The sequence below is a fragment of the Camarhynchus parvulus genome, chromosome Z (assembly GCF_901933205.1).
Source record: "Camarhynchus parvulus chromosome Z, STF_HiC, whole genome shotgun sequence".
Classification (NCBI taxonomy): domain Eukaryota; kingdom Metazoa; phylum Chordata; class Aves; order Passeriformes; family Thraupidae; genus Camarhynchus; species Camarhynchus parvulus.
In genome coordinates this window covers 48,674,072-49,156,646 of record NC_044601.1, presented here as the reverse complement: position 1 = coordinate 49,156,646, position 482,575 = coordinate 48,674,072, and the positions used below count along the sequence as shown (strand labels likewise).

At 39.4% G+C, this 482,575-nt stretch overlaps 4 protein-coding genes across 16 annotated transcripts; 2 read left to right on the top strand and 2 right to left on the bottom strand.

Annotated features, from left to right (window-relative positions):
• Positions 1 to 7,536: 7,536 nt before the first annotated feature.
• SREK1 (splicing regulatory glutamic acid and lysine rich protein 1) lies at positions 7,537 to 42,051 on the top strand. 3 transcript variants are annotated; one of them, XM_030968132.1, is made up of 12 exons: positions 7,537 to 8,005; positions 13,108 to 13,241; positions 20,937 to 21,052; positions 22,354 to 22,518; positions 23,503 to 23,681; positions 24,260 to 24,390; positions 25,838 to 25,952; positions 27,761 to 27,901; positions 30,129 to 30,656; positions 35,642 to 35,737; positions 36,210 to 36,345; positions 37,354 to 42,051. In XM_030968132.1, exons 1-12 carry the CDS (start codon positions 7,845 to 7,847, stop codon positions 37,501 to 37,503), a joined length of 2,052 nt encoding a protein of 683 aa, XP_030823992.1. In that variant the 5' UTR covers positions 7,537 to 7,844; the 3' UTR covers positions 37,504 to 42,051. The 3 variants fall into 3 exon arrangements, with proteins under 3 accessions (XP_030823992.1, XP_030823994.1, XP_030823993.1); XM_030968134.1 differs by lacking the exon at positions 7,537 to 8,005 and adding an exon at positions 20,526 to 20,649; XM_030968133.1 differs by lacking the exons at positions 7,537 to 8,005; positions 13,108 to 13,241 and adding an exon at positions 20,412 to 20,649.
• An 11,904-nt stretch (positions 42,052 to 53,955) lies between these two features.
• On the bottom strand, positions 53,956 to 84,520 carry LOC115915658 (interleukin-6 receptor subunit beta-like). The gene is made up of 15 exons (XM_030969220.1): positions 84,478 to 84,520; positions 84,199 to 84,249; positions 81,602 to 81,713; positions 78,222 to 78,388; positions 76,991 to 77,130; positions 71,672 to 71,813; positions 71,428 to 71,510; positions 70,146 to 70,356; positions 67,870 to 68,028; positions 66,712 to 66,834; positions 65,990 to 66,142; positions 63,088 to 63,231; positions 59,968 to 60,064; positions 57,926 to 57,989; positions 53,956 to 54,432 (listed from the first exon to the last, which is right to left on the bottom strand). Exons 1-15 carry the CDS (start codon positions 84,518 to 84,520, stop codon positions 53,956 to 53,958), a joined length of 2,166 nt encoding a protein of 721 aa, XP_030825080.1.
• An 86,599-nt stretch (positions 84,521 to 171,119) lies between these two features.
• Positions 171,120 to 448,066, top strand: MAST4 (microtubule associated serine/threonine kinase family member 4). Of its 11 annotated transcripts, none has more exons than XM_030968183.1 (31): positions 171,120 to 171,434; positions 232,049 to 232,202; positions 249,183 to 249,304; positions 282,469 to 282,543; positions 304,612 to 304,643; positions 374,083 to 374,171; positions 385,420 to 385,489; positions 388,538 to 388,558; positions 389,276 to 389,354; positions 395,407 to 395,564; positions 396,825 to 396,900; positions 398,438 to 398,647; positions 401,553 to 401,654; positions 406,239 to 406,371; positions 411,931 to 411,998; positions 414,295 to 414,380; positions 422,390 to 422,598; positions 423,365 to 423,503; positions 424,581 to 424,713; positions 425,434 to 425,599; positions 428,299 to 428,400; positions 431,975 to 432,097; positions 432,340 to 432,452; positions 433,315 to 433,442; positions 433,546 to 433,778; positions 434,583 to 434,783; positions 436,001 to 436,230; positions 437,934 to 438,056; positions 439,819 to 439,955; positions 440,572 to 440,753; positions 441,595 to 448,066. In XM_030968183.1, the coding sequence occupies exons 1-31, from the start codon at positions 171,216 to 171,218 to the stop codon at positions 445,476 to 445,478; spliced, it is 7,797 nt and encodes a 2,598-aa protein (XP_030824043.1). In that variant the 5' UTR covers positions 171,120 to 171,215; the 3' UTR covers positions 445,479 to 448,066. The 11 variants fall into 11 exon arrangements, with proteins under 11 accessions (XP_030824043.1, XP_030824045.1, XP_030824044.1 ...); XM_030968187.1 differs by lacking the exon at positions 171,120 to 171,434 and adding an exon at positions 224,273 to 224,639; XM_030968185.1 differs by lacking the exon at positions 282,469 to 282,543.
• Positions 448,067 to 452,023: 3,957 nt separating this feature from the next.
• On the bottom strand, positions 452,024 to 455,907 carry CD180 (CD180 molecule). Its single transcript, XM_030969455.1, is given in 13 exon segments — positions 452,024 to 452,028; positions 452,717 to 452,842; positions 452,845 to 453,178; positions 453,180 to 453,341; positions 453,344 to 453,537; positions 453,540 to 453,680; positions 453,683 to 454,050; positions 454,052 to 454,160; positions 454,163 to 454,302; positions 454,304 to 454,429; positions 454,979 to 455,071; positions 455,073 to 455,136; positions 455,841 to 455,907. Coding segments are annotated over 13 exon segments (1,929 nt in total).
• Positions 455,908 to 482,575: the final 26,668 nt, after the last annotated feature.

Below are 482,575 nucleotides of genomic sequence, written 5' to 3'. Positions count from 1 at the left end.
CCCAGTCTTGCAATAAAATCAGATAGGGCAGTGAGTGGCTTCTGTCACGAAGAGAGGACTTTAGTTGCATGTTTACTACTTTTGATAGGCAGAGAGAAATGCCTAGGTCAGTGAGTAGGGTTAAAATTAAGAGTATGCTAAAAGCACTCTGAAGAGGTGTACAAGGGTAATGTGGTAAAGAAATTAAACAGGCACAGAATTTCACAGGAGAGCTAAATTTGGCTTTACATCCAGTTTTCTTGAAAGTCACAAAACAATGTGGTAATACAAACTATTTCATCTTTTTGTCCTCTGATATACCAGTAACACTATGTTCTACTTCCTCTTACAGAAAACTGATTCTCAACAGGTTATGGCCCTGATGACCCTGGAGTGTTAGGCCCCTTGCTATTTAGGTTTTCTATATCTGCTCCCTATTTGAACATGATTTCATAACAGTTTACTTTTTCATCAAGCATCTGAGAATACTAGGTCTAACTTCTGTTTTTCTGCCTGAAGGTACTTTTTCAGAGAGAAAATGTATTTTTTGGTATGGTATCACTGCTGCCATGCATTATATTCAATTTTGGAATGTGTACGGAAGATTCTATTGCAATATCTATGAGATTGCCTTGAAACTGGAGCTCTGCTACACCATTAAAACTGCACTACAAGTAGGAGCCTTACATGCAGTGCTGGAAGACACCAGTTTCCAGCTATTACCTTCCACGGCTATTCCATCTGTAGTTCTGATAGTGACAGACTGCCAAGGTCTGCATTGTGGGGCCCAAGGCTCTTGAAGCTTTAGGGTCTGAAGAGGTCCTATCTCTCCCCAGGCCTCCCAGGTTGCAGAGTTCCAAAATTCCTCTGCTTAGCAGCACAGGTCTTGCATGAAAGCTCAAGGGTGGGCCCTAGGCACTCCCTCTGATCCAACAAGCCTCCTCCTAGCACCAGCTGAAGGGTGGGAGGGTCACTCTCTTCAACCAAGGGCAGCTGCAACAAAGGCTTTATGCATGCTGCACCAACAGCTGCTGACAACACTTGCTACAAACTACCAGCGTCCCCAGGCCCCAGTGGCTCCCTTGCCTTGTACCTGGCAGCAGCAGGTCCCTCATTTTTCCTCGAGTTTCTCAGAGGGTTCCTATGAGCATCTCGTCTCTTCTACTGCTGTCTGAAAGCCTCATTTCAAGTACTAACAGCATCACCCTTCCTTGCAGTTCAGACCCTCTTCTCTGTGGGACTCCCTGATTTCCAGCTCTTTGCTCCCTTTTGTTTGCTGTTCCTGAATATTGTCTGTGAGAATGTGATTTGTATTTCAGTTCTGCAATCTAACTACTTGAACTATTGCTTTGTATTAGGGATAAGCATTAAGTATGGAAAAAGTAGCAGCTGTTTGGCTTAAAGGAAGAGAAAACATGAAATGAGCACTAAATCTCAGCACTAATGCAGTGTTTTAAACTGCATCAGAAATACTGTGCTCAGAACGTTGTGCCTATGGAAAGTAATTTGCAAGTGTGGATAAGCATTACTGAGCTGTGAAAGATTCAGTTAACATATAGCTTGCAATACTTGAGTCAGGACACTTACAGCCCCTCATATTTAGATCAATACCTGATTAAAAGCTTTAGAGGTGCACTTAGAACGTGCAAGAAAACATATGACAAGGCTGGTAAGGTTCCTGAGATGGCCAAGGAGAGTTCCTCATGAAAAGTCATGTTGCTGAAGTAACAAAGTATTCTGCATGGCCCAATCATTAGATCATCAGGAATTAAATTTCTTATAACAGTAGTCTGCAACATCTATTTTTGCAGCTGCATAACACAAGGGGGAGTGTGGCTCTGCGCTGCATCCATTTCATGAGGCATGGCTGGATGCTGCAAATGGCTGAAATGTTTATGCTTTAGTATTGTACAAAGTAATCAAAAAAACCTGGCAAAACATTCACTTTTGTTTGCCAGATGTGGAAATACTGACTGGGACAAACCTTTCACGGACTGTCTTTTAATAGACAAAGTGGTAGCAGATGAACCAGATGCTCTACAGAGAAATTCTCATTTAACTGCTAATGTTGGAAATTTATGAAGGAACCTATGGAGAAAAAAACAACATTAAAAAAAAAACCCAAACAAAAAATGGGTAAAAGCTTTCTACTGATTATATGTATGCACTGGCAAAAGACAGGATTTGTAAGCATTGTGCTGTGGCTCTTAACATCAGTGTTTTAGCATATTTTATTTATTTTCATCTGCAAAAACTTCCACTTACAACAGAACAATCAACAACTGGTTTTGAGTATGGAGAAGGTATTTTTTGCTGAGAATGTTCCTGCCAAAAACTACTTCAGCTGAAAGCTATGGCTTCACTACAGAGAAACTGAGGTTTACTAGTAAATATTGAAATAGATAGTAACAGCTGGTTAGCTGACATAATACTAAGTCCTGGAAAAATGAAATAATCATGCAAAATTGTCTCATTTGCTATCTGGCACAAGCAATGAATGATGAGGTGGGACTTGATGCATGCAAGGGTTAGAAACCATGCTGAAAACCTCCAAACACATAAAACATCTAAACAATTTTTTTTCTGCTGCATTTTAGTTTTATGAAAACACACTGGATGATTTCCTGACCCTGCAGTAAACAATGTATGGTGTTATTTAATTGCAAATGTAGTTAATGTATTATAGATTGAATCATTATGTGCTTATATTTCAAGACATTTGAATAATTTTTTTTAGAGTTACTACTTACCAAACTCACTTTGTTTTGTAATACTGCCTATTTTATGCCACTTTCAAAAAAGAGCTGGAAGTAAAACATTAATGTTTATCTGCACCAAATTTTACTCCAGTTTTCAAACTTCACATTTATAAAGATTCTATTATACTCTTATGCCACAAAGAAAACTTCTTGCCCTGCTCCTACAAAATGTGACTGGAAAGGAGAAGAAATTCATCCAAGTGAATTCAGAATTTTCTATCCAACACCTTTGAATTACCTTGCTCAGACAGGGTTTTTTGAGGTTTAAAAACATTATCCCCTTATGCAGAATTACATACTGTGATTCCCAGCAGGATAACCTCACAGCAAAGAAGAAAGATGCTTTTTTTCACTCCAGTGGGCACCTACCCAAACAGTTCCAATTGCATGTACTGCCAGGAAAACAGCAAGTAGCAAATCTCCTAGCAGACATCCAGTTAATTAAAAAAAAAAACCAAAACCAAAAAAGCTGAGTTTTTACATTTTCCTAGACACATACATAGTCACACATATGGGTATTAAAAGTATATCATAAAACTATTAGTTTATCTACTGACATTTAGACTCTTATATAGCTTTTAAAAAGGGTTTCTTGAAATTCCCTTTTGAAGAAAAAACAATTCTGTAATCCAAGAAGTCTGTAATCCAAGAAGTGTTCTCTGTAGAACAGATACTAAATTTCATAAGTAGAAATGCTGCCCTGAAAGGTAACTGGATGGAGATTCTATTTTCAGATTAAGATTCTCAAATCTTAACTGCTTTTGTGCATTTTCCCTCAGTCTCTCAATGGTGGAGATACTCCTCCTTTGTTAGTATGTTCTTGGAGGCTCAGAGTCAGCAACACTATCTCAGGTTGCCAGCTAACCCCCTCATCTTATTTTGAAGAAAGTTTAAAAATAATTGTAAGTCAAGAAGAGCTACTCCATTTTTGATACAAGCAGTTTTATGGGGAGAAGAATGTCATTGTAAAACACATTTCTAGAGCTGCTAACGTGACTCTTCTAATTGAAACTGCTATGCTTAATACAGCAACCCTAAATTTTTTCATGTGTTTGCTGTAAAACAGATAAAAAGCAGATGCAGAAATCTCGCAGCTGTTTCGGTTTACCAGTGCTAACTTGTACAGCTGACTGCCATCCAGAGGCAGCAAGTTTAAACTGGCTTCAGCTGCTTACACTGACCATGTAGCATTCATCTGTTAATCTCATTATAGGCAGGATTTTAAGATTTCTAGATGTGTAAACTTGAATCTGGGGAAAATAACTACTACACTAGAAATTTTCTCTGGGAAAAATATTTTCATAATTTTTCTGGGTAAGTATATAAATTGATCTTATATTTTCTTTTTAAATTATTTTATAGAACTTTTGGGATTAGAGATGTGGTGGATTGGAGATTACTACACAGAACCAAGATTTTATTTTCTGTAAGATGTTTTTCTGTTCTACATGAGTCTTCTTTAAAAAAACTTCACAAATTATACTAAGGCATAAATGAGAGCAGTTACCTGATAAACCTTAAAGGTATAACAATGGAAAGGGGATGAAAGCCACTTGTACTTGGGAAGCACTGTGGATCAGCTGGAGTTTAGAATAATGTTTGTTGTCTTTGAAATGTTCTGAAGTTAACATTTTCTGATTTGTCTGTATTTGAATGTTAGTTCTAGTTAATCAGACATGCAAATGTGTCTGTGAAACTGGAACATGTGTCTGAACACAAACAGAAAATAGGAGTATCATCAGCAGTAGTTTGTACCTGCAGTCTACTGTGAGTAGTAGGAGTTGGCATTTGAAGATTATGCCTCTTGATTAATTTGCAAGGAAGGAACATTCATGCTGTAGAAGAGGAATTGGTTTCCTGTGTTCTGCATCACTAACCTACACAAAACACTAACATCTTGGTTATACAAGAAGGAAAATGTATACCATGTATGAAAACAAACTTAGGTAGCACAGGATATACAAATATATTGGCTTTTAGTGGCATTCTCGTACTGCATTCAAAAGAGCAGTCAAAGAAAAATAAGGGATATTACTGGACAAAGTTATAAAAGCCTTGAAAAAGTTAAGATAAACAGTATTAGCTGCTCTCCCCACACTCATGAGCCAGTCATTTCACAGCAGCAGAAGGCTACTAGGTGGTCAGACACAGTTTTCTCTTATAAATCCATATTCACAACTCATGGTCTTCTTCTTGTCATCAGCAGGCTTGAAAATGGCTGTCAGGGGAATTTGCTCCATCACTTTTCCAGGGACTGAGGTGGGGCTGATTTCCCTCTAATTTTACCAATGCTCCTTTCCTGCCCATTTGCAATCTAGGGGTGACATTCCCCTTCCCAAACATTCTGACTTTGAATGATAATTAGAAATGGTCACACTGGCTAGATTCCTCATTGCTCACAGAAACATCCCATCATGTCCTGTGACCTTGCATGTGAACAATTCCTTTAACCTGTTCTCCTCAGCTATGGGTACATCTTCTTTGCTCAAGCTTTCTCAGTATTTTCCAGGGCTTTAGATTTCCAGAGGCAAGTTTTACCAGTGCTGCAGTTGTTGAATCTGAAGTTAAATTTCACTTCTCATAAATTACTTAAAACCTAGAACTATTTTATTTTTATCAAATAATTGTTAGCTCTGTGGCTAACATTATTTCTGAAGTCTTTAAGGTTCCATTTAAGGAAAGCTGATGAAACCTTCTAATGCTTCCTTCTTTTACCTCCCCCTGCAAAACGCAGCAAATGCCAGAGATGTCCACCTCTATCAGACCACCTACTGTCTGCTTAAAAGGTGACTTCTTGTAATGAAAAGACTTTTCTCCTGATCCTCGAAAACAGCTTTTACTGTAACTTCCTTCTGAATTGCCAGTATTTTTCTACTGGTCCTTGCAATTAACATTACCCAGTAAATGCTTTTTAATCCTTGTTGGAAGATTACAAAATACAGTCTTAGACAAATAGTTAATAGTCACTCTTATTTAACGGCTTCACCATTTCACATTTAGGTAACCTGAAATTTAAGTTTACCTCCAAAGAGCGTGCATAATGCTTTGTGTTTTGCTAGTTAACCTGACAATCAAGGTGGAAGTGAAGGAATTTATTTACCAATGCTTTATTTACATGCACAAATACAGTTAAGAACAAGTAAAAACAGCTGAGCAAAATTGAAAAGTAACTTGTACACATATTAATTCACTTTGATTACAGCTAAAGTTTTCTCTAGGCCTACAGCAATTTGTAAGATGCAGGTCTGTTAGCCATGGATTAGAGAGATGATGTTTGGGCACTGCTTGTACAACGATTCCCTTTCTGCATGTCTTTTCTTTTTATTTAACTTTTCTTTCTCAATAGCTCGGAGGGTTTTTATTATAGGAGAGAGAGTGGCTCCTTAACACTTTTAAATTTTGAATTTTATTTACTAAAATAGTCATTATTTGCTCCCAGCCTTGTAGTGGCAGCATGTGTGTTCCAAGCATGCTTTCAGCATTAAATTTTTGGGGGTCTGGGATTGGTGTGATTTTTTTGCCTATTCTTCTTGAAATACAAATTAATTTATTTTTCCAAGCTAATTTTGTACTGTGGCAGGGACTGATAATTACAAAATTTAAACACTGTTTTTCTTGTTTTGTTTTCAGAGAGCAGATCAGTAGCTCAGAATTTTGTATGTACTGTTATAGGCTTTATCTGAAGGAGGGCGCCCCAGCCAGTTCTGACATCACAAGGCTCTTTGTGGATTTTAAAGTTCATTTTTATTTTGGACCCTCCACTGAGAGATGCAAGGAGACAGGATAAAAATATTCATAGCAGAAATAGCTTCTACATCTCTGTTAACCATCTTTGGATAAGATGTACTAGTGAAAGCATAACAAAATTTTATGTAAGGTTCCTATACGCAGAATAATAGTATCCGTTTCATTTTCCACAATATATAACAAAATGTCTGGAAGTTCCAGTTAAACTTCTCTCAACTAGAAGCTACCAGAATGGCTGAAAAAAGGGATTTAAAAAGGATTTTTGTACTTTTGGAATATGGATTTCATCTAGAAAGAGAACACGAGTGCAATGATAATGATTTTGAAATAAGCCCTATCTGAAACATATGCATAAACGTATTTATACGAAATGCATCTCTGACAATTGCTTAGAATTACATTTCTGTAATGTACTGAGCATGAATCAAGGCAGCATTAGCCAGACTATGGAGATCCTGTAACAACTGACCTACTTGCTCAGGGAACTGTCACAAATTTGCAGTATTTTTCAACCCAGATAGCTTCAAAAATACTTCAATCTCTTCTCAGCTGGGGAATGGAAAGTCTTAGAAACTGCCGGAAACCTTAAACCTTTCAGTGCCAAGAGGCACAGCTCCGTACCACTAGGAAAGAGCGCAGTTTGATCCTTAGTAGTGATAGCCCACACATGAAGTGCTCAGCCTCATTTTCCCCAGCCAAAGTGGTTTTTAAGGAGAACTTGAATTACAACTGCAGGAAAGATCAATTTAATTGGAATAGCGTTACAGTCAATTTATAACAGAACTATTTACAATCCGTTACGGGCCCTTCCTGGTTAGACAGAGGGTGTGTTCAGAGGTTTATTTCCTAGGGTGATTAAACTGTCTCTTACTAAACGCGGCCACCAAGCACGCAATTAAAAGTGAAATCTCATTTTTCTCCGGGGCCTCGCCCCCGAGGGACCCGAGCCGCCCACGGGCTCGACGCGGCAGCCGCTGCCCCGGCGCGCGTCAGCAGCGGCCGCCGTGCGCGCGCAAACAGCGCAGCAGGGGCGGCTCCTCACGGGCCGCGCCTCTTCCTGGGCGGGGTCCGGGCTCCGCTCCGCGCCGGTCCCGCCCTACGCACGGCGGCCCAGCCGGCTCCACATGAGGTGGCTCCTGGGGAAGCGGCTCCTGGGGAAGCGAGCGATCTTCACGCCGCGGGCGGGCCGGAGGCCTCGCCGGCAGGGGCCGCCACTCGGTCCGAAAACTCTTCTGGGAGCGATCGAGTGTACCACTAGAGCGCCCGCCCGCGGGGCCTCTCCGGCCGGTGGCGCGCGCCCCTCTCGGTGGGCGGGCCCGCGGCCCCGGGTACGCGCGGTAAGGCTGGGCAGGCGCCGCCATGATGAACAGCGGCGGCATCGGCGTCCCGTTGGGCTTCCCCCTGGGCCCCACGTCCGTCATCCAGGTCACCAACCTCTCTTCGGCCGTGACCAGCGAGCAGATGCGGACGCTCTTCGGCTTCCTGGGAGATATCGAGGAGCTGCGTCTCTATCCCCCGGAGTAAGTGGGGCCCGTGCCGCCCGCCGCAGCGACGGAGCCTAGGGATGAGGCAGAGGGCCCGGGGGGTGGCGGGAAGGGCAGGGGCAGGAGGCCAGAGGCGCCATTTTGAGTGCGGGCACCAGGGAGGCGTCACGTGGTCCTTCCCCTTTGTATGGTCGGAGCTGCGGAGAAGGAGCTGCGCCCGCACTTAAGATGGCGGCGCCGGCCCTTTTCCCCCTCTTCCCTAAAAATCCGCTTTCTGTGCCTTGTCTGTCTCCTCGCCCACGCTGGGTGCAGGCGAGCTAGACCGGGGAGTTCCAGGCCCGCCCTCGCCGGACTGCCTTTATTCTTTTTCTTTTTTCCCTTTCTGTAGGAAGGGCGCTGTGCTCCGAGAAGGGGCTGTTCGAACAGAAGCCAGAGTAGCTGAGGTTTTGTAGCGGGCAGAGGAGGGAACCCGCCCTGCCTCGGAGTTGCCCCCAGTAAAGCTTGTGGAATAAATTAATCTCAGGCGCCACATCTCTCCCTAAATTATAGCGGTTCACATGGTGTCAGCGGCGTGCGAGGGGTGCGCTCAAGTGGGAGATGCAGGGGCTTGTAAAATAGCAGTGTTGCCTCTCCCGAGAAGGCGATGATCGGCAGTAAAGGGGAGGAGATGAATTTTTTTTTCTCTCGAGGTAGCAGTTGTACTGGGAAGCGAATAATAAATGTACTTTAAAAATTAAATCGGAATAGTGGAAAGGAGAGGGCATTATTAGCATCCCAATACGTGAGCTTTGATACAAAAATATTCAGGCTAATAAGTCTTCGATTTGCAAAAGGAAAGAGCCAAAAAAGTTGATTTTTATTAGTTTTTATATAGCTACATAACATCTGACTATATTTGGATACCAAGCATTCAGAAAAAATAAACACTTAATATGTAAAGATATGCTTAAAATAAGATATGCCTTACTGATAGCTATATGGTGGATTTTTACACAGTTTTCTAGGGTTTTGTCCTGGACTTGTTCCACAGTTCTTTCTTTATATTTTTGGTTTTCTCGTGACTGAATCTGGTTTTTTGTTACAGCTGTTGTTCGTGTCTTTCACTAGGTTATATAACAGGTTTTAAGGGAAATGGAGACATTATTGACATTCATATACAAATAATGTCTGTGCCAATATGCCAATATACAATTTTGCCAGGGCGTATATACACATAAAATAATGAAATCCAGTACCATAATAGAGAATAACTTGGGAATGTCAAGGTTATAATGCTGATTAATTCAGTTTTCAGAGATAGGATGCAGGATTGTGATTACCTGCTTTACTCTTGGTTTTATTTACCCTTATTTATGCATACATATTAGAAGTGAGGCACTTCTCTTGCCTCATACTTCTGGACATTTGAACTGACTTCCAAATTGCTAACTTGGGAGAAGACTAAGTATGCCTAAGAGCTCTTCATGCCTTTCCCTAGAACCAAAAAAAAAAAAGTGCTTCCTGTTGACTTTCTGAAAATGTTTTTAAATAACATTGTGATAAATTCATAAAATAGTATTTGATTGACAAGCAGATGGGAAGCAATGGTGTCCCAAACACAACATAGATCACTATCAGTTTGCAATACAGTTAAAAACGGAAGCTGGTTTGCAGGATGTGACAGGTCTTTTGCCTTGGGTGTATACTCCAGTATGCTATCCACTGCCACAGCCTAGTGGTGTTTTCAGTTTAGCAGGAGACCAGTGACACCTGTAATTGGATTCTTAGTCCCAGACATGCACAGACACTTGTAACCCAGTTAAAGTCTGCCTTTCAGAGTAGGCCTCAAAATTACATGTGTAGCAGTGAGCCTTCAAATGTGACCTTAAGAAGATTTTTGAACAGTTAAATGTTGAAAAACTTACTGAGCAACAATTGGATTTTGGCAGAATGAGTTGTTTGAAAGCAGGGAATCACAAACTGTCTCTATTAGGTGTGGAAAGACCTGCTGTGTAATACTGCTTGCTACTGAATAGTCTAGAGTGGTCTTGGAAGCTAGAACTCTGTTGGGAAAAAAACTTCTGGTTTAATAAAAAGTTGAATGATGGACTGGTTTGTCATAACCCTTCCCTAGTCAAGGGCGAGACTGGATTGGCCTCTGTGTTCTGCCACCAGGAAGTTCTGCTCTGGTTGCAACCCAGAAGGCCTTGAGAGATGGTGATACATGCCATACCAGACCTTGGCAGTGGGGTTTGGGGCCTCCTCTAGTTTGGAGCCTAAAACTGTTCTGTTCATGAACCAGAGTTTTTGGACAAAGCCTAGTTTAGCATTGAGGGCTGCCACCGAAGTCAATCTCACTTGTATCCCTTATCCATTCTGACACAGGTGGATGGACCGCCTTCGCTTAAGGGACATCTCATCTGAGAAAAGGGGTTGTCGTCTGTATAGTCCAGTAAATAGAATTGTTATATCCTGCAGTGACAGCAGTGTAGGTGAGGCTTCTGAGGCAAAACACACACAGCCTTATTTAAACTGATCGGCACAATTAATCCATAATATTCTATTTTAATAAGTTATTCATTTCTGTCATGTCTCCACACCTCACACATCCCACCTCCCTGCCCCACTTGAGAAAATTTGGACAGTTGGAGAAATGTCTTATAGCCTTTTTTTTCTTATTACCGTAGATTTCTGAATAAGTTCGTCTTAAAAAATACTTTGGTTGGTTTTTATTCTGTTAGGAGATGAATGTTGCTGTCTTTCTACAAAGTGAAACAAAAATGGTAGAAGTGTCCCAATACTGTTTAGATATTTATTTCCTCTTAAATTTTTTTCTTCTAAAGAGACTAACAGAATTTTTGTAACTTTGAATCAGAGATATATGAGTTGCTTTTTGACGTCAAGGCTGTGTAACCTAGGAAAAAGATCACGAGTCTCCCTCAATTCAGCCTCAGTAAAGGCTAGCAAAAAAAGGATGACAAAAGGAATTATGACTTAACTGTTTTAGCAGAAAGTCCTCTAAAAAAAGGGAAGACTTTTGAGGCCCCCTTCATAAAAAGAGAGGACTCAATCACTGTTAAACCTTCTAAAATTTTAGATCTCTTAGATCTTAATAGTTTCCCTTGAGGCAACTTCGATGTGTTTTTGGTAGAGTGTGTCACCTTGTAGAGAATTTCTCCTTTCTGACCTCTGGAAGGCACTTGGTATCAAGAAGTCTTTGTATGGCCTCATTTGCACTAGTGTTCAGACATCTAATATTTTTTAACATATTGTCCACATAGCTTTTGTGTTCTAAATTAGGGAATACAGGAGAGTAAATCTTACAAAAACACACTTGATAGTGCAGGCTCTATAGATGTTAAAATTTGTAGGGATTACTGGGGAGGTCTGAAACTGTGTGGAGCAGAATTATATTTTTGAGTTGGCAATGAAAGCAAAAAAGGAAAAAAAATCAGAAGATACTAGAAGTCTTCTATGTGGACCATAGGACCTTCAGTGGTGACTTCAGCCGTTTGGGTTATAATACTGAGGGATATATTTTAAAAGAGGCAAACAAACGCCATACAGTGATGACAGACAAGAAACTCCAAGACATGAGTTCCTCCCTTCCCTTAGAGTCCTCTCCCCCACGAAACCAAAGCAAATAAAAGGCTACTTGTGGCCGTAGAAGTCTTTGTGGTGCTCAGAGTATCTCTAGAGTACTGAAGAAGTCACAGCTGGCTGTCACCTCTGATGCTGGAAACTTTGTCTCAACCGAGATCTTACAGCTGGCTCAGAAGCTGTTTTATGCAGTTTGTCCCTTCCTGAATGTGGAAGCTTGAAATGGTAAAAGCATTACCCACCACAAATTAATGAAAGTGAGCAGAAGAAATGTAGTAATCTTAAAATGTTTCTCTAAATTGTATGATGTTTATGTCTCCCACTCCCTGTTTAGTTTTTCTTCTCCTGTGTCGTCTTTTCTTACAGAATTTTCCATCATAGATGTTTCTGAATGACATTCTGAATTTGGCCATCTCTAGATATCTTACATTCATGCTACTGTTCTGGTAGCTGGAAACATACTAGTCTGCCTGCCTGAGGCTTGCATTTTTGGTTTCTTTTTATAATTAATATGATGAGATCAGGTGTCTAAAACTTTTGATTTGTATTTAAATCCTGAAATCTAATAGAATTTCATAGAATAACTGGGGAAACACATCCTTGGAATTTGAAGGGACTCCAAGATGGGTTATGTTAAACTTGAGCTGCTGCTGGTGCTTCCAGAAATTTGACAAGTGTTTCCGTTTTGGTTGAGACAGGACCAGGGTGAAACAGTCTGTGCAACATTTTTTCCATGATTTCAAATGAAACTTGCTGATATTCCAGCAATACTGTATTCTCTTTGAGTATTTACCTGTGCTTCCTTCATGTGAAGAAATAAGCTGCTAATATAAAGGTTACAAACCTTGACTAGGGAATTCATTCTTAATGCAAACTTACGTTGTTTTGCTCAAGATTGCAATGTTTAAATGTTTTCTCTTGGCATACAGTGTAATGGAAAAGTGAATTACAAATTTTCTTCCCTTTTGTAGCCAAATGGTGTGGTGCTCCTACTTCCTCTGATGTTACTCCATGCTACATTGTGCTAAACTTAGGCAAATGATTTTTGTTACATTAGTCAGCTAAGACCCAGTATTTGAAAGCCCTCTCAAGAATTGTTTTTATCTTTGTAAGAATTAATAAAACTAGTTTTGTGAAAGCCACAGAAAGAATATTGATTTTTACAGGCTAATATCTGAAGGACCCAGCAAAAAATTGCATGGCTTGTTTGTCTTTCCTAAAAAAAAGAATAATTTTCAGGAAAAAAAAGATGAACTATATAATATTTACTTGGCAATTGTTATTGTCAAGTAAACATGCCCCTTAAAATAGTAATTTGAAATGTACTATTCAGTGTTGTGTAGCCAGATAATAGAAGAAAATTAGTCTTGTTAATTAGTGATTTTGGTGGACGTAAGTTTTCATTAAAAAGGTGCTCCATCTTTTTTCACTGATACAGCAAGTGGCAAGTTAGTAGATTTCTATACTTTGGGCTTCCTTTTTTTTTTCCTAAGGAGTAATAGTTAAAAAATATGCATACAATTATGACTAATTGTTATTTTTTTCCTTTTATCTTGCAGCAACGCACCTCTTGCTTTTTCCTCCAAAGTATGTTATATTAAGTTTCGTGAAGCATCGAGTGTTGGTGTGGCCCAGCATCTAACTAACACGGTTTTTATTGACAGAGCTTTGATAGTTGTGCCCTGCGCAGAAGGTTGGTATTTTAGACATTCTTCTGTAATGTTGGTCTTTGTTGTGTTTTTTAATTGTTTTAAGCTTTCTGTGTAAGGTGATGCTCTGCTGTTGTTTTATTTTATTTGATTGGTTTTTGGAAAAAAAAGGCCTTGAAACAAAATTGAAAATTGAATGAAAAAAGTCCCAGTTATACATGTTTAATTGAAATTCAGCATTAGCAAAAAGATAGTTAGTTTAAGTTATAACTCAGGTTTCTGTAGTTATTACATATTTTGAAGGAAAAGAAAGAAAAATAATTCCTTTTCCTGTGGTTTGTGTAGGCAAGTGTATTCACACACAGAGTTCTCACTGAAGTCAATGGAGCTCTGAGAAGATCAGGCAATTCCCTGACACTTAACATTGCAGTTTTAATCTTAATATATCACCCTTGCTGTAGAGATTTTTTTGCTGATGTGTGCTTTTTAAAAGATACTGATTATTTCTGCATTTTTAGAGTTAATCCCAGTTTTGTCTTACAGACGTGGTATACTCATTTGGCCATTTTAGAGTCATCTAATCCAAGATACTTAGCATTCAAAATACTGTTTGAATATAAATGTTTATCTGCTAGTTTAATTTTAAAACCTTTTTCTTTCATGTTACTGTTGAAAATGTTACTTCATGTGCCATAAAAAAATTTCCTTATGTATACTGGTACTCCTTTTTTGTTTTGGGTATCTGTTTAAATATGCAGTGGTCTGTTTAGAATGCTCCCATCTTAAAAATGTTCTTAAAAACATTACTGGTGTAATGTAATTACATTAAATGTTCTTTAAAACATTACTAATGTAATGTAATTACATTAAAAGTCTTCATGAGATAAAATACTTGATGAATACATTGACAGGTGTTCCTTCCCCTAGCTCTGAGGCCATGCTTTTATAGATGTGTTGAGTACCTGACAATTCTTGTTGTTAGTAGAAGCATCCTAGATTTGAATACAGTTATAAACATGAAGCAGGGTCCTGTGGCAGGCGTATCAATGGATTTAGGCAGAGGCCCATTGACTTCATTGGGATCACTGTGGAATTTAGCCTCTTGACTGGTAGCTGGACCTTTTGCCTCCTTGGAATGGAATCATTGCAGCTGATGGAGTGAACCTGACTTTTCTTTCAACTTGGTTGTTGTTTTGCTATGAACAACAATATGTATAGTGATTGAACTGTAAACTGCAGCAGATCAAGAAATACCGCTTATTAACATCTCTAACTGCAAGAATCAGGTTTTGGTTTAAAAAAATACTATTGACTTCTTGCAGTTTGTTAACGATGGTCCCAGAGTACCATGTTTTGGCGTGTTGCTGCATTATGATCTAGATAGTGTGAGATGAGTGCTGCTATAATACTCATTTGGGACGTTCTTAACAAACTGACAGATCTCAAAAATTTCACAGACTATAAAAGTACTTTGACTAGAGGCCATATTGACCTACAGTATACTGCCTATTCTTGTAGCTTTCTTAGGCAGGTCATACAGCACATACATTTATCTTTGTAAAGCCTAGGTTTTTAGTTCCTTTTTTGTCTTGTTTTAGGGACTCTTTGTTTTTGTATTTTTAGCTTGCTCTTAAACCACAAAGAGAATATTGCTGTATGCACTGGAAAGTGTGTAGAGGCTAAGGGCACTAGAGTCTCCAATTGAAGAATTGCCCCATAATAAATAGACCAAAGATTATTCCGTATCTTGGTTTTATATTTCATCAGTAAGATCTTAACACTGGTTCAGTATTGCCAGAGAGGGAAGATGGCTGCCTAATGAGGGAACAACACTTCCTGGTGTTTTTCTTGTGATGAGATCACTGCCTGACATGATATAGCAACAGGCAGGTAAAGCTACATTTTCCTGTATCTTTTGTGGTAGACAGTGAATGAAAGGAGAGTAAGTCAAAATTCTGACAAATCTTCTTCCAGCTCTATTGATAACTGGCTGATCAGGCGTTTCTGAGAAAACGTGATCACTGTTCAGAATCATTCTGGACTCCACAAAAATGTATGCATAATTAGGTGAACAAGGTTTTGGGATTGCTTTTTTTGATGTCAGAATGGTGTTCTCTGTAACTTTGTATCAGAATCACTCATTTATAAAAAGATGTGAATTTATGCAAATTTAACTTTCTAATGAATTTATTATTGTGTGGAATAAGTATGGCTTTGGAGACCATGGCACAAAGGTTATTTCACTATGTATCATACGATGCACTGTTAATGGAGTCAGTGAACTGGATCATGGGTTTTAAAAGTAGTGATGACTTTTTATCCTACCAGGAGGTAAAATTATACCATTGACCAACATTGCCAGTAATAAAACATTTAATGTGTGAAGTTAAATATAGAGGAGAGGTAAAATGGAAATCTAAAAACCTGGTTCAAAAAAATAGAAAAAACCTGACATTTGGAGTGTATTTAAAGAGTGGTGTAAATCAAGGAGGAAATCACTACAGAATGAAATCAATGTAAAGTATGTGACATTTGATGAACAGTTTAACAAAAATGTTATTGTAAATGAAGTAAGACCATTAAGCTGTGAAAATACAACTTTTTGTGTGTATTGGTAGGTTTTTCTTTAAATATGCTTTGAAAATGCAAAGATGAAAGCTAAACAAAGATGCCACCCTAATCTTTCTAAATTTTATGTCCACATTATCTAGTAGATGGATTTTGACTATTAATTTGGTTTTGTATGTTTTCTCTGTGTGATATTTGTGCATTATTAGATGACTAGACTGGCCAAGGCAGACCTGTTACACTTGCCTGAGTTAGGCATTGTTTGCCATGCCACTAAACCTGCCGCCAAGTGAAACCTTCATGGGGGAAATGAGATCGAAGTCTGACCTGCTGAAGATGGACGCCCTGTCTCTGTTTTTATTTTATTTTGCTTTCTTTCCTTTGTTTCTTTTATTTTTATTTTATTTTGTCCCTTTTTTGTTTTGTTCTGTTAAATCTCTTTCCCTTGTGCTTGTGAACTGGTACTTCAGTTCTGTAAAATGATGTTTGTAAAGGGTTCACAGTGTTTGATTTTGAAGTTGACTTGAAGCTGCTTATGAATGGTGGATGGTATATGGAGAATTTAGAATATGATTAGTTTTTAGTGCTCTGAATTAAGGATAAATTTGATTTGGAATTTATTTAAGTATCTAAATTGTGTAGATGAGTACATTGTGTCAGAAGACAGGAATAGTGTTTCGAGATATATTCTTCCATATGTTGTGCTTTATGAGTTTATCTTGGAAAAGGACAGTTAAAACTCTTACTTCTGGAGAAAGCAACTTTAGAAAGTAAAGTTATCATATTTCTCTGCTACTTTCTCTCAGCAGAATGTTCTATTTTATGTTGCACCAGCTATTTAAAAGAAGGCTTAATATTTATGTCGAACATGATGAGTTTAAAATAATTATTTCTGAAATTGAACAATGAATATTGACTGTCATGAAATATTCGTTTACTTCTGATGAAACCTTTCTCCAGTGAGGTCAGTTGGTAGGAAGATTTCATCATTTTTTTCTGTAGCTCTCAGAAAAAAACTATTTACCACTCATAAGTACAAATGCAGCCTGAAGTTTTGGTTGGAGTGTGTTATGTGAGACACCTTGTCTTTTAACACTGTTACTTGTGGGAAGATTGAATCAGTTCTGTTTGTGTGTGTGTGTGTGTGTGTGTGTGTTGCACTTTGACATGCTCCAGTGGTGATTATTTCAGGAAGCTGTTTTAAAAAAACCACAAGAAGTCAGAAAAAAAAAAGGGTTTTCCAGTCATCCCAGAGTCTCAAAAGCCCTGGCAGTTCAATGCTGGAGTGACTGATCCCTAAAGGATGTTCTTGTGAGACAGAAGTGGTGGTGGAGAAAGTGGTGTGTCTAGTCCTGAGACACTGCTCTTCCCAGGCAGCTGCACTGGGATCTCTTGGTTTCACTCCTTTCACCAGACTCTGCACTGCAGCTGGGAAGGGCTTTGATTTGTGATCTTTGTTGGATTTGGCTGTGACAGTTGTAATTGCCAGTAGCTCTAATCTCTTTATTCCCTTCTGCTAAATCCACTAAGATTCATGAGTTGGATCTAATAGAAATTATTTTATTTCTAATCATACATGTTCCATTGATGTAAAATAGAAGGAAAATAATGACCTTTTTTAATGTTTAAATGTAGACTGTGAACTCTTCACTGTTTTTAAAACAAGCAAACTCATTGCAGGAGCACTTTTGGATGTGAGGGTTAACTCTGTAGGTTCACTACAAAGAATTGGAAATTAATTTCTTTTGAGCGCTTGAGGAATAAAAATACTGTCACTGGTACTTGTCAGATGCAGATGATTCTGTTTAACCTCCAGCAAAATGGGCTCTAGTATGGACTAAGTTGTCTAGGGCTCTTTAGACTAATGGTACAAAAAAGTAGCAATCACAGCCATGCCTTTAAGCAGTGCTGGGACAATGTACATTTACTTCCAGATTCTTTTGTAAAGGGGAGAATCAATAAATAATCATAGAACCTGCAGTTTATAAAGCAGAAGAGCTTCTAAGAAATCTGTCTAAGGATGTGGTATAGATATGGCATAATTATTTTGACTGCTCCCTCATTAAAAAATAAATATCTTCACCTCATTCTTACTCAGATTTTAAATACCGTGTTCTAAAAGTGAAAGTATTATTTTTAAACTAAATTGTCCTAAACAGTTGTGTCATAATCTGCATGTTTTGATGTATTCAGTGGGCTTGTATTTCCTTTACAAATACAACCACGGAGGTAAAACTGCAAAATTTAAAGCTTTTAACTCATGAAGTTATTTGGACTCGCATGTTAATTTGTTTTTCAAAACTATTTAAAGAACATGGAGGTAGATACTCAAGATACTGGAGATTTTATTTTTGTTCCTCCACAATAGGGTTTTGTAGAATTCTTTTAAAACTTGACCTGGACTTAAAAACTGGAAAAGTTATTCTTAAGAGACTGTTGTTGAATATACAGGCAAATTTTCAGGGTTCTGTCTGTAGAAATAGACCCTTTCTCATTCTTGAAAACAAAATAAATGAGTCTTTTTTTGTGGTGTGGAACTGACCAACTTGATTTTTGTATTTCAAATAGAACTTCACATTGTTGAAAGACCAAAGTATTCTGGAAATAATGCTGCAAACTTCACAATTTACATATGCATGCTGTTCATTCTGGGAGCTGCTGTAGTGGTGAACTTACCTGAAGTGTTCAGTGGATTTCTTGAACAATGTTTCAGCAAGTTAATTATTTCAGTTATTTCAGTGCTATGATCCATATACTTAGTTTATGCTTCTACTGAAGTCACTTTGTGAACTTGAGTCATTGTCTTAGTTATATATGCCTAACTGAGCTCCTGTTTAAAAGGGCTAAATGCCTAAGCATTTTATAAGATTACTTGGTTAAGTGTGTATTGAATTGGCTGTATGTAAGTGCATACTTAAATTAGGCATATACTTGTGTACAGTACTGACCAAGGATCTCAGTTAGCATGCAGACATACCACTATCAGACCATTTCTGCCATTGGATTTAATTGTGCCGTGTCTCTTCATCCATAGAAACCTGCATGGGAGGCTGTTTAATTGCCAGATGCCAACTGTTCAGGATAAGTTCTGGTTCATTACTCATTTGAAAAAACTTTAATGCTTTGATTTTCAGAACTGGTACATAATTCTGTGCCTAATTTGCATGCACATCTGCTGGAACTCTACATTCAAAAGCCTGTTAGTAGGCCTGCATATTAGGCAAGGTACACAAAATACCTGATACTTTTGAGCAATCAGGCAAATCAGGTACACCTCCCATTGCATGCCTGACTTCAAAATGAGATCTGTTAAGAGTGCTGAGCATTGTGATGTGGTGGCTTAGATTCATGCATGTTTTTTAAAAAAGTCCTGGAAGTCATTATTGCACAGTTAACTGCTAAGTGCTAATAATTTTCCTATTTTTCTCTCTTAGTTAGCAAAATCAAATGGTTTCTTACATGTTGAGTTGCAAGGTGTCTCAAAATTTAACATAAATAAAATAAATGTAAATAGGAAGCATGAAAAAAAAGGGTACCGTTATTTTATCTGTTCTGTTCCACCCATGCTACATATAAGTTAAGTTTCCTTTAGATTTGTTTTGTCATTCAGTCATATCCAGCTGTAACCCAAACTTTCCCGCAGATCTGTAGAGCAGGTTTGCAGCACTTGTTTCTTTTCATTTTTTAAATTAGTATGTTTTCCGTGGTGTCAGTTGGAACGCATATCGCTAAACCTGCATGGTGTTTTGAAACCTACCTTGAGTTTTTCTTTTCGATAACAATATTAGTCTTCAAATTTTGGATTTAGATGTTTTGTAAAGAAAACATCCATCTGACATGTTTGTTAAAACATGCAGTTTTAATCAAGACAGGAAACCACTGGCACACTTTTTATGTATTACTTGACTATTAAAACAGTATTGAATTAAGAGCATTTACTTATATTAAGATCCATGGGGAAATACCAAAGGACTTAGTTGGTTAGCATATGTACAGTTATGCGAGTAATTTTGAACAGGTCATAAATACCAGTGTAGTTAGAACTTCCTTCACAAGTTTTTTAGTTTTGTGTTTAGTGTTTGTGCCAGTTTTAATCCCTTTGCATTTCAAATTTAAAATGTACATTTAATTGTAATCACAGTTGTTTAACATTTAATGGTTTTTGTTTTGGAGGTACTTTAAGGCTTCATGTAGTAGTCTAATCATGGCTAACATTCAATGAAACCAACATTTAATTCAATTAGTTATTACTTACTTTTGGCGTTACAGGAGGATAATCAGGTTAAAATAGCAGGAAGTACTTATGTTGGGAAAAGAGAGGTAGCTTAGCCTGATCAAGCTGAAATTATGATTTTCTTCAATCTCAGTAAATTTAGAGTTAATTTACCAGTTTCAGATGAACTGAGATGACTGGAGTATGAGAGTACAAATCTTAAGTTTTTTCTATTCTTCCTTCCTCCACCTTCAACTTCACTTGTAGTGTGTATTCTGTGCAGTCACAGTAGTTCAGTAGTTTATTATTTTATGTTCTATTTATTTTTACATTCTAAGTAGGTAGCACCAAAGGAATAAAGAAAAGCACAAATTTCAGTCAGCACATACTTTTTTTTCTTTTTTCCGTTTTTTTTTCTTTTTTTTTTTCGTTTTTTTTTCTTTTTTTGGTTTTCTTTCTTTTGCTGATTTGGTTATTTGCCATTTCTGGGGATTAAACTTTAAAAAATGTTCTTCTTTTCTGTATCTGATGTTCTGTGTGCTATTAGTGATGCAGCCAACACGAACGGTTGTCATGTGTAAAACAACTTTCGATCACCGCGAAAACACCGCCCTGGGAAAGCGTCCATGCTTGATATCGTTTGGTTCATGAACGTTAAGTTTCCAGTACAGGTGACCCATAGCTCAAAGTGTTAAATAATTATATACATTATTCAGTTTTTAAAATAATAATCCATTAATGAGATTGCTAGTCTTTGAAGTTTTGCTCACTTTTGTTTTTCCTAATAGAGCAGGGTAAAAGGAAAAACTTAAGTTATTTGTTTCTTTGTAAGGATCTGGTAGATAGATTCATTGTTATTTATTACGTTTTTAAATGCAAGGGTAATTGTAAAATCATAGAAAGAGTAACATCTGGCTAGTGTTCCAACTCTGTGTAATGCTTTCATTTGCTTCTTCAGGTAAAATCCCAGATGAAGCCAAAGCCCTGTCTCTATTGGCGCCTGCTCCTACTATGACAAGTCTGATGCCTGGTGCAGGGTTGCTTCCTATACCTACACCAACTCCCTTGACTACAGTAAGTGAAGTTCAGCATCTGTATAATTTCCAGTTTCTTCTGTTCTCTGTAGCCATTTCTGTGGACAGGGAATGAAGACTATCTGGTCAGTGGATGTTGCAGTGAGGATTTAGCTGTGTTGACTCTCCTGAGGATTGATCAGAAGATATCCATGTGCTACCTTCCCAGGGTTTTTCTTTCAGATTACTATTTTCCAAAATAGTGGGTAAATACTGGTTTTGGTTTTTGTTAATTTTTAATTGCTGTCCTACCTTGTAGGTCATTAATTTGGTCCAGTTGGTAGTTACCACTGACAAAAAATTTCTTAAAACCTAAGTCACATTTACACCAGTTCTTCGGAATATTAAAAACTGCAGTAGACACTTTTCCTTGATATCTCTGTGGCAAGATTTTTAACTGTGAGACTCTCTTAACAATGGTTTCATTATGAAAAGTAGAGGAGCTTGGTTATGCTATTTTTCCTCCATTCCCTTTTGCCTCTGTAAGCCTTTCTTGACATCAGCGAGTTGCTGTGGTTTATTGAAGGAAAATTTAAGGTTAAAATATAGTAGTATTTTCCTTTGTTACATAAAAGAAAGCACTGATGGCTTATTAAGAATTCCCCACACTTCTTAGAAAATTAATTTCTTGTAAATGCAGTTGCTTTCTGGGTAGAGAAAATTCAAGCCAGGAACTCAATAGACCAATTTTGTAGTGATTTTTAAGTGACTTTTTATAACATTTCAGAGGAGAATTTTCCATTTCCAGTTCCAAACATGAGAGCTGTATACTTTTCATATTTAAGTATGAGTGGAAGAACTTAAAACATTCTTTGCATTTCAACTGTAATTAATTTTGTCTTGGGTGGTTCATTTGTCCAGAATATGCTTATGTGTCCTTTGATCCTGAGCACTGGAAGTTCCCTTCTTGCCTTGCTGAGCAAGATCTCAGCCATTCCTTATCTAGTCCAAATAATTGTTTGCAAAAAATAAGTATACTAGTAGTGTCGGAAAGAGTCTTACTCAATTTATTTTACTCTAAGCATTAGAGCCCGTATGTTCTGTGATTAATATAAATCCCTGTCCAGATCTCTTTTGTAAGATGTTAACTGATAACCCACAGAATATCTTAGCTATGGAAGCTTATTTCTGGGTAGATTTTTTTTCTTTAAAAAAACCTGTTGCGCTGTGACCTTTAAAGTATTGCTTGTACTCACTAGATCTGGTTTTGCAGAAATTCATCCAGGCAGGCAAGTATTAAGAAGTGGAATATCTTTCATCAGTGCTTGGCTGCAAAGTGTATTCTGTGCTTGTATTTTCCAGCTTGGTGTTTCACTTGGTACTTTAGGGGCTATACCAGCAGCAGCATTGGATCCTAACATTACGGCACTGGGAGAAATACCACAACCACCAATTATGGGAAATGTGGATCCGTCCAAAATTGATGAAATCAGGAGAACAGTCTATGTTGGAAATTTGAATTCCCAGGTAGCTTTTTTTTGTTTCTGTGTTGTGGAAATACTAATAGAAGGTGGGAAAATGTTATCTATGAATTCTAATCTTACATGTTAAATGAGTTTCTATTAGTTAATGGCAACATGAATTTAAACAAAACCCCCTAAATTTTTTTACTCATGATGTTTTGAATTTTGAAGTTCATGTGCCAGTCAGATTAGACCAGGCATTGTCAGAATGCCAGAGAATCCACTGTAGATCTACTGAACTACTTCTAATTGTGTGCTGATTAAATGTACAGTTTGCTTGTGTTAGATGAGCAATCCTCAGAAGTCATGAGATCATGGTAGCTGTCCTCCACAGCACAGTGTAGTTGCTTAGGTACAGTAAGATGGAATGATGTGTCCTCCTGGAAGTTGCAAAATCAGCATAAATGTCTTTCAATCAGAAGCTTGGTTTTTTGAAAGATGATCACATTAATTGAAAAATATTTGCTTTTGACTGATAGCAATGTAAGTATTACATTTTGTGATTTTTGGCTTCTGAAACAGCTACTGAGTGTAAAAGTACTATTGATTGTGATTAAATAAAACAGACTGGTAGCTAGAAGAAAGTCAAATCTAAATCCTTTAATATTGTTTGGATTTTTTTGCTTCAGTTGATCAAAAGTCACAATTAGTACCTTGGAAACAGGTATAAGGAAATTTCTTACCAGTTACTTCAGATTAGTTACCTAAAAAGTGGAAAATCCCATGTAAATTTCTTTTCTTTTTTTCACCTAGGTGAAGGACTAAGGGCTTGTGACTGTATAATTTAAAATTGTAGAATATTCTTTAGATTAGTGGAAGAAAATATGCGCATCTTTAAGTCTTAAAATATAACATTCCCAAATTCATGTCACCTTTGTAATGATGCTGAGATATCATTCCAAAAATCTGCGGCTCTTAGACTACCCAATATGTTAGATAATTTTCATTGTGTAGTTTACTTCAGCTGAGCTCTTCAACTCTTTCCTAGACTACAACAGCAGATCAGCTGCTTGAATTCTTTAAGCAAGTTGGAGAAGTCAAATTTGTGCGAATGGCAGGTGATGAGACACAACCAACACGGTTTGCTTTTGTGGAATTTGCAGACCAAAATTCTGTACCTCGAGCTCTTGCCTTTAATGGAGTTATGTTTGGAGACCGGCCACTGAAGTAAGAAATTTATTATCCGTATTACTGTTGAATGAGACATTTCTTTTTATCATTATACACACATTTATGAATTATGTGTAGCAAAATGGTGCGACTAATTTTTTTTTCAGTATATGAACCTGTTGTTAACAAACCAAAACATTTTTATCAATTCCAGTTTCACGGTTTGGCATAAATTTCTCTCAATAGAATATGTATAGCGTTGGGTAAAATACATCTATATTAATCTTGAGGTAGTGTAAGCTATAATAGTGAAAAAAATCTTTAAAGTCCATAGTACTAATTAAGTTGTCAGTATGATGTGTAGTTAGTAGGTGTTAATGTGAAGATTTGATCTGAAATAGAGAAGTAACTTCCTGGACTTCTAAAAATATCGTAACATAAGAATACTGGGCTGCCTTTCTTTAAAAGTGATAAGATTTTAAAGTAGTAAAAGATACTTTGGATACTTGGAACAGATGGGTGTTTTACTAAACTTCCAGGTTTTTAATTTTATACAAAGTTGTTTCCTTACTTGTTTTTCATTTGCCCTGTTCAAACATTTAAGAATGAAAGGTTGTTATTTTTCTTTAATTCAGGATAAATCACTCCAATAATGCAATAGTGAAGCCTCCTGAAATGACACCACAAGCTGCTGCCAAGGAGCTAGAAGAAGTGATGAAGAGAGTAAGGGAAGCTCAGTCTTTTATATCTGCTGCTATTGAACCAGGTAGGTATATTGTGTTAATTAATAATTACTGAACAGGCGGATTCTGTGTTTACCTTGGTACACATTTCAAGAGTATTTTCAGACACAAGAGAAGAGTATCTAGAGGTGTTCAGTCAGTACATGTTGGGGAAGAAAACCAAAACACTCAAAATTCTGTTCATGCATCTAAGCAGTGGCAGGAAGCTTTTTATTTCATCATTATCTTGTTTTCAGATGCATATTTACTGAATGTTTTCAAACACGCAAATTTAATACTAAATCCATACTTAATGATGGCACTTTTTAAGTTAAGAGCACTTGAAAACATTTGAAAGAATATGCTTTCTATTTTTTGTTGTCTTTTAGTGCTCATTAGTTTTATGATGAGTATGAGCTAGCATGGTTCTGAAAGCAGTAATATTATGCTTTCCTCATCTATAAGCAGCAAGTGAATTTGGTTTCTTTTTCGTGATTCCTAAAGGTTGTATGCATCCTTAAAGCAAATGGGATCAGAGAATAAATCTGGGATAAATATTAACATATTGTAAAGGATTTCATTTTGTCGAGATTGTTTCCCTGTTCCTTGTTAACACTGAGATGCCAACTCAGGGAGGAATGTGGTGTTGTGTTGAGAGGTCAGACAGTGCAGTGGTGATTTATGTTGGCTTAACCTGATTGCAAAATCACAGCATGAAAAAAATCTCAACTTTGTAAACTTTCTGCTTCTTTTCGTTGGCAACTTTTTGCCATTCTTCTTATTAACAAACCCAGATATTGTCTTGTGTTGGTTAGATAGTGTGGAGTCTTGAGGGTTATTTGGGGGGAATTATTTTCTATTGTGTTTTTTGTTTAAAAATAAAAGAACTCCAGCACTTTATTATAGTTAAGCAACAGAATAGCAATTAGACTCTTAACTGTGGTGAGCTCACTGTTTAGGTTTCTGTTGACTTTCTGGCCTTCGGTCAGACTTTTCAGCCTGTTCTGTTCTTCCTTTCTTCATACGAAACAATGAGGAATAAAACTTCAGTATTTGTACAGTGTTTGAAATATCTAAAAATACAGACAGTAATACTTATATTCTATGTGTGCTTTCAAAATTATGCCGTCTAAATTTACTCTATTTTTCTCAAGTTATTAAAAAAAATAAGAAGGTAATTATATTAAATAAATAGAGCAAAAGGAGGACGTGTTATGATCTTGTGCATTGTGGCAGCAACATAAATCCCATTCATAGTAGAGCTAGCTGTTTATAATTATCTGGTTTATGTGTACTGCTGCAGGATGGCTGCACTCAACGAGTATATGCAATGACTTTCTTGGATGTTTCTGAAGGATATTTGCAAAGAAGGAAGATGTGCAGAGAGTAGGCCCCTTTCAATATATGTGGTACATTCCACTTGTGCCAGATTGTTAACTGGGATCTTTAAATGTTCTGAGCTTACACTGCAAAGTGGTTTTTTCCTCTCAGAGTCTGGAAAGAGCAGTGAAAGAAAAGGCGGTCGATCTCGTTCCCATTCTCGTTCAGAATCCAGGTCTAGCTCAAAATCCCGATCTAGAAGGAAAAGATCACACTCAAAACACAGGTAGGTATGCCTTTTGTTTCAGACTGAGATCATATTGGGATTTTTTGCAAGGTGTTGGTTACTGATGCTGTAGAGATTACTAACTGGTTTTTGTTCAACCATGCAGTAATTTCAGTATTATCTTGTATTGGCACAAACCAAGAGAAATTTTAGAAGATAAGCTTTTCTTTCTTTAAATGTGGAAAACCTGTTCCTTAAACAAATGAAAACTATTATATTTTACTATGTTTTGTTAAATTATGTAATATTGCCACTGCCACTTTTGAGAACATGCTGAAAAAAAGCCAGTCTGACCTGTTGAAGCAGCTTCATCCATAAAAATAATCTATCCTTACTGCTTCCCTGTTTTACTGTTTTATATAACATCATTTTCTCTGTGACATAAAATTTATTGAAGGTTGTGCTTTGATTCAGTTGCAATAAATTACACTTGCAGTTGATTTGTATTTCTCTGCTGATATGGAGAACAAAGCTGTAGCTAAAAAAATGGCTTTCCCTCTTCTTAGTATATTTTACTGATGCCATTTGGAACTACCTAAAAACAGAGGCCAAACAAAATTAAGGGAATAAAAAGCAGTTACATTTATTGAAGGGCCTCCACATACACTTAGGGTAGACAAAGCCCCCAGGGGCTACACCCAAAGTGGACCCAAAGCGGGTCACGGGTTTTCATACTTTTATAAGTTTGGTTTATTTGCATATTGGGGATTAATCTTTCAATTACAGCTTCAAGTAATGAAGTAATTTACCCCAAGTTTGCTTTCCCCCATAACTCACTTTTGTTTACATTTCTCGGGGCCTGAGAAAGTAAGGTGTCCTTGATTCCCAGGCCTGGAGAGGAATTGTTTTGTCTGGTCAAAATGGGAGAACAGTAGCTAACACTCTGTATGGAGTTACACACTAAGGAATTGCAGGATTACAAAAGTATGAAAAATATAACAGCTAAAATCCTGAGGCATCATTCAACTGTTTGTCTTGAGCTGTGGAAGGTAGGTGCGGTTGTTACTTTTTGTACCTCACAGTTCTTCAGGTTTTATTCAGTAATATATGTGATCCTTCTGTCTATGGTAAGTTAAACTTCGTGGTGCCTTGTGAAGTGAAGTATCCAATGATATGGTTTTCTGAAACTTAACGTGCAAAATCAGCTTTTTATTTTTGTTTCCCTGGGGAAAAGGGTCTTCCAGAAATTAGGGAGTATTTTGGAAAAAAATTTCAAGTGCTGTTCATCAAATCTGCATAAGACTTTTTTTTAAAGTCAGAGTATCTACACTTCAATTACAACTGAAATCCATGCTAACAGATCCTTTTATCTGGAAAGGTAACTTGACTTTATGAATTTAAATTACAAGGATGATAAACAGAGCAAAAAGAGATTGTTGCAGCCAAAGTCCTCTTTCTTTGACGTCTAAGACTTCAGTAAGTGCCTGGGCCTGGAAAGGAAATGAAATTTAACTTACTATTATTACAATCTGCTAGAAATTGCCAATCAGATTTTATGCAGTGTCATTTCGTAAAGACAACTGTTGTAAATTATAGTAACTTCTATTTTCCGGATTCATAGAGATTATTATGAAACACTGGTATAACTTAAATGGTTTCAAAGTACAGCATGTTACATATGGTGAAGCATAAAGTATCCATGTTTGCAAAAACATTTGCAGACAGTATGTTATTAAGGTGTCATTCTTGAAGGTGTCAGATAATACTTTGTGGTGACACAACAAATGTATACTGTTGTGTTGTTGGTTGACTTAATTTGTTTGAAGTTTCCGTATTAAAATATTTTTCTTCTGGTATTCTTCATTTAGAAGTAGATCTGGCAACAGATCTCTCTCAAGACACAAGGACAGACGCAGATCCCGAAGTCCTCTGAAAAAACGGTCTAGATCTACGGAAAGACGGAAATCAAGAAGTCGCTCTCGTTCTCGCGAGTTCTGTTCCACAACATGGTATTGTTAGCTCAGAATACAGTTCTTGAAAAAAAAAATTAACAAACCTTTTAGGTTACCATAAAGGGCGGAGTCTCATCTGTGGGACAAAAAGACAGAAAGAAAGTAAATTTCAATACTGAGGATAGTGGTCTTGGCTGTGACAGTTACCTATCTTTCTTGTAGCCTGTAGGGTGCCTCCAGGAATTAAATGATTACACTGAGGCCCCTGAACTTTGATAGTCTCATCTATATTTGCACTAACATCAAAGCTGACTGAAAAGAATAATTTTGTCAGACTACAACCAATAGTTGAGGAATATCCTGTGTAGCTTGTGAACCCACTAAAAAATTGATAGTACTTGTTTGATATGTATCTATTGAGAAGGTTGAATTCAGTCTGACCTTGATCCTGTATTATGAGAATGTGTATAAAGTTCTTGTGCATGACCTCTTATTTTCATCTTTGACTTTTCTCATATAACAGCAGGAACAAATGCATGTGTTGGTTGTATGACATATATACGTTTCAGGATGTAGGATCTGTGTATTTTATCTAGTTTATTAGTTTTTATGTCTGATCATCTAATTATTAGACTGTGACATTTTAACAAGATCATAGCGTAATTTTTTAGGGATGAAGTAGTGAATTAAGCTCAAACCAAAAGTGCCTGTGTAAATACCTTCATGAATAGAAGTCTTGGTATGTTCTTGGTTTCATTTCTGTAATTCCCCTGATTTATTTAAAGGGAGATATGTACTTAAATTGTGCAGCTGCCTCTTGTTCTAGGAGGTAAGTTTTGTGGGAAAGACAGCTGCAAATCTGTGGACCTATGTGGAAACAAAACTAGATTGCATAGCTGACAGAGTTTTATTGTGGATCCTTTTTATTCTCTGTTTCTGCTTTTTGGAGCTTCTTGAGTCTGCTCACTGGAAGGGTGAAGTCCAGTGAAATCTCTTATAAATTAACTAGAAGACATTTCTTGGGAGGCTGTATGGCTGGTATTATGGGGACTCTGTGCTGTTTCATCTTTATGATGTTACATTCCATCTGAGACTCCTAATGAAGTACTTGACGGAACCTGGGAATCAAAGTTGTCAGTCTGTAGAGCATACAACAATCTGCTGTTAATTTGCAGTTGAGAAGGAGATACAGCCAAACATCACTTCACAGTTTGAGGAAAGTTTGAGTGCTTAGGATCTTTCATGTGTGGAGTCTCTTTTAGAATCTGTAAAAATCTAGAATAGATACCAATAGCAGGTAACTTCTGTCAGGCTGGTTCTTCTTGACACAATAAGGTGTGCTAATCAATTTTTCTACCTCTTTCTCCTGTTTCTCTCTCTGAACAATTGTTCTTTCATTATGTGTCTCTGTACTGGAGGGAAAAGATGTAGTCTTGCATTTTCAAACAGTCCTATACTAAAATGTAATTTTCCAACCAAAGTTGTTAGCTAATTAGTTTTTGTTTGACTTGATAACTTGAAAATCAGATGGAATTTTCCTCACTATTCTTTTTATGAACATCTATCATACTTCCTGTCCCAAAGAAGCTATTTTCCTTTCTTCTGTTTTTACTGTATTAGCATTTTTTAGTAATTTTCAAATTCCTAGTGACATTACAGATGGTTGAATTGTCTTGATTAAGTTTTCATCTTACATTGCCTTGTAAGGGAATCTGGTGACATTTTGTCCATGTTTTCTTTTTATTTCTATGTATTAAGTGGTGTTGGACTGCCAAGCAGTTAAAGGATATCTATGTGAGAGAAAACTGTAGAATATGAAGACTTCTGTCAGTCAGCTGTCATTATTCATTTGGCAATGATTAATCTGAAGGCCATTTTACGTGGATACATTTTTAGTAAAGAGTGGATTTACAGATTGTAGAGTTTGTCTCACTCCTGACAAAATACAGAAAATTTATGTATGTATAATTACATAACTGAGGTGAACAGACGCATTATCTCCAAACACAGTAGCATCACTTGGCAGATAGTGGTTTGGTTTGGTTTTGGCTTCCCCTCCTCCAGTTTGGTTTCCAAACTTTTCCTAGCTGTATATAGCTGTTTATTTCCTAGCTATATATAGCTTTTTCTTATTGCGAACAGGGGTGAAAAATTAAAATATTGAAGAATTACTATTTTTCAACAGAGATGTGCACTTTATCTTGATGTATATTTAAAAGTTAGTTATAATATTAATTGGAAAGTTCAAAGATGAATTAATGGGTTTGTGTTTGGCTTTTCACAGGGACAAGAAAAGAGACAAAGAAAAGATCAAAGAAAAAGAAAAGACCAAAGAAAAAGAGAAAGACAGAGACCGAGACAAGGAGAAGGATAGGGATAGAGACAAAGATAGGGAAAGAGAGCGAGATAAAGAGAGAAACAGGGAGAAGGACAAGGAAAGAGATAAAGAGCGAAGCAAAGATAGAGAGAGAGCCCGAGACAAAGACAGGGAAAGGGACAAGGATAAAGATAGGGACAAGGAAAAGGAAAAAGATAAAGATAAGGAAAAAGACAAGGAAGAGGTAGATCATAACAAAGAAAAAGAAGATACTGAGAAAGAAGGAGAGAAGGACAGAGAGAAGATTAAGGACAAGGAGGGAGATAAGGACAAAGGAGGGGATAAAGAAAAGGACAAAGACAAAGAAAAGGAAAAAGATGGGGATAAGGAGAAGGAGCGAGAAAAAGAGAGAGATGATAAAAAGAAGAAAGATAAGAGATCCAGAACACCCCCAAGAAGCTATAGCTCTTCAAGAAGATCTCGTAGCTCCAGCAGGTTTGTTTAGAATTTTTCATGCTTGTTTTGTTTTGTTCTTTTTTTTTTTGACTTGTCAGATCAGTGAGACACCATCCTAACTTTTATGTATTGATGTCACCATAGCTCTTATTAAATAAATTTGTATTATTTCTGTTTTGTAGATTTTCCTTTCAAGTAACATCTGTTATAAAAAGCTCTATATGATGCCTGATATAACAGAGTTTCTTGTTGGGCTGCTGGTGCTTGACTTTTGTATAACCATATTGTATAAACTTTGAGGACAGTAATGAGATTATTTTTGTATGTATATGTATGTTACAGACAGCCAAAAGTTCTGACCAGCATCACATGCATTATCTTTGACCTGATGAAAGTTTGAGTCACTGTTACATAGTTCTTTCATTACTTACATACTGCAGCATTTTGGTCTCTAGATCTTGCAAACAGTTGTTTTCTAATACTGCCTCTCCAGCCTTGGAAGAGACAGATACATTGTTTGTCTGATGGCCAGGTGTAAGTTAAAAGTAACATTCCTTTACACTGCTGACAATAAGCAGGAAAGCAAAGTTGATGTGGCTGTTGGTTTTGGCTCTGAGGGGAGCTTAACTAGCGGGAAGCCTGGATAAATTTGTTGCAGCAGAAGGAGGCTGTGAGATTATAAACAATCTCTGTAAGCAAGCTCAGGCATATTCTAAAAGCAGCTCAGTTAAGTTTAGAAGCATTGGTGGATAAAGTCTTCACTATTACATCAGAAATTAGGGAGTTCAGTAGTATTGTACCCGATTTAAACAGCAAACTATATCTGTAACCTTGAGATAATGAAATGCTGAACAAATTGGACAAGTTCTGCCTATTGTAATAGTTTCACTAGACAAAAGGAGAACTCCTCTAGTCCTCGAAATTCATTAGTTCAGGGTTCACAGAAGGCAAAAAAAGGGTGTAATGGTTTCTGAACATTGTGTTTGTGTCATGAAGTTTATGGTAAAATATTGTTTCTTCATTAAGCATATGCAGCTTCCTATTTAAATGAGTGGAAGACCCACATAGAGATACTTCTGTCAGCTTTGAAACCATTTTTTTCAGTCCATAGGCCTCAGAGTTTTGAATTGGATAAATGCATAAAAATATGTAAGGGTTTCACAATATGTATAGGAGCGTTGGTGGAAAACCAGGCTCCACTGCTGAATAGTAGGTGTAGTTAGATGGGTGTTACCAAAAACTCATGTTCTAGTTTGCAATAATTTTCCTCCCCTTTAGGAATCTTACTAGTTAAGAAAGCGCTATGGGAAGGCTCCAATGTCATGTACTTGAGCAAGGAATTCTTGTGAAAATTAATGCATTTCTTCTAGTGCAGTCAAAAGTACAAAACTGTACTTTGATATAATACAGATATTGTAAAACAAGGGTAGTGTTCTTTTGAAGCTGGACACTTTTTATTATGGATTTACAAATTTTTTTTCAGATATAACTATCCTTGAAGTGCCAATGCAGAGGTCAATACTGGTGAATGTTGTTATCAGGAGCTTAGACAGGGGGACAGAGTGCATCCTCTGTAGCTTTGCAAACAACAAAGAACCAGCTGTGGGGGGAGGCTGATCTGCCATTAGAGAAACTTTAGCAGATGGGAGAGATGGACTAATAGTCATCTCATGGACTTGAACAAAGAGAAAGGACAAGTCCTACACCCAGGCAGGAATAATGCCATTGCACCAGTATAGGATGGGGACTTGCTGTCTGCCAGGTCCTTGCAGTCAAAGAAACCAGCTATGTTGTGAGTAGGTCAAGAGAGGTAATTCTTTCCCTCTCTCCTCTGGTAAGGACACATTCAGAATCCTGTTCTGGGCTTCCCATTACAGGACACATTCCGATGTACTGGACTGAGTTCAGTGAAGGGCCGTGAAGCTGATAAAGGACTTGGAGCTTCCTTCATACAAGGGAATACTGAGGAATCTGGGATCATTTAGCCTGGAAAAGAGAAAGCTGAGGAGCATCTTACCAATATGTATGAATATCTGATAAGAGCATGAAGAAGACAGAGCCAGCAGAGGCCTGTGACAATTAAGAGGTGACAGGCATATATTGAGCTATGGAAAATAAAGGGGATTTTTTCCTAATGTTGAAATTACAGTTTTGCTTGGCAGACTGGAACCAGTTACCTCAAGGGATTGTCTATTCCAACCAAAAATCTGACTGGATATGGCCCTGAATAATGTACTCTAATTGACCCTCTTGTAACGCGGGGAAGGGATAGTTTGGACTAAGTGATCTTCAGAGGGTTCTTCCAACCTCAGTAATGTCATTGCTTTCTGACAAGCAATTCTGTGTAGGTTGGGTTACCTTAGGCGTCTTTCTTTGGTGATGGATATTGTGTAGTTGAAATGGTTGCAGATCTTTCCAGTGAAGATCATTCAACAGATAGGTATTTCAGTTGTCTGAATGTCAGTACAGCTGTTGACTGCTGATCATGTAAAATGTGAAATATAAGTGTAAACATAAAATATTGGGCAAATAGTAATCTTTTTGGAGAAGAGGTGAAGGTGGAATAGGACAATACAGGACCTTCTAAGTAGAACTAGATGGCAGCTGACTTTGCTTTGCTGACTTGCTTTGCTCACAGGGACTGGAAATAAGATGGTTATTTGTGATTCCTGGCTGAAAAAAGAAACAGACCCAGGGAAGTGAAATCAGTTGGAAAAGGAGCTATCTTATAGGCTAGCAGAGCCATTAGCACCAGATGACATGCAGAATTTTATTTCCATGTATAATTAAGAGACACAGGATCACTATAAAATTATTCAGAATTTGTTTTTCTTAAATTTTGCTGTTTGTATTGTGTAAGACATTTAATGAAATGGGTGCACAAAAATCTTTTTATGTACAAATGTAATAGAGATGGGAAGAGATGTAGTGGGACACAGTTAAGATTCTTCAACTTGAAATAAGAAAAGCAGAAACTGAAAATAAAATATAATGAATAAGCAGTTTCTAGTTTTAACACAATTGCTGAAGCACTTGATTTGCAGGTACATATGCTGGAAAGCATAATTAAGTGAGAATGTATTCAGTATAGCTGAAGTAACAGCACTGAGAGAGAATAATCAATTTGTAGTATCCTCAGTTAAATAAAGGTGATGATCAATATGGAGATGTTCAAAATGCATGTTAACTAGTGAACAGCTGATTAGTGAGTGATATTTACTACGTGAATTTGAGGCTATTTTATATTTTTAGTTTATTAAAGATAAATGAAAATCTTGCTGAACAAAATGATTTGGAAATCTTTACCTGTGCAGTTTCAGGACATCACTGTATTGGTTTTGATGAGAGTTAAAATTTCTTCCTAGCAGCTGGTACAGTGCTGGAGTTTTCCTTTTTTGCCTGCTTATTCTCCTCCCCTGGTGGGGTGGGCCTATGGAGGTTGATGGGCAAAGGGGGCAAAAGGCAGAAAATGAGCAAACGCCACTCAGGATTTAGTTGTCATCTGGGGTTAAACCATGACAGTTCTTTTTTGACTTCTTTTGTTTCCTCACCAGTCCGTTCCTTGTTCAGATTTGTCATGCTCTGCCAGGCTCTATTTTGAGAGTTCAGGAAAGAACACGTTAGTAATTGCAATAAAATAACTATACTAACAGTAATAATTGTAATGGAGAGGGCATAGAGGGATAAAGTCCAAGAGAAGCAAGTGATGCACTACACAATCACTCACCCCTCACTGACCTTTGGCCAGTTGGATCAGCTCTCCTGGCCATGCTCCCTCGCAGTGTCTTGTGTACCTGCTTGCTGGCAGAGCATGAGAAACAAATGTCCTTTATTTTAGGATAAGTAACAACTAAAACATCAGTGTATTATCAACATCATTCTCATACTGAATCCAAAACACAGCACCGTTCCAGTTACTAGAAAGAAAATTATCCTGGCCGAAATCAGGACAGTCACAGTAGATGGTATATGGAGTATCACTGTATGGGTTGGTACTCTGATAGGTCAGAATATCAGTCCATATTGTGATACTGACTATAGTTTAAGTGTCCTTTCCTTTTGTTACTTATCTAATAAGTGTTGATTTCTTGCCTTTTCTAAATATTGAAGATTTAAATATTCACAAATTGCAAAAGCTGTTTTGTTTAAAAGTAAATGTGCTGTATCTAGAAGTTTTAAACTTCACTTTTTTTCTTCAGTTGTTCTTCCAATCTGCTTTTCCTGCTTTACAAAGAGTTGACAGGAAAAAAGTAGTCTTATTTTGACAGATGGCTTCTGCATTTATGTTAAATGAAGTTGTACTGACTCCGTTTTTGCTTTAATTTAACATGTCCCTCAGTATAAATGGCCAGTTATTTCATGTTTTGTTGTATTCAAGATCAGACTCCATAATGGCAACTTCAGAAACTCCATTTAGCTATGTATAACAGTTGCTTTGTAAAACGCTTCAAGCCCTTCCATGTGTTACAGAATGATGACATTCTGTTTGCTAAGCAAGGACCACTTGAGAAACAATAGATTTTATTTATTCTGACTTGGACAACAGCTTGGGCTTCACTTTGCACTGTTTTCTTCTAAACCAACTAATTCTAGCTCATACATTTACTGAAATTACAGTGATCTTTAGGTTGTAATGTTACGTTTTGAATTTCATATTGCTCAAGTTATACCTTTTGTCTTAATATAGTTCCTCATTCAATTGAGTTATTTTCCTGACTGAAGAAACTCTTAACTGATGCAGTATTACTGACTTCAGGGTGTTTTCATTGTTATCAAGCATATAAGAATTTAAAATAATTTTTTTGAAAGGGCACATCTTTTTTTTCCTACACTGGCCTTGCCTTTACCACTAAACTGAAGCATACAAATTTTTTTTTTAGTTTGTACAGTTCATATTTTGTTGGTAATATAGACTGTCAAATTCAGTGGATAATGTTTATATCATTGTAAGAACTTTCTCTTTTTATCTCCTTTGAGTTTATTATTTTTGGGTTTTGATGACACTGAATTTCTTGGTCCCATAGAGAAAGGCGTAAAAGGAAGAGCAGAAGTCCCTCCAAATCTCCTAAAACATCAAAAACAGCAAAAAGAAAGTCTTCACGAACTCCTTCTCCAAGAAGGTCAGTTTGATGTAAACACAGAAGTTAATGATTAGTAAAGATGGAAGAATTTGTACTAATTTCACTGTTTTACTGCCTTTGTGCCAGTGATTTCAGATTATTTCAGTTGGTCAGTATGATTCAGTTTTAATTTAAAACTAACTCAAAATTTTAACCAATTTGAGCTCTGGTGTTCTTTCAGTGGTATAATTTCAAATCAATCAGCATTGCAGATTTCTTCAAATCAATAAAATTTCTTTGTCTGGTGCAGATTAAATTGCTTTTTTCTTTGCAATTACAGTGTGTGGTGGTCATATAAAATGTTTAGCTCTCTTCAGCCAAAAAAGAAGCCATAATCTTTGCAAAAGGATTTTTGGTTAAATTTTGGGAGATTTTTTGAAAGTCCATGCTGGGTGTTTAGTTTGCAGTCAAATGGTTTGAAGTTTGTGTCGTTGGATCAAATCCTAATTTGAATAAAAAATTTCTGAAACAGAAACAAGAAAGAAAAAAAAAGAGAAAGAGATACAAATAATGAAAGAAGAGAAAGAGAACGCTCCACTTCCAAGAAAAAAAGTAGTAAAGAAAAAGAGGGAAAGGAGAAATCTGACAAAAGCACCACTACTTTGAAGGTAAGATTGTGTGACCAAGTGATCAGCAGAATGAAGTGGTAGTGAAGCTGTTTCTGAAATGTTCTCTCTACTTTTTCTCATTTTACTCATTTCTTCTATTTCTCCTGTTCCTTACCAAATTAGTGCTGCTTGAGTTCAGTATTAGTTAGTTGGGGTTAGTAGGCCAGTTTAAGTCTACATATCTGATCTTCAGTTGACCTGTAGGTGTTCATCTGCTTAGGTTACAGAAACACCTTGTTTCTCTTTTGTGTTGTGTGCCCTATGTTAGGGCTTGCTTGGCTTCCTACTTTTAGGAGCAGGCAGACTATTGACTAACAAGCAGTATTCAGGGGTGGCTTGACTGTGAAACTGAAAACATTACTTCTAAAATAAACTCTCATTGAATTGGTCCTGGTCTGTACATTGGATTCTATAGCAGTAAAGTTGAAGAGTTGTGAAAGAGTGGTATAGGATTTTCCCCTACAAAATAGAAAGTACTGCAATTAAGAAAAGAAATAGAAATATCTTCAAATTGTTTACTCTTAGAATTTGAATAGCAGCACACCTTTAAAGAGTAGTTAGTTGTGCTCAGAATTACTCAGCTGTTACAAAACAGCTGTTTTAGGTGACTGTTCAAATGCTTGAGGAAGTATCTTACCCAAGAACTCTAAAAATGCATCAGATACCTGACAAAAAATGAGGAAGAAAAAATGTTAGTGAAATCCTAATTTCTGGAGCTGCTTCTCATACTTTCCGTGGTGCTGCTTGTTCTATAACTTCATATATGAGTTTATTTTAGTTAATAAAGACAGATCATTCTGTGGCATAATTTCTTAGGTGCTGGGTTGTTACAAGTGCCGAACTTCAGCCATATGAAAAGAAAGTGTATTTTAAAAAAAGGTGGGGGGGCAAAGAAGCTCACACATCTATTTTAAAATTTGCAGACACAAGATACACATGTAAAAAATAAGTCATAGCCTGTAATGCTAAGAATATTATTTTGTTGTCAAATAATTTTATCTTTGGTAGGACAAAGATAATAAAGAAGATCAGAATTCAGAAACTGACAAGGAAGTAGACAATAGAGATACACAAAGGACAGATGAAGTCAAGCTACAACAGAATGGAAATTGTCAACCAAATGAGGAAAATCTCTCAATTAAAATGGAAGAGGTTTAAAGCAAAGAGTGGACTTCTAATTCAACTAAGGAATGATATCCAAAGCATTTTATTTCCCAGAATGAGGAAGAAAATGTCAAAGCAATCAACTTGAACGTGTTGATAGTACTAGTAGCTCCTTCAGTTCATGTGATAGCTTTGTTGTCTTCTTGCTGTAAAGCAAGAGAGCACAGACCAGTAGTTAATACCATGAAAAGGCAGATGCCATCAGAACTATTCATCTCTGAAAATCCATGCATTTCCATGATGGCTGTACTTGTAAAATGATTTATGTTAAGTTTTGCTATAAGCTGTTACAAATAACTAGAAACTGAAAGATGTAAACCTGTACTTCCCAAAAAAAAAGCTGAAGATATGCATTGAAGGTTGTTTAAAATACTGCTTGTTAATGACTTTTGTATTGTTTTGCCCTGTAGGTTAAAAAATCCACAAAAACTTTAATGTGTGCTGTTTGATGTGCTTGAAAATGGTGCATAAATATACCTGCTTCCTTTCCTTGTAAATGACAACTGTAGGGAAAGGGGGTTTAAGCATAAACATGGTTTTACTGTTCTTATGTTAAATACTCAGAGATTAGTATGTTTTTGATTTGCTCACTGCTTGAGATTCTTAGGGTTTATTATTTAAAATAATTTCTTACTAATATCCCTGAAATTAATATTTCTTTAAAGTATTTGAACAATGCATGTGCTTTTTCTGTTCCTAGAAGGAACATTGCCATTTTATAGATATTAGGTTAGCTTACAGGGTTACTTTGGGGTTGTTTTGTTTTGTTGTTTTCTTTGTCCGTAGAGAAGTGAGCACATCTCTATGATGATACCAGAACGTACAGCTTTGTTTTGCAATGTACTGCAGTGTGTCTGTTCAGCTGAAAATAGTACAGGTGCCATTAAGAAAACAAATTTTTCCTTTTTGTTGAAAAAATATGGGAGCACAAGCAGAAGCTTTAGTGCCTTCTTAAAATGTGGTATTTTCTAGAAATGTATATGTGCTGTTACACATTTTTAGCTAAATCTTATATCATCTCTCTTGCTACTTTGCCACCACCATACTGTAGACAAAAATGCAAGTGACTTGCCAGAATGGTTGTTTGATTCACTTGTTAAAATAGTGAAGCTCCATTTTACTTTTATTTTTTATTCTTAGAAGAGATTTATAAATAAGAGAAAAGATGTAATTTGGGGACCACCACTGTACAAAAGTAGCTGAATACAAAGTGTGCTCTGATCACCTGCATCAAAGAAAGCTCTTAAGAAATATAATATACATTTGGATGGCCTTAATTGTTACCTCTCTGTTATTTTCTCTGATACCTGTTGGGCAATGTAAAAGGAATGGCGTGCAAAGAAATGGGGGATAAATAATTTGAGGAAGAAGGTTCTAATTTATGCAGGGCTTACATAGTAGAGATTCTTTTATCATTTTTTGTGGAGAAAGCATGCAAGAAAATCACAAAACACGTGGTTTTGTCTTGGCAAAATATAGCTTTTGTTTTTTGAAGTAATTTAATTGGTTATATGAGATTTCTGATAAGTTATGCTTTTAAGACATAATTATAGCTAAAATGGCATAGATTATTTTTACTTCAACTTAATGCAATCAAATTATTAATTGCTTTACTTCATGGGAAGTGTTATTTTTTTCAGTTAAAATAAAAAACTAAGTGTATTGGCTATTTGCTTTCTACTTGTTTCACTTTTTCTCCACATAGTTAGTTTTTGCAGTGGAAGGGAAGCATATTACGGGAATGAAAACTTTGCCCAACTCCTAAGGTAATGAAATCCAGTTTGATTGTGAAGCTGCTTAATCACTCATTTTCTGTAAGATTTAATGTTCTTGCCACTGTGTACATTTAAGACAACAGAAAATGCTTTACCATGTAAAGTATAGAACAGCCATTTTTGTGATGTTTAAGCCACATGCTGTTGGCTGGTAAACAGCTAATTCTGATAAAAGAATAAAAAATTGTATGCTTACAGGAAGACTGTGAAAGATTGTGTCTTGCAACAACAGCTGTCTTATTTATGATGTGTAAGTAGCATAGAGCAAAGAGATTGTTTGTATACTTGTTATCTTTGGTACCATTTCACTAATAAAGTAAGTATTTTAGAGGGATGTTTCTGCTGGTACATACTTATTAAAGGAATATTTTTAGACCATCTGGATTTACTCATAGAGCTTCTTTCATTTTAAATGTGGATATTAGTGAAAACATATATGTATTAGTTATATTTTCTTTGAAAAGCTAAATTTCTCTGTTGGGATGAATTAGAATTCTTTCAGTGTATCATGTTTTAGCTGGTATTAGTTTGGTTTCTTCAGTTTTGTTATCCTGAAATAGCATAGTTCTATGATGTGTCAGTTATAAAATGTGTAAAGGATTGTGTATGCTTAGCTGAGAAACATGCCTTTGGAAGTCAATAGTTATGGAAACATGCCTTTGGAAATTAATAGTTATGGATGGCAGCCTTAACTTACTAAGTAGCTTACCACCTGTGTGAGGCTATATGCAGCACATTGTTATTTGTGTATTAATTATGGTTTCCTTACAAAAAGTATCTTGGGGATTTTAATGTTTTTGTTCAGCTGGTTTTGTTGGTTGGTTTTTTGTTGAGGAAAAAAAACAACCAAAGCAACCAGCCACCAAACACGCATTTCTTCCCCTCCTCAAGTCATACTTTCTTGCAAATACTTTGCAAGATACTTTTTATTTTCTGGTTTTGTTTTGTAAATACTCTGCAGATCTGTGAGGTAGTTCATCTGTCCATAATCTGTCCATCTTACCAGGTGTTCCTAAAATGCCACCCCGGAGAACTATTAGTCTATAAAATGCTTATCTCTGTGGAGGGTAGCTCACTTACAAACTGATAGCATAGCACATTAATAAAGTTCCAGCCTGCTCCTACAGGACTGAGTGCATCATCCACTGATTGTGTCTGTCTTCCGTGGGAAGTCCATTGCATTTATCATTTTAACAAGCTTATGTGCTGAGCTGCTGTGTCAGATCATCTGGTTTTGCACTTTGTAAATGGGATTAACTTGGGTAGAGGTTTTGAGAAGTGTGGTTCATGGTAGCTGTATTGTTTTACATGTAGTTTAATCTGAATCAGCACTTACTTGAAAATGTGAATTGCTCAGAAGAGTAAGTAATTATATACTGCCATTTTGCTAAGATCACATAAAGCACATAATCATAAATATGCATTAGTGCCCATAGCTATTTCCCAAGAGGGTTCTGGATTGCATTCTGAAAAAAGAAGGTAGCAGAAGAGAATTTGGTGGATCAAACAGGATGTCAAGCTCAAAATAGAGGTGGCTGTGGTTTAGATGATTTCATCAAAGTCAATGGATTTGCAGAGTTATGAGGCATAGAATTTTGTTTGCAAACTCCAATAGTAGTATGATATGTAAAGGATTCTTAGTTTTCATATGTAGATATTGGGGATAAGGGGTTATAAAAGCACTTGGTTAGAAACTAGAAGTATCTGAAGAATACTTGGGAAATGGGTGAGATGTGGGTTTTGACTATTAGGTAATCACCTGCTAATTTTTTTATGGGAGTTTCAGATAGATACATCTGAACTAGCCTTATGTTAGCTGGCTGACAGCAGCCTATGCACACCTTGGATTCTGAAATGAGCTGTGGACACTTCAGTGCCATTTATGCTCCTAGAACGAAGTTAAATTCATAGTCTGTAGCATGCTTTGCATTGCGTGCTAGTGTTCACTGGCCCAGTTACATTTTAAGGAAATAACCTGAAATTATGTTGAAACTCTTCAGATGCGTTACATTCATACAAAAAGAGCTTCTCTCTTTTGCCCTTAGCTTGTAGTGCTATCTTGTAATAGTTACTAGTTTAGGGAAGTAAGTAATTTTTTTGTTGTTGTTCTGAGGAAAAGATAATAAAAAGTCCTGCTATGTGTGTTATAAATTATTGTATATGTGTTGCCAGTTCTTATTTCGTTATTTTTCATTGATGAGTGTGACCCTTGCAAACAGTAATGCTATAATGGTATGCATATTGCCTACTTCTAGGTCTGAAGCATCTCTGCATCGCTTTTTTAGTGAAAGAAGGTCAGAGCTCATGTATTGTTAGCAAGATAAAAAAATCCAGACAAAATAATCTTGGATTTTGTAAATGTCAGTGTGATAATAGCATTGTAGTGGTAAAATAGTCTTAAAGATGTGAATTCTGAATCATTATCTGGGACATATGCGGCTTGGTAATTTCCATTTTATAGCAATCAAATATCGCTTTTGATGTTACCATAATTTTGAAAGTGAAAATTTGACTTAGTGTCAAATGCTAAAACCTGTAAATGGCTAAAATCATGTCCATCAAGTAGACAGTTCAGAGAGATGTAGTTTTCTCACCAGAGACTGGAGTGTGGAGAATTGAATATATGTAGATATGATTAAGTGCTAGAGCCTACAGAGAATCTGAAATTTAATTATGTTTGCTAATACATAAACAAGTTTTCTGCTTGTAGTTAAGCTTTATTTTTATATGTTGAAAAGTGCAATTAAAATTATATTGAAAACTAAAAGCACTGTACAAAAGGATTTTTTTTAATGTAAGAGAACCACACTTTTTAATTCAAGACTGCCTCATTTGTAGGTAAGTCCTATTACAAGGTATGAGCATGTTAGCACAAGGATTTCTTTTGTATTGTCTTCAATGTAATGCAGCTTAATAAACTGCTCAATATGTGGAGGCAGATACTTTCCCTCTAGTTTGAGGATATGCGGCTGTTAACGCTTCAATTCTGTGTTGTTTAAATACTACAGTTGAGAAGCTATCGACGAACTTAAGCTTGTTTTCTGAACATGTGAACTCTTACTGAAATAAACAGGGCAGGAGACTTTTCTCCTTTTAATGCCTTTATTAAAAGTGATCAGCTCAAGATTGGGAAGCTCGACGGGTCTGCAGTCTCCATCTTCTTTCCAGCGTGGCTCAGTGGAGGAGGATATGCAGCTTTGTCCACGAGGGGCAAAGCCGGGGAGGGTCCGGTCCTCACAGGAACGTCTGGGCGGGACCCCGATGTTTTCTGCTTTTCCCTGCTTCCCGGCTTCAGGTCCTGGTCTCAGGCAGCTTCTGTAGTCAGGGTGAGGGGCACCAAGGTCTCCCAACATCTCTGCAGGTCCAGCACGCTGCTCTTCACATCCGAGAATCACTCTAATTTCTCAACCTTATATTTGGCTCGTTGTTTTTGGGGTTTTTTTATAAGTTCCATACGTCCCATGGTACACTGGTTCTCAAAATCTGCATATTCTGATGTCCTTTTCTCTCCCTGACTGGGAGCGGTACCTTTGCCTTAGGGGCAGGGTTTTACCGATACAAAGAGAACTATTAACTCTAACGACTTGTAATTAACATAACAAGTAACACGGCCGCAGCAGCTCCAGGTCTAAAAATTTTGTAACTTAGTTTTTCTACAGAAATAAAATTTACCCAAATTCTGTTCATAACATTACTATCCAAGAGGGTAATTTTTTTTTTTTTTAATTGTCATGACAAGTCAGTTTTAGGATTGTCAGGCTTAATACAGGTGAACATGGACAGCAAAAATTAGATTTTAGCTATTTGTACTATTCTGGAAAGTTTTAGCTTACACCTTTTTTTAAACTTTTGTTACATTTTTTATGTTCATCCAGTGCCAAATTTGATGTGAGATCAGAAATTTTTGGTGTGTGAAGTGTATTTTATAGTAGTTGCTAATGAAATCATTATTTTTCCACTGAAAAGGCTATATATGTCTTTTTTGGCCTGAAAGGTTTGTCAGCAATGGTAAAAGAATAATTTCATCTCCCTTTCGTGCAGTTCTTAATAGCCTTAATTAGGCTGCCAGTTAACTGGCGCGCTTAGAAATCGTTACTCTGTTCTTTTTCCTTAGTGCAAAGATTTAGAACCGTTGCTGCACTGATGAGTAAATCATGGGCCATTTAGAAATTGCTACTTTGAAAAGCTGTCATTTACATAACAATCAAAGGAATGACTGATTTGGCCCAGAAAGATCAAGAGAGGAATTTAACATTCACAGTTTACTATCAGTGGGTCCTTTGTGGTGTTTTCCCGACTGACACGGGAGCTGTGTCTAGTTTGTTACGACACCCATCACAGTCTGGATCCAGGTATACCTGAGGAACCTAAGCACCACAGCAGCAAAAAGTACTATTTTCCTTCTCGAAGTTTGATATTTCTGTTAATAATGTAGGTATTCGAAGTTTAATTAATAGGTAATCAAACTTGTGCTGTGTTGGTAGAGTATATTTTTGCTGTAACGAAGCAACTATGAAAATGGTACACGTAAAGAAACATGAAATGCTAGTACATTGTGGTTCTTTTCATAAATAAATCATGTCCCAAAATTCTAATGGTGTCATAAACTCGCTTCCACTAAATTTAGATAAGATACAACACATGACTGTACAATTTTTCTATTTTTTTTCTTTTCTGTAATAGGCATTATCTGCTCCAGAGTCAAGTGCTTTGAAATGAAGTCTGTTGTACTGATACTGACAAGAGTGTTACAGGAAAGGTGATAAGGGATTAAGTAACTGAATATATCATCACTCTTTAGTTACAGAAAAGCTTTCTGAATCCCGTCTCTAAGGAGGGGATTTTCTTTGAACGAGAAACTACTAAAGTTTCACCAGAGAGAGTGTTTCACTTGCAAACAGTAAGTTAGTGAATGTGACACTATAGAAGATTATGTCAAAGTGGAAATCAGGAGTTCAAGCAGAGCTTCTGATGCTACCTACCTATCAATTTATTGCCATGGATGGTTTCCTACTAAAATTTACTTCTCAATGCCTAAGCTTCACTTTACTAATTTTATATCAAAACTTGGAGTACTCTACTCTGTTCAGTCAAAGTGTGTCAATACTGAATTAATTACCTGGAAGTGGACTTCAAATCTTTTGATGAGGAAAGTGTTAGACCTGGGTCATTGCAGTGCACTGAAAGCGTTAGAAATGGGCATTTGTGCTGCTTTTATGGGTGGATGAAAAATGGTAGCCAATATTGGGTAGGTTAATTCATTCAAGTAAATCAGATTCCTTTGATTCCTTTGATCATTTTTACCTTGGGAAATTATTTATAGTTGTAAGAACTGTTGTAATTCAGTAGGTGATAATAAAACATATAAATCCTACTACTTTTTAAAATAATTTTCTTCTGTCAGATCTGTAACAATTCCAACAGCAGCTTATAACTGCAAATGGAGAGAGTAATCAAGAAAGATGACTAGAGATCTATGAAGACCATAAAGGCAAGAATTATTAGAAGCTGTGTCAGCCTTCCAGATCATAGTTTTCAAGAGCTACATAAAAGCAGTCAAGCCTCATTCCTGATCCATCTCCTGTTATAAAGAGGTGAGGAGTAACTGTCCAAGCCTGCTGGTACCACTGTTGATTCATCTTCTGACTTGTAGGCAGACCTTTGAGATATAAAATGCCTGACATTAGTGATCAAACATCTCTGGATATGATGACTATTTATACCATGTAAACTTGCTGCTTCTTGGTGCTTAGCTACTTGGAAGCTGTGACAATGTTTGGGTGGAGGAGGAGTTTTGGGTTTGGGAACAGGGTGAGTACTTTTTACAGTTCAGTCTCCACATTCCCTTATGTATTATGAAGCTGTGAATTTGTATACCATGAACTATGAATTGAGGTATTGTAGAGACAGATTGGAAGACCAGATAAATCATAAAGAATTAGTGACTGTAGTGGTTGCAATATTAGAGGAATGAAAGTAATTTCCAATGAGGCCCTGCTGTTAGATGGGCAGGATTCTGATTTAGTGCTTGTACAGAAACTTAGCTTTACTACTCTGAATTTCTAACCTTTAACACAAGCTTTTCAGAAAGCTCATGGTGTTCTTGCTTTTGGATCACTATGCTGCTCTTAAAAGACACCCTTTCCAGCACAATACTTTGAATCAAGCCAGAAATCCTCCTTTTTAAACATGGTTCTGTGTATAATTTACCAGAGCAGTCTTGGGTTTGCTGTAGCACATTATTGTGCAGTCTTGGGTTTGCTGTAGCACATTATTGTAGCAGTACATTATTTTGAAAGCATTAGCTTTATTACTGAGAACACAGGCTAGTTGTGTGACCAAGAGAGAAACCTCCAAGAAAGCTTCAAGTTCCTGAAGGATTGTTGAGAGGATTACAGTGTAGAGACAAAAATATTTAAGCCAGAATTAGTCCTGAAATTTCAGAAAGTACAAGTGTGACAGCTGATGTAGGAAGAGCATCTTCTGGGAGTTGGGCTGTGCTGCACTGCAGTGTAAAACTCAGTGCTGGAGCACCCCCTCCTGAGCTATCACAGTAAGATTTCAGGTAGTGTCTGAAATACTGGATATTTAGACACTGAGTGTGCTACAGGCTTTGTTACAGCAAGACTACTGCAAAGCACCCCTATTTTTAGTACTCTGCCACTGCTAACTTTGTAGTCTAATGCAATAGTAATCTGCCAAAATGTACTGGAAAGTGATGTACCTACTTACACATTAATAGGAGATACTCATGTACAAGTAGCTGGACCTTTTTAGTCATATCTGAAAGAGGTTTTTTGACTTTGATTTTATGCCCAGTTCATTACCTGGTGCCTTGAACCAACACTCGAGGACTAAGGCTGATGCATGTTGGAGGTTTACCTTTAACAATTAATTGATGAAATGTGTTGTTTCAACTATTTCTTTTGGAGGTGGGAAAAAATTAGAATGCCTGACAGCAGGAAGGTGCTTTCATTTAATCCAAGGGGAAAATGAAGTAAATCAGAACTCTGTAGTTCTTGCTACAGTGCAGTTTATGACTGCAATGAGAGTTTTGCCAGCAAAGAAAAGGAATGGGAACTGTAAGGTTGGATTCTGTAACTTGGCATTTGGCAGAGTACCATGATGCCAGTGTGCAAAACTGGGCCATCTGGGCAGCACAGCTGGCTGCCTTTCTAAGACACATTGGGCTGCTGGAAGGAAAGACAGTGCAAGTGGAGGGGTGTAAGGAGAAATATAACCAGTGTGTCTTTCATCGCTTGTTCTCTGCATCCATGCTTTTTGCTCCTTGAAGCTTTCAAATAACCAACCAATATTATTTAAAAAATACCAAACTAAACAACCCACCCAAAAAACCAAACAATAAACAAACCCAAAACATAACTGTCCTTAGAAGTTGAAAAAATATAATCTTTTATGCTTGTGACTGGGTCTCCAGTGTTATTTCTGTGTGTCCTAGGATCAGCATACTGGAGAATAGAAAATTAGTCACATACAGTATGACAAACAAAACACATTGACTATGTGTCAGTAAAAGATTTGGTGGATTGAGGATTTTAAAAAGTTCACTGCAACCCTGCAGCTGCAAATAGACAAATATGGAAACAGAGAGAAGGAACCCTGATGCTTAAAAAATATTAGAGTAAGAAACATTCTTCGAGCAAATGGCTTCAAAGCAATTGTATCATGGATTTATGAGTACACACACAACCTTTTTTGGAACTGCAGACTCCTCAAGCATTCCAATGGAGATACAGCCTATATATGGTGAATTCAAGTGTACTACCACACCTTTGCTTTTCTTACTTATTTTTGTGAAATCCAGAGGATCTTCTGATGAAGGTTGAATGAGCATTGAAACAATGTTCACATGCTACTGGAATCACATGCTACTGGGTTAGTAAGACTGACATGCTACTGGATTATTTTCACTGGTTTTGGAGCTAGAGACTTTCTCAACATTCACAAAATCTCTTAGTTATTAGTGGAAATATTTATATTCTTTTTCATAGTGGGATCCTTAATAGTAATGTTAGTTTTCATTGAGCCAGTGCATTCAATGTAAATTTCATTTTATTTTTTTAATAAATGCTTTGCAGCATTGGAAGAACATTCATATGACCCAGCACAACTAGTTAGAAATTCAATGTGACTAAATGCTATTTCTTTTTAAACAGTGAGGTTCTCACCTTTGTTGTATTGAAAAGCTACAATGCAGTCTTTGCCTAGTATGTTGTGTGGGCATTGGAAATCATAGCTTCTTTGACACAGCTGTGATAATTAAAAGTTACAGAAACACATGTAGCTTCCTTTCCAGAAGCGAGTAGGTAGCACTTGAAAATAATACACAGAAGTCACAGTGGCCAAGTTAATTTGAAGACTGTGTAACCCACTAAACCACCAGATACTAAACATGCAACCACAGCTGTAATGCCAAAAGGCATTATTGCATCCTATGGATCCTAATTTTAATGGTACCCAGTAGCCACATACGTGAAATGAACGCCAGAATGGTTATTTAATTAGAAGTTGGAAGAAAGCCGATGATTACTGAGTACCTTGGCTTGAACCACTCACTACCAGCAAAGTTTAATGGTAGCAATTACAGAATCACAGAATCAAGTAGGTTGAAGAAGACCTTGGAGATCAACTCCAACCTATGACCTAACACCACCTTATGAAATAAACCATGGCACAGAGTGCCACATCCAGCCTTTTTTCAACCCCTTGAGGGACAGTGACTCCACCACCTCTGTCAGCAGCCTATTCCATGGCCCAATCACTCTGTGAAGAAATTTTTTCTGATGTCCAGCCTAAACTCCTCTGGCACAGCTTGAGGCTGTGTCCTGTCAGTGGTTGTCTGGGAAAAGAGACCAACCCCCACCTGATGGCACCCTCGTTGCAGGCAGTTGTTGGGAGCACTGAGGTCTCCCCTAAGCCTCCTTTTTTCCAGGCTAAACACCCCCAGCTCCCTCAGCTGCTCCTCCTCAGACTTGTGCTCCACACACTTCCACAGCTCTGTTGCCCTTCTCTGGACATGTCTGAGTATCTCAACATCCTCTCTAAACTGAGGGGCCCAGAACTGCACACAGAATTCAAGGTGTGGCCTCACCAGTGTCCAGTGCAGGGGACAATCCCTGCCCTGGCCCTGCTGGCCACACCATTGCTGATCCAGGCCAGGATGCCATTGGTCTTCTTGGCCACCTGGGCACAGCCTGGCTCATGTCCAACTGCTGTCACCAGCACCCCCAGGTCTCTTTCTGCCTGGGCCCTGTCCAGTCACTCTGTCCCCAGCCTGTAGCACTGCAGGGGATTGCTGTGGCCAAAGTGCAGGACCTGGCACTTGGTCTTGTTAAACCTCAGATTGTTGGACTTGGCCCATCTATCCAGCCTGTCCAGGTCTCTCTGCAGAGCCCTCCTACCCTCCAGCAGACCAACACTCACACCCAGCTTGGTGTCATCTGCTGATTTGCTGTGGCAGACTCAATCCCTTGATTGGGATCATCAGAAAAGATAGTAAAAACAAGACTGGGCCCAACACAGATCCCTGGAGGACACCACTGGTGACTGATTCCCAGCTGGATGCTGCACCATTCACCACCACTTTCTGGGCCCGTCCCCAAATTACTGTTTGGGAAAGGCCAGAGAATACATATTGTTCTGTTGTATTTTTGTTTATTGTTGTCTTATCCACTTCTGTGCTAGCAATCTATGAAGAACTATGAATCCATGAAAAACTGTTTGCAGCCTGTAAATTTTCAGGTAAAATGGCATGTTTACCAGCTTACCTAGGCTCCAGTGTCTCCAGTAAGGACCTGGACCCATTTAATCTATTTTCCCGACAGTACTTGTTGTAGCTTTGCCTGTCATTCTTCAGAACTTTTCTTTGTCCTTCCTGTGTCTGCTACTTCAACAAATCCAGAGTACTTCCTTAGTGGGTTCATTCTGGTAAAGTTATAAGCCCACCCATTTGCCTGGGGAAAGCTTTGTGGAAGGAAGTTAGAGCATAGGTCTTACAAGAAGCGGCTGAGAGAGCTGGGCATGTTTAGCCCAGAGAGAAGGAGGCTCAGGGAAGGGATCTTGTCGCTCTCTACAACTGCCTGAGAGGATGTTGCAGTGAGTTGAGGGTCAGTATATTCTTAAAAATGTGTGTGCTAAAGTGGTAGACGCTGCTGCCTATCCCCTGTCCCCAGCAAGCCTCTCCTGTCAAAAGGCAGGCTGAGTTAACATTCAGGCAATGCAGCCAAACCTCCGCTCAACACTCACTGCAGCTGGCTCAGTGATAGAAGCAAGAAAGGCTCTTTTGCAAGGTTTTATTCCAGCAGAGTAACACAGTAGCTGAAGAATAAACCCAGGGCAAGAGAGTGAACCCCATGGAGCAGTCAGTTTACAGAGGGGAAGGGGTGGGGGGCAGAGCTGAGGGTGGGCGGAGGGGCCTGGCCTCCAGGCGAACGGGGGGTGGCCACCAGGGGTACCAAGCCAGTGACAGGGAAAGGAGAAACCAGAGGAAGTTGCGACATCAAGATCATGGGGGAGTCTGTTTTTCCCTTTGGGAGAGATGACTTCGTGGTAAGTAGTTAATGTTTCCAAGGCTGAGGGCTTGGGGATTGATCAAGGAGGGAGAGTTCATGGAATGCTATATATTCTCACAGGTAACAAGTGATAGGATGAGAGGATTGGCCCCAAGTTGCACCAAGGGAGGTTTAGATTGAAAATCTGGAAATATTTCTTCACAGGAAGGGTTGTCAAGGCTCGGAACACACTACCCAGGGAACTGGTTAAGTCACCATCCCAGGAGGCACTTAAGGACGTAGTTTAGCGGTTGGCTTGGCAGTATTAGGTTTGCAGTTGGACTCAATCCTAAAGGTCATTTCCAACCTCAGTGACCCTGTGATTCTGTGAAGCACTAGAGGGGTCTCTGAGGATGGGTGATGGGAACGATCATTTCTAGCACAGCAGATTTTTTTTTAGTTTTATTATCAAGCTGGTGCTCCTGCTGTAGAATAGAAATAGGTATGAGGATAAGATTATTCCCATCCCAACACCACTGGCATGCAGTGATTTGTCTTAGCAGTCTTCTACAAACAGTGCTCAAAGTGAGTGGTGTAAGCTGTCATAAGTTTTATTGCCCAGGTTCATACAAATTCCATCAACATTGTACCAGAACACATTTAACCTCATTCAGGCAGCAGACAGGCTGTGCCATTGAGTGAGAGAAACAGGCAAGCCAAGAGCCTGTGACACTGAGCCAAGAGTATCTTCTGTAACCAGAGGTCTTTCATGAAGGGCTTCATTATTTGGCAATTTTTGTAGCAATAATTGTAGTTGACTTGAGTTGACAGGATGGCCTTGTGTTCTCTGCTTTCCAGACAGCTCTGCTCCAATGCAGATACTATTGTGCCATAAAAGTGGCTCTAAGGGTTAGGGCTCTAAGCTTAAAGGCTTAGATTCTGGGGGAATTTGTAGATATTTGGTAGATATTATTATTCACTTGTTAACTAATGCAGAATAAACCTCTACAGGTTGCTGCCATCTCCTGTTCCTCGGTGAGTCCTTGTTTGTTTTGTCTCTGATACAGTGTTAATTTTCAGAGCTAACTACTGCAGTGTAGTCTGGCTTTAAGCATTAAATTAAAATTATAATGAAAAATTAAAAATAATAAAAACTCCTCATGCAAAAAAAAAAATCTACTCTGGATACCAGAAAAATATATGTGTACTAACCTAGCTTTGTGCTGTATTAGAGACTGAGTATTACTTTCCGTTCTCTGTAAATATAGAATGATAAAGTACTGTAACCTTGCAGTATAATATCCCATGCTATAAATCACGATGATGATGTGCTTCCAGGTCTATAGTTGTCTAAGCTTTCACCATGTCTAAATTCTCACTAATGCTGACAGTGATCATCCAGAGCTATGCTGACAGTGAAAAAGCAGCAAAAATTTAATTATAAAATACCTTGTCTTTTGTGGTCCTGAGCCTTCATATCTGCAATTTCACTCAACATAACATATATTGAAGCTAAAATATTGATGTTAAGAACACTACACTAACCACTTGAACAGTACTATAGCACATGGAATAAAGTATTTACATGTTTTTTTGTGTAAGAAGGCTTCTGCAGTCACTGTTTTTTAAACTGCCTGAAGAGGTCAGAGGGTACAACTAGATAATTGTTGTAGGACCCTTCTAACTGAAATAAAAATCTCCACAGGAGAGCCAACCAAAAACACATATATAAACACAGACATCTATATTTCCCTAACCTGAAGACCTGAACATGGTATGTCTCCTAATCCTGTGTCACAGAGTAAGTATGTTATTCCAACTAAACCTCCTTTTTGGATGCATGAAACTATTTAGTAAATGTGCTTTTCTGCTTCTCTCCACATAAGAGGTTCTTTCTTTACTCTCAAAGTATACATCATAATGGGATGAGTTTTGAATTTATTTCCAATCTCCACACCAGGATTTTATATGTATCTCTTACTCTCCCAAATGTACTGTTTATGGCCATTGTGCAAATATTGCTCTAATGAGATCAATTAAGAATTACATATATTTTGAACTTTATAACTGAAAGTAGAATACATCTATACCTTCTATTTAATATCCATGGGTGGCTCTAGTACAATTCTCCTGCACTGCTGTATGAATTTTCTGTAATAAGATCTCAGACAATGGCTAGTAGAGTGGAGTTGATAATCACCAGGTTAAAAGCCCAATCTGTCTGTTGAGTTTCATGTATCAAGACTGTTTTATATACTGGAACTGCTTACCGGGCTTTGGTTTGGTTCTACTTACTTTATACATATTTTATCCATAACAGAATAAAATGTATTGGTTTGTTAGGTGCAGAGTACAAAAAGAAGAATTTGGTATTTACAGGGATGAGTAAAGCTATTGAAGGTACGCACCAGGAAAATAAGTTTCTTTGGCCAGAAATGAAAGAAATACTGTAAATAATGAGCATGGATAATTCTTATATTCTGGAAAACAACAAATGATGACTACTAGATAAAGATTATATATCAGGACTTCATTGTCTGTAACAGCATTTCACTAACACTACTTGATATTACCAGTAAAAATAGCTCCACCAATAGCAGGATCATTTGCATTCTCTTAAATTCAATTAGGCAAAGTCACCAGATTAAAATTCAGAAAAAGAAGAAAGATATTTAAAAGACTGTCCAAAGTTGTGCAGTCTCTAGGGAGTGCTTCTCTTACCCCTTGTTTCAATTGCAAGATTTAACAGCTATGAGTGCACATTGCTTTGTGGGACAGGAATGAATTTTAAGTGCTAAGAAAAAATACAGTGCATAACCCACAGTGAAATACAGGTTTCTTCCTGGCAGTCTTAACAGATATAGAGAGATATAGATAAAGAGAGAGTGAATATAAATAAGGAAAATTAATAAACTAGGTTTTGTTTTGGATTCTCACTGAATCAGTGAAGTGGGGATATGGAATTTCTCTGAGTTTTTGTGAGCATGGCTATTCTATAATTCATGCTGCCTAGTATGAGTAGAAATATTTGTGTGAATGCCAATCATCCTTCACTTTTAATGAGAGTTTTTTTTTAAATGTCCATCCATGGATTCTCTGGTGCTTATGATACAGTTGATCAATTTCTTTCTCCACAAAGCAATTTAAAAAAAATGTTCCTTAAACTTGAGACAACAATAAACTAGGTCTTCTACAATAAGTGCAGACCATTAACGCTTGGAGAGTTCATGACTGAGAAACCCTTGTAAGCCTGAAAATTCAGACTCCTTGCATTGTGGAGATACGTGATGGAGTTGCATAGAAAGTATATTGAGGAAGACCCTTTTATCCCCCGTATTCCAGTGGCTCCTCTTCTATGCAATCTTTGGAGGCATGGATACTTGATATAGCTGTTCAGGTCCTGAAGTCTGTTTAACAGTTATTGTTATTGCAGTGTGAAAACATATCTGCAGTTTCACCTCATCACAAATTATGGATGGGTTTTTCTGAATGTGTGGGTAATTGTAGGAAGAAATAGCCTTAATTTTATACAAGTAGCAACTCCAATACTGTTAAGGAAACTTATTATTATCTTCACTAACACAGCACTATTTATCTACAATGACGAAAGGTGTAAAGTTCTGGAATGTAAAGCACTAATGGTGTTTTACATGGATCAATAAACAAATTTTAGATTCCTAATTTGAAAGATTTGCACTAATTTCTGTGACCAGCTTTGACCAACTGGAGATCTTTGAAGTGGTGGATACTTCTGCTGGAATTTTTTTTTGGTGAAAAACTTACTGGATCTGAAAATCAGATCTGAAGCTGGTCATAGTGAGTAGAGAATTTTTCTGATATCTACAATGACATTGTGCTTAGAGTAGAAGCCTTGAATGGCTCCTGAATGCCCTGGAACAAAATATCAAGCAAGAGGAACTTTACTGAATTTTTTTTTATGTAGGTCCCTAAAGGTTTTGCCTGTGTGAAGATGGACTTTCCACTGGATGACCATGGTGAAATCTTATACAGTCAATCTATTTCACCAAGGAAACTTACTATGGTGGAGATAACTATTGTCACAAGCTCACTGGCCCATATGGTCCTAGTGGCTCCACTGAAGCACAACAAGATTTGGAACTTCATTTTATGGTAAGGAAAATTATGAAGATGCTTCAGGTTTAATTGGCTTGTCCCATGAAATTTGGTCCAGATGGCAGAAGTACCACCTGGCTTTGTTTGAGGTAGTCCTGGGAAGCAAACAAAACCTTCTGCACAGTTTGTGCTGGCTTACTGCTTAGTTCCATTTTCAGATGAGGATGAGCAGTTGTTTCAGGTGTGCTCACTGCCAGACCCATCAGGGCTTTCTGACTAAACTCCATGCTGGCATAGTCACACAAGAGTGGGACTTCCGTGGAAATGGTGTCTTCTTCACTTGTCACTGCTTCTGCAGGGATTTCTTCATGCCTTGGACTCATGTCTATGCTATTGCTAGGTTTTTCTGACTGGGAGGTGTCATGCCTGTTGTCTTCTCCACCATCTGTGGAGAGGTCTAGCGTCAGAGGAACCTTTGATTCATGCTCTATGATGAAAAGGCTGGTGGTATCATTGTCTGACAGGGCCTGAAGCAGTGGCCTTGAAACATGTTTCCAATTAGTCTGTGAGAGAAAGCAAGAAAGAAGAATAACATGCTAATTAATCCATTTTAGTTCATCTTTGGTTTTAGAAATATGACTGAAAATACCTAACTTAAAGGACCATCTTCTCTGGTCCCATAGTATTTAATCAGTTTTTCTTGCTTTTATGTTTACTTGACACCAAAAGTAGTGATGATAAAATGTAAGCCTCATGATGTGCTGTTCTGAGAACACAGCTTTCAAAAAATTTAGCAAACATATTACGATAAAAAGGCAGAAATTTGAACAGCAGCCAGACAAAATTAAGCTGTCAGCTGCTATGAACAGTTTGTTATTAAACTTCATGCCATGCTGTGATCTGAGTATACCTGGGGTAATAAGTTTTTTGCAAATTCTGGATGGTTAAATGGAGAACAGTTGGTAAGACCAAGCTCCCTTATTTTCCTCCTAGATTATTCAGTGTTTGTCATAATGGTTTTTAAATTATGGGCAGGATGGTATAGCTATTAGACATTTTTCTTTCCTTTCCCCCTGCCTCCCTGTCCCCATCTGCTCTAAACTTGTTTACACAGGGCTTTTGTGTAAGAAATAAGTAAGTGTGCATTGTTTTTTATTTTCTTTCTTCTTACAAGTTGTGATCTGACTGAGAAATGAGAATGTTGTTCTTTGAAGTCTCAGGAATACCAAATAAAATACCTCTCTTTTTCTCTTGTAATGGGATAAGTAGACATCACTACATGGTTAACTTCTGCCTTGTTTTGAATAAAAATGTGTATGATGTGTGTGATATGTATGGTCATGATCATATTTTTTTATGAAGAGCAGCTTCCAAAGCTACCAAATCTGAAATAGGTTTTATGTCTACCTGGACTTTAGTAAAGCATGTGATACCATTTCCCACAGAATTCTCCTGGATAAACGGGCTGCCCCTGGCTTAGGCAGTTACACTGTTCATTGGGTAAAAAACTGCCTGGATGGACAGGCCCAGAGAGTGGTGGTCAGTAAAGTCACATCCAGCTGGTGTTCAGTCACCAGTGCTGTTCCCCAGGGCTCAGTACTGGGGCCAGTGCTGTTTAATATCTTCACCAATGATCTCATGGAGGGCACCCTCAATCAGTTTGCAGGTGACACCAAGCTGGGTGGGAGTGCTGATCTGCTGGAGGGCAGGAAGGCTCTGCAGAGGGATCTGGGCAGGCTGGATCATGGCTGAGGCCAATGGTGTGAGGTTCAACAAGGCCCAGTGCTGGGTCCTGCCCTTGGGTCACAACAACCCCAGGCAGCTCCACAGGCTGGGGCAGAGTGGCTGGAAAGGACCTGGGGGTGCTGCTGACAGCAGCTGAACATGAGCCAGGCTGTGCCCAGGTGGCCAAGAAGGCCAATGGCATCCTGGCCTGGGTCAGCAATGGTGTGGCCAGCAGGAGCAGGGCAGGGATTGTCCCTCTGTACTGGGCACTGGTGAGGCCACACCCTGAATCCTGTCCGGTGCTGACCTCTCAGTTCAGGAAGGACGCTGAGGTGCTGGCGTGTGTCCAGAGAACGGCAACAGAGCTGTGGAAGTGTCTGGAGCACAAGTCCAATGGGGAGCAGCTGAGAGAGCTGGAGGTGTTTAGCCTGGAGAAAAGGAGGCTCAAGGGGGGACCTTATCACTCCCTACAATTGCCTGAAAGGAGGAAGTAGCCAGGTGGGGGGTGGTCTTTTTGCTTAGGTAACAAGTGACAGGATGAGAGGAAATGGCCTCAAGTTGTACCAGGAAAGGTTTAGATTGGGTATTAGGAAGAATTTCTTCTCTAAAAGGGTGGTCAGGCTGTCCAGGGATGTGGTGGATTCACCATCCCTGAAAGTGTTTGGAAAAAGTCTTCCTGTGTCAGTTGGAGACATGGATCATTGGTGAACTGGTTAATGGTTAGACTTGATGATCATGGAAGTCTTTTCTAAACAACACAGCAATGCTAGGATTCTGTCTGAAAGAGGCAATAGGCAAAATATTCTCTACCAGGCATGGTTAATACAAACTTCATTTTCTTTGACAGTTGCTTTGTTTCTGCAGGAAAAGTTAAAGGCTTTTAAAATTAATATATTTTTCTTTTATGCATTTTATGTCAAAATGGCACTGTGGTTCATAAAGCCTACTTGTCCTTTCTGTAGCATGCAGTCTCAGCGTGTTTCACTTGCAATTCTTCATTGCAAAATGGCTACCTGATGACTAGCTCTGAACTCATCACTTCTTTAGCTGCATTTAGGTGGAAGAAAGCAAGTGAGGAAGTCCTGATCTGGAATATGAAAATTCCTACTTGCTCTGTTAGAGGAAGCAATGTTGGTGTTCAGCAAAACTTCTGATTATCAGCTGACCATCAGGGTCTTCTGAAATACTGTTTCTGATTACTTCACTCTGTATCCCAGTTCTGGACAGTAGATACCTACCTAGCCAATGCCCAAAATTTGATGAGATAGAAGTCTGCTTGTAAAAGCTTGTGAGAGGAACTACTAGATTGTCAAGTGCCAACGTAAGTTCAAGTCTTCCAGAAAAAGATATTTATAAAGGAAAACAGTACTAATTTCTGATACAAAAACACAATCATAGGGGGTCTGAGACTTTAGAGATAAACTTAGGTGTTGTAAAAGGACTTTTAGTATCAGATGTCACCAAAACTGCAGCAGAAATCTTGCTAAAAGTGGGAAGGCAAGAAGGTGAAGATACAAATAGGTCCACTAATAGGCAAAAGTGGGTAATGTGGTCTCCAGCAGCTGATTTTAATTGCTGTATTTTTTCCTAACAGCTGGCTGATTTTCCTACTTATTTAGTGCTGAAATTCAGGTATACTTACAAAATAAATGGGAAAGCTGTGGGCAAGATGTGAGCATGCTGCTGAACCTTGGTTCCTGTAGGTAGGTAGGTGCTCCTCAGACAGCCACCAGCTGCCAATCAGAGCCCCCGGATTGCTTTGGAGGCAAGATGAGGAGCAGGCTTCAGAAAACACCATGTTACATGGCCTCTCTCATAAGACTTCTCTGGAATTATACCACAATTCACTACTTTGTATTTTGAACAACTTGTACTTAATAATCAGTTTGAGTTGGTGAAAACTGAGTGGTTAATGGTTAGACTTCATGGCACTTCATTTTATGGTAAGGGAAATAATGAAGATGCTTCAGGTTTAATTGGCTTGTCCCATGAAATTTGGTCCAGATGGCCAAAAAAGCCCTGAATTTCTCTCTTTATACTCCATCTACCTCCATTCAGCTTTGATTTGTTCTTTTAAGGATCATGTCTTTAAAAATGCTTTACAATGTACTCAAAAAAAGTCTGAGACCTTTATTAAATTTTAAAGTATATACAGCCTATGCCTAAATTGAAACTATCCCCCATCCTATATTTTGAATATTACTCTGGCTTCCAAGCAGTTGATATTAGACATTTTCTTAAGTAAAGTGTGAAAGGACAGATAACTAGCACTATAGATTAATCAAAGATCTCCCCTGTGTATTTTTTTCATGCTGTCAGAAGAGTACTTACCATATCTTGGAGTGCAGTGCTGTTTCCTGGGGTGGGTACACTGCGCCAATATGATATTTTCAGCCTGTAAAGAAGTATTTTACATTTAACATGAGGTTAGATGACTGACATTTCCTATGCATTTAAATTAATTATTGTTCATACATAATATATTGACATTTTTGTAACCATAAAGAAAGGTGTTCTACAGAGACATTTAAGCATAATGCTATTTAAAAGCTGATGACCAAACTTGGTAGCCTACACTGAAATACTGAGTTAATGATGATTAGCATCCTTGTTTAATGACAAAGGAGCTGTGAAAGTTCTGGCAATGTTGTCTCTTTCTGTACTTTTAATCTATACATCTAGTATTTCTATACATCTAACTGTTACCATTTCCACAAATCCTCCATCTTCCTTGAGGGCTTTGAGATGTACAAGACAAAGCTTGTTTTAGTAAGTATTTGCTCCTGGGCTTTGATTTAAAAATTTCCTCTCCCCTGAAAACAAAGAGCAAGATGCTGCTGCATTCAGCCCCTGTGCAGTGGCTCTGGTAGTCTGGAAGAAGCTCTAACGAGACAACACAACTCCTGCTCTTTCCTGATTGTTTTGAGTTTGGCTCTTTCTGGGAGCTGTTACATACAGTATCTGACCTCCATAAAGAAAGCCTCAACAAAGCTGTAAGAGAGGCTGAGACTTTAAGTAGTCCATCATTCTGCCTTAGTGTTGGCTTCAGTATTTTTCAGTTTTGAAAGTAAAGCTAGCTTCATTAGCTTTAGGGTACTTTGCCTATACTTAGGCTGTGGTTGGAGGTGAAAAGCTGTGGCTGTAAAGTTACTGGATCTCCTGCTGATCCTGTGAAGATGGGTGTTTGGCTGGCTGGTGACGCCTTTCTTACAATTCAAGAAAGCAATTGAGATGAGGGCATCACTGGGATCCTTTATCTCAGTTCAAATACTCAATATTACTACAAATGTACAAATTTAAGCACTATTTTGTAGTGCTACACTGGGCTCCTGGGTGCTGCCTAGTTGTCTTGCGTTTTGCTTTATTTTTTCCCCTTTCCTCTTTCCTATTGGGCCCAGACAAAGAGGTGTGGTCTTATATTGAACACAATGAAGTTTACTCTCGGTCAAAACTAGGTAAGTCTCAGAAGTTCCTGCCAAAACAGTTGTATCAGACACAGTGTGACTTAAAATACAATCTTAAAAAGCAGAGTCTGTTTCCCAGTGGCAAGGACAAGAGTTTAAAGCTAAAGCAGGCTATGTCATGCTGTGTGGCTCTCAAGCCACAGGTTGTGCCAGCTGTCCTTCAGCAGTTGTGCTTTCAGCTTCTGAGGCTGGTGCTTTGTGAAGAGGAGAAAAAGAGAAGGTACTGTTCTAGGACGCCAAATAGTAACATGAGTGGTTGTATGCAATTAGGTTTGTCAGAAAATTATTTTTGGAACCCATTACAATGCAAACCTTTTAGGCATAGTGTATGCCCCTGATATTGTACTTCAAATTATTATGTGGGGGTGAATACTTTATAATTGCAGAAACTAATTTTTCATAAAACAAGAGGACCATTGCCAGATCTTATAGTCACCCTTATTATTCTCTCTTGCTCCTACTAATTTATTGTTCCTTGTCATTATGTGCTTATATACATACTTTATAAATTCAATATCCAAATGTGTTTGCAAGAAACATCTTAGATAAAATTTATCAAATGCACGCTTTATCTATAGATGTAGCATATATCCCAGTGTGAGAAAAGGTCCTGTCTCTTTCTAAGAGTGTTTGTGAATGGAGGTAGTCAGATAAAGGAACCAAAAGTTAAAGAGTACAGATTTTTTACAAACTTGTTTTACCATTTAAATTAGCTTATAGTGGCTTGCAATTGCTTTCACTGTAAGATTACTGTGGAGGCTTTGGTGTTGTGAGTTTTTGGAGTTGTGTTGCCTTTAACGACAAAAAAGGCCCAGTGTTATGAAAGGCTCAGTGTTATGAAAGGCCCAGTGTCAGAGCTAAGCAAAACAAGAGTGCTGCTAACAACTCCAGCCAATATTCTGTTCTTACCTTTTAATCACCAGAGAACAAGTGAGAGGTGCAAAAACCAGAATGAGTATCATGCTGAAACAGAGACCAATCACAAAACCTTCAAGTTCTCCTTTATCTGATGGGAAACAGAAAGCTTGAATCAGATTTATGGAGTTAAGTACAGAAAGACCTTATTAACTTAATGAGAGAAATATTTGAAACAGAAGTCAAAGCCAACTTTACACATTGTTCTGGAATTTAAGTAAAATTTAGTTAAAACTAAAGCTGGTGTTCTCAGGGGAGTGTGGGCTTTTCAGGTTTGTATTTTTAAGATATCTAGGTATCTAGAATCACAGAATGGTTGGGATTGGTAGGGATCTATGAAGCTCATCTATTCTAATCCCCTGCTAAAGCAGCTTCACCTAAAGCAGGTGAGACAGGATTTCATCCAGGGAGGTTTTGAGTAACTCCAGGGAAGAAGACTCCCCAGCCTCTCTGGGCAATATGTTTGTGTACTCTATCACCCTCACAGTAAAGAAGTTCTTCATCATGTTCAGGTGGAAATTCCTGTGTTTCAGTTTATGCTCATTGCCTCTTGTTGTGTCATTGGACACCACAGAAAAGGGCCTGGCCCCATTTTCCTGACACTTGCCCTTAGGGTATTTGTATATATTGATAAGGTCCCCTCTCTGTTGCCTCTTCTCCATGGTAAAAAGGCCCAGCTCTTCCTGCCTTTCCTCACTAGTAAGGTGTTCCAGCTCCCTAAACAACTTTGCAACCCTCCACTGCAGGAGCTCCATGTCTCTTTTGTCCTGAGGAGCCCAGAACACAGCACTCCAGGTGAGGCCTCATTAGGGCTGAGTACAGGGGCAGGATCACCTCCCTCCACCTGCTGGCAATGCTCTTCCCAATGCTCCCAGGGTACCATTGGCCTTCTTGGCCACCAGGACACACTCTGGCTCATGGACAGCTTCTTGTCCACCAGGACCCCCAGGTCCTTCTCCACAGAGCTGCTCCCCAGCAGGTCAGTCCCAGCCTGTGCTGGTGCCTGGGGTTGTTCCTCCTCAGGTTCAGGACCCTGCACTTGCCCTTGTTGAATTTCAGATGGTTCTTTGTCCACCTCCAACCTGCCAAGTGGTTTTTTTCCTGCCCATGCTGTTATGCAAGCTCTAACTTGTTTAACAGGTCAGGACCCTCATGCACATCTGACTTAATAAGAAACTGTTTGAGTGAAAGTGGCTTTTTATCGATTTCAGGATTTACTAGTAGTGTTTGGGGATTTTTTTTGTTGGTTGATTTTGGTTTTTGTTTTCTGGGGATTTTGTTTGTTTGTTTGTTTGTATGGGTTTTTTATTTGATTGGGGTTTATTTTGTTTTAGGGTTGTTTTGAGAGGTCATGCCTGGTCCTGATAGCAATAACACAGCTTGTGTATTTAGATGGTGTCCATGCTTTAACTTTTAAGATCATTAAGACTGTTTTATCTGTAATCAGTCATTTGTCAGTCCTTGAAGCAAACCTATGTCTCTTATTGCTTCTTAGTACTTGCTTGAGATATTTTCTATCAAGATCCCACCTACCTACAGAAGAGAAAGGGTTTGAGTTAATGAAGGTTGATAAAATGCTCAGGCTAACACAGGAACCAAAACTGACTGTGATGTTAAGAGTGAGTCAGTGTAGAGGTCTTTGTTATAGATTTTTGATGTCTCCTTCATTATAGGAGACATCAAAAGTTTAAAAGTAGTGCTTGTAGAGTGTGGTCAGTTCGTGATTGTGTTACTGATATTGACAAACCATATTTGCAAAAAAAAAAGCCACTTGCTTTTTCTTTTCCTACCCATCCCCCAACAATAGTATTTTTATTTTTTTTTTTTTTACCAAACAGCTCCCTAAAGTTCAAAACTAATTTGGAAAGCTGCAAATTGCTTTGTTGCTGAAATTGGTTCTTTATAGCAAAGAAACCTGAGATACTTCTAATGGATTAAGCCTGTGAAATGTTTGGGAAGAGCAAAAATAGTAAATGTAATGTGTAAATTCAGTGTAATTACTTGATTTTTTAAAATGTGTTAATTTCACTCTGCATTTTTGTTACTTCACTGAAAAATTGAATGCTTTCCAAATATATATTTGGTAGGATGAGTGAAATAGAGTCCTGAAGAAAAGCTCTAGGGAGAGGCTTTAATATTTTGTGTTGACAGGAGAAAGTTTTCAGTGGGGGTAGGAGGGGTGCAAATCCTGTTGATTTCAAGGAAGATTTTAAATTTCTTTTTTTAAATCTCTTTACATTTTTGACTATTTATTTGTATGTTTTATATCTGTTTCACTTAACACAAAAAAGCTGCTCTGGGGAGAAACCATTTGTGTACTTCTGTTTCTGAATATCACAGGTTCCTGATACCATCTTAGCATGTTCTTTTATTTTTCTATTTAGAAATCTTCATTAAGGGAAGCTGTGGTCAAACAAAAAAAGTCTGTTGCAGCGTTAGTTTTAGTTTAACTGAGGAGGTGTTAAAAATGTTTGAAAGACTAAGTTTAGCCAACCTTATATGATTTGAAGATTTTTAGACCTTTTAAATGTAACTGTATTGATCTTAGCCGATTCAGGCACTTCTGAGAAAAGTAAACTTTTGCCAGTGACCTAAAGGACCTGTTACTTAGAATGTACTTAAATTATCAGAAAGCAGAAGATATTTTGGTTAGTGTTCACCCACACTAGGAGCAATTGAAAGGTACTTAATCTTTTATTTTTGCAGTTAATGGCTCAGGAAACCAACTTCACATGATTGCTCAGGATTTTGCCAAAAGCAGATACTTGAACATTACTAGTCACAGGCAGAAATTTCATTTGATGGAATCTAGAGGGTAATTGTTAATAAATAAAGATATGTGCACATAGCTAGGACAAAAAGTTCAGAAAAGTTTCAGAGATGAAGAACCCTAGCTAACCCTAGCTAGTATATTAGGTTATAAAATACAGGTAATATACAGGTAATTAAATACTTTGTTCTGTGACACAAAGTTTACATCTTGCAGAGGAACATTTTTTCGTGTTTGCTGTCAGTAACTGAGGATTGACTAATAAACCTTGTGAGTGAACATTGAGAGGACATAAAGTGAAGATTCATGTTGGGTAATGCAGATGCATAGAGGTTCCACAGTACCATATTTTGGAGTGCTGAAAGGCTGTGAAAGAGTCTGAGGTCCTTCTCCAGCATTAGTGAATCCTGAAATCTGCACACGATAGGCGGTCTTTTCCTTCAGTCCGGTAAGATGGTAACTTGTGATAGAAGCATTGAGAGTAACAGCTGAAACACAAGAGGTTTTAGGAGGGAGATGATTAGATGAACTCTCATGGCTGAGCAGGTATCAGTGCAGCTGACTGGGCAAACAGCAAAATTTCAGTGCCCTGATCCTCATCTGGAGGAAACCAGAGTGTACAGATGTCTTTGGATGGGTACAAGAGTTCCCCAAAATATTTATGTACATTTTAAATCCAGAGGTTAAAAGCATGAGCTTTTGACACTACAAGGCTGTATTGGGTTTGTATGGCCAAGTTTTGGTGGTAGGGGTGCTGCAGGAGTGGCTTCTGTGACAAGCTGCCAGAAGCTTCCCATATCCAACAGAGCCAATCCCAGCTGGCCCAGGATGGAGGTGCCCCTGGCCAAGGCTGAGCCAATTGGAAATGGCTCTGTGATAACAGATTTAAGAAGGTAAAGAAGTTACTCTACAAATGCAATTGCAGCCAGAGAAGAGCAGGGTGACAATATATGAGAAGAGCAGCCCTGCAGACATCAAGGTTGGTGAAGGAGGAACAGGAGGTGCTCCAAGCACCAGAGCTGAGGCTCCCCTGCAGCCATGGTGAAACCGTGGTGAGGCAGCTGTGGCCTTGCAGCCATGGAGGTCCCAGAGGATGCAGAGATCCACCTGCAGTCCCTGGAGGAGACCCAGGCCAGAGCAGGTGGATGCCTGAGACAAGGCTGTGAACCTGTGGGAGGCCTGGGCTGGGGCAAGGTCCTGACAGGGACCTCCAGACCAATGGAGAGAGGAGCCCATGCTGGAGCAGGGTCCTGGTAGGACTTGTGACCCTATGGGCGACCGACAGTGGAGCAGACTGTGCCTGAAGGACTTAATCCTGTAGGAAGTAAAGAGTGTGGATGCTGGAGCAGTTAGTGAAGAATGGTAACCCATGGAATAGACTCATGCTGGAGAAGTTAATGGGAGACCTGTCTCCCATGGGAGGCAATCCATGCCAGAGCAGGAGAAGGACTATTCTCCCTGAGCAATGGCAGAAACAATCTGTGATGAACTGACTGTAACTCTCTCTGTGTCTCCGTGGCAGGGAAGATCTGCTGGTGGGAAAGAGCTGGAGCCTGGGAAGGAGGGAGTGGTGGAGAAAGGTGTTTTAAAATTTTGTTTTACTTGTCATTATCCTACTCTGAATTTCATCAGCAATAAATTCAAATAATTTCCCCAAGTCAAGTTTGTTTTGCTCATGTGGTAATGTGTGATCTCTTCTAGTCCTTATCTCAACCTGTGAATGTTTTGTTACATTTTCTCTCCCCTGTCCCCTTGCAGAGGGGATAGAGTGGCTCTGGCTTCCAGTGGCTCTGGCATCCAGCCAGGGTCAAACCATCACAGGTGATGAACACAGAAGGCTGCTTATACTTCATGAGAGGAAAATACATCTAACATGCTGAACAGTTGTTCTTATGCTGACTGTAAGAGTTAACATTAGGACTAGCCCTCATCACATACTTTACTCTCACTCCAGTTGTTAGTAGTTGTTTAACTTGATTTATGCCAGTGCTATTACTCATCATTCAGTACAGAAACAGGGCTGTGCTTTCTGCTTTACCTGCTTTGTGGAGCTTTCAGCTAAGCCTGTCTTTTCTGATGATGCAGTGACTTTTCCCTTGGCCAGAATAATGTACAAACTGCCATGTTGTAAGGATGCCTTTGGAACAGAAATTACTGCTCAAGTTTGCCACTGTGGATTTAAAATCTTCACAGAAGGTAGCCTATGGACTTCCTTCCCCCAAATTCTCCAGTAAAATTATACTTCCTGCCTGGAAAAAGGGCAATTGGATGCCATGTCACTGCTGTCTTGACTGGTTAAGATAGAGAGAAAAAATAAATTAAGTTCAGCCCTGGATGTTCCCATTCTGCCTGCTCTTGTGATTTCAGATAGGTATTTGAAGTGGAATAGAATCTCCAGAAGACCTTTTATGATTCTCTAAAGGCACAGGTCAACATGTATTATAGAACTTTTACTATCTCCCTTTGTCAGCTCTTACTTGATATTTGTCTTCCCTAGCATGTCTTCAATTTTATTTGAAAGCCAGTTCGTACAAAGTTAATGTATTATTACTTATGGCAAAGAGACTTTCCACTCTAGACCAGACAGAAAATGTTTATCAAAAGAATATGGGGATTTTTTAAAATTGAAAACTCAAGTGGTTCGAATTCACAGCTATTCATTTATTCCTATGTGTAGAAGTTTCACCATTTGTAGTTTGTTAAGGTTGGAAAAGATCTCTAAGGTTATCCAAACTTAGTCACAAAAACTACCAATTTAATAAAATGTTTCCAAAATTAAATTTATAATGGTGTATTTGGAAACAGATAAGGAATACAAACTGCTAACTGAGTTGCAAAATGAAATATAGAATGTCTTACATCTTATAGAAAGGCTCTGAATCAAGCTTAGATGAGGTGCTATGAAACATAAGTCATTTGCTTACATAACACAACATTCATTTGTGACTGAAATCATAATAGTGAAAAGGTATGTCTTCCTTTAAGTGCTCCTAGAGAATTCTCCTGTAGTCTTAGAATAGTAATTTTTAAGGAAATAGCAATATTTCATTTGAGATAAAAACTAGAAAATTCTAAGTGTTCATGGGATCATCTAGAGCATTAAGAGTCTAACCAGGAGCTGACCTTTGAGAACAGAGCACTCAGTTTGCACAGAAACCATAAATAACTCAGTAGACTTAATGGTCTGAATGAAGCTCTTATTTCATGACCCTGAGCTGCTGCTTTGTTCTGGCAGTGGTGCCTTACCTGGAGACTTTTTCCTTGATGAATCTGTGTAACTGATCCTGTATCCCTGGAGAAAGCCCAAACGGTCTTCTGCAGGTATTTCAGTCCACTTCACAAGTGCAGAATGCTTTGTGATATGCAGAATTGTCACATTAGTGGGACCAGTCCTAGGAACTTGAAAAAAACAGATATTTGAGTTCTGCATAAATACCTGCGCAATGGACATACAAGACTGAATCCTAGCTGTTTCCAAGAGAGTTCTTGTCAACTTCTAGGTGCTATAAATGCAATGTAAAGGGTGCAAGAGAAAGGCAAAGTCCCAGATAGTAAAAACCTCTCACCTTAAACAATACCAAAGTAGGTTGAAATTGTGACTCTCTCATTATGAATATTTTACTCCAATAGGAACAGCTTTCATTTCAACTTGCAATATGAGACATTATGAAATTGGGACTGGAAAATCTGATTGAATTTGAATTTGAACCACATGGGTCTGAGACCATCTTTCTGTTATTTTTAGTAATGTCACACATAATAAAAATATTTCTGTGGACGTGTCAGTAAGGAACAGCATTCAGGTTGTTCACTGCCAGGACATGACTGCTAAGAAAAAGTGCAATGCTAACTGGAGAAAGCTGTTCAGTAACCTGGAAAAGAAATCTTGTGTAGTCTTTCTTTTACTGCTACAAATAGGAAACAAGAAGAAATATAGAGGGGTGGGGTTACACAAAGGGGAAGAATACCTCCTTCAACGAAGTAGAAGTGGGTCACTCCAAAAGTCTTTTCATGTCTTATGAAATTTTCACACTGACACACATCAGATGCATGTACCATTATTTTGTACAACTTATATGGCTGAAAATTGTCTGGAAAACAAGGAAAGATATGTCAAGGTCTACCAAAAAGTTATAAATTACAAAGAAGAAGAGGAAAATCAACAGCTTCATAGATTTTCTGTATAGCTCTTGCTTTCTGAGACTCATAGCATAGCATAAGAGTACAGTGCTTCCACTGAGTACAAAATATGTGCATCCTTCTTTAGTGCCTCTAGATGCTTTAAACTATTTCAAAGCCAGAATGGGACAAAACATGGGTTTTCTTTTAGAAGATGACAGCTGTGTTAATAGTCTCCCTATGGAAGACTTTAGCTGCTGAAGGAGAAATTCGGAACTAAAATGGCTGTAGTTATCTTATTTCAGGGATAGGTATTTCCCACTCAGCTAGAATACATAAACCCAAGGAAAAACCTACATGTAATGCGGCATTACCGAGGTTGCAGAAGGACGAAGGTAAACAGTGCACTCAAGAAGACTTTGTAGAACTCTGAAGCTAAATGTTCTCTATTGTACAAAAAAACCAGTGCTGAACGGCCTTTGCAAGAGTTACCTACATGATTTTGATCAACATTTTCGATGTCTGTTCCATATAGAAATCCCTGACTGAAGCCCATCATGTCTAGCATGGTAAGAGGAATACTGGAGTTGAGAACTTAGGCTTTGACAAATATAGACACTGGTATAAAAACAGAAATTAACCCTAGGGAGTCTGAAACAGAGCAGTTTATATTGAAAGATAAGCTTACCTAGGTACAAGATGAAAGGTTTTTTAAAGCCAGTAATGTATAGGTCTGCCTGGAATGCGGGCAAGGAGAGACATTGTACCAGTAGCTTAGCTGCATTTCTTGCCCAACCGTATCCAGAAGAACCCTAATTAAACCTTCTTTTTATCTGCCTTAATGTTGCTAGGCGTTAACTGATGACTCAGTACTGGACAATTATTAAGAACAGTACTTATCTGCATAGATCTTCAGTTTGCCCTTAATAACAGAACAAAAATCCTACCCTGCCCAACAAAAATATGAAGAAGGGTGCTTCCATAAGAGACGTAGTGGTTGCTGTTACCTAATGTGAAATTTCCAGTAGCCGTAGTTATTATTTTCATGTGCATATTCTCTTTACTAGTGCCCCAGTCAACCACAAAACATTTTGGTTTGTATTCTGGAGTCCATGTGACAACTGCGTTTGTTCCCTGGCTTTTGACATGGATTTGACCAGGCAAGTCTGTGAACAAATTAAACACAATTGAAGATCAATAAACAGGAAAGCAGTTTTCTCCCCATTGTTTTTTCTTTCTCCCTTTTGCTCTGTTTTTTAAAGATTATTCATTAAGCAAATATAGCAACATAGCAAACGACTCACTATCATAGTAAGGTTTACAATAGTATTTCAATAGAAGAAACTTAGCATTTACTACTTTGCAGTGGTAGCTGGGAATTACAGTGTGGATGGCTGTACAAGAGTTTCCTGATTTCTGATTGCTTGAAATTAAGTGGTTATTCCAAGGCTCAGGAGAAAGATGTCAGGTGCTGCTAAATAACCTCCTCTGAGGCACTAGCAGCTGCTACACATGGAGTAACTCTGATATAGTGCTTGCCTGAGCAGGGGTGGAGGAGAAGGGGCTAATGATAGATCATAGCTAGATGATTTAATATTTCATATGTTTTGAATTTTCTGAAATAATCTTGAAGATTTTGACATTTTTAAAGACAGCTACCAAACTAGGAACGACCTTCTGACTGACACTGAGGAGGGAAAAGGGCAACCTGCCATTTTGAGGTAAGAAGTGGACCTTGTGAGAGACATAAACATTCTCCATTTTTTCTCCTGTCTGGAAACGGATACAAGAAAGGCAAATTAATTGTGAGGGAGCTGTGGTTGTCTGAGGGAGCTGGGGCTGTCTGAGATGGCTGGGATTGTTTATCCTGGAGAAAAAGGAGGCTCAGGGGAAACCTTATGACACTCTACAAGTCTGAAAGGAGGATCTAGCAGGGTCAGTCTCCTCTCCCCAGCAATGAGCCATGGGACAAGAGACATAGCCTTAAGCTGTGCCAGGGGAGGTTTGGGCTCAACATTAGAAGGAATTTCTTCACAGAAAGAGAGTTTGGGCACTGGAATGGGCTGTGCGGGGTGGTGGTAGAGTCACTGTCCCTGGAGATGTTTAAGGAAAGAGTGGATGATGTGTCACTTTAGTCCCATAGTCGAGTCGACAGGGTAATGTTAGGCTGTAAGTTGGACTCAATGATTTCAGAGGTCTTTTCCAAAATAGTTGATTCTGTCATTCTGTAAAGAAAATTACTGTACTAGCTGACAAAAAGTCGTGTATGCCGAGAAGGAATTTATCTTAAGAATGCACTTAATGCACGTATCCTCTCAGTAATTAAAGACAGATACAGAGAAGCTGCACTAAAATGCAAACAGAACAGGCATCTGGAGAGAGCCATGAAATACAGGCTCAGAGGTTCACTAGACAACTAATTGTTAATCACAAGGTGGCTTGAACTGGTAGGATATATTTTATCAGAAGAGAGTTAAGGGACTGAAATGTAAGGGCAAAATCAAGTTGTTACCTTTTTGCAAGGAAAAGGAGAACGTCATGTGGAGAATGTTAGAAAATTCTGGATAAGCAATCATTTGCAGCTATCAGAAGATCAATAAGGGTACTCACACACTTCTTTATTGTGAATGTTATAGCTGAATTTAAAAAATCTTACTTTGTAAGAGAGGTTCTTCTTATACTGCAATAAATACACCTCAAGACTGTTAACACATGAAATTAGTTTATATTATAAGGAAGACATTATACAGTAAGTTTTATTCTTTAAATGAAAAGACTGTCTATTAAGGCCTCAGAAAATCTTACATCTTCATTAGAATGTGACATGTACATCCTAATGTGACATCTACATCCTATCTATTCTTTTCCTATGTGCCAGTTAGAGTAATACTGAAATAAAGGACAGTAACAGTAGTTGTTTAGCTCAAGAACTTGGACTTGCGCATAGTTCTGTGACTTTTTTAAACCACTGCCACCTACTTGATATTGGGGACAATCCATAAAACATTTTTCCAAGTAAAATCCACCATTTTCCTAAGTAGATCCAACACATGGTACCTTCTCTAGCTTGACCAACAAAGAAGTGCTAAAATGAATATTAAATTGCTAGTCTGTTAACTTCTACTGAAGTATCTTAAGAAACAATTCTGACTCCTACTATGTAAAAATACTATCTTAATATATATTCAAGAGAATGCTTTCACCTATCCCAAAGTCCATGAAAACGTATCCTTAGAGATTGGTCATTAAACTTCCCCACCACTATGGTGAATAACGTAAATACCTGTTACAGGGAATTCTGGGACAATGTAGATAGCTTGTGGAGATTCTCCTGCTTCATTATAGGCAGAAATATTAAGTCTATAGTAAGCCATGGAGAGATTAACAAGAATTTTTCTGTCTTTGAGAGAGATGTGATTTGGTGGTTGGCTGCAAATGTTGGGTATTCTTTCCACATTAATAAAATATCCAAGGACATTCTCACTTTGTGCTACCTAACAAGAGGAAAAACATTATTATTCTATAAATGCTGTTATGTCCTGTGCAGAAAATCAAGAGTAATTTAATTTTATAAACAAAATGTAGCCTTTAATGATGGGGATAAAATCATACTGTTTTAATTAGGTCATTAGGAATCAATAAAGCAAAGCATTTCCTTAAAATTAAGAGCATGTTTAGATTGAGAGGATTTAAGTACACGATTAAGAATTTTCCTTAATTGAGATCTTAGTTACGTGTATGCAATTAGTAATAACAGCAGTGAAGCAGCTGTAACATTCTCCACATTTCAGTGGAACATATCCCTCATTTTCAGGAACTTGAAAGTTAATGAGAGGTGTTTAATTGAAATTTATGCCTCTGGATCTCCTCATCTTCTAGGGCTTGATTAGGTATGTAGTATCTTTAAAGACAAATGCTAGCAATTATGCTGCAAATTTGGAACATGTTAAATATCCATTGGTAGCAATTCCTGGTGGTGGTTCACTCATTTACTGTACTAATCTTAATAAGAGATTGGAAAATGAGTGCACAGAAATGGAAATTACTGCAATATAGACAGAAACTTAATGCATGAAGGCCTGTGAATACTTCAAGGATTATTTCTAAAATCAAGATTGTCTGTTATTTCTGGCACAGAATTAATAGTGTGTAGATACCATGAAGCTGTGAGGCTGCGTTATATTAATGAAATAATTGGATACGTTTGGAGTAACTTAGACAGGAAGACATTTACTATTTTAAAAGGCAGGTACACATATCTTGTGAGGAATTTTGTATGAAGATAGAAGCTCTTGAAATAAAAATATGTTTTTTTCCCTGGAAAAGAAGGGAAGTTTTAGTAATTTTTCAAGAATATAAATTGATATAATTTTCCCTGTTAGTTTCTAGCTCGTAAATCATCAGCATACAGATGCAATGAATTCTGCAGCAAGTATACAATATCCAATGCCTTTTGCCTATCAAGTGTAAACTCAATACAATGAGAAAGTCTGTTTTTCCATGCAATGCAAGAAATAAATAGCATATACATAACAGAAGGTACCCAGACTGGAAGTGAACCTTACCTCCCACTTCAACAGAACACTTCTTCTTCCTGGAGAGACTTGTGTAGTTACATTATATAATATTCTTGGCTTGTTCATGAGTTCTGGTAAACATGGAAAAAGATGGAGACATGCACTCAAATGAATAATTCTGATGTTCATATTTTCAAGAGTATCTGAAAATCCTATTCCATATGACACAAAATTTGGAAAAGCCTTTACATTTATACTTAATGCCAGTAGAATGAAACTATATTTCACTTACTGTGAGGGACCAAAATCTCCTTGCCCCAAATGCAAACACAGTTGAGACCATCCTTGGTTATGCATCTGAGCTGAACAATGTATGAAGACATAGCATTTAAATTTGAAATGGTGACATTGGAAACATTGCTTCCTACAGGCACCTAAAAAAAATCATTTATGTAACAACAATAAAACATTATATTAATTGTTTTCTCAGCCTAAGATCAGCCTTCTGACTCAGCTGAAAGTAGAGGTTCCTGTCATGAAATAGGAATTATTGCACATTTTAGTCAAGCTATTTTCATTCTTTCAAGACAACACCCTCTTTTCATGAACTTGTTCTGCTCGCTCAAGACACTAAGTAAACTGGTCTAAATATTACTTTTAAAATCAATTAGACATTACATATACTGAAGAGTAAAAATTTACTCCGAGCCTTGTTAGCATTCTCAAGAACAGGAAGTCAAGGGAAAACTAAACAATAAAAAAAAGCCCTTATTATTAAAAGTGTCATTGTGTCTAAATACATCCACATGGCTGTTGTCTTAAACAGCATGACTGGAGTGAATATGTGGCTGCCTGTATGCCTTGGTGCTGCAGAAGAGATTTGCATCTGCAACTGATGATGGCACTGGAGCCCCAGTAACTGTTCAGGGAATTGAGTTTTTCTTGAAACAAAGACAGCATCCATGTCTAAAGAACACCCTGAGCTGAAAAATACAGAGAAAATAAGAGAAAATATGATAGGAAACTGTGTTATCACTTAAACTCTTTCCTAAAGCCCCCCAAAACCAACAGAGCCCAGATGTAAGGTGAGCAGCTCTTCTCTTTGAATTTCTGCAGTACCTTATTTTTTAATATTTTTAATTTTTTAATTAATTAACTTCTGTAGGAGTGTGATCACCTCCCTCTCCTCCACTTCCCCTCCATCCTGACCTTTATTTCTTGTAATCCTGATTAAGTGATAACCACTATCAGCAGTCATATCAGATGTGTCTTGACCAGCGTCTGACTCAAAGTTGATTCGGGGCAGACAGATAACAACACGAAAGACAAGATAATATGAAAGACTGATTTTAACAGTTCATCCACCTACTCATACTGCTGGTTAAGATTCGGCTCAAGTCAACCTTGGAAGAAGCTAATATTTGAAGAGAGCATGCATGTATATCTTTAAGTGTCTCATCTTACCCTTTAAATAGTGGATAGCCCACAGCCTGTTGAGCTCTCCTGCACAGCAGTGGGCTATACAATGGGATCTCTTGAGTAAGGACAGTAATCTTAACTTCTGAAGATTATTCCTCAAGGATGAGAGAGTATTCATCTCATCAGATACTTGATAAGTGAATTGGAAATTAATACACTGAAAATTTTAAATCTCAATTAAGTGATACAAAGGATTGACTGTGCACATACAATCCTTTAGACATAAACTGTTGACCAGGTCTGGGACTAAGTCTGGATCCAGAAGCAACTAGATTTGCAGGGGCTCTGAGAAACATTTGAGAATGCAAGGGGAGCCTTTTTTAACTATCATGACCCAATTAAAATGTCTTCCTCACAGTTCTGTCTGACTCTGTTCTCTGTGAAGTAATCAAGTGCTCATTGCCATCTACTCCTGTTAAACTCTTGTCACATTTAATATCAAACTTTCCTAGATTTCTGTTTTATGTCAATAAACATAACTTCTTTCTTATGAGTGAAGGGTATTACTCTTATATGATGTTGTCCATAACAACATCATATAATCTTTTTCTTGGTCACAAAAATATCCCATTACCCACAATATTACAGAAAGACTCCAAACAAGAGGGAAGTGGAATGGATTTAAAACCCAAATGTTAAATTACATTACACATATATTTATACTACTCTTGATAAACACTAGCTTTTTACATCCTCTATGCATGTATGGCTGTGGCATTCACATTCTCTGAAAAAATCCCTTCGCCCAGGATTTTTCTCCTGGGAAGCTAAGAAGCCTCAGAAGGAAGGAAAACAATTCTTATCTCATTTGCTTCTCCTTGGTGGAATGTGTCTGGAGTTTCTTTACCCACAGGTGATTGTTTCATTGGATTCTGGTGTGAGTTGTTTTGACTCTTTGGCCAATTGGTGCCAAGCTGTGTCGGGACTCTGGAAAGAGTCACTAGTTTTTCATTATTATCTTTTTAGCATTCAGTAAGTATCCTCTCTATATTCTTTAGTATAGTTTATTATAGTACTCTTTAATATAATATAGTATTGTAAAGTAATAAATTAACCTTCTGAGAACATGGAGTCAGGTGCATCATTCCTGCCTTAGTTGGGGCATTCCCTGTAAATACAATATATGGTCATACTCATTTATCCATCTTCAAGCTTAGCCTATGTTTATATTATTAGGAAGAGATTACAGCCTAAATTCATAGCATCAGCTGGGACCTGGGAGATCATGAACGTTCATGACCTGTAGTCTTGACTCATTTGTGTCACCCAGTGTGGATGTCTGTACTAGTCCCCCACCGTACTCATGTGAATCTTCCATCTTCCCATCTCCAAAACCTGCAGGGCATGCATTCGTACTGCTCTGAACCTTCTGTTCTTCCACGTGCCACGTGCCAGACTGTCTGCACCTGGTAGTCTGCCTATTGTGCTACTGGGTGGGCTATGCATGGGTAACTGGCTGCTCTAGGATGGTCTAGGACCTGTATGCAAGTGAACCAGGGGACCTTTCCAAGACCTGAATGTTCTTTGTACTGAGATGAAACATTTCTTTCATGGGCCTCTCACAGTACCTCTTCTGAAGTGGCTAAATGAACCAGCAGTCAGCTGCAAGAGAAATGGGAGCAGTCTTCTGAGACAAAATGAAGAAAAAGGGAGATTTTTGTAGTAAAAAGGAAGCAAAGAGGCTCCTGGGTGAGCAGAATTTCCCAAGAAGTGGGGACTGTTGCTATTTAAACAGTTTTCTTCTTTTCCTTAATAACTGCATATTTATAACATGCTTAACACATATAAAAATAACAAAGTTTGAAAAACAGACAATTTCAGGGACTTAGTGTTACATATCATGCATACATGCCTGCCTGATGGGAAGGGGCAGGATAAGCAGCCATTGCTGCTACATGCAGACATTATTGAAATTATGACTCATTTTCCATCTCTTGCGTATTCCCTTTAGTTTTGTTCTGCCCTATTGGTGTGCCATATTCAATGTCGTAAAATGCAACTGATCTTGTATCCCACAACATCCTTCTCTCCAAATAGACAGTGATGGATTTGGTGGGTAAACCATGATGTGGATTGGAAAGTGGTTGCATGGTTGCATCCAGAGGGTAGTGGACAGTGGCTCAGAATCCCAGTGGACATCAGTGACAAGATGTGTCCATCAGGGGTCCATATTGGGTGTGACCAATGTTATTTAATATCTTCAGTTATGACTTGGACGGGTCAAGTGCACCCTCTGTGAATTTGCAGATGACCCCAGGCTGAGCGGTGCCTGCAGGGTGGGATGCCATTCTGAGAGACCTGGACAGGCTCCAGAGGGGGACCACAGGAACCTCAAGACCAGCTGCTGCTGAACCAGGGTCAGAGCAACCCAGGGTCAGGCTGGGGGATGAACAGATCCCAGCAGCCCTGCCCAGAAGGACTTGGGGGTGCTGGTGGCTGAGAGGCTGCACATGAGCCAGCCATGGGCACTCCCAGCCCAGAGAGCCACACGTGTCCTGGGCTGCATCCAGAGCAGTGTGGGCAGCAGGGCCAGGGAGGGGATTCTGCCCCTCTGCTCTGCTCTGCTGAGAGCCCACCTGCAGTGCTGCATCAGCCCTGGGGTTTTTACTGAACAGTCCTGTAAGAAGACATCTATGCAGCAGTGGAGGAAGGTGCTGGAAATTCTTTTAAATTTAGCACAATAGAGCATGACCTCTCTATTCATTGTTAGTGCTTAATTTTGTACGTACAGTGCTTAGTACAAATACCAGAGATTAGTGTGGCCTTGTGCTAACTCCTTACATCTGTGACTAATAAACTTGTTCCAGTTAATGCTTTCTTGTTTACTTCTATCAGTGATTTAATATGTACTAACTAATATCTCAGTTTTGAGAACAAGGATTGTTTATCAGAGCAAAGAATCATAAGAGAAGTACATTATGACCTGATGACATATTTGAGATAATCCCAAGGAGAAAAGATTTGTCAGAAGATTTGGAACCATATCCAAACAAGTGGAAATAATCAGCATATATGCATCTTTTCAGGAAACATGAAAGTGCAATAGTTTCAGGAATACAACCTGGTCTCTGAGGTTACTGGGAATGTATGCTTTGAAGAGAATTAGCCATGCATTCAGCACTGCTAATGAAATAATGTTGGCTTCCTAGTCTAACAAATATGATGGAGAGTTTATTTCCCAATTTTCAGAGACAGGGTCCCCAGCACAGGCAACGACCTGTTGGAATGAATCCAGGGGAGGGCCGCCAGATCAGTGGGATGGAGTACCTCTCCTATGGGGAAAGGCTGAGAGAATTGGGATTTTTCAGTCTAGAAAAGAGAAGGCTTTGGGGAGGCGTTATTGTTGCCTTCCGGTACCTCAAGAGAACTTCCAGGAAAGATGGGAGAAGACTATTCACAAGAGCATGTAGTGACAAGACAAGGGGCAGTGGGTGTAGACTGAAAGAGAGCAGGTTTAGATTAGGTATTAGGAAGAAGTTCTTCACTGTGAGGGTGGTGAGGCACTGGAACAGGGAAGTTGTGGATGTTCCATCTCTGGAAGTGTTCAAGGCCAGTTTGCATGGGTCATCCTGGTCCACTAGAGTGTGGCCCTGCGCATGGAAGGGCTGGTTGGAACCTTCCAACCCAAACCATTCTATGACTGTATGACAGGGAAATTATTTCTCTTCTTTTCAAAGAAGAAAATCTGGAATACTTACACTACCCAAAAGTGTATAAAGTATGAATTATTACCTTAAAAAGTAAAGTGACCTGATCTCTAATCTCTTTGAAAATGTAATAATACCAGCTAAAATAGCAATATTGTAAATCACTGAAAGTATGATTTGGGTCTGAGTTTACATGACATTTCTGGTATTCAGCTTTTGCATCGCTTGTAGTTGTAGTGTCTCACTGGTAGGTTAATGAACCAGATAATATGCTATTCTATTTTACTTTGTTTAAACTACTATTCTTTCTTTCCCAAACATTTCATGATTTGTTAGAACGAAACTAAGGTGCCTTAGTGGGATCTGCCTACAAAATGACCCCTTGCTATGCCACCTTGCAATCCTTGTGCTGCATATAATATGTGCAGCTGAGCTGATATTGGAGGACCTTATATTCTCATGAAATTGTCATCTGAAATACTCACCACTGTCCATGGAGCAGATTCTGTGAGTGCCTCTCTGTATCTCAACTCATACGGCGTATGAGCGGTGGGCAGGTCCCACTTTATTATCAATTGGTTTGTGATCTGATAAGCATTTATGTTAGATGGTGACAAGCACTTTCCTAAAATGGGGGAGATAGAATTGTTTAGAGCACAAGAGAAACAGGAAATCTTTGGTAATTACTTCCGTTGAGTGTGGTCTATAAAAGTTAAAAGACTTGGCACAAAATACTGAATGCTGTGAGACTTCAAAACACCACAGAAATTAATTACTAAATCTTCATGACATCAACAAAATACAGTTGTTCCTCTTGCCTTTCTTTTGTGAATGTTTCTACTGATTTCAGGCACACTCTTTTTCTAAGCAGTTACTATTCTGAGTGAGGCTGAAAGGCAAAATCAAAATGTCAAGAGTACCTGTAATCATGAGTTGTATAAAAATATCCAGAATATCTTTAAATTTCAGTAAGCTCAAATATACTTTCATTATACTTTTTTTTTCTTCGTCTCCAATAAACACAATGTGTCCAAAAGTCTTCAGTAAAGGTTACACTGTTGATAATTTGGGTTGTACTGGTAGTAACTCCCAGCAGAGAAGCATTGGTTTTTCTTGGACCATAATTAGTCTGAGCATGTGAAGTTTTGAGAAACTCTTAACATCAGTTCAGTGACCAAGTAGGTAGGGCATCTTTAAATAAACATTTAAAGGGCCTAATAAATAGGGCTGTTTTTTCATAACTTTTTTTTAGCACTGTGTAATGGATAAGAGGCCTTAGAAAAGAGCTGAATTTTGAAAAGGTTTCTCAAAATTCTAATGCCTGGTATCAAGGATTCCTTAGGTACACAGTGTTGAGTCAATCTGCTCTTTGTAAACCAATACAAAGAAATTCAGAAAACCATCAAAGAGAGCATAGAAAGCTGGTTCAATATGGTACAAAAATATTGCTATATATATTTCTGGATATGGTTATTAAATATTCCAGCAAAATATTTAAAGTAAAACCCTCCTCCCATAAAATGTCATAGACTTCTGTTATTAACTTCATTCAAGGAAGTCAAACTGCATCTTGGCTCTCTGAATCAATAAAAATAACAGGAGCGTTTTGGGAGCTGAAATTTTGGAAATAATCTTTACAGAATACAGCTTTAGCTGTAGCACTAGCTTTAGTTTTAGCTGAGCACTGCAGTAGCACAACTTGTGAAGACACTGTACCTGCTTTGCTTGGTAAAACTGAGATGTTCTTTCCTTTTGCACAGGTCTCATTGGCATAATTCACTGCTATCCAAATGGTTGCAAATCTCTCAATGTAGAGATTCTTTCGTTCTATTGTGATGGAAGGTGATGATATGTTTCGCTGAAAAAGTTTTTGTATTTTGTTCCTTCAGAGAAAAGGAAGCAGAATGAAAAACATTTTATTGGATTATAGTTATTTTTCCTCCCTGCCCAAGAAAGCAAAATTATAGCAATTGATAGCTTTCCAGATACTTCTACACATAATTCCACATCTGGAAATCTTGAAGGTTCACTTTGAGCAGCTTGAAACTGCAAGATTAATGAATGCACCTCAGTAACCCTAGCAGATTTAAATATGAAAATCCTTGTGAGGTGGAGAACTGTTGAATTCCTTAAGCTTTTAAGGCATAGCATGATACAACCAGATCTGTATGACCTTCTTTTGTACTTACAGTGGGATATACAGAGCATTTTGAAGGTATAAAATTAGGTTAGAAATGACTTCATAAAGCCTCGCCTCATAAAAGGGGCACCCAAATTCCTTTTGAACAACAAAATTTCCCAGTTACATGAATCTAAATTACCATAAAGTTATGAAAAGTTTCTTATGAGTTATGTGCCTATCTTCTGACTTCTGTTCCTGCAATTGTCAGAGTTTGATGGAGATATTTAAATGTCACCTGAGTCCTCAGCCCTGTAGATTCCTCCTGGTATACCTAATATACACAGCACAGGAAGTCCAAGAGTTTTAATGCCTTACATACAACTTTGCTGCCTACTTTTGTTCTTGTCTCTCTCATTTAGTCTCTGCCACACATAGGAGAGATTTTTCCAAGGTTGAAATTGTGCAAATTCAGTGCTCTTAAAAGAGAGGGACTAGGATATTAATTGCCTAGCTATGCATTTCAAGTATTAAATTGCACATATCATGATTCAATATTTAATACCTGAGACAAGCTACTTGAAGGTTTTCCTGTCTTCTGCTTCAGGCTAGTTGTGAATCAGCCATTAAAATTTCAAAGCATGATTTTGAATTCTTGGTTGGAACTTTTCTGTGGGAGTGTTTATCTTTAATCTTTTTCGTCCTGACTACTTAATCACAAGGAGTAAGGACAAGGAACTATTACAGTGTCAAACTGATGTTACATGCAGGAAGGGGTGATGCCCTCTTCTAGGCAAGGTATAAGCCTTTCACATGTGGGTTTTTCTTTCCTTTTAACCCAAGAGAGGAGGAGATAGTAAGTTTGTCTTCAAGACCACTGGGTGGAAACTTAGGAGACTGAGGTTAAAGTCCTGACTCTGGCTGGGGAACATCACCACCTCTGCCAGGGAATTGTCTCCCTCTTCCCCCACTGACATCCTCTTTCATTCTTTTATCTGCCTTGTCTGTTCATGACATCAACCCTGTAGCCTGGGAACAGCACAGTCTAGTTTTGCCTTATGATTTTAAGAGCAAGTAGCTTAAAAATATTTCAATTGATAACATCTCATCAGAAACAGAGCTGTTTCATAGATGTTTCTGTCCTTCCAAAAAATTGGTATTCTTTGAAGTTCCAAGAGGCAAGACAGCAATGCAGTAGAATTTGGAGCTTATTGCAAATTGGTGCCTGCTGATACCTCCAGTGAGAAAATATCGAAGGTGATGGGGGGAGTAATTGCAGCCTTGAGGTGGTTGCTTTGCTCCTGTGCAATGTGAAGATGATCATCCTGGGGAATTTCCCAGTGTGGTGACATTTTCTTAGCTTTAGGAGATGTTTCTAACCACAGCTCATTTTTAAAGACAAGGGGTGGTTATGTGGCCAAACAATCAGCAATGAATATCAGAATTTACCTATGGTATACAATGTTGTACTCCATGTACCCCATGATACCGTCTCATGGCAAAGATCATGTCTTCTGATCTCACGTTTCTGTTTCTGAACATGTCCCTAATCTCATGGGAGATTCCAAATATCTAGATATAAAATGAGGAAATTCAATTCTGTAATGCAGCTGCAATTGAAGATACTGTATTTGAGGTAATCAGTTCAAAATTAACCCTACAAGTTCATTCCATCTGTTAAACCACCACTTGATAATTCAGAATTACCAGAAAGTATACTACATCTGACATCTCCTTGGGTACATGGTATAGCAAAATACGTAATACATAAAATAAAAGTTTAGTGCCTGTTTATGTTTGAATATTTTTTAAAATTTATTTTCTTTCTACCTTAAATACATCTATGTTGAATAGTCAGTAAAAGCTGATCTTTGGCAATAATGATTTAAAGAATGTGTTGGAGGCATGGTAAGATGTATAAGGACTTTGTATTGGGTTTGCATGACAAGGTTTTGGGAGCAGGGGAGAAGATTGCTACAGAGGTGGCTTCCATGAGTAGCTGCAATAAGCTTTCCTCATGTACAACAAAGCCAGTTCTAGCTGACTTCAGGACAGTCCTGCTGCTGGCCAAGGCTGAGCCCATCATCCAGGGTGGTAGTTCCTCTGGGATAATGCATTTAAAAGAGGGAAAAGCCTGCTGCACAACAGCAGCTGGCAGAGAGAAGGGAGAGCAAGCGGGAGCAGCAGAGAGCAGTCCACACTGCAGCAGGTTTCCTGGGCTTGTGACCCATGACAGACCTGCTTTGGAGCAGGCTGCTCTTGAAGGGCTGGCACCCCATGGAAGGGGCCTTCACTGGAGCAGTTAATGCAGAAATGCAGCCCCATGGGAAGCACTCGTGTTGGAGGAGTTAACGATAGACTGTGGGAGTTCATGTCTCCTGTGGGAGGATTCCCATGCTGCACCAGAGGAAGAGTCAGAAGAGAAAAGTGACAGACACAACATGTGATGGACTGTCCACAGTCCCATTTCCCATCCTCCCACAATGCTGGGGTGGAGGAGGCAGAAAATTCAGTTAAGCACAGTAAGAAAAAAATAATGGGGGGCAGAGAAGGGGAGAAGGGGAGAATGTTCCAAGTTTTAGCTGTATTTCTCATTACTCTACTCTGATTTGAATGTTAATAAATTAAATTCATTTTCCCAGGTCAGGTCTGTTTTGCCCATGACAGTAATTGCTGAGATCTCTTCCTGTTCTTACCTCAACCCATGATCCTTTGTCATATTTTCTCTGCCCTGTTGGGCTGAGGGGGGGAGGAATAGAACAGTTTTTGTGATGTCTAGCCAGAATCAACCTACCACTCTCTAACCAAGCTCTTACAAATCAATAGGTATTGATGAGAAGTGATGAATGATATTGACTAGCCTTGTGTAACAACCTCTAAAGAGATGAAATACACTGGAACAAAAGTCCGGCAAATGGGAACCACATCCAACAGCAATAAGAGCTTTTTGGTTTCTGAGATAACTTTTCAGACTTACCATTTTAGGTATACAGTATAATTAACTGTATTTGCAGCACTAGGTACTGGCAGCCAGGTGCAGGTTAGATCCTCACTTAATTCTTTGTAACACACCAATTCATTGTCCCACTCTGAAAGATGAAAACGTGTACTGGAAAAGACCTGTCACAGGCAACCATTAACTGACTCAAAGGGACTCTCAGTAATGAAACCAAATACAAACCAGGCTAGAGTTAATTGGCTAGACCCCAGAATTGCTTCAAAACCATCAATCTCTCTCTGAAGTTCAGAATTAACACACTGTTGCTGGATAAAAACTATATTACTTTTAAACTTTATAAAGAATGCATTATAAAACAGAAGGAGCATAAGTTTATGTATAAAATTGCCTGTTATTAATTTTTTAAAGATAAATATGGGGATTTTTTTTGCAACTGAACATACCCTTTTTTCAGCTGATGTGAAAGTAAGCACTGAAGACATTATTAAAGGAACTAATTTTTTGTCTTTAGCGATTAAATTTATGTCAGTATTTCAAAAATCTCTTGACAAAAATGCTAATGACAAAATATGACTGGTGTTCTTTTGCTTTGTGTCTTACTGTCTGAACTATTAGTTCAGAAGATCAGTCATGGTGTCTCAAAGTCCTTTGGAAAGGACTCCGATTTTTTTGTTGTTGTTGAGAAAAGTAGACACAGATCTCAACAGGAATGGGATGCTTAAGGTAATTTTTTCCTGGTGAGTAGAGTCACATGTCCTTCATACCTGTTAGGTCTAACAAGTTGCCAATAGGCCTATCAATCTTGAATAAGAAATGTTTTGCTATGTGATAAGTAAATAAAAATATGTCTGGAGCTGGTGTTGTAACCTAGTTATGGTATCTCATAACCTAGGTTGTGAGTTAAAAGATCAGTTCTCTTTTCCTCATTTCTTCCTGCAACCTGAGTTACAAAGTATCCTTGGCATTCTTTTAATCATTGAGATGACAAATGCATATTGAAGTTAAAAGGTGTTTTGGAAAAAGAAGTGAGTCAAATGAGTATAGTACTGACTTTAATACCCTCACCTTATGACACTTCTTTTCTCATACTAAATGAATAATGCTTTTCTAATAAACTATGCTGCAAGCTCAGGTGTGTAGAGATGCCTTTCAGGAAGGTGGAGATCATGTCTTCCTTATTTCCATCGCAATGTGAAACATTAGAGAATTCTTTGCTTTTCTAGTCTGGCTACCAAACCACATCTTGGCCTCCTCACCCATGAATGTAGTGTCTGTCAATAGCAGAGAAAACAGCAACAGCTCTCACATTCTTCTCCTGTTTTACTCGGAATTAAACCTTACACTTACTTGGTGCTTATTGTTGTTTTGAAAAAACACCTGAAAACAAAATATTTTTGGAACTGTTGTAATACTTCATGCCAATACATTGGTAATATTCTGCTTCTGACACTATTTGAAAGAGGAGTTCTATTAATTCAGATCCACATGGTGTCTATCATATTGCAGACCTGTCTCTGCTTATGCAGGAACAGTGGTTGTTCCTCATGCTCTAAGTTTTGCAAAATCTCCCTGGTCTTTCTCTATGTGATTATGGTATTAAAGCAGACAAATGAAAAATAGTAGATTTCGTGTGTGGAAATAGTGTGTTAGCTTGGCTAACACCCCAAAGCATCCTCCCACTCCCAATATACTGAATTTCTACATTGCTTTGTCCAGATAAATATAATGAATGCACACTTTTATTTTCACTTTTCCTATTTGTGAATATTATGTATATGCACATTAATTTTTATTTTAGTGCTTTCTTTGTTCCACTGTAGTGCTCCACCTTAATAGGTATATTATTAATTCTTCCCAGACCTAGCATAGTACCAGAGCTGTATCATGACTGTGCTACAAGAGCTATGCAAAGAAAGAAAAAAATTTCTTTGCTCTAAAGAAAATGCAGTTCAGTTTCTCCACTTAAAAAAACTCAAACCAACAAACAAACCCCAAACCACCTACCTTTAATTTTTTTTCACTCTAGAACTTTCTGTTTTTCTTCCTGAGCATCTGGTTTTCTCCCTAATGATTTAGTAGAGCTTAGTCTGGCAAGTTAATTGCAAGGACTAGAAAATTATCCATGGCTAATTTCAGAAGAACATAGTCCTCCTGCAGATGTCTTGCCCAGTGTCACTGTGTACTCAGGAACCTGTCATCTCTGCTGCGTCTGTTAGCAAGTAGGATGTTCCTGCCCACAATAAATCCAGCACAAAGTACATCAGATGACCACCCACTGCTCCGTAATACTCTCTATCAAAATGTGCTGTACTGTTCCTTCCCACCATCATCAGTAATTTCCCAGTTAAATGGAAAGCAGAGATATCCATCACACATAAACATTAGAGGATCCGTGGTACTTTGGAACGGCATCTATTTGTGATGCGCTGGCCGGGCTTTCACCCACGACCTGCGGGCTCGCCCAGGCGCCCTGCCCTCACAGACACATCTGCCCGTGCTGCTGTGCCCGGGCTTTCCCTCCGGGAAGGGCGGGCGTGCCTTTAGGGGCGATGCTTCCGAGCGCCCCCCGGAGCCCGGGCAGCGCCGGAGCCGGGAGCCAGCGGCATTCCACCCACCTGGCAGCTGCCGGCAGAATGGAGAGTCCCAGGCGGTGCAGCGGCAGGAATCTGGGGAGCACAGGGTTGGGGGGGGGAGAAAAAAAAGAAAAAAAAAAAGGAAATGAGGGTCAAGACAAACCGCAAAAGAAATAGGAAAAATATTGCTGGTGGTTGCTTCTCTCACTCACAGAATTTAATTTGGTCATGATTTTGTTTGTACAGCCTCATCCTTGAGTAGCATTAAGGATTTTTACTGTTCATAAGCGGCAGTAAGCTGTATGGTATATGAAAACTCACCTCTAACAAGTAAAAAGATAGCTGCCAGCAGAGAGTTCTTCATCTTCTCTGTAAAGAAGCATAATGATTACTATCAACATTACGCTGTGTTCAGTCTATTTTCACACTTCCTTTTCAAACTTCCTATTCATTCTAGCACCTATCCTGCTACTGGCTGAACCCAAGTAACAAGTTTATCGATGACAATGGGAAGAACACGAGTTCTGTGTTACTAATTATACTTACAAGATCCTAAAAATCCTTCTGGAAAACAGGAACTCTCCACTCTGGTTTTTGTAAGCACTCACAGCGAGATTCTTGATAGTGTCTGCAGTATCAGCAGAGCAAACTGAATTAAGCTTAAGTACTTCTAACTCCTTTGAAAACCCTAACTGTCAGTGCAAATTAGAGATATTCATATCAGTAAAAAGGAAGTCAAGATGTTTGACTGAGTCTAATATGAATTCTTGTGTACTGTAGAAATAATAGCAGCAGAAGACCTCAACTTGTCTTCACTTTCTGACTTCTCTTATCTTTCAATGTAATTTCCCTACCTCAAAGATGCTGTATCTACATTGCTGGAACCTGCAGCAGGGCCCTAATACAGACAAAAGTCACCATAGCTGTAAATCAGATGTTTGTTCCACACCATTAATTCAGAGAACATTCTGAACACAGAAGCCAGCAGAGACATAACAGCTGTTACTCTTACAGCAGTAAAGGGAAATTTTCTGAAAATTTTTCTACTGTGGAAAATTTCCCTTCTGGGCTTAGACAGCTGCTATCAGAGATTGGATCCAGACTTACCTGGAGATAGGCAAATTATTAACTTATCTTGGCAACCATAGTAAATTTCAGGTTGAGTATTGAATAGAAAAAAATATCTGTTTAAAATTAATCACTTTCCTAAGAGAGAGGCATGCTTCTCAGCATGGTCTGCAGTAGGAGCAGGTGACTAATGCAGCAACCATGTCTTATCAGATTTTATGAAGGGCACAGTCATGAAAGACAAGTGATCAAGGAATTCTGAGTGCTACAGGGGGTTTCCTGTCACGAATTCATTGGTCTTGAGTGTAAGCTCCAAAATGCTAAGGGGTAGCAGATACAATGTATGCCTACAGGATCACAGCCCCTGTTATCTGAGAGATCCAAAAATTGGCCTTAGCAATTTGGAAGTATTAGCAATACTTCCAACAAGGAATAGCCAAGAGGATAGTGTCAACTGATGATCATAAGGAGAAACTGATAAAGTAAAAATGCAAGTCATATGTGACAGATTTTGACTGTGGGATTGAAGATCTAGAGACTCAGAATAGTGTGGAAGTCAAGAGATGGAGAAAACTTCAACAGATATCTGTATTTGTTTGATGTTCTCAGCATAATCACATTCAAAACAACCTATCCTAAATGAAAACCATGTAAGTAACTCAATGCAAGAGCAGAATTAGGACAGAGCATATTGGAGAGAAACAAGCGCAATGAAACAAATCCATATCATCTTTGCTGGAGGTCTAGGTCTCAGTATAAATGCCACTGTCATTTGAAGAAAAAAAGATAATTCTGACAAGCACAGAAATTACAATACTAGTCCAAATAGCAGAGGAGGTATAATCTTGAAAACTAGAATTTTACATTTGGGTGAGACCAAATTTTTTACTATAGCTTAGCTATCGAGTTACTATATGTTTAAAATATAGCAAAAGATAAATTACATTATTTGAGGCAAAATTTATATAGAACCACCTTTTCAAATGTTTACTATAACAGCTTTTTCACTACTATGAACTTCTGTCAGAATTCTAAATGCCTGAAGTTTTCCTGTTAATTCAGATGAGGATAAATGATACCATCTTCTGTGATATGTTTTGAAGTGAAGAATGATAGGATACTTCCAGCTTTACGTCACTTTGACCTAGCTCTTTTTCATTCCTAGGTTTGTGCATCATTCTAGATGAGGTTCTCCATGAGCACTCCCCCTGTCATTTCCTTATATAAGTTCTGCAGTAGAAGACATGGCAGGCTCTTGGTCTCCCCAGAAAGTAGACTTGAAATCAATGAACTTTTCCATTTAGACTGGAGTAGACCATGTTAATTAATCTAAACTCCATGTCCTTCTCTATTCCCTTCCTCAACATGATCCCTAACTCTTGCTCTTCAAAAGAAAACAATCTCTGAAGACAGGCAGGCTCAGCCAGGAAAATGCCACTGGCCCCTTCCTCCTGCTCTGCTCCTGCAGAGCTACAGCTCTTGTAGCACATCATGGGAGGACTGGTCAAGCCATGAACTTCTGAGTGCATTTTTTGCAGGTCAACCATGTGCCTATGAATGCTAATGAACCAGAAAGGGTCTGAAATCTTGTTTTTTGTGAGTTTTAAGCATGTCCCAAGACAGTCTGTGCTATGTGTAACCAGCAACCTTGTTGAAGTGCATTCAGGTCCTGGTGGGAGCTGAAGCAGAACGCAGACTGCAGAGATACCACACCAGGAAAGGCATATTGCATTTCTGCTTGAACTTTTACCTTGTCTGAAATACAAACTGGTGAGGTCTCCTGGTTGAATCAGTATGTGGTTTTGGTAGCTTGCTGTTTTTTTGGTAAACAGCTCCAATTGACTAGAAGTGATCTCTTTCAGGCACGTTGTAGCAAATTCAATACTGTAGCCATTTCAAATGCAGTTTTTGCTGCTTAGTAGTACATGCTGAGATTGTGTATCTTTCCTTTATGGATCCAAAGTAGAGTCATACAATATTTACAAGTTACTTCTCATATACCTGCTTCCAATAGGCAGAACTTCAGGTCTGACAGATTTTTACAGATTGTCTTTGTTTTCCAGAGAAATACATAAATATCTGAATTCAGTGAGCAAATCTCATATGATCTTTGGGGAAAGAAAAATCCCACTCAGCCCTCAGCTATAGCCCCTGGGGGAAATTTTTTGCATTAGGGAAAATCTCCACCATGAACGTTTTCTTCTTGTCTGAGTTCAAATTACAGTATGAAACAGCTTACCTTTCAAACAAGTCTATATTATCTTGATGAAAACCACATTTTTTTACCCTAACACATCAGCTAGGCAGAGTGTCAATGAGAGATCTGCCTTGGAGATTTAAAAACTTCCAATTACAGATGAAGCATAAATGTGCCTGAATAGACTAGACACCCAACGCAGAATGCAAAAAGATCACAGAGATATATATTGGGGTGAAGATTCCTTTGGGGTATTATATATTGGTGTATTATATACTGGGGTGAAGATTCCTTTGAAGAAGCAAGAATTAAGGCAAATGTAGACTAAATGCTACTTATACTAGACTAGATCTGGAGTCTCACCAATACCACATCATTGACAGTGATGGTGCAGGGTTTTGCCCAGTGCATCAGCTAGAGTATTTATGAGAGTCAAGGTAGTGTGATGGGATGAGACTGGTAACTTCTCCTTACTACAGCATCACAGTCAGTGCTAGAGGCTCGCTTGTGGGAAGATGGGACAAAATTATCACTGTGGTAGCTCAGACTAGTGGTTTGAAAACAGAGTTCACTTACATGGTGGCTGAGCTGTGTGAGAACCAGAGTCCTAAGTATTGGGGTTTGACTTGCAAGGAAGACCTTTACTTCTGCTAGACCACCTTGGAGCACATCTTATTCATCAGTTTTAGTAGTCTCTGCCTGCTGTGAAAATACAGCGTGAGAGTCTGCTTCAATTTACATTTATTATCTCTTCCTGTGCAGCCAAGAGGAGAAAAAAGGATCATCCTTCACTTTCTCCACCACATTTAAGACTTTATTAAATGCTTATAAGTACTTTAAGTGCAAAAGTGGATGACAAAGGATATAAGCCTTCTTTCCTACTATTCTGTTTGGTTTACCTAGTGGGCTTGCAACTGCTACAGGAAGTTACTTCAGCATATGTGATGTGGAATCAAAGAGAATTTGACAAAAGCTTGTCTGTGGTCTTCCTATACACAGTTTTGGGAGCAATCTTTAGCTTTTTGAAGTCTACAGGAAGGCTGGATTGTTTGGTTTTATGTGTTTTTGTTTGGCTTTTTTTTTTTAAGGCCTGTGTTTTAATCTCTGAGGCAAGGTGATATATATCTTAGTAATCCTTCTTTTTCATTTCCACCCTGGGATTACTCCTGGCCAAAGGAATGCTTGCCAGTGAAACACAACTATTGTAGAAAGCATGTTTGAAGAAAGTCCAGGAAAGCAGTATGAAGAAGCTCGCCTAGCACAAGGCAAAATGTGAATTTTTTGTAAGGGTAGTATTCTGTGTTCATGGTATTTTATCCTACCATTTCCATTTTAGTAACAATGAATGTATTTGCACTGCTAGTTTCAGATTTTCTGCATTATAATTTTTGTCTCAGAATTTTATCCAGCATAACTGATCTGCCAAGTCATTAGTTTGTCTTAATTTAAATGTTTTCAAGCATATTTCCTGGCTTAGAAAAAGGTGATTTAAAAATAATAATTATGGTTAACTGAGTTCTGAGAGTCTGCATGTATACCCACTTGTGACTTTACTGCTCTTGGCCATTTTATTTTTTTCTTCAGCTATTATTATGCACTGGATAACCTGGGGGAAATTTTTTTTGAGGTATCATTCAATTTTCTATCAAAAATTGCTTCAGTCATCTTAAAATAATTCACAAATAGGTGTTAGCTGTTCATGTGTAGAACAGAAAGCCAAGGAGGGATTAGATTTGCCAAACTGAAATAACAGTGTCATGATTCTCATTAACCCCTGTATCTCCCAGAGTTCAGTGATTCCAACAATTCCTCAGAAAGTGTGATGCCTTAAACTTGGTTGGACTATAGGACGACCTTGCTCATGAGACTAACCACTGTTCTTTAGGACATCCTGGCATGGCCTGTTTTGAACCCCCCATTAAGATTATTCTTGCTTTATTTCAATAACAATTTATACAAAAGTCTCTTGAATGAGGATTTATATCTTGTGAGCCACACCTTGTTTAAGCTTTTTAACTATTAATCTGAAGTATCACATCACAGCAAGAGCCTCCAAAGAGTGCTCCTAGTAGTTAAGGTATCCTACTATCCTAGTAGTTAAGGTATACTTTTAACAGCTGAGAAATTCTAATTTATGGTTTGCCTGCATAAGATCTGAGCTAAATGTCTTTGCATCTGCTAATTTTCATTTGCCTGCCTATGGATTACTTGCACAACTGTGATTATGGATTATTTTAACTATGGCCTGTCTCTCCATAAACTCTGTCAACTTGTAGATTTCCTAGTTTATTCGTAATAAAGTGTGAATGTCCCCATTCACTCTTAGCCTCCAGCTGAAGTTTGCTGCTAGGAACACAGAAATACCAGGAATTTCATGGTTGCCTGAAGTTTCTCTCTGCTAACATTCTTCTTGCAATTTCTTATGTGAACTGAACTTGCTCCATCTTAAGGGTAGATTTTTTTAACCTCGTATCTCATACAAGATACTGCTCTTGAATTTAGCAATCATTCTAAGGAACTGTTGAGAGTTCTTTCTTTACTCTAAAATATTTTGTTTCATCTCCCATAGTGATTATCAGCCTGTGTTTTGCTAGATTTAAACAAATCATTATTTTCCAGTCTATTATTACGCAAGAAAGGTTCCATTTCCCCTCTTATCTCATTAGTCTTTCTCTGTACAGTTTGACTCTCTGAGATTTTGCTGCTAATGGAAAGAGAAACACCTGCTTAGGCTGTTGCTTCTGTTGCCCCTATTTTTTGTCTCTTTGGCCGAGGGTGCTGACAAGGTGAAGGCCTCCCACTGACCACAAGTGGTCATGCTTTTATTTCTGAGTTGTTCAAGTGTGTTTCAGTGGTTAGCCATGGAGCGTGAAAGCCTGAGTCCAAAATGGCAGATGTTTTCAATTTTAACAGTTTTAGGACTTCCTATCAGAGAGGCTGAATTGGATGCTGAGGAGTAGAATGGCACTGAGAATTCTAAGTTTGCAGGTGTGCTACAGAGACTCAGAGAGGAAGGAGGGCTGGTGTGGGGAGTTCTGGAGCATGCAGCAGAACGATGCATCTCTGTGGTACAGATGCAGAATTCTAAAAAAAAGGTGCAGGTATGGCCCTGCTGTTTAACCACTACGAGTTGTGATTTAAAAAAGATGAAACACAAAAATCCTAAGGGATGTCTTTGACAAAAAATGGAAACATTTCAACCAAAGCTACTGATGATTCCTTATGATGCTCTAATGCCAAAATGATCTCCACAAATTCTCCTCTCATGTTTTGAAAAATGTGAAACTTTCTTAGGTCTCTCCAGTTAAGAATGTTTAATTAAAAGATTTTCTTCTGTTTTCTGAGGAAAAGAAATGAACTTATATCTGTCAAATGGTGACAGATTTACTTAATGGGTTCTCAGCATGAGACTTAAAACAATGTGGTAGTGGACATGGTAAAAGTGGCTGCATGAAAGCCAAAGTGTGCATAATTACCAAGATATAAGTTCCCTTCTTTCATGAAGACAGAGAAAGTTTGTGGAAGGAGTATGACAGGAAAATAGGAATCACATTTAGAGTGAAATGACATGACAAATAGTACACTGAACTGAGGAGGATATAAGCAACTCTGAAACGTGGGAAGTTTGTATCTAATCTTTGTGGTCTTTTCCTCATTCACATAATGAATAGAGATCAATGGTTTAGAGCTCAGTTTCCTCCTCAGGCACTGGCTCTTGGCAATGAAACAGCAGCTGATCAATTATGTTGATTTCAGCACTCAGCTGAGGAGGAGCTGAGAAATAGGACATAAATATGTAAAGGACAGAAATATGTAAAGACCTTCCAGATTACAGAAAGGATTGCCACAGGATGGTGTGGTACTGCAGTCAAGAGAAAAGGCTTAATTGTAGTTTTAAACTCCCAGACCTGGGCTATTGGCAAAGAGCGAGCAGTGAGCTAGACTGTCTGTGCATGTCTTGTCTGATCTTTCCATTCTCTCTGAATGCTTAGAGGAAGATTGATATAAAACATAAAGTAAGCACAGAAAAGAGACACATTTTCCCAGTAAAACAATGCAAGTCCTAAAGGATCCTGTTCTCTGTCATGCATGGCTGTATACACACGGCGTATGTATATACAGGCAAGGCAAAGCAAATGCTGCCTCTTGGGGCCGTATGCTTTACAGTGATTCAGGACATGGGCCACCCATGCTTGAGATACATTTATTTGAGAGGTTTGCTTTGGCTTTGGGATTATTAGAGGAATGTGAATGCAGTTTGGTCTCTCTACCTCCCACCCTGTCTTTCACCAAAGCAGGGCCTTGAACAGGGGAGTGTTCCTGACATCTGGGAAAAGCAGCAGCTGGCAGTCTGTAAGTGTTGTGTCATGTAAACAGCCTTGTGGTGTCATGCCCCACCTACCACAGGAGCTTGCTCTGCCGTGGGAAGGAGACACATCGACTCTGAATGGAGGAAAGATAGAGATGGCTTGTTTTGACAAGACCTTGTTTTGCAGAAGCTATGCAGAAGAGAAAAGCTGCTTTATTTGACCCAATTTACTGTGAGCATCACCTTGGTAGTAAAAGAAATAGGAGAATTAATTCCATTGTTAGTGGTAAATTCAGTTTTCTAGAAGTGAAACAAAGTGAAAGAGTCTTTAATACAGGAAGAAACAATGTTGCAATAAACTGAGAACAATTTTATTTCATTTACCCCTTCTGCCTCAGGCTCTTAAATGAAGAAAGAGAGATTCTGAGTTGCCAGTTCCAGTACTGTTGAAGGCATTCGCAATCAGTGTGTTGTAAACTGGTCAGGCTCCAACTTAAAATGTATTGGTTTTAATTGACAGTACTCCTGAGGGAAAGATTTTTTTCATAATTGTGCATCTCTGAGAGCTATTTGTGAGAAAGTATTGGAGAGTCTAGTTTGTTTTATATTTTGGAATAATTTGGAGGCAGAATTTTAGAGGAATTTTTGCTTTTCCTATCTAGAAGAAAAAGAGGTTCCTTTCATTACAGTGGAATACAATTTTGCAAGACACCCTTATGTATAATCTCTTGTCTTTGAAGTCATTGTGGCAATGGCCCTTGTTCCATGTTTAATGACAGTTCAGATATCAGCAATGTTCTCTTTAAACACAACAGACCCTCTAGATGATAAAAAGAATTTGAAGCATCCTTTCATGCAATCATTCCCTCACACAGCTCAATAAAGAAAATATGGATTTCCTTATTTTTATTATACTGCATTACAAGTGATATCACAAATACTTAGTACAAGAAGTATTCACAACTCAATAATTTTTGCTGGGTGTAATGGCCTTTAATGCTATCTTTTAATAAGCTTGGATAGGTAGTGAAATGCAAAATCCAACGTATGTCCAATGTTTTGTAACAGCTCTTGATGGCCCTCTGCCACTGTTTTTCTTAGTGGCAGATTCTGTGGTTACTGAGGTATCTAGAATTTTTCTCTGAGTAGGAAATCATCAGCCTTAACACCAAACATGATTTAAGCAATGCCCATGGTCATAGAATCAGAATCATATGGTCATAGAATCACAGAGAGGTTTGGATTGGAATGGACCTTAAAGACCATCTGGTTCCAGCCCCTCTACCATGGGCAGGGACACCTTTTACTAGTCCAGGTTGCTCAAAGCCCCATCCAGCCTGGCCTTAAATGCTTGCTGGGATGGAGCATCCACACCTTCTCTGGGCAACCTATTCAAGTGTCTCACCATTGTCACAGTGAAGAGTTTCTTCCTAGTATCCAATGTAAACTGACTCAGTTTCTATTGAAGGCCCAGGTAAGATACAGTGAATGGAAGGGACTATTGTCAGCTTGGTCTAAAATGCCATGGCCCTGGCACTTCACACCTGTTAGCAGTGAAGCTGGGGCTGTTGTTCCAAAGTTCATGCAATTATACAGGTATCAGCTCTTCTCTAGTGATGCTGCTTCGGGTGGAAAGTAGATCTTGTCCCTCCATCTTCCCCTTAACTGTTTTTTCCATTCAAAACCTGAGTTCTGTGAAGGCTGCTTAAACTGGCTGTGCCTCGTGGTGACACAAATCCAGTAATGCTTTTTTGCTTAACTGAGTTTCTGAATCATGAAGAGTAAGAAAAAAAAATAACACACACATCACAGATCTGAAACTCTGATAAGCTTCTGAGTAGTGTTGAGTAGGCTTTGTAGATCTTTGTACATCAAGTTCTTACTTATGGTACTGGATAAGTTTATCACAAAAAAAGAAGTAGTTAATAGAGGGAAAAATCCAAAAAGAAAGGTCACATTTCTTTACATGACTTTCTTACAACTTATTTAAAGGAGAAGGATTTTTCAATTTAAGTAATTTAAAAAATGAAAATTATAGTGAAGCCCAGAAGCAATTAATGTGCCTCCTCTAATAGTTAGTCTGTTCACCTCAAGGAAGTTTATCTTCAGAGATCAAAAGACTCAGAAATATTTTCTCTCACATCACCTTCAATGCTTTAAAGAGCAAATCTCAAAGTTGACGGAGATTCTGATACTCTTGTTGAAATATCCTTTCAGAGACTCTAGGGAGTTTGATGGAGCCATTGTTTTCTTTGTGAAAGTAGAGGTATAAGGTAGAAGATTTGATATTTGCTGTAGGTTCAAATGTGCAAATCAAACCAACAACATTTTCCTGATTGTTATTAATCCATTTCAAAAGGGAAAAATATAACGAGACATTTCTAAATTACTTACAAGTGCCGGAACTTATTTTGTTTGAGAATGGCTTTTCAGACACCACTGCACAATGAAGCTGTAGGATTCCAACAGCTGCTGGTAAACAAAGGCACTTGACTACCTTTGCATGTAGCAGGCTGTAATTCTTTATCTTATAATTATGGGAAACAGCAGTGTTTTGAATATTATAGTCATATTATAGTTTAAATACTTTGTGCTGATCTGAAATTTCTTATTTTCAGCAGCCTATTTTACATAACCCTGTGTCCATATACTATGGGTTGAAGAGCTTGACAGAAGTTCCTTTTTTGATGAAAAACTATTTTATTAACATCTCCTCCCATAACATCTACTAGAAAATAATTTTTTGAAATAGAAAAAAACAAACTCCTGCACTTTTCTACTACATATTCATACTTCCTTAGATAAAGCTATATTTATTCTCTAAGTAGACACAAATAGAATATTATTTATACCCACAGAAATGTCCTCTGTTTTTTCAAAACCAATACAGAAAAAAAAAGCGATATTTGAAAGTTCTTATGAAAAACTTAAAATTAGAGAGCACTCCAGCTCAGAGGAGCCTGACAGTCCTGTCACTCTGAAAACTGACAGCCAAGAGTCAAAGTAGAGGGCAGGTGATAGAGAGCCAGCAGGGTGCCTTCCTCTTCAGCTTTTGGATACTGTTAGTTTTTTGTGCTCCTGTCCTCCTTCACTTCCCTTTTAAGGAAGATTAGGCAAAGCTGGTACACTTCTACAAAATGTTCTTATGTGTTAACACTTTTCAGAGAAAGAGTGCTGTCAAAAATTCCTCATCCATCTCTATCTCTAAGTCTATTTGTGGTTTATATTGCATAACAATAATGTAATAATTTACATAATTGAATTTCTCATAAAGGCTATTATGACTGAATTTCTCAGACATATAGATACTGAATTGCTTCAACAATAAAAACATAAAATCACTATGGAGATTAATAAAGCTATCAAACCTGAGCTGGAGTTGTGCAGCCAATGGATTTTTCAATTTGGCTGCAACAAAACATTAAATTATGCTGACATTTTCAAATCTGGCTTCCTGACGCCTGGCACACAGTCCTTAGAGGGGCAGCTACAAGTCAGGGCCTTGAGTGTCTTATTGCTCTGGAAAATCAGTCCCACATCTGTCAAATTAAGTATTTCATGACACAGCAGAAGCCCAAGACTGAAAAATTAGGCTTTGCTACTGAAGCCTGCAAGGATTCATCCTGTGTACAACTCCAGGTATTTCACAGCCAAAACAAATGATGTGTTTGGAGTGCCCCCCTCCAGCCACGATGCTCATGGAGCTGCTGGAGGCCAAGGGCAGGGCCCAGATGTGGCAAATCCAACAAGCATCCCCCAACCAGGCACTGGAAAAGGCCTGTGGCTGCATCTTCAAACACACTTTATTGTCAGGCTGTGGAGTGTGTGCCAATATTGCTTGCTCTGAGGGCACTGAGCCATGGATTCTCCACCCAGCGAGGGTAGGGGTGTCCTGTGTCCCATGCAGCTCCCCACATCTCAGTGAGGGGCCTGGATTTTGTGTTTATTACCTCACAGTGACACCTGCTGGAAAAGGAGCTTCATTCAGGCAAGAAAGATTTATTTTTGCTATGAATTAAACATTCACTGGGTGCCAGGAACAGGACATTATGTGAGACAAAGATCATAGAAAAGACTAGCACAAGTGAAAAACACCAGCAAAATATTTAAAAACTTTCTGAGAACACTGGAATCTTTAAAGAAGCCTGTTGCAATTTCTTGAAGACACGTAGTGACTGACCACGGTTTTACACCCAAAGTCCAGCACCATTTGTGTCCCAGAGCAGACTTCAGAGGAATGTGCTGCTTCTCTGCACAGTGATTTCCGAGGATGCTGAAGCCCTCTTCCATCCAGACATCTCATGGCGCTTAATCAAGTATAGAACATCTTTTTCTCCCTTTCCCATATTTTAGGAGACTGTTCTTTCATTTATAAAAGGCTTAATCCTCACTTGGAAGTCCTTCTGTACTCTCTCAGCTTTCCGAGAGATTTAGAAAGCAAACGGAAAGTAGGGAGGAAATCTGCCACTGGACATTCAGAGAAGCCACTCTTCTATAGCTGTGTAACATTAAACAAACCAAGAGTGAATGAATTTCTCCCACTCAAGAAAACACCACTAGGTGTCACTGAATGCCAGGGATTGTCAGTACTGGTCCCAAGACGCACATCAAAGGGAAAACACTGTGCATATTTCATATATACGCTACTTTATTACTATGCCTTTTTGCAACGACCAAAGTGTGAGGTCATTTTAGCTTTTAGGGAGATTTGCATTTGTTTTGGGAAATACCTCTGTCTTCCAGACGGAACAAATAAACCTTCAACTTTCCAATTTTAATTGGATATACTTTATTTTATGTACAGCATGGGTGAAATAATCTTGGTCTGTATAAGCTGTTAAATTCTACATGTTTACACTTGAAAGGAGCTACTTTAGCCTCAGGATTAAAATAACGATGGTGTTTTGTCTGGTTTTCCTGCTATCTGTACTCAGAGAGGTTGTACTCAGTGGAATTCTCATCAACATCTTGTGTAGTCAAAGGAAAAGCCAGCCCAACAGTATTTGCTTTGAGAATACTTTTGTATGTGCACATACAACACATACAGAAGTGTTAAAGCTAAGGCTGACAATGAAGCTGCAAGCACAGGTTTGTCCTACCATCCTGTGAATTTTCGAGCAAACATGAGGGGGATCAACATTTTTTTAAGTGTGGTTTCTCTCTCAGATTGAGTTGTGATTTCCTTAAGCAGTGTGGGAGGACACAGAGAAAGCAGATTTTGAGTACAGTGGCCTAACTGATTTTGAGAGGTGTATCAGAGGTCTTCCAGCAACAACCTAATGCCAACTCTGCTCAGTTCCCTACCTCAATGATTGTCTGGTCTTTCTTCAGGAAGGAAGGATGTGGAGTCAGGACATAATTGTGAACAACCAAAAAGAGGATTAATCAGCACGCAGTATGTAATTACCTCTGCCTTTAGCATCTGTGAAGTGTCTCAGTAACAGGAATCTCTGCTGGAGCTGGTGATGCTGGGCTCTGACACATGGCCCAGGGCAGAGCTCTGTAAGGCAGAGCTTCCATAAACTGGCAGTGCTGCTGATCTCCTGGGAAAACTCTGAAGTTTTTTGTGTTTCTTCAATCAAATATTTGGTGCCAAAGGCAGGATGGAAGTGTGTGCTGGAAAAGGAAATAACAAAATGAAAAGTGAATAGCCATTCCTTCTACTGAAGGAACAAAAGCTCTGCAGAAGAAAAAGTAGTGTTTGTATCTATTGGTACTGACTGATCCTTAATGCATTCAAGGAAATTGTACTGAGATTACCTGGTCATTTTTTGTTCTTTGTCACATGATAGGAATATTTTCTGAGTTTTTCTTCTTCCAAGAGTATTTAAAAATATATATATATTCCATAGTTCAAACTCTTCTCCTCTTAGGAAGAAAATCTCCCTCTAGAATCCCATATTTTATAATTACAGTTTGCTCTGACAGGGAGTAATAAGAGTAAGCCTCTCATTGCTCTGATCATTTAGTTTGACTGTGCTTCGTATCCCCACTCAGACATATTCATTTTGAACTTCAGTGTAGTCTTCTCATACACAGAGCAGTACAATTCTTTCCACAGTTTTATCCACATAGAAAATGAAGATGACTTTATGTCATGTACCTAATATTTTAAGGTTTAATACACACATGTTTTGCAGAGTGTCTAGAAGATGAAAAGCAGTATATTATAAGCAGTAGTACATCCTACTTTGATTATAAGAGGTGCATTAATGCTTTTCCTCATCCCTCAAATAAACAGCAGTGCTATTCCTTCCTAGACATCCATAAAAATATATCTATAAAAGAGGAAGAAAAATAATTATAAGATAAAGCTTCAAAATAAACAAATACAGAAATAAATTATTTTAAGATGACAATTGAAATGTCTCTCACTGAATTCTTTTGATCTCCTTGAGGCTCATTAAATTGTGGGTGGCAGACCTTGCTTCCATATTTGAGAAAGAAGCTAAAGTGCTGCTTATGTGCAAGCAGAAGTTTCAAAGGTAATGAGGCTTGGGACCTATAGACCAGAAAGTACAGGTTGATTTGCATGCATTTTCCACCTCTCCTGCTGCTTATTTGCATTGTTTGTCATTTTCCAGCCAGCTCAGAAATCCTCAGCTGATTTGTTAATATTTGCACAGTGCTCATAAGCATTACAGATAGTCTTCAGGTAGACAGGGGAAAAAAAGCACTGGTCCAGTGAACTTCCAATCAAATTACTTGAGTTGTGACACTCTCATTTTCATCTGCTCCTTACCCTGGATAAGCATCAAAGATTTTCCATAGCAACTCTGAATGATAAATTCACAGGAATGTGTTCTAAATTGAAAGTCTGTAATAGAAAGGAAGTGCTGAAATTCTGCTTCCTTGGGTTCTATATGTAAGGGATATAAACATCCTGTATATTTCTGTGGATATACGTGTTTATTTTTCTTTCTCTTGTTCCTGTTGGCTTTTTCCCCCCTTCATATTCCTTTGCTGATGAGGGTTGAGGTGCTGATTTGATGCAGCAAATCAAATATCTGTGTAAGGATTGATGTGGAATTGTCTCAGCAGATATGCTAAAAGCAAAATAGCTCTTTGGATGCTGATTGACTGCCTTTGCCTGACTTTTGTTATATGCTGTGTTAGTTAGCTTTGTGGGCCAGTCCTGCATATAAGCACTGATAGAATGAGATCCCCTGCACCTGGACTTCTATGGCAAGAAACACTTGCAGATTTCAGCCCTACACTATGGACTAGAAGTAGTATCTTAATGCATCTTTAAAAAGGGGAAGAAAATTATTTTAACATTTTACATAAGGAAAAAGAGACAAAGCAAATTCTAACCCCATAAATAGTTTACATTACAACCAAGTTCATTACCAAGTGCTCTGTAACAGATTCTTCTCTTTGTTGTGATGCTGAACAATTTTTCTTTTTTGGGAAGGCTAACTTAAACAAGGATACCCCAAATAACATGCTGGGGTGTCATAAATGACTGCTACAGACAGATTGGTGCAACATGTCCATGATGTGTTCCAGCAGAGAATGTGAGGACCTGTGTTGTGGCGCGTGTGTGGCGAGTTCACAGTTCACTTTTATGTTAAATGTTCAATGTTGTTGTATGGTTTAAGTTTGTTTTGTATTAACGTTAATGCACTTTAAAATGGTGCTTGCCCCAGGCTCCCTCCCCCATTTCTTCCCCAACCTGCCACTGTCAGTCTCCCCATCGCTTAGCAACTCCCGCCTTTTTCTTACAAGTTTTATGTCATTCCTTAAACTCCGCCTTGGTTTCTATATTTACCTCCTGACCCCCCATGTTGTCATGCCAAGCCCTCTGCCCATCACCCTCTGCCCACTCCCCTAGCCCCAGAATCTTCCATCTAGGACCGAGGGTGATTGGGCAATCCCTTAAGTCCCCACCCATGCTCTACCCTAATTGGTTGTTATGTTTTGTCAGTTATGTTGTATTGTTCTGTTATTGGTCTGGGGGCGGGTTTATTCCTCCCCCTGGCCCCTCTTGATAAGTTGTAACAGTGCCCGTCCTCAGTGGCAGATCCCTGCAGCTCCCGTCTGTGTCTGTAGCCTTCACCTCTCCTCTCAATAAGCCTCCCTGCTGCTGGAATCTGTCTCGCCTCCTGACCATCATTCCACGACCCTGATCGTTGGAGCTAGAATCCTGCCATCTTCGGACCAGGCCGAGGCATTCTCCCCCTTCCGCCGGGGAGAGCTCGGCCTTGGCAGCCGCAAGCTCGGCATTTGCCGGAAAGCGACGCGGCTGCCCAAAGAAGCTGCTGGCGTGCCTGTGGAGCTAGTGGGGCATTTCTAAGCACGCCAACAGCTGCGTGGTGCCTAACGTGGGGCCTCTCCCCCATCCAAATTGGATTAGGACTCTACGGTCCAAAGACTTTTTCTTCATTGGGCGCTCCAGCACATCCCGTTGTAGGAGGCTCCTGGTCGCTGGGAGCTGCGCTCCAGGAGGACCAGACCGGGAAGCCCTTCTGCACCCGGAGCTGGTCTGAGGGTCGTGGCTGCAACACCCTTCCCCTCCTCGCTTTGGGTTTGGTAAGCCAATTTTTCCTTTCCCCTGTGTCTCTATCTGAGCCCTTTTCTGCCCCTCGGGGCGGGGCTCTTTTAATTCTCCTTCTGTTCTTCTCACTATCTGTCCATGGCTTACCCCTCCATCTTTTTATCTTGATTTCCCTAAGCGCGCGCTGTCGTTTGTCGGGGGCCCAAAGCGAGGAATCGTCCCTTTTCTATCTCTTTTGATCCCCCCTGTTCTTTTGAGCTCGTGGTGGGTTGTCTGTTTGTGTGAGCCGGTCTCTGCTTTTAGGGACCGGTCTCTTTTTAACCTCTCTGCTGTTGTTTCTAGCTTTTGATTGTCCTATACCTCTTACCTATCCTTCCTTTGGGTGTTGTGGCAGCTGGGCTGAATTTTTTTTTACAAAAATGGGTGCTTGTTTGTCCTCAGCCCAGTGGGAGGCGATGTTTAATGTTTCTGTTATTTTGGTTGGTGCTACTGTTAAAGTTTGTGAAAAAGAGTTGAAGAAATTGACTGGGTCTTCTCCCAGTTCCCCAATGTGACCCCGGACCAGTTTAAAGACCTCTCGTTTTGGGAAGAGGTGTACTGTAAATTAGCAAATTCGGCTCGGTCGGGGGAGATTTCTATAACAAAGAAATTGAAATTGGATAAGCACCTTGATTGGGTGACTCAGGTCCTTCGGGTCCTGAGGCAGAAACGGAAAAGAGAACTGGAAGAACACCCCCGCGTCCCGTTGAGAAATCCCAGTTGTGTAGCCCCTCGTTCTAACCCCAGTTTCCCCAAACCCCGTATTCCTACCCCTTGTTCCTCTCCCTCTCCCCCGATGAGACCCGGGATCCTGAGGAGGGCAGCCCCTGACCACAGCGGGCAGGAGCTCTTCCATCGTCCTGGTCCCCCTCAGGACAACCGATCCACCCGTGGATTGTGTCCAACGGCCAGGACGCAGTCCGACTCTCCCTTACCCTCCCCAATCCTTAACCCCACATTCCAAGTTGTAAAATCCCCTCGTTTTAACTCAAAAGTTCGCTTCAAGGTCCCTGCCCAAGATGGCTCCTGTGGAGCCCAAGATGGCAGGGGCCATGAGGCCCAGTGGTGGGAAAATTCCCTTTCTCCTCCCCAGAATCCGCTCCTTTTCCCGCCACCCAACCCCTTCCTCCCTAGTCCCCACCTAGCTCTGCCCAACCCCTTCCTCAACCCACCCCCTGCTCCAGCCACGCCCTGTGCTCCTCCCCTTGTTTTACCTCCCTTCCAGGCTCCTCCTGAGTGTCTGCCCCCTCCTAAAACCCCACCCTGCTGCCTGAGCCCCTCCTCCAAGGCGGGGATGTCATCACCCCCTGACCCCTCCCACAGCGCCAGTTCCCACGTCAGCTCTGGCCCTGCCCCCTCTGGCCTGGTTTTCCTTGACCCTCTTCCGGTTTCCCACAAGCCGCCATCTTTTTCCCATGGAGTGGGAGCTGGAGGTGGGGGCATGGGAACTGGGGCCTGGCCCCCAGCCAACAACATCATGGCAACCCTGGTGACCTACCATTGGGTCCAGGGTGGGGGCCAAGAGGTGCGGTGGGCTCCTGTTCCCCGAGCCACCATCAAAGAGCTGTGCAAGGCTCAGAAGGAGTTCGGGAGCAGGAGTGAGTTTTTCAAGGGCCTCCTCAGAGCCACTCTGAGTGAGCAGGAGCTGGCGCCTGCTGACATCAAACAGATCTTCCAGAGCCTGTTAACATCTGCACAGTACTCCCGTTGGGAGTTCCATTGGAAGAGGGGAGTGGAAGAGCTGCTTCCCCGGCTCTGGAAGGATCCAAATGTGGGGGAGGATGGCGACGGGCACAAACTAACAATAGACCACCTATGCGGGTTGGGGGATTGGGAGAAGGGGCAGAAATGCGCGGAGTTGATCCCCATGGAGGCACTTCAGCGGAGTGCCTTGGAGGCCGAAAAAGCCTTTCATAAAGTCACAGCTGGGGTGCCGCCGGTCCCCTTGTCCCATCTCTTTCAGGGGCCCGCGGAACCGTTCAATGAGTTCGTTGACCGGCTGCTGGCGGCGGCCGACTTTGAAGGGGCTGAGGGCAAGGCACTGGCGGTGCTGGTCAAGACCATAGCGGCGTCCAATGCAAATGCAGCGTGTAAGGCTGCAATTCTGAGCCTTCCGCTGCACCCGTGCCCGTCCCTCGAGGAAATGATGGAGGTCTGCGCCCTCAAAGTCCCACAGCTGCAGAGGGCCGGCGACCCAAAGAAGTCAGCTGCCTGGGTTGCCGCGACAGACCTGCTGGAGAACAACATCCCTCCTGCCGCCACCGCAGCCAATAGCCAGCCGTTTGGGCCTCCGCGGGCCGGACTGAGCACCCCAAGACCGCCACTCCGCCAACCCTCTGCCTTGTCATCTCTGTGGGGACCCTGGACATTGGATGCCTGATTACCCCCTCAGAAGGGAATTCCACAAGTTTCGGCAGCAATGGAGATTGGAGCATCCAGGGGAGGGAGGGACCAATCAAAAAAACTAAGAACTGAGCGCAGAGCCCCCCTGCGTGGGTACAAAATTAAGGGTGGGCTGTTAACATCCATGCGCAGGGGGGGAGAGAAAGGCCTGCCGCCAGCTGACCCCATTCCATCAGGGGTCTTGACACCACTTCCACCTGGGAGTGGAAATGCTACCGGACTTGGCAGAACTTCATCAAATGTGACTTTTCTAACATACGTGTCTTGCCTCGGTCATCTTTCTCCGAGTCTTTTACCTGAGCCTTTGCTCCCCACTGATTCTGCTGTCTCTTTCTTTAGGTTGCGGACTGCGCACACAAACCATCTTCGTAATTCAAACATCTGTGCGCTTTCTGTGTGCCCTGAGGACTCAGGTATCTGGGACAAATTGAGCCACCAGTTTATCGTTGTGGGAGACACAAAAGTTACATCTCCTGACATCCAAGTTTACCTGTGCCTGATATTCGCAGACCAACCACGCTTTTCATTGTTTGTAGCATGTGTCCGCCCCCCATTGTTCCTCCCAAAAGGTACCATCATTGCCCAGGCCATCCCGGTTCAGATTCCAGCGGCTCCATCTGTGGCCTGGGTGCAGAGACTGGGCCAGCCGAAACCTCGTCTTGCTTGTTGACTGACCCAGGGAAGGGACCAAATCACCATCCGGGGGATGCTGGACATGGGGGCCAACGTGACGGTCATTCCTGCTCAGGAGTGGCCGTTGCGTTGGGAGTTGCAAGACATGGCTGGACACATTCAGGGTGTTGGTGGGTTCCAATTGGCTAAACAAAGTAAAAGCATCGTGGGAATTACGGAACCGGATGGACAATTGGCTTGAGTGTGTCCGTTCGTTTTGGATTACACTGAGCCCCTGTGGGGAAAGGACACCCTGGCCCAGTGGGGAGCCAAAATTGACCTTCTGGCTCCCCAGGTTTTTTGGGCAGCAGTCACTGAAGAGTGTGCCGCCCGGAAGCTCAATTGGTGATTTGACAAACCTATCTGGGTGAGTTAGTGGCCACTGAACAAGCAGAAATTAAAAGCACTCGTGGAACTCATGGATGAGCAGGTCAAAAAGGGCAACCTGGTGGATTCCATGTCAGAGTGGAACTCCCCAGTGTTTGTCATCTGCAGGTCATCTGGGAAATGGCGGCTCCTCCATGACCTCCGCAAAATCAACAAAATTATTCAAGACATGGGTGCCCTCCAATCAGGGATGTCGTCCCCAGCGATGCTCCCTAAAGATTGGAATCTGGCCGTAATCGATATCAAAGACTGTTTTTTCCAAATTCCCCTCCACCCTGAAGATGCCCCACGTTTTGCCTTCACGGTGCCCACCTGAAACCATGAAGCTCCCTGCAAGCGGTACCACTGGCGTGTGCTCCCACAGGGAATGAAATGCAGCCCTGTGATCTGCCAGGGGTAGGTCGCTTCCCTGCTGGCCGCAATCTGGGAACAATTCCCGGACATCGTCCTCCAACATTATATGGACGACGTTTTGGTCTGCGCCCACAGCGACGAACTGTTGGTGCACGTACTGTCTTGTGTAACAGATTGTTTAATCGCTGCAGGGTTCGAGCTCCAGGAGAACAAAATTCAGCGGATGCTCCCCTGGAAGTACTTGGGCCTGGAAATCACAAGGCGGACCATTGTTCCCCAGAAATAGGCAATTCACCCTACGGTGAAGACTCTGGCGGATGTTCACAGCCTGTGTGGGGCTTTGAACTGCGTGAGACCCTGGCTGGGCATCACAACTGAAGACCTGACCCCCCTCTTTGATTTGTTAAAAGGGGGAGAGGAGCTATGTTCTCCTGGGGAACTCACCCCAGAGGCCAAGGCTGCACTGCGGAAAATCCTCAAACTTATTGAGGCAAGGCAGGCTCATCGTTACCACCCGGGCCTGCCTTTCAAATTTATCATCTTGGGAAAGTTGCCACACCTCCATGGGGTCATCTATCAGTGGGATGAGCCCCCGAAAAACCCAAAACCATCGGGTGAGAAAAAGGGGAAGGACCAAGGCGGGAGGGACCCCCTCTTAGTTATAGAGTGGGTGTTCCTCAGCCATCATAGGTCCAAGAGAATCATGAGGCCACATGAGCTGGTGACAGGACTCATCCGCAAGGCAAGATAGCGGATCAGGGAGCTGGCAGGTGTGGACTTTACATGTATGCACATTCCAATTGAATTAAAATCTGGGAAGTTGAAATTAAAAATGATTACAGAACTTCTGGAGGAGAGTGAAGTGTTGCAATTCGCTCTTGCCAATTACACTGGGCAAATTGACATTGAGCGGCCTTCTCATCATTTATTCGGTTCAGATCTTGATCACTTCAAATTTGCCGCAAAGAAAATTCAAAGTAGAGTCCCATTCGATGCCTTGACAGTTTTACTGATGCATCTGGCAGGACCCACAAGTCAGTAATGACTTGGAGGGACCCGCAAACTCAGCAGTGGAAAATGGATGTTGCCATTGTTGAAGGTTCACCTCAAGTGGCCGAGTTGGATGCTGTCGTCAGGGCATTTGAGAAATTCAGAGATAAACCCTTTAATTTGGTAACGGACTCAACCTATGTCGTTGGTGTAGTGGCTAGAGCAGAAAATGCTGTCCTCCAGGAAGTTCCGAATTTGGCCCTCATCAGTTTGCTCTCGAAATTGATCCAGCTCATCTCCCACCGGGAGCAAATGTTCTACGTCATGCATGTAACATCTCACACAGACCTGCCTGGGATCATCACTGAGGGGAACTGCCGGGCTGGTGCCTTGGCGGCTGACCCTGATCAGGCTGAAGCCCTAGCGGCTGATCCCATTGACTGGGCCATTGCAGCTGCTGTCCGGATGGCCCCACTCCCTGATGTGTTCCAGCAAGCAAAGCTGAGCCACCAGCTCTTCCACCAAAATGCTCCTAGTCTGGTCCGCCAGTTCCATCTAATGTGTGACCAGGCCAAAGCCATTGTGGCCATATGCCCCCAGTGCCAGCAGGATCAGCTCCCATCTTTGCCTGCTGGCGCAAACCCGAGGGGACTCTCCAGCTGCGAGGTGTGGCAGACTGACGTCACCAAAATCCCACAATTCGGCCGCCTCAAATTTGTACATGTATCAGCCGATACATTTTCCGGTGCAGTCTTCGCCTCTGCTCACATGGGGGAGAAGGCTCTGGATGTTGAAAAACACCTTCTCCAGGCCTTTTCCATGCTGGGCATCCCCAAAGTCATCAAAAGAGACAATGGGCCTGCGTACATTTCTAGGGAACTCTGAGCTTTCCTACAGCAATGGGGAATAGAGCATTATATAGTCATCCCCTATTCCCCCACAGGACAGGCCGTGGTTGAGAGGAGCCACCAAAGTCTCAAAAAAGTTCTATCTCGTCTAACACCAATCATGAAGGTGGAGTCCCCTCAGTCCCAGTTATCAAGAGCCTTGTTTACTATCAACTTTTTAAATTGTTCCTTTGATGATTTGAACCCGCCGATCATTCGGCATTTCAGGGCACACGGAGATCTGCGGCCTAGGGAGAGACCGCCAGTGATGGTGAAAGATCCAGAAACCTGGCGGACGGAGGGACCCTTCGACCTGGTGGCTTGGGGGCGGGGGTACGCTTGTGTGTCCACCCCCTCAGGCCCCAGGTGTGTTCCTTGCAAGTGGGTTCGGCCCTTTGTGCCGAAGGCGACCAAGGCAACACCGCCTGTTCCCCAAGTCCAAGTAGCCAGCTGGCGGCGGAGGAGACAGAGCTGGGAGCCCCTTCTATTCTTTCTGAATTCCCTTCGCTGAACCTCTGTCACTATCCTCTCCCCGGGGCAAGGCGTTCTTTCATTTCCTCCTGTGTCTTTCTTTTGTTTTAGTAGACCCAGCCCAGAGATGACATCGAGAGTGTCAGCAGCGCTCCTTGCCCTGTTTACCATCGCAGCGTGGGCAATGCTGATCGCCCCTGACATTGCCCCCCAGCCAAAAACCAACATCTGGAGATCATTGGCATGGTCTCTTGGACAAGACCACATCTGTCTCAACGCTGAGTCAGCAGAGGACCCTCTGTCATCCTGTTTGGTGGGGATCCCCCTCCCCCTTGACTCCCTCCCTTTCCCCTGGGGGGCTGCTCTCAACAGGCTGGGCAAGGTCCAGGACCCGACATGGGTCTGGAACAACACCATCTTCCATTTGCCCAATGCCCCCGAAGAGCCCCTCCAGTTCAACCTGCTCAGTTCCGCCAACGCTTCTAGATGTTTTTCGTTTTCAGTCCCCGATCCTCTCCTTCCCAAAAAGTGGCAGTCCTTCAAAAAACCTGGCCCCAAAGTCCCTGAATGGGTCTGGGCAGGGGACGGCCCAGCAGCCCTCAGCCCTCGCAAGTGGTGCAACCACACTTTTAACATCAGGGGCCCCTCCTCCTTGGATTTCCACCCCAAACTCCTACCCCATGGTTGTTATTTTATTTGCGGCAACCGAGGTTGGAGTAGCATCCCCTCTCTTCTGATTGGAGGCCCACGTACAATCGGCCACCTGTCCCTGCTCACTCCTGGCACAACCCAAATTGATAATTGGCAGTCAAAATCTAACAGTGAAGCAGAGATTCGGTCTAAAAGAGACTTGACAGAATTTAGCTCAGACTGTGACTCTGAAATTAACCTTTGGGCAATATCCAAAAGAGTTGCAGTTTTGTTGTTTTTGTCTTGGGTTTCATTTGGAAAAGTCCTTGGCAAATTGGGTCACCTAGAGTGCTGGTCTTTGAAACAGGCGAACCTCACTTCTGTGGCCATTGTGAACCTCCTAGCAGACGAGAAAATTACCAGACAGGCAGCTTTGCAGAACTGAGTAGTGCTCGATTATCTGCTGCTCCTCCACCACCACCAGTGTGAGGAGTTCGAGGGACTCTGCTGCTTCAATCTGTCATCAAAAGCACTGAATGTCCAAAAAGCGTTGGACGAGATGGAAGGTCTGATTCATGAGATCAAGCAGGAGACCGGGGGCTGGCTGGAGAACTTGTTTTCAGGAACATCTCAAGCTGGGCTGGGTCGATCATCAAGGACATTTTAGTTGGACTTTTTGTTATCGTCGCTGTCATAATTGGATGTTCTGTTTTGTGGACATTAGTAAAAAGACTTTTATTAAAGGTTACCACCTCCACATCTGTGAACTTCGCCGGCCGCATTGAAGACTCTACCTACATAGAGATGGCCAACCTGGACACTGAACACCATGCCACAATTGAGGAGCCAGTCTACTCAGACATCCCCAAATGTTGAACTTAATTAATTTGAGTAAACACCCCCCTCCCAGGCTTCTTATTTTTTTTTGTGTAAAAAAGGGGGAGATGTTGTGGCGCATGTGTGGTGAGTTCACAGTTCAGTTTTATGTTAAATGTTCAATGTTGTTGTAAGGTTTAAGTTTGTTTTGTATTAACTTTAATGCACTTTAAAATGGTGCTTGCCCCAGGCTCCCTCCCCCATTTCTTCCCCAACCTGCCACTGTCAGTCTCCCCATCGCTTAGCAACTCCCGCCTTTTTCTTACAAGTTTTATGTCATTCCTTAAACTCCGCCTTGGTTTCTATAGTTACCTCCTGACCCCCCCCATGTTGTCATGCCAAGCCCTCTGCCCATCACCCTCTGCCCACTCCCCTAGCCCCAGAATCTTCCATCTAGGACCGAGGGTGATTGGGCAATCTCTTAAGTCCCCACCCATGCTCTACCCTAATTGGTTGTTATGTTTTGTCAGTTATGTTGTATTGTTCTGTTATTGGTCTGGGGGCGGGTTTATTCCTCCCCCTGGCCCCTCTTGATAAGTTGTAACAGTGCCCGTCCTCAGTGGCAGATCCCTGCAGCTCCCGTCTGTGTCTGTAGCCTTCACCTCTCCTCTCAATAAGCCTCCCTGCTGCTGGAATCTGTCTCGCCTCCTGACCATCATTCCGCGACCCTGATCGTTGGAGCTAGAATCCTGCCATCTTCGGACCAGGCCGAGGCATTCTCCCCCTTCCGCCGGGGAGAGCTCGGCCTTGGCAGCCGCAAGCTCGGCATTTGCCGGAAAGCGACGCGGCTGCCCAAAGAAGCTGCTGGCATGCCTGTGGAGCTAGTGGGGCATTTCTAAGCACACTGACAGACTTGCTGTTGTGAGCACCATGCCCATGCCAGCCAGTCCTGCTGTGAGGCATCCCTGCTAACAGGTGCCTAGCAAGCCTCTGTGCATAGTGCAGCCTAAAGTAAGCTCTCACCATGACACTCCTTTGGCAAAGGAAAGTAATCAAGAAATGTGGAAAGCAGATTAATTTACTCCTTGTTTTTATGGTGAGTGACTTTGCACATGCTGCACATGCTGTTGAAAGTCTGTGAAGGAATTTCTAAAGGCAGACGGAGTTACAATGAGACAGGAGAGAGTGATAGAGCTGTTCACCCCTACACAGCAGTACTAGTATGGAAAATTTTTGTGTAAAGTGCATCATCTCTTTGTATATAAGCTCCTGCTGAGACTGAATCCTATCTGGAACAGAAGAACAGCACAAGGAAGCTGATACTGCTTAAATATGTGCTAGATTACTTTCTACCTCTTCCCTTTCTGTGGTTTAAAGAGTCAACAGTAAGCATATCATGTTCCCGGTATGCAGCACTTCCATAAAGAGAAGAAAATTTCCTTAAAAATTACAAAGGAGCTCCTGAGTGCATGTTGTTATCAACAAAGTTTTTGACAATAGGCAAGAAGCAAAATAGAAAATACATTTTTGAGCATCATTCTTACAGGTTTATTGAAAGTTCATTGTGAAACTACAGTACCTCCTACTAAGCCAAATCACAAAGAATCTGTGAAATCAAAGACACAGGAATGAAATATATAATCAGCTGTTAAAATAGAAAAATCCATCATGCTTGGAGAAGAACATTTTGCATTATAAAGGAAGCAACCAGAAGATACAAATAGGGAAACAAAAAGGCATTATCTTCTGTTTCCAAACAGTATTTGTTCACAGGGCCCTGAGATCTGAACAGATTTGCAGCTTCCCTTTCTAAAAACGGTGAAAACTGTGCTTTGACACAGAGTTCAGATTAAAAATAGTACACAGATAATGGCTAGAAGATTTTAACAATGAGGTGTTATGACCATTTCCTAGCCTCCTCAGTAGTAGCTGCTGCTGCTGGATAGGAGCATGTGGTTTGCTGCATGACATTGTGGGAGATCAGCTGGTTTTCTCTTCAGCATCAGTCCCCTCAGTGTTGGGCTGGGGCAATCAAAAGCTTGTTTGAATAATGGAAAAGAAGAATATCAAAAGGTGGATTGGAATTAGTATTCAAATGAATAGTGTGAAATCTCAAAGCAAGAAGACTAGGGTAATGATACACAAACATCTCAGAAAGAAGGCTATTTTTTTAAGAAATAAAATTTCACGAAGAAAAGAGAATAAAGAGGTCAACCATTCCCAAAATGGTGACTTTCAGATGACAGGCAAATCTTTAATATGAAGCTCATCTTTACCTACTGTTGTGAAATTGGCAAATATATTTGTGAAGATTTTTATCCTTATCCAAATATATATTCTAAATTTTGTCTATATAAGAAAAGATTCAAAATTTTATATTTTCCCCAGAACCTAAGATAAGGACACAAAAGAGAATTTTAAATTTAATGTTACTTAAAATAATTTTACATTTATAGTTGTAAATGAAAAAATACAGGAAACGTAATGTAAATCAAGATGATTTGTTTATTATCTTTGTTATTTGGTTACAAAAGGATTTGAGTATTTACATGCATTTATTTGAGTAAAATGCTATCTATTCTTCTGTGGTTTGCAACAAAGACTAGGTGCTCTGGGGAGAGAGTGAGAGAGCAAATGCAAATGTAATGTGTCAGCACATGTTGGTACCAAACTGTGTTACAGTGAAAAGTGCAAGCCAGTAAGATTGTTGTGTTACTGTATAGGTCTCTTGAAATGTCACCTTTCTTTCAGGCAAGGTAAGTGAGCTTTTAGTTGTCTTCAATATTTTTGCTTTGTAGATTATTAACTTTGAAAATACCTTTGTCCATCAATTCTAAATTTTGGTTGGAAAATTGAAAACTGCTTTTGAATATTTAGTGGTGCATGAACCACAATGAATTCCTCAGATTCTGAGAGAGAGCTGAACATTCACTATACTTGCAGTAGACATGGCCGCATAGTTGCTACATGGGAATAAGTGTATGTTGTCTTAGTTTTTTGCTTTTCATTTAAAAAAAGAGGAAAACTTTGTGATGCTTTGTGGGCTATGCCAGTCCATGGATTACAACTTGATTAATCCTGTCTTACAGGTTGCAAGGGGTCAGAACAGTGTGATACTGAAAAAAATAATTGCCTGTTTGTTTTACTTAAATGATGCATACATCTGTTGGACGATACTGAAAAAAAGTTTTTACACTTTGAAGCTAAATCTAAAATCAGTAACAGAAAGAGCTTGTGCTGAGTTGCTAGCTGTGGAATTTATTTCAGAAGGAATAACTCCCCTCTGTCTACCACTACCTGTCCCCCTTAGTTTGAATGGAGCAGCCTCTGCTCCTGCTTTCAGAGCCACATACGGGGTGGTATTTTGTAAACCCAGAGAAACACAGGTGTCCAAGAGAATTCTTTGTCTTTCTAAGATTCACTTGCCTGTCACTGTTATTTCTTCAGTGGAAAACTCATATTTTTTTCTGTTTAAACCCATTTCTTTTACTGAAAGAACAAAACAAGACCAGCATTTTTGTTCCTTTTGAAGTTGCCCTCAGAGCAAAATATGACCTTCTGCTTCACAGTTAGAACATCTGAGAAACTTCTCCCATTGATGTTAGCACATCCCAGTGACCAGAGGAGTTGTCTCAGACTGACACGTGTTTTTGCTTCTGTGTGTGATTTATCCCTTCTTTATCCAGAGGAATAGTCCACATCAGCATTGATGCCTTTTGGGAGTCACACGGGTACCTTCCTGCTATACAACAAAGATGTCTTTGCTGTGGCACTCCATCCCTGAAAGGTGACACACCTGCACAAAGAACCTGGCCCATCAAACTTCTGTATGCCTGAACTGTGCAAATTCCAAGGCTAGATAAGATATGTGTTAAGATCTTAATTTATTTGAAAAAATGCAAATTCTTGTGTTCTTTCTGCTTTAAGTCCCTCTACCTCTTTATGCCTCAGATGCTGTTTGTCCTCTTTCTCCTGCATACATGCTACCCACATCCTACCTTCCTCAGCAGCACAACATATTGCAGGACTGACAGGGTGATTTCTGTGTACCAGTGAAAGAGTGGAATGTCTGCCCTTGATTTGTTCTGCTAAAAGGAAATGTTTTCTGTGTAAATCCCCCAGCCCTCACAGACTATCTTGTGTTGCATTTGGTAGAAGAAAAAGAAGCAAGAGTTAAGTAACTGCAAAAAAAGGGAAATGGAAGAATGCTATTTGCAAGAACATAATGATTTAGTTATTTTAATTACAAACATAATGATTTCATTATTTTAATTGCAGGCATCTTGGTGAGGTACTGACAGAATTTGAGAATCGGTTCTTCATATTGTTTACCAGCAGACGGTTGAAAACAGCTAACAGTATGAGAATGTGTATGCTCTGGGCTTTTTTCCTAAACAAAATTTGCAGCTGTGCATCCTGACCTGCTTCAGGAGTGTGGCAGTTCACAGGCCATCGGCAGAGCAGCACAGAGAATGACACAGCTCAGAGTGATGTGATCTCAAGAAAGTGCTAAGCCTGTGCACATTTCTGTGCTCAATGACTCTTTCACTTGCACAAAATAGATGGAATATTTTACATGTGTAGTCATATTGCTGCCTGTGGATTATTGCTGTGGATGTGACCAGTGTCTTCTGTAATTTTGCATATTTGCATGCCAGCAGGCACATGAACCTTGACAAATACAGCTGAAAACAAAGTGATGCAAACAAGTGAAGGAGCCTTTATGTATTACTTCATGTATTACTGCTATTGATACAGTTTTATTCAGTGTACTTAGTTATTAATTCAGAAGAACATTGTCAAGGAAGCACCCTGACACAATTATTTGCAGTTCTACTTGTTCCTGCAGTCTCATCCAGCTAAAACACACAAATGCACTGAAAACACAGCTTTGTGACACAGCCAGGTTATCCACAATTGCTTGAATAAAACAAAAGAGATTCTGCAATAATTAGACTTTCAGAAAGATTCAGCTAATTTACATCACAGTTACTGAATATTAGTCTTGCCTTCTTCATGTAGTATTAAATCAACAGCTTGCTCAGAAATAATAGGTGAGACAGGGAATGAGTAAGTCCCTTGTGTGCATGCAGTGATGGTTACCTGAGTGATGCTTAAGCTAATGCATATCTCATGGTACAGAACAATTTGACTTCTTTTGTGGAAGATGAACAAGTGTCTTCATCTTAATTCTCTGAGGTCATAGTTTTTTTGCCTGACTTTCAACCAGTTAGAGAAATCTTAATTTGAATCAGATTAATCAGATGAATCTGATTAGTAACTTGCTTTACATTCTGTGAAGACCATAATTATTTTTGTAGTGCAAACATCCATAGGGGGTAATTTTTCTCTCTGTTACTTTTGATGTAACTTGAACACAATTTGAAGTGCCACCTAAATAGATGAAAAATATTAGGGTATTTGCTTTTTAAAAAAACTCTTGTCTACTATACAATACATTACTCTGTTAAACTTCTACATCTGCTCTGGAAATTTAAAAATATATTTTTGATCTGCTGTAGCTGATTCATGTACCTTTCATAGGATACTTGGCAAGAGAGTAAATAAATTTGTAATAAGAAACCACTGCAATATTAGTTCAGAGACACAGACTAGAAAAACATCATAAAGCATGTAACAGGTAGGCTCCAGTCACTAATTCTTAATTGCTACCTAGGGGGAAAAAAATCAATTTTCTGTAAAATTTCAGTAAACCCGCAGTCTAATTTAAAACATGAATTTTAATTAAATATGTTGCATGACCAAATGAGTGCACCAGAAATGCTGATAATTTGAAATCCTTCCTCTGTACTGTCTATATTAGGAAAAGTGAAGCATACCACACTCACCACCTTAGAAAAGATTTATCTCACTGAGCCACCCCTCCAGGGACACACAGTCTGGTGGCTCAGATCTCATTGCAGTATCTCGCAACTGTGACTTCCTCAGAGAAACAAGTGACACTGGGTGAACTTGCTATCATTGTTGTGCCATACTCTGCCTTTGGAGGTTTCACACTGCTAACAACCCTGAGCCATATTCTCTGGACTTCATGTGATCAAAGCAGAAGGGCTGGACACAGCTCAGGAGACACAAAAACATGTGCCCAGGTCCTTCAGAAGTTAGTAGAGTACCAATGGTGCTAAAGTGCTTTGTAGAAGAGGCATGGAATTAGTTCTGAACTTAAAAGTTCATTACTGAATTATTGAAAAGAGCTCCTGCAAGCAGATTATTTACATAAATGGAAGCTGAGGTACCCTTGACAGCATAACTTGGATTGGGATGACTCAGCTAATGTTCCATATGGCACTACAGCTGAGCTCCATGGAACATAGGTCAGTTGATTTTGGTACCTGAAGCAGCTATCATCTCATCTTTGACTGCAAAAAAACAGATTCATAACCTCAGAATCATAGAATGGGCTGGGTTGGAAGGGAGCAGGCATATCTTCAACTAGGTCAGACTGCTCACAGCTCTGTCCAATCCGACCTTGAATGTTTCCAGGAACAGGGCATCCACCATCTTACTGGACAACCTGGTCCAGTGTTTCATCACCCTCATCATAAAAATGTTTTTTCTTATATCTAGTCTGAATCTGCACTCTTCTAATTTAAAACCATTACCCCTTGACCTATTGCAACAGGCTGTACTAAAAAAACTTGTCCCCATCTTTCTTGTAAGCACCCTGCTAAGTACAGAAGACCACAGAAGGTGTTCCCAGAGTCTTTTCTTCTTCAGGCTGAACAAGCCCAGCTCTCTCAGCCTGTCCTCAAAGGAAAGATGCTTCAGTCCTCTGATCATTTCTGCGGCCCTTTAGCAGACCTGCTCCAACAGATCCACATGTTTCCTGTTCAGGAGTCCCAGAGTTGGATTCAGAACTCCAGGAGTGGTCTCACCAGAGCAGAGTAAAAGGACAGAATCACCCCCTTTTACCTGCTGGTCGTATTTCTATTGATGCGTTATGTCATTGATGAAGGTATTAAACTGTATGGGTCCCAAGATGAATAATGCGGTAAATAAATTTGTATTTTATAATTCTTGGCTACTTCTACTTAATGAACCAAGAAGATTCTTTCAGTGTCATGCCTAGCTTACATCTCAAAAAAAAAAAGGTCAGCAGGCTCCATATTCTGTTTAGCAAATTCTCAAGTGTAAGTAATATTTGTCTTATCTCTAATTTATGTGCATATGGCATAATCCCTTTTTCTTTCTTTCTTTCCTTTGAATGAATTTCCCTAACTGATCCTGTGGACCAGAGATTACTCCATAGTAGAACTTTCCTCCTCCACCATTGTGCTAAATAAATTGAAGGGAATGGCTGTGATACTCTCTGATTATCAATGAAGGAAAGGAGTTATATAGGCAAATCTAATTTTGAAACCCATGTTGTCTAGGAGCAGAATAAATTTTTATGTAAATAATGTGTTGTATTCATTATATATATTCTTTCAGAAAGCTATGGGGAATTTCCCACTTAAAATCACAATGAAATTCACTAGATATTGAGAGCTGCACTATGTTAGCATTTCTGGAAGATGCTATTTTCCGGGGCCCTGCAGTGTGAACTGGTGCAGATTCTATATGTATTATTATGAATTAGTCTTCAGCTGCAAAAAACCCCTTGTGTTCAAGTACTTATCCTGCAGCTTGTTATATTAGCTAATTTAAAAAGTAGATTGAAGTAGGAAATCACGCAACAAGGAGATAAAATATTTTGTATACGACTCACAATGTGGAAAAACCCAACCCATTGTAACAAGCAGGTGTTCATATATTTCCGATGAAACATTAAAAAAAATTGTTTGGATTTAGGAATCAACATCCCTCTCAGATCTGTTTTAAAAACGCCCTATCACTGCGAAAGTTTTTTCCATGCACAGCATTCTCTGTTTTTACTGTGATCTTTACTTTTCACAAGGGTGGAAATAAAGTAGTAGCTGTTTCTGTTCACTATTTCCATGAGCCTCCTGGTGGTAGGGTGTAGTCCTCTTCTTGGGCTCCTCTGTGCTGCTACCATTTTAGTAATTTCCAGTGTGACACCAAAGCAGCAGTTGTTGGAGTTTTGTAGGTCTGTGCTGCTTCTTCAAATCCACTGACTCCAGTTCTATATTTCCTTTCCAAGGAGTGGAGCTTTGTGCTCTTGCCAAGACTTGCTACAGCTGCATTTCCATGACTAGGCAAGGATAACAAGATACTTGCATTCTCCCCATCTGATACACACACTTTAAAAGAAATCACCTGGCAGTTAGCTATCTAACACTCTTCTAAGAAAAAAATAGATCCTGTTTCAGGATATTCCTGTTCAAAAACCTGTTTTCTATCTGAATCAGTGTACAGTGTAAATAACTGCATAAAGTGCTCATGAACTGTGTGTGTTTGTGCATCAGAACTTCTGTGAATAGTATTTTGTTCAGAGAAGCTTTCAATGTCCAAATCTTCATAATCCCAGGGGTAAGGAATGTAAACTCCACTAAACAAAGGAAATGTTGGCTAAGTAATGTGAGCTATCTCCAGGGTAAAAGCACAAGAGACATTATCTCCAAGTAAAATAGATCTTTCCTTTATGAACAATGCCATGTTGCGTCTTGCTTTAGGCTGTGTACCATAGTCTCACAACTACATTTCTTACCCTGGTAATTTGTCAGTATCCTTTATCCATATGCAGTCAGTGACACAAGGTATTCAAGTGATCTACAAGGCTTTTGAAGCCTTGCACTTTGCAATAAAGAAAGATGAAAGTATAGTCTTGAGAGGATTAGGGAAACAACATCAGATGGAGAGGGAACTGCTGCACAGAGGCATCAGGTGAACAAAGGAGTTTAAGCATATGCATAACTGGGACAACAAGAACTGCTATTGCTGAAACTAATTGCGTGGGGAAGGCTTAGTACATTTTCTACTAAATCTGTCTTCTGCAGTATTAATATCATGGAATATCTGCACCAAGATCTGGAGGTGACTAAGAGATTCCAAGACTGATAACTGAGTGAAAAGTGAATATCTTTTATCCTGTTTACTGAATAAAATACGGAGACAGACTTGAAAATATTGCAATCCCCAGAGAGTCCATGGTATCTGCAAATAGAAATTATGGTTGTACCACAATCTTACGAAAAAAACTTAGGAAGAGCTAAGGACTCTGTGTTCCACAGCTGCATTTTGCAACTTGCCCAAAGAGGCATACAGAGAGAAGAAGGTGAATTTCAGAATGCAAAGGAAGAAATATAAGTTTTCATAGATAAATTTGGTAGCAGACCTTCACATTCTCAAGGCAGAGGGCCATAGACAGAAGAGCAACTTGCTACCTCCCCATTTCAGCATTGAAAATTGTCAAGTCTTTGGGATTGCATTTCCCATAGAACTAGAAACCTTTTGAGGGCTGTTATTGTCAAGTGCTAGGGCAATGGGGAAAATTTATTAAATCGGTACCCAGCTGTCAAGTATTGAGCAGGGCAGAAGCACCTCATGAATTTGGAAGCCTTGTTTTGTCCCAGTAAGTTAAAGCAGGGCATTAAACAATATTGTACAGAATTCTGTTGTCTTAAGCAGAGGCATAAGCATGAAAAATTGCACAAGTGTTTAAGGGAATACAATCCCAGTGTTTGTAATCAAGCAAGGACAGGATGTAGGATTTAACCACTACATATCTGCACAAGGCCAGGACAGTTGCATATGGCTGATGCAAGTTCTATCATGGCTTCTGTGACTGTATTACAACACAGACATAACCAAAACAGCTTTAAATTAATGGCTGTGGGAAATGCTAGCAATATTGCTAATCATACAAGTACTCTGATTTCATGGATAGGTTTTAAATCCTTCATTGCGCTCTCTGCTACAGAACCGGAACTACCTGCTATAAAACTGATTCAGATATAACTAGCAATGTGGTAGTAACTGTAGAGTTATTCAAAATAGTGTTGCTTAGAGAATCTCTTTAAACAGATGCACCTGAGAAATTGTTCCGCCTCTCAGGCTGTTTGTACTCTGAGGAGACATTGATGCGTTTATCTGCTCCAAGAGCCACACTTCATTAGTCTTGAATTGATGTGTAGTTCATATCACTCTGCTATGTCAGTTTATGGTTAATAATGTCTCGCTTTGCCCTTGTTTGAAAGAACTATTTAGCAGTCTGACCACATATCCCAGCACACAACAAGCAGGAGGAGCATGATAACTGGAAATGGCAGGTCAGCTGGGGGTGGACAGAGGAAATTCTTCCACAAATCTTTACCGAGCTACAGCAATTGTCACTAATATGAGAGCTCCCCTTCTCTGGCTGCAGCTACTCCTTGGGAACATGTAATGCCCTAGAGCAGCCAAGTGTTGCTCACGATTTTCTGGCTGCAAGATCAGCTACATGGGTTATTCTGATGTTAGAAGTGTGCTGCACCTCCATGTGTTCCCTTCTCACCTTTCAATTCTACTCTTCTCTGCTCCTTTTCAAACTTGCTCCTTGCCTTCAGTCATCCCTAGCACAGGTGTCCCCTAGCAAAGGCTGTATTTTGAAATTGTATTTTCTTTTTACTGTTGGGTGGCAGCTGATTTTGGAAGATTCTAATGTGCTTGTGTTTTACACAACCATTTCATACAACTCAGTGATGAGATCCAGCCTGGACTAAGGCTAGATATAGCAACGGCTGTCAAGGCAACAGAATTAAGATTATGAAACACTAAAGATATATGTAAGTGTGATCAGAATCTGCTTTAAGAGTCAGGATATTAAAAAATGCTATTATAAAATGAATTTCAGGACAGAGCAACATGGTCTGGTGGGTGACATTCCTGATGTTGGTGGTGGTCTTGGAACTAGATGATCTTCAATTTTCCTTCCAACCCAAGACATTCCATGATTTTATGAACAATATGGAGTAAGAGTGGGGAAATTAACAGCATAGAGCAGTTTATAGTTGCTGTAGGCTACTTCAGACATGCAACAACATAGACAAGTGCCAGTCAGGTTCGCTAGTCAACTCTTGGCTCCACCCAGCTTGACCAAATGAGGAACCACTGTTCCCACAAGCTGGCTGGGTGAAGGAGCCCTGCTGGCACTGCTGCCCATGCTGGGAGGCCAGCAGAGAGCAGAAGATGTCAGGGTAGTGCCTGCACACCTGGACAAGTTGCAAATGGCCACTGACCTGCAAAAGTGACCTGTTCAAAAAGTCACGGTGTGAACCAGGGAAATAGGCAGCACTGCTATTCAAGGTTTTCCCAAGAGGCATTGGAATTGACGGAAATGCCGGCAGTCCTGAGTATACTGTTTTGCTGTGTAACAGGAGGCTAGAATTAAAAGCCTCTTTTACTCCAATTTCTTTCATATAACACTTATAAATCAGTATAAAGATAGCTGAAAATTAGTCACAATCTGTAGCAATTGTTACAGAGGTGAGTATGCAATCATGCCTTAAAAGAGCTATGATTTCCTGACATGTCTCCATAGCCTGATTTGAGTCAAATTTATTCCTTGAAATCTCAACTTCAGGGAAGGCTGAGTGCACTCTCAAAGCTGTAGGTTAGTGTATCTTTTTTATTAGTAATTTTTATTAATCTTTCTCTACCTGAAGACAAAATGCACAGTACATATCTCTGTGCAGAGATATAAAAATCTCATTGTATTTTTTAACTTGTCTGGTGCCAGCATTTTTTAATTGTTTGGAGCCTGCTGAAGTGAAAAAGAATAGGAAGGAGATGGTCAACAAGAACAGGCAACAGGCAATGCCTATGAGATTTTACAGTACACAGAAATACAGTGAAGAGCTTCCTGTACCAGCTGAGTTTCATGAAGGGAAGTCAGTGACACAGAGGTTGAGAAAAACTCTTAGCTCTGCTATACTTAGATTAGTCCAACCCAGCCTATGCCCTTCCTTGTTCTAGAATTGAATGAGTGACAGTGTCCTCCACAGCAGAGCTGGGGTGGATGCTTTCATAGGATTTAGACCAGGATCCAAATCTCTTCAATGTAAATTTGCTGGTTCTTCCAGTGATTCCCCTCCTGGTGAAATCCCATTAAACATTTGAACTGGAAAATGGGAATTGTGGAGAAAAAGGGTTGAGATTTATTTTCCCATGAGTATGAAGAACACAGTAAAGGCCTGGTCTTCTGTCATAGAAGAATAAGGGACACCAAAAGAGTCATTAAAGGGCCCCATGACTAGACGTATGACATCCAGTCAGGAGAACTGCAAAATGTAGCATCAATCCAATTGAAAGAACATGAATGATGTCAAAGGACACTTTTCAAGTAAATTAACTGCTACTGTAGCCTGCACCATCCCATGCACACTGAATTTGGCAATCCAACTGGCCTGTAAACAGAATTGTTTTCCAAAGATTAAAGTGTCTTCCTAAAATTGTTGGTCCTAAGGATTCTGTTGCAAGACTCCTCTGCTGTCTGAAGAACAGTGATTCTCCAGTCCCACATCTGGTGGGAGAATATTTGAGATATTAATTTCGAAGTATAAGCCATCAAACAAGCTTTCCAAGATATTTCATCAGCTGACCTCCACATATCTCTCCTGTTAGGATGCCTGCATAGTTTTATCCCAGGGCCACAGTTTGCCTCAGGTAATCCAGTTCCATTCAACAGGACTGCTTTTATTCCAGCACCCCTGCACTAAAAGGAAACTTGTCTCCACGTCTGACATGAGATATAATTATTTTTGTCTGAGTGAAAATGTGCCTGCAAAATGCTAGGTAGAGCAAGGCTCTAACTCATGCAGGTTTAATGAAAAAATACCCTGTAGGGTGCCATGCTGCTACTTTCCCTCAGTTCGTGGGGTCTCTGCTCTCATGATTTGAGAAAAAGCAAGGAAACTCACACTGTGTAGGAACATTGATTAGTCTGAATTTTTTTTTTTTTTTGTATTATGCATAAGAGCTGCTGACATGTGCCAAAACATTTTACTAGGTGCAATCAGGAAGTAAATTGTGCCTGCCCTCCAGCACGGTCCAGCAAATCCTCCCAATAGCAAAACCAGTAAGTTAATCACAGAATTTTCTAACTCAATCTCATTGTTCATGGGCTGCTTTTCCAGTAGAGTGTTGCCATTGAAATTGAGAGTTTACATGTTGCTTATTTGAGGCAGGTCTTTCTAACTGTCAAGAATACTCTAATTATTATTTTTCTAATTAAATTAGGTTTTTAAAAAAGGTTAACCATGACATTTTAATAGCTTCAGCTCATATTGATATTCTGAGGACACACTTCAGCTCAGCCACTTGTGACTGAAAATGATGTTTTTCCAATTAAGAAATCTCTTTTTAAGGGCTTCTCCTAAATGACATCTATTTTACAGGAGGATATGGACTAGAATATAATTTGTTTCCCTGGCTGCAAAATCTCATAGTTAAGCAGGTAGCCCTTTCCTTTAGAAATCCAGAGAAAATTTATAGACATACCAGAGTAATTAAGCAGTGTATCTGAGACTTCAAATACTCCACAAAGTAAGTGCAGGCTGCTGGAATACAGTTATAGTTCCTTTCACTTCGACTTTACAAATTGTACATGGGGTTCCCTACAGGGATTTGCACTTTATTCTCTTCTGTATTGCCCAAGCAAAGAAAAAAAGATAGGAACTATGCCAGGTGGCCTACAGGTAAACACATGTCTGCATGGATAGAGTCAGGTGAAGGGGTTAAAGTTGGAAGAAGGAATCTGTATGGAAGTGACATTTCTGCAGCATGCTTAGTGAATTCTTATCAAGTACAAGGAAATAAAAAGGAAGGAATAAAACATTTAATGACTTGCAAGACAATATGGCCCTTTGGTGACACAAGTTAGCTTTTTAACACAGAATGGAAATAGGATTGTGATTGTCCAAGAGGGCCCTTCAACATGAGGAGAAGTAATTTATTCTTGTTGAGGCACAGAGGAAGTATTGGAGAAATGCAGAGCAGAGAATGACGTCCACAAGTATCAGACCAAAGACAAAAAAGATCTTTTGGCTTTCTTTCATTCTTTGCTTGATAATTGGTAGCAATTATCAGGCCAAAAATATACTATTGGTTTCATAGAAATTTTGAATGGTCAAAACCAGAAAAAAGCATTTTGTTTGCACTTAATGTTTGAAAATATGTTTTGCTATTTTAATTTGGAAGTACACCTTGAAGACAGTTACCATTACTGAAAGTTGGTGGGATGAATCTGACGACAGGAGTGTGGCTGTCAATGGCTGCAGGCTGGTCAGAAGGCACAGACAAGGCAGGAGGGGCAGAGGGGTTGCCTTCCGTGTCAAGAAATGGTTGCCACCTGTCAGTTAGGAAATCTTAATGAACACTGTCTTCAGCAGAAAAGAATTAATTACGCCAATCACTTTAAGTATCCCAACTTAACTGTAAACAACAGAGTATCTTTTAAGAACCATTTGCCCATTTGCATAAGCTTAAGGATAATGTATTTACATGAGTTTGTCTTATATTTTAAAAGATGTTAAATAACAAATTTTCCATATTGACATATTCAGTGACACTACTGTACTATGGAGGGAGATATTTTGAGAGACATTAACTAGGACTGGGAATAACAACCCAAAATTTTATTTTGTTATATCTCTGCGTGATTTGATTTTGTACCACTATTCAAACTGTAATTCAGTAGAAAGGAAAGAGAATGGATGAACTCCTTGACAGGACAAAGGAGAAAGAAATGCTGTCCAAAAGTCTCCATTAAGCTAAAAAGCATAAAATGGTAAGAATCATGACTTAGTTGTTAGCTGACTTTGGAATCAGCAGTGCCTGGAACTGATTATTTCTGGCTCTGTCAAAAGGTCTAGCTGCAGTGAACTGAATTACTATAGATGGTTTCAAGGGATAAGGAAAGATAAATGAGCCAAACAAAAAAGCCTGCAGGAAATTAAATGAAAATACAGACTTTGCGCTCTAACACAATATCACTGCTAAAACTGAGCGCAAAGGAAATAATGAATTCATTAGAACAAGCACATGGGTATTAAATGTTATTGCATCCAAATAATTTCTGACACAATTTTCCTCTATAGAGTAAGATGAGGTGGTGACACCATACATACAAACTTCCATCCTGTTTCAATTTTGAAGCATATTTAATCTTGTTTTTGCTAATCAGACAAGATTCAAGCACATCAAAATGTAAAGACAGTCAGGCAATGATCTCTAAATTATGTTGTTCTTTATTACTTTTTGAAATAAAATATGTCCATTTGCTTTTCCTACCTTGTGCTATGTTGCAGGAAATCTCTGTGTACATATTTCTGTGAAGGATCAAAACAATTTTGTTGAAAATAAAAATACTGGCAATAAATGACATAAATTGATAATCCAAGCCAGTATATGCATAAAAAGAATACTAGGAATAAAAGAACTACAAGCTCATAATAAGCTGCTAAAATGAAGAGGAATACATGAGGCAGGGCATGTAAAGCATATTATTGAACCATCTAGTATAAAATCCTTAGCAAAAGAGTTGGAGGTCAAAGTACCTGATGTAACTAAGCCTCGTGCAAACTGGCAGTATGACATGAAGGGTGAGAAGAGAGATTGTTGACACCCATGTCTCTTAATTTAAAAAAGGTTTTACTTACTGATTTTCATAATAGACACATTTATACATTATAAACTCCTTTTAGAACTCACTGTTTAGTCTAGTGGGCAGTTAGGCACCCTAATCTAAAATAATGTAATCATTAACTTTCTCATTAATGGGGAAGTTCTTATTGGCCATAAAAACATGTATAAACCTATCCATGAACTTTGCACCCTTCTTACTCATTTTATTGCATTCAGTGTGCCTTTGTGACTGAAGGGATAAGTGAGGATTTAACAGGTAATAGGAATAATCTATGGAGCTGACCCCGTTTTCTTTACCCAGCTGACTTTTGCACACAGCTGTCTCCACTGTACAGAGGATAAAGAATAAAGGAAGTTACACGAGATAGGAGAGATGGATAAATATCTCCTCTTTCATAATTTTAAATAATGTGTAACAAAACAGATCTATCACTCCAATAAGGCTTTTTTTTTCTTTCTTTCTCTCTCCTGGTTGTTTGATTAAAGCATTGAGAAGTTGGGATCCAGTCCAAGACTTTGGACAAGATGACCCAGAGGTCCCCTTCAACTCCAGCAGTTCAGGGACTCTGGCTTTCCTTAGCAGTGAGGAATGTCATCTTTGTGTTAGAGTCTCAGAAAGTGAGAGAACAGAAAGAGAAAATGGTACTACTGGGTACCATGTCTGGTGTGCCAACTCTGATTTAGCTCAGATGATGCTGGTACAGAAGTGTCCCAGGCCTGGGAGTCGTGTAGCCCTCATCTGCACCTCTTCAACATCTCTTGCCAGCTGGATGGAGCTGAAATAGATTGAGGAGAGAGCAGATAATCTCACATAATAAATATATGATGAGAAATATATCCTGTGTCAGAAAATATTTTGGAATATGGGAGATGTGGAGGAAGAGAAGGAAAATACAAATTAAGGGAATATATAAGAAATTTTCCCCCAGAGTTTCTGCACCCTTAAGAGTAGTTCTTCAATTTCTTTCAAAAATATGCCTTTACATTGCCGTGATTTAAAAAGCAAAATAGGCAAAATTTTTTTTCTTACTATAAATATGACAAAAAGTAAAATTAATTGTCTCAATATGCCACAGGCACTCAATATCTTCTACCAGGCATAAAGTGGTCTCCTGCATTCAACACTTTTAACATACATCTGTTTTTCTGTGAGCAATTGAGGAAAAGAGTGATTAGGATATGTTGGTGAAATTCTGATGATGATAAATGATGATCACTAATTATGATGGGTCTTTCCATGAGAAGTTTTCATTCTATTTCCAGCAAAGGAAATCCAGCTCCCTCTATCAAAAAGTCATCTGCTAATTTCCTCTATCAGGAGCCTAACAAGAGCCGTCTGTTCCCCCCACCAGAGTACGTATGAGTGAGTTTTTCTGACCCTTGACATTGCTCAGTTGATTAACTGGAAAATAAAAGCAGGGGATGGACAACTAAATGTCTAATTAGCTTAACCTCAGAAATTTAGAGCAAGTCTATTTGCAGCACATTTAGCTTATACCAGATATTTGCAAGGATGTTTATTTGAATGTGATGAGCAACTTACTACACCATTCACTTGTTCTGTGGAGTTTTTCCTCATGTTACCAGTATATTTCAGCATTTTCATGGTTCCCGTTGTGGCATTGAGAGTTATAGAAATCTCACAAATAAATACTTCTTTAGTTTTTTGTGGGCTGATTCCTCTCCATTATTTTCCTTTTGCTCAGACCTTTTGTTAAACTGAAGTAGATGAACTGGAGGTGTTTGGCATAGTTTTAAGTTTGCAATTTGTAAATAAACTTCTGTGTTTCTTTGCTTCAAATGAATTAAAGTCCATCTGAGATGACATTTATCTAAATCTAGGAATTATAGCAGATGAAGAAAAATTACTGGGGATTAGATTTTTGGAAAAGTGAAATATTTTCATGTCCAGAAATAGAAGGAACAATATTTTATCAAAACCTAGACTGCCTGTAGCACTGAGCAGTTATATTAGCCAGCCTTTAACTACTAAAAACCTGACATTCCTGTGTAGAGAGGCTATCTTAAGATATTTCTTTGTTGAAACTCCCTGATTCTTCCATTGCTCTTATGAGGAGTGGAGAAGGGTCCACTGGCAGGGCATGTTCCAGTAATTTTCTGTCAGAGCTGATGGCAGACCATACCCACAGCTTGCTGCTGGAGTCACAGTTGGATTAAATCCTAATTGTAGAATCATTGAGTCATTTAGGTTGGAAAAGACCTTGAAGATAATCAAGTCCAACCAGTAATGCAGTGCTGCCAAGCCCACCCCTAGACCATTTATCCAGGTGCCAAGTCTGTACATCTTTTAAAAACCTCCAGGGACTGGGACTAAACCATTTCCATGGGCAGCCTGTTCCAATGCTTGACAGCTTTTCTGTGGAGGAATTTTCCCTGACGTGTAATCTAACCCTCCCCCTGCATAACTTGACCCTTTTCTTCTCATCCTATTGCTTGTTATTTGGGGGAAAAGAACTGATCCCCATCTGGCTCCAACCTCCTTTCAGGAAGCTGTGAAGACCAATAAGGTTCACCCCTGATCTGCTTCCTTTTCTCCAGGCTAAACAGCCCAATCTCCCCCAGCTTCTCCCCATATGAGTCACTCTCTAGGCCTTTCACCAGATCTATTGCTCTTATGGACATACTACAATATCTCAATATTTTTCTTGCAATGAGGAGTCCAAAACCAAACACAGGATTTGATGCGCAGCCTCAGCAGGGCTGAGGCAGAAGTGCTTCCCTGAACTTCAGGCTCTGTGTTTTCCTGGCAGGTAGACAAGTTCTTTCCCAGTACTAGCACAAATGGGGACTCAAGAGCGGGTCTCATCTGGCATCTTTGGTCACTTCTACAGCCAGCACACAATCACAACCCTTTTTGTGGTGTGGGGAATATTCTTTAACTCTGTTAGAGAATTGGCTCCCTGACACATCTCAATTGCTGCACCTTCCCCATTGCTAAGGAAGCCTTTGCAAAACACTTCAAAGGCAGCTGATGTGTATTCTGAAGTGGATGAGCCCTTGACATGCCCATCCACTTGATGATGATGGGACTTCACTGGTATGAGAATAGAGTACCAGTGTCTGGGCATGTTTGGGGCTGTGAGGGAGGCTCAATAATAGAGCCAAACAAAACACTTTGACTTCGGCCTTGGGATTTCCTTCAAAGGCAGTGTAGACTTATCCTGTCTTCCTGGAGACCTGTACAGAATTCTTGAGAACAAATATCCTCAAAGTCTGTTTGATTGATGGTTGCTGCTTTAAAGTGTTGCAGAAAAGTATGTATCTTATCCCTACAATTTAACAAGGTCATAACTGTGCTGTAATCTCAGGGGATTGCCAAAAATGAAAGGAATGAGAACATGCTTATTAGGTTTGCTAATGACACTAATCTGCAAGGGACTGTGAGTATGTTGGAAGACAGGATTGGAATTTAAAGTGATCTTGACAAATTGAAGGTATGGTCTGAAATAAATAGGATGCTATTCACTGGGGATAGATATAAGGAACTGCATTTAGGCAGGAATAATCAGCTGCACAAATAAGAGGAGAACAACTATTTCAGTATCAGATCTTTATACGATGTAAGCTTTATGGATCACAAACTGAGTACAAGTCAACAATATTTTCCCTGACTGCCATAGAAACCCAAACCCAGATATTCTGCAGTGAATAAACTCCAGGCTGTGGGGATGTGCAAAGTTATACTTCTTCTTTCCTTGAGACCAGCTATGACACAACTGGACTGCTCTATCCCATTAGAGTATTGTCTCAGTCTAGTAAAATGTCTGAAGTGAGACTTCAGATGATTCAAAATGATTCAAAAGTCTTCACATATTGCAAAAAGTGCTGTGTGGATGTCTCAAAATAATTTGTGATGGGTAATTAAGAAAAGTAATGTGTGGTTTCATTTGACTTGACCTGCAGCTGCAACAGGAAATGTCTAAAGGTATTTTTGCAACAAAAAGATTTTAAACCACGGAATTAGACACTGGAAACTGTTTGTTAAGTTCTAAGGAAGACATTGATCTTCAGCCTCTATTTGGGGACATCATTAAGGACAGGTTAGATAAATATCTGTCAGGAATGACACAGACACAGAAATAGCTGATATTTGTTCAGTTAGAGAAGTATTTGAATGGTGTCATGAGGCCTCTTCAAGCTGCATCATGAGCTGTGCATTTTGGAGATGAAGGCAGGAAAAGCACTCAGAGAAAAAGGCAACTAGGCTGCTTGTACTTGACATTGCTGAACATTATATTGCTTTTGGAGGGATTTCTTTCCTGTTTACTTACAACTTGCAGTTTCTTCTCATCTTCTCTCTTTCCCTAAGTCTATTTTCCTTGACATTTTCATCATTTCCACCTATTCCTTCCTTCTTCCCTTTTTCTTCCCTCCCTCAATGTACAAGAGCAAATGAGGCTGTCCCTCAGATGAGAATAAATTCAAACTGATGACTTCTCTGCTGCTGTAGTGGGTATTGTATTGACCCTCACCTTGACCCCCCTGTAACTACTGGCTCTTGAGGGATGCTTCACCATGCTGTTCAGTGTGTTCTCAGCTCAGTGTTTGAGGAGATATGCAAATACTTTGGCTGTACAGGCAAATCAATTGGAGATTGATTGTAGATAAACCATTTTGACCTCATGCAGAATTTATCTGAATATTCAATTACAAACTACTGTCATTGCTAATAAAGCACTACATACACTTTGGGAAGACACAGGCTGAAGAACAACAGTGTGCAGCTGCACACATGCAGCCTATTTAGCCCAAGATTGAATTTTGCACAGAAAAAAATCAGGGTTGAGTTGCACACAAAATTGAGAACAAACCCCTACTAGACAAATTCAGAGGTTAGCACCTGGTGCAGAATCATGGTATTTCTTCAAAAGACACACCTTCCCCTACACTGTCAAACAAGAAGACAGCACATCATTCAGTTAGCCCAGGCATTCTGAATCAATTTGCAGCTTTAACACTTAATTATGTGTGGCCCTGGGCAAATCCTTTCTTCACTTTGACCTTTCCAAACTTCTGTTTCCCTTATTTATGCTGCAAACCCTTTGATTTCAACAAAGCCCTGTATTATATGCTTACACTGCATCCATTTTAATGGAATCTCAACAATGTCAGACCTACTATGCATAACTCTGATTGTAATGATGGAAGAGAATTTGAAGTTTTACACCTTTTGCCAGTGTACTAATTATGGGGAAATATAGTATTTTTCAAAGGCAATAAATGTTTACACAGAACATTTTTCATAGAACACTTCTCTACAGTTGCTGCTTTGGGCTGATATTTAGGATGCAGGAATTTTAGTGAACTCACTGAATGACCATTCATTTAGGGATGTAACAGATTAAATATATACTGGTGGCTTATGCACTTAGCATTATTTATGTGTGTATTCTTTTTCAGAGAAAAATCCCATTTGACACAGCCCTAATTATGATGATTCAAATCTCTGGTTTTGCTAGCAATTCTACTTCAAGCTGTATTAGCAGAAAATGCCACCTACAGCACCGGGGACTGTAGCCAGAAACAATATGCTCCATCTTCATTTTATCTTTCAGCACTGAGTCCTTTTTAAATTATTCAGCTGTGCAAACTGTAGGCAAGGAAAGCTAAACCAACACCTGCCCTCTTGAGAAATAAACGCCAAACCCTCTAGGTAGGAATACAGCTGACATTTACCCAGATGGTGCATGGTAGCTCAAGGTATTTCTTTTATTTATCTGCTTATGAAAAAAATAGAGCAAGGAGATTCCAGTGGGGAAGATTCAATTAATACGCAAAAATAATTTAAAAGACATTAATTTATATTAAAGTGTGTAATATTAGTATGTATAAACAAGTGGGTGCCCTGAATGAATTCTCCTTGAATAAGAACAATAGATAAGGAAAATACTGAGGCAGCAGCCAAGGCAATCAGAAGTGGGATGCATTATTTAAACATACTAGTTGTGAGTATGTGTTGCACAGTGAGCTAATTAGATTTCAGTGTTAAGCAACACTTCTCTATTTCATAAACTTCCCACACCACTAACTGCAGTGAGGAAAAAAACCCAAATAACTGCAATTAGGCTTAAAATTAATTTAATTTTTTAAAAAAATCTGAATATTTTAGATTAATTTATTACTGCACAGACAATGAGGTAAAGAAGCCCTTTGTTTGAAGGGCTGGTGAATCTAACTGGTCACTTAGAGGACTCTTCCCTCCACCTCTGTGTGCAGGACAGATGTTAAATGAGAATTAATAGAAGAGTTTTTACTCTGCTGGTATTCAGGGATTTCTTTTCAGTATACCTATGTTTGGAGTTCAACTCCAGGTCTTGTTTTGCAGTGGCCTTCATTGTTGGCATAGACATCAACATGTTTATACTGCTTTAATAGGCAGAGTGAAAATGTGGCTTGGAAGCCATCTGAAAAAATCAATGCAAAAATAATCTAAAATTGTGGGAAGACAGGGATCATACAGATATTCAAAAAGCTATCAAGAGCTCCTTGTGTGCATGGGTAGGACATGAGGATATAAATACATTCATATATCTTCTCTGCACTTTGCTTTTGTTTTTGTCGATGTGAATTTTTTTTCTGGTGAAGTGCAATTTGCAGGTGTTTGCTGAAATGAACCCTGGTAGTGACCTACATATTACAGAGCCCTTTTCCCTGATAGCTGACTCAGGTTGTCATCAGCACAGTGTCTCAACTGATGCATAGCCTTTGATGAAGACAGAGCAGTCTAGTCTGCAGTGTTATTAGTGTTACTGGTAACATAGATGATAACACTACACTGCTTGACATTTACAAGTAAAACAAAGTATTATGTCCTTCATTTATGACTATGAGGACAGTGAGACCTAAAAGGGAATATAGAATGGAGTCAAAAATGGTTTAGATGCTGATGTAGAGAAATTCGATTTTATCTTGTACAGAAACCTGTAAAATGCATAAATGTTGATGCACTTTGACTTGAAACTGCAATCTTTGCAATTAATAGACCTATTTATCCAGGTGTCTAGAAATTCTTGTGGTTAGTAAACAACTGCTTAAAGCTTTGGGATTTGGGGAAGATATACAGACACTAGTACACTGAACCAAACTTCTGACCTTTAAAATAAGTTATTGTGAGGAAAGTCCTGGCAAACAGAGCTAGAAAACTAATGCTTTGCTCATACATATTAAGATTGTCAGAGATGAGGAAATAATGATAAAACAAAACCACACAGCCTATTTCTACTTCATGAAGCATAGGTTTTAGAATTTTCTCTCCTCCCTATGGTTATCCAAAATGAGGACTCTGACATCTGGTGAGCTGCCCATTTTTTAGTGGAAAGGGAAAGAAATAGGGGGTTTAAGATTCATCAGACCTAGTTTAGCTGCTTGCTTTGGGACTAGATGAATCATGTTGTGGAAATGCCTCTGGGGTGAGATGAAGTCTCAGTATTCTTGCCCAGTCCTCCAAGGATATGTTTTTGTCATGATACATGAAGCTAGATGCTCGTGACACAGGCTTTGAGTTACAAAAAACATAATGTATGAATTTTAAAAAAATTAAAAATTGATGCCAAGTAAAGCTATCTGCCACACACTAAATGCACAAAATCTCTCATCTTAGACCTTTGAGCTGAATGCTCAATAGTTGGATTTGAGTTTCTGAGTTGTTTATGTTTGGTTTTGAAAGTATTTTGGGTTGGACTTTGCTTTAACTCCTGATGTCTAGTCCTGTCCTATTTCCAGCTGAACTCAAAGGTTAGGTAGCTGAGCATCTTAAGACTACCTATCAAAGCTGATTGCCAAAGTTTCAGGAATGGTCATTTTTGATGTCTCTGGTCTTGGTTTGAAGCGTTTCAATTGACTTCTTGAGGACAAGGGCCTTGTCCAACAGCTTTGTCATGGAAACCCATGATATAATCAGGCTTTTCTGACAATAGTAGAGAAATTTTAAATTTTCATATCCCTGTATAGGTAGGAATACAAAACCTGATGATAATACAAAATGATTGCTTATGTGGAACACATTATCTTGAAGGCAGCTGATGAATGGTAATGTTCACAAAAGTATAAACATGAGAATGCAATACATAACCAAATATAGATCAGCAGGAGGATATGCATTTTCTCTAATTTGCTAAAGTATTGTAACTGCTGCCAAATACATACTGACTAATCCTGGTTTACACCTCATACAACTGATGGAGCTGTGACAAGTTGCTTGGTATGAATAATTGTTTACAAGAGAATATGTCAGACAGCTCGATTACTTTTTTGTTTTAACTCATTTTGAGCCTTCTTCAAAACTTGAAGCTGGAGATTGGAAACACTGCAGTGCCTGCCATCTGTTTTGACTGGGCAAAAATTCAGATTCCTCTATATTTTTAAAGTAATTTTGATAAATGGAAATGTTGGAAATGTGTTACACTGCAAAACTTTATCTATTTAAACCATATGTTGCTTCTTTGGTAGATCTTCCTCTCCTGCATTTGTCCTGCCCTTTTGAACTATTGGCAAGACATTGTCATTTTTTCAGTCTTCTGGAATTTCATAGAAAGTCCAGAATTCAGTAAGTGTTAAGATAAGCGAGCCAGAGAGTTCCTCAAATGGTGATTTTAGGAATTATAAGCAAAATTTTCCAGCCTGATATTTTAAAAATTATTAAATGCAGGAGCTGTTTAATGTCTTTTGTCACAAATAGGCTAGAAAGTACTTTATCATACAAGAATCATCCTTTTGTGATCTCACTATACAGCATGGAATTATTTCATAAACACTTCTTCTCCAGTACTATTGTGATTAAATCTACCATCCCTGTTCACCAATGAGCCTGTGCCATTCATACAATTTTCGTTTCTTTAATTTCTTTCAAAATGGACTTCAGACATGATTTTTTATTGGTCTCAGCCTTGCCATCCAGAATGCCTTCTGTCACCTTTAGCTCCCCTTATCAGTTTTTTTAAAACCATCTGCTATGTACTGTTTGCTACCTATTTTCTTTCCAAATTAGTGATATTTTTATTTTCATTTTAGAGAAGTTAAAATCAGTGCAGCACAAACATCTTTACTATTAGTCAAGGCATGCAAAGTACTTCAGATTCCCAAGACACTTTGCAGTGCACTACAGAAAAAACAATAAATTTTGGGAGCAGGCAATTCCTCTGTGGGAAGAAAAACAGAGTATGGGATCACAATCCATTGAAGGGATTTCACTAAGTCAGGCTTTGCATTCTGTTTTGCACCAATTATATGTGACATTTACAATAAACTATTTGCTGAATTTCTTTCAGTGGCAGGAAAATAGTATATGGACCAAGAGCAGACACATTGCACTTTGATCTTGGAAAGATTTCTGGGATTCTCCATGTCAGTATGTCCTATGCTAGCTAAAGAAACATAGTGTCTTCTTATCTAGAGGAATCTAGATCTAGAACTAGAAATTGAATTTGAAAAGAACACTGAAAGAGTGTTTATCAATTGGTCACTGTCAGAATAGAAGGATTCATAGAGTAGTACTTATTTCTAACCCATTTACTGTTCAATAGTTTTGTTAATAAATGGGATGATGGACTGCAGAGTATGGTTATCTAATTTGCAGATGGATCCAAGCTAGGCATGAATATACTGAGAATGGTGTAACAATTTAAGCGGATCTTGACAAATTGGAGACATAATCTGAAAATAATCAGATGCTACTCAATGGGTGCACACACATTAAGCAGTCATTGCTTATTTTGTAGACGGGATGAATAAAAGTAATTTAAAGAGCAATCCTACAGAAAAGGACACAGGGGTTAATACTGGCCATAACTGTAGATACGCTCAACATGATTCAAGAATGTCATACTGATGAAGAATGGTCCAGAGCTCTTTGGGATCAGATGGAATTTATTATCTCAAGAGTAGCCTGCAAGACATGAAGAAATTTTTCCTATTGATTCAGCATTTAAAGGCTTCACTCAGAGCAATTTTCCAATTATAGGTGGACCAGTTGGAGAGAATTCAGTAGAGAAAAATGAGAAGGTTCAGTAGTCTAAAAATGTGACCTATGAAAAATGATCGTACAAATTGGGCTATTTAACCTGGAAAGAAAAGGTTGGTTGGAACCAAACAACCTTCAAATACATAAAAGGTGTTGGCAAAGAGAGGGAATAATCCATTCTTCCATGTTCTGTGCCTGGAGGTAATGGGTATAAACTACAGCTTAATTGGTAGGAAAGTGAAGCACTGCAATAAATTGCCAAGAGAATTGGTGGAATCTCCATCTTTTAAAGTCCTTAAGAACCAACTAGTGGAATACCTGTCAGAAATGACACTGGTATAATTGTTCTTTCTGGAGCAAAGCAATAATAGACTTAATGACATCTCAAGGTTTCCCTTCAGTCTTGCGTCTCCAGAGAATTATTGGATGTAAAATACATCACAATGGGGCAATGTGAAAAATGCTACAGTTCTGATATAGCAATGGAAGTTAACAAAGACACAAGAACTAGAAAATCAAGTGTACTAGTTGTGTGAGATAAATTTATACAAAAAATACTAACATTCCTGGTCTTCTTAAATGCTGATTAATTCTGAGGGATCCCAGCTGATCCTCTCATAAGATGAAATATAAAATGTGAAGGTATTTATGGCATTTAATACCATAACATCTCCTCCAGTTATAAAATTACTAGAAATCAAAGTCCTGCCATTTGTTGCCAAGTATTTAAATATACTATATTTAAATATACTATATTTAAATATTTTAACAGATTTGTAAACAATCCAACAGATTTGTAAACAACACATATTGTGAATTTGATTAAATTAAGCAAAAATGACTAGTACACTTTATGTGATAGAGTGATTACAGAGTACTTTTCCCCAATAATAACATGCAATGAAAAAAACCAATGTGGAGTTTATCCCTCAATATCAACTTAGTTCAAAGAGGATCCTGCTTTGCATAAGCAGTTGAAACAGTAAAATGAAAAATAGAAGTCTTTACTTTGAGGAAATCATGGAAATCAGCAGAGTTTTCTTAAGTAAAATAATAAAGTAAAACAGTAAAGTTTGAAGACTTCAGTTCTTGTGCTTTGGTGTTTACAAGAATAAATGGAAATAAACCAGAAAACAATTTGTAAGTGGTATAGATGGCTGTGAAAGAAGCTTGTTCCATACTTGGGCAGTCATGAGATAAAAAAGTCAATCAATCTGACTGGGTGAAGAATAGCTAATTCAAAGCAAGCAGGAGCACAAGGACAGGTTTCATTAAAATCAAGGTAGTGGAGCAGAGAAACAAAGCCTGATGGAATGGATATAGAACAGGGTTGTCCACATGGACTTGTGTTTTCTGATAAGAAGAAATGACAGTTTTCTTAGTGAAGCCTGAGTTACTTCACAGAAACAGAAAGATTTTCACTCAGGAAAAGCAAACAAACAAACAAACAAACTCCTCTGTAAATTCAAAGCATTTGAGGATCAAACTCCTCAACAAATGTCAAGATTCAGCAGCAGAAATACAATCACTTTTTAGTGATGTGTTAAGAAATTATTTGGAATTTGTGCTTCCCACACAGAAAAAAACCCACTTTTTTACTGCCTATTGAAAGCAAAAAAAAAAAAGTGAATATAAACGAGATTAATTTTCAAGCTTAGAATGGAACAATCTGTAGGCATGCTTGAGCTCCACAGCATAGCCTGTATTACTAAATAAACAAATTGTTGTTTAACTACAGTGCCTCTCCCAGTAAAACACCAACATTTTAATTAAAAGTCAACAGTGATAGGTCATATCAAAGCCCAATCCTTGCAATCATTCCTAAATTTATAATTCCTCATTTAAAAAAAGGATAACATTTTATTATTGATTTGTACTGCCTCCCTTCAGCTTCCAGCTATTTTATCTTGTGATATATTTGTCGGATGGGCTGATAGGCTCCCTGTGATTCTGTTGCTGTGGTGCATGTGAGTAGTTACACAGTACAATCAAGTTGCCTGTGAGCCTTCTCTGTGCTTAGTTAAAATGGATTGATCCATCACAGTCTATAAAAACAGGCCAAGTTTTTCAATATTTAATGTTTCTCTTTGGTTGTTGAATTGAACTCTTACTCAATTATTGCTACCCAAATGGCACTTCTCTAGATATTGCACACCTACGTTCTTTGGGTTTAGATGTACTACTACATGTTTCTGAGAAGAATCAGGAATGTTTTCTAATACTACACTGTTAGTAAGGGCTCAATTAACTGGTGAATGTCACCAAAGATTTTTATCCTCATACAGATCCCTTCTAAAATGTGAAAATGCACTTTCTTGCATTCCTAACTATTGCATAATCCCAGATGGAAATGCAGAAGCCGTGTTTTATGGTGTTAGGTACTGCAAAGTGTCTATTGCCACAATCCAAAAAACTGTATGCCTGGGTGTCCAGTATTCAGCAGATATCATGGAAATGTCCTTAGCTTCAGCCATGCTAAGGTGATAGAAAATTCAAGAATCTATCTGTGAAATCCCTGGTAGATGGTTAAACTACAGAAATAGAACAGCCATACATCCCTGCTTACTCTAAGGCCAAATTTTTTCCCTTCTACTTGATTTCTGGCAATCAGTGTGACCTGGCCACATGACAAGGGTCTTTCATTTTGCACACTCCCAACAGTTTAAGGGAACTACTACGGGGTAATTATACATAATCAGCCTTGCTTTGAGTAACTGATCATTTCACATCTTAATTGATCATCCAGGCACTGATGGCTTCAGCATGACCTTAATGTGACTTGCTAATGACTAGCTCCAAATAAATCTCTCCTTGAACTCTTTCTAGCTGAGTAGCCTTGTATTTCAGCTCTGCATAAAGCCTTTTCACTCGATGAATCTATCGAACTCAGAAAACCTATCTTCTGTCAGTCATACCTTCCATAACTGTATGAGTGCATATGGCTCAATACTGGCTGTTGTTTGCAAGCCAAAAATGACAGGGAGTAATCACATAGGGGTGCTAACGGGCCCAGAGGAGATCAGTCATCAATCATCACTTGGACACTGCGTGATTTCACATTTAGCTTTATTAAATGTGCTGTCCGTGCCTAGCTTCTGGGCATTAAAATTACATGGGCTTAAGGACGTGTTCTCTTATTTGGCCTTCCATCAGTCTTTGTGGCTATTGGAAATGCTATCTGTAATGACTTCAGTTTTTTCCAAGTCATTGATTAAAAAATGTGACCTGTCCTAGGGCCATAGGTTCCTTGGGGAACTGCATTAGTAACTTGTCTATTCGGTGATGGTTCCCCAGCTGCATGCTGAGAGACAGCCCATCAACGAATGTCACCTGGATCTGGACATAGATATGGATAGCCCAGCCCAAATGTTAGACCCTTGCTAAAGTTAAACTGTGGTTATAGTCTTCTGAGGCCAATAAGCTTTGAAAGATGTGCCCTAATGGCTAGAAACTTCTGGGGAATTGATGCTCAGTCAACAATCCCCACTGCTAATAATTTACCAGGCAAAAACAATACTTCAGTTACAGCTATTGACACACTGCCATGTCAATCCTCCAGTGCCTCACCGGCTATCATGATTTATTTGTGATTGATGAAGCAGTGAAAGAAGATGCTAGAGCACTACTGTCAAAAGATTGCTGAATTTGATTAATTTCAGCATGGAATGTGTTTGTTTTCCCATGTGAGGGCAATGAACAAAAGGTGAACACGTCAAGCCTACAACAATATTTCTTCTGACTGATACCCCTTGAGGTATTTTTGAACCCCAGGATATGGAGATAGGGTAAATACTTGTGAAAATTGTGGGAAAATGAGATATGACTCCATGGTTCACAACAGAGCTATAGTAACCATGGATGAAATGTAAAATATTGGGACTGATCCCAAAAAGAGTGCAAATTAACTAAGATGAATACAGTGATTCATCTGAGCAAGACACCTGATGAAGTGAGGGGACTACTCCTGTTAACCAAATTAAATGTTTTTGGGATCAAGCATCTGATGTATGCCTAAGCGTGGAAGAGATTAATATGTATGGTTTCGTAAGAATTTCTTATTAAATAATGATATGAAAACCTGCATTTTTAGATGGTAGATTTCAGTAGAAAATAGCTAAAAATTCCAGCTGTCCTTTGAAGCTAAAGACATGTTGACATTTTAGGGCTATCAGACTGTTCTTCATGTATTTAAGGATGTTTCCTGGCAGCAAAGCTTAAAAAAGGCTTAAAACCTCATTTTGGGTGACCAGATTAAACGATTACTTACACGAAGTGATTTTTTTAATACAGAAAGAATGGAAATCAACAAAGACCTTTTCTGTTTATGTAGTTATTTACATTCATGTGAGTACACATAACCTCAGTAATACTGCAGCTGGAGTTATTTGACTAAGGACAGTGGTGAAAAGGCATAAACCAGCTCTATAAAACCTTTCAAGCTCCCCACCCATGGGACTTTAAACATAAACAGACAGTACCTGCATTCTTTCATGTTGTGTAACCTGTTTCTGTATTTTATACATTTACATCATGAACTTATAAATACACCCTTATTGCTGTTGACAACCCATACTCAAAAGATAAAAACACCAGAATTAAGATTTCTACTGGAGACATGGTGTGTGTTTGGATAATTAAAGAGAACATATGCCTCAGGCCAAAATAATTTTGAGCAAACAGTCATAAAGATGGAATTTCCTTGGTTTCCTGCTAGATAACGTCTGTGTTAAGCCACATTTACTTGTTTTTTTGTAGTTTTGTCAGCAATTCCTCAAAATGTACCATTTTATCTTGAGGATGATTGACTGGGCCTAGAATGCTTATTTTAGTGGTAAATGTGCTGCACAGAACACACAATTTAGTTCATATGTATGACAGATACATCAAATGCCTTTTAAAATCATGATGAAAAGATCTAATAAAAAATATTTTTATCAGTCAGATCGTTCCTTTGAATAAAATTTAATGTCAAATTTGACTGAAGGCAGTAGTAGAGAATTCAGAAAAGCATGTCTTATAATACCTGTGGCAGGGTTCCTGTCCCCTGTTGTTCACCCAAACTATGGCCTCCCTATGCCTCTGCCTTTGAAACCGGTTGCTGTCACCAGCCATGGCTTCATTTCTTTTTTTTCTGCATGAGTGGTGGAGTTTTCTGATACAAAGTACTTACTCCTCAAAAGTCAAACTTCAACCTAAAATTCTGCTCTCTTCTCAGCATATTTCAAATATTAGCTTTGCTTTCCATATGCAGTAATGCTGAGCTGAAGTACTCAGTTCTCAATACCAGATACTAGTTACATATTTTGAGTTTATGGTATTAGTTGCTGTGCTTAAAGTAAAACTGTATTTCCTAGAAGGAATGCCTCCCTGGTCCATAGTAACATTAGTTTGGTAGGGAACAGAGAAAAATTTTTCAAAGAACAAAGTGTAAAGCCTTAAAAACATGTTTCCAAACAGTCTAAAATTTGATTTCTACTACGTATATATATATATATATCTTACAAAAATACTGGAAAGAGTACTACAGCCCTTTTATCTGTCACATTAGGCATGGCACTTTTGATTTATGGTACTTAGGGATTTATTTGATTTTTAATGTTGCATTTATTCAAACCAGTGAACAGTGTACTCCAGATGGGTTTTTGTACACTCAATTTACATCTGCACACTTTAAATCCCATTCTGGTAATTAGGCATGGATAGTCAGGTCTAAGGTACTTAAATTGCTCTGAGTGTTATTCTACCCTAAATGGTTTTCTGCATGTTTAAGTGTTTTACTAGTCAAGATCTGAGGGAGACAGCACCTAACTTTGATTTTAGTGTCAGCAAAACATATTGTTGTCTGTGGCATTTGTAGGAGCAAATGATAAAATGATGGTTCTGTAAAAATACAAGTGTACTATTAAAAATACACTAGTCCCTCTGAGGGACAAAAAACCCCAAAAAAAGATACAAGTGTATTTTTAAAAATACCAGTGTCCCTCTGAGTTTGCAGTCCAATATGAGAGAATAAGAACTATAAGAATACAGAAGGATAGGATGTATTTTCAGGAGTATTTAATTGGCAGGATTAGTTATATTATCAGAGAAGAGTACAAAAACAAGAGCAAGGCATGATTTTGGACGAAAAGGAATGAAGGGAATGACATTTTTGGTAAATAGTAGGAAGGCGAGAAGGAGAGGGTGTCTGGCACCACTACTTTATGCAAACAGTCAATGAGAAGAAAATCTGGTGAAATTTATCACCACTGAGAGTTTTAACCAAGTTTTTGCAGTCTTCTAACTGTGAATCAGAAGTGTATGTTTCTGATTTCTGAGTGGCTAAGTAAAAAAAAAGGGCTAATATGCAAAATAAGTAAATCAAACTTTTAGCTTATTTTTTGTTTGAATGGGAATCTCTGAGTACCCCAGAACTTGGTCTACAATGAGGTTATATAAATGTATGTGTTGGGGCACAAGCAGAGACACTTCAGTACCTGAAGTTATATGTGTGTGTGTGTCACTTTAGTTTAAAAAAGCAGTTCGTATCACTAGCTCCTGCAGACTAGAAAATTTTCTGCTTGTGTATTTACTCTCAGTTCAATTAAACTTAAATGGTGTTTGTGCAGATAGGTGACTTTTATTATAATTTTTTTGCAGAACAGCCTGCAGTCCCACCTTTTTCAAGAATTTCTGCAAATGTACAAGTTCAACAAGAGGGTTGTTTTGCATTTTTGCTAGTTCCAAAATGATATCAGAGGATTTTGGATAACTTGTTCCAAATTTTTATCAGTTATGAACTTAAATTTCTTTTAACTTAGTTGAAAGAAAAAATTAAGCTTATAAGCAGAGCTCTCCTAGAGCCTCCTGAAAGTGAAAATCACAGGATCATACAATCATTAGAGTGGATTGGGTTGGAAGGGACCTTAAAGATCATCTAGCTCCAACACCCCTGTGTAGCAGGGGTGCCATGCATTAGATCAGGTTGCTAAGAGCCCCAAAATCTTTTAAAAAGAATGCTAAAATGTCTTATAATAGATATTATGCAGAGGCAGAAACATTTGGCCTCTAATGAAATAAGTTATCAGCATAGACTGCTGATTCATGTTCATGCCTCTGTAATATCATCTGATTAGAATTACTGAGAATTGTATTAATCAACTTGTCCTTTCTGCAATTAACTACACCTAGGTGAAGCATATGTAAAATGTTGTTCTTCAGATTTGATAATGTTTTATCCCCATATTTTCAACTATTTAGAAGATTACTCAAAGTATAGGACCATGTTTGGCCCCAGGATTGTTTAGAAGAGGTCCCAGAAGGTCATGTTAGGGTAACCAACACTGCAAGGAAAAGAGAGATTTTTGGAGAAGTAGCAGATGTGCACCCATTTTTTATCTTCTTCTGACACAAAACAATAAATACACTTTACAATCAGGGGAAGCACATACTTTCAGCATGGTTTTTACTGAAATTTTAAAGGTGGCACTGAAGGAGCTGCTGGGTGAAAGCACAGTATGTGTTTCCTATGTAAGCTGTGTTGATATTGTGTACAAATATTGCATACTATGCTTTTCAGACAGCTCTTTCTGATTCTTAGGAAACAGAAGGCCTTAGTGGAGAAAGCTGTCCAGTTTCTGTGAAGTGAGATGCTTGATTTAGATACGTACTTAGCACAACTCCTTAAGTTGCTTGTCATGATTTGGGGGGCAAGGCAGCACTGGCAGCATGCCACAGCCTGCTGGGCTATGCCATACTGCCCTATGAGCCTCACAAGCTTTCATTAATATTGCACGGAGTAGTGGATATAAAGCTGCTGTGGAAGGTCTGTCAGTGACTGTACATACCTTCGAGCAAGTGGTGTGCAAAACAAACTCTTTGTAAATGAGACAGTCTCTTTTGGAGCACTGTTCCAAACTCTCCAAATGCCCTAAAAGTGTGTGTGTTCACGGCATTAGCTACTTCAGTGCTAGAGCCTTCCTATGTCAGAGGGCAGGGACTGCAAGGAAGAGGTCATGGTTTGCCTGTATGAGTGATTTTTTATTTAAGCTCTTGTGTCTGTACAGGATTTTTAATGTAGAGTACAGCAGGCAAGGGTTTATAAAAATGCTTGACGTCATGGGAAATGAAAAGTCTCCAAACTGCTTGTTCAATGGCAACAAAAATCTCTTTCCTAATAGTACAAATGTTCTATTAGGATGTACAAATTTGCAAATACTGAGCAAACATGATAAAATGGAGGAACTCTAGTGCATTGAATACATGGCAAGGGATGTATTTTGCTATAGGTCCAGCAGAAACAAGTACGCAGTTGCTGCTTGCATCAGTCTTGCTCTTGTGACTACATAGAAATGTTTGGCTTTTGAATGGCACCAGACTGTTTTTGCACATGAAACATCAAAAGCCTCCACAACCCACTGGATCTGCTGCTGTGCAGGAAGGAGCTATGGCTGGATATTCTTGCATGTGTCCTACACCTCTCAATACAGGGAGTCTCTCTAGATTCTTTTGAGGCAGATAAGACCTCAGAGGAATGTGGTGGTGAGGAAAATGAGTCTAAATTTAAGAGAATATCTGTTTACATAACATCTGTCTGTTTTCCCCATTTGGTAATCCTGAGCATTCCTGACAACAACAAGGCTGAGCTCTGGTATAGCCTTCTGTTTTAGGCCTCTGACTTGATTTCCATACTATCCACTTTCAGTTTTGGGACACTCATGTTTATACTATATTTGGCAGGAGCACAGTAGTGATGTTAATTACCTCGTCCACCTCTGTGCCCCTCTATACCAAGCACTTCTTGCAGATATGTCTGCTCCATGTCATTATGCATCACACACAACCTGAGTGAGTTACTAATAGAAAAGACCTGCCTTTCTCATGCCAATTGGTGTGCAGCGCACTGAACTTGCTGGATGGCTGTGTTGCTTCCCTCTTGTTGCTTGTGAGATGCACAGACTGTGAACAGGACTGAGAAAACAGATTAAGACCTTCCTGTGCAACCTGTACCAGGCTGGGTACCGTGGAGGATGGATCTTCTATCTCTCATTTGATCCTTGAACCAGAAGCACTGCTGAGAGAAGTGCTTCCAAACATGCAGTGCATTACATTATACCATAGTGGTTACACCCAATTGGGATCATGGCTGTATTCCTTCTGTTTTCCAAGGACTTTCAGGACTGAAGAACAGAGAACAGCACCTTGTCATGATGATTTCACCATCCTCAGCATGTGAGGAAATCAGCAGTGAGATCCTCTGGGAAGCTGGGTTTTGCTGTTTTGGTAGATCAGGAAGAATCTCAGGTCCCAGCATTTTCGCTCTCTCTGTCCCAGTCCACAGCGGGGACATGGTATCTCAGAGGGATGAATCTGGGGAATCTTAGGCCAGGAATAAATCATCATTATTGTATGCTCGTGGTCATGTGTAGCAACTCTAAGGGACACTGACAGTGTGACTTAACCAATACAATAGAGTCCATCACAGTGCCAGAGAGCCCTTAATCTTCCTTGGGATTACAGTTTGATGCATTGATGCCTGTATTGTATTGTCGTGTCTCGATTTGCAAAAATTTGAGGTGCAAAAGAAAAGCATTTAAAGACAGGTACAGGTAACAAAATCCTTCTTAGATGCATAAATGACTTAGTTTAGGAAACTGCCAGCTTAGTCCCCAGCTTTTAGGGTTGACCTCTAGTAAATGAGCTTCAGAATACTTCTCTTCTGTTCTTTTGTTGGTCATGGCTCCTTTTAGGGCTGATGAGGTTTGCCTCCTTGCTCTTATCTCTCCTCATTAAACCTTCCTTCCTCTACTCACTTGGATTTGTATCTCTCTGGCCTAAACCTCCTTTCCCTTCCCACTTTCTAGAGCTGGATTTAAAAAGCAAAAATGTCTGTAAGCAGATCAAACTTCCCTTCCTTTCCTTTCCCATTATCTTCTTTTGAGTCTTCTTACACTGCATTTTTCCGTTAACTCTTCCCTTCTACTTTTCACGTGTTATTAGAAAGAAATATGATGAAACACTGAACTACATAGAATTCATTGGCCTGGGCTATCTTAAAATGTCATTTTGGTGTATAGATTAATGAATCTCTATTACCAATAACAATGTAAACTAGGGCTCTGATGCCTGGTTTCACCCTGGCCAGCAACTAAGTCCCACACAGCTGCTCACTCATTTCCCCTGGGAAGGATGAGAGAGAGAACTGGGAGGGTAAAAGCAAGAAGCCTTGTGGGTTGAGATAAAAGCAGTTTAATCAGTATAAAGCAAAAGCTGCTCATAAAAGTAAAGCATGACAGGGAATTCATTCACCGCTTACCATGGGCAGGCAGATGTTTGACACTCTCCAGGAAATCAGGGCCCCATCACATATAATGGTGACTTGTGAAGGCAAATACTATCATTTTAAATGTCTCCTCTTTTCATTATTCTCACACACCTTTATATGCTAAGCATGATGCCATATAGTCTGGGACATCTCCATGGTCAATTTGGGTCCCAGCTTGTGCCCTCTTCCAATCTATTGTGCACCCCCAGCATCTTTACTGGTGTGGGGTAAGAGCTGAAAAGGTCTTGATGCTGCTCATCAACAGGTAGAACATCCCTGTATTATCAACACACCTTCCAGTAAAAACTCAAAACATAGTTCATGCTACTATGAAGAAAATTCACTCTACCTCAGTGAAAACCAGCACAGGCGCAAAATTATTTATCCAGGTCATTGATCCCTCTATTACATTCTTCAAGTGCTAGGGAGCAGGAAGGCACAAGGGCTTCCCAACTCTCTTTGGAGGACAGAGGTTTCCTTCCTTGTTGCTGGTCATGGATCTTGCAGCAAGAGTGAGAAGCAGGGAGCATTGCACTGTGAATGTGTGAAATGTAGGGCTACCTGGGAGACAATAAGTGCTTTAAAATCCTCTTGTGCTTCTCCTTCTCAACTTGCAGGAATTTGACAAGTTTACTCATTAATGAGCAGAAGGAGTAGATTCCTACCAGAGGATAAAGGCAGCGTATACCCGTGCTGAGAGTACCCTGCATGCTCAGTAAGGTAGTTGGACCTGAGGACTCGATACATTCCCCTCCTGCTGTGCCCTAAGGCATTCTCAGTCGTCTCCAGAACACAGAAGTTATGACACTTGTCACAAGGGCTATTATTCTTTAAAACCAGATGTGCAACAGTGCTTAGAAAAATCACTTCTGACTTAATCTAAAAAGCCTTTTGCTATGAGAATTGATCAGCTATGTTGAGCAGCGATGAGTTTACAACTACTGTCAAAGCTGGCAGGGTCTTGCAGGGCTGGTAAAGATTTCTGAGTACTGGGTCTTTTTGCTTGGAATAGCTGGTCTCCTAGCGTATACATTCAAACTTCCCTCTGGCTATTTAAGGAGCAGATCAATAGATCTTACAAACTCTTCATCTTTTTATACTTCAAAATACAGTTTAAAAAAAGTTACACTTAGCTGGACTGTATCTCTTTGCATCTGGGTAATGGCATTTCAATATTTATATCATTCCTGCTTTGGAGTACTACCAATACACTGTTAACAGAAAAACAGAACTGAAAAAATGCAAACAAAAGGGTTTCTAACTAAATTGATGGCCAAATTCTTAACCATTAAACCACTTAGTATTATTGTGAGAACTGAAATTAATGCCTCTCATTTCAATACAGAGGTAATCTCCCTAATAATATCTAGTTACTGGAACCTTGCAATATTGCCTATAAAAACTTTCATGACGCAAAAAGAAAAGCAGAACATGTTCTTAGTGATGACTTGGGTGAATTAAAATAAAATCAGTTTCAGTGCATTAATTGATATAATCCATTTCCTTCCAAAGGCTTATCCAATGACTTTTTAGCCTGAATAAGCCTAGGAAGGCCACGTGCTTGACTGTGACATACTTTAGTGACTCAATTGCAGCAGGTGCTGAAGATCCTATTTTCGGGAGAAAACCAGCCTGGCTAAAAGGATAATTACTACGCTAAATATTACTATTCTTCCTGGTCTCTGCAAACAGAGCTAGGTTCAAAATGATTAGTGTGTAAAAGGTGCCTGCATATGAGAAGACAGAGCTGAAAAATTGGTGATAGGTAGGCTTCAAGTTCAGTATATAACGTGAAAAGACATTAAAATATTGCAAATTGAAATGCTTACCTAACACTCTGTCTTTCACATTACAAAGAACCATAGTACATTAGTCAGCTTTGCAGGGAATTACAAACTTGATTTGAAAGTTACACAATTCATCAGTACATAATACGGTTTAAAAGTCAAAATATGAATTCTTTTTTTCTTCCCATTTTACAATGAACTCCCTACATGGACAGTTTTCCTTCCCAAAATTTCCAGTTGATTTTCTTTACGGTTAAATATTTTTCCCACATTTATATGTGAGCTAGAAGGAACCTTCTCTGTGAAGTTTAAAGAATGTTCAGCCTTGCTATTGCTTTGTTACGACTCAGTTGAGATGGATGAAAACTATGTCAGAATTACTCATGATGATGGTTAAAGCTTGGCCTGAGGAGAAGTCAGTGAACACTCGTAAGTCAGGCATACACAGCTGTAGATGGCTAGTTCATTTGCCCAGGATCATTAAATCTCACAATGTTTGTGGACAGTTAACAGGTTATAGTTTGATACGTGGAGTCCTATCTTCACGGAAGAGTGAATTCAGCTAAACTGCCTGGCTGCTAATGTGAGCATCACTGCAGGGACAACAGAACCTACATCCTTGGGAAAAAGAGCACGTCTGATCCTTACAAATGCCTTTAAATTCCAGATTGTCTGGAGCCACACAGACATTTAGTAATCAAGCCCCATATGACACATATTTTATTTATTGTAGCAATATGTCAACATTTCTATTATTTAGTGAAGCTCATCTGTAACTAGGCATGTCTCCATAATAAAAACCCTCTTGCAATATGCTGCTAACAATTAGAAACAAGCCTTCCAATATGTTTGAGGCAACCTTTACCTATGGTGTTTCATACTGTTGAAAATAACAGCTGGAATGTGGATTAAATCATGCCAAAAATTATCCATGCAATTATTTGTGAACCATTTGTGATACTGGTGAGAAAATGGTCACCGAATACTACAGGTCTAGTTTTGTGTAAGTTTGTTCTAGCAGAAGAAAGAGCCTGTATGCATGTCCAATCTTTTCATGCCTTTCTCACTGCAACGCTGCCAGAAATATTACTGACCAGATTCTGGCTGCTTAGGCTCTGTAATGAGGCAAGAGTGTAAGGCAGAGTGTGATTCCTTATGTTTGTGTTGTGCCAAAACAGTTCCAAGAAGCAAACATTTGGATAAGAAGCAGAGGAGTCACATTTTGCCCTGTTGATTCCAGAGTGAAAAGAGGCTTCTGCTGCTCTTTGCTTTATTTTTTGTGTTTTCTCCAAAGACATATAGTGTAAGAACCACCTCTTCCTGCAGCTGACCAGTAATCTGATTTCCATAGTTTTGTTGGGGTTGATGACTACTGATCTGTGGATTTGGTAGCTAAAATAGTCAGGTTATAGTTACTTTAAAAAAAGAAAAATCTACAAAACTTTCAACACAAAACTTTCAACACGAGTCTGATAAGCAGCAATGGCCCTGCCCTAAATTGCTGTGGGATGAGTCATTTGCCTTGATAATTTGAAGTTTCTGCAACACTTTCCTTCCCTCTTTGCCTAATGTTTCATTTGGGGAACATGCTTAATCAATGTTTGCTGATATTTATGGTCTAATGCATACTGACAGCAGGTGCAGAAAAAGTAAATCCCCACCTGCATAAAAATCTTGCTGACATTCAGAAGCATGCTGTTTCACTGTAATTTTCATAGACAGGTGATTTTTCATGGTACCTCCAGAACGTTCCTCCCACCTCCCTGCTGTTACCTCTGTTTTCCTACCGGCTGCTATCACCAGTTATGGCTTTGTTTGCAGCCCTGCATGAGGTGCCATTTTTAAGCATATCTATTTGTTTTGTTTGATGGACTCTTGTTCAGATTCAGTCCAGATATGTGTTTATGTTTCATGGCTTGCCTTATGCCTTTGAATGTTCTGGCAGACAAGAGGCCTCATTTGAAATGCTATTGCTCGTCACCGGGACAAGGGGATGTCATAATGAAGGTTTAAAGCAGGGGTGGAGATCCTGCATCCTGGGGATGAGACACTGTGACTGGTTCATCCTGTTTCTGGCATGATATGGTGATTGGTGTTAGGTTACGAGGAGGTTTTTTTATTTTTATTTTTTCATTACTATTGTATAGCAGTATATTAATGTAATATGGTTAGGCAAACTTCTCCATCCTAAAAGCTTTTCTTCTAAGATTTGCATGGGTGGTTTGAAGTTAAGGAACAAGCAAAGATCATAACAACTTATTTCTAAAACTGGGAACATTCTGGAGGTTGATTATTTTACTGGGTTTTAAGGATCAACATTAGTCTCCTGCCCTTTTTAAGAGGAGGAGAAGGTAAGATGGCTTCCTTACCCTTAAGGAGGTAAGATGGTTCCTTCCTTTCTTTGCTTTGCCCTCCTTATTCTCTGAGGAAACAGAAAATTAAATGGTTTGTATGTGAAAATTTATGATCAGCAAGTGGAATGTGTCGTATTCGTCCTGCTAAATTATCTTGAATAATATGTGTAAGTGTTTTTAGAGGTTACCCAGGATCTAAGTCACATTACACAAGTAAATAATTTTCCTTCAAAAAATTTTAACTTAAAGGGTAAAGAAAAAAGAAAATAAAAGACATAGTCTTACTGACTGTGATAAACCACTGCAGGAATCAGGAAAAGAAAACTTGATTTCTAGCCAGGTAAAATACACTAGACCATGTTATCACTTAGTAGACTATTTCTTAAAATGAAATAATCTGATATCCTTCAAGAAGTACCAGAGAATAAATACAAAAAATGACTTAGTAGGAAAGTTACACAGGGTCATACTTACAGATTAAGTAAACAAAGTAATGTGATACTGAACCAGATGACATACACAGAAAGATTTCTATATAGAGCAGGAAAGCTTAAAATCGATTTTAAAAAATGAAATTAAGAACGCCCCCCAAATATAAAAAAACCCAGTACTGAAATAGTACATTTCAAACAGTAAAAAGAATACAAGAAAGAAAAATTCTGTTTAAGGAACTTTTTTTTTTTCCTGGTTTGTCTGTTTTTGTTTAGTTATCTGAAGGACTAGGGGTTTTTTTATTACATAAATGTATACTTCCATATACAGTTTCTAAAACTTTAAGCTATTTTATCTGATTTTCAGGTAAAAAAACACAGGAAAAATTAGATAAGTTCAGTTTGTGGTTTAAATACATAAAAGGAAAATCAGAAAATAATTAAACAAAACCACATGAGAATAATCTCAAAGCAGGCTGAATCTAAACCAATAGTAACTCAGGCTCAGCCGTGCCTATACAACAAAGGCAAAATACAATACAGCAGGGAAAAGCAGTGGGAAGAAATGCATTAGAACTTTATCCATTATAGTATGCTACAGACCCTGCACTACTAGGTTTCTCAGAAAGGTTTTTGGGTACAAATAAGCAACTAGCAAAAGCAAATGCTTTGCTGTCATCATTCTGTAACTATTTTAAACACTTTGATAGCTAGAAGATGTCCCTGGAAAATTTCGGATTGAATGGCAGCCGAAGCTGAGGCTTCCCTTGTAAATTAAGTCTTTGTCAGGATTCCAGGTAAAGGAAAATAAAGGTTATATTGCTAAGCAAGATGGAAAGAAGATATTGAATAGCTGGTATTCTTTAAATGTTAAAGAGATTTGTCTCAGAGCAATCATAAAATGTGGGATGGGGATACATGGAAATTAAAGTAAATGTGAATATAAAGTATTTTCAATACTTTTGCACCAGTAGCCAGAAAAACATCCCACTTAGCAAGAAGACAAGAGCCTGCAGAGGCTGAAGACAATCACGGAGTCAAAATTAAATATAGATGTAACACTAAAAAATAAATATTAGGTAAGATAAAAGGTGAAAGAGATTGACAACACAAAACTACAGTTAATAATTGATCAGTCTGCTGATTATACCTCAAAATGTGGAGGACCTTCTGACAGCAAATAAACAAGATTCTTTGTTTCACAACACATTTTGCAGTCTTAGCCAAGGAGTTGAAATCCAGAATTCGCTCAAAGAATACTAGTCTAAGAGTTCTACACAAGGTTTCATTTTTCTCATTTAACTTGCAAGGGAATAACATTTTTATGATGAAAGCTTATTCTATTCTAAACATCAGGCATCTAAAATCCCACTAATTATGTGACATAGATTAGAATTTCCTGACTTCAGTTGCCACTATCAAGTTAATTGTATGCATAAAAATCTGAAAAGAAAATAGAAAACTGAGTCATTCAGTATAGTTCCCCCCATCACTTGTTTTTAGCTCAAGTAAATGTTGAGGCAGACAGTCTTGCACGACTGAAGACATTACCTGCAACTGATATCTAAATATCTAGCCTAAATATTTCATAAGTGGAATTCCTTTCAACATTTATTGTTACCCTTGCTAGTTTCTGATTTTATCTTTACTATCAATATTGTTGATGTTAAACTTCTTTTGCTCCCATTCTCATTACTCTGGAATCATAAAATATTATGCTTGTGACATAGTGGACTTTTCTTCAGCAATCAACTGTGGTGTCATAATGCAAATATATTATAATTTGGAATAAAGAGTAACTTATCAATAAATGAAAATTCAGGTTTCCTAAATAATATAAGCTAAGAATACTACTGAAAACATTATTTTTTTTAAACTCTGATATTTTTGTTTTTCCAAGTAATTTCCATTAAATTATATGTCAATACTTGTGGAATGTTATTCACAAAGTCGTTTGAGGAAAAATGTGGCACAGCAGTGGGGGAGCAAATATGAGGAGGAATTTCTGTTAAGCTGTTTGTAACTAAAAGCACGGTAGTACAGATGAAGAGCTGTTATTTTGTTGTTTGATTCTTACTAAGGAAAAAGTCTGATGGTGTCAATGCATTGCCAGAAGTTACCTTCTAAAATTCTCGAAAAAATGGACTTCAATACTGTGGCATGTAAGAAACTGTCTGGTGTAGCTCTTGTTGAAATTTCGTGCTTACAAGGGTATACCCCTGAATGTGAACTGGAAGTAGGTGCCCTCTGTTGCAGTATAAGGCAGCCTGCACCCTCACCATCTTTTGCAACCTCTTCTAATCTTCTGGATTGCTCCAGGTTTCAGAACACTGGGGATCAACCACATATGCTCCAGCAGATCTAGTTCATCCAGGCACTTGCATTTCTTTTAGAGTCTTGTTAAACTCCTAACTTTCTATGTTCAAAATATGACTTAATAAGAAAAGAGGCTAAAAGCAAATGGGTTTCATGAATGTGCTGATTTTGACTGGGGTAGGGTTAACTTTGTTTACAGTGCCTGGTATGGGACTGTGTTTCAGATTTATGCTGAACACAGGGTTGAGAATACAGAGATATTTTTGTTATTGCTGTGCAGGCCAAGGCCTTTTCTGCTTTTTGTACTGAAACACTGGTGAGGAGACTGAGGGTGTTTGGGAGGCTGGGAGCAGACACATCCATGACAGGTGACCCCAATAGATCAAAGGGATATTCCAGACCATGTGACATCACACTCAGTGTAGAAAGTGGGGGGAAGAAGAGGGAAGGGGAGATGTTCAGAGTGATGAGATTCATCTTCCTCATGCTCCTCTGAGGGATGAGGCCCCACTTTCTGGAGATGCTGAACACCTGCCTGTGCATGGGAAGCAGAGAATACATTCCTTGTTTTGCTTTGCTTGCTTGTGCCGCTTTTGCTTTCATATCCTTCCAGTTCTCTCCCCATTCTACAGATGGGGCTGGAGTTAAATAATTACATTAAGTTAATTTTACAATTTTTCATCTTATTTTCAATCACTATTGATGTTTAATTCAAGCTGTAAACTCTGTGTGTCTTACATTTTATTTGTTATACCTGTCTATTCAGTTGACCTTTTGGCACCATCTATTACAGATGCTGAAATCTTGCTCTGTTGTGGTTTCTGAATCTGGGTTAAACCAGTTTCGGTAGTTAAGCAGAATCAACATATATTAGATCAAAGTCAATAGTCCTGAATGTTTGCTGCACTTCTGGAATTGTTCCTTTCTGTCTTCATTTCTTGTTGAATAAGCATCTGTATTAATTTGAATGCCACAGTAAACAGTTTAGTAAAGAAAAAGAAAGAGTATCTATTATTTGATTGTTATAAATTATTACAGATCAGGTAACTCTCTCTCCTCTATGGAGACATGTAGTCGCCTCTCAAGACATATTGTCAGAGTGAATGCACAGGATATGGTTAATTTTGCTGCATGCATTTTATTGCTTCCCACGGAAAAAGAGATCACAATGAGGGGCTGGAACCAACTTTACTAAGTTGTTGCGTCATTAGTGGATATCACTGGTTTGTCGGTGTACGTGGAGCAGAGTCAGCTGTGCTAAATTTGGGAATTAATCCTTTTTATAATCCCAGCCTGATACTGAAGATGAGAGAAACTGCAAAGTTGGAGGAAGTACAACTTTTTGAAGTCATTGCTTTTACTTTGCCTGTTCCTTTTTGACCCCCAGATGTGTTTAACATGTATCTGTAGTGACACTGCTCTCTAACTGGTAACTTATGCAAGGCTTGTTTAGGGGTTCCCCACCTGTGTAGAAATAATGACTGCAGTCATGCCAACTAGTCCGAGTTGTATGGATTACATTTATATATGAAAGATTTATATAACTGGTATTGTGGTTGTAGCTGTTTATGTGGCTAAATTCAGTTTGCCCCATATCTGAGAAATAAATGTAAATAATTCAAAATCTTTTATACAGAATTCAAGATTCTGGTATCAACACTTTCCTAAACCATTACTTATCCATTACCAGAACAGAACTGATATCAGGGAACAGTGATCTATTACCAATTACACATTAGGTTCAAGTATCAACAAAAGCAAATACCCCTTTTGCGTTAAACATGATATACAACTTCAGCAAATCAGCTGCTTTTTAAGTTCAAGGATGACACCATACATTAATCTCATTCTGCTTCCAAAGGGCTGTAAATCCTCTTGAGGTGACTTTCAGAGAAGGCCACAGAGAAAATTTAGACCCCAACAATACCTTAGTATGTACCAGAGCAGTAATATACATGCACGTGCTGTCACAGATTTCTACCAGTTCTTGCCACATGGCTCCTGAACTTCCCTGCCATAAAGATAGACTGGATTTGCTGGTATCTCAAGGCGCCTTTAGAGTAGGTCAAAGCTGGTAGTTAAGCTAGAGGCACCTTACAGCAACAACAGGTGTGTGTGTATGTGTGTATGTGTGCACATGTATAGAGCCAATCTGCTGATTTCAGCCTGTTTTGTCAAAGTACTGTGTAAATACAACATGACCTAGGAAGCTTTCAGTACTACTTCATGATGAGCGATGCCAGACCAGGCAGGAGTGCTGAGACAACTTCTGAGTACATGAGAAGGCCATGTGTTCTTTATTTCAGCATATTGAAATCATAACAGAGGTACATTGTAATGCCTATGTTAAACAAAATCATAATCTCAGGTTAGTTCTTTGTGGCCAAAGCTATCAATCAGAACCAGCACTTCTGTCTGTCATTCCAGAAGTGAAATGGACACCTAGAAGGAAACCACACTTTGAGAGGTTAGAATTAAATAACTTTCATCCATTAGCTTGCACTTAGGCTATCTGGATAATAGCTATATACTTTTTTAGATAGAGTCAATCTAATGCAGTTAGAAAACATTAAATCAATATTTAAGAATGTTGTCAAATAATAAGAATCACATATTTACCCTGGGTTAGCACCAAAGATGTCAACATTTGAGAGCTAGGTGTTATAGTGCCCTGAATCTTTGTCTTGTTAAACTCTCCACTGCATCACAGTAATTTGAAAATGAGAGGATGAAAAGCCACTGGCCAGTCTGGGGGTGAAAGGCAAATACACATTGAAATAGTGCACGGAATCTGTGGTGCACCAATTGCACTAACCTGTGCTCTGCTGATTTAAATATGTAGCTTTCCCATAGGGTGCATAGTAAAGTACAGCACCTCCCACAAGCACCTCCTAGGTGCAAAAGAAACTCACTAAAAGTAGCCACCGACTGCTAGACAATCAGTCATATTTTCAGCCTGTCTCTTCTCCAGCTGTTGAGGTAATAAATAGGAAACTATTGCCATTTGAGACAGACGGTCCAAAGCTGCCCGTAAGAATGTGAACTGACTTGCCTCTTTCTAACGTGGTTTTCCTGAAGCATATCTACTTCTGTCATTTTGGAGAAGCCTCTTGAAAGCCTATCTCTATAAAATAAAGCTAATGTGTAGGTGATACCCTATGAAAGAAAAAAATACTGTATGTTAGGTCCTGGCCTGTGCATGAAGAACGTTTAAAGCAAAATAGCTATAGAAGTGTCTGAAAATTGTGCTTTGTGCTGGTAGGGTGCTCTAAATACCTGCTTCCACATGGCTGTGGAAGTAGACTGTTTCCTAGTCTTCCTCACTGTACTCCTGGGTCTTGGCTTGGTTAACAGAACAGCTTCAGCCAGGGAGGGCAATAGTGCCCTATTGACAGCAGGCATGGGGATACACTGTGGGACATGAACATTTTTCTCCCATCTGATTGAGGTGGTAATCTTCCTTTCTTGATTCCTGAATGAATGTTTTAGCCTTCTGGCTGTTTTATCCAAGAATCGGGGGAGAGGAAAGGTACTGGTGCTGCATTTGGAAAGCAATCGGAAATAACTGTATTCTGTGGGAGCCTGGGGCTAGCTATGCATTAAATAAACAGAGAAAACATCTATGAAATTCAGTTTTACAGGACACATAAGCTAAGCTGTAAATTCCAGTAGGGTTCATTTGAGAGTGTTGAAGGAACCAGCTGGGGTAGAAAGAGTACATCCAAAAAGCAAGATGCTTTGTTAACCCAAGTTCTTTATGTACTGCCCTACACAGCTTGGTGTAAAGTTCCTCCCTCCCTACCCCACCCCAACTTAAAAGTTGCTATTCAAAAGCTGCCTGCAATTCACTCAAGCAGCAAATTCTAAAAAACTGTAAATCATTGTCAGTAGTTGCTATGTGTTATTTTATCTTGCCAAAACCTAAGATTGTTCTTACCTGCTATGGAACATGGATAATTTGTAAGTTTGAACAATAGGTACTACCCAGTGCAGGTATAATTCACCCTGCCATGCATAAAGCAAGGAAGTTGAGTAATTAATGATCATGATTTAAGAATTCAAGTAGACAGCGTAACAACTATACATCAATGTTTCATTTTTACTAAAAGCAGTATACCAGCACTTCCAGTGCTCTGTGATTCAACAAGAAAACATTAAGTGCATATTTCAAGATAAATACCACGTATCAATGCTTCTGGCCCAAATTCTGATTACAGAAGTATGCATACATTATAGATGTGCATCTCATGGGTAATACTTCATTTTCCACAATATATTACTTTGTCTAGCTGAGCTTTGACTTCAGAAGAAATGAAGCACTGCATGAAGAGCTAACATACCTGGAAAAGACAGGGCTACATCCATCTCTCCATCTCAGGCACCTACAGTAGAAAAGTGCTTGCCCACTTCTGCAGTTCTACAGTCCCAAATGGAGTAAAATTCAGCACCTTTTACTGGAAGTATTGAACCAGCTTGCTCTGGTTATGGCTTGGCATAAGCAACAAATTATGACAGAAGCCAAAAAAATCTGTGTTTATTATACTTCTTTGGCATTAACTACAAACAATTAAATATGTCCCAAAAGTTAGTAGGTATTCCAGTGACTGTGGTTTCTATAAATTTTGTGCTTATCTTTTTGAAGATACTTAATAACTTACAATTTTGACTGTTGTTTCATATCTTTTACAGCTTAAATGGTCCTTATGCAAGAAGAATTTTCTTTCCTGTAGTATCACAGAATTACCTAGGTTGGAGAAGAATTTTGAGATCACAAAGTCCAATCTATGACCTAACACCACCTTGTCAACTTGACTATGGCACTAAAGTGCCACATCCAATCTTTTTTTAAACACCTCCAGGGATGGTGACACCACCAACTCCCTGGGAAGTCCATTCCAATGCCCAGTCTCTCTTTCTATGAAGAACTACTCTCTGATATCTAACCTAAACCTCCCCTGGTGTAGCTTAAGACTGGCTCCTCTTGTCCTGTGCTGGTGGCTGGGGAAAAGATACCAACCCTCATGTGGCTACAGCCTCCTTTCAGGCAGTAGGGACTCATAAGGTCTCCCCTGAGCCTCCTTTTCTTCAGGATAAACAATCCCAGCTCCCTCAGCTGCTCCTCACAGGACCTGTGCTCCAGACCCTGCCCCAGCCTTGCTGCTCTTCACTGGACATGCTCCAGTACCTCAACATTCTCCCTATAAACTGAGGGGCCCAGAACTGAACACAGCATTCAAGGTGTGGCCTCACCAGTGCCCAGTGCAGGGGACAATCCCTGCCCTGGCCCTGCTGGCCACACCATTGCTGATCCAGGCCAGGATGCCATTGGCCTTCTTGGCCCCCTGGGCACAGCCTGGCTCATGTCCAGCTGCTGTCACCAGCACCCCCAGGTCTCTTTCTGCCTGGGCCCTGTCCAGTCACTCTGTCCCCAGCCTGTAGCACTGCAGGGGATTGCTGTGGCCAAAGTGCAGGACCTGGCACTTGGCCTTGTTAAACCTCAGATTGTTGGGCTCAGCCCATCTATCCAGCCTGTCCAGGTCTCTCTGCAGAGCCCTCCTACCCTCCAGCAGACCAACACTCACACCCAGCTTGGTGTCATCTGCTGATTTGCTGTGGAAGACTCAATCCTCTCAACTGGATCATCAAAAAATATATTTTCTGGACTGGGCCCAACACAGATCCCTGGGGGACACCACTGGTGACTGGTCCCCAGCTAGATGCAGGACCATTCACCACCACTCTCTGGGCCCAGCCAACCAGCCTAGTCTTAACCCAGTGAAAAACATGTACACGAAATACCATGTTTCTGCTGAGCCTGCTGTGAATCAAATTAAACTGTGTGCATTGCATGATCTGAACTAGTAACCTTCACTGCTTAACCTTCATGTGGGCCTTCAGTATCTTTTGGCACAGAAATGTAGGACCACAAGTATTTTGACCCTGACAGTGAGCAGTGTCAACACCTAGTCAGTCATAAAATAGATGGATATTCATCTTGTGTCCAGAGGAAGATGTGGTCTTATGTGGTTTTTCTTGTAAGAAAGTTTGAAATACATGGCAGGAGAGAGCCACTCCTCTTCCAGTTACTGTGATTTCTCACTAGAACTGTCAAAATATAAACATGATTTATTAGAGTTAAAAATTATTTTCATAAATATAAAATTAGTTAGAAAGACACATGCACTCCAATGATGTTATTGATTAGCTCAAAATATTTTAGCATTTCACCTTTCTACCTCTCTTGTGTCTCTTAAGCCGGTAGAAGCATTGCATTGTACAGGATACTATGTAACAACAGTACAATAAAAGCCCCATTTATGCCAATAAAGCTGGTGAAATGTAATAGAAATGCAATAATCTTCCCGAGCACAGAGGTGAGGCTGACTGGCTATTGGTTTCCAGGGTCCTAATTTCTTGCCTTTTTAAAGATGGGCACCATATTTCCCCTTTTCCAGTCACCTGGGACTTGCCGTGAATGTCGTGACTTTTCAAATGTCATGGAGAGCGGCTTGGGAACTGCATCAGCCAAGAGTCCTCTGTCAGGACTCTGGGATATATCTTTTCAGGTCCCATAAACTTATGTATGTTCAGGTTCCTCAGGCTGTCACATACTAGATCTTTTCTTACAGTGGGTGGGACTTTGCTCTCCCAGTCCCCATCCAGCTGTCCGTCCACTTGAAGGTGTGAGAGGAGAGTTTACCATTGAAGACTGAAGCAAAAAATATTAATAATTACATCAACCCTCTCCTCCATGGTTACCAATTTAACAGCTTTGTTTATCAGAGACTTCTTTGGCCTTCCTTTTCTGGTTAATGTACCTGTAGAAGCCTTCCATCCTTTGTGCCCCTTGCCAAGTTCAGTTCCAGCCTTCACATGGCCTTCCTTACCCTAACCCTAACTTCTCTATACCCTTGCCAGGTTATCCATCCTAGTCTACACTGTACATTTTCTTCTTTTCCCCTGGCTTGACCAGCCATTTCCTACTCAGCAATACCAGTCTCTTGCCTTCCTGGCCCAATTTCTTGCTCTGGGAATCACAAGCTCTTGCACTCAATGGAAGACTTCCTTAAAGACCTGCCAGCTGTGTTCCACTCCCTTGCCTCTGGAGACAATCTCACAAGGATTCTGTTGACTATCTCCTTGACGATCTGGAAGACTGCTATCCTAAAGCTCAGGGACACTTTAACTTTTCATTTTTAATTATGTTTCTTTTAAAAAACTCCTTAGCCAACTTGGGGCTTTGCCTCAAGTGACCCCCAAACTGTATATTCTGTATTTCCTCTATGCTAATCTGTGCAGTCTGTTTTTAAGGTCATTTTAAGACTCAACAACCTGAGAAACAGCACTTAAGTGTTTTACACCATGTTCACAGATGGGGGGGCAGGTGAGATCCCTTTAAAAATAGGAAACAGACTTGTATGAGCTCTCTTTTGTTCTCTCTGAGGGGATTGCCTCTGACAGGTCTCTGGGGTGCAACCTGAGAAGCTGCATTTTGCTGTCCAAAACTGTTCCAGACCTTTTTTGCCACTCTGAAATGCCAGACTGAGCCTGCTTCCTTTTGGCTCTCAGCAGGAGCGGTTCTTCTCCCTGCAATGCAGCGGTGACTCGGAACTGCAGTGACACTAACTGTGTCCATTCAGCCCAAAGCAAGCAGGGAGGCTGACATCGCTGGCCTGGAGCATCCCAGACACGCCAGCACTCCCATGTGCCACCAGAACTGCTTCATAAGCTCCTTTTTTTGTTCCAGGGAGAAGGTTGTGCTGAGGAGGGATTGGACCTGCAAATTGCTGGGAAGTTTCTTCCAGTGTTTTTGGCAGCATCGGTGCCTTATGGACAAAAATAGTTTTTACAGGTGGTTTTTTTTTCCCTATCCCCCACTGCAGTGAGGGAGTCCTGGAGCCATGGAGGTTTGGTTGTTATCTTGTGTTTTTTCCTTCGTTCTTTCTCCCTGCTGCATGGTCTGGAGAAGGGTACTTGGCCACCACCTTGTCTTTTTCTTCTGGCCCATGCAGGCTGCTACACTGGCCACCATCTTGGAGGGAGGGGCTTCTCCAGCACCTTGTTTACTTTGTTCCTGAGGAGTCCGCAAGACTCAGTACCTTTGTATCTAGTGGTTATTGCTGTTATTTCAGTTGTTGCTGTTTTCCTTATTAGCAAGCTCTTTTCACTTGTATCTTCTCACACTTGTCTCTCCTTACTGGTGAAAAGGAAGCAGTTAAACCTAAGGGGGTGTAAGTTATTTTGAGTTTACGCCCCCCATAATTATCTTAAACTAAGAAACTTTTATGGAAGACTAAGTAATAATTTGTTTGAGATTTGAGTTTTCAAATCATTCTATATATTAATATGGGATGACATTACATAAAAATCTCTGGTCTACTATATGCATTTTACAGTATTCAGAACTGAATGTTATCCCAAAATGCATGTTACTATTCAAATGTAAATATTCTCCATAAAACAGAAAGAAAGGACAATCTATAAGCTTAGATGTCTTGATTCGATTTACATGTTTTAAATAACACACTCATTCACATGGCAAAACCAGTTTGGCAAATCAAAATTATTTCAAAAACAAAAAAAAACCAATTATGTCAAGTTAGACAAGTAGTCATTGTGCATATTTTAGTATATCTATCCAACTACAGATCTGGATAAATACTTTGACTGTGAAAAGAACATTTGTAAACTAAAAAAAATTTGTTCAACAGAACTGTTGCAATAAGAAATTAATTCATTTGCAAAACAGTCTCCACATTATGTAACATCTTAACATCTTAGAAATTAATTAACACTCAAAGCAATTCTTTTACAAATAAAAAGACTGATTATGCACCAAGTTGCATCAAGAGTGGTTTTCTTTTTTTTTTTTTATAGACATGCACAAATATTTCTATGAGCCGTCAGTAGGTGATGTTAGATGACTGACAAAGTCTGTCACAGCAGGCACGCTCACATGTGTAACTCTCTTCCTCATGATTGCATGGAGCGGCAGAGGTGCACAATCACAGCTGGCCAGCCTTAGATCCTGATGAAATCACACAGTCAGCAAAGGGCAAACACTCCCCACTCCTACCAGCCCTCTGGTCTCCAATAAACTTTCCAACCTCTGTTTTCTACATTGTAGAAAAGTTCAAGGATTACTTTACATTGCTTGTCTTAATAAAATTTGCACTCATTTAATGAATTATGCTTTTGTTATACACAGCTATAGTGTGTTTGCATTAACTCTGCTATGTAAAATATAATGGTGGGTTAATAGCAGGATAATTTCCCCATGGAAAAGAATGATGACTTCAACCCTCTTGGAGTCAGAATAAAATGCTGCAGGGATAAGAGACCTTATTATCTTTAACTCCCTAAATCCTACCATAACAGATGAACTGAAAAATAGCTTATGTGCTTTGGATAAATTTTTCATTCAACAAAGTAACATGATCTAGGGTGGAAAGATATGTACATATTATCCTTTCTAAGAGTTCTTTAGCTTTTATATCACTAACAAATTTTTAATTTTTTTTTTTTACTGGATGAAGTATTTAATCATTTGATTTGTCTGTAATTTCATTTTAAAAGTCATTACTAAATCCATCAGGACCTAGAGCTGTGTTAGAGTGATTGAATATCCTTATAAAGTTCCTCTATATTTGCCATCAGTTCTAATTATCACAGTAAATGCATTTCAACGACAGTAAAAAATGTAACACATCAAAATGGCTATAAATGATTTTAAAAACTTGAAAACATTCCTTTTGAATGAACAAAGTGTGGCTGTTGAAGGAACCTTTAAAACAGCTATTTAAGAAGTCACTGAACCTCTTTTTGCTCAATTGTTGATTACATTATTGAAAATAATTGTGTTTTTGTTTAATTTTAAGGGATGGCTAAGACAGTTTACTCACCTTACCATCTCTAGTTTACTTCAGACTTTTTTGTGTTGTATACCTGCAATATTGGAAGAACTATATTGAGTCAGCCATAATCAAGGCTTCCTGGGTAATAGTATACAATCAGAAGCCTTATTGCACTAAAAAGCAGTATTTTGCTATAAGCTGCATGTCCAGTGCTCCTTGAGGTAATATTTCTTTAATTCCCTTGCTTCGTGGGTAACTTCTGAGCTGACATAACTCATTACCTTAGTCCTTATGATGAACATAGAATTATTAATTTTTGCCTGCTCGTTTCTGTGACTTTTTTACTGTAATACAAGAGTCTTTTGTATATGAATTATTTTCTTATGGCAACAGTTCTATGACTGCAGTAGATTTTGTCTTTTTTCAGGGTAAACAGAAGTTTCAACTGCTAGAAACACACTGAGTGGGTGAGCTTGGCTGAAGATGCAACAGACCAGTTTTCCAAAGGGTGAAGAGCTATTTAAAAGTTGCCAGTGTATTTTTATGATTGAATTTCCTTGAAAGAGTTTTGATTGAAGTTTAGTTTGGTCTCTGAGAAAGAAATACAAAGGAAAATAAAGAATATCTTTAGATTTCTCCAGGCCTTTGATTTAGAAATTATTTTGTTTCCAAACATCTTTATAAACTTGTATTTAAATGGTTTTGAAATACCTGAATACAAACTGAAATGGGGGAAATTTAGGCTAGATATTATGAAAAAGTCTTTTACTGTGAGGCTGGTAACATACTGGAACAGGCTGCCCGCTGACCTTGTGAATATCCTATCACTGGCAGTGCTCAAGGCCAGGTTGGATGGAACTTTCAGCAACCTGGTCTCACAGGAGGTGTCCTTGCCTATGGCAGGGGTGGTTGGGACTAGATGATAGTTTAAGTTCCTTCCAATTCATACATTCCATGATGCAATGATTCCATGATACCTTTATGTAGTACAGGAGAGCGATAAAGCAAAGGTCAGGTTTTTATTAAGCAACAAAAAGCAGTAAAGGAACACAAAGCAGAATGTGTTTGTATTCTAGCTGCTGCAGGAGGATGCTGTCCTGCTCCCCCCATACCACCACAGCTGTGGCCAGGCTCAACTCCCACTGTTCCTCAACCCCCAGTGTTTCTTCCAGCTTCTTCCACAATTTGAAGAGGCACCTGCACCATCCCCTCTTCCCTCCTCAGGCCAGTCAAGGCAAGATATTCACTGCCAGGGAGACCTCAGCCTGGGTATTGCTGAAGTCTGGGATGTTTTCCTGTGCAGCTACATTGCTCTACCCTGCTGGATCCAGACCACCATCCCCATCCCCTCAAGGAGCAAAAGGGGAGAGAACACTATCTGGGCAGGAGTGCATGGGAAGAGAAAAGAGTGAGAAAAGGCAGATGGATGCCAAGACCAGTGGCGTGGGAAAGGTTTTCTAGCACTTGCTTCTTCCCTCTCTGCTTCAATGTTCCCAGATCAGGAATTTAAAATGTTAATTGGCAATAAATTGTTAAATTACCCAAAGTTGGGTCTATTTTGCCTGTGACAGCAACTGGCAAACCATCTCCCTGCCTGTATCTACACCCACAAGTTTTCTCACTCATGTTCCTGCAATTTTTGCCCACGTCCTGCTGTAGGGAGGGAGTGGCCAGGGGCTGGTGGTGAGACAGGGCTGTTGGCCCCATCTGGCTGGTGGGCAGCCAGACAGGGCCAACACACATAAACAAGAACCTGCTAATGTGAGTGATCCAACAACAGGGAAGAGATGCACCACTCCTTACATAAAGGGTTTGACCCCCACAGCTGTTGGGTCTCAACCCTGCTGTAAGTTTCCCCCCAGTTGTTTGACAAGCACAAACAGAGACTTGAGTCACCTGCAGGTGCCTGGGCTGGTTATGGCCAAGGGGTCACAAATCCCTGTTTCCTATGGCCTGCAGCAGTTTTGGCTCTCTCCCCACTGAGATCCTACTCTTCTCTGTTCAACATTTTCTGCACATACTCATTGCACTTGTTACATTTCCACACTCTTGTTCCAAACCATCCTCAGCTCTTCTTCCAGTCTCTGGTGTTTATATTCCATTCTTCCTGTAATCCTGCTTCTTTGACTTCCCTCCAGTTTGAATCTTCACATCCTATACTACATGTTTTCAGTAGCAACAGCAATAAAACCACAGGAAAGACAACCCACAACATTTTCAGCATTTAAAAATTTTCACCAGTGTCTTCAAAAGCCTCTCAGACTTTGTGATTCTTCTCTACATGGTTAAATATCAGGCTCATTTCAGACTGTAAATGATTTTTTTGGTTATACACAAAAATGTTTTTACTCTATGAACTAAGGTAGATCTGTAATGATATTAGACTGGATTCTCATAAGGATGGTAAAATCACATTCCTGACAGAAAGATGTTCCTCCCACCAAATGTTGTCCCTTGTTCTGAAGCATAAAAACACAGGTGCTTTGTATTGCGTCACTGTGAGGATTTTAAGTGTGATTAGACAGTGCATTTCATTTGATGTATTTTTTGAAAAGGCTGAATTGTTTTGGTTGAAAATTCAATAAATGCAAATACACCCACCCCCAAAATAAAATATCCTAACAATGGCAACAAAAATCCCACACAGATTATTGATCACAACCTCAGCTAAATTCTCATTATAGAAAACTTCAGTCTGAATGAGCACGATTTTGCAAAGTTATAAGCAGCCCAGGCAGACTCTTGTGATAATGAAAGTATTGGGAAAGACCACTACTAAAAGTGCATCACAATACATATCCCTAATTTTGATACATTTCTGAAATGTTTGTGTTGGTGAAGCTTAGGCCGGGACAGTGACTCGGACAGGAAGCTTTTCTGTACGTGACTAGATTTTTTGGTCCGAATACTTTCCTTATGTCTTTGAAGTTTGTGAATCAGTCTTTCTGCTATTACACTTACTAGTTACAAAGGAGGAAAGTGACTGGAGAAGCATAATCTTTCTGCACTTAATAAATGAAGACAAGTTTGTTTAAGCACTTCAACTTTATTACATTATTACCATATACATGTTAGAAAAATGAAATGTTGCATATACAAAGATTTTTTCTTAACACAAACCTAAATATTTAGAGAGCGTTGCTTTGAACACAGAGAATAACATTGAGAAAGTGCAAATTTGATCTGTGTTGTTGACACCAAAACTACTGAATTATTAAATCAACTGTGGAAATTGCATTCATACATAAAAATCTTGCTTACTTTAATAGACCTTAGAATTTTCAAAATATATTTATTATTATTATTACTACCATCACCATCATCATCATCATCATTTTTTTCCACACTTTGAAGGACTTACTAATTTTTTCCTGAGAGAAAACTTCCCTTAACACATATGGCAGTCTGTATGGGTTTGCAGAATCTAGAAGAATCCCCTTGGAGAGGAAGCCAAGGCCAGCTGAGCAACAATGTCTATTATTTTCACAGCTAGCTCCTTCAAATTAGCTTCCTACATAAAATTAACCTAATTTCAGATTTTTAAGTGGCTTTTAAGGATCCTTTGTACATATTTAGGAATCTGGCTTGAAGCATTTACTTTTTTAAGTGTTGATCACTACTTCTAATCTGGAACATAAGAAATGTTTGAATTTTAAGCATGCAAGCTTTGGATAAGTTGAGAGTTTCCTACATCCCTGTTAGTGGAGTTTTAATTTTAAAGTGGCAGTTACTGGCATAAACAGCACCTAAATTTTGGCAGTAAATGAATCTAAGAATATGGATTTGTCAACTTCAGCTCCCAAAACACTACTGTAAAATACTTATTTTTAGACCTAGCTAATTTCATCCTAAGATGAAACTGCCAATCAAACAAATACAACATAGAATAAAAATTGGAAAACCTACAGTTGAAGTAATATTTTAGCAAAGTATGCCAATGGACATAGAATGATACTGTTGGTATAATTCATCTATCAAGCTACAGATGAAATAAAGGCCAAATTTTGATGTAGAATCTAGTGAGTTTGTACCATGCCTTATCTTATGCCATACATAAAGCCTAAGCAAAAGTATCTAAGATCTGAAGGCTATGCATCTCTCTTGACAGGAGCAAGCTTCTAGTAGAGACAAAGTAAAATAGAAACACAGAACTCAGTTTTGATACATGGTGGGACACAAATATAGTCAATGACCAAGTGCGAATAAGAGAATAAAGGATGAATTCTGGTGCCATAATATTTTACTTCAAAAATAGAAGGTAGGCTGCAAAAGAGGTCATTTTTGCTATTGAAATCTTGCAAGTTAAAAAAAAAAGAGAAAGGTAAAGCAATACTTTGGAAAGAAACCCCACAGCCCTTGTTTTTTCTAAGTAGACAGAGCAAGTAAAAATTGGCTTTTGAATATTTTACTTTATACGAGGTATTTATGCTAAAAATTGTATCCATCGTGCTAAGTATGTGATGTCTACCTAGCTTAAGAGCCGTGACACTTTGATTTTGGGAGATGATTCTACTTTAATGGGAGTGAGATTAGAAAAAAGTAAAACTGAATATTAATCCTATTTACATGTACAGCAAGGACTTATTTTTGCTCATTCTCTGAGTAAGAATGTCTGCACAAACAATACCATTTAAGTACTGTGGCACCATTTTTAGTGTTCCCACACAATAGCTGATTTCTCAGAGAAAATCACAGTTTTTCCTCAAACACTGTGCCTGCTCTATTTAGGAACTGTGAGGCCTGGGACGAGGGCAGGCAGAGCTTACAGAAACCTCGTGGGCTGCCTCAAACCTGCTTTTACCTCAGCTGTTGCCATGGAGCTTTGGAGAGTTTGACAATTCAGGACAATCACTGGATCTCATATTCACTTTCCATTTTCACGTTTTTCAAAGAGGTTCTTGATAACACTTGCTGAGAAGGATTTCTTTCCACAGACTTTGCAGTCCATAATAACACTGTCAAACACAGCCTTAACATTTATGGAAGGGATGCTGTGTAGACTTGAGGGCATCTAAACTTATCCAGGGAAGTCCAATACCCCATGGAGTCTGCAAAATGCATAATTTCTGAAGATGCAGGTGAGAATTAGGTTTACACCTGTTGAGCTAAAGATTAAAACATTGTTTGGGAGTTAAAAATATCATCATTAACCATTATTGTGGTCAGAATGCACCACAGGATGCAGCCATGGTTTAGATTACATTTAGCAATCCACACCTGTATATGCTTCTCAGACCATGAGGCTGGAAACACAAGTCTCCCTTGCAAGAGCTCCTCCCTTCTCCCTACTATATCTACAGCTGGAGTTTTTGTTATCTCCAATTCCCATCCTGAATACAGACCATCTCTTCCTGCCCATCTGATCTTCATAAGGCTGGTCTTCATAGCACTCTTGACTGGGCACTAGGATGACACTGCCATGATGAAGTGGGAAATTAGCATCTTTCTACTTCTCGAGTTCCAGCACTCTGTAGCAAGAGTGATAATCTTTGTTAAAACATGAGAAGCTACTGATTTCCCATAATTTTATGAGAGTCATAGCATTCACCTTGAATTAAGGAGAATTTGGGGAAAGAGGTCTTAGAACGAGTAACCTTCCTGTGGTATGCCAGCTGGTTACAGGGTTGCGCCATGTTTACTGCTCTTCCCTGCTGCTGGCATGTCGCTATATATCCCTGATACACAGATGTTGTGAAGGTGATGGAGGAATTATGGAAGGCTCCTTGTTCAAGGGTTATCCATCAAAAAACGGAGCACCTCTGCCAGCAGACTGGCACAGAAACTCCACACAACATGCTGGCAGTACACTTCTGAATCTAAAGTCAGATTAAAACAGTTTAACTTGCATTTGTCCCTTCCGGCACACAGACTAACAGCCTCCCTGAATCTGCCTGAAACTGACGGCTTCTGATGTTTAGTCATAGTGGTATAAACCCAAAGCAATGCCTTGAGGGAGACCTGACAGGGGGATCACTCACTGTGTTGTGTTTTCCCGCGTTCCTGTATAGCCTCCCAGTGATCTGTGATATGTACTGTGCTGAGCAGCATTTATTCTTTTTTCAATACTGAAGATATCAGAAATGTGAATGTCAGAGTGTAAACATCTGCCAATGGCTTCATCTAAGCATGATTTTCTGCAGGTCTTGGGACAGAGATTCATGCAGTGTTCATGCAGGTCCTCAAGTGCCAGTAACTTGGGAAAAGTGTCTTTAGCAATTACACTGCTTAGTCCAGATCACATAATCTCGATCTGTCAAGATGGTGACACTACTTGGTCTTGATAAAGGCATCTGCAGCAGGTGGAGGCCTACACTAATTGTGCTTACTTCCCTGGCAAAAACATTTTACATCTAGTAAATTACATGTTCATTTAAAAGGTGAGATGTTTTAATTTTTCTCAGTTTTATTACATGTTCCACAGATTTGAATGCAATATTTCTGTTCATGCATATGCCTATTGTTGCTAGGATTTACAATGTAACATGACTAGGTTGTTAATGCCTTTTGAGATGATCTGAATCTAATCAGCATGTTCAAATGCCCTTGTTTCATGCTCTGCAAGTGCTAGGGAAAGTAAATTGTGCCTCACATTCGTTGTCAAAAAGGCTTTTTAATGGTAAGAAAGAGAGTCTCAGAATTTATTCTCTTAGGGAGGTATAGAGTGGATTCTGTTTACTCTGAAGTATCCTAAGCTCTAAGGAGATTTTCAGAGATAAAAAGAAGACATCTCCAAACTATGCTGCATGTTTGGTGGTACCTGTCTCAGTCCAGAAATGAGAGTTGTCCTTATGCATGCTTTTATTCTCTTCCAGCCTACCACTGTTGTTTGTCTTCCTGCCACTAACACCATTGAGTTGAACCCCACCAAATGAAAGCTTTTGAATTCCTGATCTTGGATATTGCTTGAGAGTGAATATGTAGCAATAAAACACATCACATAAAAACTTAGTGTCGTCTTTATGATCCTGTAACATGCATTCTCAATAAATCAGGATTCCCAAGAAAAAGAACTCTCATTCCAGAGTTTACTGCTATAGCTGGGAGGAGCACTTAAAAGTACAAGTTCCTGTTTGCCCATGCTCTGCTAGTACTTCAGGTAGACAGCTTTGCTTCTTTTTCAGAGAAAAAATGGCAGAAAGGAAGGAAAGCACTAATGAAACATTTATATACCACCAGTGCAAAAGTCTAGAATTAAATATTGAAGGGCCTATTCGTATTACAATCTGCATTCAGGATTGGCACTAATTGGCAATGCTGTTGGCAGTCTCAATGGGGAGGGCAAGAACTGAGTAAGCACAGAGACTTATTCATCCAAAGAAGTGGTTCTTCCAGGTCAGGTTTAATGCACATTTACTATGCAGAAAGGGAAGCACAGCGCTGTTGTTGCTGATAGTGTAACTGTCTTATTTGGAGAGCCTTGCATTTGCCACATCAGTCAGTTTTGCCTAGGGATTTTCTCAGGTGCTAACCCCACTGTCAGTGTATTTTGAAAACTGTTTCTTACCAGAGGTAGACTTTTGCCTAAATACTCAGAATCAAAAAGGAAGAAGAATATTCTAAGCAGTATAAAAAGGAATTTGATGGAACATTGCCTAGATCAAAAAGGCAATGATTTTAAGACAACTGATGTCATGGAACTGATGCAGTAGCTACTAGAAAGCTCTGCTTTTTGTATTTGACTCATTAAAGCTGTAATATGGGACAGATGTTTGCCCTGCTGACACCATTGTCCCACCTTTTAAATTTTTTTCATGAGCTTCAAAGTCTTTCTCTCTGACTTCTCTGGTTTATTCAATACACTGCTGCAATGTTTATTTTTTTGCCTGTCCTTTTTACAATATACCTACTCCTTTGATTCCCCACTATCATTTCTTGGTAAAGATCCTGATTTTTAGCTTGAAGTGCCAATTACAAAGCCAATCATTATCTTCCTATTTGACTTTTCTTGCTGTCTCATGTACAGCTATTATTTGCTGACAATTTTTTTTCTATACCTCTTCATGCCTTTTTCCAGTGCTTCCTCTGTACCTTGGTATCTTGTGCCAAACTAGTCAATAAATACGTTAGCCTGTCATTCTTTCAGTCCTTCAAGACCACACAGTGCAAGAATTTCCCAAGCATTAACAAATAGGTATATAATCAGGGAGTTTTGAGATAAATTTTATTTATTTTCCTGTATTTAGTTTTCAGCTAACTGACATGACAGCAGTGAATAGCACACATCTTGAACAGCTGTAACTGCACAGAGCGGGTGACTGCTGTGTGTGCTGGGGGGAGGACAGAAAGCAGAACAGGGAATGGCTGCTTGAAAATGTACTGGTGGAAAAAAGTGTCTAAATGGGTGAATGTATCCAAAAGTGAGCCAGCCACCTGTAATTGCTGACATCAGACCACTCTACACCCTTCTCTCCACATTCTGCACCAAATGAGTCCAATGCATGACAGGAGGTCCTTAAAGCTTATTATATATGGACTTCTTCTCAACAAATGTTTTCAAAATGAGCTTCTCAAGTCATGCCAGATATTCAGTGTTTTGCTACAAAGTACCTCACTGATTTGTGATGGGGAAGTGCAAGCAACAGGGCTTTTCCCAGGATGGAAAATGATGTAAGCTTCTTTCTTTGCTGCTTTTAGCTTTAACTCCCTTTTAGCTACTATAGGCAACGTAGCATCTCTCTTCTGTTCCTGTAAGATAATGTTAGCAGAGCACGTGATCTGACATAGTCTAGAGGCCAGAGCAGAACAATACTGTCACTTGTCTTTGTAACTCTGGGGTGATATAATAAATTTTGAGTGCCTTCTTAGATTTCAATTTATGGCATAAATTAGAGCACTTCAGTGACTATTCTAATGTATTCCTTGCTGCCCCCAGATTACAGGGGCTGTTCTGGCAGCTGATAATAACTGAAGTGTAGAAGTGCTTTGGCTAAGCTCTATTTTTTTCCAGTCTCATCCCTGGCAGCAAGAGAAAGAAATGACAGAGACCTGCAGCATTGCTTTTCACCACATGGCAATTTTCTTATACATTGTGAAGAATAGGTAGGAAATTAAGCAACTTCTTCTGGTATGAGGATGACACCAGAGGCAGATTCTGACAGAAAAAGGTTTAGCTTTATAATCAAGGGCTCAAGAGTTATGAATAGGTCCAGGTTTTGGAGATATAACAACTTATGTGCAGAACATGGAGTACCAAGGAGGGACTCTTTTCACTGGTTAGTTAAAATCATTTAGCTAGGTTTAGAGCAGTATATGTGTGTAATTCATTTAGCCAAAATAAATTTTTGCCTGTGTGTGTATATTTCATATTTCCTTATCATTAAATATTGGTATAGGCAAATTTCTGGGTCAAATTCTGTCCCTAGTGACTCTTATAATCCTCTTCCACAATAAATTAACTTTTAAAGGTCTGATCTAAATACTGATTAGAAACCACAAAGAGCTATCAGCATTGTTACAACCTAACATCCAGCATCAAAAGCTTGCTCAGTCCTTCTCTAAACAGAGAAGGACTGAGATTTGGAGAATTGTGTATCATTGTTTTTCCTTCCACTAGTAATCTAATGACCATAATAATAATAATAATAATAATAGTAGTAGTAGTAGTCCTACTGGGTAAACTGATCAAATTAGAAATCTGAAAAAGTGGAGACTTGCATTCTGGTTCCTATTTTCATCAACTCTGAACTGTTTTAATTAGAGCGCATCAATAACTGGTCTGTGCTCACATTTCTCTTTCTGTGAAATGAAGAAGACAGCTATTCTGTAGTGATGCTGTGGGACTTTCTTCATTACAAAAGCTCTTAGTCTGTTTTGTTTCACAATTGGATTAATGTGGGGTCCAGGAATAAGCAAATAACGCCCTGGTATATACTATTATATATTTATATACAGTATTAGCACATTAATTGAGGACCTGTGTTCTTAGGAAAGAAAAAAAAAGGAGATTTTTTCCAAAATAATATCTAAACAATATTTTAAAATTTTAGAGGCTAACTGGGTTTAAAAGCCGTTTAGGTCCTAAAAAATGAAGGAGTTGTCCAGGAAGATTTGCAAAAGCTTTCAGATGCCTAACTTTTGTCATCTACTTTGGTTTCAATGACTGAAAGCTTGGTCACAAATCCCAATGTCGATGCCCGTTTGAAACGCTCTAAGGGACTTCTGTTTGCTGCAAGACCACAAATAGGCATCTGTAGCCTTCTGCAAAATGGTACGAAGACGGCAAAATTGCTGCCACAAACTGCCGGTAGCTCCCTTTTAGAGGAATTGAGGGGCGCAGAAAACCCTTATATAATGTAAAATAGCTGCTCTTACTTAAACCCGTGACATCGCCCGGGAGTGGAGCGTGTCTGGCTGTGCCCACGCTGAGTCGATCCCGGCAAATCCCGGGCTCCGGCAGACCCCGCTGCCCTCTCCGCACCGGGCTGCGGGCAGCGGGGCCGGGCCGTCAGGGCGCCGCCAGCCGCGGGACGCCGCGATTTCCCCCACCTCCTGCCTCCTTCCGCGGCGACAGACACCGCCCGCCAGAGAGATCCAGCCCCGCCACTTGCCGCCCTCCCGCCGCGCTCCGCCGCTCCGGGCCCGCCCTCCGCACCGCTGGCTCCGCCCGGCCCGGCCCGGCCCGGCCCACCCCGCCCGCCAGCAGGCGCCGCCCAGAGCGCGGCGCCTGGCCCGGCTCGGCCCGGGAGCGCCGCTGCCGCGCTGCGCTCGGCGGGGCGGGGAGCGCGGCTGCCGGTGGCGGGGCATGCGGGCGGCACGGCTCTGAGCCCCCGGCCATGGCGGAGAAAGTTTCGGCGGCTTCGGAACGGGCGCGGGGCGCCGGCCACGTCGGCTCCTCTTGCTCCGGCTCCTCCTCCGGCTCGGAAACTCTGTCCGAGGAGGGAGAGGGCGGCGGGGCGGCGACGGCCCCCGGCGGGGCGACAGCTTCACCGGAGCGGGCGATCCCCGGCGGGCGGGCAGAGGACGACGCCTCGCTGGAGGAGCGGGATGAGGAGGTGCGCGGGGTCGGGGCGGCGGCGGCTGCTTCTCCGCCCTGTGCTCCGGGGCCGCGCCGGGAGCAGCCGCGCAGCGCGGCCGTCCCGGGGTGCGAGGCGGCGGGAGCGGCTCCGTGCCCACCTGGGGACAGCGCCTTCGCCTCAGTCTCCCCGGCTCAACCCGAGACGTTCTTGTTTCTGCTCGGCTGGCTCTAGCGCTCTGAGTGCCGATAATTGAGAGTTGGTGTTTTTGTACGGAGAGCGGGTTTTTTGGTTTTTTGTTTTAGGAGAGCTTGTTTATGTGTGCGTGTGGTGCGTGTGTGTGTGTGCGCGTTTTTCTGTTTCTTTTCTTTTTTTTTTCTGTTTTTTTTTTATCCCCGAGCGTGTCACCTTTGGAATGCGCTGCTCCAGAGCAAACTCTTTAATACCAGAAGGAAGTGATGGGCAAGCCCCCACACTACAGTAATCCCCTGGTGAGAGCTTATGACAGGCTGTGGATCATGGAGGAGCTCTGTGGGTGATAGATCTATACTGTGATACGCGTGTTATAGCTTTTCTCTCCTGATCCAGCTACAATACCTACTAAGCACTCTTAAGACAAAAGAGCCACCCCGCAATGTTACAGTAAAACAACCTTTTTAGGTCTTCAGACTGATTTTTAGAAATTATTTTATTTATTTCATGTTGCATGATTCACACTTCTTAAATCTATTTCAAACCACGACCCCAGCCAAGTGCATTGTTCTGTCTCACTGCTGCTTTACTTTGCTTCGGTGCATCATCTCTTGTATGCCTTACTTACGGTCTTTTGTTGTGGTCAACTTTTTAGTTTGCTCTTAGGTGGTGTTTCTTTATTCCGTGCCTTTATGCAGCTGGATGTGCAAAGGTTTTTTTTTTTTTTGAGAAACCTTGCATTTCTAGAGGAATATCTATTAAGCTGGTTGAAGTTATTTTCAACTAGTTGAGCTGTGGTTGTCAGGAATGTTTCCCTCTGCAGTAATGGCTGTTTATGTAGCTCTTGTTTTTCCTCTTTTCCTGGTGCATCCTGTAAATTGATGCAGCTGTAGGGCAGCATGATGAATTGGAGCTAAATATACCTTTCTGAATCTCCCTCCTTGTTTTTTCTGAAATACTGACACTCAGACCAGGTTCCTTGCTTCTTTCAACTGCATGAGCCCCTGAAGAGTGGAATGTATTTGCAGTGAAATGCATTTACGGTAGGAGTAGAATGAATGTTGATATATCCACTTTTTCACTGAACTAAGAGCTCCATAGCTGCTGTTAGTATGGAGCACACTGCTAGGTGATTAAGATATCCTGCTACTCGGCAGGAATGATACATGTGGGCTTGGGGCTATGCTTACCACAATTATGTGGTGTCTGGGTGGTTTAGTGCTCAGTTGGTAAGCCATAATAACGTGTAGAAATATACAAAGTGTGTCTGTTCAGTTAGCTAAACTCAGAGCTGCTGGCAGACCCATGAATTTCTGGTAAAGGCTTGTTATTTCTGTGTATGCTTTGGAGATAAATTACAGGCATCTTTTGAGTTGACAGTATAGAGAAGGTAAGCCCAAAAATAACTCAACGTTGCAATCATGGAATTTTGAAATTCTGTAAGGGCAGTCTGATATCTCACCATCAGTTAGCAGTGCTAGAATATAGCAGCTTAAACTCAAGTTAGTGTTGTGGTGGGAGAGTTTGCTTAGAATATGCAGTGTTATTCTGTCCCCTTTATTTCCCCTTTGCTAGATTCCCTTATTAGCTGAAGCCATTTTTTTTTTGCCTGTTTTTGTGCATTGATTTTGCCCATCCTTCCATTTTGGTGTAGTCATTGTTTGCAGCGGAATTTCTGCCTACCTGTGGAACCACCTGGCAAATCCACCTTTATATTTTATTTTTTGTGCAAGAACACCACAGTGCATTACAGTGCAGAAGTTAATTTGAAACTGAGAGAGCAGCTATTCACAGTGGAAAAAAGTAAAGGCTGAGGTCCAGGATGTACATACAGATGATTTCAGGCTTACTTTATGTGCCGCCTGCTGAAAGTATCCCATTGAGAGAAGTGCTTGAAGATACTGTTTTTGCATTGACATCCTGTTTAATTACTGCCAAATAATGAAATGTTGATGTTCTCTGTGATTTTCTGTTACTGAGTTCTTTTAGTTATATAGATCTCCAGTGTTTGGTTCTGTGCTTGCAGGTTCACCATTTCTCCTCTTGCCCTGTCCTTGTTCCTGTTGCCAGCATAGCAGAATTGAATCTGTTGTCGCAGCTGTTCGGTATCCTTCAGGCAGCAGTGGAACAGATTGTCCTGCTACCTCTATTTCTACTTTAGCTGTCAGTAAATTCTTCTAAGTCATGACATATGTTTCCAAACTAAATAAATGGATAGTTAGAAAACATGTAGATTTTCCCATACACATTACCATTTCATGTGGTATTTCAGTAGAACTGTTTCTTCTTCTGTGACGTTGTGTAAGACATCATTGACAACTTGAACCTGTCTCCTCCCCGGATTTCTTTAGACTAAACAGCCCCAGTGTCTTTCATCTTCTCCTGCAGAATGTGTTTCCAGACATCTGATCATTCTCATTGCTGTCCTGTGTACTTATTCCTGCTGGTTACATCTGTCTTGAAGCATGTTGTCAAAAAGCAGGATGTCATACTCAGATTTATACCTTGCCAGATCTGCTCAAAAGAGGGTTTATTTCAGAGGTATCTCAAACACTGTTGTTTTTTATATACTCCAGACAGTTAATTTGCAGTTTGTGGTCCATTATGAGTTTTATGTATTTTCCTGAAGACTGATATTAATGTTTCTACTCTATGAAAAAGTGGTTCATCTCCCCAACTCAGTGAAGAAAGCTTAATGCTGCTATCTAGAGTAGGTCAGCTTCTTTTATGTTCAGAAATGAGACTGAAAGCATGATAACTCCTTTTCTGAGTATCATGTCTGAAAGAGTTAAATCCTGAAGGGAAACAAGGAAGGAAGGGGTGGGAAGAGATGGTACATCACTTTTTTTTTCCTTCCCTGTTGTCATTACTTCATCCTACAGTTGCATAAACTTCACCTTAAAAAAAAAACAAACCAAAAAACTCACAAAATGCCTGGAGAAAAATGGTCCCTCATTTCATGTAGGCAAGAACGAGTAATAGTTTACAAGATTACAGTCATCAGTTTCTGAAGTGTTTTTGATGTCTTACTTTGAGATCTTAAGACACATGAGAATTAAATAAGGGTTTAACACCAACATCTGAGAAGTGCTTTGCTTTTGGAACATATGTGCATTGAAGTGCTGTGGGTAGCAAGCAGATAAACAGAAATGAATTCAAGCAGATTATTTGCCTATGCTCTTCTGAGGTGAGTGGCTAACTGCTGACGGCAGGCAGGATGGGATTGCATGGTGAAGGGCACTCAAGAACAATACTGCATAGATGATGGGTCACTGCATTTCTAATACCATGTGGGTGGTTAGTTTTTTTTAATTTGATCCTTATTCTCTTCAGAACTCTTTGCTGGAAAGAGTGTTTTGCAGACTGTGAAGAGACGAGTTGTGACTGGGCGACAGTAGGTTTTCTGTTGTAATCTGTCTGCTTCTGCTCTCTGTGAGTAGTCAGTGCTGGACTGGCATTGTGGAGGGTAGTGGACATGGAGGATAATAATTTTGATGGTGGCTTTCAAATCATAGTCAGTGTTTTATAGGGGAGCTGAAGGCTCACTTGGTTTGACCTTGTTTCTTGAGAGGAGAATGAAGGCAAGCTATGGATTCCTTGCTTACGCCAGTATTGTCAAGGATCTGAAGGTTAAATTGTGTGTCTTGGAGTTGCCTGTCTTTTCCATCACTCTTCTATAAACCTTGTCACAGTAACTACACATTGCTTACCAAAGCAGAGTAACAAACCAGGAAGAATCAGAATTCTTTCAGAATCATACCTTGCCATATAGCAAAATGTCTGAAATGGATCTATAAACTCCTGAACCTGCCAGTGACTTCTGAATTACCATAGTAAGTTCTCTTCATTATTCTAGATGCTTTGAAATAAAACTCCCTTAGAACCTAAGACCATTAAAACCTAAAACGCAAAACCATCCACAAAAAAAGGGGGGGGGAGATATTGTATTTTGTTCTCAAATAATTCCAGTTCTTGCTCTGTAAATTCAGTGTTTGGTGCTGAAGTGACAATTTGAGTCTGTAAGAATTGAGATGATGAGCAGCATGACAAGATGGGATTTCTCATGAAAAATGTCCATGGAACTTTGAAGTTGATTGTTGCATATTTTCTCCTACTATCTAGTTAGTATGTATTGTGTATTAAAAAAGATATCTCACTGCACAGAGTACAAACCCTTTTTCTATTGTGGCTAACTCCTCTCCTGAATCTCCCTTCTTGCTGTTCATGTTGCGGTCTGTTGCAGCTTCATGAGGACTGTGTGGTAAGAATTAATTACTAAGAAGCTAAGATTTTGTCATTAGAGTATTCATAGCAAGGTGAGGAGTGTGGTACAGATTGTATTGGTCTAGAAACTACACTTGCACACATTAATCTTTCAACATATACCCACTAGGAAGGTACAGTCCCTTCAGCATTACAGATTGTGTGCCAGATCTTCACCCCAACAAAATTGTGGTGCTGTTTGGGAGAGGGATGGAAATCAAAAGACTTTGGGGTAAAATAAGCAGTGTATAAAGTGATGGCAGTGTTTACATGTGCATCTACGTGTAATGGAGGTGGTGATAGTTCTGGCAAAATGTCACTGTGACATAGCTGGAAAGTAGTATTTTTGTTACTTCTTTCCATTCCTGCTTATCCTGCTGCAGAAGTAATCATGGGACATTCGCAGACGGTGTGGCACTTAGCACATTTTTTTCCTCTAATTGTTTCAGGCATTCTTGTCTCTTAACAATGATAGATTCTTCCCTGTTGTAGCACATGTGAATGATAAAGCTAGCTAAAGATTAATAGCCTAATTGCTAAAGTATGATCTTTAGTTCATACTAAAGAATAGTAATGCCATCAAAAAATTTATTCTTCTCACGGTTAAAATGATTGTGGTGGGATTAATTAAAACAGTCTAGTCTAGAGCAGCTGCGAAACTGTTATTGTGTCATGTCAGCCAGACTAACAGCATTGCTTTTGGTTTTTTAGCTGTGTTTCTGGTAAGTTACCTATAAAGTGAAATATTTGACAATTTGAGTGAGTAGGGCTGTCTCAAGAGTCATGTAAAAGACTTCATTGATTTGCTTTTAGTATGAAGAAAATGTATGTTTGTCTACTGCTTTAAACCTTTCCTGTGCAGGATAGCCTTTTAAGGTGCCTGCTGCTATGTTCCCTTATTGTCTCAGAAATCCTCTGGGATTGGAGGACATGGAGGGACACATGGTTGAGGGATTAATCTAAAAACAGCTGTGTGTGCTGCTTGATGTTTGAGAATAGCACTACAGTAGTAATGTTTGCAACTCTCTGGAACTTCTTTTCAAGAATTTGATGGGTATAAATAAGCCTATAACCAGAGCATCTATCTATCTTCTCACTTGGAATAAGTGAGAAGTGAAGAAGCATACATTGAGTTGCATATCTTATTTTTTGCACCAGAACTATTTAGATATTTAAAATTCTGGAAAGAGGTGGGTGAGGAACTGATAATTACAGCCTTCAAAATCTGAACAGTTTGCAAAAGTAGTTGAAAGGCCCTTTTACACCCTTTAGATTTTTCAGACTGGTGGACATAGTCCTGAGGCTAATCTTCATTATCTCTTGATGTCTGTATGTCCAACTGTGAAACCAAATTTAAGAAACGTCTTTTTTGAAAAGCTGCAGCTCTGTAGAAGGAGTACAGCCCGAGTCCAGCATAGTCTGGTGCCTTTCACAGTGTGTTGGCTAGCTGTAAGCTGCTTTGAACTGAATGTTGGTAAACATAACAAGGTGTGTTACTACTGTACTATCAGGAAGCTCTGTGTGATGGGGCTACTTTGCCAGCAGTAACAGCTTGTGTAAAGTTAACCTTGTAGAAGGGAATAAGAGAATCTGAAGTCTTGAGGCACAAAATAAAAGCATGGCCAAGTGCAGTGTAAGTGAGGAGGTCCTTGAGCTAGGAAGCTGAGCAGCTAGGTAGCTTTCTTCTGCAACAATTTGTGCAGTGGGGTAGCTTGCCTCTTGGTTTTGTGACAAATTATGCTCTCTGTTCCCCGCTCCCAAAGCACAACTGTGCTCAAAGGTTGTAGTACTGAAGCATCAATACATATTGAATACTTTGTTTCTGATCCTACTGTTTTTGTTAGTGCATAGAGCTGACAAACATTACTAGCAATGCTTTTCTGTACAAGGCATGACAAAAAGATTTACCCTTCCTTTAGAGCAAAATTCTGGAATGCAGAATTGGGAAATTTAGGAATAAGGGGTATAAAGACTCTGAAAAGATTAGTAATGAGAATAGAGTCCGTGCAGTTTTTGAATCTTCCTTCAGTAAAATTGCTCTGACACAGGGCTGGAGGTTTTCTCTTACATCCATTATGATGAAGTAGATGCCTGTTACTAAGAATTTCAGTAATGCAGAACTGTGTGTTGCTGGGCTGGGATCTCACCTGCTCAGGCTTTGTCTTAAGAGAAACACCAGTCTTCTTAACAGCTTCTTTAACGGGGAAAGATGAAGGGAGGAAGAAAATTTTTGCTTTGTTTCTAGTTTGGTTTTTTTGGTGGTTGTTTTTTGGTATGCCCAGCAGTGTTCTAGCATATGTTGGGAGCTTCTCAGTGTTATGGTATCACCAGCAGTACTGTGCCATTGCTAAGCTCCTTTAACAACAGTGATGTGGGTTTGAAATACTCTGCAGTCTAAAACCCACAAGGTCCTACTGCCAAATTTTATGACTTGTTGCTTCAGCCTTCAGATTTTTCAGATTTTTTTTCAGTTCTTCTCTTGCAGCTGTGGTGTTTAAAATTCTTTTTGAAACTTTATAATAGTTGGGTGGTGTTGAGTTTTAAGCTATGTGGGTAGCGGGAGACTGGTGCTTAAAGTCATAAAATGCTGGTAGCTCTTTTTTTGTGATAGAGTGAAAGCAAAAAATTGAGCTCAAGGTAGCTGAAAAGGTGAGACACATGGGAGTGTGTTGGCAAATGAGCTGTGCTTTGAAATCAAGCCAGGAACCTATCTTAGCTTTTGGTTTACTGGGCCAAGTAAGGTTTTATTTACACTTTGCTACCAGATGGGGTGCCCTCATCAAACTTTCTGTCTGAAAGACTCTGGCTCCAGCCAAGGAGCAGTGGGATGAATGCCTTGCCCTCCTGTACAAATGTATCTAAGTTGATGAACTTGCCCTGTTTAGAAGTGAGCTACAAGTACCTCAAGGGTTAAAGCATAAGTGTTCAGCAGTAGAAACAGCCTGGCTGCCCTTGCCACAGGTTTCTTTACTGAGTTACTTAAATTTCAAGTGGGAACCAGGGATGAATGGAAGACTTTTTTCTTAATGGATAGTTCACAGAATTCACAGAATGACTAGGTTGGACGAGACCTTAAAGATCATCGAGTCCAACCCATGCCCTGACACCTCAGCTAAACCATGGCACCGAGTGCCACATCCAATCTTTTCTTAAACACATCCAGGGATGGTGACTCCAGCACCTCCCCAGGCTGACCACTCCAGTAGTTTATCACTCCTTACGTGAAAAACTTTTTCCTGATATCCAGCCTGTATTTCCCTTGGTGCAGCTTAAGACTGTGTCCGCTCGTTCTGTCATTTGCTGCCTGGTGAAAGAGATGAACCCCCACCTGACTACAGCCACCTTTCAGGGAGTTGTAGAGCGTGATAAGGTCACCCCTGAGTCTCCTTTTCTCCAGGCTAAACACTCCCAGCTCCCTCAGTCGTTCCTTACAGGGTTTGTGTTCCAAGCCCCTCCTAAACCTGTGCTGGCTGGGTCCAATACCCTGGCCATCCTGTAGGTGCTGTGTGCTGGCACTCAGTATAAACTGTTCCATAACCTTACCTGGTACAGAGGTCAGGCTAACTGGCCTATAATTGCCAGGATCCTCCTTCCCATGCTTTTTATGAATGGCAGTCGCACCAGCCAGCTTCCAGTCCTCTGGAACCTCACCAGTGAGCCAGGACTGCTGGTAAATGATGGAGAGTGGCTTTGCAAGCTCATCTGCCAGCCCCCTCATCATCTGGGATGGATCCCATCTGGTCCCATGGTTTTAGGAATATCCAAGCAACTCGGCAATTCTCTGACTGCCTCCTCTTGTATAATGGGGGGACCATTCTGCTCCCTGATATCATTGAGCAATCCAGGAGGACAGCTGTCCTTAAGGCAAGTCTTCTCACTAAAAACTGAGACAAAGAAGGCATTAAGCACCTCTGCCTTCTCCTCATCTGTAGTAACAAAGTTCCCTTCTGTGTCTAATAAGGAACAAAGGTTAGTCTTACTCTTCCATTTACCATTAACGTATTTATAAAAACATTTTTTGTTATTCTTTACAAAAGTTGTCATTTTAAGTTGAAACTGAACTTTAACGTCCCTAATTTTTTTTTCTACATACTCTAGCAGCCCTTTAAATACTACCTGAGAATCCTGACCCTCCTTCCAAAGGTAATACATCCTTTTTTTATTCCTGGGTTCCTCCAAAACCTCCTTGCCCATCCAGGCTCGATGTTTGCCTTGTGGACTTGTCTTTTGGCACATAGGGGCAAAGGGTCCTCAAGATCTCCATTTTGAAGCATGCCCAGCCTTGATGAGCTCCTTTATTTTTAAGGACTACTTCCCAAGGAACTCTCTGAATAAGTTTCCTGAGTAGGCCAAAGTGTGCCTTCTCACAAATGAATCATAATTGGGAGGCTCGCTGTGCAGATAATTTTCTTCTAAATCATCTGGCTGACTCTCCAGATCCAGGAGTTCATACCTATTCTGAAGTGACACCTGGCTAGGGAGTGGGGGTTGGGAGGAATTTTTATTATTACCTCCTCAAGTAGGCACCCTCAAGTAGGTACTTCCACTCCTCTTCATCTACCAGGTGCCCTTCTGTTGTCTCACGGTGGGAGGTGTGGGACTGCTCTGACTCTTGGTGGGCTTCCCTCCAGGATGGAAGGGCTGAACTCCACCAATCTATCTCACTTTCCCTGATACTCCTTAGCCTTTCAACTTCCTCCCTAAGCTCGGCCACTAGCAAAAGGAGATCGTTCACCTGTTCACACTGCAGGCAGGCTTCCTCTGCAACACCCCCTGAAGCCACTGGTAAGCTCAAACAGTCCGCACAGGAGTGGGTCTGGACAGACCTTTTTGGAGGGCTCCGTCTGATTACATACACTCATACTAACTAAAATTTTGGATCGCATACAAACCGTTACTACCAGAAGCCCTAAAACCTACCAACCAACAGAAACACCGCAAACAGCACACAGTCCACCTTAGTAGCAAGAAACCCTACAACAGTACCTGCTTGTCTTGCCTGTGTGAGCTGCCATGCCACTCCTCTGTTCACCGTGCTCCCTAGGGGTCTCTTTTAATCAGCCCACTACTCAGAGACAGAGGAAGCCCTGCCCCAGACCTCATGACTCTCAAGCACAAGCCACACGCCTGCTCAGCGTTCCCACAAGCAGCCACTCGGCGATGGAGGAAGCCCCACTCTGGTCCTGTGTGACCCTCAAGCACGCAGATAACATGTACAGTCTTAAACTAGAAAAAGAGAAATTATTTTTCTGCCTTTTTGATCAAACAGCTCTGGAAGTGACCTTCGGGAGAAGCAAAGAAACCCAACTACAAAAGAAACTATGAAAATCCTGTTGCAAAATTGCTAAGTCTGTGTGAAAAGAATTGATTATAGGATGGGATGAATGTATTTTTAATTTTTAGCGGGTGGTGCTTCTATACCAAGTAACAAACTTCTGTTGTGAGGCCACGCTGCCATGCTAGTGGGACTGTATAATTACTTGCACTTGGACTGTTAATGATTCCATTGTTTTTAACAGCCTTGCAATCCTGAGGAAGAGAGCTGGTGGTTGAATGAAGCAGATGAACTACTGCACTAAACTGCTAATTTGATTTTTTCATTGTTACCTCAGGAAACTTTCACTAGAATGTAATAATGCTGTAGCTATGGCTCAATGGGTGCTTTCATGGTAAAGCTGTTATTCAGGCCATATAACAAAAATGCTTTGGATGACTTTCATACTGTGTTTCTGGTTTGTGCCTAGTACATTGCAGGGAAGGACAGGGAGAATTGTACCTAATGTATTTTTTTCTGGGCTAGCTAGCAGAAGAGATTGTTTACAAAAGGTCACAGGGAAATCCTTAAGCTCAACTGCATCTTCATAGCTTTGATGAGTGGCTGGGCTAATGTAAAGCTTCTGGGTGAGTTTTAACTTACTATCAGTGCTTTTTTCCCCCTTCTCATTTGTTCAAATACTGCTGGTATTAACACATTATTCCACTGGAGGACACACTCCAAAGTTAAAGATGTCATTGATTTTGTTGGAACATCTCTGTAACAAGCAGAGTGCTGCATATTTAATTGGCTGTACATACATTCAGAAAAGGTGGTTTTGAGTTACAGCTGAAGCAGCAAGGAGATGACCTTGGGCATATCACTTACTTGCCATTGCAGAGCAGTGACCGTCGTTGACTTGCTTGAGTTGCATTCAGCTCCTGAGTTTACTGAACTACAAACCATGTATTGGAATTATGGCGTGGGTTCAGGGTTGCTGAGTTCTGCTGAGAGGATGTATAAATGCTCACGCTGAGTATGTGTTAAGGTAGTTGTGTGGAGCAACAAAAGATGTGTTGATGGGCTAGTGGCTGGGCTGGTGGCTGGGCTCAATGATCTTTTCCAACTTCAGTGGTTCTAAGGTTCTAGGAAGGAAGACGTGAATTAAACAGTATTCCTTCTGGTTTACAATAGTATCACTGTGCTGGATATTACCTTCCCTCCTCGCAACTGTTTTTGTGGTCTCCCCCGATTTGGTGCCCCCCAAACTCAGCATGCATATTTTTAAGCTAATAGAGCTTATAACTAGTGATTGAAAACTGAGGCGACTGAAACTTCAAGAGTTTAAAACAGCTGTAGTCCTACAGTCTTTACCCTAAAGTAGGGTAAAGATTTTTGAGGAGGAGGAGAGAGATTCAGTTAGGGTGTAATAAGGTACACTTGGGGAAAACATTCTCCATGGTGTTCAGTAATTTTTATGCTTTTGATAGTATTAGCATTGTGTTAAAAGAACCATTGGACGCAAATTGAAGGAAAAATATGTTAAAAATATGCAAAAACCTAAATCCATACTATCAGACACTTCAGCTTAAGCTTATTTGAGGGTGAAGAAAAGCACATCTGAGCTTTGGAATGTTGGTAACCGCTGAAAAGAGGGAGCTACAAGCCATGATGTTACAGTCTGCATTACCTCACCTGCACGCTGCTCAAGAGAGCAGCTGTGCTAGAAACTGGCATTATACCATGTGCACAACAAAGGAATAGCTTATAACTTACAAGCAGGTAGAGACAGGTTTTATAGCAGTGGGAACTAAAGCACTTTCATTCCAGGTATACTTTCCCAATACTCATAAGTAGTATGACACTCATAAGTAGTATGTTGTTTTGACATTAAATTAGGAAAAAGTGAATTGCAGAAACTGTAGATGACAAATGTAGATATATTAAGTCATAGATCTGTCAGTGAAAAACAAAGACAGAATTGGGATTAGCAAACTAAACATCTCCGAGGACCTGGGCTTTTACTCCAGGACAGGTTGGGAATATTTTTCATAGTATTGGTCTGCTAGTATCTCAGCTATACCTAGTTGCAGCTATTGAAATCTTCCTGCTGCTATTATTAAAAAAAAAAAGTATTTTTAATGCTAGTGATCTTCTAATTAAATTAATGCATTTCCTTTTATTCTTTCCTTTTGGGAACTTTAATAAGTTGTGTTGCAGAGAAGTTATTTTGACATTAAAACTTAATGTGTTCAGCTTCTGGAAAAAGTATCCTACAGTTGTCTGATAGGAAGATAGACTTGCTGCTGAAATATTGTTTTTACAAAACAAATTAAGAAACAGAACCGTACCTACATAAGCAAGTATCACAAAGCAAGGGTAATGGATTTGTGCTGTGAAATGTTGTTGAGGGCAGTACACATTGTATGTATTTTGAGGGATATTACTTCAGATCAACCCTAGTCTGATCCCAAGATTTGATGACCTCATACACTGCCAGTTGTACAGGAGCCTAGGTATGCTTCAGGGTTTGTTAAAGGGCAGTAGAAGCCTTGCTGACTTGGGTATTGATGGTGCTGCCCCCAGATCAGCTACCCAAAGTTCGTGGTTGGTGCCTGGCCAGGTTTTTCTGGTAGGTGTGGAGCTTAGGCAGCAGTTGATGCATGAACTGTTTTTACTGGATAAGCTGAGTGTGTCTGCAAGAGCTGCAGTTGCAGCTTCAGTGATACTGTAAACACAATAATTTCAGTTGAAATTTCTGACTGGGTGTGGTGTTTTTCATTAGTCATGAATCTCTCTGTCTTCATTGGCTATTGTTGAGGTAATGTGCTTTCATGAGAGAATTAACAGGTGGTTAGTGTGTTAATCCTCACGGTTTAGGTTTGAAGTCGGTAATCCACCTCCAAGATGTCTTGACTGTCTGAGGCTGTTTTCTATCTGCCCTAATTTTTTTGAATAGGAACTTTCTTCCTATGTGTGGTTAGCCTTTGGCAGTGTCTTCCCTGTGTTTAGGTATAGTTGCTTTTAAATAGATTTGCCTGTTTCCTAGGAGATGAAGCAATACCACTTTGTGATTTTAATCCTTCAAGAGGTTATACATACGTAAACAAGCACTTCCCTATACTTTACCAGGTGTGGACAAGTAGAATGTTTTGATCTCTTTTCATTTCTGATGGTACTGCTAAGAGATGCCTTCTGCAGCTTAGTTTTGGTAGCTGTGCAGTGTCTCTATTTGTTTGGATAGACCAAATAAAGCCAGTTAAGCTGCTTCAATTAACCTGTGGGCAAAAGACATTTTCATAATGAAAGATTGGTGTTTACTCTAGATATAAAGCTAGATCCTAAGATTTAAGGACTCCCTTAAAACCACGCTATTTAATACATGTGTGTAGGAGACAATTGGTCTTCAGTGGATTAATGATACTTATGTACTTGATGTAGAAATCTTTATAGTAAGCTTTTTTTAATAGTAGAGAGTGTGTATGGACAAACATTTGTGTATAAAAATGTATGGTATGGCTGCATTGATTTCCTTTGGTGTTTGGACAATTATGACTGTTTTCTTGCTGCAAAATTTCTGTAAGCATATGCATATACTTTAAAGATCCAAATACTATGAGTAAAAATATGTGTGTGGAAATTGACTTTGAAGGGTTTTTTCCCTACAGACATAGCAGTTAAAATAATTCTGGTGTCTGCATATGCAGGAGACATAGAAGGCAGCCTTCTGAAGTGCTTTGAGTGGTGTAGTATACATTGGTGATTGCTTCAGCACAGCTCCTAAGTGCTTGTAGTTGCAGCACATCTCTATATGTGACTGTCCACTGAAGCACTTGGAGAGCTTTTATAATAAGACTTCATCAAAACAATAATTGTCTTTTTTACTTTATTGTACTCAGCGTGCATGCTCAGGTGTTCTTCCATATTGGCTCTTAAGTCAAGTGTTTTTTTGTGGTTGTGTGGGCATGAAATAAAAGGTCATGTAAAATATCATGAGGAAAACTCAGTGTTGGATGGAGGTAACACAAGTGCGTTGAGCCTTTATGACTTGGCTCTCAGTTACACATAGATGTGTAATGGTGCTACTTTTGAGGCTATTTATTATCCAGCTGAAATTGTCAAAAGGAATCAAGGACTGTTTTTCTCTTCCCTTTCCTGTCCTGTGCTGTAAGTGACTGAAGGGTGTCTTTGCAGAGCTCGGTCTTGATGGCTGCAGACTCAGTTTCCTGGGAGTGTCTATAAAGAAAAATAAAAATCTCTTTTGCCGGGCAAAATGGTGAGCTGTCTGCCTTCCTTGGCTCTCTAAGTATGGAGTGCAGATTTGGTGCTCATGAGTCCCTGCGTAAATCTCACCCTGTGTTTGGTGGTTTCAGTAAGTGTCTTTTTTCAGGAAGTCCTCTTCAGGTGCTTTCCAAAGGTGCAGTTGTACTGGGCACAGGTGGCCAGGTGCTGGCAGTGGAAGGCTGTAGGGATGTCCTTTGTGAGGATCAGGGCAAGAGTGTGAGGAGAGGAGTTGTTAGGGAGTGACTCCCACACCCATTCCCAATCCCCTTTACTTCTTGTGAGGAAAGAGGTAGGGGAGTTGGAAATGAAGAAGTAAAGTTGAACTTCGAAAAAGCTTTTAATTAGTCTTTGTTTCTCATTAGCCAATTAATTTAATTACCAAGAGTTTATGACATCTCTCATAAACTGTTGAGTTTATGAGTTATGAGCTTCTCCATCTTATTTTCTCCCATGGGTTGTTGAGCAGAGGAGTGAGAGGGTTGCTGTTGGTTGGCTAGCCAAGGCCTCCGTAGTCTGTAGCTTATGTATATATTGCATTTTAAAGACTTTCAAAGAAGGAAAGGGTTTGAAAAGTGTTGTTACATACATTTAGGTAGATGTAGCTCCATGCAGTTTTAGCTGATACATACTGGCAGCTGAAATCTGCTCGGTTTACAAATACAGTTTTTTTCCTTTCCTGAATACAGCTCTATAAGCTCATGCTGACTTTACAGTTAAATGCATTTAATACTTCAAACATCAACTTTGGAAACTGATGCTGGGCTCTTGGTTTCTCAGTTGGAAAGTTATTTTTTCTCTAAATATGCCTGGTGATCTGGCCATGTAATAATGCCAAGAAATTTATTCAAACTTGTAGTAATATCTGCAAATCTTATGAATAGTAGAGTTGAAACAAGGTGATGTCTTGTCTGAAGAGCTGTGGGAAGTGGCCATTGATGTTAGTTTCCAAATGAATCCAGTTCAGCTGTCAAAATAAGATGTGGATCCATACCTGTTTTGTTATTTAAAATAGATATGAAGTCATGTCACTGCTTCTTTAAGGAAGAGTTATTTCTTCTTTAAGAAAGAATTATTTCTTTATACAACAGCATTTTTAGAACATCACTTAGGTTATGTGTAAAATGTTTTTCTAGCTTCCCTCTTCCACCTGCAAAGTCCCTGAATGTGTATACGGAAGTTGGTACTGCTGTTGGCTGAGTTCTTTAGAGCTGAGCTTAGGTGGGTTCAGGTATGGAACTTGAACAGCTATCCCTGTGGCATGTCTGTCAGCTGTCATGTAAGAGGAAAAATCTGTCATTTGAGAGCTGCTATGTGTAAATATCAATACTTATTTCGTAATACAGAGTGTTACATTTGTAACATCTCCACTGTGGTTTTACTGTGTGCAATGGTAAGACTGTTAGATAATTTTTTTCCTAGGGGGATCCTTTCATTTACTATGTAATCTTGTCCCTTTCTACAAGGGGACAAGATTACATAGTAAATTAAGTGAGTTGAGAGAACTTTAAAAATCAAACCATTCTTGTAGTGTACATTTTTATTTCAACAAATCTCTGTAAAAACATGTTGAATTTGTCAGAGGTGGATATTATAAGTATCTTAAGAGTAGGAAATGTGGCAGGGGAACATAGTATTAATTGAAACTTTCTTTTAAAGTAATTTTAGCTTTATGAAGAAGGATTGCCAAAAAAAGGCCTTTAATGTGGCAAAAGCTGAAGGTTTACCTGTTCTGAAGCTAAATTCATTGGTCATTCATTCATCTTACTGTCAACGGTTTAAAACCTTTTTGTCATCTTAAATCAATCAAGCCTTTTTAATAAATATATGTTTGTGAGTTTAGATTTGAGTTGCATGGAGGCCAGAATCATGCTGCAATTTTATACAGAAGATTGAGAATGCTGTAACTAATTGGGTTAAGGTATTCTGTTCTCTCAACATGTGTGCCCTTAGGAAAGGTACAAGAAAGCCATCTCCTTTTCCATTTTTCTCTTGGTTATGAATTGCCTTTCTGCAGGAGGGCAAGGGCAGATTTGAAGGAATGTTCCAGTGGTAAGTTAAGGAACCTGCAGTGCCGGACGGGTGTTGAGGTTACCTGTGGTGGTGTGCAGCATGCTGGCCTAAGGTTGTCCAATTTGATGGCTCGATTCCATGTTTATGTGGCATGATGAATGTGTGTGGCCATGCACCTGGAGTTGTGATTTGCTACCTTCATTTTGTTACTCTGCCTGGCTTCAGCCTCGAGCACTTGCTAGCATGGCTGATTTATCAGCTGTATTATAACCCTGGTATAGGTTTAAAACTCTGCAGAATTGGTTTTGTAGACATGGATTTTTTTCTTCCCTTTATTTTTCTTTTCTCCACACTAGTTGCTGCTACTTTTATTTTTGATGGGCCACTAATGCTAGTTTCTTTAGAAAAATTATGTTAGCTATTTTCTAAGCAGTAAAATTATTATAATAAGGCTTCAGTTGCAGAGGTGTGTATGTTCTGTTGGATGCTGAAGCTGGTTGCCTTTCTTCCAAAGATAATTGTACAAGTGAACTGTTTTCAGAAATAAAGCAAGATGTAGCTTGACTACTTTAAAGCAAAGAGGAAAAAGAATAGTTTGCTTATTTGCACTGACCTAATTTAAAGATTTCCATGAACACAGCTAGTTTATCTGTGATGTCAGTAGCAAGTTCTTACATATCCAGAAAGTAGAAGTAGATCCTTGAGGGGAAGAAATGCTGATGCTAGCAGACATTTTGCTTTGAAACTCTTTAGAGCTGTGAGTCTGTGTATTTGTATGAGCAACCTGGAAAAAAGTGAAGCATGGGAATCTTGGGAAGTGGGTTTAGCTTTTTTGGGGGCTATCTGTTTTTGGGGGTTTCTTGATTAATTTTTGAAGCTGTCTTTTGTACCATGTAATTACTTTCCAGAATGTGGATTAGCATGTCACTTCTGTGTTAGTCATTTAATCTGCTAAAGAGCTACCATGCATAGAAGTCTTTTCATAGAGGCATTATGCTTCTAGTGAGACCTTGGTCTTTCTCCTTTAGTTTCACAGTCTGAAACAAAACACTTTCTTCTAGCCTGTTTTTGTATAGACCAAGGAGGAATATATTTATTTGCTGTATTCACTGTACTAGAAGAGGATGATAAATTTTGAATGCAAGTCAGTCAAGTTTTAGTTCCAGGTAGCAATACAGTAGAGATACTGAAATCCCTGCTGCTCTTTTTTCCTCTGACTACTAATGTCTAATGCTTTCCTAGGTACTAATGTCTAAATGGAACATCCAGATTTTTAATCACACCAGTAACTGTCTTGATTTGTAAGGACAAAGCCTTATTAAGCATAAATATGATGTATAGTAAAAAAGTTTGTTCACTAAAAGCCCACTGTGTGAATGATATTAAGTTGACTCTAAATAGTGACATTATTGGGCTACTCCTTCAAGAACCTGCTGAACCTTTGCTTTTTCTAAGTATCAGTACTCTGGTATAGCTGCTATTTTGGGTTTCAGTTACTGGAAGATTATTTACTGTTGTCACTGGTTTTTGACTGCATTTTATAAAGAGAAGAGGGGAAAGAGCTGTGACCTAACTTCCATTACAAGAGAATTCCCACAATTCTCTTGTAAGGATTGTTGACCGGACATTTGTGCACTGGCCTCATGACTTTAGGAGGAAAGGGAAAGCTGTTTGCCCAGTTTCATCTGTTCAAGCTGGTTTTAGTTGAGGAGACACACTGGTTATTTAAGATATTGGGCATCTGTCAAGCCAGCAGCTGAACTGAAGAGTTCCAGAAACTTTTCTTTTACATTGCAAAGAGAATACCTGTAAAAGAAGAAACAGAAAGAGACTGCTTCTAAAATTTGTGAGCTCCCAGACTGATTATGTTGCCAAATTTGTCTCACTATTTGAGAAAGTATACTGATGTCAACTCACTGAGCTTTTCTTCCTTGTATTTCTGGTCTCTGCTTGCCCAGACCATTTGTTTTCTTTTTCAGTTGTCCTTATTCAGTGTCCTTAGATTAAGACTTTGCCAGTATGTATGTCACCCAGGGTTTTGGATGGTGGCACTTGTTTTCTAATATTATATTGTTTCCCTCCTTCCTTCCTTAAAGGGAAGTTGATGGCTGTGTTAGTAAACTGCCATGAGAGGACATCCACCACCTCAGTCACCCTCAGCAATAATACCCTTCAGCAACCCACTGAGGGTCAATGTCCTTTTCCCTACCACCCCTGGGAGGTCGGTTAGATTTATTACCAGAAGAAAACCCTGCAGTGAATTTGGACTATACTGGCACCACGTCCAAGCATCCTGCCATGCATGATGCCAATAAAATGTTACAACTCACTGCAGAAGGGGAAGTTAGCACAGATTCTTATTAATTGATCCCCTGGGGTGGATTAGAGTGAAATGACACTAAATTATCAGTGTTTGTAAGTACACATTTGTAGGGTTTATTATAGAGCAGTTTGATTGCAGAGGAAAATATATATGTAGCCATTTTGTGGTTTATAGCAATATAAAAACATGAAGGCATTACAGTATGAAAGAACTACAGTATGAAGGCGCAACAACATCACCCAAGGATAAGCCTAGGGGAAAACAAGGGAAGAGGTAAAGGACAAGAATGTGAGGATCTCACCACCTGTAGGCCCTGCACCAAGACTTGGTTACTGCAGACTAGTCCTGGTTACTTCAAGTCCTATTGGTTGAAGTGGTGGTTGCATACCAGATCAATCAGTTGGTGGGTGAAGTCTTGAAGAAGTGTTGGCGAAGAATAATCCCTATGAAAATCCCCGGAACATGAAATAGATATGGTTTATGTTCACTCAGGGTCAGATGGGAATGCTTATCCCCTAGGGCAGGAGCTTGGGTAGCGCTGTGGATCATGGGACACTTGGGCAGTCCTTGGCACCTTCTAAGTCAGCACAGCTGCCCATCACACCAGTGTGTTGAGTTCCATTATGGCCCATTAACAGAGATGAACACCCTCAGGCCCCAGGGAAATGGCCTGGTATTTTCTCAGGGGAAGTAGGGAGAGCCCACAACCCAGTGGTTTGTGCAAAAGGAGGGCAGGTTAGGGTGACAAGAGGTACCATCTGTCTCCATGGGATCTGGCTCCTATCTCACTCATAGCCTGTCATTCACTCGTTGTCTTATCAGCTCAGAGGTTTAGCCATTACACACCCAAAAGCTCACCACCTCTATTTCAGACAAACCACCCCAGCATGTTCACAAAAGGGGAATATTTTTAGTTTTTATTTTGGGCCATTATCCGTTAGCAGTTCGTGATATTCCTGAAATGAATCTGTCTTTTTTGCTTCTGGTTAAATTTTCATGTTGTCTCTTGCTTGACCACACATAGGAATTCTTAGAATGGGTGGAAATTTGAAGTCAAAAAGCCTTGGGACAGGTTCCTAACCAACCATTATCTAAGCGAGAACTGAGCCAAATTGCAGTGTTAGGGATTTCTCTCAATAATCAAGCCACTTTATCTGAGACACTGAGGTTTGGATTGTCTATCCCTTGTTCAAATGCTGATTGACAAGAAAATTGAAGATGTTTCCAGGGTGGACAGGATAGCCAGATTTAGTAAAGTGAAAGAATAAGGAACATCTTTAATCTCTTACCTTCACAACAAGTCTGTTGTAAATCCTGCTTTAGTGTGACAGTGGTCACAGGGGTTCTTGGATGAGGGAAGAGATGAGAATGTTGACTCTTATGTTTAGAAGGTTTGATTTATTATTTTGTGATGTATATATTACGTTATAACTATACTAAAAAGAATAGAAGGAAAAGCTTCGTTTCAGAAGGCTAGCTAAGCTAAGAATAGAATGGAAAGGAATGATAACAAAGGCAGCTGGCTTGGACAGAGAGTGAGCCAGCTCTGCCGTGACTGGTCACTAAATCTACACGAGACCAATCACAGATCTACCTGTTGCATTCCACAGCAGCAGATAACCATTGTTTACATTTTGTTCTTGGAGCCTCTCAGCTTCTCAGGAAGAAAAAATCCTAAGGAAAGGATTTTCATAAAAAGATGTCTGCGACAGCTTAGAAATCCAAATTCAGGTTTTGGAAGGCTCAGGAATGTGTGCAAAAATCCTTGAGCTTGGAAACATGATTAATCTCTGCATAACATCCTGTTCTCTCATTTTAAGATATGTCAGTGTATATCCTGGTAGAGAGGACCACTGTAGTGGAGTTTCTCCTGTACAGGGGAAGGTGAGCTATGGACAGTGTGTCATTAACCTGTCATTAGCCTACCCTGACCGTAATGGTGATGACCCATCATGTCCAGGCTGTCACAGCTAGTTAATAACTGTGGAGGTCATAAAATCTCTACTGGATATTCAGTTGGAGGGGTGTTTGATAAACCTGCAGGAATCTGTGTCTGCCTTCCCTTGGGTTCCAGGATAGCCTTCCAAATGAAGACAGAAAATGTATTGCATATAACCTCTTGCTGATCTTGTTCATCACAGCCTCCTACAGACTCAGGCAGAGATTTCTGTTCACCTTTCAGACTTCTCCCTTATTAGAGGAATGATGATCAGAAGCTTCTTTCAGATTAGGTAATATCTTAAATTGAGATGCAGGGTTTTGAGTCTGGATAAGAGAATCTTGGCCATTTGCTTTAGATCATGTACTGATGGATTATTCAAATACAGGCATTAGGTAGATGCTGGATCAGTGAAGGAAAAGTTGATTTTTAAATTCTGTAAGGGCTTTAAACTGGAAGATTTTAAACATACATAGATGTGGCTGCTGAAAAAGCTTGCCCCATATGACACCATGAAGCAATTTATGCTGACAAGATTTCAAAGCCATAATTACTCTCCTTTTATGTTGGGGTAAAAAAGGTCAAGAAACCATGGTTAGAATCCCATATTCTGTTTTCCTACAGATAAATGTCATAAAAATAACTTTTACAATATTTGTCTAGATTAATTGTTAGGCCAGAGAAAATCATGTGATTTGCTGTTCTTACTTTTCCATCTCTGTTTTGATGATGCATTACATTAGATTGCTATTGAATATTCTAAGCCATTGTACTTGTTGCCGTATTGCATCTGCCTATAAGTAATTTGTTAGATCATTAAGTCACCTGGGGGCAGTGGTGGAAATATACCTCTGTACTTTTTGATTTCTGAAGTAAATAATTTCAAAGGTGAAGTGTTTCAAGGTATGCTGCTATTGGCAGGCTTCTCAAATATAACAGTGACAGTATTAAAATATTCATCTTTTAAAGCCCTAAGAGTAGGCAATAAGACTTCAGTCTTCCACTGTTAGTTACCTATTTAGACCTTGAATTTCCACTAATGCAAGAAAATTAGCATTTTTTTTTTTACTTTTTTCCCTCTTGCATTGTTATGCTGTTTCATATTATTTTGTTAAGAAGTTAAAATTTGATTAAAAGGTTTCTAAGTATTCACCAGAGGATGAGTCACGTGGAGAAGAAGATTACATGTGTTTTGAGCACCTAGGAATAGTTTAGTCCAGAGTCTACTGTATATGTGGAATAATCCTACTGGCAGTGTAACCAAATGGAAGTGAACTAGATTGCTTGCATGATGGATTACACTAGATGAACAAAGGCAGGAGGTCTGGGAGTTTGTGTTAACAGTAAGTATTTAAGGTCTGTTTTTAAGATGTGCAAATTTTGAGCTGTCACACTTGAAAATTGGCTTCTCTTGATCTGACAAGTTGAAGTTCATGCCTTGTTGATCTCTCTGCAGCAGCACGTGATACCAGAAATGTCACGACCACTTTGTTAACACATTTATCTTCTTCAGTTAGAAAAAAAAATGGATATTCCAAGTGTTGCTACCTCACAAATGTACCTCCCCTTCTTGCTTGTTGCTATCAAAAGCTAAATTTGGTATCCTGTTTCTCTTCTCTTCTATGTGAACTCTTAATGATTTTTTAGCTATTATGGTGTTATTTAGTTATTATAGTGTTAGAATTAATGATTTAACATGCCTGATATTTAATGTTAGGTATGTTTGACATGAAGGCAGGCTAGATCTACATATAGAAAGCAGTCTGTATTCAAAGTTAGATTAGGAGACTGCTTCCATGTTGTTGAAGTAGAGTGTGAATAGATGTGATTTATTTTTTTTCTTATTTTGATGATTATTTGTTAATAATCATTGTGTGTTTGACATTCTAATGATGGGAGGCTTAATGATGGAGGGAAAGAAGACAATTAGAAAAACAGCTACTAAAAAAGAAGCTTACTGAGATTTCTGTGTGGTGAGCTTTAATATCCAGGAGTGGGTAGAATAAACATCAAAGCATGCAATTTTTGTAAAGTAATGCAGCTTAATTGTCTCTTACTTCTGATTTCTTTAACACATGCTATTCCGCAGACATCTTGGTTGACTGGCTGGCTGCTGCTCCAAAATAGTTAAAGGTTATGTGCATATGTTTATAACCTGTTTTTGAATATATTTATGGGTTAACCATTTTTGATCTTTATGCAAACTGCAACCCTACCTTAACAAGCATACAGCTTTTTTAATTTCAGATATTCTAGTACCTTATAAAAGTAATGCTTCTAAATACATTGGATAACTCCCACTTTCTAGTCTAGCAGAAGCTAGGAACAATAATTTTTATTTAAAATTATGTGTACTTGATCACTGGCTAAGAGGTAATCTGATCACAGAAATAGAGAAAATCACTGTGAAAACTTAGGTACTATGCTTTAAGGCAACACTATCAGAAACCTTACCGGAAGATACCAAGCATACCATGCTTAGGTAATATATGACAAAGCTTTTCAGTTAGTGTTATAAATAAGGTAAAGATGAATGCTAGTCAAATAATTTCCTCAGAGCCCTCTTTGTGGGTGATGTAAGAGTTTCATTTGTGGTTTGGTTATTTTTTTTTCCTTCAGTTTTTGAAGATGCACACATAAAAGATAGTAGTGGAAAGCAGAATTTTTGCAGGTTTGTGTCTGCAAGTCTTTGTTGCTGATGTAGCAGTGTAAATGAGAAATAAGCTCTCAGATACCTCTCTGCTTTAAATTTATGTAGTCCAACTTGATTCAATTCTCCACTGGCCCCCAAGTGAATTTATAACAGCAGATGTTTAGCCTGGGTCTTCATAATTGAGATGTATTGTTGCATGTGCCTTATGAGTTGTTATTGTAGTAAAAAATATATTGGCACTTGATTACAGCACTAATGAAAATCTTTGTCAGATAGCTTGCTTCAGTTCTGCTTTTTTAAAAAATTGAGTTCCCACATAGTGAAATACTTCAGTGTAAATCAAAATATTGAGTTGTGTGTTTGAGACACAGCTTTTGAAATAGTGTGCCAGTGTGTACCTAAATTGCTTTTTAGCTACTTTCAGAATATTCTGTTAACACAACTGCATGAGTTGTTAAATTAGGAGTAGCTGAATCTTTTTAGCATAATTCTCATGTGGTTCACACTGCTGCTTACAGTAATTATAATTTGTTGTTCATGTTCCATACAGGCTGCCTCAAGTGTTATTTATCCGCCAAGGGTGTTCCCTTAGTGTATATTGTGCTCATGAGTTCGGTTTTGTTCTCAGTGTTCCTCAGAGTGGCCTGTACTTGCTGATCCCTGGTGCCGTGGCACTGCACTGGATGATCCCTGGTGCCGTGGCACTGCACTCTGTGATTCCTGGTGCTGAGGCACTGGACTCGGTGATCCCTGGTGCTGTGGCACTGCACTCGGTGATCCCTGGTGCCGTGGCACTGCACCGGATGATCCCTGGTGCCGAGGCACTGCACCGGATGATCCCTGGTGCCGAGGCAGTGCACTCGGTGATCCCTGGTGCCGAGGCACTGCACTCGGTGATCCCTGGTGCCGTGGAACTGCACTCTCAGCCCTTCGGCTGCTTGTTGCCCATCCTGTGTAAGCATAATCCATTGTTTCCCTTGTTTTGTTAAGGAGTCGGGAAAAGGTGACAGAGACTTTGGGATGTTTGCAGCTTTTGTCTACTTGGGATTGGGGTTACAATACTTGTATGGAATGTTCCTCTTCTCTCCTGGAAAGGTGTTGCTCTTTGGAAGTAAGCCTGGTGCTTATTGGTGGGTGTTATTTCTTGTCATAATACTAAACTGTAAATGACTTTATGAATTACTTTGTGAATGTGTCTTTCTATCTGTTGGTATCTTTTTCCAAATGAATGCATACTAGTCCACTGACAAGTTACTCCAGCTTGTTTAAAGAATTGCTGGTCAGAAAAAAACCCTATTTCTGTGCCTGAGGATAGTGTTGTTGTGTTTTGGGGAAATTAATTACTGCATTGACAGGTCCAACATAAAAATTAATCTGCTGTATTGTGCTAGGAGGTGTAGCTGCCATGAAGTTCTGACTCACTCTCTGAGGTGATATTACACATTTATTGATTAAGTAGACATTTGGGCTTGTGCTTTTTGAGATGAAAGTGATTCCTCTCCTTTTGTCGTCTTTAGAGATAATAATAACTCACTGCTAAAATCAGAAGACAGCCTCTGTACAGTATAATGCCTGGTTACTGAATTTCCATAAAATTCAGTACATCTCTCTTTAAATCACCACTCCTGCTCTTTCACATTCAGAAATACAAGTGTATTGCCATTGGGATTAATGAAAGAATAAACACAAAAATACTAATTTTTATGTCAGGTGTAATCAGAGAATCAACTAGCATTTGAATCTCTTTTGCCTCCAACATTTAAGTGTTGTCATGTGATTTAAAGATCTCTGAAATACAAAACGTGCACACATAAGAAAAAGCCCACTCAACTTTAGAAATACTGAACTATGAAGTTTTTTGGTTGGCTGATGTTGCTAGAAGACCTCCTATGTAAGGAGCGTGTACTGTGGCTTGCAGAATTTTAGTTAGTAATGTTGACATTGAATCTTGAACATCCTTAATGAAAGGAAAGCTACAGCAATTGCTTCATGGACTGGAACAGACTGAAAGCAAGAGGAATGAAGCTAACTGCTGGATATTATTCTGTGTAGGTCCTGTTGCACCAATAAAGCCTCCATGTTCTGTTCTGGAGTAGTTTCCAAAATTCTGTTATTTGTTCTGTTATTTATTTTTATTTTATTTATTCTGTTCTCTGTTCATAAATAAAGCCTAGATGTTTGCCAGCAGCAGGCTTTGAGTAATAATACTGTTAATGAGTTGAGGTTTTTTTCTGCATCTGGAAGAATTTATTCTTACAGAAAATATCCAATGCACCTCTCTCTGTGCACTAGCTGGGCACTGTCACTCTGCTTGGTAGGGTGGTGACAAGCCTGGTTTTGCATTAATTGATTTTGCTTAATTCAGATGATACTGAAATCCTGGATGTTCTGTTTGGTCCTTGGGGCCATATTGTCATATGCCTAGACTGTAACTGTATTTGAAGCTGTTCTATGTGCAACATCCAGTTGAGTGTTCACTAGGTCAGCAAAGGGGGACTTGATGTATTCTGGTGTTCTGAAGCATTTTGTGCAATCCTTGAATGCCTTTAAATGTGAACTTCAGTCTTAGTGTAGCTTGTAACACGTATACTGTCTGCTTAAATTATTTAGTGTCAAAAATACTGGACAGCCTGGCAGGGCAGAGGTCATAGTTTCCAAAATGTGTTTCTCTGCCACTAGAAGGCAGAGAATAATCTTTGATCAAGATGGTAGGGGAAATTACCACAAGAGCATCTGATAACACAGGGTGAAGAAGTCTTTGCTGTGAAGAACTGCTATGATTTGTGGCTGGGAGGGTGTGGCATCAAGTCAGAGCACAGGGCATCGCAGTCTTTGCAGCAGGATTTAAGGCTGTGAATGCCCACTTTGTAGTGCTGCTACTGTGGCTTCATCATGTTAGTTCCAGCAGTAAACATTGAAAAGCTGAACATCCACATCTACAGGGACTCAAAACTGAGGTTTATAAACTAATAGTTCTGTAGTTCACATCAGCCTGTACATGTATGTGCGTGGGAAGCATGCACTCCTCTTGTGCCTTTGGCCGCACATGAAAGTTTAGGAATCCTTCTGCTACTCCTTTTTTCTATCTGGAAATGGTTAGTCAGTATGAAATAATTGGCATTGTTCATAAGGTTTCATCTATATAACCTACTAATGCTGTGTTTTGCAGGTAATTTGTATTTTTTAAGAAAAACCCGCAAGCCTGAGTTACATTTACAAATATATTCATTCTAGCAAGCTGAATTGATCTGTGAGCCTGTCACATACCTCTTGCACAAGTGAAGTGTGCACACAGCTTAGAAGCTTTTGTGTAAAATTAACAGGCAGAATTGTTTCACCTTAGAGGTAGTTATTTTTTCAGATAATAATTATGATTCAAGGCTAAGCATATTGTCATGGCAATGCTTTAATCATGTACTGCAGCTCCTAGCTGGGCACCTGTAATTTCTACTAATAATAGAGAGTAAGCCATGAAAGGCCAAAGAAACTAGTTTTAAAACTTTTAGTAAAAAAACTGAATGAAATATAGATCTTGTTGATGTAAACTACTACTAGTACTACTAAAAAAAACCAACCGAACCAACCTAGCTAGGTTAACTTTCAGGCATCTTTAATTATGTCTTAAATGATTCAATTCAGTTATCTTCCTTTTTAATCAAATGTTCTGCTTTCAGGCTAAGGGGATGAGATCAAGGGATTGTAGCAGAATAAGACTGTAATCTAGTGATAGACCTTCACTGGAATTGTGAGTGAAGCTCTACTTCTGAACCCACTTAATAAAGTATTTGATTTATTGTCTTTAACTTCTAATAATTTAGATTAAGGCAAGTTCATGGTAGAACAAGTTGTTGATTTAATGTAATTATTGGGGAAAAATATTTTTAACATATTTCCAAGGATGAGGCTAAGACTGCAGGAGGGAGTAATTGGCAATTACTGCCATCATGGTGTTTCTGATGCTGTCACTTCCTTGATTTAGACAAATCAATATTATGTCGGGAAACTGTTCAGTTCAGTTTTGTCAGTCTCCTCCTTCTGTGAAAAATCCATGTAGAAACAAGTCTTACAGAACTGGTCAGAAGATTGACCTCTTGACATCTGTTTGGCCATGCACTTTTTGCCACAGACAACCTGTGTCTGCTCTAACTAGCTTCCCTTAGCCATCATCAAGATTGGGACAGACTAAATTTTGTGACCTAGCAGTTTTTAATGAAGTATCTTGTATACAAAATCTAAATTTTCCTTGCTGAAATGTTGTATATATATATTCTCTCAAGGAAGTAATAAAAGCTGCCTTAGTAAACTTTGTGCTAGTATTGAGATAGTTTTCAGGTATGTTGGCGTCTCATCTGTAGGATTTAATTGTGAAACCAAAACCTACCGTGATTTAGTGTTATTCTTCACCACAGTGTACTGAAATAGAGTAGCCTTATTAAATGAGTATTACTTTCTCTTCTTTCTTGGTAGACAGTATTTGCCTAATGCAAATAGAGAGACAGGGAATGGGAAAAAGAAAAGATACTTTGCTGCAATGTGATGCTCTTCTGTCATGCTAAATGTGAAATAACACCAGTAATAGGGATTTGCATTACCAATGCAAATTATTTTCTAGCAGTAAAGAGAAAATAAACCCTGAAAATATCTATTTCTTTTTAAATTACTTTTTCAAGTGAATCCTGTCTTACTGTTGCTGAAATGAAAAAAAAGATTTTGATTCCATCTCTTGGAAAGGCTTGTTAAAGAAGGCGTGAAGAATTAAGTTTGTAGTAAATTCTTTAATATATTTATTGCTTAACGATTGTGTAAAGAGATAATTAGGATTACGCATTTCCCTGAAATGGGAGAAAATCCTGCTTTGATTCTGAAGTTTCTAATGTGGATTACTGTAGCTGTCTTTCAGATTAGCTCTTGGAAATTCAACTATACCTAGAAATTCTGATCAAATTTTTTGTCATCTTTATTTGTAGAGATAAAATGGTGGTTACTACAGTAATGAAGGTCTTTTCCTAATACTATGAACATGTCAAAAGACAAACAGCAAAGTCCGTTGCATGTCTAGTGGTGCTGGAAGGAGAGGTCAGTCATGAGGTCACTGATGAAAATATGTATGACTTCGGAAAATTTGTGGGCATGTGGATAGAAAGGACCATGTTTTCAAAGGATACAGATGTGTGAAGGAATCATTTAAGTATTACTACTTGTTAGGACGTAGGCCTGGGCTGAACTTTTGTACCTGTAGCTTAAAGGAGGTAAAATTTCAGGAGTCAGTGACTCAGGTTTGACTTAAATACTATATGGGATGTGAAATTATAGAATCCTGAAATGATTTGTGTCGGAAGGGACCATGAAGATAATTTGGTTCCACCTATATGTTGACATTGCCTTGACTTTATCTTGTCAGCAGAATCTCTTTCTATTTTAATTTGTGTGTTTGGAAAGTGTACACCATTAAAGAGTTAGTGTCCGATATTGAATTCAACAAACTTGAAAGTGTTTCTATAGGATGACTTCTGTCAGTTGGTAGTGTGTTCTGTGTGGAGCTTTTTGTCCTCAGTACTTCTGTGTGTTTGAGCTACAGTATGTGAAATTATTTTTTAAAAAGCAGTCTTGTTTGAGTGAACATGGGATGTTGAACTTAATGAGTAACCTCCTCATTCAGTTTTGCGAGCTGTCCTAGCACTGTGTTGGTACAGAACTTCATGGTAACTTTAGGTACTGTTCGGTTCTGTAATGTTTGAGTTACTGCTATAATTTGTTTCAGGTATAGCAGATACAGGATTTGGCATGTTCTTCTGTTCAGACAACTAAAACGAAGGAGTTTCTCTGCTCATCTGCATGGAATGTTATTAAATTAATTAATGTAAATTAAGACTTGTTTCTACGTGGATTTTTCACAGAAGGAGGAGACTGACAAAACTGAATGTTAGTAATTAATTAATTAATCTTCTGTGTGTTTAGATGACCTATGATATATGAAGACCTGGCTGTGTCCTCACCCCTTGCCATTTTTCTAATTTTGAAGAACTCTAAGCCAAGCAAAGATTACTTACAATTGGAATCAATCTTGTAAACAGAAGGGGAAAGTGAATATAGTCTTTTCTGAAACAATGTACACGGGGGCACAGTATGACTGGAGTGATTTGGAGAGCTGATTATGTGTAAAACTACTGTCAGGTGTGGGGAGTCTGATGTGAATGCATGCACTACTTTGAGTTGTACTCTCGCCTGTCACCTTCCTCTCTATGTTCTGACATTAAAGTCTTTGTCACTGGGGCAACTGATGGGTCACTGAACAAACAGAATGAGAAATTGGCCTGCCTGTTTGCAACTCCTGATGTGGTGAGGGTGGGCAGTGCAGGTGTTTCTTGGGTTGCTTCTCTTGAGTGGAGCTCAAAGAAAATGGCAGTGAGAGAAGAGAGGTGGACTTCTACTGTGCGGCTAGATGAGGAAGGGAAGAAAGCAGATGAGGTAAGGAAGAAACCAAAGCAGAAAAGTGCAAATGTCAAACCTGTGCTCTAATTATGAGAGGAGAGAAGGAGGATGAGAGAAATCTCTATACTCTCAAAGTCTAAATGCTGAGGAAAATTTTACTGGGGGAAAGCAGAGCCATGCAAATAGGGATTTTCTACATATTCCCTGTGCTGTCTAAACTAGAGAGAAGTGAGAACTTGTAAAAGAATTTTAAAACATATGCTTCAGTGACTGGTTAGCTGAAGGAATAGATGGTAAATGAGATTGCCTCACCCTTCAACTTGTGAGTATACAAGCCCAATAGCCTGGTGCATCCCCCAGGTGATATTGTGCCATGGTAACTATGGTAATATGTTATACATTTAGTTTAGTTACTGTAGAAATTTCAGAAAGTTTGGAAATCCTTCACAAAAGGCTCAACGATAGGATTTTATTTTATGTAATTAAGACACTGCTATAGGCAATGGGCATATTTGCAAGTTAAGAACTCTTGAACTGATGCAGTAAAAAAGCATTTTTTTTCCTTCCCTTTTCTTCACCACTCTTGTGTCTTAGGCCTCTTATCTAACAGACTGATTTTGGAGTATCTGTCCTTAGTCTGAACGTGTTCAGGTATCTTTAAGAAACTTGAGTTTTATGAGCTCATACAGCTGATTTGATTTATTTTGTTACAGCCTCTTATTCTAACACTGGGCACGTTTTTTTTCTTCAGAGGTTGACTGAATAGGTTTCTAAACCCATCACATTTTAATAAAGCTGGCAAAAATTCAGTCCAAATTACAACTTTATATTGAATCAAACAAGACAATTTCTGTGATGTTTAGTTAGGCACAGTATGTGGTCACATGCCAAAATACTGTTCATTGCTTACTGTGCAGCAGTTAAATGTAACCTTCTGAATTTTTAGCAGCGCTAAGTGACTTACAAGGAGTGCTTGGGGTAAATAATACAGGATACAGACTTTCTCTAGGAAGATGAAATCAAGGATAGTTATTGTGCTTAGTGAAAATATTAATGTGGTTTTTACCTTGAAGGCACAATGCTCATTAAATAACTGAAACTGAAAAAAACATGCAGGATGTTGTTAGGGTTTTATCCATGTATCCCTCAAGGATTATAAAATTAAGATGAAAGGTACTTAAGTGACCAGTGTGTAATCCATACACGATGATAGAATTTCAGGAAAACATTTGGTTGCAATCTTGTAACACAGTGATTCAGTCTAGAAAATGACACACCAATTCACACATGTAGATGCCTTTTTTCCCTTTTTTGGCTTTAAAGTATATTTCTGTACATTCTGTAAAATGATGGTTACAAGGCTTCATGGGTTTGTCAGTTACAGTGAAAATTGCCCCTTTAGAAATATTATCCTACATGAGGAAAAACTATGCATAGGAAAACCTGTAACTCCCTTCTCATCCCTAGAAAAGATTAGAAATTAGTCTGTATAAATTTAATTCTCTATAAAATATTAGTGCTGATTACAGCTGAATATGGAGTCATATCAAAAGCTTTGATATGTGAGTTTGAAGAATTTGCCCTCAGAAGACATCCTTTTTTCCCTGTTACTCAGAACTTCAGAAATCACATTGTAGTTTTTGAATGGAAAAAGTAGGTTCAGTCTCCTGTGGAGTGGCCATGCTTTCATTATATTTCTCTTCTCTTCCAAATTCAAAACTCTCCAGTGGAGTAGCTTTTTACTGTCAAACATAAAGTGATTTTCTCCTGTACTGGAGGATGCCTCTAGATTTAAAGTCAAATGATACTTCTGTAATTGAATTGCCAAAGTTCTGTTCGAAGTAGAGCAGTTTTAGAGCTGTTGCTCTTCTTAAAGGCACTGCATTGACTGTCCTGTCCTTCCCTTCCCAGGTTCATATGCCATTGTGTTCTGTGTCTGCACAGAAGACCTGTAACAGGGATCATAGTAACTTTCAAACTTGCCATCTATTTTTGGAGAGGTGAAGTGGGAACAGGCTCCTAACTCTCCTAACAGGCTCCTACAAGCATAGTACTCTAACTCCTGTAGAGTACTATGCTTGTGGGGCCATGTGTTCACATGGTTATTTTATTGACTAATGACTAATCAAATCATTTGCTCTGTTGTTGACTAAAAAGGGCTTCTGCTGCACAACTTCCCTGGGTTAGTGCTCTCTGGTGGTACATCAGTAACTGCTGCATTCCTACATAATTGTGTCCAATCTGAACTAACAAATATAGTTAGATAAGATGTATCTAAATATTCAACAATTTCCTGTTGCTTTAAGTAGAAGTTGAGGAACATTTCTCAGAGGAAATAAGAAAGGAAGAGGCATCTCCTCACAGGAAACTTGCTGCTTAAGATAGGAAGCCAATTTGATGTCTTGAACTTAAACATTTCAGCATTTTATCTAATTTAAAATGTTTTCATTTGATATGCAGGATGACTATGCTTCTTTCTCCTCCTTATTAGGAGAAGTATTTTTTAAAAATAGATATGAGCATGGTGGGTACTCTCTGTGCTGGGGGTGGGTGTTAGTCAAGTGTGATTTCATGCTGTGCCTCTTGCCCAGACACTGCCTTGTTTCCTTCTGCTGCTCTGCTTGCTGGGATTGCTGGCAACTGTTTTGGTTGCCTTTGGTGCCTGGCTGGATCAGTGCTGAGTTTTGGCTTCCCCCCTGATAGGCAGCTCTCTTAGCACAGCATGGTTGTAATGCTTCAGCTTAATGCAACATCTCCCAGGTCTCTCTGGGAAACAGTTGTGAGCCCTCCTCTGCGGGTGATTAACCTCTACTGAGCAATCCCTGCCTGCTTTGCTTCTGCTTTTTATATTTTTACTACAGTTTTCCTGTGTTATTTTTAAATGAAGAGCTAGGGAAAGGCATCTTTTTGTTCACATTGTCATGTAGTACCAAGTGGCATACCTTTTTCTTTGGTGTGGTATGCAGTGTTAACCAAGTGAACTGCTGAGGAACTGTAGTGGCAGCAGCAGAAGGTACTGGTGGTACTGCTGCTTAGAGGATACATTGATGTTCTGAGGATGCGTGTTTGATGAGGAGATTAACAATAAGCTTATGCATATGTCTAGGGCTCAGCTTTTCTTATGTGTGCATTTCTTTGCCTGGGGAACTCTTCCAAAGAACAGAAGAAACACCTTTCTGGCAACAGGGTAGAGTTCTGTGTGTTGTGTTAAGATAGTTAAGGCATTGTTAGACCTGTGGAGCAGTCCTTTTGCCGCTAACAGCCTTTTTGCGTGTTCTTCATAGAGTTTTGCAGTCTCAGCTGAGGTGATCCACAACCAGCAGAGCTGAAGTGCCAGCTCCTCTTATCCAGTGGACTTCAGTTTGTAGAACAGAAATAAAAAATGCCCCAGTGGTGCAAGAAGTTCCAGGATCATTGGTGTTCAGACTGTACAAAGAAGACTGGTATATTTCTGAAGCAAGGGCTGGCAACTACCAAAGCAGGCTTTCTATTCATCAACATTTTTGGGTAAATAATGAGCAGCATCACATTTGGAATAGCATTGAATGCCTATAATGCTGACTGCAGTTAACATAATTTTGGTGATGAGTGTGGTAATAGCCTTGTTTAAATGCAGGAAAGCTGAAACTGTAGGCATCTTAAGGGCATAACATAAAAATGTAGTGGAATGGTTGTTGCTTGCTGTTCATCTATAGCATGTCGGCATAGGCAGGCGTACTATATGCTTTGCACAGTTGGTATTTTCTGTGTTTTCCATGTGGCTTCTTGGAATTATCTCTGAGTCATTCTTGTCTTGTCTTAATGGGTTAATGGGAAAACAGCTCTTGGCTGCACAATCATGTGTTAGAAGAGGTGCCTCTAAAAAGTTCTTGCTTACTCTTGAGCTTCTTTAGAAGTCACAGTGCAGATTCTTGTGCCTGTAGCCCTTCCAAAAATCTTTTAACATTTCAGAGAAGGCATGTCCTGTAATACCGTCGTCCTCAAGCTGATTTCTTGGGCTCCTTAGAGGAAACCTTCCAGCAGAACTTCAGGTAGATGGTAATAAAAAAAGCACAGTAGGAGAATTCTACAGAATGTTTTGAAAAAAGCGAGTTTATCTTCCAGCTACATTGGAAGCCTTTTCTCTTTTTATTTTATATCCTGTTCTTGGGGATTGCTGGTTAATAATTCACATGTACTACAGTTACCAATTAAAGAAAAATTGAATTTGAAACAGCAGTAGGTTCAATTAAATATATTTGGGAATTAGTGATTTCTTTTATTGCTCAGGAAGGGGATTTAATTATTTAAAAGCCCCTTCTTTATACATTTTTATTTTACATGAGCAAAAATTACCAATGGCTAATTACCATTCCTGAGAAATTTAACATTTTGAGGCTCTAAAACTTGGGATTAAAAACCAGAAAAAAAATGAAGCAACTCAAGATGAAAAAAAAAGTTATTTAATTGTTTTGCGTAAAACTGATGAGACTCCTTACAAAACATTGTCAAACCTTGTCAGAAATCAAATACTTAGATTCAATGTATGGTGTAAAATAGCATAGTAGATTGCGTGTACCGCAAAAATTGAGTAATTAAATATAAATGGAGAGAGTTGTAATTCTTACTCAGTCACAAAGAATGGAAAGTGAATCTGTTCCTTCTAGAGTACCTTGATTTGTCACTCCCTTCCACAATCCTTACAAGAAAATATGCAAGAAAAATTCCTTCATTGCATGGTACACATATTACCGGACTTGATTTGGTTTACTTTTTGTTTACTTTTCCTACTTATTTGTGTTCCATAATTGGATGCATTAGTATCAGTATGAGTCATGTTATGGCTATTTGCCAGACCCTATAGGGGAAAAAGAATATTTGTTTCTAAATGTCAGCTTGCAGAATTTCCTGTTTTGGTGAGAAGATACATCTTGTTGCCATGCATTGCTCTTTCTGACAGAATTCTCACAAGACAGTTGCTTCTTTTTCCAGAAAAGCTATACTGATCAGGGAGTGAATACTATTCAGTATTAAGAAATACTTTATCTGTTTGTTTTTAGAAGGAAATGAACTTCTCACCTATGGTAATATAATGAACAAAAGCAAAGTTGGCTGTGTTAAAAACAGCAAAAAGAGATCTGAGTTAAACCATGTTGATTCTTAGTAGGCTGTAACAAAGTTGAGGTGATTATTGCTAGCTTTTTCTCCTAAGTGTGACTTTTATACCGGTAGGGACCTTTGATTTCTTTCATTTACACGTCTTGATCCTAGCCTCATTGTAGGGTGTCTTTCATAAGCAAGAGTGATACTCTAGAAGTGTTGCTGGTTGTACAGAACAGAGGTGTCCAGCAGCAAACATTTGCTTGTTAATCATGACTGGTTTTAAATTACAAATAATCTTGGGTGCTTCTGGTGAATGTTTCCTGTGGGATTCCACAGACTGGTGCAGGTGGTTTGGTAACTTCAATGAATCTCTGTCTCTAGCATGTGCCCCCTTTCTTATGGTTGGACTTGTTCTCGTTTGTGATAGCCTTTTAAATGCTGGTCTATACATACAGGTATCTAAATGACCTGTTAAGTTTTGCCTGGGATCCATCCAAGGGTACTGAGGGAGGTGGCAGACGAGCTCACCAGGCCTCTCTCCACCATCTAGTATCAGTCCTGGCTAACCAGGGAGGGTTAGAGATAACTGGAAGTTGGACACTATGACACCCATCCATAAGAGGGGCTGGAAGAAGGATCTGAGGAACTCCAGGCCAGTCAGCCTGGCCTCAGTGTCCGGCAAAGTTGTACAACAGATCATTTTGAGGTTCCTTGTCAGTACCTACAGGACAGCTGTAGGGGATCAGACCCAGCCAGCAAGGATTTAGGAGGGGCATGTTCTGCCTGACCCAGCCAGATGTAATTTTATGACCAGGTGACCTGCCTGGTAGATGCAAGGAAGAATGTAGATGTTGTCTACCTGGACTCTGGTAATTTCTACCACAGCATTCTGCTGGAGAGGCTGTCAGCCCAGGGCCTGGACAGGAACACTCTTCCCTGGATTAGGAACTGGATGGCCGGGCCCAGAGAGTGGTGGTGACTCATGCTGCATCCGGTGGGTTTCCGCTCACCTGCGGAGTTCTGCAGGGAACTGTGTTGGGCCCAGTCCTGTTTAATATATTTTCTAATTATCTGGATGAGGGGATTGAGTCTTCCACAGCAAATCAGCAGATGACACCAAGCTGGGTGTGAGTGTTGATCTGCTGGAGGGTAGGAGGGCTCTGCAGAGAGACCTGGACAGGCTGGATAGATGGGCTGAGCCCAACAATCTGAGGTTTAACAAGGCCAAGTGCCAGGTCCTGCACTTTGGCCACAGCAATCCCCTGCAGTGCTACAGGCTGGGGACAGAGTGACTGGACAGGGCCCAGGCAGAAAGAGACCTGGGGGTGCTGGTGACAGCAGCTGGACATGAGCCAGGCTGTGCCCAGGTGGCCAAGAAGGCCAATGGCATCCTGGCCTGGATCAGCAATGGTGTGGCCAGCAGGGCCAGGGCAGGGATTGTCCCCTGCACTGGGCACTGGTGAGGCCACACCTTGAATGCTGTGTTCAGTTCTGGGCCCCTCAGTTTATAGGGAGAATGTTGAGGTACTGGAGCATGTCCAGTGAAGAGCAGCAAGGCTGGGGCAGGGTCTGGAGCACAGGTCCTGTGAGGAGCAGCTGAGGAAGCTGGGATTGTTTATCCTGAAGGAGGCTCAGGGGAGACCTTATGAGTCCCTACTGCCTGAAAGGAGGCTGTAGCCACATGAGGGTTGGTATCTTTTCCCCAGCCACCAGCATAGGACAAGAGGAGCCAGTCTTAAGCTACACCAGGGGAGGTTTAGGTTAGATATCAGAGAGTAGTTCTTCATAGAAAGAGAGACTGGGCATTGGAATGGACTTCCCAGGGAGTTGGTGGTGTCACCATCCCTGGAGGTGTTTAAAAAAAGATTGGATGTGACGACTTAGTTGCATGGTCCTGATGATGAGGTGGTGTTAGGTCATAGATTTGACTTGATGATCTTAAAGGTATTTTCCAACCTAGGTAATTCTGTAAGATTTGCTCTCAATATTTAATCACGTGTAAGAAACTTGCTTTTAAGGGCTTACAGTTAATGGATGTAGACTCTATCCAGAGAATTCTTCCTTTTTTCATTAATTAGGGTCTTGATTATTTTGTTTATATTGCATTTTTATTTTTCATATTCAAATTTTAGAAATATTTTGGTTGTAATCCTCCTGGTTAAAAATAATAATTCTGTGAGATTAAGAAAATTCACTTGTGCAATTTGAAATATTTGAGTTCTGCTGCATTGGTGGAAGGAATACCAAAGACATAATTATTAAAGTATTAGTTACACTTATATTGCTGACAATTACAATTTTTTCATTAAAAAAAGAGAAAAAAGTTTGCCTCTTTGTTACAGAGTTGATAAAAAGTTGCAAGAGACATTGGACTATAGCATCAGAGGTTTTTGTAAAAAGCACCAATACTTTGCCCTGGAATACGGACAGATAACTTGTACTTGAAGTTAATTTTATTATTCAAATCTTGAGGGGGGAAGTTAATTTTCATAAATTTTCATCTTGTAATATCTGCATTTTCATACCATTCCCCATGTTGGCTTTCAAATTGTGTATGTGACTAAAAGCAATTATCACTTGAATCAGAGTGTTGGTTTGATATTTCTCATAATAGTTTTACCTTTTGATTTTGCCATAGTTTGTTACACATCAGAGAGAACAAAAACTGTTTCATTATTGTGATTGGAGCTCAAGAGAGCTGGGAAGCCGCATCTGATAAATTCACATCACATTCATTCACAGAATTTACTAGTAGTAAATTCTAGGAAAATAGTGGGTTCTGCTATGCAGAGATGCAGACAGGCTTGTTGTCTTTCCAGTATACTAATGAAATTACCTGGATGTTTTATAGTGTTCATAACCTGAACTGTCAGTGGATTTTTTTTAACATGACACACTCTGGGTCTGCTAAGGAATAAATTCACCTGTAAAAGCGCAGCTAGCTTCAAACTATTTTTGTCTCAAGAGGCATTGTTTTGTCTTGGCAAGCATGTTATGCGTTCTACTTGAGTTGTTAGGCCTTGCTTTCCATCTTGAGTAACATTGCTAAGTAATGTAGTATTTCCACAGAAGGTTATGTGTCTTCTGACAACTCAGATTATCTGTCATTAAGCATGATCGTTGTCTTTATGGGAAACTTTTAAATGCTGCGTGAAAGGAGAAAAACAAAATTACTGAATATAGCCTGTATTATCTTTGTACCAGATTTTCATGATTTTTAGGGCATTATTGAGTAAGAAAGTTCTTGCAAATTCCTTTCCTAATGATTCAGTCAATGTAGGCAAAATCCATGACTTGAAGAAAACATATTTTTCTCATCCCTTTTATTCTTCATCTCTGTTCTGTAAAATAAACAGACTAGCAAAGGGTAATGCAGTGGGTCACTAGCTAACATCAAGGAACATTCCTGATTACCCCAAAGCAGTCTGTTTACAAGTAGTTGATGTCTGAGTAAATATTATGTAACCAAAGAGTTTAAAAAGCCTTTAGTAGGACAGTCATGGTAGCTTTTAGTGCTTTCTTTGATCAAACCAGGGATTTTTTTCCCTACTGACAGGCTGACCTTCACTTTGTGAGTTTCATTATTTCTCCCTTAGAGAAGAAAAAGCAAACAAAAAGCCCCCAAACCCAAAACCATTCCTGCTGCCCCAAAACCCAACAACTCTCATCCCCTCCCCCAAACTCCCCAAAACACCAAAACCCACCAAAACAGAAAGTCAAAACAAAAGAAAACCCCAGAAAATCAAAACCAAAGTTATTGCTGCTGTCACTTTGTTTACAGGAGTGTGCCGTGAGACGAAAGTAATTTAAGGTGTTGCCATAGCCATGGCTTCTAGAAGCCGTCTTGGTAAGAAGTTAGTCATCAGTGCTTAGGAAGAAGGTGCGCTTTCAGTTTCTGGCATGAGGAAAATTTTGACATTTTCAGTGGTTATTTCAGTTTTGTCCTAAATGTGTGTTTGGAAGGACTACTTTCAAGTTTAAAAACTGTTATCATAAAACAGTAAGCAGTGGGTGGGAGTCTGCCTGGAAAGGTGCTTCTTCATGGTGTCTCCTCTCAGCTAAGCTTCAAAACATTTGTCATTCTGTAGTTTCCTGGTCACTTGCAAGTTCAGCATGGTGTATTTGCAGTTAGCCCACATCGCTGTCCCAAGCCTTGTGTCACTAGGAAGTGGCAGCTGTGGAGGAGGGATCCCTCATCTCTCCCACCAGCCCTGGTTGTGGAACAGGGGCTGGTGCAGCACTTCCCTGTGGCTGAACTGCACTGTGCACCGGGGAAATTGCCCCTGGGGAGATGGTTCACAGAAGCTTCAAAAATGTCTCTGCTTAGGGGTCATTTAGATGTGTCTAGGAAAGTCAAAGGGCAATTTTAATTGAGTCAGTCTTAAGCGTTTTTTTTTTTTTTTTGATAATTGCTTTTGCTGCACTATGGTTGAGTGATGGCAAAGATGTGGGAGTAGAAGGCAGGGATGGATGACTGAGTCTTACTTCCTGACCTGATTTTTTTTTCTTTTTTTTTTTTTTAACTTTGTAATTTTGTCTTTTCCTGCTGCTATCACTGCTTCGCCTTTCTTATGCTGCATCAACCATGCTGCCTTTATGTTTCCTTTATTTGACACAGGCTGTTTCCTTTGACACAGATTTTCTTATAAATAATAGGAAGAGGACAGAGTTGGGGTGAAGAAATAATCCATGTAGAAAGGTTTTGGTCTTCCTTACCACCTCACCCTCTGCTTCTAAAGGCGGGGCAGGAAAAGATGGTATTTTCTCTTAGACTTCATAGTAACTAGGGAAGGACAGTCTTTGTGATACACAAGAACAACTGATATTTCAATCTGTACTACCTGGTCACCATTCAGAAAACTGAAATCTTTTAAGTAATACAGCCATGATATATAGTGAATTACACTAATGTGAATATTAATGTGCAACAGTAAGCAAGTTAATTTTAAAACATAATGATAAGTGTTATTCTTTTAATACTTTGGGAACAAAATGGACTTTCCCCAAGACATATTTGTATCAGTGGTATATACAAACTTTAGAAAACTGAAACATCACAACTGCATGTAAGGAATACCTAATTATGCATTCTTTGTGGCCATCACTTAAAAACTTGGATGTAATTGTAGTCCTGTTTGTTTGTTAATGATGTAGGTATTTGAAAATCAATCAGTGTCAAATGGTCAAAATCTAGGAAAAGCAGTGCCCTTGGCGCATGGAGATGTGTGTCTTACCACTCCTGTTTTTTGGTGAGTGCACATGGGCTTGACATTTATTGGGAGCCATGTGTAAAGCAGGATTGTGTTTCTAGGATTAAACTGCACAAATTCCGTTAACTCATTGTCATATGCTTTGGTACTCCCCTGTGTTTTTATGTAGACAGAGCCTCTTGCCACTTTTTGTTACTTCAGCTGGATTCTCCATGCTGCCTCTAGTAGAAGCACCCCAGGTAAATATTCCTGCTCTTGTCATGACTTTTGTAATTTGCTTTTCCTGGTGTCTCTTTTTGGGTTTTCTGTTTTTCTGGGAATTTCAGGATTTTCCAGGGTTTAATTACGGCTTCTTTGCAGCTTGATATAGTTAAGCCTTTCATTGGCACTGCATTTTTCTCTCTTTTGGTCGAGAAAGTTCCTTCTTCCATGAGCTGGTGCTTTGTTTTCAAGCTCATCCTGTGTGAGTCAGCAGGCTTTCTTTCTAGAAACCTGTTTTAGTACTGCATTTCCTTGTTCCCCCTTAGGAGGCTCCATTACTTCAGATCCAACTTCTTAGTGGAGAAAGTAAATTTAATAAACAGTAAGATTTTATCTGGTGAAAAAAGTTGGTTTTGGTAGTAAAGAAATGACCAATTTAAAATGAAGTCAGTTCCTTTCCTTAGCATGTGTGTGGGTTAAAACTGAAATCTTGGATCGTATTTGATAAACTTACTACATGGAAATTAGATGGACAGAATTAGAAACTAAGTACAAATAGGTAGGCAATATAATAATAATAATTTGTCTGTTGTTGTGCAGCTGTTTCTTGGTAGATGTTCTTAGTGGTGTCGTACTCCCCTAGTTCATTCCTGTGTCACCAGTGCTGTCAGTGTTGCAGTTTTATCTTGCAGTCCTGTAGTGTGTGGATTGTTTTCATAAGCAAATCAGAAAAGAGAACTACCATGGTACTGTGTTGTTTGTTTATTTATTTGTTTGTTTTGTTTTTGTTTTGTTTTGTTTCTCTGGTTACCAATCTAAGCACATACATTTAATTGGTAATTCTTTCTCTTCCCCCTCAGTTTGTGCACACAAGATGAAACAGTCTGAGACCAGAACTATAGGACTACTTACTTAAAAAACAACATAGGAAGTAATTATTAAAGTTATTAAAATTGTTAAAGTTTTTAAAAAAAACAACATGGCAAGTAATTTTCTCATTCTTTGGATTTCCAATATTTTTTCCCCAAAAAGAAAACAAAAACCTTCTTGCCTTCTTGTCCAGACTAGTGGTTATCCAGTGAAGTTCTTGTATTCCTTTTCTTAGAGAAAGTTTTTTATCCAGAGTATAGTTGTTAATTTTCAATTTTTACCTTTCTCTGCTGTCATGCCAATTCTGGATATTGTCATGAAATCTTACATAAAAATAATAAATCATACATAGGATGCCTCCAAAGTGCTAAACAATGACCAAAAATGCAACTTTATAATATTTTGTCTTCAAGTCACACTTTACATATTTAAAATAAATATTCAAAAGTTATACATGATATAAATATGTATTTTCCATTCAGGAAACTGAGTTCATAGCATATCATCTACAAAGTAATAGATCTACTTTCAGATTAATGGTTTAAAAAAAAGCCGCACATTTGTTAGGTGCTTCCACTGTTTTTATCCTTTGTTGTTATTTTAAGGACCTTAAAGAATGCCAGTATTAAAACCCACCAGTTTTAATCAGACTAAACTGTTTGGTCTTCCTTTCCTGTAATCATTAGAAAATCTTAATTTGTTTGAGAAAGGGCAAAGTGGCCTTTATTAATTTGATCCGTGCTCAGGGTCATGCTTGCCAGCTGAGTAAACATGAAAAGAAAAATATATTTATCTCTTTGTGGCTTTTCTTGGAATTTGAGTGGGGATGTTGCACTGTTCATTCCAGAGTAAAATAGGTCAACTGTCTTAAATATCCCTTTCTTTCTCACAGCTCAAATAGTACTAAGAAATCACGTTCCTGAAAATTAAATTAAGTACTGGATTTCCTATTAGCTGGGCAACAAGCTTAAGTCTGCAGAAATAGAATAAGCTCTACCTTCTGAATTTGTCTGGTAATCGGGTACTACTGTTCCAGTTAATGAAAAGTTAAAATACTTCAAAGTGGTAAATTCCTGTGGCTTTTAACATCTGATCTCACTTGCAGAAGTAAGTAAACCCAGAGATCAAAGAGAACTGTCATACATTGATCTTTCTTTCTGAGACTCTGCTTTTATAAATCCATAATGTTATAGAATGGGAAACGCAAAGCAAAACATATCCCCTAGATGCACATTAGCTTCAGTTGTGCTAGTAACAGTGATTGGAAACCTGATCTCTCTGTGAGTCACTGTCTTACGTGATCTGCAAAGGTATATATATTTTTTTTTTTCTTCTTAACCCATTTTGGCTCTATATGTGTTACTATGTATTTGAGGTGTAGACATTTATAAGTAAAATTTTATACAGCCAACCCCTGCCCCCTCCCCGTTCCTTTTTAACAACAGAATGTCCACTTGTACCCAGGATCGATCGGTCGATCTATGTATCTATCTGTCTGTCTGTCTGTCTGTCTGTCTGTCTGTCTATACACACCTGTATATGTGTGTGTGTGTATAAATATTTATCTCTCTGAGGGAATAGGTAGGGGATGATTAACTAACTGCATTAATCTGCAAGTGTGGCCATGTTTTCAAATAATGAATAATTTTGCCATTTCATAATTAAAATTCAGAGCAGATGATGTAATAGTGAAGATGTGCTAAAGGTACTTAAACATCATGCACAAATCTAGGCCATTTTTAGGGAGTTTATGATGTAAATTATTATCTTTTTCAGTGTGTATGCAAATTAGCTGCTTCCAGGGGCTGTTTCTTCTTTGGCTTTGATCTGAAACAAGGAAATACTGATTGAAGTAGAAGAAAAATACTGAATGTAGTAGAATGAAAAATACTTCTATGCTTAATTCTGCTTTATGTTGTGCATCAACAAGGGTACAGGCTTTTTAAAAAGATTTAAAAATAATACTTTCTGTGCTAAGCTTCCTTCCATCTTTCTGTATAAGACGCCAGGATATAATTTCTTGAGCAAAAAGTTACTTGATTCTGAGAGCAATGTGGGATTTTTTTTTGTTTGCTTGAGGCTATATCAGATAGATTTCTAGTATAGGAATATATATTTGTAGGTGTTTAGATCTGTATAAGAATCCTTTCACCTTGGGCATTTCAGGTCTTCCATGTTGGCTATTTAATTTTATACAACTAAATTCAAAACTTTGAGACTTTGAGTGATGGTCAAAGAATTCCAGCTCTTTGCAGCATAAAGGGAGGGGGGTTTTGAAGGATGGAAGAAAATTCTCTCTCATAAGGAACATTTCTTTGATGCTCTGTATCTCTTTGGGTGCTTGCCCTGCCCAGTGTGGCAGCACAGTTCAGTGTGTTGGCTGTTAACACAAAAGGTGATGGATGCAAGAGTCATGATTGTGAGCTGTAAACCACCTTTGTAACTCCAGGAGTGCTGTGTGAGCTCGTAACTGTGGGCGTGAGCTCTGGCAATTGTAGTGGTCCTGTTGTTTAATATGTTGGCATAAGGTCCTGACATACAATTCCTAGGCATTTGCTTGTCCAATTTTTTTTTTTTAACTGAATCTGACTGAAGTCAAATGGTAAGGCCTGGGTACTATATTCTATCAGTTAGGGTCCTGATGATAAATGGGTAGTGTTGTTTTGAGGTAGTGATGCTTTAGTGGCTTATTCTGGTTAAGTTTCTAGGCACCATGTTAAATTATCTGTGCTATGGACTTCTATATACAGATTTCAGGAGCTGTGTGTCATCTGGATGACATGGGCTTTCCTCTCTTAAGATTTTTGAGCGGGGGTTGATGTAAGCAGGTTCATACTTACGTGGAAAGCAAACAGTTTTGGCCTGACTCATTAATGAGCTTGCAGTTGATAGCGAAAGACAGCTTTCAGCTTCTTTGCTCTTTCAGGCAAGCTGCTATTAAAGGTGGGATAGGAACTATTGGGGAATTCATTTTTCATAAGGCAGGAGAGAGAGAGACAGGGAGATCTTCCCCAAAAAGGGTTGACTCTGGTTGCATAGATTCAGTGTTTCAAAACTGTAAAAGAATGATCAAATAATTTCATGAAAAAGTTAAGTCTTAATATTTAAAGTTAATTTGGAAGACTTTTATGTTTGCACTTCACAGCTACAAGATAGAATACTGATCTTCAGTTTTCACCATGTTTGTACCATGGCTTGGCAATTGTAATTTGTTCTATGCTCTATGCTTAACTAAAGTTTATTTCTGGTCTCTGAATATGTAGAGGTAAACCATGGCACTACTTAAGCCTATATGACACATGAGGTCATGTTCGTAGACCAGCACATTTGATCAATATGATTTTTCTTTTCTTGACCTAATGTGAAGTTGTAAAAGCTCTTAAAGCATACTGTGCTTTTTGGTTGGTGGAGTCCCTAACAGTAAAGCTTGGTCTGTTCAGAGAGTTATCTTTGTATGCTTGATGGTATATCTCAAAATACTGGCTGAGCTGTTTCTTAATAAATGAAGCCCTAAATATTGTGGCCTTTAAACTGCTGTGAACCTAGGACGGAGACTGCCCATGGAATTTGCTGTCTGAATGCCAGTCTGTCTTCACCTGTCTTGGAATATGAAAGTGCAACAGTTCTTTCCTAGTGGGACTTCAGGGGAACTCTCCAAAAAGTGAATAAGAATAAAGTTTAAGAAACAATTTTTTTTCTAAAACCTTGCAAATTTCTTCTGACTTGGATTTAGGACTTCAACAATGAAAGTAAGAAAGGCATGCCTTCAAGATGTGGGAATTTAAAGGGTCTTTTTTTTATGTACCAAGCCCCCTCATTATATTTGGTACCATACTTAAGTATTATCTTTTACTTACTGTAATCTGAATTTTCCTTTACATAATCTTCTGAAGACTCTTAGTGAGATGTTGAAGTAGGACCTGATAGGAATACTGCTGTCTCGCTTCTGTTTGTACTACATGTTTTTTCTTTGGGAGGAATGCGGACAGGTCCTGCAGAGATCTGGTGGAACAGAGCCTAGTGTAATCCGTAGCCTGGGGATGAATGTGTGCCTCCTTGCGCTGCCTTTTTGACACATCATACAATGTAGCATTTATCCGTATGTTAAATACTGGCTTAAAATGAGAGGAGGAAGTGAGTGGATAAGTTGAGCGTTTTAGCCTTTGTTTCTTTCATTCCTTCAAGTCTGTATGTCTTGGGGGGATGCAGCTGTCAGGTCAGTGTACTGTCTGGGCTTGGTTTTCCTGCTTTGCTGTGAGACAATTACAAGGGATGGAAAGGTCTGCCTTTCTCTAGTAACCTCCGTTGTGGTAGGTTGTTCACTGACTTGGAGAACATGTATAGGCTCAGCAACTGGTAAGGTCCAATAGGCTCATGTCCAATTGCCTGTTTTTCTTTACTCTTTCATCTTGTCTAGAGAAGCTGGAATCCCTTCCTTTTCTGGAGTCAGTTGTCTTTCCAAGATGGAACCAGGTGGAAGAGCTTGCTGCTGTTTGGGCAGTTGTCTTTTAGATAGAGACAGAGGAGAATTATATTGACTGAATTAGTCTTAAGACCCTTAAGCTCTGAGTGTAAGAAAGGTTATAGTGCTGAATTTAATGCAGACATTTTGCTGATCAGGCACTTTGAGATTTTTCTGTCAACATCAACACATTTCATCTAGACACTTTTGTGATTGGACTGTTGACTGTCTTAAAAGGACCATTGTCTTAGTAGTGATGCTAGCTACATATACTGCTGTTGTGAGGACACACATCCATCTGTTGGCTGGCAGGGACTGCAGCCTCACATGTTGAATATCTGAGGGTATCTTTCAGTGGTGTGTTCCTGAATATTTCCAGAACCTTAACTAAATGAGGGGAATGGGACAGAAATCTGAGATCACATTTCTGTTTTATGCTTAATTCTAAAAATAAGTGGTTTACAGGCAGCACATAATGAGCTGCATACCCAGAGGTCATTGTTTTGGACATAAAACACCCGGCAGTGCCAGTCATCTTATGAGAGCAGTAAAGAGAAGCATATCTGCAATACAAACTAGAGAACAATGAAGACTCAAATGGTAATACGAAAGTATAAAAAAAATTATTAAACATTAGGAGGTTTGCATTACTTCATTCCTGATTCTTCTTTGCCTAGCTGTGGCCTTGAGCTGCTTCCTTTCTTGTACTTATCCTTGTAAGTTAATTTAACTTCTGTAGTTAGGGGAAGTAGCTTCCACTGTGGAAGCACAGCAGATACTAGTGAAGAAATGTGCCAAAGAACATGGATGTAATAGTGAATCCTGACTGAAGCTAAGATGCCTGTAAAGGGGGACAGATGAGCTTGAATCAGCCATGCAGGTAAAGGATGGAATTGCCTTTTTCCTCTTTTTTCTAATTCCTTTTGTTTCCTCCAGGCACCTGGGAAGTTTCTCCCCTGCCTGTCACCTTAGGGAAGGTATGAGTATGGAAACTCTGAACTAGGAGCCTGAGCTGAGGTTTTAGGAATTTCTAAAGATTACTGTTTTTGTGAAATGCTGTAACAGAGAAAATATATGTGTTAGTTTTGGTTTTCTGCTTGAGTCAGAATTTCTAACAGTACTGTATTTCTTAATGAGGCTATAATGTATGTTTGAAACTACCGCATGGTAGTAGCTTGGAAGAGATTTACAGTCCTTCACATTCTTTAGCAGTTATTCATGGAGAGTCCATGTTATTCTTGTGTGACCTCCTGGTATGCTGGCAGTGTAAGAGGTGAGAGGAGAGGCAATTTAATTGATAGTCTTTGTATGGGGCATGGACAAAAGTGGTGCAGCACCCTAAATCTTTCTGCACGCATATAGTTCTGCACCTTTGCATCTGCAAAAATAGATGAAGCAGTAGTATTACAACGGAGAGAACGGCTTGGGAATCTAAGTTAACAGCCAAAACATAAAGGATAATTTAGAGTGATTGCATTTCTTATTAAACAGATGTGCTATTTGCGCTAATTCCTACATGTTTTTATAAAATAAGAGCAGGCATGTATATATTTTCTATCCATTTTTTTGTTGGAAGGTTACTGATTTAATTGTCTTTGGATAGCACAATGTTTACTTGTTAGAGGAGAGAATTCTGGATCCTATGTTCCCTGGATTGGAAAGGACTGTGGAGGCAGTAGTCCTACAGTGTAGATCCCTAATTGAGGTCTGAATACCTTGGTTTATGGTACATTTGGGATTCAGAAAAAGGGCTTTGAAGTGTTTGATATTGACCTTCCTGGGGAGGAATGTGCTGCAGAAATGTTGCATAGCATTACTCCCTCCTGAGTGACTTTGATAAGTTTGGTGATTGATTTGATGCTTGAAGTCTTCACAAAACTAAATGGTAAAGTTATATTCTGCCAAACCAGTTAGATACTTAAACATTATTATTATTATCATCATCATCATCATCATCATCATCATGATGCAAAATATAGTCTGTCTTTTCCAAATAGGTAAGGCAACATCCAAATGCTAGCCAGAGCAAGGTTAGTGATTGCTGAAGTACAAATCACTGTGGCATAGCTTTGAGATTCAAAGTTGTTTGCCCTCTTGTCCTTAAACTGCTTACTGTTATCAATAATTTTTTGAAGTTGCTATGAAAATTAAGATGAGGTGGCTTAAGAAACCAAATTGTGTATTCCAGTTACTGTGCTTTACCTGTGTTTTTATGCTAAATTCCAAGTGGGGGATGCATCACTCATGGTTTAACCCCAACTGGTCACTAAGTACCACACAGCTGCTCACTCACTTCACACTTTCCCGCTGGGATGGAGGGGAGAACTGGAGAAAAGTAAAACACGTGTTAAGGTAAGAATGGTTTAGTAATTGAAATAAAGTAAAACATAGTAATAATCACCTTTACATTAGCTTAAGATGATTCAACAGTTTTTTTTTTTTTTGTGAAGTAGTTTATTAAGTAACTTTTAAATTTAGTATTAAAGATGTCCAGTTAATACAGCAATTGAACATCACTAAAAAACTAGGTTAACTCCCACAGTGATATGTAGTCACATAAATCATAAATTTCAAAGCTTTTAGCACGGCATGTTTTTCCTAGTGGAATCTCGTTAGTATGGCTTAGCAAGATTGTTTTATTTGAATTTCAAGCTATGGTTTAGTGAATTACTGCTATCTATCAGAATCAAAGAAACCAACTAGAATGAAGTGAAACTGTACTGTAGGTGATAAAGATATATCTAAAGGAGATTCTGTTTCTATATATAGATGGAACTAAAGAAGTATTCAGGATATCTTGTTAGATTATTCCAAATTGCTTCTCCTAGTACTTGAGAGAGCCTGAATAATTAGATTGTAGTTTAAGAAAGAAGTTGTCTTGGGCCTTCTTTGTATGTGTGACATGTTTGGTGATAACGCGTCAACTGTTTAAATGGAAGAATGGTTGGTTTCCAGACAACTTTGATTCAGTATCTCATCAATTTATTAGCCTTTTCATCCCTTGTGCTGGCTTTCAGTACTTTTAAATAAGAGCACAGATTTGAATAATGAACATTTTATGTGTTTTAGAAACTTTAGGTTTCTAAACTGACACATTTCTAAACTATGGAAAAGGCAGTATCTTTGCCCTCTAATAAATTTAATTTGTTTTCAGACTTTGAAATGGTAAAATTGCTTCTGTATTTTGAAGCCACTGGTCTGGAATTGCTCTAGTTGACAATCTCTGTAACTGTACACAGATTAAAGGATTATGTGTGATTTAAATTTTTTGTCATTGATGTAGACAATTTACTTTGTTTTATGAAAGATATGGGGGTTCATTTTTTTGAATAAGAAGATGAAACCCTGAGAATACAGGATGAGGTATGGAGCTTACTTGAAATGAGTATGCACAAAGCTGATTTACAAGTCAATTAAAAGTACAGCTGCCTTACAGGCAAGACATATCAAGTAGTCCTTGATAACAGAAGGTGGTTATTGTCCCTCTTTTGACAGCACTCCTCCTTCACTAGTGGAAGGTGCAAAGAAAGTTGAAGTAAGACCTTAACACAGTGTGAGACATCATGGGTAGGATTGTACTTTATTTTTTATTAAATCAGATGACTTTAAGAAAATATTGTTATAAAACCCTTCTCGTTCAGAGGTTACGACCATCTTGCAGATGTTGTAGTGCTTCTGTGCTAAGTCCTACAATGTTGACATTTAAACAAAACTTGCATTAAAGTACTTATGAGATTCATGGTGATACCAATCTACTGCTATAATTTAGTGTACAACTAATCCTTGTAATTTAGAGAGTTTTAAATCATACTGAACTTCTAAAGAACTGTGTGTAAATCTCTGAGGTGATATGATCTATAAATAAATCTCTAAAAGCAACACATCTTTTGCTGTTATTTTAGATTTTTCTGTATGAGGGTGAAAAAACCATAGCAGCTCTAAGCAGTTCATAAAGAATGCAGTTGTTGTTTAGATTTGGACCCTTTTTACATGTGGTTCCCTACACTTATATACTAATGTCTGTTCTTTCAGATGAAATGTGTGATACATTCTGCTATCATTTCCTTGCCTAATGGGCCTTAATATAGGATTTTTTAAGATCTGTGTGGAGTTCTTTCTTTTTCTCACCCATCAGTATAATTGTTTTAAATAGATGCTTGTTTAACTGGAAAAGCCGGGATAAAAAAGACAGGACAAATAAGGGTACGTCTACTTGATAAGTGTAGGTTTTACAATGGGGCTCTTTAGAATGCATGGACAGTTACTTGCTTAGCTTACACAAAGAATTAAATAGAAGAGTGGAGTATTTAAAATGATCCAGTGTCACCTGTCTGGTTACCTTCTCACATGGTCTTCATGGTTTTTCCTAATTGTAGTACTACTTAAAGTCATCAGACTAAAAAAGAATAAAAATCTTTTTTAGGCTGGGCAGTGTTAATAATCCCTCCTGGTAATCCAGACCTGGGTAAATTGCCTGAGACTGACAAGTGGCAACCTGGAGATTATTTGAAATGCAGTGAAAGCACTTAAAATTACAAACATGGTTGTTGAGTATTGTCCTTAGTGACAAATCTCTGCCAAATACAAATTGGATTGTGCACCCTTGTGCCCAGATATTCTTACCCTTCTGATATTTTTTCTGCTGATTTTACTGGTGAGGCTAAAGGAGAAGCATCCCAGTCTCTGAATTCTGTGTTAGATGATGAGGGCAAAACTATAAAGCTATCAAATAAATGCCTTATTCTAGTCCACTTTCAAATGAGTTCAGGAAAAGGGTTTTTCATGGTAGCTATTGTTCGGTAACGGCGTGTGCTGTCTTTTCTCAGCGCTGAATGGGGAAGAAAGAGATCAAAAAGCCCTTGTCTGCACTGTCTCTTGTGGCGAGGCTGCATTATTTAAAAACTTAGGAGCGTGTTAAAGGCAAACTCAGGAAAAACCTGCATTTTCTGGATGTGCTTCTGCTGCTTGTTAAACTTAATTAAAAAATACAAGAGGATACACCTACCGGTAATTATTACTAATTTGTGCTCAAGTTCACACATGCATATCACTGGTACATTGATGAAGTAAAGCATTTCTTTTCTCAATCAGACTGTAAATTAACAATGCAATCCCTTCACATAAATAATCTTGCTTTCATCTTGCATTGATTTATGGATCAACTTCAGCTCCATTACATGCTGAGAACCTTTTATTCCAAGCTCATTTCATCATGGGTTTCTCTCTTTTGTTTTGTACCTGCTTGGCATAAATGTGTTGGGGTTCCCTTTTATATGTTATTCCTAATGAAAGTGATGCCGAATTTGAACCTTTATGTAGCAAAATGGATTATTTAATATTTTAATGGTCTAAATAAAGAATAATAAATTGAAAATAATTTTTTCATTTATTATATATGAAGATTATATCACCCATTTTTATGAGGTACTTGTGAACTGCTGTGGCTGGAATGCCCGCTTATACTTAACATTGCTTACTAGTTCTTAACACAATTCTTACTAGAAAGCTGCATTTCAAATGTGTTTTCCATTAGTCAGAGGAGTAAGTGAATGAGTAGGAATTTTGTGAGTTGCTGAGAAGATCCCTCAAATGCTGCATTATGGTCAAGAAGCTCTTGCTGTGCTTGAAAAAATGTCTTTTCGGAGTGGTTTGTTATGGGGAGCTGGCCAGTGAAACCAGGAATGTTTCAGCTTGCATTTTTATTTTTAATTTTGCTTAACTGAGGGAAAAGTGAGACCTAATTGAGCATGGATGGAGCAGATAGACTTGAATAAACAATTAGTTTTCTGAGGCTTCCAGTGTGATAGAATAAATGAAACCTTTATAGGTAGTCTAGGAGCTCATTGGTGAATGTGAATGGAAATAGATTTTATAAAGAACTAAACAGCTCTTGCTTCATTAGTGTTCATGGTATAACAAAAAAACCCACAACACACCACCTCTTTCCAGAGTGCATATATTTTCCTCTGGATTATTTTTTTCCATGAGACAAATGAGGATGGTGCCAACAGCTGATGAAGATGAATAGGCTTATTTTTTATGTATTTAATTTTTTTTCAATTGCAAGTGACTTTGAAGGCTAGTTTTACTAAATTTCCATCCTGCTAGTTAAAGAGCCGGGAAAAAGTCTTTCTTAAAAGTCTCTGTAAGAACCAAAGCATTGGAGAGGTTTGAAAAAGGTCTGGATATGGATGCCTTCACATGCACAGAGTATTAATACTTATTTCCATGAATTTGTCATGGATTTCTTGACCTGTAAAAAGGATTATTAAAATAATTAAGGGTGAAAATGCTGCCTGTAGTGTCTAAAATATCAAAGTTCTTTTCAGTTTGCTGTGTAGCTAATTCCTGCTTTCATTGAGAAATAAAGGAAATACTCAGTGTGGCTAGCTTAATATCTTTATCTAGAGCAGAGCAGAGTGCATAGCTAATGCTACTAATGGCTCTGCATATGATAATAAGAAAATGAATACAACCATAGAAAACTGAAGAACAAAAAGCTGCCAAAGAGGTGGCTTTATCCAAGGGAAGGTAAGAAAATAGTACCTTGTCGCAGTATTAATAACTTCTGTTTAAACTTGGTAGTTCTTACTGTTTAACTGAAAACTTTGTTGTCTTCTCTCTGATTTCTTAAAGTAGGTAAACCAGTGAAAACAAAACCACCCTCTGAAGTGTTTGCTTAGTGTTAGGAAGATGTGCTTTTTGCAACTGGCTGTTCCCTGCGCTGCCAAGCAGTTTCTCTGTGGGGATGCAGTGGGGGTCAGCGGCTGCTGCTCCTCAGTGTCCGTGGGCCCGCTGGAATGATCAGAACTGCTGTGTTGATGCCTGCTCCATAAACCTGCCGAGCCTTGTGTCTGAAGTGGTGGCGGGGGTGATTGTGTGTGTGTGATTTTTCTTCTGCTGCAGGTTTCCAGCTCTTGTCCCTTTGCCCCAGCAAAGGTGTTTTCCCAGGCTGCAAGAGCCACCAGGTTTGTGGCTGGGTTGTGTCCTTGATTTCCCCCCAGATGGCTCCAGGAGTGCTTCTGCCAGCTTTCTCTTGCTGAGTCCTCGCTACTCTCTGGGTCTTTTACAACAGGCAGATGTGGCAGCAGTGACGGCAGATTTCAACACCACAAAATGCTTTTTCCTGACAAGATGGCCATCAGGACAGGGGCAGGAAGGGAGTATCCTTCCTGCTGCATAGCAGTGGCACACTCTGCTGCACGTCTGGGCAGCTAAGGGTAGATTTGCTTTTTTTGTCTTCGTCAGATCCCTTTTAAAAACTGTGGAAACAAAGGTAAAATATGAGCATGTTTCCTGATGCCCAGGCAGTGCTTAGAGGAGCTGTACCACTGCAAAAAGTGGGATTTTCTTTTTCCAGATGGTACCTTTGCAGCAGAGCTGAGTGGGTTTGGCAGACCCCTGGGACGCTGCTCTCTGTTTTCATGGGGTTTTTTTTGTTAACTTTTCAAACAGACTTCCTCACAGAGTCTGCTGTGTTGGATCTGGTCCCTCTGTGTCCTTCCTAGTAGGACTGATTTGTTGATCTGCTGCAGCCTTATCCTGGCTAGCATTCTGTTTGTGATGCTTTGATTTCACTTTTTTTAGAGTGCTGACAGTTTTTCCTAGTTTGGAAATACTTTTTTTGTAAGAAGCAAAAGGCCTTAGCACATCATGTGCATTCCTGAGAAAATACCTGTATGACTGTCAGAATAAAATAAAAAAGACTTGACATTACCTGTAAGTAAAGTGCCCCGTGTGATTCCTTTTAACCATGGGTTGAATTATATTTTTTTTAGAACTGTGTTCTGGTTTCTGCTTCTGTTTTTAGGGACTTGTATGAGGTCTGCCAAACCTGTTATTTCTTTATCTCTTGGTGTTTGTTAAAGCTGGATGTGTATTCAAGGAGACTGAGGGCAGGCTGTATTATTGGAGGCAGTGCCTTCAATACAAATACTGTTGCTTCCTTTGTTTCCTGGAAAGGGAGCAGTCTATCTCTGAGTGTGTGTGTACAGATGCAGCACACAGGAGGCTTTCAAGAACTGAAGGACTCTGTCATATTGTAACAAAACTGTTCCATCTTAACAAGGGTAAAGTAATAATTGGCTCAGACAGCAGTGTGCATGCATATTTATAGGCCACATTTTGGCCTTGTAGAATACTGTAAAGGCTGTGCTTCATTTTCTGTGCAATCATGTGTAAATAGGTTTCTGAAAAAGGATTGGATGCAACCTGATTATTTTTTAACATAGCTATAGCTTCAAATTTGTCTGGAGTTGTATTTATTTGCTTTTAATTGACCTAGGCATCAGATTTGTTTTCAAGAAAAATACAGTTGTTTAAAATGCAGATTTGCATTTCTAGAATGAGTGGGAAATGGGTAGCAAGATAATGTGGTTATGTCTCTGTTGATCCTTAGCAGAATTCTTAAAATATTTCTTTACTACTTAGGATATAATATGTAAGATGCTATAGGAAGACATCATGACTTTTTTTGCTGCTGCTCTTTATGCAACATCATGTGTTCAACATAATGAACTGGACAATTTTGAATAGTGATGTTAGTTTTAAGGACTGTGTTTCTACATATATGTAGGATGTAAAATCAATAAATACAATGGTTAGAAGTGATGCTTTGTGAATTGCAGAGTTTTACTGTGGGTTTCTTTTTTACCTTGGTAAGGACATGTTTGCAGTGCCAGTTGCAGGTTGCATTCATGTGTAAATCAAATGTTGCTGTAATGATGAGCAAATTTCCCTGTAAATAAGACCTTTTCTGTCTATAATCCTTTTAAATCCACAGTAAGCCCAGGATCTTACTTTCTGTCCCTGCCATAGTTGACAGACTGGTGTCACTGTCCTAACAAGGAAACTGGAGGTCATAGGGGGAAGTGAAATAATCCAAGGCTTGAAGTCTAGACTAGAACACATAACAGATGCCACTAGGCTGTAGAAGTAGTGAGATCTTTCAGCCCAAGCTGAACAAGACCTTTCCCTTGGAGAGGCAATGCTGAATTTAAGATATGTGGGATAAATAGTGATCTTTCTTCTTGATCTATGGTGGTGGAAAAAATACCGGTTTGGTTTTGAGGAATTGTGGTAGGAAACGGGGCAAGAACTGGGATCTTTCCTTGTCCATTGAAATTCTTGTGGCCTGTTGAGTCTTCCTTTGTACCCATTCTTAACCTTCATTATCCATGGCTTCTTGGAAGCGGTGTTAGTTTTTGGAAAAGTTTCCTTTAATCTTTGTGCACAAAGTTATTTGTCATCGTTTGTTCTGCAGAGGTTGCTCTGAGAGCTGCGAATATTCAGAATAGTTGCATAGTTCTGCAAACCCTACTCAAAACTAAGGTGGATTAATATTGCTTGTGGGTAAAGGGAATGTGGAGTATTTCAGCCATTAGCTGATTTAAAGGGAACAGTCTAGTTCAGTTGATGTATTTGATATAGGTTTGTGACAATTCATTGGCAGCCCTGGATTGGTCAGATTGCACCCACAAGCAGAATTCTTCAAAAGCTGATGCTGTTGTGACTAAAAGCAGTGGATTTCTGTGTACTGCAGACATGAGTTTCTGCAGGACATCCATGGAAATTTGGTTGCACCTCTGCTTGTGATGGTACTGTAAGACAGACTTCTCTGGTATATATACTACACCATTGTGGCATTTCCTCTTCAAGTCTAACATGGTTCTGCTGAATTCTTGTCAAGCATCTGGAGTAACTAAGCTGCACTATGCTCTTAATTGATAAAAGTGTATTTTTAAATGAATTCTAAGATGCTTTTGGAAAGTATGATCCTATCTGTTAATAAGATTATATTCAGTGTTGCTCTCTGTGTCAGTGCAGCTAATCAAAACTCATGTATCTGTGCCAAATGTAATTAGACTTAGAGAGAGTATTTAAATGATAAGAACATACCTCTCCCCTATGCCCAGCTGAAGTAAGTTTGTATAGCTTGCATAAAAAAAAAATAACAGTGCCTTGCTGTGCTATTGAGTTCCAGCAACTGTGCTTAAAGTGCTTGCAAAGAAGCAAGACAGAGAGGCAGCATGCTGAGAGACTGATTTGTATCAAAGCAGACTGCTAGGAGCATAAAGGGTTAATCACTGTTGAACTTGTGGTGGGTCTTAGTATGCTTGCTTCTGGCATAGCCTAAGTTTGAAGATGCAAGAGACAGAAGGGATTTGTAAGGTTTGTGAAGCCATGCTCCTGTTAAGCATTTACCTTTACAATGAGAGTTTTTAGTGAATGACTGAATCTCTCTCTTCAACATCAGGGAAGCTTCTATGTGTTTATCTGCATAGGACTGGAGCCTGATACTTTCTCACTTCTTTATGTGATTTGGCATATTTCTTGATAATGTACTTATTGAAGTAATTTTCTTTGGGGACTTTGAGTTAATAATTTAAAAAACCCAAAACCTAAACAGTAAAACTACATTGGGTATCTTCTGCTCTTGATATACTACATGTTAGAGTGCGTCTCGTGTTTTGGATTGGTGCTTGTCTGGGGGAGATATAAAATGGGTGACAGTGCACAAGCCTTCTATGGAAACTTTAGGGCTGAATACGCATATAGAGGATGACCTGAGGTAGGAAGAAGTTGTGCTGCATTCGGGAGGAAGAAATGGAATTGCATAATAGAACATCTTTATTCATGTTTTTAAGACTGAATACTTGACCAGTATTTTCCATTTTCTGTGGGAAGCAGAAATACTGCCTGTGAGCAATTGAGGGAGGTTGGGAGTGAAGTAGTTTGGACAGTGAAACCGTAGTGGGTGTTGAAAAAAGAAGTGGAGCTGATCAGACAAGTTCAGTTCTCATTTCAATTTAATTTTTTTTGGAAAAAGGCACTCCATGTTGCAACACATTTCAGCAGCCGAGAACTGCTTATTTTCCTTATCCTGGTTTATCAGTGTGATTGTATTCTCTTAGCTTCATTTACCTGGTACCGTGAATTTTCTGAAATGCATTTTCTTTCTGACTGCCTCACTCCTCATTATGTACTTGGCTCAAATTGTGCTCCTGAACACTGATGCAAGGTCTTATTTTGAATCAGTTGTCATGTCCTTAATTTTCAAAAGGACGTGTGGGCTGATGTACTTGATGTGACTATTTGATGATATAATTATAAAGCAGAGAATTCATTCTAGCTTTAGAATAAATACATGATGGTAGATAGGTGGATTTAATGCTACTGAGGTTTTAAAAAATACTAGTATAATCCTTTCTGAGTAGGTGAGCTGTTAAAAGCCCATAGTACGGTATGGGAATAATTTTCTTCAGAGGACTGTATCTGATTCTATTCACACAGAAAATTAATAGCTTGAAAATACAGAAAAAAAAATTTGAGAACAAATTGATTCCTGTATAACTGGAGGAGACTTTCACTCAAAATTCCATTCCTGTTTCTGCAGGATCTCTAAATCTATGTGTAGAAGTCTATGGTAAGGATATTTTGATATTCTCTTCTATGTAGTTTTTAAACCATTCTCCTGTAATAATACTCTGTTCCTTTTTTAAGGTTCACAGATGTGAGGGGAACAAGTAGGGTTTTGTGAAAGCTGTTAACTCCTAAATTTTATAGTGCTTTTGTAGAAATTCATCATATCTATGACATAAGCAGGCAGATTTTTCTATCAAATGTATGGAAAAATGTATTAGAAGAAGTAAATATTGTAGAACAGTACGTTTGTCATAGGTTGGTATTTGCTGTGTGTTTTCTGTCTTCAAAATACCTTTATTAAGAAGGTATTATTTAATGTTGGGGGAGGGAGGCTTTTGAATAAGTTAACTATCCATGCATTTTGAATATTAACAGCAGAGACTGGTGGCAAGATGTGCACTGATTAAAAATCCCTCTCTAAGCAGCCTGTAAGGCTAACTTACCACTTGTACTTTAAATACAGGGAGCTCAAATACATTTGTTTTCACAGTTTTCATTTTTCACTGTTCCCCTCTTTTTAGCTTAAAAAAACTGCTCTCTTTTATCCCAGTGCTCCTGAGGTCACTAACATTTCTTTTCAAAAGGTTTCAAAGGGTGTTGAGAGAAGGGTATGGCTGCAGCCTGAGTGCAATAATAGGACAGTGGGCAGAGCATGAGATAGCCAGATACTCAAGATGTAACAGGAATGTGTGTCTGTTGGAAGCTTCCTGCAAGGATATAGCTATGGTATTCCCTGCAACTTGCAAATTTGACTGATAAAAAAGGGGAACCAGTTTAACCTTGGTTATCCTGTTGTGTTTGCATGCCATGCAACACCAGCACATGACCACATAGCTAGTAAGTATGAAATAAATACCAATAAAGTGATGATTGTGGATGAGCAAAAGTGAGTGCTGAGCAGAAGCAGCTTAATTAAAATTATTTAAAATCTCTCTGGTAGAATTTCAGCTGCCTTCTTAGATAGTTGCTTTAATGTTGTCCTGTGGACAGCAGTGTCTAGTCTTACAATCCGATATGATGCACAGCCTGAACTTACGTGGTGTTCAGGTGTCCAGGAGGTCTTTTAAATAAGTATTAAAAAGTTGGAATAGGTTTTGCTATTAGTTATTTGTTTGATTTTGTTGTAATCTTCTTACTGAATGATTGTAGTGTCTTTTTGACTGAGTTAACCACTTTGCAGGATTTGAATATGCAACATGTTAAGCATCTTCAGAACCAGTTTTGTGTTTCAAGGAAGTAGGATCTAATGTTTTCTGTTGGTTTCCTTGGATGCTTGGATTTACTTGAATGCTCGGCCTGTCAGGAAGGGAAGGCAGTTCTGTTGAGGGCAGAAAGCCTCATCTGCTACAAATGCTTTGCTTGAAATGAGGTCTGAATGGGGGCTATAAACCCCTCTAGTTCTGGTACATGTTTCTGTCTAGAGGCTGGCACAGGAAGGGAGCTTGCAAAATACTTTCTGCAGTCCATTTTCTCTCACATTTCCCAGTCATCCAGAGCTGTTATGTCAAGGCCATTAAAGGGTATATCTTTGTCTACTCTTCTTGGTTTACTGCAATATCCGTTAGAATGTACAGACTCCTGTCAAATACACATTTTACATGCTCTTAGATTATTTTGGGCCTTTGGAAGCAAAAGTGAGTCTTTGGATAGCTTCCAGAAATGCTTTGTTGATATATATGTAATTGTTTCTGTGAAGCAAGAGTTTGCCATCAATATGAAAATACTAAATCCTGTACTTCCATATTGTTTCTTTGTAGTCTTATATCTTAAAAATGTCTTTTGGTATAATAAAATCACTCTGCAAGAAGAGGGTATCTTTGTGAGAGAATGCTGGCAGGGCATTGCTATTAAGACTATGAGCCTCTGGGGGCTAATATTTAAACTGTCTTAGCTCTCAAACATCATGCTTTCCTGAAGCTGGGATAGCCTCTTAATTATGAGTTGAAGATCTAGATGGTACTGTGCTGGTCTGTACTATAGCAGTGTCTTAAAGTTTCTTCTGAAACTCAGAAAGCTGTGAAAAGGGAGCACAGTTTAATTGGAAATAATGACTTCAGGTCAGACTGCCTGTTGTGGAATGCACAAGTCTGTTCATTGTGGGAGTGACTTGAACAATCATAAAGTTTGACTGTCGTGGTAAAAGGGGAAAAGATGAGAGAATGGAAGATGCAAAATTCTGTTATGTTGGCTTAAGTGCTAACGTGTAGGGAGCTTAGTGCATGAATTGATTTTTTTTTTCCTTCTGCAGTTTAAAAGCTTGATGAACCTTAATTGAGGAAAAAAGAGATATAAAATGTGGTTAGTTACTTTGAAGGGTGAACCTGTTTCAATAAAGAGCATGGATTTTTGCTGGTAACTCACTAAAGCCTTGATAGGATCATGTCATCTTCAGATGCCTGGACCAGTTTGGAGTCTAGAACGAAACAATCTCTGGGATCCATCAGTCAGTAAGCAGCTTGAGTATTTGCTTTTAGACTTACATGAAAGACTCTCAAAATGGTGGTTTTTTTAAAAGTTAGCTCTTGTCAGTTGCTTCCTTCTTAAAAGAGTAATTTGTATTTAATTTTTAAAGTAATCTTGTGAGGTATCTTAGAAATTGTAAATACAAATATTTGTGACGTGCTTGTGTTTGTGGAAGATGAATAGTATGGTCAAGTAAATGGTCAAGTAAATATTCTTGTAAATATTCTTTGTGACACCAAAACTACTTAGTTTAGGAAATAGCTAAAGGCGTGAGCTGTGAGTTAATTAAATACTTCAGTGTCTGTTATGAACATTAATGAGTCTTAATATACTGAAGAAGCAGATTAAGAAATCAGTTGCATTTCTTGAGGAGTGTATGTACCCTTCCAGTGAGCTGCAGATTTGATTAAAGAAGTCTTTAAAACAAACCCCAAAACAATAACTAACCTGAAATATGAAGTACATAGGGAACTAAATAAGGGATTAAAAATGCTTTGTAGGGAAGACAGTACATTGCTGTGGGATTAACTGTAAGCAAAACTGGGCTTTGCTGTGCAGCTTCGTCAGTGTTTCTTGTGACCTTGACTCATTCCTTCCAGTGGACAAAAAGGATGAAAGAGTCAAGTATGCAGGTGATGCATAGATTTTCTGGCTGATAAGTCTCAGTACCTGAACTGTAAAAATATAACACTTAGACATGCTTGGCTTCCTAAAAAAATGTAGTGAGAATTAAAGTTTAAATGTTACAGAAAAAAAAATTGTATGGTTTTTCAAAATGATGACACCATGCCGCTCCAGTACTTACAGTAGAAGGGTGGCTGTAAAACTTTTTCTACTTTGTATACTTGCATACCCGTTTTTTTCGTGCTTTCTTGGTATTTGCTTACATGCATTTTGTCTTGTTTTAGTGGATTTAATCAAATGGTGAGACATTAGACATACTGTCTAGACCAGGCAGCTAAAATGTTTTGTGGCTATGATGACAGGAACTAAGTCTGAAGAATGAGGATCTGTATTTCCATTTAACTTCAAAGTCAGTGTAAATGAATGTGCTTTTTATAAACAGGATATTTTTTTTTTTTTTTCACTGGCGTTGATAAATCTGTTATTGTTTCCCTGGACTGGGCAGTGGTTTACAGTTTGTTGGTGGTGCAGTGCCATCTAGTGACTGCTGACGTGGACATGGGGGAAACCTGTCAAAGAAAAACGTTTGAAGAGCCAGTCAGTGTGTGGAGTAGGTTTCCAGATCAGGTGGTTCACAACTGCAGAAATGCTGCTTTGTGGAAGGTTGAGTAAGTTGAAGTATGATCCCTTTTGTCTTGAGAAGGGACCTCTGTGCACAATGCTCTTTGTGTGAGAGTGGTTGGAGGTGGAGTTAACTGTTCAAAAGGAGGACGGCTTTCTTACATAGCCATACACAAATCTGGTGATTGTTCTTTTCTGTTAGTAAATTAGTTACCTTAAGATCTTTGGGACCTTTTTTTCCTAAATGGTGTCATAATCTTTAGTTGAAGGTAACTTACATTTTTCTTTCAATGAAGATAAGCATTTAAACAGTATGGGTATGTATTTTTTTTCTGTTTCTTTGCAGCTTGATCACATATTGTCACCTCCACCCATGCCTTTCCGAAAATCCAGCAGTCCTGAAGTGTCTTCTGGCCTTGGAAAGCCTCCTAAATTTAAGAGGCAATTGAGTGAAGATGGGAGACAGCTCAGGAGAGGAAGCCTTGGAGGAGCTCTGACTGGTGAGTTTGGGGTATGTGCAGTGTCACCTGGGTTAGCGCAAGGAGCTGATGGCACCTTGACTCTTGGTGTTTGCCTTGTGACTGAACTCTTTGGTGGGGTGTGAGCTCCACCTGGAGTTTCCATAAGTCTCATCCACGTGGCTTCCCTGACTGTTAGTGAGATGAGTCATGTTTGAGGTTCTGCCTCTAGGGGCTGCTGATAGGTGGCCAAGCGCAGCCTGAAAATCACCCGTCTTGAGATTTGCATGACTGTGGCATTCATCTTGCTGACTCCCATGCATCCATCCATGGGATCACCTACATCCTGTTTTCTCTAGGAGCTGAAGTGCATGGATGGTGCCTTTAGACTTGATTTCATTAAAGAAAATACAATTTGGTATCACTTATGTGGTGGAATACTCATAGGGGAGGAACAGCGCTACCAACTAGCCACAAGCTATGGACTGCAGCTTCTCCTCTGTGGAGTCATGAAGAGGTAGCAGGATGCTTGAGGAGGGCTTAGGCCCTCCCTGCCTTGGTAGCATCTTCTAGATACTAGGTGCTGGTATTGTGACTGTGACTGGTACCTCTGTGGCAGTGATGGTCACTGAAGAGTGATTTGTTTTGATTATGGTGCAAATTAAACAGAAAAAATTGAGACTTCATGTATTTAAAAAAAAATTAAATTAATGGAATTTGAATCAATGTTTCTAAAGTGCATAATGGGTAATAGAGGAATTTGTTGTACTTGGTGGGAGGGACAATAGATTTCAGTAAATTTACTGGAAGATAGAAATTTCACAGAATAACAGAATGTGCTGAGTTGGAAGGGACCTACAAGGATCGTAAAGTCCAACTCCTGGCCCTGCGCAGCACCATCTCCAGGAGTCACACCATGTGCCTGAGAGCATAGTCCAAACACATCTTGAGGTGTGTCAAGATTGGTGCTGTGATCACTTCTCTGAGGAGCCTGTTCCAGTGCCTGACCACTCCTGGGTGAAAAACCTTTTCCTGATACCCACCCTAAACCTCCTCTGTTTCAGCTTCAGGCCATTCCCTCAGGTCCTGTCGCTGCTCACCAGAGATGAGAGATCAGTGCCTGCCTCTTCTCTTCCCCTCATGAGGAAGTTGTTTTATCTGTCCAAGTGATGTTGATTGATATAAGAATCAAGTACGTCAAATTTGGGTTTGAAGAAGTTGAAATGGTGTTTACTTGAGATAGTAAACACCATTTCTGTCTTTAAATACTATGAATTGTTCAAAGTTGTTATCACTTGGGGATGTAAAATGATTCCACAATGGATAGAGCTGACTCTTCTGCAGTACGTGTCTGAAAAGTTTTGTGTTTGTGGGGTTCCCAGATGAAGGGAGGAATGATGAATCTGACTCCATGTTCTTAGAAGGCTGATTTATTATTTTAAGATACTATATTATATTAAGAATACTATATTAAACTATACTAAAGAATACAGAAAGGATGCAGATAGAAGGCTGGAAAGATACCACTGAAAACTCATGACTCCTTCCAGAGTCCTGACACAGATTGACCGTGATTGGCCGTTAAGCCAAAACAATTCACATGGAACCAATGAAACAACCACCTGTTGGATGAACAATCTCCGAACACATTCCAATGCAGCAAAACACGGGAGAAACAAATCAGATAATTCTTGTTTTCCTTTTTCTCTGAGGCTTCTCAGCTTCCCAGGAGAGAAATCCTGGGTGAGGGGAATTTTTCCAGAAAATATGACGGTGACAGAAAAGTACTTCTGGAGTATTTGCTTTTCTCACTTCTCTCCTACCCCTTTCCCTGGAAGAAGCTCCAAGATGTTGTAGCGATACCTCTCTTTGTATTCACCACCTTGAAATCACCTACATGGCTTCTGGTAAATGGCAAATAATTTTGTCTTAAGGAACCTAAAGAATCAAAAAAATTAAGCTAGCACTTTACGTGAAGAGAAAACATATGCTACTACAGGAATTTCTTGTATCATATCATCACATAATTGTTGCTCTGATTTTTAGTGTCACTAGGGTAAGATCTGTCATTTCCCTTGCAACTTCATTTTTATCATGAGTTGTTATGAAGCTTTCAGAAACAGTGTAAAAGTATTTGTGATCCATATGGGCTTTCATGAAAAATAAGTGACCTGCAGCAGACAAGTGTCAATTTTGGTAGCCATTTCAGTAAACTCTCTGGCAGCTCTGGAGTGTTACAGCTTTGAAAGCTTGGAGTGTAAACCAAACTACTGTTTTAGTGAGACTAGAAACTGCCAGCACAGTTATTTTTTTAGCAGGAGCTGGTGTGGTTCTTTAATTTTGTTTTTGTCTAACTTTAAAGTGGAGTGGTGGTCTTTAAAAACTGATCTTTGCCATATAAGCTGTGCAGATAAAGAGGAAGAAGACAGCCTAGTCGAAAACAAACAGAGCAATTGTGCTCGGCTGCCATGGTCTCTAATCTTTATCTCTATGCTTGAATTATTGCTTGAGGCCTTTATAAAGGGAAATGGATATGCTTTTTGTCTGCATGCAATCTGTTGTGCAGGGTTTCATGTCAGGATTTGGGAATATAGTGTGCAATGATGTTAAACTGCTTTACTACCAATGCACTTTAAATGAACCTGAATACCCTAGGGCTTTGGTATCTTAAAATAATTTTAATATCATAACAGCTTTCATGATACTGATTAAATTAATCAAACTCATTCTGATGACAGAAAGTTCTTTATATTCTTTAGGGATTTTTAAAAAACTGTTTTAAAGAAACCACTGCTGATAGAGAACTAATTCCTAGAGTTGTTTCAAATGTTCAGTAATCTGAAGTTAGTACAGTGTTGCTTTGGTCATGTATTTACATCCCTTTTTTAACATACTGAAGTTTTGGGGTTTTTTTTAAGATTTCTTTAACGCTTAAGACTGGTTTGCCGCTGTGGTTTGAAACTACAAGAATCACAGTATCATAAAAAAAAAAAGTGGTGCACAATAAATCCTTCTTTTAAAATGGTGAGCTGACATGTGCTTGGTAAGGAATAACCTCTATGCTCACACATTCCCTCTCAAATTTCTATTTAATTCTTAATGTTTTTGAAAAAATATTCCTGGTCCATAAAAGGGGAAAAATATTTGGAGGCCTGTAATTTGAGAAAGTGCTTGATACTTAACATCACTATTTCCAATTATTGTATTCCTTTATTCTTTCTTCTCTTTTGTTACTTTTAATTTGCCTTTAAGTGCTAGCTTAACAGTGGGTATCAGTTAATTGGAAATTCATTTGGAAAAATATCTTTGAAATTATTTTCAGTTCTGTCTCTGCCTCTGTTGTTACAAAATTTGCAACCCCTAAAATACAGTAGGTGGGAGTAAGTGAAGCAAGAGACAAGACTCCTGGCTTGCAAATTCGCAGAATATTCTTACACTGATACATGTTGCTCACTGCAGATGTTAGAAAGGTGAATTGCACTTTGTACTTTAGTCTCCCTTTCCTTTGGCTGTTAAAAACAGTATTATTGAGTCATAGAGCAAAAGCAGTATTAACAATGAAAACAAACAAAACAAAATTTATTTGTTCATATAAAACAAAATAGTTCAATTCCTGTAGGGCTGAATACTATTAGAGGTAAATATATAGGGATTTTACCTCTGGGAATAGATCCCAAATAAAGGAGTTTATTGAGCTTTGCAGGAGGGAATAATGTTTTGAGCGACATACTAGAAGAAATAAAATCTATATTGTTGCAGTATATTGAATGAGACTTGCAAAACCCGAAAGATTACAGTTACTAGGAAGCTACTATACTGAATTGGCTGAAGTAAATTACAAAACTCTTTATATACAAGGAAACAAAAGTCTTTGAATACAGGAAAAATTGAGAATGATGTACTGGGTCATCAGTACATCATAATGTACTGATCATGTTGATCAGGGAGAAGAGGGCTGGAAACCTGCAGTGGTAGGACAGAAACAGAAATTATTTTTGACGCAGCTTCAGGGAAACTAGAGCCAAAATTGTTTCCCTGAGTTGCACAGTTTTAACTAATCCAGCAACCACATGTTTTCAGTGACAAGCAAAACATACTTTTCAAAGTAAAAGAAAAATTAAATCAATGTTTTTGAGAATAAATCTACTATTGCATTCTGTAGAAAATTGCTACGCAGCCACTAATTAATGTTTGTCCGATTAAAGAAATATACAGTGGTTCCTACTACTGTAGGAACCATACTACTATATTTTGGAAAAACCTCTTCAATATAATTGTTGCAACAGTATTGCTTTCCTTAATCTTCATTGCCAAGGAGGAAGAATTCCAGAAAAACAGAGAATAAGCTTGGAGTGGGCATAGTATGTGGCCTGCTATTAGTCTAGCAAATCTCCCTTAGTGGTTCCTGTTGTAAAGTGCTAACAGTTTTGTTTAATAGAAAGACAAGATGAAAAATAGTATTTCATAACTGTGGTTACTAAACATAAGCATTCATGAGATAAAACAAACTCAGAGTAAAATAACTTGAATGTAATTTATGACCAATTCATCTTTTAATTTGAAAGGTCATATTTCCAACAGGTTATAAAGTTTTGGGTAACATGGTCACTTTGCACTATAATCAGTATTTGCCTTTTTCTCTTCTGCTGTGTTCTGATTTCTCTCCTACTCCTACTGGTGCCCTCTGGGTGCAGGGTCACTGGCAGTGTGCTAGATGGGGAAAGGATGTGATTGAGAGGAAAGTATGGTAGGTGGGATCAGCTCTGTTATTCTGGGGACAGCTGACATTTGTTTAATACACATGTATTTAAATGCCTCTTGCTGTAGCCTTAGGTTGCCTTCTTAAGGATTTCTGATGGTACACAGACTGGTACTTTAAAACTTGTTTTGAATCAGGAGAAAAGATGTTTAATTAAAAAGCTGCTTTTCTGTGGTGGCTGATTGTCTTGATCTCCACAAACTTCAAGGAGCTGTCTATAGTCAGAGGGTTTTTGGCTTAAATTGTCCACAGATTTTAGTTTGCTGTTTTCAGAGATGCTTAAAGAGAATCTAGAGCAGAAGGTAATGTGAAAGGATGGGAAATTAAATGAGCTTTTACCGTGGAGAGGGTTAACCCAGCGAATCACTTGGACAAGCAAAACAAATTGCACTGACTTTCATGCCCCGCTACTGCTCCTGGCTTTGCCCCAAGATGGGCAGTGCAGTCCTGGGTCCTCAGGTGCTGTGCAGCGTTTGGAGATTGCTATCTCCCTTTCTACTTCTGAAAGATATGAGAACATGTTTCTGGAAAGAGATCATGTTTTGGAGAGTACTGCAACTAACTCAGTTGGTTTATACCATACTGATAAGCTCTACTATTATATATAAAGAAAAAAATACATTTTAACCACCTATTGTTTGAACTTTTTATCTCATCTACTGTTATCTCATCAATAACTACTTGGAAAAGATTTCCTGGTGGGCTAATTGTGTCTAACAGCCCTAACAGGTAGGGCTGTTACCTGCTAGGGGTATATTGATCTTGCACAAGTACAGGTGACATAATACATACTAATTTCATTTTATGAAATCTTTAATCCAAGGATCCTAAAGCACTCTACATTAGTAAAATTACTTCATGTTCTTCTGATCATGTGTTGTCTACAGATTATGAACAGCTAAAACCAAAAAAAAATTTGTGATTTATGTATTTTCTCTTTAATGTTCTTGCTTTGGTCAGCTTTCCACCTCTGAGTCATCAGTCATCCAGATATGCTCAGCAATTGTTGTTATTCCCGTATAATTAATCTGTGGTTGATTTGAAATGAGTTTGGGAATTCTCAGTCTGTTTTTTGCTTCAGAGATTCATCACTCTGCTAACACTAATTAGCAGAAAGATCAACAGCTTTATGGACCATGAAAATCAAGCTGTTCTCTTATCCATAGGTTGGCATGTGCTGGCAGGACTTGGAAGAGGAGGTTTTCCCTGTTCATACAGAGGAGCAATTGGCAGTAGCAGAATTTTCACAAACATTGGGCTGTATAAATTATCATTCATATTGTTGAAAATGGAGATTAGCTCATGAAGTCTCTAGTGTCAACTAGACTAGTTGACACTATGTACCAATAGTGTCAACTATTTGGTACAAGTTGGTGAATGGGGAAATCTGAATTTGTACAATAATGTGACTTATATCTTGAAATCTCTTTGGAAATGACACCTTCCCATAACATACAACTGCTCGTCATAGTGATGATATGGTTAGTTTAATGGCAACATTTAAAAAAAGGGTTATTTCTATTAATGATGGCCTTTTGGTGTAGATATGAGGGAGTGTTCTGTATTTACTGTGCACATAATCAAAATTTCTTCCCATTATAGAAGTAACAGGAAGTTATGTAAATATGTTTACATATTTACACCAGGAATATATGAATACAGTACATGATTACAGCACTCCAGAAAGAACCCTATGATTTCAAAGCTGTCTCTGGGAATGCAGCTTGGTGGCCTCTGTTGGCCTGTCCCCAGCCCCAGAAGCTGGGGTGCTGTAGGATGTGGGGTAAGAATAACTGCCAGTGCCAAAGCTCTATCAGATGTGCCTTTAATAGGAAATTTTGCTTCCTGCATTTTCTTCCCTTCTCATATCAGAACAGAAGTATTTCAAAATGGCTTTCATTGTGACATATCAGGGCTGGATGTACCCTGTTCAGAAAGCCTTTCCAGCTGCAGCTGCCTGAGGGCTCTCCCCAACAGCAGCAGAGGGGGAGCAGCAGCCCAACACGGGTGCTAACACCCAGACTGGGCTCTGGGCTGCAGAGGTGGGAAGGTTCAGCAGCCACGTGTGCCTGACACAAGCACAACATGCTTCATTAATTCGCTGCCTACCCAGAGCATATCTGGCAGTCTTTTCAATTGCCTTCCTCAAAGGTTTCTTTAAAGCACTATGCCGCGTGTTAAACTTATTCCAGAATTAGTAGATAGAGGCAATCTATTCTATAATTACATGGCTGAGGAAATGCGATGTGGTTTTTTGTTTGTTTTTTTAGTGCATTCAGTAGAAAGCTGTCTTCTTCAGATGAAGTAAATATATTCTGCTATGAAATAGGCATTTTTAGATGGTTCTTGGTGTGCTGGTGTTTGAGATGACATTAGGTTATGTTTGTCATTGTCAGTTACCTTCATCATTTAAGGCTTCAGTCAGCCTGCATAGTAGAGTTGATTTTTACTTCCCTGTGTGCCTAGCAAGATAATTTCCATATTCTTTGACGTGTCTGGAGTCTGCACCATGTAATAGAATGAGATGAGAACAGAAGATACTGTATTCCTGTCTCATTATTTTGCCTTTAACTCCTCGATGGCTGCTTAATCGTGCTTGTATCATCAGAACATGAGAAGTTGATTGTTGTTGAGATCAAAGCAAACTGTAGCAGTAGAGTACCTAATTAGCAGATATGTTTGCAAGCTGCCAGTTTTGAAGGAGGGAGAAATAGAATTTAACCCTCTTTGGGACACTTATAAAAGCAGCTTGAAAATTGTTAAGAGTCATTTGTCATAGTGGAAAAACAAAAAGTGGAGAAAATGAATATTCATGTTAAATTTCTGAAGTTTGAGTTGTAGCTCCTTAAGAAGTACCCTAAGAGCTGTTGAATTAGCTGTGTCAAGTAGGCTTAGCAGTGAAACTGTAAAAGCACAGCTGAAAGTCCAGTGCACATGCCTGGACTTAGCTATATCCTTGTATTTAATCATCTGATTAACTAAATTTGAGGTTTGTGAGGCTGCAGTCCTGTTGTTGCTGGTACCTAAGCTCCTTAGTGCAAAACTGACTGCAGCGTATTGATAAATAAACTATAATTGCACATCAAGAACGCATGATCTATACTCCTAGAGGCTTAAGTCTTCCTGTTTTTTTCCCTGTGGTCTCTCTCTAGTGGATGTTGTAAAGCAGATGATTTCACCACATACTTGCTTTATCCAAGTTGGTTGCTTTAACAGAAATTGATTGCACAGATAGAGAAATATTTGAGAAGAGGGAAAAAACACTTCCTCTACTTAATCCTTAGAATGAAGGTTGACACTTGAATGGAAAAATTTATGGTTGTTTTCCAGTGAAAATAGGAGCAGGATTTTCTATTGGGGAGCTCTGCCTTTTGAAAAATTACTGTAAGTGTGTAGGGATTTAATTATGGGGCATAACAACTTATACATGAGACAAAAGAAGGGGTCACAGTAGGTACTGTAGAGAAAATAGCATGTTAACACATCATTTCATGTTTGTTTTAATGTCAGTTTTGGGTTGTTGGTTCTTCATAGTGCAATGGCAGATGTTTATTTCGTACTATAAATTCTGTCAGCAAAACCCCAGATGTTGAGCTGGTGGAGAGTTGTGTGCTAAGAGTACTGGCCACTGATTGAAGCAGTTGTTCACATAATGTTTGAATTGAGCAACAGTGAATTTTTGAGGTCCTTTGTGTTCTAGGCACAGTTTTGTTGTAGGTCTGCCAGTATCAGTTATCTCTGATCTCTTAGTGTGCAGGATTCTTGTTTTTGCAAAATATACTATATGTTGAAAGGAGCTCTGTCACATTATCACTTGAATGTAGTTTTGTGTGCTTTTTGTAGTATCATGTGTGCAGTGTGAATCTTAACTGTGTGTTTTTCTTATTGTTATCAAAGTTACAGAACTGGACCTTGAAATTTTTCTAGAGCAGGTGTAAGCTGTAAAAAAGGATGAAAGGGATGCAGTAATACCTGTATATTATGTTTGTGTTATAGAATGGACTGGCAGTTTATAAGTTTTAGAACTGCATGTTAGAATTATGGGAAAATAACCTATTTGTTTTTAAGATAAAGAAAAGGAAGCAGTAGAGTGTTGTATCTCTGAGCTCACTGATAAATATTACCAACGAATTATTTTGCTAAGTTGTGTTTCAGTAGAGCTGTGAGGTAAGGAAGTACTGTAATGAATGACAACTTCAATCTGTAGGGTGTTTTATCATGTAGTTAGTGTTGTCATTGGTTGGCTAACAGTGCTATCGAGTTAGGTGTGTTTGGTATGGAAAACTTAAAAAACCCAACCAGACAGACCTAACTGAAAACCCCAAACATATCCTTATCCTCCAAATCTAATTAGAAGTTAAGGAGATTTGCTACTGATCTCAAATGAATTTTAAATATTGTATTGCCGTCACAGTACTTCAATCATAAATTGCAAATGGTCAATATAACTTCAGTGAGTATCTGTTAGCAAGGGAACTCTGAGTAATTTCCTGATCAGCAAAATTTTGTACTGCCTTCTAAATGACTTTCAGTGAGAGAATTTTGTTCCAAGCATGAACCATTATTTCTGGGATATGATGACTTATTCCTGGTAATTGAATTTTAAACAGGCTTGATTCTGCATGCCTTTGTACTTAATGGAGGCTTCATTTTCTTTATATATATATATTTTTTTTTAATGTATTTTTGGATACAGATCTAAACAGATCTAAACCTTCATCCTACTAGTTTGTGGTCCAAAACTTGATATGTCCTTTTCCAGTTCAAATTCTTCCAATATTGGTGAAATTTTAAGGTAGGTCTACTGCAGATTTTTTGTGTTTTTTTTTTTTTAGTTCATAATATCACCCCAAATTTTTGCCTTTGGTAGGCCACATTTATTTTTCCTGCGTTGTCAGCCAGAATCATAGAACCATACAACATCCTGAGTTGGAATGGACCCACAGGGATCAGTGAGTCCAAATCCTGGCTCTGCTCAGGACAACCCAAAGAATCCTACCATGTGCCTGAGGGTGCCACTGCTTCATCTAATTTTAGAAAGTGAAACAAATACAGAGCATTTTAGGAGATTTATAGTACATCAAAAAGTAAAAGAACTATAGTGAGTGTAATAGGATTTTTTGCAAAGGCTTCTTCTACAGTAATAAAAGAATTTGTAATTGAGTCAGTTGTAATTATGGGCTTACCTGAATAATGTTATGTTTAGGGGACAAATTGGCTGAAATGAAAATTTCACCTCCTCCATCAGACTGGGAAAGTGGCATTGTTCATTAACTTCAACCATGTGTAGTTGAGTAATGTGCAAAACATGCTCCTTTAAGTTCTGAGCAATAAATAAAACATTATTAAAATGGTGATTTCTTAGTTTTTTTGCTTGCTGGTGATTTGAAATTTAAGTAAAATTTGCTGATGTAGCTACAATAGAATAAGGCAAAATACTATAAAGTTTCCTAGTGATGACTTCAAATCCATCCACTCTTTTCTGGTTAACAGCTAATGGGAATGATGGGGTTTAATTCCACCTCTCCTCCCTGCCCCCAGATGTGAAAATAGACCCTAAAATTTGCATTGTCCCCATCGTTTTCTACAGCTGGGATGTCTGCAGGAGTTCAATTTGAGGCAGTAAAGCTAAGTGCCCTAACTTGAACCTTGAAGGTGGGAGGCTCTGCCTTTCACCTGGCAGGTGTCTGAACCTGGAGTGAGGCTTCACTTATTTGTGGCAGTAAAAGTGATGGTACATTGCTGCCAGCTTTGCTCTTCACTTCCTGCTGTACAGGCAGTTTGTGAGTGGCAGTGGTGTTATCAAAAATTTGGTAAAATACAGAAGTTATTAACACCAATGTAGCATGAAGAAGCAAGCATTCTTTATCTGTTGAGATGCACAGGGGAGTAGCTTTTCCGAAAGCCATGCAGGCTGAGTACAGGGAAGTTTCTGTTTGTATACTATATTTTACACACATATTGATTGATTGTCCCAGAATATGATAATAATTTCCCTGAAATCATTAACGTGTTTTCCTTCTCCTTTACACACATGTTCGTCTGTCCTGATGGTCTTTCTGGTGGTCCCTGGTGGTTGTAGATCCTGATGTTCCAGTCCACCTGTCAGAGTTGGCAGGGCACAGTGGCTGGTGAACTTGCAGTTCTCCTTCTTACACAGTAGACATTCTGCAGTTCCATAGGCCAGTAGTTTTTGGAGAAGAAGCATTGTGTTAGCTCACCAGGTGTAGGCAATTTATCATCTGGTAACAGTGCCTGCTTTGGATATGTTGGGACTGCTGTTGTTTCTCTGGTGACCTGGTGGCAGGTGGTGGCTTCAGCCTTCTGTTCACATCAAGACCTGTCAATGAACCCAGCTCTTCTGGGTTTTTTTTTTTGTGTTTGAAAATATGCCAAGGGTAAGAAGAGGGAGCAGTACCCATCTTTGTTTCTTTTCAGAACATTTCTGTGATCGAGAGCACTCTGCAGTAGAGTCCAGTTTTCTCTTCTACTGTGGCTTGTTGCTGTTGCTCTGAGGTAGCTCATGCTCCTAAGGCTCCCCAAAAAGAGGTGTGGAGTGAGCAACCCACTTGAAACTGTGCTCGGCAAGTCTGATTTGTCCAGAGCATAGGTTCTTTAGATAAGCTCAGTTATATTTTAAAGTAGACCGGTGAGGGAGAAGTATCTAGCTTTCTGTATTTTTTTTAAATATTCTGCATTTATATAATAAATACCTGTAGTGGATTTAACAAGATAATTAATTGAAATAAGTATTTCTTGGCCCTTGCCTTAAAGATGTCCAGATGGCAAGAGGCTATTTTGAAGACTGCTATTTCACAGCAGCTGACACAAACACATTGATGCTAGCTTCTGGTAAGTCTGTGGTACGCTGTAATCATATGCACAGCTTTGCTTTGGAGTAATTGTGTCTGTAGCGCTGTCAGCCCCAATTCAGATTCTTCCATTTTAGCAAAGTACATGCCTGTCTTGTGTTTACAGTAGTGTAATAGAAAACTGCTTCTACTATTTTAACAAAAAATATTTCTAGTAAAAGCTTTCAGGATGCTTCCTCTGTATTTATTTTTGCATTTTGGCTAGTTACAAATCAGACTTTCTAGCAGTGCAATCTAAACAACCTAAGTACTTTCATAAAGGCAAAATTTTACTTGGATGCCAAAACATTTTCTTAATATTATGCAATTGCCTAATTATCAGAGACAAAGTTATTTTTAAATTCTAACTGAAGATGGAAGATTTGTAGGTATTAGATTTGGGCTCATTTAGTAATTCTCAGGTGTCTTATTATGATACACATTTGAGAGGGACAGAGGAAGGAAAGTAGAACTACAGCAGTAGGAAAAATTTTTCTGTTTAGAATAAAGTGAAGCCTGTGTTTTGTGACTGATTTTTGTGGAAGTGTATGTGGTTTTAGTCTCTTTGTCCTTATACAAGTAATTTTGTCCTTATACAATATGTCATATAACGAATAGATGCTTGCTGGACATAATAGAAGTAAGAATTAATGATGATTCTATTTAGACCTTCAACAAATACTCATTACAAATGAATCTAGATATACAAGAGGCATGTTCAAGGGGAAGATGGCGCTGAACTGCAGTGATGTGTTACCTGTGTCCACCAACAATGATGTAATACTATTAAATATTGCTAAATTATTGCCATTACATAGTCAACTGAAACCACCCTTCATCAAAATGTGTTTTGATAAATGTGCTGAACTAACAAGGATTGCATTCAGATATGGGAAGTGATGATGTTAGTTCCTGTGTAGCTACTTTAGGCTGTCCTAATAGTTTCAAGCACAGAAAGGGAGACAAAGATACCAGCAAAGCTTCTGCAGAGGAAGTGAAGGAAGTCAACAATGACTGTTTTGGAAATGAAGAGGACAGAAATAGGTGACCTCTATCAGTGGATAACTCAATATCAATAGGTTACGAAAGTAGTATGAACATTACTGCCAGTGTATCAGTGGTCTGGATGCTGGCAGTATTCTGTGCTGTATATGGGCCAGAATACTGAATTAAGATGGAAGGGTTATGGTGGAGTTGAAGCCTTCCTCTCAGTCCCTCATGAATTCCTCATGAATCAGTTCACTTAAAAAGGAAAACAGCTGCTTGGAGAATTAAGCTTGAAGGCAGACATGAATGCAGTGTGAAAATAATAATGTATTTCAGGTCAATTTTTTTCTGTAATACTGGCATTGAAATCACTTAATAAGGGGAAGTGTGGATATGTATAAAATCAAGCGTTGTCAAAGAAAATGTAAAAGCAGTAAAATGCATACAATTATGAATGAAACTACAGCAAAAAAATGTAGGAGTGCTATAAAGTCAAGGGAAAGGGGGAGTGGACAGTATGAGGGGATTTTTAACTTTTTTATTATTCTTGGAAGAATTGAGGGAGAGTTGATGATTAACTCACTTTGGGCAGGGACTGTTTTATCATGTAATGGTTAAATGCAGTAGGTTAACTCTGTTCTCAGATAAGAAATTTATCTGTTACCATCTTTTTGTCTAAGGCCTGGCTAATTTTGCCTCTTTAGAAGGCATATTTCTTGTATGCCATTTCTGTGTTTAAAGGCCTGTGTACTATGAAAAGAAGAATTGGAGTTCTAGACAGTTTGCTTACCTTAATTCCAGTATTTTGTGAAAACTGTGGTACCTTCAAGGCTTCTGTTGGGGGTAGAGATGGGAGGAGGGATAATTCCAGCATCACACATGCTCACAATTTCACGGGTAATTTTGATAGTGTTTACTGCCTAATTTATCTTTTCAACAGATACACCCCCAACATTGTTTTAAATATTTCTTGATGCTAATCGTGCAGGAAAAATAATGAAATATTAGGTGAATTCTTGCAGTGGAGATACTGACTCTATAGTACTGAGTAAATCCACTCTGCTTTCTTCTGAGTCAGGCAAAATATTACAGTTCAAGGAAGGCTTAGTACAAGATTCTGTTGTTGTGTAGGATTGCATCTCCTCTAGCCTCTGTATCAAGATATCTTAGACTTTCTTTCAGATGCCTGAGCAAGATAAAAACAGAGTAAAATATAGATTACTGTAAAGGGCATATAGTAAAGGTGGCTGTTAGAATGCCCTGCACTGATAAGGTACAGACAATATTAGCTCTCCGTATTTTGGATCTGGTGTACATTTACACAAAAAGTAAGTACAAGCATTAATAATAACACTTATTTCTCATACATCTTTCTCCTTCTAGGCTAAATTGTCTTGTTATTTAAACCTTTTTGTCTTGTTTTGACTTAAACCAATGTTAATTTGTGTACTAAATGCAAATGATAGCCTTCCATCTTCATTCTTGGGAAGCTCAAGTGGGATTCATATGAAATGAAAATTACTGCAGTCTGGGAAGGGCCTAGTGTCTGATAGTGGATTTTGAGACTAGTTTTACCCCCCTGTGTCCTAGTTCTGACCAGGACAGAATTAATTTTCTTTGCAGTACCGAGTGTGGTGGTGTGTGCTGTAGTCCTGGCTGCCAGGGCAGCTGAGCTTGCTGGGTTGCTGAGCCTAAGAGTTCTGGCTGCTATGTGCTGTCTGAGTGGGCAAGGCCAAAACCCAAATGTTACTCATTGCCTTCTATCTCGTTGCTGGGGAGGTAAGGGAAAGGGTCTCTTTCTCTCAGGGTTTCTTTCTGATCCCGGAGAAAGTGTGGTGGGCAGGGGGTCTGTCTGCCATTGGTTTTTCTTGTCCTGGACTCGCTGAGCATTTTTGCATGTAAATAACCCTCTCTTTGTTTACATTTTTGTCTTTAGTGTTGTTGCTGTTGCTGTTCATTTTCTTATCTCATTGCTGTTTCCATTAAAAGTCCTTACCTCAATCCTTGATCTCTGCCTTTTGTATGTCCCACTAGAGGGGGAGGGGAGCAGTTTACAACTTCCTTTTTTTACTGGGAAAACTAAGCTTGGGAATACCATTCCTAAACCACAGCACCCTTTGAGAAAGTCACTTGTTAACCAAAGAGCGATGATGTTCCCCAGTTTTAGAGCAAAATTTAATAGAATGAACCTTTTCTTGAAAGATCAGGTGAAGACCTACTGCTTTTCAAATATTGATTTCTGTGAGGATAAAATGCCCTAATATTACACTACAGTGATGAAGTTGAAAATTATTTGGCATAATTTTCCCTATGGCTTCTAGAGGGGATTAATACAGAGTTTCTGAAGGAGTTATGCTTTATGTATTGTATGTCTACTTGACAAAGTAGATATTGCTGAAGCATTTTGATGATGGCTTGTTTGGAGCTGTCTGGATGTTGCTGGAAGTCTGGAAACCTGTGGATCGCAGCACTAGGAAATGTCTGATTTCACCCTTCTCTGAGAACTTCATCTTACCAGTGTCTGACAAGTAGAGTCAAAAAGGAAGGAAAGAAAAGGCATAGACCTCTTTTTATGTAGAAAGCATTAAAGAAGTAAAGCACACCTATTTAAATAGGTTTGTATAACTTAGTTTTTTGCAGTCACTTCCTAATTCTCTTTTTTCTGTCCAGATGACAAGGAATTAACCTTTTGAGGTGATAGATATAAAGCTCTCCCTGACTGCATATGTCACTGATATATTTGAGGATTGACATAAATGGAATATCAAAGATGTGTACATTGCAATCAGTGCCTTAAGCTCTTTATGGCACCTTTTTAGTTGAGCATGATAGGAGCCTATGCAAAAAGGGAACCAAAATTTAATGTAAAGAAGCAGAGAGAGCAGATGGGAAGTTAATTCAGGTTTTCCAGTTCTGTGAAATGTTATCCTGGATAAATGGGCAAGAAACTGCAGCTTTGTTGTACATTTTTCTTCTAGACTCAGGCAGGCTGTTAGCAAATTGGGTGCAGAAGCATTTATGGGTTCCGCTTTACCAATGTAACAAAGAACAATAGCACATTTGGAAGACTGATTGGAAAGTGTTAAAAGATTATCCTGTGCTGCTGCTTGGGAACTCCTAGCTTCCAAAAGAGTCCCGGAGACCTCAGCAGCTCTCTGTGGATCTACTGTTAAAATAAAATGATGAAGCTGAGGCTTTTGATTTCTTGGCAAACCTGTGGTGATTTACCAGGGTACACACCCTGTGTCAGTGGTCAGGCACATAGCCTCTGCATAGCTGTCTTAGATGACAAGATTAATGAGGTGGGGTTTAATGATTTCAGGAAACAAATGTTTAGCCCATGTGGTTTGGAGATGTTTTTCATTTGATCTGTTCAGTCAAGATCTTGCATTGTGTTTTTAAACTGAGATTTGATTAAAAATAAGATTCTGAATTGTTGCTTTGCATCAGCTTGTTGGTCTTCCAAGAGAAGACAGTTGCTTTAGTAATGTGATTGTTCCACTTTTGCATAGTTTGCAGAGATAAGTAAGAACTTAAGGTGGACATATTGCCAAGACCAGTATATAGCTTGTTTATTGACGGTGGCTGAAAGTAAGCAGAAATTAACAGTATTGATACATGCTTGTCATCTTAGTACAATTCCTTGAATATTCTCCTTGCTGCTAGTTTGTAGCTTAGGCTTCGTGAGCTGGAGATGTGGTCTGCCTCATTAGTACCTGTAGGGAGACAATTCTGAGTGGTGTCACTCTGTGAGGGGGAGTGTGGCCCTGTGGCCCTGTGACCTGTGTGGCCCTGGACTCATGGTTTCCTGCCCACAGCCAAGTGACACCTCTGAGCAGAGAGCACGGGCACTGAGAGCCCGTGAGCACTCCTAAGGAATGACTGGCCTGCACCTTGGTCATCTCCCCTTGGGACACTGGATGAAGAGCCTTAGGAATTGAGTGGTACAAATTACGTAGATTATGATGAATTCTGGAATAGAAGCAGAATAGTCCTCACACACAAAATTGTGTAATTGTCCGTGTGGTAAGTGTCTTATTCCAATTTGTCCTTCAGACTTGGAACCTTATTCCTTCAAGGGGAAAATAGAGGAATATTTCTTAATATATTTTTCTTGTTTTCATTTTTGACTAGCTTTCAGAGTTTAAGTTTCAGAATTAGCACTCTAGATGTTTGCATCTCTTGTTGCTTTAAATATGTTTCTATGTAGGAAAAAGATACAGTTTTGAGAACAGAGAACTGTATCTAGTGGAAGGATGATGTGAAGGACTAGCAAGTGAATCGCAGGAATTCTGGGGGAATCAGCTCTGGTCAGGGCTGCAGTGAATGATGTTTCCCAATGGGAGGAGTGTTACAGTAAGCCATCCATTGCATTGCCTAACTGCAACATCTCATATTTTAACTCACTCTTTCTGAACTTGACAGGCAAATATTTGCTTCCCAGTGCAACTGGACAGCAGCTGTGGCAACCTGTAGAAACCACTAATCTTGTTCGGATGCGCTACCAAACATTTGGACAGTCAGCACCTTCACTCACTGCTAGTTTGGTGAGTAACTTTTTTCAATGCTAGAAATGTACCAAAAAATTTTATCTCTGTGTCTCTTGGTGGGAGGGTGGGGATCAAACCAAAGTCTATTTCCAGACCAATCTCTTCTCCTTACGCTGCATTTTTTAAGTACTTATTGCTTACCTACACACAACTTTACTTAATATGTTGAGTGTGGCTGAATAACATTTATGGTAGCAGTAACTCTGAATTGGGTTACTGTATTTTGCATAAAGCCTGAGCTGAATGTTGCATTAATATAGCTGCTTGCATTTAAATTGTTTCTTTCCTTAAAAAAAGGCATGCTGTAGAAGGCAACTGTCCTTTCTCCTGAGCATTCTTTTCTATCAATGTCTCTTTCCCCTTCTGAAAGTACTTAGTCCTCATGAGGACACAGATGTGTGAAGCAAGAGTTTAATGAAGTCTTTTGGATAAAAGTATAAGGGAAGAGAAAGGGGCAGAGATGCATCATACACTTGACCTTTCAGCTTTTTGGTTTCAAGCATCTGTTTCATGCTTTGTGTTTCTGTGTATTAATATCTTAAGAAGTGTTGGAATTTAATGCAGGGCCCTGTGTACTAGCCTATACTTTTCTTGAAAGAGTTGTGGTAAGATGTTGCTTGTATAAAGAAAGAAAAAAATTATTAATGCTTTGCCTCCCCTGTTGCTTCCCTTTAGCTGGTCATTAAAACTTGGTTGATCCATATCTACTTTCTAGGAGAAGCTTATTTTGTGATTTTTTAAAAATTTTTTTTGAACATAATATTCAGGTTGAAGGCAGCTATGGTCAGCCAATGTTGAAGAGATATCGTCATGACTCTCTTTCATATGTTATTGATAGGTCGATGGCTGTTTTCTCCATGATCTGTCTGAAGTAGTATTTCGCTTCAAATGCAACAAATCTTGACTTAAAAATCTAATCTTGCCTTCTGCTTGGTGGTGGTAGTGCTGCTGTTTATGGCTCTTTAGGGCAGATACGGCTTTTTGGACTCCACACTGACTGCAAACACTTAATTCTATTGGAAGTTCTATGCTTTGAATCCTAATATTTTCCAGGGAATTAAATGTCAACCTATGAATATTGTTAATTGTGAATTTTGTGAATGAAGTATTTGGATTATGTATAATTGAAATGAAAAAGAAAGTAGACGAATGGTCAGAAATGAATTTAAATTGCATTAAACCCACATTCTTTCTTCTTTTCTGTATTTGGGAATAAAAAATTATTTCTTCCACATTAACTGAATTTAAAAAGGGCTGTGTTGCTGTTTGATGGTCTGTTTCTATCTGCACGACTTTTAGGGGGCATGCTGCTAGCAATATTGTGTTTTTGTTGTGCTGTGATGCTTAAACTAGAGGAAGAGGAAGATGCAGCACCATTTTGACAATAATGACTTTTTTTTTTACTTTAAATGGTCATAAAACAGTAGACTAATGAAAAATTCAGTGAGCCTTCCTTCCTTAAGGCCCTTTAACTCATCACCTATATAGTTTTATGGCATATCTGTCTGCCACAGGCTTCTTCCTTCCTGTCTCTCCACATCTTTCATCTGTGCCTGACTGCAGTTTCTTTCATGCTGATGCAAAAGCAGGCAAGAACCGTCTAAGCAGATCTGAGCAGATTGTGTGCAGGGTGGAGGTGCAGGTTTCTCAGAAGTGCTTATTTCTTATCTGGAACTGCTGATCAGACTTGTGTCCTAAGGAGGTTAATGTTAGTGTCACATAGGCAGAGCTCTTCTTAAGCCTCCTTTGACAAATATTTTGCTGTCAGGCTTTTGAAGGACTTTGGTCTTTGCTTAAAAGGGGCTATAAGTTAGGGATCACTCCCTCTCCTTGCGTACTTTTCTTTTCCACTTGATTCCATGATTTGATTGAATTTGGGAGAGTTGAATTTGGGAGGCCTATTGTTAGATTCTAGTAATTGGAGCTTTTACTTTTAATCATGCTTAGGAGAGAGTTTACTCTTATGTAAAAGTGATTTTTATGAAGAATTTTCATGTAGCTGGTCACAGTCTGAGTTGAAATTACTTTAAATGTATTGCCTTGCTCATCTGAAAAACAATTAACCTGTTATTAGTTCTTTTACCAGACCCGGTCATTCTCACTTGGTTGATACTCAGCTGATATGGATCTGACTGAGTAGTGATTATGAGCCGATACAGACAAGAATAACAAGTGAACAGGTCAAAGATACATGCTAGTGCTTAGTGCAGTTGCAAACAGGGTACAAAAAGTGTAAATTTTTTTTCTTGTTGTGTCAATAATGTATTAAAAATTCACAAAATCTCGCACTGGTTCACAGGTGTAAAACCTTTCCATGGGAAATGATAGATTTTTTTTTTACAGAGTATTGATTAAAAATGGGCTGCAGGTTGTTGCTTTAGGTACAGTTCAATAGCTATGCATGATTCCCTCCTGTAGTATAAGCAGTTGTACTATAAATTAAAAATAGACTTTCTGTGTAGACCCGCAGAGCTGGTTTAAAGATGTATAGGAGAAGGCTGATTTTGTGATGAGTGGGTAGTGTATTGGATTTGATGTGGACCCTTAATTCACAGAATCATGGAATAATCTGAGTTGGAAGGGACCCAAAAGGATCATAAAGTCTAGCTCTTGGCCCTGCAGGGAACAACCCCATAAATCACACCATGTGCTTGAGAGCATTGTCCAAATGCTTCTTGAACTCTGTCAGGCTGGTGCTGTCACCACTTCCCTGGGGAGCCTGTTCCAGTGCCCAGCAATTCTCTGGGTGAAGCAACTTTTGCTAATGTCCAATCTAAACCTCCCCTGTTAGAACTTCAGGCCAATCTCTTGGGTTCTGTCACTGGGCACCAGAGATAAGAGATCAGTGCCTGCCCCTCCTCTTGCCCTCATGAGGAAGTTGTGACTGCATTGAGGTCTCCCGACAGTTCAGAGGCAGCTCAGTCAGAGTTGTGCTACTCTTCAGTTTCTGTCATGAGCATTTTGAACTGTCCATGACAGACAGTTCTCTGGTGGTGACACAGACAATGGGACTCTGCACAGAGACTTGGTGTGGACTTCAAAACATTAGGAAAATGATGCGGAATGTCTTCAATGCTGAATAGAAAGGGAAAGCTGAGTTGAGGAGTGGTTCTGCTTTAGGATGTTTTTATGGGTCGTGTTGGTCTGGTTGGTCTCTTCCTCTCCATGGTCAGTAATAGTTGCTTCTGGAAGGCAATTCAGTGTGTGCATCTCAATGCTGAGTTTTGCAGGAGTGTAGGAAAAGTGTAGTAGAGCTAGTTTATCTCATTCCTTGCACTGTAGGCTGTCAGTCATCTCACTTGACTTCAGGCATCTTTTCAGGGTAGGATGGGTTTGGAATTAACATGAAGTTGCTGCCTCATTCAGTGTCCAAAGTTTAGGGGTCTTCTTCCTGTTCTCTACCAGTCCCCTGCCACTCCATAAATATTTTGAAATATAATTTGTAGACTTACTGTTTTGACTTTTCCATTTATTACTGAGAGGAATTTTTGGAAAATGCTTCAAAATAAATTGAAATAAAGGCAATTTTGTTAAGTTCTCATTGTAATAAGCTGATATGCTTAAAGTTATGGTAACAAGTCTGAAATTGAGCAATTAATTACTGTTTTATTGGCATAAAGGTATTTTGTGGGACACAAATTGAATGAAATTCTTGATTTTAACATTTTCTAGTTAGGTTCATATATAAAAACAATAGAAGCCTAAAGTGTCTATGATACATAATGATAAGTGGGTAGATGAAAGGAAATTAATTTGCACAAATTAATTGGGAAAAATTTTTCATATTTGGCTTTGTCATCATTTACTGTAAACTCCTGTTACTACAGACTTTATTGATTTATTGCTTGTTCGGCTGTATGGTTTTTTTTTCGCTAATTAAAAAAAATAATAATCTCTTACTTTAAGGAGCAGGCAGTCTTTCATTTTGTTTATCTGATTTATATAAATTAAAAAAATCCTTTGTGTCACATGAAATGTTTCTCACGGTCCAGAGAGCTTTCTGAGAGAGCATATTTCATGAGTACTTTATGGTAACTTGCTCTATGAAATATTCACGTAATAAAAATACTATAATAAAGATCCTCAAATGAAACATGTAGATTGTAATACACTTGGCTTTTAAATTCAGTCAAGACTGGATGTGTTATTTCAGCTTTATGGCAAGTATTGAGCTTAGGTTGGCTATTCCTTCTGTTGTCTGAGATGAGTATACAGCATGAAGTAGATTAGACTCTGAAAAGCATATGGTTTCCTCATGGAAATGTGAAAGATGCCAATGAAATAACTGTTGGTTTAATAATGGATCATCTTTTAGTACTTAGAAATAATTTCTAGAAACATCAAAACTAGAAAAGCAGTAAAACTGGCCTTTGTGAATGGCTTATGCCCTTTTCTACTAAGCAGTGAAGGGATGTTTTGTCTAGGTATGACTGGAAACATTTGCTACTTTTTAGCAAATTACTTACTTTACGTTTTACAGGGTTTATCTCTTGATTTCTTCCCCCTCCAAAACAGGCATTCCCCCACAAACTGCCTTCCTCAAAATGACAGAAGACTGAATTTGCAAATATCTGTACTTTGGTTGCTTTTTATTTCCATTTTATCAGTGTTAATTTGTAAGAATGGTCTTATGGAAACTGGAGGGGGCTAATTATATAAAGTGCTTGTTTATAAGTTGGATTGCTGAAAGGAAGAAACATAAGAAATGTCCAATATCTATGAAAAACAGTTCTACTTCTTCAGAAAGAGCTTTCCCTCTTCCTTTCTTTTTAATAGTATAATACTGAAAATGAGTAAGTGTGTCTTTGTTAAATATGCCATTAACTTCAGCTAAATTGACATAATGTTGACAGTTATTATGGGAACTGTTTCAAAACTAATTATGCTAATTAGAACTTAACTACCAGTAATTGCATGTATTCAAACAGCACACCAACACCCTTTTGTGTTGTTTCCCAGATGTAAGACAGCCATTTGTTGTCTGAGAAGCTGCAAAATTACTGCATAGATAATAAATGATAGCGAACAAATAAAATACATTCTTTAGAAGTGCTAATTGGTTAGATAAGTGAATGACAGTATCAATTGTGCTTAGCCAACCCATGTAATTTAAAAAAGGCTTTTATTTAAATGTTTTATTCTGGAATTGTAGGAAATTTTTCAAATCACCAGTTGTCTGTGTTCAGTTTTATATAATGAATATCAGGTGTAGCTGAACTTATTTTAAAGTAAACTTCCTTGACAGCAAAAGGGAACTGCATGTGAAATTTGGGTTTCTTTAAGTTTTAGTTCTTCCTGTCCAGGGATTCACGTTTTCAGTGCTTAAGTGTGAGCAGGTAATTAATACTCTGACAGTTAATGCAGCGCAAGTACAAGGATGGCACTTGTGAGAAGCACAAAAACTATATAATAGAAATTGCCAAAGTAGCCAGTCTTGGTTTGTTATCTCTAATCTTCCCAAAATAGTTAGCTGGACTTCAGAAACACAGAGTCTGAACTGAGGAAATAGCTTGAATGCTAAACCACTGTATAAAGCTGGAAACTATATTCTTATTTAACATAAAATAATCTTAACATCTAAGAGTAATTACTGAAAATCTTTTTAAAATGTGAGGTCTTTATTCCTATGAAGTGCTAAAATTGTCAAGTAATGATAGCAGGTTTTCTGTACTTCAATTGCTTCTAACTTTTAAGACTAGAGAGCTGTTCTCCCTTGTGTACTTTATTCCATTTATTCCTTACCCGTGAATACGTATTTGCTTTCATATTTCTTTCTATTTGCCTTTTAACAAATACTTAATTGCAGTTCTAATTCAGTAGATAGATCTAATTTAGTAGTAGCAAGAGAGAGGTGAATACATCTTCATAGAAATGCCTATATGCTTTGTATTTGTACACAACAAAAGGCCAGAGTAGACCTGGTCCAGAGGTGTGAAATTACAATACTTTGACGAGCTGATGCAAGAAGTTGGTGACTGGGTAGTCTCTTCCATAAATACAAGTATATCTCTACTTGGCTCTATCATTGTTTTCAAAATAGTCATGGTGTACTTGAATTTACAACAAAACTGTAGATTCAGCTGCTTGACAGAATTCTAGATACTGAATCCTTTCCTAAGTCATCTGTTTAAAATTAGTGGCTTTATTAATTCTTATACTTTCTTGCTTGTTCTTGGGTGTGGATAAAATACAGATGTAGTGATGGCTGGGGTCAGCATTTCTCCCAGAGAAAGCTTGTGATTTCTCATAATTGAGAACACAGCTTCTTTGTGCTGCAAATTATCATTAGTTAAAGAATAATGGGAAAAGTAAGTAAAATAATAATCTCTCAGAGAAGACTATCCTAGGTTAAAAAGTCCTGTAAGCATATGCAGTGTGTTTTTCAAAAATATCCCCTTTGTGGTGAAATAGGTCACTTCCCATCAGCCTCAGTTACATTCCAGCTGTCAGGATGTAGTGAGCATGAGAGAGAACTGAAAGGAGATACTGCACCGTTTATTAGAGGTGAATGTAGGTATAAGCCTCTTCTGTATGCTGCTAATGGTACAGAATGAGTAGAAAACAAATACATGTAGGAGCTAAGCAGGTCATCCCTGTTTTGCTTGAGTACCATGCTTGTGTTTTCCTTATGTCCCATATAATAGTCTTCTTCCTTCATGAGAGACTGAATGGTGAAAAGGCTCACTGGGACCAGTTTCTAGTTTTAGGTAATCAAGAATCTAGGGCTGTTCAAATTTTTGTCAGCTGAGGATGTCTCTGTTCTTCTAGTGTAGGACCCACACGGTTGAGATCAGTAAGCTAGGTTAAATATAGTGCATCACCTCTGGAACTGAAGCTTCTGACTGTGTTAGTAGTGGCTCTGAATAAGGGCTTATTCTTGTCTGCTGTAATATTTGAGTTGCCTGTGTATGGTGTTAGTGATGGTTATCTTAAAATGTCATCTAGAATTGTGTTGCCACTATCACTTAGAAAGTGGGAAAAGTGGGAAGTGTTACCAAAGTGAGGCTGTGAACTTTTCACCCAGGTAGAATTTGCCCCATGAGAGACAAAGGAGTAGTGGTGTTTCACAGAAAGCTATATAACCAGAAGAAATCAATGTGTAATCATTTATAGTGTTTGAAGTTTAAATGCCTTTCTGGGAATAAAACTTTCTCGGCTTGTTGTTGGACTTAGGGGATAACTGCGCAAAATGATAACCTGTGATTAACAAGAGATAAAACTCAAGAATATGGTGAACTTCTTTGGCCTTAGACCAAAAGGTTCTGGAGCTCCTTAGAAGTTTTATACATGTGGAAATGGAAGGGGGATAAAGAGGTTGGAAAGGACGTGCAGAGCGGGAAGAAACTGGAAGAATGACTGACATTTGGAAGGATTGAGGAAAATTTAACCATAATACTGTCTCGGGTTCCGTGCTGTCTTCTGATCCCTCTGGTCACAAAAAGCAGACTATTGTGAATTCATTGTCTGTCAGTTAGCATATTAATTGAAACACTGATACATCTACAGTTTGTAACATTTGATGAGAAAATAGTAAACAACAAGGAGATCTTCCTTTGCTTGAGGAGTTCTGTGCTCATGTACGAATCTAATTTGATTGGTCTGATTTGCAGTCTCAGAAGTACATAATGGAAGTTTAAACTAATTTCAATCACAGCTCTGTCTTTAAAATAAACTGAGATAAAGTCGGCATGGGGAATAATGTGATGAGTATACGAAAACTGCTGTCTACTTCTGTCTGCGTTCAGGGTCTGAAGTGAGAGGTCTTGTAACCTCAAAGTGAGAGTTTCCTGTGTGGTGTGGGTAAGTGTAGTAGGTTAGGGTATTTTTTGGTGTTTTTATAAGGCAATTGCAATGTCTTTGACTGTTCTTAGCAGTCTTAGGAATTTGGTACTCATGCATAATTAGAATAGGTTGATTAATTAAAAAAAAAAAAAAAGGGGTAGAGGACAAGATACTGTTCCACTGACCTGAATTTTAATAGCAATACTCTATATTGTTAAGAAACTTAGTTTTTAGCATTGTAAAAACTTTATTGCTAGTGCTGCTACTGCTATAAAACTTGATCCCTGTTTTGCAGTTTCAGTTAACAAAAATGCAAATACTAAAATTCTTTGAAGTTACTAGTAAAGTTTGGCCTGAAATGATGGGATTGTTTGGAAGCTGATGAGATGTATTCCTTTCTGCTAATTTTTTTTTGCTGTGGGGCAGCAGCCTGATATTAAAGGATAACGAAATAGGGCACAATTCTAAATTGGTTAACATTTTTATTTTCCTTCCTGTAAGCTGACATGTTATGCCTGTGGTACTTGCAAAGTGACTGTAATGTAGCAGAGGATGGAAGCAGACAGTTTTGAAACGATATCTCTCATTCCTCAAGCTGAAGTACTCCCATGGTTCTGATGATAGCTGTAAGTCTCAAAACAAAGAGACTCAAACTGAGTTGAATGACACTGCTGACTTACAGGCACTGGAGCAGGGTGGGGAAATGTAGTTTTTCCAGATCTCTGGTGGGAATGAACATTGCTCCACATTTATTTATTTAGTTAGTGTTTTTTGAGTTCTGCAAAGCAAAGGTATCTAGCAAGAATTTTTCTGAACACACAACAGAGTACTTTTGTGTTGGATGGTGCATTGCTGCTTCTGATCTCTTACAGTTTTAGGTTTAAAAGCAACTGCTGTTTTACTGACCTGAAACTTTAAGTGGGTTGACACATGCTGCTGGGTATTCGTAACTCTGGTTTTTAGTCATACTTTCTTGTATGTTCATGTGAAACCAGATGTGTTACTGTAAAATGCACTTTTGTCCTGTGGGGGCAGGTGGGAATGTGGACTTTGGTATTTTTTACCATACCTTACCTGTTAGTATTCTTGCAGTCTCTCCCTTGTTCTGGAAAATGGTGATTTAAATTGTTCTGGCTTCACTGGTGTGATGCAGTCATCGCATTTGCTTATCTCTTCTATACCCTGCCACAATGGACTGATTATTTTTAGCATCAAATCTGTTGTCACCTCAGTAAAGCTAGAAAGTATTGTTTGGGGTTTTTTTTCCTTTTATCATAGTATGCCCAATTGTGGTGCATATGTCTCTATCCAATTTAATCAGATTTTTAATAAAGTCATAGTACAGTAAGATCATTGCGTCTGTTAAGAATTTTCTTTCATAGTGTTGTGGAGATTAAGAAACTAGGTAAGTGCTCAAATTGACCCAGTGTCACTTGAGTAAAAGATATAGTAATCAGCAGGAGATTGGTTAACTGCTACTCTCTCATGGATGCATTTAACCTCTTGATCGTTGCGAAATAGCTGCAATTATGTGGTGGAGTGGAAGATACTTAGTATTTGGTCAGTTAAATTCAGAAATTATGGTTGGCTTTGTAAGCATGGAATAATTTCATAGTAATAATATATACTTGGCTGATCACAGATTTCTTTTGCTATCTGTTGAGTTGTCTATTTGAGAGAGGATGAAGGTGGTAAGAAACGAAGTTGAATTATGAGATTGCCTGCTGTAAATGAGGGAGAAAAAATCATGTTAAGTAAGAGAACTAGCCTACAGTGAAGTTGGATCTCAGTGTATTTCATTATTCTCATAAAAATTTTTCTTTCCAGTAACAGCATAGGCTGAACAAACATTCCTAGCATGAAGTTGCTTTTCCAGAAAATTGTAATTGTGAATGAATCTTTTTGGTATGCTTGTTATATGTCTTCTACCTATTAAATATGGGATTGCAACTAGGGATCATTAGGACAACATTCCCTTTTATTCCAGACTTCCTTACTTTGCTGATTTGTAATGGAACTTCTGTCCATAGGGAGTCAAGACTTCAGCAACGTAAACTATCTTCTGAATTAATTTGAATGTTGAAAGGCTCTCTAATGAAGGAGAGTGTTTTTGTGAAGCAGCTGGACCATGTATAGTGGAAAGTATTGAATCTTATAGTGGAAGAAACAGCCAAAACACGCTAAGAAAAATTATGTGTCCTTATGAGAAAGTACATTAATATATTATCTCATTGAGAAAACACTGCATTATTGCAAGTGTTGAGATTAAATACTTTTAAAAAGGAAAATGGGACATCAAAGTAAAGGAGTCTAGATGCATCATTGTTCCGAGTGATCTCAGAACAAGAACTGAAACCTTGCCAAAGTTTGATTATTTTGGTTGGAGTGGAACTTGCCTGCTACTGATTTCACTTGAGAATCAAACTTCTAAATGTCTAACAGGTATTATTCTGAATGTAATTGCTATTTCTGTTTTGCCATGAGATTTTTTAAAGAATCTGTTTCCTTTTCCATTTACAACATATGAAATATTCCACTGAGCTGATTGTTAGAAAAGCCTCAGCTCAGAGGGGTTTTTATTTGTTCTCTGAAAACATAGCTATATGTGTGGCACTACAAATTCTAAGATTAAAAATGGCGTAGCTTCTGTATGTTTGATGTTAGGTTTTTTTGGGGAGATACTGAGACAAATAGTTCAGCAATTTTTGAAAAAAAGAGAGAACATTATATGCGTATTTCAGTTCTTGCTGAAGGGAGACCCACGAGAGATTCAGACTGTACTCATGATGTGCTTGTCTTTTCAGAAAGAAATTTATTTTATGTTATTGTGTAATTATGGAAGATGTAGAGAATTGGAGGGCTGACTGCCTTTTTTAAATTGACGATCTAGCTATGCCTTTTGATGGAGTAACACACACAGTATTTGATGGAAAAGGCAAAATGGATGAAGCTGGCATGTCTGTTGTGAACTGTTTTCTTGTATATGTTCTGTCACTGAAAGAGGAATTGGTTGACTTCTTTAAGTAACTTGTTTGAAAAATTGGTTTTCTTCTGCAGAAGTTATTTTTTCCTGTAATATTTTTATGAGGGATTGATTACATGAGGTAACAAATCAGCCCCTCCGAGTGAGTGAGCCCAGAACAAGTTGATGCAAGGAGGATTTTGTCCGGCAGGTGGCAGAGGACCCGGTGTGTACCTGCGTGCGTAATGGGCACTGTTGGCAAGGCAGCCCTGCTTTCATGGGATAAAGTACTTTATTTTCAAGAACCTTAAAATACAAGTAGCAGAATCAGCAGTGTTTTCTTTTATTAAGAAACAGCAGCAACCCTACTTCCTTAGAAGTAATAAATTGTTGCACATATTGTGGTTTGCAAGTTTATCAGGTTTATCAGCTCTAGAAGAAGAGAATTAGTGTCTTGATAACTGAGGAATCTTGCATTTTCCCTGCTTGTTTGCAAGTTGTGTAGGTTTATCAGCACTAGAAGAAGAGAATTAGTGTCTCACTAACTGAGGAATCTTGAATTTTCCCTGCTTGTGATCTGTATCCTTAGTAATATACAGTGAGAATAATAAACTGTCTCCTAATGGAGACATGGATGCACTTAATTGGAGTGGATCTTGGACACTCAGGAAGCCAGCCTGGCTTACCTGAATGTGTGTTTGTGTGATGTGGTGAAGTGGAACACAAACTAAATTGTGCTCTATCGATCCATGCAGTGATTATTGCCCAAAAGTCTTTACTTCTGAAGTATAGAAGAGATGTAAATGTAGTAATGCACTTTGTGTGTGTGGGTAGGATTGTATACTGAAAGAGGATAGAGGAAAAAGCTGGTGAGAACTCATGGTTTTATTGTTGGGCCAGCAATGCCTTCTCAGTGCTGTAGCTGGGGACTCAGAAGTGCCTTGAAAACATTTGGCTGGTGGAGCATATGTGTTTTCTTCTGGGAAGTAGTGGGTTAACATGTTACACCCTGGAAGGGAGCTGTTGGTTTCACATGGAGCATTTATTCTGTACTTTTTGTAGGCCCTCAGAAGGGACATTAGGCAAATGTATACAGGAGCAGCAATGGCTATATAGATGAAATATTGTAACCTTTCCACTTTAAATAGTCAAAATATGTATTGGTCGCAGTGTCTAAAATTGTATATGAATTACTGGGCCTTTTTAGCAGTTGATTGTGATATTGGGGATGTAACTTGATTCTGTTAAATTCATTAGTTTCTCAGAATTTCAATGTATGTTACTAATTATTAATAAATTTGCTTTATCAATCTGAAATTTAGACACGGCAACTTTAGCTCCTAACATTCTAAAGTGTGAGAATTCCTTTCTTAATTTCTTAAAGCAATGTGCAGCTTCATATTATATCATTGCATAGCTTCTATGGGTAAATAAAGTCTTGGAAAAGAAATAATGAAAACTGAGTGGTGGATTTTCATTACCCTGTTCAAGTAGTTTGTGATTAAGCTGGCCTATATTCCTGCACTGACTGAATATCTTAAATACACTTTCCTGTTAATACTGAAACAACAACCTTTCCTGTGGTTATATGAGAAAATTCTTGAAAAATAAATTGCAGAGCTACAGTTCTGTTTTCTAGTCTAGATGTACAGACTGAGAAGGTATCTGTGGCTTCGGGCAGATTTCAGCGTCGCTTATCTCAGTGACGGTGTTAAGTGTTGGTCTGTCAATTTTTGCTGCTAATTTTGATTAAATGTCTCACTTCTGGTGCTGTAGCCAATTTCAGTGACAGTTCACAGATAACAAAACTTCCAAAACTTGAAGGAACAAGAGGCAGATGGATAGAATTGTTTCCATAACCCTTTTCTCCTCAGATAACATTAAAAACATTGCATTAAAGAAAACTCATGGGTTGTGTAGAAGTACAGAGTGACACTATAATCCTTTGATTTACTTAAGATGGCTTAAGTATAAAATTCTTTAAAGGTAATCTTCATTTTGTTTCACTTCCCTTTTGTTTCTCTTCTATCAGATCGATTAAAAAAATATATGCTTGTCTCCCATCTCCCAGCACCACACATGGATTTTGCTTTCATGCTTCTGAGACATCCTGTGATGATGATCTGGTATCCATTAAGATTCTAATGAAATCCCTTTTCCCCAAAGCATTTTGGAGTGACAGTATGGATGGTTTGGTGTGGATATATATGTATGGGACAGTTGAAAACTTCTGGTGATGTTTTTGGGTTTTTTTTTTTTTGTGTGTGTGTAATAGAAAAAAAAAAGTACTGTGTCTGAATAGGGTGTTTAAAATTCAGTGTAAATACTCAGTGTAAAATTCCTTTAGGAACTGAAACTGTTTTCAGAATGCTACAGAACAGGAATGTTATCTAGATTATTTCTTAATCATATGCAGAGTATGATTGTGGAACACAAATGTGGCTCAATTTCTTTTGTGACCATCAGAAAAATAAACTTGAGCTCCTTTGTGGAACTGTAATGTTGTCTTCCCTTGACAGTTTATTCTTTAAACTACTACAGAAGCACAGAATCACACGTCTGGGAAGGGACACACAAGGATAATTGAATCCAATTCCTGATCTTGTGCAGGACACCCCAAGATTCACACCATGTGCCTGAGTGCATTGTCCAAACTCTGTCAGGCTGGTGCTGTGACTGCTTTCCTGGGGTTACTGTTCCAGTGCCCAGCCACCCTCTGGGTGAAGAAACTTTTTCTAATATCCAAATTAAACCCTCCCTGACAGCTTCGTGCCTTTTTCTCAAGTCCTGTCACTGGTCTTGAGACTGAAGAGATCAGTACTTGTCCCTCTGCTTCCACTTGTGAGGATATTGTAGACTCTCTCCTCAGTCTCCTCCAGGCTGAACAGACCAAGTGACCTCAGCTGCTCTGGCTTTCCCTCCATACTCTTCACCGTCTTTGTTGCCCTCTTTTGGACACTCTCTAATGGCATTCTGTCCTTCTTACACTGGAGCACCCAGAAGTGCCCCCAGCACTCGAGGTGAGGCTGCCCCAGTGCAGAGCAGAGCAGGACAATCCCCTCCCTTGCCTGGCTGGTGATGCTGTCCCTGATGCCCACAGGACACGGGTGGCCCTCCTGGCTGCCAGGGCACTGCTGGCTCATGTTCAGCCTGCCATGGCCCCCAGGTCCATTACTGTGGGGCTGCTCTCCATTCAAAACCATAAAAACAGTGTTTGCAGGAGTTTGTTTCAAACCCATTGTAACTACAACATCCAGGGGAACATGCTATGGTATACTCTAATAGTTCTCTCGTCTCTAATGTGCTTAGAAAAAGGCTGTATAAGAATTAATGTTAATCAGTTCCAGGTATCTGTAGTTGTAGTTCACTTACCTTGACTTGTGAAATTATGGCAGTTGAAATACTTTAATTTTCCTAGTAAGTTAGTTGAATAGCTTATCAGTGGACAAAAATACGATGAAAAGCTCCCTTTTTACCTGTGCTGGAGAAAAGTTCCTGTTATTTTGGGTAGCAGGTTATCAGAATATAAGGCAATTATTTCATTGCTTGTTATCTATTCTAAGCATATGAATTCTCACATTTAGGAAGAAAATAATTATTTTTAAAACTCAGTGATGGTGACTGGATGCTGTAGAATATTTAAGGTATAGGAAATAGCCCTGACAGAGATAGACTTAGGGGCAGAGTGCAAATGAGTTTTTTCATGGTGCATAATTAATATGATTTATCATATGCTACCACCATGTGTAGTATGAGAGTGGCAGCCACACATGGGATATGTGTATGCATAAAATTAAATTTAAATTAAATCTGCATTGTAAAACTCTAGTTACATATTCATATATAGTTTTGCATGCTTAGGTTTTATCTGGTTGATTGGCTGATTTCAGTAATTACAGCGATTTCTAAATTTTCTTGTTTTGTCAATCAGTATTATTTTTAAAGTGAAGCTTTATGATTAATGCAAAAAAGTGGCAGTTGAATGAAGATAAAAACTTAATAGATTTATGTAATTGTCCTGAAAACTATCTTCTACCATGTTTCTTTGCAGCTTTAAATAAACATGGGCTTAGAAGTATGTGTCTAAATTAATTCTGAAACATCCTTCACATTTAATCAGGTCAAATGCTTCATTTATAGGGGAGAAAAAAATTTGGCAAAATTGGAGGTTGATTACTGTTGTCCTAAAATGATTTTGCCTTCCCTGATGGGGGGAAGGAAAAAAAGTTTTTTCATTTGCTGTACACATTTTATTTTGTGGTGCATGTACAATTGAATTAAGCCTTTCTGCTGCAAGTGATGTGAAAGTATATGTGAGGTATTTTGCTGTATTTCATATATATGAATATTAGGATAATTATATTAAACATTTCAAAGAGCATGGATTTTTCTTCTAAAACACAAATTCTTATATACCACAGTCTTACCTGCCATGGTTTTGATGGTGAATATAACTGATATTATAGTCTGAAAATAATGAAAGCGTCCAGAAAAAACTATGCTATATGCATTTTTAAACGTGAAGATGCACTTTTGGCAATAACTAAAGATATTAATAAATTGTGAGAAAATTAAGTGGATGCTTTCCTTTTTATGTGCAAACATCTGCCTTTCAGTTTCTTCCAGTACACCTTTATAAAATGCAGCATAAGCCTAGGAAAATGCCACTTATAGAATTGATAGTGAATGCACTTCTCACTGAAAGATAGTTTTATACTCTTCTATTTGGGATTTATCTCATCTTCCACTGGAAGGCAGTCTTCTCTTTGTTTCATTCTTCTGCCTTCCAGTATTACTTAGGTAGCTGTACCAGTGACCTTCAGCATATTGCAAAACATGTTACACTTGCACTCTGTAGTTGGATAGTTTCTTTGTGCGTGTACATCTCTGCTCTTTGTCTGCCTATATTCCTTCTGTAAATTGTTCTGCTATGAAATTATAGCTTCAGTGATACTTGAGGGGTTTTGTTAGACTGTGGACTTTTTGCATCTCTGCCTGTCAGTGACACGTTACTTGGTACGACTTTGTTATACTGTTGTGCCAGTACTGACCTCTGAGCTAGATGGCATGGGTACTTTTAATTCATACATACACAGTTAAATACACAGTTACCCTGAAATGATGGCTTCAGTACTTCAGTATTATTTACCTTTAAAGGAACTGATAAATTCAGTGTTGAGAGATTTTTCATTTCAGTGATTAAAATAAAACTTGTGCAATGTGTATAAAGATTGGGTGTAAAAATGCAAACAACCTTGCAGCTGAAACTTGCAGTGTGTCATGAGAGACAAGTGGTAAGATTTTGCCTCTCATCCTTGAAATTTCACAGTCTTTGGTTAATTAATTTTTGCCACCCTTACTGGAAGCATGCAACAGCATTTAAATTGTCATTCATTTGCCTGTGTTTTTTTTGGAAACACAAACACAGAAGAGATCCTATGTGAGGACAACATGGATGCAAATGATTGGGACAAATTTTTAAAATGTTATAAGAAGAAGGAAGAGGACACTGAAATGGAAAAGGGAAAACAGGAATATTGGGTGGAATCCAGAGGAGATAATGTAACATTTTTTCCCCTCTGTTTTAAGCAGGTGAGGGGATCTAGTCACTTTTCAGTTTGATTCTGTAAAGCAAAAAAGTTTTCACTAGGGTCAGCATGCTGCTTAGAGATACTACTCTTGAAAAATGAATTCAGGAGGGATGAGTAGCATTTGTTACAGAGGAAGGCAGGATGGTTGCATATCCCCTTCTGGCCTACAGATTTGTAAATCTCTCAGTCTGTTTGAGTTTCCTTGTCTCCCTCTTGTGGAACCGGAGTTTTGGTCAGTATGAGTGTCTTGTTTCTTAACTAAAGTACTGCTCTAATCCTGTACCTGAAGTCTGTGGTGGCTGAATTTTAAGCCATTGACCAAATGTGATGGATGCATTTGGAGCTGGAGACATGGAGGGACAGAGAAGAAGAAAGTCAGTTAATGTCACTGTGTAATTTAGATAAAAATTGACTGCTTTTTAGAATGATACAGTTGGAAGTATCTGAGAAATGTAGCTTAATAGCAGAAATTATATATTTTTTAATTGTAACAAGTGTAAAACAATAACTTTAATGCATTTCAGTTGCATGAAGAAGAGTTGAGGGTTGGGGGCAGGGAATACAGCAGCCTTTTCTTTCTCTGTTCTTCAGATAAGCTGTTACTGCTCAGTGTTATCCTTTCAGCAATCCTTCATTTTTTTTTTGTTCTAAATGCCTTTGCTCCTGGCAGGTTTTACTACTGTGGAATGTACATGGACTACTTCTCAAAATGATGCAATATGACACGAAATCAATATTTCTTTTTCATACTAGATTTAAGAGTGTGATTGTCGTAGCCTCATCTTAGACTGTTAATGGGTGAATAGCTAATAATATGGTGACAGCCTTTGAGAGGGAAAAAAAATAAATCAGTGATCTGTTTAACCAGCAGCTTGGAAGATACGAAAACTCCCACTGCCGTTTTCCTCCTTAAAATCTGTGCTTTCAGACATAACCTTTAAGGATCTAGCACCTAGTTTTTGACGGAGACGAGTTTTCCTTGCACCGGTCGGGTCAGCTGAGCCGATGAGAGGTTCTCGGGCGACAAGCCCAAGGTCACAGCCGGACCTGCTGGCCGCGGTGCCTGCACCCCTGAGACAATCCGTCCTCTCTCCGCGGGTTCTCCGCAGCCGCACTTGGGAATCCAGTGGGGCGCGGCTTCTCACACGGTGCCGCTAATTACAGCCCTGCTGCAGTTCCATCCCGCAAGGAAAGGGAAGCTCGTTCCCCGTGGCTGTGGCGCCGGGGTGCCCGAGCGGCAGCAGGCACGGCGCGGGCGCTGCGGAGCGGCCCCGGACTGCGCCCCGAAGTTGCCGGGGCGCGCGCCTCGCGCGGTCACGTGCGGCGGCGGCGCCAATCGGCGCGGGCGTGATGTCAGCGCTCGGCAGCTGCGGGGATGCGGAGCGGGCTCCGGGCGGTCCGGCATGGCCAGGCGGCGCCGCGCGGCGTGAGGGCGGCGGAGCGCCGGCATGGACGAGCCGGGCATCCTGCGGAGGCGCGGGCTGCAGGTAGGGGCGGGGCGGGGCGGGGCGCGCTCCCCGCAGTTGGGAAGTTGCCCTCCTCACCTGCGGCGGGGCGCGGTGCCGCGGGCGCGGCGGCGGGGGGACACCTGTGGGCGGGCGGCGGCGGCGGCGGCCGGGCTGCCGGGGCCGGGCGGCGGGCTTGTCCGCGGAGCCGGCAGTGCAGCCCGTGCCCGGGCGCTTCCCGAGGAGCCGAGAGCGGCGGCGGCGGCGGCATGATTCTCCCCGCCAGCCGCGCTCCGGGCCGGGCAGCGGACGGGCGTTACCGGGGGGTGAAAGTTTGGCGGGGCTCGGCGCTCCGGCCGGCTGCGGCGCACTTTGTTGAACGGCGGAGCGGGTGCGTCTTCCTTTCCCGAGCGGCTTTGGGCTGACTTTTCTCGCTGGCGTCCCTTAACTCTAGAAAACCCCGTATCCCAAATAGAGCGAGGCTTATGACACAGTGTTGGTACCGTATGTTGTTTGAAGCCAAGACTCGAACTGTATACCCTTCTAGGATAATGCATAAGCCGCTCAAATAATTAAAATGTGCGTAGTTATATACATATATCTATTGGCAGAAAGTGTATTAATAAAGAATATGTGACTACAGTCGAATAGACGGTGTAGTTACTTTTTTAATGTTTCACCAAAATGGAGCACCACCTCAAACTACATCATTACGGCCCATTGTTCAGAAAGCCCCTTTTCTCGAGTAGCTCTCAGCGATGAATGTACTTCCTTTCTTTTGTTTTCCTCCACATCTGCAATTTCAATGGGAGGAGGGTGAAAAGGAAAGTCTCCATACATTTGGGATCGTTATTCTTAAGCAATATAAACCCCCATAAAGCGTTTAACATGCACTGAACTTGCACAGTTCTAAACTTTTTAGTAAGACACCCTTTTTGAAGTGCTTTCAACTTGGTGCTGATCCAGTGCGACAGTTTTTGTTAGATAGAGGTATACAAGTCGAATCTCTAGCACATGTTGTTATGCAGGATATGGACGTCCTCAAATTCTCTTGGGCCTTTCAAAGAATCCATTAACTTTTCTTTAACTTTTTGTACGATAACACTTGCTTGTGTAAAGTAAGTAACTTTCATAAAAAGTTACTTTAGTCAGTCCTTATATCTTAAATATTTTCTATCAATTGATAGCCAAGTAGGGGGGAGAATCTCTGCTGCAGGTTGAGACCGCGGATGACAGCTTTTAAAGGATATAAGAGTTTCAGGAGGTATATCTTCATGGTGAAACCGGATTTCCTTCTCTTAAACCTGCTCTAATCCATTTAGTAGTGTAAACCGGATTTCTTCCTTTTGAATTGAACTGCAGTCTGGTCTGATTAAGTTAAAACTTAAACCTTTGTGTGAAGGAAATGTGTTGAGTTCTGCAGATGTTATTTTTATTTTATTTTCTGTAACTTTAACAAAACAATTTTGAATGAATACCAAAAATATTTTACAGCTTATTTACAGTCACCTAAGAGTATTGAGAGTTATACAGTGACTAATCCAAGTAGCAGAGGGGCCTATTCACACTTGCAGTGCATGCAGTTTTTGAAGATGTGTACTTTATGACTGTCCTTAGCACCTGGTCCTAGAATGGAGAAAATTAGCCAGTGGTCAGAAGTGTTAAAATTGGCATACTATCATTTAGAAGAAGATGGGAGGGATAGAAATGCTGTTTACACTTAAGTTGTATTCATTAAACCATTAAAGTGAATCTGTCTTTATATTGTCCTCTTGCTCTCCTTATGTTCTTCTGTTGCTTTGTTTCTGTTTTCATCTGTGTTCATGCAACTAGCCTAGAGACTGGTATGATGATCTTGTGAGCTGGAAGCAGGTTTTATGACAAGGGGTGTAGCTGCTGTTTTAAGTTTTGTTAATAAATATTAAGTGTCTGAATTGTTTACTTTGCTGACCTTTTGATATTATAGTACATTCCAAAATAGTGACTTGGTTATTTTATAGTCATAGTATATGTTTTTACCATAAAAAACCACCAACCCTAAATAACTCTCCACTCTTTGTTTTCTGTGGGAGTAATCCATGTATTTTGCCCCTTCTTCTTTTTCATGTGTTATTGATACTCTTGTGTAAAGACTATTGAGTATATTCTGAAATAAATAAACAAAAAAACCCCAAGAGAATAAAAAAACCCCAAAACACCCCAAAAACCTCCAAATGAAAAAACACCGAATCCAAACAGACAAAACCCCCCACAACAAAACACCCACCTCCCCCTCCAAATAGCAAAACAGTGACCCCCAAAAATCAATGGAGGAAAAGGAAATTTTGTGAGTTAAGACTGTTCTGAAATAACTGTGATCTTCAATATAAGGTCAGATAACTTCATGTAACTTTGTCAGTTCTCTTGGTTAGAAGTAGAAATGTTAAAAGCAGGTAAATCTGCTTAAAAGCTGTGTGCTTTCTTAGATGAGGGTGCATTTAAATTAAACTGAGGATACAATGATAAATAGCATATGAGTAAATTAAAAGCAAAGTTGGTATAACTGCTGGTTTTCTTTTTGCTTTGTACACAGTTTGCTTCAAAGCTTGATTTACAGGACACACAAACCATTTCCTTTTAGATGGGAACCTGATGTGGTTGTGTTTAGTGCCTTGTACCATCATGCTGTGTTTTAAAAAAAGCCAGGAAGTAGCTTGAATTGAATCTCAAAATACTAGACTTAAGTAAGTACGTAGACTTGGATAAATCGTGTTTCAGCTTGATATGTAAAAGATTTTCTGTTGAGGCTTCTGAGAGAAATGGAGCCTTTAACTGGTTGCAACCTGAGTACACATATCTACTTAATCTTACTACAACCTCTTTCTTGTGTCTAGCTGTGTGTTTGTATTTATAGAAGAATAAAGGCATCTGAATCTGTAGTATATGCTCCTTTTCAATGAGCAGATTCTGAAAGTTTAATTGCAAAGAACACTTTTTTGGTAAGAAACATCAGGATAAAATTGATAATTTCTTTCAACTTCTGAGTTTTTAAAGTGCAGTTTAGTATGGATTGAAATAACAATTTCTTGCAAATAAATTTGAAAAAGGTGAAAACAGCTAATTACTTGTTGCACATTATTAATTACATTCTTAATTGCAGTCTGCTAACAACCTATGTTTGTAGTTGTTTGACTAAGCAGTGTATGTCCTATTGCCTTAAACTAACGACTCCGAACCCAGACATGGATGGTAAAGGTAGCACATATTTTCCTGAATCTGTAAGGATATGGGAATGTGGGAGAAACCTTACTGCCAGAAGCAGTCAGCTTCAGTCATGCTTCCAGTGCTGATGAAGCTTTCACTTTGTCAGAGAGATGCTTTGGGCCTTCACTTTTCCTTTTGCTAATTTCAGTTCTCCTTTAAGTGGTTCGTAAACAGTGTCTTGTAAATCTTTGGGTAATTACATGAGCTTTTTTAATTAGACTTGCAGAGAAACTGACCAACAGCAGAGAAAGCAGATGTACATGAAACCTCTCAAATGTCAAAGAAAATGCTGTGTTTATTTCTTTTCTTCTCTCTAGGTATATATACACTTTTTTTTTTTTCCAATGCTGGAAAATTTTCATAAGGAATCTAATCCTTCTTTAAATTCAGGGTGACTGCACTGCATTGTTTGCAGTGATATGATTATAGTCAACATGGAAAATTCCACTTGGAAATCTAATATGTGCTTTGATTTGAGGGGGCAATGGGTATGAAGTAAAAATAATTTAATCACAAAATCCAGACTTATGGCTGTAGAAATGGAAGTAGGCAATGTAAAGGAAAATGTGGTGTAAATAGAAAGTTGCTGTTTTTGTGGATTTGAGAAAATCAATTTATACCAATTCCATGTGTTTCTAGAAAAGATGGCAAGGGCCACAGTCATTATGTAGCCTTGACTACTCCTTTCTTCTGTCTTCAGTACAGGAAAACAGTTATTTTTGCAGATAGATGTTTTGAAATATGGTACATAAATTGTTGAGACCTTTGCAAAAAGTCATACCTCAGAGACTTTTCTAAGTGCTTGCTTATTGGCTTGACTGGAAATGCATTTACTGAGAAATCAGAAAGAAAGGAAAGAACTTCACGGAAAAAAATGGCCTTACTCACAACTCCTAGTCAGGTGAGATTTCTTTGGAGAAGAAGGTTTAATGAAAATAATTCTTTCTGAAATAGTGAAAATTGATGTGTGAAGTAAAAGGGTTATCTTGGAAGCCACACTCTACAGGAGAGGAAAGGAAAGAGGTAGGCTGTAACTATCTCTTTTCTAAATGCAGTTTGTGTTTGGGTGCTCTGCTGAGGAAAAAAAAAGATAAAAGTTGAAGATCATTAGTTGGAATTTGGCCTGGTGTCTCCTGCAGAGTGAAGAAAAAAGGGTGTAAAAGTCAGTCTTACAGAGGAGGTTCTGGCAGCGTTCTTAATTTTCACTGGTTTGAATACTGTGTATGTCAGTGTTCTTCTCTAGGCGGGAGAGACCTTAGCCATTGTTTCTGCTGGTGTTTCTGTATTAGTGGAAATGGTTTTGCAGTATCAAAGATGAGTTGTGTAACTGTGAATCAGGTTTCATGTATCTCTCTGCCTCTCAGTCTGTGTGTGTAAGAAAAATTTTGTGGAGGGCGTGGAACCAGAGAAGGATTTAAAACAAACAAACAAACAAACAAAAATTGCAGTTTGCAGTGGATTCAGATAATCAGTTAAGAAGCAGACTGATGTAACACTTCCCATGTGGTATGGGAATAGCTGTGTGGGTCTGTGCACTCCATTGATGCCCTACTTAGTAGTTATGCCCAGACCTGCCTGAAAGGCGCCACACTTGCAAACTAAACTTCTCTACATTTACTAAAACCACAAAAATTTTGGAGTAATTGAGCTGCTCAGAACTACTTAAATTGTGACACTTGCTCTTTCATTTTATGAGCGCATTGCATGAGCAACATATATAGATGTAAAATGTAAAAAGACCCTAAATTTTTTGGTATTTTTTCTGGATAGAGCCATATTTATGAGTCATTCTATACACTGTTATAGAAAACAGGGCATCTTAGGTACTAAGAGATATCTAAAGTTAGAATAGATAGTTTCTTGGCTTAAATAGTGATAGGCAGTGATAGCTGCCGTTAGAAAGCTAAAGACCAGCCTTCTGAGAGAAGAGATACTGAGATAAAGAACATATTTCCTCTCCTTCTTAGTTGTCACTTGTGCAGGCCTAATAGAGTGTGCAATCTCTTGATCAGTTTATTCACCTCTACTTTGCAGACATTCATGCATTGTTACATGTTTGTCAGGTCCTGTAAAACACTTTGTGCCAGACATATTTTCCTATTATTTGAGCTGTGAAAGCTTTTCTGAAAGGGTTAATCTTTCAGATTAACACCCCCCCGGCCCCCACTCTGTCTTTGCTTTTCTGTATATTGTGGTCACTTTATTTCAGAGTCCAATATCAAAAAAAGGAAAGAAAGCACCATGCTGCATTCAGAGCTAAAATATTTGGCATGGGGCCAACCTTGGTGCCTGTAGCCCATATCACACTTCTTACTAATGCCTTCTGATAATTGTAGCAACATTTCTTGATAAAGTCTGCAATATGTCACAAAGCTGACTGACTGTTTTGTATTAGGTTTAGAAGGTGGAACATAAACTTAACATTTCTTTGTGTCAAATCCTTTGGTGAGCTCAGTGGTAGAGTCTCTAATGATTTGAACTGATCTCAGTTGTGCTCTAAGGGTCATAAAATCAAGCAGCTTTGGCATCCTCTGTGTACTTGTTAGCTCCTATTTCTGAGTCACTTGGCTTATCTCCAAAATCTACTTGTGTGGGTTTTTTAAATTTAATTTTTTCTTTGCCTGTTTTGTTGGTAACAGTAGGAATAATAGCTGCATGAAGGACAGTAACTTATTGAAACAGGATTTTTTAAATAAACTTCCATGAAATGTCCTTGGTTTGACAAATGGTTTTACTTACTTTGTCACAACTAATGAAACTAGTAATTGTCTGTGTTTTCTTTTCAAATCTTTTATAAGTTGCTTCCTTTGAATTTGATGCAGTTTTGATTGTGATGCTGGTTCACGTGTCATATTTTACATAATGATTTTAGATTTGCTTTAACCAACTGATAAACTACATTTGCTTTAAAAGTCAAAAGTTTTAGATTTGTTAAGTTAGTGGTTTTCTCAAAATTGCCCACAGGCTTTGAGATGCTAATAATTCCTTCTATTAGACTGAGGCAATATTTGCTTCAAATTGCTTATAACAGTACCAATTATTCATTTGAACATTAAAATTACATAAAAATCTGTAAGTTACTGCTATGATTTCAATGCAGAACATTCAATACTGCAATTTCATAATTGTTTTTGGTCTTGTTTTCTTGGCTTTACTTTTCCTCTTATACATGTAGCACTAACTTCTGCAATACTAACCTTTTTGTAGGATCCTTGCTTCATCCAATGTAAATCAGAACATCATTGTCTTCTGTCAGCAACTCTGGCTTTCTGTAATCTTATTCAATTACTTTGTCTGAGTTTGTAACTCGTGTCCCTCTTGAATTCCCTTCATTCAACTTCCCCTTGATTTTAGGTCTAAAGTTTAGTGCTCCTCAGTGGCATACAACAGCTGGGATTAGAGACAAAAAGGATGCTTGCACTTGCACTTGCAAGGTCTGTGCCCTTGATAAAAAACAAGCTCTTCAGAGACTTTAGCAGCAAAATTCCAGGTTTTTACAGTGCATGTTTTATTTGGAGTACTTTGTCCTTTATGAAATTCCTTTGTTTTGTGTATATATGCTTGGCTTAGTTTCATAAGGATGTTACGTAACACTTCTATGGCATCTGATTATCCTCCCCAACCAAGACATTATTTCAAAGCTATGAACATGCACATTGAAAAATATTACAAGTTTAAGCTTTCCTGTCAGAAATAGGAGATCCGGTTTTAGAAGCACAATGTAAAATATTCCATCCTTGTCTGGGTTCTGTAAAAGAAAATGTTGCAAGTGGTCAAATCTGAAGAAAATGTTTTAGTAATGAAACTTACAGTCTAATTAAACTAATAGATGGTCTGTGGTCAGAAGATGAGCTAGTGGTAACTGGTAGTTACTGTTATGAAACAACACATGTTTTTCGAATTTCACTTTCAGCTGTCTGGAACCTGGAAATACTTCAGCACATCTGCCCTGTAAAATTGACTGGGGTGCATTGATATGTTTTGTCATGTCTTCTGATAGTATTTTAGTCCTAGAAAGCTACAGCTTGAAGTGTGCATGTTTCTGCATGTGTTTTGTGTATTTGAATATTTTTGGTTTTCTCTACAGATAAATCATATTATATCAAATACAGGAACATATCTGAAGATGTGTTTCAGCTAATGTAGATTCTCTCCTGTTCCTCAGTGTAACTTTCTCTTTCTATGTGAAAAGTAAGGAAAATGTGCTAATTGTATGAAAGTGTGTGCTTGCTTTAACTTCTGAGTTCTTTTGATGTGAAAAGGGTTTTTTAAGGTGTTTTACCACTTTGCTTTAAATTATGCCGCTAGAAGAATACCATTTCAGTTGCTTTAAAAAAAGCCTAGTGGTATGTACCCAAGTTGTGCAGATACATTAGGGGAATTCAGCAGTCAGAATTTGTGTGCAGAAGAACGTGGAAGTATTCCCCAAACTCTTATCTTTTATGAATACAACACTCATGAGCACAGCTGGAAAATTTAGGTTATGAGTGGAAAATTGATTTTAGGACTTCAGTGCCCCTTGGGAACCCAGCTTTTTAGTTTTAAATTACTTTTTTTTTTTTTTGAGATTTTAGTAAATGTCGAGAAGTTCAATAAGGAAGGAATAATATAAATGAAAAATTAGAGCAAATGTTTGTGACAAGAGTAAGAGCTACATTCCATGTTACTCTGATTCTATATTCATGTGCTTGTCTCTTTCAGTTCTTCAAGATAGATTCAGTATTTGTGTTTTAACATTGAAGAGTATCACAGTTTATTTGGTGTAAGCAAAGTAGTAGTCAAGTATGGTGTATTATTAGACTGACAATGATAAATAGAAGGCTTTAACATTCAAGCATTAAGAGCATTTTAATATTTGTTACTTTAGTCATGAGTGTTTGCTACTGTCTGGAGGCAACAGTTCAAAATTGTTTTTAGGACAGGGTAGCCAAAATCTACAAATTTTTTGGGTTGATTGGCAGCAGAGTAGATTTGAGGTTGAGCATATCACATCTATGACTTGAGTAGGGGCTATTACTGCATTTAAGTGCTTTGTTTCGTGGTTGTGATAAGAGATTTAATGCTTAACAAGTGCATTTGTATGAGGTAACTGCAAAGACCTCATTGCATATGACTGCGATCTTCTGAAGAGGCTAGTGCCTGCTAGACTGGAGCAGCATCTTGACTGACTGTTAAGTTGCTTCAGTGTAATTTCTCAAATAGTGGTTGTCTTTCTTGCTCTTAGGACTTTGCATTGCTTTATTCCTCATATTTCAGCACAAATTTTTTTCATGTGTCTTTGGAATTTGTTTTATGTTGCATGCAATTTACCTAACCAGTAATGCCAACTTTTTTTTCTCCTTTTTGTCTTCTGGCATTCTTTCTTACATTCTCCTTATAGTCACAGGAAAATGCTAGTCTTATCTCATAGAGATGGAAGATCACGACTTGAATATTTTTGAGCATTTGTGAGAAGACTTTGGAACTGATTTTTTTGTCTGATTTTTTATGGTGTTCAGGGGTTTTAGAGTAGAATAACAAGAGAACAAACACCTTTTTTGTGTGTGCATTTTGTTTTCTACATTTCTGTTCCTGTGTATTTATTTTTGTATGCTTAGGGCTGATGTCTTTTAATGGTTCCTGTAACACCTTATGCCTCTTCCTTTATTTTAAGAGGAAGAATGGAAGCTTCCAGTTAGTTTTTTAGCACTGCTGCAAAATGTAGTAGTGTATGCCTTTTGATTGCCTGTTTCACCCTAAAGACACCTTCAATTATGTTAATATGATTTCTTTCTGATGTGAAGTCCATCTGACAAATCAATACTAACCTCTTCTGATGCTGAGTCCAGTAAAGCTGGTCTGGCTTATAGATTTGTGAAGTGTGTTTTCCTGTCTTCAGGCTCTCAGGAGATACATGGGGAAGATTCAGTCACTTTTAAATGGATGAGTTTCTGCAAAGGAGCTGTTCTAGAAAAAAGGTCTTATTTAAAGCACTTATTGTTCATGTGCGTTCTCTCTAGTACCAGTGAGGAAATGCAGTAATCAATGAAGATCCTGTCAAAAATTAGTTATTGCCCTTTTCTCCTTCAAAATGGCCCAATGTTCTTTGTTCAAAAGCTGCAATGATTGTCTGCATAGAACCGGATGTGGTTAGGGAGAAGAGGGGAGTGCCATAACTAGGAGTGCTAATGGGAGAGTCTGGCACACTGATGTGTTAGACTGCCAAGCAATTTCAGCAAACATGTTAGTTACACATTTTTGTTACTCAGAATTTAACATCTGTTGCTGTGCTGCAAGAATGGGATACAGAAATTTACCTGAGATGATTTTTTCATCTGCCAGTACTTTCTGTTGCTAACAGCTTAATTGGTGCAAGATGCATTCCTGGCCTTTGGTTCATGTTCTGTTTGGGAGAGAGCTTTCAAGGGTTTGTTTTCTTACTTGTTCAAAATTGAAACAGCACATGTGTTGCTTTTTATTGACATGATATCTTTCCTTGGCTGAAGGATTGTCAGTTGTGCCATAATGTGACACTGTTTGTCAAATAACTGACAAACAGTTATGACTGGTTTTTAAATTCCATAACTATGTATAAATCTTTCTTACTTAACTATGCTTTTTTTCTGCTGTGAGATGCCTCTGAAGCAGAAAAAGCTTTCCTGGTCAGCCTATAAAGCTTGGCTCAGAGCCTAGTTAAGTATTACACTGAAATTCAAATTTTGGGGCAGTGGACATCAGCAGGAAATGAACTTAGTAGTTAAATCTTAGTAGCTAAATCTAAGAAATGAATCTTAGTAGTTAAAAACCAAGCCACACCAATGCACCTCTCCCCCCAGTAAATCCCAAAACATGTCACACTTGCTTGAATCTAAAGCTGAGAGAAAAGGACTGTGTGTTACAATTTATAACATGGTCCTGCCCCCACACTTGGCATGCTGATTTGCCTACTGTCTGCTGCTCTGTTTTACAAAAATGAGTAATTTGAATTTAGCATACTTTGAAGTCATGGAGACTACGATGCAGGATTATACTGCATTGTTTGTTACCTCTTGCACCAGCACAAGGGCTTGGAGACATTTTTGGATTATACTGTATTATCAGAAGGTTAAATTCCAAGCTTCTGAACACCTGCTGATCTGTCTTTGCCTAAATTGATTCTCATAGTTTCATCATCAATCTGTTGCATTATTTGCGTGTCACCTTGAGTAATTCAGCTTTTCCACACTGTATACCCTTTAAATGTTGGTGAATTTTCAGTATCATGGCCTGTAAGCAGAGTATGTTCTGCTGTCTAGTTTTGTGAATTTTTGTGAGAACAAAATGTGTACAGCCTCCCTCGCTCTCTGCACATCCCTACTACCTCTATCTCTCATGAAGTATCAAATTGTTCTAATAAGTTGAATTTATGAGAAAAAGGCTCCCAGTGCCTGTAAGGACTACTCTTTTCCCCTCCTTTTTCATTATGAGAAGCTGATTAACCAATCCGCACCCATACCACTCAAAATTTGAATAATTTACTTTAGTGTCCCTAGATCTTTTGTTTTTTCCTCTTTCCTAGTTTCATGTTGTTGCTGAAACAGGAATAGCATTTCATTATCTCTGCTAAGTTGAAACACAGAGAAATTTATTTGCACAGGACTGCAAGGCTACTGGTGACCTCACAGCAGCTAAGACATAACCTTACAACAGATAGAATGTAATAGAATAAAACAGATGTCAAAATTTTATCTACTAACACACTTCAAGGATTAAGTATGAAATGATCATAACTGGATGGACCCAGTCTAATCACCAGTAGCTTTTACCAGGCAGATAGCTGATAGAGATGGCCTTGGTGTTGTTCACAGATCTCTTCAGCAGGTAACTGTGCCAGGAAGCTGTGTGTAGGAAGAGATACTGATGCTGATGTAGCATGCTGACTTTCTGAATTGTGTCATATAATTAATAAAAACATAGCTGGGTAATGTGGTAAATTAGTGTTCCCTGCTGCTGTTGAAGGTTTTAGTAATGTGAAATGACTTGATTATGTAGCCATCCCACAATATTTACTGCTTCCTTTGCTATATCCTAAAACTACTGAGCTATCAGAAGTTGAATGGCATTCTTTGTTGCTGATATCTTGGCCCTTTTGAGGCAAGAAAGAAAGAAAGAGAAAAATCAGACTAAACACATCACATTCTAACACATAATTTTTGTTCCTAATTTTCTTATTTGCTTTGTCCTTTCTTGTATTTTTGCTGTACCCTCACAGCTGTATTTACATAACCCTCCTAAAGAGATGAATTATAACAGAGTAACATTTTAACATTGCAGTAGAAAGAAAGAAAGAAAAAAGGAATCTTCAGAGCAGTTAAAAATATACAGTGTAGTGGTTTGGTAGTTGAATAGAACAGCTGCATCTAGTGTGAGACACTGTATAACAGGAGGTAGATTGCCATGTAAAGGAAAGTAACAAAAAGTTTAGATACAGTCTTGGCTATGACAGCAGGTCTTGGCCATAAGTTTTGCTGTAGCTATTGCTAAACTCAAATGCCAGGATGCTCATCTCTGTAGGACATCTCTATATATCAGTCACCTCTATAAGACACTTAGAGATGTGGCAGGGACTTGATGGGGCTTGTGCACAGATGTATCTTGAGATAGCCCAGGGCTAGTCTTGGGGAAGGAAGCATGTTTAGAGCAATCACGGTTTGAGGGCACGTGAGGAGGTATTCTTCAGTATGACACTCATTAATGTAAAAACATCAAAATAGCCTTGTCAGCATACGGATTTGCCCGGCTTGATATGGATGGAGTTGTGTCTGTGAATTATTTTTACTTCAGTGCTAAATACTTGCTGATCTGTCAGAGACCAGCTGTGGTGTTTGTTGGTGAATTCAGCTCCTCTGTGTGGAATTTTTTGTCATTTATTTCAGATCTCGGTCTGGCAGTTAATAAAAATGGAGCGGAAAAAAAGAGTTCTGTGGCCACTTCAGTCTGGAGGTAGAAATCTCTTCAGATAAGACCACATGCTTGTGTCACTTGCTATTTTTGCTTTTGTCTTGATACTGCTGTTTTCATGAGAACTGCCACACAGTGAATGTAGCTGCTCTTAATGGAAACTGCTTTTGGTATCAGTATTAGAGCCTATACATAGCTGAATTAGCTACCAGCCTCTTCAGCCAAAAGCATATTTTCTCCTCACAGCTATTTTCAGCCTTCTGTGACTTCAGAAATAAACTACGTGCAATACTTGTTGCCCCTGTCTGTGTTGCCTTTTTTTTTTGTGGGGTGTGTGTTTTTGGTTTTGTATGGCTTTTTGTTTTGTTTTGTTTTGTTTCTTCTTACCTCAAGATGTGTGTTTCCCACAAGATTATTTCTTGGATTATTCACCTGTTAAATGAAATAAGTCTCTGTCTCTTTCTGCTCCCATGCCGATTTTTTGCATGCCACCTAACTAAAATACTAAAATACCTTACCACAGAATTATTTAGGATCCTTCAGTTTTTCCTTTAGCTGTCCTTGTTGATGTGAATCTTGTTGGCTTTTGCAAGGATTTAGTTTTCTGACAATAGTTTTATTATATCAACTTATAATTACAGCTGACTGCTTCCTCTCTAAAGGACATTTATCCTTCAAGGGTATCATGGATCCTGTGTATGTGCTTTACTGGTAGTAACTGCAGTGACTCTGAATGCTTAAGTCTTTTCAGCATATAGGTTTTTGTTGGTGGTTGGTTTTTTTGGTTTTTTTTTGGTGTATTTTTGGATTTTAAAAATTGCCGTGTCTTTGTGACATTGACTCTGGTTTGTCTGCCCTTATTAGACAACCCTTTATGGAAGAGTACCTACCGCCGACATTGGCAGAAGGTTTCTGTTTTTATCAGCTGAAATGCAGTACTAAGGAACATGATATTATGATGCAAAACCTGTATGCATACAGTCTAATATCTCTAATGTCTTCAAATGCTCTATATCTAATTTTTCCATAGTGAAAGAACCAGCTTCTTTACAGCTTTTTTTAATCTCTTGTTGATCTTAGTTGAACCTTCACATATCCTGATGATAAACTATCATCCCTACATGGGATGGTATTGCATGAAGTCTACCCTGACTGTTTTGGGCTAAAAAGTGAACTGTTAATATATTCTGATTCAGGATGTTGTACTGGCTGGCATGATTGAAGGCACAGCCCATATAAACATTTAATAGTCTGAACTCTGACTTACCTTATTCATGGGAGTAATCAATTTAGGTACACATTTTTGCTTCTGAAATGGTATTGGTGCTGTATTGGGTTTTTTCCTGTGTTAACTGTGTTCATGCCAGCTCTCAACTGCTTCTGGAAAGCATTCTGAAGGAGAGACAGGAAAGAAAGAAAAATGTGAATAGAGGAAGAAGAATTCCATGTTTCTCAGCTAAGTACAGGATCCCATGTTAGATTAGCTAATAACCATAATGTGGGAGAAAGTAGAGCCTTTGAAGTTCAGCACTTTTGCTAGCTTATGTCCAGGTTAAGCTGATTCTACCATTGTTTCCAAACTGTGGCAGAGAGGAGACCCTTTTCAAACATCCGTTGATAATTATATAAAATTTGATGTTAAAATGGCAAGGGCATAGAGAATTTTTAAAAGAAATTGCTAAAGAAGAAGTATAGAGGTCTTCTTTACCTTCTGGCCATTGTACTTACTGCTGATTTTAGTCTGTTACGCTGGTAATGGAATGTTACCAAAGTACGTTGCCATCAGCAGAACAGTCTTCTGCAATTGTAACCAAGTGTTAGGCAAGTGTTGAATAATTACTTTTTCTGTAATGCTGGTTCTATTGATTAGAGCTAGTTTGCACTACTACTGCTGTAGATTTGGTGAATTATGATGTTATCGTCCTATGGTGGCTGTAATCTTTGATTATTTCCACTGGATCTTTTTGAGTTACAGGGCTGGTTCTGTTGTGTTATGTCATGCCAGAATTAGAAGCCTTTTTGTTAAGGAGGTGTAAAAAACTACTTTTATAAAAATGCCTTTGAAAAACAAGTCCTGAGATCTTGAAAAATATTTGAGTAGCATTGTATTTTCATTTAAAAACCCTGTGAATATCTTTTCAGAAATAGGAGCAGGTCTCTTATATTTTTAAAATACTGTGACTTTATTTTTCCAGGGAAGACTCTTAGGAGAATTGTGTATTTGTTCTGAAAGAAAAAAAAAAAGTAAAAAAAAAAAGTTTTATAAATTATCATCCTCTGATTCTTGTGATTAGAAGGAGGCTCTTCACCCATATCTTCTCCCCTTGACACACATACCTGAAATAACAGACTGTAGAGTTTGTGCTTACTACAGCAATGAGGGGCTTTCAAAACTGGAAAGCTTCTGGGGAGATTGATGCAGTGTATTTGAAGTGTCTTAGGGAAGAAACGAAATGTTGCACTTCTGACTATTGGATATTAAGCAGGTAGAGGATTTGGAGCCAGTATCTCATATCCTGGAAAAATCTCTTGTTGTATTGCGCATGTAATGAAGACTATCAGTTTCAGGTTATTTTTCAGATGAATGCTCTTTCAGGTTTTGCTTTCTAAGAGAAAAGACTTACCTTCCGCCTGTGTGAGCCTGGTCTTTCTCAGTTTTCTCAGGCAAGGACATTAATCTCTGTAAGGTAAAAGTCTCTAGAATTTAAGGCGATTATTGCAGGTCTGGGTAGAGAATATGAATCTAAAAAAATATTATTTTGCTAGAGGAGATTTTGATGTTTGTGTTGAAGCATAAATCCAGTTGGATTGGGGTTTTTGTGTTTAACTGCATAAGTTGATATAGAAAATGTACGATAATGTGTATACTTTGGGAAAGTGAAATGAATGTTTAATATGTGTATCTGAAAATGAAGTAGGCATGTGTACATGTGTGTATATGTGGATTTGTAGGAGACAGTATTATTAAATGTGTGTGAATAATACATATAGAAAAGCCTCGAGAGGCTGCTTTTTAAAGCAAATGCTTAATTTTCTTTCTGATATTTGTACAGTGGTATTACTTAAATTGATGTAATAAAACTTTTTCAAAGTTAGTGTAAATACAGTTCAGTTAAATACTCTCCCTCTCCCTTCTCCAACATCTTCCATTCCATCCCCTCCACGATCCATTGCCCCCCTTTCCTCTGTTCTTCCTCTCCTTTCTTCATTCACTGTCAGGAAGGGACGCCTCAGAAGAGTCATTTCAGCTCAGCACGCCACCGTCAGAGACTAGTGGAACCATCAGCTACAAAAGTGAGTGCCTTTATTGAAGGACCATTTCTAAAGTGGAATGTTGTGTCAGCAGAGGGTTTGTTGCTAGAGAGAAGCTCTGTGTGCTTGGTGGGGGAATTTAGTTATTTTTACTCATCTGCAAGTAATATAATAACTTTCTCTAAAGGTGAACTTCACACTGAATTGATTCCTCCTCCAGTGCAGCAGTTGTTTTTTTAACTTTAAAAAGTTGTGGGGAGATTTTGTTTGTATCTGCAAAGTGTAATAGAAACTGTATGAAAAATTCCACTTCACTTTTATCAGTTTATGTGGTGTCTTTTTGTAAATCCTTGTGCAGTTCATTTGTCTCATTCTTAAACTGCAGAAGGCTTTCATTGAATAAAAAATTGGCAAGGATATGGAAATAATCAAACACTATTATCAAGCACTATGAAGCAATACGAAGTTTCAGTGTAAAAAAATAGAATGGCATCAAAAGATTATATGAGCAGATGCAATAGCAGTACTTGCTAGTTCATAAGACTGTTCCACCTTTTTAGAGATGTACTCAGAAAACTTGATAGGTTCACTGAGGTTGATTTTACTATGTAACTTTTAATGAAATAAACTATTGTGCGCATTTTAGAGCATCAGTGTTCACCTGTATTTATTTTGTTCACCTGTATTACTTTTTTGTGATGCTTCAGCAAATACGAAACTGTGTATCCATTACTATCACTGCCTGGAAATCCTGTTTTTCACTTTATTTGAGATATTGCAGAATTGATTGCAGTATTTACATACAACTTTTGATACAGGTTGAAGTAAGTCTGTGATAGCAGTCCTGGTTATGAAAGAAAAGTCCTGGTTCTATGTTTTGTCTTATATTTTAATTAGGATTCCAAGTACTGTTGTCATACTGATTCCTTCTGTTTTTATATGTGTTAATTCATTAGGTATTAGTAATGTTGACTTTCACAATTTCTTTCAGCATTTCACAATTTCTTTCTTACATTATCAGTACTAAGATATCATTTTGGGGTCTGGGGAAGGGCTTTTTGGGGTTTAAAGAAGCAAAAGTAAGTCAAACACACACACATACCCCCCAAAAAAACCCCAAACCATCTATATCTATCCGTCTGTCTATCTATGTGGCTGTCTGTCTATCTATCTGTCTATCCACACACACACACATATCCGTCTATACTCCTGACAAGCCACTTTCTCTGTGCATTACTGTTTACTAGAATCAAGTAATTTCTGCAATGTGTAGAGCCTCAGTGTGTAAAGGAAAAATGTCTACTGAAGTGCAGTTCTGTGGACATAAGTGTGCTAGGTTTTGCTCCCTCCTCTTACCTAGTTTCCCTGCATTTTTTCACCATTTTTATTAGTACCCTATTGTATGTCTGAGTATACATTGTCTAAGGTAGGTGTGCTGTCAAAGCCTCAGTGTGGTAGCTAAGAGTAACCTTAGTATTTGCTCTTCTGTTTTGTTTGGGATGGAAGGATCAGAAAGGGTCTTGCTTGGTTTTTCTAGAGTCCTAAGCCAGTGTCCTTTAGTTTCTTTGCTGCTGGGAGAACATCCTGATGCACTGGGAGCATGTCAGCAACTCAGCTCTGCTAAACACCACCCAGCATCCAGAGCGGGGCTGTTACCACAGACCACATCAGCTCCACCTCTCTCCCTACAATGACTGCCAACAGTTTCACCATGACCAGCTGCTTAGAAAAAACTTTTCAGCACATAGTAAGAGCACTGCTCTGGTTTAGTGTTTTGTTTTGATTAAAATATGTCTGGAGAGAGAAGGAGGGAGAAGAGAAAAGAGGAAAGAAGAGGGAGGGGAGGAGAAGAGAGAAGGCAAATATGAAGCACTTCTTCAATGTCAGTGAGAGAGAAGAGGAAAACTGCAAGTTCATAGTTCTCCGTGATCTGCAGGTCACTCACATAATCTCCCTCGCTGTCCAGGCAAGAGACTGGTGAAAATCTGGAACAGTAGTCTTCAGAGTCCTGTTCTTTGGTAACATTTCTCTGAGTGGGCAGTACTTAGACAAGGCAAGCCTATAAAACTAACAGGCATCTGTACCCATCTGTGCCACCAACCATGCCTTCTCTTCCTCTTCTCTGGTGCCCATTTTTCAGTGAAGAATAGATGCCAAGCTTTATGTCCTAGGTATCTGCACTTTTCTTCTCACCCACCCACCCCCCTTTGCTGTGTTCTTGAAATCAACAGCTGAAAGTACTGTACACCCCAGGTCTGGCTGAGGTAATTTGAGCTATTAATTTCTTTGTTTCCTCATTCTTCCTGCATGCCTTCTCCCTTCTTTTGTGCATAGGTCACATGCAGGGGCTTGAATGATGTGTTTTAGGCTCATGAAATCATAGAATTGTCAAAGTTGGAAAAGGCCTCAAACCATGTCCCCGTGTACACATCTTTTAAACACTTCCAGGGATGATGATTCTGCCACTTCCCTGGGAACCTTGTTCCCCTGCCTGACCATCCTTTCAGTGGGGAAATTGCTCCTAATACTCAATCTAAACCTCTTGCGACATAACTTGTGTCTAATACTTATCTGGGTTTCAGGTCTGGGAGATGTCATGTTAACCTGTGGCCAGACCCCACTCAGGTGGGCCCAGCTGATGGAATGTAGAATCTGGATTTGGCCTTGGCAGCTCACCAGAAAGTTTTGGAGTAGGGATATTGGCTGGTGATTATAGGACAAGGTGGCATAGTTTGCTGCTCTACATGGGACATGTCCTGGAAGTGGACATGAGAAATGTGAAAAGGTGATTTTCAACACCTTTTTTCAGGACTGCTGGGGCTGTACTGTGTTACTACTCAAGAAAAGGAAGGAAGACAAATAGTCTTGAAGCAGGTACTGCAGCTGATTATGTGCTGGTTGGAGGAGAAACCCTGAGCAGATTTGGCTGGCCAAAGTATGGCCAGTACACGGTTAATCTGATTAACTGATTAAGACTGATTAACAAAAGGGGGAAATACGGTGTTCTTCAGAGGCTCATCTGTGTTCCAAGGACATGCTTCAGGCAGTGTGTAATCCTCAGTATTTACTATTCAGATCACTATGAAAGTAAAGTAGGGAAGTGCTGTTAGCACAGGGCTTCTGAGAGACAACTATGTCTCTCCTTTGTATTCCTGTTGCACTTGGAGAACTACTGTTGTCTGTCAGTCACCTTTAGACTGCTACAAGTCAGTAGGAGTGTCATCAGAATTCATCTTTCCTGTTGTGTGGCAAGATTGCCCTTACCAGTTGTTGCTGTGACAACCTGACCAGAAAGCACTCTGCCTCAAGGAATGCATTTGCAAAGCAGCTGGTGAAGAAAGCCCACAACTTTCCCTCATGAAGTTTTAACTCAGCTGGGAAAGTTGAACTCCAGTAATTTCAAATGGCAACATCAATGCAGCCTATCTCCCAGTCCTACCAATGACTTAAGCTGCGTACTCCTTGTCTCTCAGCAGACACATCTGCTGCAGTGCCTTTTGGCAGCCTCCTCTACCACTTGGGCCTACAGATCATTGCTCATTCATTCTTGGGCTATGGGGGAGCAAGGATGCTCTCCTGATCAAGACTAGGAATATGGTGGAGAGTTTTGCAGGTAGTTCCAGAGTAGGAACCTGTAGAAGTGCAGGTCTGGCAGAATTTGTTCAGCTGTTTGTTTTGTCATACTCATTTGTTGCCTCAAGAAGAGCCACCACTTGTTCCTGGTGGTACAGGTGTACAGAAGCCTCATGGTCTTGTTATACCAAACCAAGGACTATTTTGCCTGCTTTTGGACCAAAGATGGCAAGTTGCCATGAACAAATCTCACATACTTTTCTTTGAGCTAGTTAGTTCAGCTCTCCTAGTTTAAGAAAACACACTACACACACTCGTGCACACACACACACACACACACACACACACACACATACACTCTCACACACTCACACACACACACACTCAAAATCCCCCCCAGAAACAAAGGAAAAAATTAAAACCAAACAAACTTGTTACTTTGAAAATGTTGTTTTGTATCTTGGCACTGTAAAGACTGGTGGGATCCTTTTTGTTCCTTTTCCCTTCCTGTGCAGCAGCTGTTTGCCCAGGTGGCAGGAAGCTCAGCCTGCACAGCTTGCAGTGACTGTTGGCTGTATCGGGGATGCTATTTGGGCTTGGAGCAAGATCATCACAAACTTGTAAAGGAATACTGGTTTGTTGCCTACATTCTGCTGGGCTTTGTTCTGGCATTTAATTCTTCATGTCCTGAGCTTCCTGCACCTGCCTCCTAACCTCATGGTTATGGGAGAATGATTGTATTTGGGAGACTTGGAAGCAAGGCAGTGTGTCTCATGAGTGCAGTAACAGTGCTGTGTGAGTCAGAGGACTCTGAGTTACAAATTACCCAGAAGATCTTTCATCTGTGATCATCTGATTGCAGTGATTCACTTGTCTCTGCTTGTCCTGGACCCTGATGAAGTGCATTTCTGGGTCAGTGATTTGGGTGACCCAAAGCAGCAAGGAACATACTGTATTGACTTACTGAGACTAATGTTTCCTGAGGGCAGAGGATCTTGGCCTGTCCTGTCAAAAGAGAGTAGAGTTGTTAGGATTTGGTGCTGTGAACTTGGACAGCTATGAGCTCATGTTTGATCTAATGCAAATCAGGGAAAGCTAAACTTCAAACAATTACACAGTCATAGCATGGTATGGATTGGAAAGGACCTTAAGATCACTAGTTCCAATCGTCCTGCCATAGGCAAGCACGTCTTCTGCTAGTCCAGAGCTGCATTCAGCTTGACCTTGAACACGTCCAGAGATGGGACATCTACAGCTTCTACAGGCCACCAGCCTGTTCCAGTGCCTCATCAGCCTCACAGGAAAAACTTTTTTCCTAATTGTAGGAGCATCGGCGGGTAGGACAGTCAGGATGGATGGAGACGAGAGATCTCTGAAGCCAGGTCATGGAACCTGTGGTTTATTGCAAAGGGCCCGGGTGCAGGGCCCTGCTGGGAGCTGCCAGCCGCAGCTCGGAGCAGGCCCGAGAGAAGAGAGGGGTAGAGAGGATGAGGGGGTAAGAGAGTAAGAGAGCGAAGTTCCCATTACAATACAATAAGTCTTCTTCTGTGTTGAATATTCTAATTTTCACTAACCAATCTAGTACAATATACAAATCCTATAGCATTTACTTACAGCCTATAAGAATCATTACATTGCCATACTGTGTTACATTTTAAACCTAAAAGCTACTCTTTGGACCCCTTCTTCTGATAAGCTAGTAGGGTCTGCTCTGACCCTTGGACCTATCTGCAGGCAGAGGGTCTTGTTTCATCAAAAGGAGATTGCCTTCAGTCCGGCCACACCACTGTTTTCCGGTTGTTCAGTAACTAACGTATCTCAAAGCTTGCTTTCATTTCAGTCTTGCTTATAGTTTCTATATTCTCAAAATCTTTTGCTGGACACAATCATATTTATAAGGTTTTCCTGTTTCATCTTCCCCAACACCTAATATCCTATCTAAACCTGCCCCCTTTCAGTTTGAAGGCATTACTGTTTTTCCTCTCAATACATGCCCTTGTGAAGGGGTGTCTCCATTGTTTTTAGACTCCCTTCAGGTACCTGAAATCTTCTGTTCTCAAAAATGAACAATCCCAATTCTCTCAGCCTTGCTCCATCCTTCTCATCATTTTGATGGCTTCCTCTGGACTTACTTCAACAAGTGAGTATCTTTACTGTGCTGAGGACCTCAGAACTGAACACAGTATTCCAGGTGGGGTCTCAGCAGAGCAGAGCAGAGGGACAGAATCCTCTGCCTGGCCCTACTGGTTGTGTTGCTTTGGATGCAGCCCAGGACACGTGTGGCTCTCTGGGCTGGGAGTGCCCATGGCTGGGTCATGTCCAGCCTCTCAGCCACCAGCACCCCCAAATCCTTCTGGGCAGAGCTGCTCTCAATGTGTTCATCCCGAAGCTTCATACTGGGAGTTGCCCCAACTCAGGTGCAGGACCTTGCACTTTGTCTTGCTAAAACTCATGAGATGCCCATGGTCCCACTTCTCAGGCCTGTCCAGGTCTTTCTTAATGGCTTCCTGTTCTTCAGGTGTGTCAACTGCACCACTCAGCTTGCGGAAATCTGCAAATTTGCTGAGGGTTCACTTGATTCCTTTGTCTATTATCATTAAGGATGATATTAAATAATGCTTAAGGACCCCTGAGGGACATTGCTTGTCGCTGTATGTTGGGATTCTGAACCACTGATCACTGCCTCTGCGTGCGACTGTCCCAGCCAATTCTTTATCTACATAACTGTCCACCCACTGCACCCAGTAAATCTATTTGTCTTCATTTTAGAGAGATGGATGTTGTAGGGGACTGTGTCAAATGCCTTAGAGAAGTGCAGATAAATGATACCTGTAACCCTGTCCTTGTCCACTGATGTAGTCACACCATTAAAAAAATGTGAAGTATAAAAGATGCTGAGACCCTGGGGATTCTGACTTGTCTGCTTGATCTACAAAGCAGAGTTGGTTCTCAGATATACATGGAAGCAATATAGAAGGTGTAATCTCTAAATAGCTTTTGCTGTATTACATTGCATTAATGTATTTACATTAGCTGGTGGTACCTTGAAACAGAAGCTTAATATAAAGGATTGCTGGTTAATTTGTTTGCTGGAGCTTCTTACTGTATTACAAATGTGGACACAGGTAGACAAAGAAAGTGCTCTAGTAGTAATGATCTGTAAGACAAAGTAAAACATGCATTTATAAAGCTGTGAAAGTTTACAGTTAAATAAAAGCCAATTTGAAATGGGAGCATGGAATTGAGAAGGAGTTACAAGAGAAAGCATTCAGACAATTTTCAAGCTTTTTTTGTGTTTCAGTGCATAAATAAAGCTGTATTCAGATTAGGCTGCAGGTGTAAATTAGGAACATCTGTCTAACTATTATGAAGGTTACTGAGAATTTTGTTAGCTTGAAAAAAGCACTGTAGAAGAATGAATTAAATAAACTCCAAACTGTGAAGAGAGAAGACATTTCAGCACAGTTTGCTTTTACACTCATTCTGGTGTGAGTACCCTATCAATTACGCAGCCAAGTAATCCCTCAACTCACACTGAACAATTTCTGCAGAACATTTTTTTTAAATCTGATACTTGCTTGCTTATAAAATAATTTCTGAATTTAAACCAGTAATTTATTGTACTTTTTGAACTGATAAAATTTTTCTACAACTGTTTTCTCTGTCTTAGTGGCTCATGATTTGTAATTGTAAAGAAATAGTTTGCTGCTGAGAACCATGTCTCTACGTGTTAAATCTTTACTGAAGGTCTTAAATAGTTGAGAAGTCTCATTAAAAATAATTATTTATATATGGCTATTGATAATAAATAGCTAGATGGATCAGCTGCTATTTTGTATCTTTTTAGGCTCCACTTTAAGTATGTTTTAAACCTACACTCCTAAAATTTTACTGCTTTTTACCATAAAATCAACACAAATCAGAGATTCTTATTGTTAGAGTAGAATATTAGTGCAATGTGTTCATCATAGGATCTGCTCATATAAAAAAGAAATCATCTAGTAGACGGGAGTGCAGAGAGTGAAGCACTATTCCCTAGCACTACTCTGTGGCAACAGCTGACAGAAGGTTGATTTGATGGCCAATTGATTGCTAGAAAGTTATGTTTACCAAAGGTTAGAGAGTCTGGTAGATGTATAAATAGAAACAGAAGATATGTTACAGTCAAATATTATGGATGAATCCTCCCTGGCAAGTTAAAATTGTCTTCCTTATAAAATGATTCTCTTGGCCAAGTCAGTGTGTCAGTAGTATAATATTCGTTGCACTAGATAGGTTTTGTAACATTCTCCACCAAACTGGGAAAAAAAAATGTACAGTACTCCCTTTTCTCCTTACTAAAACTTTAGTTCTATACAAGGCAATACCAAGTTATAATTAGATATTTTCAGCTGTTACTTCAGATGTGTGATCTCCATCTCAGTGTTGCTTGCATGCTTCCCAGTTGATTAAAAATAGAAGTAGCTGTGGCAGAAATAGTATTATAAATAGTTTGGCTAGAATAAATGCTAGTATGTATGCAAAAAAATATTACAGAAATTGAAAATCAGTCTTAAAATATGGTTAAATTAGTCAGCATGCAACCTCATTTAGGTATGGAATGCATAGTATGGACACAAAAAAAGGGGTGAAGTGGGACCAAATTGTGATCTAGATTTTGAAATGTCTGCCTAGAAATAGGGTTGGGGAAATATTGGGTCACACCAGAGTTGGGAAGTATTTCAACCATACTGAGGTCAGGTTTGTGTCTTCAAAAAGACAGGTGTTTTTTTTCCTTTTTCCTCCACAGAGAACTATATTATTCACAGAATCTTGTAGTTTAGAAAAGACCTTTAAGGTTGTTAGTGCAAGTCTTTGACTGGCTAACCAATTAGTGCTATGTCCAGTCATTTCTTGAACACCTCCAGGGATGATGGTTCCACCACCTCCCTGGGCAGCCCATTCCAGTGCTTAGGAACCCATTTCTTTCTGATGTCCAGCTTGAGCTTTCTCTGGTGCAGCCTGAGGCCATTTCCTCTCAACTTGTCTCTTGTTGCCTGGGAGAAGAGGCTGACCTCCACTTAGCTACATCCACTTGTCAGGCAGTTGTGGAGAGCAATCAAGTCACCCCTGAGCCTCCTTTTCTCCAGGATAAACAATCCCAGCTCCCTCAGCAGCTCCTCATAGGACGCACTCTGTAGATGCATCACCGCCATTGTTGCTCTTTCCTGGATACACTCCAGTACCTCAATGTCTTTCTTGAACTGAGGAGCTCAGAACAGCATGGGATTCGGGGGGTGGCCTCAGCAGTGCCAAGTGCAGGGGGACAATCCCTGCCCTGGCCCTGCTGGCCACACCATTGCTGACCCAGGCCAGGATGCCATTGGCCTTCTTGGCCACCTGGGCACAGCCTGGCTCATGTTCAGCTGCTGTCACCAGCACCCCCAGGTCCTTTCCAGCCACTCTGCCCCAGCCTGTGGAGCTGCCTGGGGTTGTTGTGACCCAAGGGCAGGACCCAGCACTGGGCCTTGTTGAACCTCTCACCACTGGCCTCAGCCATGATCCAGCCAGTCCAGATCCCTTTGCAGAGCCTTCCTGCCCTCCAGCAGATCATCACTCCCACTTAATCTTATCCATGAACTGACTGAGGGTACACTTGATCCCCTCATCCAAATAATGGGTAAAGATTTAAACAGCGTTGGGTCCAGTACTGAGCCTTCGGGAACCTCACTAGTGGCTGTCTGCCAATTGGTTGTGGCATCATTGTCCCTAAAATTGTTGTCAGCTGACATGCAATAGACCAGTGTCACACACGGAGTTGAGGTATTTGTTTCATATTTGTGCTTAGATGAGAGCTTTGTGGTAAATCTGAGAAGCTAACACCAATTCTTGACATTTTACACTGTATATCCACTTAGGCATGTTGGCTACAAGTTACCTACTTCTTGTATTAATTAGTATTCTAAGTTCTATTGGTTGAATGATTCCCTTGCTTTTCATGCTGATTAGCATCCATGCTCAGTCTTGCAGTCTTTTTAGTCAGTGGGTTTCTTGATCCCTGAGTCGAAGGTCACAATCCCCCTCTGCCGAATTGCCTTTTACCCTGTTTCCTCAGTGTACAGCTGCTGATTGAGCTCAGGTTCCCCGGAGCCTGAGGACAAGAGGCTGTGAACTGGCACCGGTCCCTTGCACTACAAAGTGCATGAGGCTCTGGCACAGCCAGGTGACAACAGAGAACAGCAGGAACTGATGACTCAGCTCAGAAAGGCCCCAGACTTGCGCAGGGTATAAAAGCCCAGGTGGTACTTTGTTCAGGGTTGTTTTTTGCGAGGCTGTGAGGCCTGTTTCAGGGGTAAGCCAAAACCTGTTCTACAACCCTCTTCTTATTCATGTAACTCTCTGAGTAAAGCATTATTTCTGACCCCTGCGATATCAGCACCATTCATCACCACTCTCTGGGCCCAGCCAGCCAGCTGGTTTTTAACCCAGTGCACTTGTTCAAGGCGTGGGCTTGACAGCTTCTCCAGCAAAATGCCTCAGGAGACGGTAAGCTCCAAAGACTTTGCTGGAGGGAGACTACATCCACAAACATTTTGTCATCCCCCCAGGGTCACCTGATCATGAGAGATCAGGTTGGCTATGCAGGAGCTGCAGTTCCTAAATATATGCTGTCTGATCCTTTGGATGTCCTGTGTGTGCCATGTGATAAGGTCATCTGATAAGGTCATTCAAGGTCATTTGATAAGCTTCCTGGTCACTGAGGTACATCACTATAGATGTACTTATTTTACCTACTTATTGTTGGTAAGTACAGAAAGTGTGGTTTAGATGAATGGACAGTGGGGTGGACCAAGGGCTGGCTGAATGGCAGAGCTCAGAGGGTCAGGATCAGGGCAGCAGAATCCAGTTGGAGGCCTGTAGTCAGTGGTGTTCCCCAGGGATCAATACTGGGCCCAGTCTCACTCAACTTGTTTATCACTGGCCTGGGTGAAGGGATCCAAGGTACCCTCAGCAGGTTTGCTGATGATCCAAACTGGGAGTGGCTGAAACACCTGAAGGCTCTGCTGCCTTCGGGCTGGGCCTTGGTGGGCTGGAGAGTTGGACAGAGAGAACCCTGATGAGGCTCAGCAAGGGCAAGTGCAGGGTCCTGCAGCTGGGGAGGAATAACCCCAAGTACCAGCACAGGCTGGGGCTGCCCCACTGAGGAGCAGCTCTGCAGAGAAGGACCTGGGAGTCTTGGTGGATCACAAGGTGACAATGAGCCAGCAGCGTGCCCTTGCGGCCAGGAGGCCCAGCGGGATCCTGGGCTGCACTGGGAAGAGTGTGGCCAGCAGGTCAAGGGAGATGATCCTCCCCCTCTCCTGGGCCCTGGTGAGGCCACATCTGGAGTGCTGTGTCCAGCTCTGGGCTCCTCAGTACCAGAGAGACAAGGAGCTCCTGGAGAGTGTCCAGCAAAGGGGCACAAAGATGATGAGGGGTCTGGAGCATCTCTTTTAACGAGGAGAGACAGAGCTGGGCCTGTTTAGTCTAGAGAAGAGAAGGCTGAGAGGGGATCTCATCAATGCATATAAATATCTCAGAGGTGAGTGCCGAGAGGATGGTGCCAGACTTCTCAGTGGTGCCCAGTGATGTGACAAGGAGAAATAACACAAGCAGTTTAACCTCAACATGAGGCAGGACATCTTTATGTTGAGGATAGCAGAACAGTGGAACAGGCTGCCCAGGAAGGTCCTGAAGATGTTAAAAACTCAGCTGGACATGATGACGGGACCAGATGATCTCTGGAGTCCATCCAACCCTAGCTGTTCTGTGATTCAGTTATCTTCACTAATGAAATTAGCATGGAAGATACACTGGTGCTTTTCCTGACTCAGTTATCTTGGTGGTGTGACTGCAGAAAAAGGTGAAAGCTGATACATTAGCCTGCAATTTTAATCATATAAATCAGTATATGAACTGGGAGGAATTTTTTATACTATTCCCTCTTGCAGACTTACTTTTGGACTTGCTTGTCTCCTTCTGGTTTAAAACCATCTAGGAAGTGCAGATAAAAACTATTGTTGTCTTTCCTTTGCTTTTGTTTCATGTTGAATACATACAAATCTGAACGTGTATCTTCTAGTCTTTTTTTATCTTTATATTTTCTGAGGGTCTTTTGGACTAGTTGCACAAGAAGTCTGTGCCTTTGGAAAGTTCTTCCCATTAATTAGCAGATATTTCATGATAGAAACTTGCAGACAAAGATATTTGACAGAGATACAAATTCGAGTAACCTTCACTGATCCTGTTAGACCTTATTAAGCTGGTGTAAATAGGATTATCAGTCAAAGGTAAAAGGAAATTTAAGAAATGTAATGCTTGCAAAACTTAATACAGTTGCTGATGTGATTTACTGTGGTTTCACTTGAAACAATCATTTTGCCATATTGGACAAGGAGGGGAATGAAACTGTCTATAAAATGGCAATAAACCAAAAAGACTATCTGGGTCCTAATCTCATTTGATCTAGAGTGTTAGTAGTCCAAATAAAAACTATGAAATATACCTGACTTTATTGCTAGCACATACAGAGGGACTAGGTAATGATATAAATTGTGGAAAAGGATTTATCACAGTTACATGTTTGCTTTTTTTATGGAACAAGGATTGTCTTTCCACTGTGTTTTTTAGCTGAAAACTGTGTCTAGGGTGAAACAGTACTTTATGTCAAGAGTTCAGAAATTCTCACACACAGTGCTACAGCACTAGCCTAGTAATTAATATTGTTTTATCAATTATTATTCCAGTGAAATTGTCAGTACTAGGAAATTGGGGTTGTGCCTCAAGGTAGTTGCTGTTAGACATTAGCTTCGTCTCTGCATCAGAAATTTTAGACCTAAGATTGATACAGATTGATACACTAGATCTGTGTGTTGTTGAACACATTTTGATGCTTTCAGATAAAAATAAAAACAGCAGACTCAAAAGGTTTGTGTTACGTTCCCTTTCTGATAGGGAAATGAATATTTAAAAAGAGCACTGAAATTCCCAAATTACATTTTTTTCTGTCTTCCTATGGTGGATACTCAAAATTGAGGTTGCAGCTAATTAGAGAACCTGGATAACATCAGCAGGGAGAGCAATGTAATATCAATATGGATCATGGGATTTCTGTTCTATTATCTTTGGAGCAGTTGAAATAAACTTCTATTGTTTTGGAGTGTGTGTTGACTAATAATTGAATATTTGTGAAACAGTTCATGCTGGTGGTGTCCCTTTGCCTGCCATGTAGGAAGAGGAATGGTGACAGTAGCCTTCTGCAGTTCAGTAGCAAACAAGTGTGGCAAACAGGCAGGACATGTAGAAAAGGCCCATGAGTAACTATGTTTAGATTGATCTGGTATAGGACATCTCCAGATTTTTCAGGGCATTTAAAGCTCTGTAAGAAACCAAGCTTCAGCTGAAAAAAAAAAGTTAATTAAAAAAAAATCAAATGTTAGGAGAAACATGTGACTAGAGTTTTGAAGTGAAAAAATGAAGTGCGCATTACGACTAACCCGTTTTCAGAAACGAGATTAATATTTACCTAGTTGGTCTCCAGACAGTTTCAACTTTTTCCAGTGTAGCCCTTGCTTGAGAACTTGAAACTTTCTTTCACATCAGTGGAGTATATTGCTAATAAGTTGTGTGGGATCAGCTGAATTGATCAAATGTGAATTTATAAAAACTGACTAAATGTCAACACTAAGCAAAATCTCTAATTTTGATACGTTTAATTGCATAAGGGGCAGAAAATCTGGTATCATAAGCAGAGCAAATATAAAGTATCCTTTTTCTGCAAAAGAGATATATTTTGAAAGTGCAAATACAATGTTTTGTCATTGCTGTTCCATGTGATTTTTCTGGGTGAAAAAGTTAATTACTTGTGCCCTTTATTTCTGGTTTTCCCCAAGTATTTCCCTTATGTGTGAAGAGCAGCTGCAGAGCTCAGCTCTGCAGGTCTGAGGGTGGGCATTGTGGGCACAGTACTGCTTTTACGAAACTCCATGATTCAGTTCTGCTGAGCTTAAAGCTTAGTTCCAGTGAACTTTCCTCTTCTCTCTTGGTCTCCTCCAGCTGATGATTGTGGACATGTTAAGGTAGAGCAAGGCTTGTATTTTGCTAGTGCTAATCAGTCCTTGAAGAAAGAACAAATGTATTTTGACTTTTTTTGCCCCTTCCATCCTGTGCAAAATTACCAACAAAAACTCTTGCAATCAAAGCCTGAATGTAAGCGACTCTCTTCTGCTGAAGGCAAGCTTCATCATTTTATCATCTAGTTACTGATTTCAACAAAAGTCAGCGGGAGCTTCTTAATTGTATAATACAAAACATGATTTGCATCTGGGGAAAGGAAGGCATCCAGATTCTTGTGGACATAATGGTCTTAAGCAACCATCTTGTCAAGAAGTTCATACTGGCCCACTGTGTGCTGTAGTATTTTTTTTTCTTTTGCTTTTTAATAGTAGGCAAAATCCTTTGTGGGTATGCCCACATAAAAAGCACTTCTTTGCATTTGATGAAAGAACCTACAGATTCAAACAGAACTTAGAGAAATCACTGGCTTTAGTTAAACCATAGATTTAGGGTTTTCCTGTTCTGGTTATGCGTACAATTGATTATATTTGTTCAGGTGAACACTTGTACCAGTAGCTGGGATTTATGTCTTGTACAACTTTTTTTTCCTTTTTAATCTCCTTTTCCCTTCATATGATAACACTTTTAAACTTTGTTGATGGGAATATTCATGTGAACTTGACAGCTGTAATCTGTTGAGTGTTGGTGTTTCAAACACTTTGCAGTCCATGCATTTTCTCCATTAGTCATGTGGTGATGTACTTTGCCAAGGGGTGAAGTAAACTGTAGGACAGCAGGTCAGAATTAAGCATAGATTTTCTAACACTGTGTTAGATGAAATGATTTTGTGTACTTGGAGGTGGAGAGTTCATTCAGAGTTTTCACACTTTTTTCTTGAAGATATATGGTTATTTTTTTATTTTTTTAAATTGAGCTGACAGTGCAACATAGCGGGCAACAATCTCTTAAATAACATTTTTCTACTATGTTTTAATGTGAATAATTTGAAATAAGGAAAGATCACACCACTAGAAAATGAATACAGAGATTTACAGAGTTAATGTTGGCAACAGTCAAATCGCTCTTTTCAGAAAGGCTTGTGCTTCTCATTGAAAGAGGTTTTTCACCTTTTACTATTTATGGTAGCTGCTCTTAAATAAGCCATGCTGCATTGTTGTCATAAGGCAGTAGCGTTGATGTGTTCTGCCACTGCTGCTTTTCATGGAGAAAACATGAGATCCAGCAGAGATAATATGCATAGTTTGTATAATTCTTAAATACATTCCTGCTTCTCATTTGGGCAGGAGGTTACTGATTTGGTAGGGCTTTTTTGTGATGATTTGGTATGTCCTTAAAGCATTGAGTATTTTGGACTCCATTGGAGTAAACTAGGCATGCCTCATTTTCTCTGTTGATGGATTTTATTCCCATAAATGGTATGTTTGTAGCACTTCTGATTTACTTATTTATTTACTAACTTTCTTTTTATTTTTTTCCCCTACGCATGTCAGTTTGGTTATTTTTTCTCTTTCTAACAAAGAATGATGATACTCAAAACTACTTCGAGTTTAGGTTGCTACTTCTTTTCAGGTTCTTGCTACTTTCTCTGAATAAACTGTTGTAGTTCTTTGTCTTCTGTAAAAAAACTACAAAAAAACCTGTTGTAATTGTTTTTCTTTGTTTTCTGTTAATTTATTTAAAAATTTAGTTTGAGTGTTATTGTATTGTATCTCTAAACAATATTTAACAAGGTAAACAAAGTTCTTTTGTTTACAAAATGTTATTATCAATCCTGCAATTGAAGAGTCTTCAGACTATAGTGTATTTCATAGGAATGTCCTTACTGTTAACTCGTGGAATCCTTCTGAAATGTTTCATCTTCCATATGGATCAGTGTTTTTAATGCTATATGAGACTTTCTTGAATACTATGCAAAACAAAACACATTTAAGTGCTGTTTACTTAGTTTAGTCTAGTTTATTATAAATCTTAATGTTGTATCTGGTTCATCTGTAGAAAAACAGATTATTCAAATTGCTCTTGTACATGCTAAAGTGATGGCTTTCTTTTTGTTATATGGTTTTTATATATAGCCAGTTTGGCATTCTTTTTGATCCAGTTAATTTGCATTTAAATTGATAATTTGCCTATCACCTGAATATTGCTTTTACATCACATCTCAGAACACAGAACTGACACCAAGATATGTTTCTCCTTTGAAGGATGCAGTCAGCAGTGCCTGTAACAAAAGCAGGGAAAGTTAACTAAGGAGATAAAAATTAATTGCATAGAACACACAATATTGAATTAGATGAAATGTGGCTTTTTCTGGCCAAGTTGGAGCTTAAGTGCCTCTTCACTTCTACAGTATATTCCCATTACAATCTGTGGTGGTGTTGCTAATTTGCAACTTGAAGTTTGGGGATGTGAGTGGAATAAGTTATCATGCAGAATAACATCTTTAAATTTTGAAATGCACAATTAAGAATGTGCAGGATTAAGAATTAAGAAGCATTGTGTTTTGTCTCAAGGAGTGTTTTGCTGAATGGAGCCTTCCTTGAGTAGTGATAACTACCTTCCTGAGCTTGCCAGTGCAGAAGTGGCAATTTTTGTTCATGGAAATGCTTGTGAAGGGATGATCTGTGATTCAGTTGGTGAGAGTGCACAATAAGCAAGCGAAAACCCTGGTAAACTGGTGGCTGCGTCTGAATGACTGGAAAGAGTCTGTAAGCCTTCAGCTAAAAGGCAGAACATCAGACTTCACTGTAAGGCATGGATGCTGCCAGGTTCCTTGGCAGCAAGTATGGAAAAGGAAAGATAGTGATCTTGACTTACATTGTCATTGAAGAAGGTATTGGTACAGTTTTCCTGAGAAAAGTGGATATAGAATTGCATCTTCGACAAGTCTAGAACTCAGACTGCTGAGAAGGAGGTAATGCAAACACAAATTCATCTGAAAGGAAGAACAGTTTTATAGTTACATCTATTTTGAGAGAAATCAGATTGCAGTGAAAACACCTTAACTGACAAAGAAAGATCTCAATGTATTTTCAGCATCTTTTTGAAAATTGGTTAATCCTGTGTTCAACTGCCATTTTTAGGGTAAATGGCCACTCCTCAAATTCCACCCTCATGTTAATAGAACACTATTTCTGAGGCAAAGGCTTACTATTCCTGGAACCAGAAAACACTTTAAGTTGTCATAGAAACAAAGGACGGCTTTGCCAGAGAAACAAACTCAAGAGCTGAAGATGCACATTTGGTGTGAGACACTACCACTTGTCATTTGTTGTGGTTGATCTGTCTCCACACAGACGTCGCTGCTCTGTGATCCAAAAGAACCAAATGCTGGCAAAGATAGAAGCAATAAAATAAAAAGCATAACCTGCCACTGCCTTGCTTAGAAGGTATTTAGAATGGATTAGTGCAATGCTTTGATATATTATTATAAAGAGGTCAAGATTAGTTTGTAAAAAGCTCTTGCACAGTGTAATACCTTTCTCTGATAGATTGAAACAATACTTTACTTTGTCACTTGCGCTGTTTTATATTCTTATTGCCACATCCAAATGCAAGATCTGCTGTCATCCCCCAGCTTATCTTCAACAAAAACATAGTAATTACTTACGAAGAAATCCTTCAAATTCGTTCCTCAAAACACTAAGTCTTGCTGTCATTGATGATGATAAGAAGGTGAATTGTGTGCCATTGCTGATTTTTTTCCTTCCTGCTGTTACTAATGCAGTGATAATGTTACAATTTTAAGCTGTTAAGATCTAACACAGGTTACCTGAAAGTTATCAGATGTTTAAAATTTATGATGGATGGGTAGAGCAACAGTGTTAAAAAAAAAACGACTCCTTTTATTAATCTTGTTATCCTTAACACCTCACCAACTGAAGAATGCATAACTGAAATTTGTTTTGAAAAGGTGCACTTTTCCAGACTACTTTTATGAGCAGCTCGAAACTCTGAAAGATGTTTTGAATATTTGAAGATTGTTGTTGAAAGATGAAGCAGATTTACTGTGATTGCAAAATCAACCTTGTATTAACAATATGAGCTGTGTCTTTGGTAGTTTATGAATGTTGCAACTTTTTACTGGTTGTTTAAAATTGAACCAGTAACAAGCAGTAAGTTAATGACATTTTTTTCTCCCTTGCATGTAGGGAACAAAATTCAATACTTTAAATTTTCTCTAACTTTCTGGTAATCTTTACAAGGAATGTGAAGAAGTTAGTGTTTTCTAAGTCTAACCTCTTCTGTTCAGATCTATTTATGTTGTTTTTTTTTTTTTTTCTAAAGGTAGTAGGATGGAGGCTTTGACCCAAAATGTGTTTTATTTGTTCAGTGTGATCTGTTTATAAGGCTGAATATCTGCACTGTGGTGAGGATACTGAACTTGTGCATACTGAGGTACTTTAGAGGTGTGTAGGACCAGGGGAAGAATCATAATTATTGAAATAATCAAAAAGCATTATTCTTGTCAAAACATGTTATTGATAGTAAAATACACAGAGTAGAGAGTTGGAACTGATTGACAGCTGCAATTACATTCAGTATACCTGGTTCTTAATGCTACATCACAGCAATTTGGCACAGCTTGCACAGATCTCTTAAACTGGAGGCAAGGTTTATTATATTTTGTGACAATAGTTTTTGAGACACACAGGGCCTCAAGGGCAAGAGTCTCTGGTCCATTAAATCTGCTTTATGTTATTGCAGTGGAATGAAACAGCCCTAAAACCAGCCAAACTTGAACTGGCCAGAGGAAGATTCCATGTAGGGCAAGGGCAGAAGAGCACAGTGGGATCATCTGGGGCAGAGCTGGTGACTGAGAACCATGCAGAGTTGTAGCAAAGGCATCTTATTCTCTTTTTAATGCCCCAGGTGCTTGCCTAAGTATGTGATCCGAAGGTCCTGACCCTGCTAAGTTTTACCTTCAGCAGTCTGCATGCTTTGGATGCTGAGCAGTGGAACTGGGGCAGACAGGTCTTCTGGGTCTTCTGCTGAGGCTTTCAGAAATTAAACACTGATGTACCACAAAACTGAAGTTGATGCAAGTCATTTGGAGCTTAACTGAGATCTGAACTGGAGCCTTGCAAGGCTGAAGAACTGAGTGACTTTTGGTTTGGTATCATTCGTCCCTCTTTAAAGTGGCTGTGACAAACGTAAAAGTGTCGTCTTTAACTTTTTAGTACAAATAATGTTTTGTATACCTAGGAAATAAATGATTTCTCTAATCTAAACTATAAGCTAGACCTAAGTCCCATGTAAAGTGTGTTTATGCTTTTCTCACCTATTTTGCATTGAGCCAGTTGTGGAGCTGTGCTGTACTATTGCAAAGCTAGCATCATGTTGGTGAGCGTTCTCAGGAGGCAGAAAGTCTGTAGTGACACAGCCAATAATCTGTTAATTCCTTCAGGCTGTGGAAAAATCTTTGGGGTGGATGAGTCCTAAGTGACACCAAAAAATCATGTAGGAGCGGTAATTATTTAGTGTGATCTGAGAGTGAAAAACATGCTTCAGTTAACTACATTTTAGTTTACTTTTTTTTTCTTGGACGTACTCCAGCTGGAGAAGCATGAGAGAAGTGACCTTTCATTTTAACATCATGGTTGTAATAGGTAGGAAAAATGAGGATAGAAATATTATCCAGGAAGGATATTTGTTTTATTTCAGTACTTCTTGTGTTTATGTGTATATTGTTTTAAAATCCAGCCTTAGAAATGCAACATTTTGTAAATTGTCTTGTATGAATTATGTACAAGTGGTTTTGCTTTATTTTTTCTGTTATACAGGGGGTGGTCTTGGTAGTTTTAGCATCTTTAGCAGTGAGCCATTATTCTTTTGGAGCTTCATTTGATAGTCAAAAGTAGTGCTTCATCATGGCATGCATGAGAATGTGCCAAGACACTAATGTCACTTCAGGTGTCTACAGAAGCCAGTGTCTCTTATTTGCACTGCTGTAATAATGATAAACTACAACCAAAACATTCCAATTGAATAACACAAACAAAAAAAACCCACACAGCTTTGTAGGAAACAAATTTAAAGTACATGTTGCAACTCAAACCCCTGTACAACTCTTGCTCGTACCATTTGGCAGCTTTCCCACAAGCATTGTCTATTACAGTATGACAGTGCCTACCATTACAAGTTACATGTTAGAAATAGAACACAATGACATTGTAAATATTAAAGAAAAAACACAAAGGGAAGTACGTGGGTTCTAACGTGCGGTAACATTTTGTTCATGATGAATGTGACATTTTAAATTGAGGGGAATTACTCAGCTTCATAATGCAATATTGTATGCAGGTGTAACTATTCTTTTGTACATAAGCGCATGTTATGCTAAAAGATGTTGTTTTAAAATGCAAATTCTGAACAGTTGCTGGAACTTCCTAGGAAGTACGAGAATTTGATACCGAGGCCCCTAATCCTGCTCTCCGATGCCTTTGCATTACGATGTCTAATTGCATTGTTTCACACTATTTTTTCCTTCCTCATTCAGTGAACAGGATGGGCGGTACTCAGGAATTGACCTGCTACTTGATATTTTAGTCCTTATCATTCAGTTAGCAGCCCAGGCTTTATTTACTGCACACCATTTAAAACTCTCTAAAGAATACATAATTATTCATTCCTTTATGGCCTTTTATCTAAGGTGCCTGGCTGAACTATTTTTGTCCATTTGATTGTATTCTCATATGTGTTTTCTGGTCAATACCTATAGCTTTATCAAACCACAGAAGTTGAACCGTTCTCATTGTCCTGATTAGGGCAAATCTGGGAGAAAACCTCCAAAAGGGGTTCCTCTAGAAAGCACACTTAAGTGGGCCCTCCACCAGCTGGTTTGGGAAGATGATTTCCTTCGAGAAAAGTGGAAAAAGCCTGTTTATTTACCAGGCAAAGCATTCAGCAGCACAAAAATTGAATAATATTAAAAAATAAAACCTCTTGCCAATCTGAAGAGATACAAACTCGGAAAACCTCCTTTGTGGGTTGTAGCTCAGCTCACTCAGTCTCTTTTCAGTCCCTCTGGTGCTGGAAATGCCGCAGCCCCAGCTTGGCCCAGTGGGCCACAGGTGCTCTTCTGCGTATTCAGCCCAGAGAAGGTTTAAACGGTTCCAAGAAGAAGAAAAACCACAGTCCAGGGAACTTGTCTGCCTCAGCTAGCTAAGAACTAATGAAAAGCAAAGGAAAGCTCTGTCCTGCTGTCTGTCCATGCGCAGACAGCAGAGTCTGAGAGCAGAATGTGGAAGAGTGAGTGCAGTGTCTAAAAACAAACAGATGAATGGGGATACGATTCAGCATCATAAGGTCACCCCAGGACACGCATATGCAAGCTTATCTTTCAACAAGGATGATGTCCTTCAACTTCAAATGTATCTTGACTGTGTATCCTCTAGGTCAGACAAGTTGTCCTTGTATTTGAATGCAGTTGATTCTCTCTGCTGGGCATGATTGCAAAGATAATGCTTAACTAATGTAGCATTCAGGTTCATGTGAGAAATAAAAAAAAAAGATGGTAATTGAACAATGGAACAGATTGCCTGGAGAGGTTGTGGGTGTCCATCTTTGCAAAATGTTCAAAATGATGTTCAAAATCCAACTGGGTGTAGTTATGAGTAATTTGTTGCAATTGCCTCTGCTGTGAGTAGGTTGAACCAGAGGATCTCCAGAGATGCCTTCCAGCCTCAGCTATTCTATGATTTATGCAATAGATGATAATATATACTTGTGGTATATATATTTTGCTTGTTTCTGATAAGCAAAACTTTATAGATCTTGTGTCTTTCTTCTACACTAAAATAACAGAAAAATGATTGTTTTGCAGTTTCTATTTGACTAGCAGGCTATCTTGTCTATCCCATAAAAAGTTGTTTAACTGTTAAACTGTAGTTTGACTGACTGTTTAACTGTTCTCAGCAAAAGCTGTAGAAAATTTTGTTGTTATGCTAGTACTTTGCAGAAGACTGTAATAAATTGTAATTATTTATTGTGGACCAAATTATTATGTCCTTAATCTTTCTTGGATTTAAGAATATAGTGTAGAAAGCTTGGTGGCAATGGTCACCTGTTCAGCTTGTTATGCTGTTATTAACAACTTTTGAGTATTGGAAAGAACTTAGTTTATCTTTGTCAGTGACTCTTGCAAATTTTAGTAGTGTCGCCAGCACATCATAGCTGACTGTAAGGCTTTTCCATAAGATCTGTCTATTGCTTGAAATACTTTATTATTGCTGCTACAGAAAGGTACAGACTTTTCCAAATGCTAATGTTAATATTTCAAATAAGAAAGGAATGTGTTACATGTAACATCTTTTAGTGTCCCAATATACCACTTTTGTCTCTCTGCTACTGATGGGATGAGAGGATTGTGGTACTTGTCTCAAAAAGACCACCTCAAATGAAAATATTTTATTGTTAATACAGTGTAACTTTTTTCTGTTGCAGAAAGAGTTGAGCCTTCCAAGAAGAGGAAGTTTGTAAGTATATGAAGTTTTTTGCTGTTGTGCTTAGATTGTAGTATGTATTTTTGACAGTTTTAGAATAGACCAGTTTTCTTTTCAGGGCAGTTAAAATGATGGTTAAATATGGCAGTTGTTCTGCCTGAGAATACATACAAAGAAATGAAAATTGTAAATGAAAACCTGTGGGTTATGCAGTCACCATTTTTATGCTGATCTTTTAGAGAAGCTATTGGGATTTTAGAGAAGCTATATGAGGGATTAACAAAGGGATGCAAAGTTTTTAAGTTCAGGGTTTTGTTTTCTATTAAAGATTTTCCTTGTTAAAAATCAAGGAAGAAACATGTTTTCTTTGTGAATGATATAAAAGAAACTTGTCATGCTTATGGAACTCCTTGAACAGTCCTGGATGAGAAGGTAGGAAAAAAGAATAGATGAGTTTTACTAAATATGTAGGATTGTTAAGCTACTATTTTGATTATGGAAAGACTATATATTCTTGTATAAATTGTTACTTAGTTATAATAATATGCACTCAGATGCTGAGTTCATTTGTGCTTTGCTTAGATTTCTATACCTTGGCTTTGATTCTCCGGTGGTTTTGAGCCGGTTGTTTTTAAAACTTGTATTTTTTATTTGCATCTGTTTAATTTCTTATTCTGTATTAGTAACTTGTTGAGAATTATTGGGATAAGAACGTCACAAAATGTCTTAAGAAGCAAACTCTGTTCACTTACTGCTTTCTTTCAAAAATAATACTATAAGATGATCTGTAGATTATTGGCGACAATTTTGAGTAAAACCTTGTGCCCTTGCACAAGAGGCCAGTTACTTTGTTTCAACTTGATAGTGCTGTGTAGGTTTTAGCGATAGCAGGTGAGATATGTGAATAACTGAAACTGTAACTGCTGGGAAAATGCAGTGAAGTGCTTTGTTGTTCTGACTCAAAGAGCATACCAGAAGTCTGTACTTAATAGGATATCTGCTGTGTTGGAAAAGACTCTTGTTTTAGGTTTGGATGCATGAGAAGTCTTATGGTGTACAGTAAGCAAACCCATTATGTAAGAAAAATCAAGAAAATAGAAAACTAATTTCGTGACAAGTATTTAATTATTTAAATATTTCAGTGACAGAGAGAAAAACAGTTAAAGAAAATGATTTTTGGTGCATTCTTTTGGTGTCCTTTGTGCTTTTTATTAACTTGAAACTGTTGTGTGCGTACAAGACTGCCTCTGTTTAACTCTGTTAAAGTTAATGGCTAAACTGCTGTTCACTTCAGCCAGAGCAAAAAGTGGCTCTTGGAACTTGACCTTGCTTATTCTTGCTAGGATGTTTGACATTAAATGTTATTAGTTTGTTTACTCCAAATCTGAAAAATGACTGGATCTCAATCACCTCAGTAGCATTCACATACATACTGGTTTAGCTGATCACTGAGATACTAGTGTGCTTTTTGTGATGTTGCTGAGGCTTTATTAAAGTGTAGTAGAGAACAGCATCTTGTCAGCATAATCATATCCAGTTATTGAAGTGCTTAGGTTTCTGCAGATGGTTGTAGTGGGTTGACCCTGGCTTGGTGCCTGGCATGCACCAGAGCTTCTCTGTAACTCCCTTCTGCAACCAGACAGAAGCAACAAAATGCAGTGAAGGGTTCATGTGTAAAGTAAGGTAAGGACGGGGAGAGATCACTCACCAAATACTGTCACAGGCCAAACAGACTTGAATTTGGAATAGTGGTTGAATTTATTACTAAAAGAAGGCTCTGCCTTTCCCCTCTCAGTGGCACAGAGAGACAGTGAATGCAGGTTATGGACAGTTCATCACATTGTTTCTGCTGCTGCTCAGGGAGAGGAGTTCTTCCTCTGCTCTAGTCTGGGGTCTCCTCCATGGGAGATAGTTCTCCATGAACTTCTTCAGTGTGAGTCCATCCCATAAGCAACAATTCTGCATGAACTGCTCCCATGTGGGTCTCTTTCCACAAGGTGCTGTCCTTCAGTGTGGGTCGCCCATAGGGTCACAAGTCCTACCAGGACCCTGCTCCAGCATGGGCTCCTCTCTCCATTGGTCTGGAGGTCCCTGTCAGGACCTTGCTCCAGCCCAGGCCTCCCACAGGTTCACAGCCTTGTCTCATGCATCCACCTGCTCTGGCCTGGGTCTCCTCCAGGGAATGCAGGTGGATCTCTGCATCCTCTGGGACCTCCATGGCTGCAAGGCCACAGCTGCCTCACCACGGTTTCACCATGGCTGCAGGGGAGCCTCAGCTCTGGTGCTTAAAGCACCTCCTGTCCCTCCTTCACCAACCTTGATGTCAGCAGGGCTGTGCCTCTCACATATCTTTCTTGTAAGCAGGGTGACCCCAACATCTGGGAATGACTGGCATCTGACTACATTGATTCAGAAGGCTGAACAATTGCTTTATTAAACTATATTATATTACATTATACTATACTATACTATACTATACTATACTATACTATACTATACTATACTATACTATACTATACTGTACTGTACTGTACTATACTATACTATACGATACCATACTATACTATACTATGCTATGCTATGCTGTGCTGTGTTATGCTATGCTATGCTATACTATACTATACTATACTATACTATACAAAAGATACATACTAAAGAAAAATTTGTGACTGTCTCCCGACAGTCAGAACATAGCTTTGAGTGATTGGTTAACTAACATAAACAACCATCACCAGAATCCAATTACCAAATCCCTTCAGGTAAACAGTCTTCCTAACACATCCACATGCGCAAAAACAAATGGAGCAAAGAATAGAGATAAGAATTGTTTTCTCTTTCTCTGAGGTTCCTCACTGCGATTTGCAGGAAATAGCCTTGGGAAGTTATTCCTGCCTGCTCTCTATGAAGAGAGCTGCGGCTACATATTGTCGCTCTGCTCTTCTCTGGCTGCAATTACACCTGTGCAATAACTTTTTTCCTTCTTAAATCTGTTACCACAGAACTGTTAACATAATTTCATTGGCCCAGCCTTGGTGAGCGGCAGGTCTGTCTTGGAGTTGCCTGGCATTGGATCTGCCAGACACAGAGAAAGCTTCTAGCAGCTTCTCCCAGTGTAGCCACCTTCTAGCTCCCCTACTACTAAAACCTGGCCATGCCAACCCAAACAATGGTATTTTAAAATTACCTTAATGGTGCTTAATTAAAAGGGCTCACCCTCCTGAGGTTAGCCGTAGCTGTGGGGTTATGTGCATGGGCCATGTTGACTGCTGCATTTGTATATTATATAAATGTTGACATGAAGATTGAATTTCAAAATGTGAAAAGTCCTATGTTTTCCTTCTCGTAGACATCTAGAGGTCCTGAACAGTTCCAGGCAGGGACATCTCACACTGTCTTTTGGTGCTTCAGGCCCAGTGTCATGCCAAGGACGCAGCTTTAAACAGGACAGGGAGAGCTATTTCAGGGGTGAGCAGTCTTAGCATAGTTGGCTAAACTGAGATAAAGAGTTGTGGTTGGCTGAGAAGTGAGCTTCTCCATGCTTGGAGCACCCCCTGGCTGTGTTGGCTCAGCTCTTTCTCTGGACACAGACAGAATTGATCCAGGTTGCAACTCGCTTCATGCAGTTTCTTCAGCATGTTAAATTTCCCAGCTGCACAAATGCTTCTTTCTGGCAGCAGAGTGTGGTGGCTTGGAGGCAGGATGAATGGATGGGAGCTTTCTCTCAGGCTGACTCCAGCAACAAAAAGACTATATATAAGCTTAGCCTGGTTGTAAATCTGCATGGCTATTAGTATCTCACTTTGCAAGTCCATTGGAAAACTGAATAGGAGTATACTTTTGCACACTGCTACAATAGGGATAGGTTATTTATATCTTGATGGAATATTTTTATTGATTTTTTTATTTTCACCTAACACTTCCAGCCCTAACCCTAGCTCAGTTGGTTAGATCATGGTGCTAATAACACCAAGGTTGTGGGTTTGATCCCTGTATGGGCTGTTCACTTAAGAGTTGACGTGATGATCCTTGTGGGTCCCTTCTAGCTCAGACTATTCTATGATTCTGAAATATCAAGGAAGATACTTATGCTTAATGTTAAGCCACACTCAGAAATAGAGATCTAATTTGATCAGAATTAAGTGTTGCTGTTTGTGAAGCACACAGATCCTCTTATGAACCAGGGAATGCCTGATGGCATTTACACATCCCTATCCAAGGTTGTACACATGTACACACACAAAAATAGGTGAGCATAAATTTACCAGTAAAAAGGTACTATAAAGCTTTAAAATACCCTCAACATAGTATACATAATTTTTCACTGAAAAGGGACATGATGAATTACATTAAAACAGATCATTCCTTTTTCTATGTGATAAATGATAAAAAAGGATGTAAGTGGATAAAATCCATAGATTGTGTGTATCAGGGTGGGATCTAGGGGTGACCTAGTGTGAGTGCAATAATTGTGTAATTAATGATTTTCTGGCATTGGCAAAAGTGATTGATGTATATAAGCATTTTAAATCAGCATTGGCTGTGCCTTCTTGTTCATTTTGTGAACAGAAGTTGTATTCTCAGCGAGTAGAATTATTTGTCTTTGATTTTGTTTCAGTAAAGTTTCAAAACTGTATCACATACACAAAAAGAACAAATGACCATATAACCACCTGTTTTATTCTGCTGCCTGAGGAAGTTCTTACGCGTTGAGAAAACTGGCAGAAGAACGTCATGTGGGTAATCACTGCTAGTCAGCACAGCTTGAATTTCTAATACTAAACCTTGAAAACCTGTCATACTGAGGCAGCTTCTTGTTCACTGTTTTTTTTCCCCAGTGTCATTAATTTCAGGAAGTTCAGTTTTCTTCCGTTAAGGAATGTCAGAAATTTGTTTAAAAAAAAAGTTAATCACAAAAGGAGTTGCAATGTCCTGATGAATTCCATGACCTAGGCTGCTGTATGCTGTATTGATGAATTCATTTTAATTTGGCAATGATTCTACAAAGTTTTGAATAATTTCTTAATCTACAGAGGGATCTTCCTGAGGCTGTGCAATTCCTAGTGTGCACACACTTACTTAGGGTCTGTAGGACTGGAGTCTTGGTGGGGCTCTGGCCGGAGTACATGATGGCTTGATGAACCTGTGCTTAAGGAATTGTAATGAGAGGCTGTGTTTTGTTTATCTTTTTTTTTCTCTTTTTTTCCTTATTTTTTTTATTTTTTGTTTGTTTTGTTTGTTTGTTTGTTTTTGATGGGGGTTAAAGGTGAGGTATTGACTACAAATAAATGTTTGCTTTTACCTTAAGAAAAGAAGCGCTCAGGTTTTTCTGGACAATATATTTTTTCCTGTCTTGCTAGTAGTATCACCTGTAGTCTAAGTATCTGCCCTCAGAAGAAAAGAGGCAGTTGCTGAACATCAGGGATCTGCTTGCATTGCATCTTCAGTTAGGCATTCTGCCATTACAGATTTTCCCCTTGAAATTTTCAATATTACTGCCATTCCATTATGTAAAGTATAGGCTGACTTTCTATGGATGTCATGAATAGCAATCATGAAATCCCAGTGAACCACTCCTGTTTTGTCTCAGAGGAGGAAGGAAGTATTTTTTCCCCTGTCTCTTTCTTGTGAAATACAGACTTGAGCATATTTTACTACTGTCAGTATTCTAAACCTGTACTGTTGCTTATCGTAAAGGACATTAGAGTATTTGTTACCTACAGTTATGTGTCTATAGACAGACTTGAAAGTTTTAAAGCAGACAGATGTCAGCATGGCAGCAGGGCCTCTGTCGGCCATAGCTGGGAGTGTACCTGCTCTATAGTTAGGTTACACTGGCTGTGTCTTTTATATTTTGTGAACATAATGTTTGTGGCTGTGGCCATTCTTGCCCCTACCACCACTTCTGTCCCTGTCTAAAACTTCTGGATCCTATTAATTTCCTTTCACCCTACTATCTACTGCCTCCCTTCCCCCTAGGAGTTATGCATCATGCTAATTGTGTTTCAAAGTTTTGTTGACTGAATGCAGTCCTTTGCATGCTCTGTTTTGGTGGAGGTTTTCCACTTGTCTTTTCAGCCTTTGTGTTAAGCCAAGCGCCTTCCTTGCAGGCATGTCCTCTGGGATAGAGCAGTGGAGAGCTAGGGCAGAGGTCCTAACACAGGTTCAGGCTTGCAGAATTCACTCACTCTGCGATTGTAGTTTTCATATGGGGATAGGCATGCCAAGAACCTGGTTGCCAAATGCTGGGTGTATGGGAGGATGGGTGATGGCTCCTGGGAGTAAGTTGATGGGCAGGCAGCGCATGCAGTTTTTGCAGAGCGGTTGGTGGCTCACCGAAAGACTGGAGCTTGCAGAAACTGAGTAGGTTACTTCAGCCAAAAGCATGGGTGGCAGGAAGGTGGGTGGCTTCTGTGGCAGTCTGAAAAGGAAAGTGGAGGTTAAATGGCAGCAGGACAGACCTCTTCTTTTGTAGGTTTGGAGAAGGAAAATATTGCATTGGCATGATACCATTCTGTTCCATAAGGGCTAATCAAGGAGCTCTGCCTCTGTGTGGTCTTTAACGAGTCTTTGCTCACTGAGTCAAGGCAGCAGCCAACCTGGCATTAGCACACATTCCTTCCGTCTATTTGCTCTTCTCTGCCATCTCTGTCCTCTTGTTTTTTCTCCTAAACATTGTAGGGTTTCCACTTCTCTGTCACATTTTTTCCTAGCAAGCCAGTCAAGCTTAGACCTGTGAGGCTTAATGAGGTGTGTTGCAGCAGATCTCACAGGCATGTGAAAAGGTCAGAAAGGGTGCTGGGGATAAGTGGATCTGCATTGTCGTGCTTGCCTGAAAAGGGTAGCAGATAACTGCCACAGGGAGCAAGTGAGTCTAAAAGGCTGACACAGGGAGTTCTTACTTTATATTCATTGTGTGTTGACTGCCACAGAGCAAAAGGCAGTGTAATTGCATATAATCACATTTCCTCAAATCCCAGTGGCTTCACTCATGAATGTTTAGTGTGGTCATGCCCCTGAGCAGTGAAGGCAAGCATGGTATTTGAGACAAACACACTGTTGCAGGTTTTCCTGACACGGGGCTGAGTGTGCTGCTGTAAACAAGCAAGTTCCTGCTGTTCTAACCTGAATGGAAAAGCTCTCTTGTGCCTTTGTAAAAGTTGTGCCGGGAATATGGACACTGGGAATGCTTTTTTCCCCTCTGCTACATGGTACTATGTTGCCATCAAGTGACTGGACACATACCAGACTTCAACAATAGTGTGTGATGGAAACAGGATTAAATCAGCCATGTTTATATTCATGTGTAGGTATGGCCTTGAGACCCAGCCTCAGCTCTTCTGTGGTTCTTTTTAGTATCATTGAAATGCTGCTGAAAATTAGCTTTTACACATCATTGTCATTTTTTGTGAATGCTTTTCTCCTGGTTTCTGCTAGGAGGAATGTAAAATGTTTCCGTTTGCATTTAAAAATATGGCTGTTTTGTGGTTGACATGCCTGTCAGAAGTACCAAGAATATACCCACATATGTCTAAATCAAGGAAGATTTTTAGGTTCTTGCTCTATAAATCATAACTTTGCTGGCTTTTTTTTTAAAGTCAAATTTTACCAGTGAGCCATACCAGCAAATATGTCTTGGTGGGGTGGAGGCATGGGCTGGGGATATTGTGACTTTCAAAAGCCTTTTGCTTTGCTTCTTATAGGGTAGAAACACTAAGCAGGAGATAGCACTGGGCTGCAGGTGTAATAATCCTGGTTGACTGGTTGTAGTCATTATTTTCCATTAGTGACCTAGATGATAGAATAGATGATGTTCATGAGGTTTGCAGCAGACAATAAGCTGGGAAGGATGCAAGTATTTTGAACAAAAGTATGGTGTTTCAAAATCATTCTGACAACCTGGAGAAAATATACCAAGTAAAATAGAAATTCTACTCCTGCAGAAAATTCTGCAGATGTGCATGATAGTTGAATAGGAGTTAGTTTTCAGAAGTGATGTGTGAGGTTTAAGATACCACAGCTGCTGTTGGAGTGCAGTGGGTATCTTGTACTGGGAAGCTGATATTTTGAGCTGCGAAGCATGCAGCATTATTCTGTCCCACACAGAACTTACAAGGCCTTATATTGAAGTGCTGTGTATTGATGTCGATCAGCTGGAAAGAGATGACAGCTCTCAACTGCTTGGAAAATTTGACATGGTATATGGAAAAATATTTACTATGCTGGGGTTATTTATTTTAGAGAGGGGAAGGCTGAGGGGTATTCTTGAAAGTCTTCCAGTGTGTGGAACACCTGCCATGAGTAGGAAGTAAAAGTGTTTTCTGTGTTATTGGGGTGTACAGTAAGATTTACTGTGTTTTAATTGGATCAAGGGGATTCATCTCAGACATGGTTGAAGCAGTGTCTAAACAATGTAGCAGAGGAGTGTGTACCTGGGAGCGTTGTGAAAGCACTATCAGTTTTAAAGAAAGATGAGACAAACATCTGACTGGAGCAATAGGAGTAATATAGGTATAATGGACCTCTCTTGGGGAAGAATATGGGACCACTTGACTTTTCTAGCGCTCTTTATAAATGGTCATTATGTCCATGGGATTATTTGCTCAAACTTTCTGCTGAAACTTGATTCCATATATTACGTATCTGCTTTGATGGAAGAAAATACTGTCTCATCATGGACAACATTTATTCATTTGTACTTGTCTGTAATGACAGAATTCTCTGTGGAAATGTGTATAGGGCTTTATGTAAGCATGAGACAGATAAAAAAAAAAGATGTAAGCTTCAAATTTCTTGAGCTTTTATTTCTGTTTGTTTGTTTGTTTTTTTGGTTTTTTGTTGTTTTTTTTTTTTGTGAAAGACTGATGGTTCTCTTTCAGCTGCTCACCTCCATATGGAGCACTTGCCTACTTGCTTGTTTAATGACAAAGAGAACCAGAAGGTGGATTAAAAAAAAAAATAAATTGAAGCATACATGGGGTAGCCTTACAGAATTGTTGGGAAGCTTCTTCTGTGGGCATATATGTATTCATGTGCATGATAAGGTCTTAAGAAAGAATCAGTTATCAACCAGCCAAAACGGAGCTTGGTAACTCTGTATTAGTTGTTGATAGATGGGTATAAGGTTTTGGGAGAATCCAGCTGCAGGCTGGACTGTGGAATCATGAATTTGTCCTTGAACTTTTTGAAGGAGATATTCAGATACTATAATGATCTTAAAAAACAGTTCCAAAGATGTTTTTTATGTCTTTGAGGTTTTTTATGTTTTCATTCTTTTGACAAAAAAATACATACAGGAAAGCTAAATGGCATCAGTTAGCACTGAAATATAGCTTAAATGAAGACCAGATGAACAAATGCTCATTAAGAGCCTGGGTTTGGGTTATCCCTGTGTAACAAGGGTCTTGTCTTTAAAAAGAACAACTGTTTAAACCTTGTGTAATGTAGAACTCTTCAAAAAGTAGATCTATTTTTGCCCCTAATTTTTAATGCTTTTTTTTAATGAAAGGCGGTGCAGACTGAGATAATAATTATTATTAACATGTAATTTCTCAAGCTTTTTACCATTTTTAGTTTAATGTCTGTTGACAAAAGACTTTATTGGTTGAGCTATTTTTATTGCTCTCTAATTTTTGTTTTATTTTTTTTTGTTCTTACAGTATAAGAGTGAAATATGGTAAGAGATTGTCCAAATCTGAAGTAGCTGCTCTGGGAGTTTTCCATTAAAAAAAAACTTGGCAAAGGGCATGCTGTGCCATTGTATTGATTTTGTATGGGGTGTTGTTTTTGAGCTTGCACAAAAGGCAGGTGTGAGAATGATGCTGCCTACTCAAGGGAGATGGGGCACTGGTTGGTGGAATATGAGGAAGGCTGCCTTAGCAGATTGCTAACACCTCTAAAATCTCTTAACACCTCTTGCTGGTGTCATCTATAGTAACAGTTCAGATGATATTTAAGCAAAGAATAGGGAGCGTTTTCTCTCATTCTTTGGCCACATAACTTCATTATTTTTATATGTCTTCTGAGCTGTCAGACTTGCAGGACCAGTCAGTATGAGTCCTACTTTAACTAAAATGCATCTGTTCTACGCACAAGGAGGCTGTCCTGGCTGTAGGGAAAGGTTAAGAAGTACCTGTTGAAACTCATGGTGGAGGAATGGAAGTGGGTGAGGTTGCAAAGAGATTTTGCCAAATCTTGGCTGGTGGATGTTTATGGATTCCTTTTGTCTGCAGTGTTTTAGGATCAGTGTTTTTAGTTAAGATGTTGAATGTGACAACCAGTTTCTGGGTTAACTTACAGCCGTTCTGTTATTTCTGATGTTTAATTAACATTGCTAATAAACACATTCTTTTGATCCATTCTGTTTTTTAGCAATACAGACAATACCATAAAGCTATCAGCAGAATACGCAATAAATTTATAAAAAGTTATTTTAATATATTTGAGTTTAATAGAGTGCTTTCTAGAACTGTAATTTCAAAACAAGTCCCTTGCAGTATCATATGAATTAGAGCTCTAAATAGGCTCTGTCATATTTTGCAAGACTGCCTAGTCTTTTACTGTGTACTCCAGTGACGCACAAATAAAATGTGTTACTGTAAATTGCTTACTGGTATCAGATTTATGGATATGCCTTTATATGTCAGTAGATCCATGATGTTAACAGGACTTATGGCTGGAAGGAGTTGTCTAGTATGTCTTTCTGTTGTGGCATACCAAACAATCATGCCCATACCCTGAGAGTTCATAGTGCTTTGTGCTGACATGTACTGAACACAGGGACATGCAGGTCCTACCAAAATCTACCCACTGCCCTGCAGTGACTAGGAATTTATTTCTACATGCCGTGCTGAGCCCATTGTTCAAACTGAGATTTTTGGGTGTGGGTGAAGGCAGACACCTTCTGTCATTGGCATCCACTTCCTCCCTTCCCTAGGGAAACCGACAGGACAGCCCACCTCCTTCTCCTTATGTAAGCTGACCAAGATGAAGCGTTCAAATTGGGCAGTTATTGTGAGTTTGAGCATATGAGTGAGACATACCAGACAGGGATCGAAGGAAAAGGATTGCTTTCTCCATCTGGTATTGCTTCCTTAGCTGTGACCTATCTCAAATACTAATGGGAAAAGTAGAAAGTAACCAAACAATCCTGAATAAACTGGCCAGTTAGGTCATTGTGAGGAATACTTTCTGATGCTTTCTGGCAGATAGCTGAAGCATGAGGTTTGCTTTACACACATTGTGTTGGTCAGTTTCTTGACTTCAGGTAGAGGTAACAAATGGGAAGATTCATATTTCAGACTTTTTTTTGTCTGCATTTATAATATGCCCAGGCATGCTGTGTTGAAAGGCTGTAAAAAGAGATTGTGTGTGTGTTTTTCACCCCATTCCTCTTGTGCTGTGTTTTGCATCTCACTGATGCCAAGAAGCAGTGTTGCACTTAACTGCAGTGTTGCACTCAACGCAGGATGCAGACATACTTCTTGCTAGAACTTCTTTATGAACTGTGGTGCTAGCAGTGAAGCAGCTCTGCTTGCTGGAAATGCATGAATGTGTGAATTGGTGTGGTAGACAGATTAGATGACAGAAATTCAGATGAAATAATCCGTTGTTTAAGGACTATGACAGAAAGGTCATTATTCTTTGAGAGTGGATTACTAACCCTAGAATACCTTTGGAAAGCATTAGCCAAGAGACCTGCAGATCCAAAGGATGCATTCACTTGTTACTTGTATTAGTGTAATTGTTGTTAAATGTTACAGAATAATGAAAGCCATTGTTAATGCATTGTTAATGGTGTTATTATGTTACCATTATTTAAGGGGGAAAAGCAAGAATAGTCAACATTTGCCGAAGAGAGGGACTTTGAAAGCATACAACATTAGTAACTGTGCTATGGAAGTAATGTCTTTCTGGTTTGTGTTTCAAGGAAATAAACATTCTCTGTGCTTTTCTGGTTTTGCTTGGTTTTAACCAGATGTCTGAGATTACTAAACCAGAGACACCTCAATAAAGACATAAATGAATAATTTGAGCCATGTTTTCCTACATGTTGTTTTGTAAATTTGCTCTTGAACTAGCTAAGAGGAGACCAGGGTTTCCATTTGCAAAGGAATACAATGCTTACAGCCCTTCAGTGCTGTGAGTGACTTTTTGTTTGGAATTCTCTCCAGATGAGACATTTTCTTTACAGAAGTTGTGTCAGTATAGGCAACATCTGCCAGTATTTTTGGGTTAATCTACATTTAGCTTTTATAGCAACAATAATCTTTCTTGCTAACTTTCGCTTCCTTCCTCAACTCTGTGTTGGTGAGATGAAATTTAAGCAGTGCAAAATTAAGAGCAAACAGATGTTTTGATCAAGCTTGAAGTCAGCTTTCACTTGCAAGGCTTCATCTAATTTAATTGCTGCAGTTTTTTGCCCCCAGGTGCATGAAGCAGATCCTGTTTATTCCTGCAAAACGGTAAGACTGCAACAGTGAAAAAAAATTGACCTTGTACTCTGGATTCATCTTTTTTTTCAGTAAATTACAATTTTCTAAACTTCTATCTGGATCAGGCAAAATGTATTGAAAAACAATTTTTGAAGTCAAGCTCTACAGCTCAATCTCAGTTTAGAGTAATTAACCATTTATGTAATGTGAGGTACTTGCCTGAGTCAGCTCAGGAAAGATTTATCATGGTCACAAAATAGCCCTTGGATGCAATTGTTTATGTTTAAATTCCTGTACGCGACTGCCAGTCCCACTCAGTTTTGTTTTAGACAAGACAAGCTGCTGGTATTGTCTTCCTGTAGGTAAAATGCACTAAATGCTCAACTGTTGTGTTTCATGAAGTAGTGTTTAGTAGTGACAGACTATTTCTTTGCATGTGGAAGAAAAAAACAAACAAAACAAGTGCCTTCGTTGTGGACTTCTGTTCACTTCAGCAGTAAAATTTGCCTTATGGAAGTAGTGTGTAAAATTTGTATTGCGCACTCTTGATGGAAGCATACTTTCACCTCCAGAATTAGGCCTTTTGCTAGTTTCTTTACAGAAATAGTTCTAGTGCCATCCTGATTCACTGGAGTTGGCTGTCCTCCTCGACGTGTTCGTGCTGTCTCCTACTCTTTGTGCCTTCAACAAAAGGTTTACAGTTTTATGGAACAACAAATAGTACTTTGGTGCAAGCTATGTGTGCATGTGCTTACACAGCTAACAGAATGAAGCAGCAAACTAAAGGGTGGTATCCACAAAGTTAAGCCCTTTGAACATCCTTTAAGGCTTAACTAAAACTGTAACATGTCTGTACACAATCACAGTTTATCTGTCAAAATTTTCTTTCTCTATCAGAAACAGAACTTTCCAGCAACTGAAGAAGTATTTTTATCAAAGACAAAAGATATTTTTATCAAAGGATTTTTAAGGGAACAGATCTTGGTTTGAGAGGTGCTGAGCAATGGGAATAGGGAGCTGCCACAGGTTCCTGGCTCTCTCCTAGCTGCCAGGAACCTGTGACTGTAGTAGCCCTATACCCAGCTGCTCTCTTGTTGAATTTCTGTTCTTAAGTGATTGTCTCCAAACTCAGTAATGAAAAAGCATGGCAGCTTCACCAGCTTCAGTGTCAGAGTTGCTTGACTGTTAGACAGTTGATTCTTGTACTGTATTTTTCAAGTTTTAGAATATCTTCCAAAATTGATGTTTTGCTTGTGTTCTGAGTAAAATTTGAGAAACCTGTCTGAATGTGCTGTTCAGAGTTGGGCACCTAACTGATCTTTGTGCCCTTGAAAATCTGTGCACTCACCCATTGTGGTTAGTGAGATGGAATTTAACTCCTTCGATTTCATTCTTTCTCTTTTTTTTGGGGAAGTAGGAGAATTTACAAATTCCTTTCCAAAACTGCTTACAGGATGCTTGCTGGGACCTCAAGTTAACCTTCACAATCCAGGTGTCTGTTATGTTTTAAAAATTCAAATGCATAGCTCTGTGTATCCTTTAAATTTGTTTTCAATGTCTTTAAATGAAGGCTGCAGATAATATATAAAATAAATTTAAAATACCTTCCAGTAGAAATATGTAGGCAATATAAAAGATGTAATTGAGAATTTAATTAATTTTTTACTGTGTGATTGAAAAACAATCAAGTTCATCAAATCCAGTTCAGCAGTTTCCATAACTAGAAAATTTCCCTCTGTCTCTAAAACCTAGTACCTGTGAACTCGCTGATGTCTCCCAAAATTAAGCCAAGCACACAAAAAGCAGCAGCTTCATCTGGTCCTATCTTTTGACTAGTCTGTAGAACTTGTCCATCCACAGGGCGGATCCAGAGCTCTAGCAAAAATAAAATCATGTGGTTGACTTTATTATATTGTGTACAGGGAAAGTAGGGGGGCAAGATAAAATATTCTAGCTCTAAAATTACTAAAAATAAGTACTTGCACTTTGCTTTTCTTCTCTTTTGTAGATCATTGCAAAAAATGCTGCTCCTCATGAAACAGTCCACAGTATATATTTATTAAAATTGTAATCTCAGAATAAGAGAGAGTACTTAAAAACAGAATATAATTAAATTATAACCAAAATCCCACATAGCAGCACTGATGTTAAACTGTCTGTATGAAGTCTTGTGTAGTGGTTTAAGTGATGCTACCTTTAATACTGAAATTAATAGACTTTTCTACAATTTCTAGGTTTGGCTTTCAACTTAATATAAACTATAGATGATATCCCTTTAAAATTCAGGTGCAGATGTGACAGAACCAAACGGTGACTTCTCCTTTTGTATTAACCTTTGTGTTACACGAATATATTTGTTCTGAAAAACCTTGGCAATTAATTTTCTCCATTAAAGAACAGCCTGCTTTTCATTCAGCAGTTTGCTATTCTGTTACTGCAGAAACTGTTTACCACGGAAGGGGATAATGTGACTTAAAGAAGATGGCTCAGTCCTATCTGGCAGGATCGGAGGGGGTGGTGAACGCTGGACGTTTGCCGAGAGAAGCTGTGTGAAGCATAGCATCTGTTTAGCGCGGTGGGCTGGCGTAGCGAGGGGGACCACTGCATCCTCCGAGGTGCAGCGTGTGCCTGTGTGTGTGTGTCTGTGTGTGTGTGTGCGTGTGCCGGCGCAGTGGCTGCTGCTGCGGAATTCCGGGGATGAATTACTTGGTGTGCACAACTGAAGGTGCCGTTCGCTCCACTAAAGCGGAGCGGCGTGTGCTGCCACTAACCTGAGAGAGGCAGCCTGCGGTTCTGCGTGACAGCTCGAGGTGGAAGGACCCCAACTTGTGGTCCTCCCCCCGCCCCAAGAGATCCTTAGTCCATTCGTTTATAGTGGTTCGTTTGGCTCTCTGTCATCGCCAGAATGCTGCCCGTGAATGTGTGTCATGATTACAATAGAGTGTGGTAACACATAACAGCAATGAAAGCCCAGCGGGAAAGGCTACAAATTCCAGGGCTGACCTTGGAGTAAGTATTGTCTGTCTTTAATATTTTAATGGTTTCTGCATGATGCTGGCTTTTGTGCAGTCAGGAGCTTTTAACATACGTTTGTGCTGACAGCCTGGGAGCACTGCAGCTCCAGGTTGAAGGAGCACGTTTTGAATGCATTGCAGTTGGTTTCAGCAAATGTGTGAGCCTGGAGCCAGGATATTGCAGTGTGCTTGGAAAGAAAGCGTTTCTGCATATTTAAAGTTACTGAATGTCAGTGCATGAAGGACTGTAGGAGAAGAATCTGTCAGTAGGCCATGGTGTCTGTCTTTCTCTTCAGCTCTCCGTTGCTGATTGTTTATCCCGGTGCTGCCTTTTAGAAAGGCCTCTTTCTGTGCTGAATAATAGAGAGCACTGCAAGAGATTAAAGCATAATAAAAATACTGTTTGTGAAAATTCATCAGGAACAAGACATATTTTACATACGTAAGTGCACTAATGACCTGTATTGACATTCTGGAGGAATGGTGATAATTTCAGTAAGTATGTTTACCTAATTTAGCAGTGTGTTTACTTATACTTGCTTAAAACTGATTAACTAATTTGTGTGCTTTCAGCTATTTAGAGAGTAGCTAAATGAACACGTGTAATTTTAATGTATAGTGATAGTAAGTGTAGTCTTTTATTCATAAATGTCAGCATATATTTACCCCAGAAATGTTAGTCAAAGCCAAATATATATTTCTATACATATGTACCTGTAGTCTACACTGATGTGTCAGGCATGTATGTATGCATGTTACAGCCATGAGAACTTGCTAATTTTATCTAGGTAAATAGATAGGCTACGTCAGATCCTTTAGTATTCCCTGGGACTGCCCCATTCTTGCTGGATTAAAAAACCCAACAAAACCCTGAATGCTGCAGATGCCTGCAGTAAAGTTACCTAGCTATGAAAGGTATTATCTCTGGCGTCTGCCATGTGTTAAAGAGAGGGCTTATAGGTAAGTGTGCAGCATAGCAAATAATTTATTCTAATAATCACTTGAAGGTGACAGAGCACTTTATTCCAAGAACAAATGTAGATGTCATACTGGTTCTCCAGAACTACAGTTGTGAAATGCCTGAGAAATTCTGGATTTCAGTCAGACATCTTCTGGTAAGAATAGTGTGTGTTAGCTGTGGGCAGGCTAAGCTCTAGATATTTTTCCGAGAAAACCAGCATTACTAATTTCTCATGAGTTTTGGAGGAGGGGTCTTATCAAAGATCTCATTAAAATGGTTTCCATGAATAATTGATAATTATACTTCTTTTGAGATGTAGCAATTGAAATATTTTTAAATCAATCTTCACTGAATTATGTAATCATCATGTGAGAGTAGCATCACTAGCTGCAAAGGATGTAAAAGGATTCATGTTTTTCAATGTATGTTTGTGTTTTTATAATGTGAAGTAATTATTTACTGCTTCCTCCTTTTTCACATTAACTTAACATAATTCCACTTGCTTTACCATATTTTCAAAACATTTAATACTGATAACATTAATAATTACATTTTAAATTCAGTATTGATTTTTTTTTTTTTGCCAAAATGTTGTCTGGATATATTTACTTTCTCCATATATTTGAATTAATTTTATCATCATACTTGCTACTTTTTGAACTTTATTTACCTGTAGAGAAAAGAAAATACCATATTTTGGTTGCTGACACATAATGATTTCCATAGAGTCATTCTCTCATGATTTCCAGAGTTGAGTCAATGCAGACTTAAATCTCCCGAAGTGTTAATTGCAATCATTTAAAGAAGAGCGTATCTAAGGGGGAAAAGAATCCAATTTATTCCTCTCACCCTGAGTCTCATGAATTTTCTTTCAGAAAAGTTTAAATGTTGGGACTAGAATTATGTTGTCTCCCTGAGAAACAAGTACAGTCTGTCTACTTTATATTCATTACTTGCAAAAAGCTCTTTGAAAGAATATTAAATCCAAAATAAAGCATTCCAAATTTAGTTAGTGTAAGAAGTAGGGTTGTCATGCACTGTGATAATTTGTTTTAACAGGTTTTCTTAGGTCTTAAAAAAGCAAAGCTGAAGAGTGAGTTCTATGGAAGAACTGGATTGACACAGCAGTATCATCGCTCAGTGGGAATTTTTAGATCCATAGTACTAGCACATCTGATATTGGATGCTCTCAGAGTCTGTGTCGTTACTGAGACTCTGGTGTGTTGCACTAGTGAAAATGAGGAAGAGTATGAGTAGCTAGCTACTAGCCAGTGTAGGACTTCTGCTTGCTGTGTGTGAGCTGTCCAGTGGAGGAAGGGCAATGCCGTTTGCCTTAGAGTATTTTAGGATTTGTTCACAGCAAGGTGAATAAAGGATCTCAGTCTGGGCTTTGAAATTAATATATTCTTCTTATTCAATGCCAGATCTGGCTTTTTCATCTCCTTTTAACCATTCAATCTTTAGTAGATTCCTTGTTCCCAGTTGTTACTCCATAGCAGTCCCCTTGCTCTGCCTTTGCTGCAGCCCTGTGCTTTTGGCCAGTTGGTGCCAGTTCTCTTCTCCCTCCACCTGGACTATCTTTGGATCAGTTCCAGATTCCCCTCACTGCTTCTGATCCAGATGGAGGCTGGTGGTGATCTGCATGGCCTGCCTCCACATCTTACGTTGCAGTGCCCCCAGGAATCACAGTGCAAGCACCGACTGTGCAGCACAGGATCGTTTCCCAGCCTACAGTCAGTCCTGGCCTGAACCGACGGGTGGACAAAAGGGGGACAACTGAACTGGCGACAAACTACCAGCTCTGCTGCAGCAGAGATGAAGAGATGGAGCAGATAAAGCATAGAAATACAAAAGCAGTTTTTACAAGTCTGTACTGCAGTGATCATACAGAAACAACGATCCTTCCAGTGTGTGTTGTTGCAGGTCAGTGCGGTGCACTGCAACAGAGACTGCCCCAGTGGAACAGCCGAAATCTGCCTGTTGATCCACGCCTTTTTCTGCAGGCCTGTATGGGCTGCCTGGTATGAACCCGGCTTCACTTTAGCCATTTTCAGAGTGATATATTTAGCCATTGGCTCTTAATGGATCTTGTCAGCTTGAAGGTCCTGTTGCGCTAGCACAGGTAGTCTGCAATTAAAGCCGAAGTAGCTTGTACTCAGCTGCTGGTGCTCTTCTGTGCACCTCCTTCAGAGATTATGGAAGCACAGCCGGCAGCCAGAGGAATATACTCATACACAGTAGCCTTGTCAGAGACTACCCGCGGGCCCATCCTTGTCTCAGCGTGGATGTCCCTGCCAAACTTTGTGCCTTCTGCAAGGCATCTGAAAAAGGAAACAGTTACAAAAATGTACATTGTTGGAATTGTATTCCTAAGCTGTTCTAGAAGCAGTAGTAATCTTCCTGCTGAAATGTCCAGAAAAAACTTGGATCAGGTGTCCACCTTGAAAGATTTCAAAGGCAGTGTATTAATATCTGGCAAATTGTTGCACAGTTGAAAAAATGGACCTTAGCTGTGCATAGCATATTAGCCACCTGCATCTCCACTGGGGACAGGACAGAGTGCTAGCATTGGCTGGCTGCAAGGGTCTGGTACAAAGCAGGACAAATCTTTATGAAGATGAACTGAAAAAGTTCCCCATAAGCTTCTGCCTTCGCTCAGTCTGCACAGAGTGGTTTTTTTGACAGACAGCTAAAGTGAACTGCCATGAGAGGCCTGCTATGAGCATGTTTTTTAAAAGAAGCTTTCCTGTGAATTTTATGGGGAAATGTGCATATGGTAGGATCAGTATAATTTAAAAGAGCATCTCTGAAATCTGGTGGTGGCCAGCTGTTTTTTTTGAGAAACCTTTTGAATGGAGATGGACTTGAGGCAACTTCTTGAAGATGCCTTTGAAGTCAAACGCTCAAGTAAGGATTTTATGAATGAATTGTTTATGTCCATGTTTGATTACCTAGAAGAACTTGATGTTTGTGAGGAAACATTTCATAATGAAATTGGGGCTAACTGGAGCACTTCTAATTTTCAGTAAGTGTGCAAATTTTAGGCTCTCACACTGGAAATTTTTATTGTAATTTTCATAGTGCTGGTGGAAGTTTATCATCAGTTCTAGTTTTCCTTTTGTTTTGATAAATCTGATTTGCATATAAAAAACTTAAACCCCTGCCCCCCAAGATTCTTTAAGAGGGGAAAAACACGCAATTTGCGTATTCTGTTTGGTTAGATGTCTAAAAAAAATTACCATGTTTCACCCCTCTTGAGACTTTGTATACAAGTATTGTACCTTGAAGAAGTCTGAGGTAGTCAAGCATATGCATCAACACCAGTTCTCATATTTATTTTTATTTAAATCAATTTCATCTTAAGTCAAAACCTATGTGGCTACTGTCAATCACTTCATTCAGGAGGATGGTCATGTTTTGGTTCTAACCGAAACTCCTTTCTTAACTCCTACACTAAAACATGCAACTCTTGCTAAACCTTCTGTTCACTAGAGATGACATTATTTTAACTTGCAGTCTCACCCCAAGGAGCCTGAGCCCAACCCCAACAAGCCCCTGCAGTCCATGCAGTCCTCTGTTCGCTTTTCATTTTTGGAGGTAAGCAAGTAAACTTCCATTGTTGATGTTTTCTTCTGCATCCAAAACCTAATGATCGAAACATATTGCAAAAGGAAAATTGAAAAATAATAAAAATTAAGTATGCGTCTGCCGAAACACGTTTTACTTAAGCAGCTGCTGTTCTAAAGGTAGGTATTTTATGGAAAAACCCCCAGGATAATCTGTATTTTCTGACCTGGTACGCAGACTCAAGATACTAATGTATAATTCTGTGTTGCTGTGACTGCTTAGGAGTGTATCTGAAATTTTATAGTTTGCTTCCTGTGATCATCATGATTGTATTCTGTTATGTGAGAAGTTTAGAAGCTTAAGGTGCATTCAGAAATGAGGGTGATTCGTGAAACACATAGTTATTTTTTGCTTAAGTGAGGGCTAGTAGTGTGCTTAGTGAGTTAAATGATTCAGAAGAACACAAAATCATATCCAGTAATTGGTAGCACTGTTTTGTCTTCAGGACTAGGAGGATTTTAACTTCTCTTCTATTTCAGTAATATTCTAGATAAGCCCTAACAGCCACATACAACATCCTTTTCACTCCCTTCTTCCTTCAAATCCCATGTTTGTTCATAATAATAATTTTCTTTGGCACTTGTCAAAAAGGTAATTATCCTCATGAGATCAGAAAATCATTAAGTGATAGAAAATACTTTGTAGTTCTTCCTGATATGTAAAATTATAATAAATTAAAATTGATGGATGTTTCTGATACAGAAAACTTTTTTTCCTTCCTTCTTTTCTTTTTAGAGCAGGAAGTTGCTAGTCAGGGATCTCATCAGTATCAGTCATTGAGATTCTGCTCCATAGGGAAGGTAGTTTTTAAAATTAGTTACTAATAAGTCATCAATGCCTCATGGATTAGACAAAACCAAAACCAAACCACTTCTAATTTTGGTCAGAGGTCTCACTTGTTACTGTGACAATAAGAACTACCTCCTTCTAAATTACATAATAAAGTATATTTGTGCTTTTTTTTGGTACAACTTCGAACATAGTGTGGCAGAGGTGAGGGTTGCTTGGATGTGTTAACTTGCTTCAGTATACTTTAAAGTTAAAACCAAATTAACAGGTGAGAGCTCTTCTATTGAGGGTTCACATGACACTGAAAAATGGAGCAGTAACCTAAAGACTTGATACATGTTTCTGAAGAAATATTGTAGTCTTTTATATATTTTGTTTTGTTAGGGAAGATATGGTATGAGAATCCCTTATTTGTGCAATTTTCAGTATGATTTAAATAAATACACTTTTTTTTCTCAGTGAAAACACTTTCATAACGTTTGTCTGATAAATTATCAGCAAAATCATCAGCTGGTATAGAATGCTTGGTGAAATTAGAATTTTCTAATTGGGTCTTTATTTTATACAGCCAGAAAAATCACTTCTCTTTGTGGTGAAGGATGTGCTCTTTTTACAAATTTCAGTTTTGTGGAATCAAAAAGCTGTAAACTAACTTTAAATTTTGTATGACCTGGATGACTTGCTGAACGGCCTCTGCAGATGTGTGGATGTGCTGCTGTGCAAACTGTGTGATAGACAAAGCCCTCAGTGTTTTTAGAGCTCAGACCTTCTTTACCCCTCTGGGTGGCAGAGATTCCCTACAGTGCCAAGTTGGAGCTTCTCATCCTGTGATGGAGGATGTTGGGAGCAGACTTTTCAGATACTTTTTGAAGAAATAGGGTGGAAATTATTGTTAGTGCTTAATGTGAAGCCTCATCCCCTCATACAGCTGGAAAATGTCTAAGTTCATAGGGATTTTTCTTCGGTTCTTTTGTCCTGAAATTTATGTAAGGCTGCCAGAATGGTTACTTTTTCGCTGGAGTGGAAATGTTAAAAGTCTGATTAAATATGAAACAGAGTGCTGTATTTATCTGTAGCTGGAGAGCTGCTGGTGTATTGAACATCAAATGTTTCAGTTATTAGTTACTCTTAAGCTTGACCTAGCATAGTAGAAAGATGAAATGTGTTGGTTTTTAGGATATATAAATAATTAGCATTTCCATTAGCTCAGAGTACTCCCATATGTGGGTGGAGAGGAATTACTTCAGTGACACTACTTCTGGTTATATTCAGAAATGTTAACATGCAGGCCTTACCAGAATGAATGGATAGGGTTTTCCTGTGGTATTTCTCGCTCTCTCTCTAACATGCTGGCTCATCTCCCTCATGGCCTTTGACTTGCACAGCTGCTCCTTGGGCGGTTGTTTTTGTTGAAGTTCTGCTTATAGCATTTGTCACATACAGTAGTAGTCTAAAGGGAATCTCTTACCAGCTAGATGATGAAGATCTTTTTGAAATAATCAGTAACATCCTGTCAATGGACATACCTGCCTGCTGGTAGTGTGAAGCTCTCCATTCTTTACTTTTGAGAGAGGGTGGGGGATGAAGTGGTAATTCAGATCTCAGAAAGATAGGCACACATTTACCATTATATTTTTATCTTTGGCGTGAGTCACCTGAAAACTTCCAACTGCTGTTTGGGGGCAAAGTATGTGCAGTTCTAGTACTAATAATTATAAGCAGCAGATTTGCAAGGAAAGAGAGAAGATGATGTAAATAACTGAGCACAGCTACTGAGATATTTAAGATCCTCATGCTTCTAACATAAATTTAGTGTTTTTCTTTGCTGTGGACAATTTGAAGTCCTTTGTCACAGTAACTGGGGGCGGAGTGGGGAAAGTATTTGAAAAAGACCCAGAGGAAACACTAAATGCTAGAAGTTGTAGTGGCTTCTAGTAAAAGTGATAAAGGAAATTGCAATAGTAAATTTTAAAAAAATCTATAACAGCATGCATTTGAACTTGAAGACTACAGAATGGTGATTGTCCACAAAAAAACTTTTTATTCAACATTTTGCTTTCCTGATGTCACTGATACTGAGCTGGGAGAAAAACGTCTCTAAGGCAGTTGATAGATAGCTCTTAGTTTCTACAAAAAAGAAAAGATTTTAGTGAATTTTCCAGAAAGGCTTTACTCAGGAGCGTGCGCATTGCACGAGTGTCAGGCATTGTACAGACACAGATGTTTCTACCTGGTTGAGACTAGTGAAGAGGTAGACAGGATTCCTTCTGAAGCTTTGAAAAAGAAAGCATCAAGTAAAAAAGCCCATATACTTTTTTTTTAAATGGTTAATTTTTTTAATAGACTCTTTAATGAGGAAAATCCAGTTCACCTGACCATATCTACAGCTGAGTTGGCAGGAAGGCAAATGAGGATTATTTAAACCTTTCAGTAATGTAATCTGCTCTTTTGGGAAGCTTGTGAGGATGCCGCTGTAAACACTGCGTTTTATATAGGGTCATGTTGTCAAATGATTACGTATGTGTTACCCAGAGCAGCAATTAGAAGTATAACTGGCATGGATTAAACCTCATCCTGTGGCACTGAATTGAAAGAAAAACAAATGTCAGTGTCACTGATAGCTTGGCCACTTTTTGGTATTTAGTATTAAGTTTTTATATCTGGAAATTGTGAAAAAATGTTGACACTTGCTTTTTCTTGAAATGTAACCTGAATCTATAATGTGAATGAGTAATTATTACAAAGGTAGAATTAGTATGAAACTTTAAAATATAATTTTATACAAATAAAAAATGAATTATTAAATTTTATAATAATCAAACTTTATTTAAGCTGTATAAATTAATATACCAAATTGTTGAATACAGAAATAAAAAGTCAGTGTGCTCTTATTCTTCCAGTTTCTCTGTCTACATCCCCTTTCCCCCCTCCATGACATTCTGTATCTCAGAATCAGATAAAGACAGAAGGCTTAAAATAGCTACTTTCTAACTGTATTGGCCTGTATTATGAAAACATCAATGAAACGGATGGCTTCTGTTGAAAAATGAGCAGTAAAGTTTCTAGTTCTAGTGATTTCTTTATTGCTCTGAAAGTGAGCATGTTTAAAGGGCTTGTAAATGTTTTCTGGCTCTGTGTGATGCTGTGTAGGCATGTGGGGCATATACACTCATATGAAAGATGTAATGGACTGTAGGGATTTAATTTGCTGTTTGGTTTTTACGTTACTGAAGGGAATAGTTTGTTTCTAAACTTAGCAATATTCCTGTGTTTCGGGAGGAAAGTGGTGTGGACAATGTTGGTGTGTTCTGCTGCCTGTGTGGGCTGGCTGGGCTGGGTCTCTTGGGGTGGTCGTGGGGCAGCTGGGGCAGAGCTGCCTCAGGGGCTTGCACAGCCGGGCTGATGACAGAGGCCCTGCCCATTCGGTCCCTGCTGCCACGATCGCGTTCCTGCCCTGTTCTCCGTTAGCTTGTGATTGTGTGGCCGCCCCAAGCTGAATCCCCACGGTGGGCGAGAGCAGGCTTTTGTTGGGAGCGAGGAGGGCGTGGGGAGCGCTTTTCAGCGTGGGGGAACGCAGCGGCAGTATGTGCTTGGATTGACACTCCGCTGCCTTTGGCAGCACTCGCTGCCCACTCAGACCTGAGCAACAGCCAAGGTGACAGCTGTTACACATGCTGGTTAATGATTAAATCTGGTGTAAGCATACAGTCTAGGTAGACAGGGAATACTGCAGAAAAAGAAGGACTAGTACTCACTCCCTGATGACGAGGGACTTGTGCAGAGACATGACATGATTCTCTCAAGCAAAATTGTCACAGAGGAGTTAGCTATTAAATTTGGACTCTTCTGGTCTCAAAGTAGTTGAATTCTATGTAATTTTACTATGGAACTGCTACTTCATGGATTCATAAGGTTTTATAAAGACGTGACGAGTACACATCAGAGGATACCTCCTTTCTCTCCTCAGTGACATAACCTCCATACCCAAGCAGACATTTTTCTTTAAAGTTTATTTCCACCTTTGCTTTCTGATACCAGTGCAAAGTACATTGATCTTCAGGTTATGCTGAAAGATGAAGCTGTTGATTTTTTGTTACCCTGAAAGGGGAAGTTCTTGGGAATGGCTGATGTGGATGAGTTAAAGAATCACTTTGCTCAATTTCTTTCTCAAATTTGTCTTTAAAATGAGGAAAACCTGCTGTTTCATCTCTCAAGGTAATCTGATTAGTATTCATGAACATCAGCCATGAAGCACGAGTTCCTCAAGGTGAAATAAATTAATCTTTGGCTTTCTCCTCCAAAAGTAGTCTGTCTGCTCTGAAGTTACTTTTATGTCCTTTATGCTGTTCTCTTAACTCTTTTTGGGTCTACGTATATAACCTTCTAAAACACTTTCCTCAGTTCTTTCCCATTTCTCTCGTATTAAAACTTACGACAGGTCAAAGGGAGAGCTGTTTCCATTGGAACTTGAAAATGGAAAGTGAAAAACAATTTCATTGCATATTTCAGTTTTTTGTGATGTAGAAGTGAGTTTTGAGGATTGGTTAAATAAAAGCAGCCTCTTACTCAGCAGACGTCATCTCTTGTGTGCTCAAGCATGCTATTCTAGCTTCAGCTTTTGAAATACTTTAAAAAGTTTTCTGTTTTCTGAGCTCTCTGGAGTCACAGCAGAGGAGAAAATTTTTGCTTGTGAGTCATCAGTCTGTTGTTGAGTGCTAGTCTGCTACACGTGCTTAAGCATATTGGTATGTAATGGCATTGCACCAGTGTAAATGAGGGTTCAGCTGAGAACTGCAGGAGCTGCAAAGCTGTCATCTGCGAGCATGGGGTCCCCTGGAGGTTCTTCACTATTTGTTTTCATCCAAGAGGGATACAGGGATGTGAATTTCTGATTCAGTGTGGGTTTTTTTGAGCTGGTGCTAAAGAAGGTGATTGATGTTTTACTTGCCCCCCACTGATGCAAAGTCAGGGAGTATTGGTACGATGATGTTTTGTAAAGCTTCTGGAGCATGAAACTTAGTTTTCTTTTATAATGAATATGAGGCTTTAAGTACATTTTTAAAAGCTCCCAGGACAAACTTAATTCTTCTATATGGCTTTGTCTTATACATATAACTTTTTCAGTTTAATTTGTGGCTTGTAGTACTTGATATTGTTCTGCAGGAAGATTTAGGTATGTATTTTTTAGGTCAAGTAGAGCAAGGAACAGGAGCTTCTGTCTAGTTTACAGGGACAGACAACGGAATTCTAGAAAGCTTACCAAAAATAGAGATCTTTGCTTTAATCCTGTGGTTTTGGGCGGTTTTGTTGTTTTGTTTTGGTGGGGTTTTTTTGTTTGTTTGTTTAGGGGTTTTTTTAGGGGGGGTGGTGTGTGTGTGTGTTTGGTTTTTGGTTTGTTTGTTTTGTTGGGTTTTTTAGTTCATGTATAAGGTGCATGTTAAGAAAGCAAGGAGTTTCTTTGTGACAGTTATTTTTTCTGGTAGACTGAAAGCTACCGACACACAGCTCATGTGAATCATTTTAAATGCCAGTTTGTTGATCTCCTCTCCCTCAACTCTCATAAAAATCCTCCCAAAGTACTTGTGTGCTAGTTTTATTAAATCCTTTGGCCTTTTGGGTTATATTTTATGTTTACCATGGAGTGTTAAATTTTGAATTTAGTACGCTAGTCCTTCTAAGCATTTTGAGGAGGTAACATGAATTTGAATTTGAAAATTACAGTAATTTTGGAGTTGTGCTGTAATAGGGGAATGCTGAATCTGAAGACCGTTCTTATTTTTAATTCAAAATACTGCTTGAAAAAATGGCTTACAAGTTTGAAGGCTATGCAGTCATAGAAATGACCTGAATGGAGATTTCTTGAATTGTTTTACTACTTCCTAAATCAGAGAACTAAAATACTGTAGAAGTATTTCCCACTGAGATATTCCCTCATAATAATGCTTACTTTTACCTTAATTTGATGTCCTGCTTAGCTTACTTCATAAAGTATTCATTGGCTAACCTATGAATGGTTTTGGTCTTAAACATACATGTCTTAAACACAAATGACCTGGTATAGCCTCATTTTGAAATCAAAACCTGACATTACTCTGTAGATTTTTCCCCCCACATTTTTAATTAATTGTTAAGCATAAGTTGTTAATACTTACAAAAAATATACCACACCTAAATCCAAAATTGTAGGAAAGGAGGGAGGATGACAGGAAGTTCTCTTGGGGCCACACAGGGACTAGTGAGCTGAGCACTGCATGCTGTGCTGTTTGGAAATCACTACAGTTCAAGGAGGTGGTTACAATTTGAACAATTGATCTGCATTCCACATATGAAAATAACTCTTAAGGTGTGTCTTGAAATGTACTGGAAGATGGACAGTCTGCTCTCTTCCTATGCTGTCATGCTACAGAGTTTCATGTACAGGCGAGTTACCTGCTACCTGCCATCATAAGTCGCTGTGTGACTGTTCCTGTTGACGTCTTTGCTTTGCCCCTCAGGTGACATACTTGTTAGCAGTGACTGAAATGTGCTTCTCTCAGCCTCAGCTGCTCTCAGCCTGCGTGTACAATTCAAACTTTCGTAGTATGGCTTCAAAATTGACTTAATCTGATTTGATAAGAATGCATTGAGTACATCTTGAATTCAATGTCCACGTACTGTCCAAAATGTGACTGACCGTAATCTGTTGCCACTCAGTTCTTGCAGATATGGAGAAATTGCTAGGTTAAACTGCCAATTGTCCTATATTTTTCTTTGAAAATTTTGTGATAGGGATGTCAGTGGTTCACTTTCAGCAGAAATATTTCCTGCGGTAATTCCACCAAAAATCACAAATTCTGCAGTCTTTTTGCAGTACAGTGACAAATTTCAGCTGGTCCTTGTGTGAGATGCCAGAGAAAAAAATCCTGCAGCTATATTCTTGAGATGGAAATTCTTAACCTTGCTCAGTGCCAATGCTGCAGCATTATGTTGCATCTGTATCATTTTATTGCACCTTGATAAAAATAGATGCAGAACAGAAGCCAGCGCTGTGTGCATCAGCCCTCCCTACAACACGCAGCTCCAGTAGAGGAAATTCTTTGAGGCTCTCAAAGATTTTAAGTGAGGAATGCAGAAGAATGAACTGTATATTGAAAACACACTGCTGTCCCTGCAGTGGCCTTTTATGAGGCTTCATTATTTCTGTTTGTCCTGGATTGCCAAGCAAATTGTATTCTATTTGCCACCTGTATGGCAGTTGTCTTCTGTTAAGTGGGCAGTTTTCCTTATCTCTTCCACACCCAGTCCTCCCTCTGGGGAGACATCTGCTGATAACAGGCTATTGAATGTCGCTGCGCTGCATGACTGATAAGAACTATGGCATCCCATTGTGAGATGCTCCGCCCAAAGGAGGAGCAAAGCATTCATACCCAGATATAATCAGGAGATTCTGGAACACCAGCACAGCTTCTCCATTGGGTTTCCCCAGAGGAACAGCTGCCTCTTCCATTGGATCTTCAGAGGAAGACTACACCCTTCTACAGGATCACTGCTCCAACAGAACCACACGTGACACTCCAAGAGGACTGCAGCCACAATCCACAATTCCAATTGGACTGCTAACACCCTGACCCACAGGGTGTCAGGTTGTGTTCTGCCTCTTGTCAGTGTTGTTTTAGTTTACTGCATTGTTTATGTTATCTTTTTATTTTCTTCCCTAATAAATAACTGTTATTCCTGCTCCCATATTTAAATTAAGGGGGGCCTGAGAGCCCCCCTTAATTTAAAATTTATAACAATTCGGAGGGAGGGGGTTTACATTTTTCCATTTCAAGGGAGGCTCCTGCCTTTCTTAGCAGGCACCTGTCTTTCCAAACCGAGACACTGTTGTATACAACACAACTTGTTTCCACTGCTGTGCTGGCTGACTTGCTTTGCACTGAAAGGTGGTGATCCCTTAGGGTGTCTTGCTTTGGTAATTGCTTATTCTTGAGTACTATAGAAGTGATAGATTCACAGCTGCAGAGTTCTGAAAACCTTTTAAAAATGAATATTTTAGAAACATAGTGGTACATAGGAATGAAAAAGCATGAGACTGAGCCCCCCAGAAGTAGAAATCTTCTCAGTCCTTTTGTTTTTCAGAGATCTTGTTTCTGCTCTTGCTTGCAGCTAACCATTTCAGAAAGAAAGTACATGTGTAGGTTTCTAGAGGCAAAGCCTTGCAGCTGTAAAAAACTGGAGAATGTCACTAAGCTGCTGTATTTGAGACTTTACATTTCTTTCCCTGATGCCAGTTGTGTTTGCTCTTGATCCATGAGATGTGTTGTGCTCCTTACCAGAAGAGCTGTTCAGCAAATAGTCTCACGGCTAGGAACAGCAGAGCAGTTTCCCTGGATGTTGTGGGAGAGGGATACCTCATGGCATGGTTTGGGGGCGCAGACTGATCAGCTATCCCAGTGTCTCCATCCCCTGGTATGAGATGAGATACAGCTGGGCTCTGGTAGGTGCGCAGAGTGAATCTACTGAATGTAGTCCTGAGCATCTCTGAGGAAGCACTTCCACCTACTGCTGGGACACCACTTTTCTTAGAAAGTATTGGAAGCTCCTCCTAGGCTAGAATATACTGATGGGAAGCAGAAAGCATTGAGGAACCTGATGTCTTTAAGAACTTGAACATCTCCTGGTAACCCAGCTTTCACACACTAGTGTGTTTGTCAGTTTCTGGTAACCATTTCCTGTGTGATGTGACAATAATGTCAGTTTCATGTGATTCTGTGTATCTTGTGTGTATGTTGTCACATGTGCCTTTGATAAGCATGATGATCTGCTGAGCTTGTCCTAGAGCAGTCTGATGCTCAAATCCACAGGGCACTCTATGGCAAACTGCTTCTTAATATTACAGACTGAGAAGGAATGACCCAGACCTGTTAAATTTTCTGTAGTGATAAGAAAACTGCTGTCATAGAGGAGAATTGTGGCACATCCTCTGTTCATGCCAGGAGTGATGGAGGCTGCTTTTTCTGCTCTTCAGAAAGAGACCACCAAGACTGGTTGGGCTGGAAAAGAGAAGGTGGTTTGCAGTGACACTTCAGCAGAGCAAAACGGTGGGAGGTTAGAGCTTCAGGGTCACCTAGCAAACCATTAGTGTGTCTGACAGCCAAAATGTGTACCTTGAAAGAGGAAAAAAGGGTTTGCTCCAAGAGGGGTTCTTGGATGCAAACCCTTCTTGCTCTAAGAGAGGTTCTTGGGAGATGACATGATACTGCTTGGCTAGGAAGGCAGTTTTTCAAATTGATAAAAAAGTAAATGCTGACAGAAACAAGCCTAAACTTTCATACAAAACAAAAGCACTGTAAAAGACTTGTCTGTGGGACTGTGAAGTGCAGCCACACTGGAAGGAGTTCTTGTCATGTTTTAGAAGTTGTAGACTGGTTGCTGTAGTTTTGTTGGCGAGTACATAGGAACACATGTATTGAGTTTGGGAAGGCTGTAAATGCATAACTTCCCCAGCTGATAAAACCTAGAAATATTTCTAAAAGTTGGAGTAATGCCTGAGAGAAGGGGATGATGGCAACTGCTGGTGTACATATTTATCAGCTGAAGCCAGTATTTCATTATGAACAGCCTGGTATGTTCCTCCTTCACCTTCAGCTTCATATTGCTGTTTCTTTGCCAAGAGAACATTTAGGCTCTCCCCATGCAGTCTGCCCCTGGACCGATGAGATCTGCTCCTCTTGTGAGTATGCAGAAGTGTGAAAGTGTGGATGCTGAGGAACAATAGAATATAGAGTAGGCTGAGATAATCCTTTGTCAACATTAAGCATGGTTATTACTAAGTTTTGCAGACTAAAATTGTCGCGTAATTTAAAAAAGATCCAAGCTCTCTACCAAAAAAAAAGGCAAAATACTGAGATAAATGAGTTTGATGATTTAAAAGAAACAAGCCATATACATTTTCATAGTTCAGACTCATTAAAATTCATGGTAAATCATGTCCAGATTGACTGGAGATGGTCAAAGGAGAGGCTGTTTGAATGGTGTAGGGGTTTTGAGATAGGTTTGGGGATTTTTTATTGCTGGTATAGGAAGAGTCTATATTTGCAGTGGTAAGTACTTACAAGTCTCTTTTGTATCAGGATATTAATGTTTCCATAAACTTACATACAATTATTATTCCATTATTTATAATGGAATAATAAGGTTGTCTGGTATCAGAGAAATTAGGGCACTTGGTGGTTTGAACTGTTATTTGACAGCTGAGTGGTTTATCGCCTCATTTCTACTATGACAGAGTTTTTCAGAATGCTGGAGGCCTCACACAACTCACGTGGGTTGTACTGATCCTCTCCTTCTTGGTTTACATAGTTTTGACAGTCTTGGTGACAATTCAGGTGCTGACTGTAGCTTCCTTGTTAGAGAGAGCTGATGTGCACTTTTAGTCGAACCAAAATAAACCAAAATGTGATTGCCTGTCTTAGGAAGTGGAGGGTGAAATTCTGTGACTCACCATGGTATCCTCCCTGACTCTTCCTGATGTGCATATCAGAAAGATTTAAGACTGTTTCTTGACTCATCTGAATCTCTTTCAATTTATGCATATATGGTCTTTGCTTATAGGGAGGCAGGAATTGTAGAAATCATTCAGTACCTCTGAGTCTGCAGAGTGGTCAGCCCAAAGAACATTTCCCTATTACTGTCTTCTGTCTTTCCTCTTTTTTTAAAATATCTGAACGTTTGATGCAGGTGTTTCTGGAGTTATCTTCACTGCGCTCCCAAGAAGTAGAAATATCTTTGCTTTACAGGTGGAGAGCTGAAGCGCAAACAGATTAAATAACTAGATGACACCATATCTTAGACCGTGAGGCACCTTAGCCATGAGGTAATTTTTAGTATTTTGTCCTTAATTTTGAGAATTTTCTGTCATGTTTTTATAAGTATAACTAACTAAAATAATCTTTACTACTCTTGCAAAGAGTAAAGTTCCCTTCTTTCGTGTAGTTAATTCTACTGCTGCCCGTGGTCTGTTCGGCAGCTGCATCATCTGCATGTCTGATAGTTAACTGTTTAGTAAACCCCACAGACATAAGAGTATGTGCTGAGTGTAATTATGGTTGTTCAGAAATTCAGATTTAAACTGGAGGTGTGTGCTGAAGCACACCTATGATTGTTTATTATTTAGCCTTTTGAGGAGGATAGCATTAAGGGTGACCTGTAATGTGACTTAAGGATATTATAAAATTGCAGTGCTGTGTGCTCAGGTCATTGAAATACCAAGGGTAGCGTTAATGGGCAGTCCACATAATATTCTTTTAAAGATAATGTTTTCCCTTTCAACTTCCTGTGCACCTGAGTTCCAACTTGCTAGCTTGCACTGCATGGGGTGCTCCATCTCACACTGTTATGCTGACAACAGATCCATCACACGGGTTAACTGAAGCATGAAGCCAGATGGGTGCAGGGAAGACTCAGGAAATGCTTGGGTGTATATGTATTGCAAAGCTCTGAATTCTTGGCACCTGGTTTTTATTCACTGTCATTTAAATAATGATTTTAAAGAAAATTGTGTGTTTAAAATACAGGAAGTAAATAGTGTACTTGCCAGGTCTGGGGAGGAGCCTGTAATGTCCTTGCTGTGACAGAGACCTGCTAATTGGGTGATTCATTTAGAAAATTCAGCATGTAAATATAAGAGCGGATGAAGTTTTCTGTCTCACTGAAGTCAGCATTTATACTGAATAAATGCTTTCCAATTCAGTATCACAGGAGTAAATTTGTTTAGACTTTGATTGACAGACTTGAGAACTTCCCTGTGCTGACCTCCATTAAACCTCCCCTGTACCCCAAAAGGCGTTTTGAGAATGATGAAAGTTACAACTTAGGATGACGTCTTTCCCAAACCTATCAGGATTAAAAACTATCAAACAAAACTTGAGTTTGATTTATTTCCATAGTTTATTTGACTAAAAATAGAGAATCCCTGAAGTCTGTTACTCAGATCTGTGAGTATGGCACTGTGGTGTCCCAGGAAGGAGCTGAACGTGAGAAAATGGCTCTGTATAAGGGGTAGCATTTCTGTTAGAGGAGTATGTTGTTTGAGATTCTTCTAACCAAAAAGCTGTGGTGGCAGGATAAAATGCTCCACTTAACTGCCTTTTGAAGATTGTGGGTTTTGGACTCTGTTTTCCACAATTAGAAATTTAGGAAAATGAAGCAAAACCAGATAAACCTACAAGGGCTGTGAAGAGTATTTTTTTTTGCATATGTATTTCAAACTCTATTTTATGTAGTCTGTTTCCTGTAATAAAGAGAAGTCGTTTATGAATATTTTCATCTTTAAAAGGTAAAGAAAGATTGTGTGCTCTAAGTCTGATTTATACAGATTTATGATATTTCAAAATATCAGAAAAAAAATTTTAACTTTCCAGTGGGAAAACAAAAAAAAAGCTTTTCTATTAAAAAAAAACCAAATGGATTTTCTACCATTTAATTAATAAATATTTTTTTCTCAAAAAATATGACTTAGTTGAGTGTAGCTGTGATCCGGAATGGATGGCAATAGCTAAGTACATAACTGTTTTAGAAGAATGATTGTGTCCAAGTTTTCTTAAGAAATACTTAGGAATTGCACCTTGACCCTTAATCGTGCCATTTGCCACGTAGGGTGTTGTTGTTGGCTTAAAAAGATGCTTGGTAAAATACAGCTGGATGTGTGTGATGTCAGGAGAACTTCTAAGTGTGTAGAGTGGTCAAAACCAATGCAATGAAATAAGTCTTAAGTGGTGATTGTTTCACATGAGTGCCCAGAACCATGGAAAAACTTCATTATGATTTTTTACATATATGTTGGATAACATGGTGCCTTCACATCACACTTTGGTACTGTGGTACTGCAGCCACAAAAATTGTTAATTGCGACTTGAAAAGATGCTGTGATCCTCTTTGGGATGCTGTTAAGTGCTGGCAAAAAGGTACTTGAAGAACAATCAAAGTAGGATAGAATAATACTTTTTAATACAGTATTCCTCTCCCCACCCCCTGGCATTTATGGTAATGAAGCCAAGGTTCAAGCATCATGGTATCTGGAAAATTACAGCATTTTTATTAGGTGTTTTCTGACTTGCTTACCATGCAAAACAACACTTCTGAAATGTAGTAATGCTGTTCTGCTTGCCAAGATGAATGAAAATTCAGTGATAAAAATTGGGAGATGGTTCTTCTACACTTTCTCATTAGCTGGTTTGCTAAATAAACTCAGAAGGAGAACCTAATCTCTAGGCCAGAGTAAATAGGCAGCATAGCTGTTAGCATGGTTGGCTCATTCCACTACAGACAGCAAAATACTGGATTAAAAATAGTGTTGCCTGATGTGAATTCTGATGCCTGATGCAGATGATTGACAATATCTTAAACTTCCAAATACATTGTGCATAATCTTAGAGTCTTTCAGAAATGGAAGGAGATGGTGGGGGCCATTGCTTTTCCTAAATGTGTTTATGTTAGATGAGCTAAAATAAACTGGATCAGTGGGAGATTTTTTAAAAAATATTTCGCACATTACTTCAAAACTGGTTAGAGTAATAGTGTTTATGTGTATTTATACACATAGCTAAGAAAACTTGGAAGCTTGGCAGACATATATTGTACACCCACAAAGTATTATTTTGTACTGTGATTTCTTTAAGTTATTTTTACACAGAACATCCCAGCGAAAATCCTGTGCAGTCACCAGACGGTAATAAGCGTCAACATCAACCACTAGGGGGAGCAAGAGTTCAATTGTTCTAATTAAGTGTCGTGATACTAATTAATTAGCGCATCTTAAGCACTGAATATACCAGTGAGATCTTTTAGCTTCACAACCTTTATAAAACAGGCTGTAGACTTTATCTACTGCTTAGGGTTTTTTTATCCATCCTCTAGTGCTTGTTTGAAGTGTGATTATTTTTTTTGTTAGAAAGGCATATAACATACAGGATTTACAGTGATGGAAAATCCCTGTGTTATGATCAATAAAAGAATTTAAAACTTCTTTTCTGCCTGCCTCTTGGAGATTGAACCCATAACTCTGTATGTGAGGGGAGGACACGACAGAATTTGCTGTTCTTACACTCTGATTCCTCATTAAAATCTCTTCCTGTTGTGGAAGTGCATACTGAATGACAAAGGTTCTCCAAAAGACTTGACCAAGTAAAATAAAATTTTTTTTCAAGCGGTACACTGTATTTCAGATTAAAATTTCTTTTCTTGAATTCTTCATATCTTTTTTGCGGCCTTTGGGAAATGCCTCAACTAGCTGCGTTTGAGCCCCTCAGTGCTCAGTTATATCATCTCCTTGCTCATATGAGAGATTTTCCTGCTTGTAGAACTGAGGGACATTTATTCTTTTATCTATACATCACATTAAAAAATTCTTATTTTGCTATTTATCTATGATAGTAGCTAAATTATTTGCCTGATACCTGCCTTCCAGATTCTGCAATATGTATGTGTATTATGACTGGGGGGTGGTTTTGTCCTTTGGTATAACTTGATGGCTAGCAAGGTTGTAATGCAAATAAAGCTGCTTTATCCAATGATAAATTAACCTGTTCCTCTGATTACTTACTTCTTATGTCTTCTTTGCTAGAAAGGATATAATACTTTTTTCCAGCTCATTGATAGCAGTTTTACTTGTGTTAGATGAAAAACATGACCCTGTATTGTCTAGTAGAAATGTGTGATGTGCAGTTACATTTTCAAATCTCTAGGTGAGTTTAAATGTTTCCCTTACACATAAATTTTTCAGTTGTGGTAGTGAACTTCTTACAGTATTGTTAGGAGATAGGTGGAATATTTTAGTAATGTCTTGATACATAGTCAGCTGAGATGGTTATTGACCAGACCTGAAATCTCACTTGAAATGCTTTTTGGACAAACTGTTTCATGTCATACTAAGTAAGCTTCTGTACCTGAACTCAGTACTGCTAGCAGCTGATATCCTGTTTGTCCTTTTCAAGGAGCGTTATGGCATGACAGCTTTGTTCAGCCATTGTAATAACTTCCAGCTATTTCAAGACACTTGGAAAATAGTAATAATTGAATGAGCAGCTTCACCAGTTCCTTTGTTAGTCATTGGATAATAATTATCTGACTAAAGAGACTCAAGTAAACCAAAACAAACTCCTCTCAAGGGATGCGTTAGCTCAGTTCTAATGTACTGTTCTTTTAAGATGTTGATGAAACATTTCTTTTTTGCTAAAAGATGTGATTTCATAATCTTTCTAGCCCATGAAAACAGAGAAGGTGCCTCAAGGTGACCTGTTTTTTTCCTGGTTCACAAATTTACTCATCTTTTTTCAGTATGAGGCCTATGTTTTTAAGATTTTACTAATCTTAGTATCACTAAGGAATTCTTTATTTTCTGTATTGTTGCTGGTGACCTGCATTCAGTGTACATTGTCCTATAAAATTGATGAGACTTGAGCATTCTGTAATGCCTTTGGGCAGTGATTTCTCAAGATTTTAATATGTTTTGAAAAATGTTTGTGTAATTATCCGTCAGCATGAAGATGGTAGATAACTTCTGCATTGGAATATTATGTGCAAAATATTGATTTAGTATTGGTATGGCATTGTGGTTTTAAACATGCGCTTTCAACTTCCTAAGTAGTATTTTATGGTGATACTTAAAATCAGTAATCAGAGTTATATAATTAAAAAGTTACTGGGGAAGAATTTTTATTGCTGTTAATTACTGAAGTAAATGTTGACATTTTGAATTTTTTTTTCTGTTATATGTTGAATGAGACTTCGCTAAGGATGCTTTTTATAAGTTTGCTTTTGGAAATGTAATCTTCAAAGCAACCTTTTCTGCTTTCTGACTTGAGTGATATGATGTTTTTTGACTTCAAGTGAATATAAAAGGGAAAACTTAATGATCCTTATCACTTGTTTTTTTACATGCTAGCTTATGTAACTCTTCATGATGCATAAAAGTCGTCACCCAAGTTCTGCAGTAAAGCATCTCCTAAGAGATGAAGTTGCGAGCTGCTTGTTGTTTTGCAAGTGGCTGTATAGAGGACACTTAAGCAATAAATGCTGTTAAGAACATACTTGCAGATTCTTAACTTTGTTATTTTATTTATTTTTGACAACTGCAGAATTCTGTTTTAGTTGGATACTGAAGGAAAGTTGCTGAACATGCCAGTAACATTTTGTTGGAAGAGAATTAGAGCTAATTGTCAACTATGCACTTATCAATATAACATAGATATGTTCCTAATAATTTGGGGTTTTCATATTTTTAAGATGTTATCATATTTACTGGTCAGGTTTTTTTGTCCAGTTCTACATGACAGAGTAAATTGCAGTGGCTTACAGAACACAACAAAATACATCTGTTGATCCCATGTCTGTAAAGGATAAGCAGCATTATCAGTATTGATAGTGAAAGAGGCCTCAATTTTAGCGACAGCTGCTGGAAAAGAAGTGGTCCTGCTGCCCCTGCCTCTCTGCCTGACCCTTCATTCCGTGCCTTGTATTGGGGCTGGTCCTGGAATTTCCTTCATTGAGCTGATTCAACTCACTAAACTGGGAGAGAAGATGTACTCTTAGATGCCCTGTATAATACTAATAAGCTTGCAAAACCTCACTCTCCCTTGAGGTCTTTGCTTTGAAATCAGGCATTTCTGTGTCATGGAAAGTCACAAACTGCAGGCACCATTCTAGAAGCTATGTCATTTATGTCAGGCATTGCAAAAGTCTTCAGCACCATTTACATTTTGGCTCTTGAAGGATAAGGCCTCTGCTTTGCTTTATGAAGCATATAATTTGTCTAAGGTTGTTGTGGGATGATGCTGGACTTCTTACAGCTCTGCTCTTCATTTTCATGCCTTTGTCAAAGTCTCTGTAGCGCCTTAATATGCATGTGTCCAGTAAGCACTTCAGAAAAATAATTACTGAAGTCTCCTTGCTTTCAAGCCCATGCTACAAACAACAAGACTGATTAGCAGGACTGTGTGTGCATGTAATTGTGCACAGAAAGCCAAGATGAAGTTATGTTTGGATCTACAGGTCAGGGAATATGGGAAGCTATTGCTTGTGAATAGTCTGTACAGGATCTAGAGACTGAGTTGCAAGGGAGTTGACCATCACTGTTGGAAGTGCAGTGTTCACTATGGATTGATATGTATCCTGGTTCTGGCCAGTGTTAAATTTTGCAGTAGCCAGAAGGGGGCATGGCTAGGATGTGAAGGTCCACCTCATGTAGCTTTCTGGGGATGGGGTGAAAGGGTCTCTTTCAGGTTGGTGTAGGGAGTAATCAGATATTCTCAGGAGTGTGAGAACTCAGATGCGAATAGTTCTTTTATTGTACCCTCTTTTATGATTAGCACTGTTACTGTTCATTTTAAATCTTGTTTCCGGTAAATCTGTTTTTATCTAAACCTGTGATCTTTATGCTTTGTATCTTCAATTCTTGTTTCCATCCTGCCTCAGGGGCATGGGGAGGAGGAGGAGGAGGAGGAGAGGGAAGTGAGTGTCTATGGTTTGTAGAATCTCAGTGAGAGCATTAAGTTGGGGAACACTATTCCTAAAACCATGACCCTCTGTTGCTATATATGTGGACAGAAACAGTTGCCTAGAATTCATCCTTTCTCCTATCCTATTTTTTTGCCTTTCTGCTTTTGCAAAAATCCAGCTTTTCAGATAGTGAAATCTGTGTAAGGCTTTTGGTATAATCATGTCTGGTTGTACACAGAAGGGTTAAACTTTTTTTTCCATCAGAATTTGTCTACTTGCAAGCAGCAATCTTATTTTTTTTTTTCTGGTGGGTCTTTGCCAACATTATGATAGGCTGGTCTCGCTTAATTTTTAATAGCTTTTAGGTATGTTTCAGAATTGGAGACTTCACATAATTTTGATGAAGTGGTAGAGATTTTCACCAAGAAATCATGAGTTCAGTTTCAGTCCTGGGCTTGGAACAGAAAAGATTGATAATTTTTGGCCTTAATGTGAAATAAAATTTGAACTCCATGTTCCATGATCACCCCACAAGTGATGTGCTTGACTGAATTATGGAACCTGAACTGCTTTTGTTACTCTTAACTGCCTCTTAGGTAGAGTAATGAGGTGAGGGGAGAACCTGCAGGACAGTGAAGACACTGAAACTTCTCCTTTGTGATAGGTGGAAGACTTCGTTTTTAATCTTTAGCCAGTGCTGTTCACAACATCAGTTATGTATAAATTCTCTGGTTTCATGATTGTGTACAGTTCTTTCTCCTAATATGCTGATTACAGGCAAAAAACTTGAATATGTAGCAGAGAAGATAAAGTTATGGAGTTCATGGAGGAGGAGATGTTTCTTGGTACTTACGTAGAGATTTGAGAATTTCCTTCTTATGCAGTTTTAAGGAAGGAGTGTTGGCAGCCATGCTTGCCTTCATGTGAACCTTTAAAACTTCATGCTCAGTATGCTCAGGCATGTCTCAAAGTGAAAATAAGTGGATAAGAGTTTTCCTTTTACTGGCTGCAGTAGATGTGAATACTCAGTGCTAATGGAGAGGTATAAAAAGAGCAGTCATGCTGGGAAGTGCCCTCCTGTAGGGCACAAATGGACATCAGCCCAAGTACCAGCTTCTGCACCTATTTCAGCCTTCCTTGTACAAGAAAATCTGACCTGAGACCTAGATGAGGCTGTTTTCCCTTCTTACATGGAAATGGTCTCTTCTAAAGTTAATATGTCTTTAAAGAAGTGTTTAATATTCTTTTGTGTTTTATCAGTGTTACCCTGATGTTTTCTGTGTCATGAGAATAAATGGTGTTTGCTGGGGATTTTTACTAAAGCCTTTGGTGCTAAATAGAGTGAGAGCTGTCTAAAGAGATCTGTCTCATCCCAAGTGGCATGTGAACCCTGCCAGCTCTGCTCTGTGACTCTCAGATAAACAAAAAGGCAAGTGGAAATTTTTAAGTACATTAAAAGAAACCTCCTAGTTTTTGAACCCACAGTATCTTTGTCTATACCTGACCATCATTGCTTTCAACATCTGGAGTTAAGACATTTTGGAATGACAAGGTAATAGAGTAGTAATTTTAGAAATGCTTTTATTTGTGTACTGCTGAGATGTGAGGAAAAATGGTAGTCTAGACAGAGCTGGAGAAGGAGAGAGGAGAGGGCTGGAGAGTGGTGCTGCAGTTTGGTGTGAAAAGACTGAGGACAGCAGCCAGGAGAGGCTAAAACGAGGAGTGAAGGTGGAATGTTGGGTGGTGGGAGTCAAGAAAGCAAACCAGCTGAGCTGGGAGGCAGCTGGCGAATAGCAAAGAAAGAAAGTTGGAAGGAAGAAGGGGAAGAAATGAGTCAAAGTACCTGAGGCATTAGGTCATTGTTATGAGTGGGAAAGGTACTCAGAGCCTTTCTGTAGCCTTCTCTTGCCAGCCTGTGCTTCAGGGTAGCTTTCTCAAAAGAGGTAGCTGGCAATGGAGGGAGGCGGGTGTCCCAGCTTTCCGTGGCAAACGCCTGATGTCTGGAGTGGCAGGTAGCCAGTGTGACAAACGGTAATTAAGTACCTGTACCGTCAGTTCTCCCGGGAGAGGCAGAAGCCCCGGCCGTGACACACGTACACTGTGCACTGCACCGAGAGTCACTGGTCCTTGCCTTACAGTTCCCAGCCCGTCCGAGCGCGGCCGGCGGGCGGCTCCGATCCGTGGGGGGCTCTGTGGGGGTCGGCCGGGGGCTGTGCCGTGCCGGGCCGGCCCGCGGGGGCTGTGCTGGGTGCGGGCTGACCCGCGGGGGCTGTGCCGTGCCGGGCCGGCCCGTGGGGCTGTGCTGTGCTGTGCTGTGCCGTGCCGGGCCAGCCCGCGGGGCACGGGCGGGGGGCTCTGACCCGCGGTGGGCGGGCGGAGCGGGAGCGGCGCGGCCTCTGCGCGGCCGCCAATGGCCGGGGCGGGGCGGCGCCTGTGAGCAGCCGCACGGAAAAGTTTCTGTCGGTTCGGGTTGCTGCTATCTCTGCTCTCCTTCCGCCCCCTCGGAGGCTGGCTGCCTTCTCGCTCTCTTTCTCAGGGCTGCTGTCCCTTCCTCTTCTTCCTCGTCGTACTATGGCACTGTGTCATTAAGCTTTCAAACGCAGAGAAATGGATATGTCGGATCCCAGTTTTTGGACCCTCGTTTCCAACTTCACGCTGCCCCACCTGCGGCGAGGCAGCCGGCTCCGCCGGACTCAGAGGTGAGGCAGGCCGCTCCAGGTGCGCGGGAGCGGGCGCTGAATTTTCCCGGCAGAAGGGCCCTGGGAAGGGTCGGGACCCACGGCCTCCTGGCTTCTTCTGGTCTGGAGCTGTGAGAGCTGAGAGCCTCTCCTTGCGAGGCCCTTGGTGGTGGCTTTTCTAACCAGACGCTGCATAGTACTCTGCCTCCATTTATAAGATCTTTTGTTTTGTCCAGCCCTTCTACCCTCCTCTTTTTTCCCCCCTTAAAGACATTTCCAGCTTGCTTTCACGTATTCGACCTTTTATTGGAAACAGATACTCTTTTTATGGACAACTCAAGATAGCCTATTTTGTTCGGTGTTCTTAAAGGGACAGGTTTGCATAAGTACCTTTTTTAAAACAGGCTAGCTTAACATTTGTTAATACAGGAATGGCCTTTTTTGGTTCTGTAGCATTTTCATTATTGTCAGGAGGAGGGGGAGCTTGGAAATAGTAAACGCTGAGTAAAAGTTAAAGGGTTGTGCCATCAGTGGGCAAAAGACTGACAGGCTGTCATGTCATGGTTAATTTCTGTGCCATGGTGGCCTCTTCTGTTAAATATGTCCCTATAACAAGAATAAGAAAAAAATTATAAAAGTTTGTAACTTCGGTACACTAGTACCCCATATGCCATTTTGAGACATACCAGGTGTGGTGTTCAGTCATGACAAGCTTCTGACTGTGAAATTGCCTTGAGTATTGGCTTATGTATTATCTTTGGAGAGCGTGTGTAGAATATTTCTTCTGCTGGGTAAAAAGATGGCACAAAGCAAGCAGGATAGAGGCTTAGTAAAGTTGGCTTTTACTAAGCTTTCAGTACTTACAGTCTGACTTTTTTGTTTTTTCAAAAGAAAGAAAACTACTCTCTGTTTAATGGCAGAAAGTTTAAAATAGGAAAAACAAGTGGTCTGTTTGACATAGATAAAAAAACTATTCCTGCAGTAAATACCTATTATTTGTGTCTCCTACTTGGGGTAGCTGAAAATACTGAGTTATTTTATCATTATTATCCCTCTCTTGTAAATAATTTTTTACTATTACACAGCATTAACTGAGAATTGGAGTAGGCCATAAAGATTTTTCTGCTGAGAAATGTTAAGGTTTTTTATTCAAATTATCTTTACTGTTCTTACTCAGATTGTATGAAGACCTACAAATACCTTTTATAAATGTATGGCTGTGTGGCAGGTTGAGGAGGAGAGAATCTTCCTAGTTCTCACAAGAAGCATGAAATAAATACGTACCATTGGTTTGTTTGTTTTATGTATTTGGATGCCTTCCTGCTTTTCAGGCATATTCAGTTCTGTACTGGGTTTGTTGAAATACTTGAAAGACTTTTTACAGTCTCAGCATATCACATACGTCGTATGTCAGTGAATAGTACATGCCATATATGCACTTACATTTCATGTATTATAGAGGTATTAAATACTTAATGCCCTCTCTGTAGCCAAATCAGTGTCTCACAGCACTGTGAAGTTAAAAATGGGCCCAGATATCCCTCCTTTGTCAGGTTGGTTCTGTCTTCTGAGTGGTGGGAAGTTGCAATCTGCTCTGTTAATGTCTCCTGGGGAAGGCTGTCCACACGCTTCTTCAGCTCTCTTCTTAAAGGCAGACCTGCCCTCTTCCCCCTTTTACTCATAATTCATTTACTGATGTAAGATATAAAACTTAACGAGTAATAGAACTGTCAGAAGCATAAAACCCAGCATGGCCAGCCCAGATTTTCCTAACTCTGCTGTAGAAATGGGTTTGGATTAATTGAGGTACGAGCCAGGTTTATGTGTTCTGTCCTGTGTCTCACCTGCATTATCTTAGCAGGCTCAATCAACCATAGCTGCAGCTGCTTGTAAAAATTGGACAGATAGCTGCTTACTTAGCTTAACTTGCCACGGGATGCCTTCCCTTTCTTTCTAAGAGAGCTACCGGTAACCACTCATGTGTTATGTAGTTTCCCAGGCATTTCAGATGCCTGAAGAGTAGGTTAAGGAGTGAGATTTGAAGGGAGTTTAGTTTCTGTCATCTGAATCTCCTGCTGGGCATAAGTGAAAGTTTTGGGTCCACTGATTCAAGAGAGGTTTTTTTCTTAATAGTTACATTGCCTGTGAAACTTGTCTAGCCTGGTGCATGCCTAGGTGCTTCAAGAAAACTTCTGAAGAAGCATTTCTTTCTGGTGTTATCTGCAGTTGGCTTTGGGACTCCTTGCCAATTTAAGAGCAAAAATTGTAATGTTCACTTGGGCATTTTTGCCTCTCTGTTATGTTCCTTTTGCCTCTTCAATTATTTTTACCTCTGCTACTAGATTTTTGTGGCCTGCTAGATCCTGTTGTTTCTGTGAGCACTACTCTACTTTCTTAACACCTGGGATAATGAGAATTGTCTGCTAGTACTACAAATTTTGTGTCTTTGTACAGATTTACTTGATGTAATTATGTTTCTCTCTGAGGTTCGAAGAAGTAAAGAATGAAGAGATAGCATTCTTCGGGAGTTTTCCAACAGTTGACTTAACTGAGTTTCAGTTGCAGCAGCTCTTTGGGAAGTGATACCTGAATGAGAAGTATCACAGCCTGACTTTCAAATAGAGTGGGTTTTGAGGACTGGCAGGTAGAAAAATGATCTTCAGTTATAAATTGGAGGCATTTGTTTTTTAAATCCCTGAGACTGTAAGTGCCATGGATTATTCCATGTGCTTTTACATGAAGAAATATGTCTATCACTATATAGAGAACTAGAGTGAGCGAGAGAGGGTCTCTAAGTGTAGACATCTACTTACAGAAATTGCTGTCTAGATTTACAGATGGATAAGTGTGTAGAGATACACTTCTTTTCACATGGAAAAATCACTACTTTCTGCTTTGTTTTATGATACATATTTGGTTCTCTCTGACACTTACACCCTTTGTGTCTGATTTTCTCTGTGTATCTTTCACAAAACCGACATTTTTGTGTGTGTCCTTTTCTCTTGCTTTTTTTTATGGTAGTTGCACTGGAACAATGTTAGTGCAATTGTTCTTCCTTTGAGTCAGAGTGGGTTTTTTTCCCCCAAAGGCATGAAATTCATGAATGCTTGCCCAGTTGCCTCTGAACCAAAGTAGACTCATAGATGATTTGTGTTGAAACTTCGTTTTATTTGTTTACAGTCACTGAAGTGGTAGTGAGTCTTTCATGACGTGAGAATAAAATATTCATCAGTCATCAAATATGTGTTATGACAGTTCATAACCTTTCTGAAACCTTAAAAACAGTGGAAAATTATAACTTTTATTGGAAACAGAACTGAGTAGTCAAAGTTCGTTGTAGTTCTGTTAGTTTTGGGACATCATGCTGCCTGGAAAAGCAGGTGTTTTGAATGTCTCATGCTTGATAGTTCAAATAGGTCCAGTGGTGTTAAAATTACAATGTAAATTCTTGCTGTTGGTTTTTATGTAGACCTTGGTTTTTAACTTAGTCAGCGCAGTATACTAAAAGTATATTATAAATGGATTATCTTATTTACTAACAGGTATTCAAAGTGGTCCTGTTGATAATATAAGAAAACCAATGTTTATGTTGATGTCAGCTGAAACTCTGTACCAGTGGAGTTATTTTACTTTTGCATAAGAGTAAATATCAGTTCAGACTTTGTTTAAAAAGTTTCTTTTTGATGTATATATATTTTTTTAAATGTGTGTTTGGGGGTGTGGTAATTTGAAGAGCTTCACCATTTCTTGACTTTCAACTCCCTTCATTCACCTTAGTTCCTACCTGCAAGAGAGAGAAGCTGTTATTCTAACAGAGGTTGAGTAAGTTTAGAGAAGATTGTTGTCCCTTAACTGGGGGTATTAAGAAGTACATTTGTGCAGACTATATGTGCTTCCAAACACACTGTCGTTGAATGTGTTTTGTTAGAAGTTAATTCGCTGGACCAGTGATTGCATTGTTTTCTCTACTACCTAGTGAAGTGTTAATGTATCTTGGTAATTGTATTTCCTTTCATTCAGAGTAAAGGCTGTCTGTTAGGGGGATAGTTGTACAGTCTCACAGTCAAATTGAATGTGTTGTTTTTATTTTGGTTGGTGTAATTGACCAATCTTTTTCTTCAGGCAATTAATGTATTTCAAGTTCTGCTTACAGTCTGAATGAGCCAACATTATTTCTTAGCTTCGGCCAGACTAGTAAGGATTCATCTGGTCATACTGCTGGTTTTTTGCTTCATTTTCACTCTAATAAAGTGTTATTTTATTAGAATTATATCAAGATCATTAAGAAGTTACTGAAGAGTCTTATTTTAGAAAGTCTCAGGAAAGTTGATACATGAACAAAATAAAAATAAGCTTAGGAAAATGCTGGGATATGCTGTAAGAAGCTGTAATTGGTTTTGTTTTTTCTTTTTTCTTTTTTTTTCTTTTTGTTTGGGGGGGGGTTATTTTTTCCACTGTCATGGTTAATAGCTGCTGTGACATGGTAGGAGAAAGTCTTTGTTTTTCTTACTCAGAGAATTTAAAGGATAGTAGTTCAGATATCCCTTCATGAGCTGTGGTTGTTTGGACATGCCACGTGGTCTAGGCACAGCATACAGAGATTCACTCTGTTGTATTTGGCTTACATCTGCTACTGATGTTCTGCAGTCATTACAGTTCTTGGTGTATTAGACTTCAGCTCATCCTTCTCAAGTGTGTTTTTATGCACACAGGAGCTCACCCATGCAGTTATTAGTAGTTGCCTCTTCTGCTGTGCCTCTTGTCAGAGATCTTCAAACTTTTGTTAGTGATAAGCTGAGTACCAACTTGTGCAGCTGCACGTACTGATTGATGGGCTTGCCTCTAGTAGCTCTTTGTCAAAGTTGGAAATGGTGGTCAGAAAAGTGGATTTCAAGGGAAGTTTCTGATGACTTTCGTCAGAGAAGAACCATCTGAAATTCAGCGAGGGCAAGTGTAGTGTTCTGCACCTGGGGAGGAACAACCCCAGGCACCAGCACCTACTCCCAGGCTGGGGAGCAGCTCTGTGGAGAAGGACCTGGGGGTCCTGGTGGACAAGAAGCTGTCCATGAGCCAGCAGTGTGTCCTGGCGGCCAAGAAGGCCAATGGTACCCTGGGGGTGATTGGGAAGAGCATTGCCAGCAGGTGGAGGGAGGTGATCCTGCCCCTGTACTCAGCCCTAATGAGGCCTCACCTGGGGTGCTGCGTCCAGTTCTGGGCTCCTCACGACAACAGAGACATGGAGCTGCTGGATTGGGTCCAGTGGAGGCTACAAAGACAATGAGGGGTCTGGAGCATCTCTCTTGTGAGGAAAGGCAGGGGAAGCTGGGGCTGTTCAGCCTTGAGAAGAGACAGCTGAGAGGGGACCTCATTAATATCTAAAGGATAGGTTCCAAGAGGATGGATCAGCCTCTTCTCAGAGGTACTGAGCAGTGGAACAAGAGGAATGGGCAGATATTGATGCCCAGGAAGTTCCACCTGGACATGAGGAAGAACTTCTTTGCTGTGCAGATGACCATGCTGTGGAACAGATTTCCCAAAGAGGTTGTGGAATTTCCCTCCCTTGAGCTACTCAAGAAGTGCCTGGACACAATCCTATGTCATGTGGTCCCTCCTTGAGGAGGCTGGACCACATGAGCCGCTGTGGCCCTCAGGTTCCAGTTTTCCCCCTTCTGTGAGTCTGTAGATTTGTTACATGTTACTGTGCAGGAATGGTAATGATTTTGTTAGTTGGAGGTGAAGCTGGAATAATTCAGTATTTTGTGCCACTGTGTTTAGAATATGAAGATACTGATACCTGGTTTAGGTTGAACCTTATAAATGAAGTGCATTAAATGGATCACACTGAAGATTATGTAAAACTGATTGTTGCATGCAGTAGTTCTGTGTATATTGTCACATTATCTATAGGCTGTCATGTTACATGTCATTAGAAGAGTTTTAGTAGGAATTAGATTTGTTTGGAGGAACACTGGGATGGCATGAGGAGAGGTGCATATCTGAGGAGAATCAGAAGATTCACAGATCTTTGATTCGGCCTTATTCAATAGGTCATGTTGCATTCAGTGATGGCTCCTGGCTTTTCTCTTGAGAACCTTTCTGAGGATTTTTTTCCTTTGAACCTTGGGAAATTCTAACTGTGGTCATTGTGACATTTTAGAGCTTTTGAATCTCTATCATATGACTTTAACCTATATTTAAGGTATCAAAGAAAATTTGATAAAAGACTACCCACTGTGAATTTTGTTTTCCTCCCTCAAAAAAAAAGTCGAAAATTATGTCAAATGAGGCACTGCTTACAGCTTTATAAATGGCTTTATATATGTCTATAGATAGATATAATCAAAAATTCTGCCTCTTCTAACTCGACTGGTTTAAAACATAATTATTAACATTGAAGTAAATATGGAAAAATCAAAACCACATATAATCTGTTTTATTAAATGATGGGTAGACTAATGTAGTCCTGTGTAAAGTCAAAGGTGTTGGCTGAAGGGATGCCATTCCTGTTGCTGCCTAATTGACTGAAACAAGCAATGTGAAGTGTTAAGCATTGAAATAATTTAGTTGAATAAAAATGTATATACCAGTTCTCTTAGTACTTGATTGTAGTATTCCAGAGTGTGTTCCAGAATTTAAAAAAATACTATTTCTCTCAAGGCAGTAAGGTGGTGGGTTGTAGAACAAATAGAGTTTATTTTTTTGTCAATAAGGAGCTAGATTAGTCAATATTTTTGATATATCTGACAAAATTGCTGTCTTTTGGTTTTGGCAGATATACATGAGTATAAACTTGCCTGCATTCTCTCTGTTGGAGAGAAATGTCAATATTTTTGTTTATTTTTGATTTTCATATGTATCAGTATATATGGTGTCCGTGCCCATGGCAAGGAGGGTGGAAGTAGAAAAAAATTTGAACTAGACTAATTCAAACTAGTGTAGTGTTTGCATTTTGAAATATCATATAATCTTTTTTCCCTTAAGTAATAGAGGAAGGATTCACTTTTTTGAATTAATTCTGTGATTATTGGTTTGCCTGGAAGCTCACCTTGAGAGAGCTGATAAATTAAAAGTTACTTTGGTGAATGCTGGTACTGACCACCTGTGGTTGTTTTAAGAGGCACTCAAGATATGCAAAACTGAAGCAGTAGTAGGTAATTTCTTTATTTTTCCCTGGTTGCTTTCTTGCATGCATTTGGGAGCAGTGCCTTGTCAGTCTTTCCTCTTTGGGCTGCTGGGCCCAATTCCTGTATGGTATTTGTACTAGGCTTATGAACAGAATCCCACTTGTCACAGGAGATAGATTTGATATGTAAAACAACTTGCAGTGCTTTTATTGTTGGGTTTGTTGGTATTTTCTTTTCATGCAGGCTTGGAAGAGAGGAGTTTATATGGTAATTACTTGTTTTATTAAAGCTATTCATCAGATATGGATTTCTGTAAGAAGTGTTTACTTTGTTTTTGAAATAAACTTAAACATTGTGTTTTTAAGCATCAATTCTAAGTCCTAAAGTTATTCTAGGGAAGATGGGTATAGTAGTTTGAACTTCCTTTAATAAATCTGAGTATAATGAATTGGCTTCTAATTTAAGTTCTTCCTATTCTTAAAATCCTTTTGAAGCTACTGATATTATCTCTTCTTGGATGAGATGCTAGAATGTTCTGGAAAGGTATTCCTACATAAAAGTATGGGTTTCCTACAGAAACCTCAACAGTAGAAAACAAAAGAAAAATAGCCCTGAGAATACCATGTTTTTTAATTATGTGCCTTAACCATGAAACCTTTTCTCTTCAAACCCAAACTGAGCTCTAATGAAACATTAGAACTTAACTGGTGTGCCTGATGGACACAGAGAGGTTTGTGTAACTGGAGGCCAGGACCTTGTTCTAGCCAAGTTGTGACATTCTGCCTAGAAGTGCCATCAGTGCCTCCCAGTGATGGCTTATCAGTGGCCCATGAAGCATCTCTTGCACTATGGGATAGCTAAACGACAGTGAGGGAAGCTGGCCCCAAAGGGAATTTGGACAGAAAATGAAATTAAATGAGAGATGAAAATTTCACAGAAGCATTGTAGAAGATGTAGTGTTGTGATTCAACTAGAGGACGTGGATTCATACAATATGTAGGTTCCCTGGTTATTCTCTTGACAGAATTATTTGTAACAGATATATGTCATTTAATGAAACAGTGTATTGGTTAATATCAACAAGCCTAACCATCCAGAGTGAAGTTCCATTGAAGTTCTGAAGTGGGCTGTTTTCTGTTGATTACAGTCCATGCTGACTGAAAAAAAGGAAGACCTTTATTAGAATTTCCAGTTGATAAATATATCTTTACAGATTCTGCATAGTTCAAACCTAAACCAAACATAATCCAGTCCTTGATGAAACAGAAGTTAATTACTGATGATAAGAGTAAATCTGACATATTTCTTTCAACAGCTGTCTTGATGTTTACCAGAATTTGTCTTCAGCATGGTTTTCATTGTAAATCAATACATGGCTTTTTTAATTCCCTTTTTGGGAAACTGGAAGTAGAATGCTTGATTAGTATCTCCTTCATCAGACTGTTGTTCAGTGAGAAGTTATAATTAACAAATAACCTTTGTATTAATACTGATAACCCTCTTGGAGTTATAAAAAGTAGATTGTATATGTTTGTTTTACAAATTTGCCTTTTCAGTGACTCTAGGCCTGTCTAGCTCGTTTTTATGCGTGGGTATGTCAAGGGAATTTCCATAAGTGCTGTACCAGTAGAAGCAAAAGCAGTCAGACAAGTGCAGTATGCTCTATTCACCTTGTCTACAAACATGCCAAGCGAAAGGATGATTATGTCAGTTCACTGCACCATCAGGTCTTACCAGAGCATCTTTTGCATTACCCGCATAATGAACACAGAAGACATATAACACTTTGTTAAAGTAAGCTTGCATTATGTAGTTTTTTTTCTTACATGAGGCTTGGTGATTTGGCTTCATCCCTGGCCTTTCTGCCATGTTTTGATGATTGAGCTGTTGAATTTGGAGGCATTTCCTCCCCATCTCTGACCTATGAGCAACTGGAGAACAGTTCTTTTGGGAAATACACTTCTGTCTTCTGTTTTTGGGAAATACACTTCTGTTTTTTCTTTGCTGCTCACTTGTGTCTTAGATGTGTTATTCTGTCTTGTCAAATGTCAAAATATTACCATCTTTTGCAAGGCTTTGATTTCTATCTGTGGAAAAAAAATTCAAAACAGATAAATGAAACTTCTTCCTGTTTGGTTTTTTTTTTCTTTTTTTTTTTTCTTAAGTCTGAAAATTATATCTTCACATTATTTCTTCTGTGTCTTCTTCAAAGAGCAAGACCCTTTTTTTCTCTTTTTTTCCCTTTTCTGTAAAGGAAATACAAAACATACTAGTGTATATGAATATACTAGGTTACTTTTTAAAATATGCAAATTGTTTGTGTGGGTCAGACCTAAGCATTCAGCATTATCTACAAATTAATACCTTTTAGCAATCATGTGTTTCCTTCTTCTGATTCATAAATTATAAGGCAAGAAGAAACCAGTAGGATCACCTGCTCTGTCAGTCTACAGGAAACAAGACAAAGAGTAATAGTGTTAGAGATTTAGTAATTTGGTTCTCCCAGATAAGGTAACCTGTTTGTTTAATCATTGATGAGTTTAGCAAAATCTGAAAGATTTAACACTGCTCAGGACAATTTTCTTTTTGTTTTCTTGTTCCTTGAGTGAGCTGTCTTTTACCATTACTAATTTATTGCCAATGATATTGTCTTTCACACTAACTTTAGTAATAGGCCAGTCTGAGATATTAGGCCAGTCTCTTAATAAATGCTGAACGTGTTGAGTACATTCTTTGTGACTGTGCCTGCCTGAATCCAGTACAAGGGTCACCAGATGGATATTAATAGAAGGAAACAATCTAAAGAGAAGTCCAAAGGACTGTTGGCATTTTCTGCCTCAGTTGATATGGAAAAATTAATTTTCCCTTCAGGTGATACTGAGGGAAAACAACCTTGTGTTTTCTAGAGGACACCTGCCCCGGGAAGCTGGCTGAGGAGCTGACAGCGTGGTCTGGCCTCTGTGTGGTGGGACACCTTGGCTCAGCTCCCTGTGGGAATGCAGGATGTCTGTAAGGACTTGGAGGGGGAGGTTGTGTGCTGCTTTTCTCTCTTAGGTGTGACAGGCTGTCTGAAAAGATGGGTGTGAGATTTGTATGAAGGAATGTGTCCTGCTGAGGTGTTGTTGGAAGATCGTAGTGCAGCAGGAGGCAAAAGTGTCCCATTAGTCTTGTTAATGGAGACTCCTAAGTTATTTAGAGCTGCTCCCAGGTTTATCTTGTGGGTAAATCACCTAGATCATTGCAAAAAAAAGATGTAGGAGTGAAGTAAAGCATATGCAGTATGAACAGGAACATGTGGCAGGAACACCCAGTGCATATTAGAAATCCAGCACCCTAGTAAAATGATTTGTTGCTGAACATTGTTTTGGTATTGGGGTAGCATATGCCTGTAGGATAATAGTATCTGTCAAGTTTCAGATGGTTTGAAGTTACAAATTAAGCTTTTTTTTTTTTTTGTTTTAAATTTACACAGAGGTGTTGCTATTCTTATATACATAGGCATATTGAACATGCATGTAACAGAAGATAAAGAATTATGAAAGTGCATTGCCCGGTATATATGGAAAAACATCATGTTTTAGTTACAGACATTTTTAATATAGAGGAAGGATTAGAGTTTGAGACCTGGTTCGTTGTTCTGCATTACAAAGTGTCCTCTTTGAAGTCACAGCAGGAAGGCACATAATGCTGCACAACCAAAACCAAGGATGGAGACATAGTTTTCATTCTAGTTTTCATACATTTATAGCTATTTCACCTGAACAATTTGTGCTGTAGGATTATTTTCTTACAAAGTTTGTATTATTTTATAAAACCACTTTTCTAATAGATACCAAGATTCTGTAAATATGAAACTCCTAAACTAAGAGTTGATGATTTCACTTTACATTAAACATCCTTAGGTCAAAGGCAGCAAATATTATCAAAACACCTACTCAAGATAAGTGAAGTGAGAATAGGACTTGAAGTCCAAGTAGTTAAAAGGCAATTCATTACAATATAATTTGGAAGGAATGTAGTGCTTTTTGTTATTTGGATAAGATATATGTAGTATCAGATTTTTTGCTTTTAAGGCATTTGCTTTTTAATTGCCTTTTTTTTATGATAACAACTCCCATTAATTTACTACCTTCTGCCTTTATTAGGCAATGCTCTCTTTCAGGTCCTGTCAAAAGTAAGAGCTACTGTTGCCTCATAAAAAACTTAGAGAACAAAGGAAACTCATGTAGAAGGTGAATTTATTCCTGTCTTTGTGACTTGACTGTGACTATGAGATACTGAAGTAGTTTTTTGACCAGTGTCACATTTTTTCCTTTTTCTCTAACCCTCTGTGGTATTCATAAAATGGGAGATGATCTCCAAACAAAAACAAAGGCTGCAGAAATGGTGAGTTTATGCTTTATGGACATTTCTTCTTATGGCATCCTTCTGCTGTGATGCAAATAGAAACCTTAAATTAGCTAATGAGTTAATGGGCTGGATGAGTAGTGAGGTGATTACTCTTCCTGATGGCCAAAAATTGTAGCACACCCTTTTCTGTCACCTTACCTCATCCACACCCTATTCTGACCTGTTGATGTTTGTCTTGTCTGTGCGTTGAGCCTGAGTTTTTGGGCTTGTGTAAGCTCCTTGAAGCAGAGGCTGTCCTTTGTTGTGTTCCTGTGATGTGGAGAACAGTGGAGACTCGTAGCACAACTGCTTCTGCATGTATAAGAAATAATAATGCTTCCCTTTGCTCGGCTCTGTTGCTTGAGAGACCCCAATGGTTTTGTTCTTGACAGTAGAAAATGTGGGAAATGACAGATCTCTCAAGATACTTTTCTTGAAGAAGTCTTGGGACAAAGATGGCTGATTTTTCAGAGTTTCTTCAAATTCACTCCATTGCAGCCTAAAGAAGGGAGGCTACAATCTGAAATCATTGTACAGTGTTGAAGAACAAAAAAAATAATCCAGTCATTATTTTTAGATAAAATATTGAGTAAAAGCATCTGCAACCTGTTATCATTTATTCCGAAGACTTTTTTAACTAAAAAGCAGCTTTATTTCTACCGGTACTAGCATGGGTGGGGGTTTTTTGGCTGTGAATAATAATCACATGGCTGTAGGGTCATGGAGCATAGAAGCACCTACAATTTTCTGTTTTCATATGTCCTTGTAGAAGATAAAATGTGTAGAAAACAAAACTACAGATTAATTTTTTCATGCATTTTCTGCATGTTAAGTCCGGAATAGAAAATGTGCAATAGTCTTAATGTACTTGGTGAATTTAGTGGTTGCCAAGGTTTTCAAGCATGTATGATTTCAAGCATAATGTATGATTAATTTCTATTGATTTTGTGTTTGAACTTAGCTGGAAGGCACCTGTTACACTGTAAGGCAGTAGTCTCTCTGCTTAAGGCTCATTTTTGTTTTCCTTCTGTTCTGCCAGCACATGGAATTTATAAAATGGCCATATTGAACTATACTGACTACTTTATAAAAACAACATCCGTATGTATCTTGAGGGTATGATTTAGTTGCTTGTATATGAAAAACTGACTTCTAATCTTTAATGTGGCCACAAACCACTTGATCACCTTAACAGATGAACTTCCATGCTTCTCTTCACATCCTCAGTGGTAATAACCTTTTAACAAGATTATCAATATAATTTGCCTGCCTTTTATACTTGGCCTGTGATTTGATAGCTGTGTAATGCTAAATTTAATCAGAAACTGTACTCATTGCAGTTTATTGTCAGAGATGCTGAGTTCTCTTGATTGGTGAATTGTACATCCATAGTGTGTGTACAGACTTATTTTTATTAGTTTGGGAAGGTGTCTTGGTGGGTTTTTTTTGTTTTGTTGTGTTTTTTTGTTATTTTTGTAGGTTTTTGTTTTTTTGTTGTTGTTTGGTTGGTTGGTTGGTTTGGTTTTGGGTTTTTTGGTTTTTTTTTTCTTTTTTTCCCATCAAAAGACATTGTTGATTTTAAATTAAGCATTGGCAGACAAATGTTTAAGGTAATCAGGGGGTTGCTTAACACAAATATACTGTCTAAATAGTTGGATTTTTTCTTTCATTAGCTTGTTGAGAGTTGAGGAGCAACCCAGGACTGCTGGACTAAGGAAAACATATTCAGTTTATTTGGTTTCAGAGTGTTCAGTAAGTTTCTTCACAAGTGTGTGTGCTTCAATACATTTACGTTTCCTCAAAGCAATGATCTCTAATGATCTCATGTGCTTGGCAGCCTAAATTCATCTGCAAAACAGCACTGTACCCTGCAGCACCATGCTGGGGTGTGTGCTTAGCTCTGACTCGGAGGTGATCATCATTTCCTGCAGCAACCAGTTAGCCCAGTGCTGCATTGCCCAAGATGTGAAAAAATCGCAGCGCGAGGCAGAGTGGCTGCAGGCGCTTGGACTATTAAAGCTAGACTTGTAAAGAATGTGACATGTGGCTTTGTGTCACGCTGGAGCATGATTCCTGTCTCCAACATTGGTGAATGACATGCTTCTACTCTTCTACTTGTGGTAAAGCATGCTGGGAGACATCAGTGAATAGGAAGATGAGCATTTGTCCTTTGGAGAGAGTGGCTACATTATCTGTTTCAAAAATATGGCTGGTATAACATACTGAGTAGTCAGAATTTAAAAACAGAATATTATTTTCTGGTATTGTTATTACTATAACTTCTTTTTAGAGCTCTGAATGGGAAATGCTTCAGTGACTAAGATGTAATATCAAATACAGAACTATCAGTAAAGTAATGTTAGTCCAGGTTCAGTCTTACAGAAACTTTTGAGAATTTAGCAGATTTTTGAAGAATGATACTGTACCTGTCCTATGTTAAATAAGTGTGAAGCTGTTAGCTGTTATTCTAGTGTTTGGGATTATTTTCTGTAAAGAAAGAAACAGTAAAAAATTAGGCACGCAAGGTATTATATTTCTGTGTAAAATATGAAGAATGAAAGAATCCTTCTCACTCAATGAATACTGTCTATGATTGTGTGGAACCTAATGAAGCACTTTCAAAGGAGGAGATGATGAGATTACATTTGTTTTTCACCAAATTGTTGTATGCCATTTTTGCCAGTTATAACCTTGGGTTTGTTTTTTTGGTGGTGTTGTTTTTTTGTTTGGTTTTTTTTTTTTTTTTTTGTTTTGTGGTTTTTTTTTTTTTTTTTTTTTTTTGGTTGGTCTTTTTATTAGTATTTCATTGTCACTGGTTTGCTGTGTCAGCTAAATTTATGCTAGTCACAGTGATGCAAGAGATTATATATGCCCATAAAAACAACTCAGAACTCTATAAGCTAGATTGAGACAACAATCAGTCACTTTTTAATTGGTTACACACCCATATGTACATCCCACTAGTTGTCCAGCCCTTCTGAACCTGTATGGCACCATCACCTACCTGCACAGACTTTCTCAAGGTTTTTGAAGGATTGAAAAATCACTTTGATTTAATGTTTAGTTATGGATTTATGGAAGGGAGATGATTAAGAAGCATATGATTATGTTAAAATTGAGTCTATGCTTTATCATTAAATTTATATCTTCAAGGTGGTAACTTTTGTGGTTAGGATTCGAAGAAAGGGTAATACCAACAAAAGTCTCAATTCTTTTATGCTGAAAACATTTTAAGAAAATAGCTTTTGCCAACAATTTGTCTTTCAGAGGTATGCCTACATTTGGTGTTCAAGCTGAATGTAGTCTGAGGTCATCTGTAATGATTATTTGAAAAGCTGAGCTAAAGCTTATGCTAATTGAAAATCTAATGTTTGATTAAACCACTGAACCAAATTAGAGGTTTGGGGCTTCTATTTTACAAAAAACAGGAAATGAAGAATTAGTGTTCAAACTCTCGGTGCATTCTTTCTTACTACTGAGAGGGTTAGGAGATCACAGAATGTCAGGTGCTGTAGTTCTACTTGAACCCATCTACATTATGTCAAACAGACAGTGTGTGGAAATTATTTTCAGTGGAACCGGGTATTCCTCTATTAAAACTAGTGAATTTATCTTAAACTGGAGGTTCAGCTTTCTCTTCTCTTCAGCCATGCTGCTTAAGATGATAGGTAATCTGCAAGACAGCTTTCATTGGTGGAATCATGGGTGTGAATCTCAGAATCATAATGATGACACTAACCGTATGGCAGTACAGAATGTGTAGAAACTCTTGATTTTAGCTTGTCCATGTAAGAGTTTCTTGTTAGCATAGTAATGTGTCTTAGAGAATTTGTGAAGCGTAACATGATCTAGTGGTACTTCAAGTTATAGTTGAGGAAAGGGGGAAATTTGCTCGTTATGGATACTGTTACTGCTTTTCTCATGTACCCATTGAAGCATAATATGTAATTTTTTCCCAGGTTTTTCATGTAAGTTTCATGGTTCTTGTTCAAGTTAACAGCTTTTGTGTAGTGAACTACTTATGTGCAGCAAGATTTAAATTAAAATTGCCTTTTGTGGGAGGATTTCAGCTCTCCTCTGAGAGAGGAGACAATTGACAACTTTGAGACGAATTCCCTTTCCAATTTACTTCTTCTACTGCCATGTTTCTGCTGCCCCAGACATTGCTGCTTCAATGTGGAATTTTAGTAGAAGTTTAAAAGCCTATACAGATCTGATCTTGCAGGATTATGAAATCTTGGAATATTTTTAACTACATGATAAAATTTCCAAAATTCTTGAGAAGATTGATGTGTAAATAAGAAAGGCTGTAGACTGAATTACACTGTTCAACTTTATATACATCCAAGCTAGTGTTCCTTTTTATTTGGAATTCATTACTGCTATGTAGAGTTTAGCAGAAGTTAATTTTGTCTGTTTTTAGATACTTGCCATTCATCTTGAATCTCCCCATTGCCAAAATACTGCTTGAAACATGAACTTCCAAGAAAAACTGTCAAACCACAAAGCAAAAAACCAAACCCAACAATAATAAACCCCTACCTTCAAACACTGAAAACTTGGACTGTTTGAGTCACTGTACTTGAAGACTGAGGACTTGAAGACTGCACATACTACATTATGTAATTTAAGACTTGGCAGCAATGCCCTGACTTTGGTTTCCTCTCCTTTGTCAGCAGTTCTGCTTGTATTGGAGCAGATATTGTTTCATCAGTTAAGTTTAAAAGCAGATGTTAACTGTCTTCTGTTGCATGGTTCAACAAGCAGAATTTCCTACAGCATCTCAGGTGTCTCTGGTTGCTGCCAGTAGCGCTGCTAGATCTGGCAGTGAGCTGTTGCAGCAGTTATATCACATGGGCTGTGGGCTGTTGTGGCTGCGGACAGTAAGTTAACTGATGTGTTCAAAATTAGAATGTTTACTATAATTACCACTACTTGCTTTTTTGTCTCTATAGTGGATGTTGCTTTACTAGTCATTTTATGTGATACTTAATTCTTGACACATCAGGGTGAATTGAACACATCTTCATCGTGAAATTATTCCTCTTCACACTATTAGCTCATACCTATTTACACACTATAAATCATATCCTTGCTTCATTTTCTTTCTTCTCTTCTTCGTTCTACACTGAGTCACTGACATTTGCTTTCATGGATCTTCTGTGACCTACTTCTGTTTGTGAGCAATTAGTACATTGCTTTGGTGGTAAAATAGTCCTTTACTGGGATGAGTGTTTTTACAGGGCGAAGTACATGCAAAAGTTGTTTTCATAAGTTGCTTATATACTCTGTAATGTGTTTAAGATGGTGTTAGCCTTTTCTCTGTATTTTTGTATTGATATGTAGATTTAAGTCTGATATAGAAAGTATACAAGTTAATTCTATTTTTTTTGTTGTTGTTGTGTTTCTGTGTTCTTGGATTTTCATGAGAGAATAAGATGTTACTGACCATTGAAGTGGTCAGGAGAGATGTAAATGAGAAATCTGACTTTATTCTGGAAATTCCATTTTTTTCTGTAAAACTTCACTCGCAGTAAGAAATCTTGTTTAAGATATACTATAAATGGATTTTGTGGACCAGATTCATTCATGTTGATATGCTTCACTCTGCTTGGAAACTTCTAGTGTTGAATGTATACTAGGGTTTTTTGCTAAAATGATGCTACTAATTTTCCAGTTTCACTCACTGGATTTTCATTAGGCATAACTGGGTGGATAAACTTAAAGTTATATTGTGTTCTAGTTGTGGAAGGGAGCTTGAAGTATATAATTGCAGAGAAGGATTTCCCTTTCCGTGGGTAATGCATCATTTTTTCTCAGAGCCTGTATGAGAGGTCACAACCCAGCACTATGGTGTTTTGATCTGCAGAAAACATATCTTAGATACGCTAAAGGGATTCTAAAACTGAACAGTTGTTTGTGATTTAGAGACTTGGATTACTAAAGTGGCAGAGCATGTCAGAAGGAAGGGATGTTTGATTACATGACATGAATGCATTATCAGTACTTTATTTGCAGTGGCCTAGATAATTTGTTTCTGACCTCACTGAGTAATCCAGTCACTTGAAAGGTAAAGCATACACCACTGAAACCTTTTTCAATACCATGCCACACTATTTTTAATACTATAAATGTGCATGTATATATCATGCAGGTCTGTGGCAGCACACTGAAACACATAAATCATCTGATATTTCCTGGCTTCTGTGGTGCTTGATGATTAAGCATTACTATTAAAAAAAAATAGCGAGTGGATGTCAGAGGCCTTGTGTCATCCCCACTTGTGACTGTGCCTGGAGATGTTTAAATTGCATCACTAGAGATTATTCAGATGTTTCCAGTTACCTCACTGTGACTATGCAGATTGATGATCTGCATGTGTAATAGGTTCCCTTCCTCAGTAGCTATATTGCCATGTGGAGCTGAAGTTTGCTCCCAGACTTAGTCTGGGTGCTGGGTTTTATAAGGGCATGATAATTTGAGCCGTGGCTAGTGTCAAGTTAATCTTGCTGACACAGCTTACTTAGTACACAACTGCAGTTGAAAAAGGCAGTTTGTATTCTCATGGTTAAAATAAAAATTTTTATTTTCTAATGGAGAAATTCTGAACCAGTAAAAGACTTTTATCTATGGTGTAACTTTGTCTTTAGAAGGGAGATTGCTTATGTGACTATACCAGTTTAGATACACAGCTAACTTCTTAAGTGTGGATACTGTATATCTAATACAAATCTGTGGAGAGAACAAATAATTTGTGTACTTTTGTAAATGGTGTCAACTATGTGCCAGCACATAGTAATTAATTTTTTTTCTGTTAAATTTCTCATGAGGCATTGTTAAATGAAAAGTAATGATCAGTAGTTATGTCTGTTACATAAGCTCAGTTTTAATCTGGAAAAAAGCTAGATCAGACATACCCATTTTTTGTAACAGTTGTTTATTGTTTTGCTACAAAAGGGATATCACTGTGTTTGGAAACTCCAACAGAAACAGACTTTAATTTGTTATTGCTCCATAAGACTGCTGGGGAATGGCACCTTGCTGGCTGCAGAAAAATGTGTAGTGGTGTCTTAAGATCATGACACTGTGGAGCATTTGGTCACTTACCTTTTAGCATAACTTTGCAGATGTCTGGTTCCTGCAGAACAAACACCCTCTTCATGAAAGCTGCCATAGCTGGCATTAATTGATGCCCTCTGCCACAGGCTCGAAAGAAACCAACAGCTGAATGGGTGCAGTGAATGGATTTTTTTTTTCACCTTCCCCTGGGAAAATAATGCTTCTAGATGCTTAATTATCATTTAATTAAAAAACTTTTGGTCAGCTGTCAGTGGGAGGGAATGAGTATGTGGGCCTCACTAAAGAGAGGAGGGTCTTTTGTTTGCAAACTGAATTTCTGAACTGCAGTCAATGTGTGCATGCTCAAATGTGGGACACTGATGGTGCTGCCAGGGGTCTTGTGGGAACAGGCATGGTTTTGAGGTTGAATGCCTTCCACTTAATTGTTCATATTCAGTCTCCTAACCCTTAAAGGGCATAGTTTTCAAACACCCATATTTTGCCCTAATAATGATTTAATTTTTTTTAAGATTTTTCTTTTTCTTTCCTTAAGTCCAGTGCATTAACTGCTTAAGCATTACTGACTACTTATGTCCAAACAAAAGGCAAGACAGAATATTAATTGCAAATTGTTTATATTTCTTATAGTGTGACCCTTTAGTTACATAATATTTCCTCTTGTGTTTTTTAAAACCTGAGAAGGGAAAAGGAATAGGACCACTTTTCCTGTAACTTGCATTAATTCCCTTAAAGAAAAGATGTATATTTGCATCATGTTGTTGAAGATTAGGCATTTATTGTGAATTTTTGGCAACTCTCATGTTTGGATGAAGAAAGAAGATAAACCACAGCAATTAGTGTAACAGTGCTGCTGAAAGAATGAAGCTCATTTCCCTCACATGTCAAATGCTCAGTAGGGAGCTGGGCTTCATCACTGTACTGCTTTCCAATCTGTAGATGTGTATCCCCACTTCTGGTTCTCGAGAGGTTAAAAGGTAACTTTATGTTCTTGGTAGGAGCATGTGTCTCCTGGGGACTATCCTCCTTAAATGCTTTTCCCTCCTTTGTTTTTCTTGTTGCCCAAGTGGGAAGCCTGCACAAGTAGGAGTGAAAGAATTCAGACTCTTTTCCTGCTGGGTGTGATAATAGAAGAATTCAGGCTCCTCTGCTACTGTGTTTGATCTGCTGTATAGTTTTCCTTCAGTCAGGTGCATTGCTCTGACATTGTCTTGGCTGTTCATTTCTTAAGTCTTAGGTAGTATTGCTGAAGGTTTGAAGACAACGCATTTAATCAAGCAGCCTCATAGTTTTGAGAGAATGGGAGCTACCAGATTTATTAAAGAAGGAAAGAAGCAGTCCTGTCCTGTCTGGACTTACTGCTCTTCCGACTAAAAATGAATTGTTTCTACTTAATTATGGGAGAAAGGAGTCAAGTTTAATTATAATTAGAGGTTAAGCCAGAAGAGAACTACTGAATTAGAATGTAAAACCATGTAAAATCTGTCTCCTTCCAGCAGCTCCCAGTCTCCTACCCTTGAATTTTAGGATGTGATTAGTTTAGTTCTACTACTTGAAGACTATTAGGAGAAAAAAAGTTGGGGGAGGGGTGTGGAAAACAAAGGGGAACAAGAATCGTAAAACTGTATTTAAAATACTGTAAAATAATGTAGGAAACAGTATTTTTAGGACTTTGTCTCTTAGTGGCTTTTCTCCTGGGCGAGTCTCTGTAGTACAGTGCAATGCAGACTGTGTTTCATGGGATGTAGACTTCTGTTTTAATAAGCTTCTGATTCTTCTTATGTGAAAGTCACCGTGGCAACATAAAATTTTTGATGGATACCAACAAATAGAGGAGGTTGAAGGGAAGATGAAGCACAACTTCCATAAGAAGAAGCAGGGCGAACAAAATAGTTTCTTGTTTTCTTCCCCCAACTGAAAATGGATTAGTAATTTTTGCAGTGTCTCTTAGGCATCTACCCAGGAAGTAGGCTTTTTTAGGCTGGCTGTATGTAACTACCTAATTTCAAAATGTGACAGACTTTAAACCAGTGGGGTGTTTTGGGTATTGATGCCATGCAGACATTTTGAGCCAAGAGAAGCACTCCTTAAAGTTCTTTCCCTGCTATTTGAGGAACGTGGTCACTGCTATGAAGAGGCCTGTATGGCTTATCATCCTGGCCTGGTACATGGTGAGTTAGGAACAGTGCTCTTCTGAGTAAGTAAGAAGGAAAGAAGCCCAAGAGGAGGTAGTTCTAAGGGGAAAGCAGAATGAGAAAACTGGAGAGAAAGTGAACAGGGTTTCACTGTGGTAGATAACTGGACGAACAGGTCTTTGGTCTGTAATGTGGAGATGCTCCCATGTTTTATCTAAATTCTGAACTCTGGTGGCCTCAGTTTCAACCAGAGTTACAGAGAACTCAGGATATGTGCTTGGCTCCCTGGCAGTATTGAAGTGTCCTGGGGAATTGGCTGTGATTAGTCCTTGAGTCTGGATGGATGTTGTTGAAAGGAAGTATGGCTGGAACAGGACCCATTTGTTTATTGGTTTTGTTTGGGGTTATTTTTTGAAGGGGCTGACTGGGTAAAAGTTGTCCGTGTATTGACTGCTTGTTGAATGTAAATGTGGAAAAGGTTACTGTTCCCCGTTGAGGGGGTAGAAGGGTGAGGAGGTAGTTCCTCAGCTGAGGGGATCCCTTGACTGAGTCTGACTGCTTGTGTTGTGAGCAGCAGCAACAGGGCTCCAACCTAGCTCCTGACCCAGGGACAGAGCCCCTGGAAGCATTGCCTGTGACAGTGTCTGTACTACAGCCTTGCAGACAGCGCACCAGCCTGAGGTGGAGTGGTGGCTCCAGAGGAAATGGCATCCAAATCCTGACTCACCTCCATCTGCTCCCCCAGTTTCTCCCAAGCTGTTAACCACCAGCAGTGGGTCAGAGTGAGAAACATCCTGCCCCCAGCCTTTCCTCTGCAGCTTGGTGGGAGATGTCTGGCTGCATTCTCTCAGCACAGGAGATGCACCAGAAATTGTAGTCAGAATATGGAGTGATAAGGGTTAATGTAAACTGTAGGGGATCGCCCAAAAGCACAAGGAGGCCTTTTTTTTGAACCTGCTGTCTGCAACCTAGATAGGCATGCCCTCTGGTAAACAGGTATTTCCTGTCTAATGCAAACAGTTTCTGCAAGATTATCTACTGTCCTAGTCAAGGCACTACTTCATTTGGTTAACATCTCCAAACTAGTGATGCTGTGATCTTAATAGGTGTGATGTATGACTTTTTTCTTTTTAAGATAAGACTTGTGATTATATTATAAACCCCTCACAGTAGCTACTGATTTTGCTTTTTTCAGTTAGGCTTTTTTTTTGTTGTTTGTTTGTTTGACTTCGGTGTTGTTTTGTTTTTGGTGGGTTTTTTCCTTCGTTTGTTTTTGGGGATTTTTTGCATGTTCTGAATTATGTAGCGTGCAGATAATCATACTTAGCAGTAGTTTAGGCCAGCCCTGCATGTTTTTCCTCTACATTGGTGCTAGCTTCCTAATTACCCTTCTATTTTGAATGAATAACATTTTTGTATCAAGGAATTTAGTTAAATTTCTCAGTATGATAGGAGACACCTAGTAACTTGGTTTATTTCCCTTCTCAGAATATGAAATAAACTATAAATTCAAGAAACAGTGGGATTTAAATGATCCCATCATCATGTTCTCGATGGGTTGTATGATGTCAAGATACAAAAATGTAATTTTGGGTATAATAGAGCAGAATTGCTCAGTGGCCCAGTGGTTTGTGATCCTGAGCATTCTTTTTGTATGCACTCCTCTGTATACTCTCTTTGGTTGTAGTACAGACATTAACTTTTGTGCAGCTATGAATATTGTACAACTATGGAGTTAGTAGTTAGCTTAATACTCTTTTTTTTTGTTACTGTAGAGGTCAATATTTAATTATGTGAGTTAAATGTGAATCAGTGGGTTTAGGAAGGTTCAGGACAGACAGAAGTATGCAGTTTTAAATCTGTAGAAGAAATTTGGAATTCTTGTAACTACTGATTATTCTCCTGTGCAAGAAGAAGAAAAATTACGGATCGAAATTGACTAGAGTAAAAGTGAGAGCAGTCAGTGAAGCTGAAGACACTGAACACATCCAACTAGCAAGTTCAGTTGAGAAGGCATAATGACCTTGTTATTTGTATTGTAGGACTCTGGTTCAAAGGAGATTGAGAAGCCCCTCCCGGTGTAAGCAGTCTTTGTGTCAGTCTCCCTCAGGTCTGGTTATTAGAGATTTGGCAGATATTTTTACAATTCTGTGATTTTTCCTGGTGTCTGCTTTTGCAGTGATGCTGTTGTGCATGCATTTGAATCCTTTAGGCAGTCTATGGAAAGGGTGATCCTACATCTAGTTGATGGCATTTTGCGTTTTATTTCCCTGTAGATTTTTCCTTTTTAGAAATACAAAGAAAAAGTCTCTTCTTTTGTTTGATTGAGGAAAGATGAAGTTCTGATGGCATGGTGGCATGCTGGTAATTGGTATTAACAGTAGGGAGAAGGGAGTTTCATGCACATTTTTCAGTATTCAGAGAGGACTTGTAGCTTACTGCCCATGTTTATCTGGCCAATAGCCAAAGCCAAAACACTCAGTGTAGTGTTGCAAAGGTTCAAGACAGACCACCAAACTAGGGCAGCAAGCAGCTGCATCTTGGTGTGCTGTTTTCATTATGTTTTGACAGCACTCTTGTTTCTTCAGACTAAAGCTCACCTTACTTAAGTTGACTAAAGCTCACATACAAAATAGGAAAATCTGAATCCGTCCCTACATTATAAAACTTAAAATTTAAATCCCAGTAGCCTATTTTCTGCAGTGCATTACAGACTGATGTAGAATAATTCCTCACAGAAAGAGTATACTTGAGAGTAGAATGTTTGACTGTATGTGCAATGTTGTAAAGGTAGAATGTTAGAGGTATTTATCTAAATAGATGCATACATTTTATGCATATGAATATGAATGTGTGTCTGTATATGCATATATACACATAACAAATTTGGAGAGTGTATATGCAGATATGCAGTCTAGGTAAAATATATCAGAAAATACTGCTAGATAATAAATTTATATGAATGTGAAATACTGACAGCCTTTAAAAGTGTAATTCTGCAGTATTCATTGAGGAATATTCTCAGCCAATTTGTTTCCTCGCATAAAGTGAACTGATGCTAAGTGTTGGCTGTGTTTCACTTTGACTTTCTGGAGATGCTTCATCAAATACAAGCTTCAAGGCTACTTTTGACAAGGAAGCTGCTTGCAGTATCGATGTGTGTCATCTCTTCAGGGCAGCTGGTTTTTGCATTTATTCCAGTTCATATCCCCATAGAACTTGTCTGGGTTCTGGAGCACATGGAAGTACTCACTGAACTGCTTTTTAATGTAGAAGGCTTCTTCTTTAAAAACTAAGTAAACCGAGCGAACCAGACAAAATAGCCAAGACAAACTAAACTAAATTCCTCACTTCAAATGTTCTGGGTTTTTGTAAGTTCAGTGTGCACTGTTCAATGACTCTTCAGTGTTGGTGTTGCTGAAGATAATAACTGTGAAGTCATACCTTAGCTACCTTCATAACAAGTTAAATATAACTGAGATAGAACTTAAATTTAACTTTCCTGTATAACCAAAGTCACAACATCTCAAGTGTTGCTAGAGACAGCATGTTCCTGCTGGGGTAGTTTTCAACTATGTAGTTTTAACACCAGAGAAATTATAATCCCTTTTTCTATCCCTGGAGCCTTTATAGGAAGGCTGGTCTTGCATTATTAGTGTCTCATGTGTACCTGGTTAGGCTTCACATTCTGGATATGGCACTAACTTGATTTCTTTGTGCTTGTATTGGCAACTAAAACCATTTGTTTGTAGCCTCTTTTCAGAATGGGAGAAATCCCCTTCTAATCTTTGCCTCCAACTAAGCTGCTATATATTACACTAATACCAGAATTAAGATGGTGTGGAGTAGTGCTGTGCTCAGCATAGCCTGTGAGAGATGGTGATTTGTCAAAATAGCTTAGACTCCAAATACATCTTCATGGCAAGTGTAAATATAATGATTGGGGATAATGAAATGAAATAATTATCAATTATAAAGGCTGATGCCATATTTCTAATGAAAAGCCTGGCAAACCTGGCTCTGACAAAACAGCCTGCTTTCCCTACTTCTTTTGAATAAATAAAAGTTATTAACCTTCATTGCCAGTAATTTGTTCATCTTTTAGCCCTCATTCACAGGAAGAAATTTCCATTTCACTGCATATCTTTCACAACTATTGCCATATCTTGATTACTCTGTCAGGAAACCTGTTTCAGCTCTGGATGAAGTATTGTCTGTCCTAGAAGCACTGCATTTCTGCTTCACCTTTTTATTCTGTTCAATGTTTCCAGGAGATTGTGGAATGTAGCTGTATTTTAACAACCATACTCTTACTCAAGTCTCATGCTTTGCTGATTTCAGTCTAACTGTTCCCCTCATTTCTACCTGAATAGCTTTTGCCTGATATGGGAAGAATTGTGGCTCTTTAAGGAGCAAAGTAATCAAGCTTGATGCATTTGGATTGCATCTTTCAGCAGCTGCTGTTCACCCTGGGTTTGTTACAATAGAAGTTCAGCAAAAGCACTTTCTATGTAGTGTCTTCTGTTTGTTTTATCATGAGTGCTTCTCATCAGGAACATTGATTGTCTGTAGCAGCTGGAGAAGTGACTGGGAGTTAGTGCATTAAGAGTGATACTGGAGCTGAGGGGAAGGAGGAATTCCCCCACAGTGAGACATGCTGAGAAGTCAGGATAGGGAGGAGAAGAGTGAGTGGGCAGGAGTGTCAGTGACAGAGAGCAGGAGGTATGACAGAACCTGTCATGGGGGGGTGGATTTGGGAAACAAATAAGAAATTATGAATTGGATTCTAAGATAAGGAGTAGTGCCATTTGTCCAAGTCACTGCTGATACAGTGTGAGGTCAATGACTTCCAGATAGGTATTCACCCAGGAGGAGTAAAGTCCGGGAAGGATATTTGTGGAGCAGAGAAGAAGGCAAAGGGCAACAAATGTAAACTTTCTGTTCTGCTCAAGTCTTCTGCATGCCCCAAAGTTTAGTTATTGTTAAAAGTGACTGACTTTTTTTTTCTGTGCTCTCTCCTGTTCTTTTTCATCCTGTAAAAAGGTTTTCTTTAAAAAAAAAAAAAAGTGTTCTAAGCTTTGCATCTTACCTGCTGCCTAGCTTGCTAGTCTCTTCTTGGCATGCAGCCTGAGCACAGCATGAAATTCAAGGCTTAGGGAATTGCATTTTGGGGATTAGTGCTCTGTGGTTTACCAAGGTTTATATTTCCCTAAGTTACAATCCCTGTAGAGTATTCCTGCATGGCTATAACTTTACTGCAGACAAAGAAGCTTTATTTCAGGGCTGCCTCTTATCAGTTGGTTTATCTTGTCAGATTTGAATGGGAGAAGAATAGTTTTATGAAAACAATAGAAGGGGAAAGTTGATGTGTTCAGAGATCTAGAAAAAAACTGTTTTGTTTTAAAATGGTTTTAACTTCTGAGATTCTTTTGTATAAGGAAGATAGCTGTTTCAATGCTAAATATAGTTCAGTAAGTAATGCTTTGATACTTCCTTTGTGCCACCCTGCTCCCCATTTGTGGAGTTCTGGCAGCTTAGATCATCTTTCAAGGTTCCCTGAAGTTTATTTTTTTTTCATCCACAAAATGCCTCTTTTATAATAGCATTATTTTGGGGAAGGAATTGTGTTTCACAGATTATACAGGATGGATTACATTGTTTCAAAACCTTTGTGAAGCGCAGCTGAAAAACAAAGCTTACAGTGAGAGCTCTAGGAGGGATTTGTCCTTCATGCAGTGAGTTGCATCTTACCTTACTGGTAAGGCAAATAGAGGAAAACTTCATATCTTTTATTTTTTATTTCTCAATAGAACATTTCATTTGAGTATGATAGAAGATAAATTCTCTCTGCAGCCACATCTGAGCAAGTAGCAAACATGTTTTTGAAATGGCAGCAGGGGGGAAAGATTTCTCATTGTGTAAGATCTTGATATTGAAGGTAATGCCATCATACTCTCCAGAGTTTTAAAAATACACAGACTCCAAAAAAAACCACCAAAACCCAAAGATAAGTTTAATTAGGTGTTTTTGATAATGATTTGTGAAAGACATTGCACATTCAACTGAGAAATGTAAAGTTTGGATATTAATGTAAAAGTGAATGCAAGGCATTTGTTTATTTACATAGGAAATTCTGGTGAAAGTGATAAAAGCCTCAATTTCTACAAGTAAGGGCAAGTGACAAGTATGTGCAAGGAATCATCCATGTAGCAAAATCTGTGAAGAGTATCTAAAATTTTTGTGCTTTAAATGTATTACTTTCTTTTGCCAGAATTTGTGGTGGTCCTTTAAATCCCAGACTTCAGCCGTGAAAAACTTGCTTGTAAGTCACATCATGGATGCTCTGAGCCCCAGCCTGCATCACAGATGTTGGCAATGATACCATCACATCATCATAGAGAGATGCAATCTCTGTGTCTTTTAATGAATATCTGATAAATACCAGAAGTTTTTCCTGGGTTCAATTCTAGATTGGAGAATTGCAACGAAACAGTTATTCAAGCTTTTAAAATAAGAGTAGCAGATAAAGGGAGGAAAGTTATCAAAAATATGGTGACATTGCATGAAGCCAGAAGGAATATTCTGAACCATTCTTTTTCTTGTCTTCTGTATTACTTTGGAGTACTTCTGCACCTGTTTTTCTTTATGAACTCCATCCATTCTTTTGCACTTTATTCAATTTAACTATATCAAGACTAATTAGTCTTGGTTTCTGTCTGTTACATAATGAGAGAGGATCATAGTGTTACAAAATTCATTTTTTGAGATGTCTACAAATAAGATCTGAATCTCCTTCTCTTGCAGTCTACTTTGATAATTAAGTACTTTTGTGTATAAACTTTCTCCATTTTAGATGTTTTGAAGTTTTTCTAAGCCATTACAGAAAAATTCTGATTGCAGCGCTGTAAACATTAGCGTATGCACTCCAGTTTATACACAGCTAAGGTCTCTTAGTTTAGGATAATATTTTCCTTCTGCATGAGTGTTTGAAGTGTTGGGGATTTATGTTTATGAGAATATTTGTTATAGTAGAATGAGGGAAGAAGAAAACTACTTCTGCCAACGAATATATAAAAACTGTGTGATATATTTAAGAAAAATACCTCCTTTCCCACGTTTAATCAATGTCTTAATTTACTTCTAGTCTTGTTTAATGATCTTGTGTTATGGGAAATTAGTGTCTTTGCAGATGAAAAATGTATGAGTAAAAAAAATGCATTCATCTTCTTAATTATCATCTGTACTAATGACAAAAGGCACAGATATGAAATTTATCTCAATAATTAGATTTCTAATTATTACATCATTTTCAGATTGATAAGTCTTGCTCTGTCTGGCATGTGATTTCAAGCTACAGTTCATGCAACAGGAATAGTTTTAGTCATTGAATGGTGATTGTAAACCTGAGACTGTGTTTCACATTATATTTATTTTTATATTTTATAAAATGTGTATGGCAGAGAAATAAGCTTTAGTTGGAGAAGAATATTTTGTTAATGACTCTACAGGGAAATGTTGGTCATTGCACAGAACAGCAAACGTGCAAGCCTGAAAAGTATCCATGGTGCATTTTCTTTGAAAACTTCTGGTTTTGCCATTATCCATTATAATCATAGACTTCCTGGACATGCCTACAAAAACAACAATAGCTCTGATTTTTAATAGGAAACTGAGAAGTCAAGGAACTCAGTAGCAGAATCTCAAAACGCCCATATGTGATACATGCTGTATTTCTGATGCTAATGTCTTCTTTTCTCTCTTTTTGCCCACAGCTGTAGAACAAGTAACAGGAAGAGTTTGATGGGCAGTAGCCAGTCTCCAGCTCTGCCTCGGCCTCATTCACCACTCTCAGCTCATACAGGTGATTTTATAACTACGCTACTACTGCTATTATGAAATTCTTATGGTGTCTCTATAACTGAAGGAAAACATACTCTACTGTTCTTTTCACTGTAATAGCAAAAAGTTGGATTTCATCTTATCCGAATTTCTGTTTTACATTTAGATCCATAAATCCTATGTTATGATCAGTCCAAAAATATCATTTAGCTATTTTTATTTCTTCACCTTGCATTCTGGTAGATTTTCTCTCCCCCTCCTACCATTGCTCTTCCTATAGCTTACACCACATAACGAAGGTAGTGGAGTCTGTATTACATTCTGATCCTGGAACTTCTGCTCCCGAGGATTTATAGTGTCAGGTACTTTGGTGGTAGTTGCTGTACTTCACTTTCCATGCCAATAAATTGATGATAGTTTTGTTTTTCTTCTAAAACATCTGAAACACTTAAAGTTTGGATGAATGTCCATAAATAAATATTTTATTTATAATAATTGCATTAATTTTTTAAAGTAAAATTTTTAGAGTATCACCTCACATTTACACAGATATTTATTGTCTTTTTAATTTTGAGGGTGCATTAGCTGTAACTACAGGCCAAAATGAAAGCACCACACTAATCCTTGTGTAATCAATTACTCTGAATACACTGGAGAGCTGCTTGCAGGGAGATGCTAAACAAGAAGGTGCAGAGCTTCACATGAATTTTTGAAGTATATTAAGGCATCTCCAGTTTTCTCATGGAAGCAACATTGTTAGAGAAAATATGGTGGTGAGTTTTGCTCTCAGAAGCAGCTGTCACAAGTAGGAACCCAGGCAACATGAAAATTTGTAGAGTTCAAGGCAGTAGAGCATTTAAAACAAACAAACTAAAACATGGTGCAGACTGTTTTGAAACTGAAAAATTAAATTTTGGAATGTCTGGAATACCATTTTGGGTCTCCCAAACACAGAAATTTCCATCTGGAAGAGGAGATTGTGGTCGCCATAAAAAGTGTCCTTGGTTGTGCTGTGCTGACTTGAGGAAAGCAGTAACAATGCTTGCTCTAGCATGTCTGCTGCTGTAAATGACTATACCATCTGTTTTGAAATAGAAACCTTGGGCCAGTGATTCCTAATGAACTCTGAAGTATAGACTGACCAGCACATGTTACCTGGGATTTGGATATAGGCTGTGTATTTGATAAATGGTGGAAAGTTCCTGTCTGGCAGCGGATTCAGGCTTTCATCAAGTTGCTTCATCTTTTGAATTGATTTCTCAAACAGCAAAAGAGAAATAATATTGCTGATGTCACAGCTATTGTCAAGTGGCTGAGAAGGTTGAAAACCAATTCTATAAGTTAAAGATTAAGTGTAAGTGGTTCTTTTCCACAAACTCAGCAGTACGTACTGTTTATTCAAAAGCGTATTACAGAAATCTGACAGCTTCTCCCATTACACAGGATACAGTAGGTTCTCTTACTTGGCTACTTCCAAAGACATGTGTCCTAGGCACTTGAGCAGCACTAGTAAATCTCATAGTAAGTCTCATCACATATATGAGATTAATGTTTGGATGTGCATGTCCAGCTCTGTTATTAGCTTGGTTCTGTAAATAGCTAATTATAGTAAATATTCACACAACTATTGGATCTTAGCTCAGCTGGCTAGTGTGCCTGGACAAATCTGTACATCAGATCACTGTGAATGTCATCCTAATCCACACAAATAAAAAATATGCAAATTTAGTAAGCTAAATACTTTCCTCTACACAGGCAGTAGGAGTTCAGTGTTTCAGGTGTTTAATGTCTATAAATCTGTGAGAATGTCAGACTTGGGAGGCTGGATTTACAGTGATCCTGTGATTTCTGTGTTGTCAGAGCTGCCAGGTGTTAAACTGCACTAGCTTCTGCACACTCACATTGCCTTCCTCCTCTCTGTGGTGGCATGTACTGAAGGCCTGTTTCCTTGCAAAGTGTGGTAGAGGGATTGACAAGAGACTGTGTGTGCTGTACAGCTTGCTGGGTTTATTCTTCTTGGCCCTGCTTGACTGAGAAGAATTGCTCCAAGTCATAGAGGCCTCCTTGACTTCACGGAGAGAACCTGGTATGTCTCTTGTCCAGCTATAGATGATTTGAGAGTCTTTTTTGAAGCTGAGATTCTCTTAGGGAAGTTCTTTGAATTGGAAGTTTTTACTTTACTTTATAGCCAGATCATCTGCCCAGCGTATGTACCTCAAGTTTAAGTTTCAGAGACTGAGGATGATCCTCTAAAACCTTCACATATTTCTTACTAACATTTGCTGTTGGAAGAGGAAACACTAGAAGAGGGAAAGGCAGACAAAAGAGTTTCCAGTCCTTGGGGAGCATGTAACAAGCTGAATGTGCAGCAAAGTGTCAGTGCTTGCATTTACTGAAAACAGGTTTATTCATCAGTCTGTTCTTGGCTGAAGTGTGGTAATAACATGCATTTTTGACAAATATGTTCTAGTGAGATAATGCAGAATTTGGAGGACATTGAAGAGCAAAGGAAAGGAAACTTCTCTAGTGCTCTAGAGAAGTTTTTCTTGTGTGTTGTTAGAGTTCTATTTCATTAATGCAATCTGCCCACATGAGTTCAGGCTGAAGCTCAGGTTGGACAGATGCTAACATCTGATTTAACTTCGTGAGACCATTGCACAATTTCTTGTTACTGGGTTGTCAAAAGAAAATACTGATTCTTGCATCACTTGCCTTTTAAAGGACTCAGTTTAACTGATGAGAGAGCCAGGAACTTTAGGTATTGAGGACTCTTAGTATCACCTATCCTAGAAATCTTTAGCTTCCTCACATTGCATGTTAGGCTTTTTCTTCTACTGGATCCCACTCTTGTACTCCCTACTCTCAGGTGCTCCATCCATCTCTGGGGAGAGCCTGCTGTTGCCCTTACTGAAAAGAGTTCCATTCATTGCCCTTATTTAAGTGGACTAGATTCTTAATGTTTTTACTGTCTTAGTTGCCAGCTGGGATTTAAGCACAACAAAGGGATAAAGACCTGCAAAAAAAGCTAAGTACCATCCAGCTGCTCACCCACCCATCCCCCCTACAGCAGGTAGAAAAATTAGAAAAAAAATTAAAAGTACAACTTGTGAGTTGAGATTAGAACAGTTTAATAACTGAAACAAAACAAAAAAATTTACAATATTACTACTGAAAATAATAATAACAACAATAACAATTGCAATGAAAAGGAGAGAGTGGTGTATCATACCCAAGAGAAAGAAGTGATGCACAATACAATTGCTTACCAGCTGCTGACCAATGCCCAGCCCAGCCCCCAGCAGCCCCCAGCCCCTCCTGGCCCTGGCCAGCTCCCTGCAGTTTGCATCCTGGACACGATGTCCTGTGGTGTGGAACATCCCTTTGGCCTGTCAGGTCGGCTGTCCTGGCCGTGCTCCCTCCCGGTGCCTTTGTGCACGTGGTCATGGTGGGGAATGGGGCACTGAAGGTCCTTGGCTAAGGGTAAGCTCTGCTCAGCAGCAGCTAAAACATCAGTGTGCTGCCAGCATTAGTCTCATGCTGACTCCAAACACAGCACTGAACCAGTGACTAAAAAGAAAATTCTATCCCAGCTGGAATCAGCATGCCCTTTACTCTAGACTGTTCTATTTGAGTGGAATCAAAATTGTCACACTCTTGAAAATCCACCCGGGATCAATTTCTTTTAGTTGTCATCCTAATAGTCTTTAGTGTTATCCTTGGCTTTGTGTGTAGTCCTAATGAGATGGTTGGCATTGCTTGGGAATTCATTGCCCCAGAGGCATCTGAAGTGAGTCTTTTCATTCTTTGTGAGGACACCATTGGATTCCCTAACAAGCTTTTCCCTTCAGCGTTAATTCATTGCTTGTTGAGAGCAAGCAGAATACGTACCCAGTTAACTCTGCATGGCATACTTGAGATGATTTTATTTGGACCACTAGTTTAAGCTACTTGGGTTTGTTTCCCCAAAGGCCTCCCATCTCTGAGGACAGAAAAGTGCTGTGAGTCCTCGGTTCAAATGTAGCAAAGTGAGTGAAGGTGTGTTCTGGAATCTCAAGGTGGAGCTCTCTTAGAGTGCTTTGCATAACCACTCCTGCCAATACCTGTGATTTTGCTCAAGAATATTTTCATCTTTGGTATCTGCAGACCAATCATTTAGAGGTCTGGCTGCGCCTTTGGAAGCAATGTGCTATTACTTCAGATCTGCTGAAGAGCTCAGGTAGCTACTATTTAATCATAAACTGGATTTGAACTAGTTTGGATGTGAATAGGATTGCTCTGTTTTAGAGGATGAGCATCTTGAATGTGAGCATAGTTCTTCCGAGTGCATTTTATACCTGTGTTCTTCCTTATAGTCCTGTTTTTCATCCAGATGCAGTCTGAACTGGAGGTATCAGCTATTCTCTAGTTTAGATAGATGTTCTTTGAGGAGGACCAGTGGCCCAAGTTTAGGGCAATTAGGGTAATAATAATTGCCCCATATAAGAAAGTCTATTATATAGAGATCTCAGGCAAATTATCCGCCCCCAGTTTTCATTGCTTACTCTGGAGACAGTAGAAGATTTTTCCTACAAGGGAGTTTGTTGTTAATCTTTACAGATGCAAACTGATTTGGACAAGCACTGAATACTTACATGGAGTTTTTTAACTGTTAGCCTTGCCATCCTAGTCATACTCAGATTCATGTCAGGAGGGAGAGGCAGTGAGATAGCACCACACTTATGAAGTAAGTAGATTGTACAGAGTGCAAGTAGTGCATGAGTGGCAGATTTGTTTGTAAGCAACAGTGACCATAAAAGCTCCTGGGATACACTAAAGTGTTATTAGAGCAGTAAGTAGTCCAAGGATTGGGAACCCACGGGGTAAGGTCTGAGACTGAGGATGATAAATGAGATATGAAAAAGACAGTATGTACAGCAGATACTATATGTCTGTTAATGTATGTTAATTGCCAATACAATATATGCAAATCCATTTTCCTCTATGCAGGACCTGTAGCTGCTTGCAGAGATAATTTCTGTCTAGAAAGTCAGACTTTTGTTTGTAGTGAAACCTCTTGCCATGCCTTATGCATCCATGCAAAGATCACACAGTATCAGCTTTCTCTACATAAAGTGTTGCTATTTCTTGCAAAAATAGAAAACATGCTAGGTAATATCTTTAGGCTCATTAGCAGCTGTCATTGGTTAGTGGTGAGGACATCCTTTGCCTTTAGTATTTGGGCTGAAAGGTGTTAAGCCTGCTGAAAAGTACTTCTAAGTTTTCCATGAGCTGTTGAATACATAGACAACTGTGGGAAGATAAGAGTTGCAGCATTAGCTTGGATTGTACCTGGTGCCTGTGTCATTAATGGGCTTTCTAGCTGAGTGTCTGATGCTGTGTAGGCAGGTCATCTGCACCACCCAGCCTGCAAAGTGAATGATTATAATCTCAGCAAGTCAGGGCATTCAGGTGTCCCCACCTCAGAAGTCACAGAAGCTTCTTCATGTGGTTGATACTAACTCCTAATGATTAATAGTCACAGGTGGTGCTTCTTAATTTTATCTGCTGAAGGAGCAAGATTTAGCTGTTAGGAGCAATGCTGTAAATTTTATTTGTCTGTATTTTAAGAATATTCCATGTGGTGCCACTGAGATGACTAGGACAAGAATTGTAAGTAGGAAACTGTTCAAGGGTATAAAGAGGCTTGTGCTAAAATGGGGTATAATACAAAGTGTGAGTGGAGGTTATCAGTAGAGTCATCAGGTTTTGTTTTTGTGGCCAAACATTTTATTCTTCTTATAAGTGGCACTGGCATAAAATTACTGTAGCTTACACAAATTTGGAAGACATCCATCCAGTATGACATAGCATCAGGGCGCTATTTTGAAGTGAGTGAATGACTGAAATAAAAAAGTATGAAATTGCAATATGCAATATTTTGTACTGGGGGACCTGTAACAGAAATGTCTATGATAAACTGTGAACTCACTTATTATAAGGAGTTTAGTTTAGGATCTGACTGCATTTTCTGTATAACATGATGTTTGCAAGGACCAGTCTAGTGCGGCTTTGAAAATGAAATCTCAGAAGATTTATAAAGAAGGTAATTTTCATTTTGATTTGGAAAGATTTCATGCTGCTGTACAGTGTCCTGGTTAGATTTCATCTGGAATACTGCATACGTTTATTGTCATACATATTCAGATGAGATCATGTGGAGAGAAGGGCTGATGGGATAGAATGTGGGAGATTTCTGTGTGAGATTGAAACATATTGCTTGCTTTTCTTAGTAATGGAAGACTGAAAGATGGTACTCTCATCTAAACCAGTCAGAATTGCCTTTCTCCCCCCCTTCCCTTAATAGAGTAGGAAGAGAAACACATGCTGGTCATATATACTGGAACGTGAGGGGTCTTAAAGAATTGTCCATCCAAGTATGGCAGGGACAAACATGACTTTCTCTAGGAGATTGGATAAATAGGTATAAGGCCCCAAACAACTCGCACAGTGAAGTTTTTAAATTACTTACGATTGTTCATGCACCTCAGTTTGCATGCACGGGGGAAATACTGACGAGATATTCTCAAGAGGTCAGACAACAAAAATATCTTCACTGGCAACTTCAGAATATCAAAGAACTTGGGCAAAAGTTTTAGCGCAACATTCAGTCAGCACAGAACATTCCTCAAAGATTTGACTTGGCCCTTTGAACTTAGCAAACACTAAGTGGGATTGATTTTAAGTTACTCAGAAATTCTAAGAAGAGGTGATTAGAAGAAGGAGAAGGAGGGAAAGACAGAAAAGATACAGAAGAACCCACATACAGTAACCAACCCCTAGGTTCCAGCAGCATTCAGGGAGAACTACCCCAAGGAGGTGAGGTCTAGACAATGCCATGGCCTTGTGTTCAGCCTTAAATACCCCTGGCCTTTCCAGGCCCTTTCCCCAGGTGGGTTTTCCAGTCATTTGGCCACTCAGGAGCTGGGTTAGGGGCTCCAGAGGGGCATTGCCTCCACTGTGCCAATGAGTGACATCTCTGTTGGTCTGGGATACAGGCTTTAGGGGGCTGGGGGTGTACAGGGCAGGGTACTGCCTTGTCAGACCAGGGTAAGGTGTGACCTGCCCCTTTCCTTAGCACACATGTGTCCCAAAATGCCTCAAGACATCAGTCTTTCACAATGGGATTACATGATGCAATTCCCTAAAGCAAAATTAAAGTTCAAGAAGGTTTTACCTCCTCTTGTAATAGTATTTCTAGGACTTTTCAGACTTTTAGGTGGACATTGGTAGAGTGCTGGCTGTTAATAGTGTGATCTCAGTATGTCAGGGCTCACTGCTTGCATCAGATAATTCTGTTTGAGAGATGAACTTTAGTGAGCAACATTGAAGCATAGTAATCAACAAAGCTGTTTGCACCATATATTTTAAGGGAAAGAAAGACTATGCTTGTAAATAAATGAGGCCCCATAGTGTGTTTTTGTGGTGAAGTATAGAAATGCTAAAAGCTGGGATGTAAAGCAGGGCTCTGAATGTCAGATTTTGGAAGAAAACTCATGCAGTGTATCAATTACTCTGACTACTGTCATATGTAGAATTACAAAAACAGATTTGCTAAAACAAAAATTTTTATTTAGCATTTCTTTTGGGTGCAGTTAATGGTTATGGAAATTTCAAATAATCTTCTACTAGTTTAAGGACAGGAGAAGAAACTCGAAATAGTAAGTTACGTGCAGATAGAAATTAAATCGTGTAAAAAAAGCACTCTGAGTATTTAAATGATGGTTGGAACATGTAGAGCTTTCTTGCAGATGGATTTAAAGATCATACAGACCTTCCTTGCCATAGCTGAGGCAAGATTTTTGCTGGTTTCAGGTACAGTTAATCCAGATTTTTAAATAGCCTGAGCTCCTCACATGAAAATAATAGCCTGAGCTCCTCACTTTTTGGAAAGCACCTGCAGAAGTATTCAGAATGATTCTACTGCCCAGCTGTCTGTTCTACTGACTGATGCTGTTTGTTATGGTAAGAAAGTACCATAACTGTAACTGCAGGTGAATGATGTCTTGTGTATTACTCAGTTCACAGTCAGGGCTCATCACCATGTGAACTGACACAGAGGAATGTACAACACATTGTTGTATTAATGGAGCACTGATGTATTGTGGTGCATGTTAAAAAAATTCAAACTGAATTTGTCTTTGATCCATCAGGAATTTGGGATAACAATTATCATTAATCTGGTATTCCATCCATATTAACAGAAAATCATTGCATTTGAAACTCTTTGTTTTGTAGGTAGACAGCTATTAAAAGTACATTAATAATATGCAGTGACTGTAACATGCTTTTTAAAAAATATTTGAAATATCTTCCCTCAGTGGCAAAGACATAGGATTTCTTGAAGCTATTTGCAAAACAACCACAGTTTGTCTTGATACAGTTTTCTTAACAATAGATGCTTGCAAAATGAGCCACCCTGTGTATTGTTATGAAGCAGAGTATTGTTTTTTTAGATTAATTGCTTATTCCTTGTGTCTCCCAGAGGATACTGGAGTTAATTATCTAATGCCTGACCACCAGTCTAGTTTACTTTACTAAATCAAACACTTGGGCAGTAATCTCAGTCACCTAGAGATACTGTAGGACTAAAGCATACAATACAAGCAGATTTCAAAGAACAGTAGGCTTTGACTCATCAGCAAGCCCTGCGCATATGGACAGAGAGGTAACTGGCACTAGATTTTATTTGAAAGTCTCCCAGGTATTGATTTGCAGATGGGTGGGTGAATGCCTTGATGGATGGAGGTCGCATGTAGGACTCTGCTTCCAACCTGTCTTGCTCCTCTGGAGTACTACACCTTATACCTGTAATAGCACTAGCTGTTTCTCCAGTCATTAGGGGTTTGTATTCTCATTCTTTGTTTCCAGGTTTGTCTGAGTTCTTACAATTTCTAGATAAACCTTCAGGATTTAGTATCCAGGTATTATGTGTGTGGCGTCACCAGTCTTGTTATTTTAAAAGCTGATTTGCTATTGAAAGTAATGCTTACAAGTTGATTTTCGTAATAACAGGATCTGATGCTCTTCCTGAGTAAGACTTTGACTTCTTAAGGTTTTGTCTGTAAGGAAGTGATCTATGTTGATACTAGCAACATAGTTTGCAGCATTGTGACTCCACAAATCCAAATTCACACTGATAGCTGTAAAATTGCTGAATTATTTAATCATATTTTTTTCTTCTTTATGAAGTTTTTGTGTATATTTTAACTCACGGACAGTAAGGTATGTCCTTGATGTGTGTTAAAAACTTGTTTATATCCATCTATAACTTCAGCTAGTGAAAAAAAAGGAATTGGTTTACAAAGCCTCATATTCTGATTTGTAAAACTCTTTCCTGTCAAAAGCTGTTTGCCTCACTATGTTAAGGCTAGTTCTATGCTCTTCTGCCAGAGTTCAAGGTAGCTTCTTTGTCTTTTTTACTTACCTAAGCCACAATACACTCCAGATTACAGCTGATGTTTTTCTAGTGCAGCAGTTGAAGTTTGTGACTCTGTTTTATCTGCACGGTGTTAATTTTTTTTTTTTTTAGCTTATCTTTGTTAAATAATTTCTGGTAGCAGAAAAAGAAATCTGGTTAGCTGTTAAATTGAATGAACTGTTGCTCTCAGTAATTTGGTGTTTACAGTTGATACACAGTAAGAATAAATTTTTTTAGTCCCCAAGTAAAGATGGGAATTTATGGCTTCAGATTCTCTCTGCTCCAACCCATTCAGGAAATGAAAATCCTTGCCACCTTGAAATTTTTGAGGCCCTCAGCAGTGTCTGAAGGGTAATGAAGAAGCTGGGGTCTTGAGAGGATGCAGAGAATGTAGGAAGGACATAATTCTGCCATGATAGATTTATGGGTGAAAAAAACTTGTGGGTATTGTCCAGTGAGAGTGGAATCCATGTCTCTTGAGGCTGTGGAAAGAGCAGCTGCAAAAGCCGCTCAGCACAGCTCAAAAAGCATCTTACATCTGCTTCTAGACAAAATGGGGAGGGGGGTAGTGTGGGGATGTGTGTTTATCACTGTGTTTGCTACCTAATCACTCAATGATTATGCTTTCCCATATAGAATTAATGCAATCTGTTATGAGTATCACTGTGATAAGTGCAATGTTAATTCAAACATTTGGATAGCAGTGAAGGCCACTTGAAGCCCTTTAAGGACTCAGTTTTTTATACTGGCCTTTTCACACATAGGTAGTGATTTTCCCCTCAGAAATTTCATGTTGTTTCTAGCTGGCTACATTGGAGCTATTTTTTAATCAATAGCTTTTGTTTCAGTCTCATTTATGTCCAAAAATAAAATGCTACAACAAATGCATTACTTTTTTTCTATTTTCGTGTGTTGCTGCTACAGTTATTTTAAAGAAAAGTTTAAGGAAAGATTGATTGTTAGATGTATGCCAGTATTACTTTATATTGGATCCTTTTGGCTTTTTTTTTTGGGGGGGGTGAAGTTGGGGGAGGGTTTGTTTGGGGTTTGGGGTTTTTTGTGTGTGTTTAGGGGTTTATTTTTTAGGTTTGGGGGTCATTTTAGGGGTCATTTTTATTCCTTCTAAAGGAAGGAATACGGTTTCTCCTCTAACTGTACAAGGCTGAGGGGTGGAGCAGCTCTCAGCAGCTGCTGCCTGTCTGTGCTCATGCTGGTCCACAGGAGATCAGGTGTTCTAATAGAAAGAAGTAACAAACCCCAAAGTTGAAACCTGTTCACAAAATGCAGGTAAGGGTAAAAAAAATTCAGTTCAGTGTGTTGTCTGCTTGTTTGTTTTGGAGATAGGAAAAAATGAGCAATGAAAAAAAATTGCAACGGAACCTGTGAAAATGCTGTAGAGACTTCACATATGGGCTAAATTTGTTTGATAATCATTTTTCTGTCTTTCATTTTTTTGTATGATATTTTAAAAAAACAGTATTTTTTGTGCCATTAAAAACCTATTCTTTCAAGCTAATGTACTGGTTTCTTTAAACAATTATTGAATTGTTTTGAGAATTTTCAAATTAAAAGGCTTAATGAACAGTTCTCTATGAGTTACAAAATCCAGTCACTAAAACTCAGTGTAAATTAAATATGAGTTAAAGTAAGATTCTGTTTCAGAATTTATTTTCAGAGAGGCTGTGAAAGAAAAAATTCTGAAATTGATTTCTAACCCACTGGAAATGCAAGCGTTAATATGCCTGAATGTTTTTAGTGACTTCTCTTCACCCCACCATCTAATAATAATTTTTTTGTGTATCATCTCCAACAGGAAACAGTCCTCAAGATAGCCCTAGGAATTTCTCTCCCAGTGCCTCAGCCCACTTCTCTTTTGCACGAAGGTAAGAGATTGTTCATAGTATTTAACACACATTTTGCATAGAGGAAATGTTGTATGCAGATACAAAAGGTGATTGCAAATACATCTGTCAGGTCTGTCACTTAGAAAAATAAGTACTAGCTCATTTTTGTAAACCATTTTAAACCTCAGTACAAACAAACTACTGAATGTGTGATGCATTGCGAGCATATCTTTTTAATTTTAAAAAATAGAATAATGATTTAATTGTAATAAATCTGATTCAGACGTTATTGTCTTACCTACTGAAATGTGGGGAAATTTTAAACTACTTGAAGGTTTCTTCCTCTATTTTTTTTAATGATGTAAGAAGTGCATTGCTTATAAGTTCACTGTAATACAGGTCCTGATTTTACTGACAGCAGCAATACCATTACCATACCTTGAATACCTGTCATTGACCTGTTTCAGTATCTGTACCAATGTCTGTGAAACAATAAGCATTGTCACAGGAGTGTTGTGAGAATTAATTAATGGAAGTAGAATTTTTGAAGATCTAAAAGTGAATTTGAAGTGATTTATGAAGTAAATTATTATTAAATGAACCATAACCAAAGTTGATAGCATGTCATGGGAGACTGCCTGTTTGTGCCAGTGTGGTTCCCCATCACTTAACACATTGTCACCCTACTGCAAATAATATGTTCATTAACTCTTATGTCTTTGAAGGTAAGCAGAATTTATATGTTTAGCCAGGAATATATGTATATGAAAAATGAAATTGGAATGCTTTAGCAGTGTCAGGCATCTAACTGATGGGTTTGCACTAAGTTATAACTTGCCTGTAAAGTTTTAGTCACTTTATTTTGGGAGATCAGTAAAGTAGCGCACAAAAATTCTCAAAAGTAAGTGCAAGAAAATGGCTTAGCTTTTTTTTTTTTTTTAAGCTGCGAAGGGGTGAAAGCTTGCATAATTTTTTAATCTGAATCTAGTTAATTTGTGACAGTAGATCTTGTCAATCTTTCTAGTATCTTATGATGCTGCTTTTTAAATTATCTTAAGAAAGTTGAATATTTCTTTTGAATCTAGTTCCTCTTGATAGTTTTCCTTTTGTCAGAGATACTATCTCTTTAGAGATTACATTTGTTTGTGAGCATATTTTTAGAAAGACTCATTAAATCCAGAAATAGTTTATAACGGAAAAAGCAGATGTGAAAGATCGAACATTGCTTAGAAATACAGCAGCCAAGAAATAGCTTTTCTTCCCCACCCATAATCAACAGAAAGTTTAAGATATTATACTTTTGCAAACCTTAGAATTCAGAATTCATGAAAAAAAAGGATTTGTTTTCCAGTGTTTCATTTGGATTTTGACCTCTCTTGAGCCCTGTAATGCGCTTTAAATAGATTCTTTAACTGAAGGAAATTTCTCTGATTTAAAAATCTCTCACAACTTCAGTGGGATTCAAGAAACATTCAGAGCAATTTTCTGTGGAAGCTGATTTTGTTCTGTGTTTATATTGAAAGTGTTTGATGGCAATGAAGTTTAAAACTGTATTGTTGCAACTTTTTTTGTTATCAATTTGGTATGTCTGTTGTGGTTGTTTTCATGTAAGTTTGGTAGGATGAATTTTCATAGTAAAATGCACTGTGATTAATGAGAGCAGGCTTCTGACTTTATGCCTTTTCTGTTATATTTTGTAAATTTAATAGGTATACAAAGGAGGGGAAGGACAAGGGTGATAGAGCAGGTTGAAGGAGCAGGGGCAAAGGTGTAGGGGTATGGATACTTCTTTTTTATCCACTGTCACCGAGTCAGTGGGGATACCAAAAAGCTGGGACAGTGTGAGGAAGGGAGAGAGAGGCAAAGGAAATTTGAGACCTTCTGTGAAGCTGCTTCCTTAGTGTAGCCACTTCTCATCAGGCACTGGCCGTGCCATGCAGCAGCCACAGGAAAGGGAGCTGCATCAGGGATGCCCCTGTGCTGCGCTTCCAGCCGGTGGGCAGAGCTGGAGATAGCCTTCCCAGTGCCTCAGAACCAAGCTGGAGAGTCACCTTCCTCTGCCCGTGTCTGGTGGGGTGATCAGTGCCCAGGAATAGCCTATGCCTCTGGAAGTCAGCGCTGCTGTTGTACGTACAAGTCCAGCATCTGTGAACCTGTGGGTAGGTGACAGACTGGCCTTTTTAGAGCTGCTGGAAAGTGAGTAAAGCCATACTTCAGGACAGAAGCAAGTGGTGTAGAAAGAATCCAGGGAAAAATGCTGTAGGGGCTTTTTCCCCATAATCCCTTATGAATGCCTCCTGTTTGCCCATGTTTGCCTCCCAGATAACTTTCTGGGGTAGCCTGTCTACATCCTTGACAGCCTTTCTGTGTGATTCAAGTACCCTGTTCATATGAGTTACTCAATTAAGAAATACTTTCTTTCTCACAGATGCAGAATACATGGGTCTCACCCATGTTTAAATACTGCCTAAGTTCTTTCAATTGTGAGCAGCTAAGCCAAATGAAGAAAAAACTACTTGTAGAATGGTGCTTTCATCTGGAGGTATCTCTTACATATCTGGTGAAGAAGAGAATGTGAAAGAATGAATTAAGAGCAAGATTATGGCAGAGGTGGAAGTTTTTTCCAGAGTTCAATATTTGACACAATTAGCAGTCTCTAGCACACGTGCTCTTCATATTTTAATACTAATGATGTACTGTAATTCTTTTTCTTAAGCTTTATGTATACAAAGTCCCAGAGTTTTGATTGTAGTTTGTGGATGAAGAAGTTGATATATTGGAAAGAAGCAAGGGGCTTTTTAGACTATTAGTTTGAAGGAAGGGACCTCTTAAATCTCTGCATCAATAGGTGTAAGATTGCTGATTTGACATGACTTCAGTTGTTTGAAAATACACTTCAATTAATCTTCAGTTCTTCAGAATTTCACTTTTTGTGTCAATCAGCCTTGGGAGATGATCTTTGTAAAACAGATCTTCAGTTCTCCTTTCCGTACTGTCATACCATTTGTTAATAAAAACTTGGCCTGTTTTGTTATTTATTTATTATTTCTCCTTTTTTTTAACACACTTGATTCAATTGTATTGCAGTCATGGGCATCGAAATGACAGGTAAATTCTACTTTCTCAAAAATCCAAACACTTCTCTCATAGTTGTTTTTTTTGTTTGCCACTTTGAATGTTGAAGTTCCATGTTGTCTTTGTCACCTCAGACAATGAAGAACATAAATCGTGTTTTGGTTATAATCTATGTATTTATTTTATTTTTTTATTTGGAGTGAGCCTGTTTTTTCCCTGAAGATTTTTTTTTCCTGTTTCATGTATGTAACATTTAACATTTACGTTTGGTTTTACCTAATCATTAGCCTGCTAGTTTGCTGATACCCTCTGCTGATGCCACTGAAAAATGCACTACGCTTTTATATCAATCAGAATGTGATGGTTATTCTGTGGCTCAGAGCACAGTGGTCTGCATTTGTTCACAACTTTTTAAATTTGCTTCTCATTAATTTTTATGGGATGAACCTAAAGGTTGTGAGCTTCTTGTCCTTTTCTGTTTGTATTAGATACCAGTTCTCTGGACCCGTTCATTCTCTTTGTGGTTGTTCCATCTCATTGATTTTTAACTATAAATAAAACCATAATAAAAATAATTAATCCTTGGTGGATGCTTGTTTACTGTGGTGCCCTGTGAAAGTATATTTTGTTAAAGCCCCTATTTTTATCATGTTTTTGGGATGCAGTTTTTCCCAATAATGCTTCAGCAGATGTTACTGCATTAGGATACTGTAGTGTTCATTTGACTAACCTCCATTTCATAACTTCCAGGACTGATGGTCGCCGCTGGTCTTTGGCTTCTCTCCCTTCTTCTGGCTATGGTACAAATACACCCAGCTCGACTGTTTCTGTAAGTATCTGTTTGGCTGTGCTGATGGATGTCGTTTGCATGCTTTAGCTTCTCAAATGTAGCACACTTCTCTTAGGAGAAGACAATGTAGGTTTTGTTGTGTTTGATAGACTTAGAACTAACATGTGATACGAAACTGCTTTACTTCCCTGAAATAGAAGAAAATTTTACGCAGTGTGTACTTCACTTAGAGATACTTTTTGGTAGTGAATAGTGTTCAGTTGCTTCCTTTTGATCTGCCTTATTTTAACCATATAATAGTTAGGTATCAAGTCTTAACTGAGGCTGCCTGATGACAAGAAGAAAGAGAAGCTGTCTATGACATGATTCATCTGTCCTGGGTTAGACTGCTGTCTCAGGATGAGATGAATCACACATTAGCCTTTCTTTTCCTTTGGCAGTTGTGAGATGTTAGTGCATGATGATAGGTTAGATACCTAGCTTTTCAGATAGCTGTAATCAGAATAAAAGGAATCCTTTGGGATACATAATAGAATAAGTTCAACTTACTAATTTTTACCTTTTGGACCAGTTGTTTCAGTGCGATTGTGGTGGCTTGAAAAAACAGCTGGGAATTAAACTCTAAGTAGGCCACCCCCATTTTCCCCACCCTGCTCCAGTCAGAGGGGGATAAAGGCAGAGACTATGGGTTGAGATAACAACAGCAGAGAATATGGGTTGAGGTAGCAACAGAAAACCAACAGCTAAGGAGTAGGAAATGCATGATAATGGCAACAATATTGATAACAAAATTTACAAAAGAGAAGGTGCGTTACCCACAAAAGGTGTTCAGCACCTCAGCTCAGTTCTGTGTAGCTGCTCAGACAGCGACAAGATGGCATTTGCTCTTTGTGGCTTGTGTTCCCCATCCCTGAGGCAGGAAAAAGAAACAATGAGGGATAAATCCCCAAAAAAGCTGGGTTGTCCGTGTCTTGCTGTCTGCTGCCAGACCGCTGGGCTCAGCTGTGGTTGTCAGTATTCAGCTGGGCTTGGCTTGGCTCCCCTCAGGCTCGCTTCTGCCAGTCTTGTGTCAGCCCCCTGCCATACCTGTGCATCTCATACGCCACAACAGTGCCTTGGATCCTGCTCCAGAGCTCAGGAGCTAGCCGTAGCAGAAATACCAGCCTCTACTTTGTGCATCTGCACATCTCTGTACTGGAAAGGAATGACTGTCTCATGTTACAACCTGGAGTGGAGCTCTTGGTTGTGGTAGTTACACCTAGAGGCTGTGGAGGTAGAGCTGTAGAGAAAGCCTGCTTTGGAAATACCAAATAGTTGACATTTTGACAGTTAGAACACATCCTGCAGTGGAAGTGATTGTCTGTGTAGATCCAGCTATGGCTCTTCAATGTGTTATGCCTTATATGACTATAAAAGGTGTTTTACCTTTTATGAGTAGCATGTGTTACTGAATGGGTAATTGATTTTTTAAGCTGTTTCTTTGACAGTTAAAGTAGGCTTTCTCTTCCTACTTCCAGTGGGTTTGTTCAGTTTCTCTTGTGAAACAGTAGAGTTCCACGTTCTGTACGATGGTGAAATATGATTATTTTGTGTTATGATCAACTCTTATTTTATTTTTGCCCACAAAGATTTCTGGAAGGACGATTGTATCTGTCTTAAACCATGTTGAGTAATTTCATATATATTAAGAACTTGTTCTCTAAAGCCCTAATTTTGACCTCTGCTTTCTTTTCTGTGTAGATGTTTTACTTTTACTTTTGCCAAGTAAATTCCTTGGTTTCACATTAATTCTGTAAGCAGTTTCAATTAGGGCATGTTTGTATACCTCTTATTGGAATTAGATCAGATATACTGTGCTCTTCACCTAAAATATATTGACATCAAGGAGTTTATATCAAATAAAGGAGTTGCCATAGAAACACTGTCACTGTTGGAAGAAACAGACTTGTGCTAGAAAGGAGATTAAAAGCTGTGTCAAAACCAGATCAAAATACAGTTTTAATTTTCTGTCCTTACTAATTTCTTTGATATCTTCAGTTTTAAAATGGTAATTCTAATCGATATACTTTCTTCCCCACTTAAGTTCTGTAGCTGCTGTAGGCATCCTGGAATGTGGAGCAGTTTTATGTGGTATTTGCATCTGCTGTCCATGCATTTATGGACTTAGATGTCTTAACTTCTGCGATACATCATTGTTGACCTACCCCATGATTATTTCTGACTAGAATATATAAATAATAACATACCTATATGTCTTTCCTACCATTGAGTAAACAGTTTCTTACTTGTGGAAATAAACCTGTGTTTCCAATAAATACATTTTAATTTTGTTGAAGAAAGCAGCAGTAGAGAATTCATGCCATAAATATCAATGGTGTCCCACCCTTAAGAGTAAGGGATCACCCGAGATTGGTAAATACTTGTGGTCAAAAGAAATTACAGAATTCAAATGATCCACAAAAACTCACTAAGTTATATTTCTAAATTACACACTTGGCAATAGAAATTGGTGTATTAGTCTCTGACCTGCTATATAAGCACATGTCAGTGTGTTTTGCATAAAGAGGTGGGGTGGGAAGGAAAGAAAAAAAGAAGAAAAGGGAGGGGGTGAGTGGGGAGGAAGAGGTCACCAGTCCTGGCTCCAGCATTAGTCCAGCTGCTGGGATATCTCAGGATCCTGGGGATGCCTGAGGCTTGGTGGGGCGGAGGTGGTACCCTTTTGTAGAGAAGCTGTTGCCACCCTGAAGGTGGGTTTCTCACTTCCAGTGCAAATTAGTGATCACTCACAGTCTAGTCTTTCGGGTCCTTGTGGAAATGGGTCAGAGGGTTTCAGGGATCTTTGGCAGTCTTGATTCCCCGCTATGCTTGCTTCTCCACCTCATTTCTCTGTCTGTGCTGTACTGAGCTGTGCTTGTCTCCAGGAGGTAGATCGAAGACCTGTGTCCCAGAGGAGTGCTGTCGTACCTCTGTGTGGCCCCTCGTCCAGTCACATCTTGTTCTTTCTCACAGCATGTTATTGCCAGCAGTCCTTGGCTGTTGTTTCCCAAAGTCCTTGGCGCCACAGCCACCCTGCTACTGGTGTTTGAGACAAACACATTAACCTTTATTGTCTTGACTTGTGCAGTATCTCATGGTTAGTTTCTTGTTCTGTTTTGCCCGAGAATTTGCTATTGCTGATAAGCCCTGCAAAAGCACTTTGGATAGCCTTTGGGTTCTAAAACTAGCGACTATTTCTTCACTTCTTGGAGATGTTTTCCTTTTCTTCTTTTAGCTCCTGGATGATACATGTGAATCACAAAACCAAAACTAAAAGTGTACCCATCTAATTGATTTTATGTACTTTTTCAGAATCTGAAAGAGCTAGCACAGTTCAGCCTTCTCCTCTACATTATTGCTTTTTAGAGGAAATGAGAGACCAGTTCATACAACACTGTAAATGTACATTCAGTGATGAATAAATAAAATTCACATTAATCTAGACATGTATCAACCAGCAAGCAGAAAGAGTTTTTACACATAGCAATAGATCACAACTTTGTTCTTCACAAGCAATTGCAAGTCAAAGTAGGGCCAAAGTGTCTGTAGTTACCACAGTTATGCTGAGGTGAGTGTAGCTCACTGTTTGTTACCTATTTTTTTTTGTTTGTTTGTTTTTTAATATTGAAAGTGAGGATGGATAGAATTACCTATTTAATGGAAGGTTGTGGGTTTAGAAGTGGTGCAAGTACCACAAATACTGGTTAACAAAATCAAAATTAAAATACCTTCTGCTTGATTATTCAGTTGGAAAGAAGCTGGTGGTTTATCTTATTCTAGCACAGTAGGATCAAATCTTGGCAGTTAGACAATGCAGTTGAGGTGATTGAGTCTTTTAGGAGAGTACGCCTTATAAAAGTGAATGAACTGAGAGAGAAGCTGCGTATTTTTCAAACCTGTATTTCTGTTTCAGAAGAACATTTGCATTTCCATAATGCACTACAGTTGAACATATTAAAAAATTTAACTCTTGTGTGATTTTTGGAGCATTAATTGTAGAATGCCAGGAGAACTATTTTGTTTAAGAATTTTGCTGTAAGAATTTGGATTTGTACTGAAATAAGAATTTAGAACACCAAAAAAATGTACTTTGTGCCTGTGATGGTCCTGATACAGCTGAGAGTGGTTAGCATTAGGAAGATCCTCTCTTTAGTCATGTTGGATCTAAACTCTGTGGCACCTTACATGAGGAGAAGTGTGATATGAGTTATTTTCACACTGATCTTCCCATAATCCCCTGAAACCGAAGAGATAGAGAGAATAGCCACCTGTGATGCTCTGTATTGGGAAATTCTCCTGTGCTACAGTATCATTTATTTTACAGAGCATGGCTGTTGGTTAACAGGTTAACTGCAACTAACTGCTATAGTGTGAGATAAGAAAGAATTTACCTTTCCTGTGCTGTATGCTGAATTATGCATGGTAATGTGCTAAGGCAGAATTTCATGCATGAGTTATTGTAACTCAACAAGTTACTACCTATCCAGTGAGCTGTGGTAAATTCTCGGTGTGCATGCTTCTGAGCGCGCAGCAAAGCAAGGTAACACAGTCTTGCAAACTTCAGCTTGTTCTGATGTGGTGTGGCATTCCCATGTAGACCAGTCCTTCTTAGCCTTTTCTGCCAGTGGGTTTTATTCTTTTTTGCTTTTAGGAGACGAGATTTCGTGAGATCTAGTGTGATAAGAAAACTTTTCTTTTGCTTCTGATCTAGGATATTAGCCTTTACCACACAAGTTGCCAGGAGATTAAAAAGACTTCTTAGCTTCTGTGCTTACTAGCCTGGTTATTATCTGCTGACTTTAGCAATGCAGGGGTAATATTTGTGCAGTACAAAACTTTATTGATTTCCTTCACTAGAAATGATGTAACAAAGAAACTCTTTACTGCCTCCATTAAAAGAGCACCCAGGTGGGGGCCTTGGTGTTCAATCTGAGAAGTCAGATAAGCAGTAATGGGCACATGTAAATTGATACACAGAAGAAATTCATTGTGTTGAGAAATACAGCTACAGTCTGAAGAAAGATATCGAAGTTTTTCAACTTCTTCCCTTCTACAGGTAAAATATAGGGAATGTCTGCATGGTACTAAGCAGCTTTGTGCAGTCATACAAGAATATTTATGAATCAGCTGACTTGGAAACTGATTTTGGTACTAGAAACAGTAGAACATTCCTCTGTGTTTGTCAGTCCACATTAGCAAGACTGGTTGTTAGTGATTTTAACTATGTATGTGTTCTTTAAAAAGAGTACTAGATCCAGGTTCATGGAAAAGTTCAAAGTTCTACCTCCAGGCATCTAACGTGGCTCAGGTAGAGCTGTATAAAAACCCTTAAAATACATAGTTTGGTCATTTGGACTGCTTATGTAATGCAGCTCTGTACGTGAGATGTTGCAAGGCTGGTTATGGTGGTAGCACTGCCATTTTCATACCTGTCCGTATCTTCCAGTTTGATACTAAATGGATCGTTTTATTATAATTTTGTTCGCTTTTTGTAACCGATCTTGATAAATGTAATGAGTTCTCTCATTCTGTTTTCAGAGTACAGTTTTTTAGAAGATATTAACGTATTAATTTTTTCAGCAAAATTTTTGATAGAATTTGATTTTATTTTTAAGACCGTTAATAATGTCTTAAATATAGATAATGAAGTACCTTTATTATGAAGATTTACAATTGGCATTGTGACAATAAATTGTACTTTATGATTACCATACTTAGGCCGTCCTATTCCAATAATTAATTTTCAGCAGACTCCATTTTAGCTATTCTTACATATCATTGACATTAGAGATCACCTTTGCCTTAGGAAATTTAAATTTTTGAAATGCATTGTGTCTTCTGAAGTGGTTCTTTTTTTTAATATTTACTCTATATTTAGTTCATGAGTTTGAGAATAATTATTTCTTTTCTTCTTTAAATTGGTAGTCAGGAGCAACAGTAAGTATAATTTTTTAACTTAAATTACATTATTCATTATTCGTGAGCACCGAATATGGTCTTGAAAATGATGTTTTTTCACTCTGATGGAAGCTTGTGTTTTCTTGTGCTCTCTTAGTCATCATGCTCATCCCAAGAGAAGCTACACCAGTTACCATACCAACCAACACCTGATGAACTACATTTTTTGTCTAAACATTTCTGTACCACTGAGAGCATTGCCAGTGATAACAGGTGCAGGACGACTGCAATGCGCCCTCGGTCCCGAAGTCTCAGGTGAGTTTGTGTATCAGAAAACAGGGGATGGATCTAAATTCACATATTGTGGGTAGCATTATGGTGTTTTACACTGGGGATGTGTACTGGTTTTGAAATAGCTGAAATACATATGTAACTGAGGCTGAATGAAGAGTAGTCTTAAATACTTGTTCTGGTTTTGGTCATGACTTACTTCAGTGGTAAATGTCATTAAGATAGGTCTTAATGTGAAGGCAACTAACCCACAGAGACTGTCTTGATGACCCAGTCATTAATGATGTGATTGTAGTATTCCCGTTCTGAATCCAAGTACCTGCTCTGTTCCCAGTAGTAGCCTGTGAATATCTGTAACAGGCTGCCTGTATCAGTTCAAGGACTCGCCATTGTGATATCCCTGACAAAGTTTAGTGTTCAGTTTTCATCTTTAAGAATACCAAAAGCCAGATTTATATTCACAGAATGGTTTAAGTTGGAAGGGACCTTAAAGATCATCTCATTTCAACCCCCCTGCTCTGAGCAGGTACATTTCCGCTAGACCAGACCTTTTAGACAGATTGAATGGGCCAGAATCACCAACACCAGGAAATCTGTATTGAGATTTTTTTAAAGGGCTTTCTAGTGGACAGTGAGACTCACAATAGCAAAAAGTAATTTTGTAGGTTTATGAGGTCTGTGGGTATTTTTTATTAATTCTTTTCCTCAAGGTCTTGTGCTTTTTTTTACAGGCACAGTGCTCCATCTTTGTTCAACATGTGCACATATATGACATTATTTGTAGAAAGTTAATGCCTTTATCTGCTGGTCAGATTGAAAATAGGTTGTTTTGATATATTTTTTCAAATTATCCATTTAGAAAAACAAACAAAACTGAAACAAACTCATTTTGTACTTTTTCACTTGCAGCTACCAGAGTTCTTGGTCAGATCTTGCTATTTTGATTGTATCTAATCTTCAAAGGTACAGGTATAAGACCAGTTAAAAAGATCTCTGTTGCCCTTCTGAAGAAAAGATAATGTTCACAAGGCTTCATCTGCCTTGAAATACAGGTACAAACTAGGAGAATAACATGGTTGGCAGTTAGATGTCAAGTGCATTAAATGATCATGAGGACTTGAACAGAAGTAGCAGAAAGGAGCTTAAGTGTACTATTGATTGCAGACTACCTTTCCAGTGAAGTCTGTGCTGAATTTTTGTTGCAAATAAATCATACAAAAATATAAGAACTAACTGTAGTTCATGCTGGGACAAGTGTAATGGGATAATTTGCTTTGCTTGCAGCCCTGGACGTTCTCCTGCTTGCTGTGACAATGAAATAATTATGATGAACCATGTCTACAAAGAAAGGTTCCCAAAGGTAATGAATTACATTTAAGATACCCAGTATCTCAATTGGTAGGCAACATAGGTTTTAAGTAAGTGGTGCTTTTGTTATGGGAAGTGATGATCCAGCCCTGTAGTGGCTTCCATAAAGCATCACTGATCTCTTACTGCAACAATAAAATCATGATAAGGAAAACTCTGGCTGAGAACTGGACATTCATTTGGCAACGCTGCCAAACTGGTTTTGAAATTAATCATGCTGGTAAAATATTCTGCTGATTGGAATCTGATTATATGTTGGATTTCAATAGGTAGTGTACTGGGGGCAGATGAATACTGCATTAGTAAATTGAAACCAGTTTTCAGTGCGAAGTCTTGAGAAGCATCTGCTCTGGTGATATACCAGCAGATTCCTTTGGTTAGTCCATTTCTTCATTTTCCCAAACACTTGCTATATGCTTTACATGCATTATATGCACTGATATATATTATATACTATATATATATAAAATATATACATATATATATATATACACGCACACATACTAGATATTATATATATATACTGTATATTATATACTGATCTAATGCACTTAATGAGATCAGTACACAGATGTGGGGGTTTGACTATGAGATAGCAGGATGTTTTGCTTTCCTGTCCAGAGATCTTGAGACACAGATGAGTTCCTAGGTGCAGGTGTGTGTGCACAGCTTGAGGCACTATACTCTCAGTTGCTCCTAGGATTTTAGTTACCTCTGGAAAATAAACAAGGTATTGTTCCTAAAATGTGAGTTAAAAAAGCAGAAACTTCTTTGCATTTCTTTATATAAATATAAAGAAAGATTTGTCAGGCTTTGCAGAGTAATCGAGCAACAGTATGAAGTGTGCAGAACTCACTCATCTTACTGTTTGAGATATGAACCTAAGGTGTGTGGGATTACTGTTTAATAATAATAATAATGATATCTTCAAAGGGTTTTTTTTAAGCATCTGCAGTTCTGTGAGAACCAGACAGTTGGTTCTGTAAAACAAATGCATCTGGGAACCTGCAGACATGTTTGGCAGGACCTGTGAGCCTGTGGTGCTTCTAATTAGTCAAATGAGCCTCATTCAAACTCTGTTCAGTGAAATATTTTTGGGGAATAACCTTTGTGAAAGTAGTGACTATATTCTGCTGTCTAGTATCCGCATTTTTAGCAGAGAAAAGTAGACCCCCTATGACTTCTCTTTTTTGTATTTGTATTTTTCCACTTTGGCTTTGACTTAAAAGCTTTTTAGTTCTGTTAGTGATGATCACAAGATTAGTGCATAGTTAGTCACTAGGGGCAGACAAAGTGGGGAACTGCGTAGTAGAGCAACGAGGCTGTTGCTTTTCTGTACTGGTAATGAGGGGAAATGTCATCTGTCACTTTGCCTTTGTGTACTTGCCTTTTGGCTTCAGTCATTTCATGCATTCCAGCTAGGTAAATTCTTAGGCAGTAGAGAAGTGTTCTAGAGTCAGAAATAACTTTTAAGGCTGTTAGTTTCATGTAGAGCTGATTTAATGTGTTCAATAACTACTTTTCTATAGGCCACAGCTCAGATGGAAGAGAGACTTCAGGATATTATAACAAATCATTCTCCAGAGAACACCCTTCCTCTGGCAGATGGAGTGCTCAGTTTTACCCACCATCAGATCACGGAGCTGGCTCGAGATTGTTTGGATAAATCTCACCAGGGCCTCATCACATCACGATACTTCCTTGAATTACAGCAGAAATTAGACAAATTGCTACAGGAGGTATGATCCGTGAGACTGCTGTATGTTTGCCTGGAAAACTGTTTAAATCTGTTTGCCTTAGAGTTTTTTTGAATATTGTCTGAATTATGACTGTTTACTCAAGTAATTGTCAAAGTAGTATTCATAAGATGCTTTAGTCTACATAATGACTCCTACAAAAACTATAATGCACCCTGGCATATTGGTCTGGAATAGATGGGTTGTAAAGATTCCAGAAACAACAGGATTGTGTCCTGCAGTGCAAGTTGTAGATTGCTTAGGAAGTGTGTGCATAAGCCCCAGACAGGGCTGGCTATTTCATTTAATTTAAAAAATGAGGTAACATACACGCTTTCCTTTTATGAGCCCTACTGTGTTGAGAAAGCAGACAGCAACCTTTTGCTTTCCATTAGTGAGAGATTATTTATTTTTTAATTATTTGTAACATTCCTCTCATAGCTGAAATGTTTATTAAGAGCAAAAATGTCTTTTCAAAATGTGTTGAAACTTCAATAGAATAATCAGCTAAATTAATTAAGAAGAACTCAAAACTTGACAAACGTGCTGTTCCATAAGTTTCTGTAGTTTATTAATGTATCATTTTCAAAAGAATGAGTGCAACATGTAATGTACTTATTTATTTGTGTGGGATTCGATAGTATGTTATGAGTCAAAATTAATGTGATAGAGCAGCAGATTTGAAATTAATTTGAAATTCTTTCCAGCTGATATCTTAAGATGCCGTGCCTGTCTTAATTGGTCTTTTACTTTCTTTTGAATACACAAGCAGTTTTGGTTGAGTTTTCGTGGGGTTTTTTGATTTTTTGTTGTTGTTTGTTTGTTTGGATTTGTTGTTGTTTTCTTGGTTTTTTGTTTTTCCTATGCTGCTTTTTTGTTAATTTCTATTTAGTAAATAGGATTTCTGAAATTACTGTTTTTTGAACTTTTTCTCTTCATACAACAAAACAAAATGTAAGATGTAAATAAATTTATTCTGGATTGTTGAAAGCCTATTTTTTAAACATTGAAAATACTTGAAGTTTGCTTACTAGTCAAGAGGAAGTTTTGAACCAGTAACCTTCTTGTGGAATGGTCATAGTTCTGCCGTGCCAAAGTGCAGTGAGAATACCTGAAAACATGTCTAAGCCAGGATTTGCTGAACCACTGTTAAAAATATATACCTTAAAATGGCTACACATTAAGTAGAGTTTAGAATATGTGTTCACTAACACCTCTCCCAAAACCTGCTAAAAAAACATGCCACCATATTATTCTTCAACCTGCATATAAAGGAAAAAAATCACCAAGCCACTCATTTTGTCATATTCTATGATGTTAATTCTTTATTATGAAAAAGATTCCTGTTCTGCAATGACATACCTTAAAAATTCAGACTTAACTTTTGAGTCCACTCCTTGCTTCTTGTTAATAGCATGATATGACAGTTTGAAAACATTTTCTTTGCACAGCTTTGTTATGGGCATTTAGTTGTGCTTTGGTTTCATGTGATTCATTTGTTGTTAATTCCCAGCTGCAGTCTTCAGTGGAAAGCTGCATTTCTTGCTGCTGCTTAGCACTGTGCAGTTACTTTCACTAGGGGAAGACTCCCGTGAGGTCAAAGCAGCTTGGTTCACCCAAAACTTTTAGAATTTTAAGGTCGAGTGGACCTGAATGCTTTCCTACTTCATCCTCCTTTAATGTAATATGTATTGAATCTTTTGTTCACCTAGGCACCTCAGTGTTCATAAAACTCTACAAAGATGCTTTAAATTTTGTTGGTGGTTATTATAGGTGATGTTTTGTTTACAAAAGTGTTTTATTTGGGCTAAGTTGATAATGTTCAGAATTATGCTTCTGTCCAGTTAAGGTACTTCTGAGACCTTTTGCAGATGGATAGATTATATTTGTATAGCGTTCCTTTTTTAAACTACATAAATTAATTCCTCTCATTTATTGGTGATTTTTTAAATTGTGATATGTGCATTAAGAGCAATATGCATAGTTTCCTATTTTCATACAGTTTTTTTTTTAATGTAATGTGTTATAGGAAAAGTTATTGGTCTGTAGTAATAATTTTTAAGTGTTTGTTTATTTTTGTGGTTTTGAATAAGCAAGAGATGCTGAGAAACTTATGTCTGAGTTCTGCTGTTCAGAGCAAGGAAGTGCTTTGATATTTGAGGCAAGGGCTATTAGTACATTCTAATCAGAAAGAGAATTTTACAGTTGCTTTGCATTCACTAGCATCCCTTAATAATGTAATTTGTTCTTAGAGGGGAACATTAAAACAAACTTGAAATGCAGCTCAGACCATTGTGCAGATGTTGTTAAATCTTCTAGAAGTATATTTTCTGTATATATTCTTCTATAGCAATTCCCCCTCTCTTTTGTATTTTCATTGTCATCCTTTCTACATGTACCATTAGATGAAACCTCTCTACAAGTAAAGGGGTTTTTTATGTATATATGCATATAAATTGTCATTTTCCTATGACTGACCAAAAGACAGTATGAGTTTCGGATGGATGTTGCTTATATCTATTACTATATTTATGTTAGTTTTCATTTCAGCCTAACGTTAACAAATTGAGGCTCAACCTGCACCTATAGATCAGCGTTGATCTGTATCGATACATTGTATCCATTTGCAAAACTGCTGTAAATAATACTTTGTAAGCTTAAGAAACAAGGAAAAAAAAGATGGCGGCACTTTTGTAGTTACAGTGTTAGAGTTTTAAAGCTGGGATTATTTAAACAGAAGTTACAGTGTTACTCGGATCATTGTTATCTCTGGTGGCATCTTGAAATTGATGCGCAGTTCGTATCAAGTACATGCTTCAAACCCTGCAGATGTCCTCAATATCACAGCTTTCCTAAGCAGTGCGTTGAATGTGATTTGGTTCAATATGACTTTATTTTTATCTTCTAGGCTCAAGAGCGATCAGAGAGTGGAGAAATGGCATTTATTAAACAACTTGTTCGCAAAATCCTGATAGTTATTGCTCGTCCTGCTCGCTTACTGGAATGCCTGGTAAGGTCATGCTTACTATGTTTTCACTTAGTAGTTAGTGTTTTTCACTTAGTAGTGCAGGCAGTTCACTGATTTACTATTCAAGGCTCTTTACAATTGATTTTTGGAGCATGTCAAAGAGTGTGGTAGGGCTTCATTGCTAGTGGGATCCTTTCCACTTCTATTATTGGATATAGTATACTGGCAGGACCCTCCTGCAGTTTTGTTTGATTCCCTGCTATTGCAGATACTATGGTATAGAATCCCTTTCATCAACTGAGGAAGCTGCTGTTTAAAACCAGTTGGCTTTTTCTGTTGTTTTGTTAGACTTCTCCATTTCTTGGGAAGACTGCTCCAGAATTGTAATTGCTTAGTGGTTTTCTCATTTCTTAATAGTTTCATAAATTTTGTTGCACTCAACAGCTGCCAGAACTATAAACAGCTTGAGGTCAGTTCTGCAGTACCTGATCTGGCGATAAGAGCAGCAGAGGGATTAGGCTGTCTGGATACACAGGCAGTTGGTGTTTTAGTGGGGACCAGAAGGAGCAGAAGAGTTGATTTATTCATGCACAAGCATAGCAGTGAAGTTGCCACACTGGGCTAGACAGTGTGCGCTGTGTGGGCGTGTTTCTGCTTTTCTTGCCCATACTGTGGGAGCTGGGATGGCTCAGGTGCAGGAAGTTGCACACACGGAGCCAGTGTGCTTCAGTTGTTCAGTTGAACTAATAAACACTTGCAGAACACAGTGTACACAGGAGGATGGTGTAGACACCCAAATACCATGCCAGAGGCAGCCTGAGTCCAAAAGGCCTGGCAGGCAGCCTGAGCTGATTTTGAGCCACTCTGCTTGCCAGTATAAGATCAGTGTTGATGCTGCATACAGCTATTTGAGGCTGGCAGGCCTTATGTGGAAGCCAGCCGGCTGCTAGACTAAAGTTATGCCTGAAATTGTCATAACTGCATTTGCGTCACACTGAATCTGAGCTAGTAAGCTAGCTAGTAAGTATTTCCAACCTGATTTTGGCTTTGTGCTGAGTCCCTTCATCTGTGGCACAGTTAATCCACACCCTGGCTCGTTCAGCCATGGGCATTTTGAGAGCTGCCTCTATTTTGTTTTGGAAACACCAAGTCTCAGTGTTCCCAGTTGCTTTTTTGTTTGTGATTTACAGTTCAGAAAGAAAGTAAAAATATGTGCTCTGAATCAGCATGAAAGAGATGAGAGATGTTTAAAAAAATTACCAAAACAAATAAAAAGAAAGACTTTAGAGAGAAGGACATCTTAGCATGTCCTGCTTCTGCTGTTGAATCCGAACTTGTTTTACTTCTCTCCCTGAGAAGTTCATTCCATGTCTTGTGTGTTGTTCCCTGCTCTGTTTACAGGGTTTATATATTTCTTCACATCATGCAGTTTCTCATATCCTTGGTTTTTTCCTTTCTGGTTTGCATTCTTGTCTGTTATCACACATCCAGAAATGCTCTTAAATACGTCTTGTAGGCAGTCAGGACTTCTTAATAATACTTTACACCTTCCATTACAGGCTTGCTAGCTTTCTTCCATCAGCCCTTGCTCCCAGCATCATCATTCTCTATTAGCTTTCTAATTGAGGTGCTGGAGTGCATCCAATGAAGGGCGGCAAGACTCATGAAGAGGTTAGGAAATATATCTAGGAACAGCTGAGGGAGCTGGATTTGTTTAGTCTCAAAAAAAGCAGGCTCATGGGGCACCTTATCACTCTTGCAGCTCCCTGAAAGGAAGGTGCCAGGTGGGAGCTGGTCTCTCATATGGTGCATGTAGAACTACAGGAAGTAATCTTAAATTGAGAGAGGTGAGATTCAGATTACATATTTGAAATTTTCTTTCCACTGTTAGAGTGGTCAGGCATTGGAATAGGTTGTGTAGGAGGTGGTGGAGTTACCTGGAGGTGTTCAAGAGGTATTTGGATCTCACACTGGGTGATGGTTCAGTGGTTTAGAAGTTACAGTGGTGGTGCTGGGTGGATGATTGGGCTGAATTATCTTAAAGGTTTCTTTGAACTATGATGATTCTGTGGTTCCAGTTAAAGTTCTCTCTTGGTGGTCTATTTGCCTATTAGTTATTCTCCCTAAGTGCTAAGTTTTAATGGGATCTAGTCCAAACCTCTGTTCACTTAGCTCTCACTTTCTGACGCTGGGATTTTATCCTAGGCTACTTGCTCTGCCTTATCCTTCAAGTAGAGTGATGTGCATCTTGCACCCCTCCTTTTGCTGGGTGTGCTGAAGTGAGTGGAAGAACAGTGGTGCAAAGTCCAGGTGTGACTGTGTCTCATAATTGAGTTTCAGAGCAGCTGTGGCAGGGAAAGCCAGCACAGCTTGCTTCTAGTGTTCTCACTTAAAACAGGATATTCAGGAGGCTTAAACTGGGTTGTGACAATCCTGCATTGTATATTTCTACGGATACAGGCAGCTTGAACAAATGTACAGTCAAGCAAGAAGATGTTAAGCTTAGATCATAAACATAATTGTAAACTTACAGAGATTTTTTTCTGTAGCATCTCTCTGGAAACTTCTGAATATTACTGTGTGGTGTTTTAGAATATCTGTCTGAAGTAGATACTAGGTGTGGAAAACTTCAGCCTCTGTAAGAAAGTTCATAAAATTGTAAGAAAAAATTCCAGCTTTGTGGTCATCAGACATTTCAGATACCATACAGTAAAGCTGGTAAAGTTTTCTGATGGTGGTCTTGTCTCAGGTGTTCATAGCATGTGAAATCCTATTTCAGTTTACTTGATAATCATGTGAATAAAGGTTTTACACTTTCATATGTGGTAAGAGCTACTGCCAATTATTTAAATATTTTTTCTCCATTTGTATATGGAAAATGAAATGCAGAGTTGGAAGTGAAGATCAGAAAATAAATTCATTGCTTCTCATTATTTGGACCTATGTATGTATATGTGTGTCTTTAGATAGTTGTACACACAAACACACACATTCATATGATTAAAATTATCTGTTTTGAAATTGCCTTGTCTTGCTAGTAAGTGGAAGAGAAACTGTTTATCTGTCACTGCGGCAGGTGAGGAGATGGTAATGTTTTTGTGACAAAAGTAAATAGAAATCTTGGCACACAACATCATGCTGTTGGCTGCTTTAGTGCCAAAGAATAACATTTAAGAGATACAGCTGGCAATGACATGTAAGATGAGGAGAGTTAGGACTGAAATAGCATGTACTGTTTAGTTATTGGTTCAGGTTTTTGTGCAGGTTTGCAGCATCCTGTGACTTTGGGCTAATAAAGTGAGGCGGCTTGGACAGTTCATGGGTTCGTGGTTAAGTCCTTTCCAGTAGGTTGTACATGATGAAGATTGTTTCAAGACACATGTAAAACTAAGATTGTTTCCATAACATTGGAAATTCTAAAGATACTTTATTTCAGACATGCTGCAGCTCCTCATTTTAGCTGCAGCAGTTTTGATGCTTGCAAAATGAAGCATGGTACCAAATTTCTGAAGCTGCCTTCTGGGTTGGGATGTTGACTTTACAAGTTGTGAGTAGCCTGAGGATTTAGGACAGGAGCCTTGTGACTCAACAGGTAGTCTAAAATTCCATGGAGTTATGTTTGGTTGCAAAACAGTCAGGAAATTAGCTATCTCAGCAGTCTGCCTGGCTTTTGCAGATATTTGTGACAGAGCTGACCTACTGGAGGAAAAAAAAATCCATTTTGTTTCATGAATGACTGATGGCTATTACTCTGTTAAGGATTGCACCTATAGGCACAAACACCTCGAAGAACGCAGTAGCTGTGAACAGATGTTTTGATATGAATTCATGCCATTAGGGAGAGAAATTGTGTTAAAAAATCCCATTCACATTGTTTTAATAATCTTCTTTGCTCCTTTCAATGTATTTCTCTCTTTATACTCTATAAAAGGTAGTAAATAAATGCATTTCCAAGGGACTTGGGCATAGGGTTTTGAGTTTCTATTCCTTTTGTTCATTTTTGTTCTTTGTTGAGGCTTGCCTTTTTGGTATAAGTAATAGTTGTAATATAGTTAGTTCCCACAGGAGAATGTTTAATTTCTGAATTTGAAACCATTGGATCAATGAAGCACAGATTTTAAAAATCAGATTTCAATTTTATCTTCATTCTAAAGTTAGTGATTTTTTAAATTGTATTTTCCATAAAACACAGTGCATATATATTGATTAGAAATACTTGAAATTAATACTGCAGAAGTAAAAAGTGTAGTGCAATATATTTACATGGTTGTAGTGGATTTTTATAAGCAAACACATGCAGAGAGATAGTCTTCTCTCTGAATTCTTATTTTTGCTGCTTATAGGTCATTTCACTCAGTATTACAAGAAGTTTTGATGGCAAACAATATAATACTTATATAAATTATTGCTCTAAAATAGTGAAATGCAGTTCCATTGCTTACATTGTGTTGCGCTGTATAAGAATCAGAATAGATTAATAGACTACTATTAGTAGAATAAAGAGGTACTGTTTTTAGTAGGAACGTGCCATGTATGTGGAGTTAGAAGAAGCAAAGGAACTTTTTATGTTAGACCCTAAGGAACCAGTTTCAACAGAGAAAATTATGACAATTATTTTTCCTCTAGGAATTTGATCCGGAAGAGTTTTACTATCTTTTGGAAGCAGCTGAAGGCCATGCTAAAGAGGGGCAAGGCATTAAAACAGACATCCCTCGATACATTATTAGCCAGCTGGGCTTAAATAAAGATCCTCTGGAAGGTAAGTGAATCTCCTGGTACAGCTGTAGTTTCTAGGTTTTTCCTTCTCAACGTGTTCTATCATTCTGATAATCTGTGTGTACCTGAAAAGGGGTCAAGTTAAAGATGGTAGCAGAGCAAGTGTTTTCTGACATCAACTATACTCTCCCAAGCTCAAACAAACACATTTAAAAGGCCATCTCTTCTGGACAGGATTTTTTTTTTTTTTTGCAAATATCATTCACAAATACACTGTATCAATGATAGCTCTAATCTTCTTCCAGCCTGACAATGCAACTTCCTCATTGCAATGCAACTTCCTCATAGCTGGAATTTACTGGGATAATTTGATGGTGACTGTCATCTAAGCACAGTTATAAAGGACCCGTGGTTGAGCTGTCGTTTGCCTTTCAGTGCTCCCAGGTTCCTTCATCTTGGAGTCTCTGAGAAGACTATCCCATTAATTTTCTGTGTGATTTGAGTGCATGTTGGGGGCTTTTGTTGGGAGAACTTAGGTTCCAGTGGAGGGATTGTCACTGCAGAATTTTTCTTTACTGTGAAAGTGGTGAGACACTGGAACGTGCCCAAGAAGTGGTGGTGCCCCATCCTTGGAAGTGTTTAAGACTGGAGGGAATGGGGCTCTGAGCAGTGTGGTCTAGTGGAAGGTGACATGGTAACACACCTAGCTGGTTACGGGACCCCAGTTAGTGTCATCTTCTTGGATTTCAGTAAAGCTTTCAGTACTGTCTCACAGTGTCCTGCTGGACAAAATGTTCAGCACACAGATGGGTAAATACATCACATGATGGGAGAGCAGCTGGTTCATGGGTCAGGCTCAAAAGGTTACAGTGAATGGGGTGACACACGGGGCTCCACCTTAGGCTCTGTGCTCTTCAGCATCTTCAGAAATGCTTGGGTGCAGGACTGGGAGGGATACAAAGCCAGTTTGCAGATGATAAAAGACTGAGAGGAGCTGCTGACTCTCTCGAGGGCAGGGAGGCTCTGCAGAGAGACCTTGAAAATTAGAGGGCTGGTAAATCATCAGCCATATGAAATTCAACAGGAGAAATCCCAGATTCTGCACCTGGGATGGAGCAACCCTGGATGTACAGACAGACTGGGGAATGAGAGGCTGGAGAGCAGTGCCATGGAAAGGAGCCCTGGGCAAGGTGATGGCAAGCTGAACATGAGCCAGCAGTGCCCTGGCAGCCAGGAGGGCCAAGTGTGTCCTGTGGGGCATCAGGGACAGCATCACCAGCCAGGCAAGGGAGGGGATTGTCCTGCTCTGCTCTGCACTGGGACAGCCTCACCTCGAGTGCTGGGGGCACTTCTGGGTGCTCCAGTGTAAGAAGGACAGTACTGGAGAGTGTCCAGTGAGGGCATGGAGGGGTGAAGGGCCTGAGGGGAATCAGGATGAGGAATGGCTGAGGTCACTTGGTCTGTTCAGCCTGGAGGAGACTGAGGGGAGACACCATTGCAGTCACAGGTTCTTCACGAGGGAAAGCAGAAGGGCAGACACTGATCTGGTGACCAGTGACAGGACCAGTCTCTGGTGACCAGTGACAGGATCTATCTGAAGGAAATGGCCTGAAGTTGTGTCGGGGTGGGGGGGTTAGGTTGGATATCAAGAAAAGGTTTTTCACCCAGAGGGTGGCTGGACACTGGAAGAGGCTCCCCAGGGAAGTGGTCACAGCACCAGCTTAACAGGGTTCAAGAAGCATTGAACAATGCTCTCAGGACATGATGTGAGTCTTGGGGGTTGTCCTGGGTAGGGCCAGGAGCTGGACTCATCATCCTCTTGGGTCCCTTCCAGCTCAATTGATACTGTGATTCTGGGTCCCAGGCCTTGGTGGAAGGCTTAGAGTAAGATGATCTTCAGGGTCTTTTCTAACCCAAGGCATTCTATGGTTCTTTGAAGGACAGCGTTGAAAAAACTAGAATTACTTCTCTCTCCTAGCCAGATCGTCTTCTTTGCCTTCCTGAGTCCAGGTTCTAACAGTGGTGACAAATAGAAATCGATTCATTGTATTCAGTGCTAGTTCTGCAACTTGGAAGAAATTAGCAGAAATGCCATAATGGAAAAATGATCCTAGCTGGTGCCAGTTAGCTTGTCTGCTGTGTTATCAAGCAGGACTTGGAAAGGGCTTGATAGCACAAAATCATAGCAAAAAACTATGATAAACCTTTTTTTGTGCTAGCTTTCATGATGTAAGAACATGTTATTAAATTAGAGTAGTATATTGTGTTTTAAAACTGTGCTGCTGAACTAAAGCAAAGGTCAGCACTGCTAGTTGTATCAGGAGTTTGGTTAGTTCTAATTCAGTTAGATTGAATATTGTTACCTATGACATTAATGTTATATTAACAGATCTAAAGAAAGTCAAGCCTATTAGTCCACTTCCTATCTTCACAGAACTTCCTCATCCAAATTTAGAATAATTTTTTTGTCTGAGATACAGATTAACATCTTTGATGCTTTTTGTTTATATTTGGGCTGCAGCAAAGGAAGCCAGACAAATTGGGAAAAAATACATAAATACTTTTTTCCTTTTGGTTTTGGAAAAAATCAAGAAGTATTGAAATTCCCTGTGAGATAAAGCATTGTCTTCTGGATTTGGTGAGCTGTTGGTCTGTCCTAAACTGACAATTCATCAATTCTTCATTGATAAGTATGCAAGATTTAGTTTGGAGTGTGGGTTGAGAGTTTTGTATTATTGACTCTGGTTCTGCCGGTTGAACCTTATCTTTCTCATTGACTCTTCCTGGCCACTTGGATAAAAGTGTTCCTAAGCAGTAGTCAAGAATCTGTGACTACCCATGTTTAATAACAACTTTGAATTGTTTTTTGGACAGTTAATTTTAAGAGAAGTCTAGAAACAAATGCCTATATATAAATAAGGAATGCTTTCTTTAACTAAGTATTTGTTTAATGGGAGCATACTTCATCTAGGACACATCTTACTATATTTCATAAACTGAATATTAATGAATATAAAAACTTCGAAGCATTCAAATGATAATTGAAATGTTGGGTTTTTTCTGAAGGGAACAATGTTCTGTGTGGTTTGCCAGTAAATACTGAGGAGTGTATGACCTATGGATTACTGATTTTTGGTTCAATTGGAGATTTGAGCAATTGAATTATTTAGTGTTTTTTTTTTAAGATTAATGTATATGAGTATTTGTAATAGGTAATTTAGGCCATCTGATTTGTGTTAATGCTTTCCTCCCACACACCAAAAAAAGTAATATTTATAAGCAGTATAAATCACTGTGCAACGACTTCTTAGATGTTCTAGTTTTGATGTTAATGGATGTCTCTATATATAGGGATGCTACTTAAGCAACAATGAAGAGAGGGGCACTATGGGTTTGTGCCCTGGAATTAATGGTTTACAAAGAGAATTAATGGGAGCACTGCATTCATTACTATAAAAATATTATGGGAAGATCATCCTCAAGAACTTTAAAGCCCTTTTATGTAAAAATAGAAAATTTTTAAAAATTTTTTAAAAAGCAGAACCAAGTTTTTCAAAACAAAAAAAGTGCACCTCAGTTGCACTACTTACTTACCCTGTAACACAGAATTATATTTTCAGCCAAGATGTTAATTTGTGTCTTCAGTGTTCATGCAAAGGATTTTCTTTCATCTGCAGGAAAAAGCAACCTACTTTAGATCTTTCTCTACTTGCCTCCTTTGTTTGCTGTCATACCTGTAGTGTCCTTTCTTTGAGTGAAATGATGCTTGTATTATTTGGTGATAATGCTAGATAAATTTATACTATACTGAAAGCAATACCACAACAGATTGATCACTTAGCAGAGAGAGGTGGCTGCATTTCTGAAGAGTTCCCTGGGGAGAAATTTTTCCCCATGTTTTTTAAATTACCATCTTTACCTTTACCTGAATCATGAGTCTTCAGAAAAGGTTTAAATCAATGGAAGAAAAAGGACAGATGTTTAATGGTATTTAGATGGGTTTGGAAAATCTCTTCAGGCACTGCAAAATGGTTCCATAGATCCCTGTTTTGAAAGCTGACTTTTGGTTCCATCCCATTAGTACCTACTGCTTGCAAATAATATGGATTTCTCAGATAATGGTTATTTTGCAGAAGTTTTGTTTCAAGAAGGATTGTTTTAATTTGCTATTTAGGAAAGTCATTTCAGTTGAGAAGGCTGTCAAAGTATATTACTCCAGCTAGCTTGGTTCTCGCCCATACAATAAAGGTTTCATCAGCTCTTCTATTCTAAAACCCCTGTGTTCACCAAACCGTGACTTTTGACTGGAAAATCCACTTCAGGTTCAGCCTATATAATTCTTTTTCTTCAAGATTTTGTTTGTTCTAGCAGGCATGTTTTTCACTGTTTATGGACTTAATTTTTGGAATATTTTTTAGCTTCTTTAACACTTCAAAGATCTGTTTGGATTTTGAAGTGACACTCTAATTTTTTCTGTTTCTTACAGTTAGCACGTTTTGGTTTGTATAGTGGTTACAAATGACAGTTACTCCTTAAAAATTTAGCTGTTCCAACAGGAAATTATCTGTGTGCTTAATTTGCTTTAAAATTGCAGAAAGTGTTGCAGAGCATTTCACTTGTAATAATAATAATTTTTTTTTATAGAAAAATCCAGTTTAGGTATCCTGTGTTAATATTCAGTTATATTTTGTAGTCATAAATTCAGTTAACAGTCTTGAGATAAAAACTAATCTTGCAAATTTTAGGTGGTCTTATTTCTGATTCACAGGACATAATTGTGATAGAATTTGCATCTTTGGCTATGTAGGATATATAATTAAATATGTGTATGGTTGCTGAAGCCTTTTAGTGTTTGGCTTTTTTTACCCACATAAATTCTTGGTTACTACCCACCCTGAAGAACACACTGGGCTTAGGAGCTCTGCAGCATAGGTTGACAGGGGCAGGGACAATCTGATAAGGTTGTAGACTTCTAAAATCTTACTTTCCCAGAGAATTAATCTGTATTAGTCACTCTGTAAATGATAAGCTTCCATGAAAAGGACTTTTAGTTTATTCTGGTAAGCTTAGCAGCATTTCTTTGTAGAAGAAGCAAACTGTTTAGAGTCCGTCTTAGGTCTAAACTAGAAGCTTTTGATGTAACTGTGAAGGAGCCCAAGAAGGATGGCACCTACTGTTATCCCCTCAGAGGCTGAGATCCTAGGAGTCTTAGCAGATTAGTGCTGTCTTTCCCTTAGAGCTCACTTTGCACACAGCTCTTGAAATTCCCAGGTCTCAGCAGTGAAAACGGTACTGGTCTTTATTGCTTCATGGCTAATCTTCCTTGCTTCAGTGGAAGATTATTACATAGGCACTGAATAGCAGGTCTTCATTTCCTGAGTGGATTTTTTTAATATATGCTTGGAGATGCCCTGAAAGTTACTTTTCAAGTGCTACAGGGTTTGTTTGTTTGTTTTGTTGTTGTTGCTTTTTGGTTTTGGCTTTGTTCTTTTTTTTTTTCTATTAAGTAGTCTAGAAGGATCTCACTTCTCGTGTTTTCTGTGCGCCATTTAGTTTTGTATTTTCCATAGTTTAAAATGAAGTTTTTAATTTTTCTTTCCAGAAATAGCTCAGCTAGCTAATTGTGACAGTGGGACAGCAGACACTCTGGAAACGGAAGAATCAATAAATGTAAGCTTCCCTCTTATGTTGCTGCTTTTGCTGAATGTGAACAAGGAAAATCTGGTGTGTTCCCCCAACCCTGCCTGTTCTGGTTTTTCCTGGTATGTGCGAAAGGATTGAATAAACATTGGTTAATACACTTACTCTGTGAAGCTCTTCAGGCAGAAGGCTTTCAAAAGGTATAACCGAGCTTTCTACCTGTTTTCCAAGACAACTCAATGCCTTCATCTTCCACAAAGTTAGTGTTTACCATATGGCAATAACTTTACCAGAAAATACACTGCTGCTTTCTTTTTTTCTATTAAATCAACGTGTTCCTTTTTTTTTTAGAAGTATTACTGTTTAATAAAACAGTGTATTTTAAAGAGGTTTTTAAACAGTCATTCACAGAGGCAGCTAGTGATCAGATTGAGAGATTCTGAACAGATCCAGTGAAGAGACGAAGAAGGAATGAATATGCTAGCAAATAGCCTGCATTCAGAAAGTTAGTTTACAGTGGGAAAGGTTGTACATCATTCTTCTGAATCTGTGTTTGAAAACACTTGCCTACCACAATGTGTATCTTACAGTAATATTTTGTTAGATGTTTGCTCGGGACGACAAAAGAAAAGCAAGTTGGACACATTGATTTTGAGCTTAAATGCGACTATTTTAAATTCTTATGTTTAAAAGTTGGTTCTTATACCTTGGATTTCAGTCAACAGAGTAGATGAAGTTCCTACAACTTAGTCTTGATTTTCAGTGCAAGTGGATAGTGAAAACAAGAACAGTTTTAGGGGATGTCTAGGTAATTCAGTGGTACATTAACATGTATTTACAAATGTTAGCAGGCATGGATTATCTGTTAGACCTGTTCTAATACATAACAAAAAACATCATTCTCTGGTACATGTCATGTAATATTGGGATATTTTTTAATATTTGGCAAAGTGCCACTTGTGAAGGATTCTGTAATTGACAAGGTATTTTTGCTGCTTTAATTCATCTGCATTTGAAATACTTTATTAGACCTGAGCAGCATTTACTGACAAATTGGAGAAAGGACAAAATAACTAGAAAGCTTAAGGGAAGTGCCAGAGTACTTAACTGAATCTAAGGCGCAAAGTGGCTTAGCTTTAGCTAAGCAGTTGAAATTGTGAAGTTATTTGAATTGTGCAAATCTGAAGAAATTCAGAAAGGATAATGTGGTATAACAAAGGAATGTAGATAGGGGAGATGATGAAATCAGTAAAGAAAACTATAGAGGGTATATTTGGAAACATCTCAAAATGTGGCTGTGCAGTAAACACACATGAGGAGTGACAGAAACTGTAACTTTCAAGAACAGGACTGCTCACAATCATCATAAATAGCAATTAGGAAGAATCCTGTACTGACAGACAAGTGGGCTGAGTAATTACTAAGTCCTCTCTGTCACTTCCTGTGTAGTTCATTATATTAACATTTCACTAGTCTTGCACTGAATTTTTTTTAGCAAGCATTTAATTGAAAATGTTTAAGCCAGCTCTACTTTCAACTTCCAACTGTTACTAAACTGCCTGGGGAAGGATCATGGAATTTCTTAGAGATTCAAAAGACACTTGAAAAAGATCTTGTGGGTCTGGAAGTCTGCTTTTGGAGTCCAGTGCCTTCATCTTTTCCCCCTGAACCCCAATTCTAATTCACACATCTTTTGATTTTTCAATTAAAAATTCAAACTAGAAAGAAGGTTTTGCCATACTGAGGGCAACTTGGTGTTGAAGAAGTTCTGACAAAGAAGTAGATTAAAGTGACCTCTTTAGGGGTAGAGCTAATGTGTTTTTATTTTCCATCTTTTTCTCTTTCATTTTGTCTCTTTTCACCATCCTCTCTGTTATATCACACTCTATCCTAACATTAGTTTGAAGTGTGTGCAGTTTATTTGAGTGAACAAGGGCTCATCAACAGTTTCCTGCTACCAGCTGTAATACAAAAGTCAGATTTACTAGAATGGGAAGGCAGTGTCCAACGAGTGCCATGTGGAATTCACAGAAGTCCATGACTCAAGAATTGCCAGTAACTACTTTACCAGAAGCCTTGGTGACTGTAACCTGTGCATGGAGAGAAGTGGACAGTTTGCTGCAGTGCAGCAGATACCTGTTTGATGAAAAAGTAGCTCTGTTTCAGGAGCCTCTTGGTCCCTCTCTGTGTTGGCTATGTGGCTGGCTGTCCAGAACTTTTACCTGGCTCATCAGTGTGACAGCCTGGTGATGGTTGGGTTTTTTCTCCCCAGTTTTGAAAAAATGTGTTTTATTAACTTTGTTCATTCTCATCTCTTACTTTGAAGAGCTCTAATACCTCGCTGAAGCTGCAGAGGAAACCTCGGGAAAGTGATTTTGAAACAATTAAACTGATTAGTAATGGAGCTTATGGGTGAGTAATCTCTGACTGTGGCAGCTCTTTTGCATTTTAGTTTTGCTTATTTTCCCATTATTTCTTATTTCAGGGGTCTTTGTGTGAGAGATGAGTTTGCGCTCTGCTTTTTCATTTTGCATTCTTGTTTTGTTATTAGTATTTTAAGTTGACAAGATTTTGGGAAGTTTGCTAGGCAGTGATGAATTACTCTGTGCTGCACTAAATTAAAGTACTGAATAGTACATCAGAAAGATTTTTCAGAATCAGCTAGCACGCCAAAGATGAAATGTGAATAAATCAAAGGGCAGATTTAAGCTCACCTTTATAATACTGTGTTTATGCAGATGTGAGAGAGAATTACATGTAATCTGTAGGGAGACGGATAAAAATGAGTGCTTAGTTGACCTAGAAGTATCATTGCAATAGAAACGAATTTCCTGAAGTAGGGCAACAGTGTTTTGTTACTTTGTGGATGCTATTCTAGTTCTCAAATTTTAACCAATTAGCTTTAAAGGAATTGCTATTTCTTGGTTTGTTTCTGGATACTTGGAGAGTGCACAGCTTACTGCCTAGTGATACATAAGTCATCTGAAGATACCCTAGAAGACCAAGAGAAAATTCTGTATCTCTAAATGAATACAGAATATTTTCTGGAAGTACTGTGCAGTGGTGGAGTCTGTCTTCAGTCCCCTTTCTGATCCTGTACTATTGGTTAGATCCTTGTTTGGCTTCTCCTCTGCACTGAAACATGTTAAGACAGGAGCTGCTCTGTGTAACCTGCAGGAACGAGAGGGTTGGAAACTGTCTCAAAAAAGAGAGGTTTCCATCTTGAGGTGAGGAGCCCACTGCCAAATCAGCCAATGTCACAGCTTGGCAGAGAGGGTGGTGCTGCTTTCCAGCACAGACCCCATTAGACTGACTCTGCTTGAGGTGGGAAGAGGCATCAAGCTGCTAGGATGGAGCACTCTGTGAAGGGATCTTTGACATAGGAGAAACAGCACCTGCAATCTACCCACTGGAGTTCTGTGGGCCTGCTGAATGGCCTGAGGCTGTTGGGCTCTCTCTGATGAAATTTAGTTCAAGGTAGCCATGAGTTCTGGAACAGGAGGCATTTAGTACTGCCTAGACTGTTGGCTGTGGTAGCTTGTATGGAGGCCGCTTGTGGCCAAGACATTTTTTCATAACTCAGCAAAAGTCCCAAGCAAAATTTAAAATGAAAATTCTGCATTAAAATTATATAAATAGTCAAATACAATTTCTCACTAGTCAAGCTCTGCTCAATTTTCTCAGAACTTCTTCGCAGACAAACTTGGTGCTTACCATATCTCACCTTCTCCCAGTTACCCGAGCATCTCAAAATCCTGCCTCTCAGCAGTTAGCAGTAGATGCTACTCCCCTGCCTGGCTGCACCCCTTTCTCCTTCCCTTGGCAGATGTTAAGTCCCCTCCATTAATCCCTTCATCTCTTTTTCTTACTGGAGTATAAAAGGAACTGTGTGGGGTAGGCTCTTGTTGGAGAAAGAGGTGCCAAGAGTCACTGAACCTTTCTCAGTTTGGAGCAGTTTTCAGGTGCTGAGGGATGGGGAGAGGAAGGAGCAGCTGCAGCTCAGCATACAGCTGTCAGCAGAGTGAGGCCTGGCACCTGAAGGCAGAGGTTCAGTAGAGCTGCGTGTGCCTCTTGCTCCATGGGTGTTACAGCCAAAAGAAAGCTCAAAGAGCCATTAAGAAATACAGACTGGAGAAAACTGTCCACCTGAAACCAGAGACAAAAACGTATCTGCAGAGATGGAAAAGAACAGATGAAAAGCCGTGGTCTTCTATGCTACACATGTTTTTTTCTTCGTGTTTGTGGCAGGGAAAATCAAGGCTTATTGATTATCTTTTAAGTGCCAATAATACACAAAATTGGCAATGCAATACTGTGGAACTTGGATGAGACCATGGTAAATACTTGAAGAAAAGAAAGGTACTAGAGAATAACCAGCTTGGAGTATATCCAGATTCTTCATGTATCATTCTTTTCATTAGCAAGTGTAAAAACGGGGGTAGGCTGCCAGATGATAATGCTGTAGTATTAGTGGAAACTGAAAAGCTCATCTCCTTAGTAGAGTGATATTACTTCCATCTTTAAGGAAGTAATAACAAAGTAGATTTTGTTGGTTTTTTCTTTTTCTTTCAAGTGATTACTTAGAAGAAAAATCAAAAATGAGAAAACAGCCTGTAGTGGGATTCCTGGCACCTGCCAAAGCTACTCCGTCACTCTCCTCAGCTGGACATGGGAGAGAAAATACAATGAAGGGTTCATGGGTTGAGATAAAGACTGGGAAAGATCACGCATTAAATACCATTAAGTGCAAAACAGACTGGAATTGGAGATATTAACTGAATTTACTGCTAACAAAATTAGAGCAGAATAATGAGAAGTACAATGAGACCTTAAACCCCCCCCCTCCCCCCACCACCACTCCAACCTTCCCAGCCCTGCCTCCTCCCCGCAGCAGTGCAGGGACACACGGAGTGGGGATTATGGTGAGTTCATCACGTGTTGTTCCTGCTGCTGCTCAGGGAGGAGAGTCCTTCCTCTGCTTGTGTGGGGTCCTTACCATGGGAGACAGTTCTCCATACATTTCTTCAACGTGAGTCCATCCCATGAGCAGCAGCCCTCCCTAGAGAGTTGCAGTGTGGGGTGCAGTTCTTCAGGCACAGCCTGTTGCTGTGGGCCCCTGCCAGGGTCACAGGTTGTACCAGGAAACCAGTTCCACTGTGGCCTCCTGTAGTCCTTCCACTACCAAAACCTTGCTATACAAACTCAGTACATAGAGAGGGAAAGGAACACAGTGAAATGTGAGACAATAAACTTCTAAAAGTGTTCACTCACTTTTAAAAGTGATTTTAGCGCGTGTATAATACTGTAAATTGAGGAGGCTTGTGCTCCTAAGTTCTCTAGGATATGATTTTTTTCAAAACTATCTGTATGCTTGAAAATCTCTACTATGTCAGACATACTGTAAAATCAACAGACCAATTTTCTAGTCTTTATTAAAGTAGGGTTTTCTTTTTGCTGCTGGCAGCAGTACAGTTGACGGTTTATTTACTCAAATGTTATGGTCAAGTTTTAAGGAAAACACATCAAGATAACCTGAATGCTGTGTAACCCATCTATGAAACGGTGTGTAATAAAGCAAGAAACTATCCTGAAGGCATTGATTGTAGTTTATTTACATGTACAAGTACCTGAAACAAAAGCTATTGTTGTTATGCTACAACAATTGTATTTTCCCTTCTATGTTTTTCCAGGCTGTTAATTTTTTAAATAATCTAAGTATATGTGAATTCTGCCTGTGCTTCATTGATTCATTCTCTGAAATATGTCAGTGGGCATATTTGTGCTCTGCCTTACCAAAGGATGTTGTTATAATACTTTACTTATTTTGAGGCTATAATGGAGGGCTTAAATCTGAACTAATTTAAAGAAAACCCTATAATACTCTTTTCCTTTGCTGTGGTGTTTTTGTCTTTATCAGTGAAATGGAAAGCTTTGATTACTTGACAGGGTAATTGTTGGTCTTGGCATGTTATAGCAGAGATTTGTCAGATATGTTAAATTTGATGAGTTTAAGTAAAAGCTATTGGTTTTGTGAGGGCTTGAGTAAATATCTTAGCAGTTGTCTGCTTTTAATTGATTGGGTAAACTCATCTGTAGTGCAATTAAATGACTGTATAGTATATGAGGTGTAGTAGATGAGGCTGTTGGGAATGGCTAGGAATATACAAGAAGTTAAACAAGCTGTGAATCAGTAAATGTGTAGGATTCTGGCCAAGTCATTAATGACTTCACAAGCTGTCTATCTGACTTTCTTCAGCCAGACAAAACTCTCATTTCCAAAATTTTAAATTTTTATTGCAATCACAACATTTTTTTCCACATTCCAGCTTGTGAGAGGTAGCAGGTAGTAGTGTGCATCTCTTCAGGTTAGCATCAGCCTGGGTCCCTGAAAAAATTCAACAAAATAAAAATTACATTTGATTTCAGGGAAGCAAGTAATGTTAGTTCAATGTCTCTTCAATGTATAACTGTATTATTTTAAAGCAAATACATGATACCACTTTTTCTCCTCTCTGGAATGCTTTTAGTTTTGCAGGGATGGTAGTATCAGTGCATACATGACATACTGGGTAATGGTGTTGCTTGATAAATTAAAAAACTCGGAAGCAGTGTATCTTGAGCAGCTGCTGCATGTCATTGTGAGTAGTGCCTCTGTCTCTTCTCCACTCTGTTGATAGTACTTGCTCATGTATAGGTATGTTTGGAGCAGGATTAAGAAAGTTACCAGCTGTAGAATAAAACCCCATCAGTCAGGTTAATTCATCATCAGCATGGCAGCCACTGGTTCAGAAGTAGAAGGGGACAGGTGGAAGTGTAACTTCGTAGGTTCACTAAAATAGCACAAGACAGTTTACCCATCAGAATTTTGGACTGCAGTTTCATTACTTTGAATTTGTGTTTACTAGCTGCCATAAAGGTAGAAGGCATTGGTACTGTTAGGTATGCAGAGGTGGTTTTATTACTCAAAATTGACGACATATTAGAACAACTAGCACTAATGCCAGTTGTGAGAGAAGGACCACGGCCAACATGTTCTCTTTGTCATACGGCCAGCTTCTTATTTCTTTCTAGGCAGAATAGGATAAGTCTGAAATATTGCAAGCAGAAGGCTGGGATGCACTGTCTGAGAGCTGTAGAGCTTTAGGTAGCATTTCCTTCTGCCCCCAAATAACTCTGATCTGGTCACAGGCATTGCTTTGTTAGGAGGTGGTGCAGTGCTGCTTTTAATTCTGATCTTAAATAATTATCTATAAACTTTACCAAATAATATAAACCACAGCCTCACAAGCATCTTCTCTTCACTGGAAGCAACATGAGACATAATTCCAGGGTAGAACAGAATTTAGCAATCTCTTCTCAGGAAATTGCTGGTAAAAATGAAACAAAGTTCCTGGTCAGCAGGTATAATTTTTAAGCAGTAGGTACAGTACCTGTGTCTCCACAAGGAGTTCAGGCTTCTCTGACAGATTAAAAAATAGTGTCAGCTATATTAGCCTTAAACACTGAATGTAGACTAGGTTGTAAAATGGCTCAGAAAGTTGTAGTTATTGGAGAGCTGTAAACTAGGCCTGAAACCTATGTGGATTTTTTTTGGTAATTAGAGATTTTTCAATTTAGAGCAAAAACAGGAATCATGACTGTAGGATTGGAGTGATAGATGGCATGATATTTGAGTTGGACTACTTCAGGAACCCAGTTAAATATTTTTGTTTGTTTTTGTTATCTTACCACTTTTGCAGTGTTTTGTAGTTGTACCTAACTAGAGTTATCATAGAGATAGGTTTTCAGACTGATATTTATGTTGAAAGTGAAATAAGATAATGTTTGGACACTGCCAAATGAATGTTCTTTATGAATTTATTTCCTTTGAAAGCTAAGCTTTTTTTGCCATGTTGAGCTACAGCATCAGTAAATACAGAGCACTTGCATACCTGTTGAAATTCGCACAGTGAAATCAGGGGATGCTTTGGAAACTCTTGTTGCTGTTAGGAAAACAGATCAGGGAAGATAGGAAATCAAATTCTTCATTTGAAACAACAGGAGGATGCAACAGTACCACTCTGGTTGTGGCTTTGCAGGGCGACAGGGCATGCCACTGTCAATCAGTCAATTGACAGGACAGCCTGAGTGCTCTCCCTACACTGTTTTGGTGTCACAGAATCCTTAAATTTGAAATTGTCTTTATAATATATTGAAGATTATGGGCAGCATTTGATGATCAGCATGCTGCTGGCTGGGGTATAGGTTTCTTCATAAGGCATAAATGTTGTTTGCTGGGATTACTGTGACCAGAGGATGTGAGGAATGTTAGACATTTTTGTGTGCTGAAGATCATTTAGAAGCACTTTGTATAGCTTAAACAGTGTATGCATGTGTAAAAATGGGAGAGACTATTGCATTGCAGTTGTCTCATGAGTGGTACATTTGAGCTAAACAGCTTTTTTTCTAAGAAACAACAGAATCCTAGTGGAAAGTTACCTTCTTGTGACTGTAAGACTGAAGATGCAGTTTAGACAGCTGGGAAAATATAGCAACATGTACCACATATTTACAGGACTAGATAGTTCTTGGAACTTACTCTTTATTCATTTTAAAATATGTTAGTAATGATCTTGCAGATATGTATGATCTGAAAGGAGGATTTATTAAGATGCTGTAATAATATGCTGTGGTTTCTGTTTGCCTTTTAAGAGGCCATCTTGCACACTGTCCAGTTTGAAACTCTAGAGGAATACTTGTATGCCAAGTCCTCAGTCAGTCCTTAGTTCATTCATCTGACTAGGTTTTTTTTGAAGAATGGAGACTTCAGGCAATAATTTTCTGCATGTCAGGAATGCAGAGAGGGACTGAAATAGGTAAAAGAAAAGATGCTATAGGAGATTATGAAGCTGACCGGAGAAAGCAACAAGTTAGAGAGGAAAACCAGAATGCAAGGGAAAGAAAAGCATGGCAGGGGCTTGTAAGAGTAAGAGTTGGAGAGAGAAGTGAATATGAGGGGAGTGGTAGGAAGAGTTGCACGACACAAGGCATGAAGTCAGCAGGGAGGAGTCCTGGAGATGAATAACTCAGTCTGTGTTCCAGCCTGGGATGGGCAGAAGGGAGTGAGACTCAGTAGGAGGCACAAAGGGTGGGGTTTGTCATGGGTTTTGCCCAAGGTGGTTTTTACCTACCTTCATGATTGTGTAATGTCTTTTACCTGCCCCATGCTCAGACAAGAATGAGGGATTAATAAAAGCTTTTGAAATCAGTAAGAGAAACTATACTGTCTAGAAAGTTTTCCTTCACAAAGGATAGGAGAAGTCCTAATTTTTTCAGTGCCTAAAACTTCGGTAGCTGTGTGAAGATCTTTATAGAAATAATAAGGCAAGTGTTACTTTTTATGTTTATATAATTAATTGTATGCTGATAGTTGGACCTCACGGAGATAGTTAATTGAATTTAAGTTAATTGAATTTAAAAAACTTCACAATTGAATCCCATTTCTTTGCCCTTCCCCCCCATCTTCTCCTTTAAGTGCTTTCTTTCCATAAACACTGTGATAGTTATATACTGGCAATGGTATAAGCATTAAATTCTATAAGGTAGATTTCAAGCGAGGCAAAAATGTTCAGGATTTGCCTCATGGGATTTTGAGAAGTGCAGCTGTGAAGTCCTTCTGAGTGTTTCACAGCAGCGTAATACCTTCTCCTTAGACCTGAAAGACAGAAGAGTTGCCCAAATGAGGTTTCCTTTTCTTTGCTTCCCTCACTGCATTGTCTTTACCTTACCAACTATACAGGAAATCTTGCACCCGAGTGGAAATTCTGCAAGTCAAGATACACCACAAGCCCCACACTACCATGTAGTTAACACAGTGATCTTTGTTTTGGGTTACCTACTGGTGACCTTCCTCTGATACGGATCAGTACTGAGGTCAGGGACTGAACAAGAGCAGGAGATTTTACACTGCTAATGAGGAGCCACCCCTTCGAGCAACTGCTAAGCAACCTTCATGAGAGACCTGGGATATGTTTTAAAATTTCCTGGACTGAGTCATAATTTCCCATCAGCGCACCTACAGAATAAGCATTTGTCACAATCCTTTATAATACTGTGCCATAGCTGGATTTTGTATGTAATCCTTTGTTGATGGGAATGCATGAAATCTGCCTGGGCTAAAAGCATTTGCAATTATATCTGCTGTTATATTTGCTGTTGGTTAGAAGGGTGAGGGAAGGGCAGAAGAGTTGTTTTAGTTTGAGTGCTGGTTTTTAAACAAAATGAGATTTGTAACCATTCTTTAATGTGAAAGACTAGGTTAAATTGAGAACAGATCTTTTTTATATATAGTTTTAAAAAATTGAGTGAAAAATGTATTTTCAAATGTATTTTTAGTAGTTAGTCAGACTTCTTTCTTTTTCTCTCCCATTTGAACTTTTCAGTGCGGTTTATTTTGTGAGACACAAAGAAACCAGACAAAGATTTGCCATGAAGAAAATTAATAAGCAGAATCTCGTCCTCCGAAACCAGATCCAACAGGCCTTCGTTGAACGTGATATCCTGACGTTTGCAGAAAATCCATTTGTTGTTAGCATGTATTGCTCCTTTGAAACAAGACGTCATTTATGCATGGTCATGGAATATGTAGAAGGTAAAATTGCTCTTCTGTTTTCCAGAGGAAGAAGAGAATTTCCTTACACCACAAAAGAAAAATAACCCATATGGTACTTGAATTAGAAGGGGCCCCCTGTGTGTCCTCCATACTCTGGCAATTCAGATTTTAGCAACCAGATCCAACAGCATGGTGGTTCTTTTTTTTCACCAGTCATTATCTCCTGGTAAACAGCTTGTAAAACACTTGTGTTCCAGCTATAATGGGAAATAACTGCTCTTAGAGTAAGTTCCTTATAGATTGTAATTGAAAATGTGCTAGCATTCAAAGTTTGCTTTTGAAAATGTTTGCTTTTTTTTCTGGAGCTGAAATTTTCAGTAGCAAGTGTTGGGGGATTTGTAGTAATTGTTTTTACAAAGAAACAAGAAAGAGGAAACGCTTTGAAAATGTGCTATTGTTGAAGGAGAACAGTGGACAGAAGCAGTACTGAAGGGGTCCTGAGGTATGGTTGTGTGGGCTTCCACCACTCCCCATCCCCCCAGATTATTTGTTTGTTTTCTCCTTATGGATTATTATTGACATTATTGATTCTCAGCTGAATCTTTGTAGTGCCCTCTCCCAGCTTCACACTACTTCCAGTACAGTAGCTCTGGGGCTTACAAGTTTGGTTGAGTCATCTGACTAGAAAATAAAATCTTATGACTGCAGTTTCTAAGTTCCTTTTAGCACCATATATGGTTTATACTGTTACACCTCAGAATTTATAGAGTCATCTGGAACGTTTTTCCACATACTGTTTCCATAGGTGGAGACTGTGCTACTTTGATGAAGAATATGGGTCCCTTACCTGTAGACATGGCAAGGATGTACTTTGCAGAGACTGTTCTGGCCTTGGAATACCTTCATAATTATGGAATTGTACACAGGGATTTGAAACCTGACAAGTATGTATATAGAATATAACTGAAAGAGGAGTTTGAAATTGTTAGATAAGATATAAAAGGTTTGAACTTGCTTAGAATTATTTTTTTATTGTAAATGTTACGTAGATGCACAGTTCCTTCAAAATATTTGAATTTTCATTACTTGCGGTTACAGAAAATGCATTTTTTTCCAAAAGAGCTGTTAAGAGTTTTCTGTGTTTAAGATGGAAGAGGCTTTAGCTATCAGAATAGCTAAAAAGAAAAAGGTATTTATTCTTCTTGTTAGAATGAAGAGAACCACATTTTGTCAATTTGGAAATTTTTTTTCAGAGTGTACTTAAAACACTGAAAACACAAAATATCATCAACTTGCAGGTATTTGCATTTTTGAAGACAAAATTGACCAGATGCAGAAACATCTCCAGTTGCTTGGGTTTTGAGGGTTGCTTTTTTTTTTTTGAGGGGTTAGGGTTTTCAGTTTCAATATTTAAAAGCACAGTGTCACTCCTATACAAGTAAGTTGACATTACAGCAAATAGCTGAAATATGAAGTATGGCCCTTGCAACTTCATTGCTGTTCTTTCTGTTTCACAATTTAAAAAAAGGAAAAATAATTGAAGTCATAGGTGTTGACTGACAATAGCTTCATAGCAGGAAGTATTAGTTAGTATAGTATTAGTTACTAACTTAATACCCTGAGGTTTTTTCCAAATGCATGACTGACCCAGCCTGTTACAGATGCAAAATACTCACCTCATTTCGAAAATGACACATATTCTATTTTAGGTCTTTTACATGATAACTGTTTCTTCAAAGCTTTAAGTACCCAGCTCTCAAGACCTCTGTGGTTCTGTAAGATGTTTTTCAGTCGCACATGAAAAGTTTGTTTACTTCTGATAGTAATAGTAACAAATGTAAGACTTAGATTTTTGACCTGCTCATTCTGTACCAGTTAAAGTACTTTTAAAATTGTATTTATAATTCAACAATGCTAATGAAACATTTTCCCCTAAGTATTATAATTGTAATAATAATAACAATGAGAAGCACATAATATTGAATTATATCACAATGACTTAAAAACTTTCTGTTTTTCAGTCTGTTGGTAACATCCATGGGCCATATAAAACTTACAGACTTTGGCCTGTCAAAAGTGGGGCTAATGAGTTTGACTACCAATCTGTACGAGGGTCACATTGAGAAGGATGCCAGAGAATTCCTCGACAAACAAGTAAGAAGCAACCTTTTTCATTTCTACACTAAATGTTCACATGAAGTAACATTTTGCCAGCAGAACATACTGTAATACTGAATAAACCATAGTTATTTCTGCATTGGTGTTCCAATTGAGTATGTCAGGTACTTTAACTGGTGCCCTGAGGATTATTCTAGGCTTTTTCCTTTTTACATTAAGATCTATTAGTAAGATGAACAGCCTAATTCTGTGCAAGTGAATCTGTGAGAGAGACAAATGGAAAACTGTTTTGTGAAGAATTCAGAAGTCTCAGCAGAGTACTTGTGGAGCTCATCATGCTTTGTACAACCAAGGGTGCTAAAATCTGTGCTATGGCCCATTTCCCTTTAAGCATGCCTCATTACCGTTGCTCACAATCTGTTCACTGTAAAAGTTACTTAAGATAAAATCATCACAACTTTTATATAAGGATAACAGTATGTTTTAAGTTAAGTAAGATACTTGCTATGATGGACCTCTGTGTACAAAGCACAAACTGTCCTTTGCATGACAGATGCACAAATATTGATTATGATGCCTCTTAATGTAGGTAGGTTGTTCTAAAAATGTGAGTGTTATGCCAACTCAGCAGACTAAGCCCAAATGAATTCAATTTTTTCCATGTTTTCATATTAATTTACATTTCAAGAATTATAAAATCCTGATCTAGCTCAATTAAGACTTGCTTTGCCATCATGCTTTTTTTCTTTCTTTTAGGTCTGTGGTACACCTGAATACATAGCTCCTGAAGTGATACTAAGACAGGGTTATGGAAAACCAGTGGATTGGTGGGCTATGGGAATTATTCTGTATGAATTTCTTGTTGGATGTGTGCCATTCTTTGGAGATACGCCAGAAGAGCTCTTTGGACAAGTAATCAGTGGTGAGGATCACTAAAAAACCCAAAAACTGTTAATAGTAAATATATTACAGTTTTAGTCATAGACTACACAATCTGCTATCAAAGCAGTAACAATTAATTTAGATTAAAAGCTGAACTTACTCTTCTAAGTACAGAAATTCATTTGTGTAGAGCCCAGGGGTTAAGCTGCACTGTTTGGAAGAGAGAAGCTATGTTAGTTAAAATGTAGTGCCCCTATGCACTAGTGATTTCTGTGTTTGGTAAAGAAATTATACCAGAGAAGAAACAGTTAAATAAATTTGCATGGATGGCAAATTGTGCCTCGTGGCACAATCAAGAAATCAACAAAGATGTAATAAAACTCTAAAACAAATGTCTCCCAAATAATAAATAATGAGAAAAAGAAGGAAACTAATTCAGTTCACAGATTGTTAATGCTTTCATTGGTGATTGTTGGAGTGTAGTGTTATTCCTGTAGCAGCTGTTCTTCTTCCATTTAAAATTCAATAACCTTTTGGATCTTAACCTACAAACTGACCCTAAGTATTGCTGTGTGTCTTGTGACAAAACTGAAAGATAATTAAACAGAATTGTTTACTATCCTACCTGCTGTTTCCATAAATTTCCCAAATGCATAGATGTAGAGGGTTACTATTTATGACACAAGGTTAACAGAATGGCACCTCTGTTGCTAAGAATTTCCCAGTCTGTTTTATGGTCTGCTTAAAAAGTCCAATAGCTAAGAATACATCTCTGATTCCTCATCCTGTGAGAATGCAACAAATCCCCTTTTGTACTAAAGGAGACTTTCTGTCATCATCTTTATTTCCTCTATCTCTGAAGCTGAAAGCCAGACTTGTTTGTAAACTATTAAAATGCATGTGACATCCTACGTTTCATGGGTTTATAACTATGTTGTTTTCTAATGTGATATGCAGAAGCCTGAGTGGCAAGAAGAATCAACTGTTTAATTAACACAAGCAGCAAATGCTTCTGTTTTCTGGGTGCCCCGTGGCTGCAATACATATTCATGCTTTATTTTCCAAATCAGATTTAAACTGCAGTGGAGCTGTAGGCAGGCAAACGTGGAAATAACTCAAGTTTTTATTGCATTTTCAGACACACACACCTGTGTTTTTATCCTTATACTCCCTGACTGGGAGAAGGGGAGGGAATAGTCTTAAAATTAATGACAAAATTTGTACATGAGGCTTTTTTTTTGCATGTGGCATTAATTTTACCTTTTGACAGTAAAACATACTGTCATGTATTACAGTCTAGCTGAGACCTTTGTAAATATCTTTGTCTGTTTGAATGTGTCAGTTTATCTTACAGAAGTTATTTGTGGAAGTCCTTTTGTAAACATCATCTATTCCCACTCATTCTACAAGACTGTTGGTTGGCTCAGTTTCTTGTTTTGTTATTGATTTGTCAGTTGTTTCTCTTTGAAATATCCCTGCTTAGTGAAAAAATACTTAGTATCTCTAGGAGAACTCTTGTTGGATATGTTTCCTCTGCTAAAATAAATTATCTCCTTCTATTTGACTGGAAGAGCCATCTTAAAGAATGAAACTGTAGTCTAGATTTTTCTTCCAGTTTCCATGAGCAAAATCTACATTCTGTCAAAGTTCTACTTTAAAATCTTGCTGCCTCCTTTTACATTGTAGGTTGCCTTTTCCTGCCCTCAGGTTGTGCAAGGACAGCTGTGGGAGGCCTCAGTGTAAACTTATATACCTAAAGTGATAAGAATTTAAAATATTGCCTCAGAAACAGGTTACATTTCATGTCTGTTTTTATCAGTACCTTTCCTTAATCTCTGAAATATGAAGGTTAAACCTGCATGTAGCTTCTGATGATTATTTATCCAGTTATGATTATTTTATAGAAATCTAGATCATAAAATGACAACAAAATCCTTAACAGTTTTCTGTGTTTCTGGAGCTCCAAGTGTGCTGTTTCTCTGATGCCAAAATTCTTGTACCTCCCAAGAAACTTCTTTGGAGTTTTATCTAAACCTGCACTATATTACATTTGTGGAGGCAGCTTCCACTACAAATCAGGCAAAGCTTGCTGTTTGTAGGCTGTTAGAAAGTTCATGTTCATACACAGTGATCCTGTCTTGATTGGTTTAATTCCAGCTTGCCATGTGCAAAAATGCAAAAGATATGGTAGTATAAGAGTCAGTAGAGGGAGGTTGTATGGAAGTATGAGACTTGGAAAAAAACTTCATTGCCATATATGTTGCCAGAGTACAGTCTGACACCTTGACCTTTAGTCATGGGAATATTGACCTCAGGGAGCCTACTAGCATTAGAGAAGGAACACAGATGTGAGCAGCAGCTGCCAGGTCAGGTCAGCAGTTTCCATCTTAACAACAGTTTCCATGGAACATAACTACAGTTTAAACCTTGATTTGGTGGGGGAAGAGAGAGCATACAAATTGTGCTAATATTTGAAAGTTTTCCATTAGCCAAGCATTCATGCATTCTGCTGCTAAACACAGTTTTGTGTTCAGTGATACTTCCAAAGGAAATGGGAATATAGTATGTTAATGCGGTCTGTATAGAGAGTATAAAAATTAGAAATAATTGGTATGCTGCAGAGTAAGTTGAAAAAGTTGCTTTAACTCTGCTTTGCTGTTAGGTTGCTTTTGAAAGCATTAATGCAATTTGTGCTGGGATCAGACCTCAGCAATATCAAGCAACTTTCTTTTCTTTCAGATGAAATCAACTGGCCTGAAAAGGATGAAGCACCACCTCCAGATGCCCAGGATCTGATTACTCTGCTACTTAGGCAGAATCCTTTGGAAAGACTGGGAACAGGTTAGGAGGCACTAATTTTAAACTGTTAATCTACTAGAAATAGTTTCTGTATTCAGCATTGGGAGCCTTTATTTACCTGTTTCTTTTGCTTGGGAAACATCTGTCATGACATGCAGTAGCATAATATGCCATGATAATTTATAGATTAAGACCAGTAATAGGAACTTAACGTGATGATATCTGTCCTGGATTTTGTGGGATTTACATGGGCTCCTTTGTATTTACTCTTCTCCCAATTTGATAAATATAACAGAAATTTCTCAAAGACCCTGTTAGTCAGTGAATTGGGTTTCTTCATTAATACAGTATTAAATGACTAAATACAGAAATCTAGGAGGGGAATCAATACACAACTTCCTTTTTCAGAAGTATCTTAGCCTGGCATATTAATTTCCCCCCGTGTTAAGGTGGGTGATGAGTACTCAAATCCTTATTCAGTAATGACTGTCTGAGGTTGTGTGGTGCAAAGTCTTCTCATTCTCATTAATCAAGCACTACTGCCTGTATGAAAAAAAATTAAAATAAAACTGAATGTTAAGGAAGTATTAACACTTCCATAGGCTAATGAAGGTACTGTGCATTTATGTAATAAGAGTTTATTTGTTGGTTGATAGACCAGGATTTATTTGGGAGTTTCTGTGAGAGGCAGTAATGAATATTGTGTGTAATTTTTAAGTGTTAATGTATGGGAACCCTAGTCACTGACTGCCATCCCTTTAGGCAAAGCACTAGGTAAACACAGAAAAAAAAAAGCCTCCTGCATAAATGAGCCCAAATAGAGAGGTATAATCTTATTTACAGTGAACATTGTATGCCATGAACAGAAATACATTTAGGATGCTAAGGAAACCAAGTGGTAGGTTGAGTCAGCATGAGAGTACTTGGCAAATTGCTCACAAAACTGAGTCCAATTGTGTTACATATTTTTAGGCCTAATTAAAAAGAGGACTTAGGAATCAGCTCATAACTGGTGTTACCACAGCTGCTCAGGGGAAATGTGATTATAACCCAGACCCTCGGTAGTGTTGACATGGTCCCAAATCACACATCTTCCTTTGGCTTCCCTCAAGGCATGATGATGTGACTGATATGAATGAGCTGCATTGTGCCTCACAATGAATGGCTGGGTTCTGTGTGAGCAACCCTTAGACTTCACTGTAACTGATGGTCTGGACTAAATGGCACTCAGCAGTTTATTGCTGTCCCTTGCCCCATGTTGAACAAGTTAAGATTGAGGAAGGTGTCATGCCCCAGTAGCTTCTTCACTTGCTGCTTGCATCATCTGCTGCAGAGGGCACCAATGCCAAAGGCAAAATGAAAATCCAGTAGTTTTATTCCCTTGTTTTAAGTAGACTTGTCCCAGGTACTGTTTCATTGCCAGGATGATTTTCCTGATAAATACAGTGTTAATTGAAGACTGTTGCTATGTGAGAGGCTGGATCAGGAGTGGATTGCAAATTGTGTCTGTTGCTATACAGTTGGTGGAGAAAGCGAATGGGGTGAGATGAAGCTACCTTAAATACTAAGCGGTCAGTGCCACAGTGTGAAGCACCTGTGGTGCTCAGAGGCTCTTTAAAGCCTCTGGTCTCTCTAACAGTTCGCAGTCTGAAGAAGGAAATAAGGCAGCTATTTCTTTGAAGCAGGGGGTTCAGAAACCACAACAAAGTTGTAGGATCTTTAAGTGCTAGAATCAGCTCACAGAAATGGAGGCTGCAGTGTGACAGGTCCCACATGGGCACTGAAAAATACCATGGTTTATGCCAGGCTCCAACCACGCATTTCAAGTGACAGTCTTGTCTGTTTAATATGTATTAGCAAGCTGCATAACACTTCGTAAAAATCATAATAGTTTACTTGCTCAGGAGACCTGAGTGGCAAAGGCCAGTTGAAAGAAGAGGGGTGGATAGTATACTTACTTTGAAGAAGGAAAATAGCACTAAAAAGACTTCTTTGGGCTTGAAGTGTCTGATACCAATCAAGAATAATACAGCTCTGATGTAATATCCCATTACTGTGTTCAGAGGAATATTCACTGCTTAGCTAGTGACTTATGATGACATGTGATTTTGATCTGCTTTGGGAAGATTTGGCTTCTTTGAATTTTTCCCTGGTGCAGTATGAAAAGCAAAGAACCCAATCTAGAAATCCTAACGCTGACTTAGAAACCATTCCTGGAGATTTCATTTTTTCTCTCCATAACCTTGACATACATGCTGTATCAGTGTGTTGAGTTGACTCTTGCTGGCCAGGAGGTACCCACCAAGTCTTCTCCCCGCCTCAGCTGGGTGGGGGTGAAAATATGCCAAAGGCTTGTGGGTTGAGATAAGGTGCTTTGCCATCATGGGCAAAGCATACTGAAACTCAGGGACGTTAGTTTAATTTATCACCAATTAACACTACTGCTTTACTTCCTCCCTCCAAGCTGCGTGGGAGGACAGGAAATGGGGGTAGTGGTCAGTGCATCACATGCTGCCCCCGCCGCTCCTTCCTCCCCACACTATTCCCCTGGTCCAATGTGGGTCCCTCCCATGGGGTGCAGATCTTCAGGAGCAGAGTGCTCCAGCATGGGTTCCCCATGGGGTCACAAGTTCTGACAGCAACCATGCTGCAGCTTGGGCTTCTCTCTGCCACAGGTCCTAGCTGTGCTCCAGCACAGGCCTTTGCACGGGATCACAGTCTACTTCAGGGATACACCTTGCTCCACTGTGGGGTCCTCCATGGGCTGCAGGTGGATCTCTGCACCACCATGGTCTGGCTGCTGTTGTGCAGTAGTCTTTCCCCTTCTTTAATGCATTATCCAAGATAATGCTGATGGGTTGACAGTGGGTCCATCTTGGAGCCAGCTGGCAGTGGCTGTGTTGCATACAGAGGAAGGCAGCTTCTCATAAAGCACCCTTGTAGCCTCCCCGCTGGCAAAACCATGCAACATAAACCCAAAACAAGCTGACAGCAGGTCTTGCTGCTGCAGGTTACTTTTTCAGGTTTTAGAATTAGGTGTATGTCTATTAATAATACCATCTTCTGCCTTCCCAGGGCAAAATTTCCAGTATTTCATTGTGTTCTTACAGTAGTTTTCTGACTTTAAAAGTAGTGTAATCATTTAATGCACATTAAATGAGCAGGCAGTTATAAATAAGAGAAATTATAGGGTATTTCCTATAGAATTGTGTATTGCTGTCATAAAACATGGAAAGATCTCTTAAGTCAGCAATAGTATTTATATTGAGCAACTATTAAGAATCATTCTGCATTACTTCATAACTTGTACTTACCTATTGCACATATTTATATTTGTAGAACTACATACAATGATTCTGACTAATATGTAGCTAACAGATCAGTACATCTGGAAGAATAAAAATCTTAAAAGGGGAAGAAGATAGGGCAGTAAACTTTAATGGCCACAAGAAAACAGTGGCAGGGACTATTTCTGACAGGTTTAGAATTTCTAATGGGAATGGGTAGTAGATATTCATGCATACAGTGGTGACTATGCCTTTCCGTGACTGTTTAGTTCATTTACTGTTAGAGGATTTGGTTCAGTTTGCTCAATGTTTTCCTCTGGCTCCTCCAGGTGGTGCATATGAAGTAAAGCAGCATCAGTTCTTCAGGAGCCTTGACTGGAATAGTCTGCTGAGGCAGAAAGCAGAATTTATTCCACAGTTGGAGTCTGAAGATGACACAAGTTACTTTGACAGTAGGTGTTTTATGGTATCAAAAAAAGTTATGAACACTTGTTTAAAGTAATCACTGTCTTTGACTCTTGCTTACTGCTTTTTAAATTCCTTTATCAGAATTACTGGCAGTTTGCAGTTTTACCAGTGAATTGACACTTCAGCAAAAGTAATCTTACTAATAGAACTAGATTTTTATTTAATATTAAAACATAGTATCTATTCTTCCTGATAAATTCAGATATTTTATTGCCCTTGTCTGTAGCTCGTTCTGAGAAATACCACCATATGGAAACTGAGGAAGAAGATGATACCAATGATGAAGATTTTAATTTAGAGATAAGACAGTTCTCCTCATGTTCACACAGATTTTCAAAAGTAAGTAAAAATTTCTGTCATCTTAGTATTTACTGTTCTACTTTTGCAAATTTTGGAAATGTTAAATACAGAGGAGAAATATAGGGCCTTATTTTCTCAAGAAACTATGAAGTTAACTGAAATTGAGCAAGAATACAATGAATACCATTAAATCAAAATATGGGAAGATTGTGTAGAAAAGTTACATTTTGAATCTTTAATATACTAATGGAAACTTACATAAATATGATTATATTTTCTGTAGAAGACTCATTATTGCATAACGGAAAGTGTCAAGGAAGCGTTCTGTTAAATGCTAATATGTGTTCTTTGTATTGGTTTCTTTATACATAGTTTTCATGTTGCTCCAGTTGTGTCCTGGGTATTTTGTAGGTGCATAGCAAGTATTACAGTACTACTGTGTGGTAGGTATTAATTTAGTGACATTTGACCAAAGGAAAAAGCAAGGTAATGGTTAGCATGCTGAGGCAATAAATACAGTGGAGGTGAATTGGCAGGAAATAATAATAATGGAAGAGAACACCCAGGATTTTGGCTTTACTGTCTTGGTTCGCACTTTGAAATGAGGAGAAAACTGATAAATACATAATGAGAAGAGGCTGTATATATATATATATATATATATATATATATATATATATATATATATATATTTGTATACCTATACATGAGGAGCCAAGAAAGCATTTTAAGAAAATGAAGTGTTGGAAATTTGAAAAGGTTAAAAAAATTTGAAGTTTACAATCTGAAATACTATATAAGCATTTAAAATAATAGAACTGTAGATCTCACATATCTTTTTTTTTAATATCAAATGTGTCAGTGATACTCAATTTTTCTGTGTTTTTTTTTTCTTTAATAGGTTTTTAGTAGTATAGATCGAGTCACTCAAGTTCAAGGTGAAGAAAAGGAAGATGCAGGAGACAAAACAAAAAGTGTAGCATTGCCTTCTGTGGAATCTTTAAGCTGGAGTTCAGAATATTCTGAAATGTAAGTGGAAGGATGTGTACAGCAAGTCGTCTACATCCTGTTTGTCAGATAGCAGGCCTCCTCATTTATTAACTGAATGAGAATTTGCTTATTTGTTATGCAGACAGCAAATATCTACATCCATCTCATCTGAGACTGACAGTAGCCGGCAGCAGCGCAGTTCTGGTTTGCTTCCAAAATTGTCTGTATCAGCTGAAGGAGAACAGGATGATTCCACCAGCTCACGGGGACCCCGGGAGGAACAGGAAAAGTCTGCATTTGTGAGCGATGAAACAGTGCAAGATGAACCTGAAGTAACCACTCCAGCAAGTACAATCAGCAGCTCCACACTATCAGGTAATTCACAGGGGGTGTCTTGACTGATGATGCTACAAACAGTTGCAGACCACCTTCTTGTGGCAGTAGCATTCATAGATTTAGAAGTGATGCATTTCAGAACTGCTTTCAAAAACAGCCGTCCCAACAGGGATCTGGTTTGGGATCAGATCAGGTCTAACACTCTGTACTACGCGTTGTGTGTTTTTAATTAAGACTTCACTACAATGTACACCTTTCAGAATTGAGAGGATTTTCTTCGACTTGTGGAAGTCACTTTGGTGATTACAAATCTAGGAGGAAGTGTTGCAAACCATTCTCTACTTAATTGATTTTGAGCATAGTCTCCCTGCTCAAATACTTGTTGCATTTCAGTAGACTCAGGGCCTTAGTTTCATATCTACACATCTACCAGTTTTCAGCTTCCTTCTCTTCTGTACCTCACTGAGTTTTTTCAACATACACCCTTCTATTCTCAAGCCCTTGATTTCCCATGTAGTCCACATTTTCCTCCCCCCTCCTTTCTGTTCATGGAGGAAAAAATTTCCTCACGGCCATCCATCTCTGTCCTTGTCTAGAACCTTGATGTTGATTGTGCTGTATTTCAAGTCTTGCTTGCTATCCCCCAGGTCCTGTGTAATGGTGTTGGCATTAATACAGCAGCTGCAGTGATAACTCCAACTGTGTGATCCTCTTCTTACACTTAACCAGTTACACTTGAGAGTAGTTTATTTTTTCTGTGGTCCATTAGCAAAAGGATATTCCCTCAATGCAAAGTTTACCGAAGTTTTCCCTCAATGTCTTTATCCCTTCTTCTTTGTACAGTTGGCAGTTTCTCAGAACACTTAGATCAAATAAATGGAAGAAATGAGAGTGTGGACAGTACAGATTACTCCTCAAAGCCAGCTGGTGAAGTTGCATCGCACATGGCTCGACAGCGATTGGAAAGCACAGAGAAAAAGAAGATCTCTGGAAAAGTCACAAAGTCCCTTTCTGCAAGTGCTTTGTCCCTTATGATCCCAGGAGGTAGAGATAAATACTTTTAGTTGAAATGTTAATGATTTATACAATGCTGTGAAGGCTTATGATGCAAATGCAAGATTCTGTATAGTCCAGAATTGATTCTGTGTCACTCATTTTTGTTTCTCTTGTTGTTCACTTGCATAACTAGTCAGTGCAATCTTGTCAGCAAGTCATGGTGCTCACACTACAGCTGAGGGGCCTTCTCTGACAGGCAAAAATGCAACTTAATGGTGTTTCATCTTGAGCAAGCACAGCAGGATGCAACTTCATTCCTTGGTCCATCTGACAGTAGGGTTGTAGATTTAGTTTTAACTAGCCCTCAAAACCAGATGTTTGTTAAAGCAGCACAGGACTTGTTCTCTCTCATCCCCCGTACGAAAAGCTGATAAACAGGAGAGCAGTGTCAAAAAATAGAAATAGCATGTAGCCTTCTACTTGTACTAGTCTGAGTTAGATCAAGTGCTCAAAATTTGGAGCCAGAAATAATGCTGTAAGTGGACGTATAACGGTAATATTGAGTGGTTTTGTATGAAGGATTGGTACTTCGCTTTCTTGTTGTCCAGAACTGAAGTCCACAGTGCTGCAATTGTATTCACATTTGCACAAGCTTGAGCACAAAGTGCATTCAAAACAATAACCTAAAACGAAGTTGTAGTTGGTATTGTTGGAAGAAACTCTTGTGTTCTTTGCATGATGTAGCAGAATGTAGCAATGGAGGCTTCTTACAAACATTGAGTTACTGCCCTAGGTACCCAGTAGATACTGTGGTTTAGTTGGAGTAGTCTTTATCTGTTTTTGTATATAACTGAAAGCAAGAAAACAGCTAGCAGTTTGTTAAACATTGCTGGGGAATGATTTTGGGTGTATTCATAATAATATTTGCTACACTACTCTGATTTTCTTTTCATCCATGTTTGCTAGGAAGAGGCTGAGAATAGTTCTTGCAAAGTTAGCAATGAGTGTTTTTCTTGTGCAAAAGGAAAAAGCAGTCTATATGTCACAAGTTAACCCTTGCATTAAACAATACAGTTTACACTCCAGGGAAAATAATTAAATTCTAATATCTGGTTGTTGAGCTTCTCATTCACTAATAGGCACACTAGGTGAGGAGGACTGGTAGTTTAGACAAAGACAATGACATATATTAATATAAAGATATCATTAAGCCAAATGAAATTTGTGTGGGCTCAGAGTGTAATAGGCAGATTTTTTTTTTCCAGATGTGTTTGGTGTTTCTCCTTTGGGAAGTCCTATGTCTCCTCATTCCCTGTCATCTGACCTTTCATCGTCCCGAGATTCATCTCCCAGCCGTGATTCATCAATTGCTGCTGCAAGTCCTCATCAGCCGATTGTAATTCACAGTTCAGGGAAAAAGTATGGCTTTACCATCCGAGCAATCAGGGTTTACGTGGGTGACAGCGATATCTACACTGTGCACCACATTGTTTGGGTAAGATAATGCATGTTTTCTTGCTGATACGTGGCCACAGAATACTTTTTGTACCCATGGCATCTCTTTGTTAACAATTACTGTGTAAATTACAATGATATGCCAAGCAGTTTTTCTTAGAATGAAACTCTGCCTGTATACAAGAGCAGTGTTGCCTGTAGGGAAGACAACAAGGCATTTTTGGCAGAAGCATTATCTACATGTGGTGTTGAACTTCTGCAACTTCACTTAACTTCTGGCAAGTTTGTCAGTTTTGAAAAATAGTGTCTTGAGTTCAGAGTATTATGTCTTAGAAAACCAAAGGCTTAGTGCAGACCCTCTTTGATTTGGGTCAGGATTTGCAAATGTAGGAGACTGTAAAGAGAAATTGTTGAAAAATAGGTGGAGTTTATTAAACTGCATAAATCATAAATTAATGGATTCATGAAAATCAGCACTATTTAACAAGACACACATAAGCTGATCTCAAGTACTGATTTTCTGTTGTGTAGAAATGTGCAGTTTGTTTGGAATTGTGAATACTTTTGAGGTTTGTATGGCACAGGAAGAAGATTGACTGTCTTGAAAAATCATGTCTTTTTCATCCTCTCTTCACTACACAGTGGGAGAGAGGCTAAAGCAATTCTTTGGTTGTCAGCCTCCTTAATTGTAAAATAATTATATACTTAGGTATATATATATATGCATTTTTTTATAATTTATGTTGGTAACAAATTATAATTTTATATATGGTTTAAATTACATGTACATAGATAGTATGTATATATAAATTATTTCAACTATCCTAAAAAAATTATCACAAATTTACCAAAAGACTTCACGTTTTAAATATGTATGGTAGATTTTGAAGTAGCAGTGTTGATGTAGTGTATTATTCATTTTTTATTCATATTGTTTACCCCTTAGACCTATTAATCCATCAAGAGTAGTGAATCTGGAGAACTGGGTATATTTGGTGGATAATGGAATAAATTTTAAAAAATTATTTCTTGCCACTAGTGTAACATCACACCAGTGAAAGGAAGGGGGAAAATGGTACCTTGCAGTAAAAGTTAAACCTTGGGCTTTTTTAAAGTATTATAAGTTTGTTGTTCAGCTCTGTTTGCATTGTAGTCTTCAGTCCTGTCTGCATGACTTAAAATACTCATTTAGAAATATAAAAAATTATTAAACAACCTTCAAAATATATTTCAATTCAGTTTCTTTTGGTCCTTTGTCACTCTTGTGCTGCACCAACCCCTCTAATGGGAAGCCTGGTGAATTTGAACCAAATAGAAACAATCCTTAACCCTATGGTGGAGTTAATTTTAGTTGTGGTTAGAGTATTGCATGTGAGCATTACCTTAATTACAGTGTTTCTCATTTTCAGATGCTAAAAATCTTCACTTAGTTCTGAAAATTTGCAGTGGGTAGTGAACCACCCCTTCTTACTATGCATGAGAACTCCCTGTTTTACAGAGCTTACTTAATACCCATAGCAACCAGCAGTGTTTCAGTGAGCTTTGAAACCATTCCAGGCCCCATATAAAGTGTGAGTAAGTAGGGGAGACTCATACGAAGTTGGAGTAAGTAGGGGATGGTGAAAGAGCTGAAGGTATTTTTCTTCTTTTCTTCCTTTACATAACTTAGTATCTGTAAGTTTCTTCATTGCCAGCTGGTTTGGGGTTCATTTTGTGTATATTCTCTTCCTCTCTTTTTTTTAGAATGTGGAAGAAGGAGGTGCAGCTTACCAAGCAGGTTTAAAAGCTGGAGACCTGATTACTCATATCAATGGAGAGCCAGTGCATGGTCTTGTTCATACAGAAGTCATTGAACTGTTGTTAAAGGTAACTCTTGGACAGCTAGGATACTAAAGTGATTGCTGTTTTCACCAGTGATGGTGGGGTTATGTTTGATTTCTTGAGATTAGTCACTCAATTTTATTGTTCTTAGAAGTACAAACTCTAAGTTGCTCTTGCCACAGATCTGGAGAAGGGCCAATAACTTTCCTATATTGTGCTATGATTTTAGTTTTTCTGCCATAGACTGGCACTGTTGAGAGATAGCTGAAGTAAATTTGAGGCAATGGCACAAAGAGATATCTCTGTCTCTCAAAAAAATTGACATTCTCAAGAATGTTATCGAATGCCTGCATCTTCCTCAGGTAATTCAGGCTTTTGACAATGATGATACCTCTCATTTTTCTTCTTTAAAAGTGAAAATCAGTGAGGAAAAGTAGAAACAAAAAATATTAAATATTTGCCTGCTATACAGGAGGTTGCCTTTCATATTAGGGCCCAAAAGGTTTTTGTCTCATGTATACTCAGGCATGTCTGACAGAGCTTCTTCAATTAATGAAAATCTCATCCTGCAGCTGGACTTTCATGAATAATCTGTCACATTTTTCTCTTGTGGTTTTCTGAAGTCTGTCCTATTAAAAAGGCACAGTTTTTCCATGGAAACAAACAAACCACCCAATAAAAAGAAAAAAAAACCCTTTTATTTTCTCTGTAGCTCATCATATCTCATTTTCATGTAATCTTTCCAGGGTAAGCTAATGTAAGTCAGAATTACTTTAGACAGCTGTATATTTGCTTCCTATATTATTAACAATTTATGGTGTTATGTGCAGAGCTCAAAGTCAGTAGTCAGTTATAAAAGAAGTCCAAAAAAAGCAGTGGAAGGCAGTGAGATCATGGGAAAAATAAAACGCTAAAGAAAGATGAAAAATACACTTTTTCTTCAGTCTTTATTTTATTTCTCTGAAACTAGGAAGAACTTCCAAGTTTTCCAATTTTGAAGGAAATATGTAAGAGAAAATTCTGTGACTTATGTCAGTCAGCTGTGCTCTCATTGTCTAGGTCAGAAACAGAAAAAGAAACATGACAACCCTGCTCACTACATAGAAGAGCAAACGCAAAACAAGAGATCATTGTTTATCTATAACTTAATTTGTTGGGTTGTATCATAAATTAATTTGGGCTATTTCAATTTCTTTAAAAGGAAGTTCACTGTAGGGATATACAGCGCTGAGCAGAAGCTACAGATTTTTAAAACTAGCAGAAAATACTTTTTTTTTTTTGAGTCATCTCTTTGCACAATCAGTGCTAAAAAGCTTAGGTTAATCATACTTGTTAACTCTTTTGAACAAGATAAAAATGTGGTTTGGGATTGCCAATGAAGATTTAATTTTTCTCCTCTGTTTCATCATTGTAACAGTTGGTGTCTTGAGATGTGAGTGGACCGCTGTGCAGTTACAGCTGTTCTTTGTGGGAAAATCAGGTTTTTCTGTAGAAGCTTCTGTTTTGAAGTTTTCAGTCTTGGTTAATCCTTGGTGTCCTCCTGTCTGGCTACAATTACTGGAATTGCTCCTTGTCTTGGAGCTTGAATGGAGGAAGTTGGGAAATACGGCAGAATTTGAGAACTTCCCAATCCTCGTTTACTAACTATGCATGGCAATGTGTGCACAGGGTTCCCTGCAGAAACACCTCTTATTCTGGAGTTGATTCTCTTTGCATTTGTGTGTATGGTGTAGATTCAGTGTAAGGCAAAGTTGTCTTGTGTTATTCGTATCACTCACACTTAAGGCATCTTCTTTCATTTTGGCAGAGTGGCAACAAAGTCTCAGTAATGACAACTCCTTTTGAAAACACTTCCATCAAGACGGGACCTGCCAGGCGGAACAGCTACAGGAGCCGAATGGTTAGGCGCAGTAAGAAGACCAAGAAGAAGGAGAGTTTAGAGAGGTGAGTAGTCCTTTGCTTTCACAGTGTGTGTGTCTATACATAATAAATTTAAAATATGAAGTTAATACAGCTTTTTCTCATCTTCTGTATTGCTACCTTCTTTCTGAGATTGTGGCCTTCCAAATCTTGTTTTGTCCAAACTAGATCTGCTGAAATAAACTCTAAAAATAGTGAATAACTGAGGTTGCATCTTAATTTGGCTTAACTATATGATTTTGCACTTGTTTAATTAAACTTTTTAGTCCTAGTGCTTATCAGCGTTTTTAATATGATACGTTCATGTGTATTTTATAAATGTGTTGTTAGTACTTTATAGGTACTTCGTCAGTTTTGATAGGTTGCTAAATTTAGAAAATAAAGATTTATACTCATAAGGAGATAGACGTTCTTCTGAAATATAGTAAATTTTAGTATGAATAAAATTAGTTACAGTGTCTATCCCACCTATTAGTGAATCAGGATGCTTTCTGAACTTCCCAGTCTGCAGTGTGGTTTGCTTTCATGTAAAGATAGATTTACTATTTTCATAGTGTCAGCTTGCAAGAATTTTGCCTGTGCTAATAGTATCTTCTGTGCACCTTAACTTATGATTAATGCTGTGTTTTTCTCACACAAGGAGAAGATCTCTCTTTAAAAAGCTGGCAAAGCAGCCCTCACCTCTTCTTCATACAAGCAGAAGCTTTTCCTGCCTGAACCGATCACTTTCTTCAGGGGAGAGCTTGCCTGGGTCTCCCACCCACAGCTTATCTCCTAGATCTCCTACACCAAGCTACCGTTCCACTCCTGATTTTCCATCAGGTGAGTGTGAAGCAGTGGAGAGCAGAGGAAAAGCACTGGAAGAGTACTTTACATTTTGTGACCCCCCCCCCTTCCCCAGATCTGATATGCTCTCCTACGAGCAGTCAGCTCTGACAAGTATAATCATAGAACAGCTGTTTTCTGTCTGGAAAAGGGAAACAGATTCCTGATGCAAAACAAAAGGTATTTTTATGATGCAGAAGCACCTAAAAAGCAATTATCTCTTAAGTTTGTCCTAGTTTAAAGCTCAGTCCGCTGGCTGAAAGTTGAATAATAAAAAGTCCATATTTGCAGCAAAAGAGAGAATTTTGCCTAAGAGATAACAGAGTGAAAGTGAGATAAAAGTTGCTACATAATGGAGCTAGGATGGCACTCATGAATGCAGATTTATTGCTGAAAAGATTAGCTGTGTGCTAAAATATGTATCTCTCTGACTCCTAAAGGCCTGCCCCTTTTTTCTTCTTTAACTTCTGTCACAATTGTAGTGTGTACTGGAATTGACTGCTATTGTACAATCCCTTGGCAAAGGTAAATTATCTGGAAAGCCTTGATCATTGCTTTGAAGTGTCAGAAAGCATTAGTTATTCTATTTAAGTAAAAGCAAGAGATAACTTAAAGGGGATGATGGAAGAGAGAGAAAGGGAGAAACAGCATATGTAATTGGAATGATGCAGGTTTTGCAGCCTAAAACCTTTTCCACTTAAAACCTTCCAGATTTTGGAACACTGTAGTGGGAGACAGCATAGGGCTTTTGTTCTGCTTCTCACTGAACATTTAGACAAGATAGGAAAAGTCTTGCTAATCTTATGTTTGTTTGCTTGGTTTTTTGTTCTTTTTGTAGGTACTAACTCTTCTCAGAGTAGCTCCCCTAGTTCCAGTGCTCCCAATTCTCCAGCTGGTTCAGGGCACATAAGACCCAGCACTCTTCATGGCTTGGGTCCAAAGCTTGGTGGGCAAAGATACAGATCAGGAAGGCGCAAATCAGCTGGCAGCATTCCCCTTTCTCCTCTCGCACGGACACCTTCTCCAACACCCCAGCCAACATCTCCTCAGCGATCTCCATCGCCGTTGCTGGGACATTCGATTGGAAATACAAAAATAGCTCAGTCTTTTCCTAGCAAAATGCACTCACCTCCAACTATTGTGAGGCATATTGTCAGGCCAAAGAGTGCAGAGCCACCAAGATCTCCACTGTTGAAGAGAGTCCAGTCTGAAGAGAAACTTGCACCCTCTTATGGCAGTGATAAAAAACACTTATGTTCACGAAAACACAGTCTGGAAGTGACCCAGGAAGAAGTGAATAGAGAACTGTCTCAAAGAGAGGTAACTCTTCAGAGCTTGGAGGAGAATGTTAGTGATGTGCCATCACTCACACGAGTCAGGCCTGCAGAGCAGGGCTGCTTGAAACGACCCATCTCCCGAAAATTGGGTAGACAGGAATCCATTGATGAGCTAGACAGAGAGAAGCTGAAGGTCAAGGTAGTTATGAAAAAGCAAGATTTTGCTGAAAAAGCAAATGCTGCTATACATGAACCTAGCAGTGAACCAGAAAATCCCAATACCTTGAGACTGGAAGAAAGAGAGAAAAAAGCATTCCAGAAGGTATTAGAAAGATCAAACCAGTTTGAAATGAAAATTGTTACTGTGGAGACCCAGTCAGCTGGTGGCATACTCAAAGACACCCTTCAAAAGAATGCAAACTTGAGATCAAATGATAGTGTTGCTTTAGATGGACAGATATTGTCTCATGGGCCTCCCCCTAATGAACTCAGTCATATTTCTTATGACTTCAAAAGAATTTCCCCTTCATGTACCCTGCAAGATGTGCTACCTCAGTCCTCTGACAAGATACTTAATGGAAAGGGAGAAAACACAGATAAAATTGTACCAACAAAAGAATTTGTCAAATTTGAAAGATTAGATGGTAAACTTGCAAATATTGATTATCTCAGAAAGAAAATGTCTATTGAAGAAAAAGATGACAGTGTCTGTCCAGGGCTAAAACCTAAGATGACATCTAATGTTCATGAATGCCTTCAACTTAGTACAGGCAGACCTGTGAACATACAGCAGGACTCCAGTGCAGTTGCAGATGGTAGAGCATTTATTGGCAGTGCACATGCTACTCAGATGAACTCAGTTTCTTTTGTTCCTCTCAAGACCTTGAGTGGCCGAGCAGACATGAGCGTGGAAAAATCAGCTCTTATTTCTTCTGAAGCTCCTGTCAGAAAAAGTCCTTCAGAATATAAGCTTGATGGGAGGTCTGTTTCCTGTCTGAAGCCAATAGAAGGCACGCTAGATATTGCGTTACTTTCTGGGCCACAGGCTTCGAAGAGTGAGCTGCCTTTGTGTGTGCTGCCAGAAGGACAGAGCAGCACCAGCAGTGATGGGGGATCTCCTAAACCCCCAGTACTACAAGGGAGTGGTGGGAAGGCAGAAATGGTCTCTCAGAAAGAGCAGTTGTTAAGTTACCCAAAATCTGGCAAAGTCAACATAGCAGAGCCTCAGGTCCTACAAGTAGGCAAGAGTTGTCCAAATCCACCACTCATCTCTGTGGCTACAGAAGCAGTGACAGAGAAAAAGGTTTCTATTCTGGCCACTAAAGGCAGTATTTCTGTTGTTGAAGCTGTTCAGAAGAAAGATACCTCCCCTTCAAAACAAAAGGATCATTCAATGGAGGTAAAGTCTTGTGTTACTCAAAGCCAGAGTGTTAAAACTGCTCAAACATATTCCAAACCTTTTGCTGGCCAAAGCACTCCTGAAAAAGCTGTAGGAAAAGAGAAGCAAATACAGAAAGAGTTGCCTGCCAAACAGCCAGTATCCCACAGAGGTTGTGAGCCTATCCCTGCAAAGGTGGAAGTGATCAGGGAGTCATCTCTGAAGGTTTCTGTCTCAGACGTCCTGATAACCACCTGCTCCAAGAGCAATGAAAAAAATTGTGCTGATTTTGCCATTCCAGCTGAGATGCAAGGAAAAACACAGCCAGCTGGCTCCAAGGCACAACCTAAGGATGGCAAAGAATCACTGAAACAGCTAGACAAAGATGACAGCAGTGTTTCTAAAAGTTTTGTGGAAAGGGAAATAACCAAGCAGAAGGCTGAATCTAAGAAAATTGTCACAGAGACAAAGAGTGACTCTCTTCCATCCAAATGGCCCGTGCAACCCTCAAGAGATTCTGATCATAAAATTGAGAAGTCTGCACCAGTTTCTTCTGTGCAGAAGGACAGTGCTAAAGACATGGGAAAGAAAGATCAGAAGTCACTCACTGATACAAGGCTTCATAGTAGTGAGAAAGAGCAGTCCAGCCAAGTTCCTTGGCAGCAACTTAACCCTTCAGACTCTCCTGCTGTGAAGGAGGCAGTAAACAGACATAGCACCATAGAAGTTCATGGAGGCATTCAAGAACACCTGAAGCCTGCTGCCACCTGTGTGGAAAGCAGCAGCAATAAACCCAGGCCAGCCTCTGATACAAGTTCCTCCAAGTCTAAGTCTTTGGATAAACAGATACTGTCACAAAAACCATGTGCTCCAGCCGTAAAAGAAAAAGAAATTGTTACTCAGTTGTCTGCCAGTTCCCGGAAGGATGGAAAGCATGCCAGTAAAGGTGTCCTAGATCACCTTTCTCCTGTTCCAGGCTCTTCAAGAAGAACGAACATTGAACATGTACAGGCTGAAAGGCCTGTGGGTTTGGACCATGGCTCAGTCACCACCCTCCAAATGAGCAGCACAGCCCCTGACACCAAACCCAAATCCTCTGCTGTGGGCCCACTACCAGCAGGCCCAGAGAATTCTAAGCAGATGCAGAGGCAAGAAGCAGCAGGCTTGGGGGAATCTGCTGATCAAAAGCAATTTCGTTTCAGTGAAAAACAAACCACCACTCCAAAGTTATCCACTGTGAAAGACTGCCTCTCACTGAGCAAACAGGCAGAGAGAAGTCCTGGTAATGAGATGATCGCTGCAGACAAAAGACCTGAAGGAAAAATATGCACTGACGCACTTTACGTTCAGCTTGACAGTGGGAAAGTGGAGCCTACTCTTTGTCTCACAACCTGTGATGTCAGAGGGAAGGGAGCAGAAAAGGCAACCACAAGTAGCAAAATCTCTCAAGATATAAAAGGGAAGGGACAAGTTAATCAGAAACAGCCAGAGGATGCAAACAAGCAGACTGCAATAAAACATCTGCCGGCTGCCAGTGGGCAGAGTTCTTGTCGTGTGGCTACAACACCAGGAAAGCCACTGTCTTGTTCATCCAATTTATCTGAATGTAGACAGGAAGTATCTGTTTCATCTGTTTCAGCCAAAAGTGAGGCATTGTCAGCAAAGGTTAAACCAGGCTCATCAGAGCTTCCTGCAACTTGCAAGGAACTAAGTAAGAAAAGCACCTCTTCCACAGGGAGCAGTAAGGCAGAAATTACTAAGAGTGTTTCACTGATGGCCTTGCACAGTGCCGCTATTGTAGCAGAAGCCCACCACCCTCCTTCAAACCTTGGGGGGAAACCTGGAAATCAAGGAAAGCCTCTTTTCGTTAACACTGTGGATGTAAAGGGAAAAGATACTGTTCTGACTCAGCAGTCTGCTTCAAGAAAACAGAATGTAGGTAAAGATTTACCTAGGTCAGCAGCCACACCTGACCGCCCTAACGCACTTTCAGATGACAAAGACTCAGCTCGGCAGCGTCGAGGAAAGGAAGTTTCACGGAGCAGTGCACACAAAAAAACGTGTTAACTCTTAAGACCTGGCAAGTGTGTATTCAACACTAGCTGAAACAATTTCAATATGTTGTACTGCCTTTAAACCAGCACTGTGTCGTGTCTTTGTGCGGCAAAGCTTTCATGTCACTGAAGAAACAATACAAGGGGATATGTAAAGAGAGGACTTTTTTTCAAAATGCCTTTCCAATTGTAACCGGTAAAACTGTTACCACATAGTATTTGTACAAAAATACCTTTACAGCCTAGAGCTGTTGAAAATACTTCTTCTGTAAATACTTAGCAATGTGTTTGGGGTTTGAATGTAGCATTATACTTTGCTGCTGGTTGCGTTGTTTACTCTTTCCCTTTTTAAGGTAGTTGCTTTGCCACGTATTTGCCATACTCGAATATGAAACCAAATTACTAAAATTCAGAGCTGGCATGGACATGCACAAGCATTGGTCTGACTGGGAAAAAAGAAAAACAGGCCACATTTTTACTAACTAAAAATCCTAGATAGAGGCTAAAAAATACTAGTACAGAATAATACGGTGACCTATTGTGAGTTTTTACATGTATTTTTAATAATCTGATTTTGATAGTACTGTTCTTGGCTGACTGCTTCACCAGATCTAACACAAGAAGTAACTGCATCTCCCTGCTGCACAAAGTCTGAGTAGAGTAGATGTCCTTAAAACTGTGGGAAGACCACTTAATTATCAGGGCATCCCAGCAAGAGTTGTGTTCTCTGGTGAAATGATGGTTCTTGTCTTGTCTGTTGGGAGTGTATTGTGTGACTTTCACCTCAGACAAGGCTGAAATTTCTGAAGCACATGCCATGTGCTTAGTTTTCTGCTGCAATCCTCTCGAGTTCCTTGAGCTTTTTTAAATTCAGGCCCTTACAGTGTGAGGCTCAAGTATAAGCACATGACTGGTAGTACTAGCATGTTCATCCGTGTTCTTAATACATTTAGAGAATACATATTATGGCATATAGGTCTGTTTAATTCATGTCATACAGCTGGTAGCTGTTTTCTATTTTATGACAAGTAAGGTAAAAAGGAAAAATACACTTCGGTGTCATATCCTCAGAAAAGTTTAGGCTATCTGACACATTTTCATACATAGCTGGGGCCTTATGTTGTAGACCTAACTTGCTGTTTTTAGCAAGTAATCCTGGGTTTCATATTCATTTTGAAATGCATTGAGTAGCTCCATACATTTCATAACATAATCTTTTTATTTGTATGCAAAAAAAAATTCAATACTGTAATTATAAAAGAAGCATTTTTTAACAAAGGAACTTGTTGGAGCTATTTGGTGCTAGAATGTTACTGTCTTTTTACTTTTGCTAAGCCTTATTTAAATTTTGTATACAGTGGAACCTGTAGACTTTGATCATTTTTGTGTGGAGTATTTAGCTTGTTTTGAGGGATGAAAGGTAAAATTTGAAACATGTACAGAAGCACTATGAAATACCCTTGCAGGTGCATGGGTTTTAATAATTGGGGATCAATAGAATGGTTGTTTTGCTTATTTCTGTTTTCTGTAGCCACAGTAGAGCTAGGGCCCTACATTTTTCACCAATGCTTATGGTTTGTCTTTCTGTCTCAAAAGCTAGAAAATTTTTTGTAAAAGCACAGTGTAATCTTGACTTGGAGACTTGTGTGACAACAGACAGTGTGCAGAATTCATTTCCCTCTGCTGAAAACTTTATTATACTGATTTGTTGAGTTGGATTACAGCAAACCTGTAAGGAAAATCCAGTATCACAAATAACTCCTGATTTTACATGTGGCACTAGAACATTAATACTGCCTTTGATGCATTCAGAAAAGAGCTAGTAAGCAGTGGATAATAATTTTTGAGAAGTCTTAAAAATAAAATGGTCTCGACATTTACAGTTCATCTGTGCTTTGGCAGTTAATACAAGTGAATGCTAATGCACTTCAAATAACATTTCTGTCTGGGAGATAATTCCTAGTTTACAGTCTGCATTTTTTCAGCTATCCTCTTGTTTCTTTTAAAACCCATCTAGCTTTTGTTTACAGTATACCTTTATGAATATTTTGTATTATCACTTCTGACAAATAAGTTCTTTGCATTTTGGAAGTGTAACAGTGCATAAGCTTGTGTTTATGTAGTAACTGTTTGTTGGTGTTTACCTTATAAGTGAGTTGTTAGAGATCCTCCTGCCTGTGTTTTTCTTGGTCAGTCTTAATGTGATTATAGATCTGATGTGTTCTTTTGTAGACTTCCTGCAGTAGATTTCTCAGCTTACAAAAAAAATTTAAAAGTTAAAAAAAAATCGTTAGGGTCTGTGCAATAAAGTGTTTGCAGTCTTATTTTCTCTGAGAAACTCCTTATGGATGTCATAATTGTTATATATTGAACACAGTTATTTATACTTATGCAGTTGCATAACATTGAAATAAAAATTCAGCATGAAATTGTTGTGTTAGCATTTTTTCTTGAACTGCTTTCACTGTTGTAATGTAAGGCACATCTCTGCTGTACTCAGAGGCTGGCAGTTTTGGTGTTTTTTGGGGCTACCTCAAAAAAAAAGGGTGCACCCTTTAAGGCATGTGCTGGTGGAGGGTTTTGCATGAGGAAATGCAGTTTGGTCTGGGGACAGAGGAGGTGTGCATGGCTGAGCATCTCATCTCAGGCCACGTCTGGATCCTCTGCTCCACTGGTGGATAGGAAAGTGTGGTGTGGGGGTGGATGACATAGCCTGACTGCTGGCTTCTATGTGCAGTAGCCTGTAATGTGACATTTAAATTCTTTCTGCAAAACTCATGTAATCATTTATTACTGTAGGAGCAGCATATATTAAAGTATTCACCTCTTTACTTTTCTGCTGCTCCTAACTCTGCAGAGCTGCCCAGCAGTTGGGAATTTGTGTTCACATGTTATTATTGCATTGTTTTCTCTTTATTTTTCCTCTGTACAGCACTAAGTGCAGCAGTATTACAGCATCACTTTTGCTGCTTTTCTCTCTGTTTGTTTGAAACATATAGGTGAGGGGAAGCCCCAGCTTTTCCAGTTTGCTGCAGCCCACATGAAGGCAGATGGTCTTGAAAATCCAGTGTGCTGATGAGGGGTGATGGGTTGAGGAGAGAAGAGCAGGATCCAGCAGCTGAGGGAAGGCAAATGTTTGTGTTAAGGGGGAATTTGGGAGAGATGGGTGTTATCACTGTTATAGCTGGCATGGCCTGTCATCTTCGCTTTTTCATCTTAGCTGGGATGGGAATGCTTTCATGGTCTGAAGGGTAATGTGAGCTCCCTTCTTCTGCTGAACCCCCTTAGGCCCCTTTTTGTCGTCTTGCATAGCCTGCAAGACTTCACAGGGACATCCAGCTTGATTTGGATCACAACTGAGAGGGCAGATCAGAAGGAAAAGATCACAGGACAGGAAGATACTAGAGGGTGTATGGAGGTATGTCCCACTGCCTGCCTTGAGTTAGCAACAGTTTTTCTGTCCATTGACTGTATCTGTAGTACAGTAGTTGATTAGAACTGACCAAATCAATCTTCAAGTACCTGCCAAGGATGCCTTTGAATGAACTGAGTGTAGGAATCACAGAATAGTTTGGGCTGGAAGGGACCTTAAAGTTCCAATCACCATGGTCAGGAAACAATGCTAAAGGTTATAGTTCAAAAGGGAAAATTTGGGAGCATCAGGAGGAACTGAGAAGACTGCAGAGTAAGAAGACAGTAACGGTGTAGTTGTGCATATCAAGCCCTAAGAAATGTATATCTGAAGGGGAAGAGGATGTCCAAGGGATTTGCTAGGGAAAAATGTCTTCTGCTACTGGGGGAAAAGAATTCCAAATTCTAATTTGTTTGATATGGGAAGTATAGTATAGATTCTTTGGGAAGGGACGTCACCTGTTCTTTTTCCAGGTACAGACAAGACCAGTGAATGAGAGAGAGAGTTCTTAAAACATGTCCAGTGACATCAGAGTGTGTATTTTGAAATTAACGTATTTAGAAATTGGCCCGCTCAACCATCTTGTTCAGAGTAAAATTCCCCTTCAAAAATTGACTTGCATCTTACTGAGGGGCCTTGCTTAAGCACACTTAAGGAAAGAAGAACTTGGCTCTGAGTTTTGGTTTGTCCTGGTGAAATAAAGCTAAGTGCTTACCAGTCTGTAAAATAATGAAGATAAGCTCAAGTTCCTTCTCTTTGCAAATAGTGATAAATTCTGTGTTGTGGTATTGAGTTATACTGTGACTTTCGGGATGTGCAGTCCAGGAGCTAGGGTTGTGACAAGCTAAATTTTGTTAGGCACATTCACCTCAGACAATTCTCTTGTTCTCTCTGTGTGCTGCCTTCATAGCCGTATTTGGAAAAAACAAGAGATAAAAGGCATGACTGAAAGCCAAAAGAGTGCATCACATCAGAGCTTGACTAGGTACACAGTTCTGTAAGAAAAAAATCTATTGCCTCTTTCCATGTATATCCTTACTAAGTAATCCCAGAAGGTTAAATCTTTGAATTTAACAGTCTTAATATGTAATCTAGGACATTTTAGTGTATTACATCCAGAGATAAATTTTCCTTCAGAATAGTCACTCCCTGTATTTAGGGTTTGTGTGTTCTGAAATACACAGCATATGCTGTTCAGTATTGTTTGCACAGTGTCTTACAAATCACATTTTTTCAGGCAAATAGAGCAGAGTAAAGCACACTGTAAAGAAAGGTGCAAAATTAGAACACCTGAAGATACGGTAATCTAAAACAAGTTGGGGGGGCAAGGGATAGATTGCAAGAAAGCCTTAATACTCTGTATGCAAATATATATGGCACAGAAAACACATTTTGCCTTCTCAAACATCTGAGTTTTAACAGTAAGTGCATAACTGAGTCTATACAGTGACATAGGACAGCATTTCAGAAACGTGGTGGTTAAATCCTGTGGTGGGCTCCCCAAACAGAAGGGCATTTCAGAATACCTTCCAGCACAACATGCAGTTTTCCCTCCAGTCACTGCTATAGGTGGATCTCCCACAGTTATTACCTGATACTTGAGCTTTTTTTTTTTTGTGCACTTGGAGTGTGTTATGCTCCCTTTTAATGCCAGTATTTGTCCAACACCTTCCTGAACCCACCATTTCAAGAGCGAAACAAATCTTTCTTTGGTGGAACACACTCTGGCAGTCATGCTGTATTTTTAAGACATTGGAGGTTGCTCATTTAACCAATTGGATTATTAGTTAAATGCAGAGTGAGAGGAAAATGCACCTTGAACCTTGGGCTGAGTTCAGGAATGTCCCTGCCTTGCTCCCAAGGTGTGCTCAGCTGGGGCAGCATGGTCTGCCAGGGCAGTTCTGTTCTGGAGCTGAGCCCTTGCAGAAGGGCAGGCAGCCCATGCAGCTCCATGTGGGGCAGCTGGACCACAGCACCTGCCCATTGCTTCAGGAGGAGTCTTCAGCAGCCATGTGAACAGGGAACAGGAACCAGCAATACACAGAGGCAACATTTTAGTATGCTAAATCCGGGAGTGTTTGTAGGCAACTGGAGAAGAGCAGCAAACACCTCTCCCTGTGTGCCCTTGGCAGCTGTGAAGGCAGGAGGAGGAGAAACTGGGGGCTAGGGCAGTGATGTATGTGGTACATGTCGTGCAAAGGCATCTAAAAGCTGCAGAAATGCATATTGCATGAGTCTGATCTGCTAACAGGTAGTAAAAGGGGCTTTTCAAATGAAAAGTATTTCTTACTGGAGAAGATCAATCTGGGATCTTGTCAGCAGTATCATCAGAAATGACCAAAAACTTTCTAGTCCATCAGGAATCTTTGAAATTTTGGTTACTCAGCATGTTAGAGATGAAAATGTTGAGGAAATGCCTTTGGACAGCAGCTGAAGCTGAGTGTGGAGTCCTGCATGGGAAGTGTTGGGAGAGAGTTGGCCTTCCTCATCTCAGAGAGCAGCTCTGGCCCGACACAGCAGGGAGTGGTACTGGGCCAGCTCCCCGTGGTGCATCCTCCAGGAGACAGGAAGGTCATACCACCAGCAAAGTTCTGTCTACCCATCAAGGTAAGCCTGTTATAGAAGAAAACATTAATGACTTTATGGTGGTGCAGGGCAGATGAGTAGGCCCGGCCAGCTCCCATTAGATCCTGGTCCACTGCACATACTCTGCCTCACTCTGGGTTTATTCACATGTGATGGCAGAGAAAGCAATTTGGCTTTATATAAATAATAAGTTTATTCCTGCCTAGCTGTTGCATATCAATTGCAGCAGGGATCATTGTCTCTGAATTCACCCCAGGGATGCACACCAGAAGCAGCACAAAGTAGGTGCTGACAGCAGGAGCACGTGTGGGATGAGGTTGTCCAGTGCTCTGCCCCCTTTGCAGCCTCTGGTTTTCTCACCTGGGCTGTGGCTGAAAGGAACAGTCCACTTCAGGCTGGCAAAGGCTCATATCTGTCAGCATTGAAGGAGTTTGCTCTGTGCAAGCAAACAGAGTATTGGACCTGCAGATTAGACCCACAAATCTACTGTTTTATGGTGAAAGATCATACTGTCTTTACTTACTGTGGGGTTTAGAAAACAGCACAGGAGCAGGGCCTGCTCAGGCTGAAAGATGGATAGACAGAATTTCAATGACCGGGAATTCTCTGAGGATCAAAAGTATTTTAAATAAATATTTTTAAAAGCTCACAGAGGTGATATATGCTGTTTCTGCTAGTCCTGCAGGCATGTCTTGTATGACCATAAATCTGTCTTTTCTTCACAGGTAGTGGTTGTTTTGTTGTTTTTTGGTTTTTGGTGTTTTTTTGAAGAGTGGGGTACACTACTGCCAGCTCTTACAAAACATTGATTTTCAAGGATATTTGATAGAGGGTGGAATTTGGTTGGGGATTTTGGTTGAGCTTTTTTGTTTGGTTGAGTCTTGGTTGGGATGTTTGCTTGGGTTTTTTTTCCCCCTTTTTGAGGATGGTGGTGGTGAGGTTTTCTTTTTTTAAAGAGAGGGAAGTTAGTATTTTGGCTGTTAAATTTTCCATGTTCATTAGCCGCAGTATTGGTACAGCAGGGCTACCATTGAGTTGAACAGGGACTTCTCTATAAGATAAGTTATTAATTTTCAGGATTCAGGTCATAATTTATTTATTCTAATTTTTTCATCATTTTTCTAAAAGTTTTAGTACAGGTAGAGAGGATATTACAAAAGTCAAGAAAATATGTCGCAAATAAAACCAGTAGGGTGTTGTTGAGCTTAATACAGTTGATGTCGATATTTTCTGTGTCCCCATCCTAGACTTACAGTTGCTGGTAATTTTGCTCGAAACAGTGAACACCCCAAATGAAGATGGCACTACAGGATAAACAACTGCCATGATTCCTGATGTGTCCTTCCCACAGGAGAGTGAGATGGTGGCCAGCTGAACCTGGCTAGAAATTTGAGTTCACAGCACCTTGGTCCTTCAGGCTCTTCAATTTTATCCAGATGTTGCTTGTACTAAGTGATTAAATCAATCTTAAAGCAGGAGCAGTCCAGAAGGTTGTAGCTTAAATTGATTATAAAGTGGCCATCTAGGGGCAGTAGCTGGACACCTGGTACAGTGTATGTCCTGTTATGGACACAACAGAGATTGATACTCTTGGGATTTGAAAATGCATCTGTGCTGAACGCAGTAAATTTGTTGTAATTCAGATCAACATGCTGTAACTTCCTGAGGTTGTGAAATACTTGGTTACCTACCGATGTTAGTTCACAGGATGAATTACAGGATTAGCGCCTCTAAATTGGATAGTTGTCGGAACAGTTTGTCCTTTGGCATGATCCCCAAATCAAAGTTATTTTGACTAAGGTCCAAGACCATGAGGTTTTTCAAGCCTTGAAAGACATGCTGAATGCTCATATTAATGTGGCATGAGGAAAGATCATCTCTAGCACTTGCTAGAGATGGAGATTTTGGAAAGGGCTCTATAAGGTGTTGATATAGAGAGGAGAGAAGAGTAAGTCCAGCAGCTCTAGGCTAGCACTGTCCTAATTGAGCACGTCCTGGAGATGGAGGTGTGTGCTGCGGCTCAGATTCAAGTAACAAAGTCTGCTCAAAGCTCTCAGCCCTTCGCTAGAGCATCAGAACTTTCAAAGGGACTCTGAGTTAAATCTAGATGTTGAAGCCTTGCCAGTTTCTCCAAATATCCAGAGCCTGGCTGCAGAACCTGTGAGTTACCCTGGATGTGGAGGCGGGTGAGGGAGGGGAAGGCAGCAGAGCTGGTGTGCAGGGCTGCTCAAAGCAGTCTGCATTGAGAACCATCTCCTCCAGCAAGCTCATGCCACTGATGGCAGGGGGCAGTGCATGGATGTGGGGTTGGGTTAGGTCCAGCTTTTGGAGCCTGGTTAGGCTCTGAAATGTGTCAGCATTTAGATTTCTGAGGTGCCATAACTGCAGATAGAGATCCTTGACAGAGATACTACAGAGGCCTTGTGAAATATCTGGGCTTATGTAGGGCTCCTTTTCTACACCATAAAATGCTCCCAGCCAAAAGGTCTGAGCTGTGGAGTCCTGTATCCCCACCAGGACCCCAGGGATGTCAGCACAGCCCACTAAGTCCAAACTGTAGAAATGTGACTGAGAAGATCCAGGTTCAGTGTAATGGAATGTCTTTGCCTTTAAGGATGAGAGTTACATTGCTGTTCTTCTGCAGAGCTTGGACACCTTCTGCTGAGATTGCTTGTGTGTTGTTCATTTGAAAATTGAGTGTTTGAGATGTCGCATGGAAAAGCTGGGAGGAAGCTGCAGTGGAGAGATGTGGTTGCGGCCTGAGATGGAGATACCTAAGCTGCCAAGATTTGTCATTGGAATAAAGAACATACTTGTTATTCCTGTCTGTGTTAAGATGCTCCAGGGAATGTGGGCCAGCAAATGCTGTGGCAGACAGAAACATGAGCAGGTTTCTGGTCAGAATTACTGTCTTCAGCTGCCTGTTGCTGGGAAAGGCACCATCATACACCCAGCTGATCTGACACCTTGAGAAAACAATAGAAAACTGCATCAGTGGCCCGTCTCACAAACTCTCCTGGTAATGTAATTGCACAAAACTGCACCTCATATCTGTTAAACTCCATTATCTGTTGCCCTCACCAGGGTAAAAGTGTCTTTTTCACTGATGCTTGCCTGGTACTTTAAAGTTCACATTTAATTACAGGGTTCTGCCGAGAAGAAAAACCTGTCCTGAAATGATGGGTGTGAGGAGGCATTTGTGGGAGTCAGGAGACATGAGGTATTTAATGTCTAACTTAACAGGAAAATCTCTTTTGCTATAAAAAAAGCCAGCCACTTCCAAGGGCCAAACATGTCTTTCTCCAGTTTTAAGGGAACAATATTGAAAACCGTAAATGATTGTCCTTAGAGGAGAAGCCGAGATATTGCCGGAGTAGATCGATCTCTGCTAGCGGAAAAATTCACCAGCTGTCTGAAGGTGCTGGTTTCCCTGTGAAGGCAAGAAGATGCTCCAGAAATCTCTGTCTCTGACAGGGACAGGGGGTCCACGATTGTGATGGGTGCTCCTTCCATACCTTTTTATGTCCAACTAGAGAAGAGAATTCAGGTCAGAGAAGTTGAATTCTGGAGGGAAGGGACCTCTGAAATTGAGGACTTCGGTTGTGGCAAATAGTCATAGGCACTTCTCTCATTCCTAAACCTTCCCAGGTGTAGCTTTTCTTTTCTGTAATCTCTGGAAAATACACAGTGAATTTGAAATAGTTATGTACTGTGAATATAAATAGGAAAACGTGGCACTTGGAAAATCCACCCCCTCCCCACCCCCCACGCTCAAACTACCACAACCCACAAAATAACCCAAAGAGAATTTTGAATTACTTAAAATGGAGCAGCCAAAACCCTAGGAAGCCTCAGCACAGGCTCTCAATGCATAGCCCTGGGGTTTTGGGGAGTGTGTTTTTTAAAATAATGCCTTGAATGTGTATTGTATTAATTTGAAGTGTCTCATCTGCAGTACTTTCTTATCAAAGTTAGCACATATGAGGATTGTTTACTCTTCTGGATTAATTATTAATCCTTAAAAAAGGATCCCCACAAGGTGGTTTTAAATTGTGAATGTCATGAGTCTTGTAACAAAATTTACTCTAAGAGAAGTCTTAAGTAAACCTTACAGAGAGGAAGTAAAAAAGAGCATGTCTGGAAAATGTTTCTAGAAGGAATGTGGCCAAATTAACTGGATATTAATTCAGTTACACACTGCAGTGAGGAGACAGCAGGAATGTTTAGCTCAGACTAGACAAGGATCATGCCTGATATGCCGAGTCCTTAAAATGTCTACTAAGGCTTTTTAGTTTTATGTGAAAATAAATCCATTTATTACATGGAGAAGTCAACTCTGCAGATACCAGGGAAATTCACTGAGCGTGCTTGACCTACCTTTGCCTGCTGATTTCACGAAAGCCAGCCAGACCCAGGTCACTGGCGCCCTGAAACAGCCTGCCATGCTGTGGAGGTGTGGGAATGCTCTTGGCATTGCCCTGTCCCAGCTGCCAGCTGCAGTGCGGAGCCCGGGCACAGCCAGGGCAGCACCAGCTCCTCCACAGAGCCCGGGCACAGCCAGGGCAGCACCAGCTCCTCCACACCTCCAAGGACAGAGGAATGGCCTGTTCTGGGTGTCCCAGGGCCAGCCTAGGAGGGGTGGGCTGCCCAGGGCTGTGTAGGGGCTGCAGCTCTGGCAGTTCCCTGCCCCTAGCCATGGAAGTGTTGATCTTGTGGGGAATTAAACACATGTATGGCACAGCTGGCCAACATGAGCACTTTAATTTGACACAAAGTTAATGTGCTAGTGGAAGAAAGCAGGGCAGCAGCTGTGTGTCCAGAGAGGAATGCTCTGGAGCCATGACACCGTGTGGAGGGCAGTGCCGGTGTGTGCCCTGGGGTGGGAGCATGGTCAGGGTTTGCTGGGGTGAACGTGTGTGGGCCCTGGGGAGCGGTGCATGGGATTCAGGTCCTTCTGCTGGCACAGCTGTGAGATTTTGAGACTAAACCACGTCTCTGCCTGCCTCTGGCTTAGAAGAGGCAGGTGGGCTGTGCCTGCACTCAGTAGCCTCAGGAGAAGGGGAAGAGCAGTAGTGTTTGTTGCAAACCACAGTCTGGGTTTGGTAAACATTGTCTTCCCTTCCTTTAAGCACAAATCCCATAACTGAAGGGTGCCAGGGAGTGCTGGGGAAGCAACGTGGGCCTGCACCACTGCAGACAATGCAAGGGCACAGAGACATCAGCAGCAGTGTAGTGGAGTGGGAGGAAGTGGAGAGGGGCTGTCACTGCAGAATTCCCCATCCGAGTGGGGAGCACAGCTCCTCAAGAGTCCAGCTCCCTCTGGCATGCTGAGTCCCAGCTGGAGCTCAGTGCCAGGCAGACAGCCCACAGGGACAGCATCAGCAAGGAGGGATGAGCCAGTGCTGCCCACGGCTGAGCCCCCCACACGTAGGTGCTTGGCACCACCTGGGGACAGAAAGCCAACCCAGCACCTGCTGTGATCACACTTGTGATAGCACACGGACTTGGGCCCAGCCTAGAAGCACTGATACAGTGTCAGTACCTACAGAAATGACAAAATACAGACCTAGAAAAGGCGATGCTTTCAGTACTGGTAAGCAAAGGAGAACCTGTAGAGCTGACTGCTGCCATGTGTAGTTTAGACAGATAAAAATAGTTTAACTGTTGCTGTAAAAGAGAAGAGTGCCTATGTTTTGCCATTCAACTAGAACAGTGGGTAAGTAAGCTCTCTCCATATGCTTCAGGGTGTGGAGAGGCTCTTGCAGTGAACTGAGGAGAAACTATCCCAAGGGGGATCCTGTTGTGCAGCTCTGAGTGCTCAGAGATTTGTAGATTTAATTCAATGAGTAATTTGCTATTAGCCCCAGGTGTGCATTTCACAGGGCTGCTTTTCCCTGAATCAAAAGCCTTGCCTTTTTTTCCATTATCTCCCACTTGGAATAGAAAAAAATAGATAAAAGAAACAAAGAGAAGAAAAGCAAAGATAAAAGAAAGTATTGAGGAAAAAGAAAAGCTTATTGGATCAGTCTTTTCGCCTGCCCCTGGAAAAGCCCTGGTACTTTCCTTCTATTCTCATGTGGTATTGCAAATAGCAAATAGAGATATTATCATATCCCCCCTGTGTACAAATTCCTGTATGAAGAGCACAGTATAAGAGGTAAAATCCTAATACATCTCCTCTATCTCTCATACCTGTTAAACACCCCCAGGAAACTTTCCCATCCTTCAAGCTCTTTGTGGATGAAGTACAGTGCTGTTTTGAGGCGCTCCCTAAGTCCCCATCAGTGGTGGGCGAGCGTGTGAGGGTGCCCTGATGTGCAGGTGTGAGGAGGTGGAGGGACAGTGGCTGATGTCCCTAAGCACATACTGAGACACCTGTCTTATTCCTCTGACAAGGACCTTCCGATTCCCCTAAGATGGATCTTGTGGGAACTGGAAGCTTTCAGACACCAGCAGGTAAGTGTTTGCCCCAGATGTGCACAGTCCATCCCCAGGCAGGATGGGGCTGTCACTCCCCTCCATCGCCCAGCGGTGCTGGGTGCTCTGCAGCTGGCCCAGGTGGGCACTGTGAAAGCCAGCAGGTGGAAATCACACCACTGCACAGTGTGGGGAGAGGCTGCACTGGATGACCTCGTGCTGTCTTCTCTGAAAGAAGGCTGAGCAGAGCGGTCAGAGAAACCAGCAGAGTTGGCTGGAAAGCAGGTTGCTCATGCTGAACTCAGTGTGAGCAAAACAGTAGTTTCAGAGTGAAACAGGAACTTGCCTGCTTTAAATATAGTCAGGTTACTGTGCACTGATGCTTTTCTGAGGCAGAACAGATTTTTAAAAAGTGAAAACAGGAAAATTGGTCTTCATGTTCATGTGGACTGGAATGTCCCTGTCACAGAATAGTGCAGAGGAGGCTATAGCTTACAACTAAAGGAGAATTTCATGTAATGGGAAATTTGAGTTGAACAAAATTTGATTCATCACTTAGGAAAGGCACAAAATCTTGTAAACCAGCTGACAGTCAGAGCTCTTCTTTGGGGGCAGATGGCAGTGGTGGATTGGCTTTTTTAGCTTTACAGTGGACTCAATGATCTTACAGATCTTTTCCAGTCTAAACCATTCTATGACTCTAAGATCCCTGTCTACACTTTTGCAGAAAGCATTGTGTTGCTGATGCGTGACTACTGCAGTACAAACAGCAAAGCTAGACAGCAATACTTCAATCTGAAAATTAACACTGTTCCTTTTGTATTTAGCTTACAGAGAATGATCACTTTTTTAAAGGGGGACATTTCTAACCATCTCTAAGACAAGTGTGTGTGTGGCAGCTGCAGGCAGGAGGGGATCTGGTGCCAGGCTGCCAGCGGGGTCAGGCCCTGACAGCCCAGAGCAGCGCTGAGCTCCAGCCTCGGCCAAACAGCTCAGTCTGCCTTTTCCTTTCCTTTCTTAAATGACTGGGTTATTAGCCTGACGGCTTTGTTGCCTTAAATGGCACTCTTTCTCCACCATCTAGGAGAAAAAGCCATGAGGAAAATCTTCTGGGCCCAGAAAAAGTGTCTCAGCCTGACAGAGCCAATTCAGATCCCATACTCCATCGGGGAAACCTCAGGTAATCCAGATCCACATGGAGTGCATCATGGTCATCACCCAGGAAGGTGAAGACACCTCAGCTGGTGCTGAGGATATACACAAAATCAGTCTGGGCTCTGAAGGAGTGTAAAGGCCACAGCTGTGCTGGTAGCTGGAGCTGATCTCAGGGCTCACGTGAGCTGTGCTGAGCTCAATCCTGCAGGCAGCTGGAGAGGGGAGGAGTGAGCAAGGCAGGAGGGAAGCTGCCAGAAGTGCAGTGCAGAGCTTGCTCCATTTTGCACACTTGGCTAAACCTGTTGGGTGGACTCTTGGGGCTGGCAGGCACTGAGAGGCCACAGAGCCAGTGCCCTGCTGCTATTTGTTTGCTACCAGGATGCTTCTGTGCTGACCTGATTGGCTGGGCTTTATTCCCTCCTCTTTAATTTATAGTATACAAAGGAAATACCTTATCTCAATGACAAGCTGAAAAGCTGACTCCACATTCCACTAATAGCTTTGCCTCTTCCCCAGCCAGTTCTGTGCTTGCTGGAAATCCTGCTTGCCCTGCAGCTGGTCACAAACAGTTCTGAAAGAATTTGATTGGTATGTTTGCTTCTTGTTTAGCTGCCATTTTCCATGTTAATGCTCAAAAGCTAAGGCTTGGTGTGTCCCTGTGTATTGGATTTGCACAGACAGGTTTTGGTAGTGGGGGTGCTACGGGGATGGTCTCTGTGAGAAGCTGCCAGAAGCTTCCTTCATGCCCTGCAGATCTAATCCCAGCTGGCCCAGGATGGAGGTGCCCCTGGCCAAGGCTGAGCCAATTGGAAATGGCTCTGTGATAACAGATTTAAGAAAGAAAAAGAAGTTACTCTACAAATGTAATTGCAGCCAGAGAAGAGCAGGGTGACAATATGTGAGAAGAGCAGCCCTGCAGACATCAAGGTTGGTGAAGGAGGAACAGGAGGTGTGTGGTGAGACCATGGTGAGGCAGCTGTGGCCATGCAGCCATGGAGGTCCCAGAGGATGCAGAGATCCACCTGCATTCCCTGGAGGAGACCCAGGCCAGAGCAGGTGGATGCCTGAGACAAGGCTGTGAACCTGTGGGAGGCCTGGGCTGGAGCAAGGTCCTGACAGGGACCTCCAGACCAATGGAGAGAGGAGCCCATGCTGGAGCAGGGTCCTGGTAGGACTTGTGACCGTATGGGCGACCCACAGTGGAGCAGTTCATGAAGAACTGTGTCTGTGGGTTGGGCTCATGCTGGAGAAGTGTCTCCTGTGGGAGGAATCCCATGCTGGAGCAGGGGAAGGACTCCCCTCCCTGAGCAGCTGCAAGAACAATCTGTGATGAACTGACCATAACCCCACTCCCTGTGCCATTGAGGGGGAGGAAACAGAGTCTGAGAAGGAGTGAGTGGTGGGGGGAAGACGTTTTTAAGATTTATTTTACTTCTCCTTATCCTGCTCTGATTTAGTTGATAATAAATTTACTAAATGTCCCCATGTTCAATCTGTTTAGGCAGTAATGGTATTTGTTGAGTGATCTCTCTTGTCCTTATGTCAGCTCATGAACCTTTGTTATATTTTCTCTCCCTGTCCAGCTGCTGGAGGGGAGTGATGGATGCCTGGAATCCAGCCAGGGTCAAACCTCTCCACCTGGTGATCCCTGCTGTGCTTTCCTGGGGTGAAGCAGCTTGGACTCACACTTGCACCCCATGAGCTATTTTTTTGCAGACTGTGAGCCCTGGTGGCATAGATGCTTCCTCAGACCATCCATACCAAACCCCTCAAATTTAAAATTAATGAAGTATTTTAGAAGAAAAGTCCTCTGAATCAAGAAGGGCATCAGGCAAAGCAAATCCTGTCTCATGCTGCAGTGCAGTGAAGCCTATTATTATGCATCATGGAGCTCATGTGTCATATAAGAAAGCAGGAATAACTCCAGAGATGTTTTTGGTTTTAGTAAATTTTGGGTGGTTTTCTTTGTTGTTTGTTGTTGCTGTTTGTTTGGTTTGGTTTGTTTTTTGGAAGTGGGCTGGGGGAAGGAGTGGGACTCTTGAGAAAATGGGAAGATATATTATTCAAATAATGAGTTCTAGGGCCCAACTCCATTTCATAGAACCAGAGAATAACCTGAATGAAAAGTGATTCACAAGGACCTTAAAGCCCAACTCTTGGCCAGTCCCAAGGATCACACCCTGTGCCTGACAGTGTTTTCCAAACACTTGTTGAACTCTCTCAGGCTGGTGCTGTGACCACTTCCCTGGGGAGCCTGTTCCAGTGCCCAGACACCCTCTGGGTGAAGAACCTTTTCCTAAAATCCAACCTAAACCCCCCTGACACAACTCCAGGCCATTCCCTCAGGTCCTGTCACTGCTTGCCAGAGATAAGAGATCAGTGCCTGCCCCTCCTCTTCCCCTCAGGAGGAAGTTGTGACTGCAATGGTGTCTCCCTGAGTCTCCTCCAGGCTGAACAGACCAAGTGACCCCTGCTGCTCCTCATATGGCTTCCCCTCAAGGCCCTTCACCATTTTTGTTAGCCTCCTTTGGACACTTCCTAGTAGCTTTACATCTTGTACTGAGGCTCCCAAAACAGCAAACTTTGGGTAATGAAGAATTCATTATGCAATTAGTATTGGGGGACTGAAGTTCCTCTTCTTGACCATGTGCTGAAGTAATTGCTGAGCTCAGTAAAACTGACTAATAATTAGGGATATTTAAATTATTCATTATGTGTGCCTATCAGATTAATTTAGATCTTTGTGCTTTTAAAGCAAAATGGAGAGGGGTAAGAATTTACGGTAATAGCTAGTGGGAGTGGGTTTTGATTTTGGCAGGGGGCTTTGCTATGGATACCCACCATGGGCTCAGGCAGGTTGCAGATCCTCTGTGACAGCCACAGCCAGGGCTGGTTCAGGCTGGTTCACTTCCCACGCTCAGTTCTGCTCCTCTCCTGCATGCTGGTGTTTGCTGCTCCCAAGAGCTGGGTAGATTTTTTCTCCATCAGTGCATTCAGGGTGGCTGTCAGGTCACTGGGGGCTGCTGGGACAGTGCCCTCAAGAGTAAGTTGCTGCTCCTAATTAAAGTTCCTCTGTGCTTGGTTGAAACTCTTTCCACTATTGGTGCTGGGGAAAATTTAGGAGCATGCAAACGCCAGCAGTAATAATTGACCTCAGTAGTTGCCACTGAATGCTTGTGAGCTGCTGCATGCTACAGAGGGCTGAGCACACCCTTCCTGCACTCTGCCCCTCCAGTGGCACCCCAGTTAGCCTGCCCTGCAGTCAGACCGTCCTCCAGAGAGGGTGGTACACTCCAGGTTCCCTATCCTGAACTGGAATCCCGAACTAGACAGGAGAACAGCTCACAAAAGCCACCAGAACGCACTGAGTCACACACAGTGTCTGCCCACAGGTGATGGATCTTCCCTCACCTAAGGCCCATCAGGGATGGAGCGTCACTGCTAGCAGGGACTGTGGCAGTGAGGGGCTGGCATGTCCCTCGGCTCAGGCATTGCCTGGCCCCTGTGTCAGGAAGGGGTCCCAGCCAGGTCACTGAGTGCCACACCTCCAAAAAACCCAGGTCCTGAGGGATGCTGCAGGTTAAATGAACCTGAAAATTATGTGTAGTAACTGTAGGAATAAGTGAGAATCAATCAGAAATTTTAAAAAAAGCCACCAAAGTGCACTGAGTTGTGAATATATATTAAAAAGACTTTAGTACCTTCAGAATCCCTATAAGATGCTAATTCTCTCTTTTTTAAAAGATAAATCCTGTTGATGTCTGTGTCTTCCCGAGCTCTCAAGAGAAAGGGATTGGCAACCCAGTACAGCAAGTCTTCCAAATTACCTGTAAATCCTATACAGGATCAAAGGATTAAAATAGTTTCCAGCTATTTCCTTCAAGTATGGATTTCAAGATTTTCCTCATTTGTTGTTTTCTTTGATATTACAAATGAGCTAGGAATCCAAATGTTTGAATGCTGGATGTTAAGAACTCAGGATTTGCCTTGGAGCTGTGGGATTTAGGCTGTGGCTATTCCCCTGCTGTGACACCCTGCATGGTACCACAAAGGGTGAAGCATGGCAGCTGGGGAGGGCCAGGACCACCTGGTCTAACTCAAACCTGCATTTCCCAGCAGGAAAACCTGCATGGGCTTTGCTGCCAGTGCAGCAGGTGCTGCAGGCTCAGGCTGCAGGCTGCGCTCTAAGGAAAAGCCTAAACCAAAGTGATGAAGCAAGAGGATAAATCACTGTCAGAAAGAAACAGCTGCTGTAAAACGTGTCAGACTTACCAGATTGTGTGAAACTTCTTTGTTCCATGCTGCAGCAATTGATCTTTCTGAAATCCTAAACAAGGGCAGGAGATAGCAGCCAGATGTGCTCTGCAGCCCGCCCTCTGGGCACATGAGCAATGTCCCTTCGCTTGCCCTTGGGGGTGGTAGGGACACAAGTGGCACAAGAGCTGCAGGACTGCACCTGTGGTGCCCTCCCAGCTGGGCGTCAGCTTGCCCAGCGGATCTTTTGGCTAGCCAGGGACCAAGCTGCAGCATTGCCCCTGCCCCAGGGATTCCTCCTGCTCTGGTTGCCACCACTCCTTGGCAGGTGACCAAACCGCCAGCTTCTTACTCTGGGACTGATGGCTGAGGCTGCTGCTGAAGACACACCACAGCTCCATCCAAAATTTTTATTACGTAAGAAACCACTTGCACAGACCGTGACCTGGATTCCCATTGGAAGAAAGGGACAGTGTGACCATGGACATGATGTGAGTACTGTGTGTAGAAATATTCCAAACAGAAAAAAGGGAGCCCTCCTCTGGTGGCCTCTCCACTGCTGGATGGTTCTCTAGTGGATTTTATTTGTGGTGACTTCCAGCAGGACTGATGGTGCAGGTGCTTAGCCAGGGTGCTACTATTGCTCCATGCCCTGGAACCCCTGGCTTCAGAGGAGTTAGCAAAGCTATTTTTTAGCTGATGAACAGGATGAACAACCTTTCAGGTGATGACTGTAGAGGGCAGGGGACACAGGGCTTCCTGGCTGTGTGCCTTCACCCTGAGCCCTGCTGGTGGCCAGAAAGCTGAATTTGCCATGGCTGGGGCAAGTGGAACTGTGTGAAGTCCTATCAAATGAAGACTAAAAGGACAAAGGCACTTAGTAGGAAGGAAATTGCTGACAAGTTTAATTAGCAACAGATTAATTACTGGTGTTGTGTTAATCCATGTTTCTTCTTTAAAGGGGGAATATCTCCTATGTGCTCCCTGCAGACTCTGCTTCTGTGTAGCTACTGCTGCTGTGTTACCCTCCTTGAGCAGCTTGTGAGTTTTCAAAAATTTAGAAGGAGTCTTGAGGACCTCAGTGCTGGAGCTCCCTGTTACTCTTTGAAACAGTTATAAGATTTTTCTCTGTCTCAAAAATCAGCCTCTGTTCCATACTAAGCAAGCAAAATACTCAGTGTTCTTGGTTCCCATGGGAGTGAGTATTTTATAGTACTGTAAAGGCACTATAAAGCCAAGATAAAATGCAGATTTCAATGATTAGTAACCAGCCATTATTCTTCTCTTAAAACAATACAGAATCTGACAAACTGGTCTTCACTAGTCTTAAATCCCTGATTTTAAGCAAGCAATAGAAAAACCTTGTAATTGGAACAGTTATGACTTGAGTAGCAAGAAAAAAACCAGAATTAAAGTGCTTGTAAGCTTCCTTTTGCCTTACTGGTCTCTATTGGTTGTTGGGTGGCTTTGAGGAAAAGGAAGTTCTTAGCCCTTACACAGAGGAGCTGGACTGATCACTGGAAGTTGCATTTCTGTTGGTTTTGGTTTGGCTGGACATAGGTATAAAACTTGCAATGGAAGGAAACCAGGCGGAGATAAAGGAAAAGAGCCAAACTGGGGAAGGTGGTGTGAGTTCAGACTATTTAAAGAACTTCTGGCATGGAGGCTTTGAAATTACAAAAGAGCATCCTAAAAGGAAGCCCTGTTGCTAAGCGACATGCATTGTTGTATATAGAGCTCCAGGAAGATAAGAGAGAAACCTGGCTGCTTTCAAGGAAGAAAGGCTGGTGAGGAGCCATACCTGCATCCAAAGTGTGTTTGGAATGTTCCAGCCACATCCTGTCTGTGAGAGGGTTTCTGTGACCCTTCAGGTCAGAGTGGCCACTGGTGAGACTGTGTAGGCAGGTGAGAGCCACCTCTCCTCTTCCACCTGCTGAAATGCAGGAGCGTTGTGCTCTGCTCAGGCTGTGTAAGAATAATGGGAGAAACTGAAAGTGCTGCAGTAACACAAAAAATCCATAGGTCATGCTCAGCCAGATAGTTTGGGAACATGAAGTGATGTTTCAGCAGTGTTTTGATTGCTTCAATTATTTTCTCAAGTTTCCCTCCTCTTTCTCCCCCATTCATATTACCAAATTCTTATCTTTGACACTGATGGTCTTTGCCTGATGATCATCCATCCAACTGCCAGGTAACTACTAATGTGATCTAAGGATGTGGAATGCATTCTCCATCCAGGAATATGTCAAAATAAATACATTTTGCCACAGCATAACATTTCTTCCTTTGTCCTTTCCATGTGTCAGAGATGGGGCTCACAGGGGTCTTGCCTTTCTTGCCAAGTGTGATTCATCAGCTGATCTGATTTGCTGATGGGAGACCAAAGCAACCTCTTTGCTAAAATTCAGGATTTAGTTCTTGCAGCTGCTGGGCATTGAGCCTGCAGTTGGGTGCTGCTAATAAGCTTTTCTATTAGATGGTTTTGAAAGGGTAAATTCTTTTAACTCAGCCACACTAGAGATGAGGGAATGGGAAGAGTGGTTCCATTTGTGCAGAGCTAGTCAGATGTGACTCCTCTGCCCACTGGCCTCAGAAGTAACCGATGACCTGGGTTGTTTCTCCCATCAGATACTCGCTCCTGAAATCCTGTCTGCTCCAATGTCAACTTTCATATGGTTTGCTTTTCATATATATACACCAAATACCTAGTGCCTGTTTCCAAAACTCTGTGCAAGGAGAAGAATTTGCCAAATGTTTAGAACTGGAGAGTTTGTCAGATCCCGGTTTGCTCCTCAGCCCCCTGAAAAATCTCTGGATGGATGTCATACAGCATGGCCAGGTATAATAGTCTGCCGCTGGTCATTCGTCTTTTGACAGGGTTTCACCTGGCAACTCAGTCTTTGGCAAGGTTTTATTTCCATCAGAGAAAGCACATCAGAGCTTCACACTGCAGATTGTCTGAGTGTTAGTTCTTTGCATATTACCATATCTCCAAAATACTAACTTCCTCCAAAGGAATGCCAGAAGCAATCCAAAGCCCTCTCTTGCTTTTCTGCAATAACTTCAAAGAAAGGAGTGGAATTCTCAAGAGGCTGTAGCCAGCTCTCTGTGCTCTCCTGGGGTGGCTGGGAGCAGCTGGTCAGCCCCTCCCATAGCAGGGAAGGCCTGGGACGGCTAATCTGCCTAGCAAAGGGGAAGGGAGCGGTGGCTGGGCTCCATCCTCCCGCGGGCAGCGACACCAAAGTCTCACTGGGATGGCGCTGGCCGATAGCGCTTTCTCTGCCAGTGTGCCCCATTGCCTATCACACTTGCTGTCAATTACAGGCTTTTTCCTCTTGGTGTAGCTGTATTTCCTTGCTCTAATTTAACTTGTTGCTTATTTTGCTGTTGACAGCTGAGAACGATTGACTCTTTCCTCCAGCTAACATTGTCCGCAGCATCTGTGGGCTGTCGGCAGTGCAGCTCCCATCCCCTCTCGTGCGGCGTTCTCTGCCTGGTCAGAGCCACCCCCCTCCTCTTGTGGGGACAAAACCGTGTTTAAAGAAGAGTTCTCAGAAGGTGTGCGGTCTGTAGTTTGTCCCGCTGCTGTGCTGATCCGAGCTGCGCTGCCTGGGGCAGACTCGTGTCTCTGTTAGCCCGCACTGCGCCGTGGGGTGTGTATTGTCCTTCGGTCACAGAAGAGCGGGTCTTAAAGGAGCACTGGGGGCTGGGCACTGGCACTCCATTTTAATGAACAAAGAGGAAGCTTCAGATGTTGTGTTGGTGTGATAGAAACGGCAGTGTCTTTCAGGGTGCTGCTGTTTGTGAGTGGTAAGCCTGCCCTGGGTGGGGTTTGCCTGGTTTGATTAAATGACTGGGTGTGGGCTATAGGACTGTACAAATTGGCTGTTTTACAGACAAGTGGAAATAACTCTAGAATAGGACAGTGGGGTGAACAATTACAGAAGGGAAAACTCCTACAGTCTTGATGAGATTTCCAAAATTTGCCTTCATATTATCCTTGTGTTTAGTTTGACCTTTTTCTTCTTCTCTCTTTCAGATACCTAAGCAGCAATTGCTATAGACCCAATCTTGCAGGAGTCATACCCAGCACTGTGGAGTGAGCAGGACCTTGGGGAGCTGCAGTTTGTAACAGGTTTAGTTGGCTGCCTGCTGCCAGGGGAAAATCTAGCCGTGAGACTCAACCATGACTTTGCCTAGATTTTCAGTTAACAGCCTTTTTTCCATGGCCTCTCTTTTCAAGGTCCTGTTTCTAAACTGCTGTCAGCCTGGACCTCAGCCTGGCCAGCCGTGTGGAATCCCTGCAGTGCCTGCTGCTGTGCTTGCCTGCAGCTCCATCTCTCATGCCCATGTGCTGAATGGGCACCGTGGGGTTCCCTGGGCATGAGAGGACAATGAAGAGTTCTCCTCAGGGTAATCCCTCTCCCTAGCATTATTTAAGTGCTTGTGCACCCTGCAGGTGAGTGCAGTTTCACCTGAGGAGGTTGTTGCATCTGTGTTCAGTGATCTGTGCTGGCGACTTGTTGATGTAGTTTATGGGATGTTTGTTGGACCTCCTAGGCCTGAAAGATTTTGTCATCACTTAGATGATTCTAAATGGTGGTAACAGTGCAAAACCAAAAGGACACCTACTTCAATCTGAAATTCACTTCTTGTCCTTCGGGATATAGGTTAAACAGACTTTTAAAGGACAGTTTTAAGTGACTTTTTAATCTGAGTGTAAATCTTAGAGTCTGGATAAACGAATAAATCCAACAGTACATTAGGAATGAGGGAGTAATTATTATTTTCAAATGTAACCTCACAAATTTCTTATCCAAACTGGAAAGTCCTTAAAGACAGAAATGTGTTTGAGTTCTGCAGTGCAGATGTTCCCTTTGTTTAACACGTGCACACACAGGGTACAGACAAGTGATACAGACAAGTAAAAAAAGCTACATGACAGGGATGAGAAAAAGGTGCTGAGGTGCAGATGCAGCTGAAAATTTCTTGAGGGAAGCAGGGAGTGATGGAGGCGAGGGGGTCCCTCTGGGAGACAGTCTGAGGTGGAACTCTGGGTGGCAGAGCTTAAAGCCACCCCACAGCCCCTGAGCTCTGGACATGATCATACAGTAACTGTGTAAATATTGCAGTTATATGTCAAAAATCCAATAAAATATGCCAGTAATGCTGGATTTGCAAATAGGTATTTTTTGCTTTTTTCTAACCTACAGCTCCAGCTGAAATTCCGGGAAAATTTGGACTAGGAAAACCCCTGTGGATGGGAACCAAAGCCGCTGCTTGCACATGTGGCCAAGCAGCAAGTTGCCAGCATTTTCCTGCAGTTTTCTTCCAGATCATTGTTTTCTCCTACTGCCGCTGCTGATTTCCACGAGATGGAGCTATTCTAACATGGATGTGGACCATGTAGACCATGGTGAACAAGTGTGCTACTGCATTTTATTTTATTTTAGTTTAGTTTAGTTTAGTTTTGTTTTGTTTTATTTATTTTTAAATTTCCATGGCAGTATTACTGAAGTGGGTAGAACTTTATGAAAAATTATCATCCAAAAAAATGACAAATTCCAGAAGCAACAGCGGGAGGTCAATGAACATTTGGATAGACTATGTCATCAAAGACCTCTTGCAAAAATTGCTCCCAGGGGATGGAGGTAAATACTCCCAAACTGCAGCTTTGTCCCACACTAGAGCAGCTGTTGGGGTGTGCACCCAGCCTCACCTTTTGGAGGGTCTGTTTGGCCATGGCTGAGGAAAGTTCCAATGCCCCGTGTCCTGAGCACACTCAGTGTGGCTCTTTGACACCCATGAGACCTTGCCTGTGGCCCCAGTCTGCAATCTTTATCCCTCTAAGGCAGCAGACTGCCTTTGCTGATGACCCTCTCCTGTGACATTTCTGTCCTTTTAAATAAAATTTTTAAAGTCTTGTTATGTCTATTTCCATCTTCTTCCAGTGCAGCTCATTCTGCTCATCTGCTCATTCCCTCTCTGCTTTACCCCCACCAGCCCCATTCTCCACTGCATCACAATGCAGACAAAAATTTATGTAAATGCTGTTGCTTTATGATATATGTTTGAAAACCTGCCTTTTGATCAAGTTGTGCCCACAGAGCCAAACACCTCTTGCCCTTGTTGTTGGAGCATACCTTGGCATTGCAGCCCCTACAAACAGCAGCAGGGCAGGGAGAGGCTTTTGTCTGGGGATTTTCAGTAGGAGCTGTCAAAGTTAGGGCCAGGTTCATGTGCAGTGTTTGTAATGTTGGAAGAAGGGTATCACGAGCACCCCTTGCTCGCAGCTTGTGTTGCAAGTGGTTCAGGGCTGTGCTGGCCTTGCTGTGAGAAGCTGCGTTCTCTGCTGGCACCCAGGAGAGCAGTGCTATCTCTGTGATGAGGTGTTGCTGGCAGCAAGTGCCTGCCCTGAGCCCACAGCCACCCAGGGAGCAGCGGGCAGAGGTTTCTGCCCAAGGAAGTGCCCGGTGCCAGCCGGATGCTGCCCCACGGGATCCTCCCTGCTGGGCGCCCGGCCAGGAAAGAACAGCAGGGTAAGTGAGGGTCAGCTCTCCAGGCAGGGATGCCATTGCTAGGCCTGGGGACACTGCACCTGTCCAAACTCCCGTGTGACATCTTAATTCACTACGACTGGAGCACAAATGTGTTTGACAGTTGTTGCTTAGGCTTTTTTTACAGTATGGCTTGACCTCCATCCTTTCCTGTCCCCAAATCTCTCTTTTACAGTGGAGCGAGGTTTGAGGAAATATAAAAGGCTCTTGTGAACTCCCAAGCAGAGGATTGTCCTCTTTGCAGCATCCTTGAGGCAGACCAAAACCTTTGGTACGATCTTAGCACACAGGCACTTATCAAGTAGTGTCTGTGTCTTGCTTTTCAAGACAAAACCCACAGACAGAACCAGCATAATTTCAATTTCTTTAATCTGATGACTGCCTGGAGCAGCAGATAAGTGTGTCTGGGTGGTCCCAGAGAGCAGGCAGCCTTCAGCCCCCTTCCAAGGACCACCTTGCTCTGTGTCCTACAGCTGAAGTTTGCTCCTCTTCCTCCCATTCTCCAGTCTGCAACATGAACTGCTCTGAAGTGATTTTGCTTGAGCCACTTCACTGCCACAAGGCCACTTGTCCTTTCAGAGTCATTAAAGTCCTCTAATATGGGTTATTTACACATAGCTTTAAAGGTGTAATTTTCATAAAAGCGTGTGCCTATTTGTGCACGCCTAGCATGCGGTTACTGCGTTCCACACGTGTGTGCCCTCGGTGTGCTGGCCTGCCTGGCTCAGGCTTGCATGCACCCATCTAGCTGTGTGGGAGCACAGGCCTGCCAGGAGCACAGCCAAACACAAATGGCATTTCCTATGGCCATGAAAACCTGCAGTGTGCAATTGCCTGTGGATGTTCAGGGTGTAATTCTTGGGGTGACAGACTGTCTGCAGCTCCTTATGGATTGCACAGCTGTGCAAATTCCCTGAGAGCAGCTGGCTCAGATCCCAAAGCTCCTGAAGCTGTGCCCCTGGAAGTTCACCCAGGTGGAGGGAGACAGCGAGGGAGAGAGCAGGCTGATGGCAGTGTGTGGGAGTGTGACGGTGGTCACAAGGGTTTTTGGGTGAAGGAAGAGACGAGATCCTTAACTCCATGATCAGAAGGCTTGATTTATTATTTTATGATATATATATATACTACATTATATCTACTAAAAAGAAAAAGCAGGAGAGCTTTTCCGAAGCTTGCTGAGCTAAGAATAGAATAGAAAGAATGATAACAAACCCCGCTGTCTCGGACTGTGTCCGAGTGAGCTCAGTTCTGGATTGGCCATTATTTCTAAACATCTAAGCTGGGCCAGTCCAGACGGACCTGTTGCATTCCACAGCAGCAGATAACCTATTGTTTACACCTTGTTGCTGAACTTCTCAGCTTCAGCAGGAAAAATTCTGAGAGGATTTTTCATAAAAGAAATATCTGTGACATGGGACCGTGGCACAGGCTGCACTGGTTCCAGGAGTCAAGAATGAGTGAGCTAAAGGACATCATTCTGCTTGCATGCAGGTCCATGCTTTGGTCAGGTAGCCAAGCTGGAGGATGGCAGAGAGGGAATATCTTCCTTGCTGGGTCCCCTGCAGGCCCAGCACCCAGAGGCAGGGAGAGCTGAAATCAACCAGTGAGGGGTGCCTGCCCATGGACACCAAGAGCTCACGGAGCAATAAATGATTGTGTTTCTTTGCCAGAAATGATGAGGCATGTGATATCTCTTGCAAGAACTGGTGCCACAGATATTTGTTCCTTTTATGTGAGAAAAAAAAAAGCCAAAAGGACCTAATAAATCACAGTATAAATGCTACTATTTGAAAGATCTGGGCTAGAAATTACTTGAACTTTCATGATTTTCACATGTCAGGGGTGTGCGGGATTTAGGCTAGTGATTATTCAAGACACAGGCTGTGATTGGACTTTCAGGATTTGAAAGGATTACACACGCTTGTCAAGTGGGTGTTTAATCTCTCTTCAGTTGTAACTTCAGTTTGTAAATGTTGAAACTATAAATCATCACACCCTTGGTCCATGGCATAGGACAAACTGTGCTATTTTCCTCCCACCTCAGCTCAGATTAACTGCTTTTCTACAGTGCTATTAATGCCCTCCAAATTATGACTTTTCCTTTTTTAGCCCACACTGTTTTGTGCACACACACATATGCAGGCAGGCATGTGTTTCATAACAGGTTTTTGTGCTTGTGACTCAGAGCTGAACTATTAAACCATAACACATGGCTGACATCTGGAATTCTCTCAGACGTTTTTGTCATTTGAATATTGGTAGCCATGGTTTGCTACTCTCCTTTCCTCCAAAATGTAACTTTCTTTGTTCTCAGCTCATAAAAACAGAGCTAGAAGGTTTTACTGAACCTTTTGGTGTCACTTTATATATATAAATATATATATGTAATATTTTGTCAAAGCCGGCTTTAAAGGGACATGTGTTCAGAGAGTTTGGCAGAAAGATCTTACTAAAGAAAGCCTCTGCTTCCTCTTTAGGTTTAAAATTATTGCATACTATGAGAATATTCAGAAAAATAATTTTTTTTTTGCACAGCCTGTGGTTGCTAAGAGTCAAAAGCAGTCACCTGCTAGCTAGCTAGCAAAGTGGGGTAAGATTTGCAAATGGATTGGCTTGGTGTTTGAATATAAGAATTTACATTAATTCCTCCAAATGAATGCCACTCATGTGGCTCATTTGAGAGCAAGATTAAATTATGCTGGTATTTGCTGTAATGTGGAACAGTTTGTCTTACCTGTGTCTCAAAGGGTGTTGTGTGCTATTCCCAGGGCTGTTGGCCATGAGCTAGTATGGTCCTGCAGAGATTAGGATTTTGCATTCTTCTTTAAATAGCGTGGGATTGCCACTCAGAGTGCTGTAATTATGGATGTGTTAAATTTCACACTGATACCAAGGAAGCAATGAAAACTTCTGTCTATCCGCCACTGTGACAAGTGTCAAGCAAAAGGGGTGAACTCCAGGAATTGTTCCTGGCTTTGGCTTAGAAAATCATCTAATCTTGGTTTTGAACTCAGTCCTACAAGCCCATTTTTGAATTTTAGGATTATCTGACTTTCTCCTGATACTGAGAAGGACATAACACTGCTTCACTGATGCTTCAAGAAGAGAGGAGGAACAGTGTCTGAAGCCTATGCTGTTCCCTGTAAGAGTAAATACAGTATGTCTTCAAGGTGCTTTCTTTGCCTGGAGAGGGGCTGCAAAAGAGGGGTGACTGCCACTAACTCAAAGAAAGTGATCATGGAGGTTTCTGAGGGATGGACATATGAAGGTTTGTTGCAGAGGCTTTCTAGGCTTTGGCTATCAGAGCAAAAAGTGGCAGTGGTGGTGCAGCACTGTGATGCCTTTGAAGGCATGCATGCTGCAGCAGAGAATTAATGTCATTTGGTGCAGGTTTTTCATGTGATTCACTGTAAGGCCTCTCAGATTCGGTAGGAAAGCCTTCACCTGCAGCACTTACTGGCACAGATCTGACACATATATCTGGCTCTGGTGATGACTGGTGTGCCTGAGCTGCCAGCTTTCCATGTATGTGTTTTTTGAAAATCTTTTTTTAGCTGTTGTGTTTCAGATCTGGCTATGTCTGTTCTGTTCATGGTAGCTGAGTAAAATTCTCATGTCAGTGGTTCAGAAAATGATTTGTGCTCTGGCTCAGTCATGTCTCTGACTGTTATTGCTTTTTAGTAATGACACCATGCCAAGGGAGTCTGATTGTGACAGGCTGTGACCTTAAACACACGATGGCTCCCAGGGTCTTTTATGCTCACAGTCCTCACAGTTGCACCTCCCCACTGACTGGACAAATGAATATATTATTTTACTCACCTGTCATGATTAAAGTGGAGTCCTTTGAACTCCAACAGACTGGTTTCTTCATCAAAGGCCTCTGGTGCTGATGTGGCCCTAAACTGTATGTATCCTTGCAAGATGGTTTTTCAGTGCACATGGATTCATATGCACATGTTCACTGAAAGTAAGACATATTTGAGCAGCCTGATTGCCCTCTGTGCTGTAACAGCCACCTGGCTGGGTTAGTGGAGAGCAGTGATAGTGTTTATCTCGACTTCAGCCAAGGCTTTGATGGCTTCTCTCACAACATCCTCATAGACAAACTCAGGAATGCAGGCAGGATGAGTGGACAGTGGGGTGGATCAAGAACTGGCTGAACAACAGATCCCAGAAGGTTACAATCAGTGTCACAGGGTCTAGCTGGAGGCCTGTCCCTAGTGGTGTCCCTCTAGTGTCACCCTAGAGGTGTTCAGTGCTGTACTGTTTAACTTCTTCATCCATGACTTGGATGAAGGGGCAGACGCCTCCTCAGCAAATTCAGAGGACACAGAGCTCAGAAGAGTGGCTGATACCCTGAAGTGCTGTGTGGCCCTTCAGAAGGATCTTGGCAAGTTGGAGAGATGGACACCTGGAGTGCTGTGTCCAGTTCTGGGACAAGTTCCTCAGGACAACAGAGACATGGAGCTCCTGGAGCGGGTCGAGCAGAGGCTACAGAGATGATGCAGGGTCTGGAGCATCTCTCTTATGAGGAATGGCAGGGGGAGCTGGGCCTGTTCAGCCTCAAGAAGAGATGACTGAGGTGGGACTCCACAATATGTACAAGGATCTGAAGGGAGGGTGCCAAGAGGATGGGCCAGGCTTTTCTCCGTGGTGCCAAACAATAGAACAAGGAGCATTGGGCAGAAACTGGTGGCCTGAACGTGACGGAGAACTTCTTTACAGTGCAGGTGGCCACGCTGTGGAGCAGATTGCCCAGAGAGGGTGTGGCATCTGCCTCACTGGAAATATTCAAGAACTGCCTGGAAACAATCCTGTGCCATGTGCTCGGAGCTTGAGCAGGGAGGCTGGACAAGATGTGGTCCCTTCCCACCTGACCCATTCTGTGATTCTGTATGTTAAAGTGACCCTGGTGGCTGTGCCCGGTTTTAGTCAAAGTAGAGGTGGCCCTTGTTAGGGGTGGCCATGGCCAGAGCAGTACCAGCCCATCTGCAGCCCCGAGCAGGCAAGACCACCCAGTCCATCTCCTCAAGCTGGTATGTAAACGTAGCTGTATTTTAGCTGCTGACAGCTCTGCTAATGGGTTATGTGGGTACACAAAAGTGATGTGCAATAAACAGCAATCTAACTGTGTTGTCAGAGTGTCAAAATCAATCTCATTTTTTGATATGGCCAGACATGCTACTTTTTTTTCCATTACAAGGGTTACAGCTTATTGTTGAGGTTATCAGGTGCTTCTGATCATCAGATTCTGACAAAGTGTGATACCCTGTGTTGAGCACTTCCTCCCCAGATCTCTGACTCAAGCTGATTTTGCTGGAAATCTTCAGCCAAAACACTTGGCTGTTTTTGGGCACAGATGCTGTGCACATAAATCCTGGTGGACACCCTCTCCTGCAGCTTGCTTCAACCCTTGGAGCGGCTCGGTGGGGCCACATGCCCTGGGACTTGCAGTGGCCCATGCTGATTTCTCTGCCAGCAGCTGAAGTGTGTGCTGTCCCCATGGAGCCCATCACTGTGCTTCAGCTTGGGTGGGTGGTTTATGCTTTTCCAGTCTGGGGTGGGATAGGAGGGACTGTCTTTGTGTATGCCCCCCACTGAGGACCACAGTCTTGGCTTGCTTCTTGTAAAGTGAAAATTATTTCTTCCCACACCTCCTTACCCCTTGCCCATCTCCCCAGGCTGCCTTGAAAATGAACACGTTGTTTCTGAAGCACTCACGTATTGTAGTGGCATGGGAGAAAACAGGCAGAAATTAATTAGTCTGTCTTCAGAGCAGGGTTTTGGGCATTATAGAAAATAAGCCTGTTAATCATTATGGAGAAGGTAGAATGGTCTGAACTGGGTCCTCACTCACCCTAGGTACTTAATGACATGTTTTCACAAGAAAAAAAGGGTAAGATCACGTTAATTAAAGGCTATGCCAGGATGCATATGTACAAGGGGGGTAATTGAAGAATGCTGAATGTCGGCCAATTTGACATTACCTAAATAGCTTGATTTTTCAACCACAGTAATATTCTCATATTTATGTATTTTTTGGGACAGCATATGAAAGAAAAATATTTAAGCAAAATAGCATACTGAGCAGAGTAAATTACAACAGCAGGGTTTCTTGTTACCCTCTGCCTGATGGAGAAACTGAAAAAGGATAGCAAAGAGAGCAGGGAAGCAATGGTTTGTGCATCATACATAAAAAGGTACTGTAACAGTGGTGATCTATCTGCCATAATAATGAAGTCAAGCACTTAGAATAATATATTTTCACAGCAAGACAGGATAGTAGAGCTTTGTTGAGCTGAATCTATATTAGATGGTGTTAGTTATCTACATGAAACTACAGAAAAAGTTAAATCTTAATTTTATTAAATAGCGGGTCACAGCAGATAGGATAATGCAATGGGTTTTCTAAGTTCCTAGCTTCCCTTGTCTCCAGCTTGTTATTCATTAGAGCTATGCACAGCTCTGTGGGCTCCTTGTAGCGCTGGACTTTCAAATTCATGGTGCAATCTTCCTCAGGCTTCTTACTCTTGTACTGTGCTGTCAGACACAATATTCAAAGACATAGTCTCTTTAATACCTCTAGTTTGTCTGTATATGTCCCTGGTAGAAAAAAAAAAAGGTAATTCTGCCATCCTGCAGCTAAGAAGCCCAGCCACGAGATTTGCTTTTTCAACAAAATGTGATTGGATTTGCATCCCCACATCTCCAAGTATCTTAGACCACCAGCTCCTCATGTGATCTCTGTGACTGTTCCCTTCTTTCCTCGAGTTGGCACCTCATGGCTCATTTCTTTCCACCTCCCTTGAATTTCCCTGTGCTGTTTTGACTTATGTTTCTGAACTAGGTCAAAAGCTTTGGCCAGGTAGTTTCCAGTCAGAATTACTTCTGCTGGGACACCTCTGAGGAAAAAGAAAAATCTGATTAAACATAGCAAAATCAAACCACACATAATGTGATTATACCTGAATCTGTTCAAAGGTCAGCTGATTTTCAGATGATTTAAAACCATTGAATTGAGCAAGGGCAGACATGTATCATTACTCAATCTTATCTTCATTGCCTTGGATGCCTTTGATCTCCATTTGTCCTTCCCCTGTTTGTTTATGCTCTTTCATGCCTTTCTTCAAAGTAGACTGTAAAGCCTTTGGGACAATGATCAGTGGTGTGTAAATGGGAAGGACAGACTGACTCCCTCATCTTACCCAGTCTTCACTGTGGGAAATGGGTGAACACTGCAGTGCAGACAGCAAGAATGGGTAAATCTTGTGAATGGGTAAATGAGTACTGAAATTTACCCATGGCAACACTATGCAGGGGGACTAAGTCTGCCTGAGCATCTTATCTGGATTGCTTGGTGGCTGGGGAGTAGCTGCTTGGAGCACCTGTGCAGCATTCAGGAGCCAGCCTGGCCAGCACTATAACCTGTTACTGACCAGAAGCCAAGTGACATCAAAAATATGTTACAAAAAAGAAATTAATCATAGAAACATCACATGTTTGTAGCCTTAGGTTTTGTGTAGTTTTCACTCCAAGGGAATGTTCATAAATAGTTTCAATTACTATTGTAGAAGCAATGATCTTCAAGACAATTGCAAATAATAATTATATAATTTTAAAATTCATTATTGTCAGATTTTACACAAACAAAAAGAATATTATGAGGAAGAGCTAGAGTTAAGACAACCAGTGGAGCAATATCAGAAGATTATCCTAGAAATATGTACTGATCTTCTAATGTTTTTAATTGTGTTTAGTGCTTCAGGGAATAACCTATTTGAAGAAGTTGTAATGTGAAATTAGGGATGAACAGTTGTGGGAGACACAGACACCTGGCACAATGCAAAAGCCCAAACTGAACCAGAAATGCTACTTACAACGCAAATATAAAACAACTGTAGCTGCTTACCCCAAAGATTATTCTCTAGACTTTACTACAGTGGTTAGGGGATATCTTAACTCTTCTTGACATTTTACTTTCCCCTTGCTTGGTTTTTGGCTCTCTCCCTTGCTGTGAGGAAGAACTGTGTGAGTACCTTAGCGCTTGTGTCCATGGAATTATTAAAGATGAAATGTGCTAAAACCCAGAAGGAAATTGGAAGCAGTGGCTACCAATGCATTTAAATGGGAGATTTCTTCATTTGGGTTAGTATCTCCTTTGGTGCAGATTTTTGCAGTTATCTCATATTAGGCATGATGTCTTATTATTGAGAAAATCTCATCCCACATTAGTGACATCTTTATTTCTACCCACCACAGGTAGATATGAAAGACTGGACTATGTTTTTATAATCAGGGGGGAAGTGTAGGTGAATTCATTATCAAGAAAACTGCCCTACTCAACAGGGAGGCTGAGAAACTGGTAGATCAAAACTGAAGATGGTTGTGAGAGGTTTGTCTGAGTTTGGTTTTCGTCCATTCCTACTCAATGTTTTAGTGAAGTAGAGACAATTCATCAAATTTGCAGGTAACACCAAGGTTAGAGTGCTGTGATCATATCTCAGAAGGGTTTTGAAATGCAAAGGATCTCAGTGAATTAAAGATATGGACTGATAAATGGTGGTGTAAATATAGACAGTCCACAGCTCTGCCTTCTCAGAAACTATTAGACCAATGGGCACAGGTGGGGAAGTGCTAAAGGAGCAGGAGTTTGCAGGAAAGGTATTCTGGGGTGTGTAGTTAGTTTCAAAAGTGAATGGGAGGCAACATTATCTTCCACTTGCAGAAGGATGTGGGAAAAGTGCCGGTAAGGACAGCAGTGTGAGCTCTAGAAGGATGCACTGAGCCTGTGTCAAAGCAGCTCAGGAGCTGTGTCAACAGCAGATAAGTTGGGCAGCAACTGGAAAAAGTCCAGAAAGAAGTGGTATGGGACGCAGCAAATAATGTTTGATGATGGAAGACTGAGGGCTTTCCAGTGGAAAGAATGGGAGAATGAAGATGGAAGAAAAATATCTTGCTGCTGCAGAACGGCTGTGGAGTAAGGGAATGGCAATTTGTAAACAGCAGTGAAGAAGTTTCTGGTTTTTATATGGGAAATGCTTTCTGGTGGTAGTGATGGTGAACTGCAGGAATGGGATACCAGTTTTTAAGAACCATAGAGAGACACATAAGTGACACTGGAGCAGCTGATTCTGCCTCAGAGCAGTGGTAAGAAGTCCATAGCTTTTCAAATTATTTTCAGCTGTATCCTTCTATGAGTCTACAACACAAATATTTCAAAGCATTTTGCACTGAGCAAACTGAAAGAGAGGACAGCCTGACTTCAGACTTTTCCTGGTAGGTCAGGTGGTACAGCTTTTCCCTCCACAGCAATAGGTGTCCCAGCTCATTTTCAAGGATGGTGGCGCAGCATGAAAGAGAAAGATAAGAAACTTGTGTTCTGAGTTTCTTCTGCAATTAATTGTGGCTGCAGTCTGACATGGGATGAATGTTTGGAATCTCACTACTTCTAATGTGGCTTTGTACTGAGCTCTAAATGTCACTGCTTCCCGTTGGCTCTCATTTTTGTGTGCATTTTGACCAACTTAATACCAGACTTTGTATTATGCAGCTTGTCTGAACAAAGGTAGCTATCAAATGCAACTTGTTCAAAACTTGGTTCAAGCTGCAGTTAGATTTGGCAAATAAGTTTTTGTGAGTTGGTTTCATGGTAACATCAACTGTGCAATTCCTACAGGGGAAACAAAAAGCTAAGAATAGTGTTGCTGGGAATGTGGCTTTGGTGGTTTTTCTTGGTAAAGAGGTAGATGAGCAAGATGTAGCCTGTAAAAGGGAAGAAAAGATGTGTGAGTAGGTATATGGGAGAAATTGAAAATTCCAGGTGAGATCTAGTAGTTTGGACATATAAAAAGGTAGACTGGGTTGGCTAACTCTTAATCCTCAAAGGAAACTTTGTACTTCAGCTGGAGCAGGAATTATTGTCTCAGATAACATTTTTTTGAGCTGCTTCTCTTATGTATGTACTATAATTAAATTCTAAGAAGTTATCAAGGGCTATGTCAAAAGCATTAAATAAGCATCTGAAATTGATGCTTCCAGCTTCCAAGCTTAGTGCAATTACTCTGGAGTTTTATGACAAGAGTTTCAGACATTTTTTTTAGGACATAGAAATGTCCAGCTGGAGAAAGAAATTTCAAGCATTTCCACTAAAATGGAAGAGTTCTATGAAATCAGGTTGATTTTCCTGGAACTTCACAAAGAAGGGGAACGGTAGAATAGTTTAGCATTTTTCTGACAAGACACTTTAATTATTTTAAAACATTTCAACAAACTCCTCAACCTTCCTCCAGATGAGCACTGAATATTGCAGTAAAATACATAATATTAGGATGTTTTGATTTTACTGATTCCAGAATGTTCAGATGACTTGAAAACAGATGATGCTGCAGAACCATTTATTTAAAAAGTGGTAACTTGAGCAGGGTGCTGCAGCCTGATGGGAGAGAGACAGGTCTTACATAGCTCTATTTGAAAGCTTCCTCATCTTGTGGTCTTTCCACATCAAGAAGATCAAAGGGGAGAACGAAATTTGCCCCAACAAGCCAGATTTTTAACGAGATAGATAGAAACTAAGTCAAATTGTATGCAGCTTCCCCAGGCCTCCACCAGCTAGCTTCTTCCAAAGAATGAGATTCCACTTCCAGCTGCCCATTTGTTCCTCTGGCACTGCTCTGGGTTATCCCCACTGCCTGCTATTGCTCACTGAATGTGATCAATAGGGGACTGCAACAGGAGTCCCAAAAATATTTCATCCAACACAGTACGGACCTCTGCTCTCACATGTCTGTTCCTGAAGTGGCAGAGCCTGTGTGACTTTGCTGCATGCAGAGCTTTAGGCAGAGGAGCTGTGAGCTGTTTCTGCCACGGATCCTGCTCAGCAGGTTGCCACGCTCTGCTCAAAGAGCACTTCCCCAAAGAAGCGATGGGATTAGTGTGGGCTGCCAAACCTGAAGGAAAGAATCCCATAATAGAACAGGATTAGTTGACAGCTGTGGCCTGTCATTTCCACCTCTTCTTCATCAGTACTAACTGAACTGTTTATTTGCAACCCCAAGCTCCTCCCTGAGAATTTAAAGAAAAGCTGGTACAGGAAAGCAGTGCTTGGTTGATTCACTGGTTACACAGAATCAGGTCCAGCCCACAGAGCCCCAGGAGAGGGACTGTGTGGAACTGATGCAATTGCTGTTTCATCACATCATGCATTTGAAATGAGTGCATCTAAAATCTAGAAGAAAAATACCTAATTCTCCTGCATCACTTTCCTTCTTCGAGGATTGCAGCTTTCATTTTCTTAAAAATTTTTGCTGAAGACAGTGAGACAAAACAGGTGCCCAGTTTACCTCTCATCAGTGAGGTCAAATTTAGGTTGTACTGTTAATTTACATCTGCTCTGTTCCACTAAGCTTGCTGTTCTGTCTATCAAGAAACTGCAGTGGTCTGATCAATTATTTCTTCATAAGCTCGTGCTGCCTGCTCTCCAAATCTGTGTTACTGTTAAGTTTAAGACCGTTAATATCTTCCAATTTATTCCTCTCCAGATAAAGCAGAAATTTCCAGAGTCTTCATCTGCCTGCTGCTTTAAAGATTAAACATAGCACCTTGCATCGGGGGAGGCTGGCAGATTTGGAAATTGAAGTGCCTCTCCTGGGAGGCTTCCCAGCTCCCTGGACAGGACCGAGAGTCATAAGGTCAGTTATTCCTCACAGGAAAGAACACAGAGACTGGAGAGCAGGTCTGAAAACTGAACTCTCGATGTACAGGAATGCAAGAGGTAGCTGACTGCAGGTCGGACTGTACATTCCCTTTGCAGCTGCACTTCCACCCTGGCATCCTAGGTGTTCAAACATGGGAGCTCAGACCCACACAGCCTCTGACCAACTCACCACTGCAGGCAAGGGGTCAGGCTTCTCTCTCTGGTAGCTAAAACCCACAAACCGGTTATTTCAGTGAAACATTTTTCTTGAAAAGAGAAGTGGTGTACAAAGTCTGTTTTCCCTCACACAAATAACAATAGTTTGAAGGTAATCAGCCTCACAGACACTAGGCTGAAGAATGCCTGTACCTTTCCTGTACCATGCCCTGCAACCTTTGCACCATGTCTATTGCAGAGCACCCTGAAAGCTGGATCCCTCAACAGTAGCACTTGCACCAGGGTGTCTTGTCTGCACACCAGGGTTTCCATGAAAAGCCTGGAGCTTGATATGCCTGTCTCACAGGTCTGGTTTTCAGATCCTTTTCTCAATGAGCCAGAAACAAGACTTAAACCTCAGCCTGTTGTTTTCCTGGTAATTTTTTTAAATAAAGGTTCAGACTGCAATATTGTGACTTCTCTCAAAAATGTTGTTCTAGTTTACATTCTGATATAAAATGTTTGAGATGATTTAATGGAATAGGATTTCTATCTAGCTGCCTGAGGGAGGTGACCCATGGCACAGCTTTGTAGGTCAGCTGTAGGGTGAGAGAGCTATCAGGCCCTCAGAGAGCTCCATATCAGCTGGTAATAGTTCAGGTAAAGATTATAGCCTCCCATGTGCTTGTTGCAGTCCTGTTCTCTCTCTCTCTTTTTCAAGTAGAGATGATGTGATCAGAAAAAGGTGTTTATTGCTAATGAGGCAGGGTAATTCTCTGTAGCTTCTGCCATCTTTTTTTTTTCCTTTTCTCATTGGTTTCATATTCTCCCTTCTCTTCAGCTTCTAAAGACCTGAGCCTCTGTTTGGCAAACCCCTA

Bases quoted from the DNA above. Each gene is read 5' to 3' on its own strand.
- SREK1 (XM_030968132.1), top strand. From the start codon at position 7,845: ATGATGAACAGCGGCGGCATCGGCGTCCCGTTGGGCTTCCCCCTGGGC. The intron at 23,682-24,259 runs GTAAGAAATTTA...TCTTTAATTCAG, and splicing joins TTTGGAGACCGGCCACTGAA to GATAAATCACTCCAATAATG. The intron at 27,902-30,128 runs GTATTGTTAGCT...GGCTTTTCACAG, and splicing joins GAGTTCTGTTCCACAACATG to GGACAAGAAAAGAGACAAAG.
- LOC115915658 (XM_030969220.1), bottom strand. From the start codon at position 84,520: ATGAAGAACTCTCTGCTGGCAGCTATCTTTTTACTTGTTAGAG. The intron at 81,714-84,198 runs GTGGGTGGAATG...TTCATCTTTCAG, and splicing joins ATTCTGCCGGCAGCTGCCAG to AGTGGGACAATGAATTGGTG. The intron at 68,029-70,145 runs GTATTTACGTTA...ATTTGTTCACAG, and splicing joins CCCAGAATTCCCTGTAACAG to ACTTGCCTGGTCAAATCCAT.
- MAST4 (XM_030968183.1), top strand. From the start codon at position 171,216: ATGGCGGAGAAAGTTTCGGCGGCTTCGGAACGGGCGCGGGGCGCCGGC. The intron at 282,544-304,611 runs GTGAGTGCCTTT...TTTCTGTTGCAG, and splicing joins TGGAACCATCAGCTACAAAA to AAAGAGTTGAGCCTTCCAAG. The intron at 423,504-424,580 runs GTATGTATATAG...TCTGTTTTTCAG, and splicing joins AGGGATTTGAAACCTGACAA to TCTGTTGGTAACATCCATGG.